The sequence below is a fragment of the Pan paniscus genome, chromosome 10 (assembly GCF_029289425.2).
Source record: "Pan paniscus chromosome 10, NHGRI_mPanPan1-v2.0_pri, whole genome shotgun sequence".
Classification (NCBI taxonomy): Eukaryota; Metazoa; Chordata; class Mammalia; order Primates; family Hominidae; genus Pan; species Pan paniscus.
Window position 1 is genome coordinate 119,053,859 of NC_073259.2, and position 574,749 is coordinate 119,628,607.

The following is a 574,749-nucleotide window of genomic DNA, read 5'->3' on the forward strand; positions in this document are numbered from 1 at the left end:
GGCCCCAGAGTTTGGTACAGGAAAGGGCAGGACTCAAAGACAGACTGAAGAAAGCCGATCCAGGATTTTTGCTGGAACTTTGAGGAAGGAAACGACAAGCTCTCTTTAGACTGGGGTTTTTGAGGGATGGGATGCAAACTTGAGTACCTAGCAGGTATTTTCCCACCATAAGGGTGGAAAAATTTTGCCACATGACTGAGAATAAAGACCATAGACAAAAACAGCAGAGCAGTAAGAAAAGCTAGATTCCCAATGAGATAAACATGATGACAAGAATACGAATACTAATAACTCATATCTTGTGCTTACCATTGTCAAACTCTACTCTAGAAGCAATACCTATATTTACGTGGTCCTCTAACAACCCTAGGAGCTTTTATTACTTCCACTTCACAGATGAGACGATGGAGGTACAGAGAGATCACCCAGTAAGGGGCAGAGCCAGAACTGGAAGTCAAGCAATCTGGTTTCATAATCCCTGTTCATAACTACTGTGCCTCATTCAACAAACATTTACTGAGCACCTACTCTGTGCCAGGCTGTGTGAGGACATGGAGAGGAACCAGCCCTAATCCCTGGTGCATCAGTTTGCTAGGGCTGCCATAACAGAACACAACAAACTGGGTGGCCTAAAGAACAGAAATTTATCTTGGCTGGGTGCAGTGGCTGATGCCTGTAATCCTAGCACTTTGGGAGGCGAAGACGGGAGGATCACTTGAGCCCAGGAGTTTGAGACCAGCTTGGGCAACATGGCAAAACCTCGTCTCTAAAAAAAATTTTTTTTAATTAGCCAGGTATCGTGGTACATGCCCGTAGTCCCAGCTACTCAGGAGGCTGAGGTGGGAGGATCACCTGAGCCTGGGAGGTTGAAGCTGAGGTGAGCCATGATCGTGTCACTGCACTCCAGCCTGGGTCATAGGGTGAGAGCTGGTCTTAAAAAAAAGAAAAGAAAAGAAATTTATCTTTTCACAATTCTGGAGTCCAGAAGTCCAAGATCAGGATACCATCAGGGTTGGTTTCTAGTGAGGCCTCTCTCTTCCAAGCTTGTGGACAGTCACCTGCTTGCTGGGTCCTTAAATGGCCTCTTCCTTGTGTGTGCAGAGAGAGCAAAAGCGTGAGAGAGATCTATTGTCTTCCTCTTCTAAGGACACCAGTCCTGTTGGATAAGCCCCCCGGCCTTATGATCCCATTTAACATTAATTACCTCCTTAAAGGCCCTGTCTGCAAATACACTGGGGTTTAGGGCTTCACCATATGAGCTTTAGGGGAATGCAATCCAGTTCATAACTCCTGGTCTCCAGGAGCTCAGGGTCGAGGAGGGGGTCATGAAGGACGCAGGCCGGTTGGCCACTGGGTGGACTGAGCCACAAGTGCAGTAGGTGCCCTCAGCCCGCGACTGTGCTGCCACCTGCTTCCATTTGCAGAGACACTCATTCTCTTCAGGAGAGCAGCTCTGGCCCTAACAGGCCTTCAGAAATGTCAGGGGTATTTTTAGCCTGGAGAGTTGGTGCGTCCCGTGGCACATGAAAGAAACGAGACTGCTGTGGGAAGACAAATGGGAAGCCACAAGAGACTATTTCAGGAGAGGGGCTGGGTGCAGGGGCAGCCTGGGAGCTTTGTAGGGAGGAATGAGGGGAAAACAGCCAGATCACTGGGTATCTGGAACTGGGGAGGGGGCTGCTACTTGGAGGAGCCTGGAACCTTCCAGAAAGTGCCACCTTAGCCTGGGTGCGGTGGCTTGTGTCTGGAACCCCTGTACTTTGGGAGGCTGAGACGGGCAGATCACTTGAGGCCAGGAGTTTGAGACCAGCCTGGCCAACATGGCGAAACCCCATCTCTACTAAAAATACAAAAATTAGCCAGGTGTGAGGGCAGGTGCTTGTAATCCCAGCTACTTAGGAGGCTGAGGCAGGAGAATCGCTTGAACCCAGGAGGCAGAGGTTGCAATGATCCAAGATCCTGCCATTGCACCCCAGCCTCAGGGACAGAGCAAGACACTGTCTCAAAAAAAAAAAAAAAGTGCCACCTTAGCATTTTCAGGTACATGAGGGAGTAGCACTCAGAGTGAGATGGCCAAATGAGCACAGAAAATGGAAATAGGTCCTTTAGCCATTCAACAAACTCACACTCTGTTGCTCCAGAGCCCAACACGCCATCAGTGCTGGAACATTTTGTTGAACGAAGAGTACTTGTTCTCTGAGCATGCATCCGCAGTGGTTCAGAACCATATCAAGAGCCAGAAATACAAAAAAGAAAGCACAACTGCTGTTCCTACATTAGCTGGAGGTGGAACATCGTAGAACAGTGTGGTAACCTCAGGGGCTCTGCTTACACTTAGCCTGTTTTGCAAGGTCAGGGAAGGCTCCCTAGAAGAGGTGACGCTTGAATTGGAGGCTTCAAAGGCAATCCAAAGAGAGCCAGGCTAAGAGGCGAGTCAAGTGCAGAGGCCTGGAGGTGTACTGGCAAGAAAAAGAAAATAATAAATAAAAATAACAGCTCCCCAGCCTGGCCGATATAGTGAGACCTCATTTAAAAAAAAAAAAAAATTAGCCGAGCATGGTGGCATGCATCTGTAGTCCTACCTACTCAGGAGGCTGAGGTGGGAGGATCGCTTGAGCCTGGGAAGTAGAGGTTGTAGTGAGTTGAGATCGCATCACTTCACCCCAACCTGGAGAACAGAGCAAGTCTCCGTCTCAAAAAAAATTAAAATAACAACTCCCTGAGGAGCAGGCACTGTGCTAATTGTGTAAAGGCAAGACTGAGTTTCATCCCCACAACAACCCCAGGAGGAAAGTGCTATTATAACCTCTGATTTGCAGAGAGGAAAAATCTGGCTATAAAAAGTTAAGAGCATGGACTTTGTGGCCAGGTGCTCTGAGTTGGAATCCTGACTTCAACATTTACAAGCTGTGTTACCCAAGGCAAGTGACAGTTGTAAAAGGGAAATTATAATAGCGTCTACCTCATTTAGGGTTGCTGTGGGAGTCACATGAATTGCTGTAAGGAAAGTGCTTAAAACACTGCTCAGTGTGAAAGCCATTGTTCAGTAAGTGCGGAATGGATGAATGAATGGAGAAGTGAATGAATGAAATTAGGGCTTGATATGGTTTGTCTGTGTCCTCACCCAAATCTCATCTTGAATTGTAGCTCCCATAATTTCCACATGTTGTGGGAGGGTCGTGGTGGGAGATAATTGAATCATGGGGGCAGTTTCCCCCATACTGTTCTTCTGGTAGTGAATAAGTCTCACGAGATCTGATGATTTTATAAGGGGTTTCCCCTTTCACTTGCCTCTCATTCTGTCTTGTCTGGCGCCATGTAGGGTGCCATCTAGGGTGGTTCTGAGGTTTTGATGTAAGAACACATGTCAAAGGCTTAACCAGGGCTTCAAACATAGTCACTGCTCAAAAAACATCAGCCCCTTGATGATTCTTGTTAGCAAACACTACTATGTGTGTCCTCCTTGTTGGCCCTGCCTCTTGGTGCATTCACCCTTCTTTGCAAGAGCCCAAGTTTGGGTCCAGAAAAGCAACACTCAGCCTGCCTTTGCTGTTGGTCATGGCTCTGATTTAGGAGACGCTGGGAGGGGCCCTTTCTGTAGGTGCTCAACTAGTATGGACTGCTGGGTGGATTTCCAGGAACCAGGATTCACACCCAGGCCCTCGTGTTGATGCTGAGGTACAAAGAAGAATAAAAAAGTATTCCTGCTTTCAAGGCGTTGTTGTTCACCTGAATGACTTCTCTTCAGGCTATTCCAATGGGCTGGTTTGATTAACAACAACAACAACAATGATGATGACAGTCATAATAGTTAGGAAGCCACCTTTGTAAAGATAAAGAAAATTATGACCATGAAAGAGATTTCACCAAACTGACTCCATCTTGCCTTTCACCTTCAGGCTGCCCTTGTTCATTCCTGGGTGTAGGCAGAACTAACTTTGGGGGGAATTTTATTTATAATTTAGCTTTAAAATAAAAGTGATCACAGTGCCTCCCCAAAACAAACCTCCTCCTTGCTTAGGGACCAGACCGTCTTTGTAAAGCTAACACATTAGCCACAAGATTAGAAATAATGGCTCAGGAGTCATGCAGTCAGAGGCCACAAAATTTCTAACCTCCCCATTTGCTCCTATGGATAATGTTACTATTGTGAGACTTAAGATTGATGTTTCAGATATTTTTCAGACCCTACATTCTGATGGATCAGCTGGTGCTGCCCAGACAGGTAAGCTGGCTCATCTGTTCTTGGGGCCCCCGTGCAGGAACTGATTCAGCCCAAGAGGACAGCTTTGAATCCTTGTGATTTCATCCCCAACCCCAACCCCAACCAATTGGTACTCCCCATTCCCTAGCCCCCTGCCCACAAACTATCTTTAAACACCCTAGCTTCTGAATTTTCTGGGAGGATGATTTGAGTAATAATAAAACTCTGGTCTCCTGTTTAGCCGGCTCTATGTGTATTAAACTCTTTCTCTGTTGCAACTCCTCTGTCTTGGCAAATTGGCTCTATCTGGGTAGCAGACAAGAAGAATCCATTGGGTGGTTACAGCTGCAAATTTAATGACTGTTTACAACATGCCCGGCATCATGCCAAGGTCTTTATTCACTGCCTTCACGTGATCCCTCCCAACCCAGAGAGTAGGCAATATTATTACCCCTTCTACAGGTGAGAAGACTGAGCCCGCAGAGGGAGTGAGTGGGCCTCAGCCCCATGGCCGGCCTGGAGCTATGTTGTGAACATGAAGCCCATGCCCTTTCTGACCACTCAGAATTGAAACATGGATTTGTTTACTCTTGATTTTGCCACAGTCCTGGAATTAACCCAATCTTGGCTTTTTATCTAGCTATAGATGCCAGTTTGGCTGAGGTATCCGGTGGGTAACTTCTGAGACAGGCAGGTATCAAGGCTTTAGTCAGGCCAGCACCTGAAGGGACAGTCTTTGTTACAGCTCAAAGGGTCACTTTTTGGCCTGATTACAGGAAGCAACTGAGCCTTCAATACTTAAAGAATAGGCACTCTGTTAGATTTGATTTTTCCTACCAGGTGGCAGGCCTTTCCCTCCAAAGCCCTCCCTGCCTGCTACCTTCTTGGTGACCCTGCCTGTTGGTGCATTCACCATCATTTGCAAGACTCCAAGACCATCCAATTTGGGTCCAGAAAAGCAACACTCAGTCTGCCTTTGCTGTTACCCATGGCTCTGATTTAGGAGAGGCTGGGAGGGGCTCTTTCTGCAGGTGCTCAGCTTGTATGGACTGCTGGGTGGATTTGCAAGAACCAGGACTCACACCCAGTCCCTGGGACCTCCCAGACCAGATGGTGATCCCTCTGGTCATGCCAGTTAAGGGGCCAAAATGCCCATCCCAGTGGCTGCCTCCCCTCGCCTGCAGGGTGAGACAGAGGGTGAGTTCAGGGTCTCTGGGCCTGGGGGAACCATAGAAGACCCTCTAAGGCTCAAAAGACCCCAAGAGCACCCTCTCCCAGCCCGACAGCTTTGCTCCACCACCTTCCAGCGGCTTTTGCTGCACCGACTGGGACAAGAGCTGACTCTATCCTGTGTCTCTAAAACAGCCACCCAGGAGCCACCTTTCATAGTATCTTCCCATATGTACTGTTGTCACTTATTTTACACTTTTCTTCAAATGGACTCAGTTTTCTTTTTCTTCTTTTTACTGTAAATATATGTATTGGAGAAGGAAACATTACGTTGCTACTTTAAATGAAACACCAGTTTTCCTTTGCAGAAAAAAAATTAACAGAAAAATAAATCTACATATGTTAATTTTAAAAAATTCCATGTTTAACTTGGTATGGTCTTATCTATAATAGCTCCCTTTATATATTTCTTACTAATTACAAAGGGAAAAATTATAGTGGAGAAACCTGGCAGATACCACCCTATTCAAGAGGTAAGTAGGTATGACACCAGTGGGATAGACAGATGCCAGGTGCCTCCTGCTACAGTGCACTGAGGGGGACATAGCATCACTTCTGTGGTATTCCTGCTAAAAGTGCATCACCTGAATCTAATCTCCAGGAAACATCCAGGAAACCCAAAGTGAGGGAAATCCTCCAAAATGGACTCTTCGAAAATGTCAAGACCAACACAAAGAAAGGCTAAGGAAGGATTCCAGATCAAACGAGACCAAAGAGACATGATCGCTGATTTCAGTGTATGGTCCTGCATTTGCTCCTAGACTGGAAAACCAATCGCTATAAAATATAGCATTAGGACAATTGGTGAAATTTGAAGATGGAATCTAAAAAATTCAGATCATAGAACTACATCAATGTTAAGTTCTCTGAATGCGATAATTGTACAGTAATTATGTAAGGGAATGAATGACCTTATTCTTAGGAGAGACACACTGAACTGTGTGTGTGAAGGATCGTGGTAGTGACTGCATTAACTCACAAATGCTTCAGGGGTTGGGAAATAGAGGCAAGAGAGATACAGTAAATGTGGCAAAATGTCAACATTTGGCAAATCTGGGGAAATTCAGGGAGCTTGTTGTACCTTACTCTTCTTGCAACTTTTCTTTTTCTTTCTTTTCTTTCTTTTTTTCTTTTTTTTTTTTTTTAGATTCTCCCTGTGTCATCCAGGCTGCAGCATTGACCTCATGGGCTCAGGTGATCCTCCCACCTCAGCCTCCCAAGTAGCTGAGACTACAGGCACACACCACCACTCTTGGCTAATTTTTATATTTTTTATAGATATGGGGGTTTTGCTATGTTGCCCAGGCTGGTCTCAAACTCTTGGGCTCCAGCGATCTGCCCACCTCGGCCTCCCAAAGTGCTGGGATTACAAGCATGAGCCACCACACCTGGCCTACAACTTTACTAATATTTTTCCCCAGTAAAAAGTTTTGGAAAATGTCCACCTGAGGAGAGCAAGAGCAACTCACACATCACAGGAACTCATCCTGCGCTGTGGAAAATGCTACTCAGTTGGTGCGATTTCTCCTTTATGTATTTATTTTTTTTTTTGAGACAGGGTCTCATTCTGTTGCTCAGGCTGATCAGTGGCGTGATCACAGCTCACTGAAGCCTTGAAATCCTGGACTCAAGCAATCCTCTTATCTTTGCCTCCTAAGTATCTGGGACTGCAGGTGTGCACCACCACTCCTGGCTAATCGTGTGTGTGTCTGTGTGTGTGTGTGTTGTTGTTGTTGTTGTTGTTGTTGTTGTTGCTGAGACAGGATCTCACTGTGTTGCCCAAGCTGGTCTCAAACTCCTGGGCTCAAGTGATCCTCCCGCCTTGGCCTCCTGAAGTGCTGGGATTACAGGTGTGAGCCACTGTACCCGACCTCTAATTATTATTTGTAATTCTTCTCCTCACAGCTCAATGATATCTTTAGTAGACTCTGCCTACTCATTTCCCTCTTAGAGATTCATGACCCACATTAGCATACTAAAGGCTCTGAAAAGTCCTGCATCCACAAAAATGTGTTCAATATGTTTTTGCTCGAGGGAAGAGCTGCCATTTGTCGAGCCCCTACTATGTCCCTGGCACTATGCTGAGTGCCCTAGGAGGTGGATGCTATCATTATACCTGTTTCGCAGATGAGGGAACCAAGGCTGAAAGAGGCAAATCACTTATCCCAAGATTCCCAGATAGAAAGCTGCAGAGCCAGGATTAGAATACTTTCCCTTAATTGCCATGTGACGCCTCCTTCTGAAGCCACAAAGCAATTATTGGAGGCAATCTAGTGGCTGAGAGCACAGACTCTGGTTCAGGTCCCAGCTCTGCCACTTGCTAGCTGGAGTAGAACAAGTCACTTACCTGTACCATGGGGTTACAGAGCCATTGGAACAAATCAGTCATATACAGAGTGATCAGAGCAGTGTCTAACAGCGCCTGGGGGAAATGGAGATTCAGAGAGGTGAAGTGATTTGGCCACAGTCACACAGGAAGTGGCAGGCGCAGGGTTTGGACCCAGGCCTGGGTGACCCCAGAACCTCATGGGATCCTGTGTCCTGTTGACCCTGAGCTCACTTCCTGATTCTGGTCCCCGTTTGTCCCTGTATCTCAGGCTTCCTTCCGGCTCCCCATGTCCTAGTGGGTTCACCTTGCCTCCTGCCTAGACAGAGCCGATTTATCAAGACAGGGAAATTGCAGTAGAGAAAGAGTAATTCACGCAGAGCCAGCTGGGCAGGAGACCAGAGTTTTATTATTACTCAAATCAGTCTCCCCCAAAATTTGGGGATCAGAGTTTTTAAGGATAATTTGGTGGGTAGGGGGCCAGTGAATCGGAAGTGCTGATTGGTTGGCTTGGGGATGAAATCATAGGGAGTCGAAGCTGTTCTCTTCTGCTGACTCAGTTCCTGGGTGGGGGCCACAGAACTGGTTTGCATGTCCAGGTGGGGCCATCTGGTTTTAGGAAATGCAAAAACCTGAAAAGACATCCCAAAAGGCCAATCTTGGGTTCACAACAGTGATGTTACTTTTTTTTTTTTTTTTGAGATGGAGTTTCGCTCTTGTTGCCCAGGCTGGAGTGCAATGGCACGAGCTCAGCTCACTGCAACCTCCGCCTCCCGGGTTCCAGCGATTCTCCTGCCTCAGCCTCCTGAGTAGCTGGGATTACAGGCATGCGCCACCACACCCAGCTAATTTTGTATTTTTAGTAGAGACAGGGTTTCTCCATGTTGGTCAGGCTGGTCTCAAACTCCTGACCTCAGGTGATCCGCCGGCCTCAGCCTCCCAAAGTGCTAGGATTACAGGCGTGAGCCACCACGCCCAGCCTGAGCCACCACACCCGGCCGATGTTACCTTTAAGAGTAATTGGGGAAGTTGCGAATCTTATGAACTCCGGGATAATGGCTGGTAATATTTAGAATTCCAGCCCCTCTCATTCTAACTTGGTGGCTGGTGGCCTTTCATTCCTTTTACAAGAAGAGTTTAGCTTTTGGGAAGGGCTGTTATTTAAACTATAAACTAAGTTCCTTACCAAGGCTAGTTCGGCCTATGCCCAGGAATGGACAAGGACAGTTTAGAAGTTAGAAGCAAGATGGAGTTGATTAGGTTTGATAGCATTCACTGTCATAATTTCCTTAGTTATAATTTTACAAAGGCAGTTTCAGTAGTCAAGGCCTGCAGTGGGTGCCATGATGAAGACTCCATTTTCCTAGTCTAGGGGTGTCTCCAATCAGTCCTCAGGGGGGCAGGGGATATTTCTTCTGGGCCCTCAGCCTGGATCTTCTGCTCATATCCCACAGCCAGCCTGGGTGGGCAAGCTGGCTGCCCCTTCACTGCCACCCTTAACTGCCGCTGAAGTCAGTGCCACTCACAAACCCATAGGTTACCAGAATGTTCCCCTGGCTTACTCACTACCTTCCTTCAAGTGAACTGGGCCACATTAAAGCCATCGTGTGAGATATTTATTTATTCAGCAAAAGAGAATAAAACAACAACAACAATGAGAGCAACAGGGTTCGAATCCATTTCAGCCTAACTGATATTTTACACAATTGGATACGTTTGACTAAACTAATACATATGTATGGATACTGGTGCATTTCCATTCAAACCAATGTAAATTACCTTTGACCAATATATTTTTCTGAAAATCAATGCATTTTAACAGGAGATAATATTTATGAAATTGAATTTTTTATTGAAGCTAATGCAATTCTATTCTATTTTATGCATTTTTATTAAACTAATGCATTTTAAATTAATCCATTGTATATTAAGTACAACAGACATTGGTACTTACAGTAAAATAATACATGCCCACTGAAATCAATACAGTTTCAAAACCCAGTGTTTTCCATTTAACTGAAGGGCGTCAAGAATACACAGCCATGAGTTCAGGCCATGTAAATGTAAAATCCTGTCTTTCCTTTTTCTATTTTTCAAAATCATTCTCACATAAAAGATATCGTGCCTCAATGTATTGAGGATTTAGAATTTAGAATGTATTGCAGCCCAAGGATTTAGAATTAATTCACGGTTGTAACAGCCAACCCAATCACATCCGAGCTTACCGACTTTTTGACCAAGTGGACAGGTGATTCTTAATCACAAGGTGTAACACAAGTCACTTGTAGCTACTAATGAAATACCAAAGTTTGCAAATAACTTTGGGGAAACAAACAAACAAACAAAAGCTAATGAATCAGTCAGTGTCCTGGTAGGAAAAGGCAAAACCCTCCAACTGGCATTTACAGAGGAGTTTAATAAAAAGACATTTATGCATTTACTTTTAGAGACAGTGTCTCTCTGTGTTGCCTAGGCTAGAGTGTGGTGGCGGGATGATAGCTCACTGCAGCCTCGAAATCCTGGGCTCAAGTGATCACCCCATCTCAGCCTCCTGAGTACCTGGGAACTACAGGTGCATGCAACCAAGCCCAGCTAATTTTTTAAAAAAATGTTTGTAGAGACAGGGTCTTGCTTTGTTGCTCAGGCTGGAAGACTGTTTATGAAGGTGAAGGCAGATTTGGAAACAGCAATTGTGCTAGGAGCCACAGGGAGCTGTTCCCATGTGGGCATCACTGAGATACAGAGCAAGCAGCTGGCAGAGAGAGAGAAGCCATGGCCATCGGTAGAGAAGCTCAGCCTCCCTTGGCAGTCCCCCAGGGAGGGAGCCAGAAGAATACATCCCTGACCTCCCTCTCCTTCCTGCATCTGATCTCCTGTCAATATCTTCCATTGGCCAAATCCAGCAGAAGCCAGAGCTGAGGGAGGCCGTTGCAGTCCTGGGGCAGCACAGAGCAAGCTGGACAGAGGTGAAGAGTGGATCTGGACAGGCAAAGTGAAGATATCAGTGCACTTACTTATTATAGCAAGTGCTTATTACAGGCTAATAAGCTTTCTCAATTAATTCTCACAACACCTTATCAGGAAGGTGCTATGATTACTCCCATTTCCAAGATGGGGAAATTGAGGCTCAGAGAGATTAAATGGACAGAGATCCAACTTTGTGAAGGAAGGGGACAATCTCTGAGGAAGATCATCCTTTTAAATAAAAGAAGAAAATGGCCAGGCGCAGTAGCTCACGCCTGTAATCCCAGCACTTTGGGAGGTTGAGGTGGGCAGACTGCTTGAGTCCAAGAGTTCGAGACCAGTCTAGGCAAAATGGCGAAACCCTATCTATACTAAGAGTACAAAAAATTAGCGGGGCGTGGTACTGCGCACCTGTAGCCCCAACTACTTGAGAAGCTGAGGTGGGAGAATCACCTGAGCCCAGGAAGTTGAGGCTACAGTGAGCCATGATGGCACCATTGCACCCCAGCTTAGGCAAGAAGAGTGAGACCCTGTCTCATAAAAATAAAGTAAATAATAAAAGAAGACAAGATTCTCTTTAGACCCATCATACCTCTTCCCTTCTGCATGGGACTCAGATGTGAGGACCTGATGTCTGGGGCTGTGGCAGCCACCTTGTGACCATGAGGGGAGACATCACCAGCACACTGAGTCTAGCAGAACAGAAAGAGCAGAGGAGTCTGTGTCCTTGTTGCCTTGGTTGAGTCCCTAAACCAAGCCCAGAACTCCCTACCTTCAGGCTTCCTGCTAATTCACAATAAATGCCCTTTTAAGTCTTTTAAGGAGGTATTAGTTGAGTTTACTGTTACTTGTAGCTAGAAGCATTCCTAACTGAAACACCGTCACCTATACATTGCTTGCATTTTTAATAATGCATATGTATTACCTTTGCAAAAGACACAAAAGCAAATAATAAACAGCTGTTAACCACATCCCTCATCCGACTTCACCAAACCGGTGGTAGGATTTTTTTCCTTCAGGACAATACCCAGGTGCACATGATGTTTTAAAGTTGAATTCACAGACCTATTTTATTACATTTTTATACAAGTTTTTTCATTATGCACATTCAGACAGCAGAACCACTCAAGCGTATGCATCTTGGCTCCCCTGTCACTGAGGACCCCATCCACAGCTCTCCCAGGGCACAACACTGCTATCATTGCATTTCCCGTGGGGTTCCCTTAAAAGCCTTCTCTCTCCCACATCCACCAGCTCTGAGTCAGTTCAGGGAAACTGCCAGGGTTCCCAGGGACCCGTGGGGAGCTCATGGCATTTTCCCAGAATTCTCCATGGATGTTAGCATCTTTCCTCTACGAGAGGAAAATTTTGCTCTAAATTTCCATCTTGCTCCTGTCTCTGAATATGGACTTGTAAAATTCTATACCTCAAGGGGTTTGGGAAATTTACTCCTCCCTCAGTGGTTTTCAATGGTGAGATTTCTGTGGAGCTTCAGTTTTGTCATCTGGAAAATGGGGGTGCCGCTAGGATCTACCTCATAGGATTGATGCGAGAGGGAAAGAGTGAAAACATGTGGAGTGACCAGCACGGGGAACAGGCTCAGTGACTTCAGGCTCTTGTGAATAGCAAAACTAATACCATTATTATCACTTGGAGAGTCAATAACAGTTTGTAATGTGCCCATCCACATCACGACCAGCTTCCTCAGTGGCGTCTGCTCTTATGAAAAAATTTAGGTCATCACAATGTCTCAACTTGGGATGAGTATCTGTTTTATGAGCTCATCCATGGAACTGGTTAGCCAGTAGGAGTCAGTGGGGAGCTAAGAGCTTGGACATTAAATCCAGAGAAACCTGGGCTGGGCGCAGTGGGTCATGCCTATAATCCCAGCTCTTTGGGAGGTTGAAGCGGGCGGATCACTTGAGGTCAGGAGTTAGAGACCAGCCTGGCCAACATGGTGAAACCCCGTCTCTACTAAAAATACAAAAATTAGTTGGGCGTGGTGGCAGCCACCTGTAATCCCAGCTACTCACTTGAGAGGCTGAGGCAGGAGAATTACTTGAACCCGGGAAGAGGAGGTTGCAGTGAGCTGAGATCATGCCACTGTACTTCAGCCTGGGCAAGAGAGTAAGACTCTGTCTCAAAAAAAAAAAAAAAAGAAAAAAGAAAAGAAAAGAAAAGAAAAGAAAAAATCCAGGGATCTGAGCTCAAATCTCAGCTTCACCCAGCCACGTGATCTTGGGCAAATCACTTTGACTCTCTGAGCCTCAGGTTCCTCATCTGGGAAACGGGACTAGTCATGGATGCCTCATGGGCTGGCTTGGGGATTAAATGAGGTTTGACACAGAAAGCCCTGAACACAGGGCACTTAAGAGCATCTGCCATCTCTCTTTATAGCTGCCATTTTTTTTTCTCTTGCCATGGAGGGAAATAAGTAGGAAACAAATGAATCCAGAGTCCTGTAGTCTACGTGCTGTTCTGTCTCCAGAGACAGATGGAGAGAGGAAGAAAGTGCAAGGAGGTTATTGGTTGAGTTAGAAATTTCTTTTCTTGAATAAAAGTGATTGGAAAGTTACAGAAAACATAAAAGAGATCCATTACTGGTTTTTGGTTTTTTTTTGAGACAGAGTCTCACTCTGTCACTCAGGCTGGAGTGCAGTGGCGTGATCTCAGCTTACTGCAACCTCCACCTCCAGGGTTCAAGCGATTCTCCTGCCTCAGCCTCCTAAGTAGCTGGGATCACAGGTACACGCCACTACACCTGGCTAATTTTTGTATTTTTAATAGAGATGGGGCGTCACCACGTTGTCCAGGCTGGTCTCGAGCTCCTGACCTCAAGTGATCTGCCCGCCTCAGCCTTCCAAAGTGCTGGGATTACAGGCATTAGCCACAGTGCCTGGCCCCATCATTGACATTTCAATACTACCTCTAGATTCCAAGCTCTTTGTGCACTGAGACTCAGCGAATGAACCTTGGCATTCTGCATGTGTCTAGCACTTAGCAGGTTCACAATAAATGCCTGTTGCTCTAAATGGAACCCTACATTCGTCAGCTGGGGCTGCCATAAAAAAATACCATAGACAGGGGGCTTAAACCACAGACATTTATTTCCTCATAGTTCTAGAAGCTGGAAATCCAAAATCATGGTCAGGTTCTGGGGAGGGCTCTCTTTCTGGCTTGCAGATGGCTTCCTTCTTGCTATGTCCTCACATGGCAGAGAGGGGAGAGAGAGAGCGCACACGCAGGCTCTCTGGTGTCTCTTCTTATAAAAGCCCTAATCCCATCATTAGAGCCCTGCTTTCATGACCTCATCTAAATCTAATTATCTTCCAAAGGCCCCATCTCTAAATACTATCACCTCAAGGTTAGGGCTTCAACATGTGGATTTCAGAAGGATACACTTCAGTCTGTAGCAAGCCCCTAAAATGTCATGCTTCAGCTGCAAAGTAGACACAATCTCGAGCTAAGAAACATGTGTGACAATCCTTGGATAAGGAGGATGGCAGGTGAAAGGGAGTCTACAGTGGGTGTCATAGGGAATCACAGACTCACCTGCCCTCTTCACTCTTGCTGGTGGCAGTGGAGTGGTTAAGAGTTCAGGAGCTGGAGTTCATTGCTTTGATCCACTGCTGTGAGACCTTGGGCAGGTGTCTTACCCTCTCTGGGCCTAAGTTCCTCTATCAGTAAAATTAAAGCCAGAGGAGACAAGCACTGCCTTTGCCTGCATACCATTTTTCTTTCTTGTAAATGTGGCTTCTTCATTTCTCTTTGGCTGGTGTACTCTTGTTACTCATTAGCACCCTGCCACAGCTATAGAATTGGGCATGTGATCTGGGCCCCATCTTGCAGAATCCTGGTGATTGGTTCAGGCATAGGCATATGATCCACTCTGGACTAATGAAAAGCTTCCCCAGGATTTCTGAGGGAACTTTTGGGAAGGGGCATTCTCCTTTCCTTAGGGATGTTAGGCTGGGAGGATGGAAGTCTGGGCTCTGGTAGCCAACTTTGCCCCTCTGAGAGGAGACGCCTGTCTAGAATGAAGACAACACAGAAGAAATTGGAGCCCAGAGAAAGAGAATATTGAAGTCAAAAATTCAACTGCAGAGGCTCTTGATCCAGCTATGACTGAAGCCCATCCATACCATTCAACTTTCCAGGTAAAGCCAATACATTATTTTAGGCCTAAGCCAATTTGAGTTGTGTTTCTGTCACAGAAGACTGTGACTTACACAAATGCATTGGGTGGAGCTAGCTCAGGGTTTTGCATCTGTGCCTGTGGTATGTGATTTTCTCAGGTTTGGGATGGTCTCCGTCCCATATTTTCTCACAATGTTGAAGAGAATTACAACTTTTCTGAATCTTACTTCCCCCCTGAGACATAGCTGAGCAGCTAGTGTCATCTTGTATAGTTCACACTGTTGGTTGCCTTTCCAGCATTCTTGCCCCTCTTCCGCCCCCCATTTTGTTCAAGTTCCCAGGCCCCTCCCCACCAAGTCACTTGCCTTAGGGGAAGGCGAGCCCACTGGGTTGCAGAAGAATCTCATTCCTCCTCTCAGGCACTGATTCAGGAATGGGTGTGTGACCCAGCTCTGGCTGTGTTATTCTGTTCTCACGCTTCTAATAAAGACATACCTGAGACTGTATAATTATAAAGGAAGGAGGTTTAATTGACTCACAGTTCCACATAGCTGAGGAGGCCTCACAATCATGGCAGAAGGCAAGGAGGAGCAAGTCACATCTTACATGGTGCCAGATAGGAGAAGAATGAGAGCCAAGTGAAAGGGGGAACCCTTCATAAAACCATCAGATCTTGTGCAACTTAATCACTACCAGGAGAAGAGTATGGGGGAAACCACCCCCATGATTCAATTAGCTCCCACTGGGTCCCTCCCACAACATGTGGGAATTATGGGAGCTACAATTCAAGATGAGATTTGGGTGAGGACCCAGCCAAACCATATCACTGGCCAAAGGGATATGAGGAAAAATTTGCTGGGTGTGGTTTCTAGAAGCCTCCCAAGATCTATGAGAAAACCTCTGTGAACTTTGTCCCAGTGGAACCATTGCCATGTCCCAGTGGAACCATTGCCACCATCTTGCTTTGTCCTGAGGAAGAAACCCTGAAGATGGCAAAACAAAGAGATGGAACGTGCCTGCAACTGGGGTGACATGGTTGAACCACCCACCTTGAGATCTGCTCCACTTGCAGGATCCCCGTTATGTGAGATCATAGTTGTCCCTCTCACTTAAACCAATTTTGAGTCTAGATTTCTGTTACTTACAATCAAAACTGTCTTGAGCAATACGCTCTCATTTTATAGATGAAATAAATAATTTCAGAGAAGGAAAGTAGCTTTCTCCAATATCTTGTCAAGATTATTTGGTTGCAAGTAACGGAAACCTGACTCAAACAGCTTGAGAAATAAAAAAGGAATTTAGGGCAGAAGTAAATTCAGAGTACAGAAGTAGACAAATGGCCCTCCACTGGTACATGGTGAATATACTGTAGCACATTCATACACTGGACTATTATTATCCAGTAATGAAAAAGAATAAACTACCGAATGTCAACAACATGAACCTCAAATGCATTTTGCTAAGAGGAAGAAGCCAGACTCAAAAGGCTGCGTAGTGCATGATTTCATTTATATGACAATCTGGAAAAGACAGAACTTTACAAACAGGAAACAGATCAGTGGTTGCCAGGGGCTGCAGGGTGGTGGGGAGTAGGAGAGCAGATTACAAAGAACCAAGGAATGTGAGGTCAGGGGATAGAACTGTTCTGTATCTGGATTGTGGTGCTGGTTACACAACTGTATGTGTTTGTCCAAATGCACAGTAAAAAGGGAGAATTTTACTGTATGTGTATGTTATACTTTAAAAAATAAAAATAGGCCAGGTGTGGTGGCTCATGCCCGTAATCCCAGCACTTTGGGAGGCAGAAGCAGGTGAATCACTTGAGGTCAGGAGTTTGAGATCAGCCTGGCCAACATGGTAAAACGCCATGTCTATTGAAAATACAAAAATTTAGCTGGGCATGGTGGTGCATGCCTGTATTCCCAGCTACTCAGGAGACTGAGGCAGGAGAATCACTTGAACCCAGGAAGTGGAGGTTGCAATGAGCTGAGATTGAGCCACTGCACTCCAGCCTGGGCAACAGAGCAAGACTTATCTCAAAAAAATAAAAATAAAAATAATTAATTAATTAATTAAAAATAAAAAAAGTCCTGGGGTAGAAGGGGAGGTATTGCTTAAAGAGTACAGAGTTTCTGTTTGGGGTGATAAAAAATTTTAGAAATAGTGATTTTTGTTGCACAACCTTGCAAATGCCATTAATGCGTTGAACATTTAAATGTATTATACAACTTTCTCTTATGTAGAAGGGTCTTATTCTGGATATTAAAAGAAACTATAAATCTGGAAAGTGAGAAAATGGAGGAAGTCTCAAGTTATAAGCTCACTTCTAAGCAAAGTTGGATTTTTTTTTTACAAGACCCTAAGATTTTATGGAATAACCAAGAACAACACAACCAACAACACCTCATGAGAAGCTGAGGATGATGCAACACGAGACTCTTCTTGAAGATGTGTCCTCATCACAGTAGACCCAGTCTAACTTTTCCCTTTCTGAATATTATGACATTTCAAAATAGTGATCGATTCTCTAAAGGCTAAGAGCATTTCTGAGTAGCATAGTAGCCACACTCCCAATCTCCTTCACACTCACATTTTAGAATCGAATGCCCACATGACATCAGATATTTGCATCAAAGGAATCAGAGTGGGATGTGGGAAGGTGGGCAGGGACCAGATCAAAGGAGACAGCCAGGAGATGACAGCACTGGGGTTTGTTCTGTTAGCTCCACGTGGCTGGGGGAGCCTCACAATCATGGTGGAAGGCAAGGAAGAGCAAGTCACGTCTTACACGGATGGCAGCAGGCAAAGAGACAGCAATTTTAAAGACTCTAATACAAGGGAGAGGACACTATGGGCAAGCAGTGAGAGGGCTGGCTGGGCAAGATGGTAAGGATTCACAAAGGAGGTAGAGCTGTACATTTAAAAATGGTTGAAATGCGAATTTTATGTTATAGATAATTTACCATGATTTTAAAAGGAAAGGAGGAGGAAGGAAAAGAAAAGAGAGAGGAAGAAAGGAAGGAAGGAAGGAAGGAAGGAAGGAGATTTTTGGATTTCAGGCATGGCTGGATCCAGGATTCTCTCCATCTCTCAGGCTCCTTATTCCCCCACCTTGGCTTTATTCTCAGCAGGCTCTCTCCAAATGGGGACAAAGTTGGTATTTGGCAGTTTCAGGTACCATTTTAGGTATCAACCAGCTACTTTACAAGAGGAAAGTGCCTCCATGCCAGTAGCTCCTGAAAGTCCAGGGTTGTGTCTCATAGGCTTGCCTTGGGGCATGAGCTCCCCCCAACAACCAATTGCTGGGGCAAATGGGTTTGAATGACCTGATTGGCCAAACCTGGGTCACATGCCCGCTCCTAGGGACATTGGAGGAGCCCCATCCAAACCCCAAGAACAGAGAGCAGGGAGAGACAGACCTCAGAGAAAACCAAGGCACTTGTGCCAGCCGCCCCTATACCCAAGTTACATGTTGAATGGCCCAGCCCCAATTCTCTGCCCAACATTTCTGCAGGCTGTGCATTCTGTCCTTGCATTCTCTCCAGCAAAGCCCACGTAGGTACAACATACACTCATCATTCCGTCCCTGGGTTTGCATAAAAACCCACGTCCATGAAGTAGCAACTGCAATGTTTTTCAATCACACAGCAAAGATATTTAAAAATATCACCCATATGTGTTTTAAATACAGGCAAATAGCTGGCAAGGCAGCCGGCTTCACACCCGCGTGCCATTCTGAGTTATAATCTTCTCGCTTCCAACTCTCAAAATCACACGTTGAAGGCCAGATGAGCCCAGAACGCAAAGGCTGTGCATCTCCCCGGAATCTTCCCGACCTGCGCAGTCCAGCTTTCTTTCCTGGTGGAGGAGATGTGAAGGATCCTGGAAAGAAATTGAAGGGCCCTGGGCTTGAGCTGAAATCATTTGCTCTCCACTGAGAATACAGAAATGGAACCAGGAATTTGTTAATGACTTTCAATCCAACCTCCTTCCTGAAACCCTCCTTTTCATCCAGCCCAGCCAGCTCTCTCACTGTCCCCTTCCTGCCTGCCTCTAGTGTCCCCTCTCTCATGTTAAAATCTTTAAGATCCAACATCTCAGCTAGGTTGCTAGCTGATTTATAGTTTCCTTTAATATCCAAAATAATGTCCTTTTACTATAAGAGATAATTCCAACTCAAACAGGCTAAAAATAGAATAGATTGTCTTAATCTTACACAAGAAATGCAGATGTAGGTGAACTCAGGTTTGGGTGATCAGTGGCTATGTGATATCAACTCTCTCTGTGTGGCCTTTAACCTTGGCCTGCTTCCCCTAATGGCCCCAAAGTGGCTGCCCCAGCACCAGGTATCAACACCTGGACACAGAAGCATCCACAGTAAACCTTCGCTAGAAGCACCTCTGCAGACCTTCCCTCACATCTCATTGGCTAAAACAGTCACATGTCCAGGCCTAGACCAATCACCAACAAGGGTAATGCAGGCATCGTAATTGGTATAGACTTTAGATTAATCAAGATTTAGCTCTGAAATTGGGGAGAGTCATCCTCAGCTTCCTCTGAGTCAGGATTTTGGGCAGATGGACATGCCCACAAAATTGAGAATGTGCCAGCAAGGAATATGGAGAGCATGGTTGTGAGGTTAATGTAACAGGCCCCATCAGTACCCCACCCCTGTTTGCTTATCATCTCATTTCAGGACAAGCCTTCTGACTGCCAACTGCTAGCACCTACATGTCACTTGCAGAAGGGTTTCCCTGGCTGCGGTAGCCCACCTTGCCCACCCACACAGGAATCTGGAAGAGCCAGGGAAGGTATGCCCCTTGGTGGTACCCCTTGGCAATGACTGATGGCTGTTGGTGTGTAAATACCCCAGCTCCCTCACTCCTCAGACAGGATAAGGCTGAGGGCGTGTGTTACTTTGTCTACAGCATTTCCTGGTGGATTAAACCATAGGCAACCAAGTTGATAAGTCATTTTTTAATGGGCTTCCTTCCCTTCCCTGTCTCACTTCCCCATTGCTCTGTGTGTCTGCCCTACAGTCATGCACCATATAACAACATTTCAGTCAATGTTGTACCACATATACCACAGTTGTCCCATGATGTTATAATGGAAATGAAAAATTCCTATCACTCAGTGACATGATAGCCATCATCACATTGTAGCCCAATGCATTACCTTTTCTATGTGTAGATATATTTCGATGCACAGATTCTTACTACTGTATTGCAGTTGGCTATGGTATTCCATACAGCACTATTCTGTGCAGGTTTGTAGCCTAGGAGCAATAGGCTAAACCGTATGGCCTAGATGTGTATAGGCTAGACCATCTGGGTTTGTGTAAGGACACTCCATGATGTCCGTGCTATGTCATTACCTAACCACGCATTTCTCAGAATGTATACCCATTGTTTAGTGACACATGACTGTACTTGCATTTGAGTGCTAATCTTGGGGTCTACTACTGGGGGTACTCAAAATCAAGCAGTTGGATAGGACTGCCTGCTGCAGAATGAAGATGGAAGAAGAAGAGGGGGAATAAGAAGAAAGAGGAATCCGGGCATGGTGGCTCATGCCTGTAATCCCAGCACTTTGGGAGGCCAAGGGGAGCAGATCATGAGGGGTCAGGAGCTTGAGATCCACCTGGCCAACATGATGAAACCCCATCTCTACTAAAAATACAAAAATTAGCCAGGTGTGGTGGCACCCATCAATAATCCCAGCTACTCGGGAGGCTGAGGCAGGAGAATCACTTGAGCCAGGTAGGCAGAGGTTTCAGTGAGCAGAGATTGCACCACTGCACTCCAGCCTGGGTGACAGAGTGAGACTCCATCTGGAAAAAAAAAAAAAAGAAGAAGAAGAAGAAGAAAGGGGGAAGAAGGAAGAAGAGGAGGAAGAAGAAGAAAGAGGAAGAAAGAAGAAGAGGAGAGGCAGGGTCAGCTCGGAGGAGGCGCTTTCTCAGAAATCTGGGAAGCTCTTATAATCCGCAATCCATGGATGGCATCCCTTGCTTTCTCTAATCCCTTCCTCTGGGCTCTGGCCTCTCCCTGCTCCCTCTGCCTTGGTGCTGCATGAGCTTGATGGAATGCATATCCTGTGCTGGGTATGCTGGATGTTTCTAGCTCATTTAGTCTTGTGCACCCCGACCTAACCTCCTATGAAGCTGGTGTAGGTCCATAGTCCCTTGTCTGCAATTTCAAAATCCCCAAAACTTTGGAATTCGAAAGGTTTTATTTTCAAGTTTACGTGGCAAGTTCGTTTGACTGAAAAGTCTGACCAGGACTTGTAGGATGTATAGACTTAAAAAACAAAACAAAACAAAACAAAAAACACTTAATATGAACAGCCTTCCATTTGCTGCAGAAATATCAATGTGCTTGGTCACAGGGTGCTGCCCAGATCCTGCGTGTAACTAATACTCAGTATACAGTATTCCAAACCTCTGAAGAATTCTGAACTCCAAAATACATCTTGTCCCAAAGAGTTTAGATGAAGTGAGTTATGGAAGTTTGATTAATTTTATTATCATCTCCAATTCACAGATGAGGAAACTGAGACTCAGATAGGGTCAGTAGCTTGCCCAAGTTTGTATAGCAAGTGTGGCCTGGATTTAAACTTGGCACATCTAATGTCAAAGCCAAGGTCAGTACCCAATAGAATCCTTCAATCCTTGCCACCCACATTCTCAAATTTTGCCATATCCATGTATCATCTATGTTATTATTTTTTAAATATTTTTTCTCTAACTTGGCTCACTTTTTACTTAAATAAGTGTATTTGTAAAAGGAAACTTCCTATCACCACTCTAAGTAGAAAACTGGCATCTCTTGCCCTAAATAGAAAGGAGATACTTATAAATAAATATGTTGAGAGTAATGAATTACATTTTTGCCTGCCAGAGGGACTGAGCCTGTAACCTGCTCTCTCTCTATTTAAAAGAGAGATTTCTTTTTTCAAGTTACAGATGCACTAGCATCTAACTGAAGCTTGCACTTTGGGAATGATCAGAAAGATTGAGAGACATTTGAAATAGGGCCAGAGGAGGAATGTAAGAACAGCTGCTGTCAAATTGCCCATCTTCCATTTGAGATGTGGATGGGGTTTGAAGTGGAAATTAAATTGGCTTAAAGAACATAAGGAGGTCGGGCATGGTGGCTCATGCCTGTAATCCCAGTACTCTGGGAGGCCAAGGCGGGCGGATCACTTGAGGTCAAGAGTTTGAGACCAGTCTGGCCAACATGGTGAAACCCTGTCTCTGCTAAAAATACAAAAATTAGCTGGGCATGGTGGCACGCACTGGTATCCCCAGCTACCTGGGAGACTGAGGTGAGAGGATCGTTTGAACCCAGGAGGTGGAGGTTGCAGTGAGTTGAGATCGCACCATTGCACTCCAGCCTGAGCAATAGAGCGAGACCCTGTCTCAAAAAAACAAAAAACAAAAAAGAATATAAGGAGACCCACTGTTTCTTGTACACCTTGTCTGTGAACTGAGATGTGTACCTAATACCCATGGAGCTGGAAACCAGGTGTCCCCATACATGCAAAGTCTGTCTGGCACATCTTTCCCCAAGGAGAGTCTTGGTAGCCCTGCTGCAACCTGCTCCTTCCCCCAGATTGTCCCTTCTCTCAGCACTCTCTTCTTCGAGGACAAGGACTTTCTTACCAATATCTGTGGGACTCCAGGATGAGGCTACAGATTTGTTGGCATCCTAACAATTTCTCTACCTAAGGCCGTCTATGCATTTTTCCTTGATTAAGAAGAGCAGAGCTTCCAGCATAGACAGAAGAGGATTTGAGCGATGCCAAGCCTGGCATCCCCTGCTTAGACCAATGTGATGTTAACCATGGAAGGCTGTACGAGACAATGCTTTACGAGGTGCTGTGTTTCCATTTGTCCCACCATGACCCCCCAGGGATAGAGGCTCCATCGTCCTGGGTGCCTGAGTGAGGGTGCTTGGGCAGAGCCCTAAGCTGACCCACAGTGGACACATAACAGGAACAAGAAACATACATTTGTTGTCTTAAGCCTCTGTGGTTTGGGGATTGTTACTGAGGAGGCCAGGAAAAGTCTGATGCACACAAATCCTACTTTCTCCAAGGAACCTTCCTTGTAACTCCAACCCAAGCTCTCCTTTTTCCTACCTTGACTGTCTACAAATACCATCTTTTCCCTCCTTCCCTTCCTCCCTCCTCCCTCTCTCTTTTACCTCTGTCTTTCCTCCCTCCCTTCTCTTCTCTCTCTCATCCTTCCTTCTTTCCTTTTTTTTTTTTTTAACAATTTTTTTTCCTTTTTTTTTTTTGAGACAGAGTCTCACTCTGTCACCAAGGCTGGAGTGCAGTGGCACGATCTCGGCTCATTGCAACCTCCCACTCCCTGATTCAAGTGATTCTCCTACCTCAGGCTCCCAAGTAGCTGGGATTACAGGCGTGTGCCACCATGCCCAGCTAATTTTTGTATTTTTAGTAGAGACGGGGTTTTGCCATGTTGGACGGGCTGGTCTTGAACTCCCGACCTCAGGTGATCCACCTGCCTCAGCCTCCCGAAGTGCTGGGATTACAGGTGTGAGTCACTGCATCCGGACTTAAGAGGTTATTTTCTGAGTGCCTACTATGCAGAATTCACGCAGAATTCTGTGACATCAGTGCTCCATTCCAGGCTATATTGTGCCATGTTATCCTCAAACTGTCTCTCACCTGAGGCAGTTTCATGTCTTTTGGACTGTGATAGCCAAAAGGATAGTAACTCTTGAGACGTCGTCATTGTTGTGTCTCCAACACCAAGCACAAAGTGGGTTTGATGAATTACCTGTTGGCTGATGGAGGGAACAAATCGTAAGCTCCTCTGGACCTTGCACCATGAACATATTTTTGCAGACCCACTGGCCTCTTGCAATGGGCTCATAGAAATATGTTCTGGTTGGATTGGATGTATCTGAAAGTGTCCGGGAATCCACGTCTGGAGCCCACTCATTGTGTCCACTGGGTCTTCTTCTAGGAGATGCTGATGGGCAAGACCTCATCTCTTTTCAGCACAGGCATCACCATAGAAGCAAACGCCAAGAGGATAGCTGCCTCTCCCTTACCCTTCACAATTCTCATTTTCTTGGGTACCCCTAGACACCTTGCTTTAAGAAAACTGACATGAGGCTGGGCATGGTGCTCATGCCTGAAATCCCAGCGTTTTCGGAGGCTGAGGAAGGAGGAATGCTTGAGGCCATGAGTTAGAGACCAGCCTGGGCAGGATAGCAAGACCCCACCTCTACAAAAAATATTAGCTTGGTGTGGTGACATGCACCTGTAGTCTCAGGTACTTGGGAGGCTGAGGCAGGAGGATTGCTTTAGCCAAGGAGTTCAAGGCTGCAATGAGTTATGATCATACTGCTGTTCTCCAGCATGGGTAACAGAGCAAGACCCTGTCAAGAGTAGGAAAGAAGGGAGGGAGGCAGAGAGAAAGAGAGGAAGGAAGGGAGGGAGGGAGAGAGAAAGAGAGGAAGGAAGGAAGGATGGAAGGAAGGAAGGGAGGGAGGGAGGGAGAGAGGGAGGGAGGGAGGGAGGCTGGGAGGGAGGGAGGGGGACATGAAGATTGGAACTTACCCAAATGATCAGTAGTCATCTTCAACAACTATCATGCACTTACTCTGCACCAAATCCATTCACTAGATGATTTCAGATCTTCACAGTTGCCCAGCAAGGACACTGAAGTCCAGAAAAACAAAGAACCCCCAGGGTCACACACTAAGTGGCAGAGAGGATTTTTAGTCCTTACATGTCCCTCAAACCAAACAATACTCCACTTCCCTGTTGCAAAATTTATTTTGATCTATTACAGATATGAGAAGAAGTGAAGAACAACATTACAGCATCTGTACACCTGCAACCCAGCTTAAAAAAATACAAGATGACCAGCTAACACCCCTCTACCTATCGCTCCCCAAGTTCAGTCCTTCCTCACCTGACCAGATTATCTCTATCTTGAATTTGGGGCTTATTATCCCTATGAATTAATGTGGTTTTTTGTTTGTTTGTCTGTTTGTTTTGTTTGTTTGTTTTTTCGAGACAGAGTCTCGCTCTGTCGCCAGGCTGGAGTGCAGTGGCGCGATCTCGGCTCACTGCAACCTCCGCCCCCCAGATTCAAGCAATTCTCCTGCCTCAGCCTCCTGAGTAGCTGGGACTACAGGCACGTGCCAGCATGCCCGGCTAATTTTTTTTTTTAAATTTATTTAATAGAGACGGGTTTTCACCGTGTTAGACAGGATGATCTCGATCTCCTGACCTCGTGATCTGCCTGCCTTGGCCTCTCAAAGTGCTGGGATTTCAGGCGTGAGCCACCGAGCCCGGCCAGTTTTTTGTTGTTGTTGTTGGGTTTTTTGTTTGTTTGTTTGTTTGTTTTTGAGATGGAGTTTTGCTTTTTTTTGCCCAGGCTGGAGTGCAATGGCATGATCTCAGCTCACTGCAAACTCCCCATCCCAGATTCAAGTGATTCTCCTGCCTCAGCCTCCCGAGTAGCTGGGATTACAGGCACGTGCCACCACACCTGGCTAATTTTGTATTTTTAGTAGAGACAGGGTTTCACCATGTTGGCCAGGCTGTTCTCAAACTCCTGACCTCAGGTGATCTGCCCACCTCAGCCTCCTAAAGTGCCAGGATTACAGACGTGAGCCACCGCGCCCAGCCTGAATTAATGTTTTATTGAGACTTGTGAATGTGTCCTGAAACAATATATAGCAGAGTATTGCCTGTTTTAAAATTTCATATACATAATATTCTATTATTTGTGTTTTTCAGTCCCTCGCTTTTTTCACTCGGCGTGACTGTGTGAGAATCATCCATGTTGACTTATGTAGCTCTGATTCATTTATTTTTCCCACTTATAGAATTCTATTGTGTAAATACTGTACAATTTATTTATCCAGTCTACTGCTGATGGGCATTTGGTGACTACCTTTTTCCTTTTGTTTTTGGTGACAGGATCTTGCTCTGTCATCCAGGCACAAGTGCAGTGGCATGATCACGGCTCAAGGCAGCCTCAACCTTCCAGGCTCAAGTGACCCTCCCTCCTCAGCCACCCAAGTAGCTGGGACTAGAGATGCACACTACCATGCCTAGCTAATTTTTGTATATATATATTTGGTAGAGATGGGGTTTTGTCATGTTGCCAGGCTGGTCTTGAACTCCTGGGCTCATGTGATCCACCTGCCTCAACCTTCCAGAGTGCTGGCATTACAGGCATGAGCCACCACATCTAGCCCCTCTTTTTAATAACTGTTGTGAACAATCTTTTATAAACAATCTTATATAAAGATACAAATCATTTGCGTCCTGTCCTGGTACAAGAGTCTCTGCTGGGAATATTCCTAGGAGTAGATCGCTGGAACATACAGCATGCATGTTATCTGCTTCACTGGATGTAGCTGGATTGTGTTTTAAGGTGGTTGTACTAGTTAGACCCACCTCCTGCCCCTAGAGTGTATGAGGGCTCCAGTTGCTCCACATCCTTGCCAACACTTGTTCTTACCGGGCATTAACATTTTGGCCAATCTGGTGAGTGGGATACCTCATTTTGGTTTTATTTTGAAGCTTTCCTAATTATCAGAGAGGCTGAGCAGCTTTTCCTGTACTTACTGGCCATCTGAGTTTCCTCCTCTGTGAAATGCCCATTCATGGCTGTCACATGCAGTTCTAGAAAGGGATGTTTTGGCTGAGCATGATGGGTCATGCTTGTAATCTCAGCACTTTGGGAGGCCAAGGCGGGAAGATCACCAGAGCCCAGGAGTTGGAGGCCAGCCTGGGCAACATAGTGAGACTCTATCTCTACCAAAAAAAAATTAGCCGGGTGTGGGGGCAAGCACTTGTAGTTCCAGCTGCTTGAGAGGCTGAGGTGGGAGGATGGCTTGAGTCTTGGAGGTCGAGGTTGCAGTGACCTATGATCGTGCCACTGCATTCCAGCTTGGGTGACAGAGGGAGACCCTGTCTCAAAAAAAAAAAGGAATCTTTTTCCAGGGCCAGTGGGGCTATGTACATCTTTATTTCTTTGTCATTGTGAGCTTGGCAAAGAAGCTGACATTCAAGACCTTCACGCAAAGGAGGAAGCAGGGAGAGGGTTAAGGAGAAGCTGGGCAAAGATCTGGGATTCTCCTCTACTTATCTCAGTGATGCCCCTTGAAGTAAGATTGGACGGCGGCTCTCATTACCCCTTAGCGCTCTGGAGGACTCATCTTTCCAAAGTGATGAATCTTCATGCTGACAAACTTGAGTCATGCAGAGAGTGGCACTCCCCTTTCACAGATGTAAAATAAGAAAAACGAGGCCTGGGAGGTGCTAGACGGCAGTGGCTTGTCCGAGGACACGTGGTATCATGACTGGCTAGCTGTGCGCAAGACCTGCTGGGACTGCAGAACACAAAGTGGCGCAGGCCACCAGGAAGACTGGCAGGAGCACCAGGGAACCTCATTCCTGGGCCAGAGTGGGTCCCCTCAAGGCAGTTGGATGGCCTAAGGGTGGACTCAATGGGAACCCACAGCTAATTGCAAGGAGCCCATAGTCTTAGGTCAGGGGGCTACAGCGGCTGAAAGCACAAAGTCCCATGGTGCCCAGGCTGTGTGACCTCAGGGGTTCATCCAGGTTGGCAAAGCCACAGGATTGGCTCAGGAAGGGGTGCTGGGTCCAGCTTCCAGGGGGATGGCTATAGATCCATCTGCTGCAGTTACAAGTAGGACCCACAGCATAGAGACTCAGTGCGTGAGATGTTGGTTTCTTAGCCACGGACCAGTCCTCAGCAGGTGTTTCTGGGTGCCAGAGGCTTCCCCCAACCTGCCATTCAGAAACCCTGCCTCCTCCCTACCCTTAGGTCTTGCAGCCTTCTCCTGGGACCAGTGGGCTAGCCCAAAAATGTTCTTTCCATGGCAAAGGCAATGGCCCAACAAAACAAGTGAAGCACACAACATTTCTTGAGACGTGGGCTCAGAACCAGCAGACCAACACTTCTGCCTCGTTCTGTGTGCCAAAGCAGGTCACATTGCCAAGTTCAAGATCAAGCGGCAGGAAAATCACCCTCACCCACAGTGGGAAGGTCATTCGAAGTCATCTGGCATTGGGCACACAGAGAGGGAAGGGGAAGAACTGGTGCCAGTGACACCATCTACCACAGGCAGGTATTATTATTCTCATTTTCTTTCTTTCTTTTTTTTTTCCTTGAACAAGGTCTCACTCTGTCACCCAGGCTGGAGTGCAGTGGCACAATCTCGGCTCACTGCAACCTCCATCTCCCAAGTTAAAGCAATTCTCCTGCTTCAGCCTCCTGAGTAGCTGGGATTACAAGCGCCCACCATCACACCCGGCTAATTTTTTATATTTTTGGTAGAGATGGGGTTTCGCCATGTTGGTCAGGCTGGTCTCCAACTCCTGACCTCAGGTGATCCACCCACCTTGGCCTCCCAAAGTGCTGGGATTACAGACATGAGCCACCGCGTCCAAATTAAGCTGATGTCCAGAGAGGTTAAGCAACCGGACTTAGATGCAGCCAGGTAGGCGCAGAATCAGGATTCAAAGCCAGTAGCTCCTGCACCACCCCCTGCCACGTTGAAAGTTGACCCCTCTGTTGCTGGCATCATCGGGCAGTCATTTTCCATTGACTTTTAACTAAAGTGTGGGGTGCACACTTTCCCTTGCAGAATCTCTCTTTTCTAACAGCTTCTTGTCTGGGCCACCATCTGTCCCTCTGCCCCATGGCGTTGCTTCAGCAGTGGGGCAAGGCCCCACCAGCCAGGTTTCCCCCAACCTTCACGCTACTTAGCAACATCTAGCAGATGCAAGTTTTCTGACACGGGCTCCCAGGATTAGCAGATGCTCTTTCATGAGCATCATTTCCATCATGTTTATTACTTCCCTGAGATTATCTTAATTCCATAGTCCCCAGGAGACACATGATGCTTTTGTGGCCATGTGGCCCCCTGGAGATTGGAAGGAAGTGTAGGCCTGCTGGGGCTTCTTGTGGTGGAGGACTTGCCCTCTAAAACAGACTTCAGCTCCTAGAGAAGCTTCTAGACCTGGGGGAGGCTGGGAGGTCCAAGCTGTTATGACAGCTCGGTGGGAGTAGGAAAAGGGAGAAATCCAGAGGGCTCTGGAGTTAGCCTGTCTGGATTTTAATTCACTGTCTAGCTCCATGACCCTGGACAAGTTACTTCCCCTCTGTGCCTTCAGTGTCCTCATCTGTAAAATGGGGATAATAATAAAAGTGCTGGCTGGGTGTGGTAGCTCCTACGTGTAATCCTAGCACTTTGAGAGGCCAAGGTGGGAGGATCGCTTGAGCCAGGGAGTTTGAGACCAGCCTGGGCAACATAGTGAGACTCCATCTCTTAAAAAAAAAAAAATTAGCTGGACATGGTGGCACACATGCCTATAGTCTTGGCTGCTCAGGAGGCTGAGACGGGAGGATCGCTTGAGCCCAGGAGTTCGAGGCTGCAGTGAGCTGTGATTGCACCAGTGCACTCTAGCCTAAGGCAACAGAGTGAGACCTGTCTCAAAAATAGTAATAAAAGTGCCTACCTGTGGGGTCGTTATGAAGTTATATGAATTAATTCTTGGTGCTTAGATCAGTGCCTAGCACATAGTGATTAATTATAATTGATTTGAATGATGTAAGTATTATATTGGGCTCCTAAGGGTCAGCTCCACCCAGGCCTCCAAGTATCACTCATTTCCCCCAAACCTCGATGCTGATCATGCAGCCTGCATTCAGGGGGCACCTGTGGCTGCCAGGCTCTTCGCATGCATTGTCTTATTGTCACAACACTAGGAGGTCCCCATTAACCAGACTGGGAAACTGAGGTTCATAAAGGTGGAGTGATGGCCAGGTGGAGTGGCTCATGCCTGAATCCAGCACTTTGAAAGGCTCAGCGGGGAGGATGGCTTGAGGCCAGGAGTTCGAGAAAGGTAGAGCAACTTGCCCAAGGTCACAACTACAAAGTGGCAGAGGTAGGATTCAAATCAGAGTTCAAACCTGGTTGCTGTGATTCCAGACCTGCTTCTTGCAGTCCCTAAGCATTCTTGTGTTTGGTTTGGGAGGAAGGAGGAGGGAAACAGACTTCGCTTCCACGATGTTGATGGTTTCTTCCAACCACCCTTTTGGGGGTTTTGACCCACTTTACAGCTGAAGAAACAGGTTCAGGCAGGTGGAGTGACTCACCCAGGGTCACACACCAAGGAAGAGGCACAGCTGGGGTTTGCATCCTCATTTGGGCTTGGGTCTGACTTCAGACTCGTCCTAGGCTCTGTCCTGAGATACATAGCAATTGCTTTGTGTTCTGGTGTTACCTGCTTCCTCTGAATATCTGTTTGAGAACTTTACACCCATTTTACAGCTCGGTGGATGGGGCCTGGGAGAAGCCAGCGAGTGACAGAGCAGCGACTCAAACCCCTGCCTCTGGATCTGATCCTCTTTTTTGTCTTGGGCAAGGAAATTGCTGCTTGGGGAAAGGAAAAGATAGGAGGAGAGAAGGAAGCTTTAAGTGGGTAGGGGTGCCCCCAAGTCTAGCTTTGGGCTCCCTCAGTTATTACCAGTCAGGTTGGGGGCTGCCCAGAGCCCTCATTCAGGTCCCAAGGGCGCCCAAGCTTGGCGTATACACCGAGTGTCCACCAGGTGGGGCTTTTGCCAAAGGCCAGGCTCCGGGAAGCCCCAGGAGAGGCCAGGCTGCCCCACCCAGGGAAGGGAAGGTACAACCGGACATACCCTCCTGCCTGTATCTTGGCAGGATACTCACTCGTGTGCACATGCAAGCTGTGCAAACGTGTGTGTGAGCACACAGCCATGTCTCAGAAAACCTGTTTCTGGCTCGTGTGCAAATGTGCATGAAAAGATGTGCATGGGACATGCAGGTGTGTGTGCATGTGTGTGTTAATTTATGTGCAAACATGAATACATGTGAGCAGTGCAGAATGGGTGTGAGTGCAGGTGTGAGCAAGTGTAGACAGGAGCATGTGCAGATGTCTATCTGTGCATCTGTGTGTGCACATATGTGCAAATATGTACATATGTGAGTGTGTGCAGAAAAGGGTGTGGGCACATGGGTGGCAGATTAGACCCTGACCTTGGGTGCTGAGGTTCATTTTAGAGTCTCTTTCTTAGGCTCCAAAAATGGAGGCAAGGGGATGCAACCGATGACCTCTTGAGGTCCCCAATGCCTGGTACATTTGCCAGAGACCCTGATGGATGCCAAGGACTTGGAGCAAGAAGAGTCATGGCACAAGGGGCTGGATGTGCTTCCCGGGTCAGGGAGTGTGGCAGCGGGGCTGGTTGTGCTTCCCGGGTCAAGGAGTGTGGCAAGAGGGGCTGGATGTGTTTACTGGGTCAGGCAGCGTGGCAAGAGGGGCTGGATGTGCTTCCTGGGTTAGGGAGTGACTGAATGGGGGGATTTTGCTCCCCCAGATGCTGAATTCTTTAGTACTCAGAGGTTTCTGCAGTGTGAGGGATGGAGACGCACCCTTCAGAGAAGAGCTTTGAACCTTCCTCCTGGATGCTCAGAGCTCTGGGGAATGTGGCCCGAATCTGTGGCCGCAAGAGGGGGTTGGCTCTGACTTCCAGGCCTGACTCAGCCCCTCACCAGCTGTGCAGTAAATGTAAGGTCCCACGAAGGAGTTAGAGGTAGTTGAGAAAGGGAAGGGGTGGCATTAAAAGTCAAGAACTGGAGCCTTGGCATCAAAGAGAACAGGCTTTGACCCCTGCCTTTGTTGCTCACAGGCTGGGTGACCTCGGACAAGTCACTCACCCTCTCTGATCCCCCATTTCCTCAGCTATTAAAGGGAGGAAACAGCCACGCTTACCTCCAAGTGCTGTCGGGGAAGGAAATTAGATGACGGGGAGAGCAAGCCCAGCCCCATGAGGCCAAGTGGATCAGTTTTTGGTTTGCGGAAGCCAAGAGCTGAGAATCCAGAAGTTCCAAGGGGATTGAGGGAGTGGAAAGGCAGGGACTGGCTGCCAGGGCAGCAGACACGTTCCTTCTCCCCTCCCACTTGTGCCCCCCCAACACCTGCCCCCGTTGGCTCCAATTTGTCTGAATGGCATCTTTATCCCTGCTTCTCTCCTGCCCTGAGCACTGGCAGCAGAAGCTTAAACAGGGCAGGAAGGGAGGGTGGGAGGAGGGAGAAGAGCAGGCTTTTGTAGCAGGGCTGCCAAAGGGTGCACGTTTTCCTGACCAGCTTCTAAATTGTGCTCAGCCATCGTCCTGCTGAGTGAACTCAGGTGGGCTATTCCACCTCTCTGAGCCTCAGTTTACTTATCTGTAAAATGGACACAGGCATGCTCAATGTGAGATTTGGGGAGAATGCTGGGGATGGCCTCAGTGCATAGTAGGCACCATTATGACAACAATGATGACGATGACAATGATGATGATCGTGGAGAGGGACAGAGAAAATGTAAGCATCCACATATCCCTGGCTTACCAAAGGAATAAAAGAATTCTTTCTTTCTTTTTTTGCTTGGCTCCAGGCCCATGTTTTGCTGATGAGACTAAATGTGAGAACGTCCGATTTGAAGAAGAGGGAGGAGAAATGTGAGCCTAAGGAGGAAGAAGAACAAAGGAAGAGGGAGAAGAGGAGAAGGAGCTGGAGAATCGGAGAGTGAGCGATGAGAGAGAGAAGACGAATGAGCCGTTTGTAGGGAGAGAAATTAAAAATAGAGCCTGGAGAGGCTGCTTTAATGAAGGGGACTTAGGGGAGAGAAAGAAGCAAAGAGGATCTGAAGGCGGTAAGCCCTCCATGCCTTGCCCTTAAGAAAACCTGTAGCAATAGTCTGCACTCTTCATTGAGGCTTTGGGGGCCCCGTTTGTGGAGTTTTGTTTGGGTGGGTGAAGGGGTGTGCTGGAGGGCTCAGTTCTTCGCAGAGCACAGACAAGGCTGATGTTGCCTTTGGGAGCCCACAGTTCTGGATGCTGATGGAGGAATAGGCCACTGCCCAAGCCAGAAGAATGGGATCTGGGTGAGATGGAGGGTCAAATGGGTGCCCGGAATTCCACAGTGATTGTTTCTGAGGACTTCAGTCACTGTCTCACTTACGCACTGGGCTGCTAAAATAGGAAGGCAGACCTGGAAGGCAGGTGCTTGCCCTGGGGCCAGCTTCTCAGAGGCTCGCACGTTGTGTGCCCAAGGAAGAGCTGTACAGAGCAGGGGCCTCTAGAACATTTGACCTTTGGTGAGCGAGTGTCTCTAAACCTCCTGGAAGCTGCCAGCTGTCAAGTGGCGTTTCATTCCGGGGGTGCTCAAAGAAAATTCAGTCCTTGTTCTGGCCACAATCCAGTTCGGGAAGGAATCCTGGGCTATTACGTGACCAGAGCTATTAGGATGCTTTAAAACAGACAGACAGACAGGCAGACAAACATAGTATAGTGAAGTCAGATTAATCACAATATGATTCTTCCATTCCAATGTTCTGTGCTGTTGGAAAAAAGGAACAAGTTGAATTTCTTCAAATTCATGGTGTGCCGACATCTCCACCTGGGGTTGATCTTGGTGTATGGTGTGAGGTAGAGATCTAATTGTATTTTTCCCATATGGGTAGCCAGCTGGTCCAGCATCATATTGAAAATGAAATCTATCCTTTCCCCACTAGTTTATTATGCCAGCTCTGCCATCTACTCATGTGTTGGTTCTAAATTTGTATGAGTCTGTTTCTGGGCTTTTGATTTTGTCCCCTGGGTCAATGTGTCTTACTTGCTCTCTGTTATTACAGCTTTATAAGAAGTCTTCTTCTCTTATAGGAATGATTCTCCTATCTTGTTACTCCTCAAACTTGCCTCAGCTGTTCTTGACCCTTGCATCTTTGTAAGAATTTTTGAGATGGGCTTGTCATGTTTCATGAAAACTCTTATTGAGGTTTTCATTGGAATTGCCTTAAATGTATGAATTAATTTGAGGAGAAATGACATCATCCTGTTAATTCTTCCAGCCCATGAACAGGGAATCTCGCTATTCAGTCAGCTCTTCTTTTATAGACATCTCAGGTGGATGTGGTATGTGTATGAGTCAGGGTCCCAGGAAGAAAGAGACCCCCACCCCTCCCACAACCAAATGAAGATTCCTGATGAAAAAATAAATTTGTGCTCATAAAAAAGCTTAAAATGATGATGTAGAAATTATCCGGGCATGGTGGCTCATGGCTGTAATCCCAGCACTGTGGGAGGCTGAGATGGGAGGGTCACTTGAGTCCAGGAGTTTGAGACCTCCTGGGCAACATGGCTGGGGTCACAGAGAGACCCCATCTCTACATAAAGTAAAAAATTAGCTGGACATGGTGATGTGCACCTATAGTCCCAGCTACCTGGGGAGCTGAAGTGGGAGGATCTCTTGAGCCCAGGAGGTTGAGGCTGCAATGAACTATGTTTGCACCACTGCACTCCAGGCTGGGCAACAGAGCAAGACTCTGCCTCAAAACAAACAAACAAACAAAAGCAACAATGACAAAAAAGAAATGATAAGGGCCTGTAAGCCCATTTTCCAGAACTAACATCTGTTAACCATTTGATATCTAGTTTTGTTGACTTTTCCCAAAGCACCACATTTTAAGGAAAGAGATTATTCCATAATGCTGTTCTATAACCTGCTTATGTTTACTTTACCATATATCATAGACACATATAAATATATGCCTCAACATATATAAATAGCCCTCACTTTCTTAACAATTGAATTGCGTTCCGTGGTAGGGGTCAGTCAGGGCCCCAGCAGGGACACTCAGCTGGGATTTTTTTGTTTTTTGTTTTTTTTGAGATGGAGTCTTGCTCTGTCACCCAGGCTGGAGTGCAGTGGTGAGATCTCGGCTCACTGCAACCTCTACTTCCCAGGTTCAAGTGATTCTCCTGTCTTAGACTCCCAAGTAGCTGGGCTTACAGGTACCTGCCACCACGTCCAGCTAATTTTTATATTTTTAGTAGACACAGGATTTTACCATGTTGGCCAGGCTGGTCTTGAACTCCTGACCTCCAGTGATTCATCTGCCTCGGCCTTCCAAAGTGCTGGGATTACAGGTGTGAGCCACTGTGTCCAGCCTTGGCTGGGATTTTTAAATGAGGAGACCATCTGCAGAGGTGTGGGCAGAGGAATGTTGAGGCCACCAGGTGCCAGCAACAGGGGAAAGCCATTTCCATCCCGGACCTGAAGCAGGAGGAAGAGGGAGCAGTTGCTGGGACCCAGTGAGAGCAGGAGAGGGACAGCTTGACAAGGACTGCGTCTGTAGAAGGACCCAGTCACAGCCAAAATGGCAGCAAAGTAGGGAGGGAGCTGGGGAATGAGCACCCCAACCTTCTCTCCTCCTGCCTTCTTATTTCCTACCAGGGCCTCCCACTAGCCAAACCCAAGTGAAAGCCAGACAGCAAGGAAGCCTGGGAGATGTGGTCCACAGAGGTCAGCTTCCTGGGCACTGAGCAGGTGGAGAATGGTGCAAGAGAAGAGAAAAAGGAGAATGACCAACACAGCTTGAATACAAGATTGCTTATTTAACTAGTCCCTGGCATTGGAGGGGAATCAGGTCAAGGGAGCCTGTCCTTCTTGTGTTATTTCTCTCCACGGAGCATTGGCCACTGGGCATCGGCACATGGCTCAGGCCGCAGCCTTTGCTTTCTGGGAATCTGCTTTTGCAGCCATTCTCCCCCTCCATGAAAGGCAGAACAGCCTCAAGTGCAAAGAGCTCCAACTTGCTGTGAGTGAACCCAGGTAGTAACCCTGGTTTTGCCCCTTTATAACCATGTGACCATGAGCCAACCACTTCTCTCCAGGCCTCAGTCTTTGCATCTGCAATATGGGAATACCAATCCCTGCCCAGTCCATTGTGAGGCCAATAATAATGAGATCTAGTAGATGCTGCACGTTTACACAGTGCTTTACATGGATTAACTAATTTAATCCTCATCACATGTATGCAATGGCGCAATTATTAGCGCCATTGCATACATGATGAAAATGAGGCACAGAGAGGTAAAATAACTTGCCCAAGGTCACAGAGCTTGTAAGTGGCAGAGTTGAAATTCACACCCAGACAATCTGGCTCCAGATGGCTGTTAACCACTATGTTCTAGGCTCCTAACCACTATGCACCTAGCCACTGTGTTATGCTAGTGGTTTATTTATAAAGCATCCAACAACCAGGAGGTGTTTACTAATGGCAGTTGTTGACAGCATCGTGCCAGGATTGGACCTTGTAGCAGGTCACTCTAGCCACAGAATCCTGGACCTAACCACGGGCCAGCCTCCAGGAACACACCCTGCAGGTGTCCACCAGACAGTCCCATATCCCTTACTCCTAGTGCTGTTTAATACTTTCAGATGAATTCAGATTCTGTAGTTGTTTTTCTCCCTGCCTGGCAGCTGCAGTGGGCAACGCGGAGCTACCGAAGGACATTTTCTTTTGTTTCAGCTTTGATCCTGGGGATTTCGCATATCATTATGTATGTGGCTAAGGACCTGCCATTATCTTCCCCGGGATTCTTGCACAGTTAGTGAATTTCCTAAAGGATCCCGGCTCTCTGCTTGCTTCTGCTGTTAGGATAGGCTGCCCCAAGCTGCCCTCTGATTCCTCTGGGGGAGGGGAGGTACTTTCTTTTCTACAGTAATTTTTTAATACTCATCTTGATGTGTGAGTCTTTGGGAATCAGGAATTAATCTGGAAACTGTTTAAGTTTTTGCCTTATCTATGTACGTGTGTGTGTGTTTGTGGCAGAGGGTGTGCTAAGAACATGAAAAACAGCTTTTCACAAAAATATTTAAAACGTTAGTGCTTTAGTTCTTAAATCTAAGGCCATTGTCTGCTGACAAAGTCTGAATTTCCTGGCTTATTATCCTTCATTAAGGACCACCCATAATATTTCCCCAGCTAATTCTGTTTGGGGGTAAACACTTATCTGCTTAATTCATTATTGCTAAGTCTGAGATGGTTACAGATGCCTTTGGAGTAGAAGCCCCCACATCTAATAAGCACAGGCACACGATGCACTTGGAATATGGTGGGGAGAGACGGCTGAAATTTATTTTGTGAATAAAGCAATAAGCCACTAGGCAAAGCTAATATGTTTCAGCCCAGACAGAAAGACACGATCATTCAGTATTTATGTAGCAACCCATTCCTCTGTGGGACTACAAGTTTCTACCATTAAAATTGTTGGAATTCTTCAGAGACCCACTGCATTAAGTCATTTAAAAATATCACAGACTTAAAACAATCTGAATTATTGGATTTTCTCCCTGCTCGTCGGTAAGCATGTTTGCTGTGGCAATTTCCTGCTGGGTCAAAGGTGCAGCCTACTTCAGTCAGGAAAGTAGAAAGTCCTGTGCCGAATTTTTATTTGGAAGCCAGTAGTCCCTAACAGGTGAAACGAAGTCAGACCTAGATTTATCTATTTTTTTCTTTTAATGCACTTTCAGATTCCTAGAAATCTTGCCAAGAAAGTAGAAGGAATTTCTGTGTACTGGTCACCTAGAATCTTCAAATGTTAACATTTTGCAACATTGCTTTATCACTGTGTCTAGGTAGACATATATAGATAAATAAATAGGTACATATTATTTTCATCTGCATTGCTTGAGAGTTGGAGACATGATGTCTGTCCCTTTATCCCTAAATACTTCAGTGTGTTCTCTAAAAACAAGGATATTTTGTTACATAGCCACAGTATAATAGTCAAAATCAGGAAATTAACATCGATATAACACTATTATCTGATCTATTGACTTTATTTTAAATTTGTCATTGGTTCTAATTCATCCACTTTATAGTAAAAGAAAATCCAGGATCGTACGTTATAATCACTTGTCAAGTCTCTTTAGTTTCCTTTAATTGGAAATAGTTCCTCCATTATTCTGTGTGTTTCATGTGCCACTGATGTTTTTGAAGTGAACAGGCTGTTTATTTTGTAGAATTTTCCCCTCCATTTGGGGTTGTCTGATATTTCTTCACAATTAGATTTAGATTATACCCCTTTGGCAGGAATACCACAGAAGTGATCTGTCCTTCAAGCACAACATATCAGGAGGTACACGATGTCAGTGCGTCCTGTTCCTGCAAAATCACACATAAGTTTAAAATAATTTTCTTCATCAAACCCTTGGCTTGTTAAACATTGCTTGGAAGGGTTTCACACTCACTCTAGTAGGACTTTAAAAAGCAGACCCAAAGACAAGGAAGCCACAAGCTTTACAGATGCTCAGGAGAAAAATGTAGCCATTTAAAAAATTGTAATGTGATAGTTATGAAATTTCCCTAAATTCATTTTGCAGAATGAGAGCTGTAATTTAAACCTGAGGTTATCGAGAGCTGAGATAAACCACACATCACGTGCAATTTAATCTGGCAGGGAAACAGGCCACTCGGAATTGCTAACTAGGCCTAATTCATTACATCTCGGTGAATGCAGTACTTTTGGTCTTACGCGTCTTTCAACTCCTGTATTAATATATTTACCCAGACCTCATGGAAAATGTATGGGGATGGAAACAGAAATACTGTATCCTTGTTTAAATCACATTTCATTTTTTAAACAGCTCAAATGATTGCTCAGAAAGATCACACCTTCTTCCGAAGCATTTATGAAACAATTATTTACATTACATTAAAAACTTTAATTGCCTCAAAGCACGTGCTCTGAGACACAAATATTGGAAAATCATCAAAAATATCCATCATGATTCTCTCTTCTTTATAACTCTTCTAAACTTTATCTTTTTTATAACCCACTGTATTGATCTATTGTCCCAGACCAAGAGTGATGTCAGAAGTCTAAGCTGGGTCATAAAAAGAATATAATTTCCATTTGCTGTCCATAAAAGCAAATCTTTTGATCAGAGAAAAAGGAAAAACATGTCCCCTTTTTTTGAGTGGGGAAGAGGGTGCAGTGCTATGTGTCAGGGGAATAAGCCAGAGAGGAAGGGTGACCTCACCTTTAAGGGTGGTGGCAGGGATAGGCAAGGGGGTTGGTGATGGAGGGGGCTGGGAGTATGAGTTCCCCTGGAGGTGACATCTCACCTCCAGGGGAGGTGGAAACAGAGGACCTCGAGCTTGCACAGAGGCAAAAACAAACAAAAAAAAACAAAACAAAAAAGCAGACAGAAAAATGTAAAACAAGAAATCCAGTCACCCCGGTTGTTGTCAAGAGTCCGAAGAATTGCAAAGGACCGGAACCTCCCTCTAGCCATGCTAAAGACCCTCTCCCCAAAGACAATCACAATAAAGGAATGTCATGTTGCAAAGAACGGAGCCCCAGATAATAATGATGATAACAACAGCAGAAACCTCCGAGGTTTTTAAGGATCCGGAGCCCCCACAGCAGGGGTAGGGCACCCTCAACAGTCATAACAATAAAACAAGCCCACTGGGGGAAAAGGCCCTCCAGAAGTTTGGTTCAGAACCAAATAATAACAAAACCTCCAATAATCATCATCACAGTAAAAGGGTTTCACCTTGCAAAGCTGCGGGGGAGTCCCTATAATTGGGTTAAAGACCCCCCAAATAATAACAACAGAAATCCCTATTCCAAAGGACCTGAGGCCCCGCCCTCGGCCCCCGCCCGTAAAGAACCCTGAGCTACTACTCAGACGAAGCCCCCTCCCCGCCAATAATAATAATATAATGGCGCGGAAACTGTGGGCGGCGGTGGTGACATTTCCCACGACTCAGTGGCGCCCCCGGGCGGCTCCCACCCTCCCTCCGGCCGGCGCGTCTACGCAGCCCCAAGTGCTGGCTGCAACCCTCGGATCCCAGGCATGTCTGGCGGAGGAGCGGCGGCAGCCCGAGGCACGTGTTGTGTGTGCTCCGATTGCAAAAGAAAAAAAAATGCATTTCAAACTATTAACTTTTTTTTAAGTGTGCAATGCCGGGAGCTGGGGGTAGACAGGTGCAAGCGGGGGTAGGCGCCCCGCGCGCCCGCCTCCCGCAGCGCCCCCTCCCAAACTTCCCTTTGCATTGATCAGCACGTTACGTCAGTATTGATAAGTTTGCAAAAAGCCAAAGTCAAGTGCAATCGCGCGGCACACCGACCCCGGACTTGGGGGGGAGATGCAGCGAGCGCTCCGCGGGCCCGGGAGCCGGCGGCAGGCAGGGCAGCGGCGGCGCCGGCGCCTCTCGGAGAGGCTGCCTCCCCCCTACCCCTCCCCTCCCACCCCATCCCCGGCTGCCTCCCCCGGGCGGGCGCCGAGCTCCCCCCCCGGCGCGCTCCGCCCGCGCCCTCCGGGGGTCGGGGGGGCGCACGGCTCCCGGGCCCGTTGGCGGCGGCGGCGGCGGCGGCGCGGCGGCGGCGAGGGGCAGCGGGTGGCAGGAGGCCGGAGGGCGCCCGAGGGGCCCCGGGCCGCGGCGCTCAGGGCCCGGGCGGCCGGCGGCGGCCCCGGGGCTGGGGGGAGTCCAGCCCGGATATTGAGTGCAGCCATTGAGAAAAGCCAAACTCTTGTGTGTGCGCGTCTCGATAGCCCCCAAGATGGCCGCCAATGTGGGATCGATGTTTCAATATTGGAAGCGATTTGATCTACGGCGACTCCAGGTTAGTGCGGGCAGCGCCTGCCGCGCGGCCGTGGGGAGCCCCCGGGCGCGCCCTGGGCGCATTGGGGAGGTCCCCGGGCGGGCAGGCGGACGCCCTGGGGCGGCGGGCGGCGGCTGCCGGGGCTCGCCGGGGCTCGGCCGCCCGCTGCCCATCGATAGGTATTAGGAATTGATCTCGCCGCTGCTCTTTGTTCGGTTCAGTCATCGATTAGCTGCCGCGACCATGGAGAAGCGCTAGTGAGCCCTCGGTCGGCGGAGCGGCCGAGCGGCCAGGCGGCCGGGCGAGGAGCGGGGAAGGCAGGGGCTGCGGCCCCGGGCAGGGGGCTGCTGGCGGGACCCCCCGGCGGTCCCCCCTGAGCCGCACTTTGCGCGCCTCCCAACTTCGCGGCGCCCGGGGAGGCCGCGGAGCGCGCCGCTTGCCAGTCCGCACCCGGCTAGGGCTCCGGCGAGGGAGGGAGGGAGCTGGCGGGCAGGGAGGAGGAGGAGGAGAGAGGAGGAGGGAGCCGGGGTTGGCGAGGAGGCGGCTCCGCGCCCCGCCGCTCGCCGGCACCTCAGCCTTCGCCGCCCGCCTGGCTGCGCAGCCCGGACGCGCCGCCACCCGGGGGCCGCCGCCGCCGCCGCCAGAGCCGCCGCCGCCGGACTGGCCGCCCGCGCCGGCAGACCTCTTCTCCTCGGGCCGGGGTCTTGGGGTTCGTCTTGCTTCTTGCCTTCCCCCCCCCCCTTCCATCCCCTTCCCAAGTCTAGATGCAGACGGGCGGTGGAGGTGGGCCCCGGCGCTCGCAAGTTTGCGCTCCTGCCTCCAGGGCGGTGGAGAGCCGGGAGCGGCGCAGAGCAGGTGACTCCCAGCCCTCGGGCCCGAGGGAACTTTAAATGAGAGATTTCCTCGCTTGTTCTGCCTCCTGCGTTTCTCCCCGCTGCTCCCCTCGTCTCCTCTCTCCCGTCTCTGCTTTTCTTCTGTTTCTTTCCTCTCTTCCCTGCTCTTTCTCTCTCCTTCCCTAGGGCGACTCTTCGAAACCCCATCACTTTCTCCCCATCCTCCCTTTGTGGGAGTCTGTGTGCCTCCCCTAGATTTGGAGGTGTTCTCTGCGGACCCCCTAGGAGCCGGGGCTGGGAGGTGGAATCTCAGAGAACGCACCGTGGAGGCGCGGCTCCGGCCTCTGTTCTTTCCCGGAGTGCCCCGGACGCGCCTGGCAAGGCCCCCCAGCCTTGGAGTCTCGCAAAGTCTCGGCGGGTGCGGCGGGGATCAGGGGCGGGAAAATGGTGCCGATAACAGGGCGGTTAGAGCATCCTGCCTTGACCGTGACATTCGCGGAAGACGCGAGATCATCAGTCTGGAGATAAAAAGGGACCCACTTTTTTTTTTTTTTTAATCCGCCGGCAAATCTCGTTAAGTTTCTTCTGATAAGTGGTTCCAGCACCCGCGCCTTCTCCCCGTCCTGGCCGCTTCCCAGTCCCCGTCCTTCCGAACGCCCCACTCCTCGCTCTCCCCCTCCCCCAAAGCCATTGAGCTGGGGAGAAAATCGGGGCACTGAGGCATGCAGTTAATAACTGCCGAGTGCCTTGCAATTCCGGGTCCGCACTCGAGTTGGGGCTACAGTTTGGTGGCCAACTGAGACGGGCAGGGCTGCGAGCTGTGCCTGCCGGCTTAAATGATGCTAAAGTGGCCTTTCTGGAAGAGTGGGGGTTATGGAGGCAGAGAGAGAGAGAGAGAGAAAGAGAGAGAGAGAATTGGGCAGCCACATTGGGCTTGGCACGAAGGCCAATGGTAATCGTATTCCCTGCTAATGTTTGTAAATGAGACCCGGGCACGGCTGGGGGACAGCGTCTTTATTTATGATTGATGTTCTGTAACATAAGGAATGACAAGAACGTGGCACACAAGAGGAGAGGAACCAGAAGGGCTGGCGAAAGCCCTTTGCAGGGTCCTATTGTTATTCTGGGCTGGAGAAAATTTCCGCGGCGAGATTTACAGCGCTGGTATTTGCTCCCGGTCGGCCGGAATGTCAGTTAACACAATTTTCATTAGATAACTCGTTTTCAATCCGGGGAACTCGGGCTGCAGCCCGGGGAGAGGCAGGGGCTGGGTGCTGAGGGGAGGGTGCGGCTCCCGGGGGGTTAATGTCTGAGCTAGGGTGGTTGGAACCTCACTGTCTTCAGTCTTCTACCCAAGGGGTCTTTTGTGGAACGTTTGAGGTCACCCAAATCTTGATTCCAGCTGGACGCCCATTAATCTGGGAACCCTTTGTTAGGGTTTTAGAAGATGCATAGATGGAAAGCAAATTTGAACTGGAAAGGATAAAGGTAGGGGGTGGTGGAGGGGTTTGTTCAGGTGATGGGGAGATAGGACCCAGACCTCCCAGCCTACAGGGTGTATATGTGAAGGGGGGTGTTGTTCGTTAAAACAATGGCTAGTGTGTCTGGCACACAGGAGAAGGCTCTCAGGAAAGGGGGGTAAACTCATTTACATCGATATTAAGTGGAGGGGGTGTCCCTGTGGGAGTTTGCAAGGCAGCACACTTCTAGAAAGCAGAGAAATAAACGTGGCAGCCGTGGCCGCGTGCAAACATTTTGGCCCTCCATCTGCCGCGTTCCCCACCCCCAGCCTGAAATCTTCAGCTGGTCCCCTGGCCAACAGGCCCGCAGCCACCCACCCCCACCTCACCCCATATCCTCACTGATGGCATTTTTGTTGGAAGTGGATTAGGAGCCTAAGCACTTTGGCCTGGGATCCTCTCTTGTACATAATGCCAGTGACTCCTACGACACAATTTTATTTTCATTTTTTCCCCCTCCCCTACTTTCCTCTTATAGGGGAGATAGCCAGAAAGGAGAACTTCTGCCGGCTTTTTCTGAGATCCAGGTAGGAGAGGCAGGTCCCCGTGCCCAGCCCCAGGCAGCCGGAGAGCCGTGGTCCCGCGTCCCGAGGCTGAGCTGCCTGTGATGTGAGGAGGTGCGTGGCTTTCATTCCTGGCTGTTCAGGTTGAATGGTTTCTCGCAGCGTGGTTGCTGAGCATTAAAGTGGCCGAGGCAACATGGGCGGCCCCGTGTCCCCAGGCCATACCACGTCGCTGACGCCATACCGATCCTGGCAAGAAAGGTGACCTTGTACCAGCCCGGCGTCCAGCCCTCCGGAAACGTATATTTTTCAAAAATGGAAGCGTTCCAGTTATTATTCCTTCCAGCGCCGTCTCTGTACACAGCAGGGCTGTTTTCCTAGGCTGGAAGTCAGTCAACAACCTTAATGACTTTGGGCCGATGGTAAAGGTGATCTGACATGTGCCACCCTACTCCGGCACTCCTGAAACTACCTCCCCCCGTCTTTGCTTCTTTTTTGCCTTTGCTGCTAGCAGCTCAGGAAACGAGAAGAAATAAAATTCCATCCAAAGATAATGCTAGGCATATTTCATTTGGTTATAAGATTGCTTTATGGTGAACATTACTAATGCAGTATTTTTTTATAGCTTTTCTGTGTATAATCGTCGTAACCGGATTCAAACCTTTATGATTTTCTTTTTCTGCTTAACTTTCTACTTTTTTTTTACCATGCTCTGGGTCCAGTCTCCCATGCTGTCTTCCCTGACTCCAAAGAGGGTTAATTGAGCTAACAATGAGCTGGGGGGCACCCAGTCCAAATGAGGGTCCTCGGTCCAAATGCCCATCTGTGTTTCTGGGGAGAAAGGAGCTTGGCCAATAGGATTACATAGTACTAATTTGGGAGGAAGGGGCAAATTCTGCTTCGGGTGTCAGCAGTTGGGAGAAAGATCAACAGGATAAGCAAAGAGAGGCCGGACTTTTCCAAGGAGTTTGGAGAAACTTCCGGGAACACTCAATCTCCTGGCGCAGGAGAGCAAGATGGTGCTTGATGGAATATTTTCCCCTGCTCAAAGTTTAGAAAAGAGCAGGGATGTGATTAAAATATTATAACCTTATGATATTCTGAAGTGCATAAATTTTACATATCAGCCACAGAGAGTTTAGACATCCATTAGAGCCTCTGACAGCTTGACTTATCTAAATGTGCTATCATTTAACAATGTGTCAAAATTCCTCTTTCTATAGATGACAGCAGTAAATAAGCTATCAGCCCTGTTGGCGGAATCCTAACTTTGGAAACTTCACCATAATAGAATTGCTGCCGAGGTCCAATTGCAGCCGAGGTGGGGAGCGTGAGCCCGCAGAGCTTGGCATGGCTCAGCCCCCTGAGAGGGGTTGGCATTAGGTGAAGACAGCTCTGAGAATAAGACAAACCCTTGGACTCTCTTCTAACTCCAGCCAGTGGGTGACCCCATTCCCTCTGCCTCTCCAAGTCCGTAGAACCCACACCCTGTGGCCCTTTTCTGCAGAAAGAGCTAGAAACAGGTGTTGAGAATTTATTTAAAGAACCCAGCAGCCTTTTCTGGGTATCCCAAAATTGTAGTTTCTCAACTTGACAGAGATTGCTTCTCAAAAACGGGCTCTCTCTTTGAATGCTAGAAGAAAAAACAAGCAACATCTCGTCCCTCACTGGTTTTGCTGTTGGGGGTCTTGAAATTTCTTTTATTAATACTTGAATTCACTGTAGAAAATGGAGAAACCACGGACCAGCTAAAAGAAGCAAATAAGTGTCTCGGTGGGTTATTTCAGATGAGCACGGTGCTATTTTGACCAGAGGGAACAGCTTTTCTGATGGTGGTGGTGGCTTTTCTTTCTTTTACTTTTTTCTTTATTTTTTTTTTTTTAAACTCTCCTGTTAAAAAGAGGATTCTATCTTCGAACTTGACATTCTGTCGTGGTAACCTTTCTTCCGGCAGATGGGATTTCAAACGTGAGCACCTTGGCTGGTGCTAAATATATGGTCCTGGATGATGGTAGACAAGGCTGCCCAGAAACTGTGGTTTTCTGTGCTGCTTCTGAAAGGGCTGAATTTCCGGTGGCTTCCTGGCTATCTAATTCAAAGGCCGGGCCTGGCAGAGGTGAAGCATTGGAAGGGGACTCAGGTGGTGACCTGCCTTTGTTCCTGGCCTTGGGATTCAGGGTCCCATCTTCTGTTTGATATTTTTCCTCCGGGGGTGCTCGTTATTTATGATGGTGTCATATACTGGAGGGTGTCAGGGATGGTAGAGGTTGGCAGGGGGGAAGGACCCCAAGAACTGTATTCTGTGTGGCCTTTAGTGTTCCTGGGTGAATCATCCCACATCCCAAGTCTCCTGCTTCTTAACCCTTGAAGTCAGCTGGCTGTGCCCAACTTTGCTGTACGAGTTATTGTAAAGGTGAAGGATGCTGACACCTTTGTGGGTCACTTAAGTGCATTGTCTTCTTCTTTTTTGTTTTTTCAAGATGGAGTCTCGCTCTGCCACCCAGGCTGGAGTGCAGTGGTGCAATCTCAGCTCACTGCAACCTCCGCCTCCCGGGTTCACGTGATTCCCAAGTAGTTGGAACTATAGGCGCACGCCACCACGCCTGGCTAATTTTTGTATTTTTAGTAGAGACGGGGTTTTGCAGTGTTGACCAGGCTGGTCTTGAAGTCCTGACCTCAAATGATCCACCAGCCTCGGCCTCTTAAAGTGCTGGGATTACAAGTTTGATGACCTTGGGCCCCTCCCCTTCTTTCTCCATCATGGTCATGGTGGTGGGGCTATTGACCTTTTAAGCAATATTTTTGAAACAAAAAATTATGTCTAGGATGGAGTTATTTGGTTTCTAAGCCTCAATGAGCCCTTCACCAAAATGGCTTGTAGTGTTTTGGAGGATGTAGACATTATATTCCTATCATGGCCCAGGCGAGGTGGCTCATGCCTATAATCCCAGCACTTTGGCAGGCTGAGGCGGGAGGATTGCTTGAGGCCAGGAGTTTGAGACCAGCCTGGGCAACATAGTGATACTCCTTCTCTACAAAAAATAAAAAAATTAGCTGGACATGGTGGCACCTGCCTGCAGTCCCAGATATTCAGGAGGCTGAGGTGGGAGGATTGCTTGAGCCCAGGAGGTGGAGGCTGCACTGAGCTATGATCATACCATTGCACTCCAGCCTGAGCAACTGAGCAAGACCCTGTTTAAAAAAGAAACGGAAAAAAAGATACTCCTATCATGTTTAGATTAAAATTCAAATTCCTTTCCCCTGACAGATCCCCCAGGATCTGCCCCATTCTCTCAATCTCTCTGGCTCCCTCTCCAACCACTGTCCTGCAGCGGCCTTCTCTTTGTCCCACAAACACATCAAGCACATCCCCACCTCAGGGCCTTTGCATGTATGCTTTCCTCTGCCTGCGACCCTTTTCCTCCCATCTCCCTGTGGTTGGCTCCTTCATTTCTTTCATTCTGAGCCCAAATGTCGTGACCACTCAGCCTAAAGAAAACTAAAGAAGCTTCCACCACTGTTTCCCCACTGTAATATGCAGATGTGCTCCCATATTGCTAAGGACACCCCAGAGGGTTTTGACCATAGAACCCTCTCAGGTTATGGTCTCTCTCTACACATGCTAGGTTTACCATCAGATGGGGCCAACCTTTTTCTATAGAGTTGGATAATAATACACTGGGCTTCGTGGACCATAAGCCTCCACTCTGCCATTAGCATGAAACAGCCACAATGAGAATGAATGGACGTGGCTGTGTTCCAATAAAACTTTATTTATACCAACAGGCAGGGGGCCAGTTTTGGCCTGAGAGCTGTAGTTTGCCTGCCCTGGGTCTACTGGTCTATGTCATGGCTGTCATATGTAGGCTGTGGCATGGCTGAAATTTTAACTTTTCAGTTAAGAGTATTAAAGTGGATCAAACTCAGTTCCCAAAACTTGTTCTTGACCCTTTCCCTCCAGAGAGAAGCATGAAGAGTCAGAGCAGTGAGAGGCCCCTGCCTGGCTTCAAATCCTGGCTCCATCACCTACTAGCTGTGTGACCTTGGATGAGTCACTTAACCTCTCCAAGCCTTACTTTCTTTGTCTTTAAATGGGACTAATAATAGTCTCCGCCTTCTAGGTTGTTCAGGAAGATCAAACCACTTTGAACATGAAAGTGTTTAGCACAGTGTGGGGCACACAGTTGCTGCCCTGTGAATCTGAGTGACTTCGTATTGTCATTGGTATTTTTAGAGTATGAGAGGAGAAAACCAAATAAACAGCAGCGGCTGGAACTTGCTGGCCTTGCAGGCTGTTTTAGAGATTTCTGAGCAAGTTTTCTCTTCTCTCTTACTCCATTGGGGTTACTATATTAGTATTGTACTAATATTATATGTAGTATCTTATATTTTGGGAGCTCTGACCACAGAAATTGCAGACGGGGAGCTATGTCTGGCCCATGGATGTGTCTGTCTAGATTAGTGAGATATTTAAAAACACTTTTGTGTAAGTTGTCAGCATTTAAAACACAAGAGATTTACCTAAGAAATCTAGGTGACCAGTGTCCCCTGAAAATCAGGAGCTCTGGCCACTGTAGGCAGGTCCAATGGAGAAGGGGAGTGGAGACCTGGGAGGGACATTTCCAGGCAGAGGGAACACCCAGTGCCAGGGCCCTGTGCCAGGGGTCCTCAGTGGGTCAGGCCAGCTGTCGGGGTCCTGAGGAGGGTCTTCTCTGTAGTTCAAGGCCACAGGCCGCACCTTCCCAGTGCCTAGTTCCAGAAGAGGCTGCATTTCCAGAACAAATGAAAGGCTCCTGACCAACGCATGAAGATACCTGGTTAGTAGGGTTCAGAGCCTGCTGTCTCTGCTTCTTCCCAGGAGCCCACACCCCCAAAAGTGGGCCTGTGGCTGTCCCCCGAAACCCCTCCGGAGCACACCCCAGCCTCTGCCAGTCTTCAGTTCAGCCCAATGAAACAGCAGTTCCAGGATATGCATTTGTCATTAAAAACAAAGAAAGAAAGAAATCAATCCTTCGGCCTCTTTGGCCTGAGCTGGTCGTCTGCCCAGAGACGCTGGGGGGCCCAACGGTGCTTAAGACTCTGTGAGCCGCCGTCGCTCAAGCTGGACGAGGTAAATGGCTCCCGGGGAACCATTATGGTCGATTGACTTGCCCAGCCGCCGGTGTGGACTGTGGGTGCTGCGGATCCGGAGACCACAGGGGTCACAGGGGCCGCCAGTCCAGGGCAGATTTCCCTGAGTGGGGCCATCACTCCTAGGCCTTGCTGCTACAGACGCCTGTGAGTGTCTGTCATCTGCTACGAGTGTCTGTGGGTGCGGGTGTCCCAGGGGATGTGGTGTGAGCTGCGGAATCAAGCCCTACACCCTCCACCCCCAAAGACTACCTGGACTCTGGAGCCAGGAGGCCTCGGTTCAAATCCCAGCTCTGCCACTTACCAGCTGTGTGACCTTGGATGAGTCACTTAACCTTTCTGAGCCTCACTTTTCTCATATATAAAATGGGGATAATAGTAGTAGCCACCTCCTTAAGAATTGTTGTGAGGACTTTTATTATTATTTTTTTGAGACGGGGTCTCAGTCTGCCACCCAGGCTGGAGTGCAATGGTGCCATCAGGGCTCACTGCAGCCTCAACCTTCTAGGCTCAGATGATCCTCCCACCTCAGCCTCCCAAGTAGCTGGGATTATAGGTGCACCGCCACGACGCCCGGCTTTTTTTTTTTTTTTTTTTTTAACGTAGAAGTGGAGGTCTCACCATGCCACCCAGGCTAGTCTCGAACTCCTAAGCTCAAGTGATTCTCCCAACTCAACCTCTCAAAGTGCTGGGATTACAGGTGTGAGCCACCGTGCCCAGCCTGTTTTGAGGATTAAGTGAGTTAATGCATATGAAGCGCTGAGATCCATGCCGAGCACATTGAAACATGATATAATGTTAAAGTAAATAATAATTGCTGTTATCCTTCACTCCAGAACTGTACATTCACCACTTATGGTGTAAATAATTATATATAAAAAACAAATACAATAACTAATAATTACATATTAAAGATGATATAGTAAGCAAGGAAGGCAAGGTGCCAGCTCTCTCAGAGCCCACAGGCCATGGGACGAGTGGATGCACATGCCATTTCACAGACGGGCAAGGGGAGTAGATTCCGAGACAGCATATGGCAAAGGAATTGCCTGGGTCTGGACCTCGGGGGATGCTTCCTGGAAGAAATGACCCTTCTGTTGAGATCTCAAGGACAAGGTTAGAGAAAAGCATCTCAGAAGAGGGAACAGCATTTGCGGAGACCCCGAGAAGGGTGGAAGAATTGTGCCTCCAAGGAACTGAAGAAAGCAGTATGGCCGGGAGAAGATTCTGAGCAGGTTACTGGGCCTGTCTCATTCTCACTTTTGCCACCTGCCAATGAGGAGTAGGGATGGAGGATGTAATACGACACTGCATGGTGGCCGGGTGCGGTGGCTCATGCCTGTAATCCCAGCACTTTGGGAGGATGAGGCGGGCAGATAATTTGAGGTCAGGCATTTGAGACCAGCGTGGCCAACATGGTGAAACCCCTTCCCTACTAAAAATACAAGAATTAGCCAGGCGCGGTGGCTCACGCCTGTAATCCCAGCACTCCGGGAGGTACCATTGCTACACCCATCTTCCAGATGAGAAGACTATGCCTCTGAAAGGGGAAATAACTTGCCCAAGGACACATATCTAGGAAGAAAGAAGTAGAGCTAGGATTTGAATCCTAGTTGCCCTGTACATACTCACGAGACAGAAATGGTAGTAGGAGAAAGGGCATTCCATGAGAATGCATCTTGCCCATCTTCGACTTCAGGGAGCGTGATAGGACCCGTGCTGCACTGGAAATCCATCCCATAGCTGGCCCAGCCAGGGGCAGAGTGCAGCAGAAATTCTGGCACAGACTCGTACCTGGGACACACGGGACCCCTCTGCTAACTCCATGGTAGTCTAGGAGCTTCCGTCAACCAAACAACCTTCCTCCTGTCCTGTCCTCTCTCCTTCACACTGGCTCCCTCCGGCAGGTGCAGGCGTTGACCCTTACAAATCTCTTTGCCATATAACCCTGCCTTCAAGTCTGTTTCTTGTCCCACAGGAAAGAAGAAATGGGATTGGGACATCTGCATAAGGCTCTCAGGGTGTAGGAGACGCTCCGTTGAGGTCGCTGTCATGTCTTGGGGGAGGCTGGGGAGCTGTCACTCCCAGCACTGTCTCTTTCCTGGTTGCCTGTCCTTACTTGCCCTCAGGTTTTAGGATCCCCTCATCCTATCCCCCTCCCATCCCCTGTCATTCTCCCCCTCTTTATTCAAGCCCCTGTGGCCTCCTTGCTGAGCCTCAAACAAGCCAAGCAGGTCCCAGCTTCAGGGTTTTGGCACTTACTGTTCCCTCTCTCTGAGACAATTTCCAAACACCTCCCTTCAGTTAGTTCGGTCCTTTGCTTGCATACCACCTCCTCAGAGAAGTCCTCCTTGACTTCTCTTTCCAAATCAGCTCCCCTCTCCTCACTCTGCCTCACCTGATGTGATAATATTTATTTGTGTATTTATTTGTTCGTTTGTTTACTGTCTGCCTCCCTCTCTGGGGAGGGCAGGGACATAGTAAGTGCTCAATAAATATTTGATTGATGGGGTGGCTGAATCCACAGGAGGGATGAGGTAGGGGGCAGTTGCCCCTCGACTTCACCTTGAGGGGCAGTCTTGGGGGACCCTTGGCTGCTTCACCCCTCACTGGCTCTTGAAAGTTGCTGGGAATTGGGCACCGGCCTCAGGCCTGTGGCGAATGAGGGTTTGTTTACCTTTAGCTCCATCAGTCTCGCCTTAGGGTGACCTCAATTCCAACCTGGGAGGCAGCTCCCATCTAATTAGTATATCTATTTATTAATTGCTGGAAGGCTGCAGGCCATAAGCGATGATTTGGTGGCCTCAGCCATAGAGAGCTGAAAGCATCCCTACAGCCTGTGAGATGGCTGTCATCCAGGACACAAGACAGCCAGTTAATGTCCTCGGACCCGGGTGACATTCCTGACACTGATTCCCGGGCCCACTGGATCATCCCAGCAGGCATGAGAAAGCAGCCTGGGTCTCTGCACAGTGATCCCAGGGTTGAGGGGCTTTCTTTCCCACCATGCGCAGGGACCCCTCGTTTATAATCGGGGGGAGACCCATCTTTCCTTCTTTGGCTGGGCCCCAGTTTTTCTATCTAGAATGGAGCATCCCTGGTTTGTTGAGACAGGTCATTTATTCATTTGATGAGCATTATTCAGCCCCAGCTATGTGTCCCAAGCTGCCTGAGGTGTTGGAAGTGTAGCACAGAACAAAACAGACCAAGTCCTGCCCTCATAAAGCTTCTACTTCATAATCATTTGGAGGTAGAACTACTTTTCTTCAAGGATCGTGAGAAGTAGAAAGTGACAGCTCCATATAGACACTTGGCCTAGGGCTGGGCATGTTGTGAGCCTTTCCTAATGGTGATTATTATTGCTATTTATTATCTTTATTAGCAATTGTTATTATTATCTTTCTTAAAATGGGAGGGCATTTCCTGTTGAATTTCAGTTGCCTTGGGAGCTGCACCTGCAATGATGGGAGCTGGGCTCGGAGCAGTCAGATCTTGCTTCAGACCCCGGTCTTGCCACTTCCTCACTGAGAGGCTTTCGGCAGCTCCCCAGTTTTGTAAGCCTCAGCTTCCTCATCTGTAAAATGGGACTGAAACACAGCCCCTACCTCATAGGGACATTGAGAAGACTTGATTTGATGCAGAGCCCATAACACACATTTGGGACACCATCATTCCCCAGTAAACAAGAGTGACTAGTATTACCTTTATTATTATTGCCATCATTGTTGTTTGTCATTCACCTCCAGGCCCTCACTGCTCAGCTCAGTGGTGCCCAAACCTGGGTGGAGCCTAGAGATTCGTTTGCAGTATTAGCTGCTCAGGTATCAGATGAGAGAAGCTCACCTGAACTCCAGCCAGGTGCAGGAACCCCCACCACACCCTGAAAGGACAGGAATCTAACCTGGGTCTTCCTCCCAGCCCGGCCCACCCGGAGCCAGCAGCCAGCAGCCAGGTGCGCTGGCTCTTTGCAGAGAAGCTTGGGACAGGAGGTCAGGCCTCCCTGCATGCCGCTTGGCAGGGCTTAGCAAGGCTGGGCCTGGCTTTGTGGGTCAGAAGACAGCTTGCGGAGAGACCAGTGCAGGCCTGGGATTTCTTTAACAAATGGCGCCTGCACTCTTACTGCCATGCCAGCCAGTGTTCACAGCCCTTTGTATTGTCTTATTTTTAATTCCCACAGCAACTTTATGAAGGGAAAACTATGACCATTCCCATTTCACAGATGAACAGAGTGAGGCACAGAAGGCTCAGTCCCTGGCTACATTGCCAGGAAGCGGCCCAGCCTGGACTTGAACCCAAGACCCAGGGCTGTTGGCCACCCGTGTTCCTGCTCTGGACTCACTAATGGCCAAAGGTGCCCCTCCCAGGACTGATGGCTGTCTCACGCCACTGCCGAGGTCCCCCCATCTACAATCACTATGTCAGTATTTTTCTCTTTATGCTTTATTTTTATTTATTTGTTTTTGAGACAGAGTCTGGCTCTGTCGCCCAGGCTGGAGTGCAGTGGCGCAATCTCGGCTTACTGCAACCTCTGCCTCCCAGGTTCAAGCAATTCGCCTGCCTCAGCCTCCCAAGTAGCTGGGATTACAAGCGTGTGCCACCACGCCTGGCTGATTTTTGTATTTTCAGTAGAGACGGGGTTTCACCACGTTGGCCAGGCTGGTCTTGAATTCATGACCTCATGTGATCTGCCTGCCTCGGCCTCCCACAGTGCTGGGATTGCAGGCGTGAGCCACCACGCCCGGCCCCTTGCTGTTCTTTTTAAAAACCTCTGAAGATACCTTGCCACTGTCAACTCATGGAAATGGATTTGGGCCCCAAAGCCTGAGAAGCATGGGTCGGGGGAAGGTGAGAGAAAGCTCCCGGTTCCCAGCGTGTCTCCCAGCCTGGAGAATGAGCACCACCCGGCCATCCATCCCCGGCCCCCGCTGGGTCCCGGAGCCGCGTGGCGCGCCCTGTCGTCCGGCCTGCATTCCGCGAGATGGAATTCTCGGCTGGGGCTGATAATAAGCAGGTATTGATTGCTGCCGTGGTCATTATCAAGATTTATTTAGTCAATATGGCCTCCCCGGTCAATAAATCGTGTCGTTGATAAAGAAGGAAGGAGATAGACTTGTAGCCTTTATTTAAAAAGTTTTTTAGATTTTTTTTTTAAAGCCAAGTCCAGCCCTCCTTTCTGTGGCTGTACCAGCCACACTCTACAGTTCGCGTTTTTACCTTATAAGCTCTTTCTTTCCATGGCAGACCTTATACTCATTGCTCTGACTCCAAGAAGCAAGGACTTGGGGCTGGGGCTAGGGCTGGAGAATGGTCCCTGACCTTTGTTCTTTCATTGAATCCTCCCAGCATCCCTTGGGGCAGGCTCTGGTGTCACCCTATTTTGCAGCTGAGGCTACTGAGGCCCAGGGAGGTTCATTTACTAGCCCAAGGTCACACAAGACTCCAACCCAGACAGTCCGGCCAGAGTCTTTGCTCTGAATCTGACATTCATCCATCAAATAGCAGGTATTTCTTGAGCACGTGCTATAGGCCCTGCACAATGCCAGCTGCTGGGTGTGGAAGGGCAAGCTAAACAAATAAATGTGTAATGACAGAAATAGAAAGAATGGAGGAAAGAGCACTGAAATCACATGGAGGGGCCGCCTGTTTATTTAGGGTGATGATGGAGGCCCACACTGGGTAGGTGACATTTAGGCTGAGACCTGAACCATGAAGAGGAGCTGTGCAGGCACAGTTCAGGCAGGGGAGCTCACAGCTCCAGGAGGAGCCTGTGCAAAGGCCCTGAGGTGGGACTCAGCTTGGAAAGTCCTGGAACCAAAAGGAGGCCAGTGAGGCTAGAGAGGGGAGAAGAGGGGAGGGAGAGAAGTCACAGGGGGAGGTGGTTACTGCTCACGCAGGCCCTTTTAGACCACGGTAGTGGCTGGATTCCTTTGAATTCTATTATCATGGAAGTGGGAAGATACTGAGAGTCTAAAACGGGAGAAACGAGATCCAATTTATGTTTGGCTCCCGCTGGGTTCAGCCTGATAGGAAACATTGAAGGGAGGGAGGGGACGTTTGGAAAATAGGCAAAGGAGAGCATCTGTGATGAACTGGATGTTGTCATCTCTGCCCAGAGAGGAGTTCTTCGTGGCGGGAAGCCTTTGGGCACGCAAACGTTTCGAGGACTAGCACTCTACAGCATTGTGGGAGTGGAGAGATTGCCATGGGAACATGCCTGGTACCCCCAGCAAGGTGGGAGCTGTGCTTCCTTGGTAAGGGTATGGCTGGTTTTCTGTGTGAGTGGCCAGCTGGTGTGGATTTGTAGGCTTTTAGCGGCAGGCATGCAGTGGGCAAGGGGCGCCTTCTCCTCTCCTGGACATAGAACTGGTGCAAGGAGGGTCATGGGGGATTGGGTTATGTTCTGAGAAGGGCCCTTTGCCCAATGGTCTCTGTGGGCATTATTACCAGTGTGTTTCCAGGTGCCACTTGTTAGGAAAGGCCATAAAAAGATGAGGTGACTAAGACGGCGTGGCTGTAGAGCCTGGGCCACATGCAGGTGTTCTGTCCCAGGGGGTCGTGTGCTGACTTTCATATATGGGGATGCTGTTAGGTGTAAGAGAGGTTGAATGTCTACCTGGGGGACTGCAGGGGATGTGGGCTGGAGTATGGAATAAAGAGAACTTTTTCACCTTTTAGTTTTGTCTAATCTGTGAGCACCTGTGGACTGGAAGTAGCAGGGGTTGGGGGATCACCTCTTTATCATCCATCATCCACTCATCCACCACCCACCCAACATTGTCTTATCTACTCATTCATAAATCTGCTCTCTCATCCACTGTATCCATCCACCTAACACTTTATCCAGCTGTACTTCCCCATTTCTTACTGATCTTAACTATCCATCCATCTCTTCACTCATCCATCCATCCATGAATCCATCCATCTATCCATCCATGAATCCTTCCATCCATCCATTCATGAATTCATCCATCCATCCATGAATTCATCCATCCACGAATTCCTCCACCCATCCACCCACCCATTCATCTATCCATTGATCCACTTAGCCACCCAGCAACCTTCTCATCCACCCATCCACATATTTGTGCATCCAACAAAAATCCCTTCCTCCATGCATGCATGCATCCATCCAACATCTACTCAGCCAACACTAGGAATGTAAAGATGAAAAGAAAGCAGTCCCTGTTCTTAAGAATGCTTTAGATTGGTGGAGGAGTCAACTGTAGTGAAATAACCCCAAAATGACATAATTAGCACAGTAATCAGAGGCTGTACACAGAGCTGTGGGGAACAAGAGGGGAGACAAACACTGGCCCTGCAGGCCTGTGAGGTTGGTGAGGGCTGCTGGAGAGGGTTCTAGACTTGGGACGTGTAGTTCTCCCCTCCTTCCCCATCTGGATTCAGTGATGTTCTCTAGCCTAGGTAGAGGGTGGGTGGTCTCAGAGGGCAGCCTGCCTTCAAGGAGATACCACAGGAACCATGGTCACCAAACCCTGGATGGGCCCAGGAAGGACCAAGCTCTGTCCTGTAGCAGATTGGAGCCCAGCAAGGTCTTTTTGAGAGAGACTTTTTTGGGCAAGGGGGATGGTCTGTGACCAAGGAGGTGGACAAGGCAGATCATCAGGTCTGCCACTAGGACAGGGGCTCCCTGGTTTTACTGTTCAGTGGAGATTAGCAGCCCCTAACCTCTGCATGGTGCTTGGAGCCTGTCAGAAATGGTTCCACCCACCTATGCTGTTGGACCACCTCCCATTCTGCAGAGGAGGAAACTGAGGCAAAAGGATATATGAAGGAAGGCAGGGCAGAGAAACCCTTCACCTACATCCTCCTCTCCTGCTCAGCCACATTTATAGAGCATCTGGCTCACACTGTATCTCCATTTCTGTATCTCCCACCCACCCTGCCGCTTCCCCCACAGAGCCCCCTCTTGGCCCTCCTGATACTACATTCTCTTCATTTTCCTCCTACCTCTTGCCGCCACTTCCCTGTTTCTTTTCAGACCCATCCTCCTCTGGCTGGCCTCTAATTATGTTGGTCCTTTCAAGGTCCATCTCTTCTCACTCTGTGCCCTGACCCTGTGTGACCTCATCTGTATCCACAACATCACTGCCTCCCAGCTCTCCAGTCCCTGCCTCTGGGTGTCAAACCTCTCTGTACAATAACCTTCTTGACATTTCTGTCTTTCTTTTTAAGCCACTTTATTTGACTTTTCTTGAATGTCTGTCTCAAAGATGTCTCCAGGTCAAGACGTTCAAAACCTAATTTTCCTCTCCATTGTAGGGTCTTCATCTTAGGGATGGCTCCATCCGGGTCTACAGGACAGAAACCTGGGAGCTACCCTGATTACCTCCCTCTCCTGTATGCCCCCTATGTCCAGTTCATCACTAAATCCTGGGGATTTACCTCCTAGATACCTCCTGCATCCCATCTCCTACCTCCATCTCCACCATCGTCACTTGGACCCATGCCCCCATTGCCTCTCCCGCTGGACTTTGGTTCCTAATTTCTTCCTTTGCTGACTCTGGCTTCTCCACTCTTTTGACCACAGCAGCAAGTGAGGTTATTAAAAACTTGTTAAGAATTTTTTAATAGAAGTTTAGGAAGAAGAATTTCCAGGGGACGATGAAGAGAGGTTGGTTAATGGGTACAAACATACAATTAGATAGAAGGAATACATTCTAATGTTTGATAGCAGAGCAGGGTGACTATAGTTAATAGCAGTGTATTGTGTATTTTAAAATTGCTAGAAGAGAGGACTTGGAATGTTTCCAGTACCTGGGTGATGGATATCCTAATTACCCTGACTTGGTCATTACACATTCTATGCATGTAATGAAATATTACATGTATCTCATAAATATATACAAATATTATGTATCAATTAAAAATGCATTTTGTTTTAAAAAGTACCATTTCCAATGGCCCTCCATTGCCTTTGAGGTGAAAGCCTCAATGTAACTAACCTTCCATGCTCAGCATGGACTGGTCACTGCCCTCTGTTCTTGGTTTATAGTGTCGTTCAAGTCTTCTATTTTCTTGTTGATTTTCTGTCTAGTTGTTCTTTGCACTGTTGAAAGTGGGGTGTTGAAGTCTCCAACTGTCGTTAATTTGTCTATTTCTCCATTTCTGTCAATTTTTGCTTCATATATTTTAGTGTTCTATTAGGTGCATATATACATTTATAATTGTTATCTCTTCCTGACAGATTGGCCCTTTTATTTAGCAAAGGTCCTTCTTTGCCTAGTAACTTTTTTGTTTTGTTTTGTTTTAGAGTCTATTTTGTCTGATATTGGTATAGTTACTCCCAGTTTCTTATGGTGGCTGTTTGCATTATATATCTTTTTGTATCCTTTAATTTTCCATCTGTTCATGCCTTTGAATCTAAAGCGTGTCTCCTATAGACAACATATAGTTGGATCATGTTTTTTATTCAGTTGAAAAACTCTGCTCTTTGATTGGATTGTTTAATCCATTCATATTTAATGTTATTATTGCTATGGTAGAATTTATGTCTGCCATTTTGCTTTTTGTTTTCTATATCTTTTTGTTCCTCTCTCTTTTACTACTTTCTTTTGCATTGAGTGAATATTCTCTAATGTAGCATTTTAATTAGTGAGGTTTTTTTTTAACTATATTACTTGAGGATTTTCTTAGTGGTTTGCGCTAGGGTTTACCATATATATTGTAACTTATAGGAATCAAGTTCAGATTTATAGCAGTGTAATTTCAGCATGCCTTTCATTCTTTTTTAATCGACACATTATAATTGTACATGCGCCCTCTGTTCTTGATCCTGAGCCACATTCCCTATGCTCGCCATGTTCCAGTCACACGTGTCTTCTTTGTTTCCCCAGCACCATAGCCCCCATGGGTGACCTGCTCTCTCTGCCTGCGACACTCTTCCCATACTTCTTCCCATCAACTCCTCCCAGATCCTTGGAGCTTACTCAATATCACTTCCTTGGGGCAGCTGCCTGCTCCACATTGTATGACCCCTTGAGGCTGTGCACCCCAACTTTACAGCACTTACCATAGCAGGTGTCAGACATAGCTCTGTGGGTTACTGATGAACACCGGCCTCCCTCTGTGGATTGTCATCACCATGAGGGTATAGAGCAGCTTGTCCCCAGAACTGAGCAGCAGAGGGCAGAGCACATAGTAGGCCCTCAAAAAAAAAAAATCAGTCAAACGAACAAACAGGGATGGATGTGAGTGTGATGTGAGTGTAATGTGAGTGTATTTGTATACTTACGTGTGTATGTCTGCATCTTTGTGGGCACGTATCTTTGAGTGTGTTTGTGGGTCTTTTAATTTTTGTGTCTGTGTCCTTGTATGTGTATCTTAGTGTGTTTCTGTGTGTGTGTCTTTGTATCTGTGTTTTTCTGAGTATGTCTCTGAATGTGTGCCTGTGTATCTGCATCCACATGTGGGGATCTGTGTGTGTGTGTCAGTGCGTGTCTTTGTTTATTTGTGCACCTTAGTATGTCTGTGTATGTGTTTGTGTGCTCATGCTCCCAGGCAGAACTTCTTTCAACATCTCCTTGCCATGCAATTGTATTCTGTCTAGTTTGGTGTGGCATTTAATGACTTCCCCAAAGCTAAGCATGGCCACTGCAGAGTTGATCTCACTGTGATGGAGGTGACACGGGCATGTGGGGCCAGTGGCAGGCACTGCCTCCCCAGGATTGCCTGCTGTACCTGCTGAAGCTCCCCTACCCCCACCTTCATCCCTTTGAGGGGAAAACCCCAGACAGGTAGCTAGGTGCAGGGGCAAAGCAGGGTTCTTGCCGAACAGACTGGCTCTGCTCTTGCCAGATACATGAGGCCGCCAGAGGACTGCTCAGTGCCTCAGTTTTCTCATCTGCAAAATGGGGGTAGCAAAAATAATCCCCTCATAGCATCTCCACATGGAGGAAATGAGCGCCTGTACATGCAGGGCCCAGCACGGCGCCTGGCACATACCAGGGGCTCCAGAAATGTGATTTTGTTTCTCGTGCTTGCTCCCCGGTGGCTCTTGCCCCAGCAGTGGGAGAGTGATTTTCCACTAAGTCCCACTAATGACAAGAAACGCTCTTCCTTCAAGGGGGCCCTTTCCCAGTGTCATCTCTGGGGCCATCCAAGGGCTCTAGTGAAAGCAAAATCCTAACCCACTTAATGCTGAGATGTTCAGAGGCCTCCCATGGACACACAGCATTTCCCCAGCAGAGATGGGATTTAGCCCCAAGAGTATTCTATGAATCTGCCACGTACTTCCATAGTCTCCATCCTTAGCATTCTGTCTCACTATCTCCGCTTCTACATCCTCCATACTCCTCACGCCTCCCAGCATTGCATTTTCTGTTTCCTCTGCCTGGAACACCATTCACATTGCTCTTCGTGGGCCCCGGCCGTCTTTCCCTGACTCTGCGCTGGGTTGGATGTCTTCTTTTAGGTCTCACTTGGACATCCCTGGCCTGGGCTGCTTTCCGTGTTTCCAGATGATTCCCCAGTTCCTTGTTGGTCTCCCCTATCAGATGGTGAACTCATTACCATACATTAAAGCTACAGTACTTGGCATGGTGATTGGTAAACATTGAATGCCTGGTGGCCTGATCAAAGGTCACCTTTTAAAAACTCAGAGCTGGGCGCAGTGGCTCACGCCTGTAATCCTAACGCTTTGGGAGGCCGCAGCGGGTGGATCATCTGAGGTCAGGAGTTCGAGACCAGCCTGGCCAATGTGGCGAAACCTGTCTCTACTAAAAATACAAAAATTAGCCAGGCATGGTGGCACACGCCTGTAATCCCAGCTACTCAGGAGGCTGAGGCAGGAGAATTGCTTGAACCCAGGAGGTGGAGGTTGCAATGAGCCGAGATCGTGCCACTGCACTCCAGCCTGGGTGACAGAGCAAGACTCCATCTCAAAACAAAAACAAAAACAAAAAACAGATTCCTGGCTTTCTCTTCAGTGTGAGAGCTGGCGTCCCCAGGCCTGCATTTCACACAGGGCTGGGTTCTGGGGGTGTGGGTTTCCCATTTTGCAAAACCTCTGCTGAGCCCAGGCCTCCCTGTGCAGCTTTCAGTGTGGCCCTCATATAAGCATGTGAGTTATAATAGCAACCTCACCCTAGGCATTAGCTGTGCCAACTTTGTGACTGGTGTGGAGGTGACTCTGCCTTCTCTGGTCTCAGTATAGCCATTCCAGATAATGGGCAGAATTTACATGACCTTTCAGCAATGAGAGCAGCTCAGAAGAGCTTTTTAAATTTTTTTTAATTTTATTTTTATTTATTTCTAGTTTAACAAGCACTTGCCAAGGGTGGCTATGTGACTCTAAGTACTTTCTAAATACCATCATTTAGTGGTTTAATTCCCATCACAATTTTATGGTGTAGACATTCTTTTTTGAGATGGAGTCTCACTCTGTCACCGAGGCTGGAGTGCAGTGGTGTGATCTTGGCTCACGGCAGCCTCTGCCTCCCGGGTTCAAGAGATTCTCTCACATCAGCCTCCTGAGTAGCTAGGACTACAGGCGCACACCACCACGCCCGCCTAATTTTTGTATTTTTAGTAGAGATGAAGTTTCACCATGTTGGCCAGGCTGGTCTTGAACTCCTGACCTCAGGCAATCCACCTCCCTCAGCCTCCCAAAGTGCTGGGATTACAGGCATGAGCCACCACACCCGGCCCTAGACACTCTTAATATTCCCATTTTGCAGAGGAGGCAGCTGAGGCACAGAAAGGTTAAGTGACTTGTGCAAGGCCACACAGCAGAGCCAGGCAGTCTGACTCCACAGTCCATGTTCGTACGCTCTCCTGTCTCTTGTTATTTCTCTTTACTATGCAAAGCAGAGACTGTGTATCATTGGGACAGGGCTACTACATGTCCAGGTTCCCTCTTTTCTCCCCAGAAGCTGCTGTATGTGCAGATTGGCCTCATAAAGGTCTAATGTGATGGTGGGTGGCTCTTGGTGGACCATGTTGTCTGGCAGGAGTGGGAGCCTGGGCCCAAATTACTGGGACAAGCATCAGGGATGTCAGAGTCCCAGGGGCCACCGTCAGAGCTGGTCACCATAGCAGCATACACTGGGGGACTAGGCCGATTTCCTGTCCTTCCTATCCTGGGGTAGCTGGACCCTGGGACCCTCGGGCCAGCAGCCTGGAAGTCGCAATGAGGCGGCCCTGGCCCTCGGAGGACATCCTCTTCAGCCTCCGCGAGCAAGGGGGTTGGTCCCACGGCCCTTGGCCTACTTTGTGAAATTCATCTCTGGAAAAAAATTATTCTCTGAGCAGAGCAGAGCATCTTGGCATATCACAGTGGGTGAGGCCTGCTGAGGCCGTCTGCCTCCCTGGAGGGGGCGAGGAGAGAAACCAAGGCCCAGCTCCTGCCTCCCGCCTGGCCCCCAAGGTGGGGCGCCTGAGGAAGGCGGCCCCCCTTCCCCCAGCCCCCGGAGCTTGCCCGACTGCCCCAGCGGTCCCATCGGCGCACGTTTCCTGTCCCCTGCCCAGGATGGCACCCCTAGAAGGTTGGGGCTGGCCCAGCCTCCCTACAGGTAAGTAGGCTTGAGCCAGAGGATAATTTGTTTCTGTGGGATGTATTGATGAGCTGCCCTAATTAGGCACCTTGCTAATGAGAATCAAACCACTTGGCTGGGAGTCGGGCTGATCGCAGCCTAGCTCTGCCGTGAAGCAGCCATGGTCCTGAGCAGGCCACTTAGCCGCGTGGCTCTCAGTGTTATCTTCTGTAACACGGGGCTTCCTGCGTTCTTTCCCCTCCACAGCTAGATCGTTTGCTATGCCCCTGGAGACCTCGGGGGCTGTTGAGATCCGAGGCAAAAGGCGGAGGCCAATTGTGGCTTTCTTTGGGTGTTCTTGTCACTGGTGGACAGATCCATAGATGCGTTTCTCATGCCGGCCTCTTGGATGGATCTGCCAGGGAAGGAGGATGCTAGAGATGAGGACTGTTCTTAACATGTGTGACTGCATGTGTCTGTGTAAACGCAGCAGTCATTTGTTGCTGGGTAGCAAGCCACCCCAAACTTAGTGGACAGAAACAACTCTTGTATACCTGATTCTGTGGGCTGGAATTAGGACGGAGCCCAGTGGGTTCAGCTTGTCCCCACTCCATGATAGCTGTGGCTTCATCTGGGCAGATTCAACATTTGCGGGTAATTTGACAACTCCCACATCTGGCAATTGATGCCGGCTGTTGGCTGGAACCTCAGCTACCTGTGGGAACCCCAGTTTATGGCCTCTCTGCAAGGTCTCTCTGTGTGTGCTCCTTTGGGCTTCCTCACAGCATGGTGGCTGGGTTCCGAGAGGCAACATCCTGAGAGAGCCAGGTAGAAGTGAAGGTGTTTTCATGCTCTTGCCTTGCAAGTTGCTAGTATCACTTCCATCTACTCTGCTGATTGGGGCAGTAACAAAGGTGGGCCCAGGTTCAAAGGGAGGAGGTCATAGATCCCACCACTGGGTGGAAGGAGTGTCAAGGTCACCTTGCAGGAAGCCTTGGTGGCGAGGGATATTATGGCAGCCATCTTTAGAAAAGACAGTTGGCTACAGTGAGGGTGATGGTGGTGGTGATTCAGGTGACTCAGGCTGGTTGTGACAGGCTGTAAAGGGAGCCAGTGCGGCAGGAAGTGGCTGAGCAGGAGAGTAGATGTGACAGGAGGTTGTGTGAGGTGAGTTGGTGTGACAGGAAGTAGCCAAGTAGGGAGTGGGTGTGACAGGAGGATGTGTGGGGGAGTGAGTGTAACAAGAAGTGGCCAAGCTGGAATGGTTGTGACAAGAGGTTGTGTGAGGGAATTCAGTGTGACAGGAGATTGTGTGGGGGAGTGAGTGTGACAGGAAGCGGCCAAGTAGGGAGTGAGTGTGACAGAAAATGGCCAAGCTGCAATGGTTGTGACGGGAGGTTGTGTGAAGAGAGTGAGTATGACAGGAAGTGGCCTGAGCTGCAGCGGGTGTGATAGGAAGTGGCCCAGTAGCAAGTAAGTGTGACAAGAAATTGTGTGGGGGAGTCAGTATGACAGGAAGTTACCAAGCTGGAGTGGATGTTACAGGAAGCTGTGTGAGGGCAATGGGTGTGGCAGGAGATTATGTGAGGGAAGTTAGTGGGACAGAGATGGCTATGTGAGTGGAGTGGAGTGGGTGTGACAGGAAGTGGCCACTGGAGATCTGGCTTTGTCTGCCATGATGGAAGTGGGCCTGCCAGTGACAGGGCCCTAGATGCTGACAGCACCACCTTTCCTTGCTTTCCAAGCTGCCCTCTTGAGGGCCTCAGGGTGACCAGGCCGATTCCAACGTGGGGACCCAGACCTCCTTACACGGGCCCCATCTTTCTCCCTGCCCTAGCCTCCACCATCTTCCTGTCTTCCTGTGGGCCCCTTGCTCCCCACTTCTGCCAGCAGCCTCCCCTTCTGCCAGAAAGAGTGACTCCCACCTCAACAGCCTGGAAGCACTCCAACTACCGTACTTTTCTTCAAATAAAAGCAGCTAATTAACATTATTCTTTAATTATTGCCTTTATCAACAAGGGGTCTGATTTCTACCAGCAGGATAGTTGCTTTCCCTTAAACTACCCAAGTGAATGCTTCAGTTCCTGGTGCTTTTGAAATGAATTTGATGTCATCTGCCCAGAGTCACTTAATGGGGACGCCTGGGTAATGACTGAACGCGCTAACTCCGTTAGCAGCCCTGGAAGCATGTAATTTGGCCCCTCAGGCAACAGCACTTTTGAAATCTCTGGATAGTTTTGAACTCTCTGTTCTTAATTAAATATGCAATTTTTCACGGTAACCAGGTTAATTCTTTTGTGTTGTGTTGTAATACTGTTAGGAATTTTCATAGTTCTTATTAAACATTATTCAGGCATTGTGAATTCCATAATTAAAAAAAATGAAAAGAACAAAGCTTGATTCACTCCTTTCTTTTCCCTGGCTAATTTATCAAATGAATTTTGCAAATTTTTCTTTCTGTCCCCAGACAGTGTGGCAAGTGTTTTAAAGGGGAAGGATTTAATTGCCCTGTAGGGATTGGCTGGTTATGAAGGATTTGGCTGTTTGATTAGTAAACCCAGTTGGGAATGGTCTAATGCTCCATGATCTTAAAAATTGTCTGATTGTACCCTCTCCAAGGAGGCCTCTCTCTTCGTTATGTAGAGCATCAACTTCACACAAGTGTGATTATTAGGTAGTGAGGAAAGGGAAGAGAGAAAGATCTGACTTTACTTTAAATTGGGGATCTTGGGAGATTTTTACCCCCATTTCCCTGGCTGGGGAGGAAGGGAGAACACTGAAGAGACACAGAGAGAGAGAGAGACAGAGAGAGAGAGAGAGAGACAGACAGACAGAGAGAGAGACAGAGAGGGAGCAATTCTCTCATCTCAGATACAGGAGAAGCTGGAGGGTGGCTGAAAGGGTGGGGTCCAAGGAGACGTTTTAGTGCACCCTTGCAGATAGTGGTGTTACAGGAAAGGGGTCCCGAGCGAGACCCCAAGATCTCACGCAAGAAAATTCAGGGAGAGACCGCAGTGCAAAGTAAAAGCAAGTTTATTAAGAAAGTAAAATGGTGAAAGAACAGCTACTCCACAGACAGAGTAGGACATTCCTGAAAATAAGAAGAGGAACACATCCACCCTAGGTACAATACTCGTATATATGGGGAGATGTGCTCTGTGACAAGGGTTTGTGATAAAGGATTAATTTTCTTAATTACTATATTTTGCAATAATCAATATTGTTATCTTTAAAGCAAAATTAGGAATCCCTTTGTTCTCCAAATATTGGGATATCTGGACACTCCCAAGTCTGGGTGTGTTTAGTAAACATTATTAATTTGTTCCCTTAACCGTAAACATCTAGAGGCTCGGAATGCTGAACTTTCTGAGGATGCAGCCCAGCAGGTACCAGCCTCATTTTCCAGCCCTCGCTCAAAATGGAGTCGCTCTGGTTCAAATGTCTCTGACAGTGGCACCTGCCACACTGGTCAGCTGGAGGGGGCCCCTCTTTGCAGGGCTTCTAGGGGAGGTGGGAGGGGAGGAGGGCTACATTTCCATTCTGGAATTGGGCCCGGTCTCTGAAAAAATGTGCAGACTCCACACGGAGCAAACTGGGTAGAAATAACCATATCGCCCAAATGTTCTTGATAAGGCTAGGTGCCCCTGGCCCCAGCGAGGGGCTTCTTGGCAGAGATAGCCAGGCCAACTCCCAGTGAGGGGAGCAGGACTACTGCCTGATTCCTGGACCATTTTGTTTTCTATGAGGACCCCATTGATGCCTCAGTTTCCCTCACCTTCCAAATGGGGCACGTGACTCTTCTGACTTTCCTAGGTCCCCCCACCCAGGGTCAGCTTTCTGTATCCTAGAGGTGGGGAGGTGGGAGATGAAGTGGGGGCAGGGTGGCAGGAGCCAGATCACCTTGAGGGCTCTGGTGAGGAGGTGGGATTGTTTTCTAAAGATAGAGCCCCTTAGATATAGGAGGAGGGGAGGGTGATGTGGAAGGGGTGCTACCAAGGAGAAGGTGGTCGTGGGGGGTCCTCAGTCCTGGCTGGGATGCCGAGGGTGGGGGCAGTGAGGGAGGTGTTGGGGAGAGCATGGGCCCCTTTCTCCCCAGCTTACCCCTACCAGACTTAAGCCTGACTTCTGGGGAAGCCCCCTTCCCTGCCCTCGACCTTGGGATCCTGACTCACATGGTCTTTCCAGCAGGTCCAGGGCTCCATTTAGAATCACTCCCAGGAAATCATGGCAGGGAGGTGGCAGTGACTTCTGTTAGGTCTTGTGGCAGTGTCGTTTGTTGATTCTCTTGGTTAAAACCAAGAGTTTTGGACCCTGAACTCTGCTGTGAGAGATCTTTATTGAAACCGAATCATGACCCCACACCCTCTCCCCAACTGAAAAGCTTTCAGTGGCTCCCTATTGTTTATGGGACAAAGTCCAAACTTCTACCTTATGAGGCTGGTCGTGAGCACCTCCCCTCACCCTCATCCAATCCCACCATGTCATCTCTTATAAACTTCCTCGTCCCCAAATCCCCCAGCCAGGGTTAAATTATTACCCAGCCCTCAAATGCCTTACGCTGTCTTACATCCAGACTTGGCATATCCTGGTCTCCCTGCCTGGAACTCCCTTTTTAAAATCACCATACAAATAGACACACTTCTCTCATCTTTCGTGTCTGATCTGGGAGGCTCTCCTGAACCTCCTGGCTGGATTAGGGGGCTCCCCCATAATAATGCACATCATAATTGATTGGAGTTCCTTGGCTAGTCTTCTTAAGACCCATGAGGGCAGCATTTGTATCTGTCTTCTTGACTCTTGTCACAAGCACAGAGTTTGGCACATATTAGAGGCTCAATAAATGCCCATGGATGGGCCAGAGTTTTGGGAAGCAGGGATCTCACTCCTGAACTTGCTGGAACCCAGTAGGAAGCAGGGGTTCTATCTGGTTTGCGGATACTGAGACGAGCAAATTCCCTTTCCCTCAGGCCCAGCCCGGCCCAGCCTGTAGCTCTGGAAGGTTCTGTTGGAGCTGACAGCCTCTGGGAAGTGAGGACTAGACAAAGTCCCTTCTCTAAGGGCCAAGGAAAAAGTTAGGCCATTGTGGCCACCCTCGGGAAGCAGAAACGGAAGCCTTAGCCCCCTCTTCCTTCTACCCTCTTGTCAGCTTCATCCTCTGGAAGGCCAAGTGCCAGGGACAAAGATGAAGGGATGTGACACAGTTATCGTCCCTCCAGGAGGGGCGTGAGGCCTTCAGAAAGGAAGCAGTGACACCTGCCACCTCCCAGCCTTGGGATGCCAGGACCTCCAGCTGGCCCTGCTGCCCCCTCCCCCGCTTCCTTGGGGCTGTTCATGGGAGGCTTTCCCCTCATGGCTGTGGCCCTGCAGAGGCCAGCCCCTGATCAGTGAGTCTCTGCAGGCCCAAGCTGTCCCCAGATGTGTGCATGCATATGCACACACACACACACACACACACACACACACACACACACAGCAAGGAGGATGCCTGGCTTCCTGAGCTACAACCCAGGACCCATGCACACCACAGTCCATGGCATCCTTTGCTCTCCTTTCTTCCTATTTTTATTCCTGTTTGAGTCACTATGGGACAATGAGGAGAGCCACTGAGGAAAGCTTTTCGGGATGGGGGAGGAGGAGGGAAGCATGGGCTGTAGAAGGGTTTTCGGGGAATCCCACGACTGCAAGTGAAAGAAGGGCTTTTTAAAAGTAATTTTGCATTATGGAAGACAAAGTCGCCCCATTATCGGAGGGCTTTACAAATAGAGAAAAGAGGAAGAAGGAGACTGGAAGAACAGCCTTTGGCATGGTGTGTGTTTCTGTCTACACCCTCGTCCTGCTTTGCCCGCCTAAGTACATCCAACTCTACATCACGGTCTTTCCACTTATACCCACATAGCATTCTCCACGTCATTTTGCTGTCTTTCGGACAAGCGTTTTACCTGCCCGATGTTCTGTGAAGTGAGTGGGTCACTCTCCCCTCAGCCTGGCCCTGGCCCTGGGCATCTCTGGGTTTTTTGTCGTTTTCTTTTTTCTGCTGTGATGGAAACACTGTGCTTCCAGTTTTATGTACTTGGCCTTGTTCTCAGCAGGCAGGGATGTGGGGGGCGCCTCGTGGCCAAACACCAGGCTTTAGAGTCAGGCACAGTCAGGTTCAAATTCTGCCCCTGCCAATAAGACTTCAGCGCGTGCACTCCATCTGTGCCTCAGCTTCCTCGCCTGTGAAATAGGTTGCCTCGCAGCCTCACTCACAGGGAGTGTCGGCAGGGTTAGATGAGTGAATTTGCCTGAAGCATGTAACCCAGGACTGTTCTAGCACGGAGTAAGTGCCCAATCCATGTTAGCGCTTCTGCTATAGCCGCCGGCGGGTCTGCCATGCTTAGTGTATACTGGGTGCTCACTTAATCCTTGCGGAATGAATGTGGGTGGCACCTTCCCATGTAGGTACTTTTCTGCCTGTGTGGCATGCACGTTTCTGTTGGGGACACCTTGTGTAGAGATAGATGTGTATCACACACTCACACACGCTCACTCATCTACACCAAAGGGAGTGCACAGGGCTGTCCTCCTGGTTGAGGGTCCACGAGCATTTTATTGTGATTAAATATTTATCCGGGGCTTGTACTATGAACATTGCACTTTATGGCAGATAAAATGATGTCATGTAAAAAAAGGCTTGAAAAGCTGTGTGGCCCCATTCACAGAAAAGGCAGCTGTCACTAGGGAAGCAGAGCTGGGAGACGGCTCGAGCGAGGGGAGTCATCCATTCAACAAGTATTTATCTCAGCACCTACTGTGGGCCTGGGCCCAGGCCACGTGCCGGAGATGCCCTGGTGATGAAAACAGACATGCTCTCTGCTCTCGAGGTGCTTTGGTCTCTGTGGTGTTTAGAAATCAAATCCCTGAAGAGACCCACATTAATCAAATAATCACATATTTGAAGTTGCAAGCCCAGCTAAGGGCTGCAGAGGAAATGAGCTAGGAATGATGAGACCGTATTACAGGGACCAGCTTTAGTCTGGAAGTCAGGGAAGGGCTCCTGAGTTAGCCCAGTGAGGAGGCGCATGGTAGTCCAGTTAGAGGGTAGGAGCGAGATGTGCGAAGGCCCTGGGGTGGGAGACCATACCTCTGGCTCCAGCAAGTGAAAGGTGGGCAGTGTGGCTGGAGTGCAGGGTGAAGGGCAGATAGGCAGGATGTGGCTGAGAAGCAGGGGACAGGGCAGGGTCCCATGAGGCTTGTAGGCCCTGCTGAGGTCGTTATCATGAATGGGAGGGGACGAAAGAGGAGGAGGATTGAAGGGGTTTGAGGACGGAGAGCCTGGGCTGGGAGACCTGGCCAGACAAGGAGGCTTAGTTGTTGCCTCCACCATCCTCTGGCCCAAGTCTGTATGTCTGGCCTCCCTGGGCATCCAGAAAGTTCCCCAGTCTCCCAAGGTTGGCACAAGAATAAAGTAATTTCCCTGGGCAGATGAGGAGGGGGTTGAGGGTGGTCCTCACCACATTCAAATACAGGCTTCTTTTCTGCCATGTATTATTTACCTAGGGGCTTGTGAAAAAGAGAAGGATCCAAAAAAAACAACAGCAAGCAAACACCCCCTCCCCCCACCACCCCGCAGTCCAACATTGCTCCAGGCGTGCAGCCTGAGGGAATGAGTATTTTTTTTCCTCCAGTATCTGTACGTGTGTGAGCATGTGAGACGCTGTGCTAGAGCTCCAGGTCCCAACCAGCATAAGTGGCTCTGGGGCCTTTGGGACATCGCGAGGCGGCACCATCGCCTCCCACAGCCCCGGCAAAGGTTGGCCTCACGGGGCCTGCACTTTGAGATACGGTGGGCTTCCGTTTTAGATCAGTCTGGTGCTCCAGTAACTCCAGCAGGGCCTGCCTTGGGGGCTGGGGGTTCTCAGGCAGGCTGGCTCCTGGAAGGGTAAAATTCCCAGAGGAAGGGAGGTAGCGAGTCCGGGGGATTTGGCGGCCGCCCCTGCATAGCATTATTCTGTGCCTCACACATTCTTATTAGCATCGTAATCGCTCCAAAATACTGATTCATTATTGCACTCCGAGCTGCAGACGGAGGCAATGGGGTTTAATAGTTCCATATGAGCCATTCTGGGCTGTTGAGTAAATATTGCTCATTGTGAAAAATTGGGTAAATGTGTGTTTATGCTGTCGAGGAGCGAGGCACCAGCCAAGTAGGTAGCTGGTGTCTGGACATGCACCCGGCAAGGTGGTGGGGACAGGGGAATGAATGTTCTCTGGGAAATATTTGCTTCCTGTCTGGCTGGCCTTGGAAATGTTCTTTGGACATGGACGTTGGGATCAAGAAAGGGGCTTTACCTCAAAATCAAGGTAGAAGGAGCCTCATGTTTCTTGTGCGTGTACAAATGGCTTAGGAGTGGGCAGGAAAGACCCTGGGCCTTCCAAGCTTGTAGAGACAAATGATTGGATTCAGAATCAGAGAGCTGGTTACCACCAGCAGCAGGAGGCGATGTGGCAGGTGAGAAGTGTGCAGGTGAGAGGGTTTGACTCTGGGTTCCCTGTTCAACCACCTGCTAATTGTGGGATTTCAGGCAAGTTACCTGACCCTTCTGTGGCCTCAGTTTTCTCATCTATAAAATGAGGATAAAATAACTTCCTCGTAGGGCTATCATGGGATTTAAACATACGCTTATAACATTCAAGTGGTGTCAGTTGGCATCATGCACAAGAATGTTCACCATTAATATGATTCTGGTCTAGCGTGGAGAGAAGGCCTGGATTTGAGTCTGGCTATCTCAGGGCTTTGATTTTGAGAATCTGATGAAAGCTATGGATCTTCTTTTTGGAAATATGATGGAGACTTAGCATTTTGCATGTAGTTTCAGGGAGTTGCAAGATTCCCCCAAATCTAGCCATGTACCCCAAGTTAAGAGCTCCTAGTTTTATCATGCACCTTGCTCTGGGGTGGAAGTGAGGCATAGAATTTGGAACTGCCTAGAAGTGGGTTTCAACCCAAGGCCTGGGTTTTATCCTGGCTCTGCCTCATATTTGCTGTGAAATTGGGCAAGTGAATGACCCATCTCTGAGCCTCAGTCTTTTTTACCTAATGTTGAGTGGCTTCATGTGGAAAGGACTTGGAGTATATAAAGCACTGGGCCCAATGCCCGGCATACAGTACTCAGTAAATATCATCCTCATAATTCCTTCTGGTTAAAGACCTAAGAGTTGCTAAATATAGACTCTGACTCTCTGCTGTTTTTATAGTCTGTGTATAATAATTTCATTATCTGAAGTTCTTGGGTGTGATCCTGCTAATGTTGCCTGTTGATCTATGGTAGACCAGTTCCCCATGTGTTTTGTAATTTTGGATTGAGAGGTCATCTTTGGTAGGCTTGTATCTCTGTGAATTCTATGTGACCAGGATTGACCTTAGTGCAGAAGTCATCCAGATAGCAAATATTTTTCACTTTGCAGACTACAGTCTCTAACACAATGACTTAACTCTGCCTTTGTGCAAAAGCAGTGATAAACAATAAATAAACTAATGAGTGGGGCTGGATTTGACCCAGGGCCGATGGGATTTGGCCTACAGGTCACTGTTTGCTCACCCTTGTTTTTTTGTTTGTTTGTTTGAGACGGAGTCTTGCTCTGTTGCCCAGGCTGGAGTGCAGTGGCACGATCTCGGCTCACTGCAAACTCCGCCTCTCCTGAGTTCAAGCAATTCTCCTGTCTCAGCCTCCTGAGTAGCTGGGACTACAGGTGCACATCACCATGCCTGGCTAGTTTTTGTATTTTTAGTAGAGACGGGGTTTGACCACATTGGTCAGGCTGGTCTCGAACTCCTGACCTCAGGTAATCCACCAGCCTTGACCTCCCAAAGTGCTGGGATTATAGGCATGAGCCACCGCACCCAGCCACCCCTGTGTTATTAATAGAAATATTTTGTATTTGTTTTGGCTTAATGTCCAGCAGTATTACCATGTGAGAATGATTTTTAAGTTAATTTCTTGGCAGAGAACAGTAGTTCTCAAACTGTGGTCCCTGGACCAGCAGCATCAGCATCCCCAAGAAATTTGTTAGACATACAAATTGTCGAGCTCCAACCCAGATCTCCTGAGTCAGGAATCCTGGCAGTGGGACCCAGCAGTTTCTATTTTAACAAATTGCCCAGGTCATTCTGATCCATACTCAAGTCTGAGAATTCCAAAGGGACAATCAATTTGAACTCCAAACCCATGCGAGTGCAGGATTATGGTTATACATTCTCAGGGGAAGCTACCTTTTGGTTTTCCAAACTAGAGGCAAGGCAGAGACAGATCAAGGCATGTCTTCTTCCAGTGTTAGTGGATAGAGGTGTTCTGATCCACATACTCGCTGAGTGTGAAGGCCTCTTCAGTACTAAGATGGGCACCTATCCCATGCCCCACTCCTTTATTGCAGAGGGCACTTAATTATTAGTTCACATACTTAGCAGTCTGAGTGAGTTCCCTCTTCAGTTTTGGCCCTTGGGAATTTCTTACTTTTTCCAGAACTGACCTATATATTTAAAGGGATGCTGGTATACCTTATCCAGTATTTCTGGGTGTTTTATAGTGGGAGCATTTCCGGTTATATTGTCTTCCATGTTACTGGACACTGAAGTCCTCTCAATGTAATGAAAATTAGTTTCTCCTTTAGAATTCTTTTTAGAAGGTCTGGTAGCCTCCTGCTTCACTGGTGACCTGACACTTTTCACTTACCCTGGGGTCTGAGCCCACTTTGTCACTCACAGGGACCAAAGGCTGAACAAATCCTGGGAGTCTCTCTACCTTACCTCTGCCTGGAGCTGGAGTCCAGTTCAGCCAACGTTTGTTAAGCACCCATTGGGTGAGGGGTGAGGGGAGTTCACTTTATACAAGTGACAAGTATCTCTGCTAGAGGACACCACCCCATGGTCAGTGTATTCCAGCATGTAAATCCCCTTGCTCTGCTCTAGGGGAACTTGACTGCTCTAAGGAGGAGGGTCAGAATGGTGTCAGGGTGAAGAGCTCTGGCTTTAAAATCCATTGGAATCAAGTTCAACTCCCAGCTCTGCCTTTTACAAGCTGTGTGATCTTGAGTGAGCCTCTGCGCCTCTCTGAGCATCAGCTTCTCCAACTGCAAGGTGGGATGACAGAGGGTTGCTGTTAAGGATCCAGTGAGATCATTCATGGAAGGCACTTGGCCAAGCACCTGGTACATGGTGAGTCCTCCAGGGAGCACCTCCAATGAATGTTTGTGACTGGAATGGCCGTTATGAGTCTGCTTCTCATGATAACCGACTTGGAGAAGTCAGGCTGGGGAGGTGGACTGGCCCTTGGGTGCTCCAGAGGCCATCGTGTCACAGATACAACTTGGGGCAGCAGCTCTGCACCCCACCACTATTCCTGTAGTGACCTTTCTTCATGCTTTCCACCTCTACACAGTCATGTGACTCAACCCAGGAAGACAGGGAAGCTGCCAGTCATAGTATGCCATCCCTCTGGCTACAGTGATTGGACCACCAGAGAGTCACATGACTTAAGCTGGGCCAATCAGAATTCTCTGGTACTTTTCAGCTGGAGCAGGTCTCTGTTTTCCCTATAGCTGAGATGTGGGAAGGAAGAAAGGAAGGAAGCCTGAAGGAAGGAAGTCTAGAGCCGCCTGGAGGCAGGGTTTCAGACAATTTCATGGGGACAGAGTGAAACCAGCCTGCAGGGAGAGGCTAAGAGACAGAGTCCTGATTTGAATCATCCTGAGGGCATTCTCTCTCTTTATCGTTTGATTACAGGAGCCCAACCCATGTTTTTATTTGTGTATTTGGTTGTTTAAGCTTGTTCAGACCGAGTTTCTGCCACCTACAATCAGAAACACCCCCAAAACATGTCTCCCCATGGAAGGTTCCAGGAACTCTTGGCCACTCCATTCTGTGTGACCAAAATTCTCCAAAGGTGAATCAGACACAAGTCATGTCTGCCAACCTGGCCTGGTGTTGATAGGCGGGTCTGGTGCAGGATGTACCCTGTTGTTTGAAGAACATCATGTGGAGAACAAGGGGACAGAGGGAGGCCATAGGGTGTGCCAGGACACAGGCCTGGGCAGAACTCCACCACCCTTGGGATTTGAGTATCCCAGAAGAAGGAACATTTGGGCAGTGACATGGCCATGTTCGTGTCACTGAACCACCCTGAGAAATAAGGTCCCGCGCAGAGCTTCAGCAGATGTGGAATAGTTCCACCCCCCGCCTCAGATTCTTTTCAGGACAGCCCATCACGACCCCTCTAGCAAGAGTTACCTGCCCTCCCCACCGATCATACCCTAGCCCAGCAGGGAATGGCTTTTGCCCACTTTTAAAAAGTGGCCTGCAGAGCCTGGCGAAGTCCCTCCCGTGTCCCCAAGCCCACCACACCTGCTTCGTTCTGCATAGTTCTCCCCGCTTTATCTTTGATCTCAAAAAAAGATCATCTTGGAAAAGATTGTTTTGTGTGCAGTTTACCCAAATGCCACTTTTTCTAATTTTGCCGGAGTTGCCCTCCCCACTTTCCCTCTTCCTTTTCTTTCTTTCTTGGATTTGCTCTGGGGTTGGCTTCCTCGAACCAAAATAACTCTCACAATGCACAGGGAAAAGTGCTTCCTGTGGATGAATGACATCTGTATGAAAAGCCAGCCAGCCGGCCGATTTCTGTCCTTTGAAGACGCTTGTCAGCGAGTGCTGCGGTGAAGTGTCAGGCGTCACCCGGGGTGACTGTGGAGACGCCTGCAACAGTGAGCTTTTTAATTTTTTTCCAGAAAGCCTTCAGCCCAAACTTTGGGCTCTCCAGGGACCCAGGAGCGCATCCATTTTCTGAGGAGATGAAAAGCGATGCTGGTTTGAGCAGCTGGTGTTTTCTCCTGTGTTCCCGGCAGGGCCCTGCAGCAGTGCCTTTGTAGCTCACCTGCTCTGCCTTGCGTGGTTCAACTCCGCTCCCTTCTTCCCTGATTCGTGTGCCCATGTCAGGGGCTGTTTGCACCCTGAGAGGAGAGGAGACGGGGTGCCAGTAATGCCCCCATGGCTCTCCTGTTGGACAGGAGGGGAAAATCTCATGGTTAAGAATGTGCCGCAATAAACATACGTGTGCATGTGTCTTTATAGCAGCATGATTTATAGTCATTTGGGTATATACCCAGTAATGGGATGGCTGGGTCAAATGGTATTTCTAGTTCTAGATCCCTGAGGAATCGCCACACTGACTTCCACAATGGTTGAACTAGTTTACAGTCCCACCAACAGTGTAAAAGTGTTCCTATTTCTCCACATCCTCTCCAGCACCTGTTGTTTCCTGACTTTTTAATGATTGCCATTCTAACTGGTGTGAGATGATATCTCATTGTGGTTTTGATTTGCATTTCTCTGATGGCCAGTGATGATGAGCATTTTTTCATTCACAATAGCAAATACTTGGAACCAACCCAAATGTCCAACAATGATAGACTGGATTAAGAAAATGTGGCACATATACACCATGGAATACTATGCAGCCATAAAAAATGATGAGTTCATGTCCTTTGTAGGGACATGGATGAAACTGGAAACCATCATTCTCAGTAAACTATCGCAAGAACAAAAAACCAAACCGCATATTCTCACTCATAGGTGGGAATTGAACAATGAGATCACATGGACACAGGAAGGGGAATATCACACTCTGGGGACTGTGGTGGGGAGGGGGGAGGGGGGAGGGATAGCATTGGGAGATATACCTAATGCTAGATGACGAGTTAGTGGGTGCAGCGCACCAGCATGGCACATGTATACATATGTAACTAACCTGCACAATGTGCACATGTACCCTAAAACTTAAAGTATAATAAAAATAAATAAATAAATAAAATAAAATAAAATAAAATAAAAAGAAAAAAAGAATGTGGCCCCGGGCAGGGTTTGGTGGCTCATGCCTGTCATCCCAGCACTTTGGGAGGCCGAGGCGGGTGGATCATTTGAGGTCAGGAGTTCAAGACCAGCCTGGCCAACATGGTGAAACCCCATCTCTACTAATAATACAAAAAATAGCCGGACTGGGTGGCCTGTACCTGTAATCTCAGCTACTCGGGAGGCTGAGGCAGGAGAATTGCTTGAACCCAGGAAGCTAAGGTTGCAGTGTCCGTAGATCGCACCTCTGCATTCCAGCCTGGTGACAGAGCAAGACTCGGTCTAAAAGAAAGAAAAAAAGGAATGTGGCCCTGGAGTCAGACTGGGTCTGGGTTCAAATCTCTGAGCCTCAGTTTTCCTATCTGAAGAATGGGGTTGTTAGGTTTAGTGAAGACAGTATGGGAAAATTACTTCCTTAGCACGGAGCCCAATACATAGTAAGTGCTCACTTCTCCAGGTTCACCCTGGCTGACCCTTCCTCTCAGCCCATGTGCTGCCATATTGAAGTTAGCGCAGCTCTGGAGGGCAGTATTTTCTCCCTCTTCCATGCTCTTCCCCTTGCCCACAGTAACTTTCCATACTTCGTCTGTCCAGTGGACTCCTGTTCATCCATCAGGGCCCAGCTTAAAGCATCACCTCTCTGTAAACCTCAGTCAGCAACCCCTCCATCCTAAGGCTGGCCAGAAACAAAGCCTTGCTCTGTGTGTGTGTGTATGTGTGTGTGTGCGTGCGCACGTGTGTGTGTGTGTTATTTTCTCATAGCTCTGGAGGTTAGAAGTTTGAGATCAAGGTTTCAGCAGGTTCTTTCTGAGGCCTCTCTTATTGGCTTATAGATGCCTGTCTTCTCCCTGTGTCTTCACATGGTCATACCCTGGGCATGTCTGTGTCTTAATCTCTTATTAGAAGGACACCCATCAGATTGAATTAGGGCCCACTGTCATGATCTCATTTTTACCTTAAATACATCTTTAAAGGCCCTGCTCCAAGTACAGTCTCCAAACACACATTCTGAAGTCCTGGGGGTTAGGACTTCAGTTGGGGAGGCGGGAGTTCAGCTCCTAATAAAAAAGTCACCATGCCTAGGTGTGCTTCTAGATGATACCTGTGTGGGCTTCAGTCTCTACAGGACCCTAGAGCATGGCTTTAGACAGCCCCAGGGCCCAGCTCCTGTGATGAGGATGGGAGGGTCGCTGCATGGGGGATGCCGGCCTGGGAGCTCCCGGCCGCAGAGCTTGGCTGCCTTCCCTGACGTGAGGCCTAGGCACACACCTCCATGCTCTGCCTGGTCTTACAAGGAGTTTGTAAGTCTCTGAACTGCCCACAGCAGCCATGGAGGCATAGGGAGCCAGAGTCTCAGATATCCAGGGAGTGGGAGAAGGGAATGGGTGTGCCTGAAGACATCCTGCCCAGCTTCAGCAAGTGGGGGTCTCTGGACAACCTTCTAGGGCCACACAAGAAATAAAACCGTTGTTAACACTATCTATGGGTTTGTCCTCCCTCTCTCCCTTCCTTCCTTCCCTTCCTCCCTTCCCTCTCTCCCTCCCTCCCTCCCTTCTTCCTTCCTTCCTTCCTTCTTTCCTTCCTTTCTTCCTTCCTTCTTTTTCAAGATTTTCTTTACAGCAGTTTTAGGTTCACAACAAAATCGAGAGTTGCCGTATCCTCTCTGCCCCAATATGTGCATAGACTCCCCCATTATCAGCATCTCCCACCAGAATCGTACATTTGTTACAAATCAATGTACATTGACACATCATTACCCAGAGTCTGTAGTTTACATTAGGATTCATTCTTGGTGTGGTATGTTCTATGGGCTTGGACAAGTGTATAATGACATATATCTGCCATCATAGTATCATACATAGGATTTTTGCTGCCCTAAAAATCATCCGTGCTCTACTACTTCATCCCTCCCTGCTCCCTCCAACCTCTGGACACCAGTGACCCTCTTATTGTCTCCATAGTTTTGCCTTTTCCAGAATTCCATATAGTTGGAATCATACAGTATGTAGCCTTTTCAGATTGGCTTTTTTCACTTAACAACCTGCATTTAAGATTCTTCCATGTGTTTTCCTGGCTTTTTAGCTCATCTTTTTTTAGTGCCGAATAATATTCCATTGTCTGCAGGTACCACCGTTTATTTATCCATTCACCTACTGAAGGACATTTTAGTTGGTTCCAAATTTTGGCAGTTATGAGTAAGGCTGCTGTAAACATCTTTCTCTAGGTTTTTTTTTTTTGTGGACATAAGTTTTCACCTCCTTTGGGTAAATATGAAGGAACAAGATTGCTGGATCATATGGTAAGAGTATGCTTAGTTTTTTAAGAAACTGCCAAATTGTCTTTCAAAGTGGCTACACCATTTTGCCTTCCCACCAGCAATGAATGCGTGTTCCTGTTGCTCCACATCTTTGCCAGCATTTAGTGTTATCAATGTTCTGGATTTTGGCCATTCTGATAGGTGTGTAGAGGTATCTCACTATTGTTTTAATTTGCATTTTCCTGATGATATACGACTTGGAGCATCTTTTCATATGTTTATTTGCATATACTGTATATCTTCTTTGGTGAGGATCTGTTAAGTTCCTTGGTCAATTTTTTAAACAGGCTATTTTCTTATTGTCAAGTTTTAGGAGTTCTTTGTATAAAAGTCCTGTATCAGATGTGTCTTTGGCAAATATTTTCTCCCAGTCTGTGGCTTGTTTTCTCATTCTGTTAATACTCCCTTTCCAGGAGCAGAAGTTTTTAATTTTAATGAAGTCTGGCTTATCAAGAATTTATTTGCTTTTGGTGTTGTATCTAAAAAGTCAACACCAAACCCAAGGTCATCTAGATATTTTCCTGTGTTATCTTCTGGGAGTTTTATAGTTTTGCATTTTACATTTAGGTCCATGATCCATTTTGAGTTAATTTTTGTGAAGAGTATAAGGTCTGTGTCTCTATTGATTTTTATTTTTTATTTTTGGCATGTGGCTGTCCAGTTGTTCCAGCACCATTTGTTGAAAAGACAAATATCTCTTCTCCATTTTATTGCCTTTGCTCCCTTGTCAAAGATCAGTTGACTATATTTATGTGGGTCTATTTCTGGGCTCTCTATCCTGTTCTATCGATCTATTTGTCTATTCTTTCTCCAATACCACACTGTCTTCATTACTGTAGCTTTATAGTAAGTCTTGAAGTTCAGTAGTGTCAGTCCTTGACTTTGTCCTTCTCTTTCATATTATGTTGGCTATTCTGGGTCTTTTGCCTCTCCATATAAACTGTAGAATCAGTTTGTCACTACCCACAAAAATAGCTGGCTGGGATTTTAACTGGGATTGCACTGAGTCTATAGATCAAGTTGGGAAGAACTGACAACTTGACAATATTGAGTCTTCCTATCCATGAACATGGACTATCTCCCCATCTATTTAGTTCTTCTGTGATTTTATTCGTCAGAGTTTTGTAGTTTTACTCATACAGATCTTGCACATAGTTTGTTACATTTAGCCTTGCTTTATTTATATATAGTATTTAGTCTACATGTGTTTGTGTTCCTGTCAAGAGCAGGTTCCCACACCCTGTGGGCCTCCCTGCCCCCATGCAGTTCCCTCTGTGTTTGTAACCCTTTGTCCATCTCTCCATCACAATACAGTGCTGATTGCAATATCTACCTCAAGGAATGGCAAACTCCCATGAGCTTAGGGACAGGCAAGTAACATGAATGGTGGATCTGGCTCTGAGTAAAGTAGGAGGAAGTTTGTTGGGGGTATGGGGTGCTAGGCAACTGGGGAGACCTGGCCCTGCCCCAGGGAAATAAAATTGATTAAAATACTGGGCTGGATGGATAAAATACCTGATTACTGGCTGACTGTGGCCCTTGGGCCTGCTTGTTTACAGTCTCTGGTTCTATTTATGTCCTCTTCCCAGCCCCATCAAGGCAGGGAGCCCTTTGAGGGCAGGGACCCCCTCCCCCAACCCCAACTTCAGTGTCCTCTGCTGGGGGGCACACACATTGCAGAAGTGAGCAAATTTTTGATGAATGAAGAAACACATTTGCTGTTATCCTACTCATTCTTTTGAAAAGTAAAATATATTCAATGTGGCCATTATAGAAAGAACAGATAAGCAAAAAGAAGAAAATAAAAATGGTCCACTTAAGAGATAAATTTTTGTCACGGTTTCTTTAGATCTTTTGTTGACATGTCACAGACAGAAAAAGGCACAGATCCTATAGGTTCAGCTCAACTGTCACAAACTGAACATACTCATGGAATTTCCACTCAAATTAAGAACTAGAAAATCCCTGGCCCACTTAGAGGCTCCTTCATATCCCTTCCAGTCACTGCCAACCACCCACCCCCCAGGGTGAACCCTGTGCCCACTTCTTACAGCACAGATTGGTCTTACTTGTTTGGAATCAACCAGCCTGTGCTCTTCTGTGTCTGGTTTCTTTTACCAACATTATGTTCTCAAGATTCACCTGTGTTGTGCGGCATTACAGTTTGTTGTCATTGCTGTGTAGCATTCTCTTTTGTGACTACACCACAATTTTTCATCCATTCCCCTATTAAGGTACATTTGAGTGGCTTCAGTTGGGGGCTCCTACAAACAGTGCTGTTAGAAACATTTGTTCATTACTGTCTTTTAGTGCACAGGGGCACACAGTTTTCTTGGGTATAAATAAGGGTTTCTCAGTCTTGACACCATTGACGTTTGGGGCCAGAGAATTCTTTGTTGTGGGGGCTGCTCTGTGCGTTGTAGGATGCTTAGCAGCATCTCTGGCCTCTATCTACTCAGTGCCATAGCATCTCCCAAATTGTAACAGTGAAAAATGTCTCCAGGGGCTGGTCATGGTGGCTTATGCCTATAATCCCAATGCTTTGGGACACCAAAGCAGGAGGATCACTTGGAGCCAGGAATTTGAAACCAGCCTGGGCAACACAGGGAGACCCTGTCTCTATGAGAAAATTTAAAAATTAGCTGGGTATGGTGGCAAGCGCCTGTAGTTCTAGCTACTCCAGAGGCTGAGGCAGGAGAATGTCTTGAGGAGTTCAAGGCTGCAGTGAGCGATGATCACACCACTGCACTCCAGCCTGGGGGACAGAGGGATACCTCATCTCAGAGAAAAACAATTGAATTTTAGATAAACAGTGAATGATTTTCAGTATAAGTATATCCCATGCAATGTTTGGGATATACTTATACTAAAAAAAAAACATACATTGTTGATCTGAAATGAAATGTGTCTGGGTGTCCTGTATTTTATCCAGCAATCGGCTTAATTCCATTTCTTCTGTCTTCTGAACACTGCAGTGAATAACATCCTGGAAGCTGAATCTTTGCATACAAACCATGTTTCCCAGTCGAGGCTTCTCATTTGAATCACCTGGGGGCTTGTTAAAGCCCAGCATCTGGCCCCACCCCAGGTCTCTCGAAACAGATTGCAAATTTGGTTGAGACTGAATCTGTAACTAAGTCCCCAGGTGATTCAGAGCCAAAGACGTAGGGTAAACACCTGAGTAGAGTAAATTGTGAGGGCCACCCGCCTATTTCGCTAAAGTGGAAGATGGGGCAGGGAAACATTCTAGCTGTTTCCTGCCTGATCAGCTGGGTCAGCTCTCTGCTGTGAGTGAAGATAGAGGCTTGTCTTTGCCCAACCTTGCCTGGGACCCCTCTGCCTGTGGCCTTCAGCTTGGACAGGGGGCTGAGGGGGTGCCCCTACCTTGAGCTGCCCCTCAGCTCAGCCCAGAGCCTGCCCTGACTTCACAGGAAGCAGCAGCTGAACTTTGGCAGCAGGAGGGAAGTGGGGGGTTGTGGGCACCAGAACCAACTGCATTGATTTCTGGCTGCAGTTCTTGGAAGGCCTGTCATGAGGAAAACAGGCAGCGGGTAAACAGCAGACGGCGGCAGGGCCCAGCAGCTGGGAGGACCTGGCTGGACCTAGGAACCTGTCTTAGCTCGTGGTACCGGCCAGGTCTGGCCACCACTGTTGGGGACACCGTGCCCCTCGGGCCCAGGCCTGAGCCTCTCGAGACCCCACCATCTAGCCAGGTAAGGTTTGCCCAGACCTGGTCCCCCAGAACTGTCTCCCTTGCTCTGCCCCTGCCTGTTCAGAGCCTTAGGGATTCTGGGTTCATTCATCCAGTCCCCCACAGGCCTTCTCTGGACCAGGCCTGGCGGAGTCACACCTGAGGGCTGCAGAGGATGGAGGAGACAGCCACCACCCCCACCCCCCACCCCCCCAGCCGCACCCTGAGCCCTGCTCACAGGAGCAGCCGCTCTCCCTGGCTCTGGAGGGCAGATCTGATTTCTGTTCCATCCCAGCTGCTGCCGGGCACCCCTGGAGCCGTCAGACCGCAGCCAACTAGGCGGGCCGACCCTGTCTGCGCAGAGCCACCGCAAAATTACAGCTCAGACAGGATCAATAGGATCAGGTCGAGGGGCCTTTGGAGGATGATGTTGCTTTGAGGAGAGGTCAGAGGGGCTTCAGACTTATAAATTTATTATTTAAGGGAGGATTCCTGGTGGTCCGTAAGAGTTTGTTGGACAGGGAGTTGGCCTCTCTCTGGTCTCCTGGATGTTCTCTGGGGTGGAGTCAAAGCGTCTAGGCTGTTTGCGATGGGATAAGCTGGGTGCCTTCCCCGGCAATGGGTAGAGGGGATGATCAGGGTTTGGGGGCAGCGTTTGGATGCGGAGAGGGAGCTGCTCACCTTCCATGTCCATTTGCTGCTGATGTTTTTTGGGGAGAGCTCAGTTGACAAATATATTTGTGTGTCATGCTGTCTTTTTACTTATTTGGGCGCTTATTGTAGGCCTGGCATTATTCTAGGCTGAGGGAATCAGGTCATGACCAAGCCAGATGGAGCTTATAAGTCTCATTATTTGTCCTTACTGGGGAGGAATCCAAGGCCCAGAGTGTCTGAGTGATTTGCCCAGGGTCACTCAGCAAGAGGCCCCTGCCAGGTTCCACTCTGCCTAGGAAATGAGCAAAATAGTCTCCATCAGACCAAGTGGGAAACTGAGTCGGAATAATAATTATGATGATAATAACCAGCCTTCAGTAAGGGCTTAGCAGGTGGCCGGGAACTGTGCTAAGTGAACCCTATGAGGTTGGTACAATTGTCTTCCCATTATAAAGTTGAGAAAACTAAGGCTCAGAGAGGTGAATTCACATTCTTGAAGTCACACAGCTAGTCAGTGGCAAAGCTAGAATTTGAACTCAGGACTTTGGCTTTCAAGCTTAACCACACATCATGTGGATACTTTCTGAAGTTCCCACTAAAGCCTTGTGCACTGGAGAGGCAAGTCAGCATCATCATTTTTATAAAGATCAGGTCCTCAGGCTGGGATGTGCAGTTGAGGAGGATGCTAATCCACCACCACTGACTTTATCCAGAACTGATCTAAGGAGCAAAACAAAACACCTGGCATATAATAGCAATATTAACAATGGAAACAACAGATGCCATTTTTGAGCAGTTGAATAATTCCCATGTGCCTCCTACCATGTAGAGATGACCTAGAGAACTTCAAATCCATAGCTGCATTCTTGTTCCCATTTGATGGATGAGGAAACTGAGGCTGGGAGACTCACTTGCCAAAGCTCACACAGCCAGGAAGTGGCAGAGCCGGGATTTGAATTCTGTTGGCTACACAGCTCACAGAGCCTCCTTGCTGGTCCTACCAGCAGCTGCTCCAAGGAGCCAGTGGGAGCTTCTGTGCTCTTCTGGGGTCTCTCAGTAGCTCAGAGCATAGATACAACTCACCCTTCTCTCCATCACTCAGCAGACGGGCTAGCCTCCTCCCAGGTTCCAGTCTGTTTCCAGCCCTGCTCGAGACTCTTATATTTTCCCCTCCCAAGTCCTCCTTTCTAATCAGGTCAGCCGTTGACTACGGGCCCCAAAATAATGCCAAGTGCAGCCTTTGCTGCATTGGATTTCCTGCTTGCTTAGCAGAATGGAAACTTTGGCATGGGTATATGTGTGTCCTTAAAAAAAAATCCTTTATTTACTCTGCTCTTGTTTTTATAAGATATGACTCTTAACGAGGCTTTAATTCAAGGTCAAAGAGTCGAGAAGTTGGTGAGAAAACCCGTCGCCCCTCGGGGCCCTGCTGGACACATAAACGGCCAAAGGATGGCTCTTTTCATCTCCTCTTTTAAACAGTCCCATTGCAACAGAGCTATTCCTTGCACGAGGAGGTAAAATATTTGAACTGATTGTATTGCCTGTTCCTAACTGTTTGCAGAATACATCTCTGCCCCCCTTGACTATTTATTTTTTCCTTTGCTGTAGTTCAAGGGAAATAATTTATTAACTTGGGAATTCCAAATAGTGCTCCCAAACCCCGCAGCCCCCCCGAGGCCCAAGCTGGCCTCTGCCTGCCCTGCTTGGGTTGTTGAAAGAGGCCTTTCCTTGAAAGGCGCAGCCATGTGGCAGGGCCCGGGCAGACGTGGGTAATGTATTCACAGACATGACTCCCAGACCCCGAGTGTCTTGAACCCCAGCCTCTGGGGACTGGCGCGGCCATGCCATCGACCTGAACCCCCTGGACTTCTGCCCCCCTGGACTGATGGCCTAAATCCATCAGGCTCACCAGCCCCGGTCTTGGACCACTGAATAATTTACGGTCCCTCGGAGCGGCGAGGAGCAGGTCACTGGAGTTCATGGGTTAATAACAGGTTTGGTTTTCGATGTCAGCAGCTCTCTTGATAACGTATGAAAGAATCCTATTCTGTTGATTAGATTTTGAAATGGATCAATTTTTAATCAGCCAAACACCTGACTCACTCAATAAGCGTTGCATTGTGGAGACAGGATGGAGGCCAGCTTTATTTACAAGAGTGTTGTTTTTTGGGGGCCATACGCAAATTCCCACCCAGATCCCTCCTCCTGGAAGAAATTGACCAGATTATCTCCCACCTCAAATGGCAGCGTTTGATTCATCTTCTGATTAGTTGGGAAATCCATGGGTCTGTTTAAGAGATAAGAACAGCAGCTAAAGGTTTGATTTAGTCTTCTGTGGTTATTGATGGGAAAAGCATTTATTTGTCAATGAAGAAATTTTTGCTTAATGTAACAGCAAGAAAGAAGAGAGGAAACAAAGGGAGTCCAGGTTGTACCCAGGGGTGGCAAAGGCATCTCAGCTCTGGGGGTACCTGGGGTTTCTGTCCCTGTCCTTGGAGATTTTCAAAACAATGATATAGAAATCAGCAAATGAGTACATTGAATTTGTAGGTGGCTAATTGTGGAGCAGTGGGGTGTTGCTTCTGGTCATTGTGTTTATTCATTCAACAACCAGTTGAGCCCACACTGTGCCCGGCACCAGACTAGGCATCGGGGATGAGCCGACATTGAGAGAGACAAGGCTTCTGCCCTTGTAGAGTTTCCATTCTGGTGGGAGGAGCCAGGCAGGAAAGAAAGGACAAAGTGTTCAATCACTAAGGCATGCTGAGCATTGGGAGGAAGCAGAGAGGAAGTTACCAGAGAAAGGAACAAGAGCATCTCATTTCAGGTGTTGGGGGCCAGGTGCAGCAGCTTATGCCTATAATCCCAGAACTTTGGGAGGCTGAGGCAGGAGGCTCACTTGAAGTCAGGAGTTCAAGACCAGCCTGTCCAACATAGTGAGACCCCCCATCTCTACACAAAAATTTAATAAATTAGTTGGATGTGGTGGCATGCACTTGTGGTCCCAGCTACTCAGGAGGCTGAGGCGGGAGGATCACTTGAGCCTGGGAATTTGAGGCTGCAGCGAGCTATGATCGTGCCACTACACTCCAGCCTGGGCGACCGAGAAAGATCCTGTCTCTAAAAATAAAAAGTCAGCGAAGGAGTTTGGGTTTTCTATACAGTGCAATGGGGATCCACGGACAGGTTTTGAACAGGGGGGTGGCTTGTTTGAGTTTGGTGATGGAAAAGGTCACTCAGAGGCGGGTGGGCTGGGAGACCCCTGAGGAGTCTACTGTAGCCATCTGGTGAGTGATGATGGTGGCTTAACTGGGGGAAGCGGATGGATTCGATCATTCTGGTCAGGGGCCAGGTGGCTGAGGAAAAGGAGTCGTGCGTGGGAACACCTGGGGTCCCAGCCTAGCCTAATGAGGCCTATAGCCCCAAGCCTATCTTGGCCTGGTCCCATGGGGGCTGAGGAACTACTTGCAGCAGAACATTAGCTGTCTATGGACTGGGAAGAGCTGGGACCTGGTGGCCCAGAGCTTGCAAACTTGGGCTCTAAGATCAGATAGATGTGGGAGCTTCCCATCTCACTGCCTTTTACAAACTGGTGGCCTCAGACAAATTGTCATTCACACGTACAAGCAGGTTAGAATAATTTTTGGTCTAAGACTTTCCTTCTGGAAAGAAGAAACTACCAAAAGTGGTTGCCCCTGGAAAGGGATTCTTGGGGTGGGTGGGGGATTTACTTTCTCCTCTGGTAGCCTCTGAGTTTATGCTATAGGTGAGTATTATCTAGTCAAAATTGTCCACATCATCTGCGACACACAGCAGCATGGACCTGTGGTGGCCTTCTGAACGAGGACTGGTTTTGCTGCCCCATTTTACAGATGAGGCTCAGGCAGGGGCAGTCGCTTGCCTGCAGTCACACAGCCCTACCTGGTCGCTCCAGCCCCTTCCCAGGCCCTGACCCCTCCCTGGCTTCCCTTCCCTGCTGTGTTTTCGGCTTGTCTTCCTTGTTGCTGTTGGTTAAGTTTGTAGACTTAGTGAGACCTAGAAGAGCAAGATTTTTCCTGGCACGAGTAGTGATTTCTCATTCCCCCATGCTCTGCTCTAAGAATCATTGATTGGGCAGCTTTATTAGCTTAATCTTTGCACATCCCTCAGCGGCACTGTTCTCCCACCTGCTTTGTCCAGGGCAGAACAGCCTGTGCGTACACCTGTGTGCATGTGTGTCCAGGTCAGTTTGTGTGGGTGTCCACATGGGATGTTCCAAGTGTGGGTTTGGGACTGGGTGGGAGGACGCCTCACTTCACAGCTCTCCCTGGTGACAAGCAGGTGCCCACAATCATCTTAATCCAGGCGCAGCACACAGGAATTGCTCACCGAGAGATGGCAGTGGAAAAATACCCTCTGGTCTAATGTCAGAAGTCCGGTTCTAGTCCTGTCATGCCCACTTGCTTGCTGTGTGACCTTGATCAAGTCACTTCTGTTCTCTGGGCCTCAATTTCTCATCTGTAAAACGGAGATGATGATAATATCTGGCCTTCTTGTTTCTTGAACGGACTGAGCACTTTCTCACCTCAGGGCCTTTGCACTGGCTGTTCCCTCTGCCCACGGCAGCCTGCCCTGCTCCTTTGCTCTGTCTGGTGGTCTTTCAGAAGTTACCTTCACAGAGAGGCTTCTCCAGCCACCCTGACTAAAATCCCGTAACACACACACACACCTACACACGCAGCCCTCACTTCCCTTCCCTGCTGTATTTTCTTTCTTCCTTAGCACTTAACATGATTGAACATTTATATTTCACCCATTTACCTTGTTTGCTGATTTCTCCCATTAAAATGTCAGCTCTAGGGCCCTGAGTGGTGGCACACGCCTGTAATCTCAGCACTTTGGGAAGCCGAGATGGGAGGATTGCTTGAGGCAAGGAGTTTGAGACCAGCCTGGGCAATGTAGCAAGACCCCATCTCTCTGTCTCTCTAAAAAAAAAAAAAAATAGCCAGGCATGGTGCTATGCACTCATAGTCCTAGCTACTCAAGAGACTGAGGCAGGAGGATCACTTGAGTGCAGGAGTCTGGGGCTGCAGTGATCGTACCACTGCACTCCAACCTGGGTGACAGAGTGAGACCCTGGCACTCAAAAAATAAAATAAAATGTCAGCTCTAGAAGGGCAAGGATTTTTGTGTGTTTTGCTTACTACTGTCTTCCTAGCACCTAAAATGGCACTTGGCACAGAGTAGGTGCTCAGTAAGTATCTGTTGAAGGAATGAGTGAAATAAGTCAATATAATATAGGCACTTCCTGGTATATAATAAGCACTCATCAAATATAAGTTATTGTTATTATTACTGATATTAACTGCTATTAAGCTTTCTTGAGCCTTAGTTTCCTCATCTATAAAGTGGAGACGCTGCTGATAATAGCTATGATAGAGTTATTGTGAAGTCAGTGCTGTAACTGTCGGCTCCTAAAATTATTCAATACATAGGAGCTCTTATAGCTGTCGGTACAATGAATAATAAGGGCCAGTAGTGGGAGTGTTTTTGGAGAGTGGAGTTTGTGTCCAGGACCCAGGCCTCAGCCCTCACCATGCTGTCACCGTTTCTGATTGACTGCTGCAGCGGTGGGAGGATTGATCTTTTTGTTTGCCCCCTACTGTTGTCCACCCAGAGTGTCCAGCTGAGGTTTACAAACACCCCTCTGGGAGTCCAGCTTTCTCGAGCGGTGTCTCAAATTCTTCTAGATAAAGTTCATTTTATTTTGTTTTTATTGTCTTTTTAAGTATGGGAAGTTTCTGTTTGGGAGGGGAAGACCAGTGGATATTTATTGTCCTAGGGAAACATCCCTAGCACATTGCTCTATGGATGAAAGCCACTGCCAGGCAGCATGTGTGGTGTAGTTTCTGTAAATTAAGAAAGCAGAGCCTCCTCTGACCAGGGGAATGAGATCTAGTCTCACCCCTAGAGTCAGGGAAGAACCTCACCCAGGACTCTTAATTGCAAACAACAGAAACCGACTCAGCCCCCACCAAGACTCATGTAAGGAGGGGCTTCTCCACCTATAGGAAGGAGATTCTGATTCTGACTGGCCATAAAGCATGACAGATGTTGGTGACAATTGGGAGAAGTTAGGATGAGGTGAGGAGGGGACCCCAAATGAGAATAAGGAGTGATTTCTGGATGCAGCGGGAATTGGTGCTGTGGTGGTGACCAGCCACTGTCCACTGTGTAGCCTGAGATAGGGCAGAAGATAAGCAGGTGCTGTTCTGTTCCCCTTGGACTTTTTAGTGTCTTCCACGAGCTTCCGCCTGCTGGTGACTGCATCTCTGTTTTTTTTCCAAAATTGTAAGACCACTTTGCCTGAGAGAGGGCAGGCCAGAAGTATTGAGGCCGTAAACCCCCAGGTGCAGCCCTCCAGCCTCAGGAGTTGGCATATAAATGCCCCGGCTCCCTCACCCTGAGAGGAATGACACAGATGCCTGTTTTGCTCTTCCTTGGGGTGGTGGAGATTATAGGCAATTTTCGTGTTTGGCTTTCTTAAGGAGGATTTTAGGTTTTCAGCATAGAGAATGTATCATTTTGCCGTTTTAAATCAACCTTCTACAAAAGGACAGGAATATCCCTGGGAAGGTTGGGGATGTCTGTGTGGGGACAGCAGGTGTTTTGAGGCATCTCTGTGTTGTATCTGCTCATGTTGTGGACAGAGCAATTCGGGCTTCTTCATCCAGCAGAGATGAGCGGGAGAGAGAGAGAAGGGAGAAAGTGGAAAATCACAATATATTGGAAGGAATATGATATCTGTAAAGGAATTAGAGTCAGTCCAAATAAAAGCCTGGTGGCCTGAATTGGTTTGATTCCAGGAGTTTTCTGAATTTGCCACTTTAGTGGGAAGAGGGATTTGAATTAATTTGACACCTCTTGAATGCCTACGGTGTGCCAAGGACCGTGCTGGGCAAGTGTCCGAAAATGTCTGAGAAAATCAAAAAACAGCAGGGACCCGGGTCGGACTGGAGTGGCAGGTCGCCCCTGGGATGTTAAAGCCCAGGGTGTAGGGACAGAGGAAAGAGAATGGTTAGACCAGCCAGGGAGCTGGGAGAGAGGACACAGCTTTGAAACCAGACAGAAACTTCCCCTCCCAAACAGAAGCTTCCCATGAAACTTCCCTGAAACCTGGAAGACTCGCCGGGAGGTGGAGGAGGCAGGTGCCCCAGAGCAGAGCATGAGCAAAAGCTCAGAGGGGAAGGCATGGCCACACCCTGGGGGCCCTGAGCAGGCTGGTTTGACTTGTCTGGGAAGCGTGAGCAATGTGGAAGTTAGGCTGGGAGATTGCAGGAGCATGGGTGTCGTGAAGAGGGGTTGCTGGGTAGCTTGGTGGGCCATGGGGAGCCATGGAGGACATTTGAGCAGGAGGAGGAGGTGTTCCGAGCTGTGCTGGAAAGAGTCTTCTATCACAGTTTCTCGACTCCACATTGTTGACATTTGTGGCCGTTTCGTGGTAGGGGCTGCCCTGTGCCTTTTAGGGTGCTTAGCAGCCTTTCTGGCCACTCCCTTCTAAGTGGCAGTTGCCTCCCCTGCTAAGTTGTGTCAACCAAAAATGTCTCCAGATACTGCTGAATGTCCATTGGGGGTCACGAGCGACCTCAGCCAAGAACCACGGTACCACCTTAGGAGAGAGATGAGCAGGGTGACCAGCCAGAGAGCAGCCACCAAGCAGGTGACCATTGAGGTCGCCCAGAACTGGGGCAGGGCAGGGGAAAGAGGGCATGGGTGTGAGAGGCCTTCCAGAGAAAGGATTAAAAGGCCAGGGATCAGCAGGCCAAGGAGACCACGAAGGAGACAGATGTTGGAGCCTGGGGCCGGGGTCCAAGGTCTAGGGCCTGATGGGTCTATGGGACCAAGGACAGATGGGAAGGGAAGAGGAGTCCTTTGGGGTGCGTGGAGCTTGAGGACCCCAGAGTCAATGCATCTTGGGGTGCCATCCAGGGCTTAACATAAAGTGGGTCTGTGGTGATGGGGTGGGTGTTGCTGAGTGAATGAATGAGCCAGATATAAGTCACTTAGGCAAAAGAGGACTGAGGTTTAGGAGGGAGTTAAGAGGCTGCTTCCTGTGCTGTTCAGTGAGAACCTGCTATGTCTCGGATTCCATGGAGAATACAGCCCAGTGGAGGGGACGCCCACCGAGCAAACTCACAGGTAATAGAAGATGACAGCTGGCGCTGAGAGCTCCAAGAGGGAAGCACGGGAGTTTGTAGTCATGAACCTTGGGGCTGGCAGGGAGATTGGGAGAAAAGGCCAGGCAACCAGTCAGGGGCTGCCATCCACAGGGCAGCCCGCCTTTGGCCCAGAGAACGTGCTTGTTCAAGGTTACTTTGATGGGGGAAGAACAACAAGCCAGCCCTTGGCACAAAGGGCAGTGAGAGTAGACAGCAGGGCCATCTCCTCGAGTACCAGGGTGGGAGTAGTCAGGGAGGGCTTCCCTGAGGAGGTGAATGCTGGAGCTGAGGACGGAAGGATGAGTAGAAGTGTACATGGGGAAGTGTGAGGGAACAGCATATGCAGAGGCATCACACTGTGCTTGTCAGAGACCAGAGGCAGATAGAGCCCTGACTTGTCTTACTCCTTACAAATAAATATGATTTTTCTCCTGGTCTACAGCGGTGAAGACTGAATCAGCAGGAGTGGAGTGGTTAGTGGGGCCTGGGCTGGTGGGCATTCTCTGAGCCCTGAGACATAAAGGATTTCAGCCCCCGCCCTTTCCTCCCATTCCTGCCCAAGTACCATCTGTTTCTAGGGGAGCAGGTGGAGGGACCCCAGATGTCCCCTGTCCCCTGCTTTAGCAGTTGACAACCTGTGAATATTTAGAAAGTGTGATTTTCAGTTCCTCAGTGCACCGCTGGAGAAAGCAAACTTTAACTTTTTCCTCTTTTTTTCTTCTTTGTTTTTTCAAGGCCAATTTGAACAGAATCTTTTTTTTTTTTTTTTTTCCCCCTAGAACAAGCCACTGGCTATTACAGAAATAGTAAACAGGAGTCAGGGCTGGGGCATAAGTGGCCTGTTTTAATTAGAACATTAAAGTATTTTAACGCTTACACTTTATATTTCTGCGAACTTGATTATATAGCATTTTAAATACCTGTGAACGTTTTAAGGACTCACAGCGATGAATTATTTGCAGGTTCACAGGAAACTTCTATTTTAAAAGCAAAATGGTATGAGAGTGGCTGTGAAAGCTTTGCAGCAGCGACGGCGCTGTATAATGAGGGGCCACATGGCGGGCGGGCTGGTAGACAGCCCACTGTACCTGCTGTCACTCGAGCTCCGGGGTGCCCACCTTCTGGAGAGGCTGCTGCGGGGTGCAGGGGATTGGAGGGACCTCACCCCCTCTCCTCCCATTCTTCCTCTTCTCACCACAGTGAAGCCACATGGACCTTCTCATCATTCTTTTATTCTCTTGGTATTCATTGAGCATCTACTATGTGCCAGGCATTGTTCCACACACTGTGACAGAGCAGGCAACACTCCCTGCCTCCGTGGAGCTGACCTTCTAGTCTGGGGAGACAGGTGGCAAAGAAAAAAAAATAAATGAACATCATGATGATAAAAATGGTGAAGGAAAGGAAAGTAGGATAGAGGATGGGGATGGAGGTGCTGTGGTGTGCTGGAGTTGGCTCATACCAGCTCCTGAGAGCTGACTGTGTGTGTCTCTTCCCAGCCTTTCATTCAGTGACATTCCATGGGCAGCTTAACAACAGCCAAGGTGGAAGTATTTACCCCATGGAAATTGGCAGATGCCACAAATCAGGGCTTACTCCTTAGAGAGCCCATTGTTAACCATTTACCAGCATGCATCTGAGCAGGTCATGCAGAGATCTGGGGGAGGGTTGGGAAGGGTGTTCCAGGCATTCCCTGATGTGGGAATGTGTTCAGAAGGGTTGAGGAACATCCTGGAAGCCAGTGGGGATGGGATGAGTGAATGAAGGGGAGAATGGAAGGAGATAAGGCCAAAGGAATTCTGTGAATACTTTTGGTCTCTGAAATCCTCTAATCAGTTTACTTGTGCCTCCAGAACTTTGTGCATGCTGTACCTCTGCCCAGAATGCTCTTCCCCTGGCTGATTCCTTTGGTTCCTGTCTCCCCTAGAGAAGTGTTCCGGGACCATTTTTGCCACAGCACATCTTTCGCCTTTATTCTTATATCAGCACTACTTGGTTCCCTTCCCAGCATTTGTTTCCAGTTGTAATTGGGTATTGGGTTGTTTCTTTGAGTTTGGAATCTGTCTCCCTCATTGGACTGTAAGTTCAGAAAGATCTCGTCCCCTGCCATCTCCCCACCTTCCAGCAAGGGCTTACACAGGGCAGATGCTTGAAGCATTATTGTCACATCAGTGAATGCTGGTGGAGAGACTTTTCTGCACTTATTATTGGTTTGGGAAATGCCCTGAATGGTGTGAGATCAGGGATCAGGAGCAGATGTAGCTGATGGAGAAGCTAGAGGCTCCTACCTTGTGCCAGGCCTGATCCAGGAGCATAATTCCTAGGTCCCTTCTAGTTAACTTTGAAGCAACACAGTGGCAGATTGAGGCCACTCTAATGATGGTCATAGTAATTACCCCCACCAGCTACCAACCTGTCAGTGAGAAAGAGCATTCTCTCTGCTCCTGCTAAAGACATCGGCCACTTCAGTGGTTAAATATTTCTATTATATCATGGTAGTATCACAGAGCAATGGATGTGAATTCAGAACTTAAGATGAAGATTGTGTCACTGATGGAGAAAGTACTTAGTTCACAGGCAACTGGAACTGTGTAGCCTGGGGTGCATCAAAGAAGGAAACATTTTCATCAAAAGAATCAGGTTTGGCTGACCTGATTATTTCTTTTTCTAATGATGAGAGCTTAGAACATAATGATTGAGGTAATCAGCATTTAGGCCTTTCATAGTTAATGAGGAACTGTCCAATTTATCTTAGAAACAATTGCTATCCAGGGCCTTTAGTGAAGTGTGCAGTGCCTGGGAGAGAAAGACACTTAACATCACAGAGCTGGGTGCAGACAGGGAGAGGAAGAAGGCTCCTCTTTTAGGACATCAAATTGACTCTGTCTCTGAGGGTTTAAATCCTGGCTCTGCCCTTGCCAGCCATATGCCCTTTGGCCACTTGTTTAGCATCTTGGAACCTCAGTTTCCTCTTCTTTAAAATGGGGCTGATGGAGCAGTTATCTCAGGGAATGGTTTTTGGTTTATGAGGATTAAAAGTGATGAGGCACAGCTGGGTGCAGTGGTGCATTCCTGTAGTCCCAGCTACTTGGGAGGCTGAGGCAAGAGGATCACTTGAGCCTAGGAGTTTGAGGCTACCCTGTGCAACATAGCGAGACCCCATCACTAAAAAAAGTGATGATATGTGTAAAAATCTGAGAATGGTGCCAAACATGGCACTCAAGAAATGTTACCCATTGCTATTTGAGCTGTCAAGTGACATACTTTTTATAGCCTATGAAATAGGAATGGACATAGTAAGTTATTCTACCGTAACAAGAGACTTACTAAAGAAAATGCTGTGGGACGGGCCCAGTGGCTCACACCTGCAAGCCCAGCACTCTGGGAGGCCGAGGCGGGCGGATTGAGGTCAGGAGTTCATGACCAGCCTGGCCAACGTGGTGAAACCCTGTCTCTACCAAAAATAAACACACACACACAAAAATTAGCTGGGCGTGGTGGCGGGCACCTGTAATCCCAGCTACTCGGGAGGCTGAGGCAGGAGAATTGCTTGAACCTGGGAGGCGGAGGTTGCAGTGAGCCAAGATCGTGCCAGTGCACTCCAGTCTGGGCAAAGAGTGGGACTCCATCTCAAAAAAAAAAAAAAAAAAAAAAGAAAGAAAGAAAAGAAAGAAAATGCTATGAAGAAGAAGTCACCAGAGTTTTCTAGCCTGCCAACTGGTGGCTTCATCTTGATGCAATGCATGTTTTACTAGCAGGTAATACTATTCCTTGAGAAAACACACGCAACTGCTTTGCACTTAACCTGGCTCACTGGAGCAGCTACTAATTTGATCATTAGTCAGAGAATGCTTTTCATTTCTGTGTGTGGCTGTAGAGTCGACTTAGCCATAAGTTGTTTGTTCAGTCATTTTGTTTTGTATCATCCAAGAGGACAGAGGCTTTGTCTGCCTTTGTGTGCTGTCTCCTCAGTGCCTAGAACAGCCCCTGCACATAGTAGGTGTGTGATGGATATCTGTTGAATGAATGAAATTATATGCCTGTATGGGTTTAAAAATGAAGGACTATATCCTAGGGAACTGAAAACTGAAGTTTACCCCAAAACATGCACACAAATGTTCCCAGAAGCTTTATTCATGAGTAGCCAAAAAGTGGGAACACCCCAGATGTCCTTCACCAGGCCAGTGGTTCAACTGTGGCACCCCCACACCAAGGAGCACTACTCAGTGATGAAAAGGAACGAACTATTGATAAGCTAATGATGTGGATAAAGCTTGAAGGAATCGTGCTGAGGGAAAAAAGACTATTTCAAAAGGGATTACTTACTGAAGGATTCCACTTACTTAGCATTCCCGAAAAGACAAGGTTGGGGAACAGGGAATGGAGTGGGAATGGGGTCAGGGAGGAAAATAGGTGTGCTCATCAAAGGGCAGCACAAAGGCCTGGGGGTGATGAAATGCTCTGTACCTTGACTGTGTCAATGTCAGTATCCTGGTCCTGCTGTCAGTGTTGTAAAATGTGACCCTTGGGGGAAATTGGATGAAGGGGGCAAGAGATCTCCCTGTATTCTTTTCCAAACTTCTGACCTCAAGAAATCCTCCCTTCTCAGCCTCCCAAAGCACTAGGATTGCAGGCATGGGAGCTACCACGCCCAGCCTCTCTGTATTCTTTCTGCATGTGAATTGGCAATTATCTCAAAATAAAAAGTTCAATTAAAAAAAAAAGTAAAGGACTGAAAGCACTGCATTAATTATTCAAAATGCAGCGGGCTGAATCCCTACGATGTGACGCATTAACTGGAGTCTTCATAGCAGCGGACTGAATCCCTACGATGTGACGCTTTAACTCTAGTCTTCATAGGAGCCCTGTGGAGTAGATGGAGATGATGTCACCATTTTTCAGAGAAGGAAAAGGCTCAGAGAGCTTAAGGGACTTGTCTGAAGACAGACAGCTGGCAAATGGTAGAGACAGGACGCAGACCTGGGAGTGTCAGGCCCTGAGCCCTTAGTTCTTTCCTCTAGACGTGCAACTCTGAGCGCCTCAGGTTTGGACAATGAGCTGAGCTATGAAGCTCACCTGTCGTGCATGGACATGAGATGTCCGACCGGGCAGCTGGGTGCTATGGTACCCCCGTCTGACGAGGCTGACAGCTCTGCAGTGGGGAGAGGCGGTGGAGAGTCATCTTGGGTTTCCCACCTGCCTGCTCCTGAGTGAGCTGCTGACCCCTCAGGAGTTACGACCCCCTCCCCACTCCACTACGTTTGCCTTATCCAGGGGCGGTGGTGTGCAGTGTTGGGTGGTATTATGACATTTTACAGGTGGGGAGACTGAGGCACGGGGCGAAGGGACCTGCAGGATATTCCAAGTGGAGATGCAGTTCTCCCTAGCTCCAGCATCCTGTGGTAATGATCACGGTCAGTTTGCTTTGTCCTGTGTAGTTCCTGTTCTCAGAGCATCTTCTGCCCTGTGACAGTGATCAAGGGCACAGGCCCTGGAGGCCAAGTCCAGCAGCGCTGGGATTGAGTCTTGGCTCTGTAGATCACCAAACTGTGGCCTTAAGCAACTGATTTCTCTTCAAACCTCAGTTTCCCCATCTGAGAAATGGGGGGAGTAATGGGGATTAAATAGAAAATATGTTTGATAACACACTGTAGGGGACAAAAAATGCTAGCAGCATCTGAAGGCTGTAATTTGGAACCCTGGTCTGTCTGCTCTGAGGCCCAGGGCTCTGAGCTGAGAGGAGCAAAGCCTCCACCTGAATTATCCGCCCTGATATTACCCCTCCAGGCCCTGCAGTGCTCTCCTGGACCCAAGTTCTGCTAGGCTGTTGGTTTCCTGAGCAGGGCAGTATGTGTTGCAATAGCGGCCATCCAGAGGGCCTGGAAAGCCCTCTGCAGGAGGCATCATCAAAGCTGAGAGCTGAAAGATGGCTGGGCATTCCTAGGTTAATGGGAGGAAGTAGAGGGAAAGGCATTCCAGAGAGAGGGAACAGCAAGTACAAAGGCTCAGAGGTCAGAGAGTGCAGGTGCTTTTGGGGAACTGTAACCAGAGCATTCATGCTTGAGCATTAAGCAGGCAAAAAGCAGAACCTAGTCACTGTGGCCCTGGGTCTCCTCTTCAGTTAAAACATCACAAAACAGGCTGGAGGCCTTTCAGGGGGCTCATGGGCAGATAAGGAGTTTGGACTACATTTTGAGGGTGATGGGAGCCATGGAGGTTTTGGGGCAGAGGAGTGATGCAGGTGGGCTTAATGTGAGGAAGGTGCCTCTGGCCATCATGTGCAGTGGAGGGGAGCAGAGGTGAGCTCCAAATGGAGGCAAGGAGGCCAGGGAGGAGGCAGCTGCAGCATCTTGATGAGTGATCTGATCCCCGGTCCTGGAGCAGAGTTGTGGGAATGGGCTTGGATAGGAGTGACCAGCTAGGGACATTTGTCAGTGCTGAATTGACAGAGCTCTCCATGGGGCCAGATGAGGGAGCATCTCAACTCAAGTGAGCGAGGTTTCTGTCTTGGGTTCTGGGCTGGCCCGAAAGGGGCAATCCCTTTACCTCTTTTTTGTTTTGAAATGGAGTCTCTCGCTCTGGAATGCAGTGGCATGATCTCGGTTCACTGCAACCTCCGCCTCCTGGGTTCAAGCGATTCTCCTGCCTCAGCCTCCTGAGTAGCTGGGATTACAGGCATGCGCCACCACACCTGGCTAATTTTTTGTATTTTTAGTAGAGATGGGGTTTCACCATGTTGGCCAGGCTGATCTCAACCTCCTGGCCTCAAGTGATCCACCTGCCTCAGCCTCCCAAAATGTTGAGATTACAGGTGTGAGCCACTGCGCCCGGCCTGCGATCCCTTTACTACACTATTCTTTGGTCTCTGTAAAACAGAGGTGATTTCCACCTCCCCATCTCTTGGCATCCTTTTTCTGGGTGAGGGTCAAATGATATCCTCCCTGAGCCTACACCTTGCAGTGAACTGCAAAAAATCCCAAACCTCACCAAGAGGCCCCTCATGTTAGAGATACAAGCTCCATCATTTTGTCCGGTGGTTTTTCAAATGTGCCACCAACCCATCAGCTGAACAGAGATGCTACTTCTCACTCTCTCTGTTTTTTTTTTAATTGTAAAAACCAGTTTGAGGTCTCCTTCTCATCTCAGGAGAGGCGCTGAGAAACAATGCCATCACCAAACAGCAGGTTCTAAGCAAGCACAAGCCAGCATTGATGGAGCACCTACTGTGTGCCGAGGCTCCCTGTGTGCTTCTCCTTGATCTTCTGGGTTAAGGCCACGGGGGAGTGAAATCTGACAGAGTGAGTCTGTGCCCGGCTGCGCCGCGTCCTCACTACATGGGACCTTGAGCCAGGAATTCAGTCACTCTCAGCCTCAGTTTGCACATCCGTGTGCACATCCATGTAAGGGGTTACTCACTGGACTCACCCAAAAGGTGGCTGAAGGAGTCAGTGTTCCCACTCCAGCCAGGGCCAGGTGAGCGGGCACCATGGACTGGATAAAAGACAGTCTTGGACTTGGCCCCAGGAGGTTGGCCTTATTGTTCCTATTTGCGGAGGGAAGTCAGATCCGCAGCCCCAAAGCTGCCAGGGTGTACTTCCTGACTCAGCCGTGCCCTTTTCACAAAGGCCCGGAGGAGACACAGCTGGGGTTGCTGCTGGCGGAGGTCAAGTGCAACCGGGCAGCGTTCACTCCTCCCTGTACAGACCCCTAAGAACAGAGATCAGGCCATCGAGGGATACAGGATTGGGCCACCTCATCCCAGTTGCCCAACTGATGGGGCCCACTTCAGTTTTTCACCCCACCCAGCCTGGAACCTTCCCAAAGCCCAGATAATTGTCACCCAGGGTTCTATGCACTTTTTATAGAAGAACACTGTATTCCTTTCTGAGGACCCTTGTAACAAATTACCACCAACTAAAGGGACTTAAAATAGTAGAAATTTGTCCTCTCGTGGTTCTGGAGGCCAGAAGTCCAAGATCAAGGTGTCTGCAGGGCTGTGCTCCCTCTCCAGACTCCAGGGGAGGGTCCTTCCTCACCTCCCCCAGCTTCTGGTGGCTGCCGGCCCTGCCTGGTTTTCCCTGGCTTGTGGCCACATCACTTGGATCTTGCCTCCATCACCACATGACTGTCTTATCTTTGCGCCTGTCTCTTCTTATAAGGACAAGGGTCGCTAGATTTAGGGCCCACCCTAATCCTATATGCTCTCATCTTAACATAACTGATTAAATCCACCCGCCTTGGCCTCCCAAAGTGCTGGGACCACAGGCATGAGCCACTGCGCCCAGCCAAGCTCTAACAGATTTAAGTTTCTTTCTGACCTTATCTTATTTCCAAATAAGGTCACATTCTGAGGTTCAAGATGATGTGAATTTTAGGGTACCACAATTCAACCCAATACCAGCATCTTTAGAAAACGTTGAGAGCAAGGGTGTCCTTTTCACCCTGACCTTTGTTAGGAGTTTTGTGGGGAAGAAGAGAGAGGGTGTGCGAATGTCTCCCCCATCCGCAGGCAGGAAGAAGGGCTCCAGCTATTAGTCCCAGATGTGTCTCTGAATGAAACACTGAGACTTGAAGTCTTGGCTGCAAACAGGGGGCTGTGTGGTCAGGCAGGAGGAGCAGAGTCTTCTGAGCAGGCTGAGCTGAGGTCTAGGCTATTGGCCTTTCCTCACAGCTTGCCTTTCCCAGACCCTCAATTTTCATCTCTGTAAATTGGGCATAATAATAGTACCTTCCCAATGCGGCTGTTGGGAAGACATCACTGTGGGTTTTAATGCTAGACACTGACTAGTCCAAGGTCTCATTTGGACAAAGAATCTGGGACTGGGAGAGGAGCCGTAAGCAAAAGTGACAGGCCTGGAATCAGGGCTGGATCTGCTGCCTCCAAGAACAGTGTTCCTTTCTCACATCCAGCCCTGGTCCTGCCAGCGATTGGCTAGGAGGGTCTAAGACCTTTAATAATAAAGCTGGCAAATAGGAATGGCAGAGGCTAATCTTTGCGGTGACCCTCTGAGGAAGGGACAGCTGTAGTAATCCATATTTATTTTCCAGATAAGGAAACCAAAGCTCTGGCAGATTTTTTTTTTTTTAAGAAAAGTTCTCGCTATGTTGCCCAGGCTGGAGTGCAGTGGCCCGATCATGGCTTACTACAGCCTCTGCCTCCCAGGCTCAAATGATCCTCCCCACCTCATCCTCCCGAGTAGCTGGAACCACAGGTACATGTCAACAAGCTTAGCTAATTTTTGTATTTTTTGTAGAGACAAGTTTTTGCCATATTGCCCAGGCTGGTCTCGAATTACTGGGCTCAAGAGATCCACCTGCCTTGGCCTCCCAAAGTGCTGGGACTGCAGGCGTGAGCCACTGCACCAGGCCAGGCCCAACAGATTTAAGTTTCCTGCCCAAGGCCACGCAGTTGGAACGTAGTGGAGCTGAGATTCAAATGCAGGTACATCCACCTCTATGTCTCACTTCCTCAGGCTCCCCTGTACCTCAGTTTCCCCATCTGGAAAATGACACCTGTTTCAGGTTCCCAGCTTAGATGACCCCGACTCCAGTAGAACTGTGCTGTTACATAAACTCTGGCTCACCCAGGAGGGTGTCCTAGCTTTTGCATCTCCTGCCCCTCACACCACGGCGACTTGAGATTTTTACACAGACGAGAACTGTGTGTGGGGCGGTGAGCAAGTAAGTGCGTGTTTGCAACAAATATTTTATAATAGACAAGCCTCGTCTGCCACTTCTAAAAGTAGTGAAAAAAAAAAACCCACTTTGAGAAAGTAAAAATAACCCAACGCCTGAGTCACTGAAGTCACTGAACTCAGCCGGAACCGGCAGCTCCAAGCTGAACTGACTGCTTCAGCTCACCCAGGGCAGCAGGGCTGGGGCCAGAAATTTGACGGGGGGGCGATGAACACCTGAGCTTTTAGGGGGAAGTCCCAGTGGTTAGTTTGTGGGTGAAGCGCCTGTCACTCTTCCTTTTATTTTAAGCTGCGGGATGAAATGGCTCCCTGAAACCCTCTATCTTCTTTTTCTTTTAAAAGTGACTTGACAATTGATAATTTTGCCCTGGCGATGGACACCTTAGAGCTTTTATTTCTTGGAGGCCAAACATTGATGTTGTGTGAAATGGGAGCTTGGCGGAGCCTTTGTGCGGATCTCAAGCTTCCTGAAAAATTTATTTACTGTGACTGTGATCCGCAGGAGCCAATTGATGTTTATCTATAGTCGTTCGCGCCAGCAAGGAGGGGAAAAATGCATAACTGCACTTTCTTCGGAAGCCTTGCGAGGCTGTTTAAATAAGTATCTAATAGTGAACTTTCAATAGCAGACAGGCAGTTTGACGGACAGGGGACAGTGTATTATTAACCATAAGCAGGCTTAATCTTTCCCCCACATTTTAGAGGAAGCTTTATAACCTTCTGGCAGAGGAATTCATGAAAACCAGGTATTTGAAGCTAAGCAAAAATTATCCTGGCCATTCCCGTGGCAGAATCGATCACTCCAAGAGCCGCATGAAGGAGGGGAACAGGCTGCGGCTGGGCCCAGTGTGAGCAGCCCTGGCCACCTCATTGTGGCGGAAGGGCCCGAGAAGTGGACAGGGACCGGGAGCGGGCAGAGGGAGGCAAGGGTCGTGCTGGAAGCCTGGTTTTCCTGCCAGGTAAGTAACTTCTGCTGTTAACTGAGCTTGGGGACTGGGGTCAGAGACCTGTGTCTTCCCCCTGTGCCCCGGTTGCAACAGCACCTAGCTTTTGGCAGCATCCACCTTTTTTCTTTGAGACAGGGTCTTGCTCGGTTGCCCAGGCTAAGAGCAGTGGTGCAGTCCCAGCTCACTGCAGACTCAACCCCTTAGGCTCAAGGCATCCTCCCACCTCAGCCTCCCCAGTATCTGGGACTACAGGCGTGTGCCACCATGTCTGGCTAATTTTTTTGGGCTGGGGGGAGATGGAGGTCTCACTGTTTGCCCAGGCTGGTCTCCTACTTCTGGGTTCAAGTGATCTTTCCATCTCAGCCTCCCAAACTGCTGAGATGACAGGCATGAGCCACTGCAGCTGGTGCATCCACTTTTTAAGCAATAGAAGTGATTTATGTGATACTGTTCAATGCATGTCTGTCTTGTTCATTGGGCCGGAAGTTTTGTGCAGCCTGGAGGCTGTCTTATTTAACCAGGGAGGCTCTCTTGATCTCTGGACGAAGGTAGACTGGCTTAGTTACAGAATTGTCCCCTGGCCCCCTACCTGGCTGTCATCACCTTGGGAGTAATGCAGCCTTCAGTGTCTGTCTCCTCCTGTTTAGAGGGTCAGCCGCAAGCACCCAGGGACTTCACCTCAGTCTGCCCAGCACCAGATACCCCATAGCATCTCTTATGCTGTTTATTGAATGACTAGCCATGTGTTTTCCTGGGGTGGGAACAGCTGTGGTTAAGAGCATGAGGGTGGCCAGGCGCAGTGGCTCATGCCTGTAATCCTAGAACTTTGGGAGACAGAGGCAGGTAGATTATTTGAGCTCAGGGGTTCAAGGCCAGCCTGGGCAACATGGTAAAACCCCATCTCTACAAAAAATACAAAAATTAGCCAGGTGAGGTGGCGCACGTCTGTAGTCCCAGCTATTCTGGAGGCTGAGGTGGGAGGATCGCCTGAGCCCAGGAGGTTGAGGCTGCAGTGAGCTGTGATTGTACCACTGCACTCCAGTGTGGGCAACAGAGTGAGACCCTATCTCAAAGAAAAAAAAAATGGATGAAGGTTAGATACTCTTGGTATCAAATTCCTGTCTGTTACCCACTGTGTGTTCTTAGGCAAGTGGTCTGCCTTCTCTGAGTCTTTATTTCCTGGTCTAATGAGGTAAGGAGGGAAATGACTTCACCATTTTAAGTCTCAGTTTCCTCATTTGTAAAGTAAGCATAGCAGTGCTCCCCTCCTTGAGGGCTGCAGTGAGAGGTAGATGAGAGGGTGCAGGTGGAGGACTCAGTGTGTGAGTTATAGCTGTTCTTATTAAAATTGTATTGATCAATATTACCGTTACTACCATCACTACTTTTTCTCTCCGTGAAATAAGCGAAACTCACAGCCTCCATTTTGTCTGCTTCAGACATTGTCACCCCTTTCAATGTCTCAAAGCCAGAATGAAGGAGCATGCTGGGTGCCATGTAGGGTCAGGAAATGCTGGGCCTGGAGTGAGTCCCTGCACATGGTGGTTGCTCTCATGCATCTGCTCCGTGCAGGAGCAGTGAGCTGACCCTGGAGCTGAGTCCCCTTGTGCAAGTCCGAGCCTCCTCGAGCAAGGGCTCAGAGGCTGACAGGGTCAGCAGTGATGCTGGGACAAGAGAGAGTGCCAGGGGCTCAACAAGTGGCTCGTGGATGAGTGATGGTTCCAGGATTAAGTGTGCCACTGAGCCCCCCATCAGCAGGGAGAACCAAGAGCTGCCTGGTGCCCAGAGCAGTTATCACCAGAGTCTGGTCCGCATTCTTGCCGACAGCCCAGAGAGTACAAAGTGGAGCCCTCTGGTGGGGGTGAGGGGAAATCAGACCTTGGAGGTCTCAAGTTCCCTACCTGCCTGGGCTGAGGTTCTTTGTCTGCCCCGGGCTGTTCTATCCCCTACCCCTCACATCCTTTCTTGCTCTCCCAGAAGCCAGTTGGGTTTACCCAAATTATCATCCCCATGGCCACCACAGAGCAGAGTGGGAGGCCGGGCCCTTTGCTGGGTGCTCCCTGTATGGAATCTTAGGAGCTTTTATCACTTACACCCATTTTCCAGAAGAGGAAACTGAGGCTCACAGAGGCAAAGTCACTTGCCCGAGGCCCCATAGCCATCCCGTGGTCCTGTCCCTCTTCTCTGATGCTTCACATCCCTGCTTCCCAGCTCAGTGGCACCTCCAGCCTCCTCTTTCCCTCCAGAAAGCAAGGCCAGCTCAGCCACGGGGTGTGTTTGTGAGTTGAGCTGGAATTGTTCAGGAGATCTGGCTTGAAGAAGTTGGTAGGCTATAATCCCAACACTTTGGGAGGCCGAGGCAGGTGGATCACTTGAGGTCAGGAGTTAGAGACCAACCTGGCCAGCATGATGAAACTCCATCTCTACTAAAAATACAAAAATTAGCCAGGCATGGTGGTGGGCACCTGTAATCCCGGCTACTTGGGAGGCTGAGGCAGAGAATTGCTTGAACCCAGGAGGTGGAGGTTGCAGTGAGCCAAGATCACACCACTGCACTCCAGCCTGGGCAACAAAGCAGGGCTCCGTCAAGAAAAAAAAAAGAAAAAGAAAAAGAAGAAGTTGGGAGGCAGCTAAGATCTTGGCTTCAGAACGTGAGTCCCTGTTGTCAAGATAAAAAGGATTAAATCCTAAAAGCAGAGCCTTGCCAACGCATCGGACAGAGCCCAGCACCCCCGAATGTTCTGCACTGGGCATCCTTCCTGTTCCCTTCTCATGCCTCTGATGGGAGCTCTGGTCCAGATACACTCAGGAAGGTGACATGAGACCCTCAAATGTGTGTGTGTCACCTGAGACCACCAGGTGTGGCCTTGGAGTGAAAACCCATGTTGTTCTGGGCTCAGGTACTCAGATGCCTGTCTTGGGGTGACAAACCCCATCTCCCACTGCTTCCTGTTCAATTTTGGGAAGTGTTTTGGGAAATGACACACTGCTCACCTGCTTGTCCCCAAGCCCTCCATCTCAAGAGAGCAGGATGGGAAGTTGGGGAGGAAGCAGAGGAGCCAGGGTCTTTCTTTTTGGCTTTATTTATTAGCAACAAACTAATATGAGAGCTTAGAGCAAGGCACCAGCAGCAGAGGGATCCTAAAATGATATTAATCACAGCAGCAATAACTAATACATATTCATGTGCCTACCCGGGGCCAGATCTGGGGAGCTCCTAGATAACTAAAATGGGCTCCTGCTCTCAGGGGGGTCACTGGGGTGAGCAGACCACCCGTGACTGCACAAGACAGCGTTTTCTCACAGCAGCAGGTCCTGCTCGGCAAGCGAGGCGCTCAGAGTCAGGAGCCAGGGAGGATCCGCAAAGAGACTGCAGCGAGCAGGCAGAGGATGGGGGTGGCTGTTTTGTACCTGGGGCACAGCATTGGGCACCAGGAATGGCGTGGGCATTGGCACAGAGAACCCAGGCTCCAGGGTGTGTGAGTCGTTTTGCTGGGTTAGAGGTGAGCTTGGAGTGGTTGGTGGGTGTCAGATCAGACAAGGCCCCAAGGCCATCACATGGAGTTTGGACTTTTCCCCGAGGCTCAGAGTAAGGATTTGGGGAGTTTAGTTCTAAGAGCTACAGGAAGCCATTGAAGGGCGTAAGCTTGGGACAGTAGTGACAGGATCCACTTACCTTTTGCAAAGAAGTCTCAGGCCACCATGGAGAGGAGGGTCGTAGGGGTAAGAACAGAGTCGGGAGCTGGGCGCTGTGGCTTTACGCCTGTAATACCAGCACTAGGGAAGCCGAGGCAAGTGGATCACTTGAGGTCAGGAGTTCAAGACTAGGCTGGACAACATGGCAAAACCCTATCTCTACTAAAACTGTAAAAATTAACCAGGTGTGGTGGTGCCTGCCTGTAATCCCAGCTACTTGGGAGGCTGAGGCAGGAGAATCACTTGAACCTGGGAGGTAGAGGTTACAGTGAGCCAAAATCATGCCACTGCACTCCAGCCTGAGCGACAGAGCAAGACTTCGTCTCAAAAAAAAAAAAAAAAAAGAACTGAGTGGGAGAGACAGGGAGGAGCTGCTGCAGTCATCGGCCTTGGCACCGGGGATTCCCAGGTACAGGCCAACGAGGGACCTTTCAAAGTAGATACGCATCTCTGGAGGGAGGCCACTGAGGCTGCTGTGAGCTGCCTTGCCAGCATTTCTCCTTTCCATCCCACATCTTGACGCTCGGGGACTGCGGAGCCCCAGTTGACAATATGGTGACATGTTAACGGGGGAATGGCCGGAGGGGACCTATACCCCCAGCCCCAGAGCAGCTCAGACAAGAGCAGGAAGCCAACGTCACCTCCCTCTCTCTAGCAAGGACTCATGTTGGTCTCCTGATTCCCTTTCTCTTCGTGAGTTCAGAGGAGGAGGACAGTGAGCCACGCTGGAGGGACTTGGCCTCGGCTGGCACAAGCTGGGTATTCATTTATTCATGCACTTAGCAGCCGCCCATGGGGCTCATGCCTGGTGCAGGGGAAAGGGGGAGCACCGCAGACTGCCTCCTCCCCTCAGGGAGCCCCCAGACAGGGACGGCCAGAAGTGCAGCATGTAGAACCAGCCTGAGAAGAGCTGTCCCTGAGTAGGAGCCGGGAGGCCTCTGGAGTTAGGATAGGTGCTCAATATAGCCTGGAAGGCCAAGGAAGTCTCCCAGAGGAGGCCGCCTACATCATATGCTCAGTGAAGGCAGGAACTGGATTGCCCCATTCAATACAGGATCCCAAATGCTCAGCAGTGTGGAAGGAAGTGACTTGGAAGCTCAGACCTGAAGGGCGACCAGGTCCTGCCCCAGCAGAGGCAGGAACGTGTGTTCAAGGTGGAGGAAACGGCCTGGCCAAAGGCTCGGAGGTGGGCTTTGTGCAAATCACTGTTCAGAGTGCCTGGGACCTCCGGGTGAGCAGGGTGTGGCAAGAGCTGAGGCTGGAGGCCAGAGGCAGTGCTGCATTTTGGGGTCTAGGCCTCTGAGCTCATAAAAATAGCTCGGTGCTTTCTTAAACCGTTGTGTGGTTTCTCTTCTTCCTTCATTTCTTGCCAAGCCCGGAAAGCCAGGTTGGGTCACTGCTGGGAGGTATGAGGTGAGACTCGGGTTTGCAGGCAGGGCAAGTTGTGGGGAGGTGGGGGTGGCCCCCTATTTGTTGGGGGCAGACCTGCCATTTGAAAGCCACCATCCTCATGTGTAGCCCTCACATGGGAGAACAGGATTGGACCTGCAGGGATCCTGGCTGGGGTGAGATGGAGTCTCAGGGGAAGGTGGGGGATGTCTCTGCCAGCTTTGGGGCTCCCAGTCTCTCTGATCACCTATTGGGTTTATTGGGCGCCGAAACTGGGGCCTGCACGGATGGTGTAAAATCAGACCCAGGCAGCCTGGGTCAGTGCCCATCATGCAGAGTGACCCTCTGTCCCCTCCATGCCCAGCGGGGCCGATGGGCAGCTAGGAGGCGAGGTACCGTCTGGCTCAATCGAGAGCCAAAGAGGTAATGCTAATGTCTTTTAAAATTAGAATGAAAATGTTTATTGCAGAGCAGAACCTGCGTCAGCTCAGAGTCCTGTGGGAAGGGAACGACTTTATCGCAGCCTTTCGCTTTTATTTTTGCACATTCGCTTTTTATTTGCCGGTGGTGCTGCTGACGGGCCCTCGGAGCGGGGCTGTGTCTGGACACTTCTGGGAGCCTTGGACGGCTCTGGAGAGGAGGCAGGAGCTGCCCAGGGTGAGTGCAAGGACCCGCCGAGGGTTGAGAGGACTTGGGGGATGTGAGAGCAGGAGCCTGTGACTGTGTGTGTGTGTGTATGTGTGTGTGTGCTTGTGTCTGTGTGTGTCCTTGTGCCCCTTTGTGTGTCCAGCTCGATGTATGCGTGGCCTGTGTGGCTCTCCGTGTGTCTTTCTCTGTGTGTGTGGTGGCCGCGAGAGCCGTCCATGCATGAGCTTGAGTGTGGATCTCTGCCTATCTCTGTGTGTGCACTCATGAGTTGTGTGTGTGTCTGTGTGTCTTTGGAGGTGGCCATGGGTGTGGCTGGGTGTGGGTCTTGGCCCTCTGTCTTTCTGTTTGTGTGGATGTGTGTGTGTATCTTAAGGAGACACATGGGTGCGTGACTGGTGGGTCTGTGTGGGTGCAGACACCCATGTGTGCAAGTCAGAGGGGTATGCATGTGTGTGTGTAAGCATGAGTGTACACCCACAAGTGTGTGAATTGTATACATTTGAACATGTGAGCTTGCATGGAGGAGGGTGTCACGTGGCAGAGTGAGTTGTGTGCATGTATTTTGCATGTGTGTGCTACATATGAGAGCATGTGGACTGAGCACACGTTGCACAGGAGGGTGTGAGCAGTGCTCATGTGCTGGAGCACCTGTGTGAGTATGTATGTGAGCACATGTTGCATGTGTTGCATATGAGCACATGTGTGGGGCACTTCCATCTTGCATGGGGGAGCCCCCAGTAGAGCCCTCCCTGGGCAGCTCAGCTTGCCACCAAGGAGGTCACTGTAGACTCCCAGCCTCTTGCCTCAGCCCCAGCTCCAGTCAGAGCCTGGAAAACCCTCCCCGGTCCCTCTGAGGGCTGTGGCCATTTTTAACCCACCCTATTCCAACCAAGATGGTTTTGTCAAGATTTGCCTTCTGTAGCTTGGGCTATAAAAACAATGGGTGTTTTGTTTTTGGGAGGGGTGTTGCTTTCTAAATACCAAAGCATTTTGTGACACGAATGCGCTTTTTCAAGGTGCACTCACCCCTCGTGATGAGGACCCCTGGGTGACAATGGGTCAGTGCGGCCCAGGGGAGGCTGGTGCCCCAGGATTGGTTCCTGGGATGCACCTTCCAGGAAGGCTGCCCTGAGCTGTGTGGTAAGGGACTCTGGCCACAGCCCTGGAGACTGTCAGGGTCCCCCAGATGGCCACACCACAGCAGCCCTGCATCCTGCCACCTGCAGGGTGTGACCCCCTACAGCCGCTTCTCCAGGCTAGAAAATCCATGCCTTGCAGGGAACCTGGTGGCTGCCGGGCTTCTCCACAGAGCCATGGAGCCAGAGGAACCTCCTTTTGATCTCTGTCCCTGTCCGGCTCACTGTCCCTTCACTGGGATTTGTCATGTTGTGGTATCACCCTCTGCAGATCTGGGTGGGTGAGTGGGTAGGGGGAGTCACATCTTACAAAACAGAAACCAGGTACTCTGCAGAATAGAAGATGGTCGCGCCAGTGCCAGATGCATATCTGGAGCCTGGCTTCAAACACTGTGTGGCCTTGGGCATGTTGCTGAGCTTCTCTGAGCCTTAGTCTTCCCACCTGTAAAATGAGAGTCATAACAGAGCCAGGCTCAGGGCTGTCTCTTACTTGTTACCTTGGGGTCTTTCTGGAACAAGGCAGACTTCCGTGGGCCAGATTGGTTCGGTGTGTCCTAGCTATGTGTGATATCAGGCAGGTCACTTTATCTGTGCCTCAGTTTCCTTACCTGCAAAATCGGGCTAAATACAGTACCGACTACATGGGGATGTTGTGAGAGTTAAATTTCTTACTTTACATAAAAGGTTATAGTAAGTACTATAGAGCAGGAGCTATTATTGTTATTTCTGGAACGCCTGAACTCAGATTAAAACGTCCTGTTGGCACACAATATCCTCTTTTTTTAAAATCACACAATGTGTAACCCACTCTTTCTGCAGCCTTGCCCACTGTGTGCTGCTGTCAGGCAGCTGCTGTGTGCCAGGCATCTGGCTGGGCATGCCCGAGGCATCGTGGTATGGGTTATGGGGTGGGTGTCCTGCGTGGGTGGGCCGCGCCAAATGCTGTGCCTGTCTCTCCTCCAACGGTCTGGTGAGGTGGGCAGGGACTCAGGTTAAATCACCCTGGGCAGCAGCCAGGTGTGGGAGCCAGCCGACAAGGAAGCCACCTGGCAGCTCTCCCTCCGAGGGAGGATCTAGCAAGCTCAGGCTTGTGGCAGTTGTGGGCACCTGAGACTGTTTTGTGCACTTGTTCAAAGCCGACTGACATCTGAGCATTGGTGGCAGACAACTGAGAGGAGAGTGGCATGAGATTTCCCCTGAGCCTGGCACCACACTGTGCCCTGAGCCCACCCCACCTTCAACCATGTCACGGACATGTTGATGATGAAATACTCAGGCTCATTCAGTGAGGCCCTCTGCCTGGGCCAGGCCTTGTGCTGAAACAGCTTGCATGCATGATCTCGTCTAGTCTTTGTAGAAACCCCTCAAAGTAAATCCTTATTCCTATTTTATGGGGAGAAAGCTGAGGCTTGGAGACATTTTGGAGTCTTCCAAATCTGTGTAGAAGTTCTAGTTCTTCCAGTTGCCGAGTGACTTCAGGACAGCTCCTTAACCTCTCTGAGCCTCTGTTTACCCACTTCGTAGTGGGTAGCAAAAGTTCAATGAGACAGTGTAGCTAAAACATTTAGCTTGGCAGTTTGCGTAGTAAGTGATCAAAAAAAAGCTGTTATTGTTATTACTATTGTTACTATCTTATCTTTTTGCAAGGTGATATTCCTTGCCAGTTTAATGATGATACCAACAAGATTTGAAGTGGATGCCTTGATGTTTACAGAAAGGGGTTATTCTTTAGGAATAAAACACTTTATTTTTATTATTATTAGCAACAGATAATTTTGTAAGTTTCCTGCCTAGAGGGGACACTCCTCTTACCTTGACGGTCTTATTGGATGGGGGTGAAGCTTTTTCTATTTCATGGATTTTTGCCTCCCTCATTGGGATGCTTTGAGCAAAAGGTCTGGTGTATAGTAGATGCTCAACCAATGCTTGTTGGATGGGTGGACAAGCGGTGCACCATGCTCACTGTGGCTAACGGGTGATTGGGTTCGGGAACGACCTGGCAGTTTCCCATAAACAGGGCGCCTGATGGAAGCATCTTCCCTTTGCAGAGTTGTTCCTGGGTGCTGGGAACATACCTTGGAGTCAGTCACTTAACTGAGTGTGATGGCCAGAGATAAAGGAGCTGGCAGGAAACTGAGATGCTATCTCTCAACTCGAAGACCAGGGAATGGGTTAGAGGGAGTGAATATGACCTTGACAGACAGGCGTACATCAACTGTGAGGGAAACTTCATTCATTCATTCATTCAGTGAACATTTCTGTGCTCAGTGCTGGGATGCAAGGAGATGCCCTGTTGGGGCCAAGTGAAAGAAGAGAACTGGTTGATGCATGAATCTCAAATAGACTTTTCAGGGACTTTGTCACACTTGGGGAGGATCTGGGGCCACTGTCTACTATAACAGGCAGGACTCTTACGGTTCTATCTGAGAGAAACTTATCTGGAGTCAACTTAAACAAAAGAAAATTTTTATTGGCTCATGTGACCTGAAACGGTCAGGTGTCTGGCTTCAGGCATGGCTGTATCCAGCTGCTCAAATGGTGTTATCTCATCCTACTCAGATCTTGGCTCAGCTTTTCCCCTGTATGGGTGGGCTTTGTTCTGAGCCAGGATTCTCCCCTGGCAGCTGTTTCACCACCTTGGCAACTCCCAGGGAAAGAAAGCAGCTCTTTCCTAGGCTTTAGCAAATGTCCTGGGATTCCCCCTGATTGGACCAACTTGGATCCATGCATTTGCCCAAGCCGTTCCGACCACCTGGAATGTCTTTCTTTTACCTAAACCTAACCTATTTGTGCTTTGAGTCCTGCCTAAGCGCCACGGCTACTACTAAGAGCCTCCTCTCTTTCTGTCTTTATTGTTGTCTGCATTTTCTCTCTCTTGGGGCACAATCATCTTTTTTATGTCTTCTAATTCCAGCATGTCCTGGCTGCACCATGTTCATGTTAGGTAGACTAGGGTCCTTCATAGGCCAAAGCTTCCTTTTTCTGCCTTTCACTCTTCCCCCCTCACATAGTATAAAAAACAGGATCCGTGTTGAATGCATGCATGGATTTGGGGCGTTAAGAAGGATTTAATCGAGAAGCCAAATCTCAGGATGGCTCATGGGAGGTTTGTGGGCTAACAAAGTCCAAAGAGAAGCCCAGGAATTATCTTCTGAACCCCATCATTTGCAGAGGGTTCCAAAGCTTTGGATAGTCACACTGGCCAGGTGGGGAGCTGGGAAAAGGGGAAGAGCCTGATTCAAAAGCCAGGTTTCCCTGGTTCAAATTCCAGCTCTTCACCCTCTGGCTGTGTGATGCAGGGCAAGTTGCTTTACCTCGCTGTGGCCCTGGTTCCTCGTCTATAAAATGAGATAATTCACACAACATATTGAAGGAAAGGATCTGGCACGCAGTATGGACTGCTGGCCATTATCTTTATTGCTGGGTTGTTTTCAGAGCTGCCAGGCCAGAAGAGGGGTTTTAAAGTCCGTTCCTGGTTACCAGAGGAGGAAACAGCAGCCCATTGAGCTTCAGAGACACCTGCAAGTTCATGGAACACCAAGAGTCAGATTGGCCCCACCTGGTGACCTTGACGCCTTTCAGGACCACCTGGGCTCGCAGCCAGCTGTGGCCCTCAGAGAATGTGGATGCTTCTTTTGGAGAAAGGACAGGGATAGGGAGGGGACCCTGTGGCTCCCATATTGGATGAATGGGGCGTGAGTCTTGGTGGTTCTACCCGAAACACTCTGTTTCTCCCAGCCCGGTTTTCCCAGGCATGCCTTATAACCTGTTCTCCTCTAAGGAGCCGTCCTTGGCTGATCTGTCCAGGGACCTGGGCTCATCGCTATCCCCAGAATTGACTCGGGGGCCACATTGAGGGTCAGGGCCCTGCGCTGGGGAGAGCCACTGCCCTGTTCCCTGGGTAGTGACCTTCACTGCTTCTGGTGCTAAGATGTATGGCCTGCCTCTCCCCAGGCATTTATTTCTGCCTCTTCAGAAATATTTGGGGGTGATTAAAAGGAAATATTCATTTAACTGTAATGAAATGGGGTTTGGGGGTTTTGGAATGATCAGCCATGGCCTCGGGGGCCCAATGCTGGTTGATTTGATCACTGAGTTGATAGGCAATGGCTATTGATTTCTGTCCGCCTCCTCCCAGGAAGGGGCTGACGGAAGAGGTGACTCAGCAAAGGGGAGATGTTTTGAAATTCAGGAGAGGGCTAGTGTGGGAAGCTGGAAAGCTCTGTGTGTGTGTGTGTGCGTGCGTGTGTGTGTGTGCGCGCGTGCGCGCGTGCATGCGTGTGCTCACGCACGTGTGCATGTGAGCTCTCCCTGCCTCTCCAGAGCCTATACTGCACACCCCCAGGGAGATGGGGACTGTAGATTGCTTCCTCTCCAGCTGCCTTTCCCAGGAGTATCAGGAGAATAACTGGGATTTGGAGCCACACAGACCTGGGTTTGAAGCCTGCATCTGTCATTTCCCAGCTAGGTGGTAACCTTGTGCAAGTGGCTTTACCTCTCTGTGACTCAGTTTCCTCATCTGTAAAGTGGGTGAACAGTAATACCTGCTGCATGGCTGTTCAGAGACTTAATTGAGAATTTCTCTAATGGTAATTCATGGCAGCTCTGATTTCACTGATATTAACTAATAATGAGCCTTTTTTTTTTTTTTTTTTTTGAGACAGAGTCCCTCTCTGTTGCCCAGGTTGGAGTGCAGTGCCATGATCATGGCTCACTGCAGCCTTGACCTCCTGGGCTCAAGTGATACTCCCATCTCAGCCTCTTGAGTAGCTGGGACTACAGGCATATGCCACCACACCTGGCTAATATTTTTATTTTTAGTAGACATGGGGTCTTGCTGTGTTGCCCAGGCTGGTCTCAAACTCTTGGGCTCAAGCGATCCCCCCACCTCAGCCTCTCAAGTAGCTGGAACTGTAGGCTGGTACCACCATACCTGGCTAATATTTTGTAAGGATAGGGTTTTGCCATGTTGCCTAGGCTGGTCTCAAACTCCTGGACTTAAACAATCCATCCACCTCGGCCTCACAGAGTGCTGGGATTACAGACATGACCACAGTTGGAACTACAGGCAGGTGTCACCATGCCCAGCCCCAGCTAATATTTTTATTTTTAGTAGAGATGGGGTCTTGCTATGTTGCCCAGGCTGGTCTCAAACCCCTGGACTTAAGCAATTCACCCACCTTGGCCTCCCAAAGTGCTAGGATTACAGGCATGAGCCACTGCCCCCAGTCCTGGCTAATATTTTTATTTTTAGAGGAGATGGGGTCTTGCTATGTTGCCCAGGCTGGTCTCAAACTCTTGGGCTCAAGTAATCCTCTCACCTCAGCCCCAAAGTATTGGAATTACAGGTGTGCACCACCATATCTGGCCTAATAATGAGTGTTAATTCCTGATAGAAATAAGAAAAGGTACCAGGTAGGTGCCAAGGAAGGGGTGATAGATTTTGACTGAGGCAATCCTGGAAGACTTCCGCGAGAAGGGCCTTGAATGATGACACTTCCAACAACATGTGACAGAAAGGGGTGGGACAGAAAACACATTTCTGGTTCAGGAATTCATAGGCACAAAGGCAGGGAGGCATAGAATCTCTGGTGAGATGGAAGAACAGATGCTGTCCATTATGGCCGGGAGAGGAAAGAGGGACAGGGGACAACCTGGGGACAGGGAGAGGCAAGGATGTAGTGGAAGAGAAGTGTTGGGCTTTGTGTCAGCAGCTCAGTTGATAGGGTTGCTGGACAGGCTGTGTGCAGGCAAGGCCCACATGGTGGCAAGATTGTTGCATTTGAAATTCAGAAGCAATGATAACACGCAATGCCACCTTCCATTGGCTGGACAGTGTGTGCCAGGCATTGCGTTAACTTATACCATCTCATTAAATCCACACCTCTGTCCCCATTTTACAGGTGAGGAAACTGAGGCTCTTTGTAACATCTACAGGTGTACCCAAATGTACAGTTTTTGGTGACAGTGGGCCATGTCCCTTTGAATCACACCTAAGGTCTGCCAAGACCCCCCGGTGGCCTTCCTGCTCTGTGGCCAAGCCCACAGGCCCCTCACACAGCCTGCCCACCTGGTGTGCACCTGGAGTCCTTGAACCCATGTAAGTTTCTCCTTTGCAGGAACTTTTTTGACATCTGACTGGGGTGCATCCATTCTTCTTCAGGATTTCCTGCCTAATCTAATCAGGCAAAGATGTCATGTACATGTCACTTATAATTCTTTTCTCCGTGTTCCCAGCTAAGTTCTTCTGTTGCCTCAGGGAGTTCCGGGAGCTGCAGGTTTCACCTGGGGAGGGCCCAGTGCTGCAGTTCCCACCGTATTCTGTTCTTGCTGGCTCTAGGAAGTTGGGAGTATTGGGACATGTGCCCTGGCAGGCAGAATGCCCGTCCTCTAGGTGAGGGAGCAGAGGGTGCAGGGAATGGAAAGGTCTGGGATGGGGCTTCTAAGTTACAGTGAGAAAACAAATGCCTGAAATTAAAATTCAAGAGGATGAAAAGCAAATAAATGAGATAGGGCAGTTAGGGAAAGCTTTGGGTGTAATTTATTTAAACTTTTTTGTTTTAACTTTTCATTTTGAGATAATTTCAAAAAGATTGACAAAAAGTTACAAAAACAGTACAAAGAATTCCCCAGATTCCCTGAATGCTGACATCCAGCCTAACCACAACACAATTACAAAGTCAGAAAAATTAACGTGGCTGAAACACCATTACATAATGGACTGACCTGACTCAAATTTTGCCAAGTGTCCCACTGATGTCGTTTTTCTGGTCCAGAGTCCAGTTCTGGATCATGTGACGCATGGAGTTGTTATTTCCCCATAGTCTCCCTTAATCTCGAACAGTTCTTCAGTCTTCTTTTGTCTTTAATGACCTTGACACTTTTGATGAAAACTGGCCATTTATCTTGAAGAATGTCCCTCCATTTGAGAATGCAGGGTGTTTACTTATGATTCAATTCAGGTTCTGCATTTTGGGCTACAGGAGTGATGTTGTGTCCTTCTCCATGCATTGGATCAGGAGGCACCACTGCTGTTAACTTTGGTCACTTGCTCAAGGTGAGGACTGGCTGGATCCTCTGCTGTAAAATTATTATTTTTCTCTTTGTAACTAATAAGTGCTGGTGTGGAAACATTTTGAGACAATGTAATACTCTCTGTCATCATTCTTTTGCCCAATAATTTTAGCATGCATCGATGCTTCTTGCTTGAAACAATTATTGCTATGGTGTTTGCCAAATGGTGATTTTCTGTTTCCGTCATTACTTCTACATTTATTAATTGAAGAGCTTTTTTCCTTCTTCCCCATTTATTTATCTATTCAGTTTTTTATTTCAGTGTGGATTCAGATTCATATTTTAATCTGTTTCCCCTCTCTGCCACCTCCATACCCACTGTCTCTACCCACTATCTTTTCTCTCTCTTCCCCCACCCCATCTCCCCTCTGTCTCCACCCATTTTCCCCCTTCTCTTTGCCCCACTCTCTTCTCCTTCACTTTCTCTTTCTCTCTCTCTCTCTTTTTTTGCAACTTTTTTTCTTGCTGAAGAAATCAGGCTGTCCTGTAGAGTTTCTGTCCATTGGGTTTGGCTGAGTGCATCTTCACGGTGTCATTTAATGCTCTCCTCCATCCCCTGGGTCTCCTGTGAACTGGTGGTAACCCCAGAGGCTTGATCAGATGCCAGATTGACATTTTTGCCAAGACCACGTTGCAGGTGGCCACATGCCCTTCTGGTAGAGGCACACGAGGTCTGGCTATCTCCCTTTCAGGACATGGAGATTGATTGGTGGGTTCAGGAGCTGTCAGCCGGTCCATCCATTGTCAAGTTTCCCATCAGCTTTTCATCTGCTGGGTTTCATGACCACTGATAATCATTGCCTGGGTCCATGAATTCATTAGGGGTTGCTAAATGTGCTTACGTTCTTCCTGTCCCTCTTTCTCTTTCTTAGCTGGGCAATTTTCTCTACAGGGAAACCGCCCCTCATCAATTATTTGTTTACCCTGAAGGAAAATATGTTTACAAAAGGGAAGACAGATGCTTAAATCTTTCTCTTTATTTGCTGGTTTTCAAAATAATGAGCTGGTTCCCTAACATCCTCCAAAGATGGCCTACGAGAGTTTTAAAAAATATCATTGTAAGCCCATAGTTGCAAGTGTAACAGAAGTGTCTTAATCCATTTCAGTTACTGCCCTTATTTATGCTCCGACTGTCCCATCTCTGGCATGTGGGGGCCTCTGACCCCTCTGGACTGCCCCAGCGACCTTGGATGCCCTTCTTGCTTTCTGGGAGGACAAGTTGATCCAAGCTCATTCCATATGTTTCCCACCTCAGTCTTGGACTCAGGCTTTGCTCCAGAGATCCCTGGACCAATGGTATTTAGAGACCACAGTCTGGGTGCTGAAAGAACAAATGTACAAAACATCTGTTATCACACAGGTTGGGGCATTTTTGGTAGTCCACAGTGGATAGGATGGTGGAGAAGGGGAAAGGCAATGGCTTTGATCTTGGATCTCATCTCTTTCCTAACCCAGTTGCAGGTTAATGAGCCACTGGAAACCATTAAATTACTTCTCCAACTTCTTCATTTAGAAAGCAAGGGTGGATCTCCCCCGATCTCTAACAACTTCTTTTTGTTTTTTGGTTTGAGATAGGATCTCACTCTGTTGCCCAGGCTGGAGTTCAGTGGTACAATCATAGCTCACTGCATCTTCCAACTCCTAGGCTCAAGCCATCTTCCTGCCTCAGCCTCCAGAGTGGCTGGAACCACAGGTGCCCACCACCACACTCAACTAATTTTTTTTTTTTTTTTTTAAGTAGAGACGAGGTCTTGCTTTGTTGTCCAGGCTGGTCTCAAACTCCTAGGCTCAAGCAATCCTCCCACCTCAGCCTCCTGAAGTGCTTCATCTCCAGCTTCTTAATTAGTATTGGCATTTTACTGGGGAAGGTCTTTGAGGTCAGAGACGCCCATAGACAACCAAGGCCACTTGTGATCCATCCATCCCCAGTTGGATGCTACATGCTTTTGTTTTGCTACTTGACATGATACAATCTAGCACAAGGAGCTTGTCACTGCTGTTTGCCTCTTAGCATCTTAGGGTTGAGGGGTGGCAGACATCAAGAGAGTTCACTGAGGGACCTCTTCTTCCCCCAGCAAATCCAGACCAGACAAATGCCATATAATATACCTTTGCCAGAGTGACTCAAACATTAATACGGGCCTCCAAGTGTTACCTCTGCCTTTATCTGAGCAGGCTGCATTCTACATTTGAGATTAAAACTCACATTTCATTTTTATATGCTGTGCTTAATCCAATAATGATTTCTTGTTACAAACAGCAATAATATCTTTCAGCATAGTTAATCAGAATAGACTTAATGCTGTCACTATTTATTAACCTTTGTTGAAAAGCAAGAAGTTTCTCTCTAATCTGTGATTGCTGGTCTTGTCAGGCTCTATCAAGTGAAAAAACAGTTTTGGCATTCATTAAAACAGTGCGAATCCTGAAATGACAATTGGAGCTGGATGGTATTTGGTGCATGAAATCTTCGTTGTGTTCACCAGGATAACTGAGAAGGCTGGGGAGGCGTGAAGGGGGAACCCACACATTCAAAGGACTGAGTGTTTCATCCACAAGTCCCTCTTGGATAAAGAAACTGTTCTTACGAATTGGGAAAGTGGGGCAGAGGATGGGGTGCAGGGGAGGGGAAGGGTGAGGCCTGCTGGTGCCTCTTGCCAGAGAAACATCATTAGTTCAAGACAATGGCTTTTGGCCAGGCACAGTGGCTGACGCCTGTAATCCCAGCACTTTGGGAGGCCGAGGTGGGCAGATCACCTGAGGTCAGGAGTTCGAGACCACCGTGGCCAACATGGTGAAACCCCATCTCTACTAAAAATACAAAAATTATCTGGGCGTGGTGGCGTGCGCCTGTAATCCCAGCTGCTCAGGAGGCTGAGGCAGGAGAATCGCTTGAACCCAGGAGGTGGAAGTTGCAGTGAGCCGAGATTGCGTCACTGCACTCCAGTCTGGGTGACAGAATGAGACTCTGTCTCAAAAGAAAAAAAAAAGAGAGACAATGGCTTTGAACTTGGATCTCAGATGCCTCATCTCTTTCCCAACCCTATCCAGCGCTAATGATCTACTGGGAGTCATTTATTCACTTTTACTCCTCCCCACAACTTCTTTTTCATTTAGTAAACAAGGTTGGGTCTCCCCGATCTCCAAGGCCCACATTCAGTTGGAGTCCAGTTGAAGATGTCCATCAAAGCAAAATGGCAGCCATCAGATGTCAAACTTCTACGTTAATAGAATCCTTTGGCAGTGATCTCAACTGGTAGTCCTCAAACTTCAGCATGCATAAGAATCTCCTAGAGAGATTCCCCATTCCCAGGAATTTCATAGGCCCGGGGGTACTTGAACTTCTGCATTCCCAGGTGATGCTGATGCTGCCTAAAGCACACCACACTCTGAGTAGCAAGGCTTTGTCAAATAACAAGAAAACCCAACAGTACAGTTGGCCAATTGCTGGGCCTTTCTGGACTTGAATTATAGAGTTTGAGTCTTGCTAACGGCAGCAAGTCCCCTAAAGGCAAATTTGCCTTTAAAAAAAAAAAAAAGAAAGCTTTCAACTTGCAGTAGCCTCTTGCAAGGGGAAACGGTTCTCCCACGGGGCTTCTCCTTTCTTTTTCCCTCAAAGAACCCACAGACATGTTTCTCAGGAAGTCCCTGTGGGGTCTGTACCTCCCAAAGGTGATTTGGAGAAAAATCTAATCTAGTAAAGAAGTCCTGATGCTGGGAGGCCTGGGCGGGATAGTCTGCTAAGCAAAGAAAGTGGTTGCTCAGGACTTGGGTGAGGGATCGAGGTCTGTGGCCAATTGATCTCTCCTCTCACAAGAAGGGTCGAGTGGCTCAGTGAGTTTTGCCTATGTCAACGGGGAGGTGAGCAGGTGCTGTTAATTATTTAGGAAGAATTAAGCAGTCTGGGTGGGTGGGTTTTATGCTCTGTTTGGTAATAAAGATTGCTGCAGAAAGGAATTTTAAAATTCAGTATTCTCATTTGCCTCATATTGCAAAGAAGCCGAACCTGGGTTTGACTGGTGGAAGCATCTGGAATTAATGAACCACCTTCTTACAGTGCAGAAATCAATGTTTGCTGCATTAATTGCACGATGCTGAAACCCCGCTTTTTATTTCTGACTCGCAGAACTATGGCCTAAGAAATCTCTCTTAAGCGGCGTTCTGGGGCTTTTGCTGTTTCCTTAATCTGTCTGGGCGTGGGGAAGGAATTGCTTCATCATGGAGGTGTGACACAGGGGGACGTGGGGGGAGCTTTTGGACAAGCTGTGTGCTTTGGGGACCTAATGGGGAGGGCCTGGGAAGCCCACAGCAGGACTTGAGGATCTGGCTTCTCTTAGGTAGCCGTACTCTGTCCTGACTTCCATCTCCTGAGAGTTTCCAGCTCATCGAGTTCTTTTAGGTTAAAATAAGCCTTAATAAAGAAGTTCATGTTTTTCAGCTGGACAAATGTCCCTTGCTTCTCCTGTGTTTTATATTATAACCCTTTTGGAATGTGGACACCTTGATCCGAGGCATAACTTGGCCAGCATTTTCCTAAGTACTGGGTCATTGGACAGCACCACTGTGCTCACCCCGGCTGGGTTCAGCGTCTCTGCAAACTGAGCCTCAGTGCTTGGCACTTTGGACAGAAAGTGACGCGTATCCGAGGATAGACATATTTGGAGGATTTGAGGCATATTTGACTTGATTTGAGCCATATTTGGAGGAAAGCATAGGAGCTTGCCAGGGAGGGAGGAAAGTAAGGGCATCCCAGGCAGAGGGAACAGCATGAACAAAGACCCCGAGGCCTGGAGCCCCGAAGTTAATAGAGTAGGAGTGATGGAGGGGAGCCGGGAGGGGTAGAGAGGACCAGCTGGGGAGGAGCCTAGGAAGGTGCATCAGGCCTTGACCATCTGACTCAGAACTTGTGATTCTCTCCAGTAGATGGTGGCAAGACTGGCAAAGTGTCTAAGCAGGGGATGAGATGACTGGTGGAGTTTTAATTTTCATACTGTAATTTTTTTGTTTTTGTGTATATTCCATGAGCTTTGACCACAATCAGAATATGGAACAGTTCCATCACCCCCTGAAATTTCCTTGTTGCTGCTCCTTTACATCCAACCCTTCCCCCACCCCCTACACCTGACAACTGTTCTCTGACCACATTGCTTTGCCTTTTTCCAAATGTCATGTAAATGGGATGATGCAATATGTGATCTTTTGAATCTAACTTCTTTAATTAATTAATTTTTTATTTTTATTTTTTGAGACAGAGTCTCGCTCTGTCACTCAGGCTGGAGTGCAGTGGCACGATCTCAGCTCACTGCAACCTCCACCTCCCAGGTTCAAGTGATTCTCCTGCCTCAGCTTCCTGAGTAGCTGGGACTATGGGCATGTGCCACCACACCCAGCTAATTTTTGTATTTTTATTAGAGATGGGGTTTCAAACCATGTTGGCCAGGCTGGTCTCGAACCCCTGACCTCAAGTGATCCACCTACCTCAGCTTCCCAAAGTGCAGGGATTACAGGCGTGAGCTGCCGCGTCTGGCCTCACTTCTTTAATTTAGCATAACACATTTGGGATTCATCCACATTGTTGCAAGTATCTGTAGTTTGTTCCTTTTTATTACTGAAAAGTGTTCCATTGTGTGGTCATAGCACAGTTTGTTTATTCATTGACCTGGTGAAAGATGTTCAAGTCATTTGCAGTTTCTAGCAGTTTCAAATAAAGCTGCTAAACATTTGCATATAGGTTCTTGTTTGACCATAGCTTTTATCTCTCTAGGATACATACCTAGGAGTGGGATTGCTGGATCATTTGATAAGTGCATGTTTAACTTTTTAAGAGATTGCCAAATTTTTTCTAAAGTGGCTGTACCATTTTGCATTTCTACCAGTAACATATGAGAGTTTCAGTTGCTCTACAAGCTCACCAGCATTTGATATTATCAATTTTTTTTCTTTTTCAATTTTATGCATTCTAATAGGGGCATAGCAGTATCTCATTGTGGTTTTCATTTGCATTTCCCTAATGATTAATGATGTTGAGCATCTTTTCATTGCTTATTTGCTGTCCGCATGTCTGTTTTAGTGATGCTTCCCTTCATATATTTTGCCCATTGTTTAGTTGGGTTGTTTGTTTTCTTCTTGTTGAATTTTGAGGTTTCTTTATATATTCTGGGGATCAGTTCTCTGTTAGATAGGTGATTTGGAAATATTTTCTCCCAGTGTGTGGCTTGTGTTTTCATTCTCTGAAAGTGCAGGTAAAGATGCTGCAGCCGTGAATGTCTCTAACTCTGCCACACTCCAGCCATACTGGCCTTCTTTCAGTTTCTCAAGAAAATGAACCTCTTTCCTTCTCCAGGGCCTTGTCCTAAGCTGTGCCCTCTGTCTGGAATACACCTTCTCTCATATCTGCTGTAAGAAATCTTTGCTTAGCTCCAAAGATATTCTCCTATGTTTCTTTTGGAAGTGCTGTTGCTTTAGCATTTATGTTTGGGTTTGTGATCTGTCTCAAATTAATGTTTGTGTATGATGTGAGATAAGGGTTTGAGGGTCATTTTCTTTTTTCTTTATGGATATCCATTTGTTCTAGCACCATTTGCTGGAAAGATTTTATTTATCACTTTCCATTGTTTTGATTCCTTTATTCAGAAAGCAAATGAGCATCTAGGTGTGGATCTATTTCTTGGCATTTTATTCTTTTTCATTGATCAATATGTCTATCCTTATAGCATTACCGTACTTTATTGATTTCTATATCTTCACAGTAAGTTCTGAAATTGGATAGATTAAGTCTTCCAACTTCATTCTTCTGTTTCAAAGTTTCTTTGGATATTCTGTGTCCTTTTAATTTTATGTAAATTTTAGAATTGGCTTTTCAATTTCTACAAGAAACAAGCAAACCTGCTGGTATTTTGATTGACATTGCGTTGAATCTGTAGATCAATTTGGAGATAATAAAATTTCTTTTTTTTTTTTTTTTTTTTTTTGAGATGGAGTCTCGCTCTGTCGCCCAGGCTAGAGTGCAGTGGCGTGATCTTGGCTCACTGCAAGCTCCACCTCCCAGGTTCACGCCATTCTCCTTCCTCAGGCTCCAGAGTAGCTGGGACTATAGGTGCCTGCCACCATGCCCGGCTAATTTTTTGTGTTTTTAGTAGAGATGGGGTTTCACCATGTTAGCCAGGATGGTCTCAATCTCCTGACCTCGTCATCTGCCCACCTTGGCCTTCCAAAATGCTGGATAAAATTTCTTAATAATATTGAATCTTCCAATCTATGAACATAGTATATCTCCATTTTCTACCCCATGCTCTTCCCCTGCTTACTCTTACTCCTCTATCAGGTGCCAGTTTAAGTGTCATCTTCTCAAGGAGGTCTTTGTTATCTCCTGACTGGATGATCCAGCTCCTGTTATACCCTCTGGTGCCCCCTCTTTTTCTTCTTGGAACTAATCACAGTGGTATTAATAATTATTAGTGTGAGTATCTGTTTTGCATTTGTCTCCCCCACTAGACCATGAGTTCCATACAGGCAGAGATCAGGTCTGCCTTGTTCACAGACTAGCACACAGTAAGTTGTCAATGAAGATTTATAAATGAATGAATGAATGAATGAACAAATCCCCTCCTATTCTTTGACATAGATCTGAGAACACTGGCTGTTGTCATTCACAGTTTGATGAATACCTTGGTCTCTGTTTGCTGATGGAGAACCCAAGCCCTAATCCCTCACCCCTTTCTTGGCCTTCTGCCTAAGGCTTAGTTCCTGCTGATATGCATTATATGTTGAGAACTCCTATTCATTTGACAGGTAGATGTGTGTAATTATGATTTTTAAAAATGAAATTATACATCTACAGAGAATTTTTAGGTAATGATTATAATACAGAAGTTTAATTTATCTGGGGGAACGAAAGATGTTGCTTTCACAGCATCAGTCAGAGCATTGGAAAAACCAGTGGTGGAATCTTGATTGAATTAGGCTGTGCTTATAATTAGGAAATGCCAAGGCGTGCAGAATATTGAGAAGTGGTGAGGACAAAGTGATGCAATTAAGAGTCTCTTTTCCCCCCTTTCAGCAGTTTAGAAGCATTGTGTTGTTAACTAATTGGTTTGTGGATGTTACTTGGACTTATAGATTTCATTCTACATTTTGATCCCAAGTCAATATGTAGGCCCTGGCATTAATTAAATCCCCAGGGTGAGCATTTCTACGGAAGACTTTAGGAAGAACTTTCTGAGAAGGAGTGTGATTGTTGGGACAAGTTCCCGAGGCATATTACAGAATGTTGGTGATTCAGAGCAAGTTGAGAGAGAGAAGAAGCCCAAGAATGGAGAGTCCTGTGGAGGACTCGACTTTTGGAAGAGACCAGAGATAGTTTACTCTGAATTGGATCTGGAGCTGGTTAATATAAACAAAACAGAAACTCAATCGGAATTCCTTCAGGGCTTTCCTGAAGAGCAATGGGAAAAAAAATCTAACTTTATCACAACCAGAGATCATAATTTCCTCCAACAATAATAGCTTATGTTTCTATGGTGCACTATCTCATTTTAGTTGGAGAACATTCTGGTAAAGCAAGGGCACATACATTCATCCTTATTATTTTCATACCACGGACTGTGACTGGCCTGAGGTTGCAGAGCTGGCAAGTGGCAGATTCAAATGTAAATCATTAGACAGCTAATACTGTGCTCCATTCCTTACACTTTGCCAATGAATTCATATTAATTGAAGTTTTCCTCTTAGAGGCATATGATCTAGGTTGAAAAGAGGGTAAGAGGTTTTAGATGAATGTTTGTGGTTTTGGAGAATATGGTGATATTGCTAATAGTAGTCATGAATTCCACTCATTGAGCAATGTATCAGTAAGTACAGGCTACATTATGCTGCAGTAACAAAAGACCCCCAAATTTCAGTGGCTAAACTTAACAAAGCAACTTTCATACTCGCATGACCCATTCATTGGCTACATGTACATCATATATGGGCAGTGGACTTGGCTCATCAGTGTCTCTTTAGGGACCCAGGCTGATGGTGCAGTCACCAGCTCTGATGTGCCATTCACCATGCTAGAAGTACGGAGACCTCTAAGGGTCTTGTACCTACGGTAAAATGCTCCACTCTGGAAGTGACACATCACTTACTCATTGGCCAAAACTAGCAACTTGGCCTCATTCAACCACAAGAAGCCAAGAAACACAATCTTACCTTGTGCATGGGAGAGAGAAATCCAGAAATATTTGACAAAACAGCATGAATGATGACCATAAGCACTCAGTAAACAACAAGGAGTTCCTCTGACCCTACAACAGACCTCCAAGATGACACTGAGAGCTAATGGTTATTGACTATTTACCACATGCCATGTACTGTTTACCTACAGAGCACTTTTAACCCCACAACAATCCTATCAGGTAGATACTCTGAGTATTTCCATTTCACAGATGAGAGGACTGAGATTCCAAGAGGTGAAGTTACTTGCCCAAGATCACACAGCTGAGGAAGCAGTAGAGCCACTTGGCTCCGGGTATTTGAATGCAGGCCAAGCTTGGCTACAGAACCCATATTATAATAACCCCATTTACTTGATGAGAAATCTCAGGCTCAGAGAAGCAAACCAACATGCCCAAGGTCACACAGCCAGGAAGCAGCAAGCCCTAGTTCCTTTGCCTTACCGTATTTCCCAGTTAAAGGCTGGGAAACCTCCCTTTGCAGTTTCAGTTGGTGATGACCAGACATCCTTCCCCAACTCTTTCCTGTGCAAGTGACTCCCAACTCTTGGCCTCTGATATGAATTCTGTGCTAGTGCTAGTTTATATCAGCTCACTAGAGCCAAATGTTAAATTTTCAAGACTTTTGCAAACTACTTACTAAACACAGATATTCAAAGGTAAGTTATATAAACTTACTAGAGTGTAATTATATTTCAAACCAGGTACTCAAAACTCATCACCTCCTAATTATTTTACTGCATTTTACTATTATATGCTCTTTAAGGTTATTTACATCCACCAAATGTGTATGGTGGAAATACAACATGTTAAAGCATGATAGAGTGCCCCTGTACATCTCTCCCTAGCTGTGTGCTCAGTGATGTCCAGTTGGTAGATTGAAATTGGCCATGATGGGAATATTTACACCCCAGAAATTGGCAAGCATTACCAGTCAGGGCTTTTTTCCCCCTGTAGATCCATTGTTAACCATTTACCAGCATACCACTGCCTGAAGCCCCCTGCCTCCACCATCAAGCTGTACCATTCGCCTCCACCATCAGCCTCAATCCAGGACCACCTGGCCCTCCCAATGGATCCAACTGGTCCCAGGGCCGGACCAGCTTCCATGAGGCTGCTGCATTGGGACAATAGGCCACATTCATCCTTGCAAACATGCTAGACTGATATTCCTCCCCCTAAGACAGTGGTTAGACCCTTGGCTGCCCATTAAAATCACCTGAGAGAGCTTTAAAAAAATACAGATATACAGATTTTTTTTACAGGACACACCACCAGAGATTCTGATTTAATTGGTCTGGGGTGTGTCTGGCTTTTGGGATTTTTTCTAAGCTTTCCAACCAATGTAGAGAAGTACAACTCCAAGCAAACTCAGTGTGCAAAGAACATGGGCTATCAAAGGAGAAAACATGTTAGGAAAATTGAGAAAGTTTGCCATGAGTTAAATCACCCGTCTCCTAATCTGGGCTCCTATCAGATTGCAAAATGGGTGATTTAATTCATGGGAAACTTTCCCAGTTTTCCCAACAATAATCTGGAAGGAACAGCAGCAGAGGGCAAACCTTTTCTCTAGAGGGCCAGATGGTAAATATTTTTTACATTGTGGGCCATAGGGTCTCTGTTGCAGCTACTCACCTCTGCCATGGCCATGTAAAAGTAGCCATAGACAATCTGTAAAGGAAGGTGCATATGCAGGGTGCATGCCAGTCCCCATCTATGGTGTCCCTTACAGGGTAGCCTGCCTTGAGATTGTTCTTAAAATCTATGCACATTGGCCAGGCATGGTGGCTCATACCTGTAATCCCAACACTTTGGTAGGCTGAGGTGGGTGGATCGCTTGAGTCCAGGAATTTGAGACCAGCCTGGGCAACATAGCGAGACCCCATCTTTACAAAAAAATTTTTTTTTCTTCATTAAAAAAAATAGAAAAATCTATGCACATAATTACCTTGAATGTTCCCACTGAGCCAACAGATTAGTTGGGTCTGTGGAGTGTCCCTCTGGCCCCCCAGATTCTTGAAGCAGTTTTAACTGAACTTACTCATCTGATAGGCAAAAACGTTGACTCGAGCATTGATGGACTGGAAGTTCTTTCAAGGGGAGGATCCCGTGAGTCTTGTTCTCTCAGTCTAGTGCCCGACCTTTGGGTCTCATGTAACAACAAAAAAATGGTTGCATGAATACACTGAAAAGATAAATAACGTTTACTATTGTTAAAAAACATTATGAACTGGGCACAGTGGCTTGCGCCTGTAATCCCAACACTTTGGGGGGCCAAGGCGGGAGGATCACCTGAGGTCAGGAGTTCGAGACCAGCCGGGCCAACATGGCGAAACCCTGTCTCTACTAAAAATACAAAAATTAGCCAGGCATGGTGGCACGCGCCTGTAATCCCAGCTACTCAGGAGGCTGAGGCAGGAGAATAGTTTGCACCTGGGAGGTGGAGTTTGCAGTGAGTCAAGATCACGGCACTGCACTCCAGCCTGGGCAACAGAGTGAGACTCCATCTCAAAAAAAAAATTTTTTTTTAACATGGAGAATTGCAAAAGGGAATAGCCTGGAGAATCCCCACATCCCCATGGCCTCGCTCCATCATGATATTGAAGTCACTCTTTTGGTTGTGTTTCTCTAAATTCTATGAGGACAGCAACTCTCTTCATTATCCTCTATATCATTGCTATGCCCTGGTGTTGTGCCCGGGGTACAACACGTAGTAGGTGTTCAATAAACTCGGGTTGGATAAATGGAAGAATGAATGACTGATGAGCTGGTGCACTTAGATGTGATTTATAAGACTTCTAGGGGGATCACCGGCTATTACTTAGAACTGTATTGTGGGTCAAATCACGTCTCCTTCCCCTTAAAACCACAAATAGCCGGGCTTCAGCATCTGCAGTGGACATCAGAATTCCTGAGAACCTTCTGAACCGTGTTGGCTCCCAGGCCCCACTCCTGGGAGTTGTTGGGCTGTTGAGTAGACTGACATATTGGGAAGCCTGGTAGAATCTCACAGGTGTAGGAAAATCTAGCTGCCTAGGGTTATAAAGGATGCCCTTTGTCCTCAACTCCTTTGACACCTTCTCTCTGGAGACCTGCTGAATAAGGAAGGGAGTGACCACAAGGAAAAAAAAAAAAAAGGCAACAAAAACCAACTGGTCTAATTTAAACCCCTTCAAAGTTACCAGGCTGCTGGAGATTAGCGTAGAGAAAATATGTCGGGGTCCACTTTGATTTGCAATTTGAGATAAATGCGGGAAACGTGTTTGTGCTTCCTCGGAGAGGATTATGTTGCCTTGCAAGTTGGGTTGTTGTCACTTTTGATTTTAGAATACTTACTTGTGCCTCCAGTAATGAACAAAAACCAAACCACACTGAAACCAGCCCGTGGGGGTCCTGCTGTCTCAGAAGCCCAAGGTATTCCTGTTTCTACTGAATTGCTATTTCCAGATTCCTGCCTGTCACCCGCCAGACTTTTAAGGGTTCTACGCTTGGGCTGCATCAACGCTGGTAGTTTATTTCAGACATAAGCAAATTGTCTTAAAGTTGTTACCACAAAAAAAAAAAAAAAAAACAACCCACAACTAACTCGATATCTTATTTTTGAGGGGGTGAATCATTCTTTACCATATTGATTTAATGTGCATTAATAATATAGTCCTCGCTCCAATAACCTTTCTATGTCACCCAATTGCCCTCAACCAGAGTAGCAGCGAACTCAGTCAAATTTTAGATGCATTAAACATGAGCATGGAACTTAAACTAGAAGGCAGATTCTGAAATAAATGTGTTTTTTCTTTCTTTTTGTTTTCTTTTCTTTTTTCTTTTTTTTTTTTTTTTTTTGAGACGGATTCTTGCTCTATCGCCCAAGCTGGAGGGCTATGGCGCGATCTTGACTCACTGCAACCTCCGCCTCATGGGTTCATGCGATTCTCATGCCTCAGCCTCCGGAGTAGCTGGGACTACAGGTGTGTGCCACCACACCCAGCTAGTAGAGGTGGGGTTTCATCATGTTGGCCAGGCTGGTCTTGAACTCCTGGCCTCAAGGGATCCACCCACCTCTGCCTCCCAAAGTGCTGGGATTACAGGTGTGAGCCACTACGCCCGGCCAATAAACGTATTTTCTATAAATAGTACTTTACCCAGTAATTGAACTTTTAAGAAAAACAGGATTTTAAGATAATTTTTCCCCCATTGAAATATGCCTGTATAAGTTATAGGCCACAGATGCTTTCATGGGAGGTGTCATTATAGGTATGAATCTGACAGTTCTTGAATGCAGGGGCATTTGGGGTAAGGTCTTGCCTTTCCAAATTCTTAGGTAACTGCTCAAGAGCCCCTTCCACTGAGACCTAAAATACATGTGCTATTTCCAGGTGCTACGAGTTCTCAAAAACAAATCATTCCTAGGAGGTTATATTCCGTTTCCACAGCTCATATCAAAACACCATCCTCCATCCCTCATGCAGTCCCCTGCTGGAAGTTTCTGGTTTGACTGGCTGACTGCTCTGTGGTCTAAATATAGCCATTTAAAAAGAAGATTATGGCCCGTCCACCTGGGACTGCCAAAAAGCCTTTCACGAGAACTCTTGAAAGCCTGATGCCTTTAATCCTCAACTTTAATTTAAAGAAATCTTCTCAACTCATATTCCATTTTCTACATTCTCTCCCCCACCCGTCCTCCACGACAGATCTTTTAATTTCCCCTATCCCACCTTTCATTACCGAGGAATAAGACTCTTTACAAGTAGTTTCTAGAGTAAGGATGGGCTAAGCTGTTTTAATTTCTTGCAAGGATGTTTTTATAGAAGAAAATCAAGTCAACACTCAAGAGTATACACAGCCCTTTATGGAGATGGAGAGAATTAATCAGGCCAGAAAGTTCGGAATATAAAACGGGACGGGGGAGGGGAAGGATGTTTCATCAAACCGAACTGCTCTGGGAGATGCAAAGATAAAAGGATTTCCCTCTCCGAGTGCCTTAAATATTGGCAGGCAGTAGGGTCAAGATTTTTTCTTTTGTTGTTATGGAAAGCCATACAGATAATTAATGCTGTTGAAAGAAGATTGTTCTGTTGGCGTCTGCAAGGCTGGCCCCCTAGTCTGGGATCTTCTGGAAAGAAACAAGTCAGGGAAAAAAGTTATGCACCAGGGGAGATCCTGCCAATTTGCACAAGCAATAAATAATGTCCAGAGAGCAAACAGCCACCGGCTAGTTGCTCGTGGCTGCAGATATTTGATATGGGGACACAAGTCAGTGCATGCAGTGAACTTCAAATGGGGCAGGGGACTGACCCACCCCGCCCTGTCACAGGCTGCTTCTTTTAAACAATAATTATTAAAGAAAGGAAGTTGCAACAGAAGCCCAGGAAGGTTATGCATCGGCTTTGATATTTACAGTTTTTATTTCTTCCTGGATGGATAACTCCTGCTGTAATTTAATGGGCAGGAAATGTTTGATCGCCTCCTTGGATGTCCGATGCAGCCACAAGGTCTGGGAGTCCTGGCCAGGCCTGCTGGGCCCCAGGAGCCTTCCGTGTCTCTGGCTGACCCAGTCCTGAAGGGACTCAGAAAACTCAATAAACCCCAGAGTGATAACAGAAATAGCTAATGCTTACCCGGCATATAGTTTCTTTCTTTCTTTTTTTTGAGACAGGGTCTCCCTCTGTCGCCCAGGCTGAAGTGCAGTGGTGCCATCGTGGCTCACTGCAACCTCCGCCTCCCAGGCTCAAGTGATTTTCGTGCCTCAGCCTCCCAAATAGCTGGGATTACAGGGGCACACCACCACGCCCAGCTAATTTTTTGTATTTTTAGTAGAGACAGGGTTTTGCCATGTTGGCCAGGCTGGTCTCAAACTCCTGGTCTCAAGCAATCCACCAATCTCGGCCTCCCAAAGTGCTGGGATTAGAGGCGTGAGCCACCACGCCCAGCCATTACCAGGCACTTTGTATGTGTTGGATCACATGCACTTTCTATACATTAGCTCACTTAATTTTTTTTTTTGAGACAGGGTCTCACTGTATTGCCCAGGCTGGAATGCGGTGGCACAGTCATGGATCACAGCAACTTCCACCTCTCAGGCTCGAGCGATCCTCCTACCTCCACCTCCTGAGTAACTGAGACTATAGGTACATACCCCCACACCTAGCTAATTTTAGTGTTTTTGGTAGAGACGGGGTTTCACTATGTTGCCCAGGCTAATTTCAAACTCCTGAGCTCAAGCAATCCCCCTGCCTCGGCCTCCCAAAGTGCTGGGATTACAGGCGTGAGCCACCGCGCCCAGACAAACTTAATCCTCTTAAAACCCGCAGAGGGTGATGCTCCTTTTGGTCCCCTTGTATCAATAAGGAAACAGGCTCAGAGGGGTAAAACACAGCAAAAGTCAGAGCTGGGATTTGAACCCAGGTCTTCTGGCTCTAGTCAACATTTTTTCCTAGACGCAGTGAAAGTCACATAACATAAAATTAACCATTTCAGAGTGAACAATTCAGTGGATTTAGTACATTCATAGTGTTGTGCCACCATCACCACTATCTAGGTCCCAAACATTTTTATTCCCCCAAAAGGAAACCGCATACTCCTGAGCAGTGTAGGGGCCAAGGGAAACTTCCCTTTCACTCTCTGAAGGTTCCTTGAAAATCGGTGGATGAAAGGCAAATTCATAGGAGAAAAGGCATACAAATTTATTTGATCATCGTTTTACTGACATGGGAGCCTTCAGAATGAAGACCCAAAGATACAGGGAAAACTATTCATTTTTACGCTTAAGTTCAATCAAGTGTGGACAGCCATGTAGAAACAGGATTGAACAAAAAGATATGATGAAATGCTCAGACACTGAGTTGGGAAGCCCAGTAAGGCCTATCTGTCTGGATTCTTCTTGGCCTCCGTGCAGCCTGCCTGCCTTGTCTGTGTGAGGCAGGACCCTTTCTGGATTGGGGCTCTCATGACCTACAGTCAAACAAGGCAGGTCAGATCATTTCTTTATGGCCAGTTTTTATATAGAAAGGTAGTGGGAAGTTCAAGTAATATTTTTAGGTTTTATGGCTGGTTTGGGGAAAAAGGAGTTCTGAGTTCTTTTTTTCTTTGTCTTTTTCAACTTTTATTTTAGATTCAGGGGGTACATGTGCAGGTTTGTTACCTGCTTATCTTGCCTGATGCTGAGGTTTCAGGTACAAATCCCATCACCCAGGTAATGAGTGTAGTACCCAACAGTTGGTTTTTTGACCCTTGCTTCCCTCCTTCCCTTCCCCTTCCAGGGGTCCCCACTGTCTCTTGTTGCTATTTTGATGTCCATGAGTACCTGATGTTTAGCTCCCACATACAGGTGAGAACATGCGGTATTTAGTCTTCTGTTCCTATGTTAATTTGCTTAGGAAAGGGTTCTGATTTCTAATGATTCACCCTGGGGAAGAGGATTCTAGTTTCTGTGGCCAGTCTCAGAGAATGAGGGACCAGAGACAGGAGGGCAGGAGAAGGCCAGAGAAGAACCTTTGCTTCTGAGGCTGCTTTTGAGGCCTCCATTTTGGGGTACCATTTTCTGAGCCCTAACAGGAGCAACTCCCCATTCTCTCAGCCCCTAGGAGCCACCAGTTTACATTCCCTCTCTATGGATTTACCTATTCTGGAATTTTTTTTTTTTTTTTTTTTTGAGACAGAGTGTCCCTCTGTCACCCAGGCTGGAGTACAGTGGTGTGATCTCAGCTCACTGCAACCTCCGCCTCCTGGGTTCAAGCGATTCTCCTGCCTCAGCCACCTGAGTAGCTGGGACTCCAGGCACGTGCCACCGCACCAGGCTAATTTTGTTTTTAGTAGAGACAAGGTTTTGCCATGTTGACCAGGCTGGTCTTGAACTCTTGGACTCAGGTGATCTGCCCTCCTCGGCCTTCCAAAGTGCTGGGATTGCAGGCATGTGCCACTGCGCCCGGCCTGGATATTTCATATAAACAAAATCCTCCACGGCGTAGCCTTTTATGTCTGGCATCATGTTTTCAAGGTTCATCCATGTTGGCACATGGATCAGTAATTCATTCCTTTTTATGGCTGCATAACATTCCATTGCCTAGATATATCACATTTTATGTATCCATTCATTTGTTGCTAGGAATGTGGCTTGTTTTTTCTTTTTGGCTGTTGCAAATAGTGCTGCTGCAGATTCCCCATGGATAGGATAATGAGGGAAGCAGAGCAGATGTGAGGCTTTAGGGAGTGGTGGAGACTGAGGCTAATTAGAGAATGGGCACCCAGGCAAATGGCTCTGAGGATTGCCAGTCAGGAGTGCAAGCACAGTGTGGTCAGATGTTCCAATTTTTTCCAGAGAAAATGAAAATTTAGATCTTTATGTTAAATATCTGATATTCAAGAAAAAGCAGAAACTAAATGAAACACATCTGCAAAGGCCAAATGGGCCACCGGGTTATGAACTATATTAGGGTTCTCCAGAAAAACAGATTCAACACGATGTATTATGTTTGTTTGTATGTGGGGTGGTGGCGTGGGGGGGGGGATTTATTATAAGGAATTGGCTCATGTGTTCATGGAGGCTGAGAAGTCCCGAGGTCTTTTTTTTTTTTTTTTTAAGATGGAGTCTCGCTCTGTTGCCCAGGCTGGAGTGCAGGGACGTAATCTTGGCTCACTGCAACCTCTGCCTCTCAGGTTCAAGCGATTCTCCTGCCTCAGTCTCCCTAGTAGCTGGGATTACAGGCATGTGCTACCATTCCTGGCTAATTTTTATATTTTCAGTAGAGACGGGGTTTCACCATGTTGGCCAGTCTGGTCTCAAACTCCTGACCTCAAGTGATGATCCACCCACCTTGGCCTCCCAAAGTGCTGGGATTACAGGCAGAAGTCCCAAGATCTGAGTCAGCAAGCTGGAGACCCAGGACAGCTGATGGCGTAATTCCACTCTGAAGGCCAGCAGGCTCAAGAACCAGGAAGAGTCAGTGTTTCAGTTCCAGTCTGAAGGCAGGAAAAGACTGCTGTCCTGGCTCAAGTAGACAGGCAGGAGGAACTTGCTCTTACCCGAGGGAGGGTCAGCTTTTCTGTTCTGTTCAGGCTGTCAGCTGATTAGAAGAGGCCCACTCACATTAGGAAGGGCTGCCTGCTTTACTTGGTCTTCTGACTCAAATGTTCATCTCATCTGGAGGCCCCCTCACAGAATAATGTTTGGCCAAATATCTGGCTACCCCATGACCCAGTCAAGCTGACACATAAAATTAACCATCACAAGTCCACCCCTTGTCAACTTGGCACCCATATGCATCTCCTTAAGCCATGTTTAATCTCCAAGTAAAGATAATAACAAGGTCATAATCCCACGTAATGTGATACAACTATCCTGTGTACAACCAAAAATGCACTAACTCCTTCCTTGGAAGAGGAAGTAAAGGCCTTCAGTGATGTTTACTCTTTTCCTTGATACCCTACAGCTTAAATACTGTGATGTAAAATTAACAATATTCAAGTACCGTAATATAAAGTCAATATATCTTATGTTACCTAATAAGGGAATGAGAAGAAAGAAAACAAAGATAATTGCTTAATATGTATCTTTATACACACACACACAAATAAGGAGGAAATACTCATGAAAATTACAGTCCTCAGTTCTGTAACTGATCATGTGGTCATAGCTGGTATAACTACTTTCTTCCACTTTGGGGTTCCCAGTCCATATTCCCTTGGCCTTCGGCAAACAACTCAACTGGTCATGGTTCTTTACCTGGGCAAGTGACCCAACTTTCATTCCTGAAGGGTCTGGGCCATTAGCAGTCCTGCCTGGACTGGGTTGTAGTTTTCCATTGACCTTAGTTTGTCACAGGGCATGGTAAAACTAAGGGATCTCCTATATTCCAGGCATTCTTTCTTACCCCCATTGTGGCCTAGTTGTCCAGTGACCCTCTGATAGGGTCGTCACATCAGCCAGCACAGTAACTCCCTTCTTCGCCTGTTGTTCAGAGGCATGAGAATCCCAAAGTGGCCAGCTAACAGTCTTAACTTCCTTTTCAGTGGAATAAGTGTATCTCCTAGTAGAAACAGTCTTTTCTCTGGAACTAAGACCTCTAGACCAGCAAAGTATAAGGCCACAGGGTAAGAAGCAAACATTTCATTAGTGGCTCTTTACAGGTGTATTAATCTGTTCTCACGCTGCTAAGAGACATACCTGAGACTGGGTAATTTATAAAGGAAAGAGGTTTAATGGACTCACAGTTCCACGTGGCTGGGGAGGCCTCACAATCATGGCAGAAGGCGAAGGGGGAGCAAATGCACATCTTACATGGTGGCAGGAAAGAGCTTGTGCAGGGAAATTCCCACTTATAAAACCATCAGGTCTTGTGAGACTTATTCACTATCACAGTATGGGGGAAACTGCCCTCATGATTCAGTTATCTCCACCTGGCCCTGCCCATGACATGTGGGGATTATTACAATTCAAGGTGAGATTTGGGTGGGGACACAGAGCCAAACCATATCAGTGGGTAATAGTGAGTGGTGCCACTCCCACTTCCACCCCTTGATTCTTGGATCACAGGCTTCGTCCTCAAATTTTCTTGTCACCAATTTTCCAATTATGTTCCTTCCAAGTCCCTGACCATCGAACCAAACCATTAACCACAGCCCATCAATTGCTATAGAATTGCAGGACTGGCCATTTCTCCTTCTAAGCCAAGTAAACAACTAGGGGCACTGCTTGAGGTTCTGTCCACTGGGAAGATTTCCCTTCACCGCAGTCCTTCAGGGATGTCCCAGGAAGGAGCTGTCTGCTTGCCAGTGGTGCCTACATATCCTGGAGAACCATCTGTAAACCAGGTCCGGGTCAATTCTGTCAGTTTATCATAGGGAATTCCCCATGAGGCCATAGGTGCAGGCTGGGAGAGAGAAGGCAGTGCAGCAGGAAGGGGGACCATGGGCATTTGGGCCACTTCATGTAACTTACTGGTGCCTTCAGGGCCTGCTTGGGCCCAATCACATATATACCACACCATTTGATGATGGAATGCTGCTGTGCATGCCCACCTTTATGGCTTGGAGGGTCAGATAACACCCAGTTCATGATGGGTAGCTCAGAGCACAGGGTCATTTGGGGGCCCATGGTCAAGCATTCAATCTCCACTAAGGCCCAGTAGCAAACCAAGAGCTGTTTCTCAAAAAGCAGTTATCTATAGATGATATAGGGCCTTGCTCTAGAATCCTAAGGGCTTGCACTGTGATTTATCCAGATAGGGGCCTGTCGAAGACTCCAGATAGCATCCTTATCTGCCACTGACACCTCGGGCACCATGGCATCTGCTGGGTCATATGGCCCAAGCAATAGAGCAGTTTTCACAGCAGCCTAGACCTGTTGCAGAGCCTTCTCCTGTTCTGGGTCCCACTCCAAACTGGCAGCTTTTCAGGTCACTCCACACATGGGTGGAATTAACACACTCAAATGAGAAATATGTTGGCTCCCAAATCCAAAGATGCCCACTAGGCATTTTGTCTCTTTTTTGGTTGCAGGACTAACTAGATGCAACTTCTTCCCTTTAAAGGGCTATCTCCATGTGCCTCCACACTGTGGAGCCCTAGATATTTCACTGAGGTGGAAGGCAGCTGAATTTTTGTTAGATTTATTTTCCACCTTATGGCATGCAAATGTCTTACCAATAAGTCTAGGATCATTGGGATTTCTTGCTCACAAGGTCCAATAAGCATAGTATCATAAGTGTCATGGGCTAGGGTGAAATCTTGTGGAAGGGAAAGGTGATCAAGGTCCTTGCAAACCAAATGATGACGTAGAGCCAGAGAGTGCTGTACCTGAGCTAGGACAGTGAAGGTGTGTTGCTGGCCTTGCCAGCTGAAAGCACAATGCTTCCAGTGGGCCTTATGGAAAGGGTTGGAGAACAAGGCCTTTGCCAGATCAATAGCTGCATACCAGGTCCCAGGAGATTCAGGCAATGAAACCACATCTGCAATTGGATGTGGTACTGCAGCTGCAATTGGAGCCACCACCTGGTTAATCTTACAGTAATCCACTGTCATTCTCTGAGATCCATCTGTCTTCTACATAGGCCAGATCGGCAAGTTGAGTGGGGATGTGGTGGCAGTCACCACCCCTGATCTTTCTAGTCCTTTATAGTGACGCTAATCTCTGCCAGCCCTCTAGGAATGCAGGATTACTTTTGGTTTACTAATTTCCTACATAGAGGCAGTTCTTGTGGCTTTCACTTGGCCTTTCCCACCATAATAGCACTCACTCCACAGGTCAGGCATCCAGTGTGGGGACTGCGTCTGCTGGGTATGTCTATTTCAATTATGCATTCCAGAACTGGGAAATAACCATAGAATGCATTTGGGACCCCACTCAGCCCCACTGTGAGATGAACCTGAGCTAAAACTCTATTGATCACCTGACCTCTATAAGCCCCTACTCTGACTGGAGGGCTACGGTGACATTTTGGGTCTCCTGGAATCAATGTCAGTTCTGAGCCACTGTCCAGTAGTGACTGAATGTTCTGATTACTTCCTTTTCCTCAGTGCACAGTCACTCTGGTAAAAGGCTGCAGGTTCCTTTGTGGGGGGCTGGGAGAAAAATTAACAGTATAAACTTTTGGCAGTATACCAAGGTCCTCCCTTAAGGGGACCCGGCCTCCCCTTCATTCAAAGGGTTCTGGGTTTATAAATTGGCTCCAGTCTGTGAATTGATTGACACTCTGTTTTTATGATTCAGGTTAAACTTTTGATCCCTTGATCTAGAACTTTACTGCTCATACAGATCAAGTAAGAATTTAGTAGGTTTCCTCTCCACTTCTAGGAACACCATCACCAACTAATTAATGTCATATAGGTCTGTGTGATTACACTATTCTGACTGCTGCTTTGATGCTGCTGTCTGTTACAGTGAGTGTCCCCACTTGGCCCCTCCCACTCTGGGATCCAGTTATACCCTTTGTATTTAGGTTTCCAAATTCAGTGACCTCAGTTCCCATGGTAAGGATTGGCTTACAGAGAAGAATGATCTCAGAGCTCTTCAAGGATGATGGGGCTCCCCCAACAAATTTATTTCTCGCAGTGTTGGTTGATAATCATGTCTTCTGGTCCTTCCCAGTGTGGGTGCATAGGTCTTAAATAACAAATCCACTCTACTGTCCCAGTCTTCAATCTCTTCCTTTTAGGTCCTTGAATCTCTTCCATTTAGATTAAACCAAGGCAGTTTTGGCATCTCCATCTCCCTCACTGTGAGCCACCTTTTGGTCCATGTTTCAGCCAACCAACCCAACACATGGTTAGAACCCTTCCTAACTCCCAGGCTGCAACATTAAATGCAGAATCTCTGCTTAGTATGCCTATATCCATAAATTTAGCCTGATTCAATTTTATGTTCCTTCCACCATTATCCCACACCTATTGCCATGCATGTTCCCCAGATTTCTATCTTATGAATTAGAAAACTCAAGTTGTTCTTTTGGAGTGTAGCACACCTCGTGGGTCACTTTTTTTATGCCTCCTATATTAGTTTGTTTTCACACTGCTGATAAAGACATACTTGAGACTGGGAAGAGAAAGAAGTTTAATTGGACTTACAGTTCCACATGGCTGCGGTGGCCTCAGAATCATGGCAGGAGGCAAAAGGCACTTCTTACATGGTGGTGGCAAGAGAAAAAAACGAGGAAGAAGCAAAAGCAGAAACCCCTGATAAACCCATCAGATCTCGTGAGACTTATTCACTATCACGAGAATAGCATGGGAAAGACCAGCCCCTATGATTCCATTATCTCCCCCTGGGTCGCTCCCACAACACATGGGAATTCTGGGAGATACATTCAAGTGGAGATTTGGGTTGGGGCACAGCCAAACCATATCTTTCCACCCCTGGCCCTTCCAAATCTCATGTCCTCTCATTTCAAAACCAATCATGCCTTCCCAACAGTCCCCCAAAGTCTTAACTCATTAGAGAATTAACCCAAAAGTCCACAGTCCAAAAGTCCACAGATGAGCCTTGTCTCATCTGAGACAAGGCAAGTCCCTTCCACCTATAAGCCTATAAAATCAAAAGCAAGCTAGTTACTTCCTAGATACAGTGGGGGCACAGGTATTAGGTAAATACAGCCATTCCGAATGAGAGAAATTGGCCAAAACAAAGAGGTTACAGGGCCCATGCAAGTCCGAAATCCAGTGGGGCAGTCAAATTTTAAAGCTCCAAAATGATCTCCTTTGACTCCAGATCTCACATCCAGGTCATGTTGATGCAAAAGATGGCTTCCCATGGTCTTGGGCAGCTCCACCCCTGTGGCTTTGCAGGGTACAGCTTCCCTCTCAGACACTCCCACGGGCTGGCATCGAGTATCTACAGCTTTTCCAGGCTCACAGTGCAAGCTGTCAGTGGATCTACCATTCTGGGGTCTGGAGGACAGTGGCTGTCTTCTCACAGCTCCACTAGGCAGTGCCCCAGTAGGGACTCTGTTGGGGAGCTCCCACCCCACATTTCCCTTTTGTACTGCCCTAGCAAACGTTCTCCATAAGGTCCCCACCCCTGCAGCAAACTTTTGCCTGGTCATCCAGGCATTTCCATACATCTTCTGAAATCTCGATGGAAGTTCCCAAACCTCAATTCTTGACTTCTGTGTGCCTGCAGGCTCAACACCCTGTGGAAGCTGCCAAAGCTTGGGGCTTCTGCCCTCTGAAGCCATGGCCCGAGCTGTACACTGGCCCCTTTCAGCCATGGCTGGAGCGACTGGGACACAGGGCACCAAGTCCTTAGGCTGCACACAGCATGGGGACCCTGGACCCAGCCCATGAAATCACTTTTTCCTCCTAGACCTCTGGGCCTGTGATGGGAGGGGCGGCTGTGAAGGTCTCTGACATGGCCTGAAGACATTTTCCCCCATGGGCTTGGGGATTAACGTTAGGCTCCTTGCTACTTATGTAAATTTCTGCAGCTGGCTTGAATTTCTCCCCAGAAAATGGGCTTTTCTTATCTACTGTATCATCAGGCTGCAAATTTTCTGAATTTTTATGCTCTTGTTTCCTTTTTTTTTTTTTTTTTGAGACAGAGTCTCACTCTGTCACCCAGGCTGGAGTGCAATGGCACTATCTCAACTAACCACAACCTCTGCCTCCCAGATTCAAGCAATTCTCCTGTCTCAGCCTCCCAAGTAGCTGGGATTACAGGCATCCACCACCACGCCCAGCTAATTTTTCTATTTTTTATTAAAGATGGGGTTTCACCACATTGGCTAGGCTGGTCTCAAACTCCTGACCTCAGGTGATGCGCCTGCCTCGGCCTCCCAAAGTGCTGGGATTACAGGCATGAGCCACTATGCCTGGCCTGTTTCCCTTTTAAGATGGAATGCTTTTAACAACACTCAAAGCACATTTTGAATGCTTTGCTGCTTAGAAATTTTTTCTGCCAGATACCCTAAATCATCTCTCTCAAGTTCAAAGTTCCAAAAATCTCTAGGGCAGGGGCAAAATGCTGCCAGTCTCTTTGCTAAAACATAACAAACCTTTGCTCCAGGTCCCCACAGGATCCTCATCTCCATCTGAGACCACCTCAGCCTCAACCTTATTGTTCATATCACTCTCAGCATTTTTGTCAAAGCCATTCAACAAGTCTCTAGGAGGTTCCAAACATTTCCACATTTTCCTGTCTTCTTAGCCCTCTAAACTGTTCCAACCTCTGCCTGTTACCCAGTTCTAAAGTCGCTTCCACATTTTCAGGTGTCTTTTCAGCAACACCCCACTCTACTGGTACCAATTTACTATATTAGTTCATTTTCACGCTGCCGATAAAGATGTACCCAAAACTGGGAACAAAAAGAGGTTTCATTGGACTTACAGTTCCACATGGCTGAGGTGGCCTCAGATTCATGGCAGGAGGTGAAAGGCACTTCTTACATGGCAGTAGCAAGAGAAAAAAAATGAAGAAGCAAAAACGGAAACCCCTGATAAACTCATCAGATCTCATGAGAGTTACTATCATGAGAATAGCACAGGAAAGACTGGCCCCCATGATTCAGTTACCTCCCTTTGGGTCCCTCCCACAACACGTGGGAATTCTGAGAGATAAAATTCAAGTTGAGATTTGGGTGGGGGCACAGCCAAACCATATCACCTCCCCTTTAGGGGCCTGCTGGGAATTCAGTCTAGTTACAAGTCTAGAAGCAAAGAGGTGGTTGGGGGCGGGGGTCTTTAGGAGACTTAGGATTGTCTTGTATGGCAGCTACATCAGGGGAGGCTGTAAGAGTTTCCCCAGGCAGTGCAGGGTTAATTCCCTCAGTAGGACATGGAGAGGCCACTCCAGCTGGTGGTGGGGAGACTTCTTCCACTGGCAAGGAAGACTCAGAGTTTAGGGTCTCAGTGTGCCCAGCTTCACCAGGGTCTTCCCACCTGTCCCCATCCTAACTTTCAGGGTTCCATTCCATCACAATGCCTTCACTTTAGCAGCAGACACCCTACAAGGCTAGGAGTTCAACTTGCATTGTAATTCAGCCAGTCACAGAATGAGATTCTGGGTCTGATTTTCAGCAATCTCAGCCCTGCAGCTACAGGAGATTAGAGTCTCCCTCAGGGCATGCATGGAAGCTTTCAGGCCATTTATGTGGCACTTGAGCTGGTAACTTAAATCTCTAAACTCATCCTTTTCTTTCCCCATTGTGTCCAGAGACATTAGGAGCAACCAGCCAATGTCATTGTATTCCTAGTTTGCCAAAAATGTTTCAAAGTATCTGGCATATCAAGTGGGCCTTAAAAAAGAAAGTATTATGGACACTGTCCACCCACATGCGTGCTTCTTATCAGTGGTTGATTTGGAATATCTATTGGAGATAGTTTGCATATCTCTATTAGGGAATAAACACCATGGACTATCAGCGTTCTCTTTACTACTGGAAATAGAGTCATTAGCATCTTTATATCTAATTGAATTAGAGAGCCAACCCCAGAAATCCCAAAACCATGTCTGAAAACTCATCCTTAAAATTCTGTTCCTCTCTAACCACTCCTGGTGCCAAAATCTGTATTAGGGTTTTCCAGAGAAACAGAACCAATAAGATCTCTTTCTCTCTCTCTTTCTCTCTGTGTGTGTGTGTGTGTGTGTTTCTGCTGCTGGTATAGTCAAACCAAATATGTACCTAGAGCAATGTAAGCTGATATAGGTGGTAAGGAGATGCCCAGGGAGACCAACTGAATTTTGCCTGGAGAGGTCAAGGAAGACTCCCTGGAGGAGGTGACACTTGAGCTGTGTTATGAAGGATAAAAGAGGGTTTACCAGAAAAACTGGGTGGGAAAGGGAACTCCAGGCAGAAGGACCATGTGTGCTTGGGTTCCTACAGCTAGTTCAGTGTGATCTAAACACACGGTACATGTGGGGACATGACAGGGACATGTCTGGAGAGTAGGGCAAGGGATTTTCCCTTGAGGGCCACAGAAGCCATTCAGGGCTTTGAGCAGAGCAGTGGCTGGGGTTCAATTGTGTACTAGAAAGACTGCTCTGGGGACTGTTGATTGAGCACCTGCTGTGTGCCAGGCCCTGGAGTTTCAATGGCGAGACAGAAAAGGTCCATTTGGAGCTCTATTTTAGAGAGAAAGACTGTAAATAGTAGAAAGGTATGTGTGTGGTCTGTCCACAGTGATAAGTGCTATGGAGAAAAAAAAAAGAGAAGAAAGAATGGGGTGCAGGGGAGGATGGGGTGTGGGATAGGTAGAGCTCATGCAGTTTTAAATAGAGTTTCACTGAGACAGTGACATTCGCACCTTTGAAGGATTTGAATAAGGCAGCCATGAGGATATCGGGGAAAGGGCATTCCTAGCTGAGTGAACCACCGATGCAAAATGCAAAATGGTGCAGCTGCTGTGGGAAGCAGTTTGATGGTTTCTCAGTAAGTTAAACATAGACTTAACCATGTGACCCAGCAATTCTGCTCCCAGGAATATACCCCAAAAAATTGAAAACAGGCGCTCCAACCAAAACATATACACAGATGTTCACAGCAGCACTATTCACACTAGCCAAAAGGTAGAACCAACCCGCATGTGCATCGCTCATGAATGGATAAATACAATGTGGTCTGTCCATACAATGGAATATTATTCAGCCATGAAAAAGAATGCATCTCTGACACAGGCTGCAACAAGGATGAGCCCCAAACACAATGCTGATTAAAAGAGGCCAGACGCAAAAGACCATGTAGCGTAGGATTCTATTTATACAAAATGTCCAGAACAGGCAAATCCATAGAGACAGAAAGCAGATTAGTGCTTTCCAGGGGCTGGGGAAAGGAGAATGGGAAACGGATACTTGCTGGGTCTTGGGGTGATGAAATGTTCTGAAACTAGATAGAGGCAATGGTTGTACAATATTGTGAATGTACTAATAAGTGCCACTGAATTGTGTGCATTCAGATATTAATATGCACTCCTACAATTAGTGTCTGGTTGACTGAAGGAGGAGTGAGGGGGCAGGTGGGTGCGGGGCCCGGGTGAGGACTTCAGCCTTTGCTCTGAGTGAGCTGGGAGCCTCAAAGGTTTGGAGTAGAGGGGTGAGGTCATTGACTCCGGCGGCCACATGGGGAACAGGCCTAAGGGGTGTGGATTGGAGCCAGGACCCCATGAGAAGGATGCAGGAACATCGCGTGTTCCTGCACGTGATGAGGGTGGGAGGGAATGGAGGGGTGAGAAGTGACGCGATTCTTGGTAGAATTTAAAGATGGAGCCAACAAGACTTGCACGTGGGAAGTGAGAGAGAGAGCGGAGTCCACAATTTGGCCTGAACTATGGGAGGATGGAGCTGCCCTTTCCTGAGATGGTGGTGCCTGGGAGAGAAGAGGGAGGATAAAGCCAGGTGGGGGCTCTGCTTTGGGGCCAGAGGGGGCTGCTGCATTGACCTCGCCAGACCCAACAGGGGCAAGGCCTCTTGATAGGGAGACCCCAGCTGCATTTGAGCAGCCTCTGGAAAAATTGCAGGTGCAGCAGGGCCAGGAGGTTTTGTGTCAAGAAATAAAATGACAGGCACATCTATGAAGCCCTCAGCTCTTGGTTGGGCACTGTGCTGAGAGCCTTTTGCCCTTCATCTCATTTAATTGATGTAGCGTCCCCTGGTGGTTGCTACAGTTATTAACCCATTATACAGGTAGATGTGGAAGGCTCAGAGAGATTTGCCCAAGGTCACCCAGCAAGTAAGTGGCCAGCCAAGGTTTGGATCTCTGGGAGCCTGGCTCCAAGACCCAGCCATTTGTTTGTCAGGAGTTCTTGCCTTCCAGGACTGGAAAGGTCAATGCCTTTGAAGTCAGTGCAGGAACTTACAGGGTCTCACTAAACAGTCTCAAGTGGCTGAGGCAGGGGAGAGTGTATGTGTCAAGATTTGGTCTAAGAATCCGCTGTGTATTTTTTATGGCTTTTTTTTTTTTTTGAGACAGGGTCTTGCTCTGTTGCCCAGGCTGGAGTGCAGTGGCACGATCTTGGTTCATTGCAACCTCTGCTTCCCAGGCTCAAACAGTTCTCCAGCCTCAGCCTCCCGAGTAGGTGGGACCAGAGGCACGAGCCACCACACCTGGCTAATTTTTTTTTTTTGGTAGAGATGGCCATCTTGGCCAAGGTGGCCTCAAACTACTGAGCTCAAAGTGATCCCCCTGCCTGGGCCTCCCAAAGTGCTGGGATTACAGGCATGAGCCACCACTCCCATCCAAAATCCACTGTAAAGGGACACTGTAAAGTCCACTGTAAAGGGACAGAGGCAAGAGAAGTATTGACCAAGTTGGTCTTAGTGCTGTCACCTCTCTTCTGCTGATGTTGTTGTTGTTGTTGTTGATGTTGTTAAATAGAATTGAAATCAGACACTTTGGGGAAAGGTAAATTCTGAAGGGGAAAATGGTAGAGCATTACTAGAGGTTATTTCTGAATGATGGGATTTTTATAAACTTTATTTATTTACTTATTTAATTTTTTTTTGAGACAGGGTCTTGTTCTGTCACCCAGGCACAAGTGCAGTGGCCCAATCACAGTTCACTACAGTCTCGACCTCCCCAGGCTCAGGTGATTCTCCCACCTCAGCCTCCAGAGTAGTTGGAACTCCAGGTGCATGCCACCATACCCAGCTAATTTTTAAATTTTTTCATAGAGATTGGGTCTCACTATGTTGCCCAAGCTGGCCTCGAACTTCTGGCCCCAAGCGATCCTCTTACCTTGGCCTCCCAAAGCGCTGAGATTATAGGCATGAACCGGCCACCATGCACAGCCCACCCAGAATTTGCTTAGGGGTGAGCGTGGGGCAGGAATGAAGCACTGGACCACCACTTCCCTGCCCTGACATTGATGGCGGAACAGTGGAACAAGCTCTGGTCATGACAGAATCAGGTCACCTGAGTCCAGCCCTGCTGTCTGGCTTTGGGCAAGTGTCTTAACCTCTCTGGGCATCTGGAAAGAGACCGTATGGGTAGGCCATGTGACGGCTCTAGCCTGGACTGCTGAAAAGGTGGGGGCTCCAGCTGTAGGAACCCCTACTCCCATCCCCTTTACCCCTCCCACAGAGGATCTGCCACTGCCAGGCTGGCCGAGGGGAGGGGCTTGGCATGAGGACCAGCAGATGCCAGTCTCGCTCCACGCACAGATGTATCTGCCAGTTTCTGATGGGGAGAAGCGATCTGGGAGTCGCTCACTTCATTGATAATTAAATTCAAATTAAGAGAGATTTGCATTTATCAAAAGCCTGTTTGACAAGGTGTCACTGTTGTCATCCAGCACCCGGGCGCTGGGGAGCCAGCAGGGGGAGGTGCAGTCATGTGGGGGTGGGGAGAGAGGAGGGGTAGGGGTGGAGGAGAGGGGAAAACAGCAGAGAGGCTGCCTGTCAGCCCTTCATTATTCCAGAGGGTCGCAGCTCCATGGTAAGTGGCAGGAAATGCTGTGTGGCCTCGGTCAGGCTGCTTGACCTTTCTGAGCCTCAGTTTCCCCATGGCAGCCCCCAGGGTTCCCTCCTCCATGGACTGCTACCATTTGGCTTCTGCTTAGGTTAAGAATCCCCCATCCCTACCACCCTTCTTGATTGAATGCTAGGAAGGAGAGCCATACAATCTCCAGGGGACATTGTTGGTGGCCCACCCAGACCCCTTTGCCAGGCAGCACCCATCCCCGCTGTGACTTGACTGTTCTGTTCTCCAGGGAATTGCAAGATGTTCCATCCCATCCCACCCTAGGGGCAGCCCACAGCCCCTGAGTGACTTGATTCAGGGGAAGAGTAAAAGCCTGGCCCGCTTCCCTCAAGTTGGGACTGCACTATGGTACCATTCACCCCACACAGCTCCCAGGGGCGACACTGGACTCTCGCTGAGCCCACATTTCCACCCAGCTCCTCTCCTGCCCCCACCTGCTTCCCTTACTCCTGCCACCTTCCTCTTGAGGGCATATCCCCGTCCCTCAATAAGTCACTAGCCCCCAGATCCCCATCTCAGCCCCCAGAGAACCCAACCCAAGACAGAATCCCATCTGGACTACAGGCCCGTCTTTGATCGCCATGTGACCTCCAGCAGATTGTTAAACTCCCTGAGCCTCAGGGACTTCGTAGGGGGCATGAGGATAAGATAGCCCTCACTCTTTGGGATGGTCTACGAGGACCAAGGGACATGATGGATTTGACATTCCTTCTTGTAAACCAGAAGGTTTCATGTAACTGGAGGCTCTCTTTGGAGAAGAGAGAAAGATCCTGCTGGCCCGAGTGGTCCACAAGTGCTCAATAGGAGGAGAATGGATGGGGTTTGGGAGAGAAAGGAGAGGGGTATGTGATGGGGACATTTTCTGCCTCCCTGGCCTGGGATGAGCTGCAGAGAGTGGATGAACCACAGATGGCATTTGTGGCAAAGGTTTGAGCAATGGGCCTATGTTCAGAAATAATGGTGGTCGAAGTTATGGTCATTGAGATCGTTATTTTTCCAGCACTGCGTTGGGACAGATACTTTCCAACCCCTCAGAGGAGGCTCTTCTAAGGCAGCGGGCATTTCTGGCTTTATCTGATCCAGCATCATCTCAGCCACAGCCGGCTGCTATTCTTCCTTGGGAGGCCTTTGTATCATGAACACCTGATTGACAAAAATCTGCTATACAAAGTGGATGAACAAAGGAATAGTTGTATGCACTGCATACAGTTCATCCATTCCTTCCATGGAGCTGAGCTTCCCAAGGTCATGGCAAATAGGATAAGTGTTCAGAATAATTTTCTCCCAAGAACTGCCTACTGTGTCAAAGGTGGTGGACCCACCTTCACTCTGCCCGAGAGCCACTTGGACTTACAGGTCCAGATGTTAAACTCGGACAAACCCAGGTGCTAATCCAAACTCAGCCCTGAACTAGCCATGTGACCTTGGGTAAGTCACTTCCCCTCTCTGAGCCCCCATCACCTGGTCTGTGAAATGGGGATATAAATGAGGGTGGTTAGGAGGATCAGTGAGGCAGTCGTGGGACCTGCCCTACAGTGTAAATGTCAGTATTTGGCATTTCCAGTAACTTCTCTGTTCTTTTTCTTCCCTCTGCTGGCTCCACTCCCTGTCCCTCACTGTGTTCCTTAAAGACATTTTTTCAGTGTTGAAACCTTCCAGGTCAGCGCTGCTTGCAAAAATAGCAAAAGACTTGGGGTGAGCTGGAAACCCATTTAACAACTTTCTGAGGACCCCTGCAAGGCTATACAGGGACTTAATTTCCCAGGCAGAGGAGCGAGAACAGCAGGTCCTGCGGCCATTGATGGGGGACAATTGACAATTGAAGGCAACTCTCACTTTTTCATCAATACCATAGATTGAGCTAGCAGCGAAGAGATTTTCAGAGTTTTATTCTTTTTGTGAGTCACAGCACCACCTATCAAATTGAGCACCCCCTCTTGATCTAGGAATATTAGTACAGAAGATAATATTATTTTCCCGGCCATGGTGAAGGCAGGTCTTCAGAAGCACTCAGCTTCCAGCTTCGTGGCTGGGTGCATCCTCCTCTTTTATATTAATAGGTTTCATCCACTAGATGTTCTCCATTTACACGCGAAACTGGAAAAAAGCAGCAGCTAAATATAGCCCCTGCACAGGCAGGCTGCCGTGGTCCGAAGCTAGGGGAACAGGCAAAATCAGAATAGGGGTGGGGGAATGCGCAGCCCTTGTCACACTCCAGTTGTGACTCCAGGGTGGCAGAGGTCCCTAACGTGAACTCGAAAGCTGTGTTACCTTTGGCAGTTTACACTACCTCTCTGAGCTTCAGTTTTCCCCTCTCTAAAGTGACATCATTTCTCTTGATGATATTTCAGTTTTATTTCCTTGGCTCAGTGTTCCCACCTGGGGACGATGCCTGAGAAGTGAGCAGGGAGCCTCAGGTGACGCCTGCAGGATATGTTTCTCTGGTCTCATTTTTTAGTGTCGTTCTGAAGATTGAGAGGAGATGGCACGTGAAGGGAGATGTTCTATGTGGACCACCAAACTTTGAGATGAAGATGAATCAGATAAAGCCAGAAATGCCCGCTGCCTTAGAAGAGCCTCCTCTGAGGGACTGGAAAGCATTTGTCCCAATGCAGTGCCGGAAAAATAACAATCTCAGTGATTTCTCAGGCCCTTTGAATTAAGACTATAGTTTAAATCCTCATCTTAGGTACAAATTAGGGACTCAGGGGCTTAGGTCAACACACACACACACACACACACACACACACACACACACACACACACACACACACATACATACATTCTTCTTGGTAGAGGTGTTCTTCCTTTTGCTCTTCAAAGGAGACAAATCTTTGGTGGCAGTTAAGAGACCTGTGCCTGTACTTGTTTGGTAACCTGGATAAAGTATTTCCTGTCTCCAAACCTCAGTTTCCCCACCTGTAAAATGGGCACAGTGCTAACTCCTCGGACTAAACAAGATGAAAATAAAAATGATTGACATTTATTGAGCACCTACTCTTTATCTGGCCCCATGCTAAGCCTCATCTAAGTATCTAAGCATCTAAGAACAGCCCCATTAGATAAGTACTAGTATTATCCCTATGTTACAGGAGGGGAAAATGGAGACTCAGAGAGGGAGTGACTTTTCCCCCAGGTCACACAGCAAGTAAGTAGAGCCAGGACATAAACCCAACTCTGGGCAATTTTAAAGCCTAGATGCTCTTGAGCTCCCAAGTCATGTGTCCCCCAATGAATGTCAAGGTCTTAGTTCCATGCATGGTACCTAATAGGCACCCAGTAAATATTTGCTATGGTGACCGTGACATTGATGGTGATGTTTGGAAAACTAGGCTGGGCAGTGGCTCACGCCTATAATCCCAGCACTTTGGGAGGCTGAGGCAGGCAGATCACTTGAGGCCAGGAGTTCGAGACCAGCCTGGCCAACATGCGAAACCCTGTCTCTACTAAAAATACAAAAATTAGCAGGGCATGGTGGTGTGTGCCTGTAATCCCAGCTACTCAGGAGGCTGAGGCAGGAGAATCGCTTGAACCCTGGAGGTGGAGGTTGCAGTGAGCCAAGATCACGCCACTGCACTCCAGCCTGGCTGACAGAGTGAGACTCCATCTCAAAAAAAAGGGAAAACTATTGCCTGGGGGCAGGGGAATGGAATATAGGATGCCTTTCCTAGCAAGATTTATCATGGAAATTTGTAAATTTCCATTAGATTTCCAAATGGGAAGGATCATGCTGACATGAGCCACATGCAAAGTATGGCCCCTCCAATTCAAAATAAAAGGGATGTATTTATATATCCACATCCTCACATTTTGGTATCTCAGAAACCAGGCAGAATACTGTGAGGCAATGTACAGTGGCATAAAAGATCGTCCCAATTTAATCCATCTATCTAGTGTTCCATCTAATTACTATATTAGAAAAGTCTTCAGACCATGTATTGAACATTATAAATGGGAATAAAATGATTCTGGTAATGGCTTAATAAAACAGGTGAGGTAGCTCCGTCTGTCTGCCTGTATCCTTGGACCATGGCCAGATTGATTTGTCAGGGAAGGAAAAAAAAAAAAAAAACCAGAAATGGGCTTGTGTTGTTGCACTTTGGAGATTGTCTCCATTAGGGGCCTTTGATTTTATTCTTGTTTTTCCTTATGAGAAGTGCTTATCGGTTCCTTTTGTTAACAGCAAAATATGTAGAACTGATGGAAAAACTGACAGCAGCCGTTTCATATTTTATAAAGCTGCTCCCGGCTTGTAATTTGCTGGTTGGGATGAATCGAGGAACCCTGAAACTCCTGGTGAATTTCTAGCTGATGACTGCAGTCTCATTGGAGGGCCTGTGTAACCGCTGGGATTTTGCTGCTGTGGGGAGCTGCAGCTGGGGGAGGCAGAGAGAGCCCAGGGTCAAGAAGCGATGTGCCAATCACAGAGGGCTGGCATTGCCCAATCAGAAGGGATCTGAGATCCATGTGTATTAGATCGCCTTTTCTCCGAGTGCCTAGAAGGTGTTCGCTTTTTTTGGAATCTCTGAGGCCTTCTGTATCTATCAAAAAAGGACTTCCTCCTTCTCTCTCTACAAATGCCAACTGTCTTTGCACTTTGTGCCATGAAGTCTCCTGTCCCCTTTCCTCAAGAGCTGCCATTGCTACTGAGACTTGACACATCCTGTCTGAATTTGCTCCTGGCTTCGGGGCTGGTATCCAGCAACCAGCAACAGGAGGGCCCACATGACTCCTTGGTGCAAATCCCTTCCGGCTTCCAAGGAGCTGCACTGGATGAAGGAGCAAAAAACGCCCTTCTCCCACAAGTGCCTTGGGTGTTTCCAGCTCCAAACTCTAATTTCTGCCTCCAAGTAGACTAATATGCGGGTGTCGGAGGTTAAATTCCAGTGCATCAAGGAGGTGCCCATTTTTCACAGAGCCCTGTCATTCGCACCAGGCGTCGTCCACGTTGTCATGGCTACACAGGCCCGGGACCCCAGAGACGGGAGTGCAGAATTAATGGCAGTCCCGAGTAAAGGATTCCTGTCTTGGCAAGGTTGATGGATTACATTGATGTACCATTTGTCATACTGTAATTGTTCTGGCAAATGTAATACCCACTAGTATAAACATTGTACTGCTTTGCTAATAAAACCCAAAATAGGGAGAGAAAGGATGATACAGTGTTATGCTCACTTAAAGAGACAATGCCGACTTTCCAAGTTGGAGCTCACTTCTTTTTCTGGAGGCCTCGCCGCCTGATGCCTTCTCCATCAATGTGCGTCCCTGTGCTAAGCACTGTCCACCACCCGGCTTCCCTGCATGCCTGGCATGGGCCATCTGGGGTGTGTGGGGGGGTTTTTTTCTTGGAAGCTCTGGGGACTCAGTTTCCCTCTCTGTCAGCACCTCCCAGGATTCCTCTTGGGAGTTGTTGCCCAAAACCTCTTTGTGTTTCCTTGGTGCCTGCTTGACATCACTAGCAGAGTCTGTTTATCCAAACTGACTCGGCATTCAAGCCTCTGCTCTGAAGTGGCTGATGCCTCCAAGAAGCCCTCCCTGACCAGCCAGGCCTTCTCCAAATTCTCAGACATTGCTCAGGCCTGTGTGACAGGCAGCGGACCCCCCACTGCCTGGTGCCTGTACTGCTGTATGATCCCCCCTATTAGATCATGAGGTCTTTAAAGGCCAGGCCTGGGCCTTTAATATCTCCATCTCCTCCTGTCTCACTAATGATGCCCAGAACTGTGTTTGGGACACAGAAGGTGCTTAATTAGTTCTCAATTATTGACTCACTGGTTTCCCATTGGGCATGAGAGGCTTAACTGAGCAGCTTCATTGGCCTATCTCAACCTTTCAGGACCCCCAGACACCCACGCTGCCTTTTCCGGAGCCATCAGTAAAACCCTGCTTTTCCTCCTATTCGGAACGTCTCTTTTGGCCTCTGCCTGGCCTTTATCCATGATCTTCCCGGTCACTAGGCTGCCTTTTCCCAGCTTTTTAGCTGATTAACTCCCAACTCAAATGTCACCTCTTCTGGAGAGCCTCCCCTGACCCCAGATCCCCACACTGGGTTTGTGGGGGGCTTCTCCTTGGGCTTCACTCTGCAGAAGCACATATCACAGTGGGGGACATGCATATTTCCTCTCCTGTGCATCACTGAGGGCACCTCTGTGTCACATCTCCCTCGTGCTCAGCTCTGGAGCCCAAGCATCCAGCTTGAAATTCCTGAATGCTTAAAGATGAATGAATGAATGCCTTTAGCTTACCACTGCTGTCCGTGGGTTGAGCTATGCTTAAATCCCCATTGTTGAAGGCAGCAGTTGAGGGTGAAATTGGGGGCCAGGGAGGGGGTGCCTATCCAAGGATCTTTACCCGGAGGCCTGAGGATGGAAGACTGTGGGCCGGGCAATAGCTCTTTCTCTTGTCACTGGGTCAGGCTGTGAGTGAGCTGGGGGTGGGCTCTCTGGTCATACCTTTTTCCTGTCCCACCGTCTTCCACCTGGGATAGGCAGGGCAGAGGCTTCTGCTGGGAACTTGGGGAGTGCCCTGGACGCAGCTTGGCCTCCATCTTCTTTCATCTCACCTCCTAGCCTCCAGGCTGAGTTTCTGCTTTCCCAAGAAGTCTTCTGAGCCATAAGCATTGATCTTTCTGATCCCTGCAACCCTCTTTCCTCGAGCTGTCAGGGCACAGGGACAGAAGGGCCTGCACAGAATCTGTGATCTCATATAATGCTTGTCCAGGCATGGCTTGGCTTTCATGTGTTAACATGCAGGATTTCTTTACTCTGTCCAAACCCCCTCTATCCATGTGGGGTGAGCCCATGGCCCTAGCACCTTCTGAGGTTCACTCCTATGAGGAATGTATTCAGCTGCAAGTAACTGGAAACCCAGCTAACCAGTGCCTTAAGCTTCATTCATTTATTCATTGAAACAGGGTCTCACTCTGCCATCCAGGCCAATGATTGGAGTACAGTGGCATGATCATAGCTCACTGTAGCCTCAAACTCTTGGGCTCAAGCAATCCTCCCACCTCAGCCTCCCAAGCAGCTGGGAATACAGGTACACGCCACCATGACCAACTAATTTTTTTACTATAGAGATGGCGGTCTCCCTATCTGTTGCCCAGGCTGGTCTTGAATTCCTAGCCTCAAGTCTTCCTCCTGCCTCAGCCTCCCAAAGTGCCGGGATTACAGGCTAGAGCCACCATGCTCGGCTATTTATTTATTTATTTTGAGACTCCATCTTGCTCTGTCACCCAGGCTGGAGTGCAGTGGCGTGATCTCGGCTCACTGCAGTCTCTGCCTCCCAGGTTCAAGCAATTCTCCTGCCTCAGCCTCCCGAGTAGCTGGGATTACAGCCATGCACCACCACACCCAGCTTTTTTGTTTGTTTGTTTGTTTTTGTTTTGTTTTGTTTTGTATTTTTAGTAGACGCGGGGTTTCACCATATTGGCCAGGCTGGTCTGGAACTCCTGACCTTGTGATCCACCCACCTCGGCCTCCCAAAGTGCTGGGATTACAGGTGTGAGCCACCACACCCGGCCCTGGCTATTTATTTTTAAACAAACTTTGTATTTAGAGAAGTTTTAAGTTCACAGCAAAATTGAGCAGAGCATATAGAGAATTTCCATATATGCCTCGCCCCTACACGGCACATTCTCTACCACCAGCAACACGCCCACCCAAGTGGGACATGTGTTATAACTGATGAACCCACACTGACACCTCATTATCACCCAGAGTCCACAGTTGACAATAGGCTTCACTGTTGGTGGTGTACATGCTATGGGTTTGGACAAATGTATGACGACGTGGCTCCACCATTGTAGTATCATGAAGAAGAGTTTTCCTGCCCTAAAAATCCTCTTGTATTCCACCTACTTATCCCTCTTTCCCCCAACGTTCCTGGTACCCACTGATCATTTTACTGCCTCCATAGTTTTGCCTTTTTCAGTATGTTGTATAGTTGGAATTATACTGTGTGTGATATGGTTTGGCTGTGTCCCCACCCAGTCTGTGATACTTCTGCATGGCAGCCCCAGGAAATGAGAACAGATGACAGCGGGGAAAGGGGTTGGGATAGCTTGTGGGTGGCCAATCTGTAGCGTTTGCCACAGGTAGATTCTGTTATTATCACATTTTACAGAAGAGCAAGCAAAGCGAGAGAGGGTTAGTAACATGTGTATTTGATCAAGGACACTAACGTGCGGGTGTGAGAGGTTAAATTCCAGCGTGGTCTAGCATGATCATCAGAGTTTTAGTCCCAGAGTCAGACCCCGTAGGTTTAAATCTCAGCCTCCCCACTAATAATTCTGTGTGACCTTGACAGAGTTGCTTCAGCTCCTGGGGCTCGGTTTCTCCTTCTGTAAAATGGGCATAATAATAGCTCTGGGGCCAGGTGCGGTGGCTGACACCTGTAATCCCAGAACCTTGGGAGGCTGAGGTGGGCAGGTCACTTAAGGTCAGGAGTTCAAGACCAACCTAACCAACATGGTGAAACCCTGTCTCTATTAAAAATACAAAAAATTAGTTGGGCATGGTGTCACGTGCCTGTAATCCCAGATAATCGGGAGGCTGAGGCAGGAGAATTGCTTGAACTCGGGAGGCAGTAGTTCCAGTGAGCCGAGATCATGCCATGCACTGTAGCCTGGGTGACAGAGCGAGACTCTGTCTCAAAATAAATAATGAATGAGTGAATGAATGCATGCATGCATGCTCTGATCTCCAACATGAGATTTAGATGAGATGAACTGTGGAGAATTATTTTCAGAACTATTTTGGTAGATGCTAACAAAGCTGGAAATTGAACCAGTTCTATCTGATTCCTAGTCCTAGCAGTGTTTGGGGAGGGGAGAGGAGGTCCTAGCATTAATCTTGCTCCCCCAGCCAGGTGGCCCACTCAGAGCAATACAAAATCACCTGGGATTTATGTCCCCGTGGTCAACTCTCACCACATTTGTCCCCACTGCCCGCCAGGCTCCCACTGTGCCCCTGTCTTTTCCCTAGTCCCTGCCCAAGGGGCCCCCTTTCCCTGGCACAGTTCCAAGCTGGGATTAAGAGCCTTTTTCAAGTTCATGGTTCCCACCCTCTCGTGCTCTAGGCTCCCAGGATCCAGCTCTCATAGGTTGGGGGCCCCCAGATTGCTCGATTGCATGGAGCAGGGTGTGATAACAGAGCCCGGCATTGAGAGGAGACAGGATGAAGATGGATGGCAAGCCTGCTCAGAGCTGGGCACCTGCAAGGCTGTCACAAGGTCACCTGGCAGAGGAGGGAGAGGGCGAGGGAGGTGGCCTGGAGCAGATCTCTATGATGCCACAGCAAAGGTAGCAAAAGCCCAGGTAGGCATGCCCAGGAAGGCGATGTGTCCAGCAGGTCTCAGCAAACGAGTCCTCCAGGGGGCCCAGGCTCCCAGACACAGGGGCTGACTTGTCAAGGAGGTTTCCCACCCAGGCGCCCAGTCATTGGCCTAGCTCTAGAAATACTGCTTCCAATACAATGCTGCAGCCACTATGGGAGACAGTACGACAATTTCTTAAAAACTTAAAACTAGAAGGACCATTTGATACAGTGGTTTCGCTTCTTGCTACACACCCTAAAAATTGGAAAGCAGGGACTCAGCCATGCTCACAGCAGCATTTTTCACAAGAGCCAAAGGGTGTAAGTAACCCAGGTTGCCATCGGTGGGTAAACAGATAAATAAAATGTGGTCCATCCATACAGTGGAATACTATACAGCCTTAAACAGGAAGGAAATTCTGACCAGGCCACAACATGGATGAACCTTGAAGACATCATACTAAGTGAAAGAAACCAGACCCAAAGGGACAAATACTGTATGATTCCACTTATAGGAGGTCCCTAGAGTAGTCAAATCCACAGAGAGAGAAAGTAGAGTGGTGGGTGTCTGGGGCGGGTGGCGGGGAAGAATGGAGAGTTCGTGTTTGATGGGTACAGGATTTCAATTTGGGAAGGTGAAAAATTTCTGGATAGTGGTGATGTTGCACAATTATGTGAATGTATTTAATGCCACAGAACTGTACATTTAAATATGGTTAAAATTGTAAATTTTATGATATGTATATTTTACAATAAAAAGTACTGCTTTCATTATTACTACAGCTACTGCTGCTACTACTATTAATACTATGTTACTGCCACCACTAAGTAATGCTGCAGCGCGTACGTGACACAAAGTATCTCCTGTAATCCCTCCGATAATCCTGAAGAAGTAGATACTATTAAGAAGTAGGTAAGGGGCTGGGCCCGGTGGCTTACACCTATAAATCCCAGCACTCTGGGAGGCCGAGGCCAGATGATTGCTTGAGCCCATGAGTTTGAGACCAGCCTTGGCAATACAGTGAGACCCCTTCTCTAAAAAAATTTTAAAAATTAGCCAGGTATGGTGGTGCATACCTGTAGTCTCAGCTACTCGGGAGGCTGAGGGAGGAGGATTGCTTGACCCCAGGAGTTTGAGGCTGCAGTGAGCTATGATTGCACCACTGCACTCCAGCCTGGGTGACAGAGCGAGACCCTGCCTCTAAGGGTGGAAAAAAAAAGAAGTAGTAGGTAAGGACACTTACCTACACAAACTTAATAGTATTGCGGTTCAGAGAGGCTAAATCATTTCTCCAAAGTCACACAGCCAGCAGCAAGTGGCCAAACTGGGACTTACCCACAGGGTGTCTGTGTCTAAGACCCAATCTTCAACCATATCATCCTAGCTAAGCTTGTCCAACCTGTGGCCTAGGACAGCTTTGAATGTGGCCCAACACAAACTGGTAAACTTTCTTAAAACATCATGAGTTTTGTGGGTTTTTAAAGCTTATCGGCTATTGTTGGTGTATTTTATGTGTGGCCCAAGACAATTCTTCTTCTTCCAAAAGATTGGACACCCCTACCCTAGACCATCCTAGAATGACTGAGGCAGGGTTTTCAACCTTGACACTTTTGACATTTGGGCTGGATAGTCTGTTGTGGGGGGTTGCCTGTATATTGTGGGGTGTTCAGTGGCATCCCTGCCTCTCCCCACTAGATGCCAGTAGCACACCGCCCCCCACAATCCCAAAGTGAAATGACCAAAAATGTCTCCAGATGTTACCAAATGTCCCCTGGGGGGCAAAATCACCCCTGGTTGAAAACCCCTGCTTTAATGGGGGCTTCCTGGCAGTACGGAGGATATTGGACAGTCACTCGTGTTTTAAAGCCACACCAATCCATAGAAATCAATCAGGTTGTGCAAAAGAGGTCATTTGGGGGCAGGGGTGGAGTAAAAATGCTTTCTTTACCTGTTGAAAGTTATTTTTTCACTGGAGTGCACCATCTCTTCACACCCTCTCTCCCTTAAAACGCCAAGACATTTTAAGTTTCCATTTTGGCCTAGGCTAGGCACACCCTTACTTGTAGCCTGAACAGTTTTTCATTTGGAAATTGGTTTATTTTGCTACAAAAAGGTCCTGCTCAGGTCTGGGTAAGTGCACAGTCTGCACACACAGTGGAATTGTAGCCTTTTAGTTAAAGATGTCCAGGACATCTGGACAGTGACTTTGTGGGGTGAATAAAGCCAGGAGTAGTACATGATCATTTTGAGAAAATGTACATGTCAGCTGACACATAGAGAAAAACCTGGAAGGATGCAGACCAGAGTGTTCCAAAGGTTTGTCCACTGCTGCGTTCCCAGCGCCCTGGCACATAGTAGGTGCTTGCTTCATTACTATTTGTCGACAGCTAAATGCGAAGTGGCAAGACAGGGCTGTCAGCTTTCTCTTTGTGTTTTTCTCCATCATTTGAATGTTTTAGAATGAGCATATATTAACTTGGTGGGTTAAAAAAATTTTTTTAACCTTCCTCCTCCCCCCAAAAAAGGGCCGGGAAAAAGAAAGAATCATGCCTTGAACTTGCCTAGCTTGTCCTTCCACAGTGCTCCAAACACACATGCCCCTCTTGCCAAAGCCACGCAAAGAAACAAGTCTGGTGTTTTACGATCCTTGTTCAGCTGTGTGTGGGTAACATGGGGCTCCGGGAGAAAGCTGGTTCTTTATTTCTCTCACTTTGGTTTTTCCCCCTTGGGCTTTTGGAGTGGGGGAAACACAACAGATGAGTGGGTGTGGACAGGAAAGCAGTTAGGGAAGGGAATAAGGAGCCTGAAATCTTCATCTTACTTCTGCCCCGGGCAGGAGGCAGACGGCTGGACCAAATCATCTCTTCATGAGCAACCAGTGCCTATTTCTGTGGCTTCCTCTTTCTGTAGCTTCAGGATCCTTCCAGAGCTGCCCAAGAGCTGGGAAAAGCCTCAGGGGGTGGGAGGGGTGGGGTGTGTGGAGGCCAGGGAGGACAATTAGAAATTGGCATCTTTCAGGGAGCAAGTTTCTGGACCACGAAGACGAGAGGTCACGTCATGTTTTATTTTGTTACTATTTCGCAGCAATGGTGGGAGGGGGAAGGAAACCCCCCCAGCCTCCTGATTCCCAACAATTCCAAAGGTCTTTGAGTTTATACAGTTGCATCTCAAACGTTTTAAAGTTTTCAACTGATCTGATTCCTAGAAAAAGATAAACACCCTTCCTATGTTTGGAGTCATATGTAATTTTTATCTCTTGACCTTTAAATGTAAGCAGCAGTAAAATGAAGAACTATAGCAGTCATTTAACACTCCGGCTGTACTAACTGGTTCCTGCCTGAGAACCGTGGTTTTAAATTGGCTAATGCAGAATACTTGCAGAGCTAATAATAATTCAGATTATTCCTGTCAGCTATTCCGGTTTCATGGGTAATTTAGTAGTTGAATAAATTTTTAAAAAAATTCATTCGTTACCATGCGCTGTTATGAATCAGTAGATGGTTTACCATTGGCAGCAGTAACTGTAAGAAGATTTAAATTGCTACTGAAAAGGATTTGAGTGAAGGTAATGTTTTATAATGTTCTAAGCCATATGCACTACTTTCAGGCCTCATCAGTTTTACATTGATTCCTAGTGAAGTGTTTAATTGCATCATGAATGCAATATAATTCAGTTCTTTCTGCTAATATGGTATATATCTCAAAGTGATATACAGCACTGACAGGGAGAATTCGCAGTTTCGTCTGGATTTGGGAGGGCAGCGAGAATTGGGCACCTACTGAATGCGTGGAGGGCAGACGGCAGAGGAAGACGACTGACGCTTGGCTCCATCTTGCCGAGACTTAGGGGCGGTGGACTGTGTCTGTCACCGGCTCTCAATGCTGAGGGACAGCCAAAGAGGGATCTGGTGTTAATTGGCCTCCCCTAGGAAGGCAGGGAGATCTCTGTGCTGTCTGGGAGACTCCTGAGGGCTGGCCAGGCTCGCTCCGGCCATCACAGTCTGATGGTTCGGGCATCTCTGTTTCCAAGTGACTACTGATGATTGGGATTCCTGTTGCTGTTTGTTTAGTCATTCGAGTATTTACTGAGGACCTACTGTGAACCAAGGCCGTCAGTGACCCAGGCGATTGGCCTGGATCGCATCAGTCATTGATTTTGATAGAAACCTCACGTGCTCTGAAGCAAAGGTTTAAGAAAGACTCAAGGCCGGTGCGATGGCTCACACCTGTAACCCCAGCACTTTGGGAGACTGAGGCGGGCAGATCACCTGAGGTCAGGAGTTCGAGACCAGCCTAGCCAACATGGGGAAACCCCATCTTTACAAAAATACAAAAATTAGCTGGGCATGGTAGCACACGCCTGTAGTTCCAGCTACCTCAGGAGGCTGAGGCAGGAGAATCGCTTGAACCCGAGAGGTAGAGGTTGCAATGAGCCGAGATCATGCCTCTGCACTCCAGCCTGGGCGACAGAGCAAGACTCTGTCTCAAATAAATAAATAAATAAATAAAAAGAAAGGCTCAAAACCTCACAGCCCCAGCTGGTGGTGCAGGCAATAGACCTGGGCGAGGTGACCAGACCCTGGGACCTCAGCTCTCAGGGCAAACTGGAGCACCTATGGCTCATCTAAAGGCACAGTAGCCCCACAGCTCCAGCAAGCGCCACCATTGGCCTTGTGTTGTCAGAGTTTTAAATTTCACATGAGAGGCTGGGCCTTGGGGTTTCTATGCAAAATCACCCATTTTTAAAGGAAAATTAAAAGATATACACGATGCAGGCCAAACTAAATATGACTGTGTGCATATTCTGCCTGAGGGCCACCTGTTTGCAATGTCTGTTATTGGGCCTGATTCTGCTGTGAAAGCAAAAACCATTTGCTCTCGGGGCCTGAAAAATATACGCATGTTAGAGGCGGTAGAACTCGCAACGCCTTGGCAGGCAGGGGTGCGGTGCTGCGGGAGCCTTGGATGTGCGTGGGGGACGGAGGAAGGAGGTGTCAGCTTCCCATCTGGCAATCAGGGACTGGGGACAAGCCACTCTAGATGGGGCCTGTGAGGCCACTTGCTGCATCTCCAGAAACATAAAGAAGGCACCTTCTGGGAAACAGAACCAAAGAGAGAAGGGACAGTGTGGCTTTGGGCTTGTAAATGGGAGATGCAGGAAAGGTGAGGTGTGATTTCTGCTGGTCAGGAACCCCGCAAAACAGTGGTGGAGATGGGGTGGTTACAGCTGGAGCAAACCTTTCTTTTTGGCTTTTTCTTCTCTGAATCCCGAAAGCCACCCGAGGTTCAGGGATATTCTCACTGGGGAAGGCCCCTGGATTCTAGTTTTAGAGGCATCTCTGGCTTCCATCCTTCCAAACCGCAATGTATGAAAGCTATTGGGCGCCTGCTGAATGCATGGCATTCTTCCTGGCATTCACTCATTTATTCACTTATTTATTCATTCAATAAGCGTATTATGATAAGCCAGGCACTGTTCTAGGTGCTGGGGATATAGTGGCGACCAAGACAGATTTACAGTCATGCACCACTTGACAACCGGGATACATTCTGAGAAATGCGTTGTTAGTCAGTTTCATTGCTGTTGAACATGATGGAGTGTTCTTACACAAACCTAGACAGTAGAGCCTGCTACACACCTGGACTGTTGCTCCTAGACCACAAACCTGAACAGCATGCAACTGCACTGAACACTCTAGGCACTTGTAACTTGTGGTAAGGATTTGAGTATCTAAACATCCCTAAACATAGAAAAGGTACAATGAAAATATGATACTAGAGTCTTATACAATGGAACCACCATTGTATATCCATCCATCACTGAGCAAAATGTCATTATGTGGTACATGACTATACCTGCCCTCTTGGAGCCTCTATTCTATTGGAGACAGACCATAAGCAAACATATAGTTAAGAACACAAATTGGCATCACTTACTACTGAGGGCCTCACCCCAGGAATGTATCTCAGTATATTCGTTTGCTAGGTCTGCCATGACCAAGTGCCACACCTGGGTAGCTCACACAACAAGGATTTGTTTTCTCATGATTCCGGAGACCAGCAGTCCAAAATCAAGATGTTGGTCGGCAGCGGCGGTTTCTTCTAAAGCCTCTCTCCTTGGCTTGTAGATGACCACCTTCACGTTCATTTCTTCTGTGTTTCTGGGCCCCAAGTTCCCCCTTTTTACAAAGACACCAACGATATTGGATTGAGGACCACACTAATGAGCTCATCTTAGCTTTTTTACCTCGTTAAAAGACCCTGTCTCCAAATAAGGTCACATCCTGAGTTCTGGAGGTTAGGACTTCACCCATATGGATTTGTGGCGACACAGTTCAGCTCTTAGCACCCCACAGAGAAAGCCAGCCTGTGTGATTGCAGCAGGCTCGCTGGGGCTCTCGGTGAAGGGGACAAGAAAGCAGCACCACATGTAGTGTCACTGGAATGTTCTTTCTGTTAAGTCCCGTGAATGATGCAAAAGTCAGATGTGCCTGACGTGTGCATCCCTCCTGGAGCGAGACTTCAGATCCGAGTTCACATGTTTGTGGCAATCTGATTGTCATGCAGTCCACCAGGCAGGAGCCCAGGCCACAGAGCTCCTCCCTCAGCCTGGCGCCACGATGTAATCAGAGCCTTCTTTTCCTCCTCACTCTTGAGGAAGGCCAGCCGGGCCACCTTTTTGATCATCGTAACCTTGACGTGGAAGAATAATTTATCCATGCCCCCAGACAAGGAAATTGCAAAATATTATTTATGAAGGCAAGTCGGCACGTCATAATTCTGGCCCTGCATTTCTGGATGTGTCTGGCCAAGACGGGGAGATGCAGTTGATGTTTGATAATAAAATGGGACCTCGTGCCTGGGAGATGGAGCTGTGCGGGAATCAGAGAGGGAAGGGTTTTGCAAGAGAGACTCCAGGGAAGGACTGTTCCAGAAACTGACCTGAATTGTTCTTCTGTGGACTCCCGGGTCAGAAGTGGTAGGACAAAAGTCTCCATGAAAAAGCAGGGAAGCCAGAATGGGTGGGGATGTTGGACATCTGTTTGGGGAGGCCAGAGATGTGAGGACCTTCCTTTGGGGATGATAGCCTTGCTTTGGGGCACTTGGGCAGTTGTGCAGCACAGTGGTTGTGAGTCCTGGCTCTGTCACTGCTGCTGTGGTAGGTGCTATGGGGCAAGTCAGGCAATACTTCCAAATCTCAATTTGTTCATCTGTATGATGGGAATAAGAACATCTACCTTAAGGATTGCCTCCAGGTTAACACGCGATAATACAGGTAAGACGTAATTGTCAGTGGGCCTGACTTCAATTAAGTTGAGTGATTAAAGATGCAGCCCTGGAGCTGACAACCTGGCCTGGCATCCCAGCTCTGTTCCTTACTGGCTGTGTGACCTTGAGCAAGTCACTTCACCTCTCTGAGCCTCCATTTTCCTCCTCTGTCAAATGGGTACAAAAAGGGTCTCTAGTTCATACAGTAGTCTTGAGGGTTGAATGAATGAATGGAAAAAAAGAGTTTAAAACAGTGCTTGTCTCATAGTAAATGTTCAGCAAATGTTGGCCATTAATATTACTTCCTGGGCCATGATTCTTAGTGCTCTTTCTTTGAAAAGCTTTACTTGGATTTACAAGCAGCTTGTCCCATTGCTGATGCCATCAAACAACATGCTTAGTTTAAAAATCCAAACAGACTTGCACTCCCATTGATAATTGCCAAATTTTGCAAAATTTTCATTGGGAAAGTTCCTCTGAGCATTGGAAAGCTTCTCCCAGGGTGATGAGGTTTCTCCTATATGTTCCCAGGGAAACCACCCTAGCCTCTGTCCACTGCAGAGGGAATGGCAGACCCGGACAGCTCTGACCGCCCGATTCACTAAACCGCACACACCAACTCCTGAAAACGCCACCACACGCTCTCAGGCACTAGCCGGAAAGTTCAGCCTGGCAAGTGTTTTGCAACCTCTCAGCATTTTGTGGTTCTACCGAATTAGCGTTTGGTATTGAATTAGTATTCATTTTCTCTAATATGATATAAAAGTATAATCACATTAGTGACTTTTATAGCACATTAGATTGTACATTTGGAACACATCCCTGCCTGAAACAGCTTAAAAATTAAAAAAAAAATAAAAATAAAAACCAGCCAACAATAATAACAAGCAAACCCGCTCACAAGCCCTGGCTTTTCCAGCTGGACTGCAGCAACCTGGATAGAAAATTCTTGCTTTCTGCCTCCTGGTCCCTACAGAGAAAGAATTTTCATTCCACCGCCCTGATTTGTGAAGCATTGAGTTTAAGACTTTAATAGTCGTTCCAAATGAATGTTTCTTTAATCCCGGGGCAGAAACGTAGGCTGTGGTTGAGATGTAATTAATAGCACTAATTACTCTTCCCTTGCTCTGTATCCTTTCCCTCCTGCCCTCATCCCTGCTTCCCAAGAAACCTGATGGAAGCACCAGGAATGTTCCCCTTTTGCTCTAAGATGTTCCTCTTTTCTTCCTGCCCTCATCCCTGTTCCCCAGGAAACCAGTTAGCAGGCTCAGAGACTATCCCCATTCTAAACTCCTTATTTCGGAATATTTTCTCTTTCTCCCAGTGGTTCCTTCAGCTCTTCGGACTTCTGGGCTTTCCAGAATGTTTGATTTTCTAGAACCTGTTTTTCAGCCATCCTGGTGACTCAGCCAGTCATGAAGGTGATGCTCTAAAGAAGCAGCAGTCCATCACCTGACCCCTAGCGTCTTTCTCTGCAGTGACAGCCTCACTGATGCACTGGTCCAAACATGGGAAAGACCCCTGAAGGTCCCTGCCACCAGATGCCCAAAGCCGAGGAACCCCATTCAGCAGCCTGGTGAGTCCAAAGCACAACCTTAGCAAACCATTTTCCACTACAAAAAGTAAACAAAGCTGAGTGCGGTGGCTCACGCCTGTAATCCCAGCACTTTGGGAGGCTGAGGCAGGTGGATCACTTGACATCAGGAGTTCCAGACCAGCCTGACCAAAATGGTGAGACCCCATCTCTACTAAAAATACAAAATTAGCCAGGAGTGGTGGCGCATGCCTGTAATCCCTGTAATCCCAGCTACTTGGGAAGCTGAGGCAGGAGAATTGCTTGAATCCAGGAGACGGAGACTGCAGTGAGCCGAGATTGTGCCACTGCACTCCAGCCTGGGCAATAAGAGCAAAACTTCTCTCAAAAAAAAAAAAAACAAAAAAAAAAACAGAAACAAACAAAAAACAGGAGTAAAACACTTTGTACATATTATGAAAGAAAATAAGCCGATCAAGGGGGCTACACTGATTTTTTTGCACACTGCTTCATTCCCAAATAGTCAGAGATGGGTAGAATCGCCCAGTATCAGAACAGACTTTGAGGGAGGCTGCATTTTGCATGCTAACCCTGAGAATTCACCGGCAGCTTCCTGGAGCTCTGCGTTGACAAGGATTCTTAGACTACATTCTAGATCAGCAAAAGAGAGTCTCATTCAATCTATAAACATTTTGGAGCACTTACTATGTGCCAGGCACTAGTCGGGAGAGGCTGGTAATAGATACTAAAAGACCAGCTCATGCAAAACTCAAGCACAGGATAGAGTTGGCATCTTATTCTGAATGCATTGAGAAGCTATGGGAGGATTTTCTATGGGGAAGTGCTAGGATCTGGTTTATGTTTCAAAGATTACAGCTTTAAAAAAAAAAATCACTCTAGGTTGTGTATAGAGAATCAATGGAAAGGAGGAAGGAAGAGATGCCAAAAGACCAGGTTCAAGGTTATTGCAGGTGAGGATGGGTGATGGATAAGAATTTATTTGATTTGGGCTTTACTTGAAAAGTCCAGTTGACCAAATTCATCGATGGTTTGGATTGCAGCATAGGAGTTGGTGATCCATTAGTAATGTCTGCCATGGACACGGGAGGTGGCAGTGAGCATGCACATGCTACATATTTGTTATCTCTGCCTCGTAAGTCATTCTTAGGTTGATGAGAGGGAGTGGGGAAGATGAAGAATCACTTAGAGATAGTAGTTTATGGCTTTAGCAACAGCTACAGATATTCCAGGAGATGTATTTGAAGGAGGAATGTTCACTGGCCATTCCTGCAGACATTAAGCAAAGACATGGATTAGCACAACATCCATGAGACCACATGAATGCCATGTTGTCTCCACCTGAAATTGTTTAGGAATCAGTAAAGCAACTGGGACCCTCAGAAGATGTAAAAATTAAACCAAATCCCTGGAGAGATGTGCAAAGGACCAATGTGATTCCACAGAGATGCAATCAGGAAGGTTCAAAGAAAAGAGGCAAGGCAGGAGGCCAACGATGGAACAGATAATAGAAAAACAGTTTTCAATTATGTCAGGTGAAAACGGAGGATCAGGGATAGTCTCCTTCCCCCTCTTTTCCTCACCTCACAAACAGGAAGAACCTGGTAAGGATGGGTGGGGTGTGGAGAGCAAATAGCAAATGACCTACTGGAAGCACCTTTGATTTTTTGTTGTTGTTTTCTGTCAATCCCCATCTTTAAGAAGAATGAGCTCAAGCGCGGTGGCTCATGCCTATAATCCCAGCACTTTAGGAGGCCAAAGTGGGAGGATCTCTTGAAGCCAGGAGTTTGAGGTCAGCCTGGACAACAAAGTGAGACCCAGTCTCTACCAAAAAAAAAAAGAATTAATTTTTATTAAAAAAAAAAAAAAGCTCAGCCATGATCAGACACTTGGAGAAAGTATGCCGTTGTGTGAGTGGGCAGTGCAAAGATAGCCTGGGCTGGGGAAGGGAATGGGACTCTGGGGAGGAACAGCTGTTTTGAAAGCTGGGAGCATCTGCATGAAGATGGGTGACAGCAGCCTGGGGACCCTGCCTGTTTTACACGATTTAAAACAAACAAACAAAAAATCCTTTAGGAGAAGGGAAATGTTGTGAGATTATTATATTGAATAGGGCTATAAATGTAATTATAACTTTCTACTTAAAGAAAAAAAAAGATATGAGGGCAGTCTGTGATTTTTGGCCCGGTCAGCCCAGCTTCCCTTCCTGGGAAGAGTCTAGAAAAAAGCTGTCAAGTCGTGAGCCAGTCTCTGCCCATGTACTCTTGGATGTAACAGCAGCAGTGTGGCCTTGGGAACAACACTCAGCCACAGAAAAACTTATTTCCTTCATGGACAGACAGGCTGGTCGTGAACACAGAGGGGCGCAGGAAATGGGAGCAAGGTGCTGTCCCTCAGGCCTGGGAAGGGGCTGTGTGGACCCCCATTTCTCAAGCCCAGGTGGTGTTCCGATCCCTCATCCCACTCAGACAGGTGTTGATAGTACCCACCTGAGAGCCAAACCCAGCTTCTCCTGCCAGGATTTTGTTGTTGTTGTTGTTGTTGTTGTTGTTGTTGTTGTTGTTGTTGTTGTTGTTGTTGGAAACAGGGTCTTGCTCTGTTACCCAGGCTGGAGTGCAGTGGCGCGATCGTAGCTCGCTGCAACCCCAGCCACCTGGGATCCAGTCATCCCGCCTACCTCAACCTTCAAAGGTAGCTGAGATTACAGGTGTGCGCCACCATGCCCAGCTGTTTTTTTTTTTTTTTCTAGAGAGAGGGGCTCACTATGTTACCCAGACTGGTCTTGACCTCCTGACTCCAAGCAATGCTCCTGCCTTGGCCTCCCAAAGTGCTGGAATTACAGGCATGAGCTACTGAGCCCGGTCACCTGCAAGGATTTTAGAAATACTTCCCAAGGGTTCTGAAGCTGGACCAGTTTGAGAACATTTGGGTAGCTCATTTAAAAATATTAATTTTTTAAAGATGCATTATTTCATAAGCAACTGATCTGTAATTTTTAAAAATCAAGACATTAAAAATGATTTCAGAATAAACAATGAGTCTCCTGAACTTCCAGCCCCCTTCCGGCTATTCACATACTTCTTATTTGTTTTCTCAGGACATTTTGACACACAGGCAAGCATGCAAGTGCAGCCCTGTTTAAAAACAGAAAAGGAGGCCAGGCGCAGTGGGTCACGCCTGTAATCCCAGCACTTTCGGAGGCCGAGACGGGTGGATCACCTGAGGTCAGGAGTTTGAGACCAGTCTGGCCAACATGGTGAAACCCCATCTCTACTAAAAATACAAAAATTAGCCAGGGAGGGTGATGCACACCTGTAATCTCAGCTTCTCTGGAGGCTGAGGCAGGAGAATCGCTTGAACCCGGGAGGCAAAGGTTTCAGTGAGCCGAGATTGTACCACTGCACTCCAGCCTGGGCGACAAAGTGAGACTGTCTTAAAAACAAAACAAAACAACAACTACAAAAAAAGCAAAAGGAGTTAGGGGATGATTCCTTCTTTCCTTCAATATTCATTGAGCTCCTACTGGGTGCTGGGCGCTGGGAATACAGCAATGAACAGAAGAATGTCTCCTGGGACAGGCAGCGTAGGACGGGGCTAGGGGGACATTTGCTAAGCATGTCAACAAGTTGTGATAGAAGAATTACAAATTGTGGTTCTGCAAAGAAACAGCATGCCATGGTTTGGAGGGCTATTAAATGGACCCCCTAAGGCTGACGAATCAGACCAGTCAGAGATAGGTGTGTCTGGCCTGTGTGTGCAGGGTGCGTGTCAGAGTGTGTATGGGCAAGCATGTGTGTGCGGGCATCTGGGTGTATTCGGGACGTGTGTGTAGTGCAGGGTGTGTGTGAGTGTGTCTGAGCCTTCATCTCTGTGCCTGTGTGTCTGCATGTGCACACGTGCGGTGTGTCAGGGAGGGCCCTTCCTGGTCCAAGAACTCGCATGACCCGGCACAGAGGGGGCGCGAGATGCGAGCAGGGAGCAGGGTGGCACTTGGCTGTGGAGGTCTCCTTGGCCACACGAAGGGGCCTGGGTTTTTGTCTCCATGTCCAGGGAGCCAATGGAGGGCTATGCAGAGGAGTGACGCAGTCCAGTGGCATTTTCAGGGGATTCCTCTGGAACAGCACCGTGGGGGGCAGGCGGTGGCCTGGAGGAGGAGGCTTGGTGACAGAAGATGGCTTGGACTTGGCCTTAGGAGTGGGGCTGATGGGGCTTGCGGTGATGATGTAATGTGTCGGGATGGAATGAATGAAGATGACTCCCGGGCTCCTGGCCTGAACAGCTGGGTGGACTCCGTGCCGCTTCCTGCCATGGGGAAGATGCAGGGAGGAATAGTGGGAGCAGATGGGACGTGAGAGTGCAGAGTTCCCTTTTGGCTACGGGTTTGAAACCTGAGATGCCCATGGTCTCCCAGAGGGGTTATCAGGTCCGCAGTGGGTGGGTGGTGGAGCTCAGAGACCTGGGGGCTGGAGGTGAGCCCTGGGCTCGACCACAGACGGGGCAGACTGTCTCCTTGGCTCAAAGGGCCAGCCCTTGCCTGGCTGCCCTGGGCTCTGAGCCAGAGCCCTGGATCACTGGAAGGGTACTTAAGCGTGGCCACTTTATCCCCATCAGCTGTCTCAGCACAGCCCCTGGGCTCTGATGGGTGACACCCATTAAAGGGATGCACCCTCTGGGGACTCAGCCCAAAATGAACCAGAACCACAGCAGCAGGGCTCCATAGGGCTGGGGGATCGTGAGGTTGGTTCCCCCAGCGTTGAGGCCTCAGAACACTGGGTCACCTGGGGGCTGGGACCAGCTTCCCAGAGTCTGGTTCATGTCACGCTTATCTCAGAAAATAAGGACACACTTTGTTACTGAAACACTCTCTTGCATGCCTTGGTTGACGGTAATCCTAACAGCTAATGTTGAGTATTTTACTGTGTGTCCCCCCTGACTACCTATTGGCTCAATTAATCCTCACAACAACCCCAAGAGGAAAGTTCTACAATTATTCCCATTGTACAGATGAGGAAACTGAGGTTCAGCAAAATAGTAGTTGCACAGCAGTATGGTGTGGACAGGACTGAAACAGGGCAGTTCAACTGCAAAACCCGTTCTCTTAGCTCTCACACTCTATGCTGAGTGTCGCTAGATGCCATTTCTTTTCTTTTTTTGTTTTCTTGAGACAGGGTCTCACTGTGTCACCCAGGCTGGAGTGCAGTGGCACGATCACAGCTCACTGCAGCCTCAACCTTCCAGGCTCAAGCAGTCCTCCCACTTCAGCCTCCCAAGTAGCTGGGACTACAGGCATGCGCGAACATACCCGGCTGATTTTTGTATTTTTTTGTAGAGACAGGGTATCCCTATGTTGCCCAATGTGGTCTCGAACTCCTGGGCTCAAGCGATCCTCCTGCCTTGGCCTCCCAAAGCACTGGGATTACAGGCGTGAGCCACCGCACCTGGCCAGGATGTCATTTCTTAAAGTCACATCTACCCTTCAGCAGGGGTGTTATTGTTATGCCCATTTTACAGAGGGGGAAAGCTGAGGCCCAGAGAAAGAAAATGCTTTGTTTAGAGTCACACCACTAGTAAGCAGCATTACCGGGCCTGGTGTGAAGCCCTGAATTCTCTTTCAGAGGTGAGACCTGCCCCTGGCCACCAGCCCCTGCCTTCCTCCACTGGAAGTGAAAGTCTCTGTTCCCCTACCCCAGCCCAAAGTATTCCAGTGACTGCCACGGGTGGGAGGTGGGGCTTTGTCCTTGGAGCTGTGGGCTTCTCAGAGCTCTGGGACCAGAGCTGGTGAGATCCTGTTGCAAGAGAAGCAGGCTTATCACTGGAGCCTGTGCATGGAGCCCTGGTGGGTGGGCTAAAGCCCATGTTGGATTGGAGCTGTATTGAAGCCCTACTGCTGGGATGTGCGGCCTTGGCCCACTTTGGGCGCTTGAGCCACCCTGTCCAGGAAGAACCCAATGGCTCACTGGGACAGCTCTCTCCATCACAGCGATGATGGGACAGTGCTGAACAGCTCACAAGCAGAGGAAGCTCTGTGGGTGATTGACTACTTGTTTTAGCAAGTGCATGTATGTTTCTTGAACCCATAATTGGAAACTCACACCCTAATTTAGACACCTACCTACTGAAGCTTCCCAGAAGACCCTTGCTTGATTAGCAGAGAGATGAAGAGCATAGAATTTGGGGTAAGGGCCGGGTGTGGTGGCTCACGCCTGTAATCCCAGCACTTTGGGAGGCCAAGGCGGGCAGATCACCTGAGGTCAGGAGTTCGATACCAGCCTGGCCAACATGGTGAAACCCCATCTCTAATAAAAATACAAAACCTAGCCAGGCATGATGGCAGGTGCCTGTAATCCCAGCTGCTCGGGAGGCTGAGGCAGGAGAATCGCTTGAACCTGGGAGGCCGAGTTTGCAGTGAGCCGAGATCCTACCACTGCACTCCAGCCTGGGTAACAGAGCAAGACTCTGTCTCAAAAAAAAAAAAAAAAAAAAAGGAATTTGGGGCCAAGCTGCTGAATTCGAATCCCAGCTCTGCTGCTGACTGGCTGCCTGACCTTGAGCTTGACCACTCCTAACCTCTTCATGCCTCAGTTTCCCCACCTCAAAGAATTGTTGTAAGAAGCAAACAAATGCTTAGAACTATATCTGGCATATAGTACTCACTCGGAGGGTGTTAGTTAAGTATTATTGACGGCATTGCTGTCTAAAATAGGTTTTTCTGCAAATGGCCAGACAGTAAATATTTTCTGCTTTACAGGCCGCATGGTCTCTGTTGCAATGACTCAACACTACCATTGTAACCGAAGAGTGACGGTGGACAGTACCTCAATGAATAGATGTGGTTGTGCTCCAGTAACACTTCACTGTGACTTATATATGAGCCTGGGGGAGAAAAGTGTTTTTACCTGTGGGAGGATGTAACCCTAGGGCTGTCAGCAGCCATTGTCCCTCCATTCCTGGAGGAAGCCAGCCATGGTAGGAGAGAAGAAGGACAGCTCACAGGGGGTCAGATCCAACAGAAAGAGATCAAACCCTGCCAAGGTTGTTTGAACTGCTGGATCCAGCCATACCTGAAACTACCTTGGCACTGTTTGGATATGTAAGCAACAGTTTCCTTTTTATGCTTAAGCCACTTTGCATTAGGCTGCTGCTGCTTACAACTTGAAGAGTGCCAAATAATACAGGACTCTTCTCCTTCTTCATCCCCCTGAATCCAGCCAGGAGGAGTCACTTGCCCACTTATTTCTGCTGACTCACGCCCACCCATGCCTGCCAGGGGTCAAGTTATCAAGTTACCCAGGGGCGTTCCTTAGTCCCCAACATAGAACCATGCCCCACACCTACTTTTCCTCTAGGAGTTTAAATCATTTCTCTTTTCTTTTCAAGGTTGTATAACCTTGAGCAGGTGACTGTGTCTCCATGAACCTTAATCCCTTCATCTGTCAAATGGGGCTAATCATTGGACCTAGGGCATAGGGTGAGTTAAAAAGATTAAATGGATTAATATCTCTATAGCACTTAGAACAGTCTCTGGCATGTAGTAAGTACTGTCTAAGCATATGCTGTTACTATAATACTACCTGGAAACTGAACTCACAGACTCTCTGGGGGTTTTCCTGCAAAATGAAGGGAATTGTCAGCTCCCTCAGGCAGGGATTGGGCCTTCCCATATTCCCAGCACCCTCCTAGGCCTGGTATTGACTGGACACTTGGTGTTTGTTGAGTAGGAGTTAGAACAGGGGCCGGAGGTGGTGGCTCACGCCTGTAATCCCAACACTTTGGGAGGCTGAGGCGGGTGGATTACTTGAGGTCAGGAGTTTGAGACCAGCCTGGCCAACATGGTGAAACCCCATCTCTACTAAAAATACAAAAATTAGCTGGGCGTGGTGGCACGTGCTTGTAATCCCAGCTACTTGGGAGGCTGAGGCAGGAGAATCACTTGAATCTGGAAGGTGGAGGTTGCAGTGAGCAGAGATTGTGCTATTGCCCTCCAGCCTGGGCAACAGAGTGAGACTCCATCTCAAAAAAATAAAAAAGAAAAAAAAAGAGAACAAGCAAAAGACAATAACGGAAAGTGAGCATGAGGGATCCACACAAATTGGATCAGCCCCCCAAGGTGTTCGTAGTTAGAAGTCACACAATAATTGCTTTGGGAGTTTATGAAACCTTGAGGCACAGAGGAATGTTAGGGGTCCCATGAGCAATTTGGGGATGTGAATGTTGGGGATTCACATCCTCACTGCTAACAGTGTGGTCCACAGTAGAACTGAATTGCTCATTAGAAATGCAGAGACTTGTCCCTGCCTGTACCCCCTGTAGCAGAATCTGTACTTTAACAAGATCTCCAGGTGACTCATGTGAAAATTAAAGTTTTAGGGCCAGCCATGGGGGGAGAGGAGGAGGACAGATCAGAGGGAAGCAGAGCCAAGAGACAGAAATCAAACCCTGTGAATAGCATTTGAACTGCTGGATCCAGCCATACCTGAAGCCACCACTCCACTGTTCAATTATATGAGCAATGGATTCCCTTTTTTTCTTAAGCTACTTTGTAGATGCTGTCACCAGGGCCTCTGTGTCATAAGGGACTAGGGGCTATTTATGCAGGTAAGGATGGGGTGGAGGCTATGATCCTATGTGCCGTTTTATTAGGAAAACATTTGGTGTTTAGCTGTCTGGGTAGGGAAGAGATGCATCTTTCTGCCCCCTGAGAAAAGAGAAGTAGGAAGGTCATGGAGGGCCATGGTGACCCACATGGCAGGACGTCTTCAGAGCCAAACCAGAGTGACCTCATTGAGACAGTGGCCTCCAGAAGTTGTCAAACAGAGTTAAGCACAGAAGATGCAAGGGTTTGGTGGAGGGTGGACACAGACTGTCGTCTGTCTCTACCAAGACGGTCAGTGTTATTGTCTAATGGCGGGGAATTTGGGCCACGTGCAGAGAACATGAACTTTAAAATCCACACAGAACTGGACTCAAAATTCAAGGTGCTGCTGCCACTTGCTCACTGTATGACCCTGGGTGAAGAAATATGTGTATCTGGGCCTCATTGTCCTTGTCTACAAAATGGGGTTAAAAATAGCACTGACCTCATTGGGATGTGGAGAGTGTTCATGCAGCAGTGACCGGAGCTGGTGGGTGAGAACCAGCTATAAGCATCGCCTCCCAGCTCCACGTGTAGTGACATCACAGCAGGGCTTGAAATTGACCATGGTGGGAAAATGTACACCATGGAAATGGTAAATATCAGAATTTGTCCTTTTTCTCCAGAGAGCTGGTTGTTTAACATTTACCAGCATCCTACTGGTGAAATGCCAAGATGTATTTAAATTGCTATCCACAGTGTTTGGTGGTTGGTGATTACTAATTACGATTATATTAAGCATGTTACTCTAATATTACTAATATGAAATGGTTTTCATGATTGCGCTTTCAGTGTGTCCACTTTGACTCTTTTTTGTTGTTGTTGTTTTTATAGACTGGGTGTCTCGCTGTCACCCAGGCTGGGGTGCAGTGGTGTGATCACGGCTCACTGCAGCCTCAACCTCCTGGGCTCAGGTGATCCTCCTGCCTCAGCCTCCTGAGTAGCTGGGACTATAGGTGTGCACTATCACACCTGACTAACTTTTTTCATTTTTTTGTAAAGACGAAGTCTCGCTATTGTTGCCCAGGCTGGACTTGATCTTCTGGCCTCAAGCGATTCTCCTGCCTTAGCTTCCCAAAGCACTGGGATTACAGGCGTGAGCCACTACGCCCAGCCTGCGACATTTATTTTAACTGCTTGGAAGCCTTTTCTTCTAACCCTCTGGCTCCTAGCTTCATTCTGGAAAGCTGACATTATCAGTTAGCTGAGTTCTGAGTAGACGACATACTGTAGATGGTAATACCCAAACTAACGTTTATTGAGCATGGACTAAGTGCCAGGCACTGGAAAAGCACTTCCTGCAGATATTCTCATTTAACCCACCCGACAACTCTATGAGGTATGAACCCCATGTTGTGAACACAGCCCGAGGCTCAGAGAAGTTAAGTGACTTGCTCTGGTTTGCACAGCTGCTTGATGGAGGGGCCAGGCTTTGAACCCTCGCATTTTGACTCTAGAGTCTGTGCTTTCATCAGGAGGATCTGCAGAGGCTAAACGTGGAAGGGGCCGGTGTTTGGTCCCCGAGAGTGGACCCTCCTTGCTGGGAGGCTTGGGCGGGGGTAGCGGACACTGCCCAGGACCGAGAAGTCCTGACGGCATCATCTGCTTGGCGAACAGCAACCGTCCAACTTTCTGGGACGCGTGCCGGCCGCATTCTGATTGGCGAGGGGATGTCTCTGTTGGAAGGGAATCTTGGCCACTTGCCCCTTGGCAGCAGGCTGCTGGCTGCCACGTGGAGTGCCGTTTGGAGGCGGTGGGAATTATTCGGCAACCTTGCCTGGGATAGCTTGGAATGGATTGTGGCAGGGCAGGGCGGGGGCTCTGCCAGTCTCCTAGACAGGCTGGCAGGGAGAGCGAGAGCGCCAGCACTGTCACAAGAAGCTCACAGTCTCAGCTTCTGCACTGTCCTCCCTGCCCCTGTCTGTCTCTGTCTCTTGCTATCCCTTGGCCTCTCTTTCTGCCAGGACTTGAGCTGACAGGTGGTTTGGCACCAAGGGAAGCACCATCCCCTGTCCCCACAGGCCTTCTTTCCTTCACCTGCACTGAAGCTTAGGGGCTTTTGCTTCTTCCACTGTTCCCTATTTCCATCGAGATAAAATTCACACTCCTTGACTTGGCTCGAAAACCTCTTGTGATATGACCCCTGCCTCTCGGTTCTGTAGCTTGTGCCCCTAAGTAGACCATGGGCTTCTCGAGGGGGAGGGCCTGTTTCATTCTCAACTTTTTATTTTTCTGTAATGCCTAGCCCAGAGCTCACTCAGAACAAGTGGGTGAACTTGAAAGGCAAGGAGGGGTGACCCCTGTCCATGGTGGAGGGGACCAAGTCACTTCCGGATTTGCAGTCATAGCCTGTGCTGCATCTTAAGGCAGATTTACCACGTGTCAGATGCCATGCAAGGCTCTAAGTTTTTTCTGTTCCTATCTCATTTAATCCTCCTAACAATCCTATTAGGTTGGCCCTGGGTTTTTTTGTTTGTTTGTTTGTTTGTTTGTTTGTTTGTTTTTTGAGATGGAGTCTTGCTCTGTTGCCCAGGCTGGAGTGCAGTGGCATGATCTTAGCTCACTGCAACCTCCGCTTCCTGAGTTCAAGTGATTCTCATGCCTCAGCCTTCTGAGTAGCTGGAATTACAGGTACACGCCACCACGCCCAGCTAATTCTTGTATTTTTGTAGAGGAGGGGTGTCACCATGTTGGCCAGGCTGGTCTCGAACTCCTGACCTCAAGTTAACCACCCACCTCCGCCTCCCAAAGTGCTGGGATTACAGTTGTGAGCCACTGCGCCCAGGGTAGGCCCTGTTTTATCCCCATTTTACACAGGAGGAAACTGAGGCACAGAGAGATCACCTAGAGAGGGCAGTGATAAGATTTGAACTCAAGCCAGTCCGGAGCCCAGCTGGCTGGAGTGAAGTCTTTCTAAACTGCCCTGACAGATGTGCACCGTCTCAGCGCCGTTCCTCCCCAACCCATTTCCTGAGGGCTCATCAGACAGCAACCCAGTTTGTGGCTCCTCACATCACCCCAACTCTGCTGTGTTCACACATCCTTGATGAATTAACCTGGGCAACACCAGCCCTGCCTGTCACACCGATAAAGGTAGAGCGGTAGAGATCTGGGTTGCAGAAGATGTCACAAGCCCTTCTCTCTGCCTGTCACCTGTCCCCTGCAGATTCCAGGGCTGCTTGGATGTTTTGGAGAATAGCTGGAAAGATCCTTAATTGGTCTGATGGGTGGGTGTTTGGAAACAAGGAGAGACGCACTAAGTTGGTTCCTTCCAAGCACGACCTCCCACCACACCAGAACCTCGTCCTGTTGGTCAAGGGTGGCCCATGTGGCTCAGCATGCTGGGGACTGATTGTTTCCGCGTTCCCCAGCTCTGCCTGACAACAGAGCGACATTCCTGTGCCATCACAGGGGAGAGTCGCATTGTGTTAGTGACTCCCCATCAAACTGTGTCATATTGGGATTGTATTGTATTCATAGTTGTTTCCACTAATGTGATATGAAAGTTACTAATCGGAGAAGACTCCTGCATTGTATTAGGGAAAACAAATATTAATATGAGTCGATGGAAGTAGCTAATAAGAAACGCAAGTTGCTAATAGGACATGATGGATCAGTGGGAGGAATTTGGGTCGGGTGCTTGAACTTTTCTGGAATGCTCAGCCGGGTGGGGGTTGCAAGATGGCAGGAACTCTATGTTATAGTTGCTCAGAGTATGAAGGTCCATATCAGAGCCCCCTGCCTGCCCCCTCCCCCCACTGTCATCACTATCCCTCCATCTCACCTCTGTCCTGCATTGAATGGCATCCCCCAAAATTCATGTCCACCTAGAACCTCAGGGTATGACCTTATTTAGAAACAGGGTCTCTGCAGGTGAAATCAGTTAAGATGAGGCCATACTAGAGTAGGGTGGGCCCTAAATCTAATGACTGATTGTACTTGTCAAAAGGCCACATGAAGCCAGGGACACTCAGGGAGAAAGTCATGTGATGACAGAGGCAGGGATGGGAGCGATGCCACAAGCCCAGCAACACCAAGGATGGCCGCGACCACCAGGAGCTGGAGGTGGCGAGGAAGGACCCTCCCCTGGAGCCTGCAGAGTGAGCGGAGCCCTGCCAGCCCACACCTTGATTTCAGACTTCCAGCCTCCAGAAGCGGGAGAGAAGACATTCCTGTTGTTTTAAACTCCCCTAGTTGGTGGTAATTCATCACAGCGTCCGTAGGCACAGAACCCCCTTTCCCCACCATGCCCCAGAAAAGCAGGGATGGCCACAACCATACTCGTTTTATTCAAAGATAGCCAATCGGATCAGGGACATTCTTCCACCCCCAGCGGGTCGGCCTGGCTGCCTAACCAGCCCTGAGGATGGAGGGCTGGCTCTCTCCCCAACTTTGTTCTTTTAAAGAGGAAAAAGCCTCCTCAGTGGCAGGGTGGTTGGCATATGGGCTCCGCAGCCTGCTTCGCATCACGTTAATATGTGATTAAAGGGGTCTTAAAACGCCCATTAGTCCCCCTCTGGTATCTAATAGTGCTTTTGGATTTAGAACAGAATATTATTTACTCATTAGCTGATAATAGACCCTGAGTACACGCCTTATGTATTGGGACAATTATTAGAGTCGATTACACACAGAGACATGGTTCTGCTGGGGTGGCTGGTGGCAGGCCAGGGTGGTCCAGAGGGCATGAGGGTGGCAGGGAATGACTATGGGCCATATGTGGACAGCAGGGAGCCCGCTAGAGATTGTGTGTGGCAGCTGTGGATGGAAGCATATTCCCTGTGCAAACAGGGCCACTGGATGCCCCATGCAAGGTACTAGGGGGAAGAATTTAAGGAAACTGCCTCCAAGAATTGGGGTGCCAACAGTAACAGCCCCTATGCAGCAGTAAGGGATTGCACTTGAGCATTCGTCCTGAGTCTCCCAGGATGAGAGTATTAAGAACAATAACTGGCCAGGCGTGGTGGCTCACGCCTGTAATCCCAGCACTTTGGGAGGCAGATCACCTGAGGTCGAGAGTTCAAGACCAGCCTGACCAATATGGAGAAACCCCTTCTCTACTAAAAATGCAAAATTAGCCGGGAGTGGTGGCACATGCCTGTAATCCCAGCTACTCGGGAAGTTGAGGCAGGAGAATCACTTGAACCTGGGAGGCAGAGGTTGTGGTAAGCCAAGATCATGCCATTGCACTCCAGCCTGGGCAACAAGAGCAAAGCTCCGTCTCAAAGAAAGAAAGAAAGAAAAAAACAAACTGCCCCCACCGGGGATCACAGGATAGGGTGATGTGCCCAGGATACACAGCTAGGAAGTGACTGAAGCTGGATGCACACCCCCAGCTCTTCTTTTTTTTTTTTTTTTTTTTTTTTTTGAGACGGCGTCTCACTCTGTCACCCAGGCTGGAATGCAGTGGCACGATCTCAGCTCACTGCAACCCCTGCCTCCTGAAACCCAGTTCTTCTGATGACAAAGCCTGGGTTCTTTTCAACATCCTCTCCACTTGCTGCAGAAACTGCTCAATGATTCCAATCTTCCCCATTCTCCGACAGAAAGAGGAACTTTGACATCACTTCCTCTTATGTGTGGTGTGTTGGAAAGATGAAAATAGCAGGTTGTTCCTCTCCGTGGCTGGGTTCCTGACCTCAGGCCCAGCGTGGTAGGAAGGCCGAGGTGGAGGGAATAAGCATGTGGAAGCCATGGGAGTGTCTCCTGGGAAGCGGGAGAGATTAAGGAGGGATGGACCGGGCCCATGTCTGGCATCGGCAATTCTGTTCAAGGTGCATGGGAATGGGAGGGGAGTGGGGAAGTGCCAGGCAGGGTCCAGCAAGGTGTTCTGGTTGCCCTGGTGATGCCTCTTGGGCTGTGACCCAGAGTGGCGTTGGCATCTAAGGAGAGAATAGGTGCTGGTGACACCTGGAGTCATCCCAGCAGGTGTCAGTGGCTGATTCCACTTGGGGGTGACAGAGATGGAGAAGTTGGGCAACCCCCAGTCTGATGGACGGGGTGCAGAGTATGGAAGGAAAGCCTCGAGTTTGACCTTCACACACGCCTTGACCTTGGCAAGCCCGATCTGCAGGTCATCAGTTTGCAGTGATTTTGCCAGTGAACACATGAGCCCCTTAGTGCATTGTGCGGCCTGCTGAGAGCACCAAAAACCTCCCCTTAATACCCAGACTCACTGCGGCTTTTCTGAGACCGGCCAGAAGGACAGACGAGAGGGGTTTCTTATGTACCAGTGGGAGTGGGTCTCTCTCTGACCCAATGCAAGCAGCCCGGAGACATCTTGCTTCCTTGTTTCCATGGCTTGTGGGGAAACCCCGGTCCCGTGTCCCTGTGCACGCAGATGGCTAGTGGCTCAGTGGGTCTCCGGAGCACAGCCACCTGACACATCTGGGGCTATGGGACGGAAAAGCCCAGAGTGCCCTCTCTGAGGAGTCATCCCAGCCTGTGGCCACAGTGATGCTGAAGGGGTTTGCAGGCCATAATTAGGGGCTCAGTGTCACCTTTGTCCAGTGCCTGAGCTGAGAACAGGGCTCCCTGGTGAAAGAATGGCAGGGTCCCTTTTCGCCTCCCGGGGAAGGAGCCGGGGAGAAGGCAGAGCTTGGGAAATTGGCCCTCTGTCTTCTCCCATCCAGATATGTGGGTCCGGGGCCTTACCTGTACCAAATAAATAACCCATTTCCCAATGGGCAGGCAGCATATGCACTCTCTGTGTGTGCGTGTGCCTGTGTACACGTGCGTGCGTGTGCATGCATGTGCATGCACCTGTGTGTGTGCATGTGCCTGTGTGTGCGCATGTGTGTGCATATGCCTGTGTGTACCTGTGCCTGCGTATACATGTGCATGTGCACACATGTGTGCATGCACCTGTGTGTATGCATGTCTCTGCGTGTGCATATGCTTGTGTGTGTGTGTGCATGTGCCTTTGTGTGTGCATGTGCCTCTGTGTGTGTGTGTGTGTGTGTATGTGCATGTGTGTTTGCCTGTTTTTTAATAAAGCTCACCAGGAGCCAGATATCAATTTCTGTCAGAGAGACGCAGAGCATCTGAACCAGAACTAAATAAAAATAAACATTAAACAATTATTGGAATTTAGGTTTATTTAAAAAATCAGCAGGGTTGAGGGAACCAGCCACCCATTAGCGAGGCAGAACTATCGGGCCTTTTAACAACCCGCTGGTTCTTGGCTGCCAGAGAGATTTGGGCTGTCCAAGCTGTAGAAACTCCAGATCCTATTGATTAAAGGTGATGCAGTAATGAACAAATTATATCGTCGTGGCTGCTTGTGGCGCTGGCCGACACTGGCCACCTGTTTGTCTTGATGGAAATGGCTCTATTTCGGGGACTCCGGGAGGGTGGTTCAGTGTCCCCATCCCAGCCAGCGCTTTCCACTCTGTGCAGTTCCTGCAGCTGGGTGGAGGCTCCGAACCTCGAGCTGTCTGGGGTTCTTGCGTTTTTCTCCTCTCTGTCCCTTCCATGGACATCTGTAGTTTAAAAGGAGTCTGTGTCTTGTCAACCAAATCAATGCAAATAACCAGTGAACGTTTCTCGACTTTTCAGTAATAATTGATCTTCCCAGAACTGATATCGTTTGGAAAACGTAAGTAAGGAGATCAGCAGTGAGCCAGATGTCCGCACTAAGAGAATATAATTGCTCTGAGTTATAGGAAAAGAAATGATTTCCCTTCCAGCTTTAGCTCCAAGAGCTGAGCAAACTGCCGTGCAGCATCGAGAAGCTTCCAATAAACTCGGGGCTTAGTTCGAGGCAGCCTCAGCCTCTCAGCCAGAAGACTTGGGTGAGTGCGGGATTGGAATCTTCCAAGCTGATGGGCAGACTTCTTGCCTGCAAATTTTTGGTCTCTAGGTTTTTATCTGGAAGCTGTCTGCACAGCCAGTTGCTGTCAGGGAGAGAGAGGTTTGTTGTTCTTCTTGAGGGATGTTCAGGCTTAGACCCTGAGCTGGGCATCCACTGCGTGGGAGTCTCCCCTTGGCTGGTTCTTTGGTTGATGTTCTTGTTGTTCTAATTTGATGGTCATTCCCATACATTGCTGTGATTGGCTCCTGACTTGACCAGGGTGATACTCAGAAAGTCAAATGGGGACGGGGACAGGGTTGATCTGTGGGCTGGTGGATGGAAAATAGGATGCCAGGGGGCACTTTCTTTATGAACACTGTCATTCTTCCAGAACTCATTCATTTGTTCATTTGAGCATTCATTCATGTGCTCATGCAACATATAGTTCCAGGGCACCTACTCTCTTCTAGGCACGATGAGGTGCTGGGCGCACAGGGGTACCTGCCCTCCTGGAGCTTTTAGTCTAGCTATGAAGAGGCACAGACTTGAAATAGTTCCTGATGACATCACAGTTGCCATAGTGCTTCATAGAGGTGAGGAGGCAGCAGCAGGGGCTCACGACAGCAGGAACCTGGCCTCATGTTGGGGTGTTGGTCTGCTGGAAGTAATGTTTAAGCTGCAACTTGGCTGAGGGGTAGGCCTGAGTTAGGCCATTGATTTTCAGACTTGAGCATGCATTTAAATCACCTGAAATTTCCTTGAAAAAAATCGCCAGGCTCTACCCTCAGAGTTTCTGATTCAGTAGGTCTGGAGCCCGTCCAAGAATTTGCATTTCTAACAAGATCCCAGGTGACACTGATCCTGCTGGGCCAGAGACTTTGGAAACCACTGAACTGGGCAAAGAATTGGGAGGAGAGGGCATTCAGGTAGCGGAAACTGCACGTACAAAGGTCCTGGGGCTGGTATGGGCTTGGCAGTTTCCAGGAACCAAATGAAGGGCCAGAGGGTGGGAGCAAAGCACAAGGACTGTGGGAGGAAATGCTGTAGAGAAGCAGGCAGGGCCCTGACCACACAGGCCTTGCAGACTGGGCTGGAGAGTTCAGATTTGATCTGAAATGGAATGGGGAGTCCGGGGAGGTTTTAAGCAGGGAAGTATCAACATCCAGTTTACATCTTGAAATGCCCTGTCTGGCTGCCAGGGTGGAAGTGAGATGGCAGAGAATTGCATGGAGCCAGGGAGGCCCCTGCAAGCATCCAGGCAGGAATTGGCAGTGACCGGACCAGGCTGATGACAGCAGGCATGGAGAGGCACGGGACGTGTCTGAATGAGTCCACGCTCCTGCTTTCCAGGAAGTTTTCCTGATCAGTTTGGTTCCACCCTTCAATCTGTGAACCCTAATTTCTCACTTGAAGAAGTTGTCCTATGTTGATGTGACGTTAGCAGTTCCTTGAGGGTAGGGCTGTGTGTGTCATATGTGAGTCACACACAGCCCTTGGTTGGATACACAATACCTTATACTAGCTGGCCGAAAGCACGGGACGGTTTACCTGCAATGGTTACCACATCCAGTTTTCCAAATACCCTGCAGGAAAGGTGGAGTTGTGCCCATTTTGCAGAGGCGGAAAACTGAGATTCAGAAAGGGCACGGGATACTCCCAAGCTCCCCAAGGTGGGCTGAAGGAAAAGCAAGATTCCCTCTACAGACTGGGGTGCCCTCTGGTGACCAGACAAAGGGAACAGGGACATCGCCACCCGTGAACCCTAGACAGCAACCACAATTCTCTTTGGAGGTATCAGCAGCCTTTCCCAAGATGATGATCAGGCCACCAGAAATATTAAGCAGATAGAGAAGAAATTGCAGTTTTGAAGAAGTCAAAAATGGCCAAATAGCAGCAGTTTCCTGTGGTTCAACTGAAATCGAAATATAAAGAGGAAATCTTACAATTCCAGAAAATTCTGCTACAGCATGAGGAAGAGGAGTCGCCATGCAGTCTAAATTGTCTCTGGAAGCAGCTCCCCCCCACACACAGAAGAGGGGGCCGTACAGGGATGCAGCATCTTAGAATCAGTCTATAATGCAATCAATTTTGTACATCCCTGGTGAAACAGCAACATTTATTTAACGTCTTTTATAGAGCAGCTGAGTTTTATCACAAATCACATTCCATTTCTATTCATCTGGGACTCCTTGAAGGCTAAAATGCACTTACTTTTCTCCGAGGAAATTTACCAATTCCTCAGTAAAGACCCATTTGCCTCTGTATGTAAAATTGACACATTTATTGAATATTAAACATTTAAGGTTTTTTTTTTACCAACCCCCTCCTCACCCACACCTTTTTTTTTTTTTTACACTTTTCCACAAAGCTTCATAGTCATTAGGGAACCTTCCTCAAAGTGGTGAGAAACACGTATTTATGGGCAGAAACCAGCCGACATTTAAATTTGGGGCTTTCTGATTACTGGGAAATGGTCAAGTGACATCAAAAATTTATAGAGCAGCACCCCATGCCTTTGAGTGGCCTCTCTAAGCTGTGTGCTTTTCCCATCTCTTTGTGGCAGGCTTGGTCACGCGGCAATATCGTGTTGGGTTCTCAACAAAAGTTTTTTTGTCTACACTCATAACATTTGCAGAAGGTAGGGACTGCCTCCCTGGCAATAAATTGTGCTAATTAGCATGAGGGCCTGTTAATAAAGCAAGTTTTCTTTTATCCATGTTACTGAATGGTCGGAGACATCAATTAAAGTGTATGTTCAAGACAATGTCTTTTTCACCACCGGTTGCGGTGTTTTTGTTTAAAAAAAAAAAGTAAGCGGGGATCTGGGCAGCTTATTGAACATGTTTTTGTGTCTTTAACATGAGAGACGGCTGAACTGTTGAACTTAGGTCTTGAATGTTGGGTCCAGATCTCCTACCTCTGTCTCTAAATCAAGGCATTAGGTGGCAGGGGCGGGAAGGCAGTGGGTGCTTTTCCCTAGATTGGGGGGAGAACTGATGGGGTTTGAGGAGTCTCTTCTTCTTCTTCTTTTTTTTTTTTTTTTTTTTTGAGAGACAGAGTTGTTTCACTCTGTTGCCCAGGCTGCAATACAGTGATGCGATCATAGCTCACTGCATCCTCAAACTCCTGGGCTTAAGTGATCCTCCTGCCTCAGCCTCTTGAGTACCTGGGAACACAGGTGTGCACCACACCTAATTTTTTTTTTTAATTTTGTAGAAACAGGGTCTCACTATATTGCCCAGGCTGGTCTTGAACTCCTGGCCTCGAGCAATCCTCATGCCTTGGCCTCCCAAAAGTGCTGAGATTACAGGTGTGAGCCACCATGCCCAGTGTGAGGAATATCTTCCTAATGAGCTTGGGGATCGGGGATACTCAGGCTCCAGTCCTGACTTCCCTACCTGCCGTCTTTGTAACCTTAAGCAAGTGACTTTTACCTCTTGAAGCCTCAGTTTCCTCTTCTATTACATACGGATAACCACAGTGCCCATGTCATGGAGCTGTGGGCAGGATTAAATGAACTAATCCGTGGAAGATTCTGGAAGGAACCCCAAACATCATTGCTCTTGTCCTGGGGACTTTATTCAGTGCCAGGTTTGGATGGGGAAAAAAAGGTTGTTGTGTCCAACCCCCACTCCAGGCTCGATTTTCCCTCCACAGGATCTATCAGGTCACCAGTATATGCTGGGCCACCTTTGGGGACAGGGCTCCTGGCCATCAGGGCTGCTTTCCTTTGTTGGGCTGAAACTTGTTCACATGTGACTTCCTTGGCCCACACAGATCTGAACTCCTCTCCCATTCATTCCCCAATTCCTCCAGTCTGTTCACCAGAGGAAATGCCTGCAGGTCCTTTGAGATCCAGTTTTCTCAACCTCGCACATGAAGGGCATTTTGGACTGGAAAATTTCTCATCGCAGGGCCGTCCTGTGCCTTGTAAGATGTTTAGCAACATCTCCAGCCTCCACCCACTAGACGCCAGTAGTACACCCCTAGTTGTGACTATCAAATATATCGTTAGACATAGCCAAATGTCCCCCAGAGGACAAAATCACCCCTGCTTGAGAACCACTGTTCTAGAGTTTTGGGTCTTCCCCGTGCTGGGCTCCTTCAGGATGTCTTATCTCTGTGCCCTCTGGCATGCCAGCACCCCTGTGGCTTATGCATCCAAAATGTTTTCCGTGCCTACTTGGGAGCAGGGCCCGCGTTTACTTGGCACAAGCTAAACCTTGTTGAGAGCCTGAGACCCCAAAAGCAAACATCATGAAAAATCAAATAAAATTGCCCCCACTTTTCCCCCCTGCAGCCATCTCTGCAAAAGACAGGTACCACCGGGACCAAGGGGGTGGCTGGGGCTTCCTAGTTGCAGTTTTCATTTTGAAGACAAGAATGATTTTTTTTTAGCGGAGTCTCACTCTTTCACCCAGGCTGGAGTACACTGGTGTGATCTTGGCTCACTGCAGCCTCTACCTTCCAGGCTCAAGCAATTCTCCTGCCTCAGCCTCCCGAATAGCTGGGACTACAGGTACGCGCCACCACGCCTGGCTAATTTTTGTATTTTTAGTAGAGATGGGATTTCACCGTGTTGGCCAGGCTGGTCTCGAACTCCTGACCTCAAGTGATCCGCCTGCCTCAACTTCCCAAAGTGCTGGGATTACAGGCGTGAGCCACCGTGCCCAGCCGAGGATGATTTTTCTGGTAGCGTTCATCTGAACAGTTAGAGCTAACTTTTCATGGAATGGAAGGTCAGTGGTCATTGAAGGTTTCTGACCAGGGCTAGCCCGAGGCCTGGGTTAGCATTCGGGTTTTGCTGTTGATTGTCCTAGTGACGATACCTCTGTGGACCTCAGTTTCCTCATCTCTATAATGGGAATAAAAATATAACTGTCTCAAAGCATTGTTGCTGCCATTCAGGGAATCACCCCATACAAAATGCCCAGCGCGTAGTAAGCAATCAATAAGTTATAGCTGTCATTGTTTGTTCTTATTGTTGTTTGCCAATAAGAAATACACATCCAAAGAATGAGAGTAATTCACCCAAGGTCACTCAGTGGTTCTGTGTAAAAACACTGGGTCGAGCATCTTTTTTCCAGAAACCCTGGGGTTTTCTGCAAAGGTCTGTCTGTGTCTAGAAGAAGAGATTCCAAGATGATCTATTTTATGTGATTCTCACCCCATTAACAGCCTGCAGCTTTGCCAGAATATCCTCTTTTCACTTTCATTTTAAAAACCAGCCAGTGTAATAAATCTTGCCCCGAAATCTCGGCAGCACATCTTGGCTGGAGTGTATGATAAATCTAATATACTGTGGCCTCTCTGTATGAGAGACCCTGGTACATATCTGTATTTTGGGCAGACAGCCCTGTGGTCTGGCAGGAATATAATTTGCTGTCAGGTTGACAAGTCCAGCCCTCTGACAGGGTTCATCCTTGTTCCACAACTTCCTTGGCTCAAGGGTGGACTTATGACCCGGTCTAGCCACTCCCCCTCCCCCATTTAAAACACAGAACGTGACTGAGAACTAGAACTGGATTTGCAAGGGACCAGCTGGGATGGAAAGGGAATGGTCACGGGTGGGACACTGGGAGGGAGGGCAGGGGTCCCCACTTTGATCAGTCAATGAATATTTCTTAAATACCTACTATGTGCCTGGCATCATGCCAGGGGCTGGGTACACAGGTGAACAAGACCGAGTCAGGGTTTAATGAGGGAGATGGACATTTATGGGATGGCCGTTTGGAATGAAGTCCAATGATTTATGCCTGTGATGAGGGCTCAGATGGAAGTGCAGGGGCCGTGGGGGCTTGGGGATGTCCTGTGGTGGTGATATCCCAGGGCTGAGCTGGAAGACCGTGTGCATGTGCCAGGTCCAGGAGCGTGTCTGGACTCTGCAACGGGGAATGACAGCAAGGGGGTCAGCGGTCGGCGCAGGGGAAAGCAGGGCTGAGAGAGGCCTGGGAGCAGACTGTGCAGGACCACACAGGGCCTTTTGCTCAAAGCCAGCAGCAGCCAAGGGGGGTTTGGAAGGATTAGTTTACCTTTCAGATGTTCCCTGAGCTACCGCACAGAGATCAGACTGGACAGGGCAATAGTGGGAGCCCTAGAGGGGACCGTGGACTCCCCTCCTCATTGAGGATCCCCTCACAGGGAGCCTAGCAGGACCCCTGGAAGGCCAGGAAACAGTGCCCAAAAGGGTCAAGGACTTTGGAATGCATTTCAGCCCCAGCCCTGCCCCTGACTGACCTGTTTAAATCACTTCCCCTCTCTGAGCCTTGGTTTCTTCACCTGTAAGATGGGCATAATACCAACACCCGCCGTGGAGGAGTATTACAAAGATAAATCAGGAGACCACATATAAGGTGCACAGGATGGGGACACCAAGCACCCAAGAAATGTTCATGATGAATTCTGTTTACTAGCTGTGTGACCTGGGGATGTTTAACTTCACTTCTTTGGGCCTCAGTTTCCAAATCTGCAGAATGGCATTAATAACGATCCTACTTCATGGTGGTGTTGAGAGGATTGAATGGGTTAGAATGGTGCGTGGCACAGAGTTCATTCCGGCTGATCTGAGCCATCACCGTGGTTGTTGTTGTTGTTGTTTTGCCTGCCCTTTCCTTTAGTTTCGTGTATGACATGATTGGTCAGCAGGGGCCATGGTTTTGTTTTTTTTTTTTGGTGTTGAGTCTCACTCTGTACCCCAGGCTGGAGTGCAGTGGTGCGATCTCAGCTCACTGCAACCTCCACCTCTCGGGTTCAAGTGGTTCTCCTGCCTCAGCCTCCCGAGTAGCTGGGACTACAGGCACATACCACCATGCCACCATGCCCAGCTCATTTTGTATTTTTAGTAGAGACAGGGTTTCGCCCTGTTGGCCAGGCTGGTCTGGAGCTACTGACCTCAGGGGACCTGCCCGCCTGGCCCACCAAAGTGCTGGGATTACAGGCGTGAGCCACCGTGCCCAGCCCCTGGGACTGTGATTTTTACCCTGACCCCGGATCATGCCATGGCACTAGTCCAGATCCTGTCTTGTGCTCCACTGCATCCCTGGCAGAATTCCAGCCCCCATGGGGCCCCCTGACCCCACCCTCCCCCCACCTCACCCTGCTGGGCTTCTGACCCTGTGTCCCTCCTCACCTCGGACAACAAGCTCATCAGAATTAAAGGAGTCTTCGGGAACCCTCCACACCCCTGACTGGTGCCTGCAGGTGTTCCTCTCTACAGTGTCATTCATTCCCTCACTACTTCCTCCCTCTCCTGCTTTCCAAGAAGCAGAATCACCTTCCACTTCTCCAGCGCAGGACATGAGCAGATCCCTCTACAGGGAGGGAAACCAATTCCACGGACCCTTAAGAATTGCTCCTCTCAGCCTGAGTCTGCAGACCTCCACCGAAGAACCCTTGACATGTGGCATTCAAATCTTGGGCTAAGAAATGATCCTTCAGCCGCCAGCTGTCCCCGCAAAGGAGAATTTGGGCCTTTACGACAGGCCGAGAAATAATTTCTTTGGATTCGTGTCAACATAGAAAAGTAAAAGGAACGGTTAGGGGACACACAGTTTGGAAAACGCTGGCTTTGGCTCTCATATTCTGGAACTTTCTTCCTCCCAGTCTGATAGGAACAAAGGGCCTCTGAGGATCTGGTGGGACTGAGGCCTCCAGTCCTCTCCTCTCCTGGACCTCTCAGCTCCTGCAGCTGTGGTGGCCCCATGCCTGGGTCCCAGGGAAAACCTAGTCCTCCCCCAGCCTCCCCAGACCCAAGGTTGCCTCCCCTCCTCAAAGTGAGAAGGCCAGTGGGCGAGGCTCCCCTGAGTTATTGAGGGAAGAAATACGGCCGAGAACCCTTTCTGTAAAAATAACCTCCCGGCCTCCTCCTTTATGGGTGAGGGAAAGTGCTTAAAATGCTTAGAGGGAATAAACAGCTTTTAATGAAGTTACATTGCCACATAATGGGTATCATAAAATTGCCTTCATACTACAGGGTCCCAGGATGGCATTTATTATCGACTGCGCCGGAATAGTCTTTGCAGAGCTCCGGCAGCTGCAGAGAGAAGAATGCAAAAGTCTCCTTAAATTACCTGATTGAAATAACCGGGCGGAATATTCCGCGGGGCCGCCGCGTGCCAGGGAAGCCGCCTTTGGGGTGGTCTGTCAGAGGCGGTTTGTGCATTCTGAGGAACACAGGAGTTTCATTGCAGCAAAACAGATGTTCATCTTGTTTCTCCATCGGCTGTTTGATGAGAAATTTATTGCTCTTCCGCTGGGCAGGAGGCCCCTCTCGGCTGTGGAGTCTATTAGGCAAGCCAGCAGCTGGCGGGAAGCCAAGGTGAGGCTGTTTTGATGAAACCCATGAAAAGCTTTGGCTTGGAGGCGCCGGTAATAATGCACTGGCTAGACTCTCCTGATTGGGCGATTGATTGGCCTGATTTGATTTATTGATCAATACCCTCAAATTTGGCGTCTGAGAAGCTGCACTAATCTTTAACTGTTGTGAACATCTCTACCTGCTGGAGAATTAGACCCCGATAAGGAATGTATGAAAGGAATCGGGGCTTATCTTAATCACACACCGGGCCCCAGCACTGCCCGAGCCGGCGAGGGCCTCTGTGCACCAGCCCTATCGCCAGGCAGGCCTGCGCAGATCTATAAATTGATGGAATTCAAAGCCTCCAGCATCGATTACCGTTATAACAAACAGTGGTGCACAGAATGTCTGATTATTTTTAGACAAAGATTCTGTTCTCTCAGCAGCAATTTTGCTGAGGCTGTCACTGTGTCAGATGTCTACTGTTGATTGCAATTAGATGCAATACAAAAAAAAATTAAACTATCTGCATCCTCACTCTTATTTCCAGTTATTAAATCTCTCTCTTTGTTTGCCGTTTCCTCATGATATCTACAGCTGGATGAAATATTTGGTTGGCAAGAGAAATCCTTGTAATTCATGGGGGGTGCAAGGACCCACTGACTCATCGGATTATCTCCGACGGGTGCACCTAATCTGGGAGGAGGGGAGGCGCACAGGGAGGTGGGGGGACATTTGTTTAAAAATGTGCAAAGGGAAGACTTGATGCAAAGATGTTTCAGGGCAGGGTCGGGGGATAAAAATCAATCTCTGAAGCCCTCCCGAATGACTGTGATGGGTTTAATCTGTGTTCTGTTCCCTTCCACATAGAGCAGGACCTAACTAGAGACATGCCCCCATCCTAGGGCCCCGGGGAGGTTATCCATAGTGATCAGAGCTCAAAGGTTGGTGCCACTTGAAATAATTAATTCCTCTAAACAGAGTACCCCTTCCACGCTAAATCATACCTGAAGAGTGGGCTCCAGGTAATTGCAGGTATGAACAAATTAGGCATTCTCTTTTACATACAGCCCGGCGGCCAGCATCCTGGCGTTGGGCAAATCCATTCATCATCCTGACGTTCTCCAGTTGATCCGTCTTCTCAGAGCCATTAGCCCCCGCGTCCTTGACGGTGGAACAGCTGTAAACTCGAGACCATCCGTGGGGTGGCTGAGACTGACAATTCATTACGCAGTTGGATGGAGAAGGCGGCTCAGGTGACAATGCCGAGGCCTCCCAGTTCCCAGAAGCTGGCTCCGCTTGGAATTGGCAACTGCCGGCTAATTTTAGAACAGTCATAGTTGGGGATGGAGGAGGAGGAGGAGGAGGCAGCTTTGACTTTGGGGTCAGACGAGCGGGTCCTGCAGAAATTGGCTGAGCTCAGTAACACATTGATCACCAAGGCAAGTGGTCATCTTCGTTCAGGTGGGCATGGGACAGTGGTCCCTGAGCCAGCCCAGGATACATTCAAGTGCCCCCAAAAGGACATTCCAGGGGAGCCAATGAAGGGACTCATAGCTCCCTGGTGACGGGGAAAGGGCCAGTCTCGTTCAATAATCGGAATAGCACCAGCCATTTATTCGCCACCAACTGCCCCGGATCCTGTACCAAGCATTCGACATGCACCTTCCTCCTTCAATCTGCCCGGGTACCTTGGGAGGAGGTTATAATTCTACCTATTTGGGAGATGCAGAAACTGAGGCTCAGAGGCCTTGAGCAACTTGTCCAAGGTCACACAGCTAAGAATGGGTGAGGCTGGAAGTCAAATTCAGGTCAGTTTCTGAAGTTTATGTGCTTCACCCCAGTTGAGAACTCAATGAATATTTGTGGAATGGCTGGATGAATTACTGAATGAATGAATGATATGTGAACATCCAGTGGGGACTCAGCTGGGCTCTGGGATAGCCAAGAATGACAGGGTCAGGCTGTCCCTCAGGCAGGCCTGGCATTTGGGCCTCCAAGCCTGCTGGGGGTGGCTCCTGCTTCATCTTCATGGGCATAGAGCTGTGCCCAGGCTCCAGTCCCCTCAGTTGGAGGAGCCAGTTTAACATCACCAGAGAATTCTGTGCAAGGAAATCTCAGGGTCTGAGGGGTCTGGCAATAGGCAGAAGCAACGCCGGGGTCTCAGAGGCAGGGTGAGGTTGTTGTTTACCTGGCTGGGAACCAGATTGCTTCGAGCCAGGATAGCATGGGGGTTAAACGCTCAAACCCTAAAGTCAACAGACCTTGGTTTGAATCCCAGCCTCATCACATTCTTAGCTCTGTGTGACCTTGGGCAAGTGACTAAACCTCTCTGGGCGTCACTTCTCCATCCTGCAGGTAGGGCTGATGACAGTGCGTCCCTGTCCAGGTGACTGTGAGATAGAATGAGGTCATACGCATCAGTGCTCACACAGTGCCTGGCGCGTTCTGTTTGGTGGCAGTAATTATTGGCCTAGGGCATTTGGGGAGTCCCACCACCCCCCTGCAGATATTTGTGACTAACAAGCTTATTTAGCTCAAGGAGAATTCCAGGTCAAGGCAAAGATGTATCAAGTGACCTCCCTGAAGTCACTGTGAGACTTTTTCCTTGGGTGGCTGGCACCCATTGCTACCTATTGTCACCTATTGCCACCCTCTTCTGGACACACTTCAATCATCCGTATCCTCTGCCTTTTCCCTTTTACATCCCCGACGTCCTGCCCCTCATCCTCGGCATGGCTGCAGGAAAGAGGCAGTCCCTTGCGGGGTTGATGGGAGCAGCCATCAATGTGGTCCCTTTGAGGGGCAAGCTGGCAACATCTATGACATTTACATAGGTGCAGCTGTGTGACCCAGTCCTTCTTTGTCTAAGAACTTATTCTTCAGATACACCCATATGTGACTACCAAGATGTACATCTCAGTGTGTTGGTGTGGCATTAATAGTAAGAGGAAACCCTGGAAAAAACCTAAGTATCCATGAGTCGGGGATTGGAAGTAACCTAAGTTTCCACAAGGCGGGGACTGGAAGTAAACTAAGTGTCTATGAGTGGGGAATTGGAAGTAACCTGAGTGTCCATGAGTAGGGGATTGGAAGTAACCTAAGTGACTGAATAGATAAGACTCATCCATACAAAATATTCTGCAACCATAAAGAGGCAGAAGGTTGCTCTTTATGTACTGATAAAAAGGAGCAGACAATAAATTCTATGAAAATGGCACACTGTCAGCCTAGGCAACATGGTAAACCTTCTCTCTACAAAAAAAAAAACAGAAAAATTAGCTGGGTAAGGTGGCACGCACCTGTAATCGCAGCTACTTGGGAGGCTGAAGTAGTAGAATCACTGGAGGCCAGGAGTTTAAGACTGTGGTGAGCTATGACCACACCACTGCACTCCAGCCTGGGCAACAGAGTGAGACCCTGTCTCAAAAGAAAAGAAAATGGCACATCGTGGCTGGGTGCGTTGGCTCATGCCTGTAATCCCAGCACTTTGGGAGGCCGAGGCGGGCGGATCACGAGGTCAGGAGATCGAGATCATCCTGGCTAACACAGTGAAACCCCGTCTCTACTAAAAATACAAAAATTAGCCTGGCATGGTGGTGGGCACCTGTAGTCCCAGCTACTCAGGAGGCTGAGGCAGGAGGAGAATGGGGTGACCCAGGAGGCGGAGCTTGCAGTGAACCAAGATGGCGCCACTGCACTCCAGCCTAGGCTACAGAGTGAGACTCCGTCTCAAAAAAAAAAAAAAAAAAAAAAAAAAAAGGCACATTGCATAACAAGGTATGGGATATCCTCTGAGTAAAACAAAGGAAAGAAAGATTCTGCTTCTGTATTTGCTTGAATATGAGTAAAGTATCTTTAGAAGGACACAGAATAAAGGTGGGCACCTCTGGAGGAAGAAGACTTTGATGTTGAACTCTTCTGTGCTGTTGCCATTTTTATCCTATGCATATCATACTTTAGCAGTGTCAAAATGGTACTGTTTTTAAAATGAGTATCATGGAAAGAGAACCTGGATTCTTGGAGTCAAATTTGGGAGCAAGTACTGGCTCTGTTATTTACTGGAGGGGTGACCTTCGATAAGCAATGGCAGCTCTCTATGCCTCACTTTTGCCATCTGTAAAATGGTGGTCACCCAGAGCAGGGACAGGTGTCGGCGTGATCGTGTACTGAAACCACTGAGCCAGCCTGCGCTTCACCCACAGTTCCTAGCTGTTCTTATCGCCAGCTGCAGGCTGGAAGGAGGTGCTGTTTCTGGCTGTGCTAGGCCCAGAGCCCTTCGTGGGGGTGTCCAGCACTGGCTGAGTAGGGTGCTGAGGACAGAGGTCTGGCCCTGAGCCCCGAGGGGACCCCGGCACACACTCAGTGCAGCCCCTGAGCCCATTAGCCTGGGAAGGCTCAGTAATGGAGCCCTCCCAAGAGGCCCAGCCCCTACAGTCACAGCTCTTCTAATGAGGCCCAGTCCCAGCTCAGCCTGGCCGAGGGGGACAAGCCGGGGGCTTGACAGTACCTGCCTGTGTCAGCTCCACAGTCCGAGGGGGGCAGCCTGCAATGTAGGAGCTGCTAGGCAGTAGTTGGTCTCTCTCTCTCTCATACTTCATCCCTCCCTCCCTGTCTTTCTGTTTGTCTCTGTGCCTGTCTCTCTCTTCCCCTCTCTTTCTGTATTTCTCTGTCTTTCACTCTGTCTTCAGACTCTGTTTTCTGGTCCTCTCTCTTTCACTCTCACTCTCTCCCTCCCTCCCTTCCTCCTCCTGCCCTCTGTTCTGCCCTCGCCCCCTTTCTGTCTCCGTCTCACTAGATTTCGCTTTCACATCCTCTCTCTTGGCATTTCTCCTCTTTCCCACTCTCGGCATCCATCCTGCCTTCCCTTCCCTTCTCTCCTTTCCCACATCAGCTATCTAAGGGCTGCCTTAGTTGTCACTGTGGATGCTTAGTCAGGTGACACTTATGGGGACTGGCTGTGTACTGAGCCAGGTGCTGGGAATAGGAGGCAGGAATGTGGTCCACCCAGGCCCCTGCCTTCAGGGGTGGACACTCCATGGGGGACGCAGGTGCTGAGAAAGTGGCATGAGGGCCTTGTGGGGAAGGCTAAGTTGCTATGACGTTAAGCTGAGACCCGAAGCATAAACTAGGCGGGGAACAGGGGAGCGAGAAGGGCACAGGCGCAGGTCCTGAGGTCGGGTGGGGAAGAGGGAACTGAGCACATTCTGGCCACACCCGGCCACCAGGACCCATGGTTGCTGAGAGAGAGAAGGGCGACTCTGTGGAGTGAGGCTCGCAGCTGCACAGAGGCAGGGTCCCTGGGCTCACCTTCAGCACCGCCATCTGCCAGCTGTGTGACCTTGTATGACCTTGCCACTCTGAGCCTCTGTTTCCTTCTCTGCGAAGTGGAGATGGTGATGGTGCATACCTGAGAGGGTCGCTGAGACATGTGCAGGTATTAAAATCGATATGATGTATGTATGTATTGTTTTTTTTTTGAGACAGAATTTCACCGCATCACCCAGACTGGAGTGCAGTGGTGCAATCTCAGCTCATTGCAACCTCCACCTCCTGGGTTCGAGTGATTCTCCTGCCTCAGCCTCCTGAGTAGCTGGGATTACAGGCACGTGCCACCATGCCTGGCTAATTTTTGTATTTTTGGTAGAGATGGGGTTTTGCCATGTTGGCGAGGCTGGCTTCAAACTCCTGACCTCAAGTGATCCACCCGCCTCGGCCTCCCGAAGTGCTGGGATTACAGGCATGAGCCACTGTGCCTGGCAGCATGATGTATATTTTTATGCTCTAAGTATGAATGTGCTTAGAACTTGCCAGTGCAGAGCTGGGGCTATCCAGGTGTTCACTTGTGCTACCCTTGGTGGCGTTATTCGTGCTTCCTGCTCACAGTGCAGTGCCAGGCCTCCATATCACCCAGCAGCCTGCAGGTTCAGTGACGCCAGCATCAGGACCCATCCTTCCCTTGCTCGTGACTCCTGTAGCATTGGGGCCTTTGCACCTGCTGTGCCCCCTCATAACGGACTGTTGCCCAGAGAGCCACGTGGCCTGAGTCCCCGCTCCTTTAGGTCTTTGCCTAAAAGTCACCTCTTCCATGACCCTCCCCTGGCCCCCCCACTGCTCTGTGTGAAATTGCAGCTCTCTACCACCACCTCCCCCTACTCCTGACCCCTTTCCCTGCTTGAGTGTCCTCCCTCCCCATGTCCACACCTAAATGCATTTCAGTGGCTCATGTGGCTCATAGGTTGGAGACCTGGGTGGGGATTGGGGTACCCTGGCCTTGGGGCCTGCCACCCCTGGGCACCCCCATGCCACTGGTGCCTGGAGTCGGCCTGTCTGTGCACAACAGGCCGGCTGGGTCTCCTGAGGTGCCACTCAGTCTCCTGAGTGGCATCTGTCCATGCAGAGCTCCAGCCTGGGGTTTCTGTGGCCCCCTGTCCAGGTGACCATGGACTGGCCCACTGGCCTGCTTCTTCACTGCTGGCTTTGGCCCACAGATGTCTGTGCTGGGGGCAGGGGTGATGGGGCTGAGAATGGGCCTGGAGTGCTGGCTCAGATCTGTTGAAGAGCCAGGTCCAACAGAGCCCCAGGTGGGCACAGCTGCCAGGCACCCTGCACCCCAGAGCCATCGATCGCAGGCTTGCACTGAGTCACTCTGTTTTTAAACTTGGCCTATCTCATTTTCTTACGTCCCTCAAGGACATATTTCGAAAACCTTCAGTGGGCTGGCCAGGCTGTGTGGCATAGCCCTGGAAATCGATGGCAGCTGAGCAGCAGGGGGGCTCAGGAATACTATGCAAATGCATCATTTGGCTCTCCAGGCCACTTCTGGCCTTGTTCCTTCAGCAAGCATTTATTGAGCACCTACTGTGTGTACTTTGTGGAATGGATTTTCTACGTCAATAGACAGGTTACTAACACAAGTGTCTGCAACATCAGAAATCAAGAGCAGGTGAGAAATGGCGGAGGAAGAGCACGATGCAGTGTGGAGGAGGAGCAGGTGCTGTGTGCCAGGTGCTGCCCTGGGCTGGGACATGGCAAGAGAGACATGGACCCTGCCATCAGCATTGGGCAGGAGAGACTGCTAGACACCAGCAAAGGTGCTATCAAAGCAGCGTGCAGAGCTCTGTGAAGGAAGCCACCAGGGGCCGAGGGAGAGGAAGAACAGGGGTCCCATGTAGCAGGATGGCCAGGGAAGGCCAGCAGGAGCCAGTTATAGGAAAAATCTAGGGAGAAAGAGGTCCAGGCATGGGAACAGCAGGTGCAAAGGTCCTGAGGTAGCCAGATGCTTGGCCAAAGAACACCAGAGTGGTTGGAACCCAGAGAGCGGGGGGGAAAGGAGGGCAGAGAAGTGGGTGGGGCCAGGTCACACTCAGCTTGCTGGCCCTGGGGAGCATTTGGTGCCCCAGCCTCAGGAGCAATGGGAAGTCACCCCTCTTGTCATGGCAGGTTTTAGGCTGCGGAGCGGTAGGATCTGATTCATGTTTGTGAACGCACCCATGGTTGTTGGAAGAGAGGGCAGCAGGAAGACCAGCAAGCAGTCTCCTGCACCAGTCCAGGTGAGAGAGGATGGGCTTTGTGGCCGTAGAGACAGCAAGATGTGGGCAGATTCAGAAGTATTTGGGGCAGAAGGAAAAAAGCTGATCCTCCCTCCCTTTACCCCCAGAACATTCACACAGAAAGGTGCACAGACCAGGCACAGTGGCTCACAAAATCCCAACACTTTGGGAGGCTGAGACGGGTGGATCACTTGAGCCCAGGAGTTTGAGACCAGCCGGGGCAAAGTGGGGAAATCCCGACTCTACAAAAAATTAGCCAAGTGTGGTGGTGTGCGCCTGTGGTCCCAGCTACTCAAGGGGCTGAGCTGGGAGGATCTCCTGAGCCTGGGAGGTTGAGGCTGCAGTGAGCCATGATTGCACCTCTATACTCCAGCCTGGGTGACAGAATGAGACCCTGTCTCAAAAAGAAAAAAGAAACAGAACATTCCCTGCTACCCAGAAACATCCCTTGTACCCATTCTAGTCCATGTCTAATCCACCCTACCCTGCCAGCAACATAACCATTCTCCTGCCTCCGAACTACACAGGCTTGATTTGCCAGTTTCTGTTTCTTACGTAAATGGAATCGTACAGTGTGTGTGCCCTTGCACTGGGCTGGTTTTGTTGCACATTGCATTTGTAAGATTTATCAATATTGTTTGTTGTGGTAGTTCATTCATGCTCGTGGCCACACTGTAGTATTCCATTGGGTGAATAGATCACAATGTATTTATCCATTCTCCTGTTAATGGGCATTTGGGTTGTTTCCAGTCTGGGGCTATTATGAATAGTGCTTCTATGAACATTCCAGACCAGTGCTTCTCAAACGTTAATGTACTCATGAATCACCTAGAGAACTTGTTAAAATCAAGATCCCGATTCAGTAGGTCTGAGTGTTTGCATTGCTCTTAGGTTCTCGGGTGATGCTGACGCTGCTGGCCTGTGACCATACTTTGAAGACTGGGGCTGTATTTTGGTGAACATATTTCTCTGGGGTAGGTACCCAGGGGTGGCATTGCTGGAGCATGGGGAGGCATATGTTTAGCTTTAGTAGACGCTGCAAGTAGTTTTCCCAGATACTGACATTTCCTCCAGCCCTGTATGAGGTTCCAGTTGATCCACATCCTTGTCAACACTTGGTATTATCTGTCTTCCCTTGTAGCCATTCTGGTGGGTATGTAGTGCTATCTCCTTGTGGCTTAAATTTTCATTTCCTTGGTGACAGATGAGGTTAAGCATCTTTTCGTGTGTTCATTGACTGTTGGGATCTCCTCTTATGTGAGGCACTGATTTCAGTCTCTGGCCCATTTTTCTATTTGATCATCTCTTCCTTACTGAATTTTTAGGAGTGCTTGATTCTGCACACATCAGATAAACTGTACATTCCTTCTCTCTCTCTGTGGCCTTGCCTTTGCGCTTTTATTGCACTTGTTCTTTTTAATGCAACAATTACTGCTCAGGACTCGGGAGTAGGGTGCAGAGGTTCCCATTTTGCCCGTCCTAACCAGATTACAGTATGTTGCTGGTGGGATTATCTTTCAGCTAGTTATTCACGCACACACCCCACACTCTTGTTCCTGACCTTTCTCAGGGAGACATCTCCCCAAATTCATGAACATTCCTCCACCTAGCCTGGCCCCACTATCTAAACTGCTCAAGCCAGGGTGTCCACTTAACCATGGTCTTCCTTTTGCATTTTCCCACCTCTTGATGCTTTTTGACTATGAGATGAGTTCATCTTTCCTGGACATCCAGAGAGATGCCTGGCATTTTTAGCTGATCAATAGACCCTTTGTGGCCTAACAGAGACACACCTGAAGGTGGTTGGTCCCAGATGCGAGGAGCAAAGGCAAAAGAGAGGCAGGTGGGCATCTGCCTCTATGTGTAGCTTGTGCAAGATTGATTTCATTCTTGATCAGCGAAGATCTCTCACTGTTGGGTCTGCTGCTACCCCAAAGCTGAATGCCCCAGCTTTTAATCTGTGTGCGTTGACTCCTGCCATGAAACTGACACCCTCCAAGGACCCTCCTCACACTCACCTCCTGTTCGATGCTGGTCTCCAGCCACCTTCACTCCTGACCCAGCAGCTGAGCACAGCCGACCTGCTCGCAGATCCAGCACGCCAGGAGGGTCCTGCTGTCCAGCTTCCCACGGGACCCCACCCCCTGGCATCCCTTGAGGACAAACAGTAGAGGGGCAAAACTTGGAGCCTCCAAAGCCCCTCTGCAGGGGCTGGATCTGCAGCTACGCCACTCACAGATCTTGTGTACCAGGCAAGTGCTAACCTGTCTAAGCCTCAGTTTTCCCATGTATAAAATGGGGATAATGGTGGTACTCAACTGGTAGAGCTGCAGAGGGGGTGAAATGAAGTTTCACGGGTAAAGTGCTAAGAACGTGCCTGGCCCACAGGGGTCATTGTGTGGCTGTCTACCACTATTATTGTTCTTATTCTTTTATTATTTATTTATTTATTTATTTTGAGACAGAGTCTTGCGCTGTCACCCAGGCTAGAGTGCAGTAGCATGATCTCAGCTCACTGCAACCTCCATCTCCTGCGTTCAAGCAATCCTCCTGCCTCAGCCTCCGGAGTAGCTGAGATTACAGGCACACGCCACCACGCCAGCTAATTTTTGTATTTTTAGCAGAGACGGGGTTTCGCCATGTTGGCCAGGCTGCAGAACCTGACCTCAAGTGATCTGCCTACCTTGGCCTCCCAAAGTGTCGGGATTACAGGCGTGAGCCCCCATACCCAGCCCTGCCACTGTTATTCTTATGACTGGTCTGCCCGTGCCCAGGTTCTCTCCACCTGCCTTCTCCCATCTCATACCTGCTGATATCCACTGTGCCTTCTCCCACTTCCAGGCCTTTGGACCTGCTGTTCCTCTTGCCTGGAGTGTGCTTTCCTCTGTTCTCTACCTGGGGACCCCCCACTTTGTTCATGCCCAGAGGCCAGTGTCACCCCACCTCCTTCGGGGCACCTCCCTGACCCCTGGTACTGGTGCTCTGAGCTTGCCAGTGGGATGGATGGTTGGTCTTCAGGTTGTGGGGAGCAGGAGTCAGTCTCTCATGATGCTTATAAGGGAGGATATTTATTGAGCACTTACTGCATACCAGTTTAATTATGGGGGCTTTTTATTGAGCACCTTATCTTGGTCTTACTAACACCCTGTGACCACCAGCAATAGAGGCCCACGCATGCAAAGCCCCAGGTTCTGCAGTGAGAAGGTGGCTGAGGGGATTATTATTATTTGTTTATTTATTTATTTTTGGAGATGGAGTCTTACTCAGTCACACAGGTTGGAGTGCAGTGGTGTGATCTTGGCTTACTACAACCTCTGCCTTCTGGGTTCAAGTGATTCTTCTGCCTCAGCCTCCTGAGTAGCTAGGACTACAAGCACACACCACTGACGCCCAGCTGATTTTTTTGTATTTTTAGTAGAGATGGGGTTTCGCCATGTTGGCCAGGCTGGTCTCGAACTCCTGACCTCAAGTGATCCTCCCACCTCAGCCTCTCAAAGTGCTGGGATTACAGGCGTGAGCCACTGCACCCTGATGGCTGAGGGGATTTGAACCCAGCCCTGCTCCTCCAGCCCTTTCTTTTCCCCGAGAACTACATAACCTGCCTTCCAGCTCATGCCTTTTTCCTGCTTTCACTAGATCTTCATCAGGTGAGGCTGCTAATAACCCCTGCTGGCTGCTCTCTTCCCCCACCAGGAACCCTAGGAAAGGAGAACTTGTCTGTCCAGTTCATCATCGCAGCCCACCCGGGGTCTGACACAGAGAAGGACCCAAAAAGTCCTGGTTAAGTCAGCAGCTCTCAGGGTGTGGGTCAGTGACCCCTGGATGTCCTGAGACCTTTTCCTTGGGGTTTGCAAGATCAAGTTACTTTCGTAACAATACTAAGCTGCTACTTGCCCTTTTTACTCATATTCTTTCACAAACGCATGGTGGAATTTTCCAGAAGCTATCCAAGGTGTGATGACATCATCGTTCCTATGGCTAATAGCGTGTGTGTTTGTGTATCTTTGTGCTTTAAACATGTCTCAGTTTTAATTTTGAATATGATGACTATTGATTGCTGTGACCTACCCAGACAAAGCCCTTTAGGTTCCTCCGTCATTTTTAAGCACCTAAAAGGGTCCCAAGACACAAAAGTTTTGAGAGCCACTGTGTTCAATGAATAAATGAATGAGTTGGGTGAAGGAAAGAGTGAATGGAGTGTGAGCCAAGGCATTTGGACCTGGCTTGTCTTTAAGGGATGGTGGTCAGGGTGGCGGAAAATGGATTCAAGGGAGGAAAGAGCGACACAGGAGTCCAGGAGAGAGGGAGACGTGGAATTACCCAAATCCCACCTGCCTGACTGCGCCCCATAGCCCTGATTAGTCCCTCCAAATACCCTCTGACCTGGCACAAGCATCCCCGGCACAGCCGGCGGCTGACTGTTCTGAGGTGTTTTCTACAGCAAAACAATTTGAAATAATTAGAACTTTACAAAATGTCTTTAAACATGCTGGTAATGGGCATAAGAAAACACTTGTGAAGTGTAATCAGTTATTAGCAGCTGATCAATTATCCTCATGGATAGCTGTTGGGGGGGAGAAAAGAAGCAATAATAAGCCCCTTGATTAACTAATTTGAATATCTTTGGGGAACAAATTCTGAAATTTCTTTCTATTTTCTCCCTCGCTATTGTAATTGTAACGCCGGCCGCACATCTGCTGGATAAAGACGGATGGAAATGGTAATGAGTGTTCTGCTGTGAACAGGCCCCTTGTTTGGGATCCAGGAATGAAGGCACTAGAGGTGTGGGGGCTGCGGGGGCTGCCGGCTGGGCCTGGGGACCTCTCACTGGCTGGAATGGGCAGCACTGCCATGGGCTTGGCCTCCGCCTCCTGATGAGATGTCAAGGTCGGGGGAAGCCGGCTGCGATGGGCAAAGGGCATGGGCAGACAGGTGCCCCTCTGGGAAACAGTACAGATTCTCCTGAAGACCCTCTAGGGCCAGCTGGGACGGAGACAGTCTGTCCCAGGATGGAGCAGACAGTGAAGGAAACCAACATTCTGGATGCCACTCTCAGCCTTGGGCTCCTCCACAACCTTGCTGGGTGATAGGCTTACAAAAGGCAGGGGTGACTCAGCTGGACAGCATTAAGGACCTCCACATTCCTGCGGGGTCTTTGATCTCACAGTACAACATGAACATATCACACCAGTGGCCACCTGGCTTGCAGTAGCCTTGTCACTAAAGCGAATCTCTAGAGCCAGACTCTTTGGCTTGAATCCAGCTCTGCCCCCTCAGCTGTGTGACCTTAGGCAAGTGACTTAACCTTTCTGTGCCTCAGCGGTGCTCATCAGTGAAACAGGAATAATAACAGCACCCCCCTCCTGAGGTTCTTGTAGCACAGGGCCATGCATGTGATAAGCACGAAATAAATGGAAGCCGTCATTGTTATTATTCTCTCCATCCTGCATAATTAACAGGCTAGACCCGAGTTTGCAAACTGGCAGGCCGGGGTCCAACTCCCCAGTAAATCTGTTTTGTTTGGCACAAACTGCATTGTTAAAATTTTTGTCTGAACTTGTTGCCAGTGATTACAGTTCAGGAGATTTTCACATCAAAAATCTGGATTTGGGGCCTTTCTGGAGAACTAGACTCCCGACCCTGCTGGGCCCACAGTTCCATGCAGCACCAATCGGCCAGAGCTGAGCATTGCAGCCTCCTGTAGCAGGGACGCTGGTCTTTCCTTTGCCATGTCCCCATCCCACCCAGTCATTCCAGGGCATCACCTCGTGGGCCCCTGCCCTCACCTGTAAGCCCCAGGAGGTCAGCTGGGAACAGGTCACCTCGGTCCCTGATGTACCTGTTGCCCGTCACACAGCAGGTGCTTAAAGCATATTTGAATGAGCGTGTCTTCAGATGAGAGGCTGATTACATGAGCAGATCCAGTTCGTAAGCAGCCCCAGAGCCTGGGTGGTCTTGCCTGAGCAAGGCAGCAAACTCTAGCCTTGGTTGTGTCTATCTGGGGACCCCCAGCTGTCCAGCTCCTGTACCACCCAGTGGCCATCAGAAGAAAGTCCTGCTGCCTGTGAACTCCCATCTCCCTCTCCCCACCCCTACAGGAGATGTTCTGGAGACCCACATGCGGGGGTGTCAAACTCCTATCCCTTAAGCAGCAGGTCTGAGGCCCAAAGTGCACCAGAGAAGCCACAAACAGCCCCGCGGCCAGCCAGCACCTGCAGTCACTGGTCCACGTTCCTCTCATTCAGACAAGGCCTTTTCTGTATTTTGTTTGAAGCTGTTCAAAAAAGAGCATGTGAAACCACTTTTAAAATCCCTCCCTCCCTTTCCTGCCCAACACACCTTTTTTTCCCTCCCCTGACTGTTCCATCGCTTAAAAATGGCTTAACCAATTTGGGTTATTTTTAGAAAAATGCTGGTATGTTGGCTGACAACCTATATTCTAAGTTTCAACCTGATATGGAAAAGACAGAGTTTATAAACCCCTAGGAGAAAAAAAAAAGGAACACAAAACATTGCTTTAGAATAGAAATCATCTGAAACTGACCCCATGGGTCCCGGCCAGCGGGGCATCACTGGGCACCAGCCTCCGGTGTGAGATTTCAAGGGTACAGAATGAAATTGGTTCTTGCAAGCTTCTGCCAACATCGCTGGGAGAACTGGGTGGAGCATCTTGTGGACTGACAGACACGAGTTGGAACCCTGGTTCTTCCATGCTCTGTCCTTGAGCTGGGGAAGCGCCTTCCCTGAGCCCTTGGGTCTGCCATCTGTGACATGGGGATACTGGTAATCACCGTAGCTAGGGACACAGAGCCCAACACTAAGGACTTGTCTATAATGTTTGTTATAATCTTGATGGACCAATGCAAAGACAAGGCTCTCAAAGCCAGCACGAGCCTTATGAATATGAGGAGTGGCTGCTAAGCCTAGCTTCCCCTACCTCCTCATTTCTTTTTTTTCCAGCAGCTTTATTGAGATATAATTGATATGCCATGAAATTCACCTATTATACATGTACAACACAATCGATTTAGTATATTTATGGAGTTGTACAACCATCACCACATCCAGTTTTAAAACATTTCTGTCACCCCAAAAAAGATCTTTTGGGTCCTTTTCCAGTCACTGTCTGGTCCCACTCCCAGCCCCAGGAAACCACAAATCTATTTGCTATATCCATAGATTTGCCTTTTCTGGTCGTTTCGTACAAATGGGATTATACAATCTGTGGTCTTTGTATCAGCTTCTTACATTAGGTATAATGTTTCCAAGATTTGCCCATGTGGTAACATGTATGAGTATTTTGTTCTCTTGATTGCTAAATAATATTCCATTGTATGGATAGACCACGTTTTATCCATTCATCGGTTGATGGGCATGTGGGTTGTTTGTACTTTTTGGCTGTTGTGAATAGCACTGCTGTGAAAGTTTGCACACAGATCTTTGAACACATGTTTTCGATTCTCTTGGGTAGAGGAGTGGAATTGCTGGGTCATAAGATACATTTATGTCTAACTTATTAAGAAACTGCAAAACTGTTTTTCTGAAGTGGCTGTACCATGTTGCATTCCCACCAGCAGTATCTGGGCTTAGTATTGTCTTTGTTGATATTTGAGGTTGCATTTTTGGTCCCTGGTTTCAATGAGAATTTGGGCTGGGAATTCTGGGAGCCACTGGAGCTTGAAGAAATGAATGGCAGGTGGGGGGCATACAACAAAATCGCACATCCTCAGGTGTTCTAAAACAGCACTGTCCCATAGAACATGTAGATGATATATATCTGAACCATCCTGTACAGTAGCCACTACCCGTTGTGGTTACTGAGCACATGACTATGGCTTGTGCAACCGAGGAACTGAATTTGTGATTGCATTTCATTTAAATTAACGTAGAGGTACTAAATTTAAATAACTACAGGAGGCTAGTGGCTGCTGTATTGGACAGTGCAGTTCTAGAAGTTCAGGATCACCGCTCAGTATGTTCTGGGTCCTTGAATCTTTCAGAGGATTGAGCAGAGTTCAAACCTTTTAATCATACATAGCTGGAATAGGCGTGGGGCTCAGGGGCTAGGGGCTGCATGTACAGGAATATTGTGTCTAGATGGTGCTCAGTGACTCAGAGAAGAGGGGATTTAAATTGGGGCATCTTGTAGAGGCACTAAAAGAGAGTGGACGGGCTCTGGAGCTAGGAGGACCCAGGTACAAATCCTAGCCCTGTTGCCTCCCAAGGCTGAGACCTGGGGCAACTGACCTATTCCCTCCTAGCCTCAGTTTTCTCATCTGCAAAATGGAAGTACTAATATCTCTTGAAGGACTGCTGTGAGGCTCAGAGAATAATTCCTCTAAATCCCCTAGCTCAGTGCCTACCACTTAGTCAGTGCGGGAAAGGATCAGCTTCTGTTATTGTTATCTTTATTGTTGGTACTATTCTGCCTGGCCCCCAGGACTGGATCAATGCCATGTCAGCCCAGAATCCCATCCTCATCCGTGAAAGCTGAGATGTTAGACTGTCAGCATCACGCAGGCAGGGACTTTGCGGTGGCCACTGTTGGATCCCTAGTGCCTGGAACAGTGCCTGGCACAGAGGGGATGCTCCTTACATGTTTGTTGAACGAATAAATGCGTACATGCTACTGGCTTGTTGGCAAGCAGCGTGTAGGCATCTTGAGGGTTCCTGGAGAAAACAACACCCTCCTTCAGAAATGTGACTTGAAAAATAGCACTGGGTTCAATGCCAGCGGTGGCCTGTCTTGAGTGAAGGCAGAGACAGCTTCCCTGTCCTTAAATGGCTTCATCCAGCTGGAACCTGGCTGTGGCTCAGGCCAGTCTAAGGTCATCCAAGGCGGGTGGTAGAATGGGTGAGGCTTGGCCAGGTCAGATCCACCTCCCACCACCAGGGAGCCATAGGAGAGGTTCACACAGTGAAATAACACAGCCCCAAAATGTGCATGGGTTTACATACAGGTAATTCTCCCAGGCCCTAAAACATCAGGATGTGCTCACTTTTCCCACAGCAGTGCCCCCGCTCAAGCCTGTTTGGGGGAACCCAGTGGTTTCATCCCTTTCATCTGGAATTTCCTGCTACCCTCACTTCTTTCTTCCCTTTCTTGCTGCTGTTCTTGATCTCTCCTTCCCCACCCTGGACCCTAAAGTGAGATATTTCCATTCTTCCAGAATTGTAATTTTTTGTTTTATTTATGTGAAATATTCTTTAGTTATCAAAATCTTTTCATACTCATTATTGTCATTCCGTGGGCAGAGAAACTTGGTGAGGTGAATATTCATTTAAAAATTGTCTATTAAGGCCAGGTGCGGGTGGCTCATGCCTGTAAGCCCAGCACTTTGGGAGGCCGAGGTGGATAGATCACTTGAGTTCGGGAGTTTGAGACCAGCCTGGCTAACATGGCAAAACCCCATCTCTACTGTAATACAAAAATTAGCCGGGTGTGGTGGTGAGCACCTGTAATCCTAGCTACTCGGGAGGCTGAGGTGGGAGAATCGCTTGAACCTGGGAAGCGGAGGTTGCAGTGAGCCGAGATTGTGCCACTGCACTCCAACCTGAGGGACAGAGTGAGACCCTGTCTCAAAAAAAAAAAAAAAAAAGTGTCTATTGGGCTTGGACCAGGCACTGGCCTAGATGCTGGAGCTATGGAGGTGAACAAAACAGACAAGAGTCCCTGCCCTCCCGGAGCTTTAGTCCTAGGAAGGAGGCTGATATTAAATATGCAGATAACTATCTTTGCAAATGATGTTGAATGCCCTGTGGAAAAGGAGGAAGGAGAAAGTGGATCTGCTTTAGAGGCAAGGGTGCCAGTGGGGCCAGCGAGGGCCCTGCTGAGAAGGTGGCAGCACTGGGGGGATGGGGAGGGATTGCAGGCTGCAGGTACTGCACATGCAAATGCCCTGAGGTGAGAAAGAGGCTGGCTCATCGGAGGCCCAGGAGCAGCAGGTGTAGCTGGAGTGCATAGAGTTGGGCAGAGAGGGGCCCCCCTAAGGTATAGGAAGCTGTGAGCAGTAGCCTGGCCCTCTAGGCCCAGTGAGAAGTCTGATTTCAATCTAAGACCATGGCAAAAATCATGGACAAGTTTCAAGCCAAGGAAAGAGAAGAGATGATTCACGTTTTGAGCGACTCACTCCATCCACCATGTGGAAAATGCAGGCAAGGGTGGGTGCGGAGAGAGAAGGGAGGAGGCCTCGGAAATAATCCAGGCAGGGGAGGGTAGCAGCTTGGACAAAGGCGGCAGTGGGAGTGGGTATTATTTCTGGACGTTGGCGGGATTGAAGAGACGTGGCTGGGATTCGTTCAACATCACTATTATTCTAGTGGTACAAGTGAGGACACTGAAGCTCGGAGAGGCACGCTGACTTGCCCTGGGGTTAGAGCTAGCAAGAGCAGCAAGCAGGATTCGAACTCGGGCCTTCCTGGTGCTGGAATCTGCATTCTGCACTTCAGTACTACTCTGGGCAGCTCAGTGTGGTATCCAGCCCCATCTCTCTAGCTGAAATGATGCCCACAAACATTATGCCCATTGCGCAGATTAGGAAACAGACTCAGGCGTTAGGATTTCCTGGCTGGAGAACACCAAAGACAGGATTTGAACCCAGCCCACACACCTAAGTTGGGAATGTGCGTGCCCTGCATCCTGGGCCTCTTCAGGCTCTGCAGAAACAAAGGGAATGAGATGGGCGGAGAGAAGGTCAAGGATCCACAGGCCCTGGTCTAGGGCAGGCCGGTCTGTCATGCTCAGGTTTTCTCTTAGTCAATAGAGTAAGAACTCAATTCTGCTGAGACGTCTGGGTGCATCTGTGTATGTGTGTGTCTCCATGTGAACGTGTCTGTCTGTGGTATGTGTCTCTGTGTCCCGGCGTCCCTGTATCTGTTTGTACATGTGTTTCTGTGTGTTTGTGTGTTACATGTATGGATCTCTGTGTGTGTGTATGTATGTGTCTGTGTGTGCATTTATGTGTCTGTGTGTATTTATGTCTCATGTGTCTGTGTGTCCATCTACAGTCACAGAGAAAAAAGCCCGCAGGAAGGCTCTTTTCTACAGCACTCTGTTTTCGTGCTGCGTGGTACCCTGCTCTTCGGTTTTTCACAGATGACATGCATTACTGTACTGTTAGAATCAGGAGGGGAGGTGAACAGAGATAAAAGTCTCCTCGGGTTGCGGGGGAGAGAGCATTTGGAGAGAAAGGTTTTGCCTGTGTTGTTTTGGGAAGTGGCTTTTTATGGTTTGGGGAGAGGAGAGGACACCCCCTCTTGCAGCAAGGATCCGAGCCCTGTCTTTGAACTCTCCCACAGCTGGATCTGCACCTGCCCTGTGTAGCTGTCCCTGGCCATACCTTTATTTACAGGGGAGGCAGTTGGGGGTCTCGGGTGCAGCTTCAGGTAATTAAAGTCAGCTGGATAGGCATTTCACATTCATGTTGATAATAAGCACTTTAATAAAATGTAGAAAGATAAAATGGGATTTTTTTTTTTAGGTTGTGTTTTTCTTTCCCTCCCTCCCCCATTCTTTCCTTTCTGGAAGTGGCAAGAACTGTATCTCAGGACCCCGTACAGCTTGATGTGAAATACACCCGGGACAGGGAACGGCTACTTGGACACTGTTTATGGAGTGCTGGGGGGAGGCTAGGATGGGAGCTTCTGTCGTGGGGTCATCTGGGAAGCAGGAGCCTCATGGCAGACTCTCGGGTAACCCTACCTGGCCAGCCCCCATTCAATCCAGGCCTCCCTCCCGGAGGTGTCGTCACTTGGCTCAGTGTCTTCAGACCCCAAAAGAATAGCCATGATGTACGTATAGGATGCAGCCAAATTTGGGGTGTCCCCAGGAGTCAGGAAGTCCAGCAGAATTGGTGGGGGGCAGGAACATTTAGTTCGACCTCTCATTCTCTCTTCCTCCTTATCACCCCTACGAAAATTGTCTCTTTATGAATGCTTCCATCTTCGTGCTTACAAACTAGCCTCCGCGGGGGCATTTATATTAGCAGTGATGCTTCCCATTTGTTTAGGAAGAAATTGCATCTACTGGTTTCTGCTGGGCCTCTCCGTAAACCCTCGAGGCATCCTTGCTCTCATTTAAACAATGGTGGGGCAGGGGGAGGTCAGGCACTCGGCAAAGTCAACAGCAGGCAGGGGACAAGCCTGTGTAGCCCCTGGGCTAAAATGGCTTGTGACCACCCTGGCTGCCCCTCGTTTGAGGGCCTCCCCTCTCAATCTCACCTTCAGCCTCCCTGGCCGGGGCTTCCAGTTGCTGGGAGGCATTGGCTCCTTGCCAGTCCCTGAAATCCATCAGCGCCCTCTCCTGCCTGATGCCTCCACCCACCTTCCCCTCCGCTGGTAGCAGGGGATGATGTGTCTGCTCTGCCAGCCTCTAGGCTCAGTCTCTTGCCCGCACGGTTCCCTGCAGCTGCCTGGAGGTGGGGGTGGCACCTCTGCTCAGCCAACCCCTCTGGCTCCCAATCGCTTCTTGCCTTGGTCCCACAACTTCCCAACCTAATCCCCACGAGGCTGTAAGATACATCCAGATGGTCACCCATTCCCCAACAGCCTGAGGGTTCCAGCCCCACTCATGCCCACAGCTCCCTCCTCCTCTAGTGCCTTCCCCCAGGCCCCACGTGCCCTTAGGCGCAGCTCTCTCCGGGTGTGCTTTTCTTGGGACTACGCCTGCACGTTTGTGTGGCAGTCCTCCCCAGTCCTCCCCAGAGCACAAGGCTCTCGGAACCCTACCCAGCATACAGTGGGCGCTTAATAAATGCTTCCCTACCTGGCACCTTCTCAGCCCTGCACCTGGCACCTTCTCAGCCCTGCATGCCAGAGAATTTTTCCAGAGCTTCCTGAGGTTCCCACAGACTTTCTTCCCACCCCCAGATGCTCCCAACCTTGAAAAAGAGGCTGCTGCAAGAAATGAGTTAGAGAAAAGATGTTGAAAGTGGCAGACTTCAGAGAGGATGCAGTGGTTTGGAGAAGAGTGGACCAGAGTTCAAAGCCCAGCTCTGCTTTTGCCTGATTGTGACCTTGAGGCAGTGACATGATCTCTCAGGGACTCGTTTTCCCAGCTGCAAAAGGAATTATTAGGAACACAGACCTCCCAGAAGATGCAGTGGGCCAAGGCGTTAAAAGTGCCCTCATGCAGTAGGCGTTCGGCTTCTGTGATGTGAGTCATTGCCACTGTGGCCCCTAGCAAAAGCCTGGCATGTAGTAGGTGCTCAGTAAACATTCATTGACGAATGAATGAGTGAATGATCATTTCGTGGGATCCCTTTCCCCCGCCCCCATTTTGCCGGGGGAAGCACTCTGTGGCCTCTCACCCAGTTGGACCAGACGTGTCAGCCCTAAGAGGGGCACAAGGGGTCCCCAGCCCCTCACCTGACACCTGTCAGAGTGGGGGCTATTTTGTTTTCCTGGTGCCCGTGAGGTTTTAAATTCCGAGAACTCCGGAATATAAATCAGCAATCAAGGGCAGGAGGAAGTGATCGGATGTGGCTCTGGTTTTCTGGGCTTGCCGACGAGATAATTAGGCATTTGATTGGCATCCTCTCTCAAGGACAGCCACCTCCAGGTCCCGCCTGCACAGGAGCAGGCTTGTTTTCCTGCCTGATGCTTGTGGCGGGGGACTGATGGGGGTGACGGGTGGGATTGGGGACCCAGAGTTAGCCAGTCTTTCATCTGTTCATTTGTTCATTCATTAATTCAAAGTATTGAGCACCTAGTGTGTGCCAACCATCGGGACACAACAGTGACCCAAACGGACAAAGTCCTTGTGCTTGTGGAGCTGACATTGGAGGGGGCAGGAGGCGGGCAGGGAAAACAGGCAATAAACAAATGGAGAAGTGACTACATAAATGTGTCAACGGCAAGGGCTTGGGAGAAAAATAAGCAGAGGGCGGCTGAGGTAGAGAGGAGGTGCTTACTGTTTTAAATAGGACGGCAGGACAGGCTTCTGGGAGAAGGTGGTATAAGAGCTAAGCCTCCGAGCAGGTGAGGAAAGAGGGAGCAGCCAGTGCAAAGGCTCCGAGACAGAAACGTGCTTGGTGTGTTCAAGAATCAATAAGGGCTGGGCACCATGGTTCACGACTATAATCCCAGCACTTTGGGATGCCAAGGTGAGCGGATCACTTGAGGTCAGGAGTTAGAGACCAGACTGGCCAATGTGGTGAAACCCCATCTCTACTAAAAATATAAAAATTCGCTGGGCGTGGTGGCACACGCCTGTAATCCTAGCTACTCAGGAGGCTGAGGCAGGAGAATCACTTGAACCCAGGAGGCGGAGGTTGAAGTGAGCCAAAATCATGCCACTGCACTCCAGCCTGGGCAACCGAATGAGACTCTGTCTCAAAAAAAAAAAAAAAAAAAATCAGTAAGGGCCAGATGCAGTAGTGCACTCCTGTAATCCCAGCACTTCAGGAGGCTGAGCCAGGAAAATCACTTGAGCCCAGGAGTTCAAGACCAGCCTGGGCAACTTAGTGAGACCTTGTCCCTACAAAAAAATAAAAAGTTAGTTGCACGTGGTGGTGCACGCCAGTAGTCCTAGCTACTCAGAAGGCTGAGGTGGGAGGATCGCTTGAGCCCAGAAGGTTGAGGCTGCAGTGAGCTGTGATTGTGCCACTGTACTGCAGCCTGGGTGACAGAGCAAGACTCTCTCTCAAAAAAAAAAAAAAAAAAAAGTCAAGAAGGACCCATGTGCCTGGAGCAGAGTGGGCCGGAGGGTGTAGAAGGAAGTGAAGCCCAACACGAATCATATGGGACCTTGACTCAGACTCACATGGGAGCCATGGAAGGGTTTTGAGCAGAGGAGGAACAGGGTATGAGTTGGGTTTAACAGGATCTCTGTGGCTGCCAAGTGGGGAAGGGGCTGTAGGAGGGTGAAAGTGGCAGTAGAGAGCCCAGTGAGGAGGCTCCTGTGGTCACCTAGGCAGGCAATGACAGTGGCCTGGCCCAGGGTGGCAACAGTAGAGAGGAGGAGAAATTGTTAGATCAGGCTGACAAGATTTGCCAATTTACATCAGCCTGATACCTAAGGCAGGCGGAGCAGCTGCTGCCTCCCAACTCCCAGGGCCTCAGGGCTGGTGGCAGCCCCAGCCCAAGTGCCAGCCTTGGCCCAAAGCATCCAGCCCTTCCCAGGCACCTCCCATAGCCTGGAACCCCTGCAGTCCACCAGCCTGTCATCCTGCCAGTCCCCAGAGAGAGGTGATGCCCTGGCTGCATTTTGCAGCAGTGAGAGTCCTAGATACAGAGAGGCCACAGGTCTGCCCAAGCTCACAGAGCTGGCAAGCAAGAAGGTCAGGACCTGAACCTAGTCTGCCTGCCAAATGCTGGCTCTTGGCCTGCCTCAAACTAAAAAACCAACCACTGCCTGGGCTTTCTGGAAGCCTGAGTTACGGAGCTGCCAGGTGGGCCTGATGTCCCACAGTTGTAATTGCCTGTTGTGCTCCCCATGTAACCACATGCTCCATGTGCGCAGGACCTGGGTCTGTCTTGTCTCTGGTAACACTGTAGGCACACAAAAAGTAGTTATTGAGTGGATAGATGGATGGGTGGATGGACAGACAGCTGGACCAGGCCTGGTCATGCTCCTGGTCTTCAGGCCACGGCAGACCTTGTAGAGACAGTTTAGGGGAAGATTGTCCTCCAGGGAAACAACCCAGAGGAAAATCAGAAAGTTTTAGGTTCGGGTCCCCATGATGGCACTTCCTCGCCGTGTGATGTGGGACGAGTGGCTTTGTCTCTCTGCAGGTACCGTGCATCAGATGACACCTGCATCCTAAGACCCTTCATTGGCTCCCTCAACAGATGTTTCTAGAGAATCCACTGCACTCCAGATGCCACTGGGAGAGGGAAATGAACTTTTGTAGTGCTGGTCATTGTGGACCTAGTCGACAGCCAGCCCTCTATGGGGCAGTTGTTATCCTGCTGTTCTCACAGCACTGGGAGTTTGCTAAGAAGTTGTTGGCAGTCTTTTGGCTCACACACAGGCCTGAGGCTTGGCTCTTTGATCCAAATGTGAACTGTCCATCACCCTGGCCCAGCTGATAGAACGCGGGGAAGCCAGCTTGGCTGGGAACTGTTTCTCATAGGCACCACCCCTTGCCCTGGCCTCGGATAATTGGCCCAATACATCTTGGCATCTGAAATTTACATATGGCGCAGGGAGTGATGGATGGCTCTGGTAACCCGGGCTGTCTCCCAGCCACGGCTCAGTTATCCATCTCGGCGGGCTGCGGAGCCATCCGTCTTGTCTTGTCTCCTCACTTATGGCAGGCCGGCGGGTGCCCTCCATCCCGGGTCATCCCCCAGCCCCCTCCCAGAGCTGGCCCTCTGAGGCCCCTCTGAAGGCAACACTCCCAACCTGCCCCGCAGTAGATAGAACAAGTCCCTTTGCTCTGAACGTCCCCTGAAGCCCTCCTCAGTGTTTGCCAGCAACTCTGATAGCAAAATCCTGAAGGACCTCCATGGGCCCAAGATGCAGAATAGGACATTTGCTCCCACAAAGTTGTCCCTCCATCCCCCCGCCACAAGGGGCTTCTCATACTTACTCCACTAATAGTCATTCCACAAATATTTATTGAATGCCCACTGTGCACCAGGCGTTGAACTAGAACCTCTGGATAGCTGTGAACAAGAACTGTATCACCCAGTCATGCACACAGCCCCCACCCTTGAGGGACTGTGTGCCATTGGTGGTTGTCAACACTCTGAAGACCCTAGACACCAAGCCAAGCACTTGACCTGCTTACAATCTGGTTCTCAAGGGGTCCTGACAACCCTATGGGCACGAATTCTTAGCCCCATTTCATAGACACAGAAACGGAGGCTGAGTCACCTATCCAAGGTCACAATGCTAGTGAGGCATCAAAGCCAACGTTTGAACCCAGGTCAGTGGTCTGTGAACCATGTCACTGTTTCCCAGACAGACCGGGCTCTTTAGGGGTCTCTGGCCTTGACACATAGCATTCACTCATTCATTCGACCAACAAACATTTCTAGAATGCCTACTGTGTATCAGGAACTCTTCTAGGCACTGAGGATATCTTGTTCTCATGGAGCTTTCATTTTAGTAAAGAAGTAAAATACACAGTGTATTTGGTAGTGATACATGTTAAGGAGAAGAAAACTCAAGACAAGAACCTGAAGACCAGGACAAGTGTAGTTGGTGCACGCCTGTAATCCAAGCACTTTGGGAGGCCAAGGCAGAAGGATTGCTTGAGCCCAGGAGTTTGAGGCCAGCCTGAGCAACATAGCAAGGCCCTGTCTTTACAAAAAATAAATTAGCTGGGTGTGGTGGTTTGCACCCATGGTCCCAGCTACTTGGGAGGCTGAGAAGGGAGCATTGCTTGGGCATGGGAGGTTGAAGCTGCAGTGAGCCAGGATTGTGCCACTGCACGCCAGGCTGGACTACAAAGCAAAACCCTGTCTAAGAAAAAAAAAGTTAAGGGCTTTTGCAACATTCCTATTTCCTCTGCCTGGGTTGCTTGGCTTCTTTATCTGACAGATTCTTCATCCTTCCAGACACAGGTCAGATGGTCCTATCTTGGCAACTCTTTTTCCCAATCACAGTAAGTAACCTTGCTCTCTGTGTTCCTGTCATACTGTTTTTATACTTCTCATAGTGTATGTTGGCACATAGTGTTAGAATGGCTCTCCTTGTCTACCACACTGTACTGTGAACTCCTCAAGGACAGAGACTGTGTTGGTTGGTTTCTGTACACCAGTACCTAGCACTGTGCCTGACACAGAATTGGGCCAGTGATTAGTTGGATGGTTAATTGGATGGGGTTAGATAACTAACCCACCTATCCACCCAAGGATGGATGACTACTTGAGTGATTGGGTACCTGGATGCTGGACAAGATCAGTTGGATGAATAGATGAATGGATGATCCTTTCTAGATGATCAACTGTTGGATAAATAGATGGTTGGTTAGGTGGGTAGACGTATAATTGGATGAATAGATAAAGGCATGGTTGGTTGGATGGGTAGATGTATAACTGGATGAAAATGGATGGTTTGGTAGATAGATGTATGATTGGATGAATGCATAAATGGATGGTGTTTGGATGGGTGGATGTATGTCTGGATGAATGGATAAATGGATGATTAGTTGGGTGGATAGATGTATGATTAGATGAATGGATAAATGGATGGTGGTTGGGTAGTTGGACGGATGTTGGATAAAGGGCTTCCAGCCTGGTTAGCACTTCAGTGGTTACTGGCAGCCCCTGCCCAACTTGAGACCACACTATGATTTAATTAGAAGAGGTAGATTAAAGCTCTACCTCTCCTTTGCCTGATCAGTTTCCATACCCACCCAAAGGCAATACAAAAGACATGTTAGGGTTTCACTCTTCTCCAAGCCTGCACTAAAGATAATGTCTCTGCATGATGGCCTTTGTCACCTTTCACTAAAATTACTTATACCCAAGCTTGTCTGGTTTCTGAGCTCTTGGAGGATCCAGGCTATATCTGGCTTATCATTTCCATCCTCCTTATGAAATGCCTAGCACATCAGAGACCATGAATGCGTTGATGGACGAGTGGATGGGTAGATGAGTGGGTGGACAGATGAGGTCCAACATCTTCGGTTGCATCCCCCTGTAGTAAGGTGAAAGCAGAGCCCCTGTCTGGATTTGGGGGGTTGGTGACTGTACTGGAAGTCATAATCACTGCTCATCTTTGTTTCTGAAACCTGGCCTGGAATCTCGACCATCACTTCACATACATATCCTTACAAGAGATACTGTACATAAAGTGCTTAGTGCACTCAATAAATATTAGTATATATGGTGTAATAGACTCAATAAATGTTAACTATGAGCTATTGTTTCCTATAAGGAACTTCTGTGTAAATGTTCTAGGGCTTAAAAAAAATCTGGTAGCAAATATCAGAAAGAGTTAACAGGGGCTCAAAGCAGACACCTAACTTGGAGGGGTGTCTGGGAAGCCTTTCTGGAAGAGGAGACATTTAAGCTGACACACAAAGAGATGAGTAAGATCAACCACAAAGACAGAATGAGTTCATCTGAGCTGAGGGAAAGGAGACTGTGGAACCATGGAGTCAGAAGGTTCTGGTGCATTTCGGTTTCTGCACGGAATTTGGTCCAGCTGGGAAGGAAACAAGGAGAAGGGGAAGTGGGAGGGACCCAGGGACACCCAGGAGTGAGGAGATTGTCCTAGGCCAGGTTTTAAACCAGGAGGGACATACTGAGAGAGAGATTGTCTTCATGGAATCTCTTTAAAGCCTAGGAACAGCTGAGGTCCTCAATTCCTTAAACCCAGCTCCCAACAATCACTTTTTAGGAGGTTTCTTCTCGGAGGTGGCCTTAGGGGGATATGTCTGAGTGTGAGGTGTCCTTGGAGCTGAGAAGAATGTGGGCACAGATAGGCGGGATCTCAGGTTGTGTCTTAACGTGTGTTCCCCTCATAAGAACACAGATTCTAGCCCAAGGCTCTTCATATAGCTGACACTTTGGGATCAGGTGTGAAATTACTTTAAAAACTAAGTGTTCTTGTAAAATTCCCAGTCCCTCCTGGTTGGGGAAACCCAGACGAATTGAGAATGCTGGACTTGCTTCCCCATAGATAACCAACCATAGGATCCTTCCCTAACCAAGACCCACCCTCCCCTCTGAGAAAATCCAACCTCTTAACTATGTGTGATGTGGGTGGGTAACCAAAAGTATCTGTGCCTCCGTTTTCTCATCTTTAAATGGGAGACTCAGATATGATTCATATTTACTGAAGTGTGGGACACATACCCACTGACGGGACATGAAATTGTAAGCATTCAGTAGAGCCTGTGTTAGAAGGGATTGACTTGGGTTCTGAGGAACAGTTCTGCCTTATCTCTTCCACCCTTCTTCATTCCAACAAGCAGAAAGTCTCTGTAGGGGACTGCATTAACACCCCTCCAGCACTTGCTAACCTTTTATAACAAACACAGGCAGCAATGATTTGTTTTTGGTTATACTTTTGTTTTAATGGCTACCATCTGTTTATGGTACATGATTCTCTAGTGACAAGAAAGTGTCCTTTTTAAATACACTTATTTAGGTTTAAAAAAAGGGAAGGAGTCATTAGGTAAAAGTCAGGAATAGGAAAAATGTGTCTGTGATGCCAGGGTCCAAATCATGGTTACTTTTAGGGGGTACTGACAAGGAGAGAGTACTCTAGGGAGTTTTCACAGGCACTAGGAATGTGAACGTTCTACATCTTGAACTGGGTAGTGCTTACTCAGGTGTAAACCATTCACTAAGCTTTCACTTGAGCCTAGGAGTTCGAGACCAACCTGGGCAACATGGCGAGACCCCCATCTCTACAAAAAATAAAAACTAGCCTGGCGTGGTAGCACATGCCTGTAGTCCCAGCTACCCAGGAGGCTGTGGGAGGGTCACCTGAGCCTGGGAAGTCAAGGCTGCGGTGAGCTGTGATCATGCCATTGCAGTCCAGCCTGGGTGACAGAGCAAGACCCTATCTAAAAAAAAATTTTGTAATTCACTAAGCTTAACATTGAACTATGGAACTTAAAGTGATCCATATCTCAAAAAGAGAACCATAGGAGTCCCTTTGAAGAGAAATATTAATTAATCATATTTTAGATGCTATATCAATATGACAAAATTCACACAGAGGGACATGAGTGGTCAAAGTTTGGACAGCAGTGACCTGAGCGACCTTGAGGATTCCTTCTAGCTCATATGTTCTGAGTGCCTTGGAGGACTAAGTCCCAAGACTGTTCAGCACACCAATGGCAAACCTCTCAGAGACAGGGGCTCTCACTAGGCAGTGGGCACTTCCAGGGGGTACTGCAGATCCCATCAGAAGAGCCCCTTCCTCCAAGCCCCTGGCTTCTCCTGCAGCACCCGGTCCCGGGTGCAGCTCAGCCCCGGCCTCCTTTCTCTCTGCACATTGGCCCGAGCCTCAGCTGCATCTATCATCTGCTTCAGGCTCATTAAAATTATTTCTTTTTAGTTGCAAATGGGCTGTTTATGATGATCATTATTTGAATGGTCTGCGCCGGGCTCCGGGCTCCGGGCTGTCTGTCTGCTGCTGATGGCCGGTTAATCAGATGAGTCTCCTCCCTGCCTGGGCCTGGCCCAAAGTCTGGGGCTGTGTTAATCATGGCTCCCCCAGGGCTGGGGGGCTGGTGGGGCCAGCAGGGGCTGGGTAGGAGAAGATCCTGATTTCTGTTTGATTACCAAAGCTGTGTGTGTGGTAGTTCGGACATGCTTTCTAAAACTCAGTTTTAGACCAGTGCTGGTTTATGTTTGTGATAGAATTTTTTTCCATTCCTTCAAAATAGATATAGTGCCATGAGCTTTTTAATTTTAGCTGTGTGTATTATGAAAGACCCGTGCCGATGCTGTCATTGGCCCTCTTGCTTTGCTGATATTCAAATATCCTTTCTTTTAGGGTGGGAGGGAGTGGTTTTTAATGTCTTTGCTTGATACAGTAACATTTGGCAATACTCTACCGGTCTTCCTTTCATTTTAAAACAGAATTTTTACTGAGCTGTGAAATCCAAAATTCTTGGAATCATTGATCTGGTGGGGTGTTTTCTTAGCTGTCAGTTTATCTAAACATAAGATTAATATCAGCCAAGGCCAGGCACAGTGGCTCACACCTGTAATCCCAACACTTTGGGAGGCCACAGCAGGTGGATTGCTTGAGTCTAGGAGTTTGAGACCAGCCTGGCAACATGGTGAAACCCTGTCTCTACCCCAAAAAAATGCAAAAATTAGCTAGGCATGATGGCACATGCCTATAGTCACAGCTACTAGGGAGGCTGAGGTGGAAGGATCGCTTGAGCCTGGGAGGTCGAGGCTGCAGTGAGCTGTGACTGCACTACTGCACTCCAGCCTAGGTGATGAGAGTGAGACCCTGTCTCAAAAAAAAAAAGAGGCAACATTTATTGAACACTTGAAGCTTTATACATCCATATCATTTAAAACAAATGCCCTGAACACCCCCCAGCTGATGGAGACGCAGAGCAGAAGCCCGCTGAAGAGAAGGGCATTAAAAAATATGCCTTTATAATCCACCAAGGAGATAATCCACACCTCAGTTATTAGAATTGACTGATCACCATACAGACAAGACACATTAATGTGTTTGTTCCATGAGATGATGTATGTTAGGAGCGTAGCGTAGTGCCTGGTACATGTAAGCTTTCCATAAATGGTAGTTATGAGTATTTACTATTATTATTATTGGTGTTAGTGTGTTTACCAGTGAACTGTGGCAAGAATTCAGGGTTGAAGGACAAGCATAGATTTAGGCAAAATTGAGAAGAATGTGGATGTCAGTGACTTCGTCTGCTCAAGGAAAGACACCAAGGGCTGGACTTGCAGTGGGATCAGGGTGAGGGGACTGGTGATATCCCCCTGCCTTCCCTGGCTCTGTTCTCTCTGCAGTGTGGACACAGCAGACATCCTGCCTGTCAGATTTGCACCCACCAGCAGCCTGGGAGGTGCAGGTGGAGGGAGTCAGGCATAATTGTCTGTGAGGACACATCAGGTGGTTGGACTTATCCTGCTCTGCAATTTCCTTTCAGAACCTGGGCTGGATGTTTTTAATGAGAGGCAAAGTTCACCCCCACCAGGTATATTGGTTGCTGCATTGTGGGAAGGCACCAGTGTCCCTGCAATAAGAACATAGTGTCAGACACAGCCGGGTGTGGTGGCTCACGCCTGTAATCCCAGCATTTTGGGAGGCCGAGGTGGGTGGATCATGAGGTCAGGAGATCGAGACTATCCTGGCTAACACGGTGAAACCCCGTCTCTACTAAAAATACAAAAAATTAGCCGGGCTTGGTGGCGGGTGCCTGTAGTCACAGCTACTCGGGAGGCTGGGAGGCAGGAGAATGCCGTGAACCTGGGAGGCGGAGCTTGCAGTGAGCTGAGATGGCGCCACTGCACCCCAGCCTGGGCAACAGAGTGAGACTCCGTCTCAAAAAAAAAAAAAAAAAAGTGTCAGACACACAATAATCCAAGATAGAGAGCTGTAAACCCATGTCCCAGTTCTGTTTGTCCTGTAGCAATGTGAAAATCACATCTTTGTCTTCAAGAGAGATGAGAAAAACTAAGAAGAGCTGGGAGTACGCTGCTGCAACTCAAATTGACCCTGGCCCTCCAGTTTTTTTCTCTCCTGCCAAGTGAGATTCTGTCCACCTGGCCGCGCCAACCAGTTGGGTTTTGTCTACCTTTGTCTGTTGCTGCAAACACTGATCTCTCCTGTCACTGGATATTTCGGTTGTGGTCAGTTGTAGTTTCTGTATTAGAAACTGTGATTAGTTTTAAGTGATGATGAACCAGAATTCCCCCTTTTTGCTCATAACACCTTGTTCCTCACCTGGCTTAATCCTGATAAAAACCGGGCTTTTAAACTGGAAGCCCCCATGTACTTTCAAGTGGGAGTACCCTGTGCTTCGGCAAGAATTGGTTTCAGCACCTTGGAGAGCACCTGTTTCCGCTCCCCCACCAAAATAGAGACAGGGTCTCTCTCTGTCACCCAGGCTGGAATGCAGTGGCACCATCACAGCTCACTGCAGCCTTGACCTCCTGAGCTCAAGCAGTCCTCCCACCTCAGCCTCCCAAGTAGCTTGGACTATAGGTGCAGTGCCACCACAACCAGCTAATTGTTCTATTTTTTGTAGAGAGGAGGCCTCACTATGTTGCCCAGGCTGGTCTCAAACTCTTGGCCTCCCAAAGTGCTGAGATTACAGGCATGAGCCACTGCACCTGGCCCTTGCCTCTATTTCAAAGCTACTTTGGTGCCTCTACCTTCTCCCTTCTTGTCTCATAATTTTCTAAAGAAGTTAGACATTTCTCCAGAAATAGAAGTTCCTTCCTGGATTTCTACAAAGAAATCCATAGGTCAGGGACACTCATCCCAGCTTGGGGTGCCAGGTTTATGGTGCTCTGGTGAGCTGCTATTGAGCAGATTTACTGACTCTCAGACATGATATAAGACAATTACCATGCATTTCGTCTCTTAGAGGGAAAAGAATTTGCAGTGGGTTAATAGTACTTTTATTTCATTATCTAATGGCAAAAGTGTTTCATTGTGTGTGCAAGATGAATGTGTATTAGTGATGACAAATGGGGTCTTTCAACACGGTGCTGGGCCTCATCATACATATGTTAGATTAAAGAGTTCACCCTAGAAATACACTCCCGCATCTGCGTGTGTGTTTTTAATAAATCTGATTGCAGAAATTTATTGCATCACCGGATTTAGGAAATTATGGGGCTTGATTGCTGCAAATATAATCGGATGATATATACAGAAATGCTCCTCGAGTTATGGTCCAGAAAAAAAGCCCATCTCGGGATGGTGCAAGGAAGCAGCCGACCACATAAACAGAGCATTTCTTGAATTATGCAAATGAAATCCATGACAACTCATGGTGAATTGTACTCCCCTTGTGAAACTGCCACCATTAAAGTGAAGAAAGCTTCGAGAGGGGTGATCAAATATACATGCACGACCAGCAGACATTGTCTGTGATGTGTGTGAGCCGAAGCATCCCCCCTTCCATCTCTCTCTTTTTCCCTCGCTGGTACATCCTATAAAAACCTGGTCTGATACCTTCCTTGCATATAAGCCAGCAAAGCACCTTCCAATCCATTTCTTCTGAATCCAGGAGTCTTCAATGAAATATTTCTTAGACTTGAAGTGAACCTTAAATGATTTACTGCGAGATACACAAAAGGTCAGCTTACTTCTTATTGGCACCTTCATTTTTCCAAAATCTACTGAAATTAAAAAGCCTTCTATATCTTAAAAGGCGTATTTATGAACCTTTAAGTGTAAGTAAGTCATAGTTGGAGCCGTTCCCACCTCTGATATATGAAAGCTGTCGACAGCACTTTCTTCCACTATAATATGCCCATACAATATGCCGCACTTTACTATTTTGACATGGTTTGGAGATGTTTTCTACAGTTACTGACAAGCTTATGCCATCACTCCTTTGGAAATTTAAGAGGTGGGGCAGGGGGTGGGGGGAAGAGATGGAAAAAAAAAAACAACCAACTCCACCCAACTTTATCGAAGATTATTGATCTGGCCTGACTTCCGACGAGCAAAAAAAGCTGTCCTGGATTTTTTTTCAGTTGCATCCCAGTTTTGTAAATTATTTATTTGTGCCAGGAGTCAATATCCTGTCTTTTCTCAGCTTTGTAAGTTAAGAAAACTTGTTCAGAATGCTGTTTTGTACAGTGGTTAAAAAGGAAAAAAAGAAAAAAAAATCTTTTTCTCTTCTCTCTCTCTCTCTTTTTTTTTTTTTTTTTTATTGTTCCAGAAGGAGCTTAATTCCGTCGCTTCTGAGCTGTCTGCACGGCAGGAGGAGAGTGAACATTCTCATAAACATTTAATTGAACTCCGCCGGGAATTTAAGAAAAATGTACCTGAGGTATGGTATATTTGCCGTTATAGAATTAACTCAGTAGGAATGCAGATTTCTCTCCATTCAAACTATATTTTGAAAACTGTAGATGCAAGTGACTAACAAGAAAAGAAGCTAATTAGCCACAGAGAAAAATGACAGCCCCTAACCTTTCGGGGTTTCTTGGCCTAGTGGTGCTCAGCGGTGCCTACTGAAGGGAGGGCGGGGCGTTTCTCCATCAACGTCATTGTTTTTTGAGGGCGCTGTGAAACATCCATTTCCCCCCCACATTCATATCCAAGTCAGATGCCTGGCCTTGCTGGCAAAGACAATGTGCCTTAGAGTTCTTGATTTTATTTTGCTTTCCCGTTGGCGTCTGGAGGAAGACAGCCGTCGACTCTCTAACACCCTCTCGGGGCCTGCCGGCACTCATCATCTCTGAAACTCGGCCTCTCACCCCCTTTACATTCACCTCATTCTTCCCCTTCACCGCCTCCCTTGCAATCTCAGCAACCAGCTATGCCTTTTCTAGCAGTCATTGCAGGGAGCTTGGTGGGGCACAGAGAATGACCAGCCCCCAGCAATGTAAGGGCCCCCCAAGGAACAGACTAGAACAGACAAGTTTCTGTTATTTACCGGCCCGGATGTGTGAATTCTTTTCCATCCTCTCGCAGGCCCCCCTATTGCTTCTCAAATTACAAAACAAATGATGAGAATAAACACAAATAGAGAAAATAAAGCCCTCTGACTCTATATAAAAAGGATGTGGCACATCAGGGCTGTGACAGGGAACAGACATCAGAGATCTCTGCGTCCAGATCTCCCCAAAGCCAACTGTGTTTCATTCTGGTCGGCAGAAGGTTAACATCTGTCCTTACCTGCTCAGGTGTGCTGGAGGAAGGTGGGGCAGAGTTTGGCATTCAGATGGGAGACCTTGATTCCAGCAGTTACACTCTGCCAGTCTGATACCGAGATTGGTGGGGGGTCCTGTTGCCATCTCGCTGGTCAGGGAGGGGAACATGGGAAGACAGGGAAGAGGCAGACCCAGCCAGGGATCAGGTCATATGAGCACAGAGGGGAGAAGCCTCAGGTCTACCTCAGCCTCTTAGCTGCAAAATCCATCTCACACAAGTCATAAATGTCTTTGGTTCTTCAAGGCAAGAGAAGGGACTAGGATCTAGCTAGAATTTGTCCATGGAGCAAGTCTGGAAGGAAGAGAGTGTCTACATGGAGAAGGGGCATGAATCTCAGGTCTAAAAGCCTCTCCCATGTTGTGGCTTCAGAAAAGCCAAGCCAGGCCTTTGGTTTGACTCCAAGAGCCAAGAAGGCATCAGTGATGCCGAGAACCCTTCCTTTGCCTTTTAGAACAGAGCTCAGCTTGGTCTGGAAACTCCCCAGAATGAGGTTACCTTTGACTCTCCTTTGACTCCAGGAATCAGAGCTGAATCGGCCCCACATCTTCACAGCTGCACATGCCCTCTCCCTGGTCAGCTTAGACCCTCTATCTCATCTTCCTTCTAGCCCAACTGACTTTCTTCTGAGGCCATGTGGGAGCCCCCAGGTGATGAGGGAAATCTAGGCCATGTTTTAAGCCTCTGAGTTCAGCTTACATAATTTTAATACTGCATAATTATGCAATTATGTAATTAAGAGGAATAAGTTTCCATTCCTATTATAGTCATGCCTCTGAAAATTCTCCTTTTTGGATCCAGTCTCTCCTGATGGAGAAAGTCACGCCGAGGCTTTATTTAAGAGCTCCTCTGGCTGGTGCCCAGCTCACCTCCTGCTCGCGCCTGTGCTCGGCGTCCCCCAGCCGTGAAGCAGATGAGGCGGCGTGCTTCTAGAAATGGGCAGCATTAGCACGAAGTCCCGCCAAACCCATCCCTCCCAGAATGCTCAGATACTTGAGTGTGGGGTTGTGAAAAGGGCCTGTTTGGGGAGTCCAGTGACCTGGGTTCAAATTCTAGCTGCGCCATTCACTTGCTGTGTGACCTTGAGCAGGCTAGCCCCTCTTGGGACCTCAGTTTCCCCTTCTGTAAACTCAAGGAACTGAGAGATGGTTTCTGAGAGGTCCCATCCAGAACTAATGTTTCCTGAACATGGACCAGAGGTCTCCCGCCATCACATTTTTATTTAGTCTGTAAAGTCTTTTGAACTTTACGGTGGGTTGCCAATATTTAGCATCTCAGATGATTTCACCTAAAAACTGGATTTCCGGTGCCTTTTGAGAATATTTGGTAGATTGTGCAACCCAGAGGTTCTGTGCTCATGCTGCCGTCATAAGCTAGAGCAGAGCACGCCACCCCATCGGTGGGGCTTGCATTGTCCCAGCCTCCCTCGTAGCTGCTTCCTGCCTAGCCTGGTAGGCATTTGAGTTCACCACCTGTGACCCAGATTCTCAGAAGTTTCCTTATCCATGGCTCAGCCTCGCACCCATGGCACCTTATGGTCAAGTCTACTAGGACTGTGTCTCCCCTGAAGGTCCCCGACATACATCAGTCTATCAATCAGTGGCTCAGGAAAGCCCTGGGGATCTAGAATCAGGGGCAGGAGCAACACAGTGTTATTTGCATAATGAAGGGGTTTATTCTTTACCTGCCCATAAGTCTTCAACCCATCTCTTCCTTTTCTGCTCTGTCTGGGGCAACCCCTCCCCACCCTATCTAGTCCCTCAGTGCCTCCCATGGGGATTACTGGTAATTGTGGCTGATTGTGATGGGGGAGTCACACCAGCAGATCTCACAGGAAACTGGAGGATTAGGGTTGGAGTCTCGGGACACATGGTTCTTAAGGTTTCCCTCTTACGTGCCAGGGAGAAGAATACATAGGAGTTTGCCAGGCTAGCCCAAGTTGCTGGGAACCTCAGGTCACTTATGAAAGCCAGGAAATTAGAGTCTGGAAATAGGAGGCTCAGGGTGGCTGGGACAAACCTCCTCTGAAGACAGCCCATGTCCATAGAGTTCCTCAAACATTTGCAGAGCTCGAATGGGGTACAGACCCAGCCTAGACTGCAGAAACTGCACGTTCTGGTGAGGAAGGAGAGTCAGTTACACAAGTGGCATTGCTAAAATGCAAAAGGCAGTCTTTGCTGGAGAGGTAGCTACAGGGTAGGGTCACGGAGACCTTGCAACCTGAAAGAGGCAGCCCCGGGCAACACCTTGAAGGGCAGAAGGTTTTTAAGGAAGGGCTTTCATGTAGTGCTGAGCATGGAGAATTGGGGTTACCTCTCCAGCCCCCACCCCACTCCAAAGTGTGACCTGGGATGGACCACCTGTCTCACAAGATATTTTGCATAAAAGACCATTCTATGATCACATTCATTTGAGAAACGCCACTTCCTTTGTCTTCTGGAAATTCCCAACATGCATTATATGAAAGACTCCAGAAAGTCCTGCAGGAAAGAAACCCCTTGGACTTGACGTTTCCCAGTCTGGTGTGGCTTGGTACCCCTGTTTGCGTTTGTCCCTTGTGAAATCCAATGGAGTTCAGGCCCCACGGGACATGCTTGGGAAATGCTGAGCCAGGGACAGCAGCGAGCTACAAGCAGGGGCCACGGGGGCGTCCCACCTGGCACTGTAGTGAACTCTTTGCTGATCTCTTTTTCAGGAAATCAGAGAGATGGTGGCTCCTGTATTAAAAAGCTTCCAAGCCGAGGTAAGACCCAGGGCCCACAGCATGTCAGAAAAGTGCCCCCAATGGCTCCCCCTCCTCTCCCACCTAGAGTTGCCCAGGGGGGCCAGCAGCCTCCAGAAGCTTTGGAGAAGCTTCCCTGTCCCCATTGCAAACTCTGTGCCCTTCCCTCTGGTCTCCCATCCGAATGGTATAGTAATGAGAATTGGTTCTCTGTTCATTTTGACAGAATTCAAGTCTGATCCCAAGAAATCTCCCTCTCCCTTGACTTTGCCCAACCTTACAATGGCTCTGCTACATGTGAGATCTGTGACCTTGGGGCGTACACAGTGGCTCACACCTGTAATCCCAGTGCTTTGGGAGGCTGAAGTGGGAGGATCACTTGAGGCCAGAAGTTCAAGACCAGCCTAGGCAGCATAGCAAGACCCCCATCTCTACAAAAAAATTTTAAAATTAGCTAGTCATGGTGGCACGTGCCTGTGGTCCCAGCTACTCCGGAGGCTAAGGTGGGAGGACTGCTTAAACCCGGCAAGTTGAGGCTGCAGTGATTCATGATCGCACCACTGCACACCAACCTGGGTGACAGAGCGAGACCCTGTCTCTAAAACAATAAAAAATAAAATTTAAGAAAGATCTATGACCTTGAACAAACCTACCTCACCTTCCAGCCTTGGTTTCCTATTTTTAAAATCAAAGGTTGGTACTAGATGACCTTTGCCCTCTCTTGGCATTCTGCTGTCCTTTGATTCTCTGAGGCAGCCTTGCAGATAAGTCCACACAGTTACCAGCCCAACCAGAAATTCTTTGCACCAGCCCACTCTTTGAGTATAAAAGTGACATTGTCCACATTCTTTCCTGCTGACCCGCTGAGCCCTAGTTCCTTTGCGTCCTCAGTAAATAATTTCTCTTGCTTTTTGGAAGCCCTGTGATCAGGGTGAAACCCCCCCCCCCCGCCCCCATTTCTCCTCTTTGCTTGACTTCGTAACCAAGAGTCTGATAATGTCCACTTGTCTGGCTGGCACAGGAGGCAGGCCAAGAAAAGACTGGAATCATGTGGGTCCAGGGATTTCTAAAGCGTTCCATCTTGAGGGGGCTCTTCTCAGGCTTCCCTGGACTCAGGCAGGACCCCAGAAGGATTGGCCGTACTCGGATCTCACCAGAGGGGATGCATTTTAAGTCTGTCATCCACCAAGCGCCACATTACTTTAAATCTGTCTCTTTGGAACCACATAAGCACATAAGGCAATATTAAAGTAAACAATAACTGGATTTACACAAATGTCGCTGATTTCCATATTTTTCATCCTTTCATTTTATTACCTAGTTGACTGATGTGCTTATTTATTTATAGGGCCATCCAGTATTGATTCATTTGGTTGCAAGGTGCCTGGGCTTGGAAGAAAAAAACTAGACAGACCAATAATGTTAGGAATGGGGGTTTTCATGACTTTGTGTTACAAAAAAAAAAAAAATAGAGGTTCCCATCTACCAACTCCTAGTCCCAGGAGAGCTGCTCAGCACACAAGCTCCCTATAGCAGCTGATCCCTCTGCCCAATCCAAAGACAGGCATTCAGCTGTTTGTAGAGAGCATCACTTTCTCAGCTGTTTCCTTGCTTGAGTTGGTGTGAACAGAGCATCCCTTGGCCTCTTAGAGCCTCAGTTTTCCCTATCTGTTAAATGGGAGTGTAAAGACACTGACAAGTCTTTTCATGTTGTTTTGAGGATTAACTGAGATCTAATGCAGGGAAAGGGTTTAATGTAATGTCTGACACATGAAGAGCTGTTAGCGGGTGAAGAGTACAGATGCTGGAGCCAGCCTGGGTTGGAATCCCACCTCTCCCACTTACTAGCTGTGTGATCTGAGGTGAGCTACTTAACCTCTCTGTGCCTCCATTTCCTCATCTGTAAAATGGAATAATAATTATACATATTTCAGGCCCGGCAGTGGCTCACCCCTGTAATCCCAGCACTTTGGGAGGCTGAGGAGGGTGGATCACTTCAGGTCAGGAGTTCAAGACCAGCCTGGCCAACATAGTGAAACCCCAACTCTATTAAAAATACAAAAATTAGCCAGGTGTGGTAGTGGGCACCTGTAATTCCAATTACTCAGGAGTCTGAGGCAGGAGAATCACTTGAACCCAGGAGGCGGAGGTTGCAGTGAGCCAAGATCACGCCACTGCATTCCAGCCTGGACGACAGAGCAAGACTCTGTCTCAAAAAAAAAAAAAAAATTATGCATATTTCACAGGGTGAGATTGAGGAAGAACAAAGTTAACACTGATGAAGTGCTTAAAATGCTGCCTTGCATATGAGAAGTCTTGGATATTTTATTCCTATGAGCAGTGACCTCCAGTACAGGTTTACTGGGTCTCTAGTATGGCTGAGCTGCCATCTGCCACTTTCCTAACTAGGTGTTGAAGGCTTTTTATCTCAAAGATGGGTTTCAGGGTTTTTTTTCCTGTAGGAAGTGGGTATGACTTATGTTATCTTTTCAATAGGAGAAATCCTAGGTTTGGGTGATGTTCGGGAGAAGACCTGACTGAAGCATGGTAGAAAATACATGCAAATCTGACTCAGGCCTGGTCAAAACCTCAACTCTGCTCCTAAACCAGCTGTGTGGCCTTGGGGAAATTCCTTAACCTCTCTGAACTTCAGCTTTCCTCCTCTGGCAAATAAGGCTAACAATAAGGATTCAGAAGCCAGGTGCAGTCACTCATGCCTGTAATCCCAGCACTTTGGGAGGCTAAGGTAGGAGGATCACTTGGGGCCAGGAGTTTGAGACCAGCCTGGGCAATATAATGAGACCTCATCTCTGCAAAAAAAAAAAAAAAAAAAAAATTTAAATGAGCTGGGCAGGGTGGCTTGTGCCTGTAGTCCCAGCTACTCAGGAGGCTGAGGTGGGAGGATCACTTGAGCCCAGGAGTTCAAGGCTATAGTGAGCTATGATTATACCATTTCTTTCTAGTATGGGCAACAGAGCGAGACCTGGTCTCTTAAAAAAAAAAAAAAAAAAAAAGGAAAAAGGATTCAAACACTTCAGCAGCATGGAGGCAGTCCCAGGGTCTGGCACACCGTTGGTGCTCAGTAAATACTAGGACAGAGAAAGTCTTAGGCCAAAAGGAAAGACAAAGCAGAATTCTCATTTTCAAAACCCATGTGGCATATTGAATAGATGCTGCTTTAATAGCTGGAGACCTTAAAGAACTTTGTTAATTTTCTTAAGAGGGCTTTCCATCGTCCCTTTAATGTACCAAGAAGACTACATTTGTCTGGAATTTTATTCCCGAAACCCCTGCTTTTCTCGTGATCTATTGACTAAGCCATCGTGGCCTCTGTGTCCTCCTTGCGCCTCAGGGGAGAGACGCTGCCAAAGGAAGGTGTTAATAAAAAGCATCTTCTTCGTCCAGAAAAAGCTGCACATGCACAGGCCATTTATAATCCAAATTTGATTTTCATTTTAATTTTTTTAATGAGGCCTCATCCTTTATGCCGCTGTCCTCTTGCAATCCACCAGGCTCTGGGCTGGCGCTGCGATTCCCAAGTGGGTATTAATCACCTCCTGGAAATATTCCCTGGAGCAAACACCATCCCAAGTCACATAAACTAGCCCATAAAACGCCAGGGCAGAATATCATGCCCGTCATTCCTTCTTCCCAGTGCAGGCCTTTCCTTGAAATATGCCATGTTCAGTTTCATGGTATGTACCATGAAATATACCATGTTCAATAAAATATACCATGTTATTCCTGAATTTTGCTTCACCAGCCCTGGTGTGTTCAGAATCTGGGCATACTTCTTATCTTTTTATATTATATATGTGCGGGTCTCTTTTCTTTCTTTCTGTGTGTGTGTGTTTGTGTGTGTGCGTGCCGGTGGGAGGGGGTGGAGAGGAAGTGAATTTGCCCTGCTGTGAATCAAGGAAGCTTCTCTGTCTGCCTTGATTGCTTAAAGGACAGTTTTGATTTCTCCTGTTCAGGGAAACAAAGACAGCCAGAGAAGGTGGCTTAATGGAGACAGCTTGAAATGGCCAAAGTTTGAATATCCTTGCGTACAGAGAAAAGAGCAAGACGAAAGCCTCGCTAATTATAAAAGTTGCTTTATGAAAGATAATTCAAAGCAATAATTTAGCAAACATAATCAAGTCGCACAGATGGGGTTGTTGATGGATGGATTGCAACATGCAATTAGCAGTTCTCGCAGTTACATATCATTAACCCTCCGAGCACAAAAATTATTTTCTCATTATTAGTTGAAAAGGTAAAATTAAGCTGACTAGACAGTAAAGGAACAAACTACAATTAATTACCTTCATTTATTACAGTCATTATTTTAAACTTATTTTTACTTGGAGGGAGACATGAAAACATCTAAATTAAAAGTTTTGTTATGCTAACTCGGAGGTGAAACTTTTCTGAAGCGCGTGTGCACTGTCCCAGCTTGAAAGACCACAGGGCCACTGTTGGGAGATTTTCTTTTTCTCTGCCGCCTTTTTCTTCCACCATAAAGGGGATGTGGCCTGTATGGTGGAAAACCTTTTGGGTTGGATTGGAACAGAGACATTCACCTGGGCCTGATTGAAACACAGTAGTTTGGAGACCAAGTGGGCTGACCTGGCCTCTGACACCCAGGAGAGGTTAGACACCTGTGGTCTGAGCCCCACCCTCACACTGACAAGCTTATGTGACCTTGGCGAGTGACTTTATGTCTCTGAGCCACTGTTTCCTTATCTGTAAATAGGGTCAGCTCATAGGATTGCATGAGATTCAGTGACATTCTGTGTGTCAAGTGGCCAGTGAGTCACTTGTTGTCACCACGGTGGGCGTGCATGGTTGTGTGGGACTGAGAACATTCTCCCTCTAATCACTCAGGGTCTGGGGGAATTCGTGTGGTGTGATCACCTTCTAGGAGCTTAGAGAAGGGGGTAAAGATGCATTAGATCATCACTTGAGCCCATGTAATCATTTAGTCACCTCAACAAGCATTTATTGAGTAGCTGCTGCATACTAGGCAGGGTTCTAGATGCTGGCCCAGTGATGGTCACAACCCAGTGGTCACCTCGCCTCCTTTTGGTATGAGGGAGAGCAAGCATTTTTGCAGTACCCAGAAGAAGGACTTCCCAAAGGAGACAAGGCCACCCTTCTATTGGCAGCGTGCAGGTCTGCTCAACAGATCCTTGTGGAGAACCTTCTATGTCCCAGGCTCTGTGTGAGGACTGTTGCAGATCCAAAGATGGTGAGACACCATCCCTGCCCTCAAGGATGTCCCTAGGATTCCGCATGGAATCCTTTAAAGAAAGAAAAAGAAAAAATGTCTGTAGGAGCCAAGTCCCTGTGATTCTGAAATAATGTCCAGAAGCCCAAGGGAGGCCATCGGTTCCATCCCAGAGGTTCTATTTGTTTGCTGTGCTTCACATTGACACCCTGCCCCGATGACAGCCACGGCAGTATCTCCATCCCATGCACATCTGCCGTGTGTCCCTGCATTCCCCTGCCAAGAGATGGAGTCTGTGTCTCCATCCTTTGAATCTGGGCCTGTGCCTACTTTGACCAGTAGAACATGGTGGAGGTGACACTGTGCCATGATCCAGTGTAGCCTTTAGCCTACCTGCTGGCTCTCCCCACCACACCTCTCCAAACCCATCCTTTATGTGAGAAGTGTGACTACCTGGAGACCACCCTGCTGTGAGAAGCCCACCCTGCATGGAGAGGTTCTGGGGGATAAGACAGTACATGGCGGAGAGGCCAGGAGTGCTGAGGTACCAGACTGGAGTCAGGGGCCATGGTGGACATCCAACCCAGTCAAGCCGTCAGATGACCGCAGCCCCAGCTGCCATCTGACTGTGAACACCTGGTTCATTCGCACCTCAGGGTGTCAGTGCTTGCCATGCCCTCTGCCTGAAATGCTCTTCCCTGCACCATCTCTTTGCTGGATGAACTCCTTTCAAATGTCAGGTCCTGGGGGAGTAGGGAACCCTCCCTGACCACCCTGACCCTCCATCAACCCTGGAGCCCCTGGCATTCACTGGTGCTTAGCATCATCTGTCTTTATGCATCTGGCTAAAGCTAATGGCTTGAGACTACTGTAAGGACTTTGACTGCAACTCTGAATAAGGTGGGAGTCATGGGAGACTTTAGAGCAGAGGAGGGACCAGCTCTGACTCAGATTTTAACAGGATCCCTCTGGCCACTAATCTGATAACATGGGGGCCCTGGTCTCTCAGAGATGACCGAGAGGACAGACCATTCCCCCGTCCTCCCTGCCTCAGGCCCAGATGCTTTCTGAGACACTGAGATTTTTCTGATTTTCCCACCAAGACAATCGTCGGTGGGGAAGGGTAGTCCTAACCTTGGAGAAGACCTTTCTAGTGGGTCACTTCCTGTGCTTGCAGCCAGGCTTCCTGAGAGGGGAGTGGAGGGTTTCCTCACAGTTGAGATCACCCAAGATGTGCACATCCCTCCCTGCTCTGGCCCCGAGCCCCGACCCAGCCCCATGTGCTGCGTCCTTCTTTGGTTCCTGTGCCCCCCTTCTGCTCCGTGTCTGCCTGCAAACTCTTGCTCTTCCGTTTGAGCTGAAATTTAATTACAGGGCTTTTTTTTTTTTTTTTTTTTTTTTTTTTGCCTTTTAACGTTATTTGCTCTTCCAGCTGTCTTTGATGGCATAATTCTCTCACTCCCTAAACTACCCTTTTCTCTGGCACTCCTGGCACTGGTATGACTATCCCTTTGTAAACAGGGCCCCCTTAGAACCACAACAGATGTTAGATGCGTGCAGTTCTGACAGCAGGGGAGGGCAGGGAGCAGGGGAGGCCAGGGAGCAGTGGCCTTGCTGGCCGGTGAGGCCACCCTGGGGGATAAGCAGTAGGGGCAACTGTGGGTTTTAGGGCCAAATTGGCTCAGGCTTACATTTTAGATCATCTGCTTCCTGGCTGTGTGACCTTGGGCAGGGCACATAACCTCTCTGGGTTTCACTTTCCTCTGCTTTTACTTTTCTTTTTTTTAATTTTTGAGACAGAGTTGCTCTGTTTCCCAGGCTGGAGTACATTGGTGCAATCGCAGCTCACTGCAACCTCCGCCTCCCAGGCTCAAGTGATCCTCCCACCTCAGCCTCCCGAGTAGCCGGGACTATGGGCACACAACACCACACCCAGCTAATTTTTGTATTTTTTGTAGAGATGGGGTTTCACCATGTGGCCTGGGCTGGTCCTCTGTTTTTAAATGGTGGTAATAGTACCCACTTCATAGGAGTGATGGGAGTCCTCGATGAGTTGATACTTGAAAAGCCCCAAGAACAAAGCCCACCACATGGTGAGTGCTCAGTGAGCATGAGTTGGCATTCCCAGCAGGTGAGCTGAAACTGAGCACATCATGTTTATCCCTCCCATGAGCCCCATGATGAAGTTTCTGCTCCTACCCATTGCTCAGGTGAGGTGACTGAGGCTCAACCCGCAGCCCATGATGGTGAGTGGGAACTCGGGCAGGGACATCAGCTGGCAAGGTTTATCCATCACTTAGCGGGATGCCTGTTGTGTCACCTCCTCTCAGCAACGCAGCCAGGGAGGCACAGCTGGTATTGTCCCCTTTTATAGGTGTAAAACTGGGGCTCAGAGAGGTCAAGTGACTTGCCTGAGCTCACACAGCGATTCATCAGCTGAACAGAGAGCAGAAGATGCAAACCTCAGCTTGGAGGGCCAAACAGGCCCCTTGAGGGGTCTGGGGGTGCAGAAGGAGCTGAGGATGGTGATTCTAGATTTAGGGACCCAGCTGGAGATCTGCAGGTGGTTAGGGCCAGAAAGGAGCTCATCACTCAGCCAGGCCCATGCCTTTTAGATGTTTCTTTGCTGAACTGTTCTTTCAGGCAGAATCTGCCAGGAAAGCCCGTCGCATACAAAGAGCTGTGATTCGAGCCCAAGTCTGTGTATCCAGCCCAGAACTTGGTACATAATAAGTGCTCGATAAACAGGAGTGTTGCTTGCAGCTCACGTCAGATATAATGAGGAGAAGGCCTCCCATCCTCTCTACTGCCCCCGACATGCACATGTGCACACACATGACCCACCCTTTTTCCACTGCCAGAGTGCAGTGGCGCAATCTCAGCTCACTGCAACCTCCGCCTCCCGGGTTCAAGCAATTCTGGTGCCTCAGTCTCCCAAGCAGCTGGGACTACAGGCGTGCGCCACCACACCCAGCTAATTTTTGTATTTTTTGTAGAGACTTGGTTTCACCATGTTGGCCAGGCTGGTCTCGAGCTCCTAGCCTCAAGTGATCCTCCTGCCTCGGCCTCCCAAAGTGCTGGGATTACAGGCGTGAGCCATCACACCTGGCCTTCCCATCCTCCCTCCTCTTTGATAACAGAATTCCTTTGATGGTGCATGCTCCTTGGCTGCCCATAACCAAGTCTTGCCCCTCTGGAAGTCTGCCCTGCCCAGCTTGGGGTAAAACTTAACGATGAACTGAATGAACATCCTTCCGAATTTAATATTAAGAACCCACCAAAGCATTATTGAACCTGTCACGCCATATTACAACCAAATTAAGAACCAGCAGCAATCCTCTTTCATTCAGTATTATATGCCTTATAAAGTAAATTATTAATGCTTTTTTCCCCCCAGTTAAGTAGTTATTTGCAGTTGTTCCGGGTATTTCTCATTAGAAATAACATCATCTAAAGAACGATATTGATTGATTTTTTTAATCTTGGAGTCATGGACGTGAACCACATATTTATATGACATTCCCTTTAACTAGAATTCTCGCGCTTTATTTTTATATTATTGATCTTTTTGACACGAATTGCTTTTTGGCCTTGTGCGAATGTTGTAAGCTTTCCGCCTGCAGAGGAATGGGCTGGCGTCTGGGCCGGGCTGGGAAGAGTGATCGCTCCAGCCGCGTGGCAGTAACATTCCCGCACATTTAACAACAATTAGTCTGTGCCGACGCCATGGTAGGCTTTCGTGTATGAAAATTTACAAGCCTTCTAATGGACTGCATTATGGAAGGCCGTGCGGGGCCAGTCGGTGGGGAGATAAGGCCGCTGGGCGTGCATCCATCTCATGGCTCAGTCGGCCCAGTGTCTCTCAGTGCTCACGTCTGCCTCCTGGGAGGTGGGAGACACAAGATGGAAGCTACCACGACAGCCCCACCGACACCAGCATGGATCTTGTAGCCACTCTTGCAGTCCTGCATTTATCTGGTCAGTAGATGTTTGTTGAGCACCTACTAGGTGCCAGGTGTGGCGCTAGATGCAGGGGCTGAGGTGGTGAACATTACTATTTACTCATGCGTTCAGGAAGGATTTGAGTACCAACTGGATGTCAGGAGCGGCACTGAATTCCGGGGGTGAAAGGGTGAGTGCAAATTCCTCATTCATCTGGAGCCTGTGGCAGTGGAGAAGTGACTTAAGCCTAGAGTCGCCTGGAGCTAGGTTCAAATCGCAGCTCGTTGCCCATTGCCAGGTTCTTCAGTGAACCTCAGTTTCCTTGTCTGTAAAATGGGGACCTACCTCCTAGGGAGGCTGGCAGGATTCGGTGCAGATCAAGAGCTTGATGCAGAGTAAAGAGGATCGTGGTGATTCAGTGTTGCTACCAGCTGAGCTCTGGACACTCTCTCTGTTCTCTCCAAAACCTAGGTTCCAGGCGTACATGCCGCCTTCCCATTGGGCTGCAGTCCTCATAGCTTCTGGGGTTGGGGCAGCCTTGTGTCCCCCTCCTGCGCACTCTGGCTTTCTCCTATATTTTCTTGTTGGAAAACCAGCCAGGGCAGCCAGCTGGGGGCAGGCAGTGATGGAGGCTCCCCTAGAGGGCACACCCCCACCCCAGGGGCCAGCCCTCTTCTCCCCAAGTGCCCTCACCCCTCCAACCAGCTCCCCTAGAGCACACCCCTGCCTCCCTCCAGAGACCTTTATTTCGCAGCATGTATTTGGCACCTGTTGTATACAAGGGTGAGTGCCAGCCTTCAGGGATGTGGCAACGGGTGGCCCCAGATACCTTTCCTGTCCTCACAGCACACATGGCCTCATGGGAGAGACAGATGGACCCACACGCCCCTACACAGTGCCAGCGGCAATCACGTTATGGTTGAGTTTCACAAGGTCAGGATATGGGGATGGGAGAGAGTCACCAGCCCACCCATTCCTTCATTGAGAAATGCTTTCTGGAGCCCCACTATATGCAGACCCTGTGCAGTGCCCTGGGGATAGGCAGGGAACAAGACACATGCCCCTGTCTCTAAGCTAAAAGTACAGTGAGGGACATGCATACTTACATCATGCACAGGAGTTAACTGAAAGATAGTATAGCACAGTGGTTAGGAGTGTGGTTCTGGAACCAGACTGCCTGGGTTCAAATCCCAGTTTTGCTACTTATTATAGTCATCCCTCAGTATATGTAGGGGATTGGTTCCAGGACCTGCCCCATACCCAAAACCATGCAAGTCCCCCTGCATATAGGAAAAGCCGGCTCTGCATATATGCAGGTTTCACATCCAGTGAAAACTATGGTGTGTGTGTGTGTGTGTATAATTTCTTGAGACAGAGTCCCGCTCTGTCTCCCAGGTTGGAGTGCATTGTTGCAATCTCGGCTCACTGCAACCTCCACCTCCCAGGTTCAAGCGATTCTCCTGCCTCAGCTTCCTGAGTAGATGGGATTACAGGCCCGTGCCACCATGTCTGGTTAATTTTTTTATTTTTAGTAGAGACAGGGCTTCATTACGTTGACCAGGCTGGTCTCGAACTCCTGACCTCAGGTGATCCACTTGCCTCAGCCTCCCCAAGTGCTAGGATTACAGGCGTGAGCCACTGTGCCGGGCCTTAAAAACTATGTTTTTTATTGCATTTGGCTGAAAAAAAAAATTCTGTGTGTCAGCAGACCCGCACAGTTCAAACTTACGCTGTTCAAGGGTCAACAGTAATCTGTGACTGGGGCACTTTTCTTTTTTTCTGTGCCTTGATGTCTTCATCTATAAAATGGGACTCTCATCGTCATCTGTAAAATGGTGCTTGCAAGCCACTGCAGGCTGACCCCAGTAAACCACCATAGACAATCTTTGTACCAAGTGAGAACAGAGGTACAAATGGCACTTCATCTTATAGGTGAAGGTGAAGATCAGATGAGGTAATAGATATAAAGGCGTAGAACAGTGCCTGGTGCAGAGAAAGCTTAGATCAGTGTCAGAGGCTGCGATTACCATGATTATTACAATTAAGATGATTATGACTCTAAAATAATCCCCCGGTGTATTAACTAATTGTGGAGGTGCCGAATGCTGCCTCCACAAAGGCAAAGTACAGTTGCACCCAGAAAGGCCCCCACTCTTGGCCTAGCTCAGAGGCAGAGGGCTGGACTGCGTGACCCCCTAGGGTCGTTGCCAGAATGGGGCTCCTGAAGCAACACCCCCAAATTTAGATACAGGAGAAGGAATCTTTCTAGATGTGGGTGTCCTCTCTGAGGTGGGCCCTGCAAGAGGCCTTCAGACATCCAATATCAGTCAAACCTCCCAGATGCCCTGAGCAGCAGGAATCAGGCCCAGAGAGGGTGAGAAACCCATCTTAGGTCACATAGCCAGGAGAAAGATGGGCCCAGGTCAGGTCACTTTCCCTCTAGCCTGTCTCCTGTTCCATAAAATGGGTTCTTGTAACATCCACCTTGTTTATCCTGGGGGGATGGGTGAAGAACCAATGTGATCACCCAGTTGAAAGAAATTTGCCTGGCTGGGTATGGTGGCTCACACCTGTAAGCCCAGCACTTTGGGAAGCTGAGGTGGAAGGATTGTTTGAGCTCAGGAGGTCAAGACCAGGCTTGGTCTCTACCAAAAAAAAAGTTTTTTTGGCCAAGCACAGTGGCTCACGCTTATAATCCTAACACTTTCAGAGGCCAAGGCAGGCCAATTGCTTGGGCTCAGGAGTTCAAGACTAGCCTGGGTAATATAGTGAAACCCCATCTCTACAAAAAAGTTAGCGAAGCATGGTGGTGCACGCCTGTAGTCCCAGGTACTAGGGGGCCTGAAGTGGGAGGACTGCATAAGCCCAGGAGGTCGAGGCTGCAGTGAACTGAGATCGTGCCACTGCACTCCAGCCTGGATGACAAAGTGAGACCCTGTCTCAAAAAAAAAAAAAAAAAAAAAAAAAAATTCCAGCTACTCCAAAGGCTGAGATGGGAGGATTGCTTGAGACCAGCAGGTCGAGGCTGCAACAGTGAGCCATTACCATGCCACTGTACTTCAGCCTGGGTGACAGAGCAAGACCCTATCTCAAAAAGAGAGACAGAGAAGGAGGGAGGGAAGGAAGCAGGAGAGGAGGGGAGGGGAGGAACGGGGAGGGGAGGAATGGGGAGAGGGAAGAGGTGAAAGGAAAAAGAGATTTGCCAACCAAAGTGGGACTCACAGGTGAGTTCCAGAGCTGAGTGTGAGGCTGCCTGTGTGCTGCCTACAGCGGTGTCTTTCTCTAGAATCTTTCACTATTCAGTGTGGTCACCAGGCCAGCAGCATCCACATCACCTGGAAGTACCTTAGAAGTGCAGTCTCCATCCCCCACCTCCATGTCCCAGACCTCTAAAACCAAGATCTGCAGTTTAACAAGGTCCCCTGGTGATTATGGGCACATGAAAGTTTGAGACACTCGACCTCAGAGCCCACTGGCTTCCAACCCTGGCTGCCCAGTGGAATCCCCTGCAAGCTTTAAAAAATACGAAGACCTGGGTCCCAGCTCACAGTGGCTGGTGTTCTTGGTCTGGCATGAGGCTTGAGTGTCAGGATTGTAAAAGATTCTGGTGATTCACATGTTTGAGAGCCTCTGCCCTGAAACTCACCATCTAGCGGAAGAGACAGACCTGTGGAAATAACCAGGGGTGTGCTGGTAAATGCTGAACAACTAGCTGGCTGGGAGGAGCCCTGATCTGTGGCATCTGCTCATTTCTGTGGTGTAAATATTCCCACCGTGGCCAATTTCAAGCTGCAAACATGATGTCGTTGACAGGGGGCTGGGAAGAGATGTGCAGAACATTATAGAGTGTTTCCAGCACACACACAGTAGATGGAAAAAACCTCAGAGCACAGACAGCAGTGGAATGTAGTCAAATAATTAGGAAGTCATGAGCATTGAGTATGTATTGCCTTTTTTTCAAATTTTGTATTCTGGTAAAATACACGTAACATAAAATTTACCGTCTTAACCATTTTTAAGTGTACAGTTCAATGAGTTAAGTACACTCGCCCTGTTGTGCAACCAACACCACCATCCATCTCCAGAACTCTTTTTATCTTGCAAAACTGAAACTTCCACCCATTGAATACTAATTCCCCCCATTCCTCTCCCCCAGCCCCTGGCACCCACCATTCTACCTTCTGTCCCTATGCATTTGACTACTCCAGGGACCTCCTATAAGTGGCACCATACAGTATTTGTCCTTTCGTGACTGGCTTATTTGGCTGAGCTTAATGTCCTCAAGGTTCACACATGTGGTATTACATTTATGTTTAACAAAATTTGTTTAGTTGTAGGTTTATATGATTTAATTTTGTGGCTGTGTTTAACAACCAGATTGCAAAATTTCTGAAAACGTAAAATTGCTTTGTAAGCCACTGCAGGCTGACCCCAGTAAACTACCACAGACAATCCTTGTAACAAGCGAGAACAGAGGTGCAATTGCATGCTTTAGGTCAGAAGTCAGCAGACTGTGGCCATTGGGCTAAAGCCTATCTTTGTAAATAAAGTTTTATTAGAACACAGTCCATTTGTATCCATGGGTTCCATGAACTCAACCAGCCTCAGATCAGCAATATTTTTTAAACCACTAAAAAATAATAGTACAACAATTAAAAATAATATAAATTTTAAAAATACAGTATAACAGCTATTTATATAACATTTACATTTTATTAGGAATCATAAGTCATCTAGAGATGATTTAAAGTATACAGGAGGGGCCAGGTGCAGTGGCTCATGCCTGTAATCCCAGCACTTTGGGAGGCTGGGGCAGGTAGATCATGAAGTCAAGAGATCATGACCAACCTGGCCAACATGGTGAAACCCTGTCTCTACTAAAAATACAGAAATTAGCTGGGTGTGGTGGTGCGCCCCTGTAATCTCAACTACTCAAGAGGCTGAGGCAGGAGAATTGCTTGAACCTTTGTAAAAGAACACAATATTCTCAGGATTCTCCAGAATATTCAACAACAGCCCAGATGTCAGATAACTAGCCCTGAGTATGACACTCAATCAGTGTCATACAGAGGCAGAGGTTGCAGTGAGCCGAGATCGCGCCACTGCACTCCAGCCTGGTGACAGAGTGAGACTCCATCTGAAAAAAATATATATATATATATACAGGAGGGTTGGGCACAATGGTTCACACCTGTAATCCCAGCAGTTTGGGAGGCTGAGGCAAGAGGATCGCTTGAGACCAGCATGGGCAACATAGTGATACCCCTTCTCTACAAAAAATTTTTTAAAATTAGCTGGGCGTGGTGGTGCACACCTGTAGTCCCAGCAACTCAGGAGGCTGAGGTGGGAAGATTGCTTGAGCCCAGGAGTTTGAAGCTACAGTGAGCTGTGACAACCACTGTACTCCAGTCTGGGCAACAGAACAAAACCTTGTCTCAAAAAATAAAATAAAATATAAATAAAAGTATACAGGAGGATGTGCGTAGATTATATGCAAACAATACACCATTTTGTATAAAGGATTTGAGCATCGGAGGATTTTGGTATCCTCAGGGTGTCCTGAAATCAATTCCCCGTGGATACTGAGGCTGTTGATAGCTCAGAACCTATCTAGCCCACAAAGATGAATATATCTGACCCCTTACAGGGAAAGTTTGCCAGCCCCTGCTTTTAGGTGTGGAGGGAATGGGAGAAATTTAATCACCTTATTCATTTACATATTCATTCATTCATTTCCTTAGCAAATATTTACAGAGCACCTACTGCCAGGCACTGCTATAGACACAGAAGCAAATAAGACAAAGACGATTCCCTCACAGAGCTGACCCTTTCGCGGGAAGACAGATGTAATTCAGACACTCGCACATCAAGTAAATATATAATTCCAACTGTACCAGGGAGCTTCCTGGGGCTATGAGAGCATCCTGGGATGTCAAGGAGGGCTTCCAGGAGGAAGTGACCTGTGTATGAATTGAAGCAAGAGTAGGGACATTCTAGTCACAGGAAGAGAGGAACGGCATGCCAGGTAAAAGGAATAGCAGGTACAAATGCCCCAAGGCAGGAGGCAAGTGGGAATTGCAGGGCCTGAAAGCCAATGAGAGGTGGTCTGAGCTCCCAGGTCTGCTCCTGTGCCCTGGCCCCCAATCTCTCCATATCTGCTCTGCCAAGCACAGCATCATCTTGAGCCAGGTGTCTCTGGCTCGCTGGCCACCATTACCTCCCTACCCTTGAAGACTGCCTCTTAAATTCTGTTTATTCTCCCTCCTGGCCCTGGAGTCCACACTGCTACAGACAAAGGTTCTTATTTATTTCCTTCCTGAGGTTTATAAACTCCTGCCCTATAATAAAATCACTCTCACCACAAGCACAAAATAATAACACTTAATTAAAATACATAAAACCAAAGACTGGCAGAATCCAGTGAAGATTAAAATCAACTGAATCCTACGGCCCAGAACTGAGCAGAGGTCCTGCCCTGAGACCCAGGGACTGAGACACAGAGACGGGGTGAGGGAGATGGGAGGGGGCGGGGGAGCAAGGGGAGTTCCTATTTCTTAAGCACTGATTGAGTGTCATACTCAGGGCTGGTTATCCGTCATCTGGGCTGTTGTGGAATATTCTGGAGAATCCTGAGAACATTGTGTTTCTTTTACAAAGGGGAAACTGATACTCTGATTGAGACACCAAGATCACATACTGAGAAGTTGAAGAGCTAGAATTTGAACCCAGGCCTGTCTGCATTAGTCAAAATGGGCTCGTTTCTGTTGTAACAACTTCAAACACAGATGAGGTTACATCACAGTCTAGCGCTGATTGATGGAAGTTGTGGTGGGGGAGGCTCTGATCCATGCAGTCATTCAGGGATCCAGGCGTCTACCATCATCTGGTAGGTGGGAAAAGAGGAAAACATGATGGCCCTCCTAGGAGGTTCTCAGGGACCAAAACTGGAAGTGGTCACATCATTTCTGCCCACATTCGTTTGTCCAGAACTCTGTTACAAAACCATACCCAATTTCAAGGCTATAGTCTAACATTATATGCCCAAGAGTGGGTAAAAAAACAGAATTAAGTTAGCACATAACCCTGTCTGCTGCCCTGTGGACTCCCTCACAGATAGAGCACCTCACTCACCGTCAGGGAATAGGACAGAGCCCTGAATACACAGCCTTGCACACAGTGGTACATTTTGGACAGGTGAATGGGAATGAAACCCAAGAGGCCTGCCAAATTCAGGGAGCAGCAAAGCAGGAGCAAGGAGGGACTGTTAACAATTTGGCAGATGTTATAAAGCTCCTACTATGCATTCTTCCCTGTGCTGAGCTGGCTAGAGAAAGAGATGAACTCTGTTCAGCAAGGAGGCTGAGCCACCATTGGGATCCCATGCCCAAGTTCCACTTAAAAAAAAGCCAGTGTGCAGTAGGAACAAATGCCCCAGGTGTACCAATGAGAGTGGTTATTTTTTAGGCAGGCAATCAGAGAAGACTTCTGGAGGAAGTGAGGTCCCAGCTGAGATTAGGAAGATTGGGAAGGATGGAACATGGGGAATGAAGAGTGGTGGTGAGCACAGGCCTTGGCATCAGGCAGACCTGGGTTCAAGACCAGTTTGAACACCGGTGAGGTGATCTGAGGCAAGCCACTTCCCCTTTCTTTTTTTTTTTTCTGAGACAGAGTCTCCCTTTGTCGCCCAGGCTAGAGTGCAGTGGCGCGATCTCAGCTTACTGCAACCTCTGCCTCCCAGGCTCAAACAGTCCTCCCACCTTAGCCTCCCAAGTAGCTGGGACTACAGGTACACACCACCACGCCCAGCTAATTTTTGTATTTTTAGTAAAGATGGGGTTTGGCCATTTTGGCCAGGCTGGTCTGGAACTCCTGACCTCAAGTGATGCCCCCATCTCAGCCTCCCAAAGTGCTGGAATTACAGGCATGAGCCACTGTCCCCGGCCCACTTCCTCTCTTTCTGACCCTCAGTTTTCTCATCAATAAAACGGTACCTAGTACATAGGTTTGTCAAGAGGGTGAGTGAGCTGGTAATGCATATCAAGTGTTCAGCATGATACTAGCACAAAGGAAGCTTAAAATGAATAATTATTCCCAGATGGCTATTTAGTGAGCAGTGCTGGGAGGCGGGGCTGGGGGAGAGGACAAGGCCAGGAAACACACATGGGCAGGACACCAGGGTCCTGAATGCCAAGTTAAGTCTGCAGTTTGTCTGTGGGCAGAGGGAGGTACCACAGAAGCTTTTTGGGTATATAAGGAAGGATGACCGGAAACCAAGTTCCAGAAAGATCTCTCTGGAGGTATACAGGCAGGAGGGGGCTGACTCAGAGTTGGGTTGTGCTTTGGAGCACTTAAGAATGAGACGAGCGGCCAGGCACAGTGGCTCATGCCTGTAATCCCAGCACTTTGGGAGGCTGAGGCTGGTGGATCATGAGGTCGGGAGTTCGAGACCAGCCTGATCAACATGGTAAAACCCCATCTGTACTAAAAATACAAAAATTAGCCAGGCATGGTGGTATGTGCCTGTAATCCCAGCTACTCAGGAGGCTGAGGCAGGAGAATTGCTTGAACTCTGGAGGCAGAGATTGCAGTGAGCTGAGATCGCGCCACTGCACTCTAGCCCAGGCAACAGAGTAAGACTCCATCTCAAAAAAAAAGAATGAGGTGAGCACTAATGGTAGCCTGGCCTGGGATAGCGACAGAGGAGCCGCAAAGTGGAGACAGGTTTGAAAGAGTTGGGAAGTGGGGATCCAGGTTGATGTGGCAGGTGGAGACAGAGGGTCTGGGGCTCAGGTTTTGGGGGCCAGTGGGACATGACACCATTAGCAGAAGAGGACCTGGCTTCAGGGAAACAAGCCCCTTTGTTGGATACCCAACCTGTGAGATTCAGTCTGGGAATCCTCCAGGAGCCAGTGGGACCTGGCACGGCCCCAGGTCTGCCTCTCGTCAGCCATATGACCTTAGGCAAGTCATCTCCCCTCCTTGAGCCTCATCTTTCCTATCTGGAAAAGGGGGGATAGTATTTGTCCTTCCCTGATAGGGTTGTTGTTGGAGGATTCCATGAAACTATGCCTAGCACATAGTAGATGCTCAAGAAATGATCCTTGTTATCACCATCATTTTTCCCATTGAGACCAAACACTGGGCTAAGAAAGGGCTCGTGCTGAACCAACAGATTCCTCAAACACGCTGCAGACCAAGAATACTGTTCCTAGGAACATCAGTAGCCACAGCAGCCAGATCTCCTGGGTCTCAGTATATATCAGGCTCTCTGCTAAGCTTGCTACACATGCTGACTTTAGAAATCATTGTCACAAGCCCCTGGGATAGGGGTTATTATTATACCTGTTGTAGAGATGAGTGACTGAGGCGTAAAGACCAGGCAGGTAGGAGATGGGACGATCAGCGCAGGGGCCTCAGTTACACAGAGCAGATCTGCTTGCAAGGTGGATAATCATGCTCAGGTCACATGGAGTGTCAGGTCCAGCTCTGAACCCCATGCCCTGGGGTGAGACAGGGAGAGAGAGAGTCTACAGGAGGCTTCAGGACCACAGGCTGAGTCCTGATTGGCACTGGTTCAAGAGAAATGCCCAGAAGACAAGAAAAAGAAATAAATAATACATCGAGAGGCAGTAGGAATTTTATGTTCAGTATAATAGGGGGAGACCTGGGTTCAAACTCTGCCACTGCACTAGCAGCTTTGAGTTATCAATCTGTGTTTTAGTATTCTTTTCCATGAGGATTTCAAAAATAATTGTCTGAGAAATATTGCCTCCTAAAAGCGGCAAAAGCGGCTGGGTGCAGTGGCTCATGCCTGTTATCCAGCACTTTGGGAGGCCAAGGCAGGCAGATCACTTGAGTCCAGGAGTTTGAGACCAGCCTTGGCAACATGATGAGACCTCATCTCTACAAAAAATACAAAAATTAGTTGGGTGTGGTGACATGTGCCTGTAGTCCTAGCTACTTGGGAGGCTGAGGTAGGAGGATCGCTTGAGCCTGGGAGGCCAAGTTTGCGGTGAGCCGAAATTACACCATTGCACTCCAGCCTGGGTGACAGAGCAAAACCCTGTCTCTGTAAACAATAATAAAATAAAAATAAAAGAGGCAAAAGTTTTCCAGCATCCAACATAAGGAAGGGTTATTATATCCATCCCCCATCACCTGACAGCTTGACCCTGATTTATCCCAGGTAGCGAGCTGCTGTGCCAGGCTTCTGAGCCTTTGTACATTCTCTTCCCTTCTCCCAGGATGCTTTTCCTCCTCTAAGCCCCCTGGCAAATCCTCAATTGTCCTTCAAGACTCCACTCAAATGTGGCCTTGGCTGTGAGACTTCATGATCCCCTAGGTCCCTGTCCTCACCTGGGCCTCCTGAATGATGGGCGTACCCACCTTGCCTTCACAACCGTGCCCGACTCGAAGGGCAACAGTGGGCTGTCCACATCCCTGTCTCTCCTGAAAATAACTCAGGCATCACAGAATCCAGCCCCTTGCTTCCCAGATGAATTTATCCAGCAGCCCAAGTGAGCTGTTTAGAAACAGGTATCACATGGCACGCCTCCCTGTTTAAAACCTCTGGGAACTTCCAGTGGTACCCAGAATGAAACCCAGACCTCCGGCCACCACCTCCAAGACCATCTGCTCTCCAGCCCCTGCCTTGCTGCCCACTTGTGCCCCTTCCCTCTTCTCACCCGTCATTGCACTTCTTTGAAAATGCTGTCCTCAACTCAGGGCCTTTGCACCTGTTCTTCCCTCTGCTCTTCCCCTGCCCCCGTTTCTCCCCCTGAATGCAGGGGTTCTGAGTGCTGGCACTATGGACACTTTGGACTGGATGGTTCCTTGTGGTGGGGGTGCCCTGTACATTGTAGGATGTTAGCAGCATCCCCCACTCCCCACTAGATGCCAGGAGCACCTTCCTCAGCTGTGACAACCGAAAATGTCTCCAGACGTTGCTAGATGTCCCCTCGGGGACCAAATCACCAAGAACCATTGACCTAACACCTACGTGTCTTTCAGATCTTTGTTCAAGTGTCACTGCCTTGGGAAGGCCTTCATGACTTACCCAAATTCAAGCAGACCTCCCCAGTACATGCCTTCCCAGGACCTTTTACAACGCTTAGCACAGTCTGTAATTATATGTTTATTTGCCTAATTACTCACATAGTACTGGTCCCTCCCACTTAACCAAAGGAAGGAGGCAGCATTTTGTAGACTGTGATGTTCCTGGGTCCCTCACGGTGCCTGACACACAACAGGTGCTGAGTAAATAGTTATTAAGCGACTGTTGACACATAATAATGTTGGCAGACATTGCTGTAGCCGTTTCTATGTTCCAGACAACACTCTAGGTCTTTTGCAGATACCACTTCATTATCTTCCATGACTCCCCTTTAAGGGAGATGTTGTTATTCTCAACATTTTACAGATGAGATGAATGAGGCACAGAGAGGTTAGGTAACTTACCCAAGGTCACACAGCTGGTGGCATGTGGCAGAGACAAGATTTGAACCCAGGCAGTCTGGCTCAAGAGTCCTTGCCCTTAACTATTATTTATTAAGTGCCTACTATGTGCCGAGCTCTGGGGATACAGCAGTGAACAAGAACTACATAACCTAGTTTTTGTGTATATATGAATACATCCACACACACACACACACATGAATTCCACTCAGGTCTCAAAAGGTGGCTCTGGCCAGGCATGGTGGCTCACACCTGTAATCCCAGCACTATGGGAGACCGAGGCGGGTGGGTCACTTTAGGTCAGGCGTTTGCAACCAGCCTGGCCAATATGACAAAACTCTGTCTCTACTAAAAATACAAAAATGAGTTGGGCATGGTGGTGCATGCCTGTAGTCTCAGCTACTCGGGAGGCTGAGGCTTGAGAATCCCTTGAACCTGGGAGGCAGAGGTTGCAGTAAGCCAAGATCACACCACTGCACTCCAGTGTGAGTGACAGATCAAGATTCCGTCTCTAAATAGATAAATAAATAAATGGCTCAATTTACAGGTGCAGACACTCAGGCACAGAGACACTCAAACGTTGGCCAAGATCACACAGCCAGTTGGCAGCAGAACGCCTCTCCTTATTCCAGTCTTTGTGTGTGTCTCCTACTATACCATGTGTCCACAGGCTAGGGACACTTTGACAGTTTAACCAGTCAATTACAATAATATTTTTCTCTCAGAATGTTTAAAAGAAAAAAAAAGTTGGTTTGCAGAAGTATAATCATGGCTCAGAGGCCAAGCTGACATTAGTTATTAATTAGACCATTATGCATTCCACAGTGATAATTGCCTTGCTGCAGAGTCACCAAGCATGAAACGGACCCAGCACAGAAACACAATCTATCAATCTGAGAAGTCGCAGCCCAGTTGCGTTCTCTCACCTTGAGTCAGGTGTACGCCTTAGCAGGAAACAAAAAGAAATTAATGATACATCGACAGACAATAGGAAGCCGGACCCCTCACCAGTCCTGGCCCCAGGGTGGTTTTGTACCTGGCTGTAGGGATGGCATTTAAGCAAAGTTTATCATCGAAAATGGCCAATTCCCTTTGATTTAGCTGGTGGCAATCTTTTCATCTCCTTCCCTTTTTTTCCCATCTTGTTATTTAGGGAGAGAGGGAAAAGCCATTTCTCTTCCATCTGTTTGTCTCGCCTGTTGCTTTCTACAATGAGTGGGGTGGGGGAATGGCACCTGCCAGGGCTACCTGGGCCATCAGGAGTAAGTGCAGCATCTCTGTCTGTGTTCTGTGTCTGTCTGGGTTCTATCCCTGGTGTTGGTCGGGGAGGGAAGGAGACCCCCCTGCACCTGGAGCATTATCCTGGGGTCCTCCACAAAGACAGGGTCATTGTCAAGGGCAGCTGGAGGACAGTTTTAAGTGAAAACTTTGGGGTGCAAGAAACAAAAATGCGGCCAAGTGAGCTTCACAGCAGAATTGGTTATAATATTAGCTGTGCGCCAGCTGTGCAGACCGTATCCTTCATTTAGTCCTCAGCAGTCCTGTGAGGGAAGTATTGCTATTCTCGCCACTTTACAGATGAAGAAACTGAGGCTTATCAAGGTGAGAGGATTTGCTTGAGGCCTCACAGCCAATGGTGGAGCTGGGATTTGAGCCCAGGCTCACTAGCACAGTGCTGTCCTGTGGCTCTCTGGCATGAGAGGCCAGACAAAGCAAAACTGGGCCTCCCAGAGGGTGGGACAAGCACCCAGGTGAACAGCCCAGAACCAAGGTGGGTGCTTCCCCCACAAGGGCGAGGGTCCCCCCTCCAGCCCTCTCTCTAGTCTGGCTTTCTCAGCTGCCCCATAGACTTTGGTGGAAGGTACCCCCTGACAGCAGCTGCTTACCTTCTGGGTTCCCCCACAGCACTCAAGCTAACAACCCAGACCAGTCAAAATCAACCAGTTCTAAATACAAACTCCCGAGTTAATGAGTATCACCGGTCTAGCCTGAGATCAGTGTCAGCCCCTGGTCCAATCGGCTGAGGTCAGGACAATGCCTCGGTGCAAAAATGGCCACCACAGCCAATCTTAGGGGAGGAAGGAAGATCACAAATGAGCAGCCTGGCCATCCACCTCATCCACCCTCATGTCACTTAGCACAGAGTTGTCCTAAAATTGAGTATGAATGCCTTGGATGGAGTCCAGTCTCCCCTCAGCCTCTCTTCTCATCTCCTCTGGGCTACTGCACCTCCTGGACTTAGCTACCTGTGAGGTTCCTGAAGACATTTGGGTTTTTGCTCTCTGGAGGAATGGTGGAGTGATTCTCAGCAAACAGAAATGTTAGGTATCTATTAATACCTCAGGGTCTAGAAAGCTCTGCAGGTGTGCCGATGCCAACCAGCCCCATGTCAGCAGTTGGGCAGAGATGCCAGCAGGTAGAGCCACCCAGGAGGCTAGTGGAGAGGGGCCTGTCTTAGTCCGTTTTGTGTTGCTATCATAAAATACCTGAGGCTGGGTAATGTATAAAGAAAAGAGGGTTACTTGGCTCACCGTTCTGATGGCTGCAAAGTTCAAGTTTGGGAAGCCGCATCTGGTGAGGGCCACCTTCCTCTTGGGGTGGTAGGTGGAAGGGGAGAGGGCGTGTGCAGAGATCACATGGTGAGAGAGGAAACAAGAGAGAGAAACCAAGGAAGCAAGACTCTTTCACAACCTGCTCTCAGGAAATAATCCATTCCCAAGAGAGGACATTAATCTATTCATGAGAGATCCACCCCCATGGCCCAAACACTTCTCACTAGGCCCCGACTCCCAATACTGCTGCATTGGGGATCAAACTTCAACATGAGTTTTGATGGGGACAAGCCATGTCCAAACCATAGCAGAGCCCAATAGTCTGTAGTTTGTCCAGAAGTCAAGATAAAGAAATACATGCTGCTGAGAATGGGTTGCTTCCAGTTCTAGCCCATTGGAGCCAAGCCCTGATGTCATCTTGTTTCATTCTTCCACATGCTTTTCCTAGGATCAAGACTTAACACCCCCACCCCACCCCCAGGTTCCCTGTGAAAGGGGAGCACCTGCTCCAAGGAGGCCTACTCCAACAGTTGAGAGTTAATTTTCATTTCAAACAACATGGCGGCCAAGACTGGATGTAGACATCCCACGTTGGCCCGAACCCATGGCTCATTCAACCCATGTTTCTGGCCAGGCCCTTGAGGGGCAGCTGGAGCAATCTGCTTCTTCCATGATACTGATCATCAGAACTTGGGCTGGCCAGCTTCCTGGGACCACCCCTGACAGCGTGACACTTTACAAAACTCAGCCTTCAGCTATGCAGTCTTAGGAAGCAGATCTCATGAGCTGACTCCTTATTGTGTGAAGTAGGATTCATGTCTCTGTTCTAAATTTTCCTCTTTCAATGTACAAGATGGGCTGATAGTTTGAAAAGTCATGAAAAGACCATGTTTTCTCATCCTTGCTTTCTTTGCTTGACAGGGGCAGACATAATTGTTCATCATTTCAACAAATATTTATTGGGCTTCTATTATGTGCCAGATGCTGTTCTAAGCAGTGAACAAAATGTTCTAGCAGAGTATGACAGATCAATAACAGTATCACCTGCTATTTGTTGAGGACCTACTACTCACTTTGACACTGGGCCAAGCTCAATTCATTATCGCATTGAATCCTGGCCTGATACAGAACTGTTATTATCCCCATCTTACAGGGGAGGAAACCTTAAAGGTTGAGTGACTTTCCTAAGTTGCAACAGCAAATAAGTGATGAAACTGAATCCTTCAAGACCAGAGGTTGGCAAATTATAGCCCGTGGGCCAAATAAAGTTTTATTGGAACACAGCCATGCACATTCATTCACATATTTCCTGCAGCTGCTTTCTCACGACAAGGGCAGAGTTGAGGAGTTGCAACAGAGATCAGGTGGCCTGAAAAGCTGAAAATACTTGCTCTGTGGCTCTTGATGAAACAGGTTTGCTGATCTGTGTTCCTAGATTAGATTTGTAGGCCAGACATGGTGGCTCATGCCTGTAATCCCAGCAGTTTGGGAGACCGAGGTGGGCAGATCACCTTAGGTCAGGAATTCAAGACCAGCCTGGCCAACATGGTGAAACCCCATCTCTACTAAAAATACAAAAATTAGCCAGGCGTGGTGGTGCATGCCTGTAATCCCAGGTACTCCAGAGGCTGAGGCAGGAGAATCGCTTGAACCTGGGAGGCAGAGGTTGCAGTGAGTCGAGATTCCGCCACTGCATTCCAGCCGGGGCAGCTGCATCCATCAACCCATCATCTATATTAGGTTTTTCTCCTAATGCTATCCTTCCCCTAGTCCCCCACCCCATGACAGGCCCTGGTGTGTGATGTTCCCTTCCCTGTGTCCATGTGTTCTCATTGTTCAACTCCCACTTATGAGTGTGAACATGAGGTGTTTGATTTTCTCTCCCTGTGTTAGTTTGCTGAATATGATGGTTTCCAGTTTCATCCATGTCCCTGCAAAGGACATGAACTCATCCTTTTTTATGGCTGCATAGTATTCCATGGTGTATATGTGCCACATTTTCTTTATCCAGTCTATCATTGATGGGCATTTTGGTAGGTTTTCTTTTACTCTTTATTATGGAAAAAATCCAGCATACAAAAGTAAAGAGAATAAAATAATTGGTCAGTCCCATGGACCCAGTTTCAACAACTATTCCTGCATAGCCACTTTCCTCTCACACCTCTAGATTATTTTGAAGAAAACTCAAGTCATTGTATCATTTTACCTGTAAATATTTTAGTATATATTTCTGAAAAAATGAATCTCTTTTTAAATGTAACCACAATATGATCTACCCTCAAAATTTTAATAGTGCTTTCTTAATGTCATCAAATACCCAGTGTCCCTGGTTAGCCCTCCCATTTTTTGAAACAGATTTTTGTTTATATCAGGACTCAAATAGGTTCACACATTATGATTGGTTGATGTGCCTTTTTTTTTTTTTTTTTTTTTTTTTGAGACAGGGTCTCGCTCTGTTGCCCAGGCTGGAGTGCAGTGGTGCAATCATAGCTCACTGCAGCCTCAAATTCCTGGGCTCAAGTGATCCTCCCACCTCAGCCTCCCAAGTAGCTGGGACTACGGGCATGCACCACCATGTCTGGCTAAGATGCACCTCTTAAGTAGAGTAATCAACTGTCACAGCTTGGCCCTGGACTGAGGGGTTCCCGGCAAGCAGAACTTTCAGTTTTAAAACTGGGAAGGTCTTGAGGTGCACAAATTTCCATGCTAAAACCAAGAAAGTCCCAGGCAAACTGAGACAAGTTGGTCAAGCCATGTCTTCTCATCTGTAAGCTCCCTGTCCATCCCTTCCTGTATGTGTGTGTGCATGTGTGTTCGTGAGCACATGTGCCTGCTCTTTGTATGTGGAAGTGACCAGAACAGTTTTTCCTAAAAACTTTCCTCTGACTGCAGCTGATTGGACCAGGGGCTGATGCTGGTCTCAAGCTAAGCCAATGATATTCATTATCCCAGGAGTTTGAATTCAGAACTGGTTGGTTTTGACTGGTCTGGGTTATTAGCTTTTTGGGTTTTTTTTGTTTTTGTTTTTTTAAAGAGGCAGAGTTCCCCAGGCTGGTCTCGAAATCCTGGGCTCAAGCAATCCTCCTACCTTGGCCTCCCAAACTGGGTTGTTAGCATGGGTGCTGTAGGGTGAACCCAGAAGCTGAGGCAGCCATTGTGATGGGCACTTTCCACCCAGGAAGTGTGTGGGGCAGCTGAGAAAGTCGGCCTAGAGAGGGGGCTGGAGGAGGGACCTCACCCCTAGTGGGGAAGTACCCACCTTGGTTCTGGGCTGTTCTTCTGGGTGCTTGTCCCGTCCTCTGGGAAGACCAGCTGTGCTTTCTCCAGCTCCCCATGTTGTCGCTAGATAGCACTGTGCTCATGAGCTTGGGTTCAATCCCAGCTCTGTCCGGAGCTGCAAGACATTGAGCAAGTCCCGTTACCTCTAGCTGAGATTTTGCTGATCACGACCCCATGGTGTCATTTAACTTGTTCTTCCATCCTTGTATTTGCTATGTATGAGCAGTTGGATCTAGAGGCATGATCAGGTGCAGGTTCAATGTTTTTAGCAAATCTACTTACAGGTAATGCTGGGCACTTCCATCGGGAGTTTCCCAGTGTACAGCCTAGTCAATCCCAAGGCAGGGGCAGGGGGCAATTGGTAGCAAGGTCTGGACTGATCAGAACAGAACAGTTGAGGCTGCCTGGGGTTGCATAAACTCCTCTCCCCCAGGGTGTCAGGAAACCTCAGCCCATGTCATTGGTCATTAATGAAAGCAGAAACCAGATTTCATTGCTGTGCAAGGTAATTAAATTACTTCAAAAATCTACTCACACATGATTATTTCCATGCTTCCCACCAAATACATGCCTCTCTCTCATTTGCTGCCATCCTGGGCTCTTAGCTGGGAGCAATGAAGGCTGTTGTGGGGGCTTCTCAAGGCTGCTTGTCTTTGAGAAACAGAATGAAAAATGGGGTCCCCATCCAAGCCCCCCTACTCTGAGAAATGGAAGCAACTTCTCCCCACAGAGCATAGGGGATACAGCACCATTTGTATTTCCAACCCAAGGTGAACTGTTCTTGGTATTTTTTTCCCTTATAAATCATGTTGTTTCAAAGTTTTGTTCTATGGTATGGCAGGAGGTGAGAAGGAGAGCAGAAAAAATGCTTATATTAAATTGGTGGTGCAGCCAGGCACAGTGACTCACGCTCGTAATCCCAGCACTTTGGGAGGCCAAGGCAGGAGGATCACTTGAGCCCAGGAGTTTGAGACCACCCTGGGCAACATAGTGAGACCCCCATCTCTACCCAAAAAAAAAATTTTTTTTTTACTTTTTTCTTAATTTTTTTCCATTGTTTTGATGCTATCTATCTAGTCATCCAGAAGCACAATTTTTCTTTTTTTAATAAACCAGACATGGTGGCACACCCCTGTGTTCCCACCTACTCCAGAGGCTGAGGTGGGAGGATCACTTGAGCCCAGGAGATCGAGGCTGTAGTGAGCCATGATTACACCACTGCACCAGTCTGGGCAACAGAGCAAGACCCTGTCTCAAAGAAAAATGATGCTGCTGGTATTCCTGGGAAAAAGAGAATGAGAAAACAATGAGGAGCATTCGAGCTAAGAGGTTTTCTCTGCGTTTTGTGTCAGGTGCAAGGGGACAGGGTAGGGACAGAGGAAAAGGAGCTGGGTCTGCCCCACCCAAGTGCCTCCTGTTTGTGTCCAGGTCCACAACCTGGACACAAACAGAAAAGTAGGACCAGGGTGGCGTTTCATCCCCAAAGCAGAGTTGCAACCTCAGTTACCCACGAGGGCCTGGCAGGTGCACAAAATGGACAACGCAGGCACAGATGAGACAACAGGGAGGCGTGGGGACTGGGGCAGGTGGGGACTCTGTAAGCCATCTGAAGGAGTGGCCTGTACCCCACTCAGGCAGATTAAAGCAGTCTGGTCTTGCAGCTCATTTCAGGAGCTGAGAGCACAAACTTCAGGGCCAAGCTGCTCTGTCTCCCAATCCCTACTCTGCCAGCTTTCCTAGCTGCATGACCCGGGGCAAGTCTCTTGACTTCTCTGCGCCTCAGTTTCCTCATCTGGAAAGTAGAAATGATAACTGCACCTGCCACTGGTGTGACACAGAGATTCATATAGTGAACGCCACCATCAGTGACACTGATTGCATGAAATCTGCCATGGTGGGAGTATTTACACCACAGCCATTGGCAGACACTACAAATCAGACCTTTTTTATTTTTTCTCACCAGACAGCCACTTGTTAAACCTTTACCAGTGCAGGCACCTTCCTCACAGGGCTTTTAGGATGATTTCTAGACTGAATATATATAAAGCACTTAAAACGGTGCCCAGCACACTGGCCACCCTCCAATTCACTGTATTCCTCTTTGTGTGATCAATGTGATTATAATGGGGGAACATGACACTACTGTGGCCACATCTTCCAATTCTTCCAGAGAAGCTGGAAATCTTGATTTTTATGCAAAAAACAAAAATCTCCGGATTCTTAAAGATTGGCTAACATCAATCATTTTTAAAACCTGAGCAAAACAAAGTGCATGTGGAATTTGGACCACAGGCTCCACATTTGCAAAGTTGGACTTAGAGGAATGGACTGTGGGTGTTATCTGGCAAGGCGAGGTCCTTTCTCACCTCTCACCTTTGTATGCAACTGCTCTCCCTCCTGTTGAATCAACGGCCTGCCTCTCTTGTGTGAGCCTGTGCCTCTTCCTCCTTGAAGCCCTCCTAGCTGTGCCCTGCAGGGTACATGACTCCGTCCTTGACTGTCCCTCCTCAAAGCGCTGCTTCCCTGCCACCCTCTGCTGTGGTCTATGTCTTTCTGACTCTAGGACTGAGGGGCTGGGGCTGTGTTTTGTTCATCTTGGCATAGGGCTGTGTACATCAAGGATCATAATAATTAATGATAATAAAATCAACATCTATTGAGTATCTTCTGTTTGCTAGGCTATGTGCTAAGCACCTTTTATGTATCATCACCTTAATCCTGATGATAACCCTCAGATGTGGATATTTGTGGCCAAGGCCACAAAGAGGGAGGCATTTACTGGGAATCAAACCCAGGCTCCTCACCTCTGGAGCCCACTGCAGACGGCTGAGTCCACAGCGAGCACCGCACGTGGAAAGTTAGGCAGCAAGGACCCCGGCTAGACTGGGCTGGGATCAGACAGTGGAGGGCATGCATGCCCGGCTGAGGCTCTCCCGGGGCTGTCTCCAGCCACACTCCACAGATACGTCCAGAAAGGACGCTGCTATATTTAAAAGCCTGGGCAGGGTGGCACTTCAGTGACATTTGGGCAGCCGCCTTTCCAGAAAGGGCAGACGTGTTCTTTTAGCTCCGCTCTTCTGAGCTGGTATTTCGGAGAACTTGTCAGGATCACTGCAAAGGGGAGGCCGCTGCCACTTGGGATCCCTGCAGCCTTCCCAGAGACATGGCTACTGCAGCACAGGGCTGAGAGAGCACAGGGTGGCGAGAGTTCATGGGCCAGGTCAGGGTCACCAAGCCAGGTCAGGGGGCAGCAGGTGTCACTGGGGCCTGGCATGTAGACCCTGGACAGCCCCAAGTCTCAAGAGGGCGCCTGTTGCTGGGGGCAGGATGGGGAGAGGCGTTCTTGGCATTGCTGACCCTCTGCCCACGCTCTGGTTTTTTGGCTTCAGCCCTCATGTTCCAGGGGCGTCCACCCCTCATGTTCCCCCTAGACGATGTCATCTTCTCACACACCCTCACAACCCTTTGGCCAGAAATTCCAAGAACCGTCTGTGGCCTGGCCAACCTCACCCTGTGTTTAACAGTGAACAAAGCATATCTTTTGTTTGTTTGTTTCTTTGTTTTTGAGACAGAGTCTCTTGCTCTGTCACCCAGGCTAGAGTGCAGTGGTGCAATCTTGGCTCACTGCAGCCTCAGACTCTGGGTTCAAGTGATTCTCCTGCCTCAGCAACCGAAGTACAGGTGCCCGCCACCACGCCCGGCTAATTTTTTTTTCCATATTTTTAGTAGAGACAGGGTTTCACCATGTTGGCCAGGCTGGTCTTGAACACCTGACCTCAGGTGATCCACCCACCTTGGCCTCCCAGAATGCCGGGATTATAGGCGTGAGCCACTGCGTCTGGCCCAAAGCATATCTTTTAACTGCTGATGTCTTCACACCCCAGCTGGGTCCCGATGTCCCTGCTCTCTAGGTGGGGACACTGAGGCACAGAGTGTTCCAGGAAAGCTGCTAGTTCTTTCTCCACCTAGGCATGCCTCACCACCCAGGAAGTCTCACATTCCTGCAGGCACCGCAAATGGCCTTTTTCTCCAAGCCCAGGTTGGAACTGAGTCAGAAGGGCCTCTTCTGTGTGCAGGACTCACATGGAGGTTCGGCTGGCAGTTTGCCAGCCATAGGAGGGGGAGGTGGATGCTGCCTGGAAGCAGAAGTAGGACAAGGACCAGCCCTCCTGTTGCAGCATTGTCTGTCTGTCACCCGGCTATGCAATCACTCCTTCAGGGTTGGGGAGGGGCTGGTGGGCTTTGAGAAATTTCAAGGAGCGGGGCGAACCCAGGATAAAGGGGGTGTCGGTCTAGGCCACAGAGAAACGCTAATGCTCATGGGGCCTGGACGGGCTCACACCCATACGGGGAGCCAAATGCAGACCCTCAGCCTGTCCCAACAGACGGCTGACACCCAGCTCCAGGTGGCCGCTGTCGATGGAAACATGGGCCCAGGGTGGCCAGATCCTCTAATTTCCCAAGAGAAGCCAGCAATTTGGAACTCTTCTGGTTTTTAAATACTGGCTCAATATATATGCACATATTTTCATGCTCACAGGACTTTATGGAGGTATAATTTACATACAGTAAAATGCGCAAATCTTAAGTGTATAACTTGATGAATTTTGACAGCTCAAATATTTTTAAAACACTGGAGGGTCCAAGAAAATATGTTGTCCATGGGGTGCATCTGGCCGTGGACCCACCATCCATGGCCCCCAGTCTCGTGTGTCGTGTGACCCCCATGAACGAGGTGGGACACACATGTGCAGGGAGCACACATGGCAGTATCCCATGGGGAGGGGCAGGCTTTGGCAAGAGCCCAGTGATCATGCATCATCCCTTTACTCACACAGCGCAGAGAACAGGCTCTGGAGCCCGGGCTGGAAATCCGAGCTCTGCCACTTGCTGTGTGACTTTGCACACGTTTCCCCACCTCTCTGAAGGCTCATTTTCCCCATCTGTGAAATGAGGAAGAGAAGGATACGGACCCCAGGGCTCTTGCACAGATTCACTGAACTCACATGATAAGCACTGAGAAAAGTCCCGGGTGCTATTGCCTTTTTTTTTTTTTTTTTTTTTTAATTAATAGACCCTTTTTTTTTTTTTTTTTTTTTTAGTGGGGTTGGAGACAGAGTCTCACTCTATTGCCCAGGCAGGAGTGCAGTGGCATAATCTCGGCTCACTACAACCTCTGCCTCCCAGGTTCAGGTGATTCTCCTGCCTCAGCCTCCCGAGTAGCTGGGATCATAGGCACGCGACACCATGCCCAGCTAATTTTTGTATTTTTAGTAGAGACAGGGTTTCACCATGTTGGCCAGGCTGGTCTCAAACTCCTGACCTCAGGTGATCAGCCTGCCTTGAGCCTTCCAAAGTGCTGGGATTACTGGCATGAGTCACTACGCCCAGCCTAGATCCTATTTTTTAGAGCAGTTTTATTTGGGCTTAGAGAGAATTTGAGCAGAAAGTATAGGGAGTTACCATAGACTCCCTCTTCCCCCACCCCAATTCCCCGATGACTAACATCTCGCATTAGCGTGTGGTGCATTTGTTACCGTGATGAACCAGTGTCAAGACACAATTATTCACTATAGTCCATACTTTACGTGAGGGGCCACTCTTTGTGTTGCAAAGTTCTAGGGGCTTTGACAAATGCATGATGTCATGTACCCACCGTCACAGTGTCATATAGGACAGTGTCACTGCCATCGGGAATATTTCTTAGTTCTCATGGCTGCTACAAAAAAAAAAGGCCAAAGTGGCTGACAAAGAGCTCCTGGTGGGAGCCCACCCCCTTTCCCTTCCACTCAGGGAATCACAGCACATTCAGGTGACAGAAGGGACATTTTAGGGGTGAACCTGAGTTTGTTCTGAATTACCCAAAATGGAAGCCACTTGCCCACTTCAGGTGTGGGGGTGGGGGTGTCACACAGATTCCAACCCCAAATTCCTTACCACACAACTGGCTCTAAGTCCAAAGACAGCCCCCCGCCCCCCAATTCACACCCTGCCTTGGCCCCTCGTGTGTGTATATTGGAGCCGCCTTCTCAGCCTCTCTGGGCCTCTAAAACAAGAGGACCCAGGGCTGCCCCTGGGAGCGTTTGGAGGCTCAGATGCGCTAATTCCCGTGAAAAAGGTCTTTGTAAGCTATAAAAAGCTCTAGATTAAAATTGGAAGGTATTATGATTATAATCAGTTAGGCAGAAAAACTGAACTGTTGGCAAAACGAGCCTGGCCTTCGGAGGCTGAGCCTTGGGAAGACATCCTCATCAGTTGCACACAGGGGGCTGGTGGCAATTGTCTGTGGTTTGTTCCTCTGGGAGGAGGTGGCCCAAAAGACACACAGCTGGAAACTGCTTCTGGCTGGAATGGCAAGGTCAGAGCCGGAGCACCCACTCTAGGTTGTTGCTGCGTGCATGACCTGCCAGCCACATGCCAAGCAGCGTGGGGCCATGCTTGTGGCATCAGCAGCTCCCAAAAAGAGAAAACTGGACATAGATGCTTCCCAGAGCCCATGAAAGTGGATCTGGATTCCCAGCTTCATGTACTGGCCACACCCCAGGCAGGGCAGGAAACATAACTTCTGCCCTGGTCTCATCTCCATATATGACCATATCAAAGAATTGATACTGCAGCTTTCGGCTCATTATATGAGCGTATAGTGTATTTTTTTAATACCCAAAAGCGAAATTTATTTGCAAGGCGCTAAAGAAAGCCTCCTGTCCCTTTTATGCCAGGAGCCCTCGGAAGAGAAGAGAAATTGTGTATTCACTGCTAAAAAAAGCCCTGGCTTATACAATTTTAACAATAGAAAAATGATCTTTGTGCTTCGGTGCATGGATGCTTAGAGGAAAACAGGCAGTCTGTTCAGGTAGCTGGTGAATTACAAATGAGTGATTCCCCTTTGTTTTGAGTGACAAGCAATTTAAATGCAGTCTTACGTGGAGGCCTGGAAATTGTTTTTCCCCCAGAAGAGAGAGAACGAGAGGAAAAGGAAAAGGGAAAAAAGCTTCCTTTTGGAACTGAGAGATTATATTAGTTGCCACCGAGCGGAGGTGAGAAGTTAGAACTTCATTTGATAATTATAAAATCAGCAGTTTGTGATTGGACATAATTGATGATTACACTGTTGCTAATAGCAGGCCTGCCAGCCATTGCTTGTGGGACATTTCATTTTTGCACTGCTTCCAAGCCGTGAAAGCCAGCCTGGCACGGAACACCACTCGCGGTATCTCCGGGAGCCTGACATAAATGCATTTGGGGGATTGTATTATGTTGGATCAAAAGTGTTCTTAATGCCGACATTTGAAAACACTTTGCTCTGTGCCTTATTTTTACCCTGGGAATAATTACAAATATTAGAATAAAATTGCATGGTGTTCCTCTTCCTGCAGACCCTCCCCTCAGCCAGAGCCTGGGTGGGTAGGTGGGCTTCCTAGGTCTTGCACTGGCCTCATTAAAATCCCAGCAGTGGTCCAGAGGGGTGCAGGGGATGTTCATGTGAGGACAAGACAATATCTGTCTGTCTCTCTGTCTCTCTATCTGTCTGTGTGGGCCAGGATTACAAGGCTCACACGTGTAATCCCAGCGCTTTAGGAGGTCAAGGCAGGAGGATCACTTGAGGCTAAGAGTTCAAGACCAGCCTGGGCAACATAGCAAGACCCCACCTCTACAAAAAAAGAAAATGAAAATATTAGCCAGGCATGGTGGCGTGTGCCTGTAGTCCCAACTACTTGTGAGGCTGAGGCAGGAAGATCGCTTGAGCCCAGGAGTTTGAGGCCACAGTGAGCTATGATGGCACCACACCACTGCACTCCAGCCTGGGTGACAGAGTGAGACCCCATCTCTAAAAGATATGTATATTATATCTGCCTTGGTGAATTAGAATCTAGAATCAATGCACAACTGAGTTTGAAGGAGCCTTCGGCCCATAGCCCAGCACCTTCACTTTACAGATGGGGAAACTGAGGCTCTGAAAGGGAAAATGACTGCCCAAGGTGAATGGGGATGCAGGCCCCAGTTAAAACCAGAACCCGGGTCTCCTCACCCCCAGGCTAGTTTCTCCTCTTTCCTACCCTGCTATTTGCTTCCTCAAGACAAGTGCTGGGACTTCTGGGGCACATCCTGGGCCTCTGTCCCCTCCCTACCAGGGAGCTTGCAAGAGGTCTCCACAGAGCAGTCAGGACCTCAGCTGAGTTTGAGCTACTAGGAGGGCATCATTCTCCACTGTTCTCTGGGAAGCCTCGGGGTTTTATGTAAGTTTGGCAGTTTGGCAGGATTAGCTCAGGGAGGCTCTTAAGTTCCTTCCTTATATTATTTGTGGTTTGTTCATTCATTCAGTGTTGGTTTATTGCCCACTCTGTGCCCAGCCCCGCCTGGGCTCTGAGGGAGAAAAATGTTAATGTCATAGCAGGAGCCATTGAAGATCATCCAGTAGGCCAGGCGTAGTGGCTCACACCTGTAATCCCAGCAATTTGGGAGACTGAGGCAGGAGGATCACATGAGCCCAGGAGTTCCAGACCAGTGTGGGCAACATAGGGAGACCCCCATCTCTAAATGAATGAATGAATGAATGATTATCCAGTTGTTAAAGCCCCAAGCTGTGGAGTCATCCGTGGCCCCTCTGTTGCTCTTATGCCTCCAACATCCACTCTGTGTTCCCAAGGAGCAAATCCTGTGGCTCGACCTTCACAATCCCAGAATCCTAGCACCACTGCCACCATCCTGCTCTGAGCCGCCTGGGTTGTTCTCCTGGAACTCGGCAGGAGCCACTTCCCTGGTCTCCCTGTTTCCACCCCAGACCCTCAGTCCCTTCTCCGCACAACAGCCAGATGGGTCCTGTTAAAACGCGTGTCAGATCACAGGAATGTGCTCTCCTCTGCACAAAACCCTCCTGTGGCTCCTCAGACCCCTTGGAGAAAAAGACTGGATCCCCGCAGTGACCCCCAGGGCTCTTCCCCCCCACTCACCTCCCGACCCCCTTTCTTCTTCGCCTTTGTCTACCATCTCCCACCACACCAGCCTCTCTGCTGGCATTCAAACAAGCCAGACAGCCCCTGCCCCAGGGCCTTTGCACCTGCCGTTCTCGCTGTCTGCAATACTCTTTCCCAAAGCTCCCCACGACGCCTTCCCCTCCTGTGGCCCCACATGCCCTGCCCAGGACTCCTGTCACCTCCCTACTCCATTCTCCTCCCCTGCACTTGACGACTGTCCCACATTCTCTTTCATGATTTATTTCATTGCTCGCCTCTGCCTCTAAACATGTCAGCTCCACAGAGGTAGGTGTTTGCACCAGTCTTGCTTGGTGCTGAATGCCCAGTACCTAGAACAGCCCCATCCCTAGGAGATGCCTGATTAATATCTGTTAAGCAAATAAATGTATTAGGCATCTGTGATGGGTCAAGCACCGTCTTAATGCTTTGCATGTATGATTTTATTTTTATTTAATTTATAAAATACTGTTTTTTTAGAAACGGCCTTTTTTTTTGAGATGGAGTCTCACTCTGTTTCCTCAAAAGTAGTTGTGGTTTTTGCCATTTTTGTTTTGTTTTGTTTTGTTTTTGTTTAGTAGAGACGGAGTTTCACTATGTTGGCCAGGCTGGTCTCGAACTCCTGACCTCAGGCGATCCACCAGCCTCAGCCTCCCAAGGTACTGGGATTCCAGGTGTGAGCCACCATGCCCAGCCATATTCAATTTTTTTAAATGCTAGTCTCTACCCTTGGGATGCCCACTGGCTAGTTGAGAAAATGGAGCAATGTTTGGATAGAAGCTAGCATTCCTGCAGCCCTGATGTCAGCAGATGCTGACGGATGCGTGGGTGCCCTGTGTTCAGAGGTAGGGATGCTCAGAATCCAGACCAAGCACAAACACCTCCTTTCACTAAAACACAAACACAAATCAGGGTGCCTGGTGCTTCTCCAGACATCCCTAAGGATCACTATGTATTTAGGCACTGGGGAAGGGCTGGCTTGAGTCCCTGGGCACGCACATAGTAGGTGCTCAGTGTGCACCATCTGCTGCTGTTGCAGAGTTGCTGTGCACCCCGTGCCCATCATCATTGCAGGTTGAGGCATAGAGGGCAGAATCTGGAAGCTGGACCTGCACATCTGAGGAGAGGGGGCCTCAGAGCTCAAGCTCTGAATCACTGACTTACACATGAGGGTTCAAAATGAATTAATGACTTCCACCTGTGAGTTCAGAATGACTTAGTGACTTACACCTGTGAATTCAAACTGAGTGACTTACACCTGAATGCTCAAAACGAATTAATGACTGACACTTGAGGGTCCAAAAATGAATTCGTGACTTATACCTGAAAGTTCAAAAGGAATTAATGACTTACACCTGAGGGTTCAAAATGACTTAGTGACTTACCCCTAAGGGTTCAAAATGAATTAGTGACTTACACTTGGGAATTCAAAATGAATTAGTGATTTACATCTGAGAAGGCAAAACAATGACAATGACAGGTGGCCAAATGCGTTAATTCTGTTCCAACCAATCAGTCTTTTTTTTTTTCTTTTTGAGACAGAGTCTTACGCTGTCACCCAGGCTGGAGTGCAGTGGCACGATCTTGGCTCACTGCGACCTCTGCCTCCCGGGTTCAAGAGATTCTACTGCCTTAGCCTCCTGAGTAGCTGAGATTACAGGTACTCTCCTAATATTTGTATTTTTAATAGAGACGGGGTTTCACATGTTGGCCAGGCTGGTCTCGAACTCCTGACCACAGATGATCCCTCCGCCTCGGCCTCCCAAAGTGCTGGGATTACAGGCGTGAGCCACCACACCCAACCTTAATCAGTCTTTAGAACCAGCTAGTGCTGGCTCCTGAAACAGGCTAGGCCTCTCTGGGACCCCTGGGTGACCCTCCAGAGGGCCAGAGAGGGTCTCCAATTTCTGCCCCATTTTAGCAGGAGCCTGAGAACCCAGTTTGACAACAGTAGCTATCAAAACAAAAGTCAAACTTATTTCTTATTTAATCCCTGACATTAAAATGTAATTTTCATTTGCTCAGCAGCATCACTGATGGATGGCAGAGAGCACGTTAGCACTCACCCGGGAACGGGGGCCCCAGCAGACACACCTGGAGGCAGGCAGGGTTGAGTCCTGCAGCTCCTCCTGGCCTCCCGTCCCCCACCTACCTGCCGGCCTGGCTCCTCCAGCTCTTTTGGTTATTCCAGCTGCTTCCACCAGCCCCCAACCAAAGAATCAATTCTGAGTGGAGGCTGAGAAGCATGGGCTTTGCTGTCAGACTAAGCTGCGTCCGAGTCTCAGCTCCCAGCACCATGTGGCCATCACCCTCTGTGCCTCGACATCTTCATCTGTTAAATGGGATAGTCACACCCCCAGAGGGATGAGGGTTAAGCTAATGTGCATCCAGTACATAGCACAGTGCCTGGCACAGAGTCAGTGCTCAGTAGTCACTGTTATCATCAATAATAATGCACAAATCAGCCAATTGAAGTAGCTGTTACCCCCATTTTCCGGGTGGTAGGAAATCAGAAGGGTGCTGTAAAGAAAAGGGATCTTTCACAGAGACTGTCAGAGTGAGTGGGAACCCTCAGGATAGTCTAGCCAGACCTCCCCACATGTGGGTCTCCCTGAGTACCTTTACAGCCTCACAGATACAGGGGCATGTACTTGGATGCCTCCCCTGGTGGGGAGCTCAGTACCTCCCACCCAGACCCCAAAGCACCCCTGAGTGGTCAACAGGAGCCCCTCCCCCTCTGGTACATCTGAGCAAGTCTTGGCCCTGCTTCATGGCTTCCAGGGGTTCTCATCGCTCCTCTCCACGGCCCATCGGCCCCTACCCACCGCACCAAACCTATCTCCCACCACAGCCCCCCTAGCTCTCCGTGGCCCTCCTTTCTTCTCTGAGCCCCCCTCGCACTCTTGCCCCTCTTTGCCTTCTGTGTGGCCCGCTGATCTGCATGCCCTAGAGGGACAACCAGCCTTCAGAGGCCATCAAGGGACACCCCTTCCCCTCTGAACCCAGCTCATTCCTTCACTCCCCAATCTCTGGGTTGCCTTTCCATTGCCCGAGTTCATTCTGAGACCCTCCAAGCACCTGCCTCCTCTCGCTTGTCCACCAGTCTTCAGCTTCTTCTGGAATTCCTGCCACATCAGACATCCACCCCCCATCATCTCTCAGAATCACTCTACCCTCTCCAGAGCCCAGGACCCAGTGGTAGAGGGAGGCTGTTCTCAAAGTATGTTCCACGGAACCCAGGGAAGGAGTTGTGCAGTCTCAATGGCAGGTCCCCCTTTTCATGCCCACAGCACTTGGAGAAGCACAGTTTGCAGCTGCAAGTCTGGGCCCTGGAGTGAGAGGCACCTGGGCACCGATACCACCTCTGCCACTAACTAGTGCTCTCATCTTAGCCAAGTGACTTAACATCCCTGCCCCTTAGTTTCTTTCTTCCTCTGTAGAAAAGGGCCGATCACAATGCTCACATCCTAAAGGTGTGCTTGGGGGAAGGCGGGGATTTCAAAGAAGACGCCTGGAGCACATAGTAAGGCTTAGAACTTGGCACAGAGTGGTTCTCAGTGGCTCCCAGATGTCCCTGCGACCTCAGACAGCTTGGCGGAGCTCAGCCTAGGGGAGGGGGCCCAAATTTTCTGTTTTTAACCACCTGGCTGAAAAGAGCTATGTGGCTAGAACAGGCTTGACTCGCCCCTGGCAGAAGCAGTTCTACACCTGCTGCGTTCATCCTCGGGGGACTAAACACATTGTCACCCCTCGTATCACAGTGGGCTGCGTAAATGCCATGTGCTTCCACAGATGCTGAGCTATTCCTGACAGTGACCTTCTTGAGGGTGTCTGTGGATGGTCTCCACCTCCTCCCTCTTCCCTCCTCCTCCCTCTCCTTCCTCCCCCTCCCACTTCTTCCTCCCCTTCCCTTTTCCCCCTCCTCCTCCCTTTTCCTCTTCCTCCTCTTCCTCCTCCACTTCCTCCTCCTCCTCCCACTTCTTCCTCCCCCTCCCACTTCTTCCTCCTCCTCCCACTTCTTCCTCCTCCTACTTCTTCCTCCTCCTCCCACTTCTTCCTCCTCCTCCCACTTCTTCCTCCCCCTCCCACTTCTTCCTCCCCCTCCCACTTCTTCCTCCCCCTCCCACTTCTTCCTCCCTCTCCCACTTCTTCCTCCTCCTACTTCTTCCTCCTCCTCCCACTTCTTCCTCCCCTCCCACTTCTTCCTCCCTCTCCCACTTCTTCCTCCTCCTCCCACTTCTTCCTCCCCCTCCCACTTCTTCCTCCCCCTCCCACTTCTTCCTCCCCCTCCCACTTCTTCCTCCCCCTCCCACTTCTTCCTCCCCCTCCCACTTCTTCCTCCCCCTCCCACTTCTTCCTCCCCCTCCCACTTCTTCCTCCTCCTACTTCTTCCTCCCCCTCCCACTTCTTCCTCCCCCTCCCACTTCTTCTTCCCCCTCCCACTTCTTCCTCCCTCCCCCACTTCTTCCTCCTCCTACTTCTTCCTCCCCCTCCCACTTCTTCCTCTTCCTCCCACTTCTTCCTCCCCCTCCCACTTCTTCCTCCCCCTCCCACTTCCTCCTCCCCCTCCCACTTCTTCCTCCCCCTCCCACTTCTTCCTCCCCCTCCCACTTCTTCCTCCCCCTCCCACTTCTTCCTCCCCCTCCCACTTCTTCCTCCCCCTCCCACTTCCTCCTCCCCCTCCCACTTCCTCCTCCCCCTCCCACTTCTTCCTCCCCCTCCCACTTCTTCCTCCCCCTCCCACTTCTTCCTCCCCCTCCCACTTCCTCCTCCCCCTCCCACTTCCTCCTCCCCCTCCCACTTCCTCCTCCCCCTCCCACTTCCTCCTCCCCCTCCCTCTTCCTCCTCCCCCTCCCTCTTCTTCCTCCCCCTCCCTCTTCTTCCTCCCCCTCCCTCTTCTTCCTCCCCCTCCCTCTTCTTCCTCCCCCTCCCTCTTCTTCCTCCTCCCTCTTTCTCCTCCTCTTTCCTCTTCCTCCTCCTCCCCTTCACTCTTCCTCCTCCTCCTCTTTCCTCTCCCTCCTCCTTCTCCTCCTCACTCTTCCTCCTCCCTGCTCTTCCTCCTCCCTCTTCCTCCTCCTTCCTCCTCCTTCCTCCTCCCTCTTCCCCCCTTCCTCCCTCCTTCCCCTTCCTCCTCATTCTCCATCTTCCTCCTCTTCCTCTTCCTCCTCTTTCTTCTCCTCTTCCTCCTCTTTCTTCTCCTCTTCCTCCCTCTTTCTCCTCCTCTTCCTCCCTCTTTCTCCTCTTCCTCCATCCTCCTCCTCCTCTTCCTGTCTTTTTCTCCTCCTTTCCGCATGGCCTTCAAGGGTGTTCCTGTCATAGGGCAAATCTGTCATTCTGGGCACTTTGTTGCTGCCCTTCTGTGTGGTTGGGCAGAGCCATGAGACAGAAACACACAGCCTTTTATTGAACATGGCCTTTTATGCCAAGCTCACTTGTTCTCAGCATGTGGGTGAAATGCATTGAGTTTCAGCCCTTGGAAAAGATATCCTATGTGATTAGAAGAAGAATTTTCTGATTTATTTGAAAGCTTTCATCAGCTTCCATGGGACTCTTTGCTGCATGTTAGCTCATCCTGCCCCAACAGCTTTGTAGGCAGGTAGAGGTTATTCTTCCCACTTGATGCACGGACAAACTGGGGCCAAGAGATGCTCATAGTGACATTAGGCCCAGTACCAGGTCAGGCTCTGATGCCATCAGGAATTTAAGGACCGCAGTGGCTCACACCTGTAATCCCAGCCCCTTGGGAGGCCAAGGCGGGCGGATCACCTGACGTCAGATGTTTGAGACCAGCCTGGCCAACATGGTGAAACCCTGTCTCTACTAAAAGTATAAAAATTAGCCAGGCATGGTAGTGCATGCCTGTAATTCCAGCTACTCAAGAGGCTGAGGCAGGAGAATCACTTGAACCTGGGAGGTGGAGGTTGCAGTGAGCTGAGATTGCGCCACTGCACTCCAACCTGGGCGACAGAGCAGGACTCCATCTCAAAAAAAAAAAAAAAAAAAAAGAGGAATTTAGGGACCTGGCCTTCCACAGACAGCCAGTCATTGCCTTGAAACAAGACTGAATGAGGCAGGAAATCTACACGGCTCCTGTCTTTGAAAGTCAGTTGACTTTGGGAAGCCCTAAACATGAACTGATTCACACTGAGTGCCAGTCCAGGATTTCTTTTGATTGTAAAGATAGAGTCTCATTCTATTGCCCAGGCTGATGTGCAGTGGTGTGATCACAGCTCACTGCAGCCTCGAACTCCTGGGCTCAAGCGAGCCTCCTACTTCAGCCTCCTGAGTAGCTGGGACTGCAGGGGTGCACCACCACACCTGAGTAATTTTTTCAGGATTATTTTTCTTTTTTTGAAACAGGGTCTTTTTCTGTTGTCCAGGCTAGAGTGCAGTGACACGAGTGCACTTAGAGTGCATTGCAGCCTAAACCTCCCAGACTCAAGTGATCCCTCTTCCTCAGCCTCCCAAGTAGCTGGGACCACAGATGTAGACCACCACACCCAGCTGTGTGTGTGTGTGTGTGTGTGTGTGTGTGTGTGTGTGTTTGTGTGTGTGTGTGTGGAGATAGGGTCTTGCTATGTTGCCAGGCTGGTCTCAATCTCCTGGACTCAAGTGATCCTCCCACCTTGGCCTCCCAAGTGCTGAGATTATAGGTGTGAGCCACTGTACCTGGCCTCAGGATAATTTTTTATCTCTGTTTTTAAAAATATTGTCCAGCTGTTAGATGAACCCCTAAAGCAAGGATCAGCTAACTTTTTTCTAAAAGGGGCCAGATAGAAAATATTTTTAGTCTCACGGGCCACAAAGTGTCTTCCACAACTACACAACTCTGTCCTTGTAACATAAAAGCAGCCATAGACACGTAAAACAGTGACCATGCCTTTGTTCCAATAAAACTTTATTTACACAAACAGATGAAGGGCCAGATTCACACCAAGGACCAAAGATTGCCAGCCATTGATCCATGAGATCAACAGTGTCCAGCAGGAAAAGAACACAAGCCACATTTGTAATTTAAAATTTCTAGTAGTTACAATTTAAAAAGTAAGAAGTGTAGCTGGACGCAGTGCCTCACGCCTGTATTCCCATCACTTTGGGAGGCTGAGGCAGGCAAATCACTTGAGATCAGGAGTTCAAGACCAGCTTGAGCAATATGTTGAAACCCCGTCTCTACTAAAAATACAAAGATTAGCCAGACGTGTGGTGCACATCTGTAATTGCAGCTACTCTGCACTCCAGCCTGGGTGACAAAGTGAGACTCTGTCTCAAAAAAAAAAAAAAAAGAAATTAAGAAGTGGGTGAATTTAATTTTAATAATATATTTTATTTAGCCTGATATGTTCATAACACTAGCATTTCAAAATGTAATCAATATAAAAATTATTGGTTTTGGGAGGCCAAGGCGGGTGGATTGCCTGAGCTCAGGAGTTTGAGACTGGCCTGGGCAACATGGTAAAACCCCGTCTCTACTAAAATACAAAAAAATTAGCCAGGCGTGGTGGTGGGCACCTGTAATCCCAGCTACTCAGGAGGCTGAGGCAGGAGAATTGCTTGAACCTGGGAGGCAGAGGTTGCAGTGAGCCGAGATCACACCACTGCACTCCAGCCTAGGCAACACAGCGAGACTGTCCAAAAAAAATTTTTTTTTAATTATTGCCGGGCGCGGTGGCTCACACCTGTAATCCCAGCACTTTGGGAGGCCGAGGCGGGCAGATCATGAGGTCAGGAGCTCGAGACCATCCTGGCTAACACGGTGAAACCCCGTCTCTACTAAAAATACAAAAAATTAGCCAGGCATAGTGGCGGGCGCCTGTAGTCACAGCTACTCGGGAGGCTGGGGCAGGAGAATGGCGTGAACCCAGAAGGTGGAGCTTGCAGTGAGCCGAGATCGTGCCACTGCACTCCAGCCTGGGCTACAGAGCGAGACTCTGCCTCAGAAAAAAAAAAAAAAAAAGTATTGGGGTATTTTACATTCCTTTTTCTTTCTAAGACTTAGAAGTGCTATATTTTACACTTACAACCCATCTCAGTTTGGAATCGTTGCATTTCAAGTGCTCAGTAGCACATGGACCGGTGGCTGCCTTATTGAACAGCTCCGCTCCAGTGGGGAAAACTTAAGACCAAAACTATTATCCTCCTTATAATGTTAGATTTAGTCTTCCCCACTGGAAGAGATAAATCATGGACCATTATACACTGATAAGTGCCATGAAGGGAAAGTAGGGGGTGCTCTAGGCAGGGACAGGGAAACATTAAAGGAATCTTCCAGCACTTGTCCCCACCCTTGCTCAGTCTCTCATTGGAGGCCAGTGCCTTTCCTCAGACCCCAGCCACCACATGCACTCAGCTCAGGCAACCGTAAAATGGAACATTGAGTCATTCTTCTGGCTGGTCTTTGATAATTCTCCTTCTAAGACCCATGAGATGAATTGCTTTTGTTTCTCATTGTTTTCTTGGGTGCCAAGTCACCAGCACCGCAGCCTCTCGCCCAGGGCAGCTGTAGTTGGCTTGTAAGGCAGCGGCATCCTCATGGGCCCTGAACACCCGGCCCCACTGGCTGGGGTAATTTTTCTATCCAGGACAAAAGGAAGGCAGCATTTGAATTCAGAGTGGCAATTTGAATCCCCAGACCTGGTGTGAATCTTGGCCCTGCCATTTGCTAACCGGGTGACCTTGGGCAAGTGGCTTGACGTCCTTGAGCCTCCGTTTTCTAATCTGTATGATGGGGCAGGTGGCAGCAGCCATTCGGTGATTGATGTGTCTGTGGAGACAGACTCTCATGAATAGTAAAAGCTTCTGGCACACAGTAAACGTTCGGTGCCATTTGTTTTTATTAGCCCATCAGGGATGCCCCCCCGCCCCCGCCCCAAGATTCTGAATGAATTGCCCCCTCCTCAGGGCTCACAGTAGCCGCCAGTGTTTGCACCTCCTCCTGTGCATTTGTTTTGTTTGTAAAGATAGGGTCTCATTCTATTGCCCAGGCTGGTGTGCAGTGGTTACGCTTCCTACTGGCCATAGCTGTGTCTCCCACTCAATCGCATGTCCCCAGAAACTCACTCTTGTCCATCTAAGCAAGGACAAAAATCTACCCACAGGGCCAGGTGCAGTGGCTCATGCCTGTAATCCCAGCACTGTGGGAGGCCGAGGTGGGCGGATCACTTGAGGTGAGGAGTTCGAGACCAGCCTGGCCAACATGGTGAAACCTCATGTCTACTAAAAATACAAAAAAATTAGCCAGGTATAGTGGCGGGCGCCTGTAATCCCAGCTACTCGGTAGGCTGAGGCTGAGGAGAATTGCTGGAACCCAGAAGGCAGAGGTTACAGTGAGCCAAGATTGTGCCACTGCACTCCAGCCTGGGCAACAGAGAAAGACTCTGTCTCTAAATAAATAAATAAATAAAATTTAAATTTAAAAAAGACCTACCTACAGCTTGGTGATTTTCCCTTTGTCTAGCTTCTAGAACTTTTTTTCTGCCCTCCCCCAAGTGACTTCCCCTTCTCAGGGAGATAATTCCTGATGTTCTGTTACCAAACTGGGTCAGCCTCCCCCCAATTTACACACTCCCAAGGCCACCCTGTGCTTTTCTGCCAAGCGTTTAGCACTTGTAATTAATGAGTCATCTGGGGAAGCTGCCTTAATGCCAGTGTCCCCACCGGACTGTAAGTCCCATAAGGGTGGGACATGAGTCTGCCTTATTCATGGCTGGGTTCTCAGCCCACAGTGCTTGGCGCATAGCAGGTGCTCAGGAAACATTTGTTGAGGGAATGAGAGACTGTCATCCATGCTGGAAGGTGAGAGACCAGGGACTTTCTCAGAGTAACAATGAGAGAAATTACAGAGATTTTGTAATGGATCTTTTTTTTTTTTTTTTAAGATAGGGTCTCACTCTATTGCCCAGGCTGAAGTGCAGTGGTGCAATCATAGCTCATGGCAGCCTCGAAATCCTGGCCTCAAACAATCCTCTTACCTCAGCCTCCTGAGTAGCTGGGACAACAGGCACGAGCCACCCTGCCTGGCTAATTTTTTTATCTTTTGTAGAAACAGGGTCTCACTATGTTGCTCAGGCTGGTTTCGAACTCCTGAGCTCAAACAATCCTCCCGCGTCAGCCTCCCAAAGCACTGGGATTAAAGGCATGAGTCACCACTCCCAGCCTAAAACTAACCTTTTTTAATCACTTTAATCACCAATACATTTCTACCTCTTTTAAAGAGGGTAATTCTGTTACCCTCCAACATTTGTTAAAGTTGTTTGATATCTTACGAGAGCTTTAACAATTTCTCTTTCATTTTTAGTGGCAAGAAATATTCTCTAGACGTGTCCCACTTTCCTCCTAAAACATGTATCATATTTGAACTTCCAGTCTACCCTTTACTAATAAGAAGAATAACAGGTGTCACCAACACACCGTGTGCCGGGCCCTGTGCTTAGCACTTAGGTGCGGCTCCATTTAATCCCAACAGGGGGTAGGTCCTGTTATTTATCCCACATTTTACAGATGAAGAAACTGAGAATCAGAGAGGGGCAGTGCAAGGTCACACAGCCTGCACACAGTGGAGCTGGGCTTTCAACCCAGATTTTCTAACTCCAGAGCCCACACTTTTAACCTTCATTTCTCCTTCTTGCCCCTCCCCCATCCCATGTTTGCACAAGTAGAAAATGACTAAGGCCAGGTGCGGTGGTGGCCTGTAATCCCGGCACTTTGGGAGGCCGAGGCAGGGGGATCGCAGGAGGTCGAGACGAGCCTGGGCAACCTGTAGCAAGACCCCATCGCTTAAACAAACAAGAAAAAAAATACATGGCCAGCCATGGTGGCTCATGCCTGTAATCCCAGAACTTTGGGAGGCCAAGGTGGGCAGATAACCTGAGGTCAGGAGTTTGAGACCATCCTGGCCAACGTGGTCAAACCGTCTCTACCAAAAGTACAAAAAAATTAGCTGGGCATGGTGGCAGGCACCTGTAGTGGTAGCAGGCACCTGTAATCCCAGCTACTCAGGAGGCTGAGGCAGGAGAATTACTTGAACCCAGGAGGCGGAGGTTACAGTGAGCTGAGATCATTCTATGGCACTCCAGCCTGGGCGACAGAGCAAGACTCTCTCTCAAAAAAAAAAAAAAAAAAAAAAAAACAAAACAAAAAAACCTGCAGATGTTTTCTTGTGGAAAAAAAAAAAATGATGAAATTTGCTTGCAGACACAGATGCCATGGTTACACGTGACTCTTTCTCTTGTTGTCTCCAAAGGTGGTGGCCCTTAGTAAGAGAAGTCAGGAGGCGGAGGCTGCTTTTCTGAGTGTTTACAAGCAATTAATTGAAGCACCAGGTAAGAAATGCTTGGGCTCCGTAATTGAATAGTTAACGACAATAAATAGCCATTAGGACTGTGACACAGGGACTTTGAGGTGGGATGTGGGGACATGCCTGGGCTCCTGGGTGAGGCCAGGCACTCTGTATAGGGCAGGGGGAGCTGTGGCCAGTCTGGTGTGACATGTCCCCACAGGGCTCCCCCCATCTTCCTTCATCATGTTGTCACATCAGCCAGGAGCCTGCTTTAGGGGGACTCCTGATGAGATATCCCACCTGGACCTACTTGGGGAGCTGAAATCTTACCCACTAGAGCCCCCATCCCATTAGCACAGAAGACTGAGGGCACCCAGTGCTCTCTGCCTGCAGGTGACAATAGAGGCAAGACCTCCAGTACCTCCCCCAGAATGGCACAGCCAACCCCAAAAATCTGCTGTTGAGTAAAAGCCAGCCCCAGAAGAGCACATCCTGTAGGATTCCACCTACAGAAAATCTAAAAACAGACAATTAATGTTACTCAGTGGTCAAAAGGGGGAAGCAATCCATATGGCCATCAACGGATGGATGCATAAACAAAATGTGGCCTAGACTTACAAGGGAGTATTACTCCCTTTCCATGAAAAGGCATGGAGGGCCGGGTACAGGGGATCACGCCTGTAATCTCAGCACTTTAGGAGGCCGAGGTGGGCCGATCACCTGAGGTCAGGAGTTCGAGACCAGTCTGGCCAACCCAGCGGTTTTAGTAGAAATCCCATCTCTACTAAAAATACAAAAATTAGCCAGGTGTGGTGGTGGGCACCTGTAATCGCAGCTGCTCGGGAGGCTGAGACAGGAGAATCGCTTGAACCCAGAAGGTGGAGATTGCAGTGAGCTGAGATCATGCCTGCACTCCAGCCTGGATGACAGAGCAAGACTGTCCTCTGTCTCAAATAAAAAAGGAATGGAGTTGTGATATGTGCTTCAGTGAAGATGAACCTCGAAAACACAGTGCTGAGTGAAGGAAGCCAGAAACCAAGGCCACGTAGTGTAGGATTCCATTTACATGAAACATCCAGAACAGGCAAGCCATAGATAGAGTCGATTGTTGGTTGCCCGGGGCTGGGGAGGGAGATTGGAGAGTGACTGCTTAATCGGTATGAGTTTCTTTTTGGGGGATAAAAATATTCTGGAACTAAGTGAACAAGTGGTTGTAGAACATCAAGAATGTACTAAATGTCATTGAATTGTTCACGTTAAAATGATAGATTTTCTGTTGTATGAATTTCACCTTAATTGAAAAAAAAGTCAACCTGTACTATTGGAAATCAAGATAGTGGTTTCAAACACTTGAAGGGGGCCAAGAGTTCCTGGGAGGGGCCTCTGGGTGCTGGGACTGTGGTTTCTCGGTCCTGGTTTGGGTTACAGTTTGAGAACATTTGGTTGTACACAAAGGATCTATACATATGCCAGACATCCATAAAAGCTTCCCCTATTTTATTTTATTTTATTTTATTTTATTTTATTTTATTTTATTTTATTTTTGAGACAGGGTCTTGCTCTGTTGCCCAGGCTGGAGTGCAGTAGTGCGATCTCAGCTCACTGCAACCTCCGCCTCCCGGGTTCAAGCAATTCTCCTGCCTCAGCCTCCCGAGTAGCTGGGATTACAGGCATGCACCACCATTCCCGGCTAACTTTTTGTATTTTTAGTAGAGACAGGGTTGCCCTATGTTGGCCAGCCTGGTCTCAAACTCCTGGCCTCAAGTGATCCGCCCACCTCAGCCTCCCAAAGTGCTAGGATTACAGATGTGAGCCACCAAACCCGGCCAAAACTTTCCCTTATTTTAAATGGCCCATCCCCTGCTACCTTCTCATTTACTGACCCAGAAACAGCAGCCCAAAGAGTTGAAATGATCTGCTTACCAATGGCAGAGCCCGGAGGAGGCCTTGCTGTGCTAACTCTCCCCACCCAGACCTCTCCCAGTCCTTTCCCCATCCTTCCACACAGTGGCAGGAATCAGCACTGCGGGAGGTGTTTGAGGCTGGGGGCCTGTGAAGAGGAAAATGACATCCCACCCTCAGCTGTCCAACTGCAAAACCCAAGCCACAGAGAACACAGAGTCATTTAGAGTAGATGTCAAGGTCATTTCTGGGATCTTTGTATTTGGGGTGGGAAAGTCCACTGTTCCTCTGTCTGGGGCAACTGTAGTGGGTTGGATAGTGTGGCCTCCAAAATTTATGTCTACGTGGAACTTCAAAATATGACCTTATTTGAAAATAAGTCTTTGCAGATGTAATTAGCTAAGGATCTCAAGATGAGATCATCCTGGCTTTAGGGTGAGCCCTAAATCCAGTGACTGGTGTTGTAAGAAGTATGGGGCCAGGCACAGTGGCTCAAAGCCTGTAATCCCAGCACTTTGGGAGACAGAGGCAGGAGGATCACTTGAGGTCAGAAGTTCAAGACAACCCTGGTCAACATGGGGAAACCCCATGTCTACTAAAAATACAAAAATTAGCCAGGTGTGGTAGCCTGTATTCTCAGCTACTCGAGAGGCTGAGGCAGGAGAATCGCTTGAACCCAGGAGGCGGAGGTTGCAATGAGCCGAGATCACAACACTGCACTCCAGCCTGGGTGACAGAGCAAGACCCTGTCTCAACAACAACAACAACAAAAAAAAGAGACTAGGGTACAGAGATAGCCACTGAGGAAAGCCGTGTAAAAACAGAGGCAGGGTGGAAATGATGTAGCTACAAGGCAAGGAGCACCAAAGATTGCCAGCAACCACGAGAAACTGGGAGAGACAAGAAGGATCCTCCCCTAGAGTCTTCAGAAGGAGTACAGCCCTGCCAGTGTCTTGATGTTGGACTTATGGTCCCCAGAACTACAAGACAATAAGTGTCTGTTGTTTTCAGCCCCCAGTTGGTGGTGCTTTTCTACTGCAGCCCTGGGACACTAATCCAGCAATGCTGACAAAGCTTGCCCTCCGACAGCGTGTGGCCTGGATGAAGAGGGAGGTCTTCTGGCCTGTTGCTACTCAAAGTGTGGTCTGTGGACCAGAAACATCAGCCTCACCTGCAAGCTGGTTAGAAATACAGTCTCAGCCGCAGGTGGCGGCTCATTCCTGTAATGCCAGCACTTTGGGAGGCCCAGGTGGGAGGATCACTTGAAGCCAGGAGTTTGAGACCAGCCTAGGCAACATGGAGAAACCCTGTCTCTACAAAAAAAAATACAAAAATTATCTGGGCATGGTCGTGGGCGCCTGTGGTCCTAGCTACTTGGGAAGCTGTGGTGGGAGAATTGCTTGAACCCAGGAGGTGGAGGTTGCAGTGAGCTAAGATTGTGCCACTGCATTCCAGCCTGGGTGACAGAGCAAGACCCTGTCAAAAAAAAAAAAAAAAAAGAAAGAAAGGGAGGGAGGGAGGAAGGAAGGACTACAGAGTCTCAGGCCCCATCCCCGGCCCACAGAATCAGCTTCTGCATTTTATCAAGCTCCCCTGTGATCTTGGAGCATGGGAAAGTTTGAGCGCACAGGCCTGATATAGAAGTTGCCTTTGTTCTGTGCTCTGCGTTTCACACGCCCCATGGGAGCAGGTCCAAGCAACTCGCTTCTCTGTGGCACAGAGAGGTTGAGCCCGATGCCCAAGGTCTCACAGGCAGGGAGAGATGTGACTCGGGTCTCATCATGTATAACAAATATTTCCAGACTCTGCTCCGTGTGACAAGCTGGCTGCACGTGGAAGGCTGAGTTAGTTTCCTACGGCTGTTGTAATAAATTACCATGGATGCCTTAAAACAACAGAGATTCATTCCGTCCCTGTTCTGAAGGCCACAGGCCCAAGATCAAGGTGTCAACAGGGCTATACTTTCTCTGAAGGCTCAGGGGAGGATCCTTCCTGGCTTCTTCCAGCTTCTGGTGGCTCCAGGTGTCCCTTGGCTTATGGCTATATCACTCCAATGTCTCCTCTGTATCTTTGTCTCAATCTCCCTCTCCTTTCTCTCTCTCTCTCCTTTTTAAAAAATATATATGAGGTCTTGCTTAACAAAGCCCAGGCTGGAGTGCAGTAGTGTGATCATAGCTCACTGCAACCTCAGACTTCTGGGCTCAAACAATCTTCCTGCCTCAGCCTCCCAAGCCCAGCTAATTTTTTAAATTTATTTTTTGTAGTCCCAAAGTCTCACTATGTTACCCAGACTGGTCTCAAACTCCTGGCCTCAAGTGATCCTCCCACCTCTGCCTCCTGAATAGCTGGGATTACAGGTGTAAGCCACTGTGCCCAACCTCCTTTCTCTTATAATGACACTTGTCATTAGATTCTGGGGCCACCTGGATAATCCAGGTTGATTTCATCTCAAGATCCTTAATTATATCGGCAAAGACACTTTGGTTTTTGTTTTTTTGTTTGTTTGTTTGTTTATTTTCGTTTTTTTAAGAGACAGGGTCTTGCTCTGTTTCCCAGGTTGGAGTACAGTGGTGCAATCTTGGCTCACTGCAGCCTTGACCTCCTGAGCTCAAGTGATCCTCCCCCCTCAGCCTCCCGAATGGCTGGGTCTGCAGGTGCAGCCACCATGCCCAGCTCAAAGACACTTTGAATAAAGTCACATTCACAGGTTCCAGGCGTTAGGACACAGAGGTATCCTTTTGGGGCGGACTTTCAGCCAGTACACATGTGCCTGCTGCCTGGTCCCATGCTCCACCCCATCCCGCGCTTACAGGAACAGTCCAGCCACGTGGGTTTTCCCAGTGATGAGAGTGGAAGGAATGGCAAGAGCTGATGGCACAGCTGCAGGCTGTGGTCCCTGCGAGGACATGGCGCTATGGCACGAGGCCGAGACAGCCCATGTGTCTGCAGCTGGGGTCATTATCACCCTGACTGCTGGCCATAACGTACTCATGGCCAAGAGGCCCAGTGGCACCATTCCTTGCCGCCTTTTTGCTTATAATGTCTCTGCTCTCATCAGTGATATCTAGAAAAAGACACCCTCTTATTTCCCACCCTTTTCGATCCTTTGGGTCCCACTGTGTCAGAGACAAATGACACTGGAGGATGACCCTGTACAGACCCCAGAGATGCCTCCCAGGGGTCCCCAGGCAGCGCTCTCCCACGGCACCCCGTAGTACCTCAGTTGTAACACGAGGGGGCAGCGCTGAGATATGCGTGTGCTTTCAGGCTCAAAGACCCAGATTCAAATCCTGTTTGTGTCACTTACTGCGTGACTGCAGAGGAATTAATTCACCTTCCTGAGCTGCAGTCTCCTCTTCTATAAATTGAGAATAATATTAGAACCTGCCTCGTGCTGTTATTTGGAGGCATCAAGGTTCACAGTATACAGCAGGTGCTTACTAAGTGTTAACTATTCTCCTTATCATATATGTGTCCAGCTTTCCTAGGAGATGTGAAATGCACCAGGCCTCGGACTAAATCATACTAAATTCATATACCCAGAACCTGGTACACAGTAGGCACCTAATAATTGTTGAATATTAGAAATAAGACTCAGCAGCAAAAACGGGAGGAAAGGTTATTGGAGCAAAAAGATACTTCATCAGTGAGACCCCCCTTCCATGCACATCTTGTGTTGTTTACTCAGATAGCATTTATTGAGTGCCTACTGTGTGCCCGGCACTTGCTGGACCCTGGGAACACAGCTGTGACCCTACAAACACAGACATGGGCCCAGCCCTCAGAAGCTTACCTTTGAGTGGCAGAAGTGACCAGATCATCGGTCACATAGCCTGTCATCACAGTCACAGGGGGACACCAGCATGTCTAGTGCTTGGGGGTACAGACAGGCAGGAAGACAAAGGGAAACAGAAGGGTCTTACGGCCCCCCACTTGGAAACGAGCCCTCATTTTGGGGGGTGTTCTTATGGGACCCTCATCTTTCTGGAGAGAAGACTGTTAAAACAGTCACAGGCCAGGGGCCACTCAAGGTCCCAAGATTGCTATGGAACCTTCTGGAAGGTCCATATACCCTCTCTCCTCTTTCCCCAAAGCCCGGGAGCAGGAAGGTCATTCCAAGCCCGGTGCTGACTCCAGGAGTCTGATTTCCCAACTCTCCTCCCCAGAAATGCAGGGGCGGGAGAGCTGTCCCCAGCTGTCACCGACTTAGAGAACGAGGAGCCTTAACTGATGGAGACGTACCATGCGAACAGCCCCTTTAGGGCCTCTAATTCATTTTCGAGACATTTAAGCATAACAAAATGTTTTAATGATTTCTTAGGGGAATTAGGAAGACATATTTTTGTTCTCATTAAATTTTATCCTCAGACACAAGAACCAAATGTCAAATGTGTGTTGGGCGCTTCCAGCTTCCCCGCTCACTGCTGGCCCCCCAGCTCCAACCCCCTCCATAAAAATAACACTCCTGGAAAATTCGCTGGGACGCGCACACTCCTGTTTTTATATTTCTTGACAGGCAAATTATTTGTCGAAATACTCCTCCCCGCCACCCGAAGCCACACAAGTCCTGATTCAACATTTTTGTTTTGAGTGACTGCTGCCAACACAGATCTTTGGCAGAGAATACGACAGAGCCTGATGGCTCAGCAAGTATTTTGATAAGTGTGCAGCCTGGATGTCTGTAATTACGAAAGAAAACCGTAAATCTTTTGGATATTGTTCACACAGATGTGGCGTGAAGTGAGAAAAAAAAAGCAGTAAAACGTGTTAAAAGCATAATTAATGTCATTGTTGTGGGTGATGATGTGATTTAAACCTCTCTGACTTCTGTATTGGTGATGGCTGATTCCTTTATCGCACTCGTAGAGTCACTAGGTACGGACCCAAGCTTCAGAAGGCTAACTTGTTAACTGAGTGATTAGTTAAAAGGAAAAAAAAAAAAAAAAAACAAGGAACGAGGAAATGAGAGGGCAGGCAGATGAACATTGCTGAGGAGATAAGAGACAGGTGAGTGCCCCAAAATGTTGTTTTCTACTGTGCTTTGGTTTTTACAAATCTGATGCAGATTTGCAATTCCTGGCAGACATTTCTCACCTTGCTCCTCTCTTGTGGGGGAGGCTGATCAGGAAGGTGCTCAGTGCCCAGGCTATAGAGGTTGACACACCTGGGTGGAACTCTGTTTGGTGTTTTGTGCTGTGTGACCTTGGCCAGGGGCTTTAACCTCTCTGAGCTCTGGTTTCTGTGTCTTTAGAAGAGGGATAGTAATAGAACCTACTCAGGGGTGGACGTGAGGATTCGCTACGCTGTACATGAAAGCATTCCGCAGGGCTGAGTAATCAGCAGCCCATTGACATCAGGGTATAACAGTTACAGGAGTGACAAGCGTCTGCTATTGATTCTACGAGGTTCAGTCTGTGTCAGGGACATTGGATAAGCAGTGGTGCAGGCAACAGGGTTCCTGAGCCTATAGAATAGGAAAATGCTCTACAACGTTTAAAATTTTTAAATTTGTCTCCTCGATTATAAAAGTAGCATATGCATGCTGTCAACTTCAGAAAATAGAGAGAAACAGAAAGAGGGAAAACGACAGCTAGAAAAGCATTTTGTTGTTTTTCTTTTCCGTGATTGTTCCCTGTGTACTTTTTCAAAACAGTTGCTGATTCTACATGTACCGTTTTGAATTGTTTCCTTTATCTGACATGAAGCACTCATATTTCCCTGTGTGATTACAGATCCCAAGTAACTTTGATTCATTGTACAAGCCTAACAATCCCTTGTATAGCTGTATTGTAATTTACCTAACCCCTCTCCAACTCTGGACAGTTAGGGTGCTTGGGAACGCATCCCCTATTGGTACTGTGCTGTACCAAGAAGAAAATTTGGGAAGGAAAAGTACATTGTAGCCTTGTATTGACCACAAACCCCAGGATCAGTGACCAGAATAAGAATGTTTTTCTCCTTGCTGATTTTATATTGCAGTCCTTTACTTACTAGTTCACTAAATATCTTTTCATATGTTATAAAGCATTCATATTTATACTTTTAGAAATCTCTGGTTTATGTCTCCTTAGCCCAGAGAGTGGATTTTTTCTACCAGAGAGTAGATTATTTTCTTATTGATTTGTAGACACTCTTTGTATATGGGGGATATTAACCTTTGTCCAGGTATACATGTTTCATATATTCTCCCCTGGTTTGCCTTTTGTTTCTCAACTTAGTGTGTAATGTCTCTTGTCTATTGTATGTAGCAGGAATTCAAAAAAATATTTGCAGAAAGCAAGAAATCTTAGCAAATCTTTGCTTTGTAGCTTCTGAATATCAGGTCCTGTTTTTAAAAATCTTTCTCGCCTCAAGGGTATAAGGAGTTTTTTTTAGTACTTTTGTGATCTTAATTTTTAAACATTTACATTTGAACCAGCTGAAATATAATAGATATTGATAGAAGTAGCAGGGGAGGTGAAGCATGTAGCTTTGTTTTTGTCCCAAACAACTCGTTTCAGTGCCACCTAGTGGATAAGCCACCTGCACAGCTACAGGAAATAGAGATTTTCTATGATTAGAAAGTGTTGTCTGTGCTAACCTTCCCTCCTTCCCTCCTCCTCTCCCTCCTCCATGCCCACGCTTCTGCTCAGTTAGTCCCATAATGGTCAGTGGAACACTGAAGGTTAGCATAAAACAGTATTTCACCCGTTAAAAAAGGAAAAACTTAACAATGTCAATTTTCCTGAAGATGACAGTTAATTTTATTATTATTATTATTATTTTCAGAGATGTAGTCTCACTCTGTCACCCAGGCTGGAGTGCAGTGGTGCAATCTCAGCTCACTGCAACCTCCGCCTCTAGGGTTCAAGCAATTCTCATGCCTCAGCCTCCCGAGTAGCTGGGATTACAGGCACATGCCACTACACCCAGCTAATTTTGTATTTTTAGTAGAGACAAGGTTTCACCATGTTGGTCAGGCTGGTCTCGAACTCCCGACTTTAGGTGATCCACCTGTCTCAGCCTCCCAAAGTGTTGGGATTACAGATGTGAGCCACCACACCCAGGTGACAGTTAACTTTAGAAGGCAGTGTCGCACCATTTCCTGCCACACCTCTGCCCATGCCATTTCCTCTGCCAAGAGCACCCTTTCCCCATGACCCCCTGGCTAAACTTTGCTCCTCCCAGCAGCTCAGGGTTGGAGAGCAGACTGAGTGAAAGCATCCAGCCGGGTGCTGCTGCCTGGGAGGTGTTCAGTAAAGGCCAGTCCCTTTCAGAACGGAGGACAGGCATTCGAGCCGTGGCGTCTCATTAGCTTATGCTCTGAGTGCTTGCTATGTGCCTAGCCCTGTGGGAACTCAAGCTCAAGTCCAGGCCTGCCCTTGGAGACTCTCGGGTTCAGCAAGGACAACATGACCCAAAGACAGACAACCAGAATACACAACAGAAAGCAGGCTTCAAGGAAGGATGGCTGGCAGAGGCCTCAGAGAGGGAGGCCTTTGGACCTGGTTTTAAAGGTTGAAGTGCCACCATGTGGAGGTCATTTCTGGGGTACTTTCTGTGTGTCAGGCAGTACCCTTACAGATCGGCCCTTACAGATACAAATTCACTGATTCCACACACACCCGTACCCTGGGAGGTAGGTTCCATCATCCTTCCTCACTGGGAAGCTGAAGAAGTACAGGCTCAGAGAATTCAAGCCACTTGCCCAAGGTCACACAGCAGAGAAGTGATGGAGCCTGAATCTAGACCCGCCCCGACCCAGCTCCTACCCACTACCCCAGTTGCAAGAGGAATTTAAAAATCCAAGGAGCTTGGACAAAACCACTGGAGATTTGAGCTCTATAAAGAGTGAAAAACAGTTAAAGGGTCTTTGCTGCCAGTAGATTGAAAAGTCCCAGGCTGGAAGGATGAAGCCTTTACTGAAATGCAGATGTGTTGCTCGAGGAAGAACAAGTGGAACTTTCATTCTGGGGAGAGTCACACAGCTCCCAACCTGGCAGGTGGAGGAAGAAGGAGCAAGACTCCAGGTTGAAGAACCTCCCTGCAGAGCCAGGCCAATCCTGTGCTGCCATTTTGCTTCCCACATCACACTTGACTTCTCCGAGCCTCAGTTTCCCCAATGTAAAATGTGGATAATGACCTCCCTTCATTATAAGGGCCATTGGATGGGTTCAGTGAGCAACAGAGAACACTAAACATGGTGCCCAGCAGTCATTGCCCCATGCAATTCATTCAGTAAATATTGAGTGCCTACTGTTTGCCAGGCACTCTGTCAGCAACAGGGGCACAATGTTGAGCAAAACAGACACCACCCCTGCCCTCCTGGAACTTTCTGTACAGCTCAGTATATAAGAACTTGATTTTTTGTTGTTGTTTTTGGGGGTTTTTTTGTTGGGTGTTTTTTGTTTTTTGTATTTTTAGTAGAGACGGGATTTCACCATAGGCCAGGCTGGCCTTGAACTGCTGACCTCAGATGATCTACCCGCCTCAGCCTCCCAAAGTGCTGAGATTACAGGCATGAGCTACCGCGCCTGGCCAAGAACTTTATTTTTATTGTAAGACATGTGGGTTTGAGTCCTGGCTGTGCTATTCCCTGGCTGGGTGGCCTTGAGTAACTGGCTCAACCAACCTCTCTGAGCAGCTGTTTCCTCCTTTGGAAAGCAGACTTACCTCCCAGTGCCACTGGGAGGGCTGAGTAAGGTGAGGAGTGTAAAGTCCTTAGCTGGGTGTCTGGCACATAGTAAATGCTCAGTAAACAGTGGCTGCTGCTGTTGGTGCTGGTGGTGGTGGTATTATTATTACCATCAGCACCCAGTGCCAAGAAAGAAGACCCTCATTCCCAGTCCTCTGTCCCTGTCCAAGCCAGGAGGAACCCCCTGCCAGCCCTACTGCCAACTGCCCCAAGAAAGGAGTGGGTAGACACATGGCTCACAGCTGCATATAAAGGCTTGGCACCCCATCTGCTATTGAAAAGTTTAGATTAAAGGATCAAAGTTAGTCTTGCTGCCACCATCAATAGCCTGAGCCTCCCACCCCCGCAGGCGCCCGGAGCCTGGGCCCAGATGGGAGAAGGCTTCTGTCTCGAAGATATTTTGGAGGGGTGCACGCATACTTCTGCATAAATGTGTTTCTAAACAGCCTCTCGGACAGCCTTTCCGGCTCCGTGTTTCCTAAAAAAGCTCCAAATGCCACTTTCCTTCAGATGGACATAGTGGGAGGATAGAGACAGCTTTTCCTAGATTCCCCAACCCCCTCCATGATTAAAAAAAAAAAAAAAAAAAAAAACCACCAATAGCATCAGCTAGTGGTGAAAGATGGAATAGGCGAAGTTGTACCCACCTCCCTGACAGTGCCTTTAGAAAGCCTGGTGTGGTCTTCAGATATTATCAGTCCTTTGACTGTGTTCTCTATGGGTTTGGATCCCATGTAACCAAATGAATTAGCCATTTTACTAAGTAGTTTGTGCCCCAGAGCAGGTTGATGTGTGTCGGACAAAGGCGGGTACATTTCCCCATGGTGTCCCCCATCCCTGCACGCCCATCAGGACCTGCCATCTCTGAGGGCTCATAGTGGGTCCAAGTCTGCCACTCATCAGCTCATCAGAAGGGTCTGTTGTATTTAAACACTTTAGATTTGGGGTCTGTACATCCAGGTTGGATCTGAGGCTGTTTGATCATCGTGGCCACCGCCCTGGTCTGTCTATTGACCATCTGTGTATTGTGGGAGTGAGTAGGTAAATGAAGTCCCGCTCACACCCCTGCGTGGTGCTGGCAGCTCTGGGCAGCCGCATGTGTCGGCTGGAAGGCTTCCGGGAGAAGTGCTGAGCCCAACAGAAACCTGCATCGCTGGCTCCAGGCAAGGAGTTGCACGGATGCCCTGTCACTTCTCCTGACACTAGGATACCAGGCTTGCCAGATGCTGGAGTGGGGGCATGATTTTAGAGGTCGGGGGCTTGGCAGCACCTAGTATTTCCCCAAGTGCGGAGTCCACATGATATTGGAGACAGCCTGGGTGTACCCGGACCCAAGACTGAAACTTTGAACACATTGCAGGATGTGCGGGTGCCACCTTTCTGCTCCCCTCTGAGTAAAGTCTCAGCCAGGTACTGGAGCATCTTCAACACCTCCACGCCACCAGCTCTCCCCTTTGAACCTCAGGAGAGGCGGCCCAGGCTCAAGGTCTTGGGCAGGCCACAGGGTCTAATGAAAATTCAGATTCAGTAACATCCATTTTCTGTTTTGTTTTGTTTTTTTCCTTGCCTTTATTTTTATGGTTGAAGCACCTTCTACTTATGATACAAGATCCCGATTTTCTATTTATGAAAGTGAGATAAAACATTACTTTAAAATATATATATATTTTTAAAAAGTGAGTCAGCCCGGGCACACTAGCTCATGCCTGTAATCAAAGCACTTTGGAAGGCTGAGGAGGGAGGATTGCTTGAGTCCAGGAGTTTGAGACCAGCCTGGGCAACACAGCAAGACTCTGTCTCTACAAAAAAATTTTAAAATAGCTGGGCATGGTGATGTGTGCCTGTAGTCCTAGCTACTTGGGGAGGCTGAGGTGGGAGGATCACATGAGCCCAAGGGGTCGAGGCTGCAGTGAGCTGCCAGGATCGCACCACTGTACTCCAGCCTGGATGGCAGTGTGAAATGCTGTCTCAAAATAAAAATAAATAAAAAGTGAGTCACATAGGGCAGATGTCAAGTTAATCATCTTTCGGGGGCATATGGACACAGCAGAAGTTATAAAGGGAATACACCAGAGTCTGGCATTTGGGTCGCATTGGCTTGGTGGAAAGGCCTGGGTTCAAATCCACCTCTGACTTTTTCTTGCCTAGTGACCTTGAGCAAGTGGGTTCCCTCGGCTAGGCCTCAGTGTTCTCATCTGGAAAAGGGGGGTGATAGTGATAGCTCACGTAGTTGTTTCCTTTTTGTTTGTTTGTTTGTTTTGTTTTGTTTTGTTTTGAGACGGAGTCTCACTCTATTGCCCAGGCTGGAGTGCAGTGGCACCATCTCGGCTCACTGCAGCCTCCTGGGTTCAGGCGATTCTTCTGCCTCAGCCTCCCGAGTAGCTGGGACTACAGGCGTGAGCCACCATGCCCGGCTAATTTTTGTATTTTTAGTAGAGACGGGGTGTCACCATATTGGCTAGGCTAGTCTCGAACTCCTAGACCTCGTGATCCGCCCGCCTTGGCCTCCCAAAGTGCTGGGATTACAGGCGTGAGCCACCGCACCCGGCCAATTGTTTCCATAATTTAAGTGAGATATAGAGATAGGCAAAGTGCTGGCACTTGTTGGAGGTGCGGTCAAGAAATTCCAGTTCCTCTGAGCTCTTGGCTCAGGATATCAGGTGGGGGTCTCATCTGCCCCCTGCCCTACCCAACCTTGTGGATGTGGGGGCCCCATCTGCCCCAGGATGAATGGTTGCTGGAGTTTGAGGGATGAAGCCCAGAAACTCACATTTGGAGGGCCGCAGCCCACTCTGAACCCAGCTGCCACCCTCGGCCATAGCAACCTGCCCTCCCAGCCTGCACAGGGAGGGGAAAGGAGATTGGCACTGGGCGTCCCCTGGGCCAGCCCCACATCCCCATCTGTGAAATGGGTTGGTCGTTATGAAGATGGAGCAAAGTTGTATTTCTGGGACGGTAACCCCAGGGGAGGTTAGTAGGACGGTCAGCTGCCATTTCCTTATCTGATGCAAGCCGTTTCTCCTGGTATTTCCTGTGTCTAGAATACTCCCCCGCAACCCCCCTGCTAGCTGCCTCATTAGGGCTCCACAGAGACACCACTCCCCTGACCAGGCTGCCCATTTAGTGCCACCCAGCCCACCCTCTCCCCCAGCCCTGCTTCATTTTGCTTCTGAGCCCATCTCACTCCAGTTGCCTCACCCATCCTTTGTCCATCATTCCCTCTAGAGTGTCAGCCCCAGGAGGGCAGGAATTTTCTATCATTTCCTGCTGGACCTCCACGGCCCAGAGCTTTCCCTGACACACAGCAGGCACTCGGGAAATATTTGGCAACTGAAGAAATGCTGTCAACACGTAGTGGACTGGTGGATAAATGACGACTGCATTAGGGACTCTTAGTCACCTGTCACGGCTGTAACAAATACCATGAGCTTAGAGGCTTAAAACAACACACATTTATGATCTCACCGTTCTGCAGAACAGAAGTCCAAGATGGGTCTCACTGGGCAACAATCAAAGCATTCGCAGGGCTGTGTTGTTTCTGAAGGCAGGAGGCTGCAGGGGAGAAGTCATTTCCTTGTCTTTTCCACCTTCTCGGGCTGGGGCTGCCTATGTTCCTTGGCTCATGGCCTCTTCTTCCATCTTCAAAGCCAGCCAGGCAGCCTCTTCAGTCAATCTCTGACTGTGATCCCCTTCCATCTGCAACTTTCAGTCCCTGTTCCATGTAACATAACACTCACGGGCAGGGTGTGTTGGCTCACACCTGTAATCCCAGCACTTTGGGAGGCTGAGGTGGGAGGATCACCTGAGCCCAGGAGTTTGAGACCAGCCTGGGCAACATAGTAAGACCCCATCTCTACAAAAATTAAAAAGTTATCTGGACGTGATGGCATGTGCCTGTGGCCCCCAGCTACTCCAGAGGCTGAGACAGAAGGATTGATCGCTTGAGCCCAGGAAGTCGAGGCTGCAGTGAGCCATGATTGTGCCACTGCACTCTGGCCTGGGCAACAGAGCAAGACCCTGTCTCTAAAAAGAACAACAAAAAACACTCACAGGTTCTGAGGGTCAAGATGTCTTTGAGGAGCCATTATTCTGCCTGCCACAGAGATGCCCCCATGGAAAACTCTCAAACTCTGTGGCGCCCTGCCCTCTCACCCAGAGCTCTAATAATTTCATCATTTATCACACATTTCAAACAACCCATGTTAATTGAGCACCTACTATGTGAAGAGCTCGAGCAGGACCCAGGGAAGGAAGGGAAGACTCGGGAATGAAAAACAAGATTCCCTTGGTGTTCATGGCTGTCAGGTTCTCTGAGAAACGTTTTCCAAACATTTTAAAGATTTTTTGTCATTTCTCTCTCTTTCAATTTGTGTTTGTAAGAGCAGCCAGTGACATTTAGCTGATGCATCGAATAATACCATTGGACAAAGTAAACGGGAGGCCCTCGGGTTTGCCAAGCTGCCCGGCAGAGCATTCTCCTCCATAGAAGTTGGCAGAATCCTGTAATTGTCTGGATATTAGTAATTTTTTCCTCCATACCCCAGCTCCCAGCAAGGTAGCTCAGGGCTCCATGAATTCCTGCCAGATAAGGAAGGCGGGAAGAAATGAGTTCCCTGTACAATGTAAAATCTGGGAACACAGCACTGTGCGCTGGGGGAGGAAACAAGGAGTGGAAAATACCCAGGGAAGTAAATGATCATCGTAGCTGTGTACTTTCTAGAGCAGCCAACTGAACCCAAAGCCCAGTTCCTCAGGAGTCAGAGAGAAAGAGGAGGCAGGAGGACCAGTGCCTAGGACCTGTCAGGTCCCCTTATGGCATGGGCTTGTCTCCCTGAACGGCAAATGAAATGGGTATAGCAGGAGAGAAGTAGGTTAGACTTGAGTGAGGACTTCCTTCCTATGAGACTTGGAGCCTTGGCAGTTCCTCGGTCCTGCCTGTCTCACAGTTTGTATTGAGTCCATTGCCACATGTTATGGTTTGAATTGTGTCCTCCAGAAAGATATGTGGAAGTCCTAACCACCACTACCTCTAAATGTGGCCTCATTTGGAAAAAGCATCTTTGCAGGATATAATCAAGATAAGATTAGGTCATTAGAGTGGCCTCTAATCCAGTATGACTGATGTCCTCAGAAGAAGAGGAGAGGCCAGGTGTGGTGGCTCACGCCTAAAATCCCAGCACTTTGGGAGGCCAAGATGGAAGGATTGCTGGAACCCAGGAGTTTGGCACCACAGTGAGCTGTGATCATGGCACTGCCCTCCAGTCTGGGCAACAGAGCAAGACCCCATCTCAAAAATAAACAAGGAGCTGGGCTCGGTGGCTCATGCCTGTAATCCCAGCACTTTGGAAGGCCGAGGCCAGCAGATCGCAAGGTCAAGAGATCGAGACCATCCTGGCCAACATGGTGAAACCCCTTTTCTATTAAAGATACAAAAATTAGCTGGGTGTGGTGGCACGTGCCTTTAGTCCCAGCTACTCGGGAGGCTGAGGCAGGAGAATCACTTGAACCCAGGAAGTGGAGGTTGCAGTGAGCCGAGATTGCGCCACTGCACTCCAGCCTGGTGAAAGAGCGAGACTCCGTCTCAAAACTAAACAAACAAACAAGGACCAGGCGCGGTGGCTCATGCCTATAATCCCAGCACTTTGGGAGGCTGAGGTGGATGGATCACTTGAAGTCAGGAGTTCAAGACCAGCCTGACGAACATGGCGAAACCCCATCTCTACTAAAAATAAAATACAAAAACTAGCTGGGCATCGTGGCTTACGCCTGTAATCTCAGCTACTTGGGAGTCTGAGGCAGGAGAATCACTTGAACCCGGGAGACGGAGGTTGCAGTGAGCCAAGATCGCGCTACCCTACTCCAGCCTGGGTGACAGAGCAAGACTCTGTCTCAAATAAATAAATGAATAAGAATCAGGGAGAGACAGAAGGTCACATGACAACGAAGGCTGAGATCGAAGTCATGCAGCTGCAAGCCAAGGAAAGCCAGATTGCCAGTGACACCAGAAGCTGGGGGAAAGGCCCGGGTCTCCCCTAGAGCCTTGGAGAGAGCATGACCCTACTGACACCTGGATTTTGGACCTCCAGCCTCCAAAACACAGCAGAGCAGATTCCTCCGGCTGCTGTGCCCCATTACCACAAACTGGGTGGTTTAAAGCAACAAATGTTTTCTTTCAGCTGCGGAATCCAGAAGCCCCACATCAAGATGTCGGCAGAGTTAGTTCTTTCTGGAGACTCTGCAGGATGTCACACGCCTCTCTCCCAGCTTCTGGGGCTGCCAGCAATCCTTGGCACTCCTCAGCTTCTAGATGTGTCATTTCCATCTCAGCGTCCATCTTCACATGGCCTCCTTCCCTGTGTGGCTCTGTGCATCCTCTCTTCTTCTCCTGAGGACTCCAATCATTGCATTAGGACCCAACCTACTCCAATATGATCTCATCCTGACTTGATGACATCTGCAAAGACCCTATTTCCAAATAGGGTCACATTCTGATGTTCCAAATTCACATGAACTTGGGGAAACACTGTTCAGCTCAGTGCACCAGGTCCTACCAACATTTCCTGTGTAACTCTTGAATCTGAGTGCTGCTCCCACTTCTGCCACCACTGTGACCACAGCCATCATCATGGCTGCCAGGACTCTTGCAGTAGCCGCCTATCTGACGCCCTCTACACGCCACTTTTCACAGAGCAGCCAGATGAGCCTTTGAAAAAGGCAAATTAGAATGTGTCCTCCCACTGCCCTTAGAATAAATCCCAACCCTCATCTACATTATCAACAGAGGGGCTTTGGGATCTACGTGCCACCTGTCCCCCCCCATCTCCCCCAACTCCACTCCAGCCACTGGGACCTGGTGTCATGTCCTCAGATGCCACTGAGCTTTGCACAGATTCCTTCCAGCCACCAGCCTTTTGCACAAGCGGTGCCTCCCACCTAGACCTCTCTCCCACAGATCTTCCCTGCTTCTCAGCAGCACCCCTAGTTCCATGTCACTGAGGTCTTTCCCAATCTCCTCCCTAAGGTGAGTCGAGATCCCCCCAGGGTCGGTGTTGATGGAAACATTCTCTATGGTCCCACTGAGCACCTTTGCAAAGGAGCGGCATCTGTCTCCCCCACTGGGATGTCGGCTGCACAAAGACAAGGGTCTCATTTGTCTCACTCACCATCATGCCTCCCACAGACGCTCAATAAACTCGGGCTGAGTGAAGCAAGCGCAAGGACTCAGGTGCCCTGAGGATCTCTGCCAGCTTCAGACTCATCACTGCAGAATGCACCAGCACCAGTCACAGATTTCATATCCACAGACTCCTAGGGGGAGGGTCTGTGTTTGTCCTTGTTTTACAGATGGGGAAACTGAGGCTCTGAGAAGCAAGTGATTTGGGTTCTCCGGGAGGCAGATGCCAAGACAGCTTTAGATATGCAAGGGATTTATTAGGGGAAGGCCCGTGAAGGAAAGAGGGGAGAGAGAAGGAGGCGGCGGGATGCTGGTCTGATGCCTGAGAAAGAAGGGAAGGAGGAGGGAGGATTAGACAGGGTGAGCCTCGGACTGCAGCACGGCTCTGAGAAAATCTTGGCCAGGGTGGTGGGGAGTTTCAGAGCAAGGTGTATTGGTCAGCTCCAGCTACCATTAAAAACATACCACAGGCCGGGTGTGGTGGCTCACACCTGTAATCCCAGCGCTTTGGGAGGCTGAGGCAGGTGGATCACGAGGTCAGGAGATGGAGACCATCCTGGCTAACACGGTGAAACCCCGTCTCTACTAAAAATACAAAAAATTAGCTGGGCGAGGTGGTGGGCGCCTGTAGCCCCAGCTACTTGGGAGGCTGAGGCAGGAGAATGGTGTGAACCTGGGAGGCAGAGCTTGCAGTGAGCCAAGATCGTGCCACTGCACTCCAGCCTGGGCGACAGAGCAAAACCCCATCTCAAAAAAAAGAAAAATACCACAGGCCGTGTGCCTTGGTTCACGCCTGTAATCCCAGCACTTTGGGAAGCCAAGGCAGGCAGATTGCCTGAGGTCAGGAGTTTGAGACCAGCCTGACCAATATGGTGAAACCCTGTCTCTCCTAAAAATACAAAATTAGTCAGGTGTGGTGGCCTGCGCCTGTAGTCCCAGCTACTCAGGAGGCTGGGGCAGGAGAATCACTTGAACCCAAGAGGCGTAGGTTGCAGTGAGCTGAGATCACACCATCACACTACAGCCTGGGCAAGAAGCGTGAAACTCCATCTAAAAAAAAAAAAAAAAATCACACAGAACAGGAGGCTTAAACGCAAGAAATTTACTTCCCCACGGTGGGGTAGGCTGGAAGTCCAAGATCAAGGTGCCTTCAAGGTTGGTTTCCAGTAGAACCTCCCTTCCTGGCTTGCAGACAGCTGCCTTCTTACTGTATCCTCACACAGCCTTCCCTCTATTGGTGCACAGAAAAAGGAATGGTCAATGGGTCATTTAAATTAATGTCCGCACCTCCCCCCACCAAAGGCTGTTCAGAAAGTCAGGGATGCTTCTGACAATCTAGAGGATACCATAGGTCGGGTGTGGTGGCTCACGTCTGTAATCCCAGCACTTTGGAAGGCCGAGACGGGCGGATCACTTGAGGTCAGGAGTTAGACACCAGCCTGGCCAACATGGTGAAACCCTGTCTCTACTAAAAATACAAAAAAAAAAAATTAGCCAGGTGTGGTGGCGCATGCCTGTAATCTCATCTACTCTGGAGGCTGAGGTGGGAGAATCACTTGAACCCAGGAGGCAGAGGTTGCAGTGAGCCAAGATCGCGCCACTGTACTCCAGCCTGGGTGATGGAGTGAGACTCTTGTCTTAAAAAAAAAAAAACCTATCCCCAAATGTAGTCACATGGGGGGCAGGTTAGGCCTTCAGGATGTGGGTCTGCAGCAGACAGGGTCACAGTTCAGTCCATGGTACAACCGTCTGTTCCAGCATTGGGCAGGACTACCCCCGCCGTGCTCAGCCATTGGAAGATGCCACACCTGGAAGGTGTCACCAATGCCTCGAGGGAGGTTTTCTCTTGAAGGGAGCTCTGAGTGGCACCTTCCACAGCTGCCACGAGTCATAATAATAAGAGCAGCACTCATTTGGAGTCCACAGATGACGGGCACTGAAGCGGGAGCTCGGCGTGCTCAGATAACCCCAGCATAACCCCATGCCGTAGGTCCTTTTGTTATCTCCCTTTTACTAATGGGGAAACTGAGGCTTGGGGACGCTAAGTGACTTTCCCTGGTGATGTTACAGCCAGGGTTTGACCTCCAGCCTCCCAGCCTGGCTTCATTTCCCTTTCTCTAAGCGTGTCTTTGGGGATTTGGGGAAGTCACAGTGTTCCCCAATTTCTGTATTTTTAGTAGAGAGGGGTTTCACCATGTTGGTCAGGCTGGTCTCAAACTCCTGACTTCAGACAGTCTGCCCACCTCAGCCTCCTAAAGTGCTGGGATTACAGGCGTGAGCCATGGTGCCCAGCCTGTGGTATGTTTTTAATGGCAGCTGGAGCTGACCAATACACCATGCTCTGAAACTCCCCACCAGCCTGGCCGAGACTTTGTCAGAGTCGTGCTGCAGTCCAAGGCTCATCCTGTCCAATCCTCCCTCCTCCTTCCCTCCTTTCTCAGGCATCAGACCAGCACCCTGCCTCCTCTCTCTCCTTCCCCTCTTGCTTTTGTGGGCCTTTCCCTACTAAATCCCTTGCGTATCTCTTGCATCAAGTTCAACCCTGAGGGTGTCTCATAATCACCCTCCCTGATCATCCCAGCTGTAAGGGATAGACCCAGGGCCAAAGCACCCGCCTCCATGGGATCCTGCCTCTATCTGATGACACCTAATGTTGAGTGCATGCCTAGGATATATTGTAATGGGCATTTGGACAGGGGAACCAGAGAATTCAGTGCATTGTCCAGGGTCACACAGCAGGCCAGCAGCAGGACCGAGGGCAGCCATACGACTTGTGCTCCTGGTCTAATAGTAAGAAGCCAGGGCCCTCATGCTCCATCTCAAAGCAGCCTGGTCCAGGAGACAAGGCCGGGCAGGAGCACAGCAAAGCTTGGACACGAGCATTGGTCCCCTCTGGCCTCCCTGGGGATCAGCCCATTGTTCTTTACTGAGCACTTAGGTGTACCAGGCACTGTGTTAACTGCTTTACAAAACTTAGGTTTCACATCTTCATAGTAACCTTGGTAGATGCAGTTAGTGTCACCATTTTACAGAAGGGAAAACTGAAGCTTAAAGGGCTGAAATGCTTACTTAAGACCACACAATGAGTAAGTGGCAGAGATGGGATTCTAACCCAGATGGCTCTGCCTACAGAGCCGTGCTTTGAGCTCACCTCCCGCTTCTTGCTCTCGCTCTAATCAAACCTCGGCTCAAGTGACGCTTTCACCTCGTGCAGCTCGGAAGGGCCTCTGGTCTCTTCGCCAACCTCTCATTGTCTCAGTTAGTGAGCAGATGTTTATGAGGCACCTACTGTGTGTCAGCAAACAAGACAACCCTTAGAGCCTGTTTCCTCCTCTTTCCTTCCTGGAGGCGCACTGCAGGAGTCCACCCCTCCTGGTTGCTTCCTGGCCAGGCTGCCCTACACCAGCCCTGTTTAAGCCACAGGGTTTCCTTTCTCCCCCAAACCTGTGACGATGTCCGGGAAAGCCCAGGGTACACCTGGCCCTGCACCCTCCTGAGCATTCAGTCCTCAGTCTCTTTATTATTAGGCCCAATTTTTACCCAGTCTTGAAATGAACCTATATCTTAGGTCTCCTTTGGCCCAAAATCACTCATCACATGTATCCATCAGGGTTCTTTAGTGTCATGCAGCAGAAGCCAGCTCTGCAAAACTATTAGGCACGAAAGGAATTTCTTAGAAGGCAGAAGGTGGGGGAGAATGGTGAGACCACCTGGGTCAGATGGGACCAGAGCAGTGGGTAGCTGGGCCGGCTGAGGGATTCATTCAAATTCCCAGGGCAGAGCATCTGACCCTCTGCCAGGGGAAGGCGGGGCATCTTAATTGACAGCTCCATTGTATCTAAGAGAGAATGGAAATCACCCATTAGTTAGAAGGTCTAACAGCCGAGCCATGAACCACCCCACCTGCTCCCTGAAAGGACTAAGATTGACACATGTGAGAATCTTTAGGACTGAGTCCCTGAGATGTTTGACAAATTCCTCAGGGGACTCTGATGTGCCCCTGCTTAGAGCCAGCAAGTTCTCTCAAGCACCCCATTCTGCCAAGCAGGGCCAGTGTCCCTGGATGGCAGCCCAGCCCTCCCTGCCTCACCCTGGGGAGATGACTTCACCCCAGTGCCTCCGTTTTTCTGTGTGGGAAATCGGGATCCAGCAGTGCCTGCCTCCGTGTTGTGGTGAAGACTGAATGAATTCTAATCCGTGGAAAGGGCCTTGGCCGTTAGGACTCCGTTGCAACCCGACTTTGGCCAAGGCATCTGGATGTCACCGCCACCTTCTCCCTCAAGTTGGGGAATCCGGGGCAGCACAGTGTGAGAGGAAGAGGTCTAAGGGCCCATCTCAGCCTGCCACCAACTCTCCAGCGGATTTCAGGGATAATATCAGACCCCACTGTGTCCTGGGGTGGAAGGGATGTTGGCCAGATTGATCTGATAGATCCCTCCCCAGTGTGACTCTCTAAGCTTGAATCTTTGGATCTCAGAGTAGAGTTAGCTCAAAGCAGGATTATTAGATTCTGGGTCTCTGAGGGACTGATGCAAACAGGTGAAGCCATACTCTGTCCCGAGTTCCACAGAGCATATCTGCCCAGACAGCCAGCGCCCAGAATGCCAGCACCTGGTGTGCTGCCTTGTCTAGGGGTGATGAAAGCACACAACACCTAGCAAGCCCCACCCTGTGCCTGGCACTATGCAATTCTCTGCACACCTTCTCTCCCCCAGTCCTTAACCACCCTACACATGCACCCCCATTTTACAGATGAGGAAACAGAGGCTCCAAGAGGTTAGCTTGGCCAGTTGCAGTAAGAGCTGACACCCGATCCCTAAATCACTACTGCCTCTCTCAATATCTTTTTTAAATCTTCCCAATAAAAATTCCTGGGAAGGCCAGGTGTGGTGGCTCACACCTGTAATCCTAGCAAGCCTAGGAAGCCAAGGCAGGAGGATCACTTTAGGCAGGGGTTTGAGACCAGTCTGGGCAACATAGCAAGACCCTATCTCTACAAAAATTAAAAAATTAGTGACCAGGCGCAGTTGCTCATACCTGTAATTCTAGCGCATTGGGAGGCCAAGGCAGGTGGATCACCTGAGATTGGGAGTTTGAGACCAGCCTGGCCAACATGATGAAACCCCATCTCTACTGAAGATACAAAAATTAGCCTGGCATGGTGGTAGCTGTAGTCCCAGCTACTCGGGAGGCTAAGGCAGGAGAATCGCTTGAACCCAGGAGGCAGAGGTTGCAGTGAGCCAAGATCGAGCCTTGGCACTCCAGCCTGGGCAACAGAGCAAGACCTTGTCTCTAAATAATAACAATAATAATAATTCCTGGGAATTAGGAAGTTTCCAGGTTATAAGTGGAGAAACTGAGGCTCCAGGCCCCATGGGATCTGGACCCTGAGCTGGACTTTGGATTCTGTGAGCTTAATGACTGTTTTACACTGTACCTGCAAAGGAAGGCAAAAAGACAGAGCTTTGAAATCTATGGACCTGAATCAAAGGTCCAGCCAGCCCCTGTTCCCACCAGCCTCTCTGGGGAGCCACCTGAGGCCAGCCTCCCTAAGACAGAGCACACAGCCAGCAAGGAATGACCCAGAGGGCCTTGGAGTAGAACGAAACGTCAATACCTAATCCCTGCTAACAGGGTGAGTGACAGACATCCTTTATCACCAAGTATAGTCGTTTGGCTCAATGGGCTCATGGCCAGCAGGGCCCCTGGGCCACGAGCCGGATCCTCCCCCTCCTTGGAACCGGAGCAAGCCCTCCGTGGCCCTGCGCAGTCCGCTTGGCACCGCACTGTCTTGTGTTTGTCTAACTTCCCTGACCCCGGCGAGTGCTCGTTGCCTTTTTTCCTCCTGTCTCAAAAACCAGGACACAATAGGAAGCGTTTCCTTGAACTTATTAAAAAATCCAGACTTGTAAATTAATTTGTTCGTGTTGTACAAAGGCAGTGCAGATGGACTCATTAGCATGCACACAACAAATAATTATAGATGAATTTTTAGCTGGCCTGCCTAATGCGCTTGCTGGGTTAATTATGTCAATGTATAATTACATCAGCCCGGGGAGACATAATGGCATACCCTGCTGCGCAGGCCCTGCCTAATGACGGGGCGTGGGGGCTGCCGGCAGATGAAAGCCACCGCCGCCTTCCCGCGCACCTGCTTACCTCGGCATGGACGCCCATTGTCCAAGCCCCTGCCACCTAAACAAACAGGCCACAGCAGAGTAAAACAGGGAAGCCGCCTTGTTCCAGCCGGACCTGAAGGCCCCATGTACAGGCATTGCCCCGTTTCTTCCATCAGCAGATCTTTGTTGGGTTGGACTGTGGGTCATACTTCATGGTAGGTAGAAGAATTCCAGCAGGGTGGGGGTGGAAGGGAGTGCAAAAACATGCAGTCTGGCCTTCCCTTGTCGAGTTTGCAGTCCAGTGGGTGTTAATTAGGTGAACCTGCAAATAAACATGCATTAGAACTGCAGTGGGTACCGTGAAGGAAAGGTGTAGGCAGTTCATATCAGAGGACAGGTTAGTCGAGGAGGGCTTCCTGGAAGAAGTGACGTTTGAGTTGTACTATGGAAGGCAAGTAAGTGTTTACTAGCTGAAAGGGGTAGGTCAGGGGAGGGTGTTCCTGGCAAAGGTTCTCGTGCAAAGGGTCTGAGGTGGGAAGGTAAGAAGAAGCCAATGTGACTGGAGCTCAGAAAGAAGTGAGGGCTTCTGCTTACTCTGAGCTGACCAAGGTCTGGTGCCATGTGGAGCATTTTACATGCATCCTTACCACAGCCCCATGAGGTTGGTACATTTATGGTGAGGCACAGAGAGGTAGAGTCACTTGCCAAAGTCATACAGCAATCCCAAGAAGCAAGTATAGATTAGCAGACTCCAGGGATACCTAACCTTGAGGTCCACACTCTTGATCCCTCTGCTTCCCAGCAGAGAGCAAGGGCCAAGCAGATACTGGCAGAAAAATCTGGGGGAGCGACCAGGCACGATAACTCATGCCTATAATCCCAGCATTTTGGGAGGCCAAAGCAGGCAGATCACCTGAGGTCAGGAGTTCGAGACCAGCCTGACCAACATGGTGAAACCCCAACTCTATTAAAAATACAGAAATTTGGCCGGGCGCAGTAGCTCATGCCTGTAATCCCAGCACTTTCGGAGGCCAAGGTGGGTGGATCACCTGAGGTCAGGAGTTCAAGACCAGCTTGGCCAACATGATGAAACCCCATCTCTACCAAAAATATAAAAATTAGCTGGGTGTGATGGCGCGCATCTGTAATCTCAGCTACTCAGTAGGCTGAGGCAGGAATGTTGCTTGAACTCAGGAGGCGGAGGTTACAGTGAGCCGAGATCGTCTCACTGCACTCCGGCCTGGGCAACAGCACAAAAAAAAAAAAAAAAAAAATACAAAAATTACCCAGGCGTGGTCGCACACACCTGGAATCCCAGCTACTCGGGAGGCTGAGTCAGGAGCATAGCTTGAACATGGGAGGCAGAGATTGCAATGAGCTGAGATCACGCCACTGCACTCCAGCCTGGGCAACAGAGCCAGACTCTGTCTCAAAAAAAGAAAAAAGGAAAAAAGAAAATTCTGGGGGAGAGACCAGGAAGAGACAGGGCTTCCATGCATTAGAAAGAACTGAACCAGACTAGGCCCCTTGGTCTATATCCAGGACCCTGGCTTTCCTGGGTGCCATGGACACCATCCGCACCTGCTGGGGCTGTCAAGAGCAGGCACTAGGACAGGAGGCCTTTGTGATATCAAAGCAAGAGACCCAGATTCGAGTCTCACATCTACCTTTCAGCAAGTCACCTGGTTTCTCTGAGCCTCAGTTTCCTCATCTGTGAAAATGCCTTGGATCCAAGCCAGCCTCCAGGGGATGCCGTGAGGATGCTGGGAAGCCAGTCCTGTGCATGGGTTTTGTAGCCTGGAAGGTGCCAACACACCTCTGAGATGATCCACATTTCTTAGTCCCTGCCCTAGATGGGGACTTGGGGAAAGTGTCCTGGAAGAAGTGAGGCAGGACTCCAGAGTGTAAGGAAGCGGATGTGCTTGCGGTGTAAAGGGCTGGGAGAGGGAACCGAATTCCAGGCAGAAGGACCTGCACGTTCCTCACCTTTGAGTGATTGGGGAATTGGTGGACATCTTACATCTAGATGTGTGTTTTGCCCCCGAAAAAGTCCTTAACCAACAACGTGTGTCACAAATGATGGTGTCACCAGGTCCACCGAGAAGCACACCAAGGATTACATGGGAGAGGATATTGGTGCAAAATAGGAATGCAGGGAGCGGGAAGGCTGGGAGAGCTCGCGGAGAGGTGGGGCAGCTGCCTGGGAGCATCTAGACCCCCACATAGCCTACAGAAGTGCTGGCCGAGGCCATGGGGGAGTCATCACTCCAAAGTCAGTCCTCAGAGCAGTCCCACCTCGGTATCCCCGCTTCACACAGGCATGGTTGGCGGAGGCCGTGGGAAGATTGGCCTCAGAGCGATGGATCTCAGAGCAGCAGCCAGATCCTTGCTCAGTGCCCCTCGCTGTAGTTGGAGGTCTGCAAGGCACAGTCTTAAAGTGCCACAGATAGCATCATAAAATCAAGAAAATGCAATGAAGCCAGGGCAACATGGTGAGACTTGTCTCTACAAGAAAATACAAAAATTAGCTGGGCATGGTGGTGCACACCCTTGATCCCAGCTACTCGGGAGGCTGAGGCAGGATCACTTGAACAGAATCTCACTCTGTTGCTGAGGCTGGGGTACAGTGATGCAATCTCCACTCTCTGCAGCCTCGACCTCCCAGGCTCAAGTGATCCTCCCACCTCAGCCTTCTGAGTAACTGGGACTACAGGCATGTGCCACCATGCCCAGCTAATTTTATTTTATTTTTTTGAGATGGAGCCTTACTCTGTCCCCCAGGGTGGAGTGCAGTGGCATCATCTCAGCTCACTGCAATCTCTGCCTCCCGGGTTCAAGTGATTCTCCTGCCTCAGCCTCCCAAGTAGCTGGGATTACAGGTGCCCACCACCACACCCAGCTAATTTTTATATTTTTAGTAGCAACGGGGTTTCACCATATTGGTCAGGTGGTCTCAAACTCCTGACCTCAGGTGATCCACCTGCCACAGCCTCCCAAAGTACTGGGATTACAGGCATAAGCCACTGCGCCCAGACTATTTTTTAAATCTTTTTGCAGAGATGAGATCTTGCCATGCTGCACAGGCTGGTCTTGAACTCCTGGGCTCAAGTGATCCTCCCACCTTGGCCTCCCAAATTGCTGGGATTACAGGCGTTAGCCACTGCACTCAGCCAACCTTTTTTTTTTGAGACGGAGTCTTGCTCTATCGCCCAGGCTGGAGTGCAGTGGCGTGATCTCAGCTCACTGCAATCTCCACCTCCTGGGTTCAAGCGAGTCTCCTGCTTCAGCCTCCCAAATAGCTGGGACTACAAGCATGCACCACCACGCCCGGCTAATTTTTTTGTATTTTTAGCAGAGACGGGGTTTCACCATGTTGGTCAGGCTGGTCTTGAACTCCTGACCTCAAATGATCCGCCTACCTTAGCCTCCCAAAGTGCTGGGATTACAGGCATGAGCCACCGCACCCAGCCTGGCCGACTATTATCATTGTTAGTATTATTCCCAGCTGGGCAGGATACCCATACCCTGGAGATAGCAGGTGCTCCCCTGAACAAGTGCCTGGACAAGCCTGCTCCCTCGTAGAGCAGAAAGTCCATGCTACTTCCTGTAAGCCAGCGGGGTGACTCCGATGGCTCCTGTGGGACCTGCCAGGCCCTGCAGCCACAGCCCGGGTGTCCCTATCCATCAGGCCCTCACTATCCCTGTCTTTCTCTCCCTGCACAGACCCTGTGCCTGTGTTTGAGGCGGCACGCAGCCTAGACGACAGACTGCAGCCCCCCAGCTTTGACCCCAGTGGGCAGCCCCGGCGAGACCTCCACACTTCGTGGAAGAGGAACCCCGAGCTCCTCAGCCCCAAAGGTATTGATAAGGCCTTCTCGGAGCGTCTACAATAAACAACCAAGCTGCAGATCTTCAGAGCCAAACTCAGCCAGCCTTGTTGCGGGGTGGCTGGGGCAGGGAACTGGGCAGGTGAAGGCCTTTGGTAACCATCTAGTTCCTGGGTATATATTGATCCTGGTGCTGGAAATGCAGTTAGGAGTAAAAGAGGAAAATCCTGCCCTTGTGGTGATGATCTTCTAGAAGGGGAGACTGTCAGTGAACAAATTAGTAAGACTCATAGTGTGGCAGGTGGAGAGAAAAGTCAACAGACCCGTTCAGGTTCCCACCCTCCATGGCCAGCCCCAAAGCACCCTCTGCCCCAGTGACGAATTCAGCACCAAAAGCACCCACCAAGCCCTGGGATGAGGGCTTGCCGAGATGGACATGACGCAGGTGAGGCCAGTGATGACTGAGTGTCCACATGTGCGCCCTCCACAGTAGGGAGGGGAAAATGTCTGGCAGTCCTTCAGTAAGTAAAACACAGGCTCACCACATGACCCAGCAGCGCCACGGCTAGGTGTGGACCCCAGAGAATTGAAAACACAGGCTCAAAACAGTGTACACAAATGTACATGGCAGCGTTACTCATAACAGCAAAAGCAGAAACAACTCAAGTGGCTTTCAACAGCTGAATGGACAAATAAAATATCCATAGAATGGAATATTACTCGGCCATGAAAAGGAAAGAAGCACTGATCCATGCTACAACATGGATGAACTTTGAAAACATGGTGCTGGCCAGGTGCAGTGGCTCATGCCTGTAATCCCAGCACTTTGGGAGGCCAAGGCGGGTGGATCACAAGGTCAGGAGTTCCAGACCAGCCTGACCAATATGGTGAAACCCCGTCTCTACTAAAAATACAAAAATTCACCGGGTGTGGTGGCTCACACCTGTAATCCCAACTACTTGGGAGGCTTAGGCAGGAGAATTGCCTGAACCTGGGAGGCGGAGGTTGCAGTGAGCCAAGATCATGCCCCTGCACTCCAGCCTGGGTGACAGAGCAAGACTCTGTCTCAAAAAATAAATAAAAAGAAAACATGGTGCTGAGTGGAAAATGCCAGACAGGAAAGGCCACATAATGTACGATTCTGTTGGTGTGAAATGTCAAAACAGGCAAATTGGTAGAGACAGAAAGGAGATTGGTCGTTGCCTAGGGCTGGAGGAAGGGGAATGGGGAGTTGTTTAATGGGTATGAGGGGTTTCCTTTTGGAAAATTGTGAATATACTAAATGTCACTGCAAAGTGGTGGTTAAAATAGTGAATTTTGGCCAGGCACGTTGGCTCACGCCTGTAATCCCAGCACTTTGGGAGGCCAAGGCGGGCAGATCACTTGAGGTCAGGAGTTCAAGACCAGCCTGGACAACATGGTAAAACCCCGTCTCTACTAAACATACAAAAATTAGCCGAGCATGGTGGCAGGCACCTATAATCCCAGGTACTCGGGAGGCTGAGGCGGGAGAATCGCTTGAACCCAGGAGGCAGAGGTTGCAGTGAGCTGAGATTGTGCCACTGCACTCGCAGTCCAGCCTGGGCAACAGACCAAGACTCCGTCTCAAAAAAAAAAAAAAAAGGTGAATTTTATGTGACGTATATTTTACCACAATTTTAAAAGTATAATAAAGCAGGCCGCGGAGGCATGAGCAGGCAAAAGAAGGTCTGCGTGTGCTGACGCTGGTGCCACAGTGGAAATGACCTGTGTGCTGAGGACATGCGGCCCGCAGGGCCCCACAGCTGTGCTCTCTCCAAGGCCCAAGTTTGGGAAATTGATCATAATCAATGATCGATCCGGTTTACAGAAAGCGGCTCTGGCTGCCACGTTGCTCTCTTGGCAATGGGGGTTTTCCCTCTTTTTCTCCCTGCAGAGCAGAGAGAGGGGACGTCGCCTGCCGGGCCCACGCTGACCGAGGGAAGCCGCCTCCCAGGCATTCCCGGAAAAGCCCTCCTGACAGAAACCTTGCTGCAGAGAAATGAGGCGGAAAAACAAAAGTGAGGAAGGGAAGGTGGGTGGGAGGGAGGAAGGAATGGGCAGGGCTCCTGCTGCCCCACCTGGCTGGGTTGTGGACGGGGAAAGTCTCCTACCAGAATCCAGATGCAGGCTGGAGACCGAGATGAGAAAGGGCCGAGGGCTTTGGACTCCAACCAGGTCTGGGTTCAAGTTCCACTGCAGGAACTCAGTGGCCAGCCCTGGGCAAGTCACATCATCCTCTGAGCCTCAATTTCCCTACCTGGGAAATGGGGCTAAGGGTGGTCCATTCCTCAGCATTCTCTAGAGAAACTGAACTGGTAGGATTTTTTAAATGATTAAGACATGTATTCCTAGGACTTAGCTTATGCAGTTGTGGGAGCTGCCAGGTGCAAAATTGGTAGAGCAGGAGTTGGTGCTGCAATCTTTTTAAATTTTATTTTACAATAATTATAATGTTTTAGAGATGGGATCTTGCTCTGTCACTCAGGCTGGAGTGCAATGGCACAGTTATAGCCCACTACAGCCTGTAATCCCGACACTTTGGGAAGCCGAGGCAGGAGGATTGCTGGAGGCCATGAGTTCAAGACCAGCCTGGGCTACAGAGCTGGAGTGCAGTGTTGCAATCTTGGCTCACTGCAACCTTCACGTTCCGGGTTTAAGCAATTCTCCTGCCTCAGCCTCCCGAGTAGCTGGGATTACAGGTGTGCACTACCACACCTGGCCTATTTTTGTATTTTTAGCAGAGACAGGATTTCACCATGTTGGCCAGGATAGTCTCAAAATCCTGACCTCAAGTGATCCTCCCACCTTGGCCTCCCAAAGTGCTGGGATTACAGATGTGAGTCTGTGTGCCCATATATATATGCACTTTTTTTTTTTAATTAGCCAAGCATGGTGGTGTGCACCTGTGGTCCCAGCTACATGTGAGGCTGAGGCAGAGCAGAGGATCACTTGAGCCCAGGTGGTCGAGGCTGTAGTGAGCTATGATTGCGCCACTGCACTCCAGCTTGGGCAACAGAGCAAGACCCTATCTTTTCAAAAAAAAAAAGAAAAGAAAACGGGCCAGGCGTGGTGGCTCATGCCTATAATCCCAGCACTTTGAGAGACTGAGGCAGGCAGATCACTTGAGGTCGGCAGTTTGAGACCAGCCTGACCAACATGGTGAAACCCTGTCTCTACTAAAATTACAAAAATTAAGCTGTGTGTGGTGGCAGGCGCCTGCAATCCCAGGTACTCAGGAGGTTTAGGCGGGAGAATTGCTTGAACCTGGGAGGCGGAGGTTGCAGTGAGCCGAGTTCGGGTCACTGCACTCCAGCCTGGGCGACAGAGCGAGACTCCATCTCAAAAAAGAAAAAAAAAGAAAACGGAGGAAATATTCCTCCCCTAGGACAGTATAAGTAACTCACAATATTGCAGAACTATTGGGGGCTGAGCACACCACTGAGCACGCTTCACAGTACCCCCTGAGGCAGACCCTATCAGAAACCCCATTTTAAAAATAAGGAAACTGAGGACCAGAGAGGTTGCTTGCTACTGTAAATTTTGCCCCTAAAAATCCTGGCAGAAACTAACAGGAGCAGCCATGACAGGGTCCACATAGGCAGTGGAGCAGCAGGACAGCCAGGTGCCTGAATGTCGTGTCTAAGGACTTGCAGAAAGACAGAGGTGCAGGTTACAGGGAGTGGGCAAGGGGTAGGAAGCAAGATGGGGCTTGACTCGGGGGCCCCAGGCAAGGCCTGTCCCTGCAGCCAGCACAAGCAGGCCTCGTCTCTCCGCAGGGGCCTTCAAGAAGTACAGATCACTTTGGCGGCCAGACTGGGGGAGGCAGAGGAGAAAATCAAAGTCCTACATTCAGGTATGTGTCGGCACCATGTGGCCTAGAGGGAGGACTGGGAGGGGACGGTAATGCTGTCAACAAGGGGTCACGGCTTGGGGTCTGCCACATCCAGGTGTTTTAGAATCAAGAGGGCAAAATGGGAGTTTGGGAAGAATAATCTTACCCAGTGTGGGGCTGAGCCTCTATGCCCCAGAGGCCACATTGCTGTAGAAAGAGGATTTGAGACAGAATTAATTCAGGTGATGGCCAGGCGTGGTGGCTCACACGTGTAGTCCCGGCACTTTGGGAGGCTGAAGTGGGAGGGTCGCTTGAACCCCAGAGTTTGAGACCAGCCTGGGCAACATGGCAAGACCCTGTCTCTAATTAATCAATTAATTAATTAATTAAATACAACCCCTGCAGGGGCCAAAACGCTACCAAGCCACCGACTTAGGGGAGGCGTTGGGGAGGGGTGAGGTCTGGGGCAAACTGGAGAAATGAGGCCTCATCTAAAGAGCCAGCCACTGCTTAGTACCAGCCAGGCGCTACCATATGGTCCCCTGTGGCCAGGCCCTTCCATTTTCCCAGAGAAATTAGAAATCTGGAGTTGTATCAAAAACGCTCGTTCGTTGTAACACATGAATCTGTTCATTGTGTGGATCTTCCCTGTCTTCCGGCCTGCCAGGTTGGAACCTCGGGGTGGCTGAGCACATGGATGGATGGCCCTGCCCAGGTCCTGAAATGACTTAAGGGTGTTGGGGGGCTTATACCCCAGGTCATGGGGCAGACAGCACCACGCCTCCGCCCCCCAACCCCGGCCTGGGTCCCCTGAGCTACCTAGGCCCATGGAGAGACCTCATCTGCCCCGCACTGCCCACCCCAGCCACTGCACATCCCTCTCACCAGCCTGAGCCCCTTTAGGGGCAGGAAACTCATTCCCTGTCACCAGTTCTGACTGAGAGAAAGATCTCCCTCACTACCCGAGCTCTCATTCTGCCTGCTGGGCTTCGCAGAAGGAGTGGGCTCCACCTCCCTGGGAGACCCAGCCCCTTCCCACTCGGAGGTGGGGCCTCACCCTGCCTCTGCTTTCTCCCAGCGCTAAAGGCTACGCAGGCAGAGCTGCTAGAGCTGCGGCGGAAGTACGACGAGGAGGCAGCATCCAAGTAAGTGAGCCCTGCTGAGGTGTACCTCCTCCCTTGGAGGCCTCCCAGACAGGCCTCCTCTTTCTGACTCTCCAGTACTTGCCTCCTCCCTCTGACCCTCCCAGACACACCTCCTCCCTCTGACCCTCCAGTACTTGCCTCCACCCTCTGGCCATCCCAGACACGCCTCCACCCTCTGGCCCTCCCAGAGAGGCCTCCTCCCTCTGACCCTCCAGTACTTGCCTCCACCCTCTGGCCAGCCCAGAGAGGCCTCCTCCCTCTGACCCTCCAGTACTTGCTTCCACCCTCTGGCCCTCTCAGGCCTTCTCCCTCTGACCCTCCCGGACACGCCTCCTCCCTCTGACCCTCCCAGACAGGCCTTCTCCCTCTGACCCTCCCAGACACTCCTCCTCTCTCTGACCCTCCCAAACATGCCTCCTCCCTCTGATCATCCCAGACACGCCTCCACCCTCTGGCCCTCCAGTACTTGCCTCCTCCTTCTGATCCTCCAGGACTTACATCCTCCCTCTGTCCCTCCAGACATGCCTCTTCCCTCTGACCTCTCAGACATGCCTCCTCTTTCTGACTCTTCTCCTTCCTCTGAGTCTTGGCTGGAGGCCCCCGTTTCATTAAGCACCTCTGCTCCTCACCCCCAAAGGCACACAGCTGTCATTTGCTGTGCCACTCACACACCACAGCCATAAATAATGTCCTGGGACCTGGGCTGAGTGAGGGGCTGCTTGGTGGGGGCCTCCCACTTTGCTCTGGCCCCCTGGGACTGTCCCCGCTCCCCAGCTCCACACTGCAATCCTCAGGGGCTGAGAGGCATTCACCTAAATTACTCTGGACTCAAGCGTTTCTTTAGGCTTTAAGAAATCATTCATTCTGCAAACACTTATTGAGCACCTGCTGTTTATCCAGTGCTGTTCTGGGTCCTTGGAGGAAACATGAGAACATGACCCTGTCCTCAGTCAAGGAGAGGAGACAAAAACTGATGTGCAGTGATACATTTGTTCATTCACACATATTGAGCACTTACTGTATGCCCAGCACTGTTCTTGGCACATGGCAAATGCTACAAAGGGAAGAACTGGGGATGGGAAAAGAGAATGACAAGCAGGGGTGGGTCCTTTATCCAGGGTAGTCAGGGAGAACTCCCTGGAGGAGGTGGCTTTCAGAATGAGGAGAAGGCCATGTGAAGAAAGCCGGGAAGGGTGCTCCAGGCAGCAGGAACAGCTTGAGCCAAGGAAGGCCCTAAGCATGCATGAAGCATGTGTGTGGCCTTGGGTCACAAAGTGCTCCCCACGTGCCCCCCGCGTCTCCCACCCCCTGCTAACAGAGGGGATGCCTCTCCCAAGCCCCTCCATGCTGGCAGCCTGGAGGGGGCTGGGCAGCGCAGTAAACAAGTGACCACTGGGGACAGTGCAGGGCGGCCTCCCCGGAGAACACTGTGATCAGGGTTTTAAAGCCGGGGGCTGTTCTCTTGAGGATGGGCATTCCAGGCACTACCAGGACAAAGGCTTGGAGGTGGAGTTCAGAGAGTGGTCCCTGGGGGAGAGGGGAGGCCAGGCTGTCCTGAAGAGGTGCAGTGCTGACGCCCTACTCCCTTTTCCTCGAAGCCTAGGCTCTTTTCTCCCCAGCCCGATTTCTCTCCTGTAGCAAGGCCTTCAGCCCTCCCCTGGGCTCAGGCAGGGGCTGGGGGTGTCAGGAGGGGCGGGGGCCTGGAGCCTGCCGGAAGCCCTTCCTCAGGGCCTCATCTTTGTGTCTCAGGGCAGATGAAGTCGGCCTGATCATGACCAACCTGGAGAAAGCTAATCAGGTGAGGAGGCGCAGTTCCCGCCCGTGGGTGCCAGAGGCTCCCTCTGCCTGGGGTGGGGGTCTCGGGCCAGATGAGGAGAAAGGGACTGAGCTTCATCAATATTTATTCAACTGTGGGTCTTGTGCATGCCAAGTGAGGGAGCCAGGAGGAGTCTGGGCCCCAGGCCCTGCCCTCCCCAAGCTCCCAGGGTGGGCCCAGGGTAGGGGGTTGGGGTAGGGAATGCAGACAGACACACTTGGAAATAGAGTGCTCCAAGCAGCAACAGGCAGGAAGGGGCCGCTGACCCAGACTGCGGGAGTCCAGGAAGACATCCTAGAGGAAGGGGTGTGGAGCTAAGACCCAAAGAATAAATGACAGCATATCTAGGCATGGATTCTAAGTGGGGCTCCCGCATCCTGCCTTCCTCCGGCTCAGAGGTGCTGCCATCTGGTGGGCAGAGTCAGGCAGGACTTTAAAAGAAGGGCAGCCACAGCCAGGGGGCTCCAGCCCGGAGTCTTGAGTGCCCACCATGTCTGTCCCCCAGCTCCCTGCAATGCCACCAGCCAGAGACATGGCCAGGAGAGGCCAGCAGGGCCTTGAGCCCTCTGTCCCTTGGCTCATCTTCCTGCCTGTGGGGTGGGAGAAGATGCCCACCCGCCCTGAGGTCTGTGGGCCCGCACTGTGGCAGGGAGAGAGGTCATTTTCCCCAGGGGCAGTTAAAAGGGGCCTCTTGGAAGACATTTTGAAGCTGGGTTTCAGAGTCCTGATGCTGTCCCCTGAGGGAGGGCAGCCAGGTAGAAGGCTCAGCAGGAGCAGAGGCCCGAGGTGTGGCTCTTTGGGCACAGGGTGGGGGCACTCCCTCCTACAGAGGAGACTTGGATAAAAGGGCTGATTCTATGTCCCTGGGAAGCCACCAGAAGGTGCAGGCCTGGGCTGGAAGTGCTGAGACTCTATGAGCCCCTACCCCTATAGAAGCAGTGTCCCCTAGGAGGGTCGGGAAGGCCAAAGACAGGGCTAGGTTACAGTGGTGGTGGTAACCGCAGTGGCTTCCCTGAGCTTAGGTCCAGCATATTTTTCTGAAATGATCATTAAGTAAGCCCCATTTTGTATAGGCTACATAGCCTTTTTAGAATGATTTTTTGAATAGGTAATGCATTCATGTAGTTCAGAACTCAAGAAGCTACACAAGGGCCTGTCTAGGAAAGTCCAGCTCTCCTCCAAGTTCTCCTCCCCTGCAGCAGCCTCTCTCACCAGCCCCTGGGTTCTCCTTCCAGAGATGGTCAATCCATTCACAAGCCCACGAATATATATTTTTGTGGGGGGCAAGGGGGACAGGGTCATACTCTGTCGCCCAGGCTGGAGTGCAGTGGCACAATCATGGCTCACTGTAGCCTTGACTTCCCCGGCTCAGGTGATCCTCCCACCTCAGCCTCCCAGGTAGCCAGTTAGCTGGGAACAGAGGCGTGTGCCACCACGCCGTGCTAATTTTTTGTATTTTTTTGTAGAGATGAGGTTTCACCATGTCGCCCAGAATATATCTATTTTAACCAGCGGCCTCTTTTTGTTGAGACAGGCAGGGTCTCACTTTGTCATCCAGTCTGGAGTGCATTGCTGCGATCACAGCTCACTGCAGCCTCAACGTCTGGGGCTCAAGCAATCCTCCTGCCTCAGTCCCCCAAGTAGCTGGGACTACAGGCACGCACCACCACATCCGGCTAATTTTCATATGTTTCGTAGAGATGCGGTTTTGCCATGTTGCCCAGGCTGATCTCAAACTCTTGAGCTCAAGCAGTCCACCCTCCTGGGCCTCCCAAAGCACTGGGATTAGAGGTGTGAGCCTCTGTGCCCAGCCACCCCTTTTAAAAACAAAATGATAATATACTATGCATACCATTGTGAACCTTACTTTTTCCCGTCTATATCTTTGAGCTCCTTCCGTATCAGTATAGAAAGCAGTTCCTCCTCTGTTTTACGGCTGTGTGGTGTTCCTCGGCAGGGTACACCATTGTCTAACCCAGGGGAGGGCAAACTTTCTATAAAGAGTCAGAGAGTAAATATTTTCAGCTGTGCAATCCATACAGTCTCTGACACAGATTTTCAACTTTGCCATTATAGCATGAAAGCATAGACAATATGTAAGTGAATGAGCATGGCTGTATTCCAATAAAACTTTATAAGAACGGGCAAGACTGCACACAATAGCTCATGCCTCTAATCCCAACACTCTGGGAGGCCGAGGTGGGATGATCACTTGAGCCCAGGAGTTTGAGACCAGCCTGGGAAACATAGGGAGACCTCATCTCTACAAAATATTTAAAAACTATCCAGGCATGGTGGTGTACGCCTGTAGTCCCAGCTGCTCAGGAGGCTGAGGTGGGACGATCACCTGAGTCCAGGAAGATGGAGGCTGCAGTGAGCTATGATCACACTACTGCATTCCAGCCTGGACAACAGAGTGAGACCCTATCTCAAAAAAAAAAAAATCCATCTTATAGTACTTGGAATAGGAAGCACGTCTAATAATGTTTCTCCTGAGTCCAAAACTAAAACCCACACATTATGGAGACGTATAGAGAAGAAAATAAATGTCAGTGTATTAGGTTTTTAATCTCTGTATTTATTAATACTATTTTAATGAGGATGCTGGGGTACAGCAGATCCATATTATTACTTACAGGATAATAACCACACCAGTTTGCCCCAATTCTTACTCCTGGGGTGAGAAAATGAGAACCAGCTGTCATCCCACATGTACTTAAGTTTGTACTCTAGGCGAGGACCGCCCCAATTCTGAATCTAGGTGGTTATATAGGAGAGGGACCTTCTGAGAGAGGAAGGGAAAGAATCTACGTCCCAAGTGTCATGTGGACAGAGACAAGGATGCTGGCTGTTAGCCTCTGGAATGTAGACACATCTCTGGAGGGGGAGGTAAGACTAGTAGCTTTTTTTTTTTCTTTTCCAAGAGACAGGGTCCAGCTCTGTCACCCAGACTGGAGTGCTGTGGCAAGATCCTAGCTTACTGCAGCCTCAAACTCCTGGGCTCAAGGGATCCTCCCAAGTAGCAAGGACTACAGGCTCACACCACCACAGCCGTAATTTTTTCTTGCTGTTGTCAAGATGGTGTCTTGCTATGTTGCCCAAGCTGGTCTCAAACTCGTGGTCTCAAGCAATCCTCTCACAGTCCTGGAATTATAGGCATGAGCCACCATGCCCAGCCCCACCTAATTGCTTTAAAACCCAGCTTTACTGTTCAGGGGCTGTCTCCATGATGTGGGTCTCACCCACCCTTGATGTCTAAACACATAAACCTCCAGGGAAGGAAACCTCTGGGGTTCTCAGTAGCTAATCAGCCATGAGTTGAATTTTCAAGGCTTGTCCTTTAGTCCAGATCTCAGCTTTCAATCAGATATGCTCAGAGTTCCCTAACTGTACAGAAACATAAAAATATTTCCTTTACAGTCCCACATACCAGGAAACTCTTCCTGAAACAAAATTGACTTGAACCATTTCTGGAACAAGGCAAGATACGTATAAATAAATAATAAATTCAAATGTGAACATGAATGTGTATGGGTCTCAATATGCATACATTGGGCATAGCATCCTGATTGTCCAGGTCATTATGTAGTTAAACATAATCACTATGACCTGCATTACCAACCAAAGGCAAAAATACAGCCACAGCTCTTTTAATTCTCTAAGTAATGGCTCAAGTAATATACCCTCATGATGTTAACAAAGTTAACCAATTATTGATGCATTTATATGTGCCAGGCACCAAGCAAAGATATCTACCAAATTGCATTTGGCCAAACCACTTCATTTGCAGAACAACCCTATGAGATAGTTGCCTTTATAATCCCCATTTTATTAATAGGGAAACCGAGGCTGGGGAGATGAAGCCTCTTGCCTAAGATCGCATAACCGGAAAGTTGCAAAGTCAGAATGTGAGCCCAGGTTTCTCTCCAAAGCCACGAGATTGAATGTATTAACATTTGAATGCTTCCTTCCAGGTAGAAATTTTTTAAGAATTAAGATCTACCAGCTGGGTGTGGTGGCTCATGCCTGTAATCCCAGCACTTTGGGAAGCCAAGGCAAGTGGGTTACTTGAACCCAGGAGTTCAAGACCAGCCTAGCCAACATGGCAAAACCCATCTCTACTAAAACTACAAAAATTAACCAGTCATGGTGGTGCACACCTGTAATCCCAGTTACTCAGGAGGCTGAGATGGGAGGATCAATTGATCCCGGGAGTTGGAGGTTGCTGTGAGCCCTGATTGCACCACTGCACTCCAGCCTGGGTGACAGAGCGAGACCCTGTCTTGAAAAAAAAAAAAAAAAAAAAAAAAATCGACCGTAGACCCAGTTTAGTGAACCGCTGCATTCTGATTTTAACCACTCAAAACCTCTTTGTGTTAGATGTTTTCATTGCCCCCCATTTCAAAAAGAGAAACTGAGCTGGGCACGATGGCTCACTCCTGTAATCCCAGCACTTTGGGAGGCTGAAGCGGGTGGATCACCTGAGGTCAGGAGTTCAAGACCAGCCTGGCCAACATGGTGAAACCCCACCTCTACTAAAAATACAAAAAATAGCTGGGTGTGGTGGTGTGCACCTGTAATCCCAGCTACTTGGGAGGCTGAGGGAGGAAAATCTCGTGAACCCAGGAGGGGCAGCTTGCAGTGAGCCAAGATTGTGCCACTGCACTCCAGCCTGGGTGACAGAGTGAGACTCCATCTCAAAAAAAAAAAAAAAGAAAAGAAACTGAGACCCAGGGAGAGGAAGTGACTTGCCCAGGGGCTGCAATAACCTGTGGCCTGGGAAAGCACCTTTGCAGATGCTGTGTCTGGGACTCATTCCATACCAGGTGGTATGAGAGTTGGAACAGCTCTTGCCTTCAGACTAGCCAGGCCTGAAGTTAATGTGGCAGACAGAAGTATCTAGAAATGTGTGAAAACCTGCCAGTCCCACCCAGAGAGCCTCTCTCATCCTGCCTTCATACAGCAGGAATGTTCTGACTCCTCTGGGGGTCCCAGGCACCCCACAAGAACCCAGAACCTCCTCAGAGGGGCATTTCTTCCTGTCCTCTCAGCTCAGGAGTAACCCCAGAGGCTGCTATTTCTTGTCCCCAGCCCAGACAGGGCTCTGTGACTGGTCTTCATAGCTCCAGGACAGGGTCCGGGACTAGGAAGGCAGGACCTGAGGCCCTCGGAGGTCTGCCTCCCCAACCCCTGCCTGAAACAGTGCAGGGAGAAGGTGGAAGTGCAGAGTGGGCTCACCTCTCGCCCACACTGTCCCCTTCTCCCCAGCGAGCTGAGGCTGCCCAGCGGGAGGTGGAAAGTCTCCGGGAACAGCTGGCCTCTGTCAACAGCTCCATCCGCCTGGCTTGCTGCTCTCCCCAGGGGCCCAGTGGGGTAAGGATGGGGTTGGGGAAGTGAGCAGGGAGGGCAGAGGGAAAGATCAGGAATGGCTGAGTTTGCAGGTTTCAGCATGTGGGTGACACTTTGTGGTTGATTGCGTGCATCCATTTGAAACTGGGAGTGTGAATGTGTGTGGGTCTCTGTGCATACAGTGAGCATAATCACTATGACCTGCTACACCAGCTGAGGATAAAAATACAGCTACAGTTCTTTACTTTTCAAGCCCACGTTTCCATATACCCTTTATTACCAGGAGTTCCAGTATCTTCCTTTGGAGGCCTCCCTTACCCCCAATTATCCAAGAATGCCAGGAACTTCCTCAGACCAAAGATCATTCTGATTTCCAGATGCACCAGCAAAGACATGGGGGAGAGGGAGTTTGAGGCAATACAGCAGCATGCAGTTTTGGTGGATGCCACCAGGTGTCGCTGTTGAACACTGGTCATAGCAGCTTGGTGCATGCTTGGGATGGTGATGCCCCTGCTGGTTTTCAGTCCCAAAACTGGGTACTTTTAGGAGTGTGAGCCAGCCAACATATCAATAGGCAGTCATCACCAGGACTGCAGTGGGGCCACATACCAAGATAAAATTTAACATTCATACTCAGCCATTGGTTTCCAAAGCATGCCAGGTGATTCTAGGGGGATTTCCCACCCTAGCCGCATGCTGTGAAGAGCCAGTCTTCGGTGATCAACCCTGAGGTTCTTGTGTTAGGCCTGATTAATCAATTCATCTTTCTCTTTCCTCCTGGTTTGTGCCTCTTTGGGGTCCTAGTGTCATTTCTTGACAAGAGACTTTCATCAAGGCCACCCCAACCTACCCTTCTGTCCTATATTAGCAGTCTCCATCCTGGCTCTCCCAGAGAGCCTTGGGTTCATTATGTGAATTGGTCTGCCTTATTTCCAGATCTCTACATACCAAGGGGTGAGATTCATGATTCCTTACATAATAACAGGTCTGCTCCAGGGTGACTTCCCTCTCCACCCATGAACCTGAACTTGCGAGCATAATTTTCACTTCATCTGACACCCACATATACAGGCCCAGGTGTCTATGTCTCTCTTTCTGTTTGAATATTGGAATGAGTCTCTATGAATGTGTTACTGTGTATGTGTGTCTCTACTTGTGACCTTTGGGCAACTGACTGTATTCTTAACCTGACTGTGCCTCAGTTTCCTCATCTGTACAATTAACATCTACTTTATAGGGTTATTAAAAGGATTACATGAGTCAGGCATGGTGGCACATGCCTGTAGTCCCAGCCTCTTAGGAGGCTGAGGCAGGAGGATCACTTGAGCCCAGGAGTTTGAGTCCAGCCTGGGCAATACAGCAAGATCCTGTCTCTGAAAAAAAAATGGATTATGTGTAAAGTGCCTAAAATGGTGCTTGGGTCATTGTATATGCTCACTAAGTACTTGATGCTACTGTTATAATTGTTAATGTGTCTTTGGTGTGTCTGGGGTGTTTTTGCTCATGAGAGCATGTGGCTTCTTTGAGCACGCGCATGTCTGTTGTGTGTGATGATGTGTCCTTGTGAGTGTCTCTCTTTGATGCGTGTGTATTTGTGTGTGTGTGTCAGCATATTTGGGAAACTGCATGTGTTAGTGTGTGCTGTGGCTATAGGTGTGTCCTTGTGTGTCAGCCTGTGTCTGTGTCCCAGGAGATTCTGTGTGTGTCCATGTTCCTGGGTGACGGCGTAACACAGAGAGAGTGAACACAGGAGAGAGAGGCTGTGTGGAGAGAGATGGAGAGTGAGAGCCCATGAGGATGCCTCGTAGAGGAATTTGCCAATGGTTCTTAATTAACCCCCGTGGAACCCGGCAAATGCCTGTGCTAATCAGCCCCAGGGAACTTTGCTGGTTTGGGGGGTGTGCTTTTCTGAGCACAACAGTGGCACTCGATGCTAATTAATTTAATGTATTAATGGCATCCGCTTCCTGTTTTAATTGGCATTTATCTCCATGGAAGAAAGCTGGGGTTGGGTTGGGGCTTTTTGTTTGGTTTTTTTTTTTTTTTAATGTTTCTTAGATTTATTTGTAACTAAGCCTGACATCAGCCTGACTTCAGGTTCCTCAAACAGCAACCTCTCCATCTTCATCCAGGACAGAGGGGCCATTTCCTAAAATGTGGAGAAGCCATGGGTCTTGGGGCTATCAGCAAATTAGGCGGAGGAAAGAGCCGCCCATAACGTGGTCCGTGGCTCCAAGGTGTCAAGTCTAATCCTGAGGGTCCCTTATTGCCTAGAATGGGGACATCCCCCTGGAGTAGGAGCCAGACCTGAGAAAGAAACTCAAACATTTACCTATGCTGTTTCCTCTGGTGCGAGCACCCAATCCCCAACCTCAGCTGACTCCTTCCTTTTGTCATGGCTATTCTTTTTTAATAAATCTTTTAATCAAAGTGTAACTTAATACATAAGGAAAAGTGTACAAGTCATAAGTATACAACACTTTGAATTTTTCAACACAAGCACACCCCATACCATCATCCAGATCAACAAATTTGCATTCTGCTTGGGATTCAGGGGTGGGGAGGCCAGACCTGTGGACCCCCATCCCTCACCTCTCAGCCCCTCAAAGACCCCTTTGCCTGCAGGATAAGGTGAACTTCACTCTGTGCTCGGGCCCTCGGCTGGAGGCCGCGCTGGCCTCCAAGGACAGGGAGATCCTGCGGCTGCTGAAGGACGTGCAGCACCTCCAGAGCTCGCTGCAGGAGCTGGAGGAGGCATCCGCCAACCAGATCGCCGACCTGGAGCGGCAGCTCACGGCCAAGTCCGAGGCCATAGAAGTGGGTCCTGGGGAGGAGGCAGGCGGGCAGGCGGCCCCATGCAGAAGCACACAGACCAGCCTCACCATCTTTCTTTGCTCTTCTAGAAGCTGGAAGAGAAGCTCCAGGCCCAGTCTGACTATGAGGAAATTAAAACGGAGCTGAGGTACCATGTGGGGTGGGGCTCCACAGACCCCCAGCGCTCTTCCCTGGCCAGGAGCTCTTGGCAAAGTTCATCATCTTCCTCCCTCCTACTAAACCCCATTTGTTCTTCTCTCCACTAACACTGTGGATATCAAACCTTAACCATCCTCAGGCCGGGTGCAGTGGCTCATCCCTGTAATCCCAACACTTTGGGAGGCCCAGGCAGGAGGATCGCTTGAGGTCAGGAGTTTGAGACCAGCCTGGGCAACAATGGGGAGACCCCATCTCTGTGAGAAGAAAACAATTTTAATTAGCCAGGAGTGGTGGTGGTGCGTGCTGTAGTCCCAGCCACTCAGGAGGCTGATGTGGGAGGTTTGCTTGAGCCTGAGAGGTCAAGGCTGCAGTGAGCTGTGGTGGCACCACTGCACTCCAGCCTGGACAACACAGTGAGACCCTGTCTCAAAAACAAAACGAAATTCAACCATCTTCAGTCCTTTTCCATTAAGAGCTGCCTGTACGGGCAGATCACCTGAGGTCAGGAGTTCAAAACCAGCCTGGCCGACAGGGCAAAACCCTGTCTCTACTAAAAATACAGAAATTAGCCAGGTGTGGTGGTGCTCACCTGTAGTCCCAGCTACTTGGGAGGCTGAGGCAGGAGAATCGCTTGAACCTGGGAGGCAGAGATCGTGCCACTGCACTCCAGCCTGGGTGACAGAGTGAGACTCCATCTCAAAGAAAAAAAGAAGCTGCCTGTAGACCATACAAGGGAACTTATTATGGGCATGGTAACTGGAAGGTGATTCATTAACCAGCTAAACTCAAGCTGGCCAGAATGGGTCAGTTCAGGCAGCACCCCTCCAGGTAACATCGCCACCTGTTAATGAGCCTGCTACTTCAGGCCTGGGGTTGCAATGACTCTGGAATTAATGGGGTTCTGGGGAATGGAGCAGTCATTGTCAGGGAGGTAAGCCGGGTCAGTGCCTCTTGAAAGACTTCTCCTCCAGCCCGGGGGCTGGCTGACCTCAGACCCTCTCCACTTGCTCTGGCAGCATCCTGAAAGCCATGAAGCTGGCCTCCAGCACCTGCAGCCTCCCCCAGGTAAGTGTCCCTGCCACCATCCCTGCAGGGCAGGCTGCCCCAGTGAGCCTTCCGCCCACCAGGTGCCCTCTCAACCTGCCTCTTGTCTCCTAGGGCATGGCCAAGCCTGAAGACTCACTGCTTATTGCAAAGGAGGCCTTCTTCCCCACGCAGAAATTCCTTCTGGAGAAGCCCAGCCTCCTGGCCAGCCCTGGTAGGGGAGGAGGATACTCTGGGGCTGAGGGCTGGGGCGGGGGCTGCCTGTGGGTCTCTGGCCTTCTCATGCCCAAGGACCACTGCCTTCCATGCAGGCAGGAGAATGACAGAACAACAGGTGTGCATTGATTTGGCACCTGCTGTATGCCTGTCCTGCAGGGCGTCCGCAAACACCCACGTCATCGTTGGGGTCACACAGCTGGTTTGGGCCCTTCCAAGGCCCCCTAAAGAGCTCCACTCCCCACTGAGCCTTCTTGAGCTGCAGCGGCTTTCATGAAGAGGTCACAGGGGGACAAGCAGGGCATTGTCATTACACCCCCCACAGCCGACCACTGTGGGGAGCAGGAGGCTGCGGACATGATCACCCTGTCAGCCACCCGCTGACTTTTTTTTTGAGACCGAGTCTCTCTCTGTCGCCCAGGCTGGAGTGCAGTGGTGTGATCTCGGCTCACTGCAGCCTCCACCTCCTGGGTTCAAGCAATTCTCCTGCCTCGGCCTCCTGAGTAGCTGGGATTACAGGCATGCACCACCACACCCAGCTAATTTTTATATTTTTGCAGAGATGGGGTTTCATCACATTGGCCAGGCTGGTCTCAAACTCCTGACCTCAGGTGATCCGCCTGCCTCAGCCTCCCAAAGTGCTGAGATTACAGGCGTAAGCCACCGCACCCAGCCACCCACTGAACTTTTAGCCTTGTGGCCCCAGGCAGGACACTGTGCTGCCTCTGTTTCCTCATCCATAAAATGGGTGTGACCTTGGGGCCCACTTCATGGGTGCCATGTAGGTCTAGTGAGTCAGCTCCAGGGTGGGTGCCCAGCAAGGGCCCATCTGCAGGTGGTGGCAAGTTCGACTTCCCGCCCCAGGCCAAGGTGCTGGGCCCATAGCAAGTTCTCAGCTGATGCTCTTGGTGATGGGGGTGGGGCGCTCCCCAGAACTGGCATTTGGATGGGGCCTGGAAGAGTGGGAGTTGGAGAATGGAGGGGGTAGGGCAGAAAGAGCCAAGGTCGGCGCTTCCAGCTGCTGGATGCCTATAGCACTGCTCCCCACCCCCACCTCCCCACCAACCCCTTCCCTCCTCCTCCTCCTTCCTTCCTCTATTTCTGACTTTCTGTCTCTATATATGTCTCTGTCTCTCTCTCTCTCTCTTCCCCCCCGACCCTCTCCCTGTCTCTCTCTGTCATGTGGTTTTTCACTCTGTCTCTTTGTCTCTTTATCTCTCTCTCTCTCTCTCTCGTGGTCTCTCTGTCTTGCTCTCCCTCTCTCTCTCTCTGTCCCTCTCATGTGATTTCTCTGTCTCTCTCATTGTCTCTTTCTCTCTTTCTCTCACATGTGGTCTCTCTGTCTCGCTCTCCCTCTCTCTCTCTCTGTCCCTCTCATGTGGTTTCTCTCTCTGTCTCTCTTTCTCGTTGTCTCTCTCTGTCTCTCTCCCGCTCTGGTTCTTTTTCTCCCTGTCTCTGTCTCCCCTCATCATCGTCTTCCCCGTCTGTCTGTCTGTCTGTCTGTCTGTCTGTCTGGGTGTTCTAGAGGAAGACCCATCAGAGGACGATTCCATCAAGGATTCACTGGGCACGGAGCAGTCCTACCCCTCCCCTCAGCAGCTCCCACCTCCGCCAGGGCCAGAAGACCCCCTGTCTCCCAGCCCCGGGCAGCCCCTGCTGGGCCCCAGCTTGGGGCCTGACGGCACTCGGACTTTCTCGCTGTCCCCCTTCCCCAGCCTGGCATCAGGGGAGAGACTGATGATGCCCCCAGCCGCCTTCAAGGGAGAGGCGGGCGGCCTGCTGGTGTTCCCCCCAGCCTTCTATGGCGCCAAGCCCCCCACAGCCCCTGCCACCCTGGCCCCTGGCCCTGAGCCACTGGGCGGTCCTGAGCCCGCGGATGGTGGTGGGGGCGGAGCGGCGGGGCCCGGGGCAGAGGAGGAGCAGCTGGACACGGCAGAGATCGCCTTCCAGGTGAAGGAGCAGCTGCTGAAACACAACATCGGGCAGCGGGTGTTTGGGCACTACGTGCTGGGGCTGTCGCAGGGCTCAGTCAGCGAGATCCTAGCCCGGCCCAAGCCCTGGCGCAAGCTCACGGTGAAGGGCAAGGAGCCCTTCATCAAGATGAAGCAGTTCCTGTCAGATGAGCAGAATGTACTGGCGCTCAGGACCATCCAAGTGCGGCAGCGAGGTGAGTGCCCAAGAGGGCCCGTCCCCGCTGGCCACCATGCCAGGTCCAGGGCATCAGGGCTGGGGGCTGAGGACACGCGCTCTGGGTTCAAAGCCCAGCTCTACCACCACCTGGCTGTGTGACCCAGGGCCAGTGACTTTGCCTGTCTGTGCCTCAGTTTCCCCTCTGTAAAAGCAGGAAATACATCCTCACTCTCTCCTTCCTGGCCCTGGCCAGAGACAGGCTGCCCTTCCTGGGGCACTCAGGATAAGGGTGGCGGGAAAAGGCTCCAGGCGCTGCCCTGGCAGGTATTCATCAAGCACTTCCAAGCCTCAGTTTATACATTTGTAAGACCGCCAACCTTACCAGACTTGATTTTTCAGGTAATCAGTATGAAGGGTCCCAGCTGTGGCCTCACAAATGCCTGAGTTTGAGTCCCAGCTCTGCTGTTCACCCACTGGGTGACCTCAGACAACTCCTTTCATCTGTGCCCCGGTTTCTGCATCTGTCAGCCTCCAAGAGGCACCATGAGGATTAAACGGGCATCAAGCACTGACCACAGCACCTGGCACGCAGTGCTGCTTGAGAACTGTTAGGGGTGGCGGTTGCCATAGTCATTGTCATCGTCATTTCTTTTTTTTTTTTGAGATGGAATCTCACTCTGTCACCCAGGCTGGAGTGTAGTGGCACAAGCTCAGCTCACTGCAACCTCTGCCTCCTGGGTTAAAGCAATTCTGCTGTCTCAGCCTCCCTAGTAGCTGGGATTACAGTCACAACGCCACCATGCCTGGCTAATTTTTACATTTTTAGTAGAGACAGGGTCTCACCATAGTGATCAGGCTGGTCTCAAACTCCTGATCTCAGGTGATCCACCCGCCTTGGCCTCCCAAAGTGCTGGGATTACAGACATAAGCCACTGCACCCTATTTCTTTATTATTATTATTATTTTTTTTTTTTTGAGACAGAGTCTTGTTCTGTTACTCAGGCTGGAGTGCAGTGGCACAATCTTGGCTCACTACAACCACCGCCTCCTGGGTTCAAGCGATTCTCCTGCCTCAGCCTCCTGAGTAGCTGGGATTACAGGTGCAAGCCACCATGCTTGGCTAATTTTGTATTTTTAGTAGAGACAGGATTTCACCATGTTGGCCAGGATAGCCTCAAACTCCTGACCTAAAGTGATCCTCCCACCTCGGACTCCCAAAGTGCTGGGATTACAGGCATGAGCCACTGTGCCTGGCCTTGTTATTATGATTCTTATTTCACGCCAGAATCACTCACAGGCCCACAGTTTGTTACACAGACTAAGCAGTGGCCCTGCCATCTCACTGATGGTCTGACCCTCACTCTTCTGGGAGGAGGAGACAGCCCCCCCACCCCACCAGGCTCCGGAGACTGAGCCCAACATGCAGATCCTGCCACAGATGCCTTCTTGCCTCCCCAGGCAGCATCACCCCGAGAATCCGCACGCCCGAGACAGGCTCAGACGACGCCATCAAGAGCATTCTAGAGCAGGCCAAGAAGGAGATCGAGTCGCAGAAGGGCGGTGAGTGTGACCCCTGCAGGCAAAGCCTGAGGCCCCCGGGGCCAGCTGTGAACAGGAGATGAGGCTTCGTCTACCTTTGTCCACCCCAGAGGGAATCCCAGGTGGATCAGAACCGCCAGAGGCCAGAGGGACCTGTCTAGAGCGCATGGGTAGCTGTGGCACTGCTCAGAACCCTGCCATGGTTCCACACAGCTATCAACATAAAATCTTAACCCTTGGCCAGGCACAGTGGCTCATGCCTGTAATCCCAGCACTTTGGGAAGCCGAGGCGGGCTGATCACCTGAGATCAGGAGTTCGAGACCAGCCTGGCCAACATGGTAAAACCCCATCTCTACTAAAAATACAAAATTACCTGGGCATGGTGATACGTGCCTGTAATCCCAGCTACTTAGAAGGCTGAGGCAGGAGAATTGCTTGAACCCGGGAGGTGGAGGTTGCAGTGAGCCGAGATCACACCACTGCACTCCAGCCTAGGTGACAAAACAAGACTCTGTCAGAAAAAAAAAAGAAAAATATCCCAAGACTCGACAAGGCCTACAGGCTCTACAGTCTTCAGGCCCCTCCATGCCTGTCACATGAACTGTTCATAGTCATGCCCAGCTGCCGTGCACCCCACCCTGTGCCTCTGATGCTGTCCTTACCCCAGACACTTTTCACCTGGCCAACTCCTGCTCATACCTATGACTCAACTCAGAAGTCACCTCCTGCAAGAAGATGGATTGGACACTGCACCCGCTTCCCTCCACCCCCACCACAGTGACCTGTTTGCTTGGTGTAGTGGAGCTGGACTGGCCACAAATTCTGGCTCTGCTGTTTATTGGCTATGTGACCTTGGGCAAGTTACTTAGCCTCTTTGTGCCTTCATCGTCTTTTTTTTGAGACAGATTCTCACTCTGTCACCCAGGCTGGAGTGCAGTGGCGCAGTCTCAGCTCACTGCAACCTCCACCTCCTGGGTTCAAGCAATTCTCCTGCCTCAGCCTCCTGAGTAGCTGGGAATACATGCACGCGCCACCACACCTGGCTAATTTTTTTTTTTTTTTTTTTTTTGTATTTTTAGTAGAGATGGGGTTTCACCATGTTGGTCAGGCTGCTCTTGAACTCCTGACCTTGTGGTCCACCTGCCTCGGCCTCCCAAAGTGCTGGGATTACAGGCGTGAGCCACCGTGCCCGGCCCATCTTCTCATCTTTAAAATGGGGACTGTGGGAGGCCGAGGCGGGCGGATCACCTGAGGTCAGGAGTTAGAGACAAGCCTGCCCAACATGGCGAAACCCTGTCTCTACTAAACATACAAAAAAATTAGCTGGGCGTGGTGGCGCACACCTGTAATCCCAGCTACTCAGGAGGCTGAGGCAGGAGAATCTCTTGAACACAGGAGGCAGAGCTTACAGTGAGCCAAGATCACGCCACTGCACTCCAGCCTGGGTGACAAAAGCAAAACTCCATCTCAAAAAGAAAAAAAAAATGGGGGCTGTATTAGTTTTCCTTTCTTAGGGTTGTGTGAGGATCAAATGAGGTCAGTGTAATCCTGAAAGATCAGCCATCATTACAGCAAATATTATCATTATTACCTCCCTGTTGCAGTTCTGCGCTGTCACAAATGACTCTGCTGGTCTGGCTGTCCCTCCGTCTGCTGTGGGGGCTTCTTGCAGCCAGGGACGAGTTCCATCCTCACACCCAGCACAGCGTAGACTGTGGCTGACTGAGACCCTGGACTCCGGTTTCAAAGCCCTCTTCCATTTTTGTAGTGTCTGCTGCCCCCTGGTGGCTGCTCCGAGCAGGTGTCCTGAATCCCTCCAGTTGCCGCCAGGAGCCAAGATGTTTCCCAATGAATGGCCCTCCCTCCTGCCTGGTCCCCGGGAGGGGTGAGGGGATAAGGGATTTACCCGGCTACCTTGCCCCACCTGTAAAATCCCCTGAGCCTAATTTCCCTCTTGGTCAGTTCCAGTAGCGAGAGAGATGCAAGACAGAGAAGGATGTAATCATGCAGTAAACATTTATTAAGCACCTACTGTGGTCTAGACACAGATTTCAGATATGGGTGAGACATGATATGGAGATGAAAAGAACCATGAGAAATAACTAGCCAGGGCCGGGCGTGGCGGCTAACTCCTGACCTCGTGATCCACCTGCCTCGGCCTCCCAAAGTGCTGGGATTACAGGCGTGAGCCACCGTGCCCAGACCATCTTCTCATCAGGGCCTCTGGGAGGCCAAGGCTGAGGCGGGCAGATCACCTGAGGTCAGGAGTTTGAGACTAGCCTGGACAACATGGTGAAACCCCGTCTCTGCTAAAAATACAAAAATTGGCTGGGCATGGTGGTAGGTGCCTGTAATCCCAGCTATTTGGAGGCTGAGGCAGGAGAATTGCTTGAACCTGGGAGGCAAAGGTTGCAGTAAGCGGAGATCACACCACTACACTCCAGCCTGCGCAACAAGAGCAAAACTCAGTCTAAAAAAAAAAAAAAAAGAAACCCCGTCTCCTCTAAAAATACAAAAATTAGCTAGGTGTGGTGGCACACACCTGTGGTCCCAGCTACTCAAGAGGCTGAGGCAGGAGGATCACCTGAGCCCAGGAGGCAGAGGTTGTAGTGAGCCGAGATCTCATCACTACACTCCAGCCTGGGTGAGAGTGAGATTCTGTCTCAAAAAAAAAAATAATAGAAAAAGAGATAACTAGCCAAAGTCTCCCACTAAACCAACAGGACAACTGAGGCCAGGGAGGGAAGACATGAGTTCAGTTACACAGAGACAGAGGGAAACCCCAGGTCTCTCACCTCTTTATACAGCACTTTCTCCTGGGGGTCAGAAGCAGGCACCAGGGCAATGTCAAATACAGCATCGCAGCAGAGGAAAACGTTTGCTCTCCATGGGCCAGCCAGTAGCCTTATATTCAGGGTCTAGGAGTTCAGCAAGAGGAAAAATACAAAGGTTATTGCCCCATACCCCTGGCAAAAAAAATGAATGCTAAGCAGTGGGCACATGAGCCGCTGCCAGGGAGGAAATGAATGTGACTAACTGCTCAATCACGAGTTCTGCTTCTGGGATTGGAAGGAAATGTCCAGAATGGGGACAGGGGTTTATATATAAGCTGTTCCATCATTGTTCATAAGAGTGACAAACTGGAAACAAAACAACCTAAGTGTCCAGCAGTGGGGGATCTGGTAAGTAAAGCAGATAATATCCCTTTAGCAGCATGTGCAGCCCTTAAAGGTAGAACTTTTAATGATAAGAAAAAATGGGGCCGGGCACAGTGGCTCACGCCTGTATAATCCCAACACTTTGGAAGGCCAAGACAGATGGATCACTTGAGGTCAGGAATTGGAGACCACCCTGGACCACATGGCAAAACCCCATCTCTACTAAAAATACAAAAATTAGCCAGGCATGGTAGTAGGAACCTGTAATCCCAGCTACTCAGGAGGTTGAGGCAGGAGAACCACTTGAACCTGGAAAGCAGAGGTTGCAGTGAGCCGAGATCGCGCCATTGCACTCCAGCCTGGGCAACAGAGCAAGTCTCGGTCTCAAAAAAAAAGAAAAAATTTAGCTGGGCATAGTGGCAAATGCATGTAGTCCCAACTACTTGAGAGGCTGAGGCAGGAAGATCGCTTAAACCCAGGAATTTGAGACTAGCCTGGGCAACATACCAAGACCCTGTCTCCAAAAAAGAAAAAAAGAAAAAAAACACTCATGTTGATACTAAATGGGGACAAACCAGACTACACTTCCACATATCGAGTATGATCATGCGATGCATGTAGTTTAGAAAACAGACTGGAAGGGAATACATGAGAATATTTCACGTGGTTGCCCCTAAAAGACAGTAAGGGTGACTTTCATTTTGATCTTGACTTTTTTTGTGCTTTTTTTTGCATGCTCCTCTGTGCTCCCATAGTAGGCAAGTATGAGTTTTTTTTAATCGAGGTAAAATTCTCATAACATAAAATTAAGCTTTTTTTTTTGAGACAGAGTTGTGCTCTTGTTGCCCAGACTGGAGTGCAGTGGCGCGATCTCGGCTCACCACAACCTCCACCTCCTGGGTTCAAGCGATTCCGCCTCAGCCTCCCGAGTAGCTGGGATTACAGGCATGTGCCACCACACCCGGTTAATTTTTTTTTTTTTAATTTTTAGTAGAGACGGGGTTTCTCCGTGTTGGTCAGGCTGGTCTCAATCTCCTGACCTCAGATGATCCGCCTGCCTCAACCTCCCAAAATGCTGGGATTACACGCTTGAGCCACCGCGCCTGGCACTTCTTTTTTTTTTTTTTTGACAGAGTCTTTTGCTCTGTCACCCAGGCTGGAGTGCAGTGGTGTGATCTCGGCTCACTGCAACCTCCACTTCCCAGGTTCAAGCAATTCTCCTGCCTCAGCCTCCTGAGTAGCTGGGATTACAGGTGCGTGCCACCACGCCCAGCTAATTTTTGTATTTTTAGTAGAGACGGGGTTTCACCACGTTGGCCAGACTGGTTTCAAATTCCTGAGGTCAAGTGATCGGCCTGCGTCAGTCTCCCAAAGTGCTGGGATTACAGACGTGAACCACCACGCCCGGCCAAAATTAACCATTTTAAAGTGTACAATTCAGTAGTAGTTAGTACAGTCAGTGTTATGCAACCATCATCTCTCTCCATTTCACACATGTTCATCACCCCAGAAGGAAACCCTATACCCATTAAGCAGCGCTTCTCCATTCCACTCTCCCCCCAGCCCCTGGCAACCACTGATCTGCATCCTGTTTCTGTGGATTGACCTGTTCTGCACATTTTGTGTAAATGGAATCATATCATATGTGCTACCTTGCGTCTGGCCTCTTTCACTCAGCCCCATGTTTGTAAGGCTTATTCCTGTTGTAGCCCCTGTTAGTGCTTCATTCCTTTTTATGACAAAATAATGTTCCATTGCTATATTACTTTTTAATTGGAAAAGCAATGAAAATTATTTTTAATGGGTCTAAGAGGACCCACTAGGATGAAAACTACACAGAGATAATGAAGAAGGGGTTACATTGATCTGGCTTTCTGCAGAGCTAGAGAGACTCTGGTGTTGGGAATGCTTCTCTGAGGGCAGAGGGAAGCACCTTTTCATTTACTGGTTAATTGTCATTCCTCAGGGCACAGATCCATCTATTATCCTTGGTTCATGACACACTCTCAGGGCTGCCGCCTGCATGGCCTTCTCCCGGGTGTGTGTGTGTATGTGTGTACACACGTGCATATATATGTGTATATATGTGTGTGTATATTCATGCATTCATTCATTCGTTCACTCATGTAAATGACAGAATGAACCTCTGGGAACATATTGCCCAACCCAAGATTTAGAAAATTCCCAATAACTGAGATCTGGCATTTTCCTCCCCATCCCACCCCTGCCTTCCTCTCCCAGAGATGTCTTTCATCCTAAAATTTTGTCCTGTTGTTCCTTTGTGTTTGCCATTTGTAGAAAAGGTTTTTCACTAAATCATATAGTGTTTATGTTATTTGTTATGGAACTTGATAGAAAACACGTGATACCGACCGGGCGCGGTGGCTCACACCTGTAATCCTAGCACTTTAGGAGGCCAAGGTGGGCAGATCATTTGAGCTCAGGAGTTTGAGACCAGCCTGGCTAACATGGTGAAACCCGATCTCTACTAAAAATACAAAAAAAAATTAGCCAGGCCTGGTGGCGAGTGCCTGTACTCCCAGCTACTCGGGAGGCTGAAGCAAGAGAATTGCTTGAACCTGGGAGGCAGAAGTTGAGGTGAGCTGAGATCACGCCACTGCACTCCAGCCTGGGCAACAGAACAAGACTCAGTCAAAAAAAAAAAGAAAAAAGAAAACGTGATACTGAGTGCCATCTTATTGGACTTGTTTTTGTTGTTGTTGTTGTTATTGTTGTTGTTTTTTGAGATAGGCTCTCACTCTGTTGCCCAGGCTGGAGTGCAGTGGTGCAAACATGGCTCACTGCCACCTCGACCTCCCAGGATCAAGTGATCCTCCTGCCTCAGCTGGGACCGTAGGCATACACCACCATGCCTGGCTAATTTTTTTTTCTTTTTTTTTTCTTTTTTTCACTTTTTTGTAGAGTCAGGGTCTCATTTTGTAGCCTAGGCTGGTCTTCAGCTCCTGGGCTCTAGTAATCCTCCTGCCTCACCCTCCCAAAGTGCTGGGATTATAAGCATAAGCCACTGCTCCCAGCCTTCACCTGCTTTTTTCACTCAATATTATGTTATTAGGATTCACACAAAGGGCACGGTAGCTCATACCTGTAGTCCTAGCTACTCGGGAGGCTGAGGCAGGAGAACCACTTGAGCCCAGGAGTTTGAGACCACAGAGAGCTATGATCGCACCTGAGATCGAGCCACTGCACTCCAGCCTGGGAAGCATAGCAAGACCACATCTCTTTTTAAAAAAAAAAAAAGATTCATATCTGATTTTGCATGAGGACTTCCTTTTTCACTGCTGCATAGTGTTCCATTGTGTGATCATCCCACTATTTTTTTTTTCTAGAGATGGATGTCTCATTCTGTCACCCAGGTCGGAGTGCAATCTTGGTTCACTGCAGCCTCGAATTCCCAGGCTCAAGCAATGCTCCCAACTCAGACCCTGAGGTACAGGTGTGAGCCACCACGCCTGGCTAATTTTTGTATTTTTTGCAGAGACTGAGTTTTGCCATGTTGCCCAGGCTGGTCTTGAACTCCTAAACTCAGACAATTTGACTGCCTCAGCCTCCCAAAGTGCTGGGATGACAGGTGTGAGTCACTGTGCCTGGCCCATCCCACTGTTTTTGATCCATTCTCTGCATGGGCATTTGGATTCATTGCTATTAGAACAAGTGAAGGGCTGGGCACAGTGGCTCGAGCCTGTAATCCCTACACTTTGGGAGGCTGAGGAGGGCAGATCACTTGAGCCCAGGAGTTTGAGACCACCCTGGGCAATATGGCAAAACCCCGTCTCTACAAAAAATACAAAAATTAGCTGAGCATGGTGGCACATGCTTGTAGTCCCAGCACTTTGGGAGGCCCAGGCAGGAGAATCACTTGAAGCCAGGAGTTTGAAACCAGCCTGGGCAACATGGCAAGACCCCATCTCTATGAAAGAAAGGAAGGAAGAAAGGGAAGGGAAATGAGGAAGGAAAGAAATATTTTTAAAGAATTTTTTTTTTAAAACAGAACAAGTGAACAAGCCACTTTTCTGTGCCTTCGTGTTTTCTTTGTCTTTGAACATTTGCTTGGTTGGATCATTGCCTATGTAAAAGTCAGGTCAGGCCGGGCACTGTGGTTCATGCCTGTCATCTCAGCACTTTGGGAGGCTGAGGGGTAGATCACTTGAGCTCAGGAATTCGAGACCAGCCTGACCAACATGGCAAAACCCTGTCTCTACTAAAGCTAAATAGCTGGGCATGGTGGTGCACACCTGTAATCCCAGCTACTCAGGAGGCTGAGGTAGGAGAATTGCTGGAAGTGGGGAGGCAGAGGTTGCAGTGAGCTGAGATCGTGCCATTGCACTCCATCCTGGGCAACAGAGTGAGACTCCATCTCAAAACAAAACAAAACAAAAGTCAGGTCTGTGTTTGCACTGCATTATCCGCATGAGCATGTTCTCTGCATATGCCAAAACCTCACTGTCAACCGAATTTTGGGTGGCTGCCTAATATTCTGCCACAGGGAGGGATCATAATTTAGTTAGCCAATCCCCAGTTGCTGGACACAGGTTGCCTGGACACCGTGCTGGCATCAACAGGAATGCTGTGAACATCGTCCCCTGCATGCCGAGCTCTGACCCTGGGCCTCGGGCCGTCCTGTCCCCCTCCCCGCAGGCGAGCCCAAGACCTCAGTGGCCCCACTGAGCATCGCCAACGGCACGGCCCCCGCCAGCACCTCGGAGGACGCCATCAAGAGCATCCTGGAGCAGGCACGCCGTGAGATGCAGGCGCAACAGCAGGCGCTGCTGGAGATGGAGGTGGCGCCCAGGGGCCGCTCGGTGCCCCCCTCGCCCCCGGAGCGGCCATCGCTGGCCACCGCGAGCCAGAACGGGGCCCCGGCCTTGGTGAAGCAGGAGGAGGGCGGCGGGGGCCCCGCGCAGGCGCCGCTCCCGGTCCTGTCCCCCGCCGCCTTCGTGCAGAGCATCATCCGCAAGGTCAAGTCCGAGATCGGCGACGCCGGCTACTTCGACCACCACTGGGCCTCCGACCGCGGCCTGCTCAGCCGCCCCTACGCCTCCGTGTCGCCCTCGCTGTCCTCCTCCTCCTCCTCTGGCTACTCTGGCCAGCCCAACGGCCGCGCCTGGCCCCGCGGGGACGAGGCCCCTGTGCCCCCCGAGGACGAGGCGGCGGCAGGGGCGGAGGACGAACCCCCCAGGACGGGCGAGCTCAAGGCTGAGGGCGCGACGGCCGAGGCGGGCGCGCGGCTGCCCTACTACCCAGCCTACGTGCCGCGCACCCTGAAGCCCACCGTGCCGCCGCTGACCCCCGAGCAGTACGAGCTGTACATGTACCGTGAGGTAGACACGCTGGAGCTCACCCGCCAGGTCAAGGAGAAGCTGGCCAAGAACGGCATCTGCCAGAGGATCTTCGGGGAGAAGGTGAGTGCAGGGCGGGCCCCCGGTGTCTGGGCTCTGGGAGGAGATGTCGGAGAAGTAGGATGCCCACCCAAGCAGGCTGGCGGGACCCCAGGGGCCCAGGCCCTTCATTCCTGAGTCCTGCTGTCCCTGGGTCCCGCAGGAAGGAGGGCCACTGTTCTGCTCCGTGGTTGTTAAAACCAGGAAATGCTTCCATCCTGGGCAGCAAACAGCCACTTAACTCCCCTCCTCCAGGACCCTCCAGATCGCCTGAGGTCCAGCCACTAAAGGGTTAAGTGGCAGGACTTGGTGGCTCACGCCTGTAATCCCAGCACTTTGGGAGACGGAGGTGGGAAGATCTCTTGAGCCCAGAAGTTTGAGACCAGCCTGGCCAACGTGGTGAAACCCCGTCTCTACTAAAAAATACAAAAATTAAGCTGGGCACGGTGGCTCACACCTGTAATCCCAGCACTTTGGGAGGCTGAGGCGGGCAGATCATGAGATCAAGAGATCAAGACCATCCTGGCCAACATGGTGAAACCCCATCTCTACTAAAAATACAAAAATTAGCTGGGCTTGGTGTCCTGTGCCGGTATAGTCATGGCTACTTAGGAGACTGAGGCAGGAGCATCACTTGAACCTGGGAGGCAGGGGTTGCAGCGAGCCAAGATCTCGCTACTGCGCTCCAGCCTGGGTGACAGAACGATACTCCATCTCAAAAGAAAAAAAAAAAAAGTGTTTGGGAGCAGCCTGGGCAATGTAGCAAGACCCCCATCTCTACAAAATAAAAAAAATTAGCCAAGTGTGGTGGTGCACAGCTACTCAGGAGGCTGAGGTGGGAGAATTGCTTGAACCCAGGTGGTCGAGGCTACAGTGAGCCATGATCACACCAGTGCACTCCAGCCTGGGCAACAGAGCAAGACCTCATCCCCCCAAAAATAAATAAAATTTTAAAAAGAAAGGGTTAAATAAAGCTCACCCCAGCCAGGGGACCTCAGTGTTTCCTGATTGGTTGGTGCCCCTGCAATGCCAGTTTTAAGTGTCACCTCTACCTTTAGCAAGGGAATAGGCAAAGGGCCAAGCAAGCTCGGAGGAGGGAGAAATGACTTAAGTGGGAGGTCAGGGAAGGCTTCCTGGAGGAGGGGGGCACTGAAGGATTTTTACATGTAGGGACATTAGGGAGGGTACTGGAGGGGAAGGGCACAGCAACAGCACATGGCAGGCACCTATGAGGAACAAATGAAGGCCGCCTGGACTCCAACAGAGGGGAGGGGATGGGAGGCTGGGCATGGTGGCTCACGCCTATAATCCCAACACTGTGGGAGGCTGAGTTGGGTGGATCACTTGAGGTCAGGAGTTCGAAACCAGCCTGGCCAATGTGGCAAAACCCCATCGCTACTAAAAATACAAAAATTAGCCAGACGTGCACCAGCCTGGTACAAGTCCCAACTACTAAGGAGGCTGAGGCAGGAGAATCATTTGAACCTGGGAGGCGGAGTTTGCAGTGAGCTGAGATGGTGCCACTGCACTCCATCCTGGGCGACAGACAACGCGAGACTCTGCCTCAAAAAAAAAAAAAAAAAGGTTGGGGAGGAGAGTGAGGGCCAGGCCCATGTCCCAGGGGCCTGCTGACCTACCCCCCTGGCCCGCCCCTCGCAGGTGCTGGGCCTGTCACAGGGCAGCGTGAGCGACATGCTGTCCCGGCCGAAGCCATGGAGCAAGCTGACGCAGAAGGGGCGGGAGCCCTTCATCCGCATGCAGCTGTGGCTCTCTGACCAGCTCGGCCAGGCAGTGGGCCAGCAGCCTGGTGCCTCCCAGGGTGAGTGCGGGCAGGAGCATCTCAGGGGGTGCTGGCAAACTTCCCACCTGCGCAGTGGCGCGTCCGCCTGGCTTTACTGCCCGAGTCTACCTATCTCTCCCTCCCCACTGCCCTGGCTTTCATCCCAGTCACTGTCATGGCTGCACTGGAACATGGCGGGGGGTCCTGGGGTTTCTCTGCTCCCCTTTCTTCCTTCCTCCAACCAGAGGGAGGCTTCTAGAAGCCGCACGCCTGATGCACTGGGTCCTGGCTTTAAGCCTCCAAGTGGCTCCATGGTGCTCAGAGCAGGTGGAGAATGTGTTTTGCATGTGGAGTCCCACATGTGGAATTGCTCATCGATCTCAGCTCTGTTTCCTGAAGACCTAGCGTGCAGCCTCAGACTCCTTCTTAGCACAGGGCCTTGGGCAGTGCCACCCAGCTGCCCATGATGGCACGAGCAGGCTGGAGTGTCAGCTTTGCCGGGGTGAGGACACGGAGGCTCAGAGGGATGCCCAAAGTCCCAGAGTCTGGAAGTGCTAGGGGGAGCCCCAGCTCCCTGCCGCTGTGGGGACCAGCGGATAAGTCTGCCAGGACCCTGGTGAGGCACCTACCCGGGCCCTGCACTGGAATGAGGGCATGTGACTGCAAGGACAGGACATCAGACCTGCCCACTGAGAAGGGCAGAGACCAGGGGAGGCCAGACCCTGAGTCCAAGGATCTGAGCTCAGTCTTGTCAATAGGACAAAACCATATCTCAGGTTCACAGAAACGAGCCAGGTCAGCAGGCCCATATCAACAGGAATATGGACTGGAAACATAATGTCAAGTGACAAAAGCCTCCATCCCAGTGACAGTGCTTACTATAGAAGCTAACACCTACAGGATGAGACTGCACACTGGTGTAGCTGTATGGCTGCAGACTTATGCATTAATATTTAAAAAGAGGCTGAGGACAGGCATGGGGGCTCACGCCTGTAATCCCAGCACTTTGGGAGGCTGAGGCTGGAGGATCTCTTGAAGCCAGGAGTTCAAGATCAGCCTGGGCAATAGAGGGAGACCGTGTCTCTACAAAATATAAAAATAATCAGCCGGAATGGTACGCACCTGTGGTCCCAGCTACTCGGGAGGCTGAGGCAGGAGGATCACTTGAGCTGTGATCATCCCACTGCACTCCGGCTTGGGTGACAGAGTAAGACCTTGTCTCAGAAAAAAGGAGGCCGAGCACAGTGGCTCACGCCTGTAATCCCAATACTTTGGGAGGTGAAGGCAGGAGGATCTCTTGAAGCCTGGAGTTTGAAATCAGCCTTGGCAACATGGCGAAACCTCATCTCTACAAATAAAAAATTAGCCGGGTATGGTAGCATGTGCCTGTAAGGGTGAGGCAGGAGGATCGCTTAAGCCCAGGAGTTCGAGGCTGCAGTGAGCTATGATCATGCCACTGCAGTGCATCTCACACTGCACTGGGCAAGTGAGACCATCTCTAAAAGAATTAATAAAATGAAATGTATAGGCCGGGTGTGATGGCTCACACCTGTAATCCCAGCACTTTGGGAGGCCAAGGCGGGTGGATCACAAAGTCAGGAGTTCGAGACCAGTCTGGCCAACATGGTAAAACCCCGTCTCTACTAAAAATACAAAAAATTAGCTGGAAATGGTGGTGCGCACATGTAATCTTAGCTGCTTAGGAGACTGAAGCAGGAGAATCACGTGACCTGGGAGGCAGAGGTTGCAGTTGAACTGAGATCCTCACCATTGCGCTCCAGCCTGGGCAACAGTGTGAGACTCTGTCTCAAAAAAAAAAAAAAAAGAAAGAAAGAAAGAAATGCATAAGGAGGCAGCCCCCCAGCTGGGGAGGGAGGTTGCACTGGGCAGGGAGGGGGCCAGGAAGAGGCAGGGCATGGTGACTTTGCTCTGCACCTTTCCTATTCTTTTTTTTGTTTTGTTTTGTTTTTGTTTTTGTTTTGAGACAGAGTCTTGCTCTGTTGCCCAGGCTGGAGTGCAATGGCATGATCTCGGCTCACTGCAAGCTCTGCCTCCCGGGTTCAAGCGATTCTCCTGCCTCAGCCTCCCGAGTAGCTGGGGTTACAGGTGTGCGCCACCATGCCCAGCTAATTTTGTATTGTTAGTAGAGACAGGGTTTCTCCATGTTGGTCAGGCTGGTCTTGAACTCCTGACCTCAGGTGATCCACCCACCTTGGCCTCCCAAGGTGCTGGGATTACAGGCGTGAGCCACAGCACCTGGCCCTTTCCTGTTTCTTTAAAACAAGAAGGAAGATTGGAAGTGACGGGGGTGAAGTGTCAGCATCGATTATGGTGATGGGTGGAAGGGAGGGGAGGACTTATATATTGTTGTCTGTATATTTCTATATGTTTTTAATAGTTTATAAATACAATGATTTAAAAACTCCTCTCCATAAGGCTGTAACGAGGATTAAAAGCAGCCATGCTGGCCGGGTGGGGTGCCTCATGCCTGTAATCCCAGCACTTTGGGAGGCTGAGGCAGGCAGATCACAAGGTCAGGAGATTGAGACCATCCTGGCTAACTCGGTGAAACCCGTCTCTACTAAAATTACAAAAAAAAAAAAAAAATTATCCGGGCGTGGTGGCAGGCGCCTGTAGTCCCAGCTACTCAGGAGGCTGAGGCGGGAGAATGGTGTGAATCCGGGAGGTGGAGCTTGCAATGAGCCGAGATCGTGTAACTGCACTCCAGCCTGGGTGACAGAGCGAGACTCCATCTCAAAAGAAAAAAAAAAAAGCAGCCATGCTAATGCTAATGACCGCTGCCACTTACCACACATAGCACCAAGTGGTCGAAGTGCTTTGTCCTGTAATCTTCATATCAGTCTCCACCAAAGGGACTGTTTATCATTTCCATTTCACAGATGAGGAAATCCAGGGGCACGGTAGTGCAGTGACTTGCCCAAGGCCATCATCCAGTGAGTGGCAGAGCTAGGATGAGCACCCTGGGCTGTGGGCCATCAGGCTTCCTGCCCCCTAGGGTCCCCAAATGTGTCTACCCCAGAGCCTACCTGGGAAAAGACTTCCATCCTTTTTTGTTTATAGTGTTGTGGTGCTGAGGGGTTGGTTATAGTGTTGTGGTGGGGGAGGGGTGGGTTTGTTTTATAGTGTTGTGGTGGAGGAGGGGTTGGTTTTGTTTATAGTGTGGTGGTGGGGGAGGGGTTGGTTTTGTTTATAGTGTTGTGGGGGAGGGGTTGGTTTTGTTAATAGTGTTGTGGTAGGGGAGGGGTGGGTTTTGTTTATAGTGTTGTGGTGGGGGAGGGGTTGGTTTTGTTTTATAGTGTTGTGGTGGGGGAGGGGTGGGTTTTGTTTATAGTGTTGTGGTAGGGGAGGGGTGGGTTTTGTTTATAGTGTTGTGGTAGGGGAGGGGTTGGTTTTGTTTATAGTGTTGTGGTGGGGGAGGGGTTGGTTTTGTTTTATAGTGTTGTGGTGGAGGAGGGGTTGGTTTTGTTTATAGTGTTGTGTTGGGGGGTGGGTTTTGTTTATAGTGTGGTGGGGGAGGGGTGGGTTTTGTTTATAGTGTTGTGGTGGAGGAGGGGTGGGTTTTGTTTATAGTGTTGTGGTGGAGGAGGGGTGGGTTTTGTTTATAGTGTTGTGGTGGAGGAGGGGTTGGTTTTGTTTTATAGTGTTGTGGTGGACGAGGGGTTGGTTTTGTTTATAGTGTTGTGTTGGGGGGTGGGTTTTGTTTATAGTGTTGTGGTGGGGGAGGGGTTGGTTTTGTTTATAGTGTTGTGGTGGGGGAGGGGTGGGTTTTGTTTATAGTGTTGTGGTGGGGGAGGGGTGGGTTTTGTTTATAGTGTTGTGGTGGGGGAGGGGTGGGTTTTGTTTTATAGTGTTGTAGGGGAGGGGTGGGTTTTGTTTATAGTGTTGTGTTGGGGGGTGGGTTTTGTTTTATAGTGTGGTGGGGGAGGGGTTGGTTTTGTTTATAGTGTTGTGGTGGGGGAGGGGTTGGTTTTGTTTATAGTGTGGTGGGGGAGGGGTGGGTTTTGTTTTATAGTGTTGTAGGGGAGGGGTGGGTTTTGTTTATAGTGTTGTGTTGGGGGGTGGGTTTTGTTTTATAGTGTGGTGGGGGAGGGGTTGGTTTTGTTTATAGTGTTGTGGTGGGGGAGGGGTTGGTTTTGTTTATAGTGTGGTGGGGGAGGGGTGGGTTTTGTTTATAGCGTTGTGGTGGGGGAGGGGTGGGTTTTGTTTATAGTGTTGTGGTGGGGGAGGGGTGGGTTTTGTTTATAGTGTTGTGGTGGGGGAGGGGTGGGTTTTGTTTATGGTGTTGTGGGGGAGGGGTGGGTTTTGCTTATAGTGTTGTGGTAGGGGAGGGGTGGGTTTTGTTTATAGTGTTGGGGTGGGGGAGGGGTGGGTTTTGTTTTATAGTGTTGTGGTGATGGAGGGGGTTGGTTTTTGGTTTTTTGAGACATAGTCTCACTCTGCCACCCAGGCTGGAGTGGTGAGCCACTGTGCCTGGTCTGTGGTGTTAGGTTTTAACTAACTTTTTTACTGTAGTAAAATTCACATAACAGCTGGGCACCGTGGCTCACACCTGTAATCCCAGCACTTTGGGAGGCCGAGGCGGGCCAATCACTTGAGCCCAGGAATTTGAGACCAGCCTGGCCAACATGGAGAAACCCCGTCTCTCCTAAAAGTACAAAAATTAGCCGGGTGTGGTAGCACACATCTGTAATCCCAGCTACTCGGGAGGCTAAGGCGAGAGGATCGCTTGAACCCAGGAAGCGGAGGTTGCAGTGAGCCGGATGGCACCACTGCACTGCAGCCTGGGTGACAGAGTGAGACTCTGTCTCAAACAAAGAAACAAACAAACAAAAATCACATAACGTAAAATGTACCTTTTAAACCATTTTTGAAGTATACAATTCAGTGGATCTAATACATGCACAATGCGTGTGACCATCACCTCTGTCTAATTCCAGAATATTCCCACCGCCCCAAAAAGGAACCCCATACCCATCCAGCAGTCATTGCCCATCCTCCTTCCCCCCAGCTCCTGGAATTCCGCTTTCTTTCTGTCTGGATTTGCCTCTTCTGAATGTTTCACATAGATGGAATCCTGTACTACTTGGCCTTCTGTGGCTGGCTTCTTTCAGTTAACGTGTTTTCAAGGCTCATACAGGCTGTAGTATGCATCAGAATTTCCTTCCTTTTTTATGGCTAAATGATATTCCGTTGTATGGATAGACCCCATTTTGACTATTTTGAATAATGCTCCTATGAAAATTTGTGTACATATTTGTGTTTGAACCCCCATTTTCAGTTCTTCGAACATATATCTAGGAGTACAGTTGGCTAGATCATATGGTAACTCTTGTGTTTAACTTACTGAGGAAGTTCAAAGGGTTTCTGTTTCTCCAGGTCCTTACCAACATGGGTTATCTCCCATTTGTTGACGCTAGCCATCCTGGTGGGTGTGTAAGTGGTATTTCACTGTAGTTTTTATTTGCATTTCCCCAATGTCTGATTGTTTTGGTTTTAGATTTTATTGTCATGGAAGGATTTGACCACAGGTAGGATAGAGGTAAGCAGAGAAGATGGAGAATGGTGTTCCTTGTGGAAGGAATGGCACAGGCAGCGGCTAGGAGGTGGGACCATGCACGGCCTGGGAAGGGATGTGAGTAGAGGTGGCGGGGTCCCCTGCTCTCCCAGAATAGGAAGCCAAGGCTAGGCACAGTGCCTCACACCTGTAGTCCCAGGACTTTGGGAGGCTAAGGCAGGCGGATCACTTGAGGTCAGGAGTTTGAGACCAGCCTGACCAACATGGCAAAACCCCTTCTGTACGAAATTACAAAAATACAAAAATCAGCTGGGCATGGTGGCAGGTGCCTGTAGTCCCAGCTACTCAGGAGGCTGAGGTATGAGGATGCTTGAGCCTAGGAGGTCAAGGCTGCAGTGAACTGGAGTGAGTGCATTCCAGTCTGGACAATAGAGCGAGACCCTGTCTCAAAAACAATAATAATAATAATGAGGGAATCAGGCCTGGAGGTGGCTACTGTAGCTGCTGGCCCTAGGGAGAGAGGTGATGGCAGAGCCACCCTCACAGCCTCTGCTTGTTCATAACCCACTGGGCCTGGAAGCAAAAGGGTGTATCCATTGCCCACAAAGTCCCACAGAGTCTGGCTGTGGGGCTGGGTGTCAGGACCTGTCCAAGCCCCGCTTGTGTATGCCCTGGCCACTGGGGCGGGCAGGGACCGGCACTGGAACCCTGACCATACCTGTTACTGAAGTTGAGCCAGATGCCATGGGAGGGTTATAAAGCACGCCCTTATCCCCACGTCCACTGCCAGGCGCAGCCCTGGGTATAATCAGCGCTACCTACCGTGGCAGCATCAGTATTCCAGACCCTTCCATCCGAGGTTTCTCAGAATTCTCAAGCAGTCAAGGAAGCCCTGTCCTGTCCCCATACACAGTCCCTGTCTTCCCTCTGTCTCTCTCTTGGTCTCTGTCTCTCTCCTCCAATTTCTTTTGTGTGTGTGTGTGTGTGTGTGTGTGTGTGACAGAGTCTCACTCTGTCGCCCAGGCTGGAGTGCAATGGTGTGATCTCGGCTCACTGTAACCTCCGGCTCCTGGGTTCAAGCAATTCTCCTGCCTCAGTCTCCGAAGTAGCTGGGATTACAGGCACCCAACTAATTTTTTGTATTTTTAGAAGAGACAGGTTTTGCCATGTTGGCCAGGCTGGTCTTGAACTCCTGACCTCAGGTGATCCACCCACCTTGGCCTCCCAAAGTGCTGGGATTACAGGCATGAGCTACTGCACCCAGTCACCTCCAGTGTCTTCTTTCTGTTTTTCTCACTCTGCATTTTTTTGATTCACCTATCTCTCTCTCTCTTTCTCTCTCTCTCTCTCCCCCCCCCCTCTCCCCCTCTCCCTCTCCTCCCCCCACCCCACTCTCTCTCTCCCCCTGCCTCTCTCACCATCTCTCTCCCCCTCTGTTTGCTCTGTCTCTTCCTCCCTGACCCTCCCTGTCCCTCCAGTGCTCTCTTTTCATCTCTCTTGCACCATCCCTATCTCTCCAGGAGAGAGAGATTTCCCAGGATCTGGAACTTTCTGTAGTAAAATAAGGAAAGTCGCGGGCAGACTGGGATGGGTTGGTCACTCTGCTCTCTCTCCTGTCCCCAGCTGCCCACAGCCCTGTCTGGCACCCCACCCACAAGCCCAGCAAGGCAAGAAGACCCTGCCTCTCCCTGTCGTCGCCTCCCTCTCCAGATAACCCAGTTGTTCACATGTGACTCCCCCAGCCCTGTAATTAGCACAGTCTTCCTGATAGAGATAATTTCTGAATCTTTCCATCACTTCGTCAGAAGCGATTCTCAGTCAGAGGAGTCAGAAAGGCGGGGTTCTCCCTGGGGGAGTGGGATTGGGGGGGTGGCTGTGTTCTTTCCTGCCAATCATCTCCATGTCATCCTGTTTGCTTCGCTTCTTGGCCCTCTAGGTTGGGACATGGGTGCAGATAGTTTTCCAAGAGGGAGATGCCTTCAAAGACCCTCAGTTTTTTGTGTTGTTTGTTTGTTTGTTTGTTTGTTTTTGAGGTGGAGTCTTGTTCTTTCACCTAGGCTGGAGTGCAGTGGCGCAATCCTGGCTCACTGCGACCTCTGCCTCCCAGGTTCAACCAATTCTCCTGCCTCAGCCTCCAGAGTAGCTGGGGCTACAGGTGTGTGCAAACACACCTGGCTAATTTTTTGTATTTTTAGTAGAGATGGGGTTTCACCATGTTGGCCAGGCTGGTCTCGAACCCCTGACCTCAGGTGATCCACCCGCGTTGGCCTTCCAAAGTGCAGGGATTACAGGCATGAGCCACCATGCCCGGCCCAAAGACCGTCAGTTTTCCAGCTGGCCCCAGCCCTTCTCCTGCTGCCAACAGTGGGCAGACACCTAGGACAGACTCTCACTTTCCCAGACTGGCCCTCCCACACCAACATGGCATCAGTGTTGGTAACAGTGAGCCTGGAACATGCCCACGTCAGCCTTGGCATCACATGGATGCTACCTGAATGGCCAGGATCAGCTCACTTGGGGCTGGGGGCACAATAGACTTCTTGAGACCTCACGGTCACAAAGGGCCGTGATGCTGCTACTTCGAACTCGGGGGCTTCACCTTGCCCTCTTCAGGAGTACTCAGGGATCCTGGCTGAAATTACTCCATAGGCATCTGCCCAGAGCCCCTGCCCCACCCCCAGGCTCTGGGGACTCACCTGTGACTAACTTGTAGTCCTTGCCTTCAAGGGGCTCACAGTTGGTAGATGAGAGGACAGTGTTGGGCATAACCCAACCCCAGCTCAAGTCCTGACTTTGCCATTTATTGCTGTGTGATCTTGGACACGTTGTCTAACCTCTCTGAACCTCGGTTTCCTCACCCATAAAATGGGATGACATAGCACTTACCTCTTAGAGGTGTCATGAGGGTCACTTGAGATCATGAGCATTGGCCAGCCACAGTGACCCATGCCTGTAATCCCAACACTTTGGGAGGCCGAGGCAGGAGGATGACTTGAGCCCAGGAGTTTGATACCAGCCTGGGCCACATAGTGAAACCCTATCTCTATTTAAAAATACATATACATACATATATATATATATAAAGAGAGAGGGATCATAGGCATAAAGCACATACTACTACACTGGGCATGTAGTAAGTACTCAATAAAGGGAATTTATTAACATCATCATCATTGTCATCAGTAAGGAAGAGATCTGGCCCAAGCAAGAAATTATAGCAAACTGTGACAATATATATTCAAGGTGCTATTAGACCCCAAAAGTCTAATAGACCTCAGGGAAGGGACATTTAGGACTGGATCTTGAGGAATGCATAGGAGTTCAAGATCAGAAGGAAAGTCCTCAGGATGGCAAGACCAGCCTGAGCAAAGACATAGGGGCTTAGAGAGGAGCCTAGATGTTTGTGAAGGGGAGTGAGGGAAATGCTGTAGCTCCAGTTGTCAGGGACAAGGGAGTTCAGAGCCTTAATCACCAAGACAAGGTGATAGACATTTCTTGCGCAAGGGGCAATGGGGAGCCATTGATGATTCTGGAGCATAGGAGTGGTCTGATCCGAGTGACCAACTCACCCACGACAGAGAAGGAAGGAACCCATCCTGGGCTCAGGATGTCTCTTCTGAAAGTAAAGCTGTTGCTCCCTTTTCTTCCAGCTGTCATACATTTTAATGGTTATTTTAACAAGTTTCCAGCAGGTGGCAGTTGAATGCCTCAAGGAAGAGGCATCTTTTTCTAATTTGCTGGGATTAGGTGTGGCCAGTGCTGGGATTCCTAGACCCCACACCATGCTTGCCAACCCATTAGGGGTGCCTCCCTGGGGACGCTCCCACCTTTCCTGGTTTCTCAGGAGGCTCAGCTCACACTGGGACTCCCATGGGTGCCTCTAATGCCCCAGGAGGTGGAGGTGGTAGAGGAGGTGGAGGTGGGCCCTTGCCCCACGTTATCTCATGGAGGTCTCTCGATGGCCCCAAGTAGTATGTGTAATGCTACGTGTCTTATGGCCCCATTTAACAGATGGAAGGACGGAGGCTTGGCAAAGTCATCCACCCGAGATCACAAGCCCCAGATATCTTTCAAATCATTTTTCCAATATATAGTCACACAAAATGTCTTTTGAAAAATGAAAAATGGGCCCGGCATGGTAGTTTAAGCCTGTAATCCCAGTACTTTGGGGGGGCCGAGGAGGGTGGATCACTTGAGGTCAGGAATTCAAGACCAGCCTGGCCAATATGGTGAAACCCCATCTCTACTAAAAATACAAAAGTTAGCCGGGTGTGGTGGCAAACGCTTGTAATCCCAGCTATGGGGGAGGCTGAGGCAGGAGAATCACTTGAACCCAGGAGGCTAGGTTGCAGTGCGCCAAGATCATGCCACTGCACTCCAGCCTGGGCGACAGAGTGAGTGAGACTCCATCTCCAAAAAAAAAGAAAAATGAAAACTGTAGTTTAAAAATCTGTCTACCTTTTTTTTTTTTTGGAAACAGAGTCTTGCTCTATTGCCCAGGCTGGAGTGCAGTGATGTGATCTCGGCTCTCTGCAAGCTCCGCCTCCCAGGTTCAAGCGATTCTGCTGCCTCAGCCTCCCGAGTAGCTGGGATTACAGGCCTGTGCCACCATGCCCAGCTAATTTTTGTATTTTTTAGTAGAGACGGGGTTTCACCATTTGGCCAGGCTGGTCTCCAACTCCTGACCTTAGGTGATCCTCCCACCTTGGCCTCCCAAATTGCTGGGATTGTGGGCATGAGCCACTGCACCCGGCCCCAATCTAGCTTTTTAATGTGGCATTGCACCATGGACATCTTTTCTTTACATTTTCTTTCATTGCCTCGGAAGAGCCCACTGCAGGGATCCCCCATATTTTATTCAGCCAATCTCCTGTGGTTGAACTTGTAGATCATTGCTGACTTCTTTAGTTGTTGCCGTTTATTTAACTTTTCGTTTTGAGGTAACTTCTAATTTACAGAAAAATTGAAACAGTAGAACAGCAAACTCCCTGCACTGTACCCAGTTTGAACAGTTATTAATTTTGCCACAATCGTGCTCTTTCTCTGCCATTTGAGGAATTCATTGACATCTTGTCCCTTTAGCCCTAAATGCTTCAACAAGTGCTTTCCAAAAACAAGAAATTTTACAGTGGTAAAATACTGGCATGTATCCCACCATCTATATTCAGGTTTCTTCAGTTGTCCCAATAATATCCTTTATGAGCTATATAAATTTTTAGATACAATATATAAATCTTGGCCAGGTGCTGTGGCTCACGCCTGCAATACCAGCACTTTGGGAGGCCAAGGCAGGTAGATCACTTGAGATCAGGAGTTTGAGACCAGCCTGGCCAACATGGTGGAACCCCGTCTCTACTAAGAATACAAAAAATTAGCCGGGTGTGGTGGCATGCACCTATAATCCCAGTGACTTAGGAGGCTGAGGCACAAGAATCTCTTGAACCCGTGAGGTGGAGGTTGCAGTGAGCCAAGATCATGCCACTGCACTTCAGCCTGGGTGAAGTTTTTTGAGACAGAGTGAAACTCTTGTCTCAAAAAAAGAAAAATGAGCCAGGCATGATGATGCACACCTGTGGTCCCAGCTACTTGGGAGGCTAAAGTGGAAGGATCACTTGAGCCCAGGAGGTCGAGGTTGCAGTGAGTTATCATCAAGCCACTGCACTCCATCCTGGGCAACACAGCAAGACCCTGTCTCAAAATGAATTAATTAAATAAAATATGTAAATTTCTTTTCCCTGTGCAGGATGAGATTCAAGATCACTTGTGTTTAGTTTTCATGTTTTGATTTCGACAGTTCTGCCTTTCTTTGTTTTCCAGTGTTGCCCTTTCTGAAGAGTAGAGGCTGTTATTTCCTGGACAGTCTGAGTTTGGTTGCCTGATGTTCCCTTGAAATCAGATTCGGGCTGTGTACTTGGGGCTGGGAATATCACAGAAGTGATGCCATGTCCTTCTCAGGCCATCCTCTCAGGAGGCCCATGTTGCTGACTTGCCCTGTGATTGGTGATAGTAACTTGGATCATTGGTTAAGATGGTATCCACCAGTGCCTGTAATCCCAGCTAGTCAGGAGGCTGACGCAGGAGAATCGCTTGAACCCGGGAAAGAGGTTGCAGTGAGCCGAGATCGCACCACTGCACTCCAGCCTGGGTGACAGAGAGAGTCCAACCAGGTCTCTGTACTGTAAAGTGGCTACTTTTCCCTTTGTAATTACTAAGCATCGGCCAGGTGTGGTGGCTCATGTCTGTAATCTCAGCACTTTGGGAGGCTGAGGCGGGTGGATCATGAGGTCAGGAGATCGAGACCGTCCTGGCTAACATGGTGAAACCCCGTCTCTACTAAAGATACAAAAAATTAGCAGGGCGTAGTGGCGCATGCCTGTAGTCCCAGCTACTTGGGAGGCTGAGGCAGGAGAATTGCTTGAACCCGGGAGGCAGAGGTTGCAGTGAGCCGAGATCACACCACTGCACTCCAGCCTAGGCAACAGAGCGAGACTCCGTCTTAAAAAAAAAAAAAAAAAAAAAAAAAATTGCTAAGCATCATGTGGGGAGATACTTGGAGACTTTGTAGAAATCCCAGTCCAGTCCTCATCAAACTTTCATCCACTAGTTTTAGCATCCAGGGTGGTCCCTACCTGAGCGATTATTACTACAGTGGTTGCAAAATGGGTGTTTGGCAACTCTTGGCTGTAAGAAGCAAGCCTCCCGAAAGTGGATGTGTCTGTGCCAGATTATAGTAACCACCTTCTCTTTCTCTGTGGCCCACAGCCAGTCCCACAGAACCAAGGTCCTCACCATCCCCACCCCCCAGCCCCACAGAGCCTGAGAAGAGCTCCCAGGAGCCGTTGAGCCTGTCCCTGGAGAGCAGCAAGGAGAACCAGCAGCCAGAGGGCCGCTCCAGCTCCTCGTTGAGCGGGAAGATGTACTCAGGCAGCCAGGCCCCAGGGGGCATCCAGGAGATCGTGGCCATGTCCCCCGAGCTGGACACGTACTCCATCACCAAGAGGGTGAAGGAGGTCCTCACAGACAACAATCTAGGTACGGAGCGGGTGGGAATCGGAGAGGCTGCCTCCCACCTGGGTTGGCTCCTACTTGCCTTGAAAAGGTGTCTGGAGCTGGGACCCAGTGGCTCATACCTGTAATTCCAGTGCTTTGGGAGGCCAGGGAGGGAGGATCGCTTGAGGCCAGGAGTTTGAGGCCAACCTGGGCAGCATAGCAAGATCTCATATCTTAAAAAAGCTTTTTAAAATTAGCTGAAAACTCCATGCATACAAACTTCACACGTGTTGATGCATGCCTGTAGTCCTAGCAACTCAGGAGCCTGAGGCAGGAGAATCGCGTGAACCCAGGAGTTCAAGGCTGCAGTGAGCTATGATCATGCCACTGCATGCCAGCCTGGGCAACAGAGCAAGACCTTGTCTGTAAAATAAATTAATGGCTGTGCATGGTGGCTCACACCTGTAATCCCAGCATTTTGGGAGGCCCAGGCAGGTGGATCATCTGAGGTCAGCAGTTCGAGATCAGCCTGGCCAACATGGTGAAACCTCGTCTCTACTAAAAATACAAAAAAATTAACCAGGCGTGGTGGCACATGCCTGTAGTCCCAGCTACTTGGGAGGCTGAGGTAGGAGAATTGCTTGAACCTGGGAGGCAGAGGTTGCAGTGAGCCGGATCACACCACTGCACTCTAGCCAGGGCGACAGAGCGAGACCTCATCTCAAAAAAAAAATCAGTCAATCAGTAAAATAAAAAACAGGCTGGGCCCGGTGCCTCACGCCTGTAACCTCAGCACTTTGGGAGGCCAAGGCAGGCGAATCACCTCAGGTCAGGAGTTCCAGATCAGCCTGGCCAACATGGTGAAACCCCATCTCTACTAAAAATACAAAAAGTAGCCGGGTGTGGTGGCATGCACTTGGAATCCCAGCAACTCGGGAGGCTGAGGAGAATCGTTTGAATCCAGGAGGTGGAGGTTGCAGTGAGCCGAGATTGCACCACTGCACTCCAGCCTGGGCAACACAGTGAGACTCCATCTCCAAAAAAATAAAAAATAAAAAAGCTTCCTAAAATTAGCTGCAAACTTCATGCAAACAAACTTCACACATTGTGGTGAATGCCTATAGTCCTCAGGAAGCTGAGGCAGGAGGCCTGCACAAGCCCAGGAATTCAAGGCTGCAGTGAGCTATGATCATGCCATTGCACTCCAGCCTGGGCGACAGAGGAAGACCTTGTATCTAAAAAAGTTAAATTTAAAAAAAAAAAAAGACAAAAGTGCCCACGGTGAGATCCCAGGGCACTGGAGTCAGCCCCAGGGCATCCAGGACCCTGTGTGAGGCATCTGGCTCTGACCTGGGTCTGGGATGGGACAAAGTGAATGCAGGTCTGAGAGGACCTGGAATTCTCAGCCCACGGCTTTAAAAACTTCCTTCCAGGAAGACGTGGAGAACCCCAATCACTGCGGAACTCCAGCTCAGTCCTCACCCAGGGCTGAAGTCTTTGCCCTCTTGGGCCACAGTGGAAAAATCTCTTCTAGGGCTCTTTCCCTTTTTGGGACACAAATTCCTCTGAGTCTTAAATGCAGGTGATGCCCCCCTCCCAGAGGGATGTATGCAAACCCCAACATTTTCACTACAATTCCTGTTATAAAAATAAGACATATTCATTGTTTTAAAGTATACCGAAAAGTACAGGAAAAAAAAGTTACTAAAAAAGTAAATAAATCCCTCCCCATTGGCCTCTCAGACACTTCAGTGTTGTGTGTGTGTGTGTGTGTGTGTGTGTGTGTGTGTTTAAGATGGAGTCTCCTGTCACCCAGGCCCCAGGCTGGAGTGCAGTTGTACGATCTCAGCTCGCTGCAACCTCCGCCTCCCAGGTTCAAGTGATTCTCCTGCCTCAGCCACCCTAGTAGCAGGGATTACAGGCCTGAGCCACCACTCCTGGCTAATTTTTTTATTTTTAGTAGAGACAGAGTTTCACCATGCTGGCCAGACTGGTCACGAACTCTTGACCTCAAGTGATCCTCCCGCCTCATCCTCCCAAAATGCAGGGGTTACAGGTGTGAGCCACCGTGCCCAGCCCACACTTCAGTTTTTTAATGTCTCTTTGACACTTTCTGAACACATATAAGAACATATATACACTTAATTTCCTCTCCTTTTTTTTCTGTGTAGACGAAATGATACAAATATTGAGTTGCAACTTGCTTTTGAAAAATGAACACTAGGCTGGGTGTAGTGGCTCACACCTGTAATCCCAGCACTTTGGGAGGCCGAGGCGGGAGGACTGTTGGAGGGCATGAGTTCCAGACCAGCCTGGGCAACACAGCAAAACCCCGTCTCTACAAAAAACAGAAAAATTAACTGGGCATGGTGGTGTGTGCCTATAGTCCCAGCCACTCGGGAGGATAAGGCAGGAGGATGGCTTGAGCCGAGGAGACAGAGGTTGCAAGTAGCCAAGATCACACCACTGTAGTCCAGCCTGGGTGATAGAGCCAAACTTTGTCCCCCAAAAAATGAAAAATAAAAATACAAAAATTAGCCAGGTGTGGTGGCTTAAACCTGTGCTCTCAGCTACTTGGGAGGCTGAGGTGGGAGGATCACTTGAACCTGGGAGGCAGAGGTTATAGTGAGCTGAGATCACACCACTGCACTCCAGCCTAGGTGATAGAGTGAGACCCTGTCTCAAAAAAAAAAAAAAAAAAAGAAAAGAAAAATGAACACTATTTTGTGGGCACCCTTCCACCCACGTTAGAATAATTCTATTACCCGCATTCTTTTTCACCACTGGAGAGTGTTTCAGGCCATGGATGCGCCACAGTTTTTTACCCAACTGATGGGCATTTTGGCTTTTTCCACTTTCCTGCTGCCTCTAAAAATAAGTCTGTGTGCATCTGTGTGAACTTGGGCAAGTGCAGCTATCCCAGGCAGTGGAACTGCTTGCTCCGAAGCTGTGCACATTTAAAACTGGGATGGAATCTGTCAAATTATCCTCCAACACGGTGATACAAATTTGTGTGTATGATGTTGGCAGACAATTTCAGGAATCTCCTAGGAGTAAAGAACCTCTTAAGTTAAAAAAGCACTTTTGGGCCAGGCCCAGTGGCTCACGCCTGTAATTGCAGCACTTTGGGAGGCCAAGGCAGATGGATCACCTGAGGTCAGGAGTTTGAAACCAGCCTGGCCAACATGGGAAACCCCATCTCTACTAAAAATACAAAAATTAGCTGGGTGTGGTAGTACGTGCCTGTAATCCCAGCTACTCGGGAGGCTGAGGCAGGAGAATTGCTTGAACCTGGGAGTCAGAGGCTGCAGTGAGCCAAGATCATGCCACTACGCTCAGCCTGGGCAATAAAGTGAAACTGTCTCAAAAAAAGAAAAAAAAAAAAAAAGCTCTTTTGTTGGTTGCTGCCTCGTCCTGCCCCCAAATCTCTTTTACAGACAGACCCCCCTCGGCTTCACATCAGGTGTGGGTCCTCCGCCGTCTCTGGCCCTCCCTTCGGAGTCAGTGGAGATAGCCTCGAGGCTCTCCCCTGTGTCTCTGGCCTATTCCATGTCTCTCCTGGGAGTAGGCTTCTCTGCCCAGCCTGGGGTAACAGATTGCTCCCCTCCCCTATCCCCAGGGCAGCGGCTGTTTGGGGAAAGCATCCTGGGTCTGACACAGGGCTCCGTGTCTGACCTGCTGTCCCGGCCCAAACCCTGGCACAAGCTGAGCCTGAAGGGGCGGGAGCCTTTTGTCCGCATGCAGCTGTGGCTCAATGACCCCCATAACGTGGAGAAGCTGAGGGATATGAAGAAGCTGGAGAAGAAAGGTAAGACTTGGGCAGAGGATGGGCCCCAGCACTGGGTCTCAGATTTTCCCCAGAACCATATCTAGCTGTAACCCACATAAACCCAGGTCTCCCATGGTCCAGTCTCAGCCTACTATGGGACTGCATGAAATAGCAACCTTGAAAAACAATGTAACAATGTGATTGAAAGCAGTGAAGATATTTACAGCCTGTCGCAGTGGCAGGGCATGGGTAGTCCTGGCTGCTTGGGAGGCTAAGACAAGAGGATCACTTGGGAGGCTAAGGCAGGAGGATTGCTTGAGGATCACTTGGGAGGCTAAGGCAGGAGGATCGTTCAAGGCTGCAATGTGCTATGATCAAAGCTGTAAATAGCCACTGCACTCCAGCCTGTGCAGTGCAGTAAGACCCCATCTCCAATTTTTAAAAAAATTTGTAAATATTTACTACCTCTCCCATGAAAAGCCAATACTCTGCCAGGTGCAGTGGCTCACGCCTGTAATCTCAGCACTTTGGGAGGCCGAGGCAGGCAGATCACCTGAGGTCGGGAGTTCAAGACCAATTTGGCCAATATGGCAAAACCCTGTCTCTACTAAAAATAAAAAATTAGCTGGGCATGGTGGTGCACACCTGTAATAGCAGCTACTTGGGAGGCTGAGGCAGGAGAATCACTTGAACCTAGGAGGTGGAGGTTGCGGTGAGCTGAGATCACGCCACTGCACTCCACCCTGGGCGACAGAACGACTGTCTCAAAAAAAAAAAAAGAAAGAAACAAAAGGAAACCTAACACCCCATCTCTTGGTGTCCTTTCACACCTCTGAAGCTACACCAAAGTCTGTTGCCAGCCCCAACTGTCTATTTCCCAAAACTCTGTGTACCTCCCTCCCTCCTCTGCCTCAGCCCCCTGTTTTGTAGATCAGCCCTTGGCCCATTACCCAGATTCTACATAACAAAGGACAGGACCAGGAACCGTCTCTTGTAGGGCTGGGCAAGGAGATTGCAAGTTCTCACATTGTCTGACATTATATCCTGATAAGATAAGCTGGCATTGTCTACAGCCATACCACCCGGAATGCTGATCTCAGAAGCTAAGCCGAGTCAGGCCTGGTTAGTATTTGGATGGAAGATAAGCTGGCATTGAGCTGGGCACCCAGTCTCATGCTATGCATCAAGGATTCCTCTATATTTCCAAAGGTTCAAAGTCCATTGGAAGATAAGATAGGAGCAGTTGAAGTTGCCATCCAGGGCGTGAGGGCAGGTCGTGTGATGACCCAGGGACACGCCAGACTGTGGAGAGCACCTAGGGCTGGGCCATCATCATCAGACAATGCTGTGGTTGAGAACTTGACCTTCTACCTCCTTGCCGTGTGACAACCTCAAGCTAGTTACTGAAAATAAGAGAGCTGGCTGCTCTCTATTTCTGAAAACAAGAGAGCTGGCTCAATGTGGTGGCTCACACCTGTAATCCTAGCACTTTGGGAGGCCAAGGTGGATGGATCACTTGAGGCCAGAAGTTCAAGAGCAGCCTGGCCAACATGGTGAAACCCCATCTGTATTAAAAATACAAAAATTAGCTGGGCATGATGATGCATGCCTGTAATCCTAGCTACCTGGGAGGCTGAGGCAGGAGAACCGCTTGAACCTGGGAGGTGGAGGTTGCAGTCAGCCAAGAGGATCGTGCCACTGCACTCCAACCTGGGCGACAGAGCGAGACTCCATCTAAAAAAAAATGCATTTTCAGAGCCACAAAGCATTGCTGTGAGGATTAAGTAAGACCCTCATACCTTCTTTCATTCTGAAGTGGGCTTTTTTCTCCCCAACATCTTCATGATCTGGGGTCAAGATGCACCATGCAGTCAGTAAGTCATTTAAGTTACTGTCCCTACCTATTGCCCACCGAAGGCTGTTCAGAAATTCAGGGATGCTTCTGACAATCTAGAGGATATTGCAGGCTAGATGTGGTGGCTCATACCTGTAATCTCAGCACTTTGGAAGGCCAAGGTGGGAGGATTGCTTGAGGCCAAGAGTTTGAGACCAGCCTGGGCAACAGAGTGAGATTCTAATTCTTATGTAAAAAATAAAGTTTCCCCTTCAAAGACTTTCCTCCCCATTTAATTAGGAAAATAGTAACTTCTCTTAGAAGCAAAATTTATTCAAAGACCTGTGCTAACATTCTTAAATATCTGCTAGCCGTGATAAAGACATCAATGTACTTTACGTTCTTAGCTCCCACGATTTAGCCTAAATATTTGCCCCGGCATGCTTATAGTGGTCCAAGCAAGCATTAGGTCACAGCCTGTTGCTCTTCCTTATTTAAAGGTGTTTTTACCTTTCTCAACTTTTTCCACAAGTTACTTCCTCCTTCCTTTGTTCTCCTCTGCCTTTACCTCTTTTAAAAAGTTCTAAGTTGCTAGCCAGTCAGGACAAACACAGCATGCGAAGTCCTGTTCCAGCCAGTGGAAACCGGACACAGCAGTAGGGTGGAAGCATCAGGTTATAAATGACCCTGTCTCCTTTGTTCGGTGTACTCTAGTGGCAAAACTGCTGGCGGGCGTACCCTTTCTATAGAAAGTATAAAAATGGCCTCACTGAGTAAATTAAATTTATATTCAAGTGCTATTTCTTTACGGCACCAGGGAACAAGCATTTCAAACACTCTACAAAACGATGAGCCAGGCATGGTGGCGTGCACCTGTAGTCCCACCTACTCAGGAGGCTGAGGCAGGAGGATTGCTTGAGCCCAGGAGTTCAAGGTTGCAATGACTTGTGATTGTGCCACTGCATTCCAACCTGGGTGACAGAGAGAGACCCCATCTCTATAAAAAAAATTAAAAATTAGCCAGGGATGGTGGTTCACACCTGTAATCCCAGCTACTTGGGAGGCTGAGGCAGGAGGATTGCCTGAGCCTAGTTGGTTGAAGCTACAGTGAGCCATGACTGCACCCCTGTACTCCAGCCTGGGTGACAGCGTGAGACCTTGTCTCTACAAAAACAGAGAGAATACTGTAGAGCACCCTGTTTCAAGTGCTTCCTATGCGTGAGGAATGCTCCTGAGTCTTCGCTCATGCCAGGGCTCCCGGGCGGGCGAGGTCAGGCTAGCATCTTGTGGCGGGGGGTTGGGGGTTGGGAGATGCAGAAGGAGAGTGAGGAGGGAGAAAGGCTGGGGGGCGGGCCTCTAAGCTTACGGCATGATGGCCTCCGAGTGGGCCTGACAGATGCACTCCCACCATGGAACTCCTGCTGGCCAGGAACTTTTGGGGTGGGGACACCACCTCTCAGCCCTCCCTCTCTTCCTGGCCCCAGCCTACCTGAAACGTCGCTATGGCCTCATCAGCACTGGCTCAGACAGTGAGTCCCCGGCCACCCGCTCAGAGTGCCCCAGCCCCTGCCTGCAGCCCCAGGACCTGAGCCTCCTGCAGATCAAGAAGCCCCGGGTGGTGCTGGCACCCGAGGAGAAGGAGGCACTGCGGAAGGCCTATCAGCTGGAACCCTACCCCTCGCAGCAGACCATCGAGCTCCTTTCCTTCCAGCTCAACCTCAAGACCAACACCGTCATCAACTGGTTCCACAACTACAGGTGGGACTATGGGGGCGTACCCACAGGCGGGTGGCAGAATCCAGGTGGGACCCCTTCCCCATCCCAGGGCCTGGAGGGAGCCCCACATGGCCTCTGGGAGATGGGAGACCCCATCACATAGGCACTTAGATATAGAACACAGGCCCAAGTGCAGTGGTTCATGCCTGTAATCCCAGCACTTTGGGAGGCCAAGGTGGGAGGATCACTTGAGCCCAGGAGTTTGAGACCAGCCCTGGCAACATAGGGAGACCTCGTCTCTACAAAAGAAACTACAAAAATTAGTTGTGTGCGGTGGCATACACCTGTAGTCCCAGCTACTTGGGAGGCCGAAGTGAGAGGGTCACTTAAGCCCAGGAGGCAGAGGCTGCAGTGAGCCAAAATCATACCACTGCACTCCAGCCTGGGCGACAGAGTGAGACTCCATCTCAAAAAAAAAAAAAAAAAAAAAAATTTAAAACACAGGCAAATGTGGAAGAAATCCCAGCTCCATCACTTTCAGCTGTGGAGCCTTCTTCACTTCCCTGAGCCTCAGTCTTCTCACCTGTAAAATGGGGTGGACAGTAGCAGGATCTACTTCATAGAGTTGCACAGAGGATTTGATAGACTAACATAGTTACATAAAATACCTAGCGTGTAGGCCAGGCGCGGTGGCTCACACCTGTAATCCCAACACTTTGGGAGGCCGAGGTGCACAGATCACCTGAGGTCAGGAGTTCGAGATCAGCCTGGGAAACATAATGAAACCCCATCTCTTTGAAACATACAAAAATTAGCTGGACGTGGTGGTGCATGCCTATAGTGTCAACTACTTGGGAGGCTGAGGTGGGAGACTCATTTGAACCCAGGAGGCGGAGGTTGCAGTGAGCCGAGATTGTGCCACTGTACTCCAGCCTGGGCAACAGAGTGAGACTATCTCAAAAAAAAAAAAAAAAAAAAATCCAGCACATAGTATGTGGTGGGTATTGATATGATTATTGTCATTATTTTTATTATTATTTCACCCTGGTTTGCCTTGCGTCTGCCTCAAAGAAGGGACAGGGAAGGGTATTTGGGGGTACAGGCCTGAGGAACCCTGACTATTCATTGAGCCTCAGGGTGGATCCCTGATTTGGGGCTCCTGGCCCCTCCTACCCCTGAAACCGAAAGAAAAACCCCCTGGTATCCTCTTCAGGCTCCACCACCTCAGAGAGTGGGTGATTCCTACTTCAATGGCTGCTTCTTTCCATAGCTCTTCCCACTCTTGACTCCCTGGTCTCACAAGTCACTGGCCTGAAGTAGGTTGAGCTTCCTAGGAGTTTAGTCCCAGGGCTGGCTCTGAGGAGACCTCTGTAAAGAACACTTGGGGGGATTTCAAGGACCATCTCTGAGGAACATCCCCCGCCACACCCCTGCCAAGCTTCCTGAGCAGGAAAAGTCTCTGGTGCCCACATGGTACCAGAGAAGAAAATCTACTCATCCATTCCAGGGGGAGAGAATGTCTCTTGATCCCCAAGGAATCAAGGAAAGAGGAGATTGGTGGGAGGAGCAACTCAGCATCTCCTCTCTCCTGGGCACCAGGGTCCTATAGACCTGAGTCCATACCCTCTCTCAGTCCCCAATCCCCCCACAAGTCATTTTACTTCTCCACGTCTCACCCTTATTTTACAGATGAGGAACCTAATACCTATCCCGCAATGCTTGATTATAGATCAAATGAAATAACTCTGGGTATAAACGCATTATAAAATATGGTTTTGACCGGGCGCAGTGGCTCACACCTGTAATCGCAGCACTTTGGGAGGCCGAGGCAGGCGGATCACCTGAGGTCAGGAGCTCAAGACCAGCCTGGCCAAAATGATGAAACCCCATCTCTACTAAAAATACAAAAGTTAGCCAGGCAGGGGCTTGTAATTCCAGCTACTCAGGAGGCTGAGACACGAGAATCACTTGAACCCAGGAGGTGGAGGTTGCTTTGAGCCGAGATCACACCACTGCACTCCAGCCTGGGTGACAGAGCGAGACTCTGTCTCAAACAGATAAATAAATAAAATAAAATATGGTTTATCATCTGGCTCAGAGCAGAGCCTGCCAAATAACAAATGACATAGGTCCTTAAAGCCTGCTCATTTCCTTCCCTCCCTGGGGGATATGGGGACATCTTCTCCTCTCTGATTCCCCACAGGAACTGAGCACTCCGTTATTATCCAACATATTCATTCAACAAACATTTCTAATGTATGCATAGTGAACCAATCCCCGCCCTTAAGGATCTTAGAGTCATAAAACAGAACATTTCACTATAATCTAATAAATGCTGTGAAACAGGAAGGAACAAGGGGCCAAGGGAAAAGGGAATTCTGCCTGGGGAGGACTTTACAGAAGTGGTATTTGAGATGGGTTTTGAGGGATGAATAGGAGTTTGCACAAAGGAGAAGAGAGAATTCCACTCTCAAAAGAACTCTCAAAGGGTTATAATTACAGAAGAACACATTATTTCATTTGGTAAATGTTTACTGAGCATCTACTCTGTACCAGACGCCACAGAAAACAAGACAAAGTCCCTCCCCATCGAAGCTCTTCCCACTGGAGGGAGCTGAGGGAGGTGGGGGAGAGCTCTGGAAGGTGGGCAAGGTCACCTTTTTGGAGGGATTGGGGACTGAGAGACGGTACGGACTAGGTGACCCCTCACAGTTCCTCCAGGCCCAGGATCCTGGGATGGGGCCCCACAGGACCTGAGCAGGGAGGCAGGGGCAAGAAAATATAAGCCAGACTGCTAGGTTCAGAGCCTTGCGACCATGCCAGTTCCTGTGCCCTCTCAGCCTGGTCTCCTTTATCAGTGCAAATCAGACTAGTGTATCATAATGAGATTATTATATTAGGTTGGTGCAAAAGTAATTGCAGTTTTTGCCACTTTTGTTTCTTTTTTTGTTTAGTAGAGATGGGGTTTTACCATGTTGGCCAGGGTAGTCTAGAACTCCTGACCTCAAGTGATCCACCTGCCTTGGCCTCCCAAAGTGCTGGTATTACAGGCATGAGCCACCACACCCAGCTGGTTTTTGCCATTTTTTAAAAAATGTTTTTTGATCCATTTTAAAGGATTTGCCATTTTTTTAAAAAATGGTTTTGCCATTAAAATAAAAAGTCACAAAAGGCCGGGCACAGTGACTCACACCTGTAATCCCAGCACTTTGGGAGGCCGAGGCAGGCAGATCACGAAGTCAAGAGATCGAGACCATCCTGGCCAACGTGGTGAAACCCTGTCTCTACTAAAAATACAAAAATTAGCATGGTGACGTGCACCTGTAGTCCCAGCTACTCCCGAGGCTGAGTCAGGAGAATCACTTGAACCCAGGAGGCAGAGGTTGCAGTGAGCCGAGATCGTGCCCCCACTGCACTCCAGCCTGGCAACAAAGTGAGACTCCATCTCAAAAAAAAAAAAAAAAAAAAAGGCCGGGCACAGTGGCTCACACCTGTAATCCCAGCACTTTGGGAGGCCAAGGCGGGTGGGTCACGAGGTCAGGAGATCGAGACCATCCTGGCTAACATGGTAAAACGCCTTCTCTACTAAAAAACAAAAAATTAGCCAGGCGTGGTGGCGGGCGCCTGTAGTCCCAGCTACTCGGGAGGCTGAGGCAGGAGAATGGCGTAAATCCGGGAGCTTGCGGTGAGCCAAGATCGCGCCACTGCACTCCAGCCTGGGTGACAGAGCGAGACTCCGTCTCAAAAAAAAAAAAAAAAGTTTCACGAAAAAGCAAAAAAAAAGGCAGAAAATGCAATTACTTTTGCACCAACCTAACAGAAAATGAAATAAACAGGCTGGGTGCGGTGGCTCACACCTGTAATCCCAACACTTTGGGAGGCCGAGGCTGGTGGATTGCTTGAGGTCAGGAGTTCAAAACCAGCCTGACCAACATGGTGAAACCCCGTCTCTACTAAAAATACAAAAATTAGCATGGTGACGTGCGCCTGTAGTCCCAGCTACTCGGGAGGCTGAGTCAGGAGAATCACTTGAACCCGGGAGGCAGAGGTTGCAGTGAGCCAAGATCGTGCCCCCACTGCACTCCAGCCTGGCAACAAAGTGAGACTCCATCTCAAAAAAAAAAAAAAGTTACACGAAAAAGAAAAAAAAGGCAGAAAATGCAATTACTTTTGCACCAACCTAACAGAAAATGAAATAAACAGGCTGGGTGCGGTGGCTCACACCTGTAATCCCAACACTTTGGGAGGCCGAGGCTGGTGGATTGCTTGAGGTCAGGAGTTCAAAACCAGCCTGACCAACATGGTGAAACCCTGCCTCTACTAAAAATACAAAAATTAGCCTGGCATGATGGCGCCCACCAGTAATCCCAGTTGCTCGGGAAGCTGAGGCAGTAGAATAGGTTGAACCCGGGAGGCAGAGGTTGCAGTGAGCCGCGATTGCGCCACTGCACTCCAGCCTGGGCAACAGAGCGAGACTCCATCTCAAAAAAAAAAAAAAAAGAAAAGAAAACCGCAAAAAGTGCTTAGCCTAGTGCCCAACACATGATAAGCGCCCATTATTATTATGTTTGTAACTATATAGTTGCTAATAGTCTATATTAGTATACTTTATTGTTAACATAAATGGCCAGGGAGCCACAGCATTGAAGGTGCTGAGGAAACAGAAACCCCTGTCGTTCTATGACCTTGGACAAGTTACTTAAAATTTCTTGACTTCATTTGCTGTAAGAAAATAATTGGGTCCAGGCCCAGTGGCTCAAGCCTGTGATCCCAGCACTTGGGGAGGCCAAGGTGGGTGGATCACCTGAGGTCTGGAGTTCAAGTCAGCCTGCCCAACATAGCAAAACACTGTCTCTACTAAAAATACAAAAATTAGCCAGGCATTGTGGCACATGCCTATAATCCCAGCTACTCAGGAGGCTGAGGCAGGAGAATTGCTTGAACCCAGGAGGCAGAGGTTGCAGTGAGCCGAGATCGCACCACTGCACTGCAGCCTGGGTGACAGAGTGAGACTCTGTCTCAAAAAAAAGAGATAAAATTAATCATAATCATTTATTTGATTTAGCCCAATATAAACATTATTAATGAGATCTTTCACTTTGTTTTGTATTAAGCCTAAGAACCGGTGTATATTGTACCCTTACAGCACATGTCAATGTGGACTAGCCTCATGTCAAGCACTCAAGAGCCATGTATGGCCAGTAACTGCTGTGTTGGCCAGCACAGGTCTAGATCATGAGCTTTGGGATTCAGTAGTCGTGTGTTCAAGTCTCGGTTCTGCCACTTACTAGCTGTGTGACCTGGAACAAGTCACTTAACATCTCTGAGCCTTGTTTCCTGTGAAGTGGAGATAATAATAGCGCCCACCTTGTGGTGTTGTTGAGAAGACTTAATAAGATGGTGCAAGTATGGAGGCTTAGTGCCTAGAGAGCCCCAGGGCAGTGGGTGGGACCAAAATGCCATGTATGCAGATGGAGTCCAGGGTTTGGGAGTCCCCTGTCCAGCCCCAGGCTCACCGCCGTCTCTGCCCCAGGTCCCGGATGCGCCGGGAGATGTTGGTGGAGGGGACCCAGGATGAGCCAGACCTTGATCCAAGTGGGGGTCCTGGAATCCTACCGCCAGGCCACTCCCACCCAGACCCCACCCCGCAGAGCCCTGACTCTGAGACTGAGGACCAGAAGCCAACCGTGAAGGAACTGGAGCTTCAGGAGGGCCCTGAGGAGAACAGCACACCCCTGACCACCCAGGACAAGGCCCAAGTGAGGATCAAGCAGGAACAGATGGAGGAGGACGCTGAGGAAGAGGCAGGCAGCCAGCCCCAGGACTTAGGGGAGCTGGACAAAGGCCAAGGTCCCCCCAAAGAGGAGCATCCCGACCCTCCGGGTAATGATGGACTCCCAAAAGTGGCTCCCGGGCCCCTCCTTCCAGGTGGATCCACCGCAGACTGTCCCTCACTTCATCCCCAACAGGAGAGTGAGGCCGGGGAGCGACTTCACCTGGACCCTTTAAGTTTTAAGTCAGCCTCAGAGTCCTCACGCTGCAGCCTGGAGGTGTCACTGAACTCGCCCTCGGCCGCCTCCTCACCAGGCCTCATGATGTCTGTGTCACCTGTCCCCTCCTCCTCAGCTCCCATCTCCCCATCCCCACCTGGCGCCCCCCCTGCCAAAGTGCCGAGTGCCAGCCCCACTGCTGACATGGCTGGAGCCTTGCACCCCAGTGCCAAGGTGAACCCCAACTTGCAGCGGCGGCATGAGAAGATGGCCAATCTGAACAGCATCATTTACCGACTAGAGCGGGCTGCCAATCGGGAGGAGGCCCTGGAGTGGGAGTTCTGAAGGCAGGGTGAGGGGGCAAGGGACATACCCTGGTAACTACCTTCCTTCTCGCACTTACTCTCCTCAACAGGATGGGGTAAGGGAGGGAGGAACTCAACCATCAAAATGTGGACAGCAATGTTATGCCGTTTACGTTTTTTGTTGTAATCCTAGTTCTATGAAGCTGTATGAGCAGGTGGGTCAAATGCCATTGCCTCCACTTTTCTGCACCCCCCTGCCCCTCTTCACCCTTACCCCTCTGCAGGAGGCAGAAGCAAAATGGCACCACATATTCACCTGAAACCTCCAAACTCTTTTAGAAAAATAAATAAATATTTATAGACCTCTTTTAGATATTTTAATAAAGGATCCTTTGGAATTTATCCCAGCTGATGCTGTTTTGATATTACAGAGAGTTATAAAATCAGGATGCTGTCACAACTGTTGCGAAGTATACACTGAAGTTGTGTCGTTTTTGCCACTAGATGAGATTAAAAGAAGACAATTATTCAAAGCCATCACAAAACACTATAAGACTGACCAAAATTTAGATAACCTTTGAACCACGATTTTTTTCCACATCTGTCTGTGAGACACAGTGCAATGCTACTGCCCTTCCAGAAACTGTGCTAAAAAGAGAAAGTCCGAAAGACTCTAAACAAAAACCTCGATGCCGTTGAGGATGTGTTTCATTCTGGTGGTCTGTTTTGCAAGCTTGATAACAGAATGTCCGTGCCATTGTAAATGTTGTAGAGATGTGGGCTGTGGCCCAACCGTCCTATATGAGATGTAGCATGGTACAGAACAAACTGCTTACACAGGTCTCACTAGTTAGAAACCTGTGGGCCATGGAGGTCAGACATCCATCTTGTCCATCTATAGGCAAGAAGTGTTTCCAGATCCTTTGGAAAGGTGGGCATGGGGCAGGTGCTTGGAGAGTGGCGTTTGAGCCAGAGCGACCCCATTTCCCATGTGAACCATAGGCACAACCCAGGAAGTTTCCCCACTTGTAGGAGTGTGGGTATTCCAGAGCAAGACTGTGGCCACCATCTTCCCCTCTTGGTGTTTTCCAAAAGTGACAGTGTTGGTCATCCCATGACCACTGAAGCTTAGTAACCAGCGCCAAAAAGTAGATTCATCAAACTAGAGACCCCAGCTCCCCTTCTCGCCATCTTCTTTCTCAAGTTGACCGTGGTGCTGTTTCTGGAAGGCATCTGCAACTCCAAGTCCATGCAGAACTCTGGAAGGCCAAGTTCATCGCAGCATGTTCACCATATCCCAGCCTCCAAATCTATCCTCCTACCTTCCAACGCATGACCTGTTGGGGAGCAGAGACTTAACCCCCAACTCAGAGGAACCCTTCCTCCAGCGTCTTTGGCATGGTTTCTAGGGTGAGAGTTCCCAATTTGGATAGAACGGCCACCATATTGGTTATTGAATCTCTCTCCCTTGTTTTTATTACGTTTCCTTTTTCAAACTGTCCATGGGAAGGCTGAATTGAGTGACTCCCCAGAATGAAGATGAGAAGGTGAATATAATCAATGCCGATGTAATGCCAGTGGGTGAGATGGCCGATGGAGGTTTCAAAGATGTAGCTAGCATTTTGAAATCATATGGGCAAAACCCGGCAACCAGAAGGGGACAGATAAGGACCGTTCCAGAAATCCCAACTCTCACACCCAGCCCAGGCTGCAGTCTCCACACCAAACAGTCAACAAAACACAAACCCTGAAGGAAAACCTTTTCCATACACCCAGGCTATGCATTGAAGAGTTTTCCACTGTATACATTTTTATCCAGATGAAGGTATTTTTATATTTTGACAATAGGAAACAGTGACCATTTTCAGAGTAATCAAATCTGGAAGAAATGAAACATCTTTTAGCCACCACCACCCTGTTGCAATTAAGACAACCGTGGGGGAACACACCACTTTTTACTGTTGAAACCAACACAACGTTGAAATCCAGGCTTATATGCAGACTCCGATTCCTAGAGAACTAAATTTGGCTTTAGTGTGACGGGATTTGATTAAGCACTTAGTATAGTCTTTTGAACATGGAAATCCTGTTGTACTTAAAGCTAGCGGACCCGTGAACAACTTTGTCAGGTTCACGTCCTATAACGGTTAAAAAAACACACACACACATACACAAACCGTTTCTATGAGAGATTGATGAACTTTGTTTAAAATTTTAAAAAAAGGAACACGTTCTGTAAACGAGTCGCTAAATACAGAATTGTATAATAATTCTGGGTGTCTTGCTTCTTTGTTCTGGGGCTAGGAGTACAAACTGGAGGTCAGATCTGGCCCTCAGAGATGTTTTACAAAATGGTATTTTTTAAAACTAGTTTTTAAGGCACAATGGCTCACACCTATAATCCCAGTGCTTTGGGAGGCCAAGGTGGGAGGATTGCCTGAGCCCAGGAATTTGAGGCTGCAGTGAGCTATGATTGCCAGTGCACTCCAGCATAGACAACAGAGAGAGACCCTGTCTCTAAAAAAAAAAAAAAAAAAAAAAAAATTTAAGCCTGGTTTCTAAATTGCCAACATTGGCTGGGCATGGTGGCTCAGGCCTGTAATCCCAGCACTTTAGGAGGCCAAGGTGGGAGGATCACTTGAGGCCAGGAGTTTGAGACCATCCTGAACAACACGGTAAGACCCTCCTCTCTAAAAAAAAAGAAATGGCCAACATTTAATGGGCATGTCCCATTAAAAAGCATGATTATGAGCTTCTCCAGGAAATAGTCAAGATCTTGGCCACACTGGGCCCACGTTCCAATGTGACAACAGCCAGATGAGGGCTGGCTGCCTTTAGATGGGGCATATGCCCATGATTTGCTTCAGCCCTCAACTGTGCAACCTGCCTGGGCCTTGTGGGCATCTGGGTTGGCAAGTGTGCCTTGTGGACCAGCCTGCAGCAGAGTAGAAGCTGCTCAGACTCCAGGGCCTGGTATGAGGAGTCAAAACTGCACTCTACCCCTAAACCAGCAAGTGAACCAGCTTGCAAGCTGTGCCCACCTCTGTACAGTGTGTGAGTGGTTAGTGCCCCCAGCCCCGATGGGAAAATGCCAAGAGGGGCTTCCTGTTGACCAACATAGCATCACACCTTTCCTAGTTGTATAACTGGGGCCTCAGTTTCCTCATCTGCAAAATGGGGGTATCACAGCAGCCAACTCAGAAGGTCATTGTGAATAATATACATGCATATGCATATGCATAAAACTGCATGGCAGTAAGAACTCGATAACTAAATACAAAAATTAGCCAAGCGTGGTGGTGGGCACCTGTAGTCCCAGCTACTCGGGAGGCTGAGGCACGAGAATTGCTTAAACCCATGAGGCAGAGGCTGTAGTGAGGCAGAGGCTGTAGTGAGCCATTGCGCCACTGCATTCCAGCCTGGGTGGGCAGAGTGAGACTTTTTTTTTTTTTTTTTTTTGAGACGGAGTCTCGCTTTGTCACCTAGGCTGGAGTGCAGTGGTGAGATCTCAGCTCACTGCAAGCTCTGCCTCCCGGGTTCACGCCATTCTCCTGCCTCAGCCTCCCGAGTAGCTGGGACTACAGGCGCCCGCCACCACCGCCGGCTAATTTTTTGTATTTTGTTTAGTAGAGATGGGGTTTCACCATGTTAGCCAGGATGGTCTCGATCTCCTGACCTCGTGATCCACCCGCCTCGGCCTCCCAAAGTGCTGGGATTACAGGTGTGAGCCACCACGCCCGGCCAAGTGAGACTATTAAAAAAAAAAAATGCCAGGCGCAGTGGCTCACATCTGTAATCCCAGCACTTTGGGAGGCCAAGGCAGGTGGATCATGAGGTCAGGAGTTCGAGACCAGCCTGACCAACATGGTGAAACCCCATCTCTACTAAAAATACAAAAATTAGCTGGGTGTGGTGGTGTGCACCTATAATCCCAGCTACTCAGGAGGCTGAGACAGGAGAATCGCTTGAACCCAGGAGGTGGAGGTTACAGTGAGCCAAGATCGTGCCACTGCACTCTAGCCTGGGCAACAGAGCAAGACTCCATCTCAAAGGAAAAAAAGAAAAAACTCGGTAACTATTAGTTATTGTTATTGTAAGTAGGGGGTAGGTTCTTCCAGCCTATGATAGTGAGTCTCTGCGCATCAGGCTGCAGGAGGGGTTTTTTTGTGACCTATGATGTCAGGAGAGTCCCTGAAGTGGCACTAAACATTACTCACCCATGAGCCCAGCCATGTGGCTGACCCAAGACAGCCCTTTTCCCTTTGTCTGGAAATCTTCCAATTGCCCCAGTTTTTCCGTATATCCTTGCAGGGAGCGTTGAACGATTACCCCCGTCTCGGTTAGGATAACTAATTGCTCCAAGCCCAGCAGGACAGCCCACTGGGATGCCTGGGCACCCCATCATGGAGTGGTGGGAGTGGGAGGTGGCAGGTCAGGGCCCAGGCCCCCATCAGCCCTGGAGCTCCTGAGTCAGCCCATTGCATGTGACATTTCAGGCGAATGGATGGCCTGTCCTCAGAGCTGGGGAGGAAGATGGGAGTCAAGAGCCAAATGGCCTGGTTTCAACTCTGGCTCCGCCTCTTAGAGCTGTGTGGCCTTGGGCAAATGCCTAAACTACACAGTGCCTCAGTTTCCCAGCCATAAAGTGGAGGCGGTAGGAATGGCATCTTGCTCACAAGGTGGTTGTAAAGATTCAAATTAAACAAAACCAAAGAATACCCTTTCAGACCCTCAGTTCATTCACAGCTCTTGAGAAGGTTGGAGGTCAGAAACCCCCAGGGTGTGGCCCCCTGTGGGACCAGGCTGGCAGGAGTGGAGTCTGGCACCACGCAAGCCACCTGAGAACCCGAGGGAGCAGGTGCCTGTGGGCTTCAGGGACTGAAGCATGTTCTGGGTCATCAGCTTTGGTGTTGACAGGGTGTCTGCCACCACTGCCCTGGAGTGAAACAGGCAGCAACAGCGCAGCAAAATGTGGAATTCTGCACTGGGGGGCTGCGGGAAAGTGGAGGGGCTGGAGAGCAATGAGAAGGCCAGGACAGCCCCCAGGAGGAGGCGGGTTTGGATCAGGGCACAGAGGAGAGTGGAGAGCCCAGCTGGGGGCCATTAGACAACTGTTCATCAGCTGCTAAGTATTTATTGAGTACCTACTGTCTGCTCAATGCTATAAGCATTTATTGAGTACCTATTGTGTGCTCAGAGTTGGGTGGAGGAAACACAGGAGGCCATGAAGGTACAAGTAGTGGGGTCCAGGAAGGCTTCCTGGAGGACGGGGCATCCCAACTGATGCCTGAAAGATGACAAGAGTTAGAAAGGAGAAGTAGAGGAGGAGTGCAGAAGGAACCATAGGCAGGAGGTGGAACTGGGATAAGAACCCAGGAGGAAGAAGCCCAAAGGAGGCTGGAAGTTGAGGTAGGGCAGTGGGGAGGAAGAGGGATGGAGCCAAATTGTGAAGCACCTTGGGGCATGGCAGGAAATATGCCTTTCTCCTGAGGGTACTGGGGAGCCATGGAAGGTGTGAGGCAGGGGGTTGCTGTGGTCAGTCTAGCACTTTGAGGAGGTTAGGAGGTCCCATCTGCCTGGGTAGAAGGCACACCAGAGCACTGAGGGCAGGCCCTGAGCCTCAGGTCTCCGTGCACTCCTCCCTCCTAGTTTAGCTCCTCCCACTGAGCAGGCAGCCCCACATCCCATCACCTCCTAGAAAATGCACAAAACCAGGCCCTCCCTAGCTGACTGGCCCTTGATGTGGTTGGTCATTCTGAAGCCCTACCTCCCCACAGCCAAGGCTTCAAGTTGTGCCACTATGGAAACCAGGCTGCCTTTGCAGGTACCTGGGACGCTGAATGCACTCCCAATCCCAAGAGCAGGGGGCCTGGGGCAGGGAACGTCACCCAGATAGGCCAGCCAGGTGACCTTAACAATGGTGACTCCTCATTCCAGGTCTGTTTCCCTGCCTGCACACAATGAGAGGGAGAAATAGTTAAGCTCTTTGCTGATCTGTGACCTTCTCCAGCCTCCTAGGGTATAGCTGTGAAAGTACAGGCTTTGAACTTAGCCTGGCCTGGGTTTGAATCTCCACTATCAGGTAATTCTAGAGCCCTTCCATGAAACTTAGTTTCCTTAACTGGAAAATGGATTTGATCATCATAGCATCACTTTTACTAGTTGTCTATTACTGCATAAAAAACTATGCCAAGATTGAGTGGCTTAAAACAATAAGCATTTATCTGTCATAATCTCCATGAGTCGGGAATTTGGGGATTGTATAACTGGATGATTCTGGCTGGTAGGTCTTTCAGGAGGTTACAGTTAAGCCATCACCCAGGGCTGCAGTCATCTGAAGGCTGTTCTGAGACTAAAGGGTCTGCTTCCAAGATGGCACACTTCTATGGCCCACAAGTTGGTGCTGGCTGTGGGCTTTAGTTCTCCAGGTAGGACTCTCCACAGGGTTGCTTGAGCATCCTCACAACATGGTGGCTGACTTTCCCCGGAGTAGTCACAGCGGAGGATGTAGTGTCTTCTGTGACCTCGATTTGGAAGCCCCATTGTTGCATCCAGTGCAATCTATTGGCCACATGCGCCCACCATAACTCAGTGTTTTTCCCTGGTATGGGAACTTCAGTTCTTTCCCTGGTATGGGAAAGAACCATACCAGGATGTGAATACCAGGAAGCAGGGTCACCTGGGGCCCATCTTAGAGGCTGCCACCACACTACCTTATCATTTCTTCAGCTGTGGCCCTAGAATCCCTTGCACCCTACTCAAAATGCAGTTTCCTGGGCCCTGCCCAAACCTACTGAGCCAGGGCCCAGGAATCTGCATTTTTAAGAAGCACTCCAGGTGATTTGGACACAAACTAAAGGTTAAGCCCCGCTGACTGTCATAGGTCTCAGAGAGACTTGTCATCCAGTTGGTTTTCTTTGGCCCCCTGGGTGTGCCAGCCCCTAGGACGGACACTGGCAAACAAGAGAATGACAGAATAGGAGCACAGAACAGATACTCACTGGGTGTCTTACAGTCTAGAACTGTTGGATTGAAAGAAATTATAACCCACTTAACTATGCAAATATTTATTGGGAGGATCCAGGGGAGATCTTCGAAAACCCAAAAACAGGAAGTTTAGCCAGGCTTCAATAGGTGTCGCACAGGCTATTTTGATCTTAGTTCTCTCTAAGGCCTGGCTGTTTCTCTCCCTGCCATCATGTCCCAGAAGGGTCGCTCAACCATCAGCTCTTAAGTTTAGCACTACGGATACCAAACTTAGTTCCCAGGACCCTGATTGGCTCAGCTTGTGTCTGACCAACTCTCATCCGATCAGCTGTAGGCAAGGAGGGAAGACTCAGGGGAGCTGAGAGAGGGATGGAAGCAAAGATTGGCTTCTCTGGGCCAGGCCCCAGGGAGGGACAGAGGGGAGGCCCCTTTCTTAAGGAGCTGCAGCCTAGAGGGCCTGGGTGCCCTGCCCTGGGATTTCTCAGCATCACAACTAGAGAAGCAATGACAGCTGTGCCCCTGGACCATGAAGAGAGGGTAGCAACCATGGCCCCGGCCCTCGGCTGCTCTCAGCCCCAGGCACAGGGGAACCGCAAAGGCAGCTGGCCCCTGTGTCAGGAGCAGGAAATCCTCTTGGAAAAAACAAATCTATGGGCCCGCCTTTATTTTGTTATTATTATTGTGGTAAAATGTACATAATACACATAAAGTTTGTTTTTTTTTGTTTTGTTTTGTTTTTTGAGACGGGTCACTCTGTCACCCAGGCTGGGGTGCAGTGTTGTGATCTCAGCTCACTGCAACCTCCACCTCCCAGGCTCAAGCAATCCTCCCACCTCAGCCTCCTGAGTAGCTAGGACTACAAGCATACACCACTATGCCTGGCTAATTTTTGTGTTTTTTGTAGAGACGGGGTTTTGCCATGTTGCCCAGGCTGGTCTCAAGCTCCTGGGCTCAAGCAATCTGCCCACCTCGGCCTCCCAAAGTGCTGGGATTACAGGCATGAGCCACCCCGCCCGGCCATAACTTTGCCATCTTAACCATTTTTGAGTGTACAGTTCAATGGTGTCAAGAACATTTATAACAATGAAGCCATCATCACCCTCCATCTCCAGAACTCTTTTCATCTTGCAAAACTAAACTCTGTCCTCATTAATCACTAACTCCCCATTTTGCCTCCCCTGAGCCCCTGCCACCCACTTTTCTACTTTTTGTCTCTGAATTTGGCTACTTTTAGTATTAGGTCGGTGCAAAATCAATTGTGGCTTTTGTCATTAATTGCAAAACTGCAATTACTTTTGCATCAAAATAATACCTCCTACAAGTGGAATTATATAGTATTTGTTTGATGGCTGGCTTATTTCATTTAGCCTAATATCTTCAGGGTTCATCCATGTTGTAGCATGTGTCAGAATTTCCTTCCCTTAAGGCTGAAAAATATTCCATTGCCTGGATAGACCACAGTTTCTTTATCCACTCATCCACTGATGGACACTTGGGATGGACACATGAGTAATGCTGCTATGAACATGGGCATGCAAATGTCTCTTCAAGACCCTGCTTTTGCCGGGTGTGGTGGCTCACGCCTGTAATCCCAGCACTTTGGGAGGCCAAGGCAGGTGGACCACCTGAGGTCAGGAGTTCGAGACCAGCCTGGCCAACATGGTGAAACCCCATCTCTACTAAAAATATAAAAATTAGCCGGGCATAGTGGTGCATGCCTGTAATCCCAGCTACTTGGGAGGCTGAGGCAGGAGAATTGCTTGAACCCGGGAGGCAGAGGTTGCAGTGAGCCGTGATCATGCCACTGCACTCCAGCCCAGGTGACAGAGAGAAACTCCATCTCAAAAAAATAAAAAACAAAAAACTCTGCTTTCAGTTCTTTCGGATAGATACCAAGCAGTGAATTGCTGCATCACATGGTAATTCTATTTGTAACTATTGAGGAACCACCACACTTTTTTCCACAGTGGCTGCCTCATTTTACATTCCCACCAACAGTGCACAAGGGTTGTGCAATTTCTCCACATTCTGGCCAACACTTGTTATTTTCTGTGTTGACTGCAGCCATCCTAATTTGACTTGTATTTTGCTGCTGATTACTCATGGTGAGCATCTTTTCATGTACTTATTGGCCATTTATATATTTTCTTTGGAGAAATATCTACTCAAGTCTTTTGTGGTTTTTTTTGGAGACAGAGTCTCGTTCTACCCCCAGGCTGGAGTGCAATGGCACCATCTCGGCTCACTGCAACCGCCCCATCCTGGGTTCAAGCAATTCTTATGCCTCAGTCTTCTGAGTAGCTGGGATTACAGCTGCCTGCCACCACGCCCAGCTAATTTTGTATTTTTAGTAGAGACAGGGTTTCACCATGTTGGCCAGGCTGGTCTCAAACTCCTGACCCCAGGTGATCCTCCCATCTTGGCATCCCAAAGTGCTGGGATTACAGGCGTGAGCCACTGCACCTGGACTATTTGTTTTGTTTTGTTTTGTTTTTTGAGACGGAATCTTGCTCTGTCACTCAGGCTGGAGTGCAGTGGTGCCATCTTGGCTCACTGCAACTTCCACCTCCTGGGTTCCAACGATTCTTCTGCCTCAGCCTCCCGAGTAGCTGGGACTACAGGGACCCGCCACCACACCTGGCTAATTTTTGTATTTTTAGTGGAGACAGGGTTTTACCATGTTGGCCTGGCTGGTCTCAAACCCCTGGCCTCAGGTGATCTGCCCGCCTCAGCCTCCCAAAGTGCTGGGGTTACAGGCATGAACAACCTCGCCCGGCCTTTTGCCCAATTTTAAATCAGGTTTTTTGTTGTTGTTGAGTTTTAGGAGTTCTGTCTATAGTCTGCCTATCAGATTGCAAATGACTTGCAAATATTTTGCCCACCTTTTAAAAAAGTTTTCATCAGAAAAGTGCAAAACCTACAGCTAGGCTTAGACAACTATTATTTTACCATCTTCAAAGAGTTTCATGTTGAATGCTGAGATTTTAGAAGTTGGGACAGGTAGCAGGAACTTTTTCTTTTTTTTTTTCTTTTTTTTTTGAGACAGAGTTTTGCTCTTGTTGCCCAGGCTGGATAACCTCCGCCTCCCAGTTTCAAGCAATTCTCCTGCCTCAGCCTCCTGAGTAGCTGGGACTACAGGCATGCACCACCATGCCTGGCTAATTTTGTATTTTTAGTAGAGGCGGGGTTTCTCCATGTTGGTCAGGCTGGTCTCGAACTCCCGACCTCAGATGATCTGCCCCCTCAGCCTCCCAAAGTGCTGAAATTACAGGCATGATCCACTGCGCCTGGCCACAGGAACTTTTTCATAACAAAGTTTGTGCAAGGTGAGTGAGGCGAGGTCATCCGTGGAGGCGTTAGGGAGAGCAGACAGCACCAGATCTAGCCACACAGCACATAGTGGGGACAAAGCAGCCTCACTTAGGAACATCCAAGATGCAGGGCCATAGGGGGACATGATCTTCCTTCAATATTTGTTTACTCTTTAGGAAGGGATAAGAAGCAGTGGCCCCTTTACTGTAACAGGCAATCCCATTCTAGCCCCAACCTGCACCCCACTGAGCCAACAACAGCCCTGCAGTTGGTTACCCAGAACCACCCTGGAGTGTGCGCCAAACTCAGTATGGAGCACTTTCTTTAGAGTGGTCAGCTTCATGATTGCAAGATGGCTGCCACAGTTCCAGGCATCACAGACATTACTCCCCTTCTCCCTCCCCACAGAGAACAATGAAGAGATTTTTTTTTTTTTTCCTGAGACAGAGTCTCGCTCTGTTGCCCAGGCTGGAGTGCAGTGGCACTCTCTCGGCTCACTGCAACGTCCACCTCCCAGGTTCAAGCGATTCTCCTGCCTCAGCCTCCCGAGTAGCTGGGACTACAGACGCATACCACCATGCCTGGGTAATTTTTGTATTTTTTAGTAGAAACAGTGTTTCACTATGTTGGCTAGGGTGGTCTCGAACTCCTGACCTCGTGATCCGCCTGCCTTGGCCTCCCAAAGGGCTGGGATTACAGGCGTGAGCCACCGCACCTGGCCAATGAAGAGCTCTTTATTGTGTGTGTGTTTTGGAAGGAAAAAGACTCTTCCAACTCACATCTCATTGGCCAAAATCAGGCCACATGGTCACTCTCTGGCAGTAAAGTTTAGCTATTCCCTGAGAGCCTATGGCAGCGTAACTGATTGCATTTGACTAAGTATTTAGGGTGCATGGATGTTTGGCAATCAGCCTAACCTCTCGCTGCAGTGTCCTGCTTGAGGGCCTCACCCTCTACCCCAAGTGGCTTCTCAGAATATTCCTTCTGACCACATACAGTGCCCCCTTAGACTTGTGCCCTGAACACCTCCCCTGGGTCCGGAGGAATCACTGACATATCAGCAGTTGGATGTCCAGCATTTTGCTGTTGACCCTCCCTCTTGGAGCTGTATTTCTCTCCCGCTATTTCCCCTACTCTTTGCCCCATGCTGTACGGTGGCCGCGGTCACAAATGCCACAGGCAGTGCCCTGACTCAGCTTGTGTGGGGAGCCACTTCCCCAGCCTCCATCTGTCAGCTGTGGTCCCACAAGAGATGGAAAAAATTATTCAGCATGCACTAGATGCTCACAAGGGCCATGATTCCCTGATCTTCATACTTTTCATTTCTTGAACTTGAACGAGGACTTTAGGTTGCTCACCCTAAGCCACATGTTCCTAAATGTACAGGATTTTTCCAGGCTGGCAAGGGAGACCTGTGACCCAAGCTGAGTCCACGTGAAGAGGACCTAGGGCTTAAGTCCATCATGCTAGGCCACCTTGAGCCAGCCCCTTCTATGAACCCATTAACCCAGCAGACAGACTCAATCAGTCAGAGAGCGGATACATGGCATGAGCACCACTACCAGCCACATGGTGCTCATGGCAGATTTTACTAATCAATCACAGACTCTTTCCCTCTGAACTTGCATTGGTGCTAGAATCCTCTTCACTCCAGCTCCCTCCACAGCCTCCATGAACTTATCAGTGAGAAGCACGCAGTTTCGACTCTTCCATCTGCCATCCTGATCAGGATTGTTGTTAATGTCCCTCCCAACTCTCAGGTCTTCAGCCCAGTTAGCTTTCAAATCTTTGGCTTTTCCCTGCCTTCTCTACCTTCTGAAAAGGAACTTTCGGCTCCGTTTTCCCTCATATTCCTCCTGAAGACTCTGTCCTGTCACGGGATTTCAGAGATTTACATCCCTGCTCTTATACTCTCTAGCTATGTTGCTTTGGCAAGTTTCATAACCTCAGTGAGCCTGTTTCCACATCTGTAAAACGGGACCAGCATCTGCCTTGAGAAGTGAGAACGTGCCTGGCAGGGCACCAGCCATGTGGGACCACACACTAGTCCCTGCCCTTGCACAGCCTGCTCTGGGCTCTGCCAGGGAAATCAATCAAGGATTTTGATGATGGGGAAAAAAATGACACAATCAGCCATTACTTGACAAAATTTTACTTTAGCCCTTGCATCTCCCTGCCAGGCTGCCGGACAGCTCCCCCGACACCCAACCCAGGAGGCAGCCTGATCCCACCTTGTGCTTTGGTAGGGGACATCCCTCACCCCTCTCTCCCAGGAGACCAGGGCCAACGTACCTTGAGAGTCTGTAAACCTACGCCAGGGCTGGGGTTGACACCCCAGCCCACCAGCTGAGTCTGCCAGGACACAGGGCTCTGGGCAGCTCTGAACCCCTCCCATGCCCCAGATCCTGTGCCACCCACACCCACACCACTCAGGACTCTGGAAGGAGGTGAGCGGGGACCGTACCAAGACCCCAGAGGTGCCTGTGGAGGAGAGCAGGGCTTGCTGGGGGGAAGACAATGAAGCAGCCAAGGATCCCTCTCGAGGGGCTCTGTCTCTGGCTGTGCTTCTCCAGCCCAAGCTGCCCCTCTCCCCGGGGGCAGTGACAACTGTTCCCCCAGAGCAAGTCCAGAGGCACAGACCGTATCCCCTCCCACCAGCAAACAGGAAACTAAAGCAGTGAAAACATCAAGCTTTGTTGCCAGAGAAAAAAAAATGAACCCTAAGTATTTAAAATTCAGACGGAAGTCCCAGCCCACCGGGCCAGCCGTGAGCTGCAGAGGCCTTGATTGCAGACACACACCCCTCCATATTTCCCCAAGCTCAAGGGTCTCCAGAGACAGAAGGAAGGGGTTTCGGGCTGAGTCTGTCACCAAGAGGCAGCGTTTGGGAAAACCAAGGTCAGGGTGGAGGTGTCCTCAGGGGGCCACCGGTGTGGGGCACTGAGGACTGTAAACATGACCCAGGGTGAGGGCCAGGAGGTGTCCCAGCCCCGAGGTTCTTCCTGGATGAAAAATGGGCACTGTGGTGAGAAGAAAGGGGACCGGTCAGCCCCGAAGCCAAGCAAGACCTGGTCCCCACCAGGAGTATGGGGGTGGGGGCTGAGCTCAGGAGGGGACATGTTAGAGGGGGCTGCCTGGAGCTGAAGAGGGGCTCTGGAAGCCACACTCGGTGTGTGGCTGTTTTTTCTCTGCCACTAGGTCAGCACCTGGGCCTTCCTAGGTGGTGAGTCAGGTGGTGGCCTCCCCTCCCTGGGGGAACCTGCTAGAAGGTCACCTCGGGCCATGGCTACCCAGCCCAGGAAGGGAGGTCAGGCAAGCTCCCAAGGGGCCCCAGGCCCAGGGGCCAAGACTGAAGGATGCAGTCAAGGAGTGTCTGGAGAGCCCTGTGAGAGCCACCACGGAGACACAGACAGGGCCCGCGGCCAGAGAGCCACTGCCACCAGGAGCACCACCATGAGGCCTGGCAGGGGACTTGGCAGAGTCCTGCCTCAGCCAGCCCAGGCCAGGAGCCCCAGGGACCAGGCCACCTCACCCTTCCGGTCCTGCACTAACACCTGCACCTGTGTCCCCAGTCACTACCCTCCAAGCCACCGTCCTGCTCCTGGAGGCAGGCAGGCACAGAGCCAGGCCAGCTCCTCTGGCAGGTCCTGGAGCAAGGCCAGGCCCAGGTGTGGCTGCCATGACCGATCCTCCCTCTGTCCACCCTGAAGGCCCGGTCAGGAGCTGCACTAACTGTGCATTTGCTTTTCAGGCCACAGATCGCCCTCAGTCCCAGTGACCCTCTGAGCTGCAGGCCCGGCAATGCCTGTTGCCAGCACAGGCCTCTGCCCGGCAGCTCAGGCCAGCCTGGGGCCGGAGTTCTCAGGAAACCTCCCCCTCAGGCCCTGGATTCTCCTTAGTGTTGCACGTGACGTTCCCCTCAAGGGTAGGCCTTCTGGGTCACATGGTCCTAAAGGCCCACTCAGAATCCAGCACCTTCTCAGAGCCTGCATCCCCCAAAACCAGGCCACTCAGGGCCTGGGGGCCAGCCTTGCCCATGATTTCCCTCAGGATCTGCTCCCCCAGTCTCTCCAGGACCCGGCCTGTCCCAGAGGGCGTAGAGCTTGTGTCCCCCTAAAACAGGCACCCTGGTGGCCTCAGGGCTGGACCCGGCTGCTGAGCCACTGGCCACGCAGGGCCCGGATCTCCTGGCCATAGCACTCGTGCAGCCGGGCGAAGGGGGCCATGTCCAGGGGCCCGTGGGGTGCTGAGGCCCGGCGGCGAGGCGGTGGTGGAGGGGGCTCGGGTCCAGGCCTGAAGGTGGCCTCAGTGCTCCAGACAGCGCAGCCATTCTCCTTGGGCGGGAGGGCACTGGGCCGGCGGGGCAGGGGCAGGGCTGGGACCGGGGCTGGGGCAGAAGGCAGGGACGGGACTGGGGCCGGGGCAGAGGGCAGGGACGGGGGCAAGGGCAGGGACTGGGGCTGGGGCTGGGGCAGGGCCATGCCACCCCCGCCACGTACAGCCGCCAGCTGCTGCTCCAGCTCGCGCACCACCAGCCGCAGGTAGTCGAAGCTGGCACGCGACAGGGCCTTGACCCAGCCCTCCATGGCATCCTGACTCTCAGCGGCCAGCACGTAGGTGCGCGCCCGGGTCCCCGCGAAGCGCACAGCGAAGGCGAACTCCTCGGCGGCCTCCACCAGCTCCACGGTGCAGCCCTCCAGGATGATGACGCCCACGGGCTCACGGCTGGCAGCGTCCTCGAAGTAGAAGAGCATGTTCCCGCGCAGCACGAACCAGCGCCGGTGGTAGGCCGCGTGCCGCCCACCCTTCTTGTACAGGAAGCCTGCATTGTCCACCGGGGCGTCGCAGGTGGCGTAGAAGGCCAGGCTGCGCTCGTTCAGCTTCATGGTGGCAATCGCGGGGCCTGGAGGGGAGCCTGGGGCCTGGACCCCATAGAAGGGCTGTTATGCACAAGGCCACTGACGCTAGGTCACCCAGTGCCCCAAGGGGACCTTGCAGCCACTCTACATCCCCGTTTCACAGATGAGGAAACTGACGCTCATAGGGTGGAAGCAGCTGGCCTATGCGCCCACAACTCCTAAGAAGCAGAGACAGGACTGGAACCTGGGTCTCACAGGCCTCCCCAGACAGCCTCATAACCTCCTACCCTCCTGTATCCCTGAAATAATGTTGTGAGTTCCTGCTGCATGCCAGACATTTCAGAGGAATGAACTCACTTTATCTCACAATAGACCTTAGGTCACAGGGACTGGCCTGGCACCAGTGCAACAGATGAGGAAACAGAGGCACAGAGAGGTTAACTGCTTCCCTGTTGTCACAAAGCAGGTTGGGCAGGGCTGAAATCCAAACCCAGGCCTCATTTCAGGCGCTGCTGTTTCCATCATCCCAAGAACAAGACCAGCTGGCCTTCTGCAGTCCCTGCCAGGTCCCAGCCCTGACTTTGTGGTTCGACGTTGGTTTGTTCATCCATGAAATGGATGAGCAGAACCAACTTTGGAGAGTTGTAGAGATTGATTTCATTCATAAAATGTTTATTAAGCATCTATTGTGTGCCAGGCATTGTTCCAGGCCTAGGGATATAGCAATAACAAGATGGACAGGGTCGACCAGCCTGGCCAACACAGTGAAACCCCTTCTCTACTAAAAATACAAAAAATAAGCCAGGCGTGGTGGCGGGTGCCTGTAATCCCAGCTACTCGGGAGGCTGAGGCAGGAGAATCACCTAAACCCAGGAGGCAGAGGTTGCAGTGAGCCGAGATTATGCCATTGCACTCCAGCCCGGGCAATAATGTGACACTCTGTCTCAAAAAAAAAAAAAGATGGACACGGTCCCTGCCCTCGTGGTGTTGAAATGCCACTGGCAAGTGAAAGGGAGCAGACAGTTAACAAACAGATAAGACGTCTGCCAGGTAGTCTCATGTTCTATGGAAAATAGTAAGACAGGGGCTGGGCACAGTGGCTCATGCCTGTAATCCCAGCACTTTGGAAGGCCAAGGCCAATCCTTCTCACCTGAGGTCAGGAGTTCGAGACCAGCCTGGCCAACATGGCAAAACCCCATCTCTACTAAAAAACAGCCAGGTGAGGTGGTGCACGCCCATAATCCCAGCTACTTGGGAGACTGAGGCAGAAGAATCGCTTGAACCCAAGAGGCGGAGGTTGCAGTGAGCCGAGACTGCGCCATTGCACTCCAGCCTGGGCGACAGAGCAAGACTCCATCTCAAAAAAAAAAAAAAAAAAAAAAAAAGCCAGGCATGGTGGGGGGTGCCTATAATCCCAGGTACTTGGGAGGCTGAGGCAGGAGAAGTGCTTGAACCCAGGAGACAGAAGTTGCAGTCAGCCGAGATCGCACTACTACACTCCAGCCTGGGGACAGAGCCAGACTCCGTCTCAAAAAAAAAGAAAGAATTTGGGGAAAGATGCAGGCCCAGGGCTAGGCTGACTTACAGGAAGGAGGGGCAGGGGGTCGTCCCGTGCCATTTAGCATAGAGGACTCTAACTCCATGCCGTCGGCCACAGTGACCCCATCCACCTTCCCCCAAGGAGTATACGATGGGGCAACGCTGGCCAGGAAGGACTTGTCGGGAGGTGGCATCTGCGTCCCTGGCCTGGCCACCTTCCCTTGGGGTTTTCCATGGCCATTTTGAGAGCCTGCCTTATCTCCCACTGCAAAGCCTCAGCCTGCATAGGATGGTAGCTACATTTTTCAAGAAGCAAAGGATATAAAGTCCTGGTACGCAGTAGGCACTCAGTGTTCATTCCCCTGCCTGGGTGGTGTCTTTCTCAGAGCCTGGTGGAATGAGGTCAGGGTGGTGGCTCTCCTGGGAGCAGGTGACCACAGTGAGGCCCTGCCAGACTACCTGTCCTAGGGTGGAGGGGGTTGTCCTTGCCACCTCCTGTCAGCCACATAGGCAGTCAGGGAAGGCTTCCTAGAAGACAGAACATGAGTTGTGACTTAGAAACTGAGATCAACCAACCCAAATGCCCATCAATGATAGACTGAATAAAGGAAATGTGGTACATACACACCATGGAAAACTATCCAGCCATAAAAAGGAATGAGATCATGTCCTTTGCGGGGAAAGAGATGGAGCTGGAAGCCATCATCCTCAGCAAACTAACACAGGAACAGAAAACCAAATACCGCGTGTTCTTACTCATAAGTGGGAGTTGAACAATGAGACACATGGACACAGGGAGGGGCAGAACACATATCGGGGCCTGTTGGGGGATGGGGGGTGAGGGGAGGGAACTTAGAGAACGGGTCAATGGTGCAGCAAGCCACCATGGCACACGTATACCTATGTGACAAGCCTGCATGTTCTGCACATGTATCATGGAACTTAAAATAAAAAAGGAAACGGAGGTCAGTTTGTCCTGACCTAGTGGGAGGCCAAGGCCAGAGCCCCCAAAGTCTCCAGGTGTTGAATCCCCACCCTGCCTCTCAGCTACAGCTGTCCCTCTCTAAGCCGCAGGGATTCACGCATTCCCCACACCACCACCCATCAACTCCCATGTGGATGCTGGCCCCAGTTCTCACAGGACCCTCCCGCCCTGCTCGCCCAGTTCCGCTCCTACCTCTCAGGCCACCACTTGCCTCCCTGCCCTCTGCTCAGCTCCAGCCTCAGCTCCAGCCTCAGCTCGCTCTTCTCTGGATTCAAATGTCAGCTCTGCAGCATCTGGGCTGGGGGACCCCAGGCAAGCTATTCATCTCTCTGGGCCTCTGTTTCTGCATCTGTAAAATGGGATCGTAACAGTGCCTAAGTCAGGGCTGTTGTGACAATGATACAGTGACTATATGGACTTTGCGGAGCATGGGGCCAGGCACACAGTGCCTGCTGAGCACGGGTGCAGTTCACATTTTTCTTGGCTTTTCCCCAAACATCCCCATGTTGTGCTTCCGATCTCAGCAAATGGCCCTTGGTTTCCCTCTCACCCCCGCATCTGATCGCACATCAAGTCCAGTTGATCCCCCTCTCCAGCGTCTTCCAAATCAGTTGCCTAATCTGTCCACTCCACCTCCCCATTCTAGGCCCCATCACCATTCACTGGGATGGCTGCTGTAGCCTCCTCATAAGTCTCCTTGCCCCTCCCTGTCCATGTTCCTCAAGGTAAGATCCAAGCCTCCTTCCTAAGCTCTTCTCCGAGCCACACTGAAATCCACTTCCCACAGATGGATCCTGTGAAAATTAAGTCCAATCACACTCCTCCTCTGCTCTAAACCCTCCCATGGCTCCCTACTTCTCTCAGCATAAAATTAAATCCTTAGGCAGGGTGTGGTGGCTCACACCTGTAATGCTGGCACTTTGGGAGGCTGAGGGGGTAGGATTGCTTGAGTTAGAGACCAGCCTGGACAACATAGCAAGACCCTATCTCTATAAAAAATAGAAAAAAAAATAGCTGGGCATGGTGATACAAGCCTCTAGTCCTAGCTATCTGGGAGGCTAACATGGAAGGACCCCTTGAACTTGGGAGTTATCACACCACTGCACTCCAGCCTGGGTGACATAGTGAGATTCTGTCTCAAAAAAAAAAAAAAAAATCCAAGCCTCCCTTGGCTTCCAAGTTCCCTTTCCCTACCTCTTTCCCCCTTGTTCACTCAGCTCCAGCCATCCTGGCCTCCTTTCTGTTCCTCAAATACACCAGACACATCCCCACCTCCAAGACTTGGTCCCGGCTGTCTGCCTGCAGGTCTTCACACGGCCAGCTCCCCATCCTTTGGTCTCAGCCTAGCTGTCACCTCCTCAGAGAGGTGGTCCCTGGCCACCCTATGCACAAGAGACCCCCCAGTCCCTCTCCTGTGCCTCCACCTGAAATTAATACCTGGGTCATTTCTGCCTGCAGGGGCGTTTGTGGTCTGAATTCTAGTGCCTGGCATGCAGTAGGTACTCACACAGCTGTTTGATTCATTCTACAGTATCTTCTGAAACCTTTCAACAGCCCCAAGACAAGGGATCTCACCCCACATTCACAGATGTGGAAATGGACACAGGGAGGTTCAATAAGTTGGCTAGAGGCATACAACTGTGCCCAGAATCACATGCTCCAGGCAAGCCACCCAAATAAAGGGGCTGATCTTGGGGTCTCTCCACCCCATCAAGGCCAAAGGAATAGCAACTTCCCTCCTGCTCAGCAACCCTCCTCCCCCGACTGCCTAGATAGAGGCCAAACTGGTTCAAGGTCACCAGCAGGCACAGGACCCAGCTCTGCCCCATGACCCCTGCCTCCACCAGAACGGGGAAGACAGGAAGCTGCAGGGGCACAGGCGCCAGCCTTGCCTGGAGGGAAGGCCTGGCCCCTGCCTTATCTCCCCACACTGTTTTCCAAGAAGTTCAGAGTCCACTGTGGGCACTGCTGCTGATTCAACAGCCCATGGCCAGACAGGAAGCTGGAGGGAGCCTGGCCCAGCTCTGCTCCCAAGACAAAGTTCCTGCCTCCGCAGGTCCAGGCTGGAGGACCTTGGACAAGTCGTTTCACCTTTCCAAGTCTCAGTGTCCTCATCTGTTAAATTGGGCGGTGTGGCGAGGGTTCATGAGCTAAAAGAAGGAAAACCCACTGGCAAACTATGGGAAATGGATTGCAAATATTAGCTGCTGTGAGTCGGAGTTTTTTCTCAGCCTCATCTGCAAAATGGGGACGTTGACTTCCATCCCTCTAAGGGCTGAGTGAATTGACTCCTGAAGAGCCATTTTGTAAAATACTTGGTGGGTAGTGAGCTTTCAGGGAAAGAGCTGTCAAAAAGGCAAATAATTCATCCAAGATCTCCAGGGGCACAGCTGGCCCCGGAACCCAGGTCTCCTGGGAGACTGAAGCATGGCATTTTGGCACTCACATCAACGAAAAGAAGCCAGAACCGCAGGTCCTGGGGTTGAATCCAGCTGCCCTCAGTGTCCCCCAGCAGCGGGCGTGGGGAAGAGGGTGTGGCAGGCACAGGCTGAAAAACATGTGTGCCAAGAACACTAAAGAGCAGCCTGGCCGTCACCGCCCCAGCAGGGACCCCAGGGACACGCCAGCACCGCCGTCCAGACACAGGCAGCCCCCTTGTCCACGGCAGGGGCTGCTGCTCCAGGTGTGGCCCTGCTCCCGGCTGCTCTCTGTCCCTTTGTGTGTTGTGCGTGGGAGCTCTCCTAAGTTCCTTAAAGGACAGCCAGAGCCCCAGATGGGTGATCAGCGGCAGAATGGGGGGCTTGTCCGCAGTCCCCACCAGCAGCAGACGTCCCTATGGGCTGAGGGAGGGGAGGGTGGTCATCGGCCAAGTTCGCCTCGGCAGCTGGAGAAGTCACCACTGGTGCGGAGTCCCAGCGGGGAAGATCCCCGCAACGCGCTCTCCAGGTGGCCGGGGGACCCCGAGGCCCAGGGCGGCCCGACCCGGGTCCCATGTCCTCGTGCATGTCCCCCCGCCAGGCCCGCCTTACCTCGCAGCGCAGGCCTAGGGCGGCGACGGGACGGGAGGCGCGAGGTTGCGGGGTGGCCCGGCCATGGTTCGGGACTGGCCCGGTGGCGGCGACGGCGGCGGCAGCGCTTTGTCTCCTGGGCGGCCGGGCCGGCGCAGCCGCGGGAGAGCGCGGATCCGACGGAAGGAGGCGGGAGCAACCGGACAGTCCGCGACCCACGGGCGCGCCCCTTTAACCCTTCCCAGCCTGCTCGCGCCGGGCCCGCCCCCGCGTTCTTCCCGCCTCCCGATTGGCAGGCCCCGAACCGGCACGCCCCCGTGAGCCCGCCCTCGAAATCACTCTTAAAGGGTCCGCTCCTGGCTCGCGACTCCCCAGTGCCCTAGCCCAGAAAAGCGGATTGGAGCCCGGGAAGCTCATTGCGATTCCAAAGGTAAGGACTGGCCCAGGTCGTGGATTAGCCTGCAAAAGCATTTGGGGGTCCTGGGCGGGCCATTCGCTGAAGTCCTAGGCTTAAGTCCGAACTCCCCCCAGGACGAGGCAGGAGGATTGCCTGAGCCTAGTAGTTCAAGACCAGCCTGGGCAGCAGAGGGAGACCACCATCTCTACAAATAATAAAAATATTTGCTAAACCTGGGTTGCCAGGTTTAGCAAATTTAATGCCCAGTTAAATTAGAAAAATAGCTCTAATTCCTGAAAAATGTGTGATTGGCAGAAAAAACAGCTGAATCCAGGACATTTGCGTACAGCACTGTTCCATACGGACAGGGCGCCTCGCAAGCTTCCCCTGGCTCCAGGTGAAGAGAGAAAGTTCTGGAATTAGGCAGACTTGAGTTCGAGTCGCACTAGGCCACTGAACACTGTGTGAGCTTAGAGAAATCATTTCACTTCTCTAAGCCTCCGTTTCCTCATCCGGAAAATAAAGACCATTATGATATGTAAAGTGCAGGGCACAACAGAGAGCTCTCAAGAAATAGGAATTGCTGTTGTTTTTGCCCTGCCCACCTCCTTGAACCCTTCCTTCCTGTTCCTGCCGCCTCTTCTCCACCACCTGCCACCTCCCAATCACTATTAAGTCCTGGCCTGAAAGCAGGAAGAACAGGACAGACCAGGGTCAGCTCTCCATTGTACAGCCTCTCACTAAGTGCCTACTGTGTGCCAGGCACTGTACCTGAACCAGGTAAGCAGGTGCAGCCAGGAATCAAGACAACACAAATGAGTTCTGGAAGTGATTCATGCTAGGACTGTACGCCAAGGCAATGGGGCAGAAAGCCTGGGAGTGCAGTTGTTTTTTTTTGTTTGTTTTTTGTTTTTTGTGTTTTTTTGTCACCCAGGTTGGGGTGCAGTGGCACAATCACAGCTCATTGTAACCTGAACTCCTGGGTTCAACCGAGCCTCCCACCTCAGCCTCCCAAGTAGTTGGGACTACAGGTGTGTACCACCACACCCGGCTAATTTTTTTTAATTTTTTGTAGAGATGGGGGGGGGGTCTTGCTATCTTGCCCAAGCTGGAAGTGCAGCTTTTAGACAAGGTGGTCAGGGAAGGCCTCTCTGAGGACAGACCTGGAGGAATGAGGGAGGCAGCCATGTGGCTATCTGGGAGAAGGAGGTCCCAGGCAGAGGGAACAGCAAGTGCAAAAGCCCTGAAATGGGGCCATCCTGGGCATGTTTGAAGAACAACGAGGAGACCAGTGGAGCCAAGTGAGCAATGGGAAGAATAGTAGGAAAATAGGTCAGCTGGCTGGGCGCAGTGGCTCACGCCTATAATCCCAGCACTTCGGGAGGCCAAGGCAGGTAGATCACTTGAGGTCAGGAGTTCGAGACCAGCCTGGCCAACATGGTGAAACCCGGTCTCTACTAAAAATACAAAAAAAAAAAAAAAATTAGCCAGGCATGGTGGTGTACACCTGTAATCCCAGTTACTTGGGAGGCTGAGACAGGAGAATCACTTGAACCCAGGAGGCAGAGGTTGCAATGAGCTGAGATTGCACCACTGCACTCCAGCCTGGGTGACAGAGCAAGACTCTGTCAAACAAAAAAAACAAAAAACAAACAAAAAAAAAACACAATAGATCAGAGATTATTGGCAAAGCCAGAAAGCCAGGTGACCTAGGGGCTTAAGGACCAGAGGAAAGATTTTGCTTTTACTCTAAGAAGAATGAGGAGCCATGGGAGGGTTTTGAGCAGAGAGGGACATGGTCTGTGTTAGATTTAACATGGTCCCTGACTGCTATGGGCAGGGAATGAGAGTAGAAGCCAAGTGATCAGGGAGAACACCACTGCAGTAGTCCAAGCAAGTGATGGTGGTGGCTTAGAGTGGAGCAGTGGAGGTGGAGAGAAGTGGTTAAGTATAGATATATATTTAATGGATATATGTATTAGTCCGTTTTCACACTGCTGATAAAGACATACCCAAAACTGACAACAAAAAGAGGTTTAATTGGGCTTACAGTTCCACATGGCTGAGGAGGCCTTGGAATCATGGCGGGAGGTGAAAGACTTCTTACATGGCAGTGGCAAGAGAAAGTGAGGAAGAAACAAAAGCGGAAACCCCTGATAAACCCTTCAGATCTCGTGAGACTTATTCACTATTACAAGAATAACGTAGGAAAGACTGGCCCCCATGACTCAATGACCTCCTCTTGGGTCCCACCCACAACACGTGGGAATTCTGGGAGATACAATTCAAGTTCAGATTTTGGTGGGGACACAGCCAAACCATATCATTTCGCCCCAGCCCCTCCAAATCTCACGTCCTCACATTTCAAAACCAATCATGCCTTCCCAACAGTCCCCCAAAGTCTTAGCTAATTTCAGAATTAACCCAAAATTCCACAGTCCAAAGTCTTGTCTGAGACAAGGCAAGTCCCTTCTGCCTATGAGCCTGTAAAATCAAAAGCAAGCTAGTTACTTCCTAGATACAGTGGGGATGCAGGTATTGGGTAAATACAGCCATTCCAAATGGGGGAAATTGGCCAAAACAAAGGGGTTACAGGGCCCATGCAAGTCTGAAATCCAGTGGGGCAGTCAAATTTTAAAGCTCCAAAATGATCTCCTTTGACTCCGGGTCTCACATCCAGGTCACGCTGATGCAAGAGATGGGTTCCCATGATCTTGGGCAGCTCCACTCCTGTGGCTTTGCAGGGTACAGGCTTCCTCCTGGCTGCTTTCACGGGCTGGTGGTGAGTATCTGTGGCTTTTCCAGGCACACAGTGCAAGCTGTCAGTGGATCTACCATTTCGGAGTCTGGAGGATGGTGGCCCTCTTCTCACAGCTCCACTAGGCAGTACCCCAGTAGGGACTCTGTGTGGGGGCTCTGAACCCCACATTTCCCTTCTGCACCACCCTAGCAGAGGTTCTCCATGAGGGCCCTGCCCCTGCAGCAAACTTTTGCCTGGGCATCCAGGCATTTCCAAACATCTTCTGAAATCTAGGCAGAGGTTCCCAAACCTGAATTCTTGACTTCTGTGCACCCACAGGCTCAACACCACATGGAAGCTGCCAAGGCTTGAGGCTTCCACCCTCTGAAACCACAGCCTGAGCTCTGTGTTGGTGCCTTTCAGCCATGGCTGGAGCAGCTGGGACACAGAACACCAAGTCCCTAGGATGCACACAGCACAGGAACCCAGGGCCTGGCCCACAAAACCACTTTTTCCTCCTGGACCTCTGGACCTGTGATGGAAGGGGCTGCCGGGAAGTTCTCTGACATGGCCTGGAGACATTTCCTCCATGGTCTTGGGGATTAACATTAGGCTCCTTGCTACGTAATGCAAATTTCTGCAGCCGGCTTGAATTTCTCCCCAGAAAATGGGCTTTTCTATTACAAGTTACTTCTTATTTTTTTCTTTTCTTTCTTTTTTTTTTTTTGAGACAGAGTCTTGCTCTGTTGCCCAGGCTGGAGTGCAGTGGTGTGATCTCAGCTCACTGCAACCTCCGCCTCCTGGGTTCAAGCGGTTCTTCTGTCTCAGCCTCCTGAGTAGCTGGCACCAGGTGCACGCCATTGCACATGGCTAATTTTTTGTATTTTTGGTAGAGATAGGGTTTCACCATGTTGGTCAGGCTGGTCTTGAACTCCTGACCTCAGGTAATCTGCCCACCTTGGCTTCCCAAAGTGCTGAGATTACAGGTTTGAGCCACCGCTCCCAGCCTGCAAGTTACCTCTTGAATGCTTTGCTGCTTAGAAATTTCTTCTACCAGATACCCTAAATCATCTCTCTCAAGTTCAAAGTTCCACAGATCTCTAGGGCAGGGGCAAAATGCCGCCAGTCTCTTTGCTAAAACATAACAAGAGTCACCTCTGCTCCAGTTCCCAACAAGTTCCACATCTCCATCTGAGACCACCTCAGCCTGAATTTTATTGTCCATATCACTATCAGCATTTTGGCAAAGCCATTCAACAAGTCTCTAGGAAGCTTGAAACATTCCCACATTTTCCTGTCTTCTTCTGAGCCCTCCAAACTGTTCCAGCCTCTGCCTGTTACAGTTTCAAAGTCACTTCCACATTTTTGCCTATCTTTTCAGCAACACTCCACTCCTGGTACCAATTTACTGTATTCATCCATTTTTGCACTGCTGACAATGACATACCCAAAACTGGGAACAAAAAGAGATTTTTTGGGCTTTTTGTTTTTGTTTGAGATGGAGTCTTACTCTGTCACCCAGGCTGGAGTGCAGTGGCGCAGTCTCAGCTCACTGCAACCTCCGCCTCCCGGGTTCAAGCGATTTTCCTGCCTCAGCCTCCTGAGTAGCTGGGATTACAGCTGCCACCACGCCTGGCTAATTTTTTGTATTTTTAGTAGAGGTGGAGTTTCACCATGTTGGCCAGGCTGGTCTCGAACTCCTGACCTCTTTTTTTTTTTTTAATACTTTAAGTTCTACAGTACATGTGCACAATGTGCAGGTTCGTTACATATGTATACATGTGCCATGTTGGTGTGCTGCACCCATTAACTCGTCATTTACATTAGGTACATCTCCTAATGCTATCCCTCCCCCCTCCCCCCACCCCACGACAGGCCCTGGTGTGTGATGTTCCCCATCCTGTGTCCAAGTGTCGAACTCCTGACCTCTTGATCTGCCCTCCTCAGCCTCCCAAAGTGCTGGGATTACAGGCGTGAGCCACTGCGCCCGGCCAAAAAGAGGTTTAATTGGATTTACAGTTCCACGTGGCTGCGGAGGCCTCAGAGTCATGGCAGGAGGCGAAAGGCACTTCCTACATGGTGGCGGCAGGAGAAAATGAGGAAGAAGCAAAAGCAGAAACCCCTGATAAACCCATCAGATCTCATGAAACTTATTCACTCTCATGAGAATAACACGGGAAAGACCAGCCCCCATGATTCGATGACCTCCCCCAGGGTCCCTCCCACAACACATGGGAATTCTGGGAGATACAATTCAAGTTGAGATTTCAGTGGGGACACAGCCAAACCACATTAATATATATTTAAGATATATGTAAAATTTGATGATAGGTTGCATGTGGGGAATCAGAGAGAGACAGAGAGAGAGGAAGGAAGAAAAGGAGTTAAGAATAACTCCACCTCCCTCTCCCGTCTCCCTCTCCCGTCTCCCTCTCCCGTCTCCTGTCGCCCGTCTCCCATCTCCCTCTCCCGTCTCCCTCTCCCTCTCCCGTCTCCCTCTCCCTCTCCTTTCCACGGTCTCCCTCTCATGCCGGGCCAAAGCTGGACTGTACTGCTGCCATCTCGGCTCGCTGCAGCCTCCCTGCCTGATTCTCCTGCCCCAGCCTGCCGAGTGCCTGCGATTGCAGGCGCGCGCCGCCACGCCTGACTGGTTTTCATGTTTTTTTGGTGGGGACGGGGTTTCGCTGTGTTGGCCGGACTGGTCTCCAGCTCCTAGCCGCGAGTGATCCGCCAGCCTCGGCCTCCCGAGGTGCCGGGATTGCAGACGGAGTCTTGTTAACTCAGTGCTCAATGGTGCCCAGGCTGGAGTGCAGTGGCGTGATCTCGGCTCGCTACGGCCTCCACCTCCCAGCCGCCTGCCTTGGCCCCCACAAAGTGCGGAGATTGCAGCCTCTGCCCGGCCACCACCCCGTCTGGGAAGTGAGGAGCGTCTCTGCCTGGCCGCCCATCGTCTGGGATGTGAGGAGCCCCTCTGCCTGGCTGCCCAGTCTGGAAAGTGAGGAGCGTCTCTGCCCAGCCGCCATCCCACCTGGGAAGTGAGGAGCGTCTCTGCCCAGCCGCCCATCGTCTGAGATGTGGGGAGCGTCTCTGCCCCGCCGCCCCATCTGGGATGTAAGGAGCGCCTCGGCCAGGCCGCGACCCCGTCTGGGAGGTGAGGAGCGTCTCTGCCCGGCCGCCCCATCTGAGAAGTGAGGAGACCTTCTGCCTGGCAACCGCCCCGTCTGAGAAGTGAGGAGCCCCACCGCCTGGCTGCCACCCCATCTGGGAAATGAGGAGCGTCTCCGCCCGCAAGCCACCCCGTCCGGGAGGGAGGTGGGGGATCAGCCCCCTGCCGGGCCAGCCGCCCCGTCCAGGAGGGAGGTGGGGGGGTCAGCCCCCCACCCGGCCAGCCGCCCCGTCCGGGAGGGAGGTGGGGGACTCAGCCCCCCGCCCGGCCAGCCGCCCCATCCGGGAGGTGAGGGGCGCCTCTGCCCGGCCGCCCCTACTGGGAAGTGAGGAGCCCCTCTGCCCGGCCAGCCGCCCTGTCCGGGAGGGAGGTGGGGGGGTCAGCCCCCCGCCCGGCCAGCCACCCCGTCCGGGAGGGAGGTGGGGGGCTCAGCCCCCCACCCGGCCAGCCACCCCGTCCGGGAGGTGAGGGGCGCCTCTGCCTGGCCGCCCCTACTGGGAAGTGAGGAGCCCCTCTGCCCGGCCAGCCGCCCCGTCCGGGAGGGAGGTGGGGGGCCCAGCCCCCCGCCCGGCCAGCCGCCCCGTCCGGGAGGGAGGTTGGGGGGTCAGCCCCCCACCCGGCCAGCCGCCCCGTCCGGGAGGGAGGTGGGGGGCTCAGCCCCCCGCCCGGCCAGCCGCCCCATCCGGGAGGAGAGGGGCGCCTCTGCCCGGCCGCCCCTACTGGGAAGTGAGGAGCCCCTCTGCCCGGCCAGCCGCCCTGTCCGGGAGGGAGGTGGGGGGGTCAGCCCCCCGCCCGGCCAGCCACCCCGTCCGGGAGGGAGGTGGGGGGCTCAGCCCCCCACCCGGCCAGCCACCCCGTCCGGGAGGTGAGGGGCGCCTCTGCCCGGCCGCCCCTACTGGGAAGTGAGGAGCCCCTCTGCCCAGCCAGCCGCCCCGTCCGGGAGGGAGGTGGGGGGGTCAGCCCCCCGCCCAGCCAGCCGCCCCGGCCGGGAGGGAGGTGGGGGGCCCAGCCCCCCGCCCGGCCAGCCGCCCTGTCCGGGAGGGAGGTGGGGGGGTCAGCCGGCCAGCCGCCCCGTCTGGGAGGTGAGGGGCGCCTCTGCCCGCCCGCCCCTACTGGGAAGTGAGGAGCCCCTCTGCCCAGCCAGCCGCCCGGGCCGGGAGGGAGGTGGGGGGGGTCAGCCCCCCTGCCCGGCCAGCCGCCCCGTCCGGGAGGGAGGTGGGGGACTCAGCCCCCCGCCCGGCCAGCCGCCCCGTCCGGGAGGGAGGTTGGGGGGTCAGCCCCCTGCCCGGCCAGCCGCCCCGTCCGGGAGGGAGGTGGGGGGCTCAGCCCCCCGCCCGGCCAGCCACCCCGTCCGGGAGGGAGGTGGGGGGGTCAGCCCCCCACCCGGCCAGCCGCCTCGTCCGGGAGGTGAGGGGCGCCTCTGCCCGGCCACCACCCCGTCTGGGAGATGTGCCCAACAGTTCATTGAGAACGGGCCATGATGACAGTGGCGGTTTTGTGGAATAGAAAGAAGGGGGAAAGGTGGCGAAAAGATCGAGAAATCGGATGGTTGCCGTGTCTGTGTGAAAAGGGGTAGACATGGGAGACTTTTCATTTTGTTCTGTACTAAGAAAAATTCTTCTGCCTTGGGATCATGTTGATCTGTGGCCTTGTCCCCAACCCTGTGCTCTCTGAAACATGTGCTATGTCCACTCAGGGTTGAATGGATTAAGGGTGGTGCAAGATGTGCTTTGTTAAAACAGATGCTTGAAGGCAGCATGCTGGTTAAGAGTCATCGCCACTCCCTAATCTCAAGTACCCAGGGACACAAACACTGCGGAGGGCCGCAGGGTCCTCTGCCTAGGAAAACCAGAGACCTTTGTTCACTTGTTTATCTGCTGACCTTCCCTCCACTATTGTCCTGTGACCCTGCCAGTTCCCCCTCTGCGAGAAACACCCAAGAATGATCAATTAAAAAAATAAAAATAAAAATAAATAAATAAATAAATAAATAAATAAAAAGAATAACTCCAGGGGCCGGGCACAGTGGTTCACGCCTGTAATCCCAGTACTTTGGGAGGCCAAGGTGGGTGGATCACAAGGTCAGGAGTTCGAGATCAGCCTGGCCAAGATGGTGAAACCCCGTCTCTACTAAAAATACCAAAAAAATTAGCCAGGCGTGGTAGTGGGTGCCTGTAATCCCAGCTACTCGAGAGACTGAGGCAGAGAATTGCTTAAACCCGGGAGGCAGAGGATGCAGTGAGCTGAGATCACCCCACTGCACTCCAGCCCGGGCGACAGAGCAAAACTCTGTCTCAAAAAACAAAAAAAAAGAAAAGAAAAAAAAGAACTCCAGGGCCAGGTATGCTGGCTTACATCTGTAATCCCAGCACTTTGGGAAGCCGAGGCAGGAGGATCACTTGAGCCTGGGAGTTTGAGACCAGCTTGGGCAACACAGGGAGACCCCATCTCTACAAATAATAAAAATATTACCCAGGGCTGGACACAGTGGCTCACACCAGCAATCCCAGAACTTTGGGAGGCCAAGGTGGGTGGAGACCTCGTCTCTACAAAAAATAAAAAATAAAAATAAAAAGGACTCTCAACTTTTGGACCTAAGTAGTGGGGAAAATGGAGATTCGAAGGGAAAAATCCAGATTAGTCTTTTCATCAAATTGAGCTGGAATAACTGGATATTCGTATAGAAAAAAACAGCCTTGATACTTACCTCATGCCATACATAAAAATTAACTCAAAATACATCAAACTCTTGCACATAAAAGCTAAACTCTAAAATCTCTAGAAGAAAATAGGGGCGGCCAGGCACAATGGCTCATGCCTGTAATCTCAGCACTTTGGGAGGCCAAACAAGGTGCGAGGATCGCCTGAGTTAGTGACCAGCCTGGGCAAAATAGTAAGAACCCATCTCTTAAAAAATTGTTTTTTAATTAGCTGGATGTGGTGGCGCATGCCTGTAGTCCCAGCTACTCAGGAACCTGAGGCAGGAGGATCGCTTGAGCCCAGGAGGTCAAGGCCACAGTGAACTAGGATCACGCCACTGCACCCCAGCCTGAACGACAGAGTGAGACCCTGTCTCTAAAAAATAAGTAAATAAGGTCGGGCACGATGGCTCACACCTGTAATCCCAGCATTTTGGGAGGCCGAGGCGGGCAGATCATGAGGTCAGGAGTTTGAGACCAGCCTGGCCAACAAGGTGAAACCTCATCTCTACTAAAGATACAAAAAATTGGGCCGGGCATGGTGGCTCATGCCTGTAATCCCAGCACTTTGGGAGGCCGAGGCGGGTGGATCACCTGAGGTCAGGAGTTCAAGACCAGCCTTACCAATATGGTGAAACCCTGGCTCTATTAAAAATAAAAATAATTAGCCGGGCGTGGTGGCGTGTGCCTGTAGTCCCAGCTACTTGGGAGGCTGAGGCAGAAGAATTGCTTGAACCCTGGAGGTGGAGGTTGCAGTAGCTGAGATTGCACTACTGCACTCCAGCCTGGACGACAGAGCGAGACTCTGTCTCAAAAAACAAAAACAAAAAAAAAAAAAACACAAAATTAGCCAGGCATGGTGGCACATGCCTGTAATCCCAGCTACTCGGGAGGCTGAGGCAGGAGAATCACTTGTACCCGGGAGGTGGAGGTTGCACCGAGCCAAGATCGCGCCATTGCACTCCAGCCTGGGCCACAGGGCAAGACTCTACCTCAAAAAAAAAAAAAAAAAGGAACTAAAAATAATAAAATAGAAAATCTTTACAACTTTAGGATAAAGATTTCTTAAGACTCAAAGAGCATAAACTAGAAAAAAATAAAAATTGGACTTCAGTAGGTTTGGGGGTTTTTTTTGTTTTGTTTTTTTGAGACAGGATTTTGCCCTGTTGCCCAGGCCGGAGTGCAATCTCAGCTCACTGCAACCTCCACCTCCTGGGTTCAAGCATTTCTCCTGCCTCAGCCTCCCAAGTAGCTGGGACTACAGGTGTGTGCCACCATGCCTGGCTAATTTTTGTGTTTTTAGTAGAGACAGAGTTTTGCCATGTTGGCCATGCTGGTCTCGAACTCCTGACCTCAGGTGATCTGCCGGCCTCACCCTCCCAAAGTGCTGGGGTTATAGGTGTGAGCCACTGCACCCGGCCCATATTGACTTTAAAAAAGATAAAGGTTGTTTTTAAAACCTGTTTAAAAAGAGAGAGAGAGGGAGGGAGGGAGGGACGGAAGGAGGAAGGAAAAGGGAAAGGAAAAGGAAAAGGAAAGGAAAGGAAAGATACCATCAGAGAAACAAAAAGATAAGCCACCAACTAACTGAGAAAAAAAATTTTCTTGATATATATATCTAACAGAATCTGAATGCCAGATCTATATAATGAAGTCTTACAACCCAATAATAAGATAAGCAACCCAATCTAAAGACAGGCAAAAGATGTGTGTGTGTGTGTGTTTGAGACAGGGTTTGGTCCTGTTGCCCAGGCTAGAGTTCAATGGCATGATCTCCGCTCACGACAACCTCTGCCTCCCAGGCTCAAACCATCCTCCCATCTCAGCCTCCCAAATAGCTGGGACTACAGGCGCACGCCACCATGCCTGGCTAATTTTTTTTTTTTTTTTTTTTTTTTTTTTGTATTTTTGGTAGAGACGGAGTTTCACCATGTTGCCCAGGCTGGTCTCAAACTCCTACACTCAAGCAATCCTCCCACCTCGGCCTCCTGAAGTGCTGGGATTACAGGCATGAGCCACCATGCCTGGCCCAGGCAAAAGATGTTAACAGATATTTTATAAAAAGCTGTAATATGGGCCGGGTGTGGTGGCTCATGCCTGTAATCCCAGCACTTTGGGAGGCCGAGGTGGGTGGATCACAAGGTCAGGAGATTGAGAATATCCTGGCTAACCTGGTGAAAACCCGTCTCTACTAAAAATACAAAAAATTAGCTGGGCATGGTGGCGTGCGCCTGTAGTCCCAGCTACTTGGGAGGCTGAGGCAGGAGAATGGCGTGAACCCGGGAGGCAGAGCTTGCAGTGAGCCAAGATTGCGCAACTGCACTCCAGCCTGGGCGACACAGAGTGAGACTCTGTCTCAAAAAAAAAAAGCTATAATATGATATACTGGCTAATAAGCAATGAAAAGATGCCCAGTGTCATTACACATCAGAGAAATGCAAATTGAAACCAAATGAGCTAATACCATGTTCCAATTAGAAAGGCCAAAATTAAAAAGACTGACAACACCAAGTGCTGGTGAGGATGTGGAACAACTGAACTTCCATACTGCTGATGGGAAGGTAGAATGGTATAGCCACTCTGGAAAACAAATTGGCAATTTCTTGTAAAAATGAACAGAAACTCTGCCAGGCAAGGTGGCTCATGCCTGTAATCCCAGCACTGTGGGAGGCTGAGGTGGGCGGATTCACCTGAGGTCAGGAGTTTGAAACCAGCCTGGTCAACATGGTGAAACCCCATCTCTACTAAAAATACAAAAGTTTGCTGGGCGTGGTGGTGGGCACCTGTAATCCCAGCTACTTGGGAGGCTGAGGCAGGAGAATCGCTTGAACCTGGGAGGTGGAGGTTGCAGTGAGCCGAGATCGCACCACTGCACTCCAGCCTGGGTGACAGAGCAAGACTCTGTCTCAAAAAAAAAAATAAAAAGGCCGGGTGCAGTAGCTCACGCCTGTAATCCCAGCAGTTTGGGAGGCCAAGATGAGTGGATCGCCTGAGGTCAGGATCAAGACCAGCCTGACCAATACGGCGAAACCCCATCTCTACTAAAAATACAAAAATTAGGCAGGCGTGGTGGCGTGCGCCTGTTGTCCCAGCTACTCAGGAGCCTGAGGCTTGTTTGAACCTGGGAGGCGGAGGTTGCAGTGAGCCAAGATTGCACCACTGCACTCCAGCCTGGGTGACAGAGCAAGAGTCTGTCTCAAAAAAAAAAAAAAAAAAAAAGAACAGAAACTCACCATGTACAACCCAGTAATCCCACTCCAAAGTATTTACCAAAGAGAAATGAAAACATGACCACACAAAGACCTGTATGTGACTATTCATAGCAACTTTATTCAGAAACACCAGAAACTAGCAACAACTCAAATATTCATCCACAGATATATGGAGAAACAAATTGTGGTACATCCATTTGATGGAATAGTGCTTAGCCATGAAAAGAAATAAAGTTTCCATTGACATTAAATAACCAGGAGAGCCAGCCACGATGGCTCATGCCTATAATCCCAGCACTTTGGGAGGCCGAGGCGGGCGGATCACCTGAGGTCAGGAGATTGAGACCAGCCTGGCCAACATGGTGAAACCTCGCCTCTACTAAAAATACAAAAATTAGTTGGGTGTTGTGGCGTGTGCCTGTAGTCCCAGCTACTCGGGAGGCTGAGGCAGGAGAATCGCTTGAACCCAGGAGGTGGAGGTTGCAGTGAGCCAAGATTGTGCCACTGCACTCAAGACTGGGTGACAAAGGGAGACTCTGTCTCAAAACAAAACAAAACAAATAACCAGGAGAGAGAAATCCAAAGAGCAAGAAATATTTGTGGTTGCCCAGGGTTGGTAGGTAAGGAATAACTGCCAACCAGCATGATGTTTCCATTTGCGGGGATGAAAAAGTTCTGGAACTAGATAGTGATGATGGTTGCCCAACAAAGTGAATGTACTTAATAACATTGAATTGTACAGCTTAGCAGTTTAGAATGGTTAAAATCAGAGGTGTGGGGTGTGTGTGTGTGTGTATGTGTGTGTGTGTGTTTGTCAGACACAAAACCAGATCCAGGATAAAATGGTAAGTTTTATGTTACCTGTACTTTTCCACAATTAAAAAAAGGAAAGGGGCTGGGCACAGTGGCTCACATCTATAATCCCAGCACTTTGGGAGCCCAAGGCAGGAGGATTGTTTGAGCTCAGGAGTTCAAGACCAGCCTGGGCAACATAGGGAGACCCCCATCTCTACAAATAATAAAAATATTAGCCAGGCTTGGTGGCACATACCTGTGGTTCCAGGTACTGAGGGGCTGAGGTGGGAAGATCGCCTGATCCTGGGAGGTTGAGGCTGCAGTGAGCTGTGATCATGCCACTGCACTCTAGCCTGGGTGGCAGAACGAGATCCTGTCTCAAAAAAAAAAGAAGAGGCTGGGTGCGGTGGCTCACGCCTGTAATCCCAGCACTTTGGGAGGCAGAGGCAAGCAGATCACCTGAGGTCGGGAGTTTGAGACCAGCCTGACTAACATGGAGAAACCCCATCTCTACTAAAAATACAAAATTAGCTGGGCGTGGTGGCGCATGCCTGTAATCCCAGCTACTCGGGAAGCTGAGACAGGAGAATGGCTTGAACCCAGGAGGCGGAGGTTGCAGTAAGCCAAGATTGTGCCATTGCACTCCAGCCTGGGCAACAAGAGCGAAACTCCATTTCAAAAAAAAAAAAAGAAGAAGAAGAAAGACATGCGACAACCTGGATGCCTCTCAAACATTGAGATTCTGAGCAAAAGATGCTGGCTGGGTCCAAGTGAAAGATGATGGTGGCTTGGAAAAGGGAACAGCGTTGAAAAACTGTACAAGATGGTCACAGGTTAGAAGTGGGAGGTGAAGGGATGGGAGGAATCGATGCAGTGGCTAGGTTCCTGGTCTGGACATCTCAGCAACTTGAGCAGGGGGACAGGACCAGGACTCAGAGAAAAGAGTATAAGTTTGGTTTTAAATATGCGGAGAGACTCATTACATGTGAAACAGCCAAAATCACCTCTTCTAGGAAGGCCTCCTTGACTACCTGCTCTATGGCCACCCCCATCATTGCCAACCCTTGCTGATTTCATTTTCTCCACAGCTCTCATCACCGCCTGAGAAGTTTCTTGTCTTTTTATCTGTTTGGTGTCCATAAACACAGGAATCTTTATCTTCTTGCCCACCACCAGATCTCCAACACCTGTCTCCATACCTAGCACACAGTAGGTGCTCAGTAAATGCTTGTGGGATGAATGGAGCGCCACCTCTGGGATGTAATCTCCATGAAAGCTGAGGCTTTTGTTTTAGCACTGCCATGTTCCCAGCATGTGGCACACACCAGATCTTCGCTAAGTGCTTGTTAGACGAAGAGAGTACCCACAAAAAGACAGTCCCACCTTCTCATGTGAAGGCAGGCTCCCAGGCCAGCCCTGGCTATGGATGTTCTAGCAGGGTAGGGTTTCCCGCTGAGCTTCCCACACCCTGTCCCCTTCCCCAAGGCCTCTTATCCACTTCCACCATGCTGTCAGCAAACTCAGATCCCATACTTTGTGTGTGCCTCACATTTCACAGGTCTGCCCTGGCTCAATGCGTTGTTGGTCACAGTCAGAGAGAAGGTCCCTGAGCCTTTGACCCACGGCATGGGGAAATGAATGCCTGGTCAGGTCAGGGACTCTTGGTTGTGTGATCCTGGGGAAGCCCCTCCCTGCTCTGGGCTTCACTCTTTTCAGGGAGACAGGGCTTGTGGACCTTGGAGAATAGATGTGTGGTGCCCCCAGGAAGACACACACACACACACACACACACACACACACACACACACACACTCTTCCATGGAAGGCATATTGCCCATTAGAATAGATGTGTGGTGCCCCCAGAAAGACACACACACACACATACACACACACACACACACACACACAAACACACTCTTCCATGGAAGGCATATTGCCCATTCCCTCTGCCTGGGCAATCAGAATGGTCTGTGCCCCTGGCTATGATGAGGGGTTCAAGGATAGACATGTGACCCATGCCTGGCCAGCCAGGCTCAGACCTGAGACCCTGTTAAGTGGGAGGAGCAACACCTGCCCCGATGGGACAGAGCCTGCCTGATAGTGAAGCCAGTGCAGAGGGAAGATGTGGAGGGAGAAGGCTACCAGGCAGCATCAGTGGAGCCCCTGGATTCCGGGCCAGCACTAATGCTGGCATCATTCCCAGGGCAGGAAGGGCAAGGTGGAGTATCCCCAAGTCTAGACGTTCACCAGGAAAGGAAAATGCCAGGCATATGGACATATGGGCCTTGATGTGGGTGAAATTCCAGGGGGCCTGCGAATCTTGGTTCTCAGAGCCCCTCATGCTGGAGTCAAAGGTTGACCTGGGTGAAGGAGGCAGACATCAGAAAGCATGAGCCTGGCTTTTTTTTTTTTTGGTCGGGGGTTGCGGGGGGTTCCTTTTATTCATTATTTTAATTGAGGGAAAATTCACAAAACAAAAAGTTAACCATTTTAAAGTGAATAATTTAGGGCCAGGCATGGTGGCTCACGCCTGTAATCCTAACACTTTGGGAGCCCAAGGCGGGAAGATCACTTTGAGCCTGGGAGCTAGAGACCAGCCTGGGCAATACAATGAGATCCCATCTCTCCAAAATTTTTTTTAATTAGGGTCTCATTGAATATGGCCACTGCTTTTAGGGTTCCTATGTCTCTCTTCACAATCTGAGCCAGGCCTGCATGCCAGCAACCGTTTTCTAAGGGAACTGCATTTAGTGTTGATCTTGGTTCCACCAACTCTTGTGTGGGTATTGTCCAGCACAAAAAGGTAAAGTTAATTGTCAGTGATTGGGGAAAGTGAACCACTCCAAGCTACGTCACCTTTACGGCTACTGAACGATTGATTGGTGATGCCATAAAGAATCAAGTTGCAATGAACCCCAACAACACAGTTTTTGATGGCCAACATCTTATTGGATGCAGATTTGATCATACTGTTGTCTGGTCTGATAAGAAGCACTGGCCCTTCATGGTGGTGAGTGATGCTGGCAGACCCAAGGTCCAAGGAGAGAACAAGGGAAAAACAAAAAGCTTCAGGCCAGGTGTGGTGGCTCACACCTGTAATCCCAGCACTTTGAGAGGCTGAGGCGGGTGGATTGCTTGAGCCCAGGAGTTCGAGACCAGCCTGGGCAACATGGTGAAACCCTGTCTGTACTAAAAATACAAAAATTAGCCAGGTGTGGTGGCGTGTACCTCTAGTCCCAGCTACTCAGGAGGCTGAGGCGGGAAGATTGCTTGAACCCAGGAGGTCAAGGCTGCAGTGAGCCATGATCACGCTACTGCACTCCAACCTGGGCAACAGAACGAGACCCTGTCTCAAAACAAAAAACTTCTATCCAGAGATGTCCCCTATGGTTGTGACAAAGATGAAGGAAATTGCAGAAGCCTACCTTGGAAAGACTGTTACCAATGCTGTGCTCACAGTGCCAGCCTACTTTAATGACTCAGCATCAGGCTACCAAAAAGATGCTAGAACTATTGCTGGTCTCAATGGACTTAGAATTAGCAACGAGCCAACTACTGCTGCTATTGCTTATGGCTTAAACCAAAAGGTTGGAACTGAAAGAAATGTGTTGATCTTTGACCTGGGAGGTAGCACTTTTTAAAATTTTATTTATTTATTTTATTTTATTTTTTGAGACAAGGTCTCATTCTGTCACACAGGCTGGAGTGCAGCGGCATGATCTTGGCTTACTACAACATTGCTCTCCTGAGCTCAAGCAATCCTCCCACCTCAGCCTCCCAAATAGCTGGGATTACAGTTGTTTGCCACCATGCCCAGCTGATTTTTGTTTATTTTTTGTAGAGATGAGGTCTCACTATGTTGCCCAGGCTGGTCTCAACCTCCTGGTATCAAGAGAGCCTCCCACCTTGGCCTCCTAAGTAGCAGGACTATAGGCGTGTGGGATGTGGCACTTTTGATGTGTCAGTCCTCACTATTGAGGATGAAATTTTTGAAGTCAAATCTACAGCTGGAGAAGGTGGAGAAGACTTTGCAACCAAATGGACAGCCGTTGCATTGCTGAGCTCAAGTGCAAGCATAAGAAGGACCTCAGTGAGAACAGGAGAGCTGGCCGGGCATGGTGGCTCATACCTACAATCCCAGTACTTCGGGAGGCCAAGGTGGTTGGATCATTGAGGTCAGGAGTTCAAGACCAGCCTGGCCAAAATGGTGAAACCCCATCTCTACTAAAAATACAAAAGTTAGCCGGGTATGGCTGGGCACGGTGGCTTATGCCTGTAATCCCAGCACGTTGGGAGGCTGAGGCGGGTGGATCACGAAGTCAGGAGATTGAGACCATCCTGGCTAACATGGTGAAACCCCAACTCTACTAAAAATACAAAAAATTAGCCGGGCATGGTGGCACGTTCCTGTAGTCCCAGCTAGTTGGGAAGCTGAGGCAGAAGAATCGCTTGAACCCGGGAAGCGGAGGTGGCAGTGAGCCGAGATCGCACCATTGCACTCCAGCCTGGACGACAGAACGAGACTCCATCTCAAAAAAAAAAAAAAAATTAGCTGGGTGTGGTGGCAGGCACCTGAAATCCCAGCTACTTGGGAGGCTGAGGTAAGAGAATCATTTGAACCCAGGAGGCGGAGGTTGCAGTGAGCCAAGATCGCATCATTGCACTCCAGCATGGGTGACAGGAGCAAGACTCTGTCTCAAAAAATAATTTTTTTTTTTTCAAAAATTAGCCAGGCGTACTGGTGGGCGCCTGTAATCCCAGCTATTCAGGAGGCTGAGGCATGAAAATTGCTTGAACCCGGGAGGCAGAGATTGCAGTGAGCAGAGATTGGGCCACTGCACTCCAGCCTGGGTGACAGAGGGAGACTCCGTCTCAAAAAAAAAAAAAGAAAAGAAAAAGAAAGAGCTGCCCGCACGCCTTCATGCGGCTTGTGAACATGCAAAACATACTCTGTCTTCCAACACCCAGGCCAGTATTGAGATTGATTCTCTCTAGGCAGGAATTGACATCTATACCTCCATTACCATGCCCGATTTGAAGAATTGAATGCTGACCTGTTCCATAGCATCCTGGACCCCGTAGAAGAAGCCCTTTGAGACGCCAAACTAGACAAGTCACAGATTCATGACATCACCCTGGTTGCTGGTTTGGCTTCTAACTGCAAGATTCAGAGCTTGCCCAAGACTTCTTCAATAGAAAAGAACTGAAGGCTGGGCATGGTGGCTCATGCCTGTAATCCCAACAGTTTGGGAGGCTGAGGCAGGAGGATCACTTGAGCCCAGGAGGTTGACACTGCAGTGGGCCATGACTGTGCCACTGCACTCCAGCGTGGGCAACAGTAGGAGAGCCTGTCTCAAAAAAACAAACAAAACTGCATAGGAGCATTGACCCTGATGAAGCTGTTTCTTACGATCCAGCTACCCAGGCAGCCATCTGATCTGGAGACAAACAGATCAGAAAATCAGAAAATGTTCAAGACTCATTGCTCCTGGATGTCACTCCTCTTTCCCTTCCATTGAAACTGCTGGCAGAGTCACAACAGTCCTTGTTAAGCATAATACTACCATTCCTACCAAGCAGACGCAGACCTTCACTACCTGCTCTGGCAACCAGCCTGCTGTGCTTACTCAGGTTTATGAAGGCGAGCGTGCCGTGAGCAAGGATAACAGCCTGCTTGGCAAGTTTGAACTCACGGGCATACTTCCTGTGACAGTGCTCCTCACACTGAAGTCACTTGACACTGATGCTAGTGACATCCTCAGTGTCTCTGCTGTGGACAAAAGTATAGGAAGCTGGGTGTGGTGGCTCACGCCTGTAATCCTAGCATGTTGGGAGGCCAAAGCAAGTGGATTGCTTGAGCCCAGGAGTTTGAGACCATCCTGAGCAACAATGGTGAAACCCCATTTCTACAAAACAATACAAAAAAATTAGCCAGGTGTGATAGGGTGAACCTGTAGTCTCAGCTACTTGGGGGTGCTGAGGCAGAAGGATCAGTTGAGCCCAGGAAGTCAAAGCTGCAATGAGCCGAGTTTGTGCCACTACACTCTAGCCTGGGCAAGAGAGCAATGTCTCAAAAAAATAAAAAATAGTACAGGAAAACAGAACAAGATTACTATCACTAATGAATGACAAGGGCCGTTTGAGCAAGAAGGACATTGAGCGTATGGTCCAGGAAGATGAGCAGTACAAAGCTGAAGATGAGAAGCAGAGGGTCAAGAATTCATTTGAATCCAATGCATTCAACAGGAAAGTCACCGCTGAAGATGAGAAAATTCAAGGCAAGATTAATGGTGAGGACAAACAGAAAATTCTTGACAAGTGTAATGAAATTATCAACTGGCTCCATAAGAATCAGATGACAGAGAAGGAAGAAATTGATCATCAGCAGAAAGAGCTGGAGAAAGGCTGTAACCCCATCATTACCAAGCTGCACCCAAGTGCAGGAGGACCGCCAGGAGGCTCACCTGGGGGAGTCCCTGGTCATGGAGCCCCTCCCTCTACTTCCCTACTTCCTCAGGGATTCAGCCATAGAAAAGAATGAAGGACTGCTACAAGCCACAATGGGATGAGCCTCAAAACCACGATGCTAAGAGACAAAGCCAGTCACAAAGAAACACGTAGTGTCCCTACTTCCTCAGGGACAACCATTTAAGAGGTTGATTAGGTCGGGCATGGTGGCTTACCCCTGTAATCCCAGCACTTTAGGAGGCCAAGGTGAGCAGATCACGAGGTCAGGAGATCGAGAACATCCTGGCTAACACAGTGAAACCCCGTCTCTACTAAAAATACAAAAAATTAGCCGGGCGTGCTGGTGGGTGCCTGTAATCCCAGCTACTCGGGAGGCTGAGGCAGGAGAACGGCATGAACCCAGGAGGCGGAGCCTGCAGTGAGCCAAGATGGCACCATTGCACTCCAGCCTGGGAAACAGAGTGAGACTCCATCTCAAAAAAAAAAAAAAAAAAGAGGTTGATTAAGCCAACCCCAATATAAAGATCACATGATTCCACATAGTCAAAACATTGAAGAACCCAAATTTGTAACAAATTCTGTGGCAGTTTTAATGCTGAGCTGCTAGGGGCCAGGTGTAGTAGCTCATGGCTGTAATCCCAGCACTTTGGGAGGTTGAGGCAGGTGAATCACTTGAGGTCAGGAGTTCGAGATCAGCCTGGCCAACGTGGTGAAACCCTGTCTCTACTAAAAATACAAAAATCAGCTGGGCATGGTGGTGCACACTTGTAATCCTGGCTACTCGGGAGGCTGAGGCAGGAGAATCGCTTGAACCCGGGAGGCGGAGGTTGCAGTGAGCAGAGATTGCGCCACTGCACTCCAGCCTGGGTGACAGAGTGGGACTCTATCTCAATAAATAAATAAATAAATAAATAAATGAAGTCGAGTTGCTAGAGTAAATTACTGGACATTCTCAATGCTTATATGGAACATGTGGAGTAACATTGTAGTTTATAAGCACTGTATTCTAAGTGGAAAATGCAATGTCTTAAATAAAACTATTTAAAATTGGCACCTCCCAAAAAAATAGCCAATCTGGGTGGCAGGCACCTGTATTCCAAGCTGCTCAGGAGGCTGTGGTGGGAGAATGATTGCTTGAGCCCAGGAGGTTGAGGTTGCAGTGAGCCATGATTACTCCACTGCACTCCAGCCTGGGTGATGGAGCGAGACCCCATCTTGAAATAAATACATGAATAAAGTGGACAATTCAGCAGCATTTAGTACACTCACAACATTATAAAGGTACCACCTCTATCAAGTTCCAAAACTTTTATTTTTCCTTTTTACTTTGATAATTGGAAGCATTGATCATTCCAAAACATTTTTATCACCCCAAAAGGAAAAACCCTGTATCCATTAAGCAGTCACTCCCCATTGCCCCTCCCCCCAGCCCCTGGCAACCAGCCATCTGCTCTCTGTCTCTATGGGTTTCCCTATTCCGGACATTTCATATGAATGGAATCAACACTACGTGTTTCTTTGTGACTGGCTTTTTCTCTTAGCATCGTGGTTTTGAGGCTCATCCCATCATGGCATATATCAGTCCTTCTTCTTTTCTATGGCTGAATCATGTTCCCTTGTATGGATACCTGACTTTTTTTTTTTTTTTGAGACAAGATCTCATTTTGTTCCCCAGGTTGGAGTGCAGTGGCACAATCATGGCACACTGCAGCCTCAACCTCCTGGACTCAAGCAATCCTCCCACCTCCGCTTCCTGAGTAGCTGGGACTACAGGTGCATGCCACCACTCCAGGCAATTTTTTTGTTTGTATTTTTTGTAGAGACAGGGTCTCACTATGTTGCCCAGGCTGGTCTTGAACTAAACTACTGACCTCAAGTGATCCACCCACCTTGGCCTCTCAAAGTGCTGGAATTACAGGTGTGAGCCACTGCAACTGGCCAGATATGCCACCTTTGGTTTATCCATCCATCCATCCACTGAGGACCACAGGGTGTCTCCGTTTGGGCTACTGTGAACACCCAGGCATCTTTGTGGCTGGGAACAGGAGAGGTGTGGAGAGCAGAGAGTGAGTCAGAAGAACTAAAAAGGGGAATTTGGGAACTAGAACTGGGCTTTGGCCACCGAGATCAAGTCCTGATTTTACCTCCAAACCATATCTTGAATCCATCACTTCTCCATCTCTGCCACCACTTCCCCATCCCAGGCCACCACTATCTCTCCCCAGGTTGGTTACTGCAGCCTCCCTTCTGGCCTCCCTTCTGCCACTCCCAACTCCCTCATCCCCAGGGTTCATTCTCCACTGAGCAGCCGAGGGATCCTCTTAGAACTTTCATGAAATCAAGTCATGGCACCCTCTTGCTCAAAGCCTTTCCATGGCTCCCTATGGCCTTGGGAGCAAGTCCAGACTCCATCCCATGGGTGACAAGGCCCTCCTTATCCTGGCTGCTGGCTACCCCTCAAGCCTCTTCACACATGGTTTACTCTCCTCACGCTTCGCTGCAGCTGCCTGGCCTCCCTCTCTTCCCAGAGTGCGCCAGGCTCCAGGCCCTTGCATGTGCTGGTCCCCTTCCCAGGAGGCTTCCTCCCTCACTCAGCCACCCCTCATCCTTTAAGTGTTCACTCAGCCATTGCCTCTTCCAGGAAGGTCTGTGACCCCAACCCTTCCCCTCCGGCTAACTCAGAGGCCTTCGCTTCTTCCCATTAGCCATTCTTTCAACCAGTATTTACTGGGCACTGCTTTGTCCCAGGCACCAGGGATAGAAGTTAAAAAGAAAGGCAATGGCCAGGCACAGTGGCTCACACCTATAATCCCAGCACTTTGGGAGGCCAAAGCAGGCGGATCATTTGAGGTCAGAAGTTTGAGACCAGCCTGGCCAACATGGCGAAACCCCATCTCTACTAAAAATATAAAGGTAGCCGGGCATGGTGGTGCTTGCCTGTAATTCCGGGGTTCTCAGGAGGCTGAGGTGGAAGAATCACTTGAACCTAGGAGGCAAAGGTTGCAGTGAGCTGAGATCATGACACTCCACACCAGCCTGGGTGACAGAACAAGACTCTATCAAAAAAATTAATTAACAATTAATTAAATGGTTAGTTTTGCAGGGCATGGTGGCTCACACCTGTACACTGGGCTTTTTTTTTTTTTTTTGGAGTCCCACTATTCAGAGGCTGAGGTAGGAGGATCACTTGAGCCTGGGAGGCCGAGGCTACAGTGAGCCATGATCCTGCCACCACCACACTCCAGCCTAGGTGACAGAGCAAGACTCTGTCTCTAAATAAATAAAAATAAAATGGTTAGTTTTGCTGGGCGCAGTGGCTCACACCTGTAGTCCCAGCCTCTTGGGAGGCTAAGGCAGAAGAATCACTTGAGCCCAGGAGTTCAAGACAATCCTGGGCAACATAGCAAGATTCCATCTCTATGTAAAAAAAAAAAAAAAAAAAAAAAAAGTTTTATGTTATAGGAACTTCACCTCATTTAACTTATTATTTTTTAAAAGACAGACAAGACAAGTGCCCCTGCCCTTCCTGACCAGAGGGGAAAATAAGTAAATAACATTCGTACAGTCCATGAATTGAAGTTAAGAGCCCAGGAGAAAAATAAGCAGGGCAAGAGAATATGAATTGTTCATGAGGATGGGTTGCGGGGCTTGTCATTTTACTATGAGGGGACCGAGGAAGGCCTCCTTGAGAAGGCAGCCTTTGAGCAAAGACCTGAAGGAAATAAGGGCACAAACCATGCAGATGGCCAGGGAACAGCGTTGTTGGCAGAGGGAACAGCACATGCAGAGGCCCGCAGGCAGGAGGCCATGTGGCTGCAGCAGAGAGGAGGGGAGAGGAGAGATGACATCATGGAGGCCTGTGGGCTTTTCTCAGGAGGTTGGGAAGATGTGGCAGAACCCACAAAGGAAATGAGAAGATACAGCCAGTGACATAGGAGAAAAACCAGGAGAAGCCAATTGCAGGTCATGTATCTGGGCTTGATAACTATGGATGTACCCTTGGCGGACCTCTCCCCACATTGGAAGGCAGGTCCAGGAAGGCAGGGGGTTTGGTCTGCCTTGTTCACCGCTGTGTCTCAGCACCTGGCAGTGCCCAGGACATAGCAGGTGCTTGGTGACCAGGATATGAGTCAGTGGCTGAGCTGGTGTCCCCTGGCCCTGCTGCTTGGCATCCAGATCTCAGTCTCTGGACCCTTTCCAGTGATGCCCCTCTTCACCTAGCCACCAGCAGGGGCAGATGGTGGTCCAGGTGGGATCTGAGGCAGAGCTTCCTTCCACCATGGCCACCCCACCCAAGAAGTGGGCTGAGCCAGCCACCCACAAGAGGGAACTGAAATCATCCTCCACCACAAACACGCTGGCCTGGCTCCACACTGGGCAGGACATGGAGGAAGGGGGAGTGATAGTGAGGGCCAGAGTCCCTCCACTTCAAGGGTCCCCTTCCCCTGGTATATACATGGGAAAAAGGAGACACCAGCCAAGGGCTGGGTTGCTGTGTGTGAGTGAATTTTGCTGAAGTCCCAAAGACCTGGAAGGTCATGCCGGCTCATCCCCTGCCTCAAGTGCAGGGGTTTTTGTTGTTGTTGTTGTTGTTTTAATTTTTTTTTATTTTTTTATTTTTTTGAGACAGAGTCTCACTCTGTCACCAAGCTGAAGTGCCGTGGCACGATCTCAGCTCACTGCAACCTCTTCCTCCCGGGTTGAAGTGATTCTCATGCCTCAGCCTCCCAAGTAGCTGGGATTACAGGTGTGCACCACATTGCCTGCCTAATTTTTTTTGTATTTTTAGTAGAGACAAGGTTTCGCCATATTGCCCAAGTTGGTCTCAAACTCCTGAGCTCAGGCAATCTGCCCACCTCGGCCTCCCAAACTGCTGGGATTACAGGTGTGAGCCACCACACCTGGCAAGTGCAGGATTTATGAGTCCTGCTTTAAAAGGTGGCACATGAGACATGGTGGCTCTCACCTGTAATCCCAGCAGTTTGGGAGGCTGAGGTGGGAGGAATGCTTCAGGCCAGGAATTCAAGACTAGCCAGGGCAATATAGCAAGACTCCCTCTCTACAAAAAATAAAAATAAAAATTAGCTGGCCGTGGTGGCATTCACCTGTACTCCCAGTTACTTGGGGGACTGAGGCAGGAAGATCACTCAAGCCTGGAAGGTCGAGGCTGCGGTGAGTGATCACGCCACTGCATTCCAGGCTGGGCAACAGAGCAAGACCCTGCCTCAAACAAACAAACAAAAAAAGCTGGCATTGCCAACTTCTCCCTTTATCCTTTTGTCCCTCCTTTAAGGGGGCCTCTCATTTCCCCCCAGACCCCTGCCACAGACGCCCAAATTCCTGGACATTTTCTCCCAAGGGGCAATTTCAATTTCTAAATTTCACCTGCTCAAAGCAACGAAGAGGTATTGCCTGGGGCCGGGGCTGTGTTCATTTGACATGGTGCCTCACTGTGAATCCTCAACCCAAAGCTCCGAGATGGTGAGTGAGGCACCAGTGTTCTCGCAGGAAGAGGCAGAGCGGGTGCTAGCCTACTGGTAACCAAAGCTGGTGTTCCTTTTTTTTTTTTTTTTTTTGAGACAGAATTTTGCTCTTGTTGCCTAGGCTGGAGTGCAATGGCGCGATCTTGGCAAGAAATTCTCCCGCCTCAGCCTCCCGAGTAGCTGGGACTACAGGCATGCGCCACTATGCCCACAAAGCCGGTATTCCTAACCACCTAGCACTCTCCACTTCAAATCCAAAAAATCCTATCCAAGTACTGCTTTAGCAAAACCCACAACCAACCAACTCCCGCCCAGAAACCCAGAATGGCTGCCTTCTGTAGATAGATTCCGTGGGATTTATTTTCCTTCTGGCTCTTCAGGGTCAGGAGCTGAAGGGAGGTGAGGCTGGCAGGCATGGTTCCTGAGTCGCATCCAGGATTGCAGAAGAGCAGAGGAGGTCTTTCATTTGCCGGTGAAGCCCCAGACTCATAAAGCAACTTGTGCTGGGCGTGGTGGTCCGCACCTGCAGTCCCATCTACTCGGGAGGCTGAGGCAGGAGGATCGCTTGAGGCCAGGAGTTCAAGGCTGTAGTGCGCTATGATCGTGCCTGTGAATAGCCACTGCACTGCAGCCTGGGCAACACAGCGAGACTGTCTCTTAAAAAAAATTTTTTTTTTTTTTTTGAGGCAGAGTCTCACTCTTTCGCCCAGGCTGGAGTGCAGTGGCGCGATCTCGGCTCACTGCAAACTCCGCCTCCCTGGTTCACGCCATTCTCCTGCCTGAGCCTCCTGAGTAGCCGGGACTACAGGCGCCCGCCACCACGCCTGGCTAATTTTTTGTATTTTTAGTAGAGATGGGGTTTCACCGTGTTAGCCAAGATGGTCTCGATCTGCTGACCTCGTGATCCACCCGCCTCGGGCCCCCAAAGTGCTGGGATTACAGGCGTGAGCCACCGCGCCCAGCCAAAATTTTTAAAAATAGTAAAAAGCAACTTGTAACCATGCATTAGGCTGGAAATTAATGGGTTTAATATGCATGAGTGGGTTCTAATCCCCACTCTGCCATTTACAAACTGTGTGTCCTTCAGCAAGTCACTTTACCTCTCTGTGCCTTGGCCTCGTCATCTGTAAAACAGGGGAAACAGACTGGGCGCGGTGACTCACGCCTGTAATCCCAGCACTTTGGGAGGCTGAAGCGGGTGGATCACCTGAGGTCAGGAGTTCAAGACCAGCCTGGCCAACATGGCAAAATCCTGTCTCTACTAAAAATACAAAAAATAGCTGGCGTGGTGGTGTGCCTGTAATCCCAGCTACTCGGGAGGCTGAGGCAGGAGAATGGCTTGAACCCAGGAGGCAGAGTTTGCAGCAAGCTGAGATTGTGCCACTGTACTCCAGCCTGGGCGACAGAGCAAGTCTCCAGCTCAGAAACATAAAATAAAATAAAAATAATAGCTAATGTTTACCGAGCACTTAAGGGTTTCGCTTCTTACCATGACACTGATAATTAGGAAAGACTTTACTATCTCTATTTTAAACATAAAGAAACCAAACAGAGAGGTGACGCGGCTTGCCTGAGGTCACACAGCGAGCAAGTAAACCCCAGCTTAGAATCTGAGTAGCTGTGCAACCTTGGGCAAGTCACTTCACCTCTGTGAGCCTCAGTTTCCTCATCTGGAAAATGGAGATGATAAGGGTTGTTAGAAGAATTCAGTGAGCTTCATGGCCCATGAACTTGTCACTCTGTATTTAAGGGTATTTAACTTGTCACTTTGTATTTAAGGATTCACTTTCCAACTGCCTGTCTACCATGAGAACAAACACCATGTCTGCTGTGTTCCCCACTGTATCCCCAGTGCCTGGAGAAGTCCTAGCACATAGTAGGAGCTCAACAAATCTCAAGTTGAGGGGCAGTGTATTCTCTTGACCTTATGGGGCCCTAACTCCTCTCAGCCTTCCTCTGCTGCCTGGTGCTGCAAACTTCCAACCCCAGGGCCATTCCAGTCGACCCAATAGATGCAAACAGGACCATCCCAGTCTCCTGTTTCAGGTATGAGGAGCCCACAAAGCACATTTGGGTGTTATGATTGCTAGGAGGACCCAGTGCTGTTCTCTGGCCATTGCCAAGTGGCTAAAAGCTGCACACAAACAGGCTTCAGCCAAAAAGAAATGACTGACGTACAGAGCTGAGAAGTCCAAGAGTGACTGCTTTCAGGTATGGCTGGATCTAGGTGCACAGACATTGTCATCAAGATGGTTTTTCTCTGTCTCTGGGCTTTGCTCTACTATGAGTGTGTTCACTCCCAGGCAAGACAGCCCTCAGAAATTCCAAGCTCATGTCCTCTGGAGTGCAGTGACACGATTTCGGCTCACTGCAACCTCTGTCTCCCAGGTTCAAGCGATTCTGCTGACTCAGCCTCCCGAGTAGCTGGGATTACAGGCGTGCCACCACGCCCAGCTAATTTTTGTACTTTTGAGTAGAAATGGGGTTTCACCATGTTGGCCAGGCTGGTCTCGAACTCCTGACCTCAAGTGATCCGCCTGCCTTGACCTCCCAAAGTGCTAAGATTACAGGCATTGAGCCACCGTGCCCAGCCCAAATGAGGTATTTTCTTATCCGACTGTGCTGTTAAAGACTGGAATTGAGGCTCATTGGCCCTGCCCACCCTTGAACCAGTCACTGGGGCATGGGAGGGAGGGTTAGCCCCAGAGAACATCTTGAACTCCGACTGGATGGAAAATCAGGTGCTTCTACCAGCACAAGGGGAAGTCAGGCAGCCACAGCCCATGTCCACTTCGACTTCGGCCTCACGGTGAGTGGCTTCCAGCAGGGAAACGCAGGATCAGCTGTGCTCCCCACCCTCCAGCCCCACCCTCCGCTTTCTACTTCTGCTTCTAACAGTGTTGCCAAATACTCCCCTCTCTCCTCTCCTCCTTTCTATGGCCCTGTGGCCCCAGTTGCCTCAGAGACATGAAGTGACTTCCCCCAAGGTCACACAGCAGGTCTACGTGGCAGAGCCCTGAGGCGCACCCAGGCAGCTGGCCCCAGTGTCCTGCTCTTGACCCAAGAATAAACTCAAGCCCACCCCTGTCTGAGTTCTGAAAGGAAGTGACTCAGGTGCCTGAGGCTCTGAAGATAATCCCTTTCCATCTGGGTGACTGATGGTCTGGTCTGATAGGCCTGAGAACCCCACAGAGGGCAGAGGAAAGTGCAGCTCCTTGCACCTTGCACCCTGCTTGCTGGCTTGGGGCACTCTCCTGGCTCGGGGCCCTTCCGGCCATGACCTCAACTCCTGCCTCCCCCTCTGGCACCCTCTTTTCATATATGTGTGTGTGTATATATATATATATATATGGAGAGAGAGAGAGAGAGAGAGAGAGATGGGGGTTTCATCATGTCGCCCAGGCTAGTCTCAAACTCGTGAGTTCAAGCGATCTGCCCGCCTTGGCCTCCCAAAGTGCTGGGACTACAGACGTGAGCCACCACACCCAGTGCCCTCTGACACCTTCTGCCCCTCTCTGAGCATCTTGACATCTTACACCCCAGAGAGGCCCTGCTTGCTGCCTCCTCCAGTGCAGAGGGCACAGGTGGACAAGCTCCAGGGGCGGGCACCCCCATGCCTTTCTGCAGCCTCAGGCCCTGCCCAAGTCCCCTTGGGCTGGCAAGGGGCTCAGGAGGCCTCAAGTTGGTGATCTAGAACCAGGAAGCCACCCTGGCCGATTTGCAGGCGAGAAGTGGCCCGTACATATGTCACCTCCTCTGTGGGAGCAGCCCCAGCCTCTGCCAGGTTCTGGGGGTGTGGTGGGAGAAGAACTTCCCAGCCTCTGCCGCACATCTGCATGTTGGGGTCAAGATCACCTGGGCAGCAGGATGGGAGATGGAGGATGGGGGTGGGGTGGGGGGATAGGGCTGAAGGAATAGAGAGGGCAGGGTGCATCCTAACACCTTTTTCCACATTAAAAAATTTAAGGTGAAAGTCACATAACAAAATGAATTAATTAATTTTAGTTAATGAATTAACTAAATTTATTCATTTACTTAGAGACAGAATCTTGCTGTGTCACCCAGGCTGGAGTGCAGGGGCAGGATCACCGCTCACTGCAGCCTCAAACTCCTGGACTCAAGTGATCCTCCCACCACAGCGCCTCCTGAGTAGCTGAGACTACAGGCGCATTCTACCTTGCCCGAATATTATTATTATTATTATTATTATTATTATTTTATTATTTTGTAGAGATATGAGTCTCACTATGTTGCTTAGGCTGGTCTCTTAACTCCAGGGCTCAAGCAGTCCTCCCACCTTGGCGTCCCCAAATGCTGGAATTACAGGTTTGAGCTACCGCACCCGGCCTCATGAAGTAACTAAATTTAGTACATTCACAATGTTGTGCCACCATCACTTATCTCAGTCTAGATCCAGAACGTTTCATCACCCCTAAAGGAAACCCCATACTCATTAGAAGTTACTTCCTGCCCCGTCCGGGAGGCGAGGGGTGCCTCTGCCCGGCCGCCCCTACTGGGAAGTGAGGAGCCCCTCTGCCCGGCCAGCCGCCCCGTCCGGGAGGGAGGTGGGGGGATCAGCCCCCCGCCTGGCCAGCCGCCCCGTCCGGGAGGGAGGTGGGGGGATCAGCCCCCTGCCCGGCCAGCCGCCCTGTCCAGGAGGTGGGGGGGGCGCCTCTGCCCGGCCGCCCCTACTGGGAAGTGAGGAGCCCCTCTGCCCGGCCAGCCGCTCTGTCTGGGAGGGAGGTGGGGGGGTCAGCCCCCAGCCCGGCCAGCCGCCCCGTCCGGGAGGGAGGTGGGGGGGTTAGCCCCCCGCCTGGCCAGCCGCCCCATCCGGGAGGTGAGGGGCGCCTCTGCCTGGCCGCCCCTTCTGGGAAGTGAGGAGCCCCTCTGCCTGGCCAGCCGCCCCGTCCGGGAGGGAGGTGGGGGGGGTCAGCCCCCCGCCCGGCCAGCCGCCCCGTCCGGGAGGGAGGTGGGGGGGTCAGCCCCCCGCCCGGCCAGCCGCCCCGTCCGGGAGGGAGGTGGGGGGTCAGCCCCCCGCCCGGCCAGCCGCCCCGTCCGGGAGGGAGGTGGGGGGGTCAGCCCCCCGCCCGGCCAGCCGCCCCGTCCGGGAGGGAGGTGGGGGGGTCAGCCCCCCGCCCGGCCAGCCGCCCCGTCCGGGAGGGAGGTGGGGGGGTCAGCCCCCCGCCCGGCCAGCCGCCCCGTCCGGGAGGGAGGTGGGGGGTCAGCCCCCCGCCCGGCCAGCCGCCCCGTCCGGGAGGGAGGTGGGGGGGTCAGCCCCCCGCCCGGCCAGCCGCCCCGTCCGGGAGGGAGGTGGGGGGATCAGCCCCCCGCCCGGCCAGCCGCCCTGTCCGGGAGGTGAGGGGCGCCTCTGCCCGGCCGCCCCTACAGGGAAGTGAGGAGCCCCTCTGCCCGGCCAGCCGCCCCCTCCGGGAGGGAGGTGGGGGGGTCAGCCCCCCGCCGGGCCAGCCGCCCCGTCGGGGAAGTGAGGGGCACCTCTGCCCGGCCGCCCCTACTGGGAAGTGAGGAGCCCCTCTGCCCGGCCAGCCGCCCTGTCCGGGAGGGAGGTGGGGGGTCAGCCCCCCGCCCGGCCAGCCGCCCCGTCCGGGAGGGAGGTGGGGGGGGTCAGCCCCCCGCCCGGCCAGCCGCCCCGTCCGGGAGGTGAGGGGCGCCTCTGCCCGGCCGCCCCTACAGGGAAGTGAGGAGCCCCTCTGCCCGGCCAGCCGCCCCCTCCGGGAGGGAGGTGGGGGGGTCAGCCCCCCGCCGGGCCAGCCGCCCCGTCGGGGAAGTGAGGGGCACCTCTGCCCGGCCGCCCCTACTGGGAAGTGAGGAGCCCCTCTGCCCGGCCAGCCGCCCTGTCCGGGAGGGAGGTGGGGGGTCAGCCCCCCGCCCGGCCAGCCGCCCCGTCCGGGAGGGAGGTGGGGGGGGTCAGCCCCCCGCCCGGCCAGCCGCCCCGTCCGGGAGGTGAGGGGCGCTTCTGCCCGGCCGCCCCTACTGGGAAGTGAGGAGCTCCTCTGCCCGGCCACCACCCCATCTGGGAGGTGTACTCAACAGCTCATTGAGAACGGGCCATGAAGACAATGGCGGTTTTGTGGAATAGAAAGGGGGGAAAGGTGGGGAAAAGATTGAGAAATCGGATGGTTGCTGTGTCTGTGTAGAAAGAGGTAGACATGGGAGACTTTTCATTTTGTTCTGTACTAAGAAAAATTCTTCTGCCTTGGGATCCTGTTGATCTGTGACCTTACCCCCAACCCTGTGCTCTCTGAAACATGTGCTGTATCCACTCAGGGTTGAATGGATTAAGGGCGGTGCAAGATGTGCTTTGTTAAACAGATGCTTGAAGGCAGCATGTTCGTTAAGAGTCATCACCACTCCTTAATCTCAAGTACCCAGGGACACAAACACTGCGGAAGGCCGCAGGGTCCTCTGCCTAGGAAAACCAGAGAACTTTGTTCACTTGTTTATCTGCTGACCTTCCCTCCACTATTGTCCTGTGACCCTGCCAAATCCCCCTCTGCGAGAAACACCCAAGAATGATCAATAAAAAAGAAAAAAAAAAAAAAAAAAAGAAGTTACTTCCTATTCCCGCTGCCCATAGCCCATGGCAACCACTGGTCTACTTTCTGTCTCTAGGGGTTTACCTATTCTATATACTTTACATAAGCAGAATCACACAATATTTGTCCTTTTATGACTGGCTTATTTCACTTAGCATGATGCTTCAAAGTTTCATCCACATTGTAGCATATATCAATGCTTCGGTCCTTTTTATGGCTGTGTAATATTCCATTGTATAGATAGCATTGTCTTGATTCATTCATCCCCTGGTGGGCACATGAGTTGTTTCTATCTTTTGTCTATTGTGAATGGCACTGTTATGAACATTCATGTACAAGTATCTGTCTGAGTGCCTGTTTTCAATTCTTTTGCCTCTGTACTTTAGCTAACATTTTTGTTTGTTTAGAGATGGGGGTCTCACTATGTTGCCCAGCTTGGCCTCCAACTCCTGAGCTCAAGTGATCCTCCCACTTCAGCCTCCCAAAGTGCAGGGATTACAGGCATGAGCCATCTCACCTGGCTTTAGCTAACATTTTGATGCTTTTTTTTTTTTTTTGAGATGGAGTCTCGCTGTGCTGCCCAAGCTGGAGTGCAATGGCATGATCTCAGCTCACTGCAACTTCCACCTCCCGGGTTTAAACGATTCTCCTGCCTCAGCCTCCCAAGTAGCTGGGATTACAGGCATGCACCACTACGCCTGGTTAATTTTTGTATTTTTAGTAGAGACAGAGTTTTGCCATGTTGCCCAGGCTGGTCTCGAACTCCTGACCTCAGGTGATCCACCCACCTTGGCCTCCCCAAGTTCTGGGATTACAGGCGTGAGCCACTGCACCTGGCCTTGATGCTTCTTTTAATGTAGATTAAATGAGGCGGGTAGGATTAAGCTGTTCTTAGTAATCCACTCCTCATTGTAAAAGAAAGACCTGAGAACAGGTTTAGCTAGTAATAGTCAGCATTATTTGTTTATTTATTTATATATTTTGAGACAGTCTCACGCTATCACCCAGGCTGGAGTAGTGGCACTATCTCGGCTCACTACAACCTGTCCCTCCCAGGTTCAAGCAATTCTCCTGTCTCAGCCTTCCAAGTAGCTGGGATTACAGGCATGCACCACCGCGCCAGGCTAATTTTTGTATTTTTAGTAGAGACAGGGTTTCACCCTGTTGGCCAGGCTGCTCTCGAACTCCTGGTCTCAAGCAGTCCTCCCACCTCGGCCTCCCAAAGTGGTGGGATTACAGGCGTGAGCCACCACGCCCCACTGGTGTCCTCATTCTTTGTTCCCATTTTACAGATGCGGAAACTGAAGCTCAGAGAGCCCAAGTCATTTGCCCAAGGTGACCCAGCACTGAAGGGAGAAGCTAGCCATTAAGCTGTCCCCAAACCCGTGTACTCAACGTTGATGGCTACTCGATGGTGGCTGAGAGGCATCCAACCTGGAGCCTGGGAAGCTTCCAGGAAGGCTTGGGGGGAATCCAAGAGGAAGGTTCTTTGCGGGAGAAAGAGTCAGGCAGGGGAGTTTAGGAGGCCGCTTCCCAGCCCTCGATCGCCCCACAGCCACCAGGGGGCGCCAGAGCCCCGCGCAAAGCGGCTGCCACCAAGTGGCTGCCACCGCGCGTTACCACCCTCAGGGCCTGATGCCTGGGACTGCGGCCAAGTCCCGGCCCCAGGAGCTCGCGTGCCCCACGTTGATCCTGGGTCAGGGGTGGGGACGGCTGGGGTAACTGGGTTGTACGTCCTCTGCGGAGCTATTAGGGACTCTAATTACCGGGATTGGAAGTGAATAATTATCTACTGGGCCTCAGGCCACTGAGTCACTTCCCCCAGAAACCAGATTCCCCAGGCTAGCGGAAGAGGGGGCGGCTCGCAGGCTGAGGTTGGGGCGGGGGAAGGTGGAAGCGGGGGCCTGGGGTTGGGGTGCGCGGCCGCCGCTGTTTTTGGTCAAGATCAGAACTGGGGAGCCTGGGTGTAAATCGCTGCTGGGCCACTTACCAGCCACTTGAATTGGGGAAGTCACTTCACCTTTCGTGCCTCAGTTTCCTTTCTGTCAAATGGGGGAAAACAACATTCTCTCCTTACAGTTGTTGGGCAAAGTAAATTGTAATCTACCTAAACTAAGCCCTCAGAGTAGTCCCTGGCACATAATCCTCTAATAATTCATTAATCACTCAGAATTGTTAATTAGGCCGGGCGAGGTGCCTCACGTTTATAATCCCAGCACTTTGGGAGGCGGGTGGATCACTTGAGGTCAGGAGTTTGAGAGGAGCCTGGGCAACATGGGGAAACCCCATCTCTACTAAAAATACAAAAAATTAGCCAACCGTGGTGGCTCATGCCTGTAATCCCAGCTACTTGGGAGGCTGAGGCACGAGAATCGTTTGAACCCGGGAGGCAGAGGTTGCAGTGAGCCAAGATCGAGTCATTGCACTCCAGCCTTGGTGACAGAGCAAGACTCCCTCCCCCAACCCAAAAAAAAAAAAAAGGACAAAAAAGAACATTAATTAATCATTAATGATTGGGCCGGGTGTGGTGGCTCATGCCTATAATCCCAGCACTTTGGGAGGCCGAGGCAGGCAGATCATGAGGTCAGGAGTTCGAGACCAGCCTGACCAACATAGAGAAACCCCGTCTCTACTAAAAATACAAAAATTAGCTGGGCGTAGTGGTGCATACCTGTAATCCCAGCTACTCAGGAGGCTGAGGCAGGAGAATCGCTTGAACCCAGGAGGTGGAGGTTGCAGTGAGCCGAGATCGAGACATTGCACTCCAGCCTGGGTGACAGAGTGAAACTCCATCTAAAAAAAAAAAAAAATCATTAACCATTAATTCAGAATCATTAATTCTGTTATTATTACCATTTTTTATCACTTGGGCTCAGTAAGTGATTAAGAGGTAGGGCACTACAGTGAGGCCAGTCTTTAGTCCACACCAGCTGCTTCATTGCCATTCGTGTGACATGGACATGTCACTTCACTGCCCTGTGCCTCAGTTCCTTCATCTGACAAATGGGAAAATGAATAGCAAACCGTTCATTTGGGGTGGAAGAGATAAGGCCTGTGATGTTCTCAGTGTGGCGCACGCTTCCATAAATGGAGTCCAGATTGTAAATACTGTTCATGCTTTTCTTAGGGAAGGACTTGTGGCAATTTTAGCTTCTAAGGCACTGGGAGGACAGAAAACAGAACTGAATCCAAGGGAAGGAAGCACAGGGAGAGATGACATCAGGCACTTGAGCTCAGCAGATCAGACCCTGAGCCCAGGAATCGGCCTTGGGAGTTCTGCCCCCCCCAGGCAAAAAGGGAAGAACCCAGTAATGTAATTATTTTCTGGCCTGGGATAGATGTGTATTGACCAAGGGGGACCATTTCCTGAGCCCTCTTCGTCTCTGTTGGACCCTAATGGGTGGGAAAAGGGTTGGTTGGACCTCACCCCCCGAAGGTTTCTTGAGCTCTGTGTTAATTATTGATTGCTGGGTAACAAATTACTCCTGCATTTACTGGCTTAAAACAGCAAACCTTTATTATCTCATATGGTTTTAGGAATTCACATGCAATCTGACTTAGCTTGTAGTTCAGGGTCTCTCACTCCTGAGATGGTAGTCCGAAACATGGGCTGGTGGCACGCACATGCAGTTGCAGCTATTTGAGAGGCCGAGACAGGAGGATTGTTTGAGCCTAGAAGTTCAAGGCTATAGATCGTGCTATATGATCATGCCTGTGAATAGCCATTGCACTCCAGTCTGAGCAATGAAACAAGACCCCGTCTTTTAAATAAACAAACAAACAAAAATGGGTTAGGACTGTTCTCATCTGGGGTCCAACTGGGGCTGGATGATTCACTTCCAGGATGGTTGGAAGTGATGGTTTCAGTCCTGGCTGTTGCCAGGAGGTCTCTGTTCCTTGTTGGCTAGTGGCAGGAAGCCTCAGTTCCTCTTCACACGGGCCTCCATAAAGCTACTTGGGTGTCCTTAAGACACGGTGGCTGGCTTCTCCCAGAGTGGACGGCTCAAGAGAGTACAAGGAGAAGCCTAAATGCTTCTTATGACTCAGTCTCAGAAGTCACACAGCGTCACTTCCACTTTAGTCTCTGTTAGAAATGACTCATTAAGGCCAGGTATGGGGGCTCACGCCTGTAATCCCAGCACTTTGGGAGGCCAAGGCGAGCGGATCACGAGGTCAGGAGATCAAGACCATCCTGGCTAACACAGTGAAACCCTGTTTCTACTAAAAATACAAAAAATTAGCTGGGCGTGGTGGCTCGTGCCTATAGTCCCAGCTACTCAGGAGGCGGAGGTTGCAGTGAGCCAAGATCGCACCACTGCAGTCCAGCCTGGGTGACAGAGCAAGACTCTGTCAGAAAGAAAGAAAGAAGGAAAGGAAGGAAGGAAGGAAGGAAGGAAGGAAGGAAGGAAGGAAGGAAGGAAGGAAGGAAGGAAGGGGAAGGGAAGGGAAGGGAAGGAAGGAAGGAAAGGAAGGAAGGAAGGAAGGAAGGAAGGAAGGAAGGAAGGAAGGAAGGAAGGAAGGAAAGGAAGGAAGGAAGGAAGGAAAGGAAGGAAGGAAGGAAGGAAAGGAAGGAAGGAAGGAAGGAAGGAAGGAAGGAAGGAAGGAAGGAGTCATTAAGTCCAGCCCACACTCAAGGGCAGGGGAATCAGGTTCCACCTTTTCAAGGGAGGTATGTCAAAGAAGTGTGGACTGTTTTTAAGCCACGAGGAGCACCTGTTATGTGCCAAGAACTGTGCTCACAAGAGTGAGCAAGACACACAAATGCCTGGCCGAGTGGAGCTGACCTGCTCCTGGGGGTGGGGGAAAGAGACTGCCAATAAACAGATGAATTAATGATTGTGGTATCAGTCAGGGGGCCACAAGGGTGAGGAAGAAAAAACATGCAGAGGCAAGTCAGGCACGGTGGCTCCTGTAATCCTAGCACTTCGGGAGGCCAAAGTGGGAGGATTGCTTGAGCCCAGGAGTTTGAGACCAGCCTGGACAACATAGAGAGACCCTGTTTCTACAAAAAATAGAAACAATTAGCCAGGCATGGTGGGGTGCACCTGTAGTCCCAGCTCCTTGAGAGGCTGAGGCAGCAGGATCGCTTGAGCCCAGGAGTTCAAGGTTGCAGTGAGCCATGATTGTACAACTGCACTCCAGCCTGGGTGATGGAGTGAGACCCTGTCTCTAAGAAAAAGAAAGAAAAAAAGCAGGAGCAGAAGAGAGATGGAGATGGTCAGCAATGGGGGCAGGGCTGGTTTAGGTTTGGTGGGCAGTCAGACATCTCCTGGGGGTGAAGAAAGCAAGGGTAGACAGCTGGGCGCGGTGGCTCACGACTATAATCCCAGCACTTTGGGAAGCCAAGGCGGGAAGATTGCCTGAGGTCAGCTATTCAAGGCCAGCCTGGCCAACATGGTGAAACCCCATCTCTACTAAAACTACAAAAAATTAGCTGGGCATGGTGGCTTTCACTTGTAATTCCAGCTTCTCAGGAGGCTGAGGCAGAAGAATCACTTGAACCCAGGAGGTGGCAGAGGCTGCAGTGAGCCAGGATTGAGCCATTGCACTCCAGCCTGGGCAACAGAGTGAGACTCCGTCTCAAACAAAACAAAAAAAAACATCTGGTGGAAGAGCATTCTGGGCACAGGGAACAGCCAGTGCTAAGGCCTTGAAGTGGGAGCATGAAGGTGAGTTTGAGGAACAGCCAGGAGGAGCCCAGTGTGCTGCAGTGTCCTTTGATAACGCTCAGCACTCTGTGCATTCACTGAAGGCCACTAGGGACAAAGTGTCCTACACAATGTCATTTCCCTTCACCCAACTACTATCATGCCCATTTGACAAGCCAGAGATACTGAGGCTCAGAAAGTGGGAGCCTGTTGCTGGTGGCAAGAAGGGACCTTTGGAGGTTGCACAGCAGTGCCGTGATGGAAACTCGGGCATGGGAAACACCAGCAGTAGCCATTGCCCAGCTGGGGGCCAGGCCAGGCCAGGTCCCCGGGCCTCCTCCTCGCCTGTGGCCCAGGCCTGCAGAAGCACATTTTACAAATGCAGACAGCAAGGCCTCCACTCTGGCTGGGTGACCCTGGGCAAGATCTTTGCTCTCAAACCTCAATGTCTGCATCTATAAAAGGGGTGTGAAGCTCTGTTGTTTACAGGACTGGTCTTTGTGGCCACTCCTCTTCACAACCCTCGAGGGACATGGGACTCTCACACCCAATCATAGATTATAATCACATTCTTTTTTTTTTTTTGAGACGAAGTCTCACTCTTGTCACCAGGCTGGAGTGCAATGGTGCAATCTCGGCTCACTGCAACCTCCGCCTCCCAGGTTCAAGCAATTATCCCTGCGTCAGCCTCCCAAGTAGCTGGGATTACAGGCACCCACCAGCACGCCCAGTTAATTTTTGTATTTTTAGTAGAGACAGGGTTTCACCATGTTGACAAGGCTGGTCTCAAACTCCCGACCTCAGGTGATCCACCTGCTGCAGCCTCCCAAAGTGCTGGGATTACTGGCATGAGCCACCGAGCCTGCACTATATTCAACATTCTTTATCAGTCGTTGCTATGTGGAAGTACCTCCCCCACTCCTAAGCCCTCAATGTGAGTTTTCTCATCAAATTCCCCCTCAACCCAATGGGGTCAGTCCTGTCACTGTCCCCATTTTCCAGATGAGGAAACTGAGGCCCAGAGAATCTATGTGACTGCACAGCTAAGAGATACAGAACAGAGAACTCTTTTTTTTTTTTTGGAGACGGAGTCTCACTCTGTTGTTGCCAGGCTGGAGCACAGTTGCGTGATCTCAGCTCACTGTAACCTCCCCTTCCTGGGTTTAAGCGATTCTCCTGCCTCAGCCTCCCGAGTAGCTGGGACTACAGGCACCCGCCACCACACCCGGCTAATTTTTGTATTTTTAGTAGAGATGGGGTTTCACCATATTGGCCTGGCTGGTCTTGAACTCCTGACTTTGTGATCCACCACCTCAGTCTCCCAAAGTGCTGGGATTACAGGCCTAAGCCACCGCGCCTGGCCCACTTTTTGAATTTTTATGAGTACATAGTAGGTGTATATATTTATGGAGTATGTGAGGTATTTTGATACAGGCATGCAATGTGTAATTATCACATCAGGGTAAATGAGGTATCCATCACCTCAAGCACTTATCATGTATTTGTGTTTGTACTAGTTAACTTTTGTTGTTATTAAAATTATTATTAATACGAATTGCTAATATGAATATTAATAGCATTGATCATTGTTAATTTATTGCTGTTGACTCGTGTTGTAATCGTTATCTTTTTAATTTTTTTTTTTTTTTTTGAGATGGATTTTCACTCTCGTTGCCCAGGCTGGAGTGCAATGGTACGATCTCGGCTCACCGCAACCTCCACCTCCCGGGTTCAAACAATTCTCCTGCCTCAGCCTCCTGAGTAGCTGGGATTACAGGCATGCGGCACCACACCTGGCTAATTTTGTATTTTTAGTAGAGACGGGGTTTCTCCATCTTGGTCAGGCTGGTCTCGAACTCCCGACCTTGGGTGATCCGCCTGCCTCGGCCTCCCAAAGTGCTGGGATTACAGGCATGAGCCACCGCGCGTGGCCTGTAATTGTTATTAATCCTGTGAGTCTCCGGCTTTCTGGAACTTGGCCAGCAGGAGGTGTTGGTGTTTTTCACAGCAAAAAGGAAGGGCGGTTGGACCTGCTCCCCTAAGACGGCCTGGCTTGTTTCCGGGAGCTACGGATCAGTCATGGGAATTTGAATAACCCTTTCTCTCCTTAGGTCCCAGTGACCTGCCGAGTGGGAAGAGCCGTGGCTGGCCGGCCTCCCAGTGGCGACGACGACCTCGCTGTGTTCGTGGCAGCGGCACTCTCAAATCTGGGCACGGTGATGGGAAGGTTATTTGTTGGAATCCCTTTGCCTTTCCAAGGGAAAATAAACACAAAAAGTGAGAAGTCTTGGGGTCTCAGCGAGCGCCAAAACAAAAAACTGGACTCTGGTGGGGATGTGGGCAAGAAGCGACTAAGCGAGGAAGGAAACCAGTTTGGGCCTCCGAGAAATCTGGCAGGCGAGAAGGTTTGAACCGTGATTAAAAAGGGGAAGAACCACAACTCCCAATTTAAGTCAGCAGAGCTGCTGTCTGGGCAGTGAGAGGGAAAGTGCTTGTGGCTGGCAGATTTCAGCAGCCATTTGGCATTGGCTGGGTACCGGGCTGCTCTGTGGGTGCTGCCTGGCAGCTGCATGGCTACAGACAAGTAACTGTTCTCTCTTGGCCGCAGTGTCCCCAGGTATAAGAAAGTGATCAAATAATATGGGATGATCCATTCAGACTTTTTTTTTTTTTTTTGGAGACAGAGCCTACCTCTGTCTCCCAGGCTCGAGTGCAGTGATGCAATCTTGGCTCACTGCAGTCTCCACCTCCCAGGTTCAAGCGATTCTCCTGCCTCTGCCTCCCCAGTAGCTGGGACTACAGGCGCGTGCAACCATGCCTGGCTAATTTTTGTATTTTTAGTAGAGACAGGGTTTCACCCTGTTGACCAGGCTGGTCTCAAACTCCTGACCTCAGGTGATCCGCTGGCCTCAGCCTCCCAAAGTGCTGAGATTGCAGGTGTGAGCCACTACACCCGGCCTCGTTTAGACTTCATTGACATTCCCCCACCCCACCCCTCTTCCCACATCCTCAGATGCCGTGTGAACAGCTTGAATCCCACACTCCCCAGGTCCTTCTCCTCACAACCTCCATGGCACCCTACTGCCCTCAAAATAATTCCCAAAGTCCCCACCAAGACCTTCAAGACACCATGTGATGGGCCCACCTTTGAAACATCATCTCTTACCAGTATAGGTGTCACCACTGCCTTTATGACTTTATTCCAAAGCACCACATGTATTCCCACCTCAGCACCTTTGCACATGCTGTTCCTTTGGCCTGGAATGCTCTTCCCTCAGACGTTATAGCACCTGGATCCTTCTTGTCATGGAGGGTTCTAAGCTCACATGTTAGTTCCGCAGAGGTGTCCTTCCTGAGCCCTGGATCTAAGACATCCCCTTCCAGCTCTCCATCCCGTAATTGTTTTGTCATTGTCATAGCTGATCCCACTTGCTTATTCGTGCCTTATGTCCCCCCACTAGAATATCAGCTCCACGCAGGCAGGGATATCTGTGTTGTTCACTGCTGTGTTCCCAGCGCCTAGAACAGTGCCTGGAAATGTGCGGAAAGCAGATTTTTGTGGCCTTTTTCTTCAAGGTCATTGGACACCAGGAATCCTGTAGCAGACCGCTCCCTTCCCCCATCTACTCGGAGTCTGGAAATCCCCACCTTCTGGGGAACCCCTTCCTGTAGCTCTAAGGTCAGGACTGGGGCCGATTTGTTTAACACAGAGCGCTTCCTGGAGCCAAGCCTCGAGCTAACTGCTTTAATGCATTAACTCACTTAATTCTCACTGCCAGGAGAGTGGGTACACATTATTTCCATTTCATAGGCAAGGAAGTGGAGAGGTACGGAGAAGTCAAGTCATTTGCCCGGGTAGGAAGAGGGGGAGGCAGTGGAATGGAGACACTTGCTGCCTGGGAAGGCTCGAGGTGGCCCCTCCAAGCTGGGGGCGTGGGCGACTTGTTTCCTGTTGGGGGAGGGGGAGAAGAGTACATTCCTCCCTCCCCGCCCTCCCACATGTTGGGGGAGAGGCTGGCTGAGAGCATGTCCCACTCCGGACTAGGGGGAACCCCACTGTCCGTCTCAGCTCCCCATGAGGCCGTGGAGAAAATGTAAGTAGCCCGGGGGCGGGCAGGGGGGTGGGCGCAGAGGCCACGGGAGCCAGCGGTCGGAGAGGGCTTCCTGGAGAAAGATGCACCCCTCCTAGAATTGGGGGACAGGACGGGCGGCCGGAGCGAGGCTGGGCTATACGGGCACCGGCTGTAGCAAAGGCAAAGCTGAGGGCTGGGGCCAGAACCCAAATCGGGGGCCTGGGGCCGTGGCGGGTCGGGTCAGCATGATCGCAGATAGTCAGGGTCGGGCAGGGCTGGGCTCCCTCCCTGGGGCGATGATGAAAGCCGTGGTCGCTATTGCACGGCCCAGCCCTGCGGGCACTGATAAGGCCCTGCAGGAGGGAGTCAGCAAGGGCGCGCCCCCTGGAGGCCAGGCCCCTCGACCCTGCCCGCCCTAGGCCCCGCCCCTTCATCTGGCCCCGCCTCCAGGCGCTGAGGCACCTGGTGACCTGCCGGCGTTGAGTGGGTGGGGCTAAAGTCGCCCCGCCCCTCCGATCCTCACTTCTATCTTCAGACTGTGGGACGCGAAATCGGGTGGGCACGTGGTGGGCGTGGCTTCGCAAGGCCTCGCCTTTTTCCGGACCCGCGCCAGGAGAGCCCTCCGACCCTGGCAGCCGCGGAGTAGCGGGATTGGTAGGCGGGGCCAGTCCGGGCTCCGCCCTCATGGCCCGCCCCTCCAGCCGAATCTCCGACTCGCGCGCGGCCTGAGGCGTGGCTCCTGGTGGCCCCGCCCCTGCCCCGCCCCTGTCGCGGCCGCCCTCCCCCGCCGGGCTCCGCTCGCACGGCCGGTTCCTCTTTACATAACGGCGCGGGGCGGCATGGGCCCGGGCCACCGCCTCCGCCCGGCTGCCCGCCCGGACTGTCGCGGCCCGCGGTGGCGACGGCGGCCGCTGCAAAGTTTCCCCGGCGGCGGCGGCCCGGGGGCGCATCCTCCCGCAACTGTCAAGCGCTGGCGGCGGAAATGATGAGGCGCTGGCCATTTTCCGAGCCCGGGTTTCCTGCCTGAGCCCCGCTCGAGCGAGCCGCGAGCGAGGAGCCGGCGGGCGGGAGAGGACGCGCCCAGGGCGGGGGCCCGCCCGCCCCCTCGGGATTTCGGGGGCCCGGGGGCGCGCGACGCCATGGGCCGGCCGGGCCCAGAGCTCCTGTCTCTCAGGTGAGCCCGCGTTTGCCCGCGCTCCCCTCCTCCGGGGCCGGGAGGGCTTTTGTGGGGAAAGGGGAGGCCCCGTGTCCAGTTCTGCCCGGGCTCTGCGCGTCACCCCCAGCCCAAAATACTGCCCTGCAGCCAACTCAGATGGAGGCGTTCCGGGGTGACGGCTCCCAGCGCCTACGACCCCCCACTCAGCCACTACCCCCACCCACACACGTGTTAGGGAGAGCGTTGGGGTAACTGAGGCCGTGGGATGGGGGAGAGGGCATCGCTGACGCCCCCAGCCCACCCTACGGTAGCCTCGCCGGTTGGGGGCGGCCCTCCCCTCAACTTGTGCCTGGGGAGGAGCGGTCAGGGGTCACCCATTGCTACCCTGAAAGTGAAAGTAGTCAAACTGAGGCTGTGAGCACAGATGAGCCCTTGGGTGTGGGGGCAGCGGGGGAGGATGCGCCGGCCCCTCCCCATTCCCCATTCCGGGCCATGTGGCTAAGAGGGTAGCGCCCTGATTCAGGAAGCCCCTCTCCCCAGTTCCTGCACTGCCGAGGTCGACCGGGCCAGGCCCCCGCATGCTGCTGAATTGGGCGGTTCACCAGGGCTAGGCGTCCCAGAGACAGGTTTCTGGTATTGATCCTCTCACACCTCTTGCCTGGGGTTCCCTGGGAATCCCCCGACCAAAAAACGTCTGGAGTGGGTGTTGGTCTTCTAGATCCGCACGGTAGGGATGGTATTTCAGAGGTCTCTGATGCCTGGTGCAGAAATCCCCTTCCCTCCCTTCCCTTCCTCCGGCCAGGGGAGCTTTGTTTTGAGGGAGGGGGACTGCATTTGAGGAACTGGAGAGGAGGGTCTGCCTGCCTGTCCCGCTTCTTTTTTTCTTTAGTTTCCTCATTCTCCTGTTTCTCTTCCCCATTCCCAGCCACAATGATGTAGGTGAGGAGGTCACTGCCTGCAGCTGGGGGCCTCCAGGGAGGGGCACGGCCAGGCTGGGCTGAGTGGGAGGAAGTGAAATCTGGTGGGGGGTTCAGAGCAGAGGCCCCGGCAAGGCAATGTCGGCAAGGCCAGCTTTGGTGGCAGGAGGGACCGAGATCTGACCCGCAGCCCCTCGCCGGGGAGATGACAGTTCCCTAACACCGGCTAGCAGCCAGGCCTCAGGGCCCCTGCCAGGGCAGTGGGCCTGTGGGTCTCCAGGGATGCAGGCGCAGGTTGTGTCTGGGTTTCCCATCACTGACCTGGCTGCCTGAGTGGAAACAGCTCTGGAGGCTCCTCGGGACCTGCCCTTGTGGAGGGAGAGCCGTCAGAGGCCACCTGGGCAGGCTGGGCTCGGAGGATGAGAGCCAGGGCCTACTGGGGGAAGTTGGAAGGGTTTTTAGTGCACTTTTCCTGAGCCTTTTCCCACTACCCCCTCTGGGAGGGAAAATCCTTCTGAGCCAAAGGGTGAGCATTCCTAGAACTTTTGTGAGTCCCTGTGGGCCACAGAGCGGCCAGCTGGGAAGGGGCTGGCTCAGAGCATCAGCAGCTGGGGGCTCAGGCTCTGCAGGGGCTCAGCAGGAAGTGGAGGAGGATAGTGAGGAGGGTCCTGGGGACTGTGCTTTGCTGCTCCTACTGCCTTCGTTCAGCTGAAGGCGTGGGCAAGTGACTCTGCCTTCAGTTTCCCTCTGTGTAAAATGGGGGAATAACAGGTTTGCAGTGGAGATTTAATGAGCCAGTGTGTAATGAGCACCTGCTGCCTGGCAAAGAGAGGTTCAGTTGCAGGTGGTGGTGGTGGTAGTGGTGATTTTATCATTGCCTTCATTAGTGTTACTGTTATTGGCTATGAGGTGTTCCTTCAGTAGTCTCCCTTGAGCATCTCTTGCATACATAGCACTGGAATTTCCTGGGTCTTTGGGAGCAGAATTTTGAAGATCTGGGCACTTCCTTAGCTATAAGGCCTTGCTTAACTGCCCCACCTCAGTTTCCTCATCTGTGAAATGGGTGTGCTAATAGTACCTACTTCCTAGAGTCATGGGAACCATGAATGAGTGAATTCACAGTGTCCAGAGTGGCTTGGTCAGGAGGAAGAGAAGAAGTAGCCTTGGGGCCGGAATGATCTTTTTTGTTGTGGGTGTTAGCTCTGCCGGCTTTCTTTCCTCATCCCCCCACCCCCACCCCCATGCCTCTCAAACCTGGGCCTGATCCTCCTTCTCCGATAAATAGAACTTTTGAGTACAAATCAGATCCCACAGGACTGCTGGGCCCTTGGATTTCTGGCTCCCGCTGTGCCACCCCCAGACATTCTCCATATCCCAGGTGGAGCAGAGCCGGAGGCACTTGGAGGGACCTCCTCGCTGCCAGTCTCAGTGCCACCTGTCTGTGGTGAGGGGAGACCGGGTGCCCTCCCCAGCCAAGGTGGGGAGGGTCAGTGAAGGGGGTCTCAGGGACATAGTAGGGAGCTGTCCCACAGTCTGGGCCAATACAGCTCCTTTTGCTGGAAACACCTTTGGGACCCAGTTTACATGACCCCACACCCTTCTGAGGGCTGGTGTTCATGAGGGTCTCCCATTGCTGGGAATCCTTGGGTTGATCACTTAACCTCTCTGAGGCAATTGAGACAACATCTGTGAAAGGCTTTAACAGCTGTTCACTTGCTGTGACATGGCACATAAGGCACTGAGCGCTGAGCCTGGCACTCAATTAACAATAGTAGATATTATTGCTATTAATAAAACGAGAGGCTTTTCCTGCTAAATTCCCACTTCTCCCTGGTAGCAGTATGGACTTTGGGGCCGAATCTGGGCTCTGCCAGCTTCCAGGTGTGAGGTCCTAGGCAGGTTACCTGGCTTCTCTGATCTGGACCTCGCCTGCCCGAAGGAAGCCAAGAGTTCCAGCCTCCCCAGGGTGGGTGTGTGAAGTACAGTGTCAGGACTGGAACTGTGTTGGCTGTACTTGCTCTGGCTGTGTGATCTTGGGCTGGTCCCTTAGCCTCTCTGAGCCACAGGTCTTTTTGTCTATGAAATAGGGGGGTTGCCAACTCCCTGTTAGGGTGGTTTTGAGAAAAGGAGGCATGCACAGTGCCCGGCATGCAATTGGCACTCAATAAGTGCAAGCCATTGCTGTTCATGCCCAATAGGGGCTGGCACTTAATTGCCAGGTTTCCTGGGAAAACGGTCCCCAAGGGCCCGCGGGCGTTCAGCATCTTTGACGAGGCAGGGCAGGAAGCCGCTGCCGTCTGGCAGACTGGAGACGCCTGCCTCGGCGAGTCCAGAGGTGCAGTGCTAGCTGCTCATTCCCTGCAAGGCCCCATTCCTCACTACCCACCCTTCCCAAGGAAACTGAGGCGGGCAGGCTGCCCAGGGGAAGTGACTCAGCCGGGGTCACTTGCTGAGTCAGGCCTTATTGGACCCAGGAGTCCTGCACCCCAGCTCCCCAGCTTCCCGGGGCTTCAGATCCCTTGGAGACTGAGCAGGTCCTGAGGCCTGGCAGCAGGACCAGGCCACCACTGGACATCTGCTCAATGGGGCCCTGCTGCTGGGGTGACAAGCATCCCTCTACCAGGGCTCCAGGGTTCTGCTGGCCACCACTAGCCATCCTTCCTCCCAGCAAGGGCAGAGGACACTTCCCCAGGGGAACAGGTCCTCCTGGTGCGCCCCCCACTCCCCGCCCCAGCCGGAAACCCGGCAGCTGAGCAGTTGGATAGAAGATTTTTCCTCCCACGCCACCCTGTCAGGGGTCGGCCAGCAGGGCCGGGCCACAGGCTTCCTTGTGAGCCAGGCCTGGAGCCCCTGGGGGCCCACCCGGATGTGGCCACCCCCCGGCTGGCCAGTGGGGAGCCGGCTGCTGCCCAGGACATGTGTCCCCAGGGAGGCCTGGGAGGGAGGAAGTCTATGCCCTCCTCACAGGAGCTGACTCACAGGCGCCCAATGGGGGGCCCCAGCTGGGAGACTGGGAATGTGATCAATCAGGGAGGTGGACACACAAGGGGACCTCTGACATGGGATCTGCCCTTTCAGAGCTCACACACTGGTGTCATCTCAAGGAGGAGAGGCCCAGAGAGGGCAGTGTATGCTGCGAGAGGCGAGGTAATTGAGGGCTTACGCATGTCCCTCCTGATGTCCCCAAGTAGCACGTGGGGAGGAGGTTCACCCACAGGCTGCCCTCCTAGGGTCTCCCCTGTCTGCCCTCAACCCAGAGGCAGTGAAAGGAAGAAGCCACGGCCTTGGGATGGGGGGCGTGTGGGATTCTGACGGTGCTGCCTGTCCGCAGGGAGATGGTTCTTGGCTTTCCCTACCTCCTGAAACCTAGCTGGGGCGGTGGCTGGGATGTCAGGCTGGCGGTGTGGGCAGAGGAAGCCAGAGGACATTTCCTGTTCTGGCAGACTGTGCTGGCCTGATAAATGTCCCCGGGGCACAAGGTGACCCCAGCAAGGGTGCATCAGTGTCCAGCCAGCTGCCCCGTGGCCTGGGGTAGAACCCACCTCTCTGCCTCCCCAGGGACCCTGCCTTCGCCCCCTGCTTCCCGTGGGCATCTCTGCGTCTGGCAACTTGAATGCTGTGAAAGGGCAGCAGGCCGCCTGCCAGGCAGTGTGTGTCAGAATCCCACAACTCTCTGGGCCTCCTTAGGCCACAGGGTCTGGACTCTATGAACAGTTGGTGCTAGGCATGGGGAAGATAGAAATGTTCCTTGTGGCCTAGATTCAACCAGGAGGCCTCCCTGGAGGAAGTGTCCCCTCTGAAGGTGTGAGACTTCCTGCCTATATCTGTGAGCAGGGGCAGGGGAGAGTGGAGGCTCTGGACTGGCCCAATTTAACTTCATTTACCACACTTTAAGAAATCTTCCCCAGGCTGGGAGCAGTGGTTCACACTTGTAATCCCAGCACTTTGGAAGGTCAAGGTGGGAGGATCACTTGAGCCCAGGAGTTTGAAACCAGCCTGGGCAACATAGTGAGACCCTGTCTCTACCAAAAAAAAAAAAAAAAAAAAAAAAACTGGGTATGGTGGCACATGGCTGTGGTCCCAGATACTTGGAAGGATTGCTTAAACCCACAAGGTCATGGTTGCAGTGAGCTGTGATCATGCCACTACACTCCAGCCTGGGTGACAGTCAGACCTGTCTCAAAGAAAGAAGAAAAAAAAAAATCCTCCCCAAGCCTCAGCAGGGGAATTCCTACCATGGATAAAGGCTTTCTCTGCATGTGGGCCTGATCATTAAAAGGAAAATTTCAGCCTCCCGAATTATACTATTATCCAGGGTGATTAGATAGAGGAGAGGCTGAGAAGCCCTGATCTCAGGGGGGCATGGATTAAGGGGACCCCACAGCTCAGCCAGGTTCCCAGCGATTCAAGGTCCTGCGATTTCTCACCGACTTGGTGGCTCCAGGGTGCCTGGGGCTGGCTGTGCTTCTTGGGGAGCACCAGGTACCACTGCTGCTTCGAGGCCCTCAATAGCCCTCTGGTGGACCCGGTTGTGTTCTGATCTTGGGGTCCTGAGATGCAGACACCCCCCAGCCCCAGCTGGTGGGCGTGCAGCTAGCTGCCTCCATGTATTTGCTGCAGGGAGGGAATTGGGGGTGGGGGACGAGGATGCACCAGGCTGAGTTATTCCTTCTGCACATCATTCTGCCCCTCACCTGGCTGCAGGATTTGGGGAAACCCTGGAGACCCCCATAGCTGGGAGGTTCCTGCCCCAGAAGGAAGCCTGAGCAGGTGAGGGGGGTCTCCTGGGTGCTAGGGCCCCTCTGTTGGGAAGGTGGTTTATTTCTCTGGCTGACCAGGCTCCCCCGAAGCTCTGTGCTGGGATAGAAGTGTCCCAAAGACACCCTGCCCCCAACTCATACCCTACAGTCGAAGCCTGAGGGCCCCAGGTCCCCCTGGCGTGATCATCATTGCTTCCTGTCCACAGCTTGTCAGCCCCTGATCCCAGGGTTGTCACCATCTGATCAATTGCTTTTTCTCTGAGCCTGGCACATAGTAAGCACTCAATAAACGCCACTGCCTGGGCCAGGGTCAGGGAGGGATCCACCTTCCTGTGGCCTGGCTGCCCTCCTGGCCAAAAAACCTCCCTGGTACAGTCCCTTCCATAGCTTGGGCTACAGCTGACTGCTCTGGGCTGGCAACTTCCTGCCCGGAGCAGCCTGAGCAGCCGCCTCTCCCCTGAGAAGATCTTTTGTTCCAGCTCCCCATGACGCCCCGAGCCCAGCCCATGAGGCAGGCCCCCCTGTGGCTTCCCATGGCAGGCGAGCCTGACTCCGAGGCTGGAGCTCTTTTCTAACAGTGATAGTAAGAAAATAGCAGCAGCCACTTATGAGCCCCGTGCCAAGCACACTGCAGACATCAGTTCTTTTTTTCTTATAGAGATATGGTCTGCTTCTGTCACTCAGGCTGGAGTGCAGTGGTGTGATCACAGCTCACTGCAGCCTCGACCTCCTGGGCTCAAGCAGTCTTCCCGCCTCAGCCTCCTGAGTAGCTGGGACTACAGGCCCAGCCACCATGCCAGGCTAATTTTTTTGTATTTATAGTAGACATAGGGTTTCATCATGTTGCCCAGCTTGGTCTCGAACTCTGGGGCTCAAGCAATCCTCCCGCCTTGGCCTCCCAAGGTATTGAGATTATAGGTGTGAGCCACTGAGCCCAGCCTCTCATTTTTGTTTTCTTCCTTTTGCCCTGTGACAGTTTTCCTGATCATTGGTGGGTTTGGGACCTGGACAGAGCTACTGCCGACTCCTGACTCCAGCTGGAGCTGAATGAGACTTTTATATTCTCTCCTCTGGGACTCACTCATTCATCCAATAAGCATTCATTGGGAAGTGAGCCCTTCTTGTGTGCATTTAGGCACTGATCAGACATTTTGGGGGTCCCTTCTGTGTGGGGGTCTCTATAATCACTAGCTATGGGGCCGCTCTGTTTCAGCTTCCCCATCTGTAAAATGGAAGTAATCGTTGGACCTACCTCCTAGGGCTGTTAGGAACCTTGGGAGAGGTGATATTTTGTAAAAGTAGTTAGAAAAATGCCTGATATGATCTTGGCATGGTGCCATGAGCCTGTAGTTGCAGCTACTCTGGAGGCTGAGGCAGGAGGATCTCTTGAGCCCAGGAGTTCGAGGCAGCAGTGAGCTATGATTGTGCCACTGCACTCCAGCCTGGAAGACAGAGTGAGACCCTGTCTCTAAAAAGAGAAAGAAAAATGTCTGATGTATAGCAGATGCTCAGTAAATGCCATTGTTCTTATGGGAGGACTGGTGGAAGGGGCCCAATGAGGGGGGTTCCCAGCCGTTGCCTGGGCAGTGAGGGACCTGGAGTGGGCGCAGCTGTTTTGAGGAAGGCTCCTGCCAGGGTTTGGCCCTGCAGTTGGGCTTCAAGACTCTGACATACAGGACTGTGCGGAAGGTAGGACGGCCCAGGGGGCGGGGGAGGTTGGTTCATGCTGGTTGCCACGCATCTGCCGGGAGAGCAAGAGTTTGCAAATCCAACTGATCTCTTGCATTCATATGTTCATTCATTCAAGAGGCATTCATTGAGCTCCTGCTGTATGCTAGGAGCTGGAGATGAAGCAGGGAATGACTCATGGAACTCAGTCTGTTGGAGAGATAGTCACTAATAAAAGCATCCTGTCAAGTGATAATGTGTGACCAGTGTGCTGAAGGTCAAGTTCAGTTGGGAGCTCAGAAGAGGCTTCTCTTATGTGCAATTGGAAGCAGACAGGGCAGAGGGAATGGCTCATGCCAACACCCACAGGCAGCTGGCGTGACTAGCGGCAGATCGTGTACGTGGGGCAGGAGCCTGGGTCTGGAATCACAGCTCTCTGGGCATCCTCCAAGCCACGAGGGCAGTGCCTGTCTCACCTGTGTCAAGGCTGGGTGTGGGGAACAGTAGGATTGACCAAGAACAGGTGCCCTCATGCAGGGGTAAGACCCTCCCCCCTTCAGGGACAGGAAGAACATGGTGGCCAAGGGCAGATGTGGCCCCTCCCTCTCCCTTCCCATCTGCCTGACAGCTTTTAGTGACTACTTACTGTGTGCAAAGTACCTACTGTGTGCGGGTCCCAAGGACCCTGTGATGTACAAAACTGTCGACTGTAGCAGGGCACGGTGGCTCATGCCTGTAATCCCAGCACTTTGGGAGGCCAAGGTGGGAGGGCTGCTTGAGCCCAGGAGTTTGAGACCAGCCTAGGCAACATAGTGAGACCCCATCTCTACAAAAAATACAAAAAATAACCAGGTGTCGTGGTGTGTGCCTGTAGTCTTAGCACTTTGGGAGGCCAAGATGAGCATAGCTTGAGCCTGGGAGGTCTAGGCTGCGGTGAGCCATGATTATGCCACTGCACTCCAGCCTGGGTGACAGAACAAGACCCTGTCTCAAAAAAAAAAAAAAACATTGTCGACTCTGCATGGCCCCCTTCCATCGAGGGCAGAGGCACCTACTTGTGCTTTTTGGGGTTTCTCGTGGAGATCGGCTGTGGGGGTTCCACCATGGCCTCATGTGACAGGGGCACCCTTTGTTGCCACTGCCCTGCAGACATGCCCAGCGGGACATGGCCACATGCAGAGACGGTGCCTGTGGAGGGGTGTGTGGCAGAGAGAACCCCATTTGCAGGTTCGCATCTCCACCTTGCATTCCCTTTCATGGGTTCCTTACAAGGTGGATGCCATGCTGCCACCTGGTTGGCAGATGAGGAAATCCAGGTTCAGAGAGGTTGAGTCAGGCATCAGGAGCCACACAGCCAATACGTGTCCCCCTTTGTAATGTGAGCCCTGGGAGAGCAGTGTTCGTCTGTGCTGTTCACCGTGGTATCTCGGGGCCTAGCCTGGTGTCTGGCACACAGTAGGCCCTCAGTAACACCTGAAGAGAGGATGAAGGAGGGGGTGATTGGAGGCAGCAATTGTACCCAGGCCCCTGTGGCTCTGTAGCTTGTGTTGTGCAGCCACTACCCCTGCCCAGGGAGTGAGTCACTGGAGTGGCACTGCTATTCATTCAGGGTGTGCTGATATCAGGGATCTGGGGCCCAGTTTTGTGCCCGAGTAGGGAGAGCATTTCTTCTCCATCTTGAAGAGCGACATGGATATGTGGTCTCCAGCAGGGGCCCAGGCCCAGCGAGGGTCAGGAGGAAGGAAGGATGGTGCCCACAGAGGTCCCAACTGTTCTGCACCGTGGACAGCAGAGGGGTGGGGGGTCTCAGTGCCATTCTGGTGATGTTGTGCCTAAGGAAAGGCCCTCTGGCCATGGGAGGAGAAGGATGCTCCAGTTGAGATGGGCAGGCAAAGGTCTGCTAGTCCTGAGGGTCCCCTGTCAGTGCAGGAAATCCCTCTGGACCCCCTGTGACTTTTGTTAATTTATTCCTTTTTATTTTTTGTTTTATATTTATTTTTGTTTTTGTTTTTGTGTGTGTGATTTTTTTTTTTTTTTTCCAGGACAGAGTCTCGCTCTGTCACCCAGGCTGGAATGCAGTGGCATGATCTCAGCTCATTGCAACCTCTGCCTCCCAGGTTCAAGTGATTCTCCTGCCTCAGCCTCCCGAGTAGCTGGCATTACAGGCACACACCACTACACCCAGCTAATTTTTGTATTTTTAGTAGAGGCGAGGTTTCACCATGTTGGCCAGGCTGGTTTCGAATTCCTGACCTCAGGTGATCCACCCACCTAAGCCTCCCAGAGTGCTGGGATTACAGGTGTGAGCAGCTGCCCCCGGCCCATTTATTTATTTATTTATTTATTTATTTATTTATTTATTTAGAGACAGAGTCTCGCTCTGTTGCCCAGGCTGGAGTCCAGTGGCGTGATCTCGGCTCACTGCAAGCTCCGCCTCCCGGGTTCATGCCATTCTCCTGCCTCAGCCTCCCCAGTAGCTGGGACTACAGGCGCCTGCCACCACCCCCTGCTAATTTTTTTGTATTTTTACTAGAGACGGGGTTTCACCGTGTTAGCCAGGATAGTCTTGATCTCCTGACCTCGTGATCTGCCCGCCTCGGCCTCCCAAAGTGCTGGGATTACAGGCGTGAGCCACTGTGCCCGGCCCTATGTTTATTTTTTAGACACCAATAATATACTCTCACCGCAACATGGAAATAACAACAATGTCAGCCAGTCTTTATGAAGCATTTTCTACGTTCTAGGGCTTTACAGCTATCAATTCATGCTCATAATATGCCTATGAAGTAGGCATGATCATGGTTCCCCTCTTACAGATGGAGAAACTGAGGTAGAGAGTAATCATGTAAGTCACTTAAGGTCCCATAACTAATAAGTGTTGCTGGGGTTTTTTTGTTTTTTTGTTTTTTGTTTTGAGACGGGGTCTTGCTCTATCACCCAGGCTGGAGTGCAGTGGCACCATCTCAGCTCACTGCAACCTCCACCTCCTGGATTCAAGCATTTCTCCTGCCCCAGCCTCCCAAGTAGCTGGGACTACAGGCGCCCGCCACCACAGCCGGCTAATTTTTGTATTTTTAGTAGAGACGGGGTTTCACCACGTTGGCCAGGCTGGTCTCTAACTCCTGACCTCAAGTAATCCACCTGCCTCGGCCTCCCAGAGTGCTGGGATTACAGGCATGAGCCACCTCGCGTGGCTGGTGCTGGGATTTGAACCCACATTCCAGAATCTGTGTTCTTAGCCATCCTTGCTAGAGATAAGCAGTAACAGGCTTCTTGGTTACTTCCCCGCCATCCCCACATCCCAATTCTGATTCCTCCCCAGAGGTACCCACTGTTTCAGGATGAGTTTGCTTCTGCCAGACCTTTCTTGCCCACCATTTACAAAATGTTTGTGTACACATAAACATTAGTAGTTTGGTTTTATGTATGTTCATGTAAATGGGATTGTCTAGGGTGTCTTGTTCTGCCGTTTGCTTTTTCGCTTAGTGAATAGCCCTGCAGCTCTCCCAGAGGTGGTGGGGTGGGTCTTCCTCACTCTTTCCCCCTGATGCAGTCTTCCAGCCTATAGATGGGCCAGATTCTTTCACTAGTCTCCAGCTGGTGGGCATTTAGGTTGTTTCTAGTTTTTCCCCATTATAAACGTTTTAGCAGGAAATATGTAGCAGGGAGCAAGTATTTCTCTTGAATATTTAAAAGTGGGATTCCTAGAGCCTGATTGCTCTGGCTAGGACTGTCAGTACTGTGTTAAATAGAAGTGACCAGAGTGGGCATCCTTTTCTCATCCCTGGCCTTAAAGGAAAAGTTGTCAACTTTTCACCATTAAGTACAATGTTAACTGTGTGCTTGTCATATAGGGCCTTTATTTTATTTATTTATTTATTTATTTATTTATTTTTTGAGACAGGGTCATTCTGTTGCCTGGGCTGGCGTTCAATGGCTGATCATGGCTTACTGCAGCCTTGACTTCCTCAGGCTCCCAAGTAGTTAGGACTACAGGTGCACGTGCTGCAACGCCAACTCATTTTTGTGTTGGTTTTTTTGGAGAGAGGGGCTTTCACCATGTTGCCCAGGCTGGTCTCAAACTCCTGGGCTCAAGTGATCCTCCTGCCTCAGCCTCCCAAAGTGCTGGGATTACAGGCCTGAGCCTCCGAGCTCAGCCTTTATATAGGGCCTTCAGTGTGTTGAGGTACAACATACCATCTATGCTTAATTTGTTGAAAATTTTTATCATAAAGATATGTTGAATTTTGTCAAATACTCTCTCTGCATCTATCGAGATGATCATATGGTTTTTGTACTTCAAAAGCAGGATTCCAGAGTCTAGAATCAATTCTGCCAAATTGGCCATGCCCCTTACAGAATGCCACTTGGTAGGGGAGTGCGTGTTTCCCTGCATCTTCACCAGCACTGGGTGTTATGGTCGCGTTGGATTTCTGCTGTGGTGCCCGGTGTGTAACGGGGCCTACACCTGCTTACCCACCTGCTTACTCCTTGTCGCCCGCCCACCCACGTGTCTTTCAGCCCGGCCGCACCACCTGGGTCTCCGCCATGAACGGGCCTGCCCTGCAGCCCTCCTCGCCCTCTTCCGCGCCCTCAGCCTCCCCGGCGGCGGCCCCGCGGGGCTGGAGCGAGTTCTGTGAGTTGCACGCCGTAGCGGCGGCCCGGGAGCTGGCCCGCCAGTACTGGCTGTTCGCCCGGGAGCATCCGCAGCACGCGCCGCTGCGCGCCGAGCTGGTGTCGCTGCAGTTCACCGACCTCTTCCAGCGCTACTTCTGCCGCGAGGTGCGCGACGGACGGGCGCCGGGCCGCGACTACCGGGACACAGGCCGTGGGCCTCCAGCCAAGGCCGAGGCGTCCCCGGAGCCAGGCCCCGGCCCCGCCGCCCCTGGCCTGCCCAAGGCCCGCAGCTCTGAGGAGCTGGCCCCGCCGCGGCCGCCCGGGCCCTGCTCCTTCCAGCACTTTCGCCGCAGCCTCCGCCACATCTTCCGCCGCCGCTCGGCCGGGGAGCTGCCAGCGGCCCACACCGCTGCCGCCCCCGGGACCCCCGGAGAGGCTGCTGAGACCCCCGCCCGGCCTGGCCTGGCCAAGAAGCTCCTGCCCTGGAGCCTGGCCCGGGAGCCGCCACCCGAGGCGCTGAAGGAGGCGGTGCTGCGCTACAGCCTGGCCGACGAGGCCTCCATGGACAGTGGGGCACGCTGGCAGCGCGGGAGGCTGGCGCTGCGCCGGCCCCCGGGCCCCGATGGCCCCGACCGCGTGCTGGAGCTCTTCGACCCACCCAAGGTAAGTAAGCCCTGCCCGCGGGGTTGCGCACTGCACTGCGCCCTTCGCCTTCGCCCTGGGGAGAGCGCGGGCTGGGGAGGTGTGATGGCTTTCCAGCTGGTGGCCACAGAGTGTCCAGAGGGAACTAGGCCCTCTTAAAAAAGAACTTTTAGGCTGAGTGCAATGGCTTATGCCTGTAATCCCAGCACTTTGGGAGGCCGAGGCAGGAGGATCGCTTGAGCCCAGGACTTCGAGACCAGCTTGGGCAACTTAGCGAGACCCTCTCTCTATAAAAAATTAGCCAGGTGTGGTGGCACGTGCCTGTGGTCCCAGCTGTTCGGGAGACTGAGAAGGGAGGATGACTTGAGCCCAGGAGGTGGAGGCTGCAGTGAGCCGTGATCATGCCAACACACTCCAGGCCTGGGTGACGGAGTAAGACCCTGTCTCTAAATAAATACAATAAAAAAGAACTTTTTATTTTAGAATTTTAGATTTACAGGCCAGGTGCAGTGGGTCACGCCTGTAACCCCAGCACTTTGGGAGGCCAAGGTGGGCAGATCATTTGAGGCCAGGGGTTCAAGACCAGTCTGGCCAACATAGTGAAACCCTGTCTCTACTAAAAATATAAAAAATTAGCTGAGCACAGTGGCGCACGCCTGTAATCCCAGCTACTTGGGAGGCTGAGTCAGGAGAATCACTTGAACCTGGGAGGGAAGGTTACAGTGAACCAAGATTGCACCATTGTATTCCAGCCTTGGTGACAGAGTGAGACTCTGTCTCAAAAAAAAAAAAAATTTTTTTAGACTTCCAGGAAAGTTGCAAAGATAGTAGTGTTCCTTTACACATGGTACCCAGCTTCACCGAAGGTTCACATCTTACGCTGCTGTGTACCTTGGTTGTAGCTAAGGAACCAGCACGGGTACATCACTGTTAGCTAAACGCCACTGTTCCTTTGGCTTTGCCAGTTTTTCTCTAATGTCCCTTTTCTGTTCCAGCTCGCCCCCCAGGATACCACATGAGGTTTAGTCGTTACGTCTCCTTAGGCGCCTCTTGGCTGTAACAGTTTCCAACCCTCTATTGCTGATAGCCTTGGCAGTTTTGAGGAGTACCAGTCAAGGATTTTGTACAATGTCCAGGGACACCTTTTTGCCTTCACATTTGGGTGTCATGTGGGCTGGTAGCAGGTCACTCTGAGATCCTTGAAAACTCTGACTCAGACTGGCATTGACAGATTGGTGTTTTATTTCCAGAGGGCTCAAAACCTTCAGAGAATTTCTCTGCACCTCCTGTGCCTTGGTGATATTTTGCAAGTTAAAAAGAATTTGTCCTTTGGCAAAACCCCATTGCTACAAAAAATACCAAAATTAGCTGGGCGTGGTGGTGTATGCCTGTGGTCCCAGCTACTCTGGAGGCTATGGTGGGAAGATCACTTGAGCCCAGAAGACCAAGGCTGCAGTAAGCCAAGATTGCACCACAGCACTACAGCCTGGGTGACAGAGCGAGACCCTGTCTCAAAAAAAAAAAAAAAAAAAAAAAAAAGTTCTTTTCCTTCACAGCTGGCTTAATTCCTACTGTGCTGTTGAGGCTGAAAGGTCACTGTGTTCTACTCACCTGCCAGGCTCCATCTTTGACTCAGGTATGCATGACAGGACCATATGGCTTTCATCTAATTGCTCTCTCTTTGGGATCCTGTTACGTGGTAGGGCCTTACTCTAGAGCATGAGCAAAACCGATGTGATACTGGCCCTGAGGGGCTCACGATGTGGGTGGAGGAAACCTATGGTTACTCTTTCATTCATTCGACAGATATTTATGGAGCACCTACTATGTGTTAGGCACATGCTAGGTTCTGGGGGACCAGGCGGGTCTAGTGGAGGCTGTTGAGGAAATAAACCCACAGATGAGCATGGAATTAAAAATGGTAAATTGTGTTCTAAAACTGGTAAACTGTGTTCTAAAGGAAAAGCAATGGGGTCTCTGGGAGGATAACTGAGGGGTCCCGGTTTGGTGGTTTGGGAGAGTCATCCAAGAATCCTTTGAAGTAACGTTTTCAAACTGACTGTGGCGTAACATGCAGACCTGGAAGTGCGTGAAGTATGAGACACATCTGAAGCTCTGTGTTTCCGTGTGTGTGCAACGCAAGTGACCAGCACCCCAGAGGGCTCCTTCATGCCTCCCCAGGCCAGTGCCCTGTACCCCCATACATACCACCTCTTATCACCACAGGTTCGATTTCTCTGTTCTTGAACGTCATGTGAATGGAATCACACAGTAGGTTGCCTTTGTTTTATTTTATTATTTATTTTGAGACAGGGTCTCACTGTGTCACCTAGGCTGGAGTGCAGTGGTGTGATCATGGCTCACTGTAGCCTCAACCTCCCAGCCTCAGGTTATTTTCGTGCCTCAGCCTCCCCAGTAGCTGGGATCACTGTCACGTGCCACCACTCCCAGCTAATAAATGGGTTGCCTTTTATTTCTGGCTCCTTTTGCCCAGCATAATGTTTTAGAGATTGATCACATTGATCGTACATGTCAATAGTGTCTTTTTTTTTTTTTTTTTTTTTGAGACAAGGTCTCGCTCTGTCACCCAGCTGGAGTGCAGTGGCTCGATCTCAGCTTACTGCATCCTCTGCCTCTTGTCCTCCTGGGCTCAAGCAGTCCTCCCACCTCAGCCTCCCGAGTAACTGGGACCACAGGCACGTGCCACCACACCTGGCTAATTTTTGTATTTTTTGTGGAGATGGGATTTCACCATGTTGTCAAGGCTGGTCTTGAACTCCTGGGCTCAAATGGTCCCCCCACTTCGGCCTCCCAAAGTGCTATGATTACTGGCATGAGCCACCACGCCCAGCCGGGTTTGTTTCTTTTGAGTACTGAATAGATTCCATTGCACAGCTGTCTCCATGTCCCACAACTGGTTTATCCCATCCTCTGTTGATGAATATTTGGGTTGTTTCTATTTTGATTTATGAATAAGGCTGTTATGAAGTTTGCATCTAGGTCTAAATATGGACACACATCCTTTCATTTCTCTCAGGTGGATTCCTAGAAGTGGCATTGCTCAGTCATAGAGTAGGTACATGTTTACTTTAGAGAAATTGCCAGACTTTTCCCAAAGCAGCTGCACCATTTTGTGTCCCACCGGCAGTGGGCGAGAGTTCCGGGTGGTTCCACTTCCCCACCAACACTTGAGCACTTGGTGGGTTTTTTTGTGTTTTGTTTTGTTTTTGTTTTGAGACGGAGTCTCGCTCTGTTGCCCAGGCTGGAGTGCAGAGGCACAATCTCGGCTCACTGCAACCTCCGTCTCCTGGGTTCAAGCTGATTCTCCTGCCTTAGCCTCCCAAATAGCTGGGATTACAGGTGCGTGCCACCACACCCAGCTGATTTTTGTATTTTTAGTAGAAATGGGGTTTCACCATGTTAGCCAGGCACTTGGTGTTGAGAGTCACCGGTGGCTGCATTCCTGGATCTCAAGGTGGCTTTACTTTGCGTTTCCCTGATGACTCACGGAGGTTAAGCACCTTTTCATATGTTGATTGGTCATCGGAATGTGGTCGTTTGTGAAGTACATGTTTTTATTGTCTGTCTAGCCTTTAAATTGATTTGTAAAAGTCGTTATATATTTTGGACAATTTCTTTGCGTTTTAAAAGTCATTTCCTACCTTTATGGCCTGGCTTTTCATGAAAAGCAGTTTTTTTTTGTTTTTTCTTGAGATGGAGTCTCACTCTGTTGCCCAGGCTGGAGTGCAGTGGCGCAATCTCGGCTCACTGCAACCTCTGCCTCCTGGGTTCAAGTGATTCTCCTGCCTCAGCCTCCCGAGTAGCTGGGATTACAGGCGCATGCTACCACGCCTGGCTAATTTTTTGTATTTTTAGTAGAGATGGGTTTTCGCCATGTTGGCCAGGCTGGTCTTGAACTCCTGACCTCGTGATCCACCTGCCTCAGCCTCCCAAAGTACTGGGATTACAGGCGTGAGCTACCTCACCCGGCCTCAATTTTTGTATTTTTAGTAGAGATGGGGTTTCACCATGTTGGCCAGGCTGGTCTTGAACTCCTGACCTCAGGTGATCTGTCCGCCTCGGCCTCCCAAAGTGCTGGGATTACAGGTGCGAGCCACCATGCCTGGCCAAGAGGTCACTTACTTTCATTCTAAGTAAATCACTGGGCCTTCCAGGCAGAGGGAACAGCATGGGCAGAGACCCTGAGTGGGGAATGTGTTTAGCATGTTTTGAAGAAAGGACAAGACGAAGAGGCCGGTGTGGTGGGAGCAGAGAGAGGGAGATGGGGAGCCGGGAAGTACATGTGGGTGGAGGACACTGGGAACGGGAGGACTTAGTGTTTTATTCCAAGCACAATCAGAAGCTGTTGGGAAAACGCAAGCACAGATAAAAAACGGTTTTCTCATCATTTGTTAAAAATCTCGAGGCTGTGACACCATGAAAGACAAATAACGGCCCCAATACATGATCTTATCTGTGCGACACTGTAGGGTTTTTATTTTTTTATTTTTTATTTTTTTGAGACAGAGTCTTGCTCTGTTGCCCAGGCTGGAGTGCAGTGGCACGGTGTCAGCTCACTGCCAGCTCCGCCTCCCGGGTTCATGCCATTCTCCTGCCTCAGCCTCCCGGGTAGCTGGGACTACAGGTGCCCGCCACCACACCTGGCTAATTTTTTTGTATTTTTAGTAGAGACGGGGTTTCACCGTGTTAGCCAGGATGGTTTCGATCTCCTGACCTCGTTATCTGCCTGCCTCAGCCTCCCAAAGTGCCAGGATTACAGGCGTGAGCCACTGCGCCCGGCCGGGGTTCTTAACTTTGAAAAACAACCTCAGTGGCTGGGCGCAGTGGCTCATGCCAGTAATCCCAGCACTTAGGGAGACCAAGGCAGATTACCTGAGATTGGGAGTTCGAGACCAGCCTGGCCAACATGGTGAAACCCCATCTCTACTAAAAAATATCTTGGTGGCCAAGCATGTGGCTCATGCCTATAATCCCAGCACTTTGGGAGGCTGAGGCAGGTGGATCACCTGAGGTCAGGAGCTCGAGACCAGCCTGACCAACATGGTGAAACCCCGTCTCTACTGAAAATACAAAATCAGCCTGGTGTGGTGGCACATGCCTGTAATCCCAGCTACTAGGGAGGCTGAGGCAGGAGAATCACTTGAACCCAGGAGGCGGAGGTTGCAGTGAGCTGAGATCGTGCTACTGCACTCTAGCCTGGGTGACAAGAGCGAAACTCCATCTCAAAAAAAATAAGTAAATATATAAAAAATAAAAATAATCTTGGAAGGCCAGGTGTTGGGAGCCAGCTGGCCCTGGGTTTGAATAATGAATAAGCTGCTTTCTCAGCTCTGGGGCAAGTGGTATCACCTTTCTGAGACTTAGTTTCCCCCTCTGTACATTGGGGAGTACTCATAGTTCCTACCCCATAGGGCTGTGTGTCTTGGTGGGGAGAGCGCATGTGCCACGTGCCTGGCACTGGGAGCACTCCATGAGTGCTGTGTTGCTGTTGCCACGGTTGTTGTGGTTTGTTATGGTTTTGACTTCGGGCGGAGAGCCCAGGTTTATTTCCAGTGCTTGCTGGGCCCTCAGGGGAAGGCATCCCCAAGACTCCTGTTCTCTGGGAGCCCCGATGGTAGGGCCCCATCAGATTCCCTAGGGCTTTTCCCAATCCAGGGAACCAGGGAGGTCCCAGAGGGCTTTGCTGTAGCCCTGGCTGGCTGGGGCTCTGTCACAGGCTTGGTGGTTGCTGCGGGGCCTGGGGTGTTGCCTGCAAAGCAAGCAGCCCTGGGGAGGCTTCTCCTAGCCCCTCGGAGCATCAGGTGGAACAGTCCGGGCGGCTCAGGAGCATCCCCTCAGTGAATCTGTGTCCAGGTGATGGGCCAAGGGTGCTCAGACCACAACTCTTGCATGTGCTTGCCAGGTAGTCAACTGTGATCCCTGACCTCTGACCCAGGGGTTGGCTCTGGGAACAGTTTTAAACAAAAGGAAAAGAAAGTTCTGACAACCAGTGGGTGGTGGCGAAGGGCTTAAGCTTTGGATCTGCACTTGCGGTCTGTCACTTTAAGGGTGCCCTGCAGGAGAGGGAGCAGATGTAATCCCAGTGCCAGCCTGGTGGAGGCCCTGCTGCCCAGGGCTGGAAGAGGCTTTGGAGGGAGACAGCCAAGAGAAGGCAGCTGCCCAGAAGTCTGAGGCCAGGTGGGCCCAGCCCACAGGTGAGCCTCACCTGCAGTTGGGCCCCAGCTCTGCCCCCGACCTGCTGTGTGACCCCGGGCCTGTGGAGCAGGGTGATGGTGTAGCACCTCCAGGGGCACTATGAGGGCTGCGCTGGGAGAGAGCGCTCTGTGACCGGGGGTGTGCAAGGGGAGGCCACAGTCTGCCAGGGGTGGGGGTGTGGGTGGAGGAGATGTCTGTGTTTTCCAAGGTCAGGAGAAGGGGAGAAAAGTCCCAGCTTTCTCTGGTCTCAGTGGCCACTGCAGGTGGGCAGCGTGGGCCCTTGGGAGGTGGGAGGGGGCTGCCTTCCCTGGGGTTGGTCAGCAAAGGCCCCTTGGCAGGAGGTGCCGGTCCTGATAGATCTGGGTGAAGGAGTCCCAGGCTGAGGAATGGCAGGTTCACAAGCCCTGCAGTGAGCGTGAACCAGGCAAGTCTGTGGAATAGCCAGGCAGCCTGGGGTTCGAGGGAACAGGGAAGGGTGAGACTACAAAGGTAGTGGAGCTGGATTGCAGAGGCCCTTGTGGGCCACAGTGGGGACTTTAGGTTTTACATTAAGAGCAGTGGGAACAATTGGAGGATTTAGGCCTAGAGGGCCTGAGACACTTGCTGGGGCCACCTGCGGGTGGGAGTGGGTGCAAGGGACCCTCCAGGCTACCTGTGGTCTCCCAGCTCAGGCCCGCAATGGGAGAGTATGGCATGATTTCTTCTAGAGACCTCCTTCCCCTGGGCACCGCTGAGCCCCAGGCAGGGCAAGGACAGGGGAGCAGTGTGTTTATGTGGGGGAAAGGTGACATGCCTTTCATCACCCATCATCGGGCTCACGACCGACACTCTTGCAACAAGACAGGTCAGCAAGAGAAAAGCATCACAAAGTTATTGAATCAAAGTTTTATGTGACATGTAGCTTTCAGGAATGAAGACCGAAAGACCCCAGGAAATGGTCTGTCTGGTGTTTAGGTTTGATGGAGCAGGGATAGCTGCGTAAAAATGGGATTGGGACGAAAGGGTGTGATCTACTGAGCTAGACGGAGGCAGGGTCCCAGCAAGGCCTGCTTGCTCCCATTCCTCTTGGCCTCTGCATGGTGTTGTGTTCCTTCCTCCCGGTATAGGGCAGGACCTCTCTGGAACTTACAACCTGCCTCCCTCAGACAAGGTAGGTTGGAGAATTTCTCTGTGGATGGCTCCTACCCAGGAAGGTAGGGGAAGGTTAGAGTTATATTTCTAGGTTTTATGGCTGGCTTTCAGGGAGAGGGGTTCTAGATTCTATGACCCACCTTGAGGAAGAATTCTGGTTCCGTTTTTCTTTTATCTTTTTGTTTGTTTGTTTGTTTTGTTTTGTTTTTGTTAAGAGAGATGGGGATTTGCTATGTTGCCCAGGCTGGCCTCAAACTCCTGGCCCTAAGTGATCCTGCTGCCTCGGCCTCCCAGTGTTGGGATTACAGGCGTGAGCCACTGTGCCCAGCCGCCTAGTTTCTATGACTCGCTTCAGGGGAGAAGGAGGGTGAGAGAGACAGGAAGGCAGAAGGAGGTGAGAGAGACTTTGCTTCTGAGGGCCCCTTCTGAGCCCTTCTAGTCTTCTTTAGTTCAAGTACTTAGCATGCCACAGCACCTTTCTTTGGGGTGTTGTTTTCTGAGCCCCAACATTCATGGCCCTGAATGTGTGCCTCTGTGTGCCAGGTGTTGCCCTAAATTCTTGGACCTTCCCATGAGCTGGAGTTCACTGACCCATTTGACAGATGAGGAAACTGAGGCACTGGGAGACGCAAAGAGACTTGCCTGGGATCATGAAGTGAAGGGGATCCGAACCCTGAGACGGGAACCCTTGATCCCAAGGGGCCCCTAACCCCAAGCCCCTGGCCCCTTGCTGAACTGGTTCAAACCAGAGAGTGTATAACCCAGCTCCAGGCTGGGCTGGGCCTGAGGTGTGCGTCTCACCTGGCAGTTACAAGAAAAGGAAATTGCACTGGTTGCCACATTTACAACCTAAAGCGGAGAGATTTCACAGAATCCAGACTTCTGGTTTCTCTTATGGAATCCGGGGATCGGCCGGGCACGGTGGCTCATACCTGTAATCCCAGGACTTTGGGAGGCCAAGGCAGATGGATCACTTGAAGTCAGGAGTTCAAGAGCAGCCTGGCCAACATAGTGAAACCCAGTCTCTACTAAAAATACAAAAATTAGCTGGGCACAGTGACATGTGCCTGTAATCCCAGCTACTCGGGAGGCTGAGGCAGGAGAATCGCTTGAGCCCAGGAGGTGGAGGTTGCAGTGAGCTGAGATTGCACCGTTGCACTCCAGCCTGGGCGACAGAGCAAGACTCCATCTCAGGAAAAAAAAAAAAAAAAAAAAAAAATCAGAGGATCTGGCGGTGCCAGGCCGGCATTGGAGGGGGTCCCAGCCTGGCCTGTGCTGCCACTGGTTCAGCAGGAGAGCCTGACGGGGAGGCGACAGCAGTGGGGGCCCTGGGGAAGGAGAAAGATTCCAGAAACAGCTGCTAGGCTGGAGTAGCTGGCCTTGGGCCCCAGACCTTCCCGGGGAGGTGGGGCTCCCATTTCAAATGGAGCATGCCCAGCCTGCCGGGCCTCAGTTTCCACATATGCCCAGGCATGGATTGGCTGAGATGGTCTTGAAGTCCTGCCAGCCCTGGTGGTTCTGGAGGTTGAGCCTCAGTTTCCCTCATCTGTACAGTGGAGGACATGATGGAGTTCTAGCTGTTGATAAATGCCCTTTAAACCACCATTTATTGGGCTTTCCTTATACAGCAGGCACTTTACTGACCTGGCTTCATTTTATCTTCACAGCAGCCCTGTGAGGGTAGCTGCGCCATTATGCCCATTTCACAGATGGGGAGACTAGGTCTGAGAGAGCTTAGGTGGCTTTCCCAAGGTCTCACAGCCCCTGTGGCTGAGAGGGGCTTGGAACCTGGGCAGTTGGCTGCCCCTGTGAGCAGTGAGTCCTTAGAAGGACTTACTGTCAGTATTATTGATGGCGCTGTTAACTAGGGCCCTGCATGGGTGGGGGCACCTGTTTTGGGCTCTTGGACTAGGAAAACCTCCTGTGGCCATTTTATCCAATGCCACCATTTTATAGATGCCAACACCAAGGCCTGGAGGGGGCTGGCCAGCGCCCCTCACCTGGCACAGAGGACTCTGCCTGGCACATCCCACCCATGGCCTCTGATGCCCAGCTTGGAGAAGTGGTAGAAGAGGGGCTGGGGGATGCCTCAGGGGGACTTAGCCCTCAGCCCTGAGCCCCCCGCTGCATCACAGGCCTGAGTGCCCAGGAGGCAGTGGTCTGGGTAGGAGTGGCTGCGACTCGGGGGCAAATGTGCTTCAGAGCCATCCCCACTCATCCCCTTTCGAGCCAGGTGTCCCTGGCGTGTGACTTGGCCTTGCTGGGCCTCAGTTTTCTGTAAAATGGGAAGTGTCATGGGGGGCAGGCTACGGTAAGCACTGATAGGGCAGGTGAGGGGCAGCCTCGGGCCCACCCTTCTGGCAGGAGACATTTGGGGCACCCAGAAGCCCTGGAACAAGGCCACTCTGACCTTGATTTTGGGAGCACAAAGTCCCCCCAAGAGATAGCACAGGAGCCCGGGTGTCTGATGAGTGACCCATCCCTTGGGGGCCTCAGTTCCTGGGTGTGCCTGGGTCTGCAGGGGAGGCAGAGGCGCAGGTGGGCAGCTCCCTCTGGGTGGGCTGTGACCCCGCCTGGGCACAGGAGGGCCGTGCCCGTCCGTCCTTGCCGTGATTCTTCCAGGCGGCACCGCCCTCACACCTCCTTTACAGAGGAGGAAACTGAGACCCGGGGAGGCCACAGGAGTCGGGCTCTGGGCCCAGAGCCTGGGCGGGGATGCAGGAGCCACCCCATGCCTCCGGGTGTGGGAAAGAGGAAGCAGAAAGAAAGGGACGTCCGCCGGAGGCCTGGCGGTTTCCTCTCGGGGCAGGAGTGCGAGGAGGAGGAGGAGGAAGAGGAGGAGGAGGAGGGACGGCAGGAAGCCGCCTCGGGCTCTGACAGGCGCGGCCCTGGCCTGCCCCTGCCCTTCTGAGCCTGTGACCCGGGGGAAGGCACTTTGCCCTCCCTGTGCCTCAGTTTACTCAAGTAAAAATAGCTGAATGATGGCTCTGGCCTCAGGATCAACTGAGTGCTGTCTGGGAAGCACCTAGAGCTGTGCCCAACACAGCCAGTGTTCGCTGGGGCCTGCAAGGCTTTGCTGCTGCACGCATCACTGGCGTTGTCATTTTTATTTATTATTTATTTATTTAGAGACAGAGTCTTGCTCTGTCGCCCAGGTTAGAGCAGAGTGGTGTGATTTTGGCTCACTGCAACCACCGCCTCCAGGGTTCAAGCAATTCTCCTGCCTCAGCCTCCCGGGTAGCTGGGATTACAGGCGCCCACCACCACACTCCGCTAATTTTTTTGTATTATTAGTAGAGACGCGGTTTCGCCATGTTGGCCAGGCTGGTCTCCAACTCCTGACCTCAGGCTGTCCATCTGCCTCGGCCTCCCAAAGTGCTAGGATTACAGGCGTGAGCTACCGCGCCCGGCCCATTTTTATTAATTGGTTTTCATGTGACAGGCACTGTGTCCGCCACATCCCATGGAATCCTTATCACAAACCCCGGAGGTGGGGACAGTGATGAAGCCATTTCACAGCCAAGAAAACTAGGCACAGAGAGGTCCTGAAACTTGCCCGAGGCCCCAGAGCTGGGAGGTGGCCAAGGCAGGAAATGAGAGTCCCTGGTGGGTCTGCCAAGGCCGGGGGGCACCAGGGGCAGGGGGTTTGTGTTTAGGCCCCAGAACAGGCAGAGAGAAAGCACCCACCCTCCACCGTCAGAACGAGCCTGTATCCCGGCAAGCAGGGCAGACTGAGCCCTGGTCTTGGCAGGCAGGCAGAGCTCAGGTCCTGGCGGGCACACAGGCTTAAGAAGCCGGTTTTTTCCTGGGCCCACGTCTCCTGGGGGACCAGCGGCAGAGGCTCCTGGGGTAGGAACGGAGGTCCCATCCTCACTTTGTCCTGGGCTGCCATGTGACCCAGGTAGGTCCCAGTCCTCTCTGAGCTATGAAGTGGGTGCCTGCAGTGGCCTTCTGGGAGTGATGGGGAAGGCGGAGGGGGTTGGGCAGGGCTCCTGCGGCCCCAGCCACACACACTGCCGCCCCATCTGCCCCCTTATTGGGGTTCCATGCAAAATCGTGTTTGAAAAAGTGCTTTGCCGCTTAGAAGAAACCCCCGACCGCACTGAAACCACGGGGGCAGATGGTATCGGGGTGCTTCCTTTCAGCTCAAATTCTGCGAATCCACAGCCTAGAAAGTGCCCTGAATCCAACAAGGGGGGAGGTAATTAAGTTATTATGGTCCATCCCCACCCCGTCCTGCTTACCAGGCCTGGCTGCTCTTACTGGCTTCTTGGAAGTTGGTGTGGTATTTTTTTGTTTTGTTTGTTTTCGAGGCTGGTATTGAGATGAGACCATTGTGGGGTCAGGGCTGTGGGCTTGGAGGTTCAGGGTCAGGGTCCAGGGGTGAAGGGTGGACGCTGGAGAAGGGCAGATGGACAGGGTCAGGTTCAGATCTTGGCTCTTGTATCCTTGCTGTGTGGCTCTGGGCCAAGAACTTGGCCTCTCTGCGCCTCAGTGGCTCATTACAGAAAATGGGATGCCAGCACTTGCCTTAGTGGGTTGTTTTGAGCCAACTGCAGGCTCAGGGAGTAGCTGGCATGATGTGTTCCTACCCTGAAGGGTGGAAAAAGGGGAAGGAGGCCACCAGATCCCACAGGTGGGTCCCCAGGGTCCCTCCCCGGGATGGGCAGCAGCCTGGCTGCTCCCCACAGCAACCCCTGGCTGGCCCCATTGGCGCTGCTGGAAATCCCCCACCCAGTTCTTTGTGAATGGAAAAGGAAACTGAATGCGCTAGAAGAGGTCTCCGAGTGCCGGCCGGGGGGGGGGGGCGGGGGGGGCTTCCTCTCCCAGTGCAGGAGGGGCCACCTCAGCTTCCTTTCTGGGGCCCCATACCCCCTTTTTCCTATCTCCCCTCTGAGTTGAGGAGGAGGCTGTGGCCCCCGCCCACTGTTTGGCCTCTGGAACCACTGGGTGACAGTGTACATCGGGGCGATTAAGGGCCACCTGGCCTCTGGACCTCCCTCGCTGTGGCTGCTGCCTGGGACCCCCCACCCCATGCCTGACTCGAACCCCAACCTCAGCTCTACACACAGGGGCACCACTGTAGGAGGAGAGAGAAACCTCTCTCTAGGGAACCACCTGGAAGGGGGCCCTGCCCTGTCTTCATCTGGGTACCCCATGTAATCTAGGAAACTGTCTTTAACTTGCCGAGGGCCTCCATGTCTGAGTTCCTAATGTTTTTTATTTTGCTTTTTCAATTAATAAAGCTCATGGCAGAAACTATTTAAAGAAAAAAAAAAAAAACAGTAACAGAAAAACCTCCCACAATCTCACTACCCAGAGAGAACCAGCATTTCCATTTTGGTAGATGTCATTATTGTCATTTTTGTTTTGTTTTTGAGACTGGGGGACACTGCTCTGTCCCCCAGACTAGAGAGCAGTGGCGCCATCTCGGCTTATTGCATCCTCAACCTCCTGGGCTCAAGGTGATCTTCCCACCTTAGCCTCCCAAGTAGCTGGGACTATTTAATGCTGCTATTAGCATAGACATTAGCAGGACACCATGCCCTGCTAATTTTTAAGTTTTTTTTTAGAGACAAACTCTATGTTGCCTAGGCTGGTCTTAAACTCCTAGGCTCAACAGTCCTCCCGCCTAGGTCTCCCAAAGTTCTGGGATTTACAGGCGTGAGCCACCACCACACCCAGCCTCTTCTCTGTCTTTAACTTTGCCTCCGCCTCCAAATTCCAATTCCTTCAGCAATTGCTGGGAAGGGATTACTTTTTGCACAATTCTGTCTGGAGCCCCTTGCAGGCAGGAGCTTGTGGACAAAAGCTTCAGCCTTTGCGGGCCTGGCATTCCTCATACTATTTGGTCACCTGCTTTTTTCACTTTGTGTCCTGAACATTTTTCTGTATTCTTTTTTTTTCCACCTCCTAGGTTCAAGCGATTCTCGTGCCTCAGGCTCCCGAGTAGCCAGGATTACAGGCATGTGCCACCACGCCCGGCTAATTTTTGTATTTTTAGTAGAGACGGGGTTTCACCATGTTGGCCAGGCTGGTCTCGAACTCCTGACCTCAGGTGAGCTGCCTGCCTCAGCCTCCCAAAGTGCTGGGATTACAGCCACCGCGCCCAGCCCATTTCTAACTTTTTTGCTGGTATAGATGACCCTGGGATGAACACCTTATGTCAGTCTTGGTGCCCACTTCTGATGATTTTCTTCTGCTCAGTTCCTAGAAGGGGAGTGCTGGGTCAAGGCTTTTATGAGCACTTCTGATCCGTTCTTGCTCTCAAAGCTTTATTGAGATATAATTTACAAACCATAAAATTCGCTTGTGTAAAGCGTATAATTCATTGGTTTTTAGTATATTTACAGAGTTGTGCAACCCTCACCATAATCTAATTTTAGAACATTTTCGTCATCAAAAAAGGAAACCTTGTACCCATGAACAGTCACTCCCCATACCTCCCTCCCCAGCCCCTGGCAACCACTCATCTCTTTTCTGTCTCCAGGGATTTGCCTATTCTGGACATTTCACATATGTGGAATCAGACTATGCAGCCTTTTGTGTCTGGCTTCCTTCACTTAGCATCATGTTTTCCAGGTTCACCGAGGTTACAGCATGTATTTTGTTCCTTTTTATGGCTGAAAAATACTCCATTGTATGGACTTGCCACATTTTGCTTATTTGTTTATCACTTAATAGACATCAGGTTATCTCCACTTTCTGGCTGTTATGAATAATGCTGCTATGAACATTCGTGGACAAGTTTTTGTGTGGATCTGTGTTTTCATTTCTCTTGGGATACATCTAGGAGTGGAATTGCTGGGGCATATAGTAATTCTATGTTTAATTACATTGGGCTGGGCACGGTGGGTAACGCCAGTAATCCCAGCACTTTGGGGGGCTAAGGCAGGTGGATCACTTGATGTCAGGAGTTTGAGACCAGCCTGGCCAACATGGTGAAACCTTGTCTCTACTAAAAATCAAAAATTAGCTGGGCGTGGTGGTGGATACCTTTAATTCCAGTTACTCAGGAGGCTGAGGCAGAAGAATCACTTGAACCCAGGAGGTGGAGGCTGCAGCAAGCCAAGATCGTGCCATTGCACTCCAGCCTGGGAAACAGAGTGAGACTCTGACTCAGAAAAAAAAAATGACTATATATAAAATAAATATGACTGCCAACCTGTTTTCTGAAGCAACTGTACCATTTTATATTCCCACCATCATTGCTTGAGAGGACTCCAGTTTCTCCATGTCCTTGCCAATATTTGTTATTGTCTGTCTTCTTGATTGTAGCCATCCCAGCCATCTTAAACGGTGTGAAGTAGTTTCTCAGTGTGGTGTTTTTTGTTTGTTTGTTTTAAACGGGGTCTTGTTCTGTCACCCAGCCTGGAGTGCAGTGGCAGTATCTCAGCTCACTGCAGCCTCAAACTCCTGGGCTCAAGTGATCCTCCCACCTCAGCCTCTTGAGTAGCTAGGATTACAGGCACACACCACCACACTCAGCTAATTTTTGTTTTTCACTACACTACGTGATGTGGTTTTTTGTTTTGTTTTGTTTTGTTTTTGTTTTTTGAAGAGCTGGGGTTTCACCATATTTCCCAGGCTGGTCTCGAACACCTGGATTCAAGCAGTCCTCCCACCTCAGCCTCCCAAAATGCTGGGATTACAGGTGTGAGCTACCGGGTTTAGCCTCAGTGTGGTTTTGATATGCATTTCCCCAATGGAAAATGGTGTTGAGCATCTTTTCATCTGCCTAATAGCCATTTCTTATTCTTTTGATACATTATTTTTGAGTAGCCTTCCAGAAAGGTCATACGCATATATCTTCTTGTCACCAGTGGTGCCAGCACTGGGTATTGTTTTAAAAACCTTTGCCACCTTCTGGATGAAAAGTGGTTATCTTATGCTAAGTGTGACCATTTCTCTTTGTTAAAAGTTGAGATATGATTCATATACCATAAAATTCACTTGTTTAAATTGTACAATGCATTGGCTTTTAGTATATTTAAACAATTGTGCAATGATCACCACTATCTAATCCAGAACATTTCTATCACCCTAGAAAAAAACCTTGGAGCAGTCAGTCCCAAAACTCCCTGCCTCCAGCCTGTGGCAACCACTGATCTTTCTGTCCCCGTGGATTTCGACTGTTTCTCTTCTGTTCCTTGGTCATACACATTTCTTGTGATTTATCAGGCTATTAACTCAGCATGTTTGTCTCCTGCACTGCTTGCCTTTTTCTTGATTTGTGAACACTACACGGCACGGATATTAGCTCTGTCCCATGTTGCAAATATTTCCCTGGTTTCCGATTTGACTTTTCTATTTTGTTCCTGCATTTCTTGACCTATGGGGGTTTGCAAGTTCCAGGCAGTAAAATCCAGTGATCTTCGCCTTTATGGTTTTATTCTTTGCTTTTTTACCTTAGAAAGGCCTTTCCCCACCCAGGATCAGATAAATAATTATTTAGGTTTTATTCTAGTTCTGTCTTGGTTTCCTTTTTCACTTTTAATTATTTAATCCAGCTGGCTTTTGTTATGTGTGGCTGGTGTGATTTCCTGTTGTTTTGTGATGTCAGTGAGAGGCTGTGTGTCAAGGCCTGTGACATGGTAAACGTTCAGTAAACAGGAGCTAAAATGATAGTAATGAGAGTCCGTGCCGGGTGGAGCTCAGAAGGACATGGGATTCCCGGTGCTGTGCCATGGCTGGAGGAGGACCTGGCCTGGCTGTGCCAGTTGGCTGGGAGCCCCTCCACCCCAGAAGCCCTTGCTCTCACCTCTTCTTCTGAATCATCGTTCTTCGAAGGCAGGCAGTAGCTACCGTTGTCTGGGGCTTTGGGGATCTTGGTGGTGATGAGTCCCCTCTCCTCTGGTGCACTCCCCCCACCCGAGATGGGCGACAGAGGTTTTTTGTTGTTTCTTAACCACATCTTTTTCCACCCACACCCGGTGCAGAGCAGATGCTTGGCCGGGGCTTCCCCGAGCTGGTCCTGGCTTTGTGGCAGGGGGTTGGGCCGTCGGTGCCCCATTCAAGCCTGGGGACCTGGCCCCACTGGTGTGTGCTACAGTAGACCCAGCCCTGGGGCCCCATGATACCCTCAGTGATCGTCACAGATGCGGGGCCTGGCTACAGTCCTCACTGGTGTTTTTTTTGTTTGTTTTTGAGAGGGCATCTTGAAGTAGCCCAAGCTGGAGTGCAGTAGCACGATCTCGGCTCACTGCAACCTCCGCCTCCCAGGTTCAGGTGATTCTCGTGCCTCAGCCTCCTGAGTAGCTGGGACTACACATGCACCACCACGCCTGGCTAATTTTTGAATTTTTAGTAGAGGCAGGGTTTCACCATGTTGGCCAGGCTGGTCTCGAACTCCTGACCTCAAGTGATCCGCCCATCTTGACCTCCCAAAGTGCTCGTTACAGGCGTGAACAACCCCCACCCACTGCAGGGAGCCAGGCTTGCCCCCTCCCTGCCAAGGGAGCTGCTTGCTCTCCCTTCTGTCTGGAGGCCAGCACAGCCTGGCACTCGTGGTTTGGGGCGTCCATGGCCTTGTGGTGGCGAGGAGCAGAAGGCGTCACCTGAAAAAGGTGTGGCCAAGGGCAGGGGTGCTGGGCTTAGCCAGGCTGGCCACAGTGGGGGCAGGAAGGATTCCTATGGGGACAGCTGGGAGCAGGATATGGTCGTGCGAGGCGTGGGCTGACGGCAGCTGGCATGCAGCAGGGGAGGTGTGCTGGGACCAGGCCTGGAGTGGGGTCTGGTGGCCCTGCCGTGTATGGAGCTGAGTGCCGCCCAGAGATGCCATCTTGTCCTCAGAAGTGGCTCAGGCCTGCTGGGGACAGGGCAGGTGGATGGAAGCTGCTGCATGCCCTGTGCCATGTGCTGGTCCGCTGGCTGTCACTGCAGCGCAGCTCCCGGTGCCTGACAGTTGTTTGTCCTTATTTGGCACTTGAGAGCCCAGCGGTTTGGCCAGAATGGTGCCCTGTGCAGAGGGCACAGCTTGAGTGAAGGTGTGGAGGGAAAAGGCCCTGGGGGTGTGGCTCCCCTCCTTCCATCCTGCTCCTTGCAAGGCCCATCCCAGGACATTCCTCCTAGCCAGGTGGGCTGGATGGGGCCTGGACTTCCTGTCCATGTTTTGGGATGAGAGCGCTGGGGAAGGTGCCCACTGTGGGGTAGGGAGTGTAGGGCTTTCCAGGCATCATCCCTCAGAAGCCACTGTCCCCAGGCCTTGCACATAGCCCCACCATAGCCAACTCGAGAGTAGAAGCGTCCCACCATCCTCACAGCAGGCTGCAGGGGCCATGTGTAACTGGCCCCTCCACCCTTGGCCACCTGGTGGAGTCGGCACCCATATCTGAGGAGGGGACCATGTTGCTGCTGGGGACTCTGGGCTGGTCTGGAAGCAGGTGTGGTGGGGGCTGTCTTTCCCTGCGTGAAGGTCTTCCTCTGGGTGTCTGTCGCTGTAGGGAGGCCACTCTAGCATCTGAAAGGGGCTCTGTGTCCTTGCCATCATGATTCTGTCTTGGGGGTGGTTGCTGTCTCTCTGAGAGGGGGCTTTGTGTCTGTGTCCCTGTGATTGTCTGACATGCAGGAGGACCATGATGGGAACTGAGGGGAATTCACTCTGGGTGGGGTTTTAGACAGGTCCCCACGTCCTGTCTGTCCCAGCATCTCTGGCTAATCACTTCCCCCGCCCCCCTCCTGCCACACACATACACGGGAAAAGCAGGCTGGTGTGTGTCCTGTTGCCCACACCACACTCAAGTCACTCAGTGTGAGCTGGGGTGCCACCTGCCTGGAGGGGGATTTGACTCTAAACAGGGATTCTGTATTTGGGGGTGTCACACTCACCATGTCTGTCTCTGCCTCTACCATCTGACTGGGAGAATTCCTCTCAGGGTTGGGGTGGGCACCAAGCCTTGCTCCCAGTAGGGGCCCAGCCCTGGGTTGGGCCCAGAGGAGGTGCTTGGAGGGTTTACTGGGTGACGGATGGATGAGCACTTGGGTAGGGGCCTGGGACCCCCAAAGCCCTCAGATGTCTGGGAAGTAGGGGGATGTTCTGGCTGGGGAGGTTTCTGGCACTGGGGGGCTCTTGCCAGGAAAGGGCTTTTCTGGCAGCCATGTGGCTTTTCTGGAAGCTTCTCCCTTCTCTTTCCTCCTCCCCTGTGGGGAAAGGGCACCTGAGGCAGCAGGGTGCAGACCAAGGGGGGATCTGGCCCATAATGAACAGGGTGGTGGGGGTCTAGGAGCCGCTGCCCTGTGGACTGGGCCCACTGGGCATTCAGGGCAGCAGGCAGGCTCACTTGCAGAAGTCCAAGGAGTGGGTTCCATTATCATCCCCATTTTACAGGTGAGGAAACTGAAGCACAGCAGGCCAAAGTAATTTGCTCGAGGCCCTGCATTTGAAGGGTCTGTGAAGGAGGGGCCGGGCTTGGGGTCCCGGTGGGGGGCATAGCAGAGAAGCACCCTGTGGTCTGTAGTTCCCACACTGATTCGGTCGCTGGAACTGGCTCATTGCCTTCAGTTTGCCCCCCAAGGAGCTTGGGAAAAGGGGGCTGAGATCACCCATGACACCCCATACCTCCCTCTGCTTCCCAGGCACTTGAGAGCTCGGGGGTCCCAGGTACCTACCCAAGTGCTCATCCATCCATCCACCCGGCAAACCCTCCAAGTACCTCCTCTGGGCCTGCCCCAGGGCTGGGCCTCAGCTGGCAGCAAGGTTTGGTGCCCACCCCAACCCCAAAAGGAACTCTCCCAGTCAGATGGTGGAGGCAGTTGCGTCATCAGGAAACCATGGCCGGTCCGATAAGCTCAGTGCTGAGGGAGAGGCACAGGAATTGCACTAATCATGACTCAGTGGTCAGAGAAGGCTCTCTGGAGGAGAGGAGGTTTTCTCTGCTGGGACATGCAGTTTGGGTCAGGCAGGGCATCACAAATGCAGGGGCTGGGTGGCAGGAGAAGGTGTGGGCGGGAAGGCGGCTGGAGGGAGACCAGGTGTTGGGGGTGCTGGGGCTGGGGGTGGGCAGATGAGGATTGGAGCCCTGGCTCAACTTCGCTATTCCCCATGGCTGGGGCACTGTGTGATTTTGCCTCCCAGAGTCTGTAGCATGGGGGCTCCTGATGGTGCCCTTGCGGGGAGGTCAGGGGGCTGACACACCTGAGCCTGCCTTTCAGCCTGCCCTCTTCCCTGGCCAGCTGGAGGGGCCTTGGGAGGCCCACCCCAGCCCTGAGAGCACTGGCTTGTAGCATCCCTATCACTCATGGTCTTCACTGGGGTGGGGGATGGCAGTAGGGGCAATCATCCCCTATGCCCCCCGTTACCCAGCACAAAGGATGCTTAGCCAGCAAAAGGCTTATGATGAATGTTGAGCACCCACCACCTAGCAGGCACTGGCTCGCGGCCAAGGACACCACGTGAGCAAAGCCAAGTCACAGCAGAGACCTGCATCAAGGAATGCGCAAGACCAGCTCATAGGACAACAGGCAGGGAAGGAAGTGAAGGGGCTTCTGCGACTCAGAATTTTGATACTGTGGTCAGGGAGGGCCTCCCTGAGGAGATGACACTTTGAAAAGCAGTCGTATTTGTGAAGCTGTGGGGGGAGCTGCCTCTCTGAGGGCACAGGCCCCGAGTGCACCTGGCACACTGAAGAAGAGTGGAGGCCAGTGTGGCTGGATCAGAGCGAGGGAGGGAGGCCCAAGAGGCTGAGGAGGTAACAAGGGTCTCTCAGATGAGGACCACAGGGGAGTTTTTGTTTTTGTTTGTTTGTTTGTTTGAGACAGTCTTGCTCTGTTGCCCAGGCTGCAGTGCAGTGCAGTGGCGCAATCTTGGCTTACTGCAACCTCTGCCTCCCGGGTTCAAGTGATTCTCCTGCGTCAGCCTCCCAAGTAGCTGGGACTACAGGTACCTGCCACCATGCCCGACTAATTTTTGTATTTTTGTATTTTTGTGTGTGTGTGAGATGGAGTTTCGCTTTTGTTGCCCAGGCTGGAGTGCAGTGGCACGATCTTGGCTCACCACAACCTCTGCCTCCTGGGTTCAAGCGATTCTCCTGCCTCAGCCTCCCGAGCAGCTGGGATTACAGGCATGTGTCACCACACCTGGCTAATTTTGTATTTTTAGTAGAGACAGAGTTTCTCCATGTTGGTCAGGCTGGTCTCTAACTCCTGACCTCAGGTGATCTGCCTTGCCTCGGCCTCCCAACGTGCTGGGATTACAGGTGTGAGCCACCGCACCTGGCCTAATTTTTGTATTTTTAATAGAGACAGGGTTTCACCATATTGGCCAGGCTGGTCTTGAACTCCTGACCTTGTGATCTGCCCGCCTCGGCCTCCCAAAGTGCTGGGAGTTGAGCCACTGCGCCCAGCCGGGAGTTTCTTTTGAGATGGGATTTTGCTCTGTTGTCGAGGCTGGAGTGCAGTGGCACCATCATAGTTCACGGCAGCCTCAACCTCCCTGCTTCAGCCTCCTGTAGCTGCGGGGGAATTTTGAGCAGAGGAGGGTAGGCTGGAGCAGCATCGTGGGGGTGGAAATAGCTAATTCTAGACAGACTTGGGCGTAGTCTGATGGGACAGATGGCAGTTTTTGATGCTGCCCAACTCCCAGAGGGCCCAGGTGTCACACTGTTTTCCAGCCTGGCTCCTCTCTCCTCACTGGGGGCTCCTTGTGAATACCCCTTTCCCCCAGCAGTTGTCTGGGACTGGAATCCTGGCTGCTCGGCTCCCAGCATCCACCACTTTCTGCCTTTGAGGGATGGGCCGTGCCTCCCCTCCTGCACATCTGTGGCTCCCTGGCATCTGGGGGGAAGATGGGGGACAGAGGCCTCCCTGCCCAGCTCTCTTGACCTCCCTCAGACCCCAGCCAGCTCAGACGCCGGTGGGTTTCAGATCCACCCAGGTCCCATGTTAAAATGCAGATTCCAAACTCCCTTCCAGATGTCCTGTGCCAGAAGGTCATAGAAGCACCCTGTGCTGTGTTCACTCCCCCTTGGAGGTCTCTTGAGCCTTCTCATCTGTGAAGTGGGTGAAGGCACAGGAGGGCCACGTGAGGCTCACACACACTGCTCCTTGCACGGAGCTGGCCCGGGGCAGGGTGGTGAGGCTTCTCCTTCATAAATCTCACTGTCCATGATGCCCAGGATTGTCCTTTGCTCTGGAACCATGACGTCCTACTTGGTTTCGTCGTGTCCTTGATGGTGTGACGCTCATTTCTGTGACTTCCTCTTGGAAAACTTTTTGAAAAATGTTGCCGGCCTGTGAATTCCACAATCTGGAAACTGCTGGTGGGCCACCCAGGCTCCAATGCCTGGCACACAGCAGATGCTCACTGAAGGGTGGTGTGGGGTCTGTGAGTGTCATTTCCAGCCACAGTCAAGCCCCTGTTGTCTTCTAGCCTGGGGCTGTGCCTTCTGCCCTCTGGGTGTTGGCTCTTGCTATTCCCTTAACCTCCAGTGCCTTTTTCTCCACCATCCCCACTTCAGAGAATATTCAGCAAACACTACTGCCCGTTTCTCTGTGCTGGGCCAAGACCGAAAGATGGAAAAGGAAGAGGGAGGCCTTCTTGAGCCTCTGGTGCATGGGAGCAGGGGAGTGACAACTCAGGAGGGCTGCCCAGGGAGGGGCCTTCTTGCTCCCAAGTCTCTCTTAAGGCTGAGCTCCTAAGGCCCTGTGCTCCTCCCTGCCTTACCATTCCCCTGAGATCCTTCCATACCCTCTGGGAGCTCTGTTGCACACACTATGCTCATATTCTCAGGGGAGGGTAGTGGCATTATTATCCCACCTTAGAAAATGCAGACTCTTGCTTGAGCCCAGGAGGTCAAGGCTGCAGTGAGCTAGTTTATACTCTTATCCTGGGCAACAGAGAGGGACCCTGCCTCAAAAACACAACACACATATACACACACACACACCCCAGAGAGGGACTCTGCCTCAAAAACAAACACACACACACACACACACACACACACACACACACACCCCCCCCCCAGAGAGGGACCCTGCCTCAAAAACAAAATACACACATACACACACGTGGAGACTCATTTTGGGAGGCCGAGGCAGAAGGATCACTTGAGCCAGGAGTTTGAGACCAGCCTGGACAACATAGCGAGATCCTATCTCTATCTCTACAAAAAAATAATCAGCCACATGTGGTGGCATGTGTCTGTAATCCCAGCTACCTGGGAGGCCAAGGCAGGAGGCTCACTTGAGCCCCCAGGAGTTTGAGGCTGCAGTGAGCCAGCCTGGGCCACAGAGCAAGACCCTATCTCTTTAAAAAAAAAAAAAAAAATTGGAAACTGAGGCTAGGAGAGGTGAGTCACTTACCTATGGAAGAGAAAGCAGAGTTGGGACTCAAGCACAGGACTAAGTGTCCCAAACCTCAGGGTGGTGGAGTTGCTGCATGGTTCTGTAGCCCTGAGGGATTTCTGGGTAGGATACTGGGTGGCTTTTAGCAACTAGGCTCAGTCTTGATGCTGCCCACCCCAGAGAATGGCTGAGAGGCACCACGTTTAAGGAGAGTTTGCAAGGTGAGGACCTTCCTCACCTCAATCCCATATTACCTTGGGATGGTAATAAGGTCTATGAAATAGGTCAAAGTCTGGGTAATGCATGGGTTTAATAGGTTTCTCTGCTGCAGGACTTCTCAGAGTCTTTAATGGAGCTAAGCAGCAGCGTTCTCTTTCCACAAATGACTGTCCTCTCTCGGAGAATCCTTTGCATTGGCTGCCAGGAAGCTGAGACAGATCTGTGGCAAGAGGGACTCTTGTCTGTGTTGTAGCAGCTGTCTCCCAGCTCTTTCTGGGTGTCTCTAACCTGACTAAAATCATTTTTGGAAGGAGGCAAGGAATTTTTTTTTTTTTTTAAAGACAGGGTCTCACTCTGTCGACCAGTCTAGAGTACAGTGGTGTGATCTCGGCTCACTGCAACCTCTGTCTCCCAGGTTCAAGTGATTCTCCTGCCTCAGCTTCCCAAGTAGGTTAACTTTTTGATACCAGACAGTAAGCTTGGATTAAGTATTTTCCATAATAATGCTCATTCATCCATCCCGGCAGCATCCACTTCAGGTTCTGGGCTAGGGTGAGGGATCAGCCATCCAGGACAGGATCTGGAATTTGCTCTGCGCCTTTTCAGACCCCCTCCCTCTCCTCCTCCAGTAAGAAGGTCAACAGGACCTGCTTACGGGCCCCCTATTACTGAAAGCAAACTGAACCTCCAGTTAGTGTCCTGCCCAAGGTTTCAAAGGTAAGTAAGTGGTAGAGCTAGGGCTCTTCTAACCACCTGCAGAGCTAGGCCCAGGCTGCCAGATGCCTCCTTGAGGGCATAGGTGTGGCAGAGGCGTGGCTGGTGCTGGAGGGTCGACTGAGGCCTGTCCCACCGCTGCTGTACACCGATGAATGTGGGCTCAAAGGCTCTGGGGAAGGTAAGACCACCAGGGAGCTAGTGTGGCCTGGGGGTTCCCGGGGGTGGGCGGTCTCTCCCCAAGGCTGGTCTGGGCCAAGCCCTTGCTGCTGGGGTGTGTCAGATGCTGCCCTGTGTCCTGCCCTCCAGCGTCCCAGGAGGAGGGGGACAGCCAGCAGGCCTGCTCCTGTTATGAGCTTCCCCACCTTAGAAAAAGCTCAAGCTGATTCCCACAGCCTTGAAGCCCCATGGTGGCTTCTGGGGGCTGCTGTGGCAGGCTCACCTGTGCCTCTTCCTGCTCTCTCACCAGGGGAGGCCATGCCATCAGCCTTGCTCTCCACGTAGGTGTGGTCACGCCACCAGAGCTCTGGCCTTTGACTGGTGTGTCCAGCCCTGCCCTGCCCCGACTTGCCTGTCTCTGCTGGATGCCTGAGGGCAAAGCCAGTAACAGACCCCACTCAAGCTGGTTATGAGGACCTGGCAGGGTGGGGTGTGGCCCAGTACCTCGGAAGACTCTAGAAGGACCATCCTGGCCCTATAAACGTTTGTGTCAAGACAGGTCCCCTGTCCCTCAGCACACAGAAGGGGCAGTAGGTAGCAAGACAGTTTCCAGGTGACAGCATGAGGGCAAGTGAGGCCTAGAGAGGAAGGGTCTGTTGCCTCCAGCCCGTCACATTCCCTCCAGGCGGGCTGAACAGCCAGGTGGGACAAAGAGGGATCCTCAGGTAGGCGGGAGTCAGGGAGAGCTGCGTGACCCCACGAGGCTGGTGTTTCATCTTCACTTCTCAGATGACGGGACTGTGGCTCAGAGACCTTTGCAGGGGGACTGATCAGGGCCATTTGAAGGGAGCCTGGAACTGCATTTCCATGTGGACCCTGGGTGGATCTGGAACCAGGCTGGCTTTCCTAGCTCCCCCGCCCTTTGGCTCCCTTATGTTCTTAGCCTTCTTTTCACAACAAACTCAGAAGCAGCCAAGTAGTTGGTTGTGTTGTCTACAGTTGCACTGAAGCACGTTTTATTTCGGCTAAGTGACGTTCCTTTGTTGTCCCTGTCTTGTAATTAGTTAGGGTAGTATGTTGGTTATATTACGTGGAATTTATTGCAGGATGGTAAGGGAGCATGTGACAAAATGGGGCAATAATTCTGTAAGGCTGAGAGAAGCTGGGGGTGTACCCAGTGGCTAGGCCACTCAGAGGGGACTGTCATGCTGTCAGTAGTGTAGTGGGAGCCAAGCAGGCTTTACTCACCGGCCTGTTAACAGCTGTGCGAGTCATGCCTTTCGCTTGTGTTAGCTCACCTTGTGAAAAAAATGAGCTGACTTACAGATGACAACTAAGGCATGGAGAGCCGAACCCTTTGTCCAGGGTTGTATAGGAAGTGGCAGGGTCAGGGCTGAATCTTAAAACCTAGAGGGTAGGGCCCGGCGTGGTGGCTCATGCCTAAAATCCCAGCACTTTGGGAGGCCAAGGCAGGCGGATCACCTGATGTCAGAAGTTCGAGACCAACCTGGCCAACCAACATGGTGAAACCCCAGCTCTACTAAAAATACAAAAATTAGCTGGGTGTGGTGGCAGGTGCCTGTAATCCCAGCTACTGCAGAGGCTGAGGCAGGAGAATCGCTTGAACTCAGGAGGTGGAGGTTGCAGTGAGCCGAGATTGCGCCACTGCACTCCAGCATGGGCAACAGAGTGAGAATCTGTCTCAAAAAACAAAAACAAAAACAAAAAACCCTAGAGGGTAAAAGAACTATAACATCTGGGATAAAGTTAGCTGTTGAAATAAATACAAGTCCTACCGTTGGGGTAGTGTCAGAGCTGGCCTGCATCTTTGACTTTGAGATTCCTAGCAGCCAGAGCAAAGAGAGAAATAGATTATTCCCACTGGAGCCACAGTGGCCATAACAAACAGAAGCCATCTGTTTAGATGCTGGGAATGGAGAAGACTTGCTCCCCAGAAATAGACGCTGCAGGATGTGGTGGGTGACATTCTACTGTTCAAACCACAAATACCTGAAATGATCTGGCCACTTTGATCACCCAACCACAGTATAGCCTAAGCTGGGTCCAGGGAGCAGCTGTTGCTGGCCTGGCTTGACTTTTGAGGGAGGTGAATAGCGGGCATGTGAGAGGAGGGAACCTAAAGCCCCCACAGCTGCTGACACAGCCCCCAGGTTTGAGCTTGTCTCCCCTATCACCCATCCCCCCGTATAGCTTAATCAGATGGGCATCTGGTGGTCCTTCCCTGCAGTGGCCAGAGCCTGAGCTGTCCAGGCTGAGGTTTCGACTGCTGCAGGGGTTGTCCTGCGCCCATGTGCCCACACGCTGCAACCTGGCTGGAGCCTCTGGCATAGGACACCCATACCACCAGGTAGCTCAGTGGTGGACCCCGGCTCTGATACTTGGCAGGCTTGGGTTGAGATTGTGGCTCTAGGCCTGGGCGGCTCTCACGGGCTGCTGTGGGGAGTCGGGGAAGAACCCCTGGGTTGTGCTCAGCCAGCAGGCAGGTGGCAGCCAGGCTGGCTGTGGGTGAGGAGGGGAATCCTCTTTTCACCACTGCCTGCCTGCTCAGCAGTTCCTCAGCTGCTGCGGGTGAAGCTGGCTTGCAGGGGCCAGAGTCAGAGTGAAACCGGCAGCTCTGCTGGTTAATCTCAGCACTGACACTGGGGACTAGGCCTGGAGCGGAACTGAAAGGGAGACTAGGCCCGTTCCCCTCCAGGCCTGGCCTATATCCTCCCAGTGATCCTTAAGGCCTGCAGCTAGGGGGAAGGGTGGGGGCCAGGCAGGGCCAACTGGAAAAGTAGCAGAAGGAAGTGGCCACTCGCACCTTACCCATCTTGCAGACAGGAAATGAAGGCTCTGCAGGGCTGGCTGGCTGTAAAAATGGGCAAGAGCGCAGAGGCCCCACTCCCTGCACACTGCGCTGTGTCCAGTGCCCGTGTGGATGCCATGCGAGGCCTCACTCTGCCTGCCTCATCCTGGCTGCTGGACCTCTGGGAGTAGGAGGTGAAAATGCCCTGGCTGGTGCTGGTCACTTCAGGCTGGAATTTTCTAGTCATGCAGCTTTCTAGTGGGAGGCCGCAGTAAGCTGTGGCCAGTGTTGGTCATTCCTGCAGTCATTACTCTCCCCCAGCCTGTTGTGTCCGCCAACCAGAGCAGGCCCGGGAGCTCCCAGGAGACCTGCTGGAAGGGCCCAGGTGGCCATCCTGCTCCTGCCAGGCTGCCCTCTTACCTCACTGTTCATTGACTCTCCTGCAGGTGGGGAAGGGGGATAAAGGATGTGGCCAGGCCACTGGGTCATGATCCTTCCGACAGAGGTACCTGGCAGCTCTGTGTGTAAAGCAAGGTTAAGCATCTGGTTTTGGGGGTCAATTCAATAGCACTAGCAGCTCCAGTCCAAGGTATGCCCTTTTGGGCTGAGGTGGAGGTCAGAACACCTGAAGCCACAGTTGCTAGAACATCCTTTGGGCCTGCCTCTGCTTTCCATCCCCCTGCTCCCAGTTTGTTAGGGGTTGTAGTATTTTCCAGGAACACCTGAATGGAGGGGGCCCAGTGGGGCCACTTCTGTCCATTCCTTATCTCATCTCTTTCTCCCCTTTTCTTCTTTCGGCCATCTTTTCAGTCTTATCACAAGAGGAAGGGGAGGGGCAAACCCCCTCCTGAGCAGATTCCCAACCGGAAGCAGCTGGCTCCTTGGCTGCAGAGTGCCCCAGCACAGGAAGCATCTGCAGGGTCAGTTGAGACCTGGGAGCAGGTTTCCTGCTGGCAAAGGAACAGTGGCTAACTCCTATCCACCCTGCAGCCCTATGTGCCGGGTGTCCTGGGAAGGTCCAGGGCCAAGATTTTGTGGTTTTACAGTGGCTGTAACTTGGGCTAGCCATGCTAGGCTCTGCCCCTTTGGGCTTGGTGTGATGAGACCGTCAGCAGCTGCTATCACCTGGCTGGGCAGGGAGCTGTTTGCTCACCAGTGGGAAGAGAAACGGATGTCAGACACATGGCAGAGTGGGAATGTCCCCAGGTCGAGGTCCAATGGGCTGGGAGGGCTGGCCTTCTGCCAGCACGTGCTTCTTGGGATCTCAGTGTGAATGGTGTTCAGGAGGCTAGGGGAAGGCACCCTGGACCTCACTACAGGCTCAGAGCCTGCCCAGCAACACCATGGATACTCTCTCTAAAAGGGGGACTCCTGGGGAGACTATAGACAAACTCAGGCCTGGCTGGAAGAAAGAGCATCAGGAACAAGCCTTGAGTACCCCATCTTGGTCTTGTAGAGTTCAAGGCCCAAGCTACAAGCAGCTTGCTCCAGCATCCAGGAGGTCCGGCGGTGCACACGGCTTGAGATGCCTGACAACCTTTACACCTTTGTGCTGAAGGTGAGTGACAAGGCTTTTCACACCCTGGGGCAATACAAATACATACACATACAGGAGACCCAACCCTGTTCCCTTCCTCCCTGCCAGGTGAAGGACCGGACAGACATCATCTTTGAGGTGGGAGACGAGCAGCAGCTGAATTCATGGATGGCTGAGCTCTCGGAGTGCACAGGCCGAGGGTGAGGTCCTGGGCCCTCGTCCCTGGCACCACCTTTGCTGCTACCACCCCTGACCTGCCCAGATCCTTAACCTCAGCCTCTTCTCCAGCAGGCTGGAGAGCACAGAAGCAGAGATGCATATTCCCTCAGCCCTAGAGCCTAGCACGTCCAGCTCCCCAAGGGGCAGCACAGATTCCCTTAACCAAGGTGGGTAAACCAATAGCTAGGCCATTGTCTTCTGGGTACGCTGGAACCCAGACTCAGCCCAGGACATAAGGTAGCCCCCTGCGACCACCATCACCCATCTTATCTAACAGGTGCTTCTCCTGGGGGGCTGCTGGACCCGGCCTGCCAGAAGACGGACCATTTCCTGTCCTGCTACCCCTGGTTCCACGGCCCCATCTCCAGAGTGAAAGCAGCTCAGCTGGTTCAGCTGCAGGGCCCTGATGCTCATGGAGTGTTCCTGGTGCGGCAGAGCGAGACGCGGCGTGGGGAATACGTGCTCACTTTCAACTTTCAGGGGATAGCCAAGGTATGGGGTGGGGTGGGGCAGGCAGGACCGTGCCACCCCTCTCCACTGGAGTTCAGGGTCCTAGAGGGACAGCCCGAACCCACCATCCTCTCCTCCCACAGCACCTGCGCCTGTCGCTGACAGAGCGGGGCCAGTGCCGTGTGCAGCACCTCCACTTTCCCTCGGTCGTGGACATGCTCCACCACTTCCAGCGCTCGCCCATCCCACTCGAGTGCGGCGCCGCCTGTGATGTCCGGCTCTCCAGCTACGTGGTAGTCGTCTCCCAACCACCAGGTCTGACCCTACTGCCCTTTGCTGAAGGGGGTGGCTGACACTGGGTAGAGGGTAGAGGCTTGCTGCAGACCCAGGGGTACAGGTATCTTGTTCTGTGTCCTGTCAGCACTTGCCTCAAGACTGATGGTGTGGTCTCTCTTGGTCACTTGTCCTAGGTTCCTGCAACACGGTCCTGTTCCCTTTCTCCCTTCCTCACTGGGATTCAGAGTCCCTTCCTCACTGGGATTCAGAGTTGGGCCTTCCCCACCTTAGTTCTTCTGGCTGTCCCCGGGGGCTCAGCCCAGAGGGTCTCCCAGGGCGATCCTCACCCCCCGAGCAGATCTTCCACCTGGTGCCTTCGCCCGAAGAACTGGCCAACAGCCTGCGGCACCTGGAGCCGGAGCCTGTGAATCGAGCCCGGGACTCGGACTACGAAATGGACTCATCCTCCCGGAGCCACCTGCGGGCCATAGACAATCAGTACACACCTCTCTGACCAGTGAGGAATTCCAGGCCTCAACAGCTGCCCTTGAGGAGCACAGGCAGAAGTGTGAACTTGTGAATGTAATTGATCTTTCCTTCCTTCCAGAGAGAGATTTAAGGGACACTGTTAACTGCTCGTGCCAGTTTGGAAGTGACCCTTCTATTAGGCCTGTTGAAGGGCCCTCCTGTAAGTTTCATCTATCCACCTGGCTTTCTCCTTATTGTTTACAGATGTAGTTCTTGTTAGAGGATGCCACTAGCTCCTGCCCGGGGTCCCTATGCCCAGTCCCCGTTACTCTTAGAGAAAGGAGTTGGGGTGAGGGCCAGAGCTGGCAGTGGAAACTTGTTCTCTTTTTCACTGACACTGTCACAGCGGATGACAGACTTTCTACGGGGAGGAGGGGGGGATCATCAGGAAACCCAGAACACTAACAAGCGGTTCTCCCATCTACCGTCAGTCCACATGGCAGGTCTGCTGTGTCCACACCACAGATGACCACATCTAATCCTGCTTCTACTCTCAGCTTTAGGACAAAAGCTCTGTCAGAGGCACAAGCTGAAGGTCAAAAATGATTTAAAACATTTTACCTCAGACTAATTTCTTTAAAGGATTCAGGTTCAAAACTTAACCATTGCTTATTTCAGTGCACTGTTTCAACTAACACCCATGCTATTTTTGTAGTCAGAAACAGCTATGCAAACCCTACCTAATTCACAGTCTGAGCCAGCATGCTGGCTTGTCTACTGCATCCTCGGGACAGTCACCTGCCACTGAGTGGCCACTGTCCTTCCTAAATGTCAAGAAGTGAAGTATGTCACCCTTTCAGGGAAATTCAGGCAATTACTGAAATAGGAGGGTGGCAAGAACAGTTCTATCCTGGTGCCTTACGAATAAAAAACTGGATTCTGGTTTACAGCAGCTTTACAGTGATAGTTAAATTAACTGGGGCTGGGGGAAGAGCAAGCAAAAAGGGAAGAAGGACTCCTAGGCCCTTTCTAGTAAATCCTTCAGCAACAAGGCTGGCTTGGTGCCCTCCAAGCATCTAATGGCTTATTAAATTATCCCACAAGTGGGTTTTAGGCTCCTTTTTTGAGCCAAAATGGAAGCTGGGAATCTGGTGCCATAACTAATGAGAAACTCCTTTAATAGCCCACAATCAGTGTTCTGTTCTAGCTGGCTACTGCTTCATTGGGTTGAGAATCTATCTATCTCCTTGCACACATGGGCACACACAATCTCCACCATCCAGGGAGGTCCTGAAGTCAAATCTCTATCTATACAAGTGATACAATTCATAGGGGGCTGGCTCCTCCCAGAACCTGTCTGGAGGCTCAGAAACGGGGGCAGTGACAGTGGAGTCAGCTGCTCTTGGGTGCCAGCAGAGCCATTCAGTACAACCCCCAGGCTCACAGCAGTGGCTTCTAGGAAACTGGGAATTTAGATCAGCTTTACAGATACATCGATCAGAGGCTAAAATGAAACCTCAGCCTAAAACCCATAGGACTGACTGCCTGGGAGGAGGGTTAGGTCTGCTTCTTCCACTTATACTTAGTCTCTGTGCTCCAAGAGGTCAAATTTTTGCTTCTAGAATTTCCTTGGGGTCTTTCAGAGGGTGGGGGAACAAACCCCTCTGCACTTTTCTTTTTTTTTTTTTTTTTTTTTTGAGACGGAGTTTCTCTTGTCAACCGGGCTGGAGTGCAGTGGTGCAATCTTGGCTCACTGCAACCTCCACCTTCCTGGTTCAAGCGATTCTGCCTCGACCTCTCAAGTAGCTGGGATTACAAGCACCAGCCACCATGCCTGGCTAATTTTGTATTTTTAGTAGAGACAGGGTTTCACCATGTTGGCCAGGCTGGTCTCGAATGTCTGACCTCAGGTGATCCACCCGCCTTGGCCTCCCAAAGTGCTGGGATTACAGGCGCGAGCCACCGCGCCCAGCCTACACCACTTTTAGTACCAACACTCTTGGGTGATTTCATGGACCCTAAAGCAGACCTGACACTGATCCAGATTTGCAGTCCATTTTTAAGGACACCTGTCTTTATTTCCTCAAAGTCAAGCAGCTTTCTCTGGAAAATGAATGCTAATTAGTGTGAACCAAAAGAGTAAGAGTCTGAAGTTTTTTTAAAGGAGAAAGCTTATTATGGAAAGTCACTGGTCCTCCCCTCCGCACAGGAAAGGTACCCAGTAGATAATGAACCAAATTAAGTTCCCTCCCTCCAGCCAGAAGTTAAACATCTGGGATATGACGTCTTCACGCCAGGGGCACTCATTTCTTAGCAGCCTCTCTACATACATCTCTCAGGTGGTGCCAAGAGGCACACCAGGTAGAGCAAACTTAGCAGCTCTGACTAACAGGCTGCAAAGTGCAAGTTCAGATTCTGTGGCAGAGATTTGGAAGGCACCCACCTCCAGACTGCTTCCCGTCCAAGTTACCAGGACAGCTCAAAAACATGCTGACAGAAAACTCCCATGGCTCTAGGAAGAAGTGACACTAAGCCAACACCTTTCTTTATGTGGGAGCAGACTCAGCTGATGAAGGGGTGGGCAGCAGTGTGGGGCAGGCACCCCACTGGCTGCAGCTAGCCCACCACAGGCACAGCACATCCCACCACTCTCCTTCCAGTCCCGACCAGGCCCCAGCCGGCAACTTCTACCGAGAGCCATGGCTCAACACCAAACTGGACAGTAGACATCATGATCCCTCCAGTTAGCTCTAATTACAGACCCCACCAGTACAGCTTGACAGCTCCCGGCACCATCCCTTCCTTCATCTGACTTATTGAACTTTTACAAACTAACAGTCACCAGCACCAAAGAATTAAGTCAACTAACCTGCCTTGAATTTTAGACCAGCAATCCATATGGCTTTATCTGGTATAAATCTTCTGCCTTTGATCATTTCTGGACCGTAGGAAAAAGGAATAGCAATCATTAAAATCTTGGGCCAGAGAACACTATTTTTACATAACAGTTTCTTAACCTAAAGTCAAGGCCTTGGACTCTTCCCTGAGGGTTGCCTGAGATTCCTTCATGCTTTCTATTCAGGACTAAGTCCCTTACTGCAAATGTGTTAGCTCTAACATCTCCCACAAGCTAGAGGAACTTGCGAGTATATTAACAAGGACACATCTGACATCCTGTGTTTGGTTAGAATATACAGCATATTGTGATAACATAAAGTGGATTCATCTTGTATCATTATAGGCAGAAGGTATTTGGCAATTTTTTATGTATTGTTTTATGTACTGTACAAGTAACTTATTCTTGAATAATGCAAATTTTGCTATAATGTACAAATTGCTATATGTGAATTAAAAAGTTTTCAGAATCTTGATTTGCTGTCACAATATTTAAAGGCTCTATTAAGACCATGGTCTCTCTACAAAATCCTTGCCCTGCCCAAATACTCGCTCTTCCCTTTGTCCTCCCCATTGCAATCTGGGAATATTAACAAATGCTTATGAGTCCATCCATGTCAATAAGCAGCTTTGTACATCTTTGTATCTTTTCAGCCTTCATGCCCTCTGGATTTCTTTATTGCAATTTTTTTCTGAGTGTCTCCTGCCCCCTACTGGTAAAGTAGAAAAATGCCCGAATTGGGAACTTCCAGCTAATGACACTCATTTTGGTTCAGGAGATATTAAAAAGGAAGCTTACAGAATCGGTGTCAGCCCGAGGATGTGGAATTTCAGTGCTGCCCAACTCTGGCCAACCTTCCTCCTCCTGAAGCAGATCTCTAATCCACCAAAGAGAATAGCTCAGTCTTGTCTTTTTCTAGAGATACCTTGAACCAGAACTAAGGGTGAAGAAGAAAAATCATTTGACAGCTACCTTCCGGGATATTCAAAATGCACCCTTAGCACACCTGCTTTGATATTAAGTATCCTACAAAGAAGTAGCTTATACAGACACACACTAACTTGATCAGTTTTTAAAACTTTTTTTATTTTTTAAATTTTTTTTAAGTTTTTATTTTATATTATCTACAAAGTAAAAGTTTTTCCCTTAACTTAAAAGTTGAACCACTGTAGACAGTGATCACCTCATCAAACTTGATTTATAAATAATAATCCGTCAGTTTGACGGTAAGAATTTACTGAAACTTTGTCAAGTTTAGTAAAAGGGCGTTCCAAGTCTTGATTTTTTTTTTTTTTTTTTTTTTTAGCAGTAATAGCAGCAAGAATCACTCTTGTTACTTCTTTTGCTAGCTGATGTGTTCATGACTTTCAAGGGTTATTAAAAAATAAATAACTTCCAGTTTCGGCAAGCAGAGCTGGGGTACCTGCGGGACTCTGAAACAGCATATGGAATTATGGAATAGCCCCCAAGTTCCTAAATGCCTCTACTCGGTCCAAGTATCTTCCACTGCAAGTGAACTGTTAGCATTCCTATTGGATGTTACAAGAAATCAACATATATATTTTAAAAACAAAATAAATGAAATTCTAGTTTTCTGTGCTTCCAGTTGGTAGAAGCAGTAGAAGGGAGGAGGGAATTTGGCCTTTCGGTTCCTCCAGGGCAGCCTTACAACTGCTGTTGGTGGTGGGCTTGTACTGTAAAAAGAAAAGCGAACATTGAAACAGAAAACTGGCAACACCACACATCAGCCTAGTGTCTCTGCAGCACATGATTGTAAACTATCCTCATGCTAGCTGAACAAAACTCAAAATTGAATTCACTTTTCCCCCTCCCATCTGCACCAAAGTGGGGAGGGTTGGGTGGGTGGGTAGAAACAAACCAGTCAGACGTAAAACCACTTCAGATAAAACTCCCAGAAGACTTGTTCATGGGGTAGAAAAAAAGGCCTTAACAAACCCCCTCCCCAAATATTAGCCAAGCACCAGTATTGCTTTCAGAATAACAGGTCAGACTGTGAAGTATCGCCATGGCAGCCATCAAGTAGTAGAGCACAATCACAGGGCGCTCTCCCCTGTTCAGGGGCTGGGGCTAACGCTACACTCAAAGCCAGTCCATCCACAGCGCTTTCTCAGCAGTATCTTCTCCAGAGCTACAATCAAACTCTGCCATGGTAATAACCCCCCACATGTCAGACTTTTGGGACTCAGGAAGGAAAACACTGCCCTGTCCAGCCTGTCATAACAAGGAAGGCCAACTGAGTCCTAGGCATGCATCAGCTACACAGAATGCTGCTGTTGCTGCTGCTGCTGCTTCTCATCAAGCCAAATCCTGTATACCATCAGAACACACACAGACTCGGCTCCCGGAAGCCTCAGGCCCTGATGCTGAACTGATCGTCACAGTCCCTCCTGTGCACACTCCTGGACGGGTCTTGCTAGTTCTCAAATGCGGGGCTTGAAGCACTGGCCCTGCCTGCCATTCCACCTGTGCGAGCAGAATGCTTTGGGGTGCCCCGGCGGCCCCTGCACACACACGCCTCACCTGAAGGGTGCGTCATATAGGGGAAATGCGCTGTTGTCGAGACTGGAATGGGCTGTAGTGCACTTTGAGCGAGGGCGGCCTGGGGACCGCCGGGTGGCTGTGTCGTCATTAGCATCATTGGCGCATGGGCAGTTGGATGAGAAGGAACCATTCCTGACTGTACATGAGCCTGAAACAGAGAGCTCTTTTACGCATACAGGCAACATCTCCGGCTTCAACAACATGTCAACTGTGTTCCTTTCACTGGGCTAGGACTCTCAGGAAAGGGCAACGGTGGGCCTCAGGGCCCAGTTCTGTTCTCTGGGGACAATCTCTAGTAGATTATCTATTGACCTGAAGACGCGCTTCACCTTTGGGCAGATCCTGCAAGGGTCAGGGAGCAGGCACCAAGTGAGCCTGGGTAGAAGTCAGGGCTGTGCTGTCCTAACCCTTGACATTTCTGATCATTGTATTCTATGTATGGGGTAAGATCTTCACAAAGATTAGACACTGGATCCAAGGGCAGCTTTCTCAACTTAATATCATACAAGATTCAATGATGCTTCAGAATCAGGCTGCCATGTGGGGCCTGAGGTAGTTTTGCAGATAACATCCCTTTCAAATAGGAAAACAGATTACATTAATAAGCAGAGACTGTCACAGTCAAGTATGTGAATTACTTGGACCTCTGTTCATTTACCTCTCTCCCTCTGCTTCTGGTCTGCTCACCAGGCAGTGAAAAGAGACTCTTAGGCCCCCGTGACTCTCTCAGAGATATGCTGATGGAGCAGGAGGAGGAGGAGGAGTTGGAGTTTTTAATGGCTCCAGTGAGATGGAAAGGAGTAACCTGAAGTCATCTGGGCCAGCCCAGTGTCTCTGTACCAAGTTCAACCTGGTCTCACTCACTGTCAAGTTGGAAAGGTGATTTTAGTCAGCCCAAACAGCTGGATTCCAGCTCTGCAGGGGGTTGGCAGGGCCAGGAAGAGCCCTTGTTTCCTTTTTCCCACACTGTGCACTGTTCTAGACTACGATAAGCCTTGGATGAAATGCCGTTTTTACTCTCACATATTCAAACGGGCACATGGCAAATTTGAGCTTCCCTGTGTTAACCTTTTTGCCCTTTCAGCACAAAAACAGAGTGAGGTTTTAGGGATCCCTGACTTACATGTAAGTTCACATGCCTACTTAGCCACCAGCCTCTGCTAGACACCTACAGGACCCCAGCTCTTATGAAGCTGACTCCACCAAACCACGCTGGCCCACACGGACCAAACCGGCTTCCCTCCCCACTATCAAAAAGCAAATCAACTGCAGTGCGCTACACCACAGAACCTAAACTTTGCAGGGTGAGGACGCCCAAACTTCCCAGAGCTGTGGAACTCTACTTACAAGGTAGCCTTCTGAGAGATAGATCCAACTGAGTCGCATCTCTAGCCCACACCTTGCCAGAGCCTCACTGGCGCACTATTTAACAGGAAATGGAATTCACTGTGGCAGGTCTCACTTAGACCCGCCTCAGAGAGTTCTGTTATGAAAGTAGCAGAGACATCTAATACAGCCAATTCACCCGTAACAGCCCCAGGGAGGGCCTCAAGGCCAGCGTTAGAGCCCAACTTCAGTGCAGCTCCTTCTCCTCATTAAGACAATCCCCTGGGCCCTGGAGTGCAGGGACCTTTGTCAGCAGCTGATGCAGACAGCAACCACTGAGATGGCAAGCACACCTTTCACCTGTAGCAGCTTACACTGGAGGTGAGCTCCAAAGTGCTTCCAGGGCTGCTCTTAAAGAAAAATGGGACCACCTGGGTGCTTCCAGCTTCTAGTTACACTGCACCAATGTCCAAGGCCAAGCCCTCTCAAGAGTACAACTTATGGTCAAAGCAGATATATGGATAACCAGGGAAAACAATTGGAGAGATGTGTCTGGAACTCATGTGAGTAACAATCAAGTTGACAGGCCCCGGTAGTCACTTCGGAGAGCTGAGACTCTGTGAAGGCCATCATCCCTGCCTGGCTTCCAAGCTAAGTGTGTAGGGGAATATATATGTACACATATATATAGTAGTGAGGCTATATAGACGTAGCAAAGCAGACACAGAAAGGAAAGAAGGACTGGGTTGCATTCCAGAGTCAAAGATATTTATAAGGTCTCAGTTGGAAAACTAAAGGACTGACCAATCAGCACCTTCACTGATCCCATGACAAAACCACACAAACATTCCCTTAGGGCCAGATCACGTGTATTTGAGAGGGAAAGCGAGACAGGCAAATGGCATGACACACAGGGTTTCCTAGCTGGGAGAGCCTCTAGCTGCTTACTGATAACCTTCACATTCTACTTGGCCTTCACAGAAAGTTGGCTAAAGCTGGTTTACCTGAGGTACGTGGGCCATGTGGGGTGGGTTGGTATACGCCGGCTGAACGTGAGAAGGATGGATCGTAAAGACGGTCTGTTGTGCTGCTGGGAAACTATTCTGTGGCGACTGCGTGTTGGAGGCAGGTGTCATGGAGGGTGGAGTTGGCGCAAGCCCCGCGTGGTAAATGGCTGACTGCTGCTGTGGACTGGCCAGATGGAGAGCCTGGGCGGCCTGGTGCTGATGGTGCTGCAAAGCGACAGGAAAGAATTGAGAGGAAAACTTCTTTAACGAAAGGCAGCCAAGGGATACCCACAAAGCTAAGCTTTGTACACTTGGGCCTATGATGAGGGTCACTGGAAAGTACAGGGGAATGTACAGGGTGGTAAGAGCAAGGCTGGAGGTGCCTCCCATCTGGACACTCCTTTCTAGGGTACAGAAGCCTCATTCTCAGTCTGGCAGTTAGAAACTTCTGAGCATACATACTAAAGTCAAAAAAGACTACTGCCCCAGGGAACTGATAGATATCAAAGACATCTTTAACTGCCTCCATTAGCAAACATAATTCAAGAAGCTCATAGGAAAATAACCTCATCACATAAACCTTAAAAATTAAAATTTAAAAGTCCCAAGCAAATAGGAATTTGCCTTATGAACTTTATGTTAAATTTGATTTTTCATTACTGCAAGTTTCCAGAGCTTATCCAATCACCTTATTATCAACATGTATCTTAAATGTGATTTTTTTTTTAAATTTTTTATTTTTTTGAGACAGAGTCTCGCTGTTGTCCAAGCTGGAGTGCAGTGGCGCGATCTCTGCTCACTGCAAGCTCCGCCTCCCAGGTTCATGACATTCTCCTTCCTCAGCCTCCCGAGAAGCTGGGACTACAGGCGCCCACCACCACGCCCGGCTAATTTTTTTGTATTTTTATTAGAGACGGAGTTTCACAGTGTTCGCCAGGATGGTCTCAATCTCCTGACCTCGTGATCCACCCGCCTCGGCCTCCCAAAGTGGTGGGATTACAGGCGTGAGCCACTGCGCCCAGCCTTTAAATGTGATTCTTAAAACCACCACCCCAGGGGCACAGCTGTATCCATCTTCACGAGGGTGGACATGCCATGTGTTCTGACGATGCGATACCTGGCACCTGAAGAAAGCACTCAGATACTAGGATAAAGAAGCCACTCCATGCAGACCTCTGAGTTGCCCTTACCTGAACAGGACTGGGTGCAGGATGACTTCCACCATGTTGGCTTTGCTGCTGTCCAGTGGGGGTAGCTGAAGGCTGAGGGTGTGGAGTATGTGGGTGCAGGGTAGCGTTAGGGTGCGCATACTGCTGAGCAAGGGAGCCTGTGGAAACTAAAGTGAAAGAAAAAGGAGCATGTACACAACCGATGTGTGACAACCTCCATCGCTCCTCTACACTTCATCAACTGAACTTTCTTGATGGTTACAATGTATAACTCACGCCACTACCAATTTCTATAGATGACTCCATTTAAACCATCCATTGTCTTGAAAAAATAAGTGTAGCTATTGCTTAACAGACTAGCATTTGGTTCATATAATACAGCTCTACATATGATATTAAAATCAAATTAGTTTGCATTTACTCTTAACGGTCACTAGGTTTTCCCAAAAAGGCGACTTGAAGGCATAGGCAGAAACTACTCAAACAAGTGCATTTTAGGTGCACACTCTTTAGCTCAAGGCCATCATCTGGCTAACCTCACCATGCTACTGCCCTGGAGCAATGTCCTGAGGGCACAGACTATATTGGGTGTGGTGGGGGATGGGGGTGCGGGCACTGTGTATGGTATGTGGCAAGGCCAGGGATCTATCATCAGGGCCGAAGGACCACAATCTCTCTCAGCTAATCACAGGAGCCCTTCTGCCACTCAGTTTACTTTCCCAAGCCCTAATGGAGGATCTCCCATCTTTGCTTTATGAAATAAATATAGACAAGTAAACTCCCTTCTGAGTGCCCCAGCCCTTTGGAAAGAAATTTACTAGACTAACTTCAAAGGACAACATCATGGGCCAGTTTAAATCAAAATAAAGATAAGAACTGAAAGCCAGTTCTTTGTGAATCTCAGCGTGGGCCAAACCTTGGTACAAAAACCATTTCTTCATGTCTTTCAGTTTTTTGTGTTTTTTTGAGATATAAGTCTCACTCACTCTGTTGCCCAGGCTCACTGCAACCTCTGCCTCCCAGGTTCAAGCAATTCTCCTGCCTCAGCCTCCCGAGTAGCTGAGATTACAGGCATGTGCCACCATGCCCAGCTAATTTTTGTATTTTTAGTAGATATGGGGTTTCGCCATGCTGGCCAGGCTGATCTCAAACTCCTGATCTCAAATGATCCGCCCACTTCAGCCTCCCAAAGTGCTGGGATTACAGACGTGAGCCACCGTGCCTGGCCTGTTCATGTGCTTCAAAAACAGTAAGTTGAGAATCAGAAGCAGAGTAGGATGTGTTCACTGCTTCCAGTGACTATGGACAGCACACTGATGATAAAAAACTAACCTCCACGAGGCAATGAGCTGAGAATAGAGCGTTCTCAAGACAACTCTAGCAAGGTATAGTTCCCAGCCCTCTCTTGAGAAACGAATCCTAAAATCCCTCAAGATAATAAGCCCATACACAGAAATGATTCCAAAATAGTTCCCCACATTCTTCATATAACGTGTTAGCAAACACAGACATATGCAGGACTGATTGGTGAGAGAAGCAAGCACAGCTTTGGGAACAGGCACCCTAGTTCCAGCAGTCTGGTAGGCAAGGCTGCCGAGTCACCAGCATAGACGGCTCTGGGTATATTCCACGTAAATGGTGTGTAGAGGGTTAGGCTAGGCACATGGAGCAGTTCTATAATCCTAGGTGTTGTAGGGCTAAGGGCCACCAACTCTCCAGCCCAAACAGTTACGTCTCCAGCTGCAAAGCTATCTCTTAGCAGGGGAAAGGGCAAGGCAAAGAGCCAGTTCTAGGATCACCTGTGCATCCACTGCCAATGCCACAGCTGGCATTAATATTCCTTCATATCCAGTTTAGACTGGATACAGCAGCTTTGTTTATACACTGGGAAAATTTTCCAGACTGTAGGAATTAACATATGCCAGAACATTTTAACAAGAAAACTGTGGCAACATAGTCTCTGAATGTTTTTAAGAGTAGTGAATGTCTTCTGGGAGCTAGAACAAATGATGTACAAACGATGAAGCCTTCCTGAGCTTCACAGTCCCATGAGTCTGTAAGACAGTCCTTTTTTTCTAACTTGGTGGCTTATTAACAGGCCCTCCATCATCATCATACTCATTAAGTTTACTTCCAGCTCCCCCAAGTTGTATAGCCACTGACTTGGTCTAAAAGATTTGATGTAAATTTCGAACCTGAGTTTGTTGTACTTGTAAAAATCTTACATTCATTTTAAAAATGTATTTATTTGTTTAATTTTTGACAGAGTCTCGCTCTGTTGCCCAGGCTGGAGTGCAGGGGCACCATCTCGGCTCACTGCAACCTCCGCCTCCCGGGTTCAAGCGATTCTCCTGCCTCAGCCTGCTGAGTAGCTGGAACTATAGGCAAGCATCACCATGCCTGGCTGATTTTTGTATTTTTAGTAGAGACGGGTTTCACCATGTTGGCCAGGCTGGTCTCGAACTACTGGCCTCAAGTGATCCATCCGCCTCGGCCTCCCAAAGTGCTGGGATTACAGGCATGAGCCACTGCGCCCGGCCATGTTTGTTTATTTTTGAGACCCAGTCTTGCTGTCACCCAGGCTGGAGTGCAGTGGAGCGATCTCGGCTCACTGCAGCCTCCGCCTCCTGGGTTAAAGTGATACTCCTGCTTCAGCCTCCGAGTAGCTGGGATTACCTGGCTAATTTTTGTATTTTTAGTAGAGACGGGGTTTCACCATGTTGGCCAGGCTGGTCTCAAACTCTTGGCCTCAAGTGATCCGTCCATCTCGGCCTCCCAAAGTGTTGGGATTACAGGTGTGAGCAACTGCACCCGGCCTAAAAATTTATTTTTGAATAATAAAAAAGCCACATGTAGCTAAGTAGCTACTACGGTGGACAGTGCAGTTTTGTTGTTGTTTTGAGACGGAGTCTCGCTCTGTTGCCCAGGGTGGAGTGCAGTGGCGTGATATCAGCTCACTGCAACCTCTGCCTCCCGGGTTCAAGCGATTCTCCTGTGTCAGCCTCCTGAGTAGCTGGGACTACAGGCGCGCCTGGCTAACTTTTTTGTATTTTTAGTAGAGACAGGGTTTCACCATGTTGGTCTGGCTGGTCTTGAACTCCTGACCTCAGGTGATCCACTTCTCTTGGCCTCCCAAAGTGCTGGGACTATAGGCGTGAGCCACCGCGCCCAGCCACAAAACGTTCTACTGGATAGTGATGTCTACAGTTGTCCATGGTCCCCTACTGTTAAACCATTAGCACTAACCCCTACCGCCACCCCAGCCTCTTAAAAATGTCATTTGTAACAATCTAAATCTGTCTAAGGAAAAGCAATTCCCAAATCCCAAATTCTGTTCATGGAGGTTCATAAAGATACAGTACGGAATCTCAGAGGTTTTTGGGTTTTTTTTGTAACTTTATTTATTCAAGAAATTTTGGACTAAAAAGTTTGAAATTTCACTTTTAAATACCTTCTAAGCAAAGTATTAAGAATATTAAAAAGTAACAATAAATATAGAAAATAATTATGCCCATGAAATCTCATAATTTAAGTTATTCATCAACTGGAAAAATGTAAAAATCTTAAAATCATTTGAAGAGAAAAGTAAAGATGAAATATTTTTACTATGCATTTTTAAAAGGCATCTCTGCAATTTAAGTTTACCAGTATTTAAAGACTATAATACGGTTTTCTAATCTATAGCTAATTTGCATGCATAGCACAAATACCCAAGCTGAGTGAATGTACATAGGCTTTGTTTAAAAAAACAAAAACAAAATCCTTTCCCTACCTAAATACCAGTAAACTGCAAGGCATTGATTAAAAACAAGACGAACAAAAACCACAAAGGATGTGTAAAATATGTATCATACGTTGTAAACAAAATTTAAAAAGAGTTAATTAGAAATATTTCCCTTTGTTTTTTTGTTCTAGCTCAAAAGATCTGAAAGGAAGTACCTTAATCAGGAATTCTTTTCCTCCTTGAATTTGAAATTGGGAGAAATGGAGCCGGGCACGGTGGCTCACGCTTGTAATCCCAGCATTTTGGGAGGCCGAGGCGGGCGGATCACCTGAGGTTAGGAGTTCGAGACCAGCTTGGCCAACACGGCGAAACCCTGTCTCTACTAAAAATACAAAAATTAGCTGGGCGTGGTGGCAGGCGCCTGTAATCACAGCTACTAGGGAGAGTGGGGAAGGAGAATAGCTTGAACCCGGGAGGTGGAGGTTGCAGTGAACCGACATCACACCATTGCACTCCAGCTTGGGCAACAAGAGCGAAACTCCGTCTCAAAAAATAAAATAAAATAAACAAACAAATAAATAAATAATAATAATAAATTGGGAGAAATGTGAAACTTATACTTTAAATCAATACTAATAACAAAAATACAGTTCGGTTCCTTGATAGGCCAGTTAAGTAAGAGTGACACAAAGCAGGGTAGGAAGAAAATTTAAAAGCCAAGGAAAAAAATAGCTTGGAAGACAAGAGAGACAAAAAAGGCACCAGAGGCCGAGGCAGGTGATCATGAGGTCAGGAGTTCAAGACCAGCCTGGCCAAGATGGTGAAACCCTGTCTCTACTAAAAATACAAAAAAAATTAGCTGGGTGTGGCAGCAGGCGCCTGTAATCCCAGCTACTCTGGAAGCTGAGGCAGAGAATTGCTTGAACCTAGGAGGTGGAGGTTGCAGTGAGCCGAGATCGCACCACTGCACTCCAGCCTGGACGACAGAGTGAGACTCCATCTCAAAAGAAAAAAAAAAAAAAAAGGAACCAAGATAAGGTAAAGAAGGAAAAAACACAGGAGAATCAGGGAAAAGGAGAGTGGAGTGGGAAGGGCAGTGGGTTCTGACCCACGCATATTATTTTACTGCTTTTGTTATATATGCTCATTCTGGCTAAAGATCCCAGAGAGGTTAAAAATAAAGTTAATTTTATTTGTAATACTGATTTATTCATCAGTTAAACTTCTATTTATAAAACTTAAGTAGTCTTCATAAAATCTTTTAGATTAAAGATAATCAAAGACATATGCTTCTTTGGTCCAGACCTAGTCCAGAAGTTTCCCACTCAGTGTTCCTTGACATAAATATTTAAGATTCTAAACATATGATCAGTCAAAAATCCTTAATAACACTAACCACATTCCAGAACTAGTTTCCTCAGCTGTGATCTCACTGAAGCAAATTAAGTACAGAAAGCTGTGTGTTTAATTTGTAACTAGGTTTTGTCATTTTGACTTTGGATGCACAAGTCATAAGAGATCACCAGCATTGCAAAACTTATAAAACAAAACAAAATCTTCCAACTTGTAAATCTGATGTTAAATTCAGAAAAAGAGAAGTGAAGGAAAGTTGAAAACTCTAAAAGGGGAATAAAAGGCAACTTGACCAAACCATCATAAAATGGCTTAGAACGGGGGAAAATGAAGCAGCAGATTAAATTAGCAGCCCAACTGTTAGTTTCTTTTAAAAAGTACTGATACTCCCTTTTAGGGGAAGTTGTGCTAAGGCAATTAAGGCTTAGGTGTAATGATTAAGGACCTTAGCTACTTACCAGGAAAACAACACCAAACTACTAACAGAGACAGTAAGATGGTGAGGATAACTACATTTGAGACCTCAAATTGAGTACATAATAAAATCACCTACTATCTTTTACACACTACAATCACATAGTTTCCCCTTTAATAGTATATACATACAGCAAGACTCCTTTTTAAAGAGCATCTATTAAAGGATTAAATTTAACATTTCCTAGCACCAAATAAATTATATATACACACATACATATATATATACACACACACACACACACATACACACATATATATATGTATGTATGTATGTATCAGCTTATTTTTGGATACCAAGTCATGGCATAATTAACAAAGATTTAAGGTCAAATGCATTTTAAATGCTAATATGGCATTTAGTAGAGTCAGACATTGACTCACCCCAAAATAACTCAAAATGTGCCTAACATAAAATTTGAATCCTTAATATCCTCTAGAACACAACATTTCATACAAGGTGACAATATTAATGGCACAAATTTCTAAAGGATTTCTACAAATATTAGTACTCCTTCCTATTTAAATACCAAAGTCCAAGACTAGCCTTATTTTTATTTTTTATTTTGAGACAGAGTCTCTCTCTGTTGCCCAGGCCTGAGTGCAGTGGTACAATCTCGGCTCACTGCAACCTCCACCTCCAGGGTTCATGGAAATCTTGTGCCTCCGCCTCCCAAGTAGCTGGGACTACAGGTGCGTGCCACCATGCTTTGGTAGAGATAGGGTTTCACCATGTTGGCCAGGCTGTTCTCGAACTCCTGGCCTCAAGCAATCCACCCACCTCGGCCTCCCAAAGTACTGGGATTACAGGCGTGAGCCACCACGTCCGGCCCTTATTTTTACAAATTGCCCTACAAATAGGAAAAATGTACCTTAAAAGTTCATTTCCAGAAGAAAGCTCTGCCCAGACTTTCTCCATGAAGGAGCAACCATTTCTATACTTTTTGCCAGGTGGGGAGAGGGGACCTGTGCTGTCCAAGATAATGACCTGAGAGGTCATGATCTCTTGCTTAAGCTCAAGATATCCTGAGGGGTCTGCTTCCTGAATATTTTATTTTTTGAGACAGAATTTCGCTCTGCCACCCAGGCTGGAGTGGAGTGGCACGACTTCGGCTCACTGCAACCTCTGCCTCCCAAGTTCAAGCAATTCTCCTGTCTCAGCCTCCCTAGTAGCTGAGATTACAGGCGCATGCCAGCATGCATGGCTGATTTTTATATTTTTTAGTAGAGATGGAGTTTTACCATGTTGGCTAGGCTGGTCTTGAACTGCTGACCTCAGATGATCCACCCGCCTCAGCCTCCCAAAGCACTGGGATTACAGGTGTGAGCCACCGTGCCCGGCCCTTCCTGAATATTTTAAACCTTTAGCCATGCACAGGACTGAAAAGTTTTTCCCTTAGTATTTCATCAATCCTATTCAATTAAAAATCCTGGTAGGCATAAATTTCTTCTTATCAGAATATAAATAAACATTTTAAGTTTATACCAAGCTTGTGGCTTGGGGTGTGTGTGTGTGTGTGTGTGTGTATATAAATAAACATTTAAAATTTATACTAAGCTTGTGGCTTGGGTGTGTGTGTTTGTGTGTGTGTGTATGTGTATAAAGCTGTTTAGGAAAAGTTTCTCTAACAAGGAAAATATTAGGCATTTCCCAGTCACATTTGCTTGGTATGCAAAAATTGATTTCTGAAACAACTCCATTTTTCATTAACTCCAGCCTTCTTAAATTGGGTATTTCCATTTTAAAAACTGAATTATTTATATATATAAGTACTTTCAATAATTTGACTGGCACAAGGAAAATATTGTTCAACAAGTCTACTCCCTTAACATGTATCCTTTAAAAAGTGTTTTACTGTACAATTAAAAATTAGTATAAAAAACCCAACTCACTGGCAAAGTAGAAAGAAGGGCTTGTCTCCTTGTTGTATGGTAATTTGGGACATGCTGAATTTGGGAAATAGAAAGGTAAATTAGCCTTTTGAGGTGTGCATTTTCCGAATTTTCTGGAAAGGTTGACATATTAGTAATTTCTTTTTGTATTCATGCATAATTCATTTTTATAAGAGATGACAAGCACTTTAAACACTGCTACAGAATTTTAAAAGAAAGGACTAAACCGGAAGACACTGTTCTTCTGTACTTAGGTGTCAAGTTGTCATGCTGACTTGCTTAAAAGTAAAAGGAATAAAATCATTATCTAATAAAAACACCAACATGGCATTCTACTGAACAACCTTGATATAAATCATGTACCAAAATAAAACAATATTTTACAAGTTTAATTCAATAGACACACAATTTTGCAAAACATTACTAATGGAAATGTCATTATCCTGAAAGATTATCTAGTAATGGATCCAAAAATTTAGGATCATAGCAAGAATATAAACATGAATATTATTTCTTATTAAAACATGTCTACATAAAGGGGTAGGGTATTTGAGTGTATTTAAATACACCTGGAAGGATACACATCAAAATGTTAAAAGGCAGTTGTCGGGTGGAGGGATTATGGATGCTTTTCATTTTTTTTTTTTTTAACTTACTATATTTTCTTACTTATCTGCATTAAACTACCAAAAACAAACCAAAAAAGGATTCTGGATATAATTCTTCCTAATGGCTCTAGTTAGTCGGAAAAGTTGTATTATTACTGTTTCTGAAAGGTAAAAGCATCACCATAAAACAAAATTAGATGGATTAGAAGAGTAGATGTGAGGCTGGGCGTGGTGGCTCACATCTGTAATCCCAGCACTTTGGGAGGCCTACGCAGACAAATCACAAGGTAAGAAGTTCGAGATCAGCCTGGCCAAGACGGTGAAACCCCGTCTCTACTAAAAATACAAAAATTGGCCGGTCGTGGTGGCGCACACCTGTAGTCCCACCTACTCGGGAGGCTGAGGCAGAAAAACCGCTTGAACCTGGGAGGCAGATGTTGCAGTGAGCTGAGATCGCACCGCTGCACTTCAGAATGGGTGACAGAGTGAGACTACCTCAAAAAAAAAAAAAAAAAAAAAAAAAAAAGAGTAGATGTGAGAGGAAAAAAAATTAAAGTAACTTCTTAGAAGGGATGGGGTAGAGGCAATGATGGAAGTTAGATTAAGAGACATCAAAGAGGCCGGGGGCAGTGGCTCACGCCTGTAATCCCAGCACTTTGGGAGGCTGAGGTGGGTGGATCACCTGAGGTCAGGAATTCAAGACCAGCCTGACCAACATGGTGAAACCCTGTCTCTACTAAAAACACAAAAATTAGCCAGGTGTGGTGGCGGGCACCTGTAGTCCCAGCTACTCAGGAGGCTGAGGCAGGAGAACTGCTTGAACCCAGGAGGCGGAGTTTGCAGGGAGCTGAGATCGCGCCACTGCACTCCAGCCTGGGCGGCAGAGGGAGACTCCGTCTCAAAAATAAAAAAATAAATAAATAAAAATAAAAAATAAAAGAGGCTGGGCACAGTGGCTCACGCCTGTAATCCCAGCACTTTGGGAGGCTGAGGCAGGCGGATCACGAGGTCAGGAGATCAAGACCATCCTGGCTAACACAGTGAAACCCCATCTCTACTAAACAAAATACAAAAAATTAGCCGGGCATGGTGGCGGGCGCCTATAGTCCTAGCTACTCGGGAGGCTGAGGCAGGAGAATGGCGTGAACCCAGGAGGCGGAGCGTGCAGTGAGCTGAGATCACGCCACTGCACTCCAGCCTGGGCGACAGGGAGAGACTCCATCTCAAAAAAAGAGACATCAAAGAGATAAGGTTTTTGACAAAAGCCCTTTCTAAGATAGCTAGAAAGAGGACAAGGTCAATACTTTTTTAGAATAAAATAATTATCCTATTTTATCATTTAACTGTTCAGTAATGTTAGCATATGTGTATTAAACATACTAAAAATTTAAAAACAATAATCAGGATTTCATTTTGCAGTCATTAGTGGTCCTATGTTTTCAATGCCTTTGGCTATGGCTATAACAATTAATGAATGAGAAAAGGTGACATAAAATTGTCACCAACATCTGGGTGCATGTTCTTCTTTTTGCATTAAATGTTTTAAAAACCTAGATACGATGTAGCTTAAAAAGAAAAGCACAATTCATACTCAAAGTATTTGGTTCCTTTGAGAAAAATTATGACAATATATTTAATATATTTATAAAATATAAATTGTTCAGGGAAGATGAGTATAAAATTAACACTTCTATGTAAGTTTGTTGTAGTTTATAAGAATGTACTTCAAATTTTGTTTATATTTGATATAATAAGGCTTTGAAAGTCTAATAATTCAAATAAATCACTGAAGATTTAATGAAGAACATGCTTAAGCAGATTAAATTATGGCTTATGATGGCATAGAACAAAACAATTCTTTCTTATGTTTTCTTTTTTTAAAATAGAGACAGGGTCTTGCTCTGTCACCCAGGCTGGATTACAGTGGTGCCATGATAGCTCACTGTAGCCTCAAAGTCCTGGACTCAAGTGATCCTCCCATCTCAGCTTCCTGTGTAGGTGGGACTACAGGCATGTGCTACCATGACTGGGCTTTTTTTTTTTTTTTTTTTTTTTTGGTAGAGATGGGATCTCGCCATCTTGCCTAGACTGGTCTTGAACACCTGGGCTAAGCGATCCTCCACTTCAGCCTCCCCAAGTTCTTGGATTACAGGTGTCAGCCACCATGCCCAGCTCCTAGTGTCCTTTTTAGGGTCTTAAGCACCACAAAGGGAATCTTGATTAACTAGTGACAATCACAACAAGTCCACAGCCTTGCTCCTAGCCTGCCTCCATACAGACAGCAATTAAATACCACCTGTGTAAACTGCAGGAGAGTAGTTCAGATTTGGCTGAGTAACTTTTTCCTGGCATGAAAGAACTGGCTCTAATGACTAGTTCATTCCATATTTCACTGGACATTAGATCTAGTGCTTTGTTTTGTTTGCAACATTTCCTATTTGCCCACACATAAATGGACTTTGGGGTCTAAGGCCCCACTGCTCTTCAAATGGACATGTTCTAGGAAGTAGTTATGAAAATCATCTGTACCTCAAACACAGTGTTTACCCTATAGGCTGTTTCAAAACCAATGAACATTCATCCAAAAGATGAAGCCAGATGTTGGCAGTGAATGAACACAATGAGGAGAAAGATTCGGCTCAACATTACAGTATTATTGCTACAATGTCTCAAAAGCATGCATACACAAATAACTACTCTCCAAATGCAATGGAAATTTTAGCTTAAAAGTTTCAGATCTGATTCCAAGGGGAGTATGCCAGAAAATGGAAGGAAAGAGATGTTCTTTCCACTTGTTAAATCATGATGTATTCACCAGAAATGTATAAACAATCATAATGAACTTTTAACCTAAGCCTTTAGCAAACAGGAAAATTGTTAAAATATATACAAGTTGCATAAAAGCCAGCGTGATAAATCAATTGTGCCTTTGCACGCATATTCAGTCCCCGTTAAGACAACTAAAGACAAGTAAAATGACGGGGTCATAACCAAAATAATAAACCAAGTTAGTTTGTCAGTATCTTTTACAATTAAATTACGGATGGGCCTCCTGAAAAAAATGTTTTCCAAAATGTAGCAATCACACAATTTTTTATTTAAAATGCGTAATCCACAATACAAAATTGAAAGTGATAATGTGGAAAATTAAGACTGGACTTAACTGTTTTATAAAACTAAACACCTTTGATCATATACAAATTCCTATCAGCAGTGAGCCTTTGTGGCAGACAAGAACCTCCAGGAAGAAAGCATAAGCTGTGGGTTACAGGTGACAGGAAGGATGATTGCTGCTGCCCAAGTCCTATTCTCATTAACCTATGGAATGTTAAAACTTTTATTCTTCAAAAAGGACGGAGGTGGTATGAAAAGTAGTAATGTCTCAAGAAGAAGGTTTGCCAGAAATCTGTAAATTCTTTTTTTTTTTTTTTTTTTTGAGATGGAGTCTCACTCTGTCGCTCAGGCTAGAGTGTAGTGGTGCAATCTCGGCTCACTGCAACCTCTGCCTCCCGGGTTCAAGCAATTCTGTTGCCTCAGCCTCCCAAGTAGCCAGGACTACAGGCACATGCCACCACACCCGGCCAATTTTTTGCATTTTTAGTAGAGATGGGGTTTCACCATGTTGGCCAGGCTGGTCTCGATCTCCTGACCTCATGATCCGCCAGCCTTGGCCTCCCAAAGTGCTGGGATTACAGGCGTGAGCCACTGCGCCCAGCCTGTAAATTCTTAAATAACTCAATTTTGCCTAAACATACTCGTTCAGGACATCTAAACTTAAAAAATAAAAATTTTATATTCTTAGTGTTTCAAAAAGTTCAAAGAGGTTTTAAAAATGAAATGCCCATGTAGTTACATGTAACCATAATCTCATTTTCATAGCAGTACACTTTTCAACTGTATGAATAAACCAAAATTATCCCCTACTCCAAACAACCAAAAACGCAAATAGGAAAACTAAATGACACTACGGTAGTTCTCAGAAATATTCAGAACAAAACATCTTAATGAAATCAGTACTATTTAAAAACATATTCTGAAAAACATTTGAAGCAATCCATTAATTCTGTATCATAAGATATACAAATGGACATTTTATTTTAAATTATCAACAGTGAAAAATCTATTATTTTGGTACTTTAGACAGCTGCTAAGTTGATCTACACAAATTTCTCTGTTTAGTCACAAAACGAAGATGGGTTTTTTTGCTTATTATTCTCACATATAAATACTGCTTAGTTTTACATAAAATACTTCTCATTTTCATTTCAGCATTCTGTTCACATTGGTTATATTTAAAGTGTGACTCATGTCTAAAATATATCTAATATGACATAATATTCAACCACTTAAAATACAGCATGATGTAGTATTATCATTATAACAAACAGCAAAAAAAATATATAATGCCAGTGACCCTCAGATCAAGTAGTGAAGCAAAATGTTTTCATGCTGGAGAACGCCTTTATGCTTTTATTATTATAAAATTCTCTTGCATGTCGTAGGCAGGATATACCAAAGCATAATATTGATGAGGAAGAGGAGAAAGGTACCTTTCTCCACAAAGATGCTCTGCCATTATATACATCATTACATTTTAGTTAAAGCAGGAGAGAGATCTGAAGACCAGGTACAGAAGTAGAAACTATTTGCCAAAAGTTATAAAGCAAGTCAGGCAAAGAAATGGGTTCATCTTTTCCTTCAGATTCTTGACCCTCAATGTCATAAAAGGTCAGGTTATTCTTAGATAGAGTATGTTTTCAGAAACTTAAATTAAGAAGAGTCACACACACTGGAAGAGACAAACAAAGTGCTTCCTACCATACATCGCATGCGTCTGCTCATGAGCCCCGTACTGAGTTGCTGAAGAAGATACTAAACCAGGCTGGGCGTGTGTTGGTGGTGCCATCATTCTAGCATTACCCTGTATTACAGGACTATAGACATGAGGATGCTGTGTTCAAACAAAAAATAAAGAAAGCACATTAACACTGCAAATAGAGCCAAGCAGACTTTAGTTAAGATTTTTAACTCCATGGTTTCCAGATTTCCAGAAACAGCTGTAAACTCTCAAATCTTTCTTGGCTGTTTCCTCTGAACCTCTCTTACAATGATCAGTAACCTTCGAATATATATTGAAAAGGGTCCCCAAGTCCTTAACTATCTACCCTACCATCACACAAAAGCAAAAATTATAAAGGAAAATCCCTTTACCATATTAAAAGTTTTTTTATATGGTACAAAAATTAAGAGTTAGGCCTTACCAGCCTTACCTGAGACTGATAATGTGGCACATGCTGAACAAGGGGCTGATTTGGGAACTGCTGAGGACTGTAGGCAACATATTGCGTGGAGTAAGCTGGTGGGGTGGCTGCAATCGGTGGGCCCGCTGCTGACGCTGGGTGCATCATGGCACTCTGATGATGCTGGTCTTGCCGCTGTTGGGGCATATTTGGTACTGCAGAAAAAAAAGCAGACTGCCTATTAAACAGTATCTCCACAGCATAATACATGTGTTCACATGGTCTAGGAGGCTCTGAATGATTTGACCCTGAATCTGCGTCTCTGATGCCATCTCATACCACTCCCACTTCTGCCACTCTGGGTTATTTTCCTATCATGCATGCTAGTCCTCAGCCTCAAACACCAGTTCCCAAATCCCAGCTGGGATAATTCTGCTTCATCCTTCAGGTGTCAGCTTGAAAGCAACTTCCTTAGAGGGACTTTCTCTCATGGCCCTCAGACTTGATCAAGTCCCTGTAACAGACTCTCACAGCATTATGAAATCGCTTCTCATATGGTATTTTCTGGGACGGGCACTGCATTCATTTTGAGAAAAACAAAGGCATGACCAAAGAGCCAAAACAGATCCAAGACTAACTTTCTATCTTCCTTAATTTCCAACCACTGAATCCTTGTAACACTTCCCATTCTTTCTCAAACCCAGTATAACACAGCACCATGTAGCATATACCAGGTTTCTAAATAATAGTTCTTTTAAAAGATTACTTTATATCTTATCTTAATCCACACAGGTGGTCTGCATGTAAGGGCCGGTGTTACAACTCTAGTTAAGAATTCAGCTCAACTGTCATCTCCCATGTGAGGTTTTTTTCCAGTTCCTCCAGCACGAGCTAGCTACTTCCTATGTGCCTCTTTCCTCACACATTTCTTACAGCACTATTGTCTGTGACCTGTTTCTGGTGTGGCATTAACCAAGCCACTTCAGGAAAATAATTGTGGAATGACTGCTTACAACTAGGTATAAGGCACAAAGAATATAGAACTTGTTCATAAAATCCTAAGAACTGATTATATAATTAACTGCAAATTTGTGGCTAAACATTCACTAACTGTTGCTGAAATTTGGGAGAGCTAGTTACATATTATTTTATCTATGTAGAAAAGCAAACCTGAACATTTTTTTATATTTTATCTTGGATGCACGTATTTAAAAACCACCTCCTTTTGGTAAACAAAAAAGCCACTGAAAACTACTTATCACTTTTATCAAATGAAAGTTTGCCCGATTATGCTAACTGAGCTTAAACTATTCACTATTATTACTTTGTTACTTATTACCTTCCTGTATATTTAAAAAATAATTAAAAAGCTAGTCAAGTATACTATGGTGCTATTATTTAGATATCATGTGTTTGTCTCCACCAATTCTCATGTTAAAACATGATCCCCAGGCCAGGCGCAGTGGCTCACGCTTATAATCCCTACACTTTAGGAGGCCAGGGCGAGCGGACTGCTTGAACTCATGAGTTTGGGACCACCCTGGGCAACATGGGGAGACACTGCCTCCACAAAAAATACAAAAATATTAGCCAGCTGCGGTGCTGTGCATCTATGGTCCCAGCTACTCAGGAGGCTGAGGTGGGAGGAACTTTTCAGCCAGGGAGGTAGATGCCGCGGTAAGCCATAACTGCACCACTGCACTCCAGCCTCGGCGAAGAAGTGAGACCCTGTCTCAAAAAAGGGGAGGGTAGGGGACAGGAGGGGAAGAAAAGAAACCAAGCCCTTGACTCTGCCTGTTATTTGAAAAATGCTAAAAATATTTTTATCCAATACCTCAAAGGATTGGAATTTAGTAAAGGAGCAGGGTAAAAACTAACATATAGACAGCAATAGCCTTCATATATGGTACTTCATAAGTAATTACTTAGAAGATGCAATGGAAAAGAAGTCCCTGGGTTACACTAACATTAAAAAAGAACCTACCTAAGGCATACACTGAAAAAAAATGTACAAAACCTTAAAGATAAACTTTATTTTTTTTTATTTATTTTCTTTGAGACAGAGTCTCGCTCGGTTGCCCAAGCTGGAGTGCAGTGGTGCAATCTTGACTCACTGCACTCTCTGCCTCCTGGGTTCAAGCGATTCTCCTACCTCAGCCTCCAGAGTAGCTGGGACTACAGGTGCACACCACACCCAGCTAATACTTTTTTAAAAATATTTTTAGTAGAGACGGGGTTTCACCATGTTGGCCAGGCTGGTCTCGAACTCCAGACCTCAGGTGATCTGCCCACCTCTGCCTCCCAAAGAGGTGGGATTACAGGCATCAGCCACTGCATCCAGCCAAGGATAAACTTTAATATGCTATTGAAGGTATACTTTGTTCTTGAACAGGAAGACTCAACATCATGAAGACATCAATCATTTCTTCTCAAGTTAATTTATAAGTTTATTGTGATTCTGGCCTGCCATGGTGGCTCATGCCTATAGTCCCACCACTTTGTGAGGCTGACACAGGCAGACTGCTTGAGCTCAGGAGTTCGACACCAGCCTGGGCAACATGGTGAAACCCTGTCTCTACAAAATATACAAAAATTAAGCCAGGCACGGTGGTGCTTGCCTGTAGTCCCAGCTACCTGGGAGGCTGAGGTGGGGGGATTGCCTTAGCTCGGGAAGTTGAGGCTGCAGTATGCCCAGATCATCCCACTGCACTCCAGCCTAGGTAACAGAGCCAGACCTTGTCTCCAAAAAATTAAAAAAAAAAAAAAAAAAAAAATTCCAGAAGTTTATACTGATAGTAAGAACCAACGACAAAAAAACCACCTCACTGGTTACCTTTGGAGGATAACAGAAAACCAACTCATTATTTTGAAGACTGCCTTAAAAAGGGAAATGATTAACATTTTAAATTACTTTTCCTAAGAAAGCTATACCTCAGGGTAACCAAACAGCTGGATATGGGAAAGTTTTTCTTTATAGAAATATTCCAGGCAATAATTGAAGAAGGGATGAAAGGAAAAGAATGTCACCATTTTACAACCCCTAAGGAAATAACTGATCTTGGGCTAGACAATTATCATCAATGGCTGCTAAAAAACACACCAAAAAAATTAAGGCGCTAAAGGGACATATTATCTCCTGGATAGATAAAACATCTAGGAACTCACTGACTACTCCTATCAGGAAAAAGACTGATTACATGACTCCTCACTGAAAGTACACACATCTGTGAAACATTGGGGGGAAAAAAAAAACCCAATCTGATCAAGCCTTCATTATCTACTATCAGTTTACAAAGATTACAGGGGACAGAAGTCTACTTTAAATATCAACACAGGGATACAGTCAGCAAAATTCAGATCGTGGGAAAAAAATACAAGACAAGCTGGATATGAACAAGACAAAAACTAAGGGAAAAACTGTAATTAAAACTGTGAGGGCTGAGTGTAGTGGCTCATGCCTGTAATCCTGGCACCTTGGGAGCCAAGGCAGGCAGACTGCTTGAGCTCAGGAATTCGAAACCCTGTCTCTACAAAAAATACAAAAATTAGCCAGGTATGGTGGCGCGCACCTTTAGTCCCAGCTACTTGGGAGGTTGAGGTGGGAGGATCACCTAAGCCCAATTGGTAGAGACTGCACTGAGCTGAAATCATGCCACCGCACTCCAGCTTGGGTGACAGAGTTAGACACTGTCTCAAAAAACAAACAAACAAAAAAACCTATGACTTGGCTGGGTGTGATGGCTCATCCAGCACCTCCTAAAGTGCTGGCCTGTAATCCTAGCACTTTAGGAGGCTGAGGTAGAAAGATAACTTAAGCCCTGGAGTTTAGGACTAGCCTGGGCAAGATAGCAAGATGGTGAGACTCTGTCTCAAAAAAAAAACAAAAAACAAACAAAAAAACAAAGAAGAAGAAAGACAAGACAAGAAAAGAAAAGCTGGCAAGGTGGCATGTGCCTGTAGTCACAGTTACTTGAGAGGCTGAGGAGGGAGGATCCCTTGAGACCAGGAATTCACAGCAGCAGTGAGCTATGATTGCACTACTGCACTCCAAGCCTGGGCAACAAAGCCAGACCCCATCTCAAAAACAAAAAACAAAACCAAAACCAACTTAAAGATACACACTAAAATGTTGGTGGATAAACTGATGCAATGTCTAGAATTTGCTTCAGAATAATCCAGTGTACTCAAAGCTTTTAAGAGACAATGGGTAGGGATGAAACATGACTGGCCTAGGTTATTAATGTCTCAATACATTCGTAATAAAAAGTTACCGCAAGGCTGGGAGCGATGGCTCACACCTGTAATCCCAGCACTTTGGGAGGCCGAGGCGGGTGGATCATTTGAGGTCAGGAGTTCAAGACCGGGCTGGCCAACATGGTGAAACCCCATCTCTATTAAAAATACAAGGCCGGGCGCAGTGGCTCACACCTGTAATCCCAGCACTTTGGGAGGCCGAGGCGGGCGGATCACGAGGTCAGGAGATTGATACCATCCTGGCTAACACGGTGAAACCCTGTCTCTACTAAAAATACAAAAAAATTAGCCGGGTGTGGTGGCGGGCGAATGTAGTCCCAGCTACTCAGGAGGCTGAGGCAGGAGAATGGCATGAACCCAAGAGGCGGAGCTTGCAGTGAGCCGAGATCGCGTCACTGCACTCCAGCCTGGGCAACAGAGCGAGACTCTGTCTCAAAAAAAAAAGGCTGGGCTACTTGGGAGGCTGAGGCAGGAGAATTGCTTGAACCCCAGAGGGGGAGGTTGCAGTGAGTTGAGATTGTGCCACTGTACTCCAGCCTAGGTGACAGAGCCAAGATTCCATCTCAAAAAAAAAAAAAAAAAAAAAAAAGTTACCACAATATGAAACAATTAAAAAAAAAAAAAGACTTCAACATATAAACAAATCGAAATTGCAAGCCTGACTTGGACCCTAATTGGAACAAATTATTGTAAAAAGATTTATCTTTTCTGTTTCTTTCTTTTTTTTTTTTTTTAAGAGGGAATCTTGCTCTGTCACCCAGGCTGGAGTACAGGTGCGCAATCTCAACTCAACTACAACTTCCGCCTCCTGGGTTCAAGCAATTCTTCTGCCTCAGTCTCCCAAGTAGCTAGAATTACAGGTGCCTGCCACCGGGCCCAGCCAAGATATATTTTAAAGATCAGTTGGTTTTAAAAAGGCAACTGATTTTTTTAGTAGTAAGTTAATTATAGCGTTCATATGGAAAAATAAACAGAAAATTCAAGGTAATCTGAAAAAAAAATCAATGTTGGCAGTGAGTGGATGAGAAGGTAGTCCTATTAGATTAGTGAAGCAGAGTGAAAAATCCAGAAACAAATTCAACCACAAAAAGACACTTGTTATATGATAAAATGGCATTTCATATCAGTTTGTATGACCATAATGGAATTACATTATTATCTATCCATCTATGCGCACGCACACACACACACTTTAAATACAGGGTCTCCTTCTGTCACCCAGGCTGGAGTACAGTGGTACAATCACAGCTCACTGCAGCTTTAAACTACTGGGCTCAAGCAATCCTCCTTCCTCAGCCTTTCAAGTAGTTAGGACTACAGGTGTGTGCCACCACGCCCAGCAAATTTTTAAATTGTTTTGTAGATATGGGGTTTTCCTACATCACCCAGGTTGGTCTTGAACTCCTGGCCTCAAGCGATCCTCCTGCCTTGGCCTCCCAAAGCTCTGAGGTTACAGGTATGAGCCACTGTTCCTGATCAATATGATATACTTAGTAGATGATAAGTATTTGAACATAATCCAACAACCATTCATGATTAAAAAGAAAACAAACCCGCCTCTGCAAATTAGGAACTGAAGTAACACCTAACTGTATGCTTAATAGTGAAAGACAATGTCTCACCCCTAAGAATGGGAGCATGGCAAAATCTCATGCCTTTTTCAGTAATGCACCAGTACAATAAGACAAAAAAAAAAAAAAACACCCCAAAACACCAACATGGTGATTAGATCATGACTGTATGTTTAAGTCTTAAAGGGCTGCCAGAAACAGTGGGTTTACCAACACATCAAGATACAAGGTCAATATTCAAAAATCAAGTGCATCTCTATTTACGAATAAACAAACGTTGAAAGTTTTTAAAATATAACTCACAACAGCACAAAACAGATGAAATATTAAGGGATAAATTTAAGAAAGCAGGCACAAAACTGATACAAAGAAAACTAGAAAACACTGGTGAAACTTAAGACTTAAATAAATGGAGCAGTATATGATGACCTCAATGAAGATTCCATATTGTTAAGATATTTCTCCCAGAACTGATATAAAGATTCAGTGCACAATCCCAAGCTGATTCTAAAATTTATTTGCAAATTCAAAGAACGCAGAATAAGAGTAATTTTGACGAGAATAAAACTGGGAGACTCATATGAACTTAAAGGTTGGTTACAAAGTAACAGCAATAAAGAGAGAATTGGCATAAGGATATATACAAAGATCAATACAACAAAACAGTTCACAAATAGACACACATACAATACAGTCAACTGAATTCAATAAAGCTTCTATGGCTGGGCGCAGTGGCTCATGCCTGTAATCCCAGAACTTTGGGAGGCTGAGATGAGCAGATCACCTGAGGTCAGGAGTTCGAGACTAGCCTGGCCAACATGGTGAGACCCTGTCTCTACTTAAAAAAAAAAAAAAAAAAAAAAATACAAATTAGCTGGGTGTAGTGGCGGGCACCTGTAATCCTAGCTACTCGAGAGGCTGAGGCAGAATCGCTTGACCCTGGGAAGTGGAGGTTGCAGTGAGCCAAGGTCACACTACCGCACTCCAGCCTGGGTAACAAGATCGAGACTCTTGTTTCGAGAACAGAAAAAAAATAAAGCCACCAATGGAAAACAGAGGCTGGTGCCAGAGAAACCGAGTAAATATTTATGGTGGAGAAAATGAAGCTCGACCTTTACATCACACCCTACACAAAACCTAACCTGAAATCAACCATATACCTAACCATAAAAACATTCATAACCTAGGGTACGTAAAAGATTTCTTATTATGATACAAAAAAGCATGAACCTTAAGAGAAAAGCTTGATAAATAAGGCTTCATTAAAATTAACAATACTGGCTCTTCAAAAAAAACCGCAGACTGGGAGAAAATATTCACAATATTCTGAGAAAGGACTTGTAACCAGAATATATAAATAACTTAAAATAATTTACTAAAAGTAGTAACTTTATTTTCACAGTAAGAAAAGAAACATGACTTTTTTTTCTTTTTTTTGTGAGACAGGGTCTGGCTCTATTGCCCAGGCTGGAGTGCAGTGGTGCAATCTCAGCTCACTGCAACCTTGATCACCCCTCCATTGCCCTCCAAACCCCCGCAACCTCGCTCAAGCGATTGTCCCACCTCAGCCCCCCAAGTAGCTGGGACCATAGGAATGCGCTTCTGTGCCTGGCTAATTTTTCTTTTTTCTTTTTTTTTTTTGCAAAGACAGGGTTTTGTCATGTTCCTCAGGCTGGTCTCAAACTGTTGGCTCAAATGATCCATCCAGGTTGGCCTCCCAAAGTGCTGGAATTACAGGTGTGAGCCAGTGCACCCAGGCAGAAACATTGAGACAAAAAGAAATTATTAGGACAGGCGCAGTGGCTCACACCTGTAATCTCAGCACTTTGGGAGGCCAAGGCGGGTAGATCACCTGAGGTCAGGAGTTAGAGACCAGCATGACCAACATGGTGATACCCCACCTACACTAAAAATACAAAATTAGCCAGGCATGGTGGTGCATGCCTGTAATCCCAGCTACTTGGGAGGCTAAGGCATAAGAATTGCTTGAACCTGGGAGGCGGAGGTTGCAGTGAGCCAAGATGGCACCACTGCATTCCAGCCTGGGCAATAGAGTGAGATTCCATCAAATAAATAAATAAATAAATAAATAAATAAAATGGAAAAAAGATTTGAACCATTTACTAAAAAAAGGTTGACAGCTGAAAATAAACACACACATGATGAGGTGCTCCTGGATCAGTCATCATCAGAGAAATGTACATTTAAGATCACAATGAGATACCATAAGACACCCATTAGACCTGTTGAAATTAAAAAGATAACACAATACCAAGTGTTGGCAAGGATGCAGAACACTTGGAACCTGCACATGTACCTGATCAGTTGGAATGTAAAATGATACAATCACTTTAGAAGATTGCTAGTTTCTTATTAATTGAAATATGTATTTACCAGGCAGTGTGTGGTGGCTCACATCTGTAATCCCAACACTTTGGGAGGCTGGGGCGGGTGGATCACTTGTGGTCAGGAGTTCGAGACCAGCCTGGCCAACGTGGTGAAACCCCGTCTCTACTAAAAATACAAAAAAATTAGCCAGGCATGGTGGTGCGCGCCTGTAATCCCAGCTACTTGGGAGGCTGAGGCGGGAGAATTGCTTGAACCCGGGACAGGGAGGTTGCCATGAGCTGAAATCACGCCACTGAACTCCAGCCTGGGCAACAGAGTGAGACTTCATCTCAAAAAAAATAAATAAATAAAAAATAAAAAATAAAATAAATTTTTTTAAAAAATGAAATATGCACTTACCATACCTCAGCAATTCCAATTCTAGGTATTTAACTAAAAGAAATAAAAACACAAACACTTGTACACAAATGCTCACAGCAGCTTCATTCATAATAGCCAAAAGCTGGCAATAACTCAAATGCCCATCGACTAGTAATGGGTAAATTAACTGTGGTATAATCATAAAATGAAATGCTACCCAGCAATAAAAAGGAATAAGCTGGCTGGGCATGGTGACTCACACCTGTAATCCCAGCACTTTGGGAGGCCAAGGCAGGTGGATCATTTGGGGTCAGGAGTTTGAGACCAGCCTGGCCAACATGATGAAATCCCGTCTCTGCTAAAAAAAAAAAAAAAAAAAAAAAAAAAAAAAAAAAAAAGACAAAAATTAGCCAGGTGTGGTGGCACGTGCCTGTAATCCCAGCCACTTGGGAGGCTGAGGCAGTGGAATTGCAAACCAATTCTGGGACACAGAACAAGACTCCATCTCAAAAACAAACAAACAAACAAAAAGGAATAAGCTGATACTAACATGAAACTCAAATTACTACACTGTTTAGGACACACATATGAAATTATATACCAAGCTTGTCCAACTTGCGTCCTGGGACGGCTTTGAATGTGGCCCAACACAAATTCATAAACTTTCTTAAAACATTATAAGTTTTGCTTATCAGCTATCATTAGTGTTAGTGTATTTTATGTGTGGCCCAACACAATTCTTCTTCCAATATGACCCAGGGAAGCCAAAAGATTGAACACCTCTGTTACACGCTGTTTGATTCCATTTATTAAAAAAAAAAAAATCTAGGGGCTGGCTGAGGTGGCTCACATCTGTAATCCTAGCACTCTGGGAGGCTGAGGTGAGCTCAAGAGTTCGAGACCAGCCTGGGCAATATAATGAGACGTCTCCAAAAAAAGATTTTTTTACGTAAAAAAAAAAAAAAAAACCTAATCAAAAAAAAAAAAGAAAAAGAAATCTAAAGAGGATAAATCTAATCTATAGTAAAAGAAGGCAGATTACTGGTTAACTGGAGCTAGTGGTAATAAAGTACAGTTGGACAGAGAAGAGGAACAGGCACAATGTTTTCCATCTTCACTGATGAAGCAAGTAGTTACATGAGCAAATATATTTGTCAAAACTCATTAAAATGTAAACATAAAAAGATGAGCATTTTCTTGTATGTAAATTACAGACTAATAAAACTGGTTAAAACATTTTGGATAGTCATTTAGAACAAGATAAATTGGATTCACATTTTATACTTTAAGATAAATTCTAAAATTAGCCAGGCATAATGGTACAGGCTGGTCTCAAACTCCTGAGCTCAAGTGATCCTCCCACCTCAGCCTCTCAGCCTCCCAGGGTGCCAGGAGACAGGCAGATCACGAGGTCAGGAGTTCGAGACCAGCCTGACCAACACGGTAAAACTCCGTCTCCACTAAAAATACAAAAATTAGCCGGGTGTGGTGGCGCACTCCTGTAATTCCAGCTACTCAGGAGGGTGAGGCAGGGGAATCGCCTGAATCTGAGAGGCGGAGGTTGCAGTGAGCTAAGTTAGCGCCGCTCTCATCAGAGCGCCACTCCATCTCAAAAATAAATAAACAAACAAACAATTTAAGAGGAAAGAATAGTCTTTTCAACAAATGAGGTGGGGACAATGGATATCCACAAGCAAAAGGAAAAACCTGGACCACTACTCTCATCTCATACACAAAAATTAACTCAAAAGAGATTGTAGACCTAAATGTTAAGAGCTAAACTATAAAAATCATAGGAGTTTTATAGGCGTTTCATAGGAGTAAATCTCTGTGGCCTTGAGTTAGGCAATGTTTTGTCTGATATGACATCAGGAGCACAAGCAACAAAAGAAAAAACAAACAGATAAATTGAACTTCATCAAAATTAAAAACTGTGTTACAAAGAACACCATCAAGCAAGTAAAAAGATAACCTATAGTCGGGGCATGGTGGTTCACGTCTAAAATCTCAGCACTTTGGGAAGGTGAGGCAGGCGGATCATTTGAGGTCAGGAGTTCAAGACCAGCCTGGCCAACATGGTGAAATTCCATCTCTACTGAAAATACAAAAATGGGCCGAGCGCGGTGGTGCACGCCTATAACCCCAGCTACTCTGGAGGCTGACGCAGGGGGATCGCTTGAGCTCAGGAATTCGAGACCAGCCTGGGAAGCACGGAGAAGCTCCATCTCTACAAAAAATATAAAAATTAGCCTGGTGTGGTGGCGTATGCCTGCAGCCCCAGCTACCTGGGAGGGTGAGGCAGGAGAATTGCTTGAACCCAGGAAGCGAAGGCTGCAGTGAGCCGAGATTGTGCCACTGTGCTCCAGCCTGGGCATGATCTCAAAACAATACAAAAAAACAAAAAACCACAATGACACTTCATAACCACTAGAATGGACATAACCCAAACCAAAGACAATATCGGTTATTTATGAGGATGTGGAGAAACTGGAACACTTGTACATTACTGGTAGAAATACAAAATGATGCAGCTGCTTTGGAAAAGTTTGGCAGTTCCATCACAGCATTTCTACTTCAGGAGAAATGAAAATCTAAGGCCACATGAAAAAAAATTTTATTTTTTATTTTTTGAGACTCACTCTTTCACTCAGGCTGGGGTGCAGTGGTGTGATCTCAGCTCACTGCAGCCTCTGCCTCCCAGGTTCAAGCGATTCTGATGCTCCTGCCTCAGCCTCCTGAATAGCTGGGATTATAGGTGTACGCTACCATGCCAGTGTAATTTTTGTATTTTTAGTAGAGATGGGATTTCACCATGTTGGCCAGGCTGGTCTCAAACTCCTGACCTCAAGTCATCTGCCCACCTCAGCCTCCCAGACTGCTGGGATTATAGGCATGAGCCACTGCTCCCAGCCTCATATGAAAATTTGTACATGAAAATCCACAAAAGCATTACTCATTGCCAGAAAAAGGAAATAATCCAAATGTTCAACTGATGATAGGTAAAAGTGGTATATTCAGGCCAGGAGCAGTGGCTCACACCTGTAATCCCAGCACTTTGGGAGGCCGAGGGAGGTGGATCACTTGAGGCCAGGAGTTCAAGACCAGCCCGGCCAACATGGCAAAGCCCTTTCTCTACTTTTTTTTTTTTTTTTTTTTTTTGAGACGGAGTCTCGCTCTGTCACCCAGGCTGGAGTGCAGTGGCACCATCTCAGCTCACTGCCAGCTCTGCCTCCCGGGTTCATGCCATTCTCCTGCCTCAGCCTCCCGAGTAGCTGGGACTACAGGCACCTGCCACCACGCTCAGCTAATTTTTTGTATTTTTAGTAGAGACAGGGTTTCACTGCATTAGCCAGGATGGTCTTGATCTCCTGACCTCGTGATCTGCCCACCTCGGCCTCCCAAAGTGCTGGATTACAGGCGTGAGCCACCGTGCCCAGCCTCTGAGTATATCATTTCTATTAAAAAGACAGTACCTCCTGAAGTTAGAATGTGACTCTCCCATCAGATAGCCAAACTGTCATGCTTGCTCTTACTACAGTAACCTTTTATATTTTAATGACAACAAAAAGTTCCCATTGCATTGTTTTAAGTAATCACTGAAAACAGCTACACCTGCTGGTGATACATGAACACCTTAACACTACATTAAAATGGCAGTAAAAAAAAAAAACCCACTTTCTTCTCAGAATTTCTAAAGGCCCTCAAAATAAGATTAAACTCTATAATTTGATTACATTATTTCAGGCAGAGTTCTTTCAACAGGTTCATATGTTCCAAGGCTAAAAAAAAAAAAACATAGCATACTGAGAAAATGAAAATTAAGAGTTTTAGTTAACATCTATGAAATCACAATTAGGACAAACATGGAGAAAATTGGCTGGGCGCAGGCACTTTGGGAAGCAGAGCCAGGCAGATCGCTTGAGCCCAGGAGTCTGAGACCAGCCTAGGCAACATGGCAAAACCCATCTCTACAAAAAATACAAAAATTAGCTAGGTGTGGTGGTGTGCACCTGTAGCCCCCGCTATCCAGGGGACTGAGAAGGGAGGATCGCTTGAGCCCAGGAGGTCAAGGCTGCATTGAGCCATGATAGCGCCACTGCGTTCCAGCCTCAGCAACAAAGCAAGACCCTGTATCAAACACACACACACACACACACACACAAAACACCCAAAAAAACACATTGAGGAAATCTTATTAATTCAGGAAAAATGAAAGCTTTATGTCAGAAAGGCAATTATTGGGCACTGAGAAATGTCTTTTCTGTATAAATTATTCTACTTTCTATAGTTTCTCAACTGATAGCAGTTAATCACTCTAAATTAACTGGTTGGCAAAAAAAAAAACCCTTTAGCATTTTCCAACATTAAAAGAACTCTTTTTTTTTTGGACAGAGTCTCGCTCTGTCACCCAGGCACGCACCACCACGCCCAGCTGATCTTTGTATTTTTAGTAGAGACGGGTTTTCACCATGTTGGCCAGGATGGTTTTGTACTCCTGACCTCAAGTGATCTGCCCACCTCGGCTTCCCAGAGTGTTGGGCTTACAGATGTGAGCCACCATGCCTGGCCAAAAGATTACCTTTTAAGAAAAATGTGGGATTTTTTCTACGAAGGCTCTTTAACCACACAAGCACAGAATACTAGTTTATGCAACTACATTATACGACAACTCCCTAATTTTAATGCAGAAACATCCATCTTATTTTTCTTTTTGAGGCAGGGTTTCGCTCTTTCACCCAAGCTGGAGCCCAGTGGTGCAGTCACAGTTCCCTGCAGCCTGGACCTTCTGGTTTCAATTGATCCTCCCACCTCAGTCTCCCAAGTAGCTAGGACTACAGGAGCACACCATGACGGCTGGCTAAGATTTCTATTTTTTTTTTGTAGAGATAGGTTTTTGCCATGTTGCCCAGGCTGGTCTTAAAACTCCCGGTCATGTGATCTGCCCACCTCAGCCTCTCAAAGTGCTGGAATTACACGTGAGCCACCAAGCCTAGCCGAAACATCCTTCTAATAGGATCTTAACATTGGTTGAAGTTAGTTGCCCCTCTGCTTCAAAAGAAATTCTGGCTTTGGGGAAATAACTGTAGGTATATATAAAGCAAGGTTAGCAATCTAGTAAATTAATCTAGCAAACCCTCTTCTTCAAATTTAAGTTCAGATTTAAATCAGATTTCAGATTAAAAAGCTTTGGAATTAACTTTTTTTTTTTTTTTTTGAGATAGGGTCTCACTATATTGCCCATGCTGCTCTCGAACTCATGGGTTCAAGTCATCCTCCAGCTGGGATATCAGGCATGGAGCCACTGTGTCCAGCCAATTAGTCTGGGTTTTTTTTTTGTTTGTTTTTTGTTTGTTTGTTTGTTTTGAGATGGAGTCTCACTCTGTTGCCCAGGCTGAAGTGCAGTGGCACGATCTTGGCTCACTGCAACCCCTGCCTCCCGGGTTCAAGCAATTCTCCTGCCTCAGCCCCACCTAGTAGCTGGGATTACAGGCGGCAGGTGCCACCATGTCCGGCTAATTTTTGTATTTTAGTAGAGATGGGGTTTCGCCATGTTGGCCAGGCTGGTCTCAAACTCCTGACCTCAGGTGATCCACCCACCTCGGCCTCCCAAAGTGCTGGGATTACAGGCATAAGCCACCGTGCCCAGCCAGTATTTATGTTTGAGACGGGGTCTCACTCTGTCGCCCAGGCTGGAGGGCAGTGGCATAATCACAGCTCACTGCAGCCTCTACTTCCTGGGCTCAAGTGATCCTCTCGCCTCAGTCCCCCAAACAGCTGGGGCTACAGGCATATGCCACCATGCCCAGCTAATTTTTTTGAATTTTAGTAGAGACAAAGTCTCTGTTGTCCAGGCTGATCTTGGGCTCCTGAGCTCAAGCAATCCTCCTGCCTTGGCCTCCCAAAGTGCTAAAATTACAGGTGTGAGCCATCACACCAGGCCTCCAATTACTCTTTTTGAAGAGGATACTATATAATCACAACTGATGGGCATTTTTCCTCCCCTGTTTTTCTTCATAAAATCCATGTGAATATCTATGTAATGTTGTTCATCAAAAGCCAATGCATAGCCTCATCAAAAAGTCAGAGCTAAACTACAACTATTTATTCATTATAAACTTAGTTACTCAATTCATGCAGCATGCAAACTACAAGCAAACACAGGCAGGATTATTCTCACCTTTACCTGCTCTATATGTCTTGGCTTGATTCACTGGCATGGGCGTCATAGGTATTGGGTATAAAGGCTTGAGAGAATTAAAAAAAAAATTAACATTAGGCACCTATGATAATAACAAGATATTCTGTCACTCTTAGTTTTATATTGCTAGAGAGCTAGGCATGAGAAGGTTTCCTGATTCTCCATTAGTCATTAAAAAATTAGATCATACCCACAGCTAAAAGGAACAAACCCCAAACTACAGTAAATCTAAACCATCTTTTTCACAGAAAACATTCTCAGATTTAGGTCCTTATACTTAACAACACACTGAATCTCTGCATGCCTGTCTGTTTCAAATGCATATGCATAACCATCACACCCTCAAGTCACTGAAAACCTAAAGAGTGCTTGGTGTCAGATACAAACAATTGGGGAGGCTAAGTGAACATCAAATTCTATGACTTACTTGCACGCCTGGGCTCACTGGGACTGGATACATCATATTTGGTGCAAAACAAACAGGCTGAGTATAAACTGGAGTTGGCTGTTGATGACCCACCATAGATGGGCTAGGTTGTGCTTGAGGCCGAGGTGAAGTTGGGGTAGTAGAAGGCTTTGGCTACAAAAACAACAATAAATTCAATTATCTCAAGGTAACAGATGAACTATTATTGCAATTTAAAGATGGATTTTCCCAGTCTTTCTAATTTTACTTGCTTTAACTATGTCCCTTTTATTGAAAACAAAAACACAGCACATAAATTTTCACATTTCAATAAAAGAAAAAATGTTTCAGTAGGAACTTAAAACTTTGTCAATTAAAAAATATTAAAAACAGTGGCAGCTATTTTTAAGAAACTGATGGAAGTGTTTTTAAAAATTAAAAATAAATATATCTTCTTATGATCTCAGTCGAATAATAACAATAGTACAGTCATCTCTTAGTATCTGTGGGGGATTGGTTACAGTACCCTGTGAAGATACCAAAGTCTTGGAATGCTCAAGTCCCTTACATAAAATCATGTAGTATTCGCATACAACCTATGCATATCCTCCTATATACTTTACATCATCTCTAGATTATTTATAATACCTAAAACAAGGTAAATGCTTTACTGTATTGTTTTGGAATAATGACAAGGAAATGTCTGCATGTGTTCAGTATAGATTATCCTAACTATGTTTTTGATCCATGGTTGGTTGAATCCAGTGATGCAAAACCCTCAGGTGCAGAGGACGTATCTATAAACCTGACAGCCTAGCTAGCCAACCATCGTCAAATTCTGGGTCAGAGAAATTCAAAGATTTGCCCAAGATCACATCTAATTGATGACAAAACAAAGACCTTTTTTTAATGTTTAAAAAGTATTCATTAATGGCCATGTAAAAAAAAGAAAGAAGGTTGGTTCAGCACACTAAAACAAAATTCAGATGGCAGTTATGGAAGAAGGACTATTACTAATAATTTTTCTTTTTTTGGGACTAGATAACCTCAAAGAAAGTAATAAACCTACCTGAGAGAAGGAACGTGGGTTGAACTCCTTTGCATTGGGATTCAATGTTGATTTCCTAACTTGCCTAAAAAAAATATAAAGGCCAGTGAAATCTACATGGACTTTACGTTGCTCTAAAATCTTCCATACCTGACAATTTTAAAAAAATTGCTAAATATAGATTTAAACTGTTCTCACTAGAAGATCACTAATCATTTTTATTGAAACATATACACTTATATTGCCCATTCCTTAATCCCTTAAAGAATACAGCCATAAAAGAACAATTTTTTAAAAATCTGAGTAATATACAACCGTCCCTCTCAAAGGCAATCAAAAAATACTTTTTTTTTTTCCTTCACAGAGTCCCACTCTGTTGCTCAGGTTGGAGTGCAGCAGTGCAATCTTGGCTCACTGCAACCTCTGCCTCCCGAGTTTAAGCCATTCTCTTGCCTCAGCCTCCTGATTAGCTGGGATTACAGGAGACTGCCACCACGCCCAGCTAATTTTTTTTAATTTTTATTTTTAGTAAAGATGGGGTTTCACCATTTTGGCCAGGCTGACCTTAAGTGATCTGCCTGACTCAGCCTCCCAAAGTGCTGGGATTACAGGTATGAGCTACCACGCCTGGCCAATCAACAAACACTTGAGCTGAAAAGACAGTAGCTACTTATGAAATATCCTTAAAAGCAATTCTTAACATAACAGTATCCTTTTATTTATTTATTTATTTATTTATTTATTTATTTATTTATTTATTTATTTTTGAGACAGAGTCTCGCTCTGTCACCCAGGCTGGAGTGCAGTGGCATGATCTCAGCTCACTGCAGCCTCCACCTTCTGGGTTCAAGCAATTCTCCTGCCTCAGCCTCCCGAGTAGCTGGGATTACAGGCACCTACCACCATGCCTGGCTAATTTTTGTATTTTTAGTACAGACAGGGTTTCACATGTTGGCCAGGCTGGTCTTCAACTCCTAACCTCAAGTAATCTACCTGCTTGGGCCTCCCAGAGTGCTGGGATTATAGGTATGAGCTACCAGTCAACATACCAATATTCTAGCATGCAGTAATTCTTATATGAGAAGATATTTTACATGACATACCTGGAAAAAGTCATGGCTGTAAAAAAAAAATTGCCTCAAATCAAGAATAAGCAGTCCCCAATTCATCAATAAGCTGCATTCCAAAACTTCAGCTTTAACTGGATTGTTTGGTACCCAAACACCTAAGTCAATGGTAGTTAAGTTCTGAGGTTAGCCCCTAAAAGTCCATTTAATTAATATACTGAATGTGCAGAATTAAGTCTCTCTTAACAAATCTAAACATTAACTAAAACACAGTTTCTGATGAAAAATATTTTGAATTCCAAGTAGAAGCACCGCATGCTTCTCTCCTTGACAGTGGCAGTTTTTCAACCTAGCAGCACAGTGAGGGTGACTAATGAGTGGAATCCAGTAAAGATAGGTCCCCTGAATTGATAATTTTTCAACTCCTGTTCATTTACAGAAAAACTTTTCTTAATTTATGCCTTGTTTTTCTAGCCCTGGGGTACAAAAAAGGGGAAGAACAGAAGAGTAGCACAGGGTGCAATAACCTCATTTACTTAAGATGTCATTTGTTTGGACTAGCTGTTTGTAAACTAAGGGCAATGTATAAAGTAGTCTAAAAGTCCAGATGGATTCTTCACAGTTGGAAGGACCTAAATGCCTTTAAAAAAAAAAAAAAAAAGTTAATTGAGTAACAGGATGGTCTAAGTTCCAGGTTTACTCACTCAGCTGCGTCTTTCTTCTCTTCCTTATCATCTTTCTCTTGTTTACATGCTGGGCTGGAAGTCTGAACCCCTTGGGAAGTGACCTCAGGTCCCCTCTTGTGCTCCGTGTTACTAAGTATTGAAGGGGAAATGCTGGGGCTATTCGGCTTGCTGCTGCCACTGGTACAGTTGCTGCTGCTATTTTCAATGAAAGAATCCTTAGCACTTGGTTCAATTTTGTCTTTGATCAAATCTCTTGATTTTTCTCCCTCTCTATTTTTGTTTAGTAGTTGATCCATAGATTCAGAAGTAGAACTTGGCTGTAACTAAATAAAGGAAACAATTATACTTAAATATCTTAAATAACATTTTTGCCATGAGCACAAGCTACGTAATATTAACTATACGCATGAAATGTTTTGAATAAGGCTTTTTTCATACTTTAAGAGTAATGCTTTTACTATAAACTAACAATAACAGAGTACCTATATAGCACAACCATAGTCACCAAAGCACTCAAATGTCCTAGCCTCTAAAGTTCAATATTTACTGAGTGCTTACCACATGTCAGAAATTGTGCCTGCTGGGTGAGAAAAATATGAAATAGTTTCTATCCTCTTATACTTGTCATCTAAATAAGATCAGACACTTCACAATAAAATGAGTAAATGCTAAGAGAGTCTATAGAAAAAGCAACCTATAAAAAAGAAAGGTTTCTCAGTGAAAGTGTCAGCTAGTCTAAGGTGTGAAAGAAGTTTAGGAAAGGTGTTGGGATGGAGAATAGTCTAAGTAAAAGGAAGAGTATGTTTAAAAATCCAAAGAAAAGGGAGAAGCTGGCTCTATCACATAAAACAATAGCACCAATGGGGGCCGGGCACGGTGGCTCACGCCTGTAATCCCAGCACTTTGGGAGGCCAAGGCAGGCGGATCACGAGGTCAGGAGATCGAGACCATCTTGGCTCACACGCTGAAATCCCATCTCTACTAAAAATACAAAAATTAGCCAGGCATGGTGGCAGGCGCCTATAGTCCCTGCTACTCGGGAGGCTGAGGTAGGAGAATGGTGTGAACCTGGGAAGTGGAGCTGCAGTGAGCCAAGATCACGCCACTGCACTCCAGCCTGGGTGACAGAGCGAGACTCCATCTCAAAAAAAAAAAAAAAGATAGCACCAATGAGCTGGGCACAGTGGCTCATCACTGTAATTCCAGCCCTTTGGGAGGCTGAGACAGGCAGACTGCTTGAGCTCAGGAGTTCAAGACCAGCCTGGGCAACATAGTGATACCCTGTCTCATTTAAAAAATAATAATAAAATAAAATAAAATAAAATAACAAAAATAAAGAAGTAAAGAAAAGCACCAATGGCTGGACCAAGGGTGAGACACACATGTACAAGTGAGTCAGAAAATGATAGACTCGTCAAAAGGAATATGACAATAAAGGAACTTAAAAGCTATGTTCAGGGCTGCGTGCAGTGGCTAACACCTATCATCCTAGCACTTTGGGAAGCCAAGGCGGGTGGATCACTTGAGGTCAGGAGTTTAAGACCAGCCTGGCCAACATGGTGAAACTCCGTCTCTACTAAAGATTAAAAAAAAAATTAGCCAGGCGTGATGGCACACGTGTAAATCCCAGCTACTTGGGAGGCTGACATATGAGAATTGCTTGAATCCAGGAGGCGGAGGTTGCAGTGAGCCAAGATCACACCACTGCACTCCAGCCTGGGTGACAGAGCGAGACTCCATCTAAAAATTAAAAAAAAAAAAAAAAAGTTTTAAAAAGCTACGTTTAGGACTTTGGCTTTTAATTCTCAGGGCAAATGGGCAGTCTATAAGGAATTTTAAGTAGGGTAGAGTACTGGGCAGATTTATAGTTCAGAAAGGTGAACACAGCAGCTTTGTGTGAAATGAACTGGAGGGAGGCTAATTAGGATGTGGAGGGACCATCATGGAGGCTGGACTAAGCGCTGGGCCTAGTCAGCTTGGAAGGTCATTAAGTAGGTGAATTCAGAATGAGACCTGACTGTACATATTGGTCAGTTAGACATTCTAAACCCCTAAGTAAAAAAAGGAGATGGCAGGGGAGAAGAGACAGAGCATGGTGGCCAAACAGAACCTTCCAGTGATCATCCCCAACAAGGAGCACCAAATTAAACAACTATCCACACAAGAAAGCACCTTCATAAGAACCAAAAATTAGGTAAGCGATCACAGTACCCAGTTTTGACATCCTATCAAGGAAAAAGACACCAAAAAAGATAAGGAAGATAGTCTTGAACTGCCCCTCCAACACCCCTGACATTCCCCCACAATGCAGTGTGGGGTGGAGAAAGAATGTGTGTGCTTGGGGGAGAGAGAGAGAAATGACTGTGGGATTTTGCATTGAAACTCAGTGCTGCCCTGTCACAGTGGAAAGCAGCATAGGACAGAATTCAGCCAGCACCCACAGAGGGAGTATTTAGACCAGCCCTAGTCAGAGGGGAATTGTCCATCCCAGTGATTAGAATCTGAATTTCGGGCTGGGCACTATGGTCTGTAATCCCAGCACTTTGGGAGGCCGAGGCAGACGGATAACCTGAGGTCGGGAGTTCAAGACCAGCCTGACCAACATGGAGAAACCTCATCTCTACTAAAAAACAAAAAAAATAGCCAGAGGTGGTAGCGCATGCCTGTAATCCCAGCTACTCAGGAGGCTGAGGTAGAATTATTTGAACCCGGGAGGCGGAGGTTGTGGTGAGCTGAGATTGCGTCACTATACTCCAGCCTGGGCAATAAGAGCGAAACTCTGCCAAAAAAAAAAACAAAAGAATCTTAATTTTGGTAAGCCCCACCACCGTGGGTAAAGTCCTCTGGGGTCCTAAATAAACTTGAAAGGCAGTCTAGACCAGAAGGACTGCAATTCCTGGACAAGTCATGGTACTGTGCTGGGCTCATAGTCAGTGGACTTGGGGTACATGTGACCCACTGAGACACCAGCTAAGGTGGCCAAGGGAGTGCTTGTGCCAGCCTTCCCCCAACTCCAGGTACCACAGCTCACAGCTCTGGGAGGAGAGGGAAGAGTAGGGAGGACTTTGTCTTGCAATGTGGATACTAGTTCAGCCACAGTAAAATAAAGCACCAAGCATAGTTCTGAAGCCTCAATTCTAGGCCATAGCTCCCAGATGACATTTCTAGACATATTCTGGACCAGAAGGGGACCCATTGCCTTGAAGGGAAATACCTAGTCCTAGTAGGATTCACCACCAGCTGACTAAAGAGCCCTTGTGCCTTGAATAAAAAACAAGGTGCCATGTCGTATTGTGCCAGCTTCAGATATGACCCCGCACATTCTCAGCTGTGGTGTCCATGGGGAGACCCACCTGCTTGAGGTGAGAGAAGAGTAAAAAGGACTTTATCTTGCAAGTGGGTGCCAGCTCAGCCCCAGTACAATAAAGCAGATTCCTAAAGCTCCCGATCCCAGGCCCTGGCTCCTGGGCAGCATTTCTAGACACACCCTGGGCCAGAAGGGAACCTGCTGCACTGAAAGTAAAGACCCAGTTCTTGCAGGATTCTTCACCTACTGACTAAAGCACCCTTGGGCCTTAAATTAACATCAGTGGTGGCCAGAAAATAGCTGCCACAGGCCTTGGGTGAGACCAAGTACAGTTCCAGTGACGGTGGCCATGGCAGTGCTTGTGTCACCCTTCCCCAAACTCCAAGCAGCTCAGCACAAAGAGAGACTCCATTTGTTTGGAGAAATGTAAGAGGACAAGAGACTGCCTGGTAATACAGGGAATTCTCCCAGATCTTCCCCAAGACTACCAAGGTGATACCTCTACAGAGTCACAGCATTACTAGTCTTGGGGTGCCCTCTAATGCATGTATGGCTGCAGTGAGCGAAGACTTAGATGACAACACTTAATTCCCTTTGAATACTTGAAAAACCTTCTCAAGAAGAATGGGGGCCGGATGCAGTGGCTAATGCCTGTAATCCCAACACTCTGAGAGGCCAAGGAGGACAGATCACGAGGTTAGGAGTTCGAGACCAGCCTGACCAACATGGTGAAACACCATCTTTACTAAAAATACAAAAATTAGCCAGGCGCAGGCGTGGTGGCACGCACCTACTCAGGAGGCTGAGGCAGGAGAATCGCTTGAATCCGGGAGACGGAGGTTGTGGTGAGCAAAGACTGTGCCACTGCACTCCAGCCTGGGCGACAGAGCGAGACTCTGTCTCAAAAACAGAAAAAAAAAAAAAAAAGAATGCGTACAAACAAAACCAGACTACAAAGAACAGAATACCCAACTCTTCAATGCCCAGACACTGATGAACATCCACAAGCATCAAGGCCATCCGAGAAAACATGACCTCACCAAATGAACTAAAAATAAAGGACACCAGTGACCAATTCCCAAGTGATAAGAGATATGTGAACTTTCAGACAGAATTCAAGCTGAATGCTTGAGAAAGTTCAACGAAATCCAAGATAATACAAAGAACAAATTCAGAATCCTATAAATTTAAAAAAGAGACTGCAATAATTATTAGTAAAAAGAATCAAGCAGAAATCCCAAAGTGGAAAAATTCAATTGACAAACTGAAAAATGCATCAGTCTCTCAATAGCAGAAATGTATCAAGCAGCAGAAAACATTAGTGAGCTTGAATTCAGGCTATTTGAAAATAAACAACCAAGTTGGGCACGATGACTCACGCTTATAATCCTAGCACTTTAGGATGCCAAGGCGGGCGGATCACCCTGAGGTCAGGAGCTCAAGACCAGCCTGGCAAATATGGCAAAACCCCGTCTTTACTAAAAATACAAAAAGTAGCTGGGCGTGGTGGCACATGCTTGTAATCCCAGCTACTTGGGAGGCTGAGGCAGGAGAATCGCTTGAACCTGGGAGTTGGAGGTTGTAGTGAGCCAAGATGGCACCACTGCACTCCAGGCTGGTAACAGAGCATGACTCTGTCTCAAAAAAAAAAAAAAAAAAAAAAAAAAAAGTTCTTCAATCTGCAAGAAAAGTATGTTAACAAACAATAATAAATCACCTGAAGGTGCAAAAACTCACTGGTAACAAGTACACAGAAAAATACAGAATATTGTAACACTGTAATTGTGGTGTATAAACTACTACTCATATTTTGAGCAGGAAGAATAAAAGATGAACCTTTCAAAAATGAGAACTACAGTTTTTTTTTTTTGTGAGACGGAGTCTTGCTCTGCTGCCCAGGCTGGACGGCAGTGGCGCGATCTCGGCTAACTGCAACCTCCGCCTCCCGGGTTCAAGCGATTCTCCTGCCTCAGCCTCCTGAGTAGCTAGGATTACAGGTGCGTGCCACCACGCCTGGCTAATTTTTGTATTTTTAGTAGAGACAGGGTTTCACCACGTTGGTCAGGCTGGTCTCGAACTCCTAACCTTGTGATTCGCCCCACCTTTGCCTTCCAAAGTGCTGGGATTAGGCGTGAGCCACTAGGCCAGGGTTTTGTTTTGTTTTGTATTGTTTTTTGAGACAGTCTTACTCTGTTGCCCAGACTGGAGTGCAGTGGCGCACTCTCGGCTCACTGCAACCTGGGCCTCCTGGGTTCAAGTGATTCTCCTGCCTCAGCCTCCGAGTAGCTGGGATTACAGGCACCCGCCACCATGTCCGGCTAATTTTTCTATTTTTAGTAGAGAGGGGGTTTTGCCATATTGGCTAGGCTGGTCTCGAACTCCTGACCTTAGGTGATCCGCCCACCTCAGCCTCCCAAAGTGCTGGGATTACACACGTGAACCACTGCGCCTGGCTTATAACTACAGTTTTTTAAGACATAGTATAATAAAGATATAAATAAAAACAACAAAAGTTAAAAAGCAGGCAGATGAAGTGTAGAGTTTTTATTAGTTTTCTCTTTGCTTGCTTGTTTTTGCAATCAAAGTTTTAAGTTGTCATTGGTTTAAAATAATGGGTTATAAAATGTTATTTGCAACCCTTATGTGATCTCTTTTTTTTTTTTTTTTTTTTTTTTTTTGAGACGGAGTCTCGCTCTGTCGCCCAGGCTGGGGTGCAGTGGCACAATCTTGACTCACTGCAACCTCTGCCTCCTGGGTTCAAGCAATTCTCCTGCCTCAGCCTCCTGAGTATCTGAGATTACAGGCACGCGCCTCCACGCCTGGCTAAGTTTTGTATTTTTAGTAGAGATGGGGTTTCACCATGTTAGCCAGGCTGGTCTCAATCTCCTGACCTCTTGATCCACCCACCTCGGCCTCCCAAAGTGCTGGGATTACAGGTGTGAACCACTGCACCCAGCTGTCATGGTGATCTTAAATCAAAAACACCTACAACAGATACACAAAAAATATAAAGCAGGAAATTAAAACATACCACCAGAGAAAATCACTTTCAAAACAAGGAAGGGAGGGAGGGAAAAAAGGAGCAAAGAGGAAGTAAAAAAGAAGGGGGAAGGGAGGGAGTAGGACTACAAAACAACCAGATAATAAGTAACAAAATGGTAGTAGTTAAGTCCTCACTAATCAGTAACAACACTGAATGTAAATCGACTAAACTCTCCAATCAAAAGATATAGAGTGGCTAAATGGATTTAAAAAAAAGGCTGGGTGCGGTGGCTCACGCCTGTAATCCCAGGACTTTGGGAGGCCGAGGCAGGCAGATCACCTGAGGTTAGGAGTTCAAGAACAGCCTGACGAACATACTGAAACCCCATCTCTACTGAAAATACAAAAAATTTAGCTGGGCTCGGTGGCAGGCGCCTGTAATCCCAGCTACTTGGGAGGCTGAGGCAGGAGAATCGCTTGAACTCAGGAGGCGGAGGTTGCAGTGAGCTGAGATAGCGCCATTGCCCTCCAGCCTGGGCAACAATAGCAAAACTCTGTCTCAAAAAAAAAAAAAAAAAAAAACCAGATTCTGCAAGCCTCCGGAGCGGACGTCGGCAGTCGGCTCCCTCGTTGACCGAATCACCGACCTCTCTCCCCAGCTGTATTTCCAAAATGTCGCTTTCTAACAAGCTGACGCTGGACAAGCTGGACGTTAAAGGGAAGCGGGTCGTTATGAGAGTCGACTTCAATGTTCCTATGAAGAACAACCAGATAACAAACAACCAGAGGATTAAGGCTGCTGTCCCAAGCATCAAATTCTGCTTGGACAATGGAGCCAAGTCGGTAGTCCTTATGAGCCACCTAGGCCGGCCTGATGGTGTGCCCATGCCTGACAAGTACTCCTTAGAGCCAGTTGCTGTAGAACTCAAATCTCTGCTGGGCAAGGATGTTCTGTTCTTGAAGGACTGTGTAGGCCCAGAAGTGGAGAAAGCCTGTGCCAACCCAGCTGCTGGGTCTGTCATCCTGCTGGAGAACCTCCGCTTTCATGTGGAGGAAGAAGGGAAGGGAAAAGATGCTTCTGGGAACAAGGTTAAAGCCGAGCCAGCCAAAATAGAAGCTTTCCGAGCTTCACTTTCCAAGCTAGGGGATGTCTACGTCAATGATGCTTTTGGCACTGCTCACAGAGCCCACAGCTCCATGGTAGGAGTCAATCTGCCACAGAAGGCTGGTGGGTTTTTGATGAAGAAGGAGCTGAACTACTTTGCAAAGGCCTTGGAGAGCCCAGAGCGACCCTTCCTGGCCATCCTGGGCGGAGCTAAAGTTGCAGACAAGATCCAGCTCATCAATAATATGCTGGACAAAGTCAATGAGATGATTATTGGTGGTGGAATGGCTTTTACCTTCCTTAAGGTGCTCAACAACATGGAGATTGGCACTTCTCTGTTTGATGAAGAGGGAGCCAAGATTGTCAAAGACCTAATGTCCAAAGCTGAGAAGAATGGTGTGAAGATTACCTTGCCTGTTGACTTTGTCACTGCTGACAAGTTTGATGAGAATGCCAAGACTGGCCAAGCCACTGTGGCTTCTGGCATACCTGCTGGCTGGATGGGCTTGGACTGTGGTCCTGAAAGCAGCAAGAAGTATGCTGAGGCTGTCACTCGGGCTAAGCAGATTGTGTGGAATGGTCCTGTGGGGGTATTTGAATGGGAAGCTTTTGCCCGGGGAACCAAAGCTCTCATGGATGAGGTGGTGAAAGCCAATTCTAGGGGCTGCATCACCATCATAGGTGGTGGAGACACTGCCACTTGCTGTGCCAAATGGAACACGGAGGATAAAGTCAGCCATGTGAGCACTGGGGGTGGTGCCAGTTTGGAGCTCCTGGAAGGTAAAGTCCTTCCTGGGGTGGATGCTCTCAGCAATATTTAGTACTTTCCTGCCTTTTAGTTCCTGTGCACAGCCCCTAAGTCAACTTAGCATTTTCTGCATCTCCACTTGGCATTAGCTAAAACCTTCCATGTCAAGATTCAGCTAGTGGCCAAGAGATGCAGTGCCAGGAACCCTTAAACAGTTGCACAGCATCTCAGCTCATCTTTACTGCACCCTGGATTTGCCTACATTCTTCAAGATCCCATTTGAATTTCTTAGTGACTAAACCATTGTGCATTCTAGAGTGCATATATTTATATTTTGCCTGTTAAAAAGAAAGTGAGCAGTGTTAGCTTAGTTCTCTTTTGATGTAGGTTATTATGATTAGCTTTGTCACTGTTTCACTACTCAGCATGGAAACAAGATGAAATTCCATTTGTAGGTAGTGAGACAAAATTGATGATCCATTAAGTAAACAATAAAAGTGTCCATTGAAACCGTGGAAAAAAAAAAAAAAAAACCAAAGATCCATTGCCTACAAGAAACACACTTTACCTATAAAATCACACATAGACTAAAATTGAAGAGCTGGAAAACGATATTCCATGCAAATGGAAACCAGAAAAGAACAGGAGTAGCTATGCTTAGATAAAATAGATTTTGAGACAAAGTCTATAAAAACAGACAAAGAAGATTATTGTATAATGATAAAGGGATCAATTCGGCAAGAGGTTATAACAAGTATAAATATATATGCAACCAATACTGGAGCATCCAGATATATAAAGCAAACATTATTAGAGCAAAAAAGAGAAACAGACCTCAGTAACAGTCGGAAACTTCAACACCCCACTCTCAGCAATGGACAGATCATTCAGACAGAAAATCAACAAAGAAACATTAGACCTAATTTGCTCTATAGACCAAACAGGCCCAATACATATTTACAGAACATTGTGTCCAACAGCTATAGAATACACATTCTTCTCCTCAACATATGGATCGCTCTCAAAGATAGACCCTATGTTAAGCCACAAAACAAGTCTAAAGATTTGACGTGGCACAGTGGCTCATGTCTGTAATCCCAGCACCTTGGGAGGCCGAAATAGGTGGATTGCTTGAGCTCAGGAGTTCGAAACAACCCTGGGACACATCGCAAAGCCCCATCTCTACAAAAAAAAAAAAAAAAAATCCAAAAATATCAGCCATATGTGACGGCATGTGCCTGTAGTCCCAGCTACTTGGAAGGCTAAGGTGGGAGGATTGCTTGAGCCAGGAAGGCGGAGGTTGCAGGTGAGCCAAGATCATGACATGTACTCCCGCCTGGGTAACAGAGTGAGACTCTGTTACAAACAAACAAACAAACAAACAAATAAATAAAAATTCAAAAAAGTTAAAATCATATCAACTATCTTCTCTGATCACAATAAGATAACACTAGAGGCCGGGCACGGTGGCTCATGCCTGTAATTCCAGCACTTTAGGAGGCCAAGGTGGGTGGATCATCTGAGGTCAGGAGTTCGAGATCAGCTTGACCAACATGGTGAAACCCCCTCTCTACTAAAAATACAAAAAAAAATTAGCCAGGAGTGGTGGTACACGCCTGTAATCCCAGCTACTCAGGAGGCTGAGGCAGAAGAATCACTTGAACTGGGGAGGCAGAGGTTGCAGTAAGCCGAGATCGCGCCACTACACTCCAGCATGGGTGACAGAGCGAGACTCCATCTCAAAAAAACAAAAATAAAAATAAAATAAAATAACACTAGATAACAAGAGGAAATCTGGAAAGTATACAAATACATGAAAATTAAGCAATATGCTCCTGAATGACCAGTGGGTCCATGAAGAAATTAAGAAGAAAACTGGAAAATTCCTTGAAACAAATGAAAATGGAAACACAGCTTATCAAAACCTATAGGATACAGTAAAAGCAACAATAAGAGGAATGTTTACAGCAGTAAGTGCCTACATCAAAAAAGTGGAAAAACTTCATCTGCCAATACATCCCAAAGAACTAGAAAAGCAAGGACAAAACCTAAAATCAGTAGAAGAAATAAAAAAAGATCAAAGCAGAAATAAATAAAATTGAAATGAAGAAAATACAAAAGATCAATAAAACAATAAATTGTTTTGAAGAGATAAACAAAACTGACAAACCTTTAGCCAGACTCAGAAAAAAAAGAGAAAACCCAAATAATAAAATGAGAGATGAAAAAGGAGACATTATAATTGTTACCACCGAAATTCAAAGGATCATTAGAGACTACTATGAGCATCTATATGCTGATACATTGGAAAACCTTGAAGAAATGGATAAATTCCTAGACACATACAACCTACCAAGATTGAACCACAAAGAAATCCAAAACCCAAACACAATAACAAGTAACGAGACCAATAACAAGTAACGAGACCAATAACAAGTAACGAGATCAAAGCTATAAGAAATAGTCTCCCAGCAAAGAAAAGCCATGGACCTGATGGCTTCACTGCTGAATTCTACTAAACCTTTAAAGAAGAACTAATACCAATCCTACTGAAACTATTCCAACACAATACAGGAAGAGGGAATACTTCTAAACTCATTCTACGAGGCCACTATTACCCTATACAAAACCAAAGGACACATCAAAAAGAGAAAACTAGAAGCCAGTGTCTCTGAAGAACATTATGCAAAAATCCTCAATATAATACTAGCAAACCGAATTCAGTAACACATTAAAAAGATCATTCATCATGACTAAGTGGGATTCATCCCAGGGATGCAAGGATGGTTCAACATATGCAAATCAATAAACATGGTACATCTTAACAGAATAAAAGACAAAGACTAAAAAATATATATATATTATTTATACTGTGTATGATATAAATATATATCACATGATATAAATATATAATTTATATCACATAAAATGCCACATCCCCTTATGATTAAAACTCTTGGCCGGGCGTGGTGGCTCACGCCTGTAATCCCAGCACTTTGGGAGGCTGAGACGGGCAGATCACGAGGTCAGGAGTTCGAGACCATCCTGGCTAACACACTGAAACCCCGTCTCTACTAAAAATACAAAAAATTAGCCGGGCGTGTTAGCGGACACCTGTAGTCCCAGCTACTTGGGAGGCTGAGGCAGGAGAACGGCATGAACCCAGGAGGCGGAGCTTGCAGTGAGCCAACATTGCGCCACTGCACTCCAGCGTGGGTGACAGAGTGAGACTCCATCTCAAAAACAAACAAACAAAAAAACCCCAAAGAACTGGGTACAGAAGGAATATACCTCAACAAAACAGAAGCCATATATGACAGACCCATAACTAGTACCATACTGAAAAGGGAAAAACTGAAAGGCTTTCCTCTAAGATCTGGAACAAGACAAGGATGCCCACTTTCACCATTGTTATTCAACATTAACACTGGGAAGTCCTAACTGGAGCTATCAGACAACAGAAAGAAATAAAAAGCATCCACACTGGAATGGAAGAAGTCAAATTATCCTTGTTTGCAGATAATATGATCTTACATTTGGAAAAACCTAGACTCCAAAAAAGAAAAACCTATTAGAACTGACAAACAAATTCAGTAAAATTGCAGGATACAAAAATCAACATACGAAAATCAGGAGCATTTTTATATTTAACAATATAAAAGCAATTGCTTAACAATTTGCTTTTATAAATTTTAAAAATTTGCTTAAGCAAATTGCTTAAACAATATTTAAGCAAACAATCTGAAAAAATTTTTTAAACGCAATCCCATTTACAATAGCTACAAATATAATAAAATACTTAGGAATAAACTTAACCAAATGAGTAAAAGATTTCTATAATGACAACTTTAAAACACTGAAATTGATGACACAGAAAAAACATGAAAAGAGATTCCATGTTTATGGATTAGAAGAATTAATATTGCTAAAATGTTGATAATACTCAAAGCAATCTACAGATTCAGTGCAATCCCTATCAAAATACCAATGACATTCCTCACAGAAGTAGACAAAAATAATTCTAAAATTTGTAGGGAACCACAAAAGGCCCAAAAGAGCAAAAGCCATATTGAGCAAAATGAACAAAACGGGAGGAATCATTATCTGACTTCAAATTATTGTAACCAAAATGGCATGGTACTGGCATAAAAAAAGATATAGATCAATGGAACAGAACAGAGAACTCAGAAATGAATCCATACGTCTAAGTGAACTCATTTTCCACAAAGAAGCCATGAACATACACTGAGGAAAGGACAGTCTCTTCAATAAATGGTGCTGGGAAAACTGGATATCCATATGCAGAAGAATGAAACCAGACCCCTGTGTCCCACCATATTAAAAAAAAATCAAATCAAAATGGATTAAAGATTTAAATCTAAGACCTCAAACTATGAAACTACTAAAAGAAAACATTAAACTCCCAGGGACATTACTCTGGGCAAAGATTTCTTGAGTAATACCCCAAAAGTACAGGCAACCAAAGCAAAGATGGACAAATGGGATCACATCAAGTTAAAAAGCTTCTGCACAGCAAAGGAAACCATCAACAAAGTGAAGAGACAGCCCACAGAATGGGAGAAAATATTTGCAAACTACTCATCTGACAAGGGATCAATAACCAGAATATAAAAGGCACTCAAGCAACTCCATAGGGAAAATTTTAGTAACTCAATTAAAAATGGGCAAAAGATCTGAATAGACATTTCTCAAAAGACGACATACAGGCTGGGCGCAGCAGCTCATGCCTGTAATCCTAGCACTTTGGGAGGCTGAGGCAGGTAAATCACCTGAGGTTAGGAGTTCAAGACCAGCCTGGGCAACAAGGAGAAATCCCGTCTCTACTAAAAATACAAAAATTAGGCAGACATGGTGGCAGGAGGCAGGAGAATTGCTTGAATCCGGGAGGTGTAGGGCGCAGTGAGCCAAGATCACACCACTACGCTCCAGCCTGGGCAACAAAGTGAGACTCTGTCTCAAAAACAAAACAAAACAAAAAAAAAAGGAAGACATACAAGGCCAGGAGCAGTGGCTCACAACTATAATTTCAGCATTTTGGGAAGCCAAGGTGGGAGGATTGCTTGAGCCCAGGAGTTCGAGACCAGCCTGGGCCAAACAGCAAGACCTCATCGTTATTTATGAATGGCAAACAGGTATATGAAAGGTATTCAATACTACTGATCACCAGAAAAATGGAAATTAAAACTACAACAAGATATCATCTCACCCCAGTTAAAATGGCTTTTATCCAAAAGACAGGCAATAATAAATGCTGGTAACGATGTGGATAAAGGGGAACCTTCACACACTGTTGGTGGACATGTAAATTGGTAAAACCACTATGGAGAACAGTATGGAAATTCCTCAAAAAACTAAAAATAGAGCTACCATATGATCCAGCAATTGCACTGCTAGGTATATACTCAGAAAGGAAATCAGTTTATTGAAGGAATATCTGCACTCCCATGTTTACTACGGCACTATATACACAACAGCCAAGATTTGGAATCAACCTACGTGTCCACTGACAGACAAATGGAGAAAGAAAATGTGGTATACATACACAATAGATTACCATTCAGCCATAAAAAAGAATGAGATCCTGTCATTTGCAGCAATGTAGATGGCACTGGAGGACATTATGTTAAGTAAAATAAGCCACGGACAGAAAGATAAACTTTGCATATTCTTACTCGTTTGCAGGCACTAAAAATAAAAACAATTGAACACATGGAGATAGCAGAATGGTTACCAGAAGTTGGGAAGGGTAATGGGGAGAAGAAGGGAAATGAGGTGATTAGTGGGTGCAAAGAAAATTTAGAAAGAATGAATAAGAACTCTGCAGGACCGGAGGCAGAAATGAAAAAGATATTAAAATGATTTAAAATAATTTTAAAGGCTGGGCACGGTGGCTCACGCCTGCAACCCCAGCACTTTGGGAGGCTGTGGCAGCCGGATCACAAGGTCAAGAGATCAAGACCATCCCAGCCAACATAGTGAAACCCCGTCTCTACTAAAAATACAAAAATTAGCTGGGCGTGGTGGCACGTGCCTGTAGTCCCAGCTACTCAGGAGGCTGAGGCAGGAGAATCACTTGAACCCTGGAGGCAGAGGTTGCAGTGAGTTGAGACTGTGCCACTGCACTCCAGCCTGGCGACAGAGTGAGACTCCGTCTAAAAATAAATAAATAAATAAATAAATAAAATAATTTTAAAATTTAAAAAGTTAAATAAAGAATGAATAAGATCTAGTATTTGACAACAAAGTAGGGTGACTAGAGTCAGCATTAATTTGTTCTACTTTTTAGAATAACTGAGGGAGTACAATTGCAACGTTCATTACACAAAGAAATGATGAATGATGATGGTGATGGATACCCCATTTACCCTAATGTGATTATTACACATTATATGCCTTTATCAAAATATCTCACAGACCCTATGAATAATACGTCTACTATGTACCCATAAAAAAATAAAAACCTTTAAAGTAGACTGCAAAACCAAGGACCATCAAAAAGAACAGAAGACAAAGATATTAGCAAAATAAGTGATGAGGTTTTTAAGTTTGCAGACCAGAAAAAATAAAATGCTACCACTGGCTGAAGATGATTTAAGATGGCATCCTCTACAAAAGAAAGAAAACAGGAATGGCTGAAAAAAGGGGGAGCAAGTACAAGCAACAAAAACAGAACCTAAGCCACAGGTTAGGACAACGGACCTAAGCCACAGCCCCAGGTGGTGAGAAACAAGCTAAAGAGAAACCTACACAGCCAAAAAGGTTGCCTTAAAATTAGAGAGCCAAGATACCTCTTCAGCCTCAGTATAGGCAAACCAATTTCAATGGTTTCATTACCAAGGCTCTTGGTGTCATGGCAAACAGCATTATGCAACTCTGGCGCATCTCAAGCTTTACTGCATTACCAATATAGCTAAAGAGTCAAGTGGCTAAGGGCAAATGTTGACAGGGTATTTATGTGGGCACACTGGCAATTTAAGTCACGATGTAGGAACTTACTACTTAAACTTTCATTTGTTCACAAAAATCTTTAGTAGAGGCGATCCACATAACAGACCAACTATATATATTGCCAAGGACTTCGGAGTTTAATTATCATAAGGGTTCTTGAGTGAAGGCAAAAATCAGACTTTTGGTGTTGCTTTTTCTTACAATGTCAAACACATCTGCATTTCTTACTATGGGTTGGACACTTTTTTTTTTTTTTTCCAAACAGGGTCTGACTCCGTTGCCCAGACTGGAGCACAGTGGTGCAAGCTCACCTCACTGCAACCTCCATCTCCCAGGCTCAAGTGATTCTCCCACCTCAGCCTCCTGAGTAGCTGGTACTATTAGCATGTGCCACCACACCTGGCTAATGTGTGCATTTTTTTGTAGAAACAGGGTTTTACCATGTTACCCAGGTTGGTCTTTAATGCCTGAGCTCAAGCTATCCACCTGTCTCAGCCTCCCAAAGTGCTAAGATTCAGGCATGAGCCACGGTACCTGTCCAGACACTGTTCTAAACTATTTATAGACTTATTCATTTAGTCTTCACAACGGCCCTATTTGATGTAGATACTGTTATTGCCATCTTACAAATAGCAAGTCCACTAGTTGGTATCTGAATATAGCACTCTGCTGTATTGGAATATATTGTTCTAATGCTATATTGCTATATATGGAATATAGCACTCTGCTGTATTTCCTCTCTGCGCTATACTAAATCTAATGGAAAACTTAAGTTCTTTTTTTTCTTTTTTTTTGGAGACGGAGTTTCGCTCTTATTGCCCAGGCTGGAGTGCAGCGGCACAATCTTAACTCATGGCAACCACCGCCTCCCGGGTTCAAGCATTTCTCCTGCCTCAGTCTTGCGAGTAGCTGGGATTACAGGCACCTGCCACCACGCCTGGCTAATTTTTTGTATTTTTAGTAGAGATGGGGTTTCATCATGTCGGCCAGGCTGGTCTCGAACTCCTGACCTCAGCTGATCCATCCACCTCAGCCTCCCAAAGTGCTGGGATTACAGGAGTGAGCCATCATGCCCAGCAGAAAACTGAAATTCTTATGTGACTCCACATGGAATGGTACAATGACACCATTGTACATTCTCTGTACAATACTGGGTCATCTATATTTTGCTAGTAAGAATGAACATGTATTGAATACATACCATGTGCTAGGCACTATGCTAAACACTTTATAGGCAATATCTCATTGAGCTCTCACAGAAACACTATGAAGCAGGTTCTAAAATTAACCCATTCTGGCTTGGGGGAAGTAGATAGCATGCCACAATGTTACGCACATGATGTATAGAGGCCAACATTCAAACCTAGGTCCATTTACCTCTAAAACCCACATTATTAACCCAAAACAGATCAAATTACTAGCAATTCTTACACAAATAAAGCTATCAGCACTCTGCATATGGCTCAAAAGGGAAGGAACAACAAACACACAAGGTATTTCTATTTCTGCCTAAATGAAGGACTACAGATATTTGTGAACAAATGCAGTTTGGGGCTATGAGCATGTCATGAAGTTAGCTCTAATGAATCACTGACTGACAGTGCAGCATGCACTATGCATTAGTTACTATTCAAAGCACTGCTAGAAGCTTAAACACCAGATGGCCAGCCCTCTTACTTACTAGCCATGTGAGTTTGGGCAGATTACTTAACTTCTCTTTGCCCAAGCTGCCTAATATACACAGTGCAGATACAAACAGAACTTGCTTGACAGAGATGTTAGACAAGATTTAACATACAAGCATGAAGAACAGCATCTGGTACACAGGAAATACGCAATAAAACATAAGAGAATAACATTATATTATGTGAAGAGAACAATTAGAAAGTTCACTCTTTTATTTTTTTTAATTAAAATTTAAGTTCTGGGACACATATTTTTTTTTCCACTCTCTTTTTTTTCTTTGAGACAGATTCTCGCTCTGTCGCCCACTGATGCAATCTCGGATCACTGCAACCTCCACCTCCTGGATTCAAGTGATTCTCCTGCCTCAGCCTCCTGAGTAGCTGGGATTACAGGCATGTGCCACCATGCCCGGCTAATTTATATATTTTTAATAAAGATAGGGTTTCGCCATGTTATCCAGGCTGGTCTCAAACTCCTGACCTCAAGTGATCCACCCGCCTCAGCCTCCCAAAGTGTTAGGATTATAGGTATCAGCCACCATGCCCGGCCCACTCTCATTTTTTAAAAACCACTTCTTTTCTTCCTGGTATGCCCCTATGGATCAAGGAGTTATTAGTAAGAGGCTAAATAATACATTTGGTTATTCAGGCACCTAAAAGTAGTAAGACTAAAACTCCTAAAGAGATAAGACTTTTTATGTTGCTCCTTCTTGGAATTTAAGTCAAGCATTAATGAAGGTTTACAGAAAGTTGTGCTGATAGCTAAAATGTTTTCTGCTAACTGAAAAAGTACAGCCTTTTAAAATACAGTAACTCTAATCAAGACAGTATGGTACTGCCATAAGGATAAGACATAGAGATTCAGTGGAGGACAATTCAGAGTCCAGTAATAAACTTTCACATTTGTAGTCAACAGACTTCCAACAAGCATGTGAAGATAATTCAATGGAGGAAAGAAGAGTCTTTTTTTTGAGATGGAGTCTCACTCTGTCGCCCACGCTGGAGTGCATGATCTCAGCTCACTGCAACCTCTACCTCCTGGGTTCAAGCGAATCTCCTGCCTCAGCCACTACAGTAGTGGGACTAGACTACAGGTGTGCGCCACCACACCCAGGTAATTTTTGTATTTTTAGTAGACATGCGGTTTCACCATTTGGTCATACTGGTTTCGAACTCCTGACCTCATGTGATCTGCCTGCTTGGGACTCCCAAAGTGCTGGGATTACAGGCGTTGAGAGCCACTGTGCCTGGCCAAGAATAGTCTTTTTAACAGATGGTGCTGGGACAGCTAATATCTACATATGGAATAATGAATCTGAACTTACACAGTAAAAATGGTTATAAGTGTATGGTTATGTGTCAATTAGAAATAAAAAATTAATATAAAGAATGAATTTGAACCCCACCTTATGCTATATTAAATAACTGCTCAAAATGGGCTGAGCACCAAGTCACTCTCCTATGACCTTTTTTAATTTTTTAATAACAATTTGTTTCACTTAAAAAAAATCAAATGTTATTCTCATAATATTGTTATAGGAAAGGGGTCCCGATCCAGACCCCCAGAGAGGGCTCTTGGATCTTGCACAAGAAAGAATTCAGGGCGAGTCCGCAGTGCAAGGTGAAAGCAATTTTTCACTTTGGGAGGCTGAGGTGGGCATGTCACTTGAGTCCAAGTGTTTGAGACCAGCCTGGGCAACATGGCGAAATTCTGTCTCTACAAAAAAATACAAAAGTTATTAATAGCAAGGTGTGGTGGTGCACACCTGTAGTACCAGCTACTCGTTTGAGCCCAGGAGGCTGAGGCTGCTGTGAGCCAAGACTGCACCACTGCCCTCCAGCCTAAGCAAAAGAGCGAGACTGTGTGTCAAAAGAAAAAAAAAGTTGCTCCAAATGGATCACACCTCTAAATGTAATTCTTAAAAAAACCCAGAAGAGTAATAAACCTTAATGATTGATGAAACAGTATTTTCTTAGATACGACACCAAAAGCTTACTTCAAAATCAGATAAATTGGACTTCATCAAAATTAAAAATTTTTGTGCTTCAAGGGATGAAAAAGCAAAAAGACAACAAACAGAACAGGAGAAAACATTTGCAAACCATGTATCTAACAGGGACTTGTACACACAATATATAAAGAACTCCCACAATCCAATAATAAAAAGACAACTCAATTTTTAAAATAGGTAAAGATTTGAACAGACATCAATCCAAAGAAGATATATAAATGGCCAATAAACACAAAAGATGTTCAACATCATTAGCCATGAAAGAACTGCACATTAAAGCCACAATGAGGTTAACACTTCACACCCACAAGGATGACTATAATCAAAAAAGACAAGACAATAAGTGTTAGCAAGGATGTGGAGAAACAGAAACCCTCATACCCTGCTGGTGGGAATGTAAAATAGTGCAGATATCTTGGCAAATAGCTTGGTAGTTCCTCAAAAGGTTAAACACAGTTGCCATATGACCCAGCAATTCAACTCCTAGGTAGGTACACAAAAGAAATGAAAAGATAGGACGAGAAAAAAACTGCACACTCATGTTTGTGGCAGTGTTATTCAGAATAGTCAAACAGTGAGAACACCACAAATAGCTACAAACTGATTAATGGATAAACAAAATGTGGTATTATCCACATCAAGGAATATTAGTCAGTCACAAAAAGAAATGAAGTACTGAAACATGCTCCAACATGGATGAACCTTTATAACACTACTCTGAGTGAAAGAAGCCAGTCATAAAAGCCACATATTTTATTATTCCATTTGTATGAAATGGAATTTGCCCCAAATAAGCCCATCCATAGAGACAGAAAGTAGATTAACGGTTGCTTAGGGTTGGGAGTAGGGGAAAGAGAAGGGCTGGAGGCAAATGTGGAACGACTGCTAAACCGGGCACGGGGTTTCTTTTGGGGGTGAAGAGTATGTTTTAAAATCAACTGAGGAGACGGTTGTACAACATTGTGAATATTTTAAAAACCACTGATTTATACACTTTAAATGGTTGATTTATATATGTAAATTATATCTCATTAAAAACCACTGATTTATACACTTTAAACGGTTGATTTATATATGTAAATTATATCTCAATAAAGCTGTTACAAAAACATGCTAATTCACATGCTTCAAAGTAAAAATGTTTTTTCTTCATGAGATATTAAATTCAATCCAAGTGTAGTATAAGAGGAGACTGAATGATGTTAAAAAAAATAATGCTGAGGAAAAAATTCAAATGGGGAAGAATACCTACAGCAAGACATCATTGTCCCTCTCCCTCTCCCTCTCCCCCCACCCTTCTCCTTCTCCCCACGGTCTCCCTCTCCCTCTCTTTCCACGGTCTCCCTCTGATGCCGAGCCGAAGCTAGACTGTACTGCTGCCATCTCAGCTCACTGCAACCTCCCTGCCTGATTCTCCTGCCTCAGCCTGCCTAGTGTCTGTGATTGCAGGTGTGCGCCGCCACGCCTGACTGGTTTTCGTATTTTTTTGGTGGAGACGGGGTTTCGCTGTGTTGGCCGGGCTGGTCTCCAGCTCCTAACCGCGAGTGATCCGCCAGCCTCGGCCTCCCGAGGTGCCGGGATTGCAGACGGAGTCTCGTTCACTCAGTGCTCAATGGTGCCCAGGCTGGAGTGCAGTGGCGTGATCTCGGCTCGCTACAACCTCCACCTCCCAGCCACCTGCCTTGGCCTCCCAAAGTGCCGAGATTGCAGCCTCTGCCCGGCTGCCACCCCGTCTGGGAAGTGAGGAGCATCTCTGCCTGGCCACCTATCGTCTGGGATGTGAGGAGCCCCTCTGCCCGGCTGCCCAGTCTGGGAAGTGAGGAGCACCTCTTCCCGGCCACCATCCCGTCTAGGAAGTGAGGAGCGTCTCTGCCCGGCCACCCATCGTCTGAGATGTGGGGAGCGCCTCTGCCCCGCTGCCCCGTCTGGGATGTGAGGAGCGCCTCTGCCCGGCCGCGACCCTATCTGGGAGGTGAGGAGCGTCTCTGCCTGGCCGCCCCGTCTGAGAAGTGAGGAGCCCCTCCGCCCGGCAGCCGCCCCATCTGAGAAGTGAGAAGCCCCTCCGCCTGGCAGCCACCCCGTCTGGGAAGTGAGGGGCATCTCCAACCGGCAGCCAACCCGTCCGGGAGGGAGGTGGGGGGTCAGCCCCCGCCCGGCCAGCCGCCCCATCCGGGAGGGAGGTGGGGGGTCAGCCCCCGCCCGGCCAGCCGCCCCGTCCGGGAGGTGGGGGGCGCCTCTGCCCGGCCGCCCCTTCTGGGAAGTGAGGAGCCCCTCTGCCCGGCCACCACCCCGTCTGGGAGGTGTACCCAACAGCTCATTGAGAACGGGCCATGATGACAATGGCGGCTTTGTGGAATAGAAAAGGGGGAAAGATGGGGAAAAGACTGAGAAATCGGATGGTTGCTGCGTCTGTGGAGAAAGAAGTAGACATGGGAGACTTTTCATTTTGTTCTGTACTAAGAAAGATTCTTCTGCCTTGGGATCCTGTTGATCTATGACCTTACCCCCAACCCTGTGCTCTCTGAAACATGTGCTGTGTCCACTCAGGGTTAAATGGATTAAGGGCGGTGCAAGATGTGCTTTGTTAAACAGATGCTTGAAGGCAGCATGCCCGTTAAGAGTCATCACCACTCCCTAATCTCAAGTACCCAGGGACACAAACACTGCGGAAGGCCTAGGAAAACCAGAGACCTTTGTTCACTTGTTTATCTGCTGACCTTCCCTCCACTATTGTCCTATGACCCTGCCAAATCCCCCTCTGCGAGAAACACCCAAGAATGATCAATTAAAAAAAAAAAAAGACATCATTTATAGCAAATTTAAGATTATGCAAAATATCATCTATTGCTCACAGATATATTCATATGCAGTATAAATATAAAGAACTGCACAGAAAAGAAACCCTTCCTTTTGGAAGGGAACAGGGGGAAGCAGCTGAGGAGGGGCAAATACATAAGAGGAGTTTAACTGTGTTAGAATGCTTTATTTACTAAGCTGGGTAGTGGGCACATGATCATATTCAATATTCTTTGTATCATTTGTATGTGTTAACTATTGTTTAACAAATTGAAAAACTTTTTTTTTTTTTTTTTTGAGATGCAGTCTTGCTCTGTCGCCCAGGATGGAGTGGAGTGGTATGATCTCGGCTCACTGCAACCTCTGTCTCCTGGGTTCAAGCGATTATCCTGCCTCAGCCTGCCAAGTAGCTGGGATTACAAGTGCGCGCCACCATGCCTAGCTAATTTTTCTATTTTTGATCGAGACAGGGTTTCACCATGTTGACCAGGCTGGTCTCGAACTCCTGACCCTAGGTGATCTGCCCACCTCGGCCTCCCAAAGTGCTAGGATTACAGGTGTGAGCCACCGTGCCCACCAACAAATGAAAACTTAGGTTAACAACTGTTAATAGCATTAAAGCTGAATAGATACATGTGCTAAAGTATGAAATAATAAGTAGTATTTTGAATGTTACCAATAAGTCAAGAATGAAGCTATTGTTAACATTTAGAAAGCTAAAACACAGGCTGAGGAAAGGCTACCTTTGCCTTTGGTTCACTCATCCTTTAATTCAGCTACTTTTTTTTAAAAGGCTGGTATTTAGATTTTCCTTTCTAAGAAGCTAAGTTTCAAGAAGATTTATTGGTTGGTCTCAAAATCTACCTTGATATCTATAGTAAATAACGTGCAAAAGAATGAAATGACAATCAAGGAGAGATGTTAAGTAAAGCCTGTGCTAAGACAGAGAAATAATGTTACAGAAAGATTTTGACCACAATATATTTGTGTACAAAGTATAAATCTCCAACTACCTCAGAACACCAGAGTCCAGTACATCTTCCATTTGCCACACTAGATTATTAATGACTTGGCCTTGCTCTACTAATATCTAGCTTCACTGAACAAAGTAATCAAATGACCATCAAATAGTAAGCTGTGCTATGGTGGTTTCAAATGTCAGGGCTATACTCTCATTTGATACCTACATATTGTTGTTACCAAATCTCATGATTTTAGTCATCCCACTTAAAGGATAGGCAAAGACCACTTTAAAAATGTTCTGCTTTCTACATATATGGTTTGATGTTTCTGACTGTATACATAACGCATTTTTATAAATAGATAAATCTTTAGTAATGCTTATTTTCTAAAACTCAAATTCATCAGTTAGTACAATACTTACCCTAAAATCATTCTTAAATTTCTTTAAATCATCAATCTGTTTTCTATGTTCAGAAACAACTGGTGATATACCTGTAAAATTAAGAACTGTTAAGACACAGGTTTATTTTTAAACTTTAACATCACATTCTTTTTAGTATGAGATGATAGAAATTAGAATAAGATATAAGATCAGAAAATAATTTCAAATATTAAATTTGGATTTTGGAATTTGTCAAGCAATACATTTATCTATCATAATAGTAAGAAGAAATGTTGAACAAAAATATTCTGTATGGGCATGAAATTAGACATACTTCTTCCTATTTCTACAGTTAAGCTTAATGACTCTTTAAATTCTAACCTTTGTTTTCAGCTTTTGAGAAGCTAGGTGATGTTTCATTGGGTTTAATATTTTCTTTATTCCCTGCAGGAGAGTTCTGCCTCTGATCTTGAAGCCTGGAATCTTTAGCTAGAAAACAATTTTTTAAAAAAAATTCAGAGAAGTTAGAAAAGCAAAACAAGAAAACACTGAACAATAATTTTGATTTCCTATGTTTTTGGAAAATAATGCTTTCATTTAAACAGAGGCTTTTTTTCCTTTGCAGATGTCATATGAAACACCAATAATTTTATTTATGTAGGTATTTGACACCCAGGAATGTTAACCTTTGTAACACAGACACTATATTAAATTAGTATTATTAAACAACATCAAAATTTACATAAACTTTTAAATGTGCACTAAAAATACTTGTCTATGAATAAAAATAACCTAGAATTTTTTCATATAATATCACCCTCTAACATTCAATTTCACAGCTGAGATTATGGATCCAGAAGCCCTTTGTTACATACCCTCACTAGAAGGGGTAACAGCTCTGTTCGATGCAGGACTAGCAGGCGTAGGAGATGCAGCTGGAATAGGCATGGCAACAGCTTCAGTTGGAATAATACCAGCTTGGGGAGAAGCAAGAACTGGCCCACTGGGGGTATTTCCAATACTGTTCTGTCTGGGAGACCTGGGTCTATGAGTTTTAGGGGATAATCTTGGAACTAGAAGAAAGGGAAAATGTATTTATTACATTCTCAGTTCAAATGTTACTTCCTAAAAGAGGCTTCAGGCTTCTCTGAAGATCTAGGTAAATAAAACAGTCCTCTCTAGCCCTTACCCTTTATCCCATTACTGTTTTCTTTTCCAAAATGTTAGGAATTTGCTGGCAATCAAAACCACAAGTATATGAAGAACAGCAGCAATTACTAACATAAGTATGATTTTCTCTCCTAACTAAATGTATCAAGTGATTCTCCTGCCTCAGCCTCTGGAGTAGCTGGGATTAAAGGCACTCGCCACCACAACCAGCTAATTTTTTTGTATTTTTAGTAGAGATGGGGTTTCACCATGCTGGCCAGGCTGGTCTCAAACTCCTGACCTCAGGTGATCTGCCTACCTTGGCCTCCCAAAGTGCTGGGATTACAGGCATGAGCCACCATGCCCAGCCCTACACATTCTTTATAGCAACATCAAGGTCCACTGTGCAGTAATTAAGGAAACTTGAGACCCAAGTTAGTCAAAAGGGGAAGATAATAAAAGCAGGGTTTGTATCCCATATGACTTCCAAGTATATATCTAATAGGTTTCATATACCATTATAAACCTAACTGCAGAGCTCAGATTCAAAGGTTTAGAGAAAATGGTTCGATTATTTCATTTCAGTGTTTTTTTTTTTTTTTTAAGTCACAAGGGTCACGGAAGAAAACTATTATTCAACAACTGCCATTTTTCCAATTAGTAAAAAGAGCAAATCTATAATGCTATTCTGAGTGTATCTCCAAAACTATGCTTATACTCTCTCACTTCTAATCATGTTATTCTCAAAATTTATTTCCAGACCATCTAAGTAATGTCAAAAGATTAACAGAATAGCTGAAGCAGATTTTTTTTTTTTTTTTGAAATGGAGTCTCGCTCTATAGCCCAGGCTGGAGTGCAGTGGCGCGATCTCCGCTCACCGCAACCTACACCTCCCGGGTCCTGGTTCAAGCAATTCTCCTGCCTCAGCCTCCCGAGCAGCTGGGATTACAAGAACGCGCCACAATGCCCAGCTAATTTTTGTATTTTTAGTAGAGACGACGTTTCACCATGTTGGCCAGGCTGGTGTTGAACTCCTGACCTCGTGATCTGCCCACCTCAGCCTCCCCAAGTGCTGGGATTACAGCCGTGAGCCACTGCGCCTGATCGGCTGAAGAAGATTTTTAAAATTTTTGTTTTCTTGGTAGTCTTAAGATAATTGAAGGCCAAGGAAGAAAATAAAAAGTACAAAGGAATTTAGGATACAATTACATGAATGTGCATCACATGAAGCTGAGCAGAAATGTATAGCAACTAAAAACAGATTTAACACAGCTGAGTTTTGTTTTTGTTTCCTTAAGCTTGAAGATCTTGTTTCTTTTTTCTTTTTTTTGAGATAGAGTTTCGCTCTTGTCACCCAGACTGGAGTGCAATGGTGTGATCTTGGCTCACTGCAACCTTCACCTCCTGGGTTCAAATGATTCTCCTGCCTCAGCCTCTCAAATAGCCACCACACTCAGCTAATTTTGTATTTTTAGTAGAGATGGGGTTTCATCATGTTGGTCAGGCCAGTCTTGAACTCCTGACCTCAAGTGATCCACCCACCTCGGCCTCCCAAAGTGCTGGGATTACAGGCATGAGCCACAGCAACTGGCCGATCTTGTTTCTTTTAAAGGTTCTATGGACTGATTAAAAGAGAAAAAGTGTTTTTTTTTGTTTGTTTGTTTGTTTGTTTTAAGTATTCTTTGTAAGCTCTTGCTTACCACAGTTATGGGAACAAAGCACTAAGGACTGATTGGCAAAGTAGCAAAAGCAGTCAGCCTTATTGTAAAATCATGTCAACGTCTAATTTTTAAACTTTTTTTTTTTTTTTTTTTTGAGACAGAGTCTTGCTCTGTTGCCCAGGCTGGAGTGCAATGGCGTGATCTCAGCTAACTGCAAGCTCCGCTTCCCGAGTTCACGCCATTCTCCTGCCTCAGCCTCCCAAGTAGCTGGGACTACAGGCACCCGCCACCATGCCCGGCTAATTTTTTTTGTACTTTTAGTAGGGACGGGGTTTCACCATGTTAGCCAGGATGGTCTCGATCTCCTGACCTTGTGATCCGCCCACCTCAGCCTCCCAAAGTGCTGGGATTACAGGCGTGAGCCACCACACCCAGCCTAATTTTTATACTTTTATAGCTGCTGTCAGCATATTCCTTATGCTAATCACAAATAAAACTTGGACCCTTTATTTGCATTTGATATTCCTTATTATGGAAATATAGTTGGGAATTAGTGCCATATACAGATGCTATAGAAACACACTACAATGTAAGCCAAAAATAAATGTTTATAGAATGTACTGATAAACAAAGCTGCTAAAAAGATAAGGAAATACGGTCCCTCCAAATAGTGTTACATACTGTGTTTGCCTCATATTAGAGAGGTACTTTACAAAACTTTATAGTTTTACAATATATCTGTATTTATGAACCTTATAGGAATCTCATCACAATCCCATAATGTAGACTAGGCAAGAATTATTAACACTTTACTCACTGAGAAATCTCAACTTCAGAATGAGTGTCTGACTTGCTTTAATATATGATGAATAAGTGGTAGAGCCCAGAATAAAAATATGGGTTTCCCAATTCCTGGTGATTCTACTATTTTTAACATATACATACTTACACTTCCTCAAACAGAGTTGTAGCTCAGCCCTCTTTATATCTAGTGTAATGACAAAATGAGTACCATCATTATGCCCAAGTGTTACCTACCCCCACTGACCACTGATGACCACGTTCCCCCCGAGGGACTGGTCCTTGCTACTGGAGGAGTAGCTGCTTCACTGGGTGGGTTGTGGGATACAAATTCTAGGCCACTGGATATGGAACCCCTCCCAGCAGAAACTCTGTGATTTCGAGGATGTCGCTGGGCCTTTGGGGACATCCTTGGAGGCCCTAAGGAAGAAACAGTGAACATCACATAAATGCCATGATATTCATCAGTACTACTTTTCTGCTAAATACACCCATTCACACACACATGCACACACACTCACTCACTCTACAGTTTTTCCTTGGTTAAAAATAGAAAAAAAAAAACACCATACATATTTTTTTGGCCATACTAATTCTTTCAGAATTATTTTGTGGAATGCCACAAAGTTTTATAAATAAATTTTATTATTTCCCTTTATTTTTAAAGAAAGGGAGGGATGAAGTTGGTGGTAAGAAATCAACAATAAGATGTCAACTCTTAAAAGAACTGTAGCAATCTGTTTCAACTATGTCTTATTTGTAAAGAAATATGTTACTAGAAATTATGACTACATGATAAAATATTTTTAACTTTCCATATATTTTACCTTTCCCCGACCCGAATTTTCTACATTACTTCTAAAATTAGAAAAAAAAAAATTTAAACAGAAGACTATTAATCCCTATACACCCCGATACCACTAAAATATATGTACATACCCTTCTTAAATTTCTCTAAAATTTTAGTTTATTTATCTCTTCTATCATGATCATCAATTTTAAAACTCGGCTTAAAACAGTCAGCAGTAACCTGTAAGCAGTTTCTTAGGCTTAGCAGGCTGTGAGCTGAAAATTCTATTAAAGGGATGACTTGTATTAGTCTATTAATAGATGACCAAAATAACTGACATTTGGGGGAGAAATCAGCACTATATGAATTGTCAAAATTCTACATTATTGATTCTGCCATGCCACTAGTGACTACTCTTTCTAAATCAGTCTACTGTGCATTAGACCAATCTATTAGGTAAAAGAGTGGACAGAATGGCCCTCATCAGAGAAGCCTACTGGTGTTAACACCAAGCGAAAACTTCCCTAATGTCAAAGCCAAATCTCCTCACTCTCTCACCCAGCTGCCAAACTCTTTAGAATTTCAAATTAATATATGTTGCCAATAGAATTATTATTTTATTTTTATTTTTATAAGACAGAGTCTGTCTCTGTCGCCCAGGCTGGAGTGCAGTGGTATGATCTCAACTCACTGCAACCTCTGCCTCCCAGGTTCAAGTGATTCTCCTGCCTCAGCCTCCCAAGTAGCTGGGTATTTTTAGTAGAGACGAGGTTTCACCATGTTGGCCAGGCTGGTCTCAAACTCCTGACCTCAAGTGATCCACCTGCCTCAGCCTCCCAAAGTGCTGAGATTACAGGCGTTAGCCACCATGCCTGGCTTCCAACAGGAATTTAAACACGAACATGATCTTTAGAAGAATGCTAATGTTATACACTGTAATTTTCAAATGGAAATATTCAACATCTCTGAATGACGCAGAAAGTATTTTCTGTGTGAAGTTAGTCCATGAGCAGTCCTTAAATCTTAATGTAATAGAGATGTTCACAGTCATTAATGATCATGTTTTATTTAATATATTCTCATTAAATAAACATCGCTTACTCAAATGATGGACTACAAGAAAAATATCAACAGAACTTTGCATTTAGTGACCACTATTAAGGCCCTTTTGAGCAAAGAAGTCACCTTGAAAATCAGTGGAACTTGCTCTTCAAGGTTAGATGCTTCAGTCAAAGTCATATGACCTGCCTGCTTAGATGGTAACAATTTATTTAAAAGTAGCCAATACAGTTTTCTCCAGGGAAGCAGGAGAAACACATTTTGTGCGGAAAACTTTATTAGTCCCAACATAAGCAATATTAACTAATTTTAATGAACAAATCAGATTAAAATTTTAACACAAATATTCAGAACTAGTATCAAAAGGACATTATGATTCAGAAAACAGGTTTTTAATATATGGGTGGCATTTAAATTAGAATGTTACCTTTCTACAACATATCCCTGTATTTGATATGTGGCAATGATGGATTTAGCGCCAAATACTGAATAAGAATTACAAGATTTTATTCTTATTTTTGACGAGGAAAGAAATAGCTAAATATTCAAATTCATATGTCGTTTTTATCAATTTTATCTCAGATCAAGGACTTCTTCCAGATTAAAGCAGCCTTTCACTATGTAAGATTGCAAAGCTAACTTTAAAAAAATTACTCAGTTAAATTTAGAATTCTTCTGGCATTCTAAAAATCAAACTACTTTAATCTAAGGGCAGACACGCAAAGTCAGCTACATGGGCTGTCGCTCTCAAAAAAGACCCGGAAAACACCATCCCTGCTTATGGCCAATAGGAAGGTTCACTAGGACCTTGGCCAAAGAGCTGTAAAATGAACCTAAGTTCAAGACTGGCTGAAGAAAGTTCATTTGTTTAACTACTGTATACAGTGCAAATAAGGAGGGGGAAGGCTGTGGGGCAGACCCTTCTGGGGCTGTAAAGAAGCATAATTATCAGGCAGAGATAAACCCCCTTTTTAACAACAATTCAAGAGAGTTTATAGCTTCACACATTTATCAAATTTCTCTCTAATGAACAAAAGGTTAATAGAAATAGTTTTAATAAACTAAAGTTAAAACACAGAAATTATAGGTTATTAAATAATGAAGAGGAAACTATTTTGTAATTATAAACTCACATAGGAGTTAAACAAAGACAAACAAAAACATGAACAAATTGTGGTATTGTACCTTCTGAAGACATGCGTTTAGGCATAGTAGAGACAGGAGCTGGAGAACCATGAGCAGAGGGGTGAGACGGGGGTCTGGATGGCCGCGAGGGGGGCCTGGAGGGCGGCCGTGTAGGGGTGGCTGCCCGAGGTGGAAGAGAGTTGGGACCTGACTGGTAGCGAGAAGGTGGGCGAGAGGAAGGAGATGGGCAAGGCGATGGCCAGGGAACACCTGACAGAACAAATGATATGAAGGAAAGTATAAAAACTAAAGAAAAAAATGAGGGAAAAAAGTAAACAGAAAAAAAGTAAAATGACAAAAATGATTTCTTGTACATTTTAACCCTTTGAGGACAGTCATTTGATTTGTGATAAGTTTTAGCATAACTTAACTGACATAAATTCACATTTTACTTTAACCTCCTTAAGATTAAGTCTGTTTAAATGAATACACGTTCCCAAAGGGTTAATTAGGATCTATACACACTATTGAAGAAGACAGTTAAGACTTTGCCTATTAATCCTGCTTCTATAACTGTTTCTCAGTAACTGGTTGTTTAAAGGAATATAACATACACTAGATAATTTCACATAATAAATCACAATAATTCCTATTCAGGAATAAGATTATTTACTGTATTAGTTTTAACTCTGAGGCATAACGAAAATAAGCAGTAGCTATTATATCCAATTAGAAATGCTGGTTCCTTACAATTATCTATGATTTTCATCAGGTTTACACTTGAACCCAGAACTCAGTTTGAAATCTTATTAAGCAAGTCCCATTTAAGTAGAAATAAAACATTACTCTTCTAGAGTTTGTGACTCCTGTGAGTATCAAATGATAATATTCATTGCTATTTCAAAAAAAAAAAGTCTTGACCTCATTAAACTAGAAAAAGGGAGACCTTCTAAATAATTTATACAGTTAAACACTTATCTAAGTGACTGCTTAATAAATACTGCAACTACAAAGCAGTCATCACCAAATAAATTTATACTGATGGATATGCCTAGGTAAAGATACAGCTAGTATTTAACATTACATATCACTTACCTTAATCTTATCAAACAGTCCAGGTCTCCTCTCCATAGGGTTCCACACACTTAAGTATCATATATTTCTCAGCCCCCTTCAGGTTTTTTAACTTTAAAATTCTGTTTATAAACAACTAAAATCTTTCCTCAGTGAGCAAAGAAATTTCACCCCCAATATTAAGTACTGAAAATACTCAAGAGTGTCCATTTGGAGAGGAATTCTGGAGAAAAGACTCAATGAAAACAAATGAAATTGGAAACTTAGTGTTCTCTATTTTCATCTAACTTTCCAAATTTAAATAGCTAAAATTGAATGTCCACTCTTTTCCCACAAAGTTAGTAACATACTATTGCTATTACTATTTCCATACCATCCACAGAACTGTTGTTCAGTATCCCTGATTTATGGAAAAGATCCACAACCTACAAGATATATTCAACCTAGATTTAGAGGTAGAGTAAAAAATGTCTTCCTACTAAAGATTCAGGTTTCTTTTACTTAAGTTGCTAAACTGTAACATCCACCCTTAGACTAAGGGTTGTTTTTGTTGTTTTTTAAGCAAATTTCTCTAGTCACTTTCTTCACATGACTCTTGATCATGTCTTGTATTCTTGAAGTAAGCATAATATAGAAACAAATAATGAAAATTGATCTATATTAACCACAGTGTTGCACATAGGTTAGAATTTTCCATATAAATTACGTCTAAAAAATTTTATTATCCAGTGTTTTTAAAATTGAGAACCTACCCAAAGTTTCCAATTTCTTTATATGTGAAGTGTTTTTGGCCAAGTGATTGTCTTGGGTTAAATGTAGCACTTTATCTTAGTACATCATGAATATTTCATCATGCTAAATAATATATATGTCAATGACGTATACAATGTTTTACTAATTTAATATCCACAAAAGCCAATTTTAAGTAATGCTGAAGTGAAAGCTACTCACCAAATCATTAAAGTGCACATTCATATCAGTTATGTAAACTATTTTAAGTATTTTAAGTATTTAGAAAACTATTTTATCAATGATATTGACAAGTCTGGTCAAAATACTTGCCTCCATTAACTACTCTTTGGTCTGAACCAGAATTCGGGTTGAAATCTGAAGTGTGAGAAGTGGATCTTGATGGCATGGAGCCCGATCCAGGCTGGCCCATACGCGGTGAATTCTGTCTCCCACTTCCCCAGGATATGACTTCTCTATTTCTTTGTCCAGGAGGAATATATTTATTTTCCCTGAAAATGAGAGATCCTCTAAATCATTTTATTCTAAAAGGTACCAAGCCAATGAAACATATCTAAAAGTCATCTAGACAGAAGGGAATGCTTGTTACAAAAAGGTTCTACACTAAACCAAACTGCCTCACTCCCAGATGCCCCTGTTCTTCCATCTTACCCTGAGTTCTAACCTCTGGACTGTCCCTTCCCTTAGATTCTGCTCCTAAGCACAAAGTTTAACAGATGTGTGCTCATTCTCATCCCACTTGACCTCTCTATGGCTGATTCCATCAATCTTGGTCTATCTTCACAACATTTTTTGTCCTTCACTTTCTCAATTTTATTTTCTCTGAGATCTCTTCTCTCACTGGCTGTTCTTTGGTTTTTCATGGCTCCAATATCGGCAATGCTGATGAAACCTCAAACTGAACCGCCAGTCTCACAGTGTCAACATCTATCAGTGGACATGTCAATTCAAATCACCAGACTCTAAGCTGACTGCCTTTAAGAGAGGATGCATCTCTTACTTTACTAGATAGGTAGCAGGTATTTCTCAACACATGTTTATGAATAAATGAAAGACCCACAAGCCCACATATGCAATTAGCTGCACAAACGGAGTCACTGTTTTTCCCCTCAAACTTGCTCCATGTTTCCTATCTCTCTTACCAGTACATCCATTAAGTCACTTAGTTATCAAATAAACCTCAGGCTCATCCCTTAACTAGGTGGTTACCAAATTCTCACAGTTGAACTATTTCAGTGCACTAACTGTTCTCTGTGTCTCAGCCAGTCCTCAATGCCCCAGGGTTTATTCACCCCATCTCCTTCCAACAGGGTGCTCTTTAGCATGACATGCCAAGTCCTTTAATGACCTCAGTTCCTACTATCAACTGCCACTGCTGCACCTGACACAGATCCTGTGTTCCAGACACATGCAACAACCAGCCCTTTCCTGAGCTGGCCAAATTTTCTCATAGCCATGCTTGTACATGGCTTTTCATCAGGTGATAAACTCTTCTCCCAACTCTTCTCTGAGTGTCAAAGACCCTATTATCTTATCACAAAATGTCACCTCCTCAATGAGGTTTTCTCTGACTCTACAGGTTATGCTAGCTCCTCCTCATTCTGTATGTTCCTAGTACTTTGAACATGCCTTTAAAACCAAGCAAATCATATTGTACTGCTGTGATTGTTACACATGTCCCCCACCAGATAACTATTTTAACAAGCTCTTCAAGATCTTGGATTGCTCACCGTGATATACCAACACTTGGCTCCACAGAGCTTACTCTCAAAAGCATATTTTCCAAGATCACCATAACCTTTTCTCTAACAGATCTTAAACCAATTCTACTTGCATTCTCTACCTAAGCTATATTAAAGGAAGCGGAAATATAATAACAGTACACCGTCTCACACAGACCTTGAGTTGTGTATCCAAAATACTGCATCATGATTTCCTTTAAATACCTAGTGTTTATGCTGTGCCCCTCACGTTCACTGGAATTTCTCTGAACTGCTGTGTATTTTTCTTCCTCACTCCTATCATCATTTTCCAGGGCCACTCGAGCTTTGTACTGGGCACTTGACTCAATTTCTTCTGCTAACTGGTTTGCCCTTGCTTCCCGTTTTAAAAATTCTTCTGAGTTATCTCTTTCTAAGGGCACTCTGAAACATGAGGAAAAGAAAAACAAAATGAGTCCTTTAAAGCCACAGTTTATGTATCTGTCATAATCAACTACTAAGAAAGTTTAGAGTTTAGAATACTGGTAAAAACAAAAACTAAAACTAAAAGTTATAGTGATCTGTGTATTTATAAATCAAAATTCTAACTTTTTTTTCTGTTACCTTTTCTCCAGAGGAACATATTTCAAAAACTGGTTAAACTGTTCACCATAATCTCTGCCCTTGCAAATTTAGATATTTTTTAACAACTTAGAAGACAAAACTGGCCAGGCACAGTGGCTCACACCTGTAATCCCAGCACTTTGGGAGGCCGAGGCAGGTGGATCACGAGGTGAAGAGATTGAGACTATCCTGACCAACATGGTGAAACCCCGTCTCTACTAAAAATACAGAAATTAGATGGGCATGGTAGCACGCGCCTATAGTCCCAGCTACTCGGGAGGCTGAGGCAGGAGAATCGCTTGAACCCGGGATGCAGAGGTTGCAGTGAGCCGAGATTGCACCACTGCACTCCAGCCTGGCGACACAGCGAGATTCCGTCTCAAAAGAAAAAAAAAGACAAAACCAAAATTTGTTTAGAGCATAAAAACAGGGTATAGGCAAACTACATTTATTCCCTTTTTTTAATGGAAATTTATCACAGTTGGTAATAAGAGAAAAATTATTTCATGTAATTGTTTAACTTAAAAACTAACAAACATTTATTCATCATAAATTAAGCTGATGAAAATCAAAGACAAATGCACTAAAATAAAAACAAACTTTTCAAACTTACGTATACGAAGATAAACTGCTATCATACGTAGACACTACACCATAATTTTCTTCATTATATCGAAACATATCATTGGGATCCCATCCATTAGACTAGAAGAAAATGAAGCTTGTTTTTCAAAATGTCAAAGTAGTTGTTCCCTTTCATTCAGTTATAACCAACATCTATATTAACAATATCTAACAAACTACTTGAGCAAAATTAGCAAATTAGAAAATAGGAAAAAATTTCCTTAAAAATGTTTTAGAAGAATACTTATCAGCCCCTCCAGTTGATAAGTAACTATACAACACAATTATTTGAGCAGTTATTTTTAAAGTTTAGAACATTTTAATTACTTCATAAAATAGCCTTCAGATCAGGGTTCTCTCTTTTCTCTAACCTGTAAAAGCCACCTTTCAGTTAGAGACATCTACATTTACCTGTAACCTTCTTGAGATCACACTGGTCCTCAGGTCTGTGGAGGACAGGAGGTACATATTTTACTTCTTTTAAACAAGGGATTCCACATGGAACAAGGGGTGCTTTTTAACAGCCAAAAGTACTTCCAATGTTTGGGAGAAAGAAGGGAGAAGCCAACGCTTTCCCTCATATTCAACGATTCCAAGGTTGGACTATGGTACTAGGTCCCTGGCAACCTCCCCTTCCTCCTGGGAATGCTCAAATGGGAAGGCAGCATGAAACGGTGAACAGGCAATCACTGGACAAAGTCACAAGAACTGGGCTTTAGAAATGGTTTTACCATTAGCAGTTGTGACACCTCAGAAGTGGCAACTCTGGATCTCAATACCCTAACCTATAACCTCAGCATAGGTAACTCCACAATTCTACGAGGAAACTATAGGAAATTACCATTCGCAAAAAGGAGGCTGCCTTCTTTTTTTGGTGGAGGGGAGCCAGGGGCAAGCAAGTTTATTAAGAAAGTAAATAAAAGAATCCTACTCCATAGGCAGAGCAGCTGAGGCTGCATTCTTTAACGTGAAAGAATCAACCAATTGCGCCACAGGCTGGAAGACTATTTACCAGTGAATATTACTGTCTGGATAATTACTTCTCTGATGTTTCAACTCCTTTTTTAAAGCCTTACTGGTGAAAAGTATAAAGTCCAGTAAAGGTTGTAATCCATCCCAGAAGAACGAACACATCAACCAAGCAATGCTGATGGCAACCTCAATGCTAAGGCTTGCCTCGAAGTTCACCTATTAACCTTGGGTCCTCCTGTGCTACTCCAGGTAAGACTATAATGTAAGTCTACCACCAATGCAATTCCTTTTGCCAAACATGGGCAGGAAATCACACTTACTTATGGAGGCTTTAAAATTACTTAAGTAATGTATGCCCTACATAAAAAAAAAAAAGCACACAATACGGAAAGACATCCAGTAAAAAGTAAATGTCTTCCAATCCCAGCGTGCATAAATAACTACTATTAAGAGTTCTGGCCGGGCACGGTGGCTCATGCCTGGTATCCCAGCACTTTGGGAGGCCGAGGCAGGAGGATCACGAAGTCAGGAGATTGAGACCATCCTGGCTAACATGGTGAAACCCTGTCTCTACTAAAAATACAAAAAATTAGCCAGGTGTGGTGGCGGGCGCCTGTAGTCCCAGCTACTTGGGAGGCTGAGGCAGGAGAATGGTGTGAACCCGGGAGGCAGAGCTTGCAGTGAGCTGAGATCGCACCACTGCACTCAAGTCTGGGCGACAGAGCGAGACTCCATCTTAAAAGAAAAAAAAAGAGTTTTAGCCGGGCGCAGTGGCTCATGCCTGTAATCCCAGCACTTTGGGAGGCCAAGGTGGGTGGACCACCTGAGATTAGGAGTTCGGGACCAGCCTGGCCAACATGTTGAAACCCTGTCTCTACTAAAAATACAAAAAATTAGCCAGATGTGGTGGCGGGCGCTTGTAGTCCCAGCTACTCAGAAGGCTGAAGCAGGAGAATCGCTTGAACCTGGAAGGCAGAGGTTTCAGTGAGCCAAGATCACGCCATTGCACTCCAGCCTGGACAAGAGAGCAAGACTCCGTCTCAAAAAGAGTTTCTTGGGTGTAATTTCAGACATCTTCTAGGCAATAAGAATATGAACAGCTCTTTAAAAAAAAAAAAAATTCATGGCCAGGTGCAGTGGCTCACGCCAGTAATCGCAGCACTTTGGGAGGCTGAGGCAGGTGGATCACGAGTTCAGGAGTTCAAGACCAGCCTGACAAACATGGTGAAACCCCTTCTCTACTAAAAACACAAAAATTAGCTGGGCATGGTGGCAGCTACTCAGGAGGCTGAGGCAGGAGAATCGCTTGAACCCGGGAGGCGGAGGTTGCAGTGTGACAGAGCAAGACTCTGTCTCAAAAAAAAAAAAAAAAGCAAATAGGATCCCAGTGTTCTGCAATGTGCTTTTTCTCTTAATAAATCTTAGATATCTTTCCATATTGGAACACCATTCTTTTTGGTAGATATGTAGTGTTTCAATTGAATGGTGACATCATAAATCTAACTCATGCTATATTGATAGACACTTAGCATGTTTCCAATTTTTCACTATTAGAAATAATGCTATGGCCAGGCATGGTGGTTCACGCCTATAATCTCAGCACTTTGGGAGGCCGAGGTGGGCAGATCACCAGAGGTCAGGAGTTCAAGACCAGCCTGGCCAACATATAGTGAAACCCCGTCTCTACTAAAAATACAAAAATTAGCTGGGTGTGGTGGCGCACGCCTATAGTCCCAGCTGCTTGGAAAGCTGAGGCAGTAGAATCACTTGAACCCAGGAGGTGAAGGTTACAGGGAGCCGAGATCGCACCACTGCACTCCAGTCTGGGTGACAGAGTGAGACTCCATCTCTCAAAACAACAGCAACAACAACAAAAGAAATAATGCTGGAAAAAAAAAAAAAATCCTGGTCAGGCATGATGGCTCACACCTGTAATCCCAGCACTTTGGGAGGCTGAGGTGGGTAGATTACCTGAGCTCAGGAGTTCCAGATCACCCTGGGCAACATGGTAAAACCCTGTCTCTGCAGAAAAAGAAAAAAAAAAAAATCTTCACATATAATTATTTGCATGTCTTATGGATATATGAGGGCAAAAATAAATTACTAGAGGTAGAACTGCTGGAACAAAGTGTATGTGCATTTTAAATTTTGATTAGCCTTGCCAGATTCTCTCCACAAAGACTCTATCAATTTATCCACCTCACCAATAGTGTAAAAGAAGTCTCTGTTTCCTCATATTTTTCATACAGGTGACATGATGTACAGACTTGAGAACCATTATATTAGGTTATATATGATTCGTTAAAGTTTGAGAATTAATGACATGTTGCCTGTGTATGTCCAGTTTTATTACTAGACTTTAGGTCGAAGTAGGACATTTCAGGCTTCCTGTCTGAGGAAGAGTGTCATTATTAAGCTGTTATGCCTTAAACATCAAACACAGATATGTTACAAATTCTCTTTCTACTCAATGGAAGATTCTTCATTCTACTCAAATATTGGTACCATAACACTCATTTTTGGCAAGAGACTTTGCTTTATATCTCTATGCTCTCTACCCTAAAGACACAGTCTTTATTAAGTATTTGTTTTTATTTTTATTTCTTAGAGAAGGGGTCTCCTTATGTCATTCAGGCTGGACTCCAACTCCTGGGCTCAAGTGATTCTCCTGCTTCAGCCTCCCAAGTAGCTGGGACTGCAGGCATGTGCCAGCATACCCAGCTAAGCACTTCAAGTACAGATAATGCATTAAAGAGAGAAACAAAACTAGTATGTGACAAGAGGCGTTTTAGAAATAAAAGAATTTTGTGGAGAATAATCCAAATTTAAGACCAAGAAATTTATGTAATGCTTTAATTCCAATGTAACCTAATTATTTATCTTAATGACAACCTTTTCTTCAGACAAGAGGCTTAAAATGTCCTACTTCAACCTCATCTCTAGGTGAAGTCAACAATTAAGACACCACTTTCCTTAGGCTACCTTATTTGGCTGGGTGTTAAAGCAAAACACACCGGCATTTCCCATGGTTTCTAATTTTAATTTAAGCTACTTCTTATTATTTATTTTAATCACAAAGAAGTAATTCATGAGCATCCACAAGAACAGACAGTACTCCTGCTTAACCCCTACAAATAAAATAACAAACATTTTTCTTTATATATTGCTTGGGAGAATGTCTCTAGTTATACAACAAACCTGCTGCTCTAAATACACTCACTACAATAACAACAACAACAAAAGCACACTTAAATTACAACCAAGTGACAGGATGTCATACTGACCACAGAGTCTAGCACTAATTACAAAGATGTTACTTACTACGTCATTTTCCAAAGCCTCAAGTTCCTCATTGGCTGTGAGTTCACCTGCATCCCAGGGCTCCAGGTCCTTCTCTTTGTGTTCGCCATTCACTTTAGCACTGATAGCAGAGTCAGTAAAAGCATCTGCAAAGAATGGTTTTGGTTGAAAGTTTATATAATCTGGCAATCAGTTACACTCACACACGTGAATTACCAACAAAGACATATGTTAAAAAACAATTACAAAAAATGAATTTCACATAATTGTTTAACTTAAAATCTAACAGAAACATTTATTGAACATAATTTAGGTTGATGAAAACAAAAGACCAATGCACTATAATAAAGGTAAACTTAAAACTTATGTATGTGAAGATAAACTGCTATCTAAACTGATACGGAATATATAGTATTCAGTAAAAGTATGTTTTCACGTTTAATTTAGCAAATGGAATCACAGATGACTATCAGTAAAGGTATTTTCTTTTCATATAATTTTAAGCCACACGAAGCATTTTTTTTTTTTTTTTTTTTTTTTTTGAGATAGAGTCTCGTTCTGTTGCCCAGGCTGGAATGCAGTGGCGTGATCTCGGCTCACTGCAACCTCTGCCTCCCGGGTTCAAGCGATTCTCCTGCCTCAGCCTCCCGAGTAGCTGGGACTACAGGTGTGTACCACCACGCCCGGATAATTTTTTGTATTTTTAGTAGACGGGGTTTCACCGTGTTAGCCAGGCTGGTCTTGATCTCCTGACCTAGTGATACCCCCACCTTGGCCTCCCAAAGTGCTGGGATTACAGGCATGAGCCATCGTGCCCAGCCCACATGAAGCATATTTTAATATATTGACATAATTCATTAAATTATATTACAGGTAATTACTCTGCATGTCTCAGAAGTGACCAAGAAAATTTCTGGCCAGATGTGGTGGCTCATGCCTGTAATACCAGCACTTTGGGAGGCCCAGGCAGGCGGATCATGAGGTTAAGAGATCGAGACCATCCTGGCCAACATGGTGAAACCCTCCCTCTACTAAAAATACAAAAATTAGTTGGGCATGGTGGCACATGCCTGTAGTCCCAGCTACTCGGGAGGCTGAGGAAGGAGAATCGTTTGAACCCGGGAGGTGGAGGTTGCAATGAATGGAGATCACGCCACTGTGCTCCAGCCTGGTGACAGAGTGAGACCCCGTCTCAAAAAAAAAAAAGAAAAGAAAAAGAAAATTTCTATCAATCCATCAAAAATACCTCTTTTTTTTTTTTTCTTTTTTGAGATGGAGCTTGCTCTTTCACCCAGACCGGAGTGCAGTGACACCATCTCGGCTCCCTGCAACCTCCACCTTCCAGGTTCAAGGGAATCTCCTGCCTCAGCCTCCCAAGTAGCTAAGATTACAGGCGCCCACCAACACGCCCAGCTAATGTTTGTATTTTTAGCAGAGACAGGGTTTCACCATGTTGGCCAGGCTGGTCTCGAACTCCTGACCTCAGGTGATCCACCCACCTTGGCCTCCCAAAGTGCTGGGATTACAGGTGTGAGCAACCATGCCTGGCCTAAAATATCTCTTTTGTTTAATGGATGCACTAATTAGATATACCTTCAGAGTACTTGCAGCCAAATATATGTGGATTTTGTTTTTAACTTTCCGTATTCATGTCTATGTACAGTGGTCAATATCCCAGCAAACTCTTGCCATTAGTAAATGAAGCCATTCTAAGTGGTTTAACCCCTCCCAGAACCCACTTCTTCATATATAACCACTCTGCTACAAAGTTCAGGCCCTACAGTATTACCTGTCTCAGAAAGTTCAGGTAGCAGGCATACCTGGACTTCCTATTAACACACTCTCACTTTGTGTCCTCTTCTCTTCTACTAATGTTATTGAAGAGTACTGACTTATGAAAGCAAATGTAGCATCCACATGTTAGCTGACCATACTGCTGTCTGGCACAGGAAATTTTCTCTAGTTGGGAATTAGACTCAGCTAAATAAAGGCCCACTGGGCAATGATGGCACTAGGAAACGCTCTGTAGATACAGGCTTGCATTTAAATGACTGGACCCATAGGGTACCACCTACTACGAACTAAGGAGTAATACTTCTGCTGATCTGGCTCTGCTGAGGAATATAAGCTCCCAGCCACTGTTCTTTCCCAGTACTGTAAGTTGCCACTAAGAGGAGGAAGGGACGAATCAACAACTAAACACCCAATACTCCTACAAAAGAGGTTATTCCAGATGGATTTTTTATTTGGCAATGCTTCTATAACTGTCATTGTCTCCCTAATGGGCAAAGTGATGCCAAAATAAGAAATCTGAGCCAGCAAATTTAAGCATGGAACTTCAAGCCTAGCTAATTCTAACCTCTACTTATCCCAAACTAGGTGTGGGTAGGTATGAGTGTGTGTACCTGTACATCAGGGAATAAAAGCATTAATCCACCTCTGGGCTTAGCTGCCAGCTCCACCAGCAGCACTATTCCCATTGCTAGCAATTCTAAGAGCCAAGAGTGTGCTGAGGGAGTTCCCCAAAGCAGCAGGACTCAGCTGGGGGTGGAATGGAGCATTCACTAGAAATGGCTGAATTTTGGAAAATCTCTCTAAGAGATTCTAAGAGACTAATGCTATCTTACCAACACCTCATCTTTGCTGAAAGCTACTGATGGCACTAGAAATCTGACCTTATTTGATACTAACCTGAATCAAGTTCTTCTCTACATTATCTTAAAGTTATGTGGATTGCTGGCAAAAATTAATTTAGCCATGTGTATTTTCAAGAATGTAAAATGTTCCAAGAAAACATCAAATAATAACCTACCTTAAGATCCTGAAATCCCTTTAATTCTCACAACACTAGACAAAAAACTACAGTATAGGAAAATTCCAAACGAGTCATATTATCTTCTGGAAGAAGCAACAGGACTGTTCCTTTACGTCTAAGATCCTGTTAATGTCTTAATCATACTAGTTTTTGAAAAGCACACATTTAAGTAAATAAAGCATTTATTTAGATAGAAGCTGAGCATTAAAAACAATACTCTTTTGATTCAAGAAATTAAAGCTCGAAGCAGCTAGAGATTTTTATAGAACCATATAAACGGATTTTTTTCTCACTACAGGGTGTGTGTGTGTGTGTGAAAATATTTAGAAAATCTTGAGTCAAGCCGTCTTCAAACCAAAAGATCCCAAATGTACACACAAAGTAGCTTAAATATGTTTTTACAGTATTATTCTACACAAATTTCTAAAAGGATCCCCAAGTAAGAGCCAGAGTGGAAAAGCAAGCAAGCGTCTAAAACTTTAGGACCCAGGCTTTGTTCCACTGACCAGAATTTAGGTTGTGTTAAGAGGACATTATTAATAAATCTATTTTTCTCAATGCTACATTTTAATCTTAAATCTTCTGTTTACAATACCAAACTTTTTTTTAAAAAAAGTATTCACAGGTTATGTAGCAGTCTGTCTGCTTTCGAGACAGAAATGGGGAAGGGGAAAACACAGAAGTGTGATTCTATAAAGAATGATATTCCTTGGTTTTAAAATTTCACCAAAAGTAGCTCTTTCTAAAGATGAGTAAAGGACTTAGGGGAAGATGTGCAGAAGTGGAGAGTTAGCACGAAATGAGGCTATAGCATCAGGATGCTGAGAAAATCCCTGGCTATAAGTAATGCATTTCAGGCCAACATTGCATCATTAGCTAGAAAGGAAGCAAGATCTGGGTATCCATTCTGCACTATTAATAATATCCACTATCGTAAATTCTGATTTGTTTTACAGTGGTTACAAGTTTGGATTTTTGTTTCTGTTTCTTTAAAAAAAAATTGTTTTTGTTTTTGTTTTTGTTTTTTCAGAGATGGGGTCTTGCTCTGTCACTCATGCTGGAGTGTAGTGCCGCAATCACTGCAGCCCTGGGCTCAAGCAATCCTCCCACCTCAGCCTCCCAAGTCGCTGAGATTACAGGCATGAGCCACTATGCCCAGCAAGTCTGGATTTTAAAAAAAAAAACACTGTTGGTAGTAAATAGTACAATGTTGTAACCAGGATTCCTGCAAAGTTGAGAAAAAAACAACTGGCTCTAATCTACAGGCAACTGTGGGAATTTGCATGCAGATTTTACCAATGCCATAAGTCAAAGAATATTAATTTTCCATCATCCCCTATGGTGAGACACAAAAGCATTGTAAGAACAAGATGCAAGAATACAACGTGACTATTAGAAAAGTGTTACCTGTTTCTGAAGGAACTACAGGTATAGAGAGAAAAAAGGAAAAACATAAAAACCATCAGATGAGATGATAAATAATTAGTTTTTCAATTTATAAAAGCCTCTAGACTAGCAGGCGATGTTGGAGGAAGGAACAAAATTGTATCACCTCCAGCCCCTGTATCCCACCTTCCATGCTACCCCCACAGCAGTGGGCTCTCAACACCTTCTCTTCTGATTCTGGGCAGAAACTTAGTCATTTTGGGCCGGTGATGCCACCTGCTGGTGGTCATAAAGAAATGTCTCAACCAACGTGTGAGCCTCTTCTGGGTATCCCCAGCCCCATACCCAGGAAACAGAGTACATATTCAGCTTCTCAATCTTTCCTCTTTTACCTCTGAGCCAATAATGCCTCTGAAAAATCATTCAAACTTGTCTGAGCATTTTTTAAAGGGCCAGAATAATGGTCAAATAACTAAAATGCTAGTGTTAAACATTAGAAATAAATATACTTAAATGTATAAAAACTATAAAATGACATAAAACTGGATGAAATAATCATTAACATCAGATTTAACATCACAAACCCTCAAATGTGCCTCCAGAGAAGTCATCAAAATCCTCAGCTAACCATTTCTTCTCAACTAAATCAGCCTTTTCTCAAACATCAAAGTTCTATATAAACCTAAAAAATCATATTGTTTTGATCAATTCCTATTCCTGCGGCACTTTCAACAACTTTTTAAGACAGTTTCTCATTATGTGTCATCGTTATATGTGGACCAATCTATATACTATATAAAGTATCAGTATATAGATTGGTATCAGTGGGACTATTTAGTCATTTTTAGCACTTACCGAGTACCTACAATGCACTCATAAGTCTGGACGAGGTGGGGATTCACATTTGACTGATACAATTCCCAGCATTTCCTGTAGGAACTAGGAGCTCCTGGGTGTAAGAGACTAGTTACAGAAATGAAGCAAATCTTTTAGAATCGAATACAATGAGTGCTACAATACAATTAAGAACAAAGTTCTAAGGAACAAAAGGCTCTGGGCTTTCTAAAGTGACAGTGACAGCCTATCAGCAACAGCTGATCTAGGCCTTCAAGAACACAAGAAGAAAATAAGAAAGGGGAAGTAAAATGGTTCCAACATAGACTGGAGTGGCATTAAAAATACGTGTATAGCTGGGAGTGGTGGCTCACGCCTGTAATCTCAGCACTTTGGGAGGCCCAGTCAGGCAGATCACGAGGTCAGGAGATCAAGACCATCCTGGTTAACACGGTGAAACCCCATCTCTACTAAAAATACAAAAAGTTAGATGGGCATAGTGGCCGGCGCCTGTAATCCCAGCTACTCGGGAGGCTGAGGCAGGAGAATGGTGTGAACCAGGTAGGCAGAGCTTGCAGTGAGCAGAGATCGCGCCACTGCACTCCAGCCTGGACAACAGAGCGAGACTCCATCTCAAAAAAACAAAAACAAAAAAATGTGTATAGGCGGGGTGCAGTGGCTGACGCCTGTAATCCCATCACTTTGGGAGGCCGAGGCGGGCGGATCACCTGAGGTCAGGAGTTCGAGATCAGCCTGACCAACATGGAGAAACCCCCATCTCTACTAAATATAGCTGTGCATGGTGGTGCATGCCTGTAATCCCAGCTGCTCGGGAGGCTGAAGCAGGAGAATCACTTGAACCTGGGAGGCAGAGGCTGCGGTGAGCCGAGATCGCACCATTGCACTCCAGCCTGGGTAACAAGAGCGAAACTCCGTTTAAAATTAAATCAACAGGCTGGGCACAGTGGCTCACATCTGTAATCCCAGCACTTTGGGAGGCTGAGGCGGGTGGATCATGAGGTCAAGAGATCGAGACCATCCTGGCCAACATGGTGAAACCCTGTCTCTACTAAAAATACAAAAATTAGGCAGGCGTGGTGGTGCATGCCTACAGTCCCAGCTACTCGGGAGGCTGAGGCAGGATAATTGCTTGAACCTTGAATTGCTTGAACTACTAGGGAGGCGGAGGTTGTAGTGAGCCAAGATTGCGCCACTGCACTCCAACCTGGCGAGAGCGAGACTCTGTCTCAAAAAATAAATAAATAAAAAATATGTGTATAAACATTTTCTGAATTGTACACAAGAACACAGGCTTCCCCAGGGAAGTGGGACTGGGGGTTAGAGAGGAGATTATCTTTTCATTGAATACTCATCTGTTCTAACTGAATTGTATACTACGAGCATATACTACACCATGTATTATACAGATTATATTAAAGACTATAATACTGAAGAATAACATAAAGAAACAAGTTGGGGATAAGAAACACAGTTAAGGGTGCAGGATGTATGGACTGGAACAACAAAACCAAGGGCACAGGTGGAGCCACGCTCCTCAGGCTAGAATGGGGTAGGGGTATGATGACAAAAGAGGACTGTGGGGAGCCTCTAGATTAGGGATTCTTAGCCTTTTTCTTAATCCATGGGCCCCTTCAATATTTTAGGGAAGCCTATGAAACTGTATTCAGAATGTACTTAAATTCATAAAATACACAGGAAATCAAATGAGAACAATTAACAATGAAATGCAGTTATCAAAAACTAAAAAAATCTGTTGGCATAGTAACATACATGTTCTTAATTAAAGCATTAAATATTAAGATCCAGTAACAGGTTTAATAACTATTATAAATTTAAAGAGGTGATGAACATACATAATAATTTGAAGCCTGGTGCAGTGGCACATGCCTATAATCCCAGCTACTCAGGAGGCTGAGGTGGGAGGACTGCCGGAGCCCACAAGTTCAAGGCCAGAGTGGATACCATATCAAGATTCTGTTTCTAAAAATAATTTGAGGCCAGGTGCGGTGGCTCACGCCTGTAATCCCAGCACTTTGGAAGCCAAGGCAGGCGGATCACTTGAGGTCAGGAGTTGGTGACCAGCCTGGCCAATATGGTGAAACCCCTTCTCTACTGAAAATACAAACATTAGCTAGGCGTGGTGGTGTGCGCCTGTAATCCCAGCTACTCAGGAGGCTGAGGCAGGAGAATCGTTTGAACCCAGGAAGCAGAGGTTGCAATGGGCTGAGACTGCACCACTGCACTCAGCCTGGGAGATAGAGCGAGACTCCATCTCAAAAATATATATACATAAAATAATAATTTGAGATACCCATAACATCAAGCGATATGAAATTAACTGAGTTCTATAGGTGCTTAAGTCATAAATACTGCTAATACTAGTTGTTTGTTGCCTATATTTTTAAATGGCAAAAAATGCTAAATTTCACTTGAAGGTTAGTGTAAATAAAGATGTAAATTTCTCTTCATCCAAGGTCATCAATGCCCTGAATTCTCTCCACAAATTCTTTTGAGAATCCACAGATCCAGGTGAAGAATCCTGCCTCTTTGTACTGACAAGCAGGAAGAAAGAGCCTCTGCCATGAATAAAGCAAATAGGTGAGGGACTGGAAGGAGTGGTCATCAAGGTTGCAGAAATAGGTTTCAGGAAAAAAAAAAAAAAAAAAGTCTGCTGAACTCTTCTGAGGCTCCAGCAAGAGCTGGAAACCCTACATTCCTAACTAATCAGCCCCCCAGTGGGACTTTCTCCAGCCACACCCAGCAGGCTGGATTAGGAGTAGACAGAGTTTAAGATCTTAGAGGAACAGAGAACACTGTGAGGGGCAAGAAGAGAATAGAAGTGTAAAGTTTATAGCTGTGGTCAGAGTAGATCTTTGAAAGCATTCTGGAAGAGAAGCAGTTCCTTCCGAGTGATGACACAGTCATGAAAGCAGGATGCTACAACGCCATGGAGGTGAAAGGGATGTATGGAACAGAACTTAGGAGGCTGTTTCCTAAAGAATAGTGTTCTCCAAATGATCCATTTGAAAATAAATTATTCCAACACACACTACAGTTGTCCTTCAGCATCTATGGGGGATTGGTTCTAATACCCCCTAGGGATACCAAAATCCAGGGATGCTTAAGTCCCTGATACAAAGTGGTGTAGTATTTGCATACTCTCGTATACTTTAAACCTCTAGGTTACCTATAATACCTAATACAAAGTAAATGCTACGGAAATAGTTGTTGTACTGCTTAAGGAATAATGACAAGAAAAAAAGTCTGTACATGTTCAGTGTAGATGCTTTTGATTTCCCATATAATTTTTTTTTTTCTTTTCAGACAGAGTTTTTTTTCTTTTCTTCTCACACTCTGTTGCCCAGGCTGGAGTGCAGTGACACAATCTCAGCTCATGGAAACCTCTACTTCTCAGGTTCAAGCAAATTGCTTGTCTTAACCTCTCGAGTAGCTGGGATTACACATGTGCACTACCATGGCCAGCTAATTTTTTGTACTTACAGTAGAGCTAGGGTTTTGCCATGTTGGCCAGGCTGGTCTTGAACTCCTGACCTCAGGTGATCCATCTGCCTCAGCCTCCCTAAGTGCTGGAATTACAGGTGTGACCCACAGCCCCAGCGTATTTCCCGTATATTTTGGATCCATGGTTGGTTGAATTCACAGCTGTGTAACCCATGGATAGAGAGGGCTGACTGTATTTGCAAACTAACATTTGAAGACATCAGTGTCCCAGCCACAAAACTAAGAAATGAATGGTAATTACAATTTTAATCATTGTCTATGGTATCATGCCTATGTAAGAGAAAAAAAAACAGTTATTCCCTGGTTTAGGAGTATAAAATTAGGTCTAGTGAGTATAAAAATATTTTTTAAAATATAAAAACATAAAAATATAATAAATATAAATAAATTAAGTTTAAAAATATAAGTATTTCAGTGGTGGCTCACACTTGGGAGGCCAAGGCAGGTGGACTGCCTGAGCTCAGGAGTTCGAAACCAACCTGGGCAACACGGCAAAATCCTGTCTCTACCAAAAATATAAAAAATTAGCCAGGCATGGTGATGCGCACCTGTGGTCCCAGGTACTCGGGAGGCTGAGGTGGGAGAATCACTTGAGCCTGGGAGGAGGAGGTTGCGGTGAGCCAAGATCTGCATCACCACACTCCAACCTCAGTGATAGAGTGAGACCCCGTATATAAAAAATATATACATGTAAACTTTTCAAAAATCAATCAAAGGAATATATATATGTTGAACACCTGTTATCTGTAAGTCACTGTATATATACTAGACACCATGGTTGGGGGGGACGCATTTCCTTAATTCTATAAATTTGTTTTCTGAACTCCAGAAAAGTTTAATGCATTGGGAGAGAGAAAATATACCGGTAAAAAAGACACTACATACTGCTTCGTGAAGATGAGTGTTTGGTACATGATGGAGACCACTGGTTCTCCAACTGTACTTCATGACACCCTATGATGTCTTCAGGACACCCCAGAAGGCAAGGGAAAGCAGAGTAGGTAGGGAGCTAGGACATCACTAGCTCTTCTTCCAACCAAAGCCTTGTTTTAACTAAGAGTCAGCACGGGATCTCATCAGAGGGAAAAAAACTGACCTATTCTATACTAAAAAGAAAATGTTAAAGTCTAGGCATGGTGACTCACACCTGTAATCCCAGCACTTGGGGAGGCTGAGATGGGAGGATCACGTGAGCCCAGGAGTTCAAGATCAGCCTGTGCAACACAGTGAGACATCTGTCTCTACAAAAACTAAACTAAAAAAACAAACAAAAAAATTAGCCAGGTAGGGTGGTGCATGGGGAGGCTGAAATGGGAGAACAGCTTGAGCCCAGGAAGCAGTAAGCCATGATGGCGCCACTGCATTCTAGTAGGGGTGACAGAGAGAGACCCTTTCTCAACAAATAAATACATACAAACATAAATTAATTTAAAATGTAAAGTTTAACAGCCATTGTTACAGGCAATAAAAACAAACCACAATGAGCAGGGAAGGTCAGAGAAGACTCTAAAAAGGACAGATGTGGGCTTGGTTTTGAAAAAGTATCTAAAACTCTAGTTAGTAAGGTAGATTCTTCACGTTGGGATTAAATCCAGGAGTAAAAGAAGAAGGCACAGGGGGCCGCGGTGGCTCACGCCTGTAATCCCAGCAATTTGGGAGCCCAAGGCAGGTGGATCACAAGGTCAGGAGTTCGAGACCAGCCTGGGAAACACAGTGAAACCCATCTCTACTAAAAATACAAAAGTTAGCAGGGCATGGTGGCGCGCACCTGTCGTCCCAGCTTCTCGGGAGGCTCAGGCAGGAGAATCACTGGAACCCGGGAGGCGGAGGTTGTGGTGAGCCAAGATCGCGCCACTGCACTCCAGCCTGGGCAACAGAGTGAGACTCCAACTCAAAAACAAACAAAAAAAGAAGGCACAAAGTTGGTGATGTCTAACACACAGAACATGCCAGCTTAGTAGGTCAATAAGTAGATTAACATTGGGAAATAATGAGAGATAAGGTTGAAAAAGAGAAGTTCCACTGGGAAGGGCCCTGTATAGCATCCCAACTTTATTCTGTAAACAACAGTGGCCACTGAAGATTTTGAGCAAGGGATGAGATGATCTAATAAAAGCAATGTCTAAGAATTTCTTTATGTCAATGCCCAAGATTGACTGAAAGTGAGAAATCTGGAAGACAAGTTGTTTAGGAGATTATAACAATATTTGCCTTGGTGGAAGAAAACAAGGACCACACTTATTTTCTATTTTCACTGTTAAATCTTTTGGTACACACGTTTTGAACTTTTTACCATGTGTGCATATATAATTTTTAAAGTAAAGTTGTAAACAGAAAAAAAAATCTACAGTGAGATACTACTTCTTACTCTCCCACTAGGATGGCTATAATCAAAGAGACAGACAATAACAAATGCTGGTGAGGATGTGAAAAACATAAGAAACCTCAGACACTGCTAGTAGGATTGTAAAATGATACAGCTACATTGGAAACAGCTATGTAGGATTGTAAAATGATACAGCCACTATGCCCAGGAAATCAGCCTGTGCAACAGTGAGACCCCAACTCTATTTTCAAAAAATAATAAAAAGAAAACAAAACAGCCCAACAGTTATGTAAAAGGTTCAACACAGATTTAGCATACGAGCCAGCAATTATCTTGCAGGTATGTGTATGTATGCATGAGTATGCATACACACACACCCCCATGAGAATTGAAAACCTATGTCCACACGCAGTATTTTTTTTTTTTTTTTTTTTTTTGAGATGAAGTTTCACTCTGTCACCCAGGCTGGAGTGCAGTGGCGTGATCTCGGCTCACTGTAGCCTTGGCCTCCCAGCTTCAAGTGATTCTCTGCCTCAGCCTCCCTAGTAGCTGAGATTACAGGTGCACACCACCATACCCAGCTAATTTTTGTATTTTTAGTAACGACGGGGTTTCACCATGTTGGGCAGGCTGGTCTCGAACTCCCGGCCTCAAGTGATCTGCCAGCCCCAGCCTCCCAAAGTGCTGGGATTACAGAGGCATGAGCCACCACACCCGGCCCACACAAAAACTTTAAAAGTCACTGTTCGCAGCAGGATTATGTATAAGTCAAAAGGTGGAAACAATGAAAATGTCCACCAACTGATGAATAAACAAAATGTAGTGTACCTGTGTAACTGTATAATGGAATATTTGGCCATGAAAAAGAAAAAAGTACTAATACATGCTACAGCATGGAAGAAACATACTAAGTGAAACAAGCCTATCATAATATATATGGCCAGATGCGGTGGCTCATGGCTGCAATCCCAGCACTTTGGGAGTCCGAGGTGGGCAGATCACTTGAGGTCAGGAATTCGAGACCAGCCTGGCCAACATGGTGCAACCCCGTCTTTACTAAAAATATAAAATTAGTAGGTGTGGTGGCAGGCGCCTATAGTCCCAGCTACTCAAGAGGCTGAGGCAGGAGAATCGCTTCAACCTGGGAGGCAGAGGATGCAGTGAGCTGCAATCATGCCACTGCGCTCCAGCCTGGGCGACACAGTGAGACTCTGTTTCAAAAAAAAAAAAGAAAAAAAAAGGCTATATATTATATGATTCCATTAATACGCAATGTCCAGAATGGGCAAACCTATGAAGACAATAGATCAATAGTTGCCTGGAGCTGGGGAAAATTGAAACAAACAGAGAGGAACTGCTAAGGGGTTCAGAGTTTCTTTTCAGGGTGATGAAAATGTAAATTGATTGTAGTGATGGTTGCACAATGCTGTGAATATATTTTCAAAAATGGGCTGGGAGCAGAGGTTCATGCCTGTAATCCCAGCACTTTGGGAGGCTGGGGCAGGAGGATCATTTGAGGCCCAGAGTTTGAGACCAGCCTGGGCAACATAATGAGACCTCATCAAACAAAAAATAACAACAAAAATTAGCCAGGAGTGGTGATACACATCTGCAGTCCCAGCTTAATCAGGAGGCTAAGGTGAATCACCTGAACCCATGAGTTTGAGGTTATGGTGAGCTACGATGGCGCCACTGCACTCCAGCCTGGACAACAAAATGAGACCCTGTCTCAAAATAGAAGAAAAAAAACCCCTAATTTTCTCCCTATCTCAAATGAATGATTAAATTTTCTAGCACTACGATAAAGTGAGATAAAATAGAAAAAAAATCCCTAAGAGAAAAATATATCCTATTTAAGTAATAAAAAGCAGTATTTATTTTCCTTACTAATACATTCTGTTTGTGAGAGGTACACATTGGGTTCTTCAGTTAAAATTCAAGGGAAAACATTTATAAGATAAAATACATCATCTTAGTTTGACTAAGCCCATTAAATAAGATAAAAGGCACTGCAATTAGTAACCTTTTTTTTTTTTTTTGAAACCAGGGTCTCACTTGGCTCACTGCAGCCTCAATCTCCCTGCGCTCAGATGATCCTCTCACCTCTGCCACCCGAATAGCTGGGACTACAGGTACATACCACCGTGTCTGGCTACTTTTTGTATTTTTTTGTAGAAACGGGGTTTCACCATATTGCCCAGGCTGGTCTTGAACTACTGGGCTCAAGCAATTCATCTGCCTTGGCCTCCCAAAGTGCTGAGATTACAGGAATGAGCCACTGTACCCAGCCAGTAATTTTATGTTTTTAAAGCAATTTTCTTAAGCTCTAAATTAGCTAACTTAAAATTTGAACTGAAAATTGTTTAGAAATGGTATCACTTAAAATGGTGCTGTATTTTACTTCAAAATCAACTAAAAAATAATAAAAAACTCAAACTTACTAATCAGATTCCTCTGAAAGCTGAGTGAAGATCAATAGCCCACGCTCTACAGAATCAAATATACATCAAATTCTACAGCAAAGCCTGAGTGGTGCAAAACTAACAAGAATAAGAAAAAATACGGAAATTCACTTCATGAGGTTTGCTGTATTTAAAAAAACAAGGTGATAGATTCCACGTACGTAATACTAGATTGCTGATTCCCACACTATCTCCTAAAAAGATCAAAAGAAGTTTTAGAAAAGATTCCAATACAAAGATACTGTTTATGGGTGAACATTCTGTTTTCATTTTCTCCATTAGGCTTCTGGATCAGGATCTATTTTAAGTGGGGAGGAGGAGGAAAAGCTAGCTACCTGAAAGAAATTTGTGCCATGTCAAAATATGAAATTAGCCTAGGCCTGGTGTGATAGCTTAAGCCTGTAATCCGAGCACTTTGGGAGGCTGAGGCAAGAGGATTGCTTGGGCTCAGGAGTTCAAGACAGCCTGGGCAACATAGTGGGACCTCGTCTCTACTTAAAAAAGAAAAATTCTAAAAAGAGAGTGAAAGAGACAGAGAGAAATAAGGAGAAATCAGTCCAATCATTGTTTGAGCACTTCTTTATAAAAGGTACTATTTTCAGCTCAGAAGTTAAAGAGAAAGAAAAAAAGAAGGCCGGGTACGATGGCTCATGCCTGTAATCCCAGCACTTTGGGAGGCCGAGGCGGATGGATCACGAGGTCAGGAGATTGAGACCACCTTGGCTAACACGGTGAAACCCCGTCTCTACTAAAAATACAAAAAATTAGCCGGGCGCTGTGGCGGGTACCTCTAGTCCCAGCTACTCGGGAGGCTGAGGCAGGAGAAATGGCATGAACCCGGGAGGCGGAGCTTGCAGTGAGCCGAGATCGCGCTACTGCACTCCAGCCTGGGCAACAGAGCAAGACTCTGTCTCAAAAATAAAAAATAAAAATAAAAAAAAGAAGAAGAAAATGATTCTGTAGAAGAGGTAAGACAAAAAAAGTAAATTCAGAAATGTTCAAGAATCAAAAAACAGAATTTAGGAACTGAAATGCCAATACTATTAGCGAAGAATAGTAGTCATTTTATAACAACTTATTCTCAAACCTATGGCAAAAGTGTTCAGAATTAGGTTAAGGAAAAGTCAGTAAAATGAAATTAATTCCAATTCTTACAGCTGTACAAATATCTTTTCTGTTTCCCTGGCAAATATGTAAAACATTTTATAGATTCGGATTCTTTTCTAATAAAAAACAGAACAACTGTTCAAGTACACATGCCCACTTAATATTCTTTCCCAGGAGTATGAAATAGAAATAGAACAAAATAGAAATTAAACTGAGATAATTTATCCACATTCCTTCTCTTGCTTTATTACTAGTTTTAATATATCTACATGCATAAGACTCCATTGAAACCATCCAAGACAAGAGAAAAAAATAATACTAAAACTAGATAGTAAGTATATTAGCATTACACAACCCTATCAGTAAACAGTCTTACTGAAAATGTCCTGGAAACATATGCATTACTTACCTATTCTTTACCTAATAAAAGAGTTTAAGAATGCTACTTGTTTTACTTAAACCATCCCACTAGCAGAGTGTTAAGTGTTTTGCAACTCCCTCAGTACCACTAAGTAGTAGTAATCTTTCTCACATTTACCATTCAGCACAAGCTGATAGACAATCATATTCCATTGCTTTAAAACTGAATTTCTTAAAAAATACAATAAAATAAAAATAAACTGCATTTCTTAAATCATTACAAGTGAGGAGGGCCACCTTTTCATACATTCACTGGTCATTTTTAAAACTATTTTTCTACTTTTCCCAGTTTGTGGCATGTCTTTTTAAATGTATGGTACTTTTGAACACGTCTAAGTCTTTTTTTTTTTTTTTGAGATGGAGTCACTCTGTCGCCCAAGCTGGAGTGATGTGGTACAATCTCGGCTCACTGCAACCTCCACTTCCCAAATTCAAGCAATTCTCCTGCCTTAGCCTCCTGAGTAGCTGGGATTACAGGCATGTGCTACCATGCCTGACTAATTTTTTTGTATTTTTAGTAGAGATGGGGTTTCACCAGGTTGACCAGGTTGGTCTCAAACTCCTGACCTCAAGTGATCCACCCGCTTTGGCCTCCCAAAGTGCTGGGATTACAAGCGTGAGCACCACACCCGGCCTAAATCTTTAATTTTTTTATAATCAAATGTATCGATCTTTTACTTCATGATTTTTTTGCTCTGGTAGTCATGCTTATAAAGTCCTTCTCCACTCAAAATTAAACAAATTCACAGATTTGCTCCAGTGTAGTCTGGGTGTTGTTTTGTTTAATCACAGTTTTCTCATTAATCTATTTGGTTTTATTTATCAGTGTGAAGTAGGTATCTAATTTGTCCCCAATGTCCCAGAATCATTTACTGAATAATCCACCTTTCCTCCAGAATTAAAGTGCTATGTTTATTGCATATTAACAAAATACCCACATAAATTCAGTTTTGGATGCTCCATACGTAGCCACTGTGACAGTTATAATTCTTTTTTTTTTTTTTGAAACAGAGTTTCACTCTTGTTGCCCAGGCTGGAGTGCAATGGCGCGATCTCGGCTCACTGCAACCTCCACCTCCCGAGTTCAAGCGATCCTCCTGCCTCAGCCTCCCGAGTAGCTGGGACTACAGGTATGCGCCACCATGACCGGCTAATTTTGTATTTTTAGTAGAGACGGGGTTTCTCCACGTTGGTCAGGCTGGTCGTGATCTGCCTGCCTCGGCCTCCCAAAGTGCTGGAATTATAGGCGTGAGCCACCGCACCCAGCTGACAAGTTATGTTTTAATTCTGACATATTTTGTAGGGCAAGTCCTCCTTTATGACTCTTGTGGAAAAAAATTTCCAAAGTTCTTCTGTTAATACACATAATCTAATAAGCTTTAGAATCATTTTGTCAATTTCTACAAAAACGGATATATATATATATTATAAATTTTTTTTTTTTTTTTGAGATGGAGTCACCCGGCTGGAGTGCAATCTCAGCTCACTGCAACCTCCACCTACGGGGTTCGAGTAATTCTCCTGCCTCAGCTTCCCAAGTAGCTGGTACCTGCCACCATGTCCAGATGATTTTTGTATTTTTAGTAGAGACAGGGTTTCACCATGTTGGCCAGGCTGGTCTCAAACTCCTGTCCTCAAGTGATCGGCACCTCAGCCTTCCAAAGTGCTGGGATTACAGGCGTGAGCCAACGTGCCCGGCCAAAACTGAATATATTATCTTTAGAGATTTATTTGAGGAAAATTGACAACGTTGTAGTATTAAATAATTCCATTCAAAGTATGGCATGTTTCCATTTAGCCAAATCTACTTTTATGTCTCCTTCAGCTGTATCTTCATAAATCTTCAATTTATCCCCATGTCCTATGCTTATTTTTGTTTTTGAGACGGAGTCTGGCTCTGTCACCCAGGCTGGAGTGCAGCACCACCATCTCGGCTCATTGCAAACTCCGTCTCCTGGATTCAAGCGATTCTCCTGCCTCAGCCTCCCAAGTAGCTGGGATTACAGGTGCCTGTCACCTCGCCCAGCTAATTTTTGTATTTTTAGCAGAGCCATGTCGGCCAGGCTGGTCTCCAACTCCTTACCTCAGGTGATCCGCCACGCCTGGCTGGTTTGTTTTTGAGACAAGGTCTTGCTTGTCACCCAGCTGGAGTGCCGTGGCATAACCACAGCTCACTGCAGCCTTGACTTACTGGCTGCAAGTGATCCTCTCACCTCAGCCCACCAAGTAGCTGGGTTTACAGGAGTACAGCACCACACCCGGCTAATTTTTGTACTTTTTGTAGAGATGGGGTTTTGCCAAGTTGCCAAGGCAAGTCTTGAACTCCTGAACTCATCCTCCCGCCTCAGCCTCCAAAAGTGTTGAAATTACAGGCATGAGCCACTGCACCTGGCCTATTTCTACACTTTGGATTCTGCTCCCATGTATCTTGAATCAACCTTACTCTTACTAGTACCACACAGTATTTTTTTATTGTTTGTCCAAATAAAATTCTATTTTATGCTAGAGGTTTTTATTTTTTTTATATTTAATAAATGAAGTTATTGTTCTGACTTTGGCAAACATGATAGGGTAGAGAATTTCTATATACTCTAAAAATTATAAAACATATAACTTTAATAAATGGAAGATGACCATATCTTAATAAACATGTAATGCTTTTCTACTGTGTACCACGAACTATTCTGTTTAGCTTTCCATTACATAGATCCGTTCCACCTATTTCTTTCTTTTAATCTCAATAATCTCTGTACTGCCTCCATACTGGCCTCAATAAGTGCCACTCTCCAGTTACTGCTTGGCCCCAGAATGAACACGTATCTGTGTCTTAATAAACCACAGCAAAGTTGAGGCCGTAAACAGCTTTTCTAATGTCACGCCGTTCAGAAGAGATCCCTGTTTGTTACTCGTACTCTGTTACTGATACACTATCAAGACCAAAAAGACAACCATATGAGAACACAACAGCACACCAGAATAAAACAATCTGTAGAATTTTATTTCTCACTGTTCTCTAATTACACATTAACACTCCAACTTCTTCCAACTACTAAAATCTACACAATTCTTTTATTTTTTATTTTTGAGACGGAGTCTCGCTCTGTCACTCAGGCTGGAGTGCAGTGGTACGATCTCAGCTCATTGCAACCTCCACCTTCTGGATTCAAATGATTCTCCTGTCTCAGCCTCCCAAGTAGCTGGGATTAGAGGCGCACACCAGCACACCAGGCTAATTTTTTTGTAAAATCTAGACAATTATTTGCATCGCTGACTCCATTTGATATTCAATGTCATGCAGTACAACATTCCATTTTTCTTGAATTTATTCACGTGCTTTGCTATCTCTAACTCTAAAAATGCTTAGAATAGAGTACATGGCGTATATGAACTCCCTGAAGAAACTGTGAAGACCATGAAATTACATTAGTGTGGGCACAGTGGCTTGCACCTATAATCCCATCACTTTTGAAGGCCAAGGTAGAGGATTGCTTGAACCCAGGAGGTAAAGGCCAGCCTGGGAAACATAGTGAGAACCAGTGTCTATAAAATATTTTAAAAAATTAGCCAGGCATAGTGGCGCGCACCTGTAGCCCCAGCTACTTGGGAGGCTGAGGTGGGAGAGTCGCTTGAGCCAGGAGGTCGAGGCTACAGTAAGCCATGATCACACCACTGCATTCCAGCCTGAGTGACAGAGCATGACCCTGTTTCTTTAAAAAAAAGAAAAAAAATTAATTTTTAAAAGAATTACATGTAAAATCTACATGTGTGTAAATTTTTCTAGGGTGAGGGTATACAGTTTCACTAGGTACACAGTTTCACTAGGTTCTCAAAAGGGACCCAAAATAGATTCTTATATTTCTCCGTACTGTCCATAGCAACAAGCACAGCAAGGAACACATCCCAGAGCTCTCTAAGTATCTGCTGGATGATTATATATGTAAGACCACTTATAGCTTTTTCATTCTTTCCATAAAATAATGCTTCTACAAAAGTGTATTAAGGCACTGAATTTCATTTATTCAAACACATTTATATTGAGCCTGTACTATGTGCCAAAGCACTATACTAGACCATGAGAATAAATAATAAAGACAGTATCACTGTCTTTACTTGGAGCACAAAGAGCTCAAACTGTAACAGGGGAGACAAGCATATAATTTTAATACGACATGGTATAAGGGCAATGATACACACACGATAGGAGGGAACTTGTGTGTGGTAGCTGGCAGTGTGTGTCATGTGGCAAGAGCAGCAGGCAAAGAAACAAACACTGGGGACACACATCTAAGGGGGGTGTGAAGGAAAAGAAGCCCAGGAATGAGGCAGGGAAGGAATGATCAATAAACATAAAAAATACAGAAGAGGAAATTCTGAAGGTGGGTGAAACCAACATTCAAGTGCAGCAATAAAGACAGAAAAAGATTCCAAAGGACCTGGCAGTTAGAGGTTAATCGTAGCCTTAGGCAGGATAATGGCTAGAAGAATTCAGGATTAAAAAGAATCCTTTTGGGCCCGGTGCGGTGGCTCATGCCTGTAATCCCAGCACTTTGGGAGGCCGAGGCAGGTGGATCACAAAGTCAGGAGATCGAGACCATCCTAGCTAACACGGTGAAACCCCATCTCTACTAAAAATACAAAAAATTAGCTGGGCGTGGTGGCAGGTGCCTGTAGTCCCAGCTACTCGGGAGGCTGAGGCAGGAGAATGGCGTGAACCCGGGAGGCGGAGCTTGCAGTGAGCCAAGATAGTGCCACTGCACTCCAGCCTGGGCAAGAGCGAGACTCTGTCTCAAAAACAAAAACAAAACAAAACAAAAAAGAATCCTTTTTAGGATGAGCAGGAAGTGAATAGGTTTTCATGCTAAAGGGAAAGATTAACTAGAAAGGCAGATGTTGAAGAGACCAGAAACAGAGAAGTGGTATAAAAGAGCAAGGAGAAAAAAAAAGATGGCCAGGAGTGGTGGCTCACGCCTGTAATCCCAGCACTTTGGGAGGCTGAGGCAGGTGATCACTTGAGGTCAGGAGTTCGAGACCAGCCTGGCCAACATGGTGAAACCCCATCTCTACTAAAAATACAAAAATTAGCCAGGCGTGGTGGCAGGCGCCTATAGCCCCAGCTACTCAGGAGGCTGAGGCTGCAGTGAGCTGAAATCACGCCACTGCACTTCAGCCTGGGTGACAGACCGAGACTCCATCTAAAAAAAAGAAAAAGAAAAAGAGAACAAGGAGGTAAGTAGAAGGGAGAGAGTCAAGGGCATGATTGAAGTTGGCTTAAAAATCCTCTCTACTAAAACCAGAGGAAAAATAATAATGAGGCCGGGTGCGGTGACTCATGTAATCCCAGGACTTTGGGAGGCCAAGGTGGGAAGACTCTTAGGCCCAGCAGTTTGAGACCAGCCTGTGCAATACGGGGAAACCCCATCTCTACAAAAAATATAAATATAAAAAATTAGTCAGGCATAGTGATGTGCACATACAGTCCCAGTTATGTAGGAGGTTGAGGTAAGAGGATCACCTGAGCCTGGGAAGTCGAGGCTGCAGTGAGCTGTGATTGCATCACTGCACTCCAGCCTGGGCAACAGAGCAAGATCATCTGAAAAAAAAAAAAAAAAAGATGGCACGGAGGAAGAAGATAAATTTGTAGATAAGGAAGGCAGTGGTTAGTTGATGGAGATCTTTTCCATTAACCAACCTTCCCCTTTTATGATTTTTCACTAAATGTGACGAAGAATCTGTTAAGCAAAAGTAATTCTTCAGACTAAATCCAATTAGAATGGTCATGAATAAGAATCGCAGGATATTATACAGTATTAGAATCAAAGCATGCAATTAGTTGTAAGTTTAAAGGACAGAGCATGTTCTCTGTTACTTCACCAAAGCCAGTATAGCATGTATTTTTGATCAGTCCTAAAAAGCCCTAAATGCAGCGGAAAATATGATTTAGGCCAAGAGCTGGCAAACTTTTCTGTAAAGAGACAGTCAAATTTTCTGGCTTTGCAAGTCCTACAGTCAGCTACAACTACTCAACTCTATGGCTACAGCCATCAAAACAGCCATAGACAATGCACAAACGCATGGGCATAGCTATGCTACAATAAAATTTATTTACTGATGAGCAGATTTGCTGACCCCTATCATCTAGGCTGAGAATACTGCAAAGAAAATGAAGCAATAGGAAAAAGTATGAGGAACAATGGAATAAGGAAACAGAAGTAAAGCCATAGTTGAGTTGGAGTAAAGAGGAAAACACGAATAATGGCGCAACAGGAAGAGCAGAAAGAAAATGAAGGAAAAAAATAGAGGAGAAAGGAATACTGGAAATGGATGGAAAATCAAGTAAAAAACAAGCAGAGATAACAGGACAATTCCAAAGATACACGAATACAGAGCCAAAAGCGACTGAAGGCCCTAAGAAGTTTCAGCAAAATGAAGAGAACCTCAGATCTGTCTGCACTGGAATTCAAATAAATACAAACTGATTTTCCAATGATAATCTGATGGTCTCTTCTAATTATGAATGTGCCAAGGTGACTCACAGCTCATGTGACGTAAAGGTACTTTCAGTTTGTCAGTAAATCAAACTGGAACATGTATAACATTCAAGAGACCAAAGGAAACTTATTCATTGTACTGTAAGAAGTCACTATTTCAAAGCCTTTTATTCATTTGCATATATGCATGAGTATAACTTTTAAACTTTATTGAAATCAATGATGTTAGCATCAAGAACTTAAAAGTCACACTGACCTTACTCATGTTAAAAGGTTTCCCCAGCAGCCAAGTGTGGTGGCTCACGCCTGTAATCCTAGCACTTTGGGAGGCCAAGGTGGGTGGATCATGAGGTCAGGAATTTGAGAAGAGCCTGGCCAATATGGTGAAACCCCGTCTCTACTAAAAATATAAAAATTAGCTGGGCATGGTGGCAGACGCCTATAATCCCAGCTCCTCGGGAGGCTTAGGCAGAAGAATTGCTTGAACCTAGGAGGCAGAGGTTGCAGTGAGCTGAGATCACGCCACTGCACTCCAGCCTGGGTGACAGAGCGAGACTCCGCCTCAAAATAAAGGTTTCCCTGGCTGGGCGCGGTGGCTTACGCTTGTGATCCCAGCACGTTGGGAGGCCTAGGCAGGTGGATCACCTGAGGTCAGGAGTTCAAGACCAGCCTGGCCAACGTGGAGAAACCCAGTCTCTACTAAAAATACAAAGTTGGCCGGGCATGGTGGCACATGCCTGTAATCCCAGCTACTCGGGAGGCTGAGATAGGAGAATCGCTTGAACCCAGAAGGCGGAGGTTGCAGTGAGCGAAGATTGCACCATTGCACTCCAGCCTGGGCGACAAGAGCAAAACTCCGTCCCAAGGAAAACAAAAAAGAAAAAAGAAAAAAAAGTTTCCCCAAAAATAAAGCCAAAGATTAAAAAAAACAAAAAAACAAAAAAAAACTTGAACAACATAATAGTCTGCATCTTATATTGCTTGAGAATTTTTTTTTTTTTTTTTTTTTTTTTTTTTTTTACTTTTAGCTTTATTTGTGGAGAAATCCTTTAACAACCACGGAACTTACTGGCTGGGCGCAGTGGTTCATGCCTACAATCCCAGCAATTTGGGAGGCCCAGGTGGGTGGATCACCTAAGGTCAGGAGCTTGAAATCAGCCTGGCCAACATGGTAAAACCCCATCTCTACTAAAAATACAAAAATTACCCGGGTGTGGTGGTACGTGCCTGTAATCCCAGTTATTAGGGAGGCTGAAGCAAGATAACTGCTTGAACCCAGGAGGTGGAGGTTGCAGTGCGCCAAGATCATGCCACGGTACCCAGCCTGGGCGACAGAGCAAGACTCCGTCTCAAAACAAACAAACAAACATTAACTTGACTTATGACAACTGAGATAAACAACAAACCAAACGACATAATTTATGTCACTGCAGTATAATGTTAAGAACATGAGTTAGAGTGGAAAAGCTAGATTTGTGTCCTCACTTTAGCAAGTTTCCTAAATATGCCTGTTTCCTCATCTATGACGTGGATAATAGCTGTATCTACTACAGAAACAACTTGTGATGATTATGTGAACAAATGTAGGTAAATCTGTTAGCACAGAGTCTGGCACATAGAATATGCACTCAAATTTTAGTTAATATTATCAACCTTAATAATTTGACAGCACTATTACAGAAGAGAATTATAAAAGCTCAGAAATGAAATCAATTCATATCTTTTAGGAAAATACAATGTCATATTAGTATACTCTAATCATTCATCCACTTCTATTATAAAAAACACTCAATCTATCTATCCATTCAAGATGTGGGAAAGTACTATCAAATGATAACAGCAGAGACTATTTCAGGCAGTTGCCAATTCTGAGACAGAAAGGGGACTGTGAGGCAAGAAAATAAAGCACAAATTCTTTTTTTATTCTGTTGCCCAGGCTGGAGTGCAGTGGCATGATCTCGCAATCTCTGCCTCCCGGGTTCAAGCGATTCTTCTGCCTCAGCCTCTCCCCAAGTAGCTGGGATTATAGACATGTGCCATCACGTCCCGCTAATTTTTTACTTTTTTAGTAAAGACGGGGTTTCAACATGTTGGCCAGGCTGGTCTCGAACTCCTGACCTCAAATGATCTGCCCACCTTGGTCTCCCAAAGTGAGATTACAGGAGTGAGCCACCGCACCTGGCCTAGAAAGCACAAATTCTCAAGGCCACAGAACAGAGCCACTCCTGGGATCTCATCACATGAAACCCATAGCTCACACCCTGACTGTCCAGAGCCTCACCCAGGCTAATTACAATTAAACCAGGATCCCTAGAAGTGACAACATTTTTAAAAACTCCCCAGGTGACTAAACGTGAACCCAGCATTAAGAAGCATTGATTAAACCATACCTTCCTTTACTTTGGGAGTAATCTGAGTAAGTCTCTAATAAAAAATAAAAAAAAATCTAGATGCAGTAATAAATGCCTTAATTTTGTTATTAAGGAAAACCATGCAGCCTGGCCAACATGGTGAAACCCAGTCTGTACTAAGAATACAAACAAAAAAAAAAAATTAGCAGGGCATGGTGGTATGTGCCTATAATCCCAGCTACTCGGGAGAATCGCTTAAACCCAGGAGGCAGAGGTTGCAGTGAGCCGAGATCGCACCACTGCACTCCAGCCTGGGAAATAGAGTGAGACTCCATCTCGAAATAAAAAAAAAAGAAGGAAACCATGCCAATTAATAATTCTAAAATGGTTTTCTCCATACTGATAGTACTTCCTAATTAATACTTTTCTTCTTTTATAGAAGAGGGCAATTTCTGCCTGGATAGTCTTAGCTTAAGAGACCTGATGTCCTAAACACATGACTTAATACTATTTTCAGGATACTACGCACTGGACGCAATTGTATAATTCACTAAACCACTGTAAGTTTTGAAATAAGATACCTGGCCAGGCGTGGTGGCTCACGCCTGTAATCCCAGCACTCTGGGAGGCCAAGGCAGGAGGATCACAAGGTCACGAGTTCAAGACCAGCCTGGCCAACATAGTGAAACCCCGTCTCTACTAAAAATACAAAAATTAGCCGGGCATGGTGGCACATGCCTCAGTAACCAGCTACTCGGGAGGCTGAGGCAAGAGAATCGCTTGAACCCAGGAGGCAGAGGTTGCGATGAGCCGAGATCAGGCCACTGCACTCCAGCCTGGGCAACAGAGCGAAACTCCGTCTCCAAAAAAAAAAAAAAAAAGAGAGAAAAGAAAAAATAAGATACCTGAAATTACTCCAATAGTGGATGTCCTCATCAAGAAAACTAATTTTGTAATATATAGCAAAATACACCCATCCCCTTATGAGTATAGTGAGATTTTCAAAGTTGTCACTCTGATCTGTATTTTCTTGCCTTTCTATAATGAACTAAAATTATCTGAGAAATGAAGATCTAATAAAGTAATAAAAATTTAATGACATTAATTTTGAAGAGGAGCAAGGAATGGACTATCACAAACATCTCAAAGTAATATTCACTCTTCCACATTTGGGAAATATCAATTCATCATAAAAACAAAAAGACAATGCATACCGTAAATGGCTGTTAAATGACCTGGTATCCAATAGAGTAGGGAACCTTTTTTTTTGTTGTGGCCAATACTCTTTCCAGAGTACTATGTATTAAATTCAACTAAAATTTTATCTTCCAAAGTCAATTTTTGAATTTGTAACAGAGGAATATTTCAATAGTATGAGTATAAATAATTTAGTGCTCCTAGACATAAACAAAATCAACTCCAAAGGTAGCAGCTAAAAAAAGACTTGTTTCCTTGTATGGGATGCTGAAGGCCTCTTAAGACAAAAAGTTGTGAATCAAAGACAAGGACATTTGAGAAGATTCAAAAACAGAACACTGTGCTTTCATCAGCATATCAAGACAGTTAAAGAATACCCAGTACTGTTAGCCTCTGAAAAAGCAAGCAAAGAGAAAGACTCCTAAGTCTAAGAGAAAGAATCCTGGTATATTATTATTTCCAAGTAACAGTGTAGAAGAATCAGCCCAACAATAAAAACAGCTTTTGGTATAGATTTGAATAGTGAAAATCAAATTGTACTGAACTACAATTTACAACAGAATTACGTATTTCACTACAGAATTTGGCATATACAAATAAATAAAAGAATTTTAGAACCGGCTGGGTGCAGTGGCTCATGCCTGTAATTCCAGCACTTTGGGAGGCCGAGGCAGGCGGATCACGAGGTCAAACAATCGAAGACCATCCTGGCCAACATGGTGAAACCCTGTCTCTACAAAAAATACAAAAATTAGCTTGGTGTGATGGCACACACCTGTAGTCCCAGCTACTCAGGAGGCTGAGGCAGGAGAATCACTTGCACCTGGGAGGCAGAGGCTGCGGTGAGCCGAGATTGTGCCACTGCACTCCACCCGGGGGACAGAACAAGACTCCGTCTCAAAAAAAAAAAAAAAAAAAGAATTTGAGAACCAAGTTCAGGATTGCCCAGAAGTGCCTTGCAACGTGTTACTGAACACTCAATAATGCCTTGCAAATGAGTAACAGGAATTCCCACTTTGTTCATCAATGGACACTTAAAAAGAGACTAAATTTTTAATATAACTACATAATCGCTTTTAAATTCTCAAAACCTTGTCTCATACTCTGAATATTTTTAAAATACGTATGTTCTACTTCTTCACCCTTTTTCATTTTCATTAGACAATTGTTTTCTACCAACCGTTCTCTACCTTTCTTCCTTAGCCTTATACTTTGATTTCTTTCCAGATTTGCCACATGCCCACTTATAAACTAAAGCATTGTAGGCCAAATGGGACGAGAAATTTTCAGTTGAATATAATCAGTAGCATTGTTGACCACAAAACTGTAGAAAATGCTTTACAAACTAATTTTTTAAGAGATCACAAAAACTCTATTTAATTTTTCTCTAAAGTTCTAATTGTTTTCCAACAAAAATGCATTAAAATTCTCATTTTTCTAAAAAATTGCCTTACTTGGGTTATTCTAGAAAGTAGATATTTCTTTTTTCTTTCTTTTTTTTTTGAAACGGAGTCTTGCTCTGTCGCCCAGGCTGGAGTGCAGTGGTGCGGTATCAGCTCACTGCAACCTCTGCCTCCTGGGTTCAAGCAATTCTGTCTCAGCCTCCCTAGCAGCTAGGACTATAGGCGCACGCCACCACACACAAAAATAAATTTTTGTATTTTTAGTAGAGACGGGGTTTCGCCATGTTGGCCAGGCTGGTCTCGAACTCCTGACCTCAGGTGATCCACCCCCCTCAGCCTCCCTAAGTGCTAAGATTACAGGAATGAGCCACCATACCCAGCCCAGATATTTCTTTTAAAAAAGTTTGTAAGATCACTGTGAAAATCTTTGTTTGAATAAATCTAATAAACCATGAGGCATATTTAGGAAATCAAAACCCACCTCTTTTTGCATAACTGGAGTCCATATCTTTAAACTGTACCACAACAAAGTCTGAACATTTGAACAAAATACTCTCCATTATTTCTTCACGTTTCGGCCCCGAACTGGATTCTGTACTTTTCTCATGTGCGGCATCAAGTACCAAATCACACTAAAATGAAAAACACAAGTAAGTATTCCAAACCTTTACAAAATAAAATTTGTTAGGAATTCTTTAGCTCATCAAGGTACCAGTTCTTATATGCCTTTGACAAAAATAATCTCAAGAGAATCATACCCTTTTTTCCCAGGCATATGATCTATTATCCATTCCATCATTTAAAAATCCTCATATCTAAATGTTTTTTGTTTCTGTGGTTTGTCTTAAGTACATTATAATTTTTAAGAGGAAAAAACAAACCACCACATCCCTCTATTAGTTCACAATGCTTAAAAATGGTTGAAATATTTTAATAAGCACACACATCAAGAAGCCTCTCTGATTACACAAACCAGTCTATAAAATAATCAGTATTTGAAACTGAGAAGTAAAATCATTCAAAGTGGCTTTAAAAACTAGGTAAAACACTGACTATGAAAATGTTCTTTTACTTTGTAAGAAAAAGAAAAAAAGTAAAAATTACCTTCGGACTGTAAGTTTTAAAAACTCCTTCATATATACCTCCATTTTTCACTTGTACTTCACATTTGGAGCCCTAAAAACATATAATTTATTTATCAAAGAAACAGTATACTACCCGGTCATCAGGGATATTTGTTTTCATTTTACTTTTTATACCTCATCAGGCTTCATTCAATATTAGGTATTCACTAACAAAACAATAAAAAAATTTCAAAACATTAACAATACACTGAACTCTCGAAATTCTTCAGGAGGCTCTACTCAGAGTTTGCAGTACGAATTTTAATACTGAAGTCAAACATTTCTGACCCCAGCTATTTTAAGTGACAAAATAATGTACAAAAGACAATCAACTACTAACATTATTTTACACACACAGCAGGGTTAACAAGAATACAGCTATCTGTTGTTATTGGTAGGGGATTGGTTCCAGGACCTCCTTCAGATACCGAATTACATAATACTTAAGTCACTTACATAAAATGTAATAGTATTTGCATATAACTAAGCACATTCTCCCAAATACTTTAAACTATCCCTAAATTACTTGTAATACCTAATATAATGTAAATGCTATGTAAATTGTCATACTGTATTGTTTTAGGAATAATGACAAGAAAAACGTCCGTACATCTTTGGTTCAGATGCAACCATGCCTCTTTTTTCTCAAAAAAAAAAAAAAAAATTTTTTTTTTTTTTTTTTTTTTTTGAGAAGGGGTCTGTCTGGCACTGTTGACCAGGCTGAGTGCAGGGGCATTATCTCAGCTCAGTGAAACCTCCACCTTCCAGGCTCAAACAATCCTCCCACGTCAGCCTCCCAAGTCACTAGGACTACAGGCACGTACCACCACGTTCGGCTAGTTTTTTTACTTTTTGTAGAGACGGAGTTCTGCCATGTTGCCCAGGCTGGTCTTAAACTTGTGAGCTCAAGCCATCTGCCCAACTCAAACTCCCAAAGTGCTGGGATTACAGGCATGAGTCACTGTGCCTGGCCTTTTTAACAAATATTTTTGATCCAAGGTTGGCTGAATCCATGAATATGGAACCCACAGATGCAGAGGACCAACTGTACTTTTACAATGAATTATATTAGACTGGATAAAGGGAATTCTAATCTATTTCTCTAAATCATCCTGACTAAACATGATCTAAGCAATGTTACTTTGACAATCATTTATCCACATTTTAACTTCATGGAATTACTTTATTCTACCCCCAAGGCAGTTTATCCCCAATAATCTAATAACTTACAACAACTGATGTAAGTATATGAACCATCCTCATATTTGCATAGATTCCATCAAAAGAAATCTGGAATATTAAAAAAAAAAAACTATTAGAAATTAGTACAAACTGAATCTTCCTTATCTAAAATGCTTGGGACCAGAAGTATTTTAGACTGCGGATTTTTTCGGATTTGGGGATATTTGCATTATACTTAGTGCTTGAACATCCCTAATTCAAAATATGAAATTTTGGAGCATTTCCGATTAGGGATGCTCAGCCTGTATTTACATTTGCATATAAAGCTAACGTTTATTATTTGTTGCAAAATGTTTAGTTAGGTTTATGGTATCTTACATGTACTAAGGGAAGATTTTGTTTATTTAATATTTTGCTTCCATAGAGAACAGAAGGAACAGAAGGTCAGGTTTTCAAGTGTTATCAGTCATACCAACTAATGGTATTTTGACTAAACGTGACATAAAAAAGCAAGAGTAAACTTCCATAGAGGAGGAAGGACACAAACCGTAAGGATGGAAGACAAATCAATGGTTGGAGAGAGAGGAGGGTTCACTGAAAAGTGATTTGAGGGATTTTGGTGGGCAATGAAACTGTTCTATTATCTTGATTGTGGTGGTAGTTACACTGATTGTATGCAATTGTTAAAACTCACAGAAATGTACCCTAAGAAGGGTGAAGTATAAATAAATGGGGTAGGAAGCCAGGTCATACCTTCACAGAAGAACCCTGACTAGGTTCTCCCAGCATATCAGCATCAATGACAGTGCTTAAGTCTGATCAACCACACTACTCCATATTACTACCATATACGTGTATATCTTCCTGATTCTTGTAAAACAATCTAATAAAGGCAAAGTCTCAAAAATTTGTGATAGCTTCTCATTTATTTCTTCCATCATGTGGGACTTATAGTTTCTGCCCTTCATGTCCGGTTCAATTTCATTGATAATATTCCAAAATTTAAGACCAGAAAGCCAAAGGAGAAAAATGAAAGCAGCAGAAAAAAGCACATTAATTCAAAATAAAAAGCATAAAGAACTCTGCAGACTCCACTCTTGGTGTTCTACGTATCTTTTGGAGGTTTTTCACTTAGATTTGCACTTAGTCATTCAGAAAAGAACAAACAACTTGTTCTTGTTATTACACGTGACAAAAATACTATTTACAAATGATATGGTTTGGTTCTGTGTCCCCACCCAAATCTTATCTTTAATTATAATAATTCTCGTGTGTCAAGGGCAAGACCAGGTGGAGATAACTGAATCATGGGGGCAGTTTCCCCTACGCTGCTCTCATGATAGTGAGTGAGTTCTCAGGAGATCTGATGGTTTTATAAGGGGCTTTCCCTGCTTTGCTCAGCACTTCTCTCTCCTGTCGCTATGTGAAGAAGGATGTGTTTGCTTCCCCTTCCACCATGATTGTAAGTTTCCTGAGGCCTCCCCAGCAATGCAGAGCATGAGTCAATTAAACCTCTTTCCTTTATAAATTACCCAGTCTTAGGTATATCTTTATTAGCAGTGTAAGAATGGACTAATACAACAAGTAATTGTACATTTTATACATAGAGTCATTAAAAAAACACATATAGGCTAATAATATACTTAAACAGTCAAGTTATCTGTGACAAAATTCAAAAGAAGGGAATCTTTTGCCTTGGCATTTGGTCTGTGGTTAGAGATCATGTTTTAGCTACTAATTTTCCCCAATAAGTAACATTAAAGTTACTCACCGTAGACTGAGGCAGTCCTTTGTTACTGTTTCGACCTCTGAAAAGATTAAATATTATTTTTATTAAATTCAACAGGCTAAATAAGCTGAAAAATATTTCCAAACTTAAAATATAATTCCATTCAAATAAAGGAGAGGCTATCTGTGGGGAGAGCTCACCTAATATTAAGTCTAAAGGCTACCTAAGGATGGCTCTACCTGTGCACTGCTTGCCTGGAGACCCACAACAGGTAGGGGTCATAGAAGGAAGCAAACTAGAAATAATCAAACTTCATCAAAATCAAATAAATAAAGTAAAATAGCCTACTGGAAGAAAAAAACTAATGCTAAACGTAAATTAATAATAATTATAGCCAGGCATGTGGCATGCACCTCTAGTCCTAGCTACTCAGGAGGCTGAGGCAGGATCACCAGAGTCCAGGAGTCTGAGGCTGCAGTGGGCTACGATCATTCCACTGCAGTCTAGCCTGGGCGACAAAGCAAGACTCTGTCGCTAAATAATAATCTTTACTCCCAAAGTAACCAATCACTGTTATAAAGAGCTACTCAGAAGCAAAACACGGATTATATTCTTGATTTAACCAACACAGATGACTGACACCAAGTCACTTCCCATATTTCTCCCCCATCTATAAAAGAAAAACAGGTCATATGGGCCGGGCGCAGTGGCTCATGCCTGTAATCCCAGCACTTTGGGAGGCAGAGGTGGGCAGATCACAAGGTCAGGAGTTCGAGACCATCCTGGCTAACACAGTGAAACCCCATCTCTACTAAGAATAAAAAAATTAGCCAGGTGTGGTGGCATGCGCCTGTAGTCCCAGCTACTAGGGAGGCTGAGGCAGAAGAATCGCTTGAACCTGGGAGGCGGAGGTTGCAGTGAGCTGAGACCGCCCCATTGTACTCCAGCCGGGGTGACAGAGTAAGACTCTGACTCAAAAAAAAAAAAAAGAAAGAAAAACAGGTCATATGATTACAACTGCAGAAAAAAAAAAAAAAAACTGAAAATAAGCTAAATCATTCAAAGCACTTTCATTTCTAAATAATATGCGTCTATACGTGTGGATCGTTATAACAAGTGCCTTTCCTTGCCAACTCTCTCCCTCAGAAAAGATGCAGTACACAAAATTCGGCTGTCAAGTAAAGATGAATTCTATTTTCAAGTGAATTATAGAATATAATACAACCTAAAGCTTATTCCACTGAAAAAGATTAGGCCCCTTAGAATAATTAAAAAACATCATTAAAGTGAAATGTTATATTTCTCATAAACATTAGTCATGACAATAGGACTGGAATCTCATTTTAATAAAATAATCACAACACTCAAGCCAAAATTCAAAACATTCAAGGAAAAGCACAATTCAGATCCAAAAAGTCTAGTAACATGACTGGTCGATCCCTAGAAGAGTACTCTTAACATTCTGAGGCCAGTCCTAGCTTGGTCTCCAACTCTGTCACTTTTCCTTACTTTCTTCTCTCATCCAGAAAACAATGGACTTGAATTAAATGACATCTAGGATTCCTTTCATTTCTAACATTCTAATTCTGTAACTGTTTGCCTCAAACATGGCACAGAGATAAATTCCTGAAGTCTAAGGAATATGACTAATAATTTATCTTTTATAGATCTTACTACAAAACCAGACACCATACTAAATACTTCACATGCAACATGTCTAATCTATCACCTCTACTTTACAGGTGAGGAAACTGAACCTCAGCAGTCAAGTATCTTGACCAAAACCATCCAGTTCATGAGCAGTAGAGCTGGTATTTAAACTAGGTGTATCTGATTCCATGTCTAAGTTTTTCATTCCTAGGTTATGCTGCCTCTCTGGAACTGTATCACAAGGAATAAACTACCTCGCCTAACAAAAATTCTATACTTTTTCAAACATTATTTGAATTTACGGTTTTGGTAGGGGTGTGGGGGGGTGTACTTATAGTCTGTACATGAAGGCTAAAATGCCTAAATCTTACTTAGAACGATGATCTGGTATCCTGGTGGCTGCTGAGATGCCAAGTTACAAAACCTTGAACAAATGCCACGAACTGTCCTTAAACTCATATGGCCTCCCTACAAAGCTATATAAAAGACTTAAAAACATAATCCCCTTTAAATAAGTCACACTGTTCTTTTTAGTGATTATGTGGTTACATCTTTGACTAATAAAAAGTAATTGTTTGACCATGGAGTTTACTCAAAAGAACGAATCATTCAACCAGGAAAATATTATCATATAAAAAAACAGTACAGTAAAGTGCAGAAACCACTGATTTCCACTGATCTATGACACGGTTGGACACCCAAGAGGAATGTTAGCATATTGAAGCAGTATTCTCTGAAATCCACTGAAGTCTAAATTCTTGTTTCTTTTTGTATCCATTCAAGTTATGCTTTACTTTTAATCTTTTCATTAGTATCTCAAACCAAACATTTTACTATTTAATATAGTAACAAATACTGAACCGCAATAAAGAAAGGCCAAGAGCATATTTTAGACCTAAGTATATTTATGATTAGATAGATCAGGTTTAACAAAACACTAATATCCAGGACTCTATGCTTTCAATAGTTGCCAAATATGAAATTCAAGTGTGACTTAAAATGCCAGTCAAATTAATATAAAGAAATTTACATGCTGAATGTGGTAGCTCATGCTTGTAATCCCAGCACTTTAGGAGGCTGAGGCAGGAGGATCACTTGAGTGCCGGAGTTTGAGATCAGTCTGGGCAACAAAGCAAAACCCTGTTTCTACAAAAAATAAAAAACTAGCCAGGCATGGTGGCACACGCCTGTGGTCCCCGCTACTTGGTAGGGTGAGGTGGGAGGATCACTTGAGCCCAGGAGGTCAAGACAGCAGTGAGCTGTGATTATGCCACTGCACTCCAGCATTGGTGACAGAGCAAAACCCTGTCTCAAAAAATAATTAACTAAATAATAATAATACAGAAGGGAGAAATGAATGGGGTTGTAAATCAAACAAGAATGGTATGAGCTGATAACTATTAAAGCTGGGTGACAGGTGTGCAGGGGTTCACTTTACCATTCTGTCTACTTTCATACAATTTCCCTTAAATAAAAAAAAAAAGCACCTTCTGCTTCTGATGTGATACAATAGGATAGACCTAATCAAGTTTACAGATCTACCAGTTTACGAGAAACATTAAGATGGAAGAATACATTAACTGATACCATGAGGTTCCTCACAGTTTAAATCCAGAATGCAGTAAATGCAACATAAAAAATGACAGTTTTTTTTTTTTTTTTTTTTTTTTTTTCTGAGACAGAGTCTCACTCTGTCGCCAGGCTGGAGTGCAGTGGCACGATCTTGGCTCACTGCAACCTCCGCCTCCCAGGTAGCTAGGACTACAGGTACGCGTCACCATGCCCAGATAATTTTTGTATTCTTAGTAGCGACGGGGTTTCACCATGTTGGCCAGGATGGTCTTGATCTCTTAACCTTGTGATCCACCCACCTCAGCCTCCCAAAGTGCTGGGATTACAGGCGTGAGCTACCACGCCCGGCCAAAGATGACGGTTTAACAAATAAATCACATGGGACAAAAACATCATAGGAGGAGAACTTATGAATTTTAAAATACATATAAAAGCAATGCATAGGCCAGGTGTGGTGGCTAAGGCCTGTAATCCCAGCACTTTGGGAGGCCGAGGTGGGTGGATCACGAGCTCAGAAGTTCAAGACCAGCCTGACCAATATGGTGAAACCCCGTTTCTACTAAAAATAGAAAAATTAGCCGGGCGTGGTGGCGCACACCTGTAATCCCAGATATTTGGGGAGGCTGAGACCGGAGAATCACTTGAACCCGGGAAGTGGAGGTTCCAGTGAGCCGAGATCGTGCCACTGCACTCCAGCCTGGGCGACAGAGCAAGACTATCTCAAAAAACAAAAAACAACAACAACAACAAAAAAACACTTAATACACTTAAAACTGTTAAAATGGTATATTACTTATATTGCACCATAATTTAGGAGAAAAAAAACTCACAATCTCTTCCCAAAGAAATTTCATTTGCAACAAGGTATGAAAGAGTTAATGATGCTTTCAAAGGCACTTGGTTGGAGGAGATTGGTAGAATCATTGGAGATAAGTGCTAAATTGTAGTTGTCTAGTTTGGTGGCCAGAACTAGCGAAAGAGAGCTGGGAGGACTCCTCTGTGGATCGGAACAAATTTCAAATACTGATCTCAGAAACTATCCCTTCAAAGAAGCGCAAATTTGATCAGATCAGTCTGTGGAGCAGTTTAGGCCCAAAGCTCCATGGAAAACAATGCAGGCCCTCCATATCTGCAGATTTCACATCCTCAGATTCAATCACTCGAGATTAAAAACACTTAAAAATAAATACAATAAAAATAAGACAAATAAAAAATATATAACAACTATTTACCTAGTGTTTACACCATATTAGGTATTATAAGTAATCTAGAAATGACAAAGCATACAGGAGGATGTGCACCGGTATATGCAAATACTGTGCCATTTTATGAGGGACTAGAGCATCCATAAATTTTTATATCCAACGGGGGAGGGGTCCTGGGACCAATCCCCCAAGGACACCAAGAAATGACTACACAGCATCACCTAGTAATTAGTGTAGCTTAACAGCTGGGTACAGTCAGGAAAAGAGACAAAGCCATGCCAAAATCACTGTGATTCTAGAGTGATGGTAGGCATACCCAAGGCTGCATCCCAAGAAAACTAGCATCAGACGTGTCACACTGTACAGGGAGAGAAGAAGGATAGAACACTAAAATCATTCAGCCAGTCATTAG

At 48.2% G+C, this 574,749-nt stretch overlaps 6 protein-coding genes and 1 pseudogene across 66 annotated transcripts in view; 5 read left to right on the plus strand and 2 right to left on the minus strand.

Annotated features, from left to right (window-relative positions):
- Positions 1-40,154: 40,154 nt before the first annotated feature.
- CUX2 (cut like homeobox 2) lies at positions 40,155-363,420 on the plus strand. 7 transcript variants are annotated; one of them, XM_034934493.2, is made up of 22 exons: positions 40,155-40,372; positions 220,974-221,084; positions 224,664-224,711; positions 271,338-271,416; positions 298,966-299,100; positions 300,985-301,108; positions 302,867-302,943; positions 304,001-304,067; positions 305,817-305,865; positions 311,152-311,256; positions 313,858-314,049; positions 314,136-314,194; positions 315,222-315,270; positions 315,364-315,463; positions 316,991-317,632; positions 319,054-319,155; positions 326,950-327,713; positions 329,349-329,508; positions 341,768-342,037; positions 345,615-345,803; positions 349,083-349,356; positions 354,848-363,420. In XM_034934493.2, exons 1-22 carry the CDS (start codon positions 40,310-40,312, stop codon positions 355,647-355,649), a joined length of 4,461 nt encoding a protein of 1,486 aa, XP_034790384.1. In that variant the 5' UTR covers positions 40,155-40,309; the 3' UTR covers positions 355,650-363,420. The 7 variants fall into 7 exon arrangements, with proteins under 7 accessions (XP_034790384.1, XP_034790386.1, XP_034790381.3 ...); XM_034934495.4 differs by lacking the exon at positions 40,155-40,372 and adding an exon at positions 40,773-41,060; XM_034934490.4 differs by lacking the exon at positions 40,155-40,372 and adding an exon at positions 106,799-106,953.
- Positions 363,421-368,044: 4,624 nt separating this feature from the next.
- PHETA1 (PH domain containing endocytic trafficking adaptor 1) lies at positions 368,045-376,711 on the minus strand. 3 transcript variants are annotated; one of them, XM_014347272.4, is made up of 5 exons: positions 376,322-376,711; positions 373,485-373,641; positions 372,936-373,023; positions 372,767-372,835; positions 368,045-370,830 (listed from the first exon to the last, which is right to left on the minus strand). In XM_014347272.4, exon 5 carries the CDS (start codon positions 370,792-370,794, stop codon positions 370,045-370,047), a length of 750 nt encoding a protein of 249 aa, XP_014202758.1. In that variant the 5' UTR covers positions 370,795-370,830; positions 372,767-372,835; positions 372,936-373,023; positions 373,485-373,641; positions 376,322-376,711; the 3' UTR covers positions 368,045-370,044. The 3 variants fall into 3 exon arrangements, with proteins under 3 accessions (XP_014202758.1, XP_003832513.1, XP_054952119.1); XM_003832465.5 differs by lacking the exons at positions 372,767-372,835; positions 372,936-373,023 and having other exon boundaries at positions 376,322-376,709; XM_055096144.2 differs by having other exon boundaries at positions 368,045-373,023; positions 376,322-376,708.
- A 17,975-nt stretch (positions 376,712-394,686) lies between these two features.
- Positions 394,687-396,863, plus strand: LOC134728500 (heat shock cognate 71 kDa protein-like; annotated as a pseudogene).
- A 7,080-nt stretch (positions 396,864-403,943) lies between these two features.
- On the plus strand, positions 403,944-416,441 carry LOC134728462 (uncharacterized). The gene is made up of 2 exons (XM_063593243.1): positions 403,944-404,069; positions 415,574-416,441. The coding sequence occupies exons 1-2, from the start codon at positions 403,944-403,946 to the stop codon at positions 415,871-415,873; spliced, it is 426 nt and encodes a 141-aa protein (XP_063449313.1). The 3' UTR covers positions 415,874-416,441.
- Positions 416,442-417,466: 1,025 nt separating this feature from the next.
- On the plus strand, positions 417,467-464,143 carry SH2B3 (SH2B adaptor protein 3). Of its 4 annotated transcripts, none has more exons than XM_034934513.2 (8): positions 417,467-417,556; positions 430,558-431,316; positions 459,279-459,380; positions 459,468-459,559; positions 459,648-459,745; positions 459,856-460,070; positions 460,172-460,343; positions 460,499-464,143. In XM_034934513.2, exons 2-8 carry the CDS (start codon positions 430,585-430,587, stop codon positions 460,816-460,818), a joined length of 1,731 nt encoding a protein of 576 aa, XP_034790404.1. In that variant the 5' UTR covers positions 417,467-417,556; positions 430,558-430,584; the 3' UTR covers positions 460,819-464,143. The 4 variants fall into 4 exon arrangements, with proteins under 4 accessions (XP_034790404.1, XP_034790405.1, XP_034790403.1 ...); XM_034934514.3 differs by lacking the exon at positions 417,467-417,556 and adding an exon at positions 418,354-418,709 and having other exon boundaries at positions 459,651-459,745; XM_034934512.3 differs by lacking the exon at positions 417,467-417,556 and adding an exon at positions 418,369-418,709.
- Positions 464,144-464,733: 590 nt separating this feature from the next.
- Positions 464,734-574,749, minus strand: part of ATXN2 (ataxin 2) — a 148,806-nt gene continuing 38,790 nt past the window's right edge. For 2 of the 50 annotated variants that reach the window (XM_063593659.1, XM_063593690.1), the window contains exons 2-27: positions 569,953-569,989; positions 568,230-568,289; positions 566,980-567,051; positions 566,357-566,507; positions 559,949-560,026; positions 539,565-539,689; positions 535,261-535,352; positions 534,270-534,467; positions 532,636-532,814; positions 530,560-530,805; positions 527,763-527,945; positions 524,789-524,986; positions 524,295-524,402; positions 523,953-524,023; positions 500,983-501,287; positions 499,233-499,296; positions 498,185-498,337; positions 497,737-497,803; positions 491,598-491,630; positions 483,055-483,239; positions 482,603-482,735; positions 477,177-477,230; positions 469,754-469,899; positions 468,561-468,788; positions 466,210-466,378; positions 464,734-465,362 (exon numbers count right to left, since the gene is read on the minus strand). In XM_063593659.1, coding sequence (XP_063449729.1) covers positions 465,334-465,362; positions 466,210-466,378; positions 468,561-468,788; positions 469,754-469,899; positions 477,177-477,230; positions 482,603-482,735; positions 483,055-483,239; positions 491,598-491,630; positions 497,737-497,803; positions 498,185-498,337; positions 499,233-499,296; positions 500,983-501,287; positions 523,953-524,023; positions 524,295-524,402; positions 524,789-524,986; positions 527,763-527,945; positions 530,560-530,805; positions 532,636-532,814; positions 534,270-534,467; positions 535,261-535,352; positions 539,565-539,689; positions 559,949-560,026; positions 566,357-566,507; positions 566,980-567,051; positions 568,230-568,289; positions 569,953-569,989 — 3,364 coding nt within the window. In that variant the 3' untranslated portion in view covers positions 464,734-465,333. Of the gene's footprint in view, positions 465,363-466,209; positions 466,379-467,577; positions 467,653-468,560; positions 468,789-469,753; positions 469,900-477,176; positions 477,231-482,602; positions 482,736-483,054; positions 483,240-491,597; positions 491,631-497,736; positions 497,804-498,184; positions 498,338-499,232; positions 499,297-500,982; positions 501,288-523,952; positions 524,024-524,294; positions 524,403-524,788; positions 524,987-527,762; positions 527,946-530,559; positions 530,806-532,635; positions 532,815-534,269; positions 534,468-535,260; positions 535,353-539,564; positions 539,690-559,948; positions 560,027-566,356; positions 566,508-566,979; positions 567,052-568,229; positions 568,290-569,952; positions 569,990-574,749 lie in introns of all 50 variants that reach the window. The other 48 variants (XM_034934502.4, XM_055096176.2, XM_063593675.1 and 45 more) reach the window with 47 other exon arrangements.
- LOC100971459 (phosphoglycerate kinase 1-like) lies at positions 507,347-509,616 on the plus strand. The gene has a single exon (XM_034934515.3). It carries the CDS (start codon positions 507,926-507,928, stop codon positions 509,177-509,179), a length of 1,254 nt encoding a protein of 417 aa, XP_034790406.1. The 5' UTR covers positions 507,347-507,925; the 3' UTR covers positions 509,180-509,616.

Coding starts and splice junctions, on each gene's coding strand:
- CUX2 (XM_034934493.2), top strand. CDS start 40,310: ATGGCCGCCAATGTGGGATCGATGTTTCAATATTGGAAGCGATTTGAT. Junction 221,085..224,663: donor TTAAGAAAAATGTACCTGAG/GTATGGTATATT, acceptor TCTCTTTTTCAG/GAAATCAGAGAGATGGTGGC. Junction 315,271..315,363: donor GCACCTGCAGCCTCCCCCAG/GTAAGTGTCCCT, acceptor CTTGTCTCCTAG/GGCATGGCCAAGCCTGAAGA.
- PHETA1 (XM_055096144.2), bottom strand. CDS start 370,736: ATGCAGGCTTCCTGTACAAGAAGGGTGGGCGGCACGCGGCCTACCACC.
- LOC134728462 (XM_063593243.1), top strand. CDS start 403,944: ATGGGAGGGAGGGTTAGCCCCAGAGAACATCTTGAACTCCGACTGGAT. Junction 404,070..415,573: donor ACTTCGACTTCGGCCTCACG/GTGAGTGGCTTC, acceptor TTCTCTCCTTAG/GTCCCAGTGACCTGCCGAGT.
- SH2B3 (XM_034934513.2), top strand. CDS start 430,585: ATGAACGGGCCTGCCCTGCAGCCCTCCTCGCCCTCTTCCGCGCCCTCA. Junction 459,560..459,647: donor TCGGAGTGCACAGGCCGAGG/GTGAGGTCCTGG, acceptor CCTCTTCTCCAG/CAGGCTGGAGAGCACAGAAG. Junction 459,746..459,855: donor CACAGATTCCCTTAACCAAG/GTGGGTAAACCA, acceptor CTTATCTAACAG/GTGCTTCTCCTGGGGGGCTG.
- LOC100971459 (XM_034934515.3), top strand. CDS start 507,926: ATGTCGCTTTCTAACAAGCTGACGCTGGACAAGCTGGACGTTAAAGGG.